At 39.8% G+C, this 576,716-nt stretch overlaps 2 protein-coding genes and 1 non-coding gene across 14 annotated transcripts; all 3 read left to right on the top strand.

The window, feature by feature from the left end:
- The first annotated feature begins 78,653 nt into the window (after positions 1-78,653).
- On the top strand, positions 78,654-78,846 carry LOC116580935. Its single transcript, XR_004281836.1, has one exon. It is a non-coding gene; the product is annotated as a U2 spliceosomal RNA (small nuclear RNA).
- A 127,570-nt stretch (positions 78,847-206,416) lies between these two features.
- Positions 206,417-454,278, top strand: C1H3orf67 (chromosome 1 C3orf67 homolog). Of its 8 annotated transcripts, none has more exons than XM_032323904.1 (18): positions 206,417-206,818; positions 209,136-209,225; positions 211,921-212,014; positions 220,476-220,548; positions 290,526-290,640; positions 313,330-313,486; positions 335,876-336,040; positions 359,114-359,250; positions 360,095-360,257; positions 361,817-361,933; positions 363,137-363,256; positions 365,656-365,987; positions 375,978-376,352; positions 393,357-393,401; positions 394,716-394,919; positions 406,400-406,461; positions 442,166-442,260; positions 453,697-454,278. In XM_032323904.1, the coding sequence occupies exons 1-18, from the start codon at positions 206,798-206,800 to the stop codon at positions 453,807-453,809; spliced, it is 2,478 nt and encodes an 825-aa protein (XP_032179795.1). In that variant the 5' UTR covers positions 206,417-206,797; the 3' UTR covers positions 453,810-454,278. The 8 variants fall into 8 exon arrangements, with proteins under 8 accessions (XP_032179795.1, XP_032179786.1, XP_032179815.1 ...); XM_032323895.1 differs by having other exon boundaries at positions 365,653-365,987; XM_032323934.1 differs by lacking the exons at positions 206,417-206,818; positions 209,136-209,225 and adding exons at positions 212,629-212,674; positions 231,264-231,411 and having other exon boundaries at positions 211,930-212,014; positions 365,653-365,987.
- Positions 454,279-513,664: 59,386 nt separating this feature from the next.
- Positions 513,665-551,237, top strand: FAM3D (FAM3 metabolism regulating signaling molecule D). Of its 5 annotated transcripts, none has more exons than XM_032323851.1 (10): positions 513,665-513,900; positions 526,574-526,624; positions 528,385-528,492; positions 530,472-530,495; positions 533,747-533,864; positions 540,098-540,156; positions 542,892-542,942; positions 547,656-547,740; positions 548,425-548,551; positions 551,019-551,237. In XM_032323851.1, the coding sequence occupies exons 2-10, from the start codon at positions 526,612-526,614 to the stop codon at positions 551,106-551,108; spliced, it is 675 nt and encodes a 224-aa protein (XP_032179742.1). In that variant the 5' UTR covers positions 513,665-513,900; positions 526,574-526,611; the 3' UTR covers positions 551,109-551,237. The 5 variants fall into 5 exon arrangements, with proteins under 5 accessions (XP_032179742.1, XP_032179733.1, XP_032179716.1 ...); XM_032323842.1 differs by lacking the exon at positions 513,665-513,900 and adding an exon at positions 524,492-524,596; XM_032323825.1 differs by lacking the exon at positions 513,665-513,900 and adding an exon at positions 524,669-524,946.
- Positions 551,238-576,716: the final 25,479 nt, after the last annotated feature.

Raw genomic sequence — 576,716 nt, 5'->3', positions numbered from 1 at the left:
AGGGCACAGCTAGTGTCTTATGGAGCCACAAGTCAAACCCAGATAATGGGACTCCAGTGCCCATGTGTTGCAACAACCCCTTAAACTGTCTGCTTTGGCCATGTATCTGAATTAGAGACCCAAATATCCAGTTTCTTCATTTCTATTTGGATGACCTATAGGAAAATAAAATTCAAAGTCCTTAAGCTTATCTTTCTCCCTACAGGTGTTCCCTCCCCTCATAAGCCCCAATACATGGTGTTTCATACACCCAACTGAGCAAGCTAAAAACTTTGAAGTCATTCTTGACTTTGCCTCAGCAAATTTCATCCCCAGCCAGCATCCAGTCATTGATAATGTCCTGTATCTTTTACCTTTTGGTGTCTTTCAAATTTATTCATTTCCCTATCCTCACTATTCTAACTTCATTCTGGTACTCACCCTTTGCTACCTGATTTTACTGCAGTAGACTTCTGGTCTCTACCAATAGCAAGGGTCATATCTGTGCTGAAAAGACTATGAGGCCATGATTGGGAGCAGTGGACCTAGTGTTGTGGCTGATGGTAATGTTAGAGTTGTGGTTGTTTGGTGATGTGTGCCATAGGAACAGTGGGCAGGTGGTAGCACTTGTACCAAAACTTGCTAGCCTTGTCCTAGCATACTAACACAATACTTAATACATGGACGGTACGTAATAAATGATGCAGAATGAATGTAAAATGACTATGAATATCTTACTGTCTCTGAGACACTAAGCACAAGTTAGTCAACAGTTGTATATTGGGATGGATGATCTTTGTCACTAATGATAACAGATCATTTCTTTTCCACTAATCCAATCTAATTTAAGTTTTCAAAAACTACTTCTTGTTTTGTGCCATATCTGTTAATGCATGCCAAGTCTCTTAAGTTTCTCTCTCATCTTGGCCTACTATCCCCGCCCCATATCACCATGTGCCCTACAGCTGGCTATGGGTAGCCTGGTTAATTTAAATTTTGACAATCTACCATGGAAAATTCTATGTATCCATTTTATTACTTGTCCTCAATAATAAAACTGTTCCACTCATAATATGAACATATAACATATAGGAAGAATCAATGACATGTAGAAATGCCAGCTTCTCGGTCCTTTACAAGTTTAGATATGACTGCCATGTCAGACTTTCACCTTTTTTCGGAAACTAATGTTTTCCTGGTCACAACAGTCTAGCCATTAACCTCTTGAAATATGTTCTGACCTCCTTAATAGGGTCTCTTTTTCTTTGTCCACTCCCTCAACATGTCAGATATTTCCCCTGCATATGATGAATACTTTATATTTAGCTGACTGCTTTATTTTTTACTGCTCAGGCAAAGTGAGATTTTATATATTAAATTGTCTAGTAGATATAAAAAAGTTATTTTCTTCTATATCTTTGTTCTTGATACAGTCAACAAGCACATTCACTAATTCTCATTTAATTTATAAAGGTTATAGTGGTTTGTTGGGCTGCCTCCCTCAAGATTCAAGGAGCTTACTAATAATGCAGAGCTGCTGAACCATAGCATCTACTGGTCTGTAAAACTAAAGACATTTTAACATTTGCAGGACTCCGGCCTAGTGCAATTAATTGTGATCAGATGTCCGCAGTCCAGAGTTGTTATTAGCTGGAGAGTGTTAGACAGTGCTGGCCATTTTGAAGGTGAATCTTCACAAGTGCACTTTGTTGTTGCCAAATAATTAGGAGTTAACATCCGAGTTTATATTAAAGATTGCAAATGGATAGGAAAAGTATTTCTGCAATTAGTCAATTTTTTGCTGTTCTGGCTTTTTTTTTTTTTTTACAACGGAAACTCAACCTGCTTATATAATTCCTATATGTCAAGTAGCATAAATGTTTCTCAAGTTATAACTAACTCAGCTGGCTGAAAGGGAGCTTCAGATATTCAGGGAAAGGGAATGCATAAGCAAAGAATTATATATGTCTAAAGCTTTTCTAACCATGACATCGGAATCATGAGTAGCATCAGAAATGAGGTGCCAAGGCCCAAGATTTCAGAAAGTCTTCTCCTTGAAGTTTCTGGGAGAGAACCAACCCGGAGACAACAGGGAGATTTGAGTCCAATGACCAGGAACTGAAAATCAGACAGAAGTTTGGAATGGGGCCCCACAGTGTCAGGCAAGTGAAGGACAAGCACAGAAGCTACTGGATATATTAGGCAAATGGATATGATCCTTTTTTGGGATTCCCATAAAGTTTTATTAGTTACTTAGAAGGTGGGTGAGGAGAAGGTTAGGGATGCACAAGTCACAAAATGCCACAAGGAATTATTAAACCTATTCTCTTCAAGGAAACTTGTAAGTAGCATATACAAGGCATACACAAAATAGCACATACAATAGTTGAAGAAGCATATATGAATCATATACGAAGTAGCATATATAAAACACATTCAAAGCCAACTTGTTCTCAAGAAACATACAGACCAGGTGGGAGTCGGTCATGAAGGAGAGCCACATGAGTCAAAAGGAAGCACATAGTGTAACAAGAACAAAGCGTTCATCCTGGGTTCAGTTCTGAGTCTGGCATTAACTCTCTACGTAACCTTAGGCCAAAACAAAACAGAAACCAACCCAGAGCTAATCTCATGAGGTTGTCTCAATGTCTCATCTCAATGAGAGATGGGGGGGTAGGGGGAATATATATATATATACATAATATATCTATGATGGTTTGGGGAGCATGCAAAAGCACACATTCATTGATAGATAGCAATAGTAGCAGCTGCAAGCACGTTACAAGGAGTATGATTTGTAATGAAGTAGAAGTTCAACAAAGCATCATTGGCAGCACACAGGCAGAAACCTATTCAAACTAGAAAATCTATAATGATATTTCACAATATCCAGTCTTCCCTGTCTCAGTAAATGCTAAATCCATTTGCACAGGCCAAAAATCTCAGTGTTATCTTTGGCTTCTCTTTCTATCATACCTCAAGCTCAACCATCAGCAAATCCTGTTGGCTCTATCTGCAAATATATTAATATATTTAGAATTCATTGACTGCTCCCTACCTCTCCTGCTACCCATCTCCTTCAAATACCATCTCTCGGCCCCCAAGCTGGTCTTCTGCTTCTGCTCTTTCCTCCCATCATCTCTTCTCAATTCAATAGTGCCAAGGATCCTTTTAAAATCCAAGATCACATTCTCCCCTGCTCAGAATCTTCCAAAGGTGTCCCATCTTACAGAAAGTAAAACTCTAGGTCCTTATGATGCCTGCTAGACTCTTGGGATTCAGCCCCCTGCTTTGTGTCTGTCTACATTCCCCTCACTCACCCCTAATTCTATTCCTGATATGTTGATCTTGATGTTCCTTGACCATATTCACATGCTCCTGTTTCAGTCCTTTGCATTTTCTTTTTGTGTTAGTTTGGACACCCCAAGATGCAAATGCCAAGATGGGATTAGCTGAGCAAGAAATGTATTGAGGGGATATGTGGGTGAAAGATAAAGGGGATGGGCGGGGAGAAGATGGGAAGGGCCTTTGACCACAGTGCCAGTCAGACACCCAGAAGGGTAAGGAAAGAGGATTGTCAATGCTGAAAGGTTTCAGACGACAATGCAGTCCTAAGGGAGTTTCTGGCAAGCCAGTGGGGTGTCTCTGAGCCACAGCTGCCTGTCAGAGGTATCCTCATCTCATGGAATAGTCCTGAATTAGTACTCCATTCTGCTCAGTTACTGGCTAGGAGAGGGTCAGGGGAAGTGTGACCTCCATGTGAATGTGGCAGCCAGACTGTAGTCAACTATGTTCCCCAGGAGGAGACCTATGCCCACCACACTGTTCCCTTCACCTAGAATGATTTATTTATTTATTTTTATTTTTTATTTTTGCCAGATACCAGCATGGTTAGCCTCCTCACTTCCTTTAGGTCTCTTTTCAAATGTCACCTTATCAGTGAGCCTCCCGATTACCCAAATAAAGCAGTACCCTCCACACTGGCACTCCCTAGCCACCTGACCCTGGTTTATTTTTTTCAATAGTGTTTCTCTCCATCTAACATATTATATAATAACTTGTTTGTTATCTCTCCTCTTACAAGAGTGTAAGGTTCATGAAGGCAGGAATTTGTTTTGTCATATTCTCAGTGTTTAGAACAACACAAATAATACGTGATACATAGAACTTGCTCAATACATACACTGTAAACAAATAAATTTTAAAAGACACAGGTTAATTTCATTGTTGTGCACACATTTAAATTCCCTTCTGATTTTAGAACCTGATCTCTCCATATAAAGTTATTTATCTTCTATACAATAATAAGCAAAACTATTAATACATATTCAAGGTATAGAGACTTAATATTAAAATGTAATGGATAAATCACATAGTTAAGCAGAATCCTGTAGAATCCTTTATGTAGGGGTGCCTGGGTGGCTCAGTTGGTTAAGTGCCTGCCTTTGGCTCAGCTCATGATCCCAGGATTCTGGGACAGAGCCCCACATTGAGCTCCCTGCTCAATGCAACCCACTATTCAACAGTTCTGTGGGACATGCTCCTAATCACTGCTCAATAACTCTATAGGAGATTCCCCTATCATGGCCTCTGTTTGAGGGAGTTCCAGTGGTCTCCTCAAGGTCTGAGACAATTTTGCTACTGCCTAAACTCACATAGCATCATAAAAAGATGAAAACTATCGGTTGTTTGGTGCCGGGTACAATGCTAAGTACATAAAGTGGCTTATATAATCTCCATAATGATATTGTAAGGTGGTATTACTATATACTTTTTATAGATAATAAACCTGAGGTTCACAGAGATGAAATAACTTGCATACTCACATAGCTTATAAATATAAAGTCAGAATTCAAACCTAAGGAATCTTGATTCTTTCCACTCCGCTTACACAATGGAAACAATTTCTAGAGCAGGAGTTATTCTCAGGAAGCAACACTAAATCCCAATAAAGAAATATTCTCTGTCTTAGTTATCTCAGGCTGCTGTAACAAAGTACCATAGACTAAATGGCATAAAAACAACAGAAATTTATTTCTCACAGTTCTGGAGGCTAGAAGTCTGAGATCAGGGTGCCAGCATGATTGAGTGAGGCCCTCTCTCTGATAGTAGACCTCTTGCTGTGTCCTCACATGGCAGAATGGATGAGAGAGCTCTCTGGGGTGTTTTTATAGAAGAACAAATCCCATTCTTGAGGGGTCTATCCTCATGATCTAATTATCTCCCAAAAGCCCCAACTCCCAATACCAACCCATTGGGGGTTAGGATTTCAACCAAGGAATTTCGAGAGACAAAAACATTCATTCCATAACATTCCTTATCCCAGGAAAGAGAATTGATGACAGGTATGTAGCTGAACTTCTATGGACAACTGATTGCAAAGTGCCCTCCAGTTCCCTCCTGGGGGGACTGAAGTGTTTATACTGTGGTTACACTGTGGTTACACTGTGTCTTTATCACCACTGCATGTTGTGTATGGAGTATAAATAGTTCTTTTCTGTAGTTCACAAGTCTGCAGATCAATAAGAATTTGTACTCAAGGAGCTATACTCAGTGATTCACATCCAAGCAGACTATCCACCCTCAGATGTGAATTCAACGAAGAGATCCTTGACACCTAATGCTTATGATGTAATTTGGCTGAAGTCTTGGAAAAGAGTGAGTGTATTTCATGTAGGAGGAGGTATGTAAATAATTCATGGCCAGAGAGTGAACTGTGGTAGATTAAGGATTGCCATAAATTTTTTGAGTAGTAATCCTCTTCCCCTAGAATCTCAGTTGGCATTAGTGGCTTGTTCAAACGATTAAATGCGAATGATGCAAATGATATTCTGTGTCTTCTAAGACTAGGTCATAAGAAGGCTTGCAGCTTACACCTATTAGAATGCTTATTCTGGGTAAAGTCAGCCATCAAGTAAGAAATCTGACTATTCTGAGACTGTCTTGCTACTCAAGCTTGACATATGAAAAGACTTTGACAAGAAAGGGGAAGAGACAGAGAGAGAGAGATGCCTGACCAGCTCCAGGCCATCCAACCCAACCCAAGCAGCAAGTATGGGACTAAAGAAGTTCTCTTAAACATTCCAACTCCACCAGACACAGCATGTGGAAGAAGTAAGGAACCCAGCCTACACCTAGAACCAAGCCCCTGGGCATATAATTCCAGTGTAATTGTTTCAACCATCTCTGGCCATTTAAGTACCCCAGCTGAGACTTTAGTCATCGAGATGCAGAGATAAACTACCCTCACTCTGCCTGGCCTAAATTTCTGATCCACAAAACTATGAGCTTAACAAAATGGTTGTTGTTTTCGGCCACTAAGTTTTTTTATTTAGGAAGGAGTTGTCAGACAGCAATGGGTAACTGGAATACACTGTTCTAAGGACCCCCTAAGGGAAATGGTGCCCCATCACTAACTAGTTGTTTGCAATCGTCATTTTATTAAAATCAATGGTATGTTCATTATCATTAATTATTAATCTTATCATTAAAGTAATGCAGGTTTATTAGGAAAATATATTAAAGTATAAAAATGAAAACTAAAATCACCTAGAAGTCCACCATCCAGGGATATATTTGCATTTTTAAAGTGTGTATATGTGTTTCAGGATGACATTCAGTATATGCAACCATTATCTACTGTTGCATAAAAGCATACTCAGATTAAAGGCTCACAATATCAATAATTTTATGATTGTTTACAAGTCTATGGGTCAGTGGGGTTATTCTGCAGGCAACTGGTAGGTCTGCTGGAGCTGAATGGATGGTGGGCAGGTTGGCTGGTTTCTGGAGCCAGAGCTGTGACGTCTCTGTTCCATGTCGGCTCTCATTCTCAAGGAAGTGAACACAGGCTTCCTCACATGGAGGTCTCGGGACAGCAAAAGCATGAGGAGATTAACTACAAGATCTCCTATAGCCTACACTCAGAGCTCTGTAACATCATCACTTGTGCCCCATACTCCTCATCAAAGCAAGCCAAAAGATAGACAGATTCAAGTGGGTAGAGAAAGTGACTCCAGCTCTTGACAGGATAGCAGCCAATTCACATGGCAAAACGGATGTATGCAAGGATAGGAGGAATCTGCAGCTAACATCATCATCATTATTATTATTATTATTATTATTATTATTATTATTATTATTTACAAGGCCATACTTGAAATTTTTTACCCATATTTTTATAAATTGCTATGCTTGGAAAATATAATCAAAACAGTATGGGTAAGTAAACCCTGTCCATAATCCTCTAAGAAAGACTGTTATTATGTCTCAGATAGATGAGTTCTTGTCTCAATATTGGGAATAGAGTGTCTTTTCTCTAAAGAGAAAACGCCTTGCAGCTCTCAGGGCCAATTTTTTGACTGAACAGGTGAATTAACTCATTTTCCATTTCTCCTGCTCCAAACTGATGGATTATTTAACACTACCTAAAGGGGTGCCTGGGTGGCTCAGATGTTAAGCGTCTGCCTTCAGCTTGAGTCATGATCCCAGAGTCCTGGGATCAAGCCCCACATCAGGCTTCTTGCTCCATGGGAGCCTGCTTCTCCCTCTCCCACTCCCTCTCCCCCTCCCCCTGTTTGTGTTCTCTCTCGTTGTCTTTTTGTCAAATAAATAAAATCCTTAAAAAGAAAAAACAACGCTACCTAAACACCACAGAGAGGCACATAGTCACCACCCGAAGGGCTTTCTCATTCTCTGAACTGGATAACTGAGTGACATAATAGCCATAGCGACAGGGACACTAGATATAAAGATGAATTTTGTTGCTATATTCTAATTGAGCATTTATCTCAAGGATTTGTAAATACCCTAAACTGTGGTACAGAGGTCACCAAGATTTATTTTTGAGAGAAATGTTTATCTCTGTCCTGCTTTGGGCAAAAACATCCCAGGAGCTGAGGTTATAAACCCTGAATAAATTAAATCCCAGGGATACAAAAAGGTTAAATGAAAAGGTCAAAGTCAGGTGATGCAAGAAGGTGAATCAGTTTGACAAACACCTGGGAAGTGAGGGTGAGAACCGTATCCCTGTCCTCAGCCATAATGTGGACTTCTATTGTCCATGGACACAGCTATTAATCAAACAGGTTATTTTTGGAATATCCTAGAAATGAAAGTGCCCTTCTGGGTTGTTATTGTCCTCTCTTAGGTCAGTGATACATGACAGACCTATCATGACGCCTGTTGAGGGGGAAAAAAAAAATCTACCAAGTTCTTTGTGTCTGAAAAGCGCAGAAATTTTAGCGAAGGTAAGGGCCATACTCTGTCATAATTCCTTCAGCACCCTTCTTGATTGAATACCTTGTTTTGACAGCTTCCATCGTGCCCATTTTGATGTGACATGGTCTAATAGCCTGGCATTAAATGGCAATCAGAGAAAGAGCTAGTGAAGAAAAGAATTAGAAGTCTGTGCCCTCGCAAGAACCCATCTGGATTCATCTGGTTTCAAGCTCCTGCTCCTCCTCCCCACTAGCTGTGTGGGCTTGATTAAGTTAATTCACCTGTTGAGCTTCGGTTTCCCCACCTGGGACATGGTGAGAAGCTGGAGAAAACTGACTGGGATAATGCAAGTAAAACACTGGCACAGTGCCTGGCACATGGCAAGTACTGAATACATGTAAGCCCTGAGAAGTAAGCCCAGTTTGGCGCCACGGACCTCAGTCACAGGGCTGTCAGTGGGAGAGAAAGCAACTGCATCGGAGGTTTTTCTCCACTGTAATGAGAGGAACACACTATGCCTTGTTACGCGGATACAGGACAGGACACGATCCGCATTGCAGCTGGATTCACGGAAGAGCTAGGTACACTATAATGAGTCTAAACAAATTTGTGGGATGCTAAGACTCTGTATGTATAGAAATTTATCATTCTCTCCGGATGCATATAATAAAACTTGAAAATAGGGAAACTGAACAGACCCCAATGCCACTTATTAAAATTCAGAGAAACAAACTGAATGTAGGTATTATACCTCTGAGGAATCTAGTTAACATCAGAAGTTACTTTTCCTCATTTCTCAAAATATTCACTTTCCCTCACAGGCAAAGGAACATTGTGCTGGCTGCTACTAACAAAGAGAGGCTTCAGGCACAGATTTCAACAGGTCCAGTTCCCTAAGAAAAGACAGATTTCACTAATCACAGGGTAATTAATAACCCATAAGTACCTAGACTCAAAACAACATACTAAAAAGTAAACATGTATTTTTATGTAATTTTGTGCAGGGGGCTGTTGTTTTAGTGAATTCTAACTCATTTTCCCTCAGTTCATTCTCAGCATCTTATGCATATGAAGAGTTCTAATCTGGGAGATTTATTCAGCCCACTGTATCTCTCAGGTACTATTCTCCAGTGTTGCTCCTTGACTTTAAAATGATGGTATAGTGGGGCACCCGGATGGCTCAATGGTTAAAGCCTCTGCCTTCGGCTCAGGTCATGATCCCAGGGTCCTGGGATCAAGCCCCACATCCGGCTCTCTGCTCAGCAGGGAGCCTGCTTCCCCCTCTCTCTCTGCCTGTCTCTCTACCTACTTGTGATCTTTGTCAAATAAATAAATAAAATCTTTGGGGAAAAAAAAGATTGAACAAATTTAAAAAAAAAAAATGATGGTATAGTATCTTCTAGGCCCAAACACCTACTTGGGTTCCCAACTTGCATCCTGTTATCACAACAATGATATTTTTGGAGATTTGAACTGGTGTAGGATGTTATGGTCCAGCTCCGCTAAGTGATATTAAAAAAAAGAAAAACATTAAAAGAGAAGAGATTAAAATCATGAGTATAGCATAAGGAGATTCCCAGCTTAGCTGGAAATCCTATACTTCATGAAATACACAGGTGTCCAGAGGTTAGGCAGAAGCTCTGGTACAGGGAAATTTCGTAGAAGAAAATTAAGGTACTGAGTAAGCGTTAACTACTGTCTTCTGCAGGCACTCAAGAATGATGGCATTCGGAGGACCCCACCAGGAGACTACAGAGGAGGCCACCTAACTGCCTCCTTACCAAACATACAGATTTCCTTTCAGAGTACACATCCCTAATTTTAAAGTAAATCAGTGGGGAAACAGGATTTACTTTACATGATGCACTTTACTGGCAGTTCTTGGAACATACCTATTTCATAAGAGCAAAGGAGAGCTGTCCTCCCTCTGATCCAAACTTCAAGAGGGATGTGGGTCAAATTCCACGAGTTACAATATGGTCAGAAGGTTTAACACTCCTAGAAAACAATCCAGAGCCTTAATGATGACAAATACTCCAGCTTGTTTCTCATAAACACTGAAGCTGGAAATGTTGTCAGCCAGCGGGGCAACCCCTAGGCGGGGTGCAGAAGCAAGACTCATGGTACGTGCTTCCAGCATACATTCCATCAACAATGTCCAGCCTACTCAGCAAGCCATTTCTTTGCTCACTGATCTGTATCCTATTTGCCATGTAGACCCAGCAAAACAAACATTTTCAGTGACATGATTGCAAATGTTTCTGTCACATAGACCCATGGCAAACAATCTCCAGTCTGGATTTATTCTTGACAGGCAGGGCTCCGCTCCAGAAGCCTATGAGGATTCCTCTTACTGTTCACATCTCAGAGGGTGTCTCTCCTGGAAAACACACGAGAGTTCCGCCACAGCAAAACAGCAGCATGGGATCCTCCTGAGAACCAACGTCTCACCTAAAATATTCATGGCTCAGATTCCCAAAGGCTGATAGAGCGGTGCCTCAATTAATGACATTTCCCCTGGTACACAGTCAAAAACATGGGGTCCCAGAGATATGGTAAGAATGCTTCATGCTTTGCATTGTTATTAATCTTCAGTATTTCACTGCTAGTGAGATATATCTTTTAATAAAAACATATGAAACCATGAAAAAATTACTCTAGCTCATTTTATGAACTGATCTGATCCTACTACTCATAAATTATGGATGGTTACATCCTGTGGCATTTTAGTTCTGCTCACTTTATAATTTAGTCTGACATTTGGATAGCCCTGGCCCTTCTGCATTAAAGTACTGTTGAATCACTTAATTATAACCATTATATCTTGGGGGAAAATGTGTACCTGTAATGACTTGCCACTGTTAAGTGGCCAATTGAAGACAGTGAAAGTAAGTTTTTGATACAAAGAACGAAGAGTTACTCTATTTAAAAAGAATGGTCTAAAGTTAAAAAAAAAAAAAAAAACTTTGGGTGGCAAACTATAGAAATCTGTCTGAATGCTTTGAGCACAGTAATGGTGACTAACTGGGAATATCCAATAGTATGCCCTTGAATATAGAAGCAGCAATCCAGCCAAGCCCAGGAACTAGAGTCCAGAATCTACAAGCCAGTGGGAAGGAAACAGAAAAATAAAGCAAATGCACAGTAGGAGGTCATATGAAATGAGAAATGACACGATCCATGGAGGAAAGAGAAACTGAGAGACGATGAAACTAGTTACTTTCCACTGGCTTGTAGTCTTCAATCTCCAAGCTTGACATTTTCACACTCCCCAAAGCAATCTTTTAGATGACATCCTCCTGACAGCCCTTCCCTCCCTGCTCTCTGGTTGCTGAGGACCCTCAACATATGAATATAATCATATAAAATTTGTGGAACATCAAGAAGATGTTGTCTAATTCTCACTCTTACTAATTCTCACCTAAATGCAGTATTTCTATTAACATGGACAAAAAACTGTGAGCTCTCTCAACAATGCACTTTGGTGTAGAATTAAAGAGCCCAGATCTCCTGGGCTCATATACTGTCGCCTCCCTTTACTAGCTGTATGACTTTAGGCAAATAATCTCTTCATGACTCTGTTTCCTTACCTGTAAGGGAAGAATATGAACAGTGCCTACACCAAACAACTGCTATGAGAACTGTGTAATAATATGTATAAAGATCTGAAAATAGCACCTGGCACATGGTAATTGTTCAATCAATGTCAGGCATTAGTTTGGAATGAACTGAATACCATTGTCCTTTATATGACTTTCTAAAGTGGTTCAGTTTCATCATGAATGTCTTGATCATATCTTCAGTCTACAGATAACCTTCTCTTGTCCTGATTACCTCTCTCAACAAGTTAGTTACCTAATAAGTGATTAAGTCAAAACTAAAATCTAAGAACTCTTGTTACCTCAGAGTTCTTCAGATATAATTGATCAAACAGCTAAAAACTCACATCAACTTTATCTTCCACACTTTTAAAAATCTTCTCCATATGGCATAAAGGATGCTGAGTGAGAACACCCCAACTTGGGAATGAGACAAATATGTTTTGGAATCTCTCAGTTACAACGCTGAGTCACTGAGATAACTTCAAACATGTTAATTTCCCTAAGGTTCAGTTTTCTCATTTGTAAAATCAGTACAATAATAATACCTACCTCACGGGTTTGCTGTAGGATGACATCAAGTAATATATGTGAGGTGCTCATCACAGTACCTGTGCATCCACTATATGCTGCCTGTAATAATTCCCATTCTTAATAATATTATCCATGAAAGATCATCAAATACTTTACCAAAGACACAAGTATTACTTCTTTTGGCATCATTCTGATTAAACTGCTTGCTTTAAAATAAAATAACAACAACAACAAGATCCTTGAAAGTCAACCCATAGAGAGATCTGAGTTTAGGGACTATAATTCTAATTTTCAAAGTTATATCTCTGAATTTTCCCAAAGCTAAAGATTAGTGTCAAATTATAGTTCTTCTTCTCCTCACACCATTTCTACAGCCAAGATTTCAAAACTAATGAGATTTAGTCACCACAATTGTTTATTATCATTATTATTATTACTTATAGAGGCTGAACTGTGATGCTGTAGTATGGTTTCAAATAATGTGATGATCAGATCAGATCAGTTCTGACACAGAGTTATTCCATGACCAAAGCTGTACTCCAACTTTAGTCATCTCATACATGTGAACTCTGGCCACTAGTTGTAAGAGGGACTGGTTAAAAAAAAAAAAAAGTGGATGCTAGCAGCAGTTACCATTCCCACTACTGAAAATACAAATTCAAAGCATGTTAGTACCAATGGCACCAACGGAATACCCAACAACTATAGATGAGAAAGGATTCACTGCTTCTGTTTGCCTGGGACTCAAGAAAAGGGGTGGGGGGGTAAACCTCATTAACAGAAACAATTTGTCTGGGTATACCATGAGAAGCAGCAAGCTCGTATTCATCCTAATATTCATTCTATAGACCGTATGTGAGAAATGAATAAGCCCACAGTAACATCTTAAGGGGACATCTTAAGGAGAAATAACAACTACTTTTATTTACATATATGCTCTTACTTCTGCCTTATGTCTGAAAAGTGATTATCACTTGACAGAAATAAAATTATAATAGTACGAATATAAATTTAATGTAAGAGTCAAACACTATTTTAATATTTATTTTGTGGAGATAAACAGTAGCAGCACATACTAATATAAAATGTATTATAAACAAGCCAAGGACTCACAAACTAATCCCATTTTAAATATATTTATTCAATGTGGCAGAGAATGAGGCAGTGTCAATAATTTGGCATCAAGGGCTTCCCTTGCCGGAGTGGGAAGGAAGTCCTTGAAAACATCATTATTCTACCTCCACATACGGACTGTGCCCTAGAGGATCCCTGAAAAATGAAGCTGATTCTAGGGGCTTCGCTCTGAAGGGTTCTGGAGACAGAAATGACAAGGAGGAGGGGCATATTGTAATCAGAGAGTCTTTTCAGGTGGCTGCTCTCTGTATACAAGATTGAAAACCAGCCTGCCACCGAGTAGATGAAGATGCAGGTGACCCCAAGCACATAGACCACCACTATCTATAGGAGACTCGAGTGGGTGTGGCAGAGAGTCAGTTCCGGAGGAAGCAAATTATACCAATGTCCCCCTGTCACATGATAAAAATGTACCTACTGTGAATGAAAAGGCAAGAGCCACCCCAGGCTGCAGGGAATGAGCTTTCAGACTGGCGTGGCTCTTACTAGAGCCTCTTCTAACAACCAGGGCTCCATCTCCGTGAGTGAATCTTTGCAAGACGTGAAATTACTATTCTCTATCTTCATTTCATGTCTGTTTCCTTCCTAGGAAGCAACCTGCCATTTTGTATACATTCTCCTTTATTTCTCTTTTGTTATTCCCCCCAATTAGTTTTTAAAAAATAATAATAAAAATACCTCTTTTCTTCACTGTCACATATGTAGACCCCTGCCAGAGGGCCTGGCACCCACCAAGTAAATGTTCATTAAATATCTGTGTAGTAATGAGTAAATTACTTACTGATAGTACCTATAAAGGAACATTTTCAGGCAGGAATGACGTATTTGCTTTATTTTGTGTGTCAAGAGCGTGAGGAGTCACCAGTGACTTCCAGGAGAAGGTAAATCTAGGCTCCACGGAAGCATGCTGCTTGGCTCCGCAGCTGAGAGCGAGGCGGCAGATGCCTGCTGCTCCTATCTTCCACCTCTGTTGGAGCAACTACAGTGACTACAACTCCGGTCCCACGTTACATTGGAATGAGGTGTAGGAAGGGGATGGGGGGGGACAAGCATCTGTAATTTTTAAATCTCCCTGGGTGATTCTGGTGTTCAGCTGTGTCTGAAAGCCACTGAGCTATCTGCTTCTTGGGAATTCGACTGGCCAATCCCAACAGCAGGCCCTGATTGACATGGGAAGAGCGACATCTGAAAGGAGAGGAAGGCTCTAGACCAGACACTGCTCAGAGACTGAGGCCAGTGCACCTGGCTGCACAACATCCACCCATGCACGCAGCAGAGAATCGCGGCTCGCGGCTCTTGCCTCTGCGTGCAGCCCACGTGCCCTCCACTTTCCACAATAATCACTGCTTCATAACTGCAAAGCCATGGGTTTCTCAGTGCTAAATGGGAAAGGAAAGAACATTTATTCAGAAATTCTTGATTTATGGTAAGCCAGATGTAAACCTCAGGAAGAATGAATCTCGTGTGTGCAGTGAAAATTTTTGTACAAACCCACAAAATGTCCAAGAAAAGTAAATAATGAGTGTCTAACTCCCTTTGTGTAATTTGGCTAATTATACAACTCTCAAATTGTAACAGCGCTTGGGTAAACATAATATCTTATTTGCCACAAATTCCCTAGGTTTAGTTAACCAGTTACTTTTCTAATGCTTCAGGTATCATTAAAGCCATCCTATAATAAATGTTGGATCACTGTGTTGTACACCTGAAACTAATATAATATTGTACTGTCAATTATACTTCAATAAAAAAGCCATCCTCATTTAAGAATAAGCAGATGTATATCGTAACACAGCTCCAAATTTAACCCCAGATACTTAATAAATGTATAAGAGGGAAAAAATTATCTATTCCTGATATGCTATTTAATTACAAGGTTTGAAAAAGAAATGATATATGCTAATGATGAAATTAAAGGCTTTGAGATCTAATTTGATTACCTTCTGTGAACATTGGTTATAACTTGACTTGCAGCTAAATTTATCAAGATGCCTTTCCCATGCACATGGGGCTAAAAACAATTTTCAAGCAAGAGACTAGAGTCACGGTGGATTGTTAGTGTTGGATAACTTTTATCAAACAGCAGCTCGTCCTCTGGATCTATTAGCTGGCAACAAGCATATACCAAGCTAAGATGATGCCCATAAATAGTGCCATTAGCTTCTTGTATCGAAGACAAAGGTGTCTAATGGACCAATATTCCACACTTTCCCACAGCAGCGGGGCTTACTTTACAATGGGTTATTATGCTAATAGATTGTAAAATAGTATACAAGAACGTGGCTTTAATGTATTTACCCCTGTAGACAAGGAGGGGGAAAATGCTTTGCAAGCAATTATCATGACTTATTACACTATCTAAAAAACAATTACTGTAGACTCATGTGTTTCCGTTTTCCAAGTTTATTACTGTTAGCATGCACACAGGGAAAATAATTGAGCCAGCCACTCAAAACCGCACTTACAAACAGAGCACCTTGAGTGAGGGGATGGGAGGATATATGCATCCAGCCCCTCTCTGCTCCACCCCCGGCCATTGTTTTCCCACTCCAGAAAGGACTTTTCTTCTTGAACTCACCAAGTACTTTTAAGAAAGGAATTGAACAATGGCTGCAATTTAGAATGCAATTAGGTGGGCCACTATTCCTTTTTTTTACCTCCAATTACCTACAGCAACCTGCACACAGCTACCACCACCTCCTCCTCTCAGTCCCAGCTGTTATTCTTGAACATCAGATCAGGGCAATGTAACTCAGCCCGAGAAGCTGAGTCTAAGAGAGGTCCCCAGAGGAATCTGGCTAAACCAAAGCGCTTCTCACCCCTTCTGCCTTGCTGACATCTGTTAGGCCAGTTCCCTGGGGCCTTCTGCATCTTCACTGAAAATTCTCCAGACTTACAGTTTACAATAACTAGTCCTCCGACTCTCTTATCTGGTATGTCTCAAAAATGTGTGCCCCATGAAAGGGAACTGACTCTGTGAAAATGGACTAAATGAACAGGGTCTTTTTTGAAACCTAAGTCTGACCATGCCCTCCTTGTCTACTCATTATGGTCTGTAATGACAAGGAAACAAATTACAATTCGGTCTCTGTTCACCTCTAGCCCTTTCTTATCAAGTCCCTCACTCTCTTGCACCACAGGGCCTTTGCACATGCTGTTTCTGCTGCTCATAAAACCCCCCTTTGCATCTAGTTAACACCTAACCAAAACTTCAGACTTCACGTTAGGTCTCCCTTCCTCTGTCCTCCCTAATTAGTTAGATCTCTTGCTCTACCTCCTCCCTGCCCATGTTATTCTCTCAGGATACCACATTCCCCACCTCCAAAGCCTTTACCACATTTGCAAATTTAATCCTTATTTGTATACTTACTTATTGTATACTTAATTGTATACTTGTTTAACATTGGTTTTCCACACCAGACTCCATGCTTTAAGAAGGCAATAACCCATCTACTTTATTTGCCATTATATCCCCACTAGAACAGTGTCCAGTGCATAATCAGTTCTCAGTAAATATTTCTGAATGAATAAATGCATGAACTAAGTTAGAAAGAGAAAAATAATCATGTATGCAGGCACCAGAATTACTAACACAGAGCATGTGTACTGGGACCTGGTGAGAGATAAACCAGTGTAAATAATGTAGCATCAACTGTACTAGTAGTTGACAACATAAGATAAATTATAACAATTTAGAAGGAAGAAATAAACAGAGATGAGACAATGTGGAGGATGCTGGAGATGAAAGCCTAAAAACTAGGTGACAAATTGAGTTTTAAATTGGGTTTGTGTTGGGAGGTGGTAAACAGTAGTGTCCAATATAGCATGAACCAAGAAGAAAAGCTCAGGAAAGAGCAGAGAATTTGTCTAGGAGGTGAGTGAGACAGCTAAACTGTCTATAGTTTTCAGTGGAATATTGGGAATAAGTGCCTGATGTAAGGGGCAGAAACATAAGAGTAGATTGAGGAGAGACAGAAATTAGCCAATACTTGCCAGCCAAAGCATTAGGTGAAGAAGTGCTTCAGGATGGAAGGGATGAGAGACTATGGACTCTGAAAAACAATCTGAGGGATTTGAAGTGGCTGGGGTGTGGGAGGTTGGGGTACCAGGTGGTGGATATTATAGAGGACACAGATTGCATGGAGCACTGGGTGTGGTGAAAAAATAATGAATACTGTTTTTCTGAAAATAAATAAATTGAAAAAATTTTAAAAAAAAAAGAAAAGATGGAAGGCATGGATCTGGGTGAAAGCGGAGAGGAAGAAGTCCAAGGGGAAAGTGGTGGGCAAGCAGTAAAAAGACCAGGAAGAGCCTACGTGGCCAGGAAGCAGGCAGGGAGTGAGGACCATCAGAAAACCACAGGAGGCAGAACATGGACAGGAAGATTAACTAAGGGAAGAGGCAAACTACCTCCCAGGAAAGTACTAGCAAGGAGAGGGAACAGAAAGATGGGAACGAAGAGGTGACGAGAGGCACAGAGGAACCAGGTGCACTAGCCGGGAGGCAGACGTAGTCTGTCCCAGGAAGGAAGAAGCAAGGACTTTGTCTGTCAGCCTAGTCTGGGAAACAGAAAGCTGTGCACCTTCTCAAGAACAAAAGCTTGGGGCACAGGTTTTTCATGCTTTGCTCTCCAAAAAGAGGAGGGAAAAGCAACCTCTTCCACACGTGTTAAGAAGGCAAAGGGCCTATTCTAGGGCAGAGGAGGAGGAGAACTCTTAGAAGTTGTGTGTTTGGAAGCACCACTTGCCACCAGAGTGCTGAGTTCCCCTGGAAGATCACTCTGGGCCATCTGTCAGGGGCAGAGCTGAGCGTTAGTAACGACAGCCCAGTGCATCTCCACTGCGGTATCAGATGCTTTCACCAGGACATGTCAATTTGGGAACCTTGCTCTAAGGAAATGACGGATGGCCAGGCTGAGAAGGAGAACCACAGACCCTGGGCCCTGGAAGGCCTGGCCATCTGAGCTGCACTCAGCCCTGAGGAAGGCCTACCTGGCTCTCCTCAGGTGGAACCGCCATCATCAGGAAACATTAGGAAAGGAGGGCACGCGTGGTAGAGCCACACACAAGTTGGCAGCTTTGAAAAGGGGAGTTGGGGGCGGGGAAGAATTACTACCGACAGCCCCAGAGTTTTTTCCAAACATACTTTTAATTGATGATCCCATTATATCCTTTCTAAAGGCATTTTTAAAACTTAATAAATGACTGCTTACTATGGAGCACAATACAATCCCTTACAAGTTAAGCTGTTCTCGTGAATCACTTGTAATTACTGGGCATTTTCAAGCCCAGGGGATGTATAACCATATTATTGTATTCCTATGATTTTATGAAGTCAAGACAAGGAAACAAATCATGGTAACTGAATTAATCTCTTCACCAAAAGCTCATAATAATCAGTGGAAAACTTAAAAATCTCATAAACCAAAAAACAAAAACACTATTAAAACATCAGGTCTTTTTCTAACTACTACTTGGTTTGTTTCCTCCCAAAAGGGGAAGGTAAAGGGGGAGAACTGGAAGGGGAGGTAAAAAGGATGGGAGGAAGGGGTTGAGGGCCAGAGAGAGGGGGAGAAGGGAGAAAACTGCGGGGGGCAGGGGAAGAAAAAAGAGGGGCAGACAGCACGGAAAGAGGAAGGAAAGAGAGGAAGAGAGGCAGGAAATCATATTGGTTTCCTAGGATTGCTGTAACAAATTGCCACAAACTTAAAACAACACAAATTTATTATCTTACAGATCTGGAGGTCAGGAGCCTAAATCAAAATGTTGGCAAGATTGTGCTCCTTCTGGAGACTTCCTGGGGAGAATCTGTTTCCTTGTCTTTTCCAGCTTCTAGCAGCCACCTGCATTCCCTGGCTCATTCCCTGGCTTCCATCTTCAAAGTATATCACTCCAACTTCTGCTCCCTTCGTCCCATCTTCTTCTCCTGCCATTTACCTTCTCAGCTCCCTCTTATGAGAAGCCTGGTGATTATACTGGGACCTCCCAGATAATCCAGGATAATTGTCCCAACTGGAAATTTTTCATTTAATCACACCTGTAAAATGTTTTGCCATGTAAAGTAATGTATTCACATGTTCCAGGAAGTAGGGTATGGACATGGGGGAGGAGCATGTAAAGAGGTGGGGGGGTCCAACTGAATGTGAAAGTTATGTCAAATGGGACCTCTATGCCATTTTTACTTCAAATGAACTTCAAGTCATGTTAAGAATGGCTTTTTAACTTCAAGATCTATTACAAAGCTGTTGTCATCAAGACAGTATGGTATTGGCACAAAAACAGACACATAGATCAATGTAACAAAATAGAAAGCCCAGAAACAGACCCTCAACTCTATGGTCAACTAATCTTCAAAAAGCAGGAAAGGATGTCCAATAGAAAAAGACAGTCTCTTCAACAAATGGTATTGGGAAAATTAGACAGCCACATGCAGAAAAAAGAAACTGGACCATTACCTTACACCACACACGGAAATAGACTCAAATGGATGAAGGACCTTAACGTGAGAAAGGAATCCATCCATCAAAATCCTTGAGGAGAACACAGGCAGCAACCTCTTCGACCTCAGCCACAGCAACTTCTTCCTAGAAACATCACCAAAGACAAGGGAAGCAAGGGCAAAAATGAACTACTGGGACTTCATCAAGATCAAAAGCTTTTGCACAGCAAAGGAAATAGTTAACAAAACCAAAAGACAACTGACAGAATGGGAGAAGATATTTGCAAATGACATATCAGATAAAGGGCTAGTATCCAAAATCTATAAAGAACTTATCAAACTCAACACCCAAAGAACAAATAATCTAATCAAGAAATGGGCAGAAGACATGAACAGATATTTCTGCAAAGAAGACATCCACATGGCCAATAGACACATGAAAAAGTGTTCCACATCGCTCAGCATCAGGGAAATACAAATCAAAGCCACAGTGAGATACCACCTTATGCCAGTCAGAATGGCTAAAATGAACAAGTCAGGAAATGACAGATGCTGGCAAGGACGCAGAGAAAGGTTCCCCTTTCCTCATATACTGTTGGTGGGAATGCAAGCTGGTGTAACCATTCTGGAAAACAGCATGAGGCTCCTCAAAAAGTTGAAAATAGAGCTACCCTATGATCCAGCAATCGCACTACTGAGTATTTACCCTAAAGATACAAATGTAGTGATCCGAAGGGGCACGTGCATCCAAATGTTTATAGCAGCCATGTCCACAATAGCCAAACTATGGAGAGAACCTAGATGTCCATAACAGATGAATGGAGAAAGATGATGTGGTATATATACAATGGAATACTATGCAGCCATCAAAAGAAATGAAATCTTGACATTTGCAACGACGTGGATGGAACTAGAGAGTATTATGCTGAGCAAAATAAGTCAATCAGAGAAAGACAATTATCATATGATTTCACTGATATGAGGAAGTTGAGAGGCAACATGGGGGGTTTGGGGGGTAGGAAAGGAATAAATTAAACCAGACGGGATCAGGAAGGAGATAAACCATAAGAGACTCAATCTCACAAAATAAACTGAGGGCTGCCAGGGGGAGGGCGGTAGGGAGAGGGTGATTGGGTTATGGACACTGGGGAAGGTATGTGCTATGGTGAATGCTGTGAAGTATGTAAACCTGGCAATTAACAGACCTATACCCCTGGGGCTAATAATACATTATATGTTAATAAAATATTTTTTAAAAAAGAATCGTTTTTAAAATCGCCCCCTCTAGAAAAGATGCAGAACGTGTCATTTTGCCTTTTCAACGATTTTTCCAAAACATATTCATACCTATAATCTGATGTTGTGCTCCAAACCTGTCTTATCAGATAAGAAAGACAGTTTATCCCTAGTTGCAAATAAGAAAAGCCTGGCCAACTTGCAGCTCCTTGCCCCACCCACCGCCCCCCACATCCCTGCACCCAGTCACCTAGGGAGCCACCAGCAGCTCAACAGGACCAGCCTGCCTCTGTACAATTGTCCACTTCTCTTTCCATGGCATGACACTTATCTGCATTTCTATTACAGCCTTTTGTAAGGAAAAAAGAAACAGATGAAATCAAAGGCTCTTTGATCTTTTAAATCATTTGAAAAAAAGATCCTATAGTTTGCCCTCTCCCACCCACATGTTTTTCCTGCCAAGCCCATTCCTATGATCCAGGCATGGTCACTCTGCATGGATACTTCCAGGAACATGGAGGTCACTATTCTTCAGGTTACCCACTCACAGGCATTCCTCTGCAGGGTCTGTTTCCAAAGATAGCTCCAGCGAGGCCTGGGGCCAGCACAAAAGTGGTCTTCCATGGAAGTACAGGCTAATGCAGGATGGCATACAGGCTCAAAGGTCATCCTGCAGGACACATCTCCACAAGTAGTCCACTGGCAATTCACTGGGCAGTCTGGACCCCAGAGTCCTTTTCCCTTTTATTTATCTGCCACTAACTTGTTGAATGGTGTTGGTTAAACTGCCCCCCTTTTATATGGAGCTGGTCCAAGCCAAGCTTAGCAGGATGCTTTGGCATAATGGTCAAGAAGATAGAGCATGAAGCCAGCCTAGCTGCTACCCAGTTGATGTCAAGCAAGTTCCTTAATCTCTCTGAGCCTCAGTTTTCTCAACTATAAAATTGGGAGAGTAAAAGTCACCTGCATTCTAGGATCATGAAGACGATAAGGGAAACAGTGTATGCGAAGCACTTAAAATAGTTTCTACAATTGTAGTCTTACTCCAGGGACCTGAGCTCTCTTTCTATGTTTGACTCTCTAGCTTTTTGTCTTCCCACATCATATGACATTAGGACTGAGTATATCTTCCCAAAATCCCTTTGCTCCACCTTTGCAACCTCTCAACATAAATAGACACACACACATATACATCATAATGGCCATGCTTATCAATGCTCTCAGAATGCTTTGAGTTCATTTGGCACTTTGCTGTGCTGCGTGTTTTGGGGCACACAAAGAAAAATAAGAGTCTGCCTTCTCAGAGTTTTAGGTTTAGGTAAAGAGGAGGTTCATGGACAAATAACTATAATGCAAGATAAAATCTCATAAGGTTCTAAGACAGATTTGTATAAATAATGTGCTATGAAATTTCAGAAGCTAGAAAAAAACAACACTGGCTGAGAGTGGGGGAAAAGGAGATTATAAAAGTCCCACTCACTGGCCTTGATCCAAAGATGTCGATGTAACAAAAGAAAGAGCATTGCAGGCCAGGAGGATACTTAAAGGGAATGGACATTCTTGATACATTTGTTAGGACCCAATCCAGTCCTCCACTTTGCACCCAGAAAACTGATTTATTCAGGAGATTGAGAGTGGAGATGGCAGTCAGGATAAACTCACATTAACTACACTAAGTAGCCTGATGTATAGGTCAATAGATTGCTTCCTTTGAGCAGTAACTTGGATTACAGTAATCATATCAGAATGCCCATTGTATATTTTCCCTGAAAGCAAGTCATACTCAAAAAGTTAATGATTGACTGTGAAACCAGACCAAGGAGAGCTGTGTAATGTGATTGCTTTCTGACATGAAGGTAAGATGTCTAATGAACTTAAGTTTCCTCTAGCAAGTATAGTGGACAAAGATGCCATCATTCCTTTTTCTTTACTTTGTGAATGACTAACCTACCTCTTTTTGACTGACGTACCCTTTTATTTCCCCTAAGTCAATAATTTTAATAACATCATAACCACCTGGCTGATCTGGGAGGTAGCTCATCTCTTTGAAACAGTTTTGTGTATCTCTAACCAGACTCATAAATCTCAGTGAGCCATACAGTAGTTCAAAGTGGTTCTGGGAGATGGAGCTGCAAAGGTCTGATGGGGCCAGACCACAGGAAAGGGGCTGGACCTCATACAGTGAGTGGTAATGACACTGACCAGCCACTCTGCTGACCCTCCTCATTATCCATTGAGTTTTCCACAAGTAAGGGATTGCCAGGGCCATGTCTTTCCAAGATGCAGGCTGCTGGGAAGAGTTATTTGGGGGTAAAAATGACTTGGAGTGCTCCTAATCAGAGGAGCATTTCTGACTCACAGGACATTGTATCTTAGTTCAGTCTGTATAAAACTCAGCAGACCTGTGCTCTTGGGAAAGGAGGCAGGGATGAAGAGATGTATAGATAGGATGGGAGAGAGAGTAACAATAAAAACGGCAAAATGTTCCTGTACCCCTGGGTCACTCTGTCATACTCCTCCTCTTCGGCCATGCCGCTACAGCCTCTGGGAACCTTCTTGATACCTCAGAGTGAACCTCCCTGCCAGGGGTCAGTAAACACTCTCCAGAAAGGGCTAAATAGTATGTCTTTTAGGACTTGTGGGCCATATGGTCTCTGCTCCAACATCAATCAATAACATTGGTTTCAAAAACGTGATTTTGAGGGCGCCTGGGTGGCTCAGTGGGTTAAAGCCTCTGCCTTTGGCTCAGGTCATGATCCCAGGGTCCTGGGATCGAGCCCCACATCCGGCTCTCTGCTCAGCGGGGAGCCTGCTTCCTCCTCTCTCTCTCTCTCTGCCTGCCTCTCTGCCTACTTGTGATCTCTGTCTGTCAAATAAATAAATAAAATCTTAAAAAAAAAAAAACGTGATTTTGTCCCAGGGTGATTAATATATTTGGGGACAATGTAAGCATAACACAAATATCACATTTGTTTGTGTATAACTTCCTTTCTGAGAAACACTAGGTGAAGGCGGCTGAAACAGGACACACAGGACTCCACAGGCCTGGCGCGCACACACAAGCGTACCTCAAACATCCACCCTCAGCCTCCGGTGTCCACGGGACTAGGAGCCACCGCCTTCGCAAACGGCGCCGCAGCTTCCCGTCAGATTTCAGAGAGCCTCCTTCCACCACCGAACAGCTCACAGGCTGAAGCTCTTCTGGAAGATGCCGGGTCTTTTTAGAGGCAACCTACCATATTTATTGTAGTATATATTCCTTTGATAAGGAAACTCTGTGTTCAAAGATGGCTGACCGAGGCAGCAGGGGAATCCGAGTCCCTGCCCCAGGGCCCTTCCGGGTTCTTTTTCCTTCCCCGCTGGACGCACACCACAAAAGTGCGTCACGTATGCAGAACTAGAAGTGTATAAATTACCCTCCCCTTGCTTGTGTTCGGGGCTCAGACCTTTGGAGATCTCTCTTGTCTGAGCCCCCCCCCCCCCCCCGGTGTCAAATAAACTTCCTGTCCTCCGAGATCTGCGAGTGCCACGTGGTTCTTCTATCCGACGATCCAGTCCTGGTTCCCTAACACCCTAACCATTTAGTATGTGTAAAATGGTGATGCCATTTTATCAGTTTCCTGTCAGTTTTTCATATTTGTCCCTGACCAAGTATTTGAATGTTGTCCTCAATGCCGTTTTCCCCATGTGCCCTGAGGATTTTATTGCACAGTGTTGCATAGTGTAGTGATTTTTAGGAACATGTACCTTGTTAAAGCACAACGGACTGTACTCAACTCTGCCATTTTAGGGCAAAAGTGGCCAAGAACACATAAACAAATGAATGTAGATGAGCTTTATTTACAAAAACAGGCAGCAGGCTAGGTCTAACCCACGGCCTCACTTTTGCTCTGGGTTCTCTCTCTACCCTGTACATGATTTAGTTGCTTCCCTTAGTATCTCAATGGTGGTTGACTGATTTATTTAAATGTTCTTCTCTCTGATTAAGCCATCAGCTCCCAAAGACTGGGGTTCTTTTATTCCTAGCTTTCCTCAGCATCCGGCAATGGGCCTGGCAGGCCCCAGGCTCACAGAGAGGTCTGCTGAGTAATTTTTCTCAGAGGAGAGGTAATCGCCTCTTCCAGCAGGTATTCTAACCCCAAAGAGCAAGAGCTGTCCCCTTCTATCACCCACCCCAGCACGAGCCTTTGACATTCAGATTCAGGTATAAGTAATATTTATTAAACCCCCTCCTCTCAGCACACAGGAGTAAGACTGTGATTTTATATAATTTCATGCCATTCCTCCAGAAAAGCTGAAAGACATACATGTTCTGTCCATTTCATGAATGAGGAAATGACATCTCTGAGCAGTTTCCTAACTGCCGCAAGTCACACAGCAGAGCAGGGTGTATTCACTGGAATGCTGTTGCTCTAGGGGAGGAATGTTGTATGAGGATGATGCCCTCAAACAGACTTCCTCTTCCTCCCTCTCCTTGGCAAACATGTTATGGAGTTGACTTGTTAGGTTGGCCTCACACAAAGAAATGCAAAAGGAAGAAACCTGAAGAAACCTACAGAAAGTTTCTTACAAGATGCCATCAGCCTGTGGGTCCCAGATTCACAGTCCTGCTGCCCTCCTGCCTGAGTCAACATGCACGACCAGCCACCTTCTCAATGCAAAGTCAACACGCCTTCACCATGGATTGCCATGGGCTCCAACTGGCACTCTTCCCTTCAAATTCCAGACCCTGTGCTCAAGTCTGTGCACAAAAGTGGGCATGATTATAACATCAGAATGCAGCAACCCAAACAGTGACACTAATTCTGTGGAATATACAATAGATAAAAGGAGTGTGCTAGGCTGAGAACATCACCAGCAAACACAACAAAGAACAATACATACAGCATGATTCCGGTTAGTAAAAGAAACAAACCCGGGAAAAATAAAACAAGATGAAATCAGAGAGGGAGACAAACCATAAGAGACTCTTAAGTATAGGAAACAAACTATAGGTTGTTGGAGGGGAGGTGGATGGGGGGAAGGGGTAGCTGGGTGATGGGTATGAAAGGGGGCACTTGATGGAATTAGACTTGGGTGTTCTATGCAACTGATGAATCACTGAACTCTACCTCTGAAACTAATAATATTCTATATGTTAATTAATTGAACTTAAATTAAAAAAAGGAAACCCACAAAAAATATTGATGATTTAACAGTAGTATGAACAAGAAAGCTTTAGAAACAAAACAGATGAGATTTCTGGGACCTAGAAAAGGTAAGAAGAAGCCAGTACTCAACCCCAAATTACAATTTTTAGAAGGCTCTGGGAATTCTTTGGTTCTTACTCTACTGATTTGGTTTTATAAGATCACGTTGGTTTTTTTCTTGGCCATCAGCTGTTCCTATACTCTTTTCACAGAATGACAAAGGGTTTTAGTTTCATCCGACTTGCTTTAACACACATAACAAGAAAGCATGTGTTCAGCCCATTCTTCATTTATATAAGAAATATAAGCAACTAGGAATATCATCTTGTCTGAACTGGCAAAATTACCATCTGGAGTCTGCACATGTAAGTCAAGGGAAAAAAACTGAATGTTCAGAACCCACCTGGCCCCCAGTATTGCTATGGAACCTTGTTCAAAGGCCCGTGATCCGCCAACTCCCAATGGTCTGAGACATCAGTGAGTGGTCTGAGGCATCTCCTTGTAGAGCACCCTGGCCATGCCTGGCTCTTAGCAGAGCATGTCACCAACAACCCGAGGGAGGGGAAGGTTTTCTCCTCCTTGGTATGCTTCTGCCCTGGCTGGATGCCTGGAGTGCAATGTGCACACAATCCATTTTATGAGACAGATGGAAATTGAGTTATAGCAAATAAATCATATGGCACTTCTTTTAGTGATGTCTTTCTACAGGGAATCTTCCTGTTGACTAAGTGTGGCCTTGTACCTCCTTGATTAGGCACACAGATGTTTTGTTGGTATTCGACTCCTGTGAGAAGTTTCTTATTTAAAGACTCTCTGGAGCTTCTCAACATGCAGGGCTTGGCCACTCAGATACTATGAGGCAGTTTGTGAATTGGTGATTATAACTACAGTCCTTCTGCAGACACACACCCACTCCGACACAGGCACAAATATACAACTATGCCACCAAAACCATCAGCCCTAACATCGCCCTACCCATCCTGATGTGGGAAACAAAGGAAATGCAAATAAAAATATGTGAATACAAGTAAATGTAAATATAATAAAATTTCCTTATAACCCACAGCCCATTGACAAGTACTTAAGGCAAGTAGAGTGTATGCTCCTCCAGGAAGCTCCCAACTGTATTAACGTTAATGTCTTGCTAGAAGAAAAAACAACTTTAGCTTGACAACAGCCTGGCCTCCAATATCCTAAAAGCCTTCTTTAGCATATGAAATTCTTTTGGACACCGCCCATTCTTCCAACTTCCCAGACTTCTGAGTTTATAATCAGCCATTCCTCACAACCCCAGTGCAGCAGCTCTTTCTGCCCATGGCTCCTGTCCCCGTGCTTTCATAAAATCACCTTTTTTGCACCTGTAAGGGCCTACTTAGCCAGAGCTATTCCATCCGGTTAAACAATGACTTCGTTGTTTATACAGTAAAACAAACTGTGCCTGCTCCCCTTCCTCCCAGGGGACTTACTTAAAAACAAGTCCCAGAAACCAGTCCCAGGTAACAAGCCCAAATACAACGGTGGGTCAGTCCAGGTGGAGGTATCCAATCAGTGGGGGTGCATGCTGTCTCCTAGCTACAAAGGAGTATGGGCCCCGCCCTTTGGGTGGCTTTTGGGCACCAATTCTGACCAAGGTGATAGGCTAGTTCAAATATCTACTAGGGTAAATTGTAATTCAATTGGCCACCCGTGTGTGACCTAGCATGACTGAGCAACATTCTCTATGTGTTACAACCTCATTGGCCACCTGTGTGTGGCCAGGCCCAACAACATGACCTTTGCTCTATATAAGTTAGTCTGTAAGGCAGGGAGGGGTTGCCTCTTTGTAAGAGACAGCCCCGGCTGGTTGGTATGATTCTCGATGCTTGGCGCAAAATAAAGCTTTGCTTGACCTTCACTTTGTATCAGTCTCATTCCTTTGACCATGGACCCAACAGCACCAAAGACATCTCAAGAATTCTTCCTTGGAACAAAAGTGAAAATGAACTTTTGGGACTTCATCGAGCTTCTGCATTGCAAAGGAAACAGTCAACAAAACAAAGAGGCAACCAATGGAATGGGAGAAGATATTTGCAAACGACAGTACAGACAAAAGGTTGATATCCAGGATCTATAAAGAACTTCTCAAATTCAACACACACAAAACAGATAATCATATCAAAAAATGGGCAGAAGATATGAACAGACACTTCTCCAATGAAGACATGCAAATGGCTATCAGACACATGAAAAAATTTTCATCATCACTAGCCATCAGGGAGATTCAAATTAAAACCACATTGAGATAACACCTTACACCACCAGTTAGAATGGCCAAAATTAGCAAGACAGGAAACAACGTGTGTTGGAGAGGATGTGGAGAAAGGGGAACCCTCTTACACTGTTGGTGGAAATACAAGTTGGTACAGCCACTTTGGAGAACAGTGTGGAGATTCCTCAAGAAATTAAAAATAGGAGCTTCCCTATAACCCTGCAATTGCACTACTGGGTATTTACCCCGAAGATACAGATGTAGTGAAAAGAAGGGCCATCTCTACCCCAATGTTTATAGCAGCAATGGCCATGGTCACCAAGCTGTGGGAAGAACCAAGATGCCCTTCAACGGACGAAGGGATAAGGAAGATGTGGTCCATATACACTATGGAGTATTATGCTTCCATCAGAAAGGATGAATACCCAACTTTGTAGCAACATGGACGGGACTGGAAGAGATTAGGCTGAGTGAAATAAGTCAAACAGAGAGAGTCAATTATCGTATGGTTTCACTTATTTGTGGAGCATAACAAATAACATGGAGGACAAGGGGAGATGGAGAGGAGAAGGGAGTTGAGGGAAATTGGAAGGGGAGGTGAACCATGAGAGACTATGGACTCTGAAAAAAAACCTGAGGGTTTTGAAGTGGTGGGGGGTGGGAGGTTGGGGGAACCAGGTGGTGGGTATTAAGGAGGGCACGCATTGCATGGAACACTGGGTGTGGTACAAAAACAATGAATTCTTCTGAAAAGAAATTAAAAAAAAAAAAAAAAAAAAGGAATTCTTCCTTGGCCATTAGCTCCGGACCTCACCCCCATTCAGATATTACCTCAGACAGATCTGAGATAGAATTCCAGTTTTCCCAATCCACTGATGAATAGCCAGAACTACTTACTGAGGGGAGAAGATCCCACAGGCTGGTTTAAAGGATGCAACTATAGTGATTGGAAAAGAGACTATCAAATCCAGGAAAGCAGACTAACACAGATTGTGAGCGCCCATGGGATGCCAGGCACTTAACCAATTATTTGATTTAATTCTCAAATCAAATCAAGAAGCAGAGGCTCAAAGGGATGAAGTGTTTTGGCCCAGGCCTCCTGGCTCAGGAGTGGGAGCCCCGCGATTCCAACCTAGCAGGTGGGTCTGGCTGTCAAGACTGGCCTTTGTTGTGCCTGGGTGCCTCTTGCCTCCTCAAAGCCAGCTATTTCAAATGGAGGCGGTTACACAAGAAGAGTACATACGAATAGACCCCAGACAACAAAGGACTGGAATTCTGAGGAGGCCCTTTCAGCAGGAGAGGCAAGGCATAATGAACCAACCATTGGCAGTCGTTTATAAACATACATGAAGCAGGCCTGCCGCACAGGCCCCACTGCAGTCCCAGAAGCCCTCTCAAGACTAAACAACCCTGGCGCATGGACAGCAGAGAATTCCGCTGCTTTTCTGAGACCTGAGTATGAAAAGGAGCCATACAGGTGAAGCCTTGGATGTGTGCCAAACCCATTCCAGACAAGACAGAGAAGACAAATAGAATAGCCAAATCCTTGCACTTCAGGACTTTAAACAAAGAGTGGAGATTCACAGACTGGAGTCAAGTCTTTTGATGAGCCAAAAAAGAGTCAGCCTTGATTAACATTCTTTTGCATCATCAAAAGGAGATAGGTCAAAATAAGGTAATGGTAAGATATTGACTGGCCACATATTGCTGTTAAAGGGGTCACCTGCCAGCGGGAAGGGAGCAGCTTTCTTCCCTGAGGAGGTCAGACCATATCTAGAAGCTTCTGCCGTTCCATAATTCTTAATAAAAAGCTTAATCTCTCTGCAATGACTTTTAAACTCCCATTATTTTCTCTAATGACATAGAGGAAGAGCAAAATAAAGTCATCATTCTTTTCTATTTTTTGAGCTAAATTGTTTCTTTTCTTGTTTAGGGGCTAACAGCATAATGCTTCATCACTACCTAGACTGTGGTTGGAGAGCCCTCTGACTACACATTAGGATGTCCAGGGGTGTTTAAAAAAAAAAAAAATAGTGATTCCTGGCCCTGCAACAGACCAAATGGTGTAGAATCCCTGGGAGGGGTGAGCCCAGGAAACTGCGTTTTTTAATAAGCTTCCCTGGTGACTGGGATTTGAATTCTGACTTCAATGCCCACTAACTGTGCAATGGGCAAAACATTGCTCTTTCTAAAAGTCAGCGTTCTCTCCAGTGAAAGAGATCTTCAGGCTAAAAGGGACAAATGACACAGTGTGCAGAAGACTTTTATAAGCTATGAAAACACTAAAAATAGGAAGTATTACCACTATGTTTCTCATGTACATTAATTAAATAGAATATGTCTTATGGATAAATATAATGTAAAACACCTTTAATTCCTGTAAGACTATTTTATTCTGAGACTTTGAGTAAGGCCATCTGACCCTGGCCAACGTGGATGAATAAATAAAAATAACTGGGATCTCCTTAAACTTTTAGAGGCAAGAAAACACAGAGGATATTTCTCTGGAAGATGGAAAGGGACATTCATTGAAGCTAACGAGTCACTGATTTCTCCTCAAACTCATAGTACCAAGGAGCTTACCCTCTAAGGAGATCATTTCTCCTTGGTCACAGTAGCAAGTTCACATGCCAGTAACTAAGGGACCTGTAGGTGTTGCCTGCTAAGAAGTGAGGACACTTCATTATTCCTAAACAGTCACTTATTGATCACTGGGTAGGAAGAGAAAGCAGATGCTTTATCTAAATTACCTCTGATCAATTGATTTGAGAGGTGTTGAAGATTAAATGATAGGCCGGGCTTTGCATGAAATTAGCAAAACAAAATAAGCTATATTCTTGACCAATCAGCCAAAATCTCCTAAGGGAGGAAAGAAATCACAGATAGATTCAGCCCTAGACACATGTCCTATTAGAAGTATTGAAATGCAATAGTCAACAATGTTGGATAATGGCTTTGAATATGAAAAAAAAATACAACACTTGTTTCCTGTTTGACTCAAATGCGCCAGGTGGAAGAAGGATAGTGACAACCAAGATTTCAGAGTCTAAGTGAAGTGTGTGAAGTTAGTGAGGGAGCCGGAGGCCCAGAGATGATCCTGCCAAGTCTGTCCAGGCCAGCAGGAGAGCCTGAGCTCTGCCACCTCGCCTGCTCTTGTTGCTGTGTTGTCCCACAGGACAGAAGAGAGCGTGCAAGAAAGGGGTGTGTATTCAAGTTCCCAGCTTTCCCTGAGACGTCATGTGTTATAACATTTTGCACACCAACGAAATGTGCATCAACAGGGAATTAAGTAAAGTGTCATGTGACTCTAAAGTAGAACATCAGGGAGCTATTACGGAAACTGTTATAGAAGAACGTTCTTGCTATGTCAAGTTTTGGTACTATATAAGCTTAAAAAAAAACGAAGCTGTTTTCCAGAGTGGCTGCACCAGCTTGCATTCCCACCAACAGTGTAGGATGGAGGTTCCTCAAAATGTTGAAAATAGAACTGCCCTATGACCCAGCAATTGCACTACTGGGTATTTACCCTAAAGATACAAACGTAGTGATCCAAAGGGGCACGTGCACCCGAATATTTATAGCAGCAATGTCCACAATAGCCAAACTATGGAAAGAACCTAGATGTCCATCAACAGATGAATGGATCAAGAAGATGTGGTATATATACACAATGGAATACTATGCAGCCATCAAAAGAAATGATATCTTGCCATTTGCGACAACATAGATGGAACTAGAGCGTATCATGCTTAGTGAAATAAGTCAAGCAGAGAAAGACAACTATCATATGATCTCCCTGATATGAGGAAGTGGTGATGCAACATGGAGGCTTAAGTGGGTAGAAGAAGAATCAATGAAACAAGATGGAATTGGGAGGGAGACAAACCATAAGTGACTCTTAATCTCACAAAACAAACTGAGGGTTGCTGGGGGGAGGGGGGTTGGGAGAAGGGGGTGGGATTATGGACATTGGGGAGGGTATGTGCTTTGGTGAGTGCTGTGAAGTGTGTAAACCTGGTGATTCACAGACCTGTACCCCTGGGGATAAAAATATAGGTTTATAAAAAATAAAAATAAATTAAAAAAAACGAAGCTGTTTTATATGATGCCTTTTTATACAAAATGATATATGTAGGTAATATGAAAAATACTGAGTGCCTGCCACAATTCTAGACATTGAGGAAATAATGGTAGAAAAAGAAAAGCCCCAGTTTGATGGAATTTAGGTTCTAGGGACCTATCAAAGGGAAAGGGAAAAACGATTGGTGGAAATGTAGAAATGTTAAAATTGTCTTTTCTTTCCCCAAAACAAATTAAAAATTAGAAGCCAATGAATTTCAGCAGGAATGGAATAGAGGTGTGCATCTCCTACCAGCCCCAGAATTTCTAATCACTCTCACTGACCCCACTGCAGACCAGAATTTTCCTGGAAGAAAGCAGACAGAGTTGTAACTGATGTATTCAGAACAGCATGGAGCTCAGCAACAAGAGAATTTTGGACCAGAAGCTTGTGAAATCACCTCCTTCCAACCTTCACTAATGGAAGAGTATACCAAGGAAAAAATAGCTTCATGCGGATCAGGCCACAGAAAGAGCTACGACCACGACTGGGAGCCTGCTCCAGACTGAGTGCATTTAAATTTTGTCTCATTGAGGTGACTATGTAACCCACTAGCCCAACTCCTCAGTGTAATTGGAACCAGGGCTCTCATATATTTATAGTTTCTCGTTGGCTCATCACCCCACATATCACTCGCACTCTGTCTATCCCCTGCTCTCTTCTTTCTTACCAACATTTTCTCCCACCGAATGTAGAGCCACAGAATATGGAAAGACAGGCTTAGAAGGTATTCCCCTCCACAGATTTAAAGTATTCTACAAAGATTCAAAAGTCAAAACTTAAGTCATATGAGATTAACCTGGAAGGATATTCTCAATGAAAAATGTTCCCTTCACTGCCTACGATTTCCACCATTAAAGTCAGAGTTAAGGCAGAGTCCCTCAGATGAATTTTCTGTGAGAAATTATGACTGGGTTTTCAATTAAAAAATTCAATATATTGGGGGCGCCTGGGTGGCTCAGTGGGTTAAAGCCCCTGCCTTCGGCTCACGTCATGATCTCAGGGTCCTGGGATTGAGCCCCCCATCGGACTCTCTGCTCAGCAGGGAGCCTGCTTCCCCCTCTCTCTCTGCCTGCCTCTCTGCCTACTTGTGATCTCTGTCAAATAAATAAATAAAATCTTAAAAAAAAAATTCAATATTTTCTAACCAAGCCTATCCTGGATCTCTTGGATGACCATTATCTAGCCAAGTACTGCTATGCAAATTCAGAGCCTGTATTTTTATTGAGATACGTAGTAATATTTCCATTGTCTAGGGCAAATAAGAAAGTTATCAAGTATTCAAGAAAGGTAAAAACCAAATTATGTCAGAGAATCCTCTATGAACAATGACTGCAAGGGAAGAGAAGGAAGAACGGAGTTATCACACAACAACAGAGGTGTGTTAAATATAGGTGTGTTAAACTTGGGAGAAATCCAACTCCTAGGGTCAGCACTATGCTCAAATTTTCTCAGCAATTCCACTTTCAGTGAAACCACATCCCCAATCACATGAAATTAGTGTACTTAATTTGAATTTTATTCACTTATGGATTGTATTTAATTTGTAAATTTGTTTTCTCTTTATCTTCACAGAAGAGCTGCAAACATAAGGCATTTATAAGCAGTTTAATATTCATAAGCACTCATGTGACAAATTAATAAATGTAAGTCAACACAGGGCAAAGTCTATAAAATTTTATTCCTTAAAATGGGGTCTATATATTGCTCCATTTTGAGAAACACTGAGTTAAAGGAGTATCTACAGTGAATATTACTTGCAGGCTGAAAAACTGCCACCCAAAGATGTCCTCATCCCAACCCCTGGAACCTGTGAGTATGTTACCTTCTACAGCAAAAAGGACTCTGCAGGGAAGATTAAGTTAAGGATCCTGTCGAAATCCACATTTCCACAAGAGGATTAGCCTGGATTACCCAGGTGGACTGATACAACCATTAAGGTCCTTACAAGAAGAGACAGATCACAGTGAGGAGTAGATACCAGGATAGAAGCAAGAGTTTGGAGAAATCCAAAAAAGCCAAAAAATAGAAGCACCTTCTAGAAGATAAAAAGGGCAGATGGAGGCATCCAAAAAAGCCAAAAAAAAATGCAGGCAGTTTCTAGAAGCTAAAAAAGGCAGGAAACCTTTTCTCCTGAAGCCTCCAGAAGAAGCACAGCCCTCCCAACACCTTGAGTTGAGACTTCTGATTTCCAGAGAATAAACCTGTATTGTTTTAAATTTTCATTAATTTGTTACAGCAACAATGGGAACTAATACACTACTTGATCCATTTGTGCAGAATGATCTTCAGATTAGCACATGCCCCTGTGTTATCCGGAAAGCACTCTGTAATCCCGCCCTTTGTAATCATCTAATAGGCTCTTAGATTATGAGAAAGCAAAGTCAGATTTCAATGGAGGAAAGCAGGTGGGAAATGTGGAAATGCAGCAAAGTCCAGGTGGGGTGTCCCACTGGAGGTTCTTCGTTGGAAAAGACACATTGCACAGGTACTGGGTTTCTTAGGACTGAGCGGGGGTTGGCAAGGAAGGAAAGGCAGTTGGGAGACACAGAACAGCCACCCAAAGGAGAAGGTGACTGGGCAGGAGAAAATAGTGCTGGAGGCTCTGACTGTCCAGCCACCTTTGCAGTTTCTCTGAGGACTGACCCTTGCCTCTGAATCTTTAAATCTGTTCTCAAACTCCTTTCATAGTGTTTATGTTCCCAGGGTACATGAGGCTCCCCAAAGATCTGCTTTAGAGAAGAAAGCGGATTCTGACAGCACTTAAGAGTCAAGGCAAATTAGAGCTCCCCCAGGTTATAAGTAAGGCCAGGGCACCACAGAGACCAATAGAAGTTCTCTTTCTGGTACTGGCTGAGAGACTGGGAAAAGAAATCCAGTCAAGAACCAAACATGGCCTAGGATAATCATGCAGGAAGCAATAGAAACTGAATATAAAACACCACTATTTTGTTATTTTATCCTCTTAACGAACTGGGAAAAGTGATTATTCCCTTAGGGTCTTCAAGGATGCAAGAAAAAACCAAACAAGATGTCATAGTAGCTGATAGAGAGGATAACAGCAACAGAGAAAAGGGAAGTGCAAGTGTCTAGTAAGAAGTAAGGGTGTATCCTCTGTCCCTGAATTCTCTTGTCCACACTCTGGCCATTTCCAGTGCTTCTCAGTTCTCCTCCCTCTTCACACCCTGTACTCTAGGAGCCAGAATGAGGTTGTTTTCAACCTGATGATTCTCTTAGGTTTGATCTCCTCCTGAACACACTCGGGCCAGAGCACACTGGTTCACTGTACAGAGAACTTCTTTGCAGCTGTTGGTTTTAATGAAATTAGAGTTAATGGTCTTCTGTGTTGTCACTTAATACTTTCTTGTTGTAACTTACATTGGTATTGACCAAGAACACATTATAGGCCCTGAAGTACCATCTTACTATGACTATCACTTTATAATCTAAGAATACTGGATTACATAGAAAGACAGAGATTTCAGTTCTGTTCTAGAGCTTACAACCATCTCCTATCAGGAGCTTATTTTAATTAATGGAAATCTAGCAAGACTGTAAGTAAGTACCCCTCACAACATAAAATATCTAGAATATAAATGTTGAATAGGGAATTCTGAATCCATTCTAAAGATGCTTTCCACAATTTAAAATATGATATTTTCCTTTTTTAAGGGTTTAAAGTGGTTGGTGATGGGCACCTGGGTGGCTCAGTTGGTTAAGTGTCTGACTCTGGATTTTGGCTCAGGTCATGATCTCAGGATCTTGGAATCCAGCCCAGGATTGGGCTCTGCTCTCAGTGCGGAGTCTTGCTTCTCTCCTTCTCCCTTTCCTTTTGCCCCTCCCCCAGCTCAATCTTGCTCTCTCAAATAAATAAATAAATAAAAAGTGGTTGGTGAGTATTAACACCTTCATCACAATCCATCATTTCAGAAGCAAGTTCCTTAGTTTTTAGCTACTTCAGAATCCATGATAAATATAAATTCAACTTGATTATGTTTATATCATAGGATCTAAGAAAAAAACATTCTGAAGATCATAACAGTAGTATCTGTAAAGTATTTAGGAAAAATGATTTTCTGATATAGCACTGGCGTTCATTTGGTTGATATGAATTGCAAAATATGTCTCATCCTCTTGACAAAATAAATAGAGACTCATAAAATCTTGGCACATTTGAATTGGAAGGGACCTAGAGTTACTTATTTACTTTCATCATTCAGATTTAAGTATGTTATCTCTACCATAATTCCAACTAATGATTGCCCAGACCTTCCCGGAACACCTCTACAAAAACAGGATGCTAATTTTGGCAGCTCATTCTTCCTTGTTCTGAGACAACAGTCCGTCTGGGTCTTTCTTTTCACCCTTAGATCATCTCTCCGCCTTCTGCACCCATGCACATTGCATCCTCCCCAAACTGGGACTCCCCAGAGTTCCCCTCTTTGACCTCTGCACAGAAAGTCTAGTTTGGAGTCTCTCACCATCATTGTTCCAGTTCTCTGGGTCACTCCAATCTGTCACTGCCCCTCCTGTCATCTGGTGCCCATGACCCAGCCTGGTACTCCAGAAAAGGTTTGGCCTTCTACTTGCATGATTTGTTCGGCATCAGAATTTCTGTAAAAAATAGATTCAATTACATTCATTAGATATGATCTGTAAATCAGATTTGCCATTGAGAATGGCCTACCCTCCAATGAGCCCAAAATTTGAGGGATTTTTTTTCTCTGTTGTTCCTCTCTCAAGTCCAGATTGTCTCTTTAAGTCATCCTGAGCTATAAAAGCCAAAACAAATCAAAATTAAGATTGCCCAAATATCACCCCCAGCAATACAGAAATAAAAAGTCAAATATGATCAGGTATACTGCTTCTTCAATGTAAAAATAACTGAAAAAAGAGATTCAAAAAACAAGCTGCAAAATGAGGAGACTTTTTAAAAAAAGATTTATTTATTTATTTATTCATTCATTTGAGAGAGAGAGAGAGAGAGAGCAGGTGTGAGTGGGGGGGGAGGGGCAGAGGGAGAGGGAGAGAGATTCTGCTCTAAGCACAGAACCCAGTGCTGGCCTCTATCTTACCACCCTGAGATCATGACCTGAGCCAAAACCAAGAGTCAGACACTTAACTGAGCCACCCAGGTGCCCCAATCATAAGATACTCGTAACTATAGAGAACATACTGAGGGTAGATGGAGGGAGGGAGGTGGGGGATGGGCCAAATGGGTGATGTATATTAAGGAGAGCACTTGTTGTAAAGAGCTCTGGGTATAACATGTAAGTGTTAAATCATTAAATTCTACACTGAAGCCAGTTTTACCATACATGTTAACTAACTAGAGTTTAAATAAAAACTTGAAGTAAAAAAAAGTAAAAAATAAACAAATTTTCAAAATTAAAAAAAAAAATTAAAAACAAGATGAAAAAGTCTCCTAACTTGATACCGTTCCTTTTACAAACTTTTCCATCTGAGAAGAAATTGAAAATAGAGTCATTCTTGTGAATGAAACACAGAAAAGATTACTTTAATATTTTCGACTTTCAAAACAAAGCCCTGATTTATTACCAAAATATTTGCTAGGCCAGTTTTCAAAATTATGTATTTAATACTCTTGTTCTTAACACTCAGGACTTACTAGGGGTAGAATGGCAGGAGAGAGGAGGAAGCAGACCCACGACATTGGGGAGAGGCCCAGCGAGCCTACATCCTGATGGTGGACACAGTGGTGAGACCCAAGCTCATGAAGGGAGCCAGGGGCAGCTGTCTGGCAGGTGTCTTGGCTCCAGAGAGCAGTTGACTACTATTCCAATGGTACATTTCATAGTGAAACAAAAGACAATTACTCCCCTTAGAAGCTGGGTGTTTGGGTTTCACACCTTCTCATTTGGGCATTCTTTGCTTGGCCATCAACAAGAACTGATTGAAAAGAAATACTCACAGAGATTTCAATTACTGTTAATGTGGCCTAAGTGTTTTCACTGTCACAGTCTAGGGCTTCAACTTTTTAATAAGTTTCCCGTAATTATTACAAGTTTTTGGTCTAATTCCAGCTGAGGATTTAATGGGACTCATTCTGACAAGATATAGGATATTGTCCCAATAGATGTTCATTTGGAAATGGGCCACTTGCAATTTCGAGTGTGCAGAGCTGTGCAAGATTAAAAGCACTGGCAGTATAATTTCCACCTTGTGTCCCAGGCTCTGTGGATTTGTAGCTCATCCAGGCTGTCCATCTGGGGAGCAAACAGCATGTACTCCTTGATGAGAAACTCTGGCCAACCAACCAGCTGTGAAAAAAATAGATTACTCTTGTCATTTTTTTCTCCTAGGTAATTTGCTGGGAGTAAAAATATAATTTCTTAGAAGGTGTGCAGTTAAAAGCAAATACTAGAGATGTGTCTGATTTATATTTAAAACTTCACTACACTTTTATTTGTTAAATTTAATTTTCAACAATACCCTGGCTGTGATCATATTTTCTAATTCACAGGAGATAGAAAGGTTGGTTTGTGGTATTTGTACACTAAGCAAACACAGGAAGGAGGATGTGGATGAGAAAAGAACATAGGAGAAGGACTCAGCTGGCAGGCTGAGCTGAACACGAAAAAATGCACTGTTGTTCTTCCTAAGGTAAAGAAGATATTACGGAAGAACTAAGTAACAGTTGGGAAAATAAATCTTCCTATTGCCCCCAGGAAGCTAAAATGGTAAATGCATCTTTTTAAGGCCTCTGACATATAACTTCATCCTTGTAAAAATTCAGAAGGTCATGCTAGATAGATAATCATGGTAATTCTAGATCAATTGAGCTTCAGAGCTAAAAGAGATTGTTAATAACAGTATGAGTTGTAATATGTAATAGCTATAGGTGTAACTTACATATTCAGCCAGCCAAAGGGAATGTATTTTCAGCCAGCCAAAGGGAATGGAAGGATATATGCTAAGTAAAATTAAACTCTTTCTTTTGTACCCAGTGAAAACTTAATGATACAATTTGAAATGAAAGAATTTTGGTAACACCTCTGCACTGTGAGTTACAAAATATGTAGACATAAATGAGTGTTGCAGAGGCTGTCTGGATTTTTAAAATTACAGCACTGTGCCTCATATAACCTTATCCAGAAATTGTTCTATCCCAGAAATTATTTTTAAAAAAATTGATTCCAAAGAGGTATTAACATTTTTTAATCGCTATATTAATGTTAAATATTATTTGATATATTTTGACATTGGCTGTATTTAGCTTTGCATTAGTATTTAGTTTTGCATTAGTATATACATGTACACATACACACACACACACACACAGGACAAAAGACTTTGTTATCAATAGTCTTTTTTTCCTACAACTCAAAAAAAGGAGGATTCTTACAATTTGATAAAAGGAAGCCAAACAAACCAATAAAAAATAACGTGCAAAGATCTGAACAGAATCTCTACAAAAAAGGATACATTTATAGGTAAGAAGCACATGAAGAGGAGCTCAACATGAGGACTTATCAGGGCATTGCAAATTAAAACAATAATGAGATACCACTCCACATCCATTAGATTGAATACAACTTACAAGCCTGACATTATCAAGTGCTGATGAGGAAATGGAGCAATGGGAATTCTCCAACATTGCTAGTGGGAATGCAAAATGGTTCACTTTTTTTTTTTTTAATAGATTGGCACATATAAAGTTTAACATTCTTTTACTTTTGACCCAGCTATTCTATTTCTAGATATTTATTCAAGAAAAGTGAAAGCATAGGTCCACACAAAGACTTAAATATGCTTTGTTCATGACAGTTTTACTCATAATAGTCAGAAACTGAAAACAACCCAAATGTCCTTCACCATACCCAGTGAATGGCTAATTAAACTGAGGTATACTCATACAATAGAATATTATTCAGCACTAATAAGAGAATTATTAATACACACAACATGGGTAAATCTCAAGACATTATGCTGGGGCGCCTGGGTAGCTCAGTGGGTTAAGCCTCCCACTCTTGACTTTGGTTTGTGAGCTCTGGGTTGTGAGATCGAGCCTCTCATCAGGGCTCAGCAGGGAGTCTCCTTAGGATTCTCTTCTTCTCCCTCAGCCCCTCCTCCCACTCTCTTTCCCCACCCCCCCCAAAAAAAACTTACCAAAAAAATTACACTGAACAAAAACAGCCAGACACCAAAGGGTACTATGTGATTCCATTTGTATAAAGTCTAGAAAAAACAAATCTAATCTTTAGTCATAGAAAAAAAAGATTAGTGGTTGCTTGGAACCAGACATGGGAGCTGGTTACTGACTAAAATGGGCACAAAGGAACTTTCTGGGTAATAATTTTTTTTTTTATATCTTGATAATGGTGGTATTTATACAAGTATACAAATGTTTCAAAACTCATTAGACTACATTTCATTGTATATAAATGTATACCTCAATAAATGTGATTAAGGGTATGTATTTTTTAAATTGCCATGGACTTTCTAATTCATTTAGAGTAAGCCTTTGAATGATTATCAAGCTTCTCTTTGATTACATTGTCTTCCTTTCACCTCCTTCTCTACCAAAACCACCACCTTACCCATCTTGATATATAACTGGAAATGCCAGACACACTAAAATCTTATGCAAACCATTCCTTCTGCCTGGAAAACTATACTCTCAGATCCCACTTGACTCATTTCCTCAACTTCAATTATTTTCTCAAATGTCTTTTTCTCAGTGGGACCCACTCTGCCCACTCTACTTAAAATAACAAACTTCCTAACACTGCCCATAACCTATTCTTTTATTTTTCTGTATAACTTCTATCACCTTCTGATACACTCAATATTTTACTGATTTTTTTTATATTTTAGCTCCCCTCAAACTACAACGTAAATGTCATGAGTTTGGGATTTCACCTGTTGTATTCATTGTTGAATCCCTAGAACATTGTCACATAGGAGGCACTTAACTTATGTTTGCTGAATAAATGAATAAATAAAATCATAAAAGAAATGAAATCAACCTTATAGTCATAATACTAAATATGGCAGATCCAAATTCCTACATTAAAAATGACAGATGATCATATCATGTATAAAATGAAACCCAACTGCATTCACCCAAATAAAAGTAAATAATCAAGGTTAAAAATCACTTTATGTTAGATCAATACAAGCAAAGAAAAGCAAGAGCAGCAGCAATATTAAAATTATTAAACACTAATCTAAGAGAATATCATGTGGTATAACTTACAAAAAGAATTTAATAGTTATAAATCTAAAGATATCAAAAAACACATCAAAAAAGGCAAAAATAATACAAATGAAGCTTAATAAGAATAATAGTGGAAATCTTTTCAGAGTTGAACAGATCTGGTACACAAAATAAGTATAGATAGAGAAATTGAATGAAATAATAAATTTATAAGGCATATTTCTCAATGAACACTGTCATTTCATTAAAATATAAACCCCACGAAGCAAGGTATGTATCTGTGCTGTTGACTTGCTATATAACCAGCACCTAGAAAAAAGCCTGGCATAGAATTGAGCTTGATGAATATTTGTTGAATGAATATTTGCATTCACAATATTTGACTCAGTACTTGATTAACAAAACCTTCAACAAAATATTTTTTAAAGGAGTTTAAATTTATTTATTTTTTTATTAAATTTTTAAAAATTTTTTTATAAACATATAATGTATTTTTATCCCCAGGGGTACAGGTTGGTGAATCACCAGGTTTACACACTTCACAGCATTCACCATGGCACATAGCACATACCCTCCCCAATGTCCATAAACCCACCACCCTCTCCCGGCCCCCCTCCCCCCAGCAACCCTCAGTTTCTTTTGTGAGATTGAGTTACTTGTGGTTTCAACAAAATATTTTTAACAGATGTGTTTAAAGTAAAGCTTGTGCAAAACACATAACAGAAATTATGTAAGATGAAACATTTGAAAGAACATATTAGCAATGTAATCCAACAATGCAGCAAAGAATAATAATATCATGTGATCAACTAAGGTATATTCTAGGAATGCAAGAGTGAGTTACTATCAGGAAATCTATAATTATAAATTCATCACATCATTAAAGGAGGAATATATGATCATATCAGTATTTGTTGAAAGAGCCTTAGATAAAACTAAGCCACTCTTGCTGATATAAAAGTTAAATAAAAATGAAATAGATGGGGCACCTGGTGGCTCAGTCATTAAGCATCTGCCTTCGGCTCAGGTCACTATCACAGGGTCCTGAGATCAAGCCCCACATCTGGCTCCCCGCTCAGTGGGAAGCCTGATTCTCCCTCTCCCACTCCCTCTGCTTGCGTTCCCTCTCTCACTGTGTCTCTCCCTCTGTCAAATAAATAAATAAAATCTTTTAAAAACAAATTAATAAAAAAAGAAAATAGACATCTATGACTTAAGTATAATAAAGTTTATTTACCAGTGATTAAGAAATATTATCCTAGATTATGAAACAGTAAACACATTTTAATTTAAGTTAGGAGCTATACTGAGGTGCCTGTTAATCATCTTCAGTATGTAATAGTAACTTGACAGTTTGAAAAAAATAAAATAGAGCCAGAAAATAAAATAATAGTATAAGTATTAGGGGAAAAAAGAGATAATTTTTTGTTGTTGGTTATAGGATTCTGTGCCTTGCAATCCCAGAAGACTCTGGTAAACTTCTAGTAATTTAATGAAGAACTTAGCAAAGAGCTGAGTATCATAGGAATAAATAGAAGTCAACATGTCTCTGAATAAATACAAAGACATGTGATGTTCTTGAATGGGTAGATTTCAAAATCACCAAAGAAATCCAAAAATCAATATATAAATTTAATACAATTAAAACTGAGGTAAGAGTCTTTTAAGAATTAGATCCACTTATTTTAAAGTTTAGATCCAAGGAGGAGGGGATCCCAAAAGCAACTAAGAAAAAGATGAAGAAGAAAAGGAGATGATGTCTTACCAGGTATTAGAACTTTAATATTCTGCTGTAATTGGAGCGCCTGGGTGGCTCAGTGGTTAAAGCTTCTGCCTTCAGCTCAGGTCATGATCCCAGGGTCCTAGGATCCAGCCCCACGTCAGGCTCCCTACTCAGTAGGGAGCCTGCTTCCCCCTCTCTCTCTCTGCTTGCTTCTCTGCCTACTTGTGATATCTCTCTCTCTGTCAAATAAATAAATAAAATCTTTAAAAAATATTGTATTGTAATCAAAATAATATCATAATGGTACCAAAATATTCACTGGGTAGTCAGTGTAATAAACAGAGAATCCACAACCAGATCTCTCTAAATTTGAGGATTAAATATATATCAGAAATTTTATTTCATTTCAGCTAAAAAAAGAATGGATGGTTTAAGTAATGTAGACCAAGTTGGCTATTCATCTGGAAGAAAATACAGGTGAACCTCTCTCTCGCAATGTAAACAAAAATAAATCTCAGATAAAGATTAAACCATAAAAAACAAAATACAATGAATCTAGACTACATGTATAATCTAGAAAGTACAGAAAACCTTTCTAATAAAGACAGAAAATCCAGAGATAACAACAACAACAACAACAAAAAGATGAAACTGCACTACAGATAATTGTTAAACATCTGTATGTAAAAAAAGGTGCAATAAACAAAATCTATGAGAACATGTATGGATTTGAGACTGTATTTCCACTAGAAATGAGAACCGGAGGGTTAATATCTAGAATACATAAGTATCTTTTAAAAATTAACAACAGAAAAATAACTATCCCAATAGAAAAATGGTAGGAGGATATGGAAAGAACAAATCCAAAAGTCCACAAACATAAAAAAAGATACTCAACCTTATTAAAAGTAAGGGAAAAAAACAATAATCAATAAAATATTTTCTACCTAGTAGAAAGGCAAAAATTAGAGAGTAATAATGTCCACTGGTTGTGGGGATAAGAAGAAAATAGATATATTTCTACATCGTTGATCAACATATGAATTGGTATGTCCTTTTGCAAACAGTCTGGCAGCATTTTTTAAAACTAAAATACCAATAGCTTTTGCCCTAGCACTCCTTCACTTCAGAATCTCCCCTAATAAAAGCACAAATATGCAAAATATATTTACAAGAATATTTATAACAGCACTACTTGAGGTAGCAAAATACTACAAAGTAAGTGGTGCCCTTCAATAAAATGAAGTTAAACCCTGGTTAAGTCACATGACTATTACGTTTCTATCAAAAGAATGAATTTTAGCTAAACCAATACCCTTAGGAGAATATCCATGCTTATTGTTTAATAATTTTTTAAAGTTCCGCAAAGTGTTATATAATAACATAATCCCATTTTTTCAAACAATGACCAAGAAACCATGTTGTTCATGACACTATGACTACTGAGAATAATACAAGAGGAAACATACCAGGTTGTTAACATGGGTTCCCTGGATAGAAAGTTTGGTGATGTGGGACAAAGGGATGGGAGAAAGGTGAGAAGGAGGAGGAAGCCAAGCAAAAAGAAGATACTACATTTTTAAAGCAATGCATAACACTCTTAAAATACAAAGCATATAATCCCATTTGTGTATTTGTGGTATGTGTGTATGGTATATGTGTGTGTATAGAGTATGTGTGTGTGTGTATGTGGTTGTATATGTATGTACCACAAAAAGAGACAAAGAGAATATGTGAGAGAGAAATAATTCACTAGTTTCCAAAGGAAAATAATTTTTAACTATCCTAAAATTATTTGGTTCTCTTCTGCTTGGATGAATCTTTCAAAATGTTTAGGAGATGAAAATAGATATAAATTATTTAAGTAGTTTACAACCTTTCAGAAACATACATCCATACTCCTAAAAGGAGGAAACACTTGTTTCCAGAAACTTCCTTATGACTGAAATGGTATGAACTTAATAAAGACTGATAAAAATCACAGAACAAGGTGCATAAAACAAATAACTCAAGTTTAATCTCTAGGTTTAGGCTATCCTTAATTAGATTCTTATATCATAGATTGAATTGTGAAAACAGTAGTTATTACATTTTAAAAAAGGAAGTTCAGTTTGGCTGTTTCATCAATAAACTGCAAAACCAAGGATTTAAAATAGGCAAAAAAATGAATTTCTCAACACTTAAAAGAATCATGAAGTAAAAGGCTTCAATTTTATCTTACAGACCATGAAGGTTTTCCATTGAAGAGAAGGAGCTATTCATTCTCATACACTATATTGGTTTCCTGTGGCTTCTGTAACAAATTAACAAAATTTGGTGGCTTACCATAACAGAAATCTATTCTTCCACAGTTCTATAGGCCAGATATCCAAAATCAGTATCACTGGGCCAAAATCAAGATGTTGGCAGCCGTGTAGTCCCTCTGAGGACTCTAGAGAGAACCCATTACTTTCCTCTTCCAGCTTCTTGTGGTTGCCAGCATTCATTGGTTTGTGACCACATCACTCCAGTCTCTACCTCTGTGGTCCTATTGTCTTCTCCTCTTCTGTCTGTGATTTTCCACTGCCTCTCTCTTATAAGGACACTTGTGACTGCATTTAGGCTCCACCTGGATAATCCAGGAAAATCTCTCCATTTCAGGGTCTTTATTTAGTCACATCTGCAAAGACCCTTTTCCCAAAAAAAGTAACATTACACGTTCCAAAGATTAGGACTTCATACTTACAGGGACTATTATTCAGCCTACTATAAACACTGTAGTAGAAAATGAGTACAATCTTTATGGGGCATGGCTTGTTAAACTTCATTGAAATCCTTAAAAATGTGTGTATCTTTGATGAAAAAATACCATTACTAGCAATGTATTCTAACCAAAACAATTCATTCAGTTAATAGTTTTAACAAATACAATCATGTGAACATGGATGTTTGCCTAAAAGAATTATAATAATGACAGATTAGAAACATCCTAAACACTTAACAAGAAGAGACCAGGTTTATAAATTATGCATCCATGCAATAAAGAACAAAGCAACCATAAAATAATAATATAAATGTGTACTTATAGACATGGAAAGACATATATGATATTTTAAGTAAGAGAATCAGATTACCAAACAGTGTGATCCCATTGAATATTTGTTTATTTATGTGCTTCTGTGTTTATATTTATTCATATGCGTGTGTGTACGTATGTATATATATTCTGAAACACAAGGAATGGAAGTACATACTTCGAAATACCAACAGTGATTATCTACAAGTGAAAGGATTTATTTTTCTAAAGTGAATATATATTGCAATAATAATTTTTTAAAGTCAAGTAAAAAGACACGCGCTTCTGAGAATGAATGACTAAAAGACTACTCAACTCCCCTGCACACACACACACACACACACACACACACACACACAAAATAACACCAGGATATACTACAAAGAGCAGCAATCTTTAGGGCATGAAGAAATAGGAGAAAAAAGTACAAAGGTCTTCCTTGCCTTTAGCCCCAGCTAAGGGTACTTGACACCAGCCTGCAAGGGGTTAGGGTCCAGAGTGCAGGTGGGAAAACTGTATTATCTCTGGCTTGAGAACCGGAAAGACAAAGCGGGGGAAACCATGACTATACAAGGTAGTGGGGAAATCCTGGAAGGGAAAGACACGGAGAAAGAACTGTTGGATTCCTGACCTACATTTCTAACCGACCCCTGAACCACATCTTCATGGAAGTAGCTCAAAGCCGCCAAGCTAGTGACGAGACATCTGAACTGAGGTCTAAGCTACCACCATAAGAAACAAGATTTGCAAGGCGAGTCAACATGACCGTCTACTAAAACAAAAGAAACAAAACTCATGTGAGTAAGATAACATAATACAGAACCTCCACAGCTTAACAAATAACATCAAGGACACAATTCAAAATTACCAAACATGTGAAAAGCCAAGAGAATGGAACCCTCTATCAAGAGAAATGAAAATCAACCAAACTTCCTCCAAGCTGAACCATGTTTTAGAGCTAGTAGATGAGGATTTTTTAATCATTATTATAATTAGTCTAAATGAAGTGAAATAAAATGTGCTTACAAAGAATGATGGTGTTCCTGTCTTCAGTGGTTGATATGTGAAGTCAGTCAGGACAGTTCTTACACACCATCTGCCCTATACCAGCAGCCTTGAACTCATGCAGCCACTCAACCCCACATCTGTTGGTTCACGCTTGAATTCATTCATGCCTCAAATGTCTTTGAAATTCAAAAGCATTTTCTTTATTCTAATAAACTTCTAACTCATTAACATATCTCAAATAACATCTCTAAAATATTAATCAAAGGATGCCTGAGGGGCTCAGTCGGTTAAACATCTGCCTTCCGCTCAGGCAGGTCATGATCCCAGAGTCTTGGGATCGAGTCCCACATTGGGCTCCCTGTTCAGTGGCGAGCCTGCTTCTCCCTCTGCCTCTGCTGCTCCCCCTGCTTGTGCTCTCTCTCTCTCTCTATGACAAATAAAATAAAATCTTTTAAAAATAAATAACATAAAATATTCATCAAGCATCAGCTGTGTGCAAGTGTTAGTGCTAAGGCTAGAAAGCCAGAAGGATGACTAAGATAACCATGTTATAGCCTTTGTGAAATGAAGTAGGAAATAAATGAACAAGTATAGCTCCTCTTTGCTTGCCATCTAGTAAGGATAAGCTAAGTATGCACTAATTATAAAAATTATATACTACAAATGACACACCATAATGCTCAATACCCAGGATTTTCAACTGGAGTGTGAAGAAGGGTATGCTTTTTTTAACCCAAACACAACCCACTAGAAAGTCTGATATGCCTACCCCGCCCCCACTGCCTACAAGAAATGGGGAGAAATACTGCCACAGTGGTTTACTGCCTTTGATGAAAGACTTCCATATCCCTCATATCCTTTAGAGCTAAAAATGGTCAAAACTTCAGCTATATATAATTATTTTCTAGTTAAACACACACATACATTAATGGTATATTGGAATTTCATAACAATAATACAGAAAAAAATATTCCATCATTTTGAATTTTTACTCCTCTGATTCATATTCCATAGTTACCTCTCCAACAGAGTAGGAACACCAGTGACTGACCCACTGATACGTATAAGTCTTAAGAAAGTCTTCAGAAAAACACTCATGGATTAATTATTCCCAGAGTTATCCATAAGAAAGCTATCCATAAGAATGTTATCCATAAAAATGTCTCCTTCACCTCACCCTAGTCCCAGATGAGAAAATCTTAGTTGGTGGATCCATGTAGGTGGAAATCAAACTTGTACCATCCACCTGGTGGCAACCATCCCAATAATATGGGTTACTGCCTTTGTCTAGCTGCAGCCTCAAACTCTTGCAATTGCCCTAAAAAACTAAAATAACAGAAAACTGAAAAAGAAGCAAGAATGTTAGAGAGACTCCAGTTGATCTTTAATAGGTTCAAATATTTGTGCTTAATTGAGTTGCGCTTACATGACATAAGGTCATTAGTTGATTGGGTTAATTTCGTCCAAGAACTGGCCAATCCAAAAAAAAAGAAAGAGAAACAACAAAAAAGAGTGATAGCAGCTATTTATTGAATTGTAGTTAGGTAGGTCTCAGTGCTTTGGCTGTGGGTGTAGAATTCTGAAAAGGAATGGAGGCTCCTATGAAAATGGTAACTTCAGGTATTAAATCAATATGCACATGTACATAGCAAAGCATTTCATAAAAATTAGACATTTTTTTAGTTTAAGCTGATTTTTAAATGTTGAATCCATAAATACATATGACCATTTACATTTTAAAACTTTTGCCTTTAAATGTTAAAATCTGGTATTTGCAACAAGATGATGGTAGGAAGCTTCCTATTAAATTGCTTTGACAATTTTAGTTTGTACAGGACAAGATATTTTTCTTCCTCTTTTCTAATTATAAATGTAGCATATTTTCACATAGATAACTTGAACATTACAGAAATTTCAAAAGGCAAAAAGAAATCTCCCATAATCCTACCCCCCCAAAGGCAACCGCATTGTTCATTTAGGTACATTTTCTTCCAGTCTCTTTTTTTTTTTACATTTTAAACACAGGTAAGATTATGGTGGGCCATTCATACATTATCCCCGTGGCTTGATACCACCATTTCCTTTGTGCTTACTTACTTGAAAAAGGCAATCACTTCATATTTGCAAATGTTATTAGTTAAAAATCATGATAGCATATACTTGGAAAAATTCTTGGAAGAAGTATAAGATAATATTGTTAACAAAGGAGTAGAAATATACTGCCAGCAGTCTACCGTGACAGTTCCATGCTTGAGAAATCTGAGATCAGGCATGCATTTCTCTCTCTATGCCACTATGACCAAAAAATTTAACTCCAAAGAAGTCTCAGAAAAAAATATTCATGTGTGTTCTCCTATTTTCTTGCATGGTCTAACTAAAATGATTCATTAGCAATAAGCTCTCAGGATAAAGGATTTTTGTTGTTATGTTATTTGTGTTTTTTTTAAGAGAGCTAGTTAGGAGGGACAGTGCGTACGCATGTTTTCTTATCAAAATCTAATATCCCAACAGTACCAATTTGGGGGGCCTAAATGACATCTAGAAGATGACTATGTCTTCTTCTTCATCAGAGCCAGAGTATAATTATCCTCCATAACAACAACTTCAGCCCATGTAAGCAGGAAAGAAAGTTGAAAATGAGCCAGATTAACCCCAGATGTCAAGGTTGGGAACATTCCAGAGAGTTACATCTGGAAGTATCTACAGCCAAACCTGTCCTATCTGTAACAAAGGTGATAAATTCCTCCTTCAGAGGAGAGAAAACCAGAACAGGTAAAAAACAAAGTTGTTGAGTCAGGTTTTTGGCATGCTGGTACCATTCTCTGTGAGCCTTCAAGAAAGGACTGAAAAGAAGCAAGGAAGTCAAGAATTGAGACCAGAATGCTAAACAAAATTCAAAAGAAAACACAAATTACAAGGATATACGAATTAAGTTGGAGAGAACATTGTTGTTTTCTTTTTCTTCCCCCCAACCCCAAGCCATAAATAAGATACAACAGTGCACCCTTCTGGTCAAAAAGCAAAACTAACATTCAGATAAAAGTCCAGTCTTTAATTCTTTGGGGATAAACTCAAAGAGTTTCTGGTTTCCTCATCTAGTGAAGGGGCTCATAGTAATGACCTCACTTGCAGACTTTTTCTCAAATGACGAAAGCAAGAGACTTTCACACATGGAACTTATTTCCATAAGGGAGCTTTGTCACTGAAGGAGGAGCATGATGGCAAAGAAAACTGAAGACCTTTGATGTTGTATTTATTCAATATTTGTATGGGTATCTGATAATCTATTCCTTTGACTTTCTAGGAGCTTTCCCTAAATGTGATAATTACTTACTAAGTACTTGTTGAATAAAGTGATCAAGCAAATTTCTGGAACGCTAACCCTCAGTGAAATCTGAAAATCAATTCTATTTCGGCCAATATGCAATAGGTCTGAAAGTTTCAATAATGGGAAGCCCAAAGTATTATGCAAAGGAAAAGCAAGTAGGAAAATGCGTGGCCTTTCTTGTTACAAATTTGTACAAATGCATTAACATCAGCATAGAGTTTATGCACAACAATGAAATCTGATCTATGTAGAACCAGTTGCTATCCTTATCATTAAGTGAAGGCTATCACAAATTACTATGAAGAATTCGCTTACCGCTTTGATGGAGCAATGAGTATAAAAGGTAGTTCATAAATAGCTTTGCATTAGAAAGTCTTTCCAGACCACCTGTCCACTTCTGTAAGCTATAGGCAGTGGAGAGCACCAAGGGAAGTACTTGAGCATCTTCTAAATTAAAAAAAGAAAATGTTTCAGAAACTCATAATCCTATTTTTGGAAATAACTGTAAGTATGTTGTCACTTATTTTCAAATAGTTGACAGCAGTCGGGACATGGTTTCCTGAAAAGTAATTGATATTGCAAAATTCCATTTCTCCCTAACCCAATTAAAACTGTACAACAGAGTCCATAGTCTCTCATGGTTCACCTCCCCTTTCAACTCCCTTCTCTCTAACTCCCCTTGTCCTCCATGCTATTTGTTATGCTCCACAAATAAGTGAAACCACACGATAATTGACTCTCTCTGCTTGACTTATTTCACTCAGCATAATCTCTTCCAGTCCCGTCCATGTTGCTATAAAAGTTGGGTATTCATCCTTTCTGATGGAGGCACGAGCACTGGGTGTGGTGCAAAAATAGTGAATACTGTTATGCTGAAAGTTGAAAAGAAAAGAACAAAGGACAGTTATATTGATCGTACCAAATGTTTATTGTCTGAGTAAATGAAGCAAACGTAAACTACCTTATAATACATGGAGATTAATGAAAACTAAAAAAACAAAACAAAACAAAACAAAACAAAACAACAACTGTACAACATAGTAAGCTTTCCTGCCCTTTAGAATTTCCATATTAAAACTTGGAATGTTCAGAGCATGTCTTCACATATTACCCCTTTTTGGTTTCATAGTTGAAAGTATCAAAAGACTTAAAACAACATTATAAAAAGTCAGCAATATTTATAAAATATCATTATCACAATACAGCCATGTTTCACATCTCTGTAAAAGCATCCATGGTTATCTTCCTACCCTTGGTCGCCTTGCAGCAATCTATCTCTTTGAGAACTGTTTTCTGCCTTGACCACAATCTCTTAGAATTAATGAGGCTAAGAATTAATGTTTCAGTAAATGGGAACTCTTTCTTTGGCACTAGGTTGACATTATGCTATACTTATAAATGCCACCAGCTGTATTCCAATATATAGTGCATTACATGGTCTGCTCGAGTCAATGATTCATCTGACAGACAACACCCTAAAAGCATAACATCATGACTCAGTGTTAGCAAAAATAAATTTTATACATTGATCAAAGTTTGGGGACTTTCCTATAGGCCTGCTATACACTACTTCCAAGGCATGCCAATTAAGAACCAAGTATATTGACCACATACAAAGAATGATTAGACATTCTGGAGATAAAAATAGTCTCAAAGAATTATGAATGCTGATTTCCAAAAATAGGTGTTAGTCTGAAACTCCTTGCAAAAATTACTCCAGCCATAGAAAGTCAACGAAAGCAAGAAAGAATTCCTCTCCTAAAATCTAAACACACACAAACACACACACACACACACACACACACACACACACACAAGCTTTCCTAAGACACACTTGGGATTCAATTTTTAACAATAAATCGTCTTGCCTATAAAGATTTCTTCCAGCAAGTTCAAACCACACAGATATCAGACATTACAATACTAGCATAAAAATACAATGGTAAGAAGCAAAGTTCATGGACAAAGATTCAGACTTGATAGGGGCATCAGCAGGATGTAATCAGAGGAAAGGGAAGAACAGAGACTTCCTGAAGAAATGAAAGACTCTGCTCTCCTGTCTTGTCAGAACCATGGAAGAAACACATTTAAAACCGGAAAAATGTAGCAAAGAAAGCAACCAAGGGTTAATGTTTCTTGAAATAGAGATGAAACTGGGAACCATGAAAAGCAAAAAAGGTTTCCAAAGCAGATAACCTGCATACCCCAAATCTTGAGAATGCAGGCAGTGAAAGTACTCATATATTATAAAACACCTTGCGTATCCACAGAAACACCTGGATCCATGGGCAGACCTGAAATGGTGTCCATATCAAATGCAAGATGAAAGAGAACATGAAGAAAGAGCAGACAAGCTTTGTGGAGTTAGAATGTTAGAATCAGGAAATAATACAAAATGCGGCTCTTGCAGAGAACCCACGGGGAGTGGCCATGGGTGGGCAGGTGGGGGAGATTTATCTGGAGGTAAGTCTTGGTAAGTATTTTGTAAAATTAGAGGTCTGCCAGAAATTAAATTGATGATACAATAAGCTGAGTTTTAAATGAGCCATTACATAACGCTGTTTGAAAGGTTAGTGGTAGGATGTGCAAGTACAAAAATGATGGCAAGATCCGCAAAAAGAAAAGTTTGCCAGCAAACAGAGGCCAATCTATAAACCTAGCTTGTGCCTAAGCACGGTGGTGGCTGTTGATGGCATATGAAGGAATAAGAAGACACTGTCTCTGCCCTCCAAGGAACATAGGAATGAAAGGTTCTAGACGGCTTTAATCCTTATGAAAATCCTGTGAGATAGATATAACCACTTCCATTTTACAGATAAAGAAACTGAAGTTTGAAGAGATTATTAAGTAACTTGCCAAAGGTGCACAGCTAGAAAAGCGCTAATTCAGAACTCAAAGCACATGATTTTTCCACTAAAACACATATTCTAATACATTATAGAATAATATGCAGCATTTTTTTAAAATAGCAACCAATATGGGGCACCTGGGTGGCTCAGTGGGTTAAGCCTCTGCCTTCAGCTCAGGTCATGGTCTCAGGGTCCTGGGATCGAGCCCCACATTGTGGGGGGAGGGGGGCAATCTCTGCTCAGCAGGGAGCCTGCTTCCTCCTCTCTCTCGAGATCTCTGTCTGTCAAATAAATAAATAAAAATCTTTTAAAAAAAAATAGCAACCAATACAAAATAGCAGGTTTTGAGTGTCAAACACAAGAAAATCTGGTAACATATAGTGCAGACGAAAGGTAGGAACATAGTGGAGTGTCGACCATGTATCCTAGACATGAGTGCTGGAGCTGATCAGAAAGGAGGGGGCTCAAAGAGGACAGAGGTAGTCAAGAAAAGCAATGGACAAAGGGGTATCTTTCTTGGCAGGATCATCACGTGCAGGAAAGTGAGCGCAGTGGGTTCAAGGCACAGGAAGGAGAGTGACCTACCAGAAGTGGAGCTGGGAGGGGCCGCCATGGAGACATGCAGCATGGGCAGGTCACATAGAACTTGGAGAACCAGGCAAGAAATTTGAGATTCAATATGGTGGGAAAGAGGGAACACTTAAGATTTCTGAGCTGAAGAGTAAAATTCCTACTGGCCCACTGTAGTCTAAATTTGTCCTTATGTTAGTTTTCTAGTGCCACTGTAACCAATGACCACAAGCGTCGTGGATTACTACAATACAATTACTATCCTGCAATTCTGTCCAACATGGATCTCACTTCACTAAAATCAAGGTGTCAGCAGGGCTGCATTCCTTTGTGGAGACTCAAAGGAAGAATTCCTTTCCTCGCCTTTTCCAGCTGTTAGATGTTGTCTGCACACTTTGGTAATTGGCCCCCTTCCTTCATTTTCAAAGTCAACAACATTGCATTTCTCAGACCATTCTTTTGCAGTCACATTTCCATCTGACCACATCCATAAAAGTTGTCTGCTTTCATGGATCCATGTGATTAGAATAGGGCCATCTGGATAAACCAGTATGCCCCTTCCTGTGATTAAGGTCCTTAATATTAGTCGCTTCAGCAAAGACCCTTTTTCTAGGAAAGATCATAAATTTACAGGTTCCAGGGATTAGGACACAGACATTTGGAGGACGATTCTTTTGCCAGCCAGACTCCTGACTATCACATGTCCACTCATGCATCTCTAGCCCCTTGTGGCTGTCACACATCCTCCTCTCTGTTCCCTAGTTCCTCTCTGTTCCTCTGCTCAAAACCTTCAGTGGCAAAAACTACTCACTGAATGACAGGATGCTTAGTTTGGCATTCCTGACAAATGACTGGGAACCAAATGAAGGAATAAAATCACTGGGTGAGGAAGACCTGAGAAAGAGGAGGGCAAGGTAGAGGCAATGGACTGATGCTCAGGAGATGGTAAGTTTGGCCTGGAGTGGAGGTCAGCAAGGCAGAGAAGCACACTGTGGCTGCAGAGCCAGACTCTGGGAGGTGTGATGTGGGGAATTTATAGCATCTCTTCCAGTTCTGTTATGGGTCTACTGAAGTGGGGATACTAATAGAGCTTTCCTCACTGGATTATCGTAAGAATTGATGAAATAAATGAAGTTAAATACACGGCAACCACTTATCACATAGTAGGCACTCAATAAATGTTACTTCCCTCTCCTTTCCCAATATAAGGAAAAATAAAGCAACTGAATTACAGTGAGTGATTCATGAGAACTAACAGAGAGATGCAGAGGTATTAAATGTTGGGCTTAGTTCAGGGTAATTGCTCTTTCCACACGGGTGGAAAATGCCATATTGCTTCTCTTTAGGATGTATGACCATATTTCTACACAGAACTAATGAAAAGATGTCATTAGCAATGAATATTTAATTGAAAAATTATAATCTAGAGAAACAATTTAAATGTAAGTGATAAGTACAAAATGAAAGTTCTTAAATATGTGTGTATGTATAATATCATCACTAAAAATCAAATGCTGTATTCATAATGATTGAGCATTAGAAAATTTATGAATTTATTCATTGAAAAGAATTCATTGAATGCCTTTTATAGTATATGTCAATATATATTATATGCTAAACACTTGAGATACACTCTTCCCTCTTAGAACTTATATTCTAGAGGGGGGGAGACTAATATATTTATATATATAATTAATATACATATATAGTAAATAAGTGAATAGTTCTCTTCCCCAAGTTTTTTCTCGTAGATGCCCAAGAAGTACAAAATTTTTTCATGGGCCTTAATAAATATACATCTAAATTATATTTTAACTTGATAAGTTTTTTCATATTAAAGCAAGAAGAAGTTTTTGGGTTTTGTTTTTTTTTTTAAGATTTTATTTATTTATTTGATAGACAGAGATCACAAGTAGGCAGAGAGGCAGGCAGAGAGAGAGGAGGAAGAAGGATCCCCGAGAGCAGAGAGCCTGATGTGGGCCTCGATCCCAGGACTCTGGGATCATGACCTGAGCAGAAGGCAGAGGCTTTGACCCACTGAGCCACCCTGGCGCCCCTAAAGCAAGAACAAGTTTTAAGAAATAGTAAACCAAGACAAAACCTATAAATAAGGGAGGGAGACTCAGTAATAAATTACTCTCAAGAATATGTGTATACAGGGGCGCCTGGGTGGCTCGGTCATTAAGTCTGCCTTCGGCTCAGGTCATGATCCCAGGGTCTTGGGATCGAGTCCCACATCGGGCTCCCTGCTCTGCAGGAACCCTGTTTCTCCTCCCACTTCCCCTGCTTGTGTTCCCTCTCTCGCTGTGTCTGTCAAATAAGTAAATAAAATCTTTAAAAACAACAAAAACAAAACAAAACAAAACAAAAAAAGAATATGTGTATACAAAGAAATACGCTGCTTATTTTTATGCCTCCACTTCATTCTAAAACTCAATTCACATATGCAACAATACAGGACATAAGAGAGAAGAAAAGAGGTAAAAAAGAAAGAGGGAGAGAGAAAGTAAGGAAAAGAGAATGTGGGGTGGGGGAAGGGAGAGATTAAGGAGGGAGGGAGAATAGAAGGAAGGAGCCGTAAATGAAAGCAACAGTAGGAAAATGAGATTAATACTGTAACACGTTTCTTTTCGGGAAAGGGACTGGAAATTAGAAACTCTGAGCTACTTAGCAGTCAAAGCAAAGAAGGAATACAATTACCAACAATCATCCCAGAGTTCTAAAAATAAATATGTGCCTGAAGAAAAGCATACATTTACTTGCTCAGAGACCTAAGAGAAATCTCTCCCACAGATTCTCCTCATACCTGTAATACTACATTTTCAACAACAGTTTAGGCAAAACAATTTTAACGCTGGTGTCTTCAACACACTGGAAGGCTGCAGGTAAGTGGCCGAGAAAGGAGTAGAGTTCCAGCAACGCCCAAAACGGATACCTCAGACCTGTACCATATAACACACAGTGAGCTGCTCAATGACACAAGTGTGTTGCACCACGAGTGCTCTGCTCTGTTCATGTCTGAGAAGAAAGACTGAAAGCCTCTGATCTTGATAAATGGATGAAGCAAAGATCCTTTAGCCATTCTTCTTTTTTTTTTTTTTTAAGATTTATTCATTTTAGAGAGAGAGAGCTCAAGCAGGGGAGAGAGAGAAGAAAACTCCCCACTGAGCGCAGAGCCCAACGCAGGGCTCCATCCCACAACGCCGAGATGGTGACCTGAACTGAAACCAAGAGTGGGACACTTAACCAACTGAGGCACCCTCTTTTAGGCATTCTTTTTTTTTTTTTTTAAGATTTTTATTTATTTATTTGACAGAGAAGAAGAGAGCTCAAGCAGAGGGAGGAGCAGGCAGAGGGAGAGGGAGAAGCAAGATCCCCACTGAGCAGGGAGCCTGATGTGGGACTTGATTCCAGGGATCTGGGATCATGACCTGAGCTGAAGGCAGCAGCTTAATCGATGGAACCACTCAGGTGTCCCACCCCTTTAGGCATTCTTAAGTGTGAACATAGTTAAGTAGCTGAGCTTGGTTAAGACCAGAACAAAGGGGAATTTAGAGTCTCTGCCAAGAGTCTGGAAAATGAATCTTCTGGTCAACTGGATGCCTTGGGGGTAAATTTAGCATCTTCTTATTAAAGGCAGGAAGCCTTCCAGAGCGCTTGCCTGGCAGAAGACCATCTTCCCCAGGCACCAAGGCCTGCTAAGTCCAGTAGCACCCCATAATGAACATAGCTATAACCTAAATGTCTTTCTTGAACAAAACATTAAAATGTTCAAATGAATCATACATTTAAAGAAACAGTTGCAAGATAATTTAATTCTGCTACCACAGTTTTATTGATTTTCTATGTTCCTTTACTTTTAAAATACACTAGATGCAATTAACCTTAGTGGATTTTGACATTTGCTGTTCCTTAGAGTACCATCAACTTTAATTAGATTCTAGAAATGAAGTAACACTATCCTTTTTTTTTTTAAGATTTTATTTCTTTATTTGACAGAGAGAGACATTGTGAGAGAAGGAACACAAGCAGGGAGAGTGGGAGAGGGTGAAGCAGGCCTCCTGCCAAGGAGGGAGCCAATGAGGGGCTCCAACCCAGGATGACACCCCCCCCACACCATGTCCTGAGCTGAAGGCAGACACTTAAGGACCGAGACACCCAGGCACCCGGAAGTAACAATATCTTATCAATAGGAAGACATTTTGAGGATGGAAAAGCCAGTATCAAATCCCACCGACTTTAAGAAACATTAAAAGCCAAACTTATAAAACAGAGAAGTTAGTGGGATATAATTTACATTTCCAGAATTATTCCTGACTTTACAAAAGCATTCACTGCAGGGATCCTTTAAATAGCAGATTTCTCTTGTACATTTGAAATATTAACTAATTTACAAAAAATTCCCTCTTCGGGGTGCATTTATGTTGTTAATCTAGGCTCAGGGCAATCAACGAAGCTTAACTCTTCTCCATATGTACGCAGAGTAATTGGAGGCAAATCACTTCACTTCTCAGATAGCAGTTTCCATATCTCTCCTCATCCAGACTATCATTCAGAATTGATGAAAGGGGTAAACATCTTATTCTTGAAAATGTTTTGTAAACTTTAAAGTTCTTTTCAAATATTTACTTTGATACAAGAAGGAAGGAAGGGCTCTAGCATTCAGACAGTGATACACGTTATTTGATTTTTCTCTTTACCACATTGTTACTTGAGTCATACCATTACCACATGAAGCTTCTGTGACTCAGACCTTGCTCACACAGCTACTCAGTGATCATTCTAGAATATTAAGCCTGGTCTGTCTGTCTCCAAACACCACTCATTCTACTACGTCACACAGGTTCAACTACTTGCTCCATCACCTATTAATAGTGTGACTTGAGCAAGTTAATGAACCCCTCTGAAATGCAGTCAGCTTGTCTCAAGATTAACATGAAAATATGTCTTACCTCGGAGGTTTACTGTGAGGACTGAATGAGCTGATACATATAAAACCCTTGGCACTGTGCCTGACAGACTAAGTACCCAATATATATATGGATTATTAACAGGTTTTGAGCCTCCTCCCTGGCCCTGCAAAAAAAAAAAAAAAAAAGTTTTCAAACCCAAACAAAAGTTAGGACACACCTTAGCACAAGCAGGATTTAAATATCTATAAATGGAAAAGAATGGTTTTTCTAAGCAGTAACAGAAGATGTTATTTTGTGATATTACCGTAGTATTTCTCTTATGCATGCTTAGTAAAAGCACTAGATTTAGTATGAATAAACAGGAAACCTGGATTCTTCGCTGAGTTATTAACTAGGAATTTTGCTTGAAGCAAAATCTCTGTATGTTTCAGCTTTCTTTACTATCAGAGATTTAAAAAATGAGAAAATTACAGAAGTAATAACAATATATAAATAAATCCAAATGGTACTGATCTTTTTCCTTTTCCCAAAATGGCAGACCATTTTATTTGAAATAAACCTTACTTCCATCAATCACTATAAAAGCAGGAAAAAATTAAAACAAGCATCTATTTGAAGTCAGTTAGAGTGCTACCAAGACGGTAAGAATTTGAAGGACCAAGATCATAAAAAGAAAAGAAACCTGGAAAAGTGAACTGGCATTTGGCACTGCTTTTCCCCTCTGAAGAATTTGTGAATTCTCAAGAAGTATTTTTTTTTTTAAGATTTTATTTATTTATTTATTTGACAGAGCGGGAAAGATCACAAGTAAGCAGAGAGGCAGGCAGAGAGAGAGGGGATGAAGTAGGCTCTCTGTCGAGCAGACAGCCCGATACAGGGCTTGATCCCAGGACCCCAAGATCATGACCTGACCTGAAGGCAGAGGCTTAACCCACTGAGCCACCCAGGCGCCGCTCATGAAGCGTTTAAAAGATAAGAGAAACTGAACAGAAAATCGTGTCTGAAAGCCTGTAGAGCTGAAAGGAGTTTACTGCAGTCTCACAAAATTTGTGGTTCTCAGTTCACCCAGCAGGAGGGGCCCAAGTAAACACTTCAGGCTTTAGTTGGTATTTGTGAAGTGCTGTCATTTCGGAGTATAAACTCTAAATAGAACAGCTCTCACAGAGCTGAAGCCCAGCTTTGTACCTGTTCCACACACGAATGGATTAAACTGATATGCAGCCGAGGACGCCTGCAGGCCAAAAACAAACGTAAACCTCCCTGAAGTAAGAGATGACCCAGAAATTCGAACTATCTCTATAATCTTGATAATGACCCAAGTTCAACTAGAAGTAACAAAGCATGACAAAAAATTACCGAAAAGTAAAAATAATGAAAGACCATAGGAATAGACCCACAGGAGACACAAATATTAGAATTTTCGAATAGGGACCTTAAGGATTATGTTTTTAAAAGTACATGACAAAATGGAGAATTTCAAGGAAAGACCTGAAAATTATAAAGAAAAAGTCAAATTAAAATTATAGAACTTAAAAAAAGCCCATAAAATCCAGTAAATGAAATTAAGGACTCAATGGATAGGTTAAAAAGTAGAATTAATCCAGCTAAATCAATCAATCTAGAATCAATCAATCTAAAAAGAGAACCAATAGACTAGAAGATAAATTAGAAGAAAATATCCAGCCAAAAGAGACAGAGTGAGGGGAAAATATTTTAAAAAAGTGTAAGGGCCATGTGGGCTGTGTGCAGAAGTTCTAATAGGTATAATTGGAGTTCCCAAAGAGGAGAGAGAATGGGAGCAAAAGCAAAATCTGAAAAGATAACATCTGAAAATTTTTTTTAAAAAACTGGAAGAAGATACTAAGCTATAGACTCAAAAAGTGCTACTATGAATTCCAAGTAAAATAAATACAAAGAAAAATCACACCTAGTCACAACAGGACAAAACTGCTAAAAACCAAAGACAAAGAGAAAAATTTAATAGCTAGAGGGAAATATCACATTACTTCTGGAGGATCTACAGTAAGATCAAGAGATTATTAACAACAGAAACCAGGGATGCCTGTGGCTCAGTCATTAAGCGTCTGCCTTCAGCTCAGGTCATGGTCCTGGGGTCCTGGGATGGAGTCTCGCATCGGTCTCCCTGCTCAGCGGGAAGCCTACTTTTCCTTCTCCCACTCCCCCTGCTTGTGTTCCCTCTCTCGCTGCATCTCTCTCTGTCAAATAAATAAATAAAATCTTAAAAAAAAAAACAAAAACACAAGAGAAACCAAAGACAATGGGATTATTTCTTCAAAGTGCCAGAGGGAGAAAGGTTACCAAACCTACAATTCTAAGCCCAAATTGTCTTTCAAAAATGAAGTTGAAATAAAATCTTAAATTTGCAGAAAAATTATTTTCTATTGCTGAGAATTATCTCAATGTATAGATATACCCTATTTTGTTTACCCACTGATCTATTAATAATCATTTTGGTTTTTCACCATTATAAGTAACCCTGCTGTGAATGTTAGTATGCAGATATCTGGATGGACATACACTTGCTTTCATTTCTCTTGATTATGTCAAAGGTGGCACTGAATTATAGTGAGTAAAACTGGTCCTTTAAATACATGATGCTGGGGCGCCTGGGTGGCTCAATGGGTTAAAGCCTCTGTCTTTGGCTCAGGTCATGATCTCAGGGTCCTGGGCTCGAGCCCCGCATCGGGCTCTCTGCTTAGCAGGAGCTTGCCTCCCTCCCTCTCTCTCTCTCTGCCTGCCTCTGCCTACTTGTGATCTCTGTCTGTCAAATAAATCAATAAAATCCTTAAATAAATAAATAAATAAATAATGCTATGTCAATTATCCATATGGAAAAAGTATCAACTGACCTCCCCCAAACTCACACCACACACAAAAATCAATTCTAAGTGCCTTGTAGATCTAAATAAAAGAGAGAAAGGGAGAAAGAAAGAAAGAAAGAAAGAAAGAGAATTTCTAGAAAACAAAGAGGATCATATCCTTAGGACTTTCGGTTAAGCAAAGATTTCTTCTCTTTTTTTTTTTTTTATGTAAAGATTTCTTAAACAACACAAAGCCCTAGCCATAGAAGCAAAGAATCATGAATTCTGCTACATTAAAATGAAATATTTCCACTTATCAAGAGGTACCAGTAAGACAGTTAAAAAATAAAATAAAATAAAATAAAATTTTAAAAAAGCAAGACATTGAGGGGTATTTTTTTTCCCTTTTTTTGGAACTCATGTATCTTGCAAAGGCTCCAGAATAAAGAATTCCTATAAATCAATGAGAAAAACAAAAAGACAATCGAAGAGAAAAATTGGTAAGAGATACTTCATAAAACACGATATCTAAATTGCCAATGGACTTATTAAAAAATAGTAAACATCATTAGTCATCAGGAAAATGTGAATTAAAATCACAATGAGACAGCACCACAAACCCACTGCAATAGCCAAACTAGAATACTTGAGTTTGTTCCGGTGGTATACGCAACCTACCAGACTGTGGTATGCATACCTGATGACCCAGCAATCCCTCTTCTAGATACATACTCAGCTGGTATATGTTTATGTGTCACCAACACAGACACATAAAAGAATGTTTATAGCAGCTTTAGTCAAAATAGCAAAAAAATGAAAACAAAACTGGAACCAATACCCACCAACAGGAGAATGTGGTTTATTCCTATTAACAAATACTTTAAAGCTGTTAAAATTTAAAAAGTACTATCACGTGCAATGACGTGAATGTATTTTGCTGAGAGTAATGTGGAGATAGAACGCTCAGACACACACGCAAAAAATACACTGTATAATTGAACTTACATAAAGTGCAAAACATACAAAACTAATAATGGAGTTAGAAGTTAGGAGAGTATCTTCTCGTGTGTATAATAAAATATATGTAATACAAAATGAAACATTTTAGCCATTTTTTAAAAGATTATTTATTTATCTATCTATCTATCTATTTATTTATTTATTTGATAGAGATCACAAGTAGGCAGAGAGTAGGCAGAGAGAGGGGGAAGCAGACTCCCTGCTGAGCAGAGACCCAATGCGGGGCTTGATCCCAGGACCCTAGGATCATGACCTGAGCCAAAGGCAGAGGCTTTAACCCACTGAGCCACCCAGGCACCCTTCATTTTAGCCATTTTTAAGTGTACAGTTCAGTGGCATCAGGTACATTCAAACTATGATGCAGCCATTGCCACTACACATCTCCAGAACTCTTCTCATCCTCGCAAACTGAAACTGTATCTATTCAACAATAACTCCTCATTCTCCCTTCCTCCAGCCCCTGCAGCCTTCTGTCTGTATGAATTTGACGACTATGAGTATCTCATATGAATGGGGTCACACAGTATTTGTCCGTTTGTGTCTGGTTTATTTCACTGAGGATGATGTCTTCAAAGTTCACCCCTTTTATAGCATATATCAGAATTTCCTTCACTTTTGGGGCTAAATAATAAATATGTACCACATTTTTTAATCCATTCATGTCAATGGGCATTTGAGTTGTTTCTACCTTTTGGCTAATGTGAATAAGGCTGCTATAAATATTGATACACAAGTATCTGTTTGAGTCCTTGCTTTCAATTATTTCAGTATATACCCAAAAGCAGAATTGTTGGATCATGTGATAATTCAAATTTAATTATTTGGGAGAACTGCCAGACTCTTTTCCATACTGGCTGGATCACGTTATGTGCCCATCAGCAATGTACGAAAATTCTACTTTCTCTACATCTTCACCAACACTTGTCATTTTCCTGAGTTTCTCTCTTGGATTGGTTTGGTTTTGATAAGAGCAATCCTAATGGATATGAAGCAGTATTTCCTTGTGGTTTTGATTTGCATTTCCCTAAGAACCAGTTATGTTAAGTGTCTTTTCATACATGTTATTTATTGGCCAGCTATATCTTCTTTAGAGAAGTGTCTATTCAAGCCTCTTGCCCATTTTTAAATCAAGTTGTTTGTGTCTTTTTGTTGCTGTTTTGATTTAGGGGTTCTTTATATATTCTGAATATTAATCCCTTATCAGATAAGTGATTTGCAAATACTTTCTCCCATCCTATGGATTGCTTTCTCATTCTCTTGATAGTGTCCTTTGATGCACAAAAAAGTTTTAATTTTGATATTTTTTTTCCTTTATGCCATGAAGAGTCATCATTGATGATGAGAGAACACTTAGAGGATGATTGAGAGCTCCTGAGGTGCTACTAGTGCTCTATAAACTTATAATTTGTACATTTTTCTGGTTACACCTTTTCTGGTGACTAGAAATATGACTGGAAAACAGAATGAAAAGATAGCCAAGTTAGTGGGTTTGGTTGGTTTAATGATCAGTTTAGGTCACTGCTGTGCTAAATCAATTAACTGTAGGTACTAGTCATTAAGTAAAACCAAAAATCAGGCTTACTTAAATATTTATTTTTAAATGTTCATTTTCAAAAAAATTAATAAATGTTAGGTGTGTTTACTTTATTATTTAAGTGAAATTGTTACAATGTTGTTAAATTATACTAATTAACAATACAAAATATAGCGAAGCATCATCTTCTTAGGTTTTCAGGTTCCTGCAGTCAGAAACTACCTGTCTCCTCCCCCATTATAGTGCATATTAGATAATTAATTATGTGCAGGTATGCATATCATTTCTAAAAGTCTATTTCATAAAATGTATCCAAAAATATTTTAAATGTACTTGCTCCTTGGCTCATCTATTTCAGTTTTAGAAATATTCAGTTATTCTGAGCAAGTAAACAAATCTATGCAGGATATTCCCTGAAGTATTGCTTATAATAGTAAACAATTGGAAACAATTGTCCAACAACAGGGTATTGGCTAAATAAAATGTAGTCTGGTTAAATAAAACACTGTCCTATACATGCTATAGAAAAGTATATACATCAATTAACTTTGTATTTTAAATCTATACTAATGTGAAAAGGTAAAATAAATAATTCTATTAAAAGTTCAGTTCAGAAAACCATGTGTATGGTATAATCTCGTGTTTTAATGTGAGAAGAAAGTTGAGAGGGACGTAACACCTTAGTAGGACTATCTCTGGGTGGTAAAATTACCGCTAATTTTTTCCTTAATTTGCCTACGTTTAATTCTAATATTTTTTTCAGTGAAATGTCTCATTTTGTATTAAACATACTTAAAAGGCAGCTTTCCCTCTGAAAATGAAATTGGTCATCTTGGATCAGATTTATCACAATTTAATTATTAGTTTGTGAGACGGCATTTTGCAATTTTCATTAAGTTGATATGTTTACACATGCACAAGCACACACATATATAAATATGATGCAATGACCGTCTTCATAATAAGCCAACACATTTCAATTTTAGATTAAAATGTCTGTACAACCTTGCAAATAATATTTCCTATCTACACGTCCACACCAGTGCATCACCAGCACATTAGCAGAATAAAGAAGAAAACAAACCAAACTTTATTTTGATCTATCATGGGAACACCAAATGGAAAAACAGTATCTCAATTGTATTATCCATTTTATATTTTGCTACTTTGTTTTGATTTGTTTTATTTGTTTTTTGGATGGTTGTTTATCTCATTTACAACTACGTTTGACTGAAAAACAGAGAACCAAAGGGTAGCCAATTTAGTGGGTTTGGTCTGGTTTAATGGTCAATTCAGATCACTGATATGCCAAGTCAATTGACTTTGCAGATATTTGCCATTAAGCAAGACCAACAATCAGATCAACTCTGCCAAGTCCAATTTGAATGTACTGTCAGACACAGCCTTTGGCAAGAAGAGTTCACTTCCTCAGCTTCTCCCCAATCTTGCTCTATCCCAATTTGGTAAGCTTTCTGCCACAAAGGAGAAAGACCAAGACTAGAAGGAAAAAATTACACTTTTTTTAGTTTCAATTACAAGAGCTAGACAAGATAACCAGAGATCCAAAAAGAGCCTTTAATATAGCAATTGATTCTTTTCTCTCAGTGGGGAATGGCTACCATTGGTGTATCATTAAGACAGACAGTTTCTACTCAATTTAGTTTCTGCCAGAAGCCAGAAAGTACATTCCACATGGTAACAAAAGAGTCTATGTAGTCTTTACCAAAATGTCAACAATGTAGTATGTCTCTGTGCCATATAACTTATTGGATTTCATGCTGGAAGAAATATTTGGAGAAAGGCCTGAGAACCATTTTTGAGTTACTAAAAGTGCAGAGCTGAAATTCTGTTGACTAAAAGTGTGAGATCGATGTCTTCGGAGGAGACACTCTCATACTCTGAACTGGGTTGAATGATAGAAAGCTCATTCGAGGCTTATGACACTGTGGTTTACACCTAAGCTATCTCCTGGATGTCTTTCTAACGAGGACTTCTGAATATAATAAATGGTAACATTTGTCACTGAAGTAACTCCTACCTCAACTGCATTCTGGAATTTATCATTTCCTACTGTGTAGGTCATGTGAATGGTATATTCTTCTGTCAAAAATATAACTTTCAACTAATAATTCCATACCATTCATCACTGGACTTCTCTGCATCACCATCCAAAAGGACAAGCCTGTTTACAACTCTATATTTTGAAAGTGAGTAATTTTTATAAGTCCAGTTGATCTTATATTTATTTTTTTAATTAATCAAACTTTTCAAAATTTGGTGCATTATATTCAAACAATAGAATTACATTTTAAAATAACTAGTATTGACTTTACTTAGAAAATCAAGGAGAAATCCAGAAAATGAACTGAAGACTGTCCTTGTGAATTAAAGCTTTGTTCTGTCAGTGCTTTTGTATCAGCTTCCAAGATGAGCAGCACAATGCTGCCAGTTTGGTTAGAGACTAGCAAAGGGGCATCTCAAGAAATCTCCTATTGAAAGATATTTGGGGAACACTATAAACAATGGCTATCCCCATGTAAATTAAAATTGCAAACTAACACATTAAAAATTGTGAACCCAGCAATAAACTTTTAAACCATTGCTTAACCCAGTGTCCACATCTATGAAAAAGCCATATTTGAGAAATACCAGTTAAACATAAAAGAAGTTTCTGGAAGAATACTGTCCAATAGAAATACAATGTAAGCCATATATGTAATTTTAAATTTTCTTATAGCTACATAAATATAAACAAAAAGAAAAAGTTGAAATTAAGTTTATTAATATCTTTCATTTGATGGAACTAAAATATTTTTCAAAATATAAATCATTAAATAACATATTATTAAATTATATTGTTATATTACTAAATAATAATATAAATTATTAAAGAGAGGTATGCTTTTTTGGTAACAAATCTTTAAAATTCAGAGTGTATTTTACACCACCTTGATTCAATGTAACCATGTTTCAAGTGTTCGATAGCTACACGTGACTAGTAGCTACCTTACTGGACAGGCACACATCAAAATTAATGATGTCATGAATTTAAATGTTTAAAATGTCATAATATTTTACAAATTGATTATAATCCAGCTAATCAACAAATGATATGTAAGGTAATTACATATTAACAATTATTATTTAGACAACAGTACTAGGTTGAACTTCTTGTTGCCAACAGAAACTAGAATTGCTTAGTTATGTCCAGCAGCTTTTTCAAAACAGTAAGATTTTTTATGTATTTTGTTAATTGCTATATCCACAGAATAGTGCCAAACATAGTTGATGGCCAACAAATATTTGTAAAATGAACACCATTCTCACTTAGGAGAAAGTCATATTTATATCACATGGTCAATAAATGCTTTAGGTTTGCCTTATTCAACATACTATGTACTATTCAGAGCATCAATTACATGCAACTTACTAAGTGGTATAGTTTAACAATTGAATAAGCCCTCAAAGAAGGAACTGATAGCAGGGGTTAGCAAATTTTTTTCCACAACGGTCCAGATAGTAAATATTTTAGGTTTTGTGGGCCATGTTGTCTCTACTACAACTACACTCAACTCTGCCATTGAAGTACAAAAACAGTCATAAGCAATAATTAAACAAACAGGCATGACACTGTTCCAATAAAACTCTACTTACAAAGACATGTGGCAGGTCATATATTGCCTGAGAGCTATAGTTTGCAACCTCTGGCTTATACAATATAATAAGCAGCTTAAATATATAAGACCTAATTACAACGCCACTTACAATAATGACAGAAAAGATCGAACACCTAAATAATAAAAAATCAACTTAGAAAAGAATTGGACAGAAACCATATTGAGAATTTTGAATTCTACTACAGAATATATGTGAGCCATATCTCCCCCAAAAGCTAATTTCCTAAAACTATAAATAACACTGAAAGTGAATAAATTAATATAGTAATCCAATAAAAACTGGGCAAAGTCAAAGAAACACAAATGGCTCTCAAACACAGAGACGATGACCAGCCTTATTCATAATAGAAAGATGTAATTTGGAACTACAGAACTCTATTAGCAAGAAGGGGGGAACAGGGAATTAGAATTGGCACCATCTTTTTGGAGAGAAATTTAGCAACATCTATCAAAATTACAGATGCATGTCTCAGCAATCCCACCTCAAAAAAAATTTTTCCCCTGATGATAAACACACTCTTGCTCATGCGTGAAATGATATAACACACAGGGTTATCCACTACAGCTTTGTTTATAATAATGAAAGTTGTGGGAAAACCTTAGTCCATTATTAAAGGAGAGTTAAAGAAATTATGATACAGCCAAAAAATGGAGTACTATGCATCCTTAAGAGAGGAATGAGGATATACTTGAGGTGGGTGGATGAGGGTTCTCTAAAACATGTGGTGGACAATAAAAGTACAGAACAGTGTATATAATATGATACCATTTCTGTAACAAGCGAGGAGAAAATAGATGATAGGTAGAAGATAGATAGATATTAATATATATGACATATGTGTTTGTGTGTTGTTATATAGATTAAAATAACTCTGGAAAGATACAAAGAAACTAATAACATTGGTTTCTTATGGACTGGGGAAAGGAATGTGTTGGTAGACAATGGTGTGGAAGGAAAGCTTTTCACTGCATACCTTGCATACCCTACCTTTTGAACTTCAAACATATTCAAAACTAAAAATGATATAAAATAAATAAGAATGAAACAAAGCAGAATAAAATAAACATTAAATCAAAGTGTGAGCAACATGATACACAACGAATAAGAAAATGAAGGTTAATTTGATGGGATGAAGCATCCTTCTGGGATCAGTGCATGCCCCTCACTTGTAAAATCAGATATGTTTCATGTGTTTACAGATAGAATCACAAATGAAATAAGGGAATCAGGCCCCAGCCTCTGTCCCTCATTTCTCTTGCAACTATCCCTACCCCTACTTGGTCTGAAATGTCTACAATAACTTGTAGCTATATCACAAACAGGAAGCTATAAAACCATCCCATAGATTTCTCCATCTTATTATCAAGGAAATTTGGTCACTTGGTCAAATGCCTTGCCAAAGTAATCACTATACCTCACATTAAAATTTTGGAAAGCATTTAGACCCAAAAAACCCCTCCAAAAACAGAAACAAAAACAAATATAATTAAGCAGCATTCCTTTATTCAGCAGGTACTTACTGAGTGTTTACTGCTAGGGCACTGTTGAAGATGGTAGAAGTACAATAAAGGTTAAGACACATGTGATCATAAACCCCACTGAATTTGTATTCCAGTAGGAAAGAAGCTAGGCAATAAACAAATAAAGTCACTGCAATATAATTTTATATAGCCATAAATGTCTTAAATAAAAACAATAAGGTAACATTTTATGGCTATTAACCTGGATAGGGCTTCCATACAGAGCCCCAAATGATAAGACTACACTGTCTTTGGAATTTCCTCAGTCCACTGGTCTCGTGAATAATCAGAAGAAAAAACAATACTATTTTGGCCTGACTTGAAAAGCCTGTGTTCAGAATGAGTCATCACCACTTTTTTTTTCCCCCAATTATCCACAAAAAGTAATTTTGAATTACTTCAGATCTAGATCAAGCTTATTAGCAAACTGCTTTTTTTTTATCCTCTCCTTTTGAAAATTAGGATGCCAGACCCTACCCAGGATTCTGGAAATTCTCTGACACTCCATGATTTCTCAGAGATTACCAGCGGTTGTACAACTGCAGTTCTTTGATCAGGGCCCTGGAATGGGAGTTGCCTATGACTTTTCATCTAAGCTCTAGTTAAGGGCCAAGTGTTCTTCTTCAAATCTCTCTTGGACTTGAATTCTCTTTTTACCGATTTTTAGTCCATCCTTCTGGCTTGAAGATCATTCTCCTTCTAGAAGAACAAAGAAATCAAAGCAAAATCAAAGTTGGAAGGCACTGCCTTTTCTCTCTTATTTGTTAAGCATTACATTACCTGCCCCAAGCAGGTCTAGCCTTTCTTTGTGCTGCAAATATAGCTTGAAAAATCCTTTTGGGCTGTTCTGAACTATCCCATAAGAGTAGCTCTTCTAAAAAATAAGCTCTCATCTGTTCCTTTCTATGAATTTTTTTTTCATCTGTTGAGACAAGTTTACTACCTCTTCAACTCTTAAAATTTGCATGAACAGATCATTTGTTGTCAGATCACTGTTTGTTATGATCACACACACAAACACACACGTACCTCAAACCGATTTCAAAAAAATAAAAAGTCATCAAAGAGGAAAGCCAATAGAGCTGTAGTTTCATTCACTCCAGTGGCCTTGTATGACTTTTCCCTAATTACAACAAAATGCCTGGTGGGCACAATATGCCTCCAGAAATATTTTTATTCTTTTTTTGAGCCTGGGTTTTGTTGGTTGAAACAAAGCACTGTGATCTCTCTTTTTTCCCTCTGGAGGTTTCTTTCTTTCTGGTTTGATACTTTATTAAGATAAAAGGTGAACAGATTTTCCTTCGTTTCTTCTTCTTACAGAAGTTCACAAGACCTATCTAAAAGGATAATATATTTGGCCTTAAGGAAGTGGTTGGGCCTCAAGCATTTGCACACTTTCTTGCTGGCTCTCTCTGGGTCATTGTAGATGACCAGCTGAGTATAGGAAAGGAATTTAAAAAAAAAAAAAAAAACCCTCACATGAAAATAGGTTTTTTAAAATTGAGCTAAATTTACCTGAAGGGACCATCTAAACACACCCTCAGAAAAGATAAAGTTACCTTTTTCTCATGCTCTCTCAGCTGGAAGAAAAAAATTTCCGGATAAAGAACAGGAGGGCCACCCATTCCACCTCAGAGAATGTATTGCCCAAAGCCAGCTATGAAAATATAGACCAAAGATTTATCTTCCCATCTGTTTGTCCGACAGTTTGCCAGTCACTGAGGTTCATGCTCTCTATTCTCTCTCCCCTCTCTCTTTAATACAAGTAGTTTTCAATTGTATAAAATAACCAGTGAAAAGAAAAATCTCTAAGCACTTTGATTTACCATACCAGAATCTGACAAGATAAAACTGCACAAAATTTTACTTATAAGCAAACAAAAATGTAAGGCAAACTTCAATTCTAAATTAGAATAACATCCTTTCTCTGGACATTTCTTAACGAAGAGAGATGTTATCTAGTAAAATAAATTGGGTGTTTAGCTTGATTTTATTGGGAAATAAATTTCTCTTTTCAAGTTTTCTTCTCATCAAAAGTTTCTTCTTTTTCCCATGCTCCACTTCTTGTTTCCTTCTTTTCTTTCTTTCATTTTGGCTTTCCTTGTTAGAGACAACCTAACTTACACTGGTCAGGCTAAGGGTCACCTAATTAGTCCAACTTGGAGACCTAAAACCTTTGTTTCCTCATAAGCCATATTTGTTTTTCTGAATCCAGATTTCGATTCCACTAAAACAACTCTGTGCACTTTGGAGAAGAGAAAATATATATCAAAGTTAAAGTCTATAAGGAAAAATTAAAAGAAATATACCCCAATTTTAAAATAATCAAAAGTTTGAAAGAAAAATAAATGACTGGGGTGAAAAACGATATTGCAAAGGATCCTAATTCAGAGAATAATCAGAAGAGTAGAGTCTACCCAAGCATCTCATTCTAAAATAAAACAGTATATTTTGTTAAGAGTTGCAGAATTGGCTTTTAAATTACATTACAATGAATGTAAATTGTCTTAAAAGGACATGCTAAACCACTGGGATTAGGAGATTTATTACTGCAGCATAATTTAGATGCACCTAGTTGCTAAAATAGAGATGTAGTGAAGATTAAATAAGATTATACATATTGAAAGCACTTAAAATGATCATCATCAGGTGGTGCCTAATATGGTGCAAAATAATAATAAAGTACTTTGCACATAGCTAATACTTCAATAAATGACTGCTTTTGTTATTGTTAATGTTTTTGCTTAAGTCCTGCTGCTCCTCTTCCCACATCACAGGCTGCTCTTGATCCACTCTGATTCCCACTGTCAAGGAATTTATTACTATTGAGGAAATGTCTCAATCTCTTAGGGATGGAATATGCATCAGTTGGTGTATTGAAGTTAAGTGTGGCTTTGTGCCAATGTAGCCTGCCACATGCCACTTGGAATCATCACCCTCTATATCTGACCCAGAACAGGTCTTTTCTCTCTTTCTCTCTCTCTCTCAATCTCTGTCCTGGCAATATGTCTCTTGCTACTCCATCTGCCTCTGGTTTTGCATCCTTGTTCCTTGCTTTGTGATAATGGATGTTTCCTTGCCTACTTCTTGACAAAAAGTAACTGCCAAGTAGAGTCCAAGTTGAAAAGTGTTCTGTAAGGACAAAGAAAGAATTCCATGACTTTTTAAAAAAGATTTTATTTATTTATTTGAGAGCGAGAGAGAGAGAGAGCACGCACAAACGGGGTGAGGGGACTCCCTGCTGAGTAAGGAGCCAGATGCTGGGCTCAATTCTGGAACTATGGGATCATGGTCTGAGCTGAAGGCAGACACTTAACTGACTGAGCCACCCAGGTGCCCCAATGACATTTCTTGCAGGAGTTCAGGAATTTTAATTTAACTATTTTACACCCATTATCATACACGGCATGAATGCTCACTATAGGGACATGGCAATGATGTCCAAAAAAAGGAGGAGGGGAGGAAAGAGAAAGGAATTAAATATAGGGAAGGAAAATTACAATATATATATTACATATATATATACATATTATATATATATGAATATTTATTAGCTCCTTTGATAAGCACTGTATATACATTATCTGTTTCTGAATATCTGTTTCTGAATAGAAGACTTTAAGGGGCAACTCTAGACAGTTTTCCAGAACATCTGGTTAAGTCTCTAAGTTTCATGCAATTAAAACAAAGAAATGGGATAAGAGCCATTTGTCAATGGTGTCAAAAGTTCCATGTCCCATGCAAGGTCGTGTAGAAATTAAGACCCTTGTGCACTGCTGTGGCTATGTAAAATAGTGCAGCCACTGTGGAAAACAGCATGGCATCTCTTCCCCCAAATTAAACATTCAATTACCACATGATCCAGCAATTCTGCTTTCTGGTGTATACTAAAATAATTGAAAGCAAGGACTCAAACCGGTATTTGTACACCAATGTTTATAACAGTATTATTCCCACTGACCAAAAGGTGGGAAAAACTTAAATACCCATTAAAGATGAACGGATAAAAAAAACATGGGGAACATACATATTATTCAGTCCCAAAAAGGAAGAAAATTTGGCATATGCTACTCCACTGATGAACCTTGAGGATGTTATCCTAAGTGAAATAAACAAGCCAGTCACAAAAAGACAAATATTGAATGATTTCTTTGTAAGTGGTACCTAGAGTGATCAAGTGATCTAGCTGGGGGCTAGAGGGAGGAATGAATGGCGAGTGGTTTAACAGGTACAGAGTTTCAGTCTTGTAAGATAAACAAAGTTCTGAAGGTGGGTGGTGGTGATCGTTGCACAACAATGTGAATCTATTTGATGCCACTCAAGTGTCCACTTAGAAATGGTTAAAATGATGATTTTAAGTTATTAAGTTTTACTACAATTTGTAAAAGAAAAGTTCCACAAGCCGTAGACAACGTACACTGAGGTTTCCAGGAAGGACCCGCCTGTAGGAGGTCTGTGCTCTTCCCTCTGATGTACGGGGAACCGCAGTCATGAGGAAAGGATGAAGATATGGATGAAACCGGTTAAAGCAGAGCAGCCAGGCAATTCAGTTGGAAGTATTCTGACATTTAATTTAACTGAGGTTTCCCAAGCATTTGATGTTTGCTTCCTTCAGGGAGAACAGACGATTTCCATTGCCTTGACTGTTCTGTCCAGTAGAGTGTGTGAGTTCTTTCCAGCTCCGCTTCGGAAAGGAAATACAGATGGTAGTTGCTTTCTTCCTGTCTTCATCACCTTGCCAATAAAGGCAGCTTCCTTTCCAAAGCGTCCCTGTCGCACATGTCATGTGTCCCCCCCCCCCCAACCTTTCTCTCTCCTTTTATTACTTTTTTCTCTTTCAGACATATGGAGAGACATGTGTCGGAGCAAACCCAGTTTCCTATACCACTGCCAAAGTCAGGGGCAGCTCTGAAACTTAAGGGAATTGACCTTAGGCCTGTAAAACTGATTAAGAGGGTAGAAGGAAGTCTGAAATTCTAAGTGAGAAGTGGTGTGCGAGCAAACTGTAGTCTGGCAGAACTAGGAAATAACTCAGGCCATGTTGACGACACCACCAGTTATTCTATGTCACATGGCATTAAAATATCACAAGGCTGGAGGCACCAGGGTGGCTCATTGGGTTAAAGCCTCTGCCTTCAGCTTGGGTCATGATCCCAGAGTCCTCTAATCTAGCCCCGCATCGGGAATCCCTGCTCAGCAGGAAGCCTGCTCTACCCCACCCCCTGCCTCTCTGCCTACTTGTGATCTCTGTCAAATAAAGAAATAAAATCTTTTTTTATAAATCACAAGGCTGTTCACTGCTGCACTGGCTGTATTGGGGGTAGGATGTGGAGAAAATGCGACCAAAAAAGTGTATGGATCAATGAGAGACCCATGAAATATATTTTGAAACATCCAAAATGGCCTTGCCTGAGTTAGGAAAAGTGCGCCCCCTGGTGGTGGGCCAATTGCAAAAAGCCAGACCGTCCCCCACCCCACCAACCAGGAGGTCAAAAATGCAACAGCGGGGGCTCTCAGGGAAGCTGCAGGGGCATAGGCTGCATTTCATTTTCCAGACACAATTTGCTCCCAACTTGCAATGCATGGAGCCATTAAAAAAGGAAATCCTCTGAGATACATAATTAAGTAAAATGAAAAACTGAGAAGAATTGTTTTTTATATACAAATGTATGCATGGGTTATTTCTGGAGAAGAAAAAAAAAATCTGTGAGACTGGTGCTTACCAGAAGTAACTCCGGGGTTTACAGTTTCAAGTGACAGATGAGTGAGCCTTTGTACATGCAACAGAATGCCAGACATGCTGATTGGGGCAGGAGTAGGCAGTGTTTTTTTCTTCTTCTTCTTCTTATTCCTCTTCCTTCTCCTCCTTCTCCACCTCTCTACCCTCCTTCTTCTTTTCTTTTCGGTCACATGAGGCTGCATGCTTTGAATCGGAGAGCATGAGATCTCCATCAATGTCATTTTCCTCAGTTTGGGGGATAGCATTTAAACCAGGAGAAATGTTAAAAATCTTTAAAAAGTAATTTGGTTTTTTCTTGCTAAAGAGCACCACTGGCTACCAGTTTTCACTTAAATTAACAAGGGCCGAGGCCTCATTTTGGTGCACAGCCTTAAGAATTATCTCCAAATACTTAATTGAGTTATTTTTCTTTGGCTTAAAATCAACACCTTCCTTTGGAAGAGAGAGTGGGAAATGTAAGGCAAAGTAGGTCAGGTCTCAGGTTCCCCACTTTTGATTGCCACTGACAGGAAGTTTATGAGTCACCTGTTGATTTTGTTACTTCAGAGAACCCTGAACAAATACACTGTCTGATAGGCTAGTCTCTCTTCATCAGCCAAAGTTTTCCTTATGAACTTACATCCAGCTTGTCTAGTTAAAATTAAAAACTGTTATTTGTTATTGTAATGCTATTAACTATATACTCTATAGCATAATTTAAGCTTAGAAGTTGAAAATGTAATTTGGGGAGAATAGAAATCTTTGTGATACTATGGAGTCTTTCTATGATCGAGGCTTATTTTCTATCTTTCAGGAGTATTTCATATCTTTTTCACTCATCCAAACATTTCTTGTTAAGGTTATTCCTATATGTTGTCCTTTTTGATATCACCATAAATGCTATCTTTTGTCCATTATATATCATGTTTGCTAACTGTTTGCATACAGGAAAGCTACTGCTTTCTGCTTTCTGATAAATCATTCCATCCCCCACAACTTTCTGAAATTTCTTTTTCATTTGTGGTAGTTCTCTACTTGATTTCCTGGGTTTCCCAGGTTTAAGAACCTATCTTCTGCAAACATTGGTAGTTTCTCCTCCACCTTCTCTGATTTTATATTAGTAATTACATAACTTTCAAAAATTACTTTGGTTTAGCCAAATGCAGTATTATATTAGTGATAGTGATGGGCATAATCAATCTGTCTCTAACCTCCACAGGTATACCTCTAGAATTTTTCCTCAAACCAAAATGCTGGCTTTTAGGCTGAGATAGATAATTATTACATGTTAAGAAAGAATTCACCCGGTTTTATTTGTGTACCAGATTTTTTTTAATTGCAAATCACTACTGAATTTTCTCAAATTATTTTTCAGTAGCTATCAAGTGATGAGAGGGTTTTTTCCTTAGATCTAATGAATATTTATATTAATAGATCTCCTAATAGTGAGCCATCCTGGCATTTCCAGGAGGGAAAGGTGTGACTTCATCATGATATATTCTTGTATTTTTTTTATATGTGTGAAACATAGCATACATATAGAGAAGTGGAGACATGTATATGTACTTCGATCAGGCAATAACCATTAACCATTATGCAGGTCAAGAATCAGAACATTGTAGTATTGAAGAAGACTTCATGTTTCCCTTCCTAGTAACAAACTCTCCCCTTTCTTTTTGGAGGTAACCACATTCCTGATTTTTCTGACAATAATTTCTTTAATTTTCTTTATAGATTTAGTGATGCCTTCTCAATTTTAAACAACTAGAATCAATAATACATACTATGTTTTGTCTACTCTCTACCTAGGTAAGACTGATATGTTATAGCAGATAGCTGTGGGTTTTTCATTTTTGTTGCTATTTAATATTTCAGTCTATAAATGTACCAAAATTTATATATTCATTCTATTGCTGATGAACATTTGGATGCTTTCTACATTTGGTTTATAAAAACACCACCTGTGTCTATGAACTATTTTATATATACACGTATGTGTGTGTGTGTATGTGTGTGTGTGTGTGTGTGTGTATATATATATATATATATGATTTTTCTAATATATATATCCAGGAACAGAAGTACTGAGTCGTAAGACATACATATCTGCAACTGTACTTGATAATGCCAAATTGTTTTACAATGGTTATATTAATTTACACCCCCATGAACTAGTATATGATAGTGCTGATTGGACCACATCATTTTCAACACTTTTTATGTCAAACTTCTTAATTTAAGGCAAACCATTAAGTGGTAATCATATCTCATAGTGGCATTAATTATATTTCCCACTACTAATAAGAATGAGCACCTTTCCGCATGTTCACTAGCCATTTGGATTTCTACTTTTTTGAAATTTTCATTTTTGAAGTTTCCACTTCCAATTTTATTGGTTTTTCTTTTTCTTACTAATTAGTAGGAGGGGAGTTTTTTCAAATTTTTATTTAAATTCTAATTAGTTAACATACTGTGTAATATTGGTTTCAGGAGTAGAATTTAGTGATTCATCACTTACATATAACACTCAATGCTCAATACAACAAGTGCCCTCCTTAACACCCATCACCCATTTAGCCTATCTCCCCCCAGCCGCTGCCCATCCCCCCAGCCGCCTCCCCGCCATCTACCCTGTTTGTTCTCTATAGAGAACATATATATATAACTCTATATAAGAGTATTTTATGCTTTGCTTCCCTCTCTTTTTTTCCCTTCCCCTATATACATCTTTATGTATTTTGTATATGAATCGTTTGTTGGAAAGATGTGTTAGAAATATCTTCTCCTGTTCAGTGGCTTTTCAGTCACTTTGTAGTATCTTTTGATGAATACAACTCATAGTTTTAATGTAGACAATTTTTAAAAATATTTTTGTTTATAATAAGTTTTGTGTCCTCTTAAGTGAAACTTTTATGTACTCTATGATCATTAATATATTCATCTGTATTGTCCACTAGAAGATTTTCTTGTTTTGTCTGTCCTTATAGATCTTAACCCATCTAAAATAAATTGTTTGTTTAAGAATACAACTTTTGTATCGCTTCTCGGCCTTTTAGCGAAGATCAAGTATAGTATTTGTTCTTATCAGTTTAATATCTGATATGTCCTCTATTCGAGGACAATATATTAAATGGATTTTGGAATTAGGAGATGGAATAGGAGCTTATATACTCCGTCCACTCCACTGTCGACAGGGTATTGCAGTACTTCCAGTAACGGTGCACCCCCTTCAGGGGGAATTAACTGTTGTGCAAAAATTGGAATTTAAGAAGCCTTGTGTTAGGTTTTGTCACTGTGCTGCTTTGCTCTCGATAATAAAAACTTACTGCATTCAGGAAAAAAAAAGAATACAACTTTATTTTCTTCATATGGGTACTTACTTGTCACAGCAAACCTTACTGAAAAGATTGTCCTTTGTGCTCGCTTCGGCAGCACATATACTAAAATTGAAAAGATTGTCCTTTACCTACTGTTTTGCAATGAATCCTTTGTCATATAACAAGTGTCAATATGTCTATAAGATTTTTTTTTCAATCCCATTTGTTGATTTGTTGTTTCTACACTAATGCCACACTGACTTAATTACTCCAGCTCTTTAATAATTCTTAGGCTCTCCTAGAGCAAGTCTATCACCTTATTTTTTAAAGAATCTTTTGGTTATTCATGGCTCTTTTCTCAACATATAAGTATTAGAATCAACTGACCAAATTCCTCAAAAAATACCTTTTGGGATTTTGATTTTCATTGCACTGAATGGATACATCTATTTGGAGATAACTGACCTTTTAAAAATATTTAAATCTTTAGTTCGTAAACAGGATATATGCCATCCTTTAAGTCTTTTTTTAATGTCTCACAGTAAAGTTTTATACTTCTCCCTATAAAGACCTGCATATATTTTGTTATGCTTATTTCTAGGTGTTACTGTAAAAATTACATCTTTTTTTGATCATATAGTATGCATTAGTCATTTTATAGGAAATTGGTTATAATCTTAATTAGCAGATGTCAATTTTTTTAGTCACATAACATAAAATTAACCATCTTAACCATTTCGAAGTATACAGTTCAGTAATAAAAGTATATTTATACTGTTGTGCAACCAATCTCCTTCTTAACTTTTTATCTTGCAAAACTGAAACTCTACCTACTAATCAATTCCCATTTCCCCTCCCCCCAGCTTCTAGAAACCACTATTCTACTTTCTTGTAACAATAACTTTTTGCTTACTTGATTTTTTTTAAAAAGCTTTTACTTATTTATTTGACAGAGAGAGAGATCACAAGCAGACAGAGAGGCAGGCAGAGTGAGGAGAAGCAGGCTCCCACCCAGCAAGAGCTGGATGCAGGGCTCGATGCAGGGCTCGATGCAGAGCTCGATGCAGGGCTCGATCCCAGGACCCCGAGATAAAGGCAGAGGCTTAACCCACTGAGCCACCCAGGCGCCCCTCTTACTTGATTTTTTAACTGTTTGTTGTTCATAGTACTTTTAAGTCTCTTATTTCTTGAGGATTTTCTGTGTAGTTACTCTCAGTTATTGGTAAAGGTATATAAACTCTGACTATTAATTGTGGATTTGTCTATTTCTCCTTACAGCTTAATCAATTTTCGCTTCAAAAATTTCAAAGTCCTGTCATGTCTATAAATGTTAGCAATTATTATGTCCTTTTGATGACTTCTCTTTTATTATGATGATATGATTCTCTTTATCCTTGATAACATTCTTTGCTTTGAAATCAACCTCAGTATTAATATATCTACCCCAGCTTTCTTTTCATTTGTGACAACGTGCTGTCTTTTTCAATCCTTATTCTCTTAATTTTTTTATGATTTTATATTTATAGCATCATTTCAGTTAAAGATTCTCAGCAAACTAAACATAGAAGGTAACTTTCTCAACCTAATAAAAGGTACCTGTGAAGAACCTACAAGATCCAAATACTCAATGGAGAGAGACTGAATGTTTTCCCCCTAAAATCAGAAACAAGGCAAGGATGTCCATTTTAATACTGTATACAACATTACACTGAAGATTCCTGTTAGTAAAATAAAACAAGAAAAAGAAACAAGACATGTAGGATTGGAAAGGAAAAAGTAAAAATGCCTGAGTAGTAAAAAAGTAGAAAATGTGATGAAATATATGAAATGCTACAGGAACAAATAACTGGCTTAGCAGGTTTACAGGATAAAAGATCAATATACAAAAATTAATTCTGTTCCTATATTGTAGGAATTTATAATCAGAAATTGAAATGTTAAAATATTATTTATATTATCAAAAATGCAAAATATTAGCAATAAAATCAAGAAAAGTTATGTCAGACCTATATACTGAAAACTACAAAACACTTGTCAGAGAAGCTAAAGGATGCCTAAAAAGATAGAAATACATGTCTATGGGTCAGAAGACTCAATATTGACAAGATGTCAATTCTCCCTAAATTGGTCTATAGGTGCAATGCAATCCTAATAAAAACCCAGCAAACTTTTTTAGTAGAAGTTGACAGATCTACTCTAAAGTTTATGTAGAAATACAAAGGTTCTTGAATAACCTAAACAACTTATAAAAAGAACAAAACAGAAGAATTCCTATTACCTGATTTCAAGATCTATTATAAAGCTACTACCAAAATAGTATAGCATTGGTATAAAGAGAGGCAATGGAATAGAATAAAAAATCCAGAGACAGACTCACAAATATATCAAATATTATTTTCAGCAAAGGTGCATAGACAATTCAGCAAATAAAGTATAGTTTTTTCCAAAATATGTCATTAGAATTGGGAAGAAAGAAGGAGAACTTCATCCGATGTCTTGTACCATATATAAAAATTAACTCAAAATGTAAAACAAAACTAGACAAGTTCTAGAAGAAAACAGAGGAGAAAATCTTCATGATTTTGGATTAAATAAAGGCTTCTTATATGACATCAAGAGTATTACCTATAAAAGGAAAATCTGATAAATTGAACCTCATGAAAATTCTACTCTTCAAAGGAGACTGTTAAGAGGATGAAAGATAAGACCCACATTGGGAATAAATTTTTGCAAATCATATAGCTGATGAAAGAACTTATATGCAGAATATATTAAGAACTCTCAAAAATAAATAAAAATATAAGCAATCAAAAATTTTAAATGGACAAGGTATCTGAATAGACACATATACCAATGGTAAATAAATACATAAAAAATGCTCAACATCATTAGTCCATTAGTGAAATATCAATTAACATAACAATGAAATACTTCTACATACATTTTAGAATGGCTGAAAATAAAAGGCCTAACTATATCAAGAGTTGGCAAAAATATGAAACAAACATCATTGCTGATGGGAATGTAAAATGACACAACCACACTGGAAAATAGTTACACAATTTCTTAAAAAGTTAAGCATTCACCTTCCATTTGATCTAGCCATTTTAGTCATAGGTATTTCCCCAAAGAAATTAAAGCATATATCCATAAAAAGACTTACATGCAAATATTTGTAGTAGTTTTAGTTGCGATAGCTAAAAGCAGAAAATGACCCAGATATCCATCTCAAGTGAGTGGATAAACAATTACAGTATGTCATAAGATGGAATACTACTCAGTAATATACATAGAGAATTACAGACGAATCTCAAAATAATTATGCTGGGTAAAAGAGGACACACAAAAAATAGTATTTTTACTCTGTAATTCCATTTACATATAATTCTAGAAAATCCTTATGTATCTAAAGTGACAGAAGTTGATCAGGAATTGCCTGGGGATGGGGACAACAAAGAAGCACAAGAAAACTGGGGCGCCTGGGTGGCTCAGTGGGTTAAGCCACTGCCTTCGGCTCAGGTCATGATCTCAGGGTCCTGGGATCGAGCCCCACATTGGGCTCTCTGCTCAGCGGGGAGCCTGCTTCTCCCTCTCTCTCTGTCTGCCTCTCTGCCTGCTTGTGATCTCTCTGTCAAATAAATAAAATCTTTAAAAAAAAATAAATTAATTAAAAAAAAAAAAAAGAAGCACAAGAAAACTTTGGGGGAGTGACAGATATATTTATTATCTTGATTATGGTCATGGTTTCATTGCTGTATATATATTGTTTTCATATGACTACACATACAAATTCATCTAGCTGTATGTTTTAAATATGTGAAGATTATTGAACATTAATTACACTTTAAACAGTAACAACAACCAGCTTATTTTTTGACAAGTCTTTGGACTGATAAGTAAGCAGTGGTCTAGCTGATCTAGGATGGGATTACATGAGACAACTCAGATCAGTCCCATGTGCTCCTTCATCCCTAGGAGTCTAGGTGAAGCTTATTCTCGTGTCAGACGGGTCCAAGAGGAAGAGGAAAAGAATGTAATGACTCTTATGGCCTAGGCTTGCAATCACTCTATTACATTGGCTAAGATAAATCAAAAGACCATCATAGATTCAAGATGTGAAAAATAGGCTCTATACCCTGATGGGAGAAACATCAAAGTCCTATTTTAAAAGGGTGTAGACACAGGAAAGAGTGTAGACTCTTGGTCATTTTTGCAATTAATCTACCACACCTACTAAATAGCTGGCATCCCTAGAAACGAGGCATTATAAATACTATTTCCTTTGATCATCCTTAGAACTCAAATAGGTAGAATCTTAATTTTGAAGATGAAGAAACTGAATCCTAGAGAAGAGGTTAAGTAACATGACCAAAGTCCCACAGCTAATCAGCTGCAGAGGTGGGATCCAAGCTTTCCTGATTCCAGAGCATCTTCCCTTAGAAGTTATGATTCATCACTTGTCTTTTTTATCCCAAAAGTCATAACCCATCTGCCTAGGATGGCCCCCACCTCACTGTGATGTCTAGAAAAGGCGCCAACAATTTTTCATTGATGGCATATATAAAATGGGAGTAGGGAGGGCTTTCTTTAATATCTATGAACCAAGCTTTACCCTGGGTAGATTTTAGTTTAAGTATGAAACCTCTGAAGCAGTATAAATTTCAATCCCAATCAAGAAAAATTACGTTGGGGACGCCCTTCGGCTCAGGTCACGATCCCGGTGTCCTGGGATCGAGTCCCACATCAGGCTCCTTGCACGGCAGGGAGCCTGCTTCTCCCTCTGCCTCTGCCTGCCACTCTGTCTGCCTGTGCTCGTTCTCTCTCCCTCTCTCTCTCTCACAAATAAATAAATAAAATCTTTAAAAAAAAAAAAAGAAAAGAAAGAAAGAAAAGTAAAAGAAAAATTACGTTGTGTATGCAAAGATCGCATACTAAACCCCCAATGTGATTTCAAAGGACATGAGAAAGATTGTCCTATTTGAAAAATTTATTAAGACCATTTGATGTACTGAAGGTCAATCATTAACATTATCTACCTGTTTGTACCTGTTTATAAAGGCAATTTGTTAATAAATTGTGTTCCTAAAGTTTATACATAGGCCAATGATTTGGAAATCAGATTACATTATTTTCATAGAAATAATGCAATAAATGCTTCCAGGATAGCCTATTAAAGGCCACTTACTACATAATGGCTGAAATATAATACAAAGAATGAAACACTTCCATGAAGTGTTTAAAAAAATAAAATGTTTCTGGGGAAAAAAAGTGCCTGACAACTTCCAACTCATAGAATTATCTTCTATATGCCTTCTGAAAATGGAAGAGCAATATAAACATTTATTTCCCAACAGATATGAAGCATGCCACCTGCTTTAGAAGACAATATCAACTATAGTCACATTTGGGTTTTTTTTAATTTAAATTCAATTAATTAACATATAATGTATTGTTTCACAGGTACAGGTCTGTGATTCATCAGTCTTATATAATACCCAGTGCTCATTTCAACACGTACCCTCCCCAATGTCCATCACCCAGTTACCCCATCCCTTCACTCCTCTACAGCAACCCTTAGTTTGATTCCTATGATTAAGAGACTCACATTTGTTTTTGTTTTTGTTTTTTTAAGATTTAGTTATTCATTTGTTTTGGAGAGGGAGGGGCAGAGGGAAAGGGAGAAGCAGACTCTCCAATGAGCAGGGAACCTGACACCTGGCTTGATCCAGGACCCCAGGATCAAGACCTGAGCTGAAGGCAGTCCCTTAACAAACTAAGCCACCCAGGCACCCCCACCTTTGTTTTTTTTGTTGTTGTTGTTTCTTTTTTTAGGATTTTACTTATTTATTTGTCAGAGAGAACGAACACAAGCAGGGAGAGCAGTAGGCAGAGGGAAAAGCAGGTCCCCATTGAGCAAGGGGAAGCAGGCTCTCTCTCGGGCAAGGAGCCTGATGAGGGACTTGATCCCAGGACCCTGCGATCATGACCTGAGCTGAAGGCAGACTCTTATCCAACTGAGCCACCCAGACATCCCTACTACATTTGTTTTCATCTTACTACACATATAAAGGACATTCATGCCTGTGCATTAACCAAAACAAACAAAAAACAAACAAATCACAGGACTATTTTCAAATGAAAAATACAGTTCATATACTAAAATTGGAAAGTAAAACCTACATCTAAATTTAAGTCCTCTATTCAAAATTCTCCAATGGTACCCCATCTCACTCACAGTAGAAACCAAAGTCATTAAATAGCCTATAAGGCCCCACATGGTCTGCCCCAGTCTCCTTACTTCTATTGCTTTGTTATCTTTTTCTTCCCCTTCCTCTCTGACTCTGTTCCTACTCTGACCAACTTACGTTTCCCCAAATAGGATAAGCACACTGCTGTCTCAGAGCCTTTGCTCTTGTTTCCTGTAACCAGAACACTCTTCCCCCAGACACCTATATGGTTCTCTCAACCCCTTCACATCTTTGCCCAAAAGTCATTTTTCAACTAGAGCTTCACTCACCATCCCTTGTGATATAGTAACTATTATTACTCCTTTTTCCCATTCCTTACTCTCATCATCCCTCCTTACTTGATTTTACTCCCTATACAGCTTTCCACTTTATATATATTATGCAGGGGCACCAGAATGGCTCAGTCAGTTAAGTGTCTGATTCGATTTCAGCTCAATCCATGATCTCAGGATTGTGGGATCAAGCACCTCATCAGGCCATGGTGGGCATGAAGTCTGCTTAAGATTTACTCTCTTCCTCTCCCTCCGCACCTGCCTCCTCTAAAAATAAATAAATAATTATACTACTCAATTCATTTATTAGTTTATCATGCTACTATCACCACCACTAACACGTCAGTTCCATGACAGTGATGATTTTATATCTTTTAGTCCTTTTTATAGGATCCAACACTTCCATGTTCCAGAATGCTGCATAAATAACTTCTCTTATTTCATAATCTATTTATTTATACACACATTTATTTCATATGTATGTTTTTTGTTTCACTGTCTCTTTTGAGTCTTCTGCTTAAAGGGAATAGTTCTTCCCTTTGGCAAAAGATTTATCTGGGAATAACTAATGAGCCATCAAAATTGCAGATAGAAAATTCATTGTTGGAATGGTTGGCGCAACAACCTTTCAAATAGTTCTTTGTCTTCGGATCATTAAAAAATTGTGTTTTCTGTATTCCTGTAGAGTGGCATAAATCTGGTTGAAGCTGTTCTCTAATCAATACTCATTTAGACTGTATGATTGTGTAATGTTTTAGCAGCCTGTAGAATTATATCTGCTGTCAATAAAGTATCCATTCATGAATAGCATGTACTATATTATTTAAAACCCAAAATTACATCGATTATGAAAAAGATCCAGTTCAATGATTTTTGCCATTTATTTCATTGAATTAAAATTTTGCTACTTCCTTAAATCTGTTTTATCAATTAATCTAGATAAAAACCAGCCCCCATCATTGTTATGAATATATCTATACCATCAATTCCAAGTATTATTTAGTATAGCAACTCTGACATTTGTTGGTATGATTTCTGTAATACAGCTCTCCTCATATGTTGCTATCTTAATACTCATTCACTCTGATTCCCAATTCACTGGATCTGGTTGGGCAAACACTGTGGCCTCCAATCAGGCTGCTAATGGTGCCAAATTAAGAAATGGTTTTGCAAGGCTTATAATATTAAAGATGACATATGAATTCAAATTTCTTCTTAACTTAGCTTGGAAGCTGAAGAAAATATATTGTATTCTGCCTATATTCTCATACCAATACATGCACACTTAATGGGTTTGGTATTTAACATCAGTCCTCCCCACCTCTTTCAAGTGTGCAGAATACAACTATGAGTTGAACGCATTCTGAAGCATTCTCTTTTTGGAGAACTCTGATGAATTCTGAAAACTGGAATACATGTGTCATTTAAAATTATTTTCAAGTTAAATAAATGTGTATTGTAACTGACAGTCTATCTTTGATAATTATTTAGGGCACATATTAAAAACATATTGAAATTATACCTTAATAGCAATACAAAAGCTTATGGAAATAGAAATCACATTGAGTGAATGCCTACGATATACTCAGCCTAAGATATAATTAAAATATGGATAAGACACAGACCCCACCTAAAGAAAATAATGTTACACATATATACAAAGAGTATCCCACAAGAGAAGATATGGTAAATACCATTAAAATAACATTTTGTTGTTGTAAACAAATTTTGAGCAAAAAACAGATATTATAAACTTTTATTTGAGCATCACAACTTCCTTTCAAGAGATTAAACTCTTATCAAAAATGTCCCCCAATTCAGTCTGTGAAAATTTGAAATATATGTTCAACTGTCTGAAAGTAATTTACTCCTCCTTATAAATAGCTAAGAATAAAACATTTTCAGTTCATCATCTCAAAATATTGAATTTTTCTCTCCAGTTTTCCTGCAATTATTTTCACTGCAACTCTTTGGTAACTTTAAGAACTCACAGAGTAACGGTAAATTACAGTAGCAGTAAATATATATAAGTATATGTGTCACTTATATATAAATTACACATATTATCTTCTTGTTTCTCTTCAGAAGAAAAGTTAATCCTGTTCTTTTCTTTCTAAAATAAGCTTTAGTTATTAAATTGAAATTTGCATAATAGGAGATTATGATTATGTTTGATAAATATTTCAGATAGCTTACTGTCATCATAATTTCAAGAAGGATTTCCTTAATCTCAACATTAAGGCATAAAAGATTAAGGAAGAGCCTCAAGAATTTTAACTCAGATAATAAAACAGATAAAAAATGAGATTTTCAGAAAGAAGAAATCAATAAAAATATCTAGAATATAGTATGTATTTTTAACTGAGTATTTTCTATTAAAATGGATAGAATTCACAATTCTTTTACTGTAAAATTATAATGAAGTTAGAAATATATAAATAATGTTCCTCTAATTGTTTTTCAATTTTTAAATTATTTTAAACTGTCAGAATAATATATTTGAAATCTACCTTTCAAAAACCTCACATTTCTCTGGAGCTGCAGGTGTCTCCTAAACATTTGCTTATTGTTTGAAAGTTCTTTGTCCATGAGCATGAGACATTTAACTAGTTATAAATCAAGTTTTATGTTCTGAGAATCTGCACACATCAGCAATTTTACAAATAATCACTGATGTGATGTCAAACACTGATTTCAAACATCCTTGTGGCTTTGTGCTGTGATGGATAGATTGGTGAATTTGAAGAAAAGTCAAAATCATGGTATTTGCTTGATCAACACCAGGATTCTATCATTTATTTTTGAGTCTTGAAGTATTTGATTTACCCTATACTTTTCATTAGCATCTTTTTTTCATGTGTACAACATATTTATTTAACAATTCTATACATTACTCGGTCCTCACCATGATACATGTAGTCACCATCTGTCACCATAAAACATTATTATTTATTGACTAATTTCTTTATGTGATATTTTTCACCTCTTAGACTTACCTTCCACCTCTTTTATAACTGGAAGTTTGTATCTCTTTTTTTTATGTTTTTTAAAAAGATTTATTTATTTATTTTAGAAAGAGAGAGCATGGGGAAAGGGAAAGAGAGAATCCTCAAGCAGACTCCCTGCTAAGCAGGGAGTCTAACGTGGGACTCCATCTCAGGATCCTGAGATCATGACCTGAGCCAAAAATAAAGAGTCTGCCACTTAAACAACTGAGCCACTCAGGCACCCCAGTTTGTACCTTTTAATTCCCTTTACTTTGTCCATTCTCCCCTATGGCAATCACCAGTTGGTTCTCTATAGTCTGTTTGGGTTTGGGACGGGGGTTGTTCATTTGTTTTGTTTTTAACATTCCGCATATAAATGAAGTCATAAGGTATTTGTCTTTCTCTGTCTGACATACTTCACATAGCATAACACGCAATGGACCCTCTAGATCCATCTATATTGTTGTAAATGGCAACATAACATTCCCTTTTATACCTGAGTAATGTTTCACTGCATATATATACCATATCTTCTTTATCAATTCATCTTTCAGTGGACAGACACTTGGGTTCCTTCTAGTCTTGGCTATTGTACATAATGTTTCAATAAACATAGGGGCTCATACACCTTTTTGAATAAGTTTTTTTAAATTCCAGTATAGTTAACATACAATGTTGTTATCAGTTACATCATTAGCATTTCTTTTAGTTAGTCTCAAACCACAAGTATTCTATCTACCCCCCAGTGTTACAAACTAAAGGTAAGATTTAATTTAAGCCAAAAAATAGAGATCATTTATATCTGTCTTCAAATAATCTTCAAAGTCGCTATGGGGAAAATGGGTTAGTCTCAACTTGTGGTTGCAGAAAGCTATGCTAGTACTTGAAGAAGAATCAGGCAGGTAGACTGCAGTCAAAATAAGCAAAGGCTTGAATTAGAATCAACTGGAAATGGAGTATTCTATCTTATGAGGTGGCATTCCTGGTCACTTGATGTGCCTTACCAGTTATCGAAGATGTTGTAAAAGAATTTGAGTTCAAATTTAGAAACAAGTTATTTGACACCACTTTCTGCCTCTTAGGGCCTCTTCTATTTCATGAAACCCTGGTCTATGGCCAGCTCTATTGACCACTCACACAAAATTGTATTTGACATTTATTCAATATGAACTGATATATTTACATACATGTCACCACAGTATACACAGCAGCCTCTTGGTGACACCTAATTTCCAAACAATTTCCATGTGTAAATAATTCCCCCTGGGGTGATATCTTTGATGAATCAGAAACTGCTGGTAGCAGTTACAGAGGCCTATGCAGGGCAGCAGTAAGATACAAGGCCAAAGGCAGGTGAATAAATATATTCTGGTAACAAGTTCCAAACACTTTTCTTTTCCCTTATTTCTTTTAGTAGATGTATAAAGTGATCTTTAACAGTACCAACATTCTCTCCCCCATCAATATTCAAAGTGAGGTGATACTGAGGTCACTGATGGCCAAAGAAAGACATTTTCATGTAATTGAATGCCACGATATTTTGACACAGGTGTTCCAACGTGCCATATTGAGTTATAGAAATCAGAATGTAAAAGCATTCAAAATTCTAAAAAATTATTTTGATAATAATATATTATTATATTGAGAGAGGTTCACTTCACCCTCCACCTTAACTTGCCCTTTTTGCAAGGCATAAGATAAGACAACAGAAGGGAGTGAAGACATCTAATGAACATGTTACTTTATAATCTGTAAAACCTTAAAGCAAGTTTAAAGGCCCCCTTTTCAACCTATGTCTAAATCTATTGTAACCTACCATCTTAGGGAAGCAGGGAAGCTTCCATAGGCAGAGCTTTGTGCTGATTCTTCTGTGAACCCTATGGTCCCTTCCAAAATGTGCACTACGAGAAGGGTGGCTGAGACATGATACCCTATCAGCAGACTAACTGGGAGTGGTAAAACTAGAGGCAAAGAAGCTTATCCATTCTCCTCCTGAAAATAAATGGATCTCAACTGTGGTGCTATTGGGTAGATTTGCCACTTAAATTGTTAGGCTTTGGGTAATCCTAATACCCAACTGTTACTTATTTGATTAAACAAAACCCCCTTTACTCCTTTCAGAAGAACTCTATTGTGTACAATATTTAAATGGATGGAAATTAAATGGCGTTTGAGAGTCTTGAGAATTTTGCAGTATGTTTTGAGATACGCAGAGAGATTCCAAGTGACTGGCTTGGGAATGCAGTTAGTGACAGTAGATGAATCTCTAAGAACACAAGTATTATTCTTTGTCTTATTCACTGCCTAATTAATATATGCTAGAAGGGAGATGAATGAGCAGAAAACATAACAATGTGAGAGCTAATAAAGCCGATCCAGGGGGCGCCTGGGTGGCTCAGTCAATTGGCGTTTGCCTTTGGCTCAGGTCATGATCCCAGGGTTCTGGGATCCAGCCCCGCATTGGATCGGGAAGCCTGTTTTTCCCTCTTCCACTCCCCCTGCTTGTGTTCCCTCTCTCACTGTGGGTGGTTCAGTGGGTTAAAGCTTCTGCCTTCCGCTCGGGTAGTGATCCCAGGGTCCTGGGATTAAGCCCCGAGTTGGGCTCTCTGCTCAGCGGGGAGCCTGCTTCCCTTCCTCTCTCTCTCTCTGCCTACCTGTGATCTCTGTCTGTCAAACAAATTAATAAAATCTTAAAAAAAAAAAAAATAAGCTGATCCAGTTTTTGGGTTAGTCCAAGTCTAGAGTAGTCAATAGTCCAGTGAACAGCATCCAAAGAAATCTGGTCAATTTGAACCTACTTCCTGCAGATGTCATCTTCCAAGGAGGTCTAATTTTGTGAGAGCTTAGATGAAGTAATGGGAAAGGACACAATACACAAATTTTAACTAGCTTCCATGAGTTTCATAATTATAAAGCATTTATATATATATACATACATATACACACACATATATATAGCATACATAAAGCATAATTATAAAGCATATCTTGAAATCAAAAAGCTGATAAAATTTATGGAAATTCAGCTGACCTGATAGAATATTCATTATTCTTACAGATCCTAATAATTATTCATAAAATGTGAATGTATTTTAGTTACATATTCATAAAGTTTATTGTCAGGATAATTAAATACCTAATTTTTCTTAGATACAGTATCTAAGTCCAATAATCAAACTTTTGAATTGTTCAAAGTCATTGGTTTTTAAAAGGTAAAAATAGATGAAGTCAACAGTCTGTCCCTAGGAATTATAAATGGTGCTATGCCATTCTGTATGACATTGAAACTATGAGAAACTATATTCTTCTGAATATGTAATATACATACAACAATGATCTAGGTTTATTTCGGGGTAACATATTTATTATATTATAATAAGGTATATACTATAATATATACCATAATATGTATTATATGTATATGTATATATATATATAATATATTATATGTAATAAAATCACCTTTAACACAAATTAACTGGATTATGTTCTTCTACATGATTACAGCTTATGATCATTGATATGTGTTTTTTTATTTCTTTGGTCCTATAGAGTTTTTTGCTTCTCATTCTCAGACATTTTTATTTCTTTATAGATGTTTTTCTTCAGTGTGATGGACTTTCATGTTTGAGTCTTGATGTATCTGAAGTTACATTAGCATTTCTTTTACATATTCTCAGAAGTTCTTAGGGTTAAGCATTACACAGTTCTTAAAAACTTTTAAATCTTTGATGATATAAGTAAATACTGAAAGTACTAAAATTCTTAGTAAAAAATCTTCATAAACACACTAAATTTTTATAAACATGCTTAGACATCATAGTAACTTCAAAATCTAAGATATTTGTTAAATGTTAACGTTATTACTCAGAAACTTATACAATTCTTAAAGCAGTCACTATCTACTTCTCATCCTTTGATGTCAACACTTACAAGTTATTAGATATGACTTTCATAAATTACTAACTATAAAAACCATAGAGTTACAAACTAAAGACCAGAAGAATTAAACTTGGAGAAATAATTTTAGTGTTTTTGTTATTGTTTTTTGTCTTTTGTTTTAATTAAGATATATCCACCTCTAGGAATAGGAGCCTCAATAGGGAACCAGAGTATGAAGCAGGACAACTAATGATGAAAGTGCCAGTTGTGTAAGCTTGTTCAACACTTTGAGCTCCTTCTAGACACAACAACAATTCTGGACCAGTACAACTAAATTCGGACACCATTGACTGGTATGGATAAGCTTAGAATATTTCTCCTACCTTCATCAGATCTGGCTCAGAATCTGAGCCTCCTGGAGGAAGGTATCAGAAACTATAGTGGACAAGAACTGGGGAAAATAAACTTTGATAGAAAGTAAAATAAAAAATGCCTAGAAAAGATTTGGCAATAACCAAGGCTAAAAATTTGCCTCTAAGAAATGAAGCACTGACCTGCTCATCCATGAGATCTTTGCAAAATGTGATCACAAGACTTCCATGACTCCATCAACCTTCCCTTCACTGTACCCCATTTATCACCTTCTCTGCCCCCAGAATTCTATAGAAAGGATTCAGGCTTTGGGCCAAAATATTGCCTTAGTACTTTTAATCCCAATGTTTTATAAGGATAGAGTATCCCACTGGTCTGCAATAAGATTTGTTTTCTGCATTAGCTCATTTCATGGGTGTGTTCATTTTACAAAATCATGAATCAAACCCCTTGAAATATGTAAAACTCTATGTGTATTCATGGTGGTTATATATATAAGGGACTGTCAGATCCCAACCCCAATTATGTGTACTTACTGAAAACACATTCACAAATGAGTAGAACTCAAGATCATAAGTTCTATTAATTTTAATGCTCCCAAGATGAGTCAGAATTTTTAAAGAAAATGGCTCATTTGCTTGGATCCTTAGCTCTGGAAGTTGTTTTAAATTAGTGAAATTGGTTGTCCTGAAATGTTTAAGTTGATATAGAGTTTTTCTTTCCACTTCTGAGGATTCTTTTCAGTGATTAAAGAGGTTTTATATTTTAATATTAAATAAAATTTTGCCCTCAATAACTTTTACTATTTTAATAGAATATGCATGCTTTGCCTAATATTAGTCAGTTCAAAATTATGTATAAACTATTATAGATTAAATTTCATTACTGTTCTAATTTCTCTATGAGCTACTGTGTTATTTCCCCACTGCTCAAATCTAAAATATTATGTGAAAATAAATATTTAAGAGGATGAATTCCAAAGCAATTCTGGTTAATAGAATTCACCATAACTAAGAAAATTATTATAATAAATATGTATTAAGATCCATTTCACCAAATCCCAGAATATTAAACATTTACAAATGCCCTTAAAAATTAAATAAAATATTCTTAAAGAATGCAAACTTGTACAATTTGTCATCCAGAGAAATAGTGCAAGCAAAAATGTAAGTTGGTTTAGAGACATGTAAAAAAGTTTCATAAATGTGACTCTGAAAATATATATCTATTTTGATGTTAAGGAAATTGCCATACAGCTTGACATGACATTTTGCTGGTCTCATTTTACTCATATAATAACTATTCATTCAATAAGTAAATATACAGGGGTGCCTGGGTGGCTCAGTGGGTTAGGCCTCTGCCTTCGGCTCAGGTCATGATCTCAGGGTCCTGGGATCAAGCCCTGCATCGGGCTCTCTGCTCAGCAGGGAGCCTGCTTCTGCCCCTGTCTCTCTGCCTGCCTCTCTGCCTACTAATGATCTCTGTCTGTCAAATAAAAAAATAAAATCTTAAAAAAAAAGTAAATATACATATGTATGTATAATAATACATATTCACTAATAATTTCAGAATTATTCAGAATGATATATATTCAGTAATAATTCTGATATTGACATGTTGAAATAATATTTTGGATGTACTGAGTTAAATAAAATATATATTAAAGTTAATTTCATAATTAATTTTAATTAATTTAACATAGATTTAATTTAATGAATTAATAATTAATCCATTTAACATGGATACTAGAACATTTTACAATTATAGGTGGCTCTCATTATATTTCTACTGGATAGTGCTGGTCTAAGGAAAATTGAAATAAACATATTAAAAAAATGTAAAATTTAATATATGTTAAAAAAAGCATTCTGAATCTGATAATCAGAAGGTCATGATACAGAATATAGCAGGATGAATAATGGTCACCCAAAGATATCAAATCCTAATGTCTAGGAATTGTAAATGTTATCTTATTTGGAAAAATAACATTTACAGACATGATGAAAGAATTTTGAGTTGAGGAGATTACTCTGGACCTGAGTGGGCTCTAAAAGTCTCACAAGTATCTTTACAGGTGAAAGGCAAAAGAGATAACACAGAAAAGAAGAGGCAATGTGACCACAGAGGCAGAGTTTGGAGTGATGTGGCCACAAGTTAAGGGATGCCAATAGCAACCAAAAGCTGGAAGACAAAATGAGTCCCTAGAGCTCCCAAAAAAGTACAGCACTACCAATACCTTGATGTGGGACTTCTGGCCTCTAGAACTCTATAAAAATAAATTTCTGTTTTAAGCTCCTCAGTATGTGGTAATTTATTATAATAGCCACAGAAACTAATTCAGAGATAATGGTGGGAAGAGGTTATAAGGAGTGGCATTAAAAGATACAAACGTAGTGATCCAAAGGGGCACGAGCACCCAAATGTTTATAGCAGCAATGTCCACAATAGCCAAACTATGGAAAGAACCTAGATGTCCATCAACAGATGAATGGATCAAGAAGATGTGGTATATATACACAATGGAATACTATGCAGCCATCAAAAGAAATGAAATCTTGCCATTTGCGACAACATGGATGGAACTAGAGCGTATCATGCTTAGCGAAATAAGTCAAGCAGAGAAAGACAACTATCATATGATCTCCCTGATATGAGGAAGTGGTGATGCAACATGGGGGCTTAAGTGGGTAGGAGAAGAATAAATGAAACAAGATGGGGTTGGGAGGGAGACAAGCCATAAGTGACTCTTAATCTCACAAAACAAACTGAGGGTTGCTGGGGGGAGGGGGTTTGGGAGAAGGGGGTGGGATTATGGACATTGGGGAGGGTATGTGCTTTGGTGAGTGCTGTGAAGTGTGTAAACCTGGTGATTCACAGACCTGTACCCCTGGGGATAAAAACATATGTTTATAAAAAATAAAAAATTTAAAAAAAAAATCTTAAAATAAATAAATAAATAAATAAATAAATAATTAAAAAAAAAAAAAAAGTAAATGGGGAGAGAAAGCTCCTTGAATGGAATGATCACTAAAGTCTATCTAAGAAAGCTACCTTCAGGTGAGATTTAAAGAAAAAGAAAATACTAACTATCTGAAGAGATTGGGGAGAGCATTCAGATCACAGGGAGCAAGACATGGGCAGGCTCTGAGATGGGAAAAAGCAGGCTCTGTTCTAAGAACAGAGAAAAAGCCAAAGTTTCTGAAACACAGTAAGCAAAGGAGAGCATGACTCAAAAACAAAATGAAGAGTAAGCAGATGGCATTCGGGACCATGTCTGCCATGATTAGGAGTATGGATTTTATTTTAATTATAAGAAACTGTATTAAGTGGGGGAGTATTATGGTTAGATTTCTGTTTAGAGAAAGACTTCTGTCGTTGATTTGTAGAGAATGTATTGAAGTGTAGCTAGGATAGAGCAGGAGAATCAGTTAGGAGGATGATGTAGTAAGCCAGGCAATAGATCCCAAAAACCTGGAGCAAGCTGCTGGTAGTAGAGATGGTAAAAAGCAGAACAATTTAAGATACATTTTGAAGACTGAATGTGGGGAAATTTTTTGAATTGGGTATAGTGAGTGAAAGTACACAGAGTAAAATATAACTCCTAGGTTTCTGGCTTGAACAACTAAGTTGATTATTGAGATAGGTAAGAATAGAAAATGAGGAATTTCACAAAAATTTATGTGCTTCGTTGCAGTGTTGTTAATTTTGAAGTGCATGTGAGATACCAACTAGACATCAAGCAGAAATATATATAAATTTATGTATGAATTGTGAGGTCCAAGGTGAACACTAGGTTCAAAATACAAATTTGGAAGTCATTAGTTGGTAGTGATATATAAATCCATGGGCATGGATAAGTTGACCTAAGGAAAGAACATAAAGAGATAAGAGAGAGAGGCCTAGGACTGAGTTCTGAGGAACTCTAAACTTTAAAAATTAGATAGAAAAGGAAATGCCAAGGAAGGAGACTGAGCAGAAAAGGCCATGGAAGAGGAATGACAAGAAGAGTGCAGTATCACAGAAGCCAAAAGGGAAGACTACTTTGAGGAAAAGAAACATTTACTACAATAAATAGTGCTGAGAAGCTGAGTAGGAATAATGAGGAAAATGGCCACTGGATTTGTCAAAATGGGGGTCACTGGAGATTACATCAAGATCTCTTTTCATAAAATGAACAGAAGAGAAGTCAGATTGATAAGAATTAAAAAGTGAAGAGACTGATTTTGGTGTATGATATGAAGTAAAGATTTTACTGTTTTCAGTAGGGATAAACAATTAAGCTCAAAAACATGTAAATCTGAGGAATGCATTTTATAGCGATGTTTAGTTATGTGGAAAATTACTTGAAAAGTAAAGGAATTATAAAAGCAAAAATGTAGGCAGATAGTTAACTCCTGAGGAGGAAACAAAAGGACAGAATTCAGGCCACTCGAATATCCTCAAAGGAATTGATAATGTTCTTGTTACTAAGTTAATCATAGCTTCATAAGAATTTATTTAATACTTATATTCATAATCTACATCATAGCCCTATATTTTTTTTATATGGCATGTAAACAAAGAATTATGGGAAGCTGGTGGAGTAGGAAGCACCAAGAACCTGCCTTCCCACCTAGATAACAATTGTGCTGGCAGAATCTGTCTGATATAGCTATTTTGGAACTCAACTTTCAGGAGAAGATTTGGACAGTAAATTAGTTAATTTTAGTTTATTTCAGCTTTTAGCTTAGCAACAACTACCCATTCTCCAGTCACCAGCTCTGTGGTAGGCAGCCTTGCACATGATTCTGGGGTAGCTTGCAAATAGCCTATGGAAGTGAGATGGACAATAAGGAGGACCCTGTCCTTCAAATTACGAGGATCTGTGTTCTGATCACTGTTATCTGCTTCTGGTCACAGAGGTACATTCACAAATGTAGGGGACATTTCTTCCTCCTCAGGGTTGTAAGTTACATTCCCTCAGGCCAAAACAATTTCCAGGGTTAAGATTTAAAGAGCCGGTGCCTTTTCTCCCCCTTCATTTTACCCTTTCTGAGAGTCAGACATTCAAGACCAGGACATTAAAAAACAACTACATTTACCAGGTAAATTAGAAAATCATCATGCAAGTTCAAGGAAATGTGCAGGCTCAGAAAAGACCAGAGAAGACCCTAAATTTATACCTCAGGATGATCTCTGGCACAGAGACAGGCTACAGCAATTAAAACAAAACAAAATAAAAATAGCAAAGCCTGAGGAAGGGGGAGAATCTGGTTATCATCATTGCCACATTATTAAATTCAAATGTCCAGTTTTCAAAAACTATAAGGCATACAAAGAAACAGGGAAGTGTGGACCATTCAAAGGAAAAAGTAAATCAATAAAAAGTAAACCAACTGCTTCTGAGAGATACCAGATGGTGGGCCTACTAGACAAAGATTCTGAACAACTTTCTTAAAGATGTTCAAAGTACTAAAAACAGAATGTGAAGAAAGTCAATAAAATGATCTAGAAACAAAACGAAAATATTAATAAAGAGAATAGAAAAACCTAGAAAGAAATAAAAAAGAAATTCAAGAGCTGAAAAGTACAATTATTCAAATTTAAAAATTTACTAAAATGAGTCAAAGGCAGATATAAGCAAGCAGGAGAAAGAATCTATGAACTCGAATGTAGGACAATGGAAATTATCAAGCCTGAGAAACAGAAAGAGAAAAGATGGAATAAAAATGAAGAGAGCTTATGAGACTTATGAGACACCACTCAGGAGACCAACATGCACATTGTAGGCATCCCAGAAGAAAAAGACAAGAGAAAGGGCAGAGAGATTAATGGCTAAAACTTCCCAAGTTGGATGAAAGATACGACTGTAAACCACAAAAAGCTCACCAAACTCCAATAGGATGAATTCAAAGAGATCCACACAAAGACACATTATAATCAAAATGTGTAAAGACAAAGACAATCTTAAGAGCAGCAAGAAAGAAGAAACTTGCCACATATAACAGATGTTCAATAAGATTATCAGAGACTTTTCGTCAGAAATTTTGGAGGCCAGAAGACAATGATTTGAAATATTCAAGACACTAAAAGAAAAAAAAAACTGACAACAAAGAATCCTATATCTGTCGAAAGTGGCCTTCAAACAGTGAAGGAGAAATTAAGACATTCCCAGATAAACAAAAGTTGATGAAATGTGTTATTTGCAAGATCTGCTAAAGGGAGTCCTGTAGGTTGAAATAAAAGAATACTAGACAGTAACTCAAGACTTTATATAGAAATAAAAATCTCAGTAAAGGCAAATAAATGGCCAATTATAAAATCTATTATTATTGTAACAACAGACTGTAATTCATTTTTTGTTTTCTACATGCTTAAAAAGACATTAAAAATATTATTCTAAAAACTATTATTGTAACTTCGGTTTATAACTCCACATTTCATTGGGGTTTTTTGCATAATTTAAAAACTAACACATTTTTAAAAAACAATTATTGTTTATATTTTTGGGCACATAATGTATAAAGATGTAATTTTGTGACATCAATAACTGAACGGGATAGAGAAGGGGCTGTAAAGGAGCAGAGTTTTTGTATGTTATTGAAATTAAGTTGGCAGAAATTCATATTGTAGTGTTAAAATTTTAGGATTTTTAGATGTAATCCCCATGGAAACTACAAAGAAATAGTTATAGAATATACATGAAAGGACATGACAAGGGAATTTAAATATTTCACTACAAAAATAAAACTAAACACAAAAGAAGATAGTACTTCAGAAAATGAGGACAAAGTACTAAAAAGCATATAGAAAGCAAACAGCAAAACAGCACAAGTCCCTCTGTATTAATAGTTACTTTAAATGTACATGGATTAAACTCTCCAGTTAAAAGACAGAGATTGATAGAATGAGGGGAAATGAACAAAAACTATAATCCCACCAGATGCTGTACAAGAGAATCATCATAGATCCAAAGATACAAATAAGTTGAAAGTGAAAAGATGGAAAAATATATTCCATGCAAATAATAATTAAAAGAGAGCAGGTTAGCTATACTAATATCAGACAGAATAAACTTTAAGTCAAAAAATAGTTTGTAGGGACGCCTGGGTGGCTCAGTGGGTTAAAGCCTCTCTGACTTCAGCTCAGGTCATGATCGCAGGTCCTGAGATCGAGCCCCACATCGGGCTCTCTGCTCAGCAGGGAGCCTGCTTCCCCCTCTATCTTTCTGTCTGTCTGCCTCTCTGCCTACTTGTGATCTCTGTCAAATAAATAAATAAAATCTTAAAAAAAAATAGTTTATAAGGTACAAAGAAGGACATTACATACTAAAAAAAAAAGTTCAATAAAGCAAGAAGATACAACTATAAACATTTGTGTACCTAATAACATACCATCAAAATGAGTGAAATAAAAAGTTACAGAATTGAAGGGAGAAATAGATAGTTCTATAATAATGGTTGAAGACTTTAATATTCCATTCTCAATAATGGATAGAACAGTGAGACAGAAGTTAAGTAAGGAAGAAAAAGACTTGAACAACATGATGAGCAAACTAAGTCTGACATATACAGAGCACTCTACCCAATAAAACAGATTATACATTCTTCTCAAGTGCATATGGGATATTTTTCAGCATTGACCATATGTTAGGCCATAAATTAAGACTCAATAGGTTAAAAGACATAGAGATCATGCAAAGTATCTTCTCTTACCACAACGTGATGGTGTTAGAAATCAATAACAGAAGAAAAATAGGAAAATTTCAAAATTTATAGAAACTAACGCACTCTTAATGAATCAAATGAACCAATGAGTCAAGGAGCTCAAAAGGGAAATCAGAAAATCCTTAGAAATGATGAAAACCCAACCACAATCTACCAAAACATAGAGGATGCAGCAAAAGCAATGCTAAGAGGGAAATGTATAGCTACAAATCTTACATTAAAAAAATAAGAAAGGTCTCAAATCAACAGCCTAATTTTGCAATGTAAGAAACTAGTAGGAAAAAAAGAAAAAAATAAATCCAAGCTAGCAGAAGAAAGTAAATAATAAAGATTGAATCAGAGATTAAAATAAAGAACAGAAAAACAAAGGAGAAAATCCATGAAAACAATGTATATTCTTTGAAAAGTTCAACAAATTCAACAATCCCTTAGCTAAATTGACTAAGAATAAAGAGAAAGACTCAAATTGTTAAAATGAGAATGGGAAGTGGGAACATTACTACTTATTCTACAGAAATAAAAAGGATTTTAAGAGAGTACTATGAAAAACTGTACACCAACAAATTGGATAATGTAAATAAAATGGACAAGTTCCTACAAACACAAAAAGTACAAAAACTGAATCACAAAGAAAGATGAACCCAAATGCATCTATAATTAGTAAGGGGAGTGAATCAGTAATATAAAATAAAGAAAAATCTCCCGGCAAAAAAATGTCCTGGAGTTGATGGATGCACTGGTAAATTCTATAAACATTTAAAGAATTAACACTAATTCTTCTCAAACTTTTCTAAAACATTGAAGAGGAAGGAACACTTCCTTACTCATTCTATGAAATGAGCATTGCTCTGATACCAAAGCCAGACAAAGACACTACAAAAAACCACAGACCAGTATTCCTTATGCATATTGATGCAAAAATCCTCAACAGAATACCAGCAAATCTAAGTCAACAGCATATTAAAAGGATTATACACCATGACCAAGTGAGATCTATTCCTGGAAATGTTCAACATATGAAAATTGATCAATGTAATATACCATTTTAGCAGAATGAAGTAAAAAAAAATACATGATCATCTCACTGATGCAGAAAAGCAATTTGACAAAATTCTACATGCTTTCATGATTAAAAGTACCTAAAGAACTAGGACTAGGAAGAGACAATGTCAATATAATAAAAAGTCTTATGTGGAAAACCTGCAGCAAACATCATACTCAGTGTGAAGGAAAAAAAAAAAAAATGAAAGCTTTTCCTCTAACATCAGGACCAAGGCAAAGATGCCCACTGAAGATTGCTGAAGAGGCAAAGAAACACAAGGAAACTAAATTTTAGAAGTGATAAATCCATCTAGGAGAAGAGATCCACAGACTCTTTACTCCCTGGCAAAATATCAAGAAGATAAGTCTAACAAAAATAGCATGAAGAAGAAATTATCTAAATTTTGAAAAATTTAGTACCTCTTTGAAGGTTGGTATGATGAATTTGATTTTGAGGAACCCTAAAGTTTTCCCCAACTTGGCTATTCTTTCCCATTGAATTTAATTGAGTGTCAAATGCTGAGCGTAGGTCAGAAGAGACAAAGAATCTTCACCAAATACAACTACAGAAATGACTCACTGAAGTCTGAAGGTAAAACAGGAGAATGAAGAGAAGTCACTCACAATCTTCACCAAGTTAATTAAGGTAGCAGGTGCTGAATGCTGAGGTCAGGGCAAAACACCAAAGGAAACCTCCAAAACATTATGTTAAAGTGAAGGAAACCAGAAACAGATGATCACATATTACAGATGGTCCTTGAATAACATGAACTTGAACTGTACGGGTCCACTTACATGTGTATTTTTTTCAATAAATACAGTAGAGAACTGTAAACGTATTTTCTCTTCCTTATGAGTTTCTTAATAACATTTTATTTTCTCTAGTTTGTGTTATTTTAAGAATACAGCATATAATACATAGAACATTCAAAATATGTGTTAACTGTGTTATCCGTAAGGCTTCTAGTCAGCAGTAGGCTATTAGTAATTAAGTTTTGGGGAAGACAAAAGTAATACATGTACTTTTGACTATGCAGGGAGTCAGCGCCTCTAACTCCTTTGTTGTTCAAGGATCAATTGGATAGGATTCCAATGATACGAATTATCCAGAATTGGTAAATCCAAAGATACAGAATATATACGGTGGTTGCCAATGGCCAGGCAGAGGAATTGCTTAATGGATAAAAAGTTTTATTTTGAGGCAATGGAAATATTTTAGAACAAGGTAGAAGTGGTGTTTGCATAACTTTCTGAATGTACAAAATGTCACCCAATTGTTCACTTTAAAATAGTTAATTTATAGATTGTGAATTTCATCTCAATAGATTTTAATAAGTAAGTAAATAAATAAATGCCTAAAAGCATGTTTTGTTTTGTTTTGTTTTTAATCTCAAAGAAACTCCTCTAAGGTACTCTGGGGCCTTAACCGTGGGTACTATAGCAGTACTCTAGAGGGGACTGGGAAGCAAGGTGAAAGGGGGCAATAAGCTGGTGGCAGAACTAGAGAGCAAAGAGGGCTCCCAGTGATAATTAAAGCTGGTAGCTGGGATCTCTACAGTCTCATAAAACCCTGCTGAAGAATATGTCTTGATCCTACCATCAAAACATTTGAGCCAGTGACAGCTGAAATAACTAAATATGGGACAAAGCCCTGATCCAGCTCTACTATAGATAGATTGATTTAGTCTCTCATATTAATAGCCTGACAGAAGAAGCAACATCACTTTTATGGTGGTAAATATTATTTATAATGCCCTTCTACATACAATGCCTGGCAAAAAAATAAAAAAATATCACAAGATATGTGAAGAAGCAGGAAATATGTGACTCATGATCAGGAGAGAGAAAAAAGTAAAAGAAGTAGAGAGAGCTTATATATTTGTATTTATGAGATAGAGATATTAAAATAATTATGATCAATACATTAAAGAAATCAGTATAAAATTTGGGTAACATGAGTGAACAGATAGAAGAATTTTGACAGAGACAGAAACTATAGTCAAGAACCAAGTGGAAGAGCTGGTGGGGCAAGAATTAAATTGTACTGATATAAGGATCTTAGATTGGCTCATGCCCTTTAAATATAAAGGGTTTATCTCTAAATTATATTATCTATAGAGCAACCACTAAAAATATACAGAGGTATACATAGAAAGTCAATAGAGGAAATTAAAAAAATACTAAATACAGTGAGTCACCCACAAGAAGCAAGAAAGGAGGCACAGAGAGATAAGGAACCGACAGGAAAAATAAACTGAAATACCAAGATGATAGACTAAAGCCCAACCATATGAGTAATTACACTAACTTTAAGTGGACTAAGTACTCCAGGTGAAAGGAGAAGATTGTCAGACTGGCTTTTGCTATTTGGAAGAAACATACCTTAAATATTAAAAACCCAGCTAAATTCAAAGCTAAGTTTATCATATATTCCCCAGAAATAAAAATATATAAATATGTAAAAAAAAATCAAAAATATGTCATCTAAAATCCATAGATAATAGCTTCATACCAGGTACCTCAGAAAAAGCTAAGAATGTCCGAGTTCTGCCCATTCTGAGACATACAACTGAGAGAATAAAGATAATATTCTCTCGCCCCAAATTCCCCTGAAGTCCTTGCCATGAAAACACAATACTGGAAGACAGTCTCACTGACACTCCATAAAACATTCTGAATTTTCATGGTTTTACATGTAAATGTAATACATGCATATATACATACTTACACATATTTATACTTTCATACAAACATATGTGTGTATGTATAACTCCCTCCCAAAAATATTAAGTGGTCAAACAGATTCAACCTGAGCTAATGTTGACTCACAAGAAGAGCTCTATGGACTCTGAAAAACAATCTGAGGGTTTTGAAGGGGTGGGGGGTGGGAGGTTGGGGGAACAAGGTGGTGGGTATTGGAGAGGGCACGGATTGCATAGAGCACTGGGTGTGGTGCAAAAACAATGAATACTGTTATGCTGAAAATAAATTAAAAAAAAAAAAAAAGAACTCTGGCTTGAGTGAATAACAGATGACTTTTAAGTCAAGACCCCAAGTGTTAAAAGACCCTTCCTACAAAAGGAGTGTTCAAGCTCTCCAATGGCCACACAGTGGCCTCTCCGAAGTTGCTCTCCAAAGGCGACACAAGCACCCAAGCATGCTAATCCTGCAGAGAGGGTGCAGTACCAAAAAAATAACAACGCAAACTTGGTGCTCAGGGAAGGACAGAGAGTTTTAGTGATCCACAGAGCAGTCTGCAGAGCACATCTGAGAGGAGCAATGCTTTACATAGACATTAATTGATAAAATCTCAGGACATAATGGCTATACTTTGAGTAAGTGCACAAACACATAACAGTATTCAGCTATAAGGGTCTGGAGGCAAGAAATGAGCATTGTAACATAGACCAGACCAGTTGGAAAAAGGAAGATAAAGAGAATACCTATACTGTAACCACAACATTCATTTAGCCGTAGTTGTTAGGGTTATCACAAGTTACCTTAGTAAGGAAGAAATCATCAACAATATCAGAACCCACTTGTTTACTCAATTGTATATATTTATCAGAGTGGACATTCAAATACGTTCAACAAACAACAGTTATCATTAAAGAGAAGTGTCTGAATTGCATGGGCCCTAATTACTTCTCCCTGGGTATGTGATACATTATATACTATAAAAATTTGGCCACAGACATGGGGGGGGACTAAATCATAAGAACATAAACAACCATGTCCAAATATATTTAAAGCCTTGTGACATAACTGATTCCATAACTGATAGAAAATGTGTATGATATCAAGAAACTGTGAAAGCAAATTACATCATAATCCCTCAGATGTTAAAGTACTTACCTAAGTCATATTTTACCCCTTTATACCTCTCAACTTTGAATTAGATAAATTACACTGTCTCTTCATATCTCTGTAGCATTGCTTTCAAATGGTTAAGAGTCATCCAGAGAATAGGGAACAAAAATGTCATTGTTGAAGGACTTTGGATCTAAAAGTCCACAGAGATACATACAGATGACACAAAGACCCTTTTAATGGGACAGTGTAAAATAGTAGGTGGTCCTTCACCCCTGAAATGCTTCACAGAACAGATTGTTTTGAAAGAAGAGAAAAGGCTTTGATATAAACTAATCGCAGGTATGAGAAAAAAAGAAGATACCTTTAGGAAAGATGTGAGAAGATAAAAAGCAAGAAACCAACCCTCCCAAGACAGAAGTCTGAATCAAAGTTGAGCTGCTTTCCCCCAAACTGACGTGAACGTATTAATGTCTTGAATCTGAACACTGGCACTGGGAATTTCAGAAAAGCTCATCGATTTTTAGCACTTGTACTTGAGGCCAGAATAGAACAAGAACAGAAACAGAGCAGGTATGTTTCCTGTATATTTTTCCACCAATTAAAAAGGAACCCAAACTGAAGAACTACTTTTCTGAACCCGAAATCACTTCCCTTGTTGGGACCACTGTCTTCCATTTACATTCCTCAAGACATTTACATACTCACCTTAGTGAGTTGGGAACAAGTGTACGCACAATCTAAAAAGAACCTGTTCTATATTTTGAAAGCACAATCTAAAAAGAACCTGTTCTATATTTTGAAACTGCATTGCTATTAAGGAAAGTTGGAGCCACTTAAGTTCATGCTAGTCTTTAATACATTTTTGAAATGTTATGAGAATAATTCTGTACTTAAAACTGGACAAAATGTACATGGGAGGTTTTAACTTAAAAGTCACTTTGTTTACATTTTCATTTAAATACTATTCTTATTTTTCATTGTTATTCTTTATGAGAGTTATGCCTGAGATACAGTGTAAGGGGTAAACACTACAAGGGTTTTACTTCTGGAAAATAACAGTTTCCTGACCTGCTCTCTCCTGATTCTTCCCCTTCCAAAGGCCACCTTGCTCCTCTTTCAGGTAATTAATTGTTTTAGAATTTGCCTCCATATCTCTAGATAACATGTTCACATTAATTCTTCTCTTTTTTACTTACCATTACAGAAGGTGTGGGTTTAGCACGTTTCCTTCTGCTGTTCCTACCGCATACTTAACACTCTTGTCCACTTTCTCACCATTAATACAGGTATACAGGGAGGGTTAATTAAAGATCATGGGTGGGGTGCCTGGGTGGCTCAGTGGTTTAAGCCGCTGCCTTCGGCTCAGGTCATGATCTCAGGGTCCTGGGATCAGGTCCCGCATCGGGCTCTCTGCTCGGCAGAGAGCCTGCTTCCCTCTCTCTCTCTCTCTGCCTGCCTCTCCATCTACTTGTGATTTCTCTCTGTCAAATAAATAAATAAAATCTTTAAAAAAATAAAATAAAGATCATGGGTTTTGATATTATGATTATGTAAATATCATCCAAAGTTGTGCTATGAAATGAACTCTATTGCTTCTGTGCACATCTTCTTCTGGGGCTAAAAATTACTATTTTTACTGGGGCTAAATATTACTATTTTTAGAGATTACTATTTAATCATTTACTTACTCTTCTATATATGTATCATTAATTCAAGCCCTAACTTGATGTCAGTTTTATAAATCTTCTCTCAAGACACACACATCAGGTTTCTATCAGTTTCCTCTCGCCTCCCCCACCCTGATCTCTTGGAACCTTGTGACCTGCTCGAATCATACTGGTAGTTCAGCTTTGCCTGATATGGCACACTCATTCTGGGATGTCCCTTCACCATTATCCTGGGGACTTTTTTTTCCCCCTCTCAGCTCTAGTGCATCTTCTGTTTCTGGTATCCTTTTTCTTCCTTTCTTAGTTTCCCCCCTGATTCTTTGAAGTAGTCTAGCTTCCTAAGAAAGGATAGAAGAGTACAGTAGCTTCCAAAGAAAAGATGCATGGTTTTTAGCTTTAGGTTTATACAAAATTTGAGCAGAAAGTACAGAATTCTCACTATGGCCTTTCTCCACAAGTCTCCCTCTCCACACATTTCCCCCTCTTGCTGACGTCTTGCATTAGTGCAGTACATGTCTATAATTGATGACCCCGTATTGATATATTATTAGCTAAAATTCACAGTTTACTTTAGGGTTCATTCTTTGTGTTGCACATTCAGTGGGTTTTGATCAATGTATACTGACATGTACCTATCATTATAGTATCATACAGAATAGTTTCATGGCCCTACAACACCCTATTCCATGTATTCGTCCCTTTCTTCCTCCTTCTTCCTGAACCACTGATCTTTTTACTGTCTCCATAGGTTTGCCTTTTGGCCCATAACTATTTCTTTAGTAGTCCCCTTGGAAAGAAACTGACCTTATTTTCCTTTTCAGGCAGTTTGCACTCTGGTAATACATGACGTAGGGGACACCTGAGACCTGCACACTAAATTCCTGAGTGTTAGAGCCAAGAGACAGAAAGAAAGAAAATGAAACTATAAATTGGGAGCAACACAGAAATTTAAAAACACAGTTTGGTAAGAGAATATATATTGCAGAAAGTCAAAGCTAGCGAATAAGGAAAAAACTGTACCTCAAAATGATAGAAAAAGTTTACATGATCTATTAATGAGCTATAATTTTAAGACATATTTAATAAATGATAAACTGGACATAGCAACCTAAATTCATTAATATTGAAAAAAAAAGCAAATATTCTATCAGCAAAGCCCTATAGGTCTTTGTCATCATTCTTTAGCCACTTAATGATATGAAATGATATAATATGTAGCCCCCGTGCCCAAGTTTAATTTCTAAAAGCTAAAATTAAAGGTGGGGTTTGCCCATCTAGATGAAAGATAGCAAGAATACTTTTAAACTCTTCTGGTGGATGTTGACGGGAAGCTGGCTTGAAAGGGCTCTCATTGGCCAAAATGTGGAGAGTGTGAATATGAGTCAAAAAGAAACTGTTTACAACTGTAGAGTGAAATTAACTGAGTCTGTGAAAGGCCATAAATATATGATGCTGCTCAAAAGGAATACATATTAGAAACTATGGTAGATAAATTTACCAGCTACCACTTACAGACTTGTAAACCCATACTGTATATCAAGAATTGACATGTCTAGACATTTGCCTAAGTGGGTGAGTTATTTTGTAATGGGGTTGTGGGCTGTATAAGGATAGCTGAGACATAGAAAAAAAATTTCCATTTCTTTCCTCAGATGAGGCAGGAGTCTACCATGTATGGACGTCATTACTGGCACCTGTGCAACCCACTAAGGTACTTGGGGCCAGGAAAAAGTCAGGCCAAGATACACTATACTGATCCTGTTCATTGTGCCATCAACTACCATAACATTCTGGATTCTTGAGTAACTACACGGGGAACTAATAGTGTACATGAGTGTGTGTGAAAACAATCATTTCCTGCCAATCCATAATGTCCCTGAAATTCATGCTGCATGATAGGATATCACTTTACACACAAAAGTTTAGGAGGATAGACGCCAAAATGTTAACAGTGACTTTTACCTGGACAGCGGGATTTAACATAAGTCTAACTCTCTTATTTATAAAAAATAATATTAGGAAAAAAGAGGGTTTATTTTGAAAATTTAAAAAATTAAACTTATCATGAGTTTGAGTGCAAGGATAATAGCATTTGTTGTTTAAGAGCTGCAGAATTCTGTCCTGACATTTCCAAAGAAAAGTGTTAAACTACTGAAGTTTTCCAACAAGTATCATTACTGCAAAAGGGTAGCTCCAACAATGTGCGAACTTGGGACATGTTTTAGCTCTCTTGAACTTCAGTTTCTTCATATGTAAAATGGAGAAAGCACCACCTACTTCATGACTATTGTGAGAACTGAAGATATACTGATGACATGTCACACGTACATGTCTCTTAGCATAAATATTATACTTGTCCCGTTCATAAAATATTTCATGGTAGTAAGAAAGGAGGAATATGAACATATAGTTGCATTTGCTAGAATTTGCATAAAGATATTCTAGGAAGATAAATATGTTAAAAATAAATATAATTCCTTGGCCTGGGGAGAAGAGGGGAAACAGGATGGGTGGGACATGGTAGAAGTGAGACTTTCCATTATACCTCTTTATATGGTTTTGATTGGTTTTAAAATAAATTAAATCAGCTTCACAATAACTTCAAAATTTCTTCAAACTCAGTCTACCAGGGCTAAATACTTTCCATGATGCATAGTCATCTCTCATGTTTCTGATAAGAAATCACTCTAAGATTCATTTCCACATCCCTGCCTTCAGGAACAGGCATCTGTGATCCTCTATGATTGCCAATTAGCACTGCAAAACAAAATATACTTCAACCTATTTGCATCAGATACCTAACTTCCCAGTAAAAGCCTGTTCTGTGTTCTTGTGCATCAACCACAGCCATCAGAAAATTATAGATAGGCTGATTTTGGATAACCACATAATTTTTTACTGTTTCAGATTCTTCCTTTTTTTTTTTTTTTAATTCTAAGGAAAATATATTTGGCCAACAGGATTTCTTTGGGAATACCAAATATCCTAGCCCAGAGATCTGTCAAAATAAATAATAATTGACTATAGCATCTAATATTAATTTTAATCTCTGCTATGCCAATTATTGTACTGCCTTGCTAAGAAAATCTAATGTTGAGGGGTGCCTGGGTGGCTCAGTGGGTTGAAGTCTCTGCCTTTGGCTCAGGTCATGATCCTAGGGTCCTGGGATCAAGCCCCGCATCAGGCTCTCTGCCTGCCTTTCTGCCTACTTGTGATCTATCTGTCAAATAAATAAATAAAATCTTTAAAAAAAAAAAGAAAATCTAATGTTGAGAGTAAAAAGTTTGGAGTAGGAAATGAGATTATAATGCCTTGATGCATAATGGTAAGAAGGCTATTAATTTTTTTTCACAGATGATTTGTTTCTCCTGAGTGGGCAGAGGATAGAATGTAGGTGAGGGTGCTTTTAGATGATATTCAGTCTTGGTGTTAAAACTTTCTCTCTGCTCAAGAAATCTAGAGAGATAATTACTACTTGCAATAAATTCTTTATATTCAAAATTTGACACATTACAAGGTTTGCTAATGACAATGTTCATGCAAACCCCAAATCCTTCTGATTCCTTTTCTCTTGGGGGAAAAGTTTCTTTAAAAAGATTTGAGAATCTGGCTGAACTGCATAACTCTGCTTATTTTTCAGCTAATTCAGGAAATGAAAATGTAAGCTATTCATGCCTAAAATGAAGATGTACTATAATTGGAGATCCAGAAAAAGCATTAACCTAGTTTAAAACACATGTCCTTTATTAGGGGAGGAATAGGAATTTTAACAAAATAGTTTAAAGTTATGTTTTCCATATTTCTGGCTTCATTTTCAGAAATGCTGGTACAAATTCTTGATGATCTTATGCCAAGGTAGAGAAGGAAACAGAGACTGAACAATCTCAGGGATTTTTCTACTGAACCTTTAATTCTAGGCATAGCGTCCTGCCTCCTAGTGGGACACAATGCAGCCTGACTGAAATGACAGGTCTAAGCTCTAAAAAAACAATCCTAAAACTTAAGCCTTTCATTTCCAGTTGAACTTAATTAAAATGAAAGAGATTATTTTCACATTTGTAAGCACACCAGTCTTCCCCTGTAGGAAAAGACAACCATTTTCTTCCAGTGCACTTGTCAAATCTCCCTTAGGTTAGAAAAACAGAAGCCCAATTGATGTTTCAACTGGAATGTTGAACAAGAATTCATTAACCTTGAGTATGTGGTACCTTAAAGAAGTACAATCCAAAGTACAATCTCATTTCCTAACTTTCCACCTGGATGCAAATGGTTTCCAAATGTATAATTCTCACTCATATATTTGCCTCTGGTGAGAGTCATTTATATACTCATCTGAACCTCAAGCCCACTATCTTTTCCCACTTCAGAGCATTGTACAGATTTTTCCATCTGTTTGGAACACTCTTTCCTGGATCAGCACAGGTCAGCTTCCATATCGTTCAGATTTCAATTCAAAGACGGGCCCCTCCACACCATCTTACTCTACATTATCTTTAGATGGCACTTTCAGGGTTTGAAATTCTTATTTATGTATTTATTTATATGCTGATTTCTGTGTCTTTCCAGCTAGAATCTTGGTTCATCAAGGCTAGAACATCTGTCTTATTTACCTCTATCTACCTGGACCATTACAAACACATAAATGATTATAACAGAAATATAGTCTTAACAACAGAAATATAGTCCTCTATTCTCAGAAATACTATGGATATAGTGGGTAACCAAAAGCTATTCATTCTCAATGAATTCTACCACTTCCCCCAAATATGATCAAACAAAACTAATCACTTATATCCAGGTTTAAAACCAAGAGAAATACTTACTAAACACCAATTCCTTAGATCTAGATTCAAAGTGTTTAAGAAAGTGAAAGACTCAAATAATTTTTTCAAATTATGTGATCTTATTTTGCTAACTGAATACCATAAAATCTGAATTCATGTACATAATAAATTGTCCAGATAAGCCATGTCATATTATTAAGTTTGACTCCATAGTTGAATAAGGTTATGGGGAGGGGGATATTTTAGGTCCCTTAGAGTACTAATATGTATATTCATAATGTAACTATTACTGGAGTATGGGGCTGGTTCAGTAGGTAGAGCATTCATTTTCTGATCTCAGGGTCATGAGTTTGAGCCCTACACTGGGTATAGAGATTGCTTAAATAAATAAACAAATCTTCAAAAAAAAATAGGTGTAACCATTACTACTAATTTTAAAATGAACTAATTTAAAAATTTTTAGAAAACATTAAAGTATCTTTAAGAAGAACCTTGTACTGGGCGCCTGGGTGGCTCAGTCAGTTAAGTGTCTAATGCTTGGTTTTGGCTCAGGTCATGATCTCAGGGTCGTGAGATAAAGCCCCAGGTCAGGCTCTGTGCTCTCTCTCCCTCTGCCCTCCCCTCTATGCTTGTACTCTTTCTCTCAAATAAATAAATAAAATCTTTAAAAAAGAAAAAGAAGAAGAAGAAAAAGATTCCTGTACCAAAAATGTGTCTTCAAGATAAGAAACATGAGGGGGCACCTGGGTGGTTCAGTCAAGTTTAGCAAGCAACTTCTGGTTTCAGCTCAGAGCGTGATCTCAGCAGTCATGAGATCCAGCCCTGCATCAGGTTCCAGGCTTAGTAGGGAATCTGCTTGAGATTCTCTCCCTCTCCTCCTGCTTCTCTCCCCACTTTCTCTCCCTTTCTGTCTGTCTCAAGTAAATAAATAAATAAATACATAAACAAATAAATAAAACCTTTTTAAAAAGATAAACAGGAGTTTGCTATAATCTCAGGAAAATGACAAAAAAGAAAACAACTAATAGAAACACTTACAGAACAACCTAACTAAAAAGGTTAAATTTGCTTTTATCTATTTAGTTATATTAGGTATATAAGTCTACTAGGTATTAAGTATAGCAGATATAAAAATAGATGTTTGGTAGGTAAAAAGCAGTTGAAAATCAACAGTTATACATGGATAAACTTAGACATAGAGAAGATTTCCTAAATGCCAAACACTGTAATGGAAATTGTCATACCCTATCATTTAAAGTTCCCAAGGAGTCTCTGAGCATTATCCCTACCTTACAATTAAAGAAACATGGGCTTAGAGATAAGAACTTCTCCAAGGTCAAAGAGTTATGCAGTTCTACAGCAAGAATTAAACCCCGAGTCTTCCCATCTCCACAAACCATTCTGTTTCTGTGTCACCCTACACTCTATGTAAACATATGCTTTTTTATTAATAACATCTTTGCCTTAAAGTCCCTACTTTCATTGCTGGCTGGATCTCCATGGTTGGATGCTTAAAACTTAGCATTATAATTAATCCTTTTTATGTTACCATTAACAAAGAAAATAGGAAAGGGGAAGTGCCTCTTGAGATATACAAGAACAGTCACCAAGCCATTTCTGAGACCAATATTTATGTTCCCATGAGGCCAAGGGCAAGCTTTGTTTTCATCTTGAAAAGTTTTTTTTTCCTGCTATTAATTTGGAGGATGCATGGAAAGTAAGTGTACAGGCTAAGTTAAATTGTGAAAAGCAAGATACAACGAGAAATAACATACTTGGATTCAGATAAATCATTCAAGCTTTGGGACTAATGTACAGCAAATTGAGCTCAGTCCAGAGAAAATGTAGATAAAATGAGTTTGGGAGCAAATAATGGGATGTGGAAATACATTTTAAATGGAACAATGCTTCAGTTTAATAGTTAAGAAACTATTTTAAGAACCAAGGCAGAAAATTTCTCATAAAATTTACTAGTCTATACAACAGGCATAGCAGAACAAACTGATATGGTAGATAAGGTGATGGTTATGTTGCTAGAGGCTTAGAAGTCAAATAAAAAAGTGATATTGACAATTTTTTGATATGGTGAAGGGGATTTCAAATGTCATTCAGTAGGGATTTACCTACCTTCCCACAAACATTTTCAAACATTATCAGAAGATTAAGTGTTCTCTAAGGCATGAGTGAGTAAGACAAGCCAAGTCTGAATCTTGACTCTACCTTTATTAGCTTTATCATGGAGGGAAGACATGAATTTCTCTAAGCTTCCTGATCAACTAAAATAGAGTAAATAGTAACCACCTCATAGAGTATTTAGGAACAAATGAGATGGTGTATGTAAGAGGAGTTTGTGATCTGTAAAGCATTATAAAAATGAAAATTTAAAACATTACTAATAATAATAGAAACTAAAATAAAATGAAAGGTGATATCCTACAAGTGGTATGATCTTACTTATAGAAAATTAGAATATCTGTGTTTATAAAGGCATGAAGAAGTTAGAAAGATAGCATACCTAGTAACTTGAAAGGCTATCCATGGTATGAAGTGAAAAAAGCAAACTGCATATAGCATGATTCTATTTCAATAACAAGCAATAAATGTGCATATATGCTTGGATATATTTGTATGACAGAGGGAAAAATTGTGGAATGGGTCATTTCAGGCTGTCAGGGAAGTGAGGGAATTGTTCAGCTCTCAGATAATGCACACACACACACACACACACATGTAACTATAATTTGCTTTCCTTTTTTTCTTTTTAAAGATTTTATTTATTTATTTGACAGAGAGAGAGAGAGAGAGATCACAAGCAAGCAGAGAGGCAGACAGAGAGAGAGAGAGAAGCAGGCTACCCGCTGAGCAGAGAGCCCAATGCGGGACTCGATCCCAGGACTCTGAGATCATGACCTGAGCCGAAGGCAGAGGCCTATCCCACTGAGCCACCGAGATGCCCCCTCATTTGCTTTCTTAACCACATGTCCATATTATATTAGTAACTGGAGAAACAAAGGGAATTTTTTAAAATGCTAGTAATATGAACCCTTGAAGACAACATTAATAACACCAAAAAATCACCAAAGTATGCAGCAGCATCCAAACTTATAGAATTACATATCTCATTAACTATTGTTCTACCTGATTATTCAACATGCTTCAAGTCACATTTGAACTGTCAATCCAAACCACAAAGTGGGGCAGCTTTGCTGTCCATGGAAATCATACTTGTAACATCAAAGTAAAGAGGACACCAAGGGATCTGAATCTAGCCTGAGGGCCCTGGGGCTTTGGGGCATCTGAAATACTGATGGAATGGGTAAAAAAGCTGGGAGACAGAGCACTTGTTAAGGACCTCAATGCATACCATGAAGTTCTTTAAATTTGGGAGCATGTAGGCCACCTAAAAGATCTCTTACTTAGATGACATATGGGAGCCATTATATGTATTAATATGCTTAGTTTCAAGCTGTTTCAGGTATATTTTCCACCTACAGTTTAGTAGGGGGAAAGTAGTGGCCATGTTGTCTGTTTCTTTTTGATTCAATTAGGAAAGGCTCTGAAAGCTTAGAAACTCTATAAAGGAATGTTGACTGGATATACAAAATAAGCACTTTATGTTTAAGATCTCCAAGTCAGAGAAAGCCTAATGAAAATCAAGAAATGAATTTTAAAGTAATGCATGGCATTCTGCTTATCTTTCACAATTCTTTGTTTTTTTATTTTTTTATTTTTACCAAAGTCTGTTTCTGTAAAGAGAAATTACAATGTTTGCCAGAGCAGATGTTTATGTGACAAATCAGAGAAGGCATTGGAGATGTTTAGGAGGGGAAGTGAAAATGTTTGTGAGCAAGGCAGTATTTATTATTTTTGGTGACTTCTCCAAAGTGTTCATAAGTTTTCCCCAGGTGCTTGGAACCATTCTCTAGGACTTACTCCTGCTCAGAGAAAGAGACCTCCCACAGAAGGAACGTTTACTCAATTTCTGTAAGTAAAGACTAAAATGTTGTCATTTCATTAAAAATATCTTCATTTCTTCCAGAAACACTTCTTCGAACAGAGGGCCTTCTTTGTTCTCACCAAGGAATCCTAGGGTACTTGACTTTACTGGCAATTTAAGGTTGGAACCTAGATTGGGCCCTGGGTTTTTCCAGCTGACCCTGTCACATCTTCAAAACAGCATTCCAAACCACAGAGGTATAGCTTTGAAAGCAGCCAAAGGCTTTGAAAGTGATATTCTTCCATCTAAATCGAGAGACGAGCTGGCACAGAGAGGAGTGCTCTTCTAATCTATTTAAACAAATGATACAGAAGGGAATGAGTGTGAAGCAAATGAGGGCTTCTCCTTGTGAAGCAGATTGCTCCAGCTGCTTACCAGGACAGGCTCCACAAGAAAAGCTCTGGCCCCTCCATGGAAAGACATGAACCTAGCAATGGCCCTTTGAACATGAAATGTTCTCGGTAGGCTGCACTGAATAGATTGGACTCTGTTCTAGCAATATTTATGGGGACTAGCAGGCCCGCATTCCTTAGGATGAAGATGACTCAGCTTAGGAACACTTGAACAAACACATTTAAAGTCAGTCTTTCCTTCTCCTTCAAGGTACAATGATAGCACCAGTAAATCACAGCATTGCATTCAGAAAACCTAAATGTTACATAAAAGGAAACTTTGAAGGGGAGAAATTCTCCTAAGATGGGAAAGGAAAAGACAAGGAAAAAGGTGGTGGAGGAGTTGTGGATTCACTGAGTTGAAGAGTTTTGAACCTAACTAGATTTCCCCATGTAGCCAGTACTGGAAATGCTGGCTTGCCACGGTCTTCTGCTCTTTGTTTCTGATGAGATATTAAGGAAGATTAGCCTCTCCTTACAGACTTAGGGGCAGAGAAAAAAAAGTTCTAACAGAGATAAAGTTAGAAGGATATAAAAATTTTAATAAAAATTAAAATATGGACAGTCTATTTAAAGTATGGTCATCCTTTTATTGGTTTGTTTCACAAAAATCTGTTAAGAAAATTAGGTAAAAAGAAGCTTTCTAAATCCCAAAGAATTAGCTTTTATAGAAAATCCAAGGAGCTTTAGAAAACCTTAAGATTTGTCAAAAGATGATGAAATACAACTAGATGAGTTTGGAGAGGTGACAAGTTCAAATATTGAAGTACTAATGAGTTTGAGATCACGCCAGGAGATGAAAGAGATTTTTTGGCACTTTGGGGGAATAAACAACTATTTCTCTTGGTACATAATATGTAGCACCTTTTTATATACTCTACAAAAGAAAAAGTTCTTCAGTTCTTAAAGTAAAGCTTGATATAAAGCCTAGTGGCTGTCTCTTTGAAAAGCAACAATTACATTAAGAGAAATGGGTACAGGGGCACCTGGGTGGCTCAGCGGGTTAAAGCCTCTGCCTTCAGCTCAGGTCATGATCCCAGGGTCCTGGGATCAAGCCCCACATTGGGCTCTCTGCTTAGTAGGGAACCTACTTCCTCCTCTCTCTCTCTCTCTCTCTCTCTCTCTCTCTGCCTGCCTCTCTGCCTACTTGTGATCTCTGTCAAATAAATAAAAAAATCTTTTTAAAAAAAAGAGAGAGAGAGAAATGGGTACAAATTCTTAGCCATGATATAAATTTAAAATGCCATTTTCAGAAAAAAACTTAGAAAATTAGACTTTCATGAATATTTAGACAAGCAATTTTTTTTGAATGCAAGATGTGAAGGTTCAAACAGTGTCACTGAAACATTTTTCATTGATGGATCAAACTTGGAAAAACTGAAGTTTGAATCCTGCACAGTGTCTGGTTTGTCTCTTATATGAGAATGAGTTATACAGAACTTCACTTCAAGTCTGCAGTGAGACAGCTCCTGGAGACGTAGATAGAGTGTGAAAGCTTAAGTTGTAGTTACTTTTGTTGTCAAGTTAACAATGCTGCTATCAGTACAACTACAATTTTAAGTCAGTCTTTCAGCCTAACAAACAGCAGCTTCTAAGAATAAATGTTTTCTTCCCATCTATTGAGCAAAACTATGTGCCATTATTGGATTAATTTCTTTTAAATACATTACAAAAAACTTAGACAAGTGTCCAAGCCATTTTTCTGTTTTCCTTTTCTTGTTTGTGTGTATGTTATATATATATGTATATATATATATATATATATATGTATGTATGTACATAAAGATATGTATATCTTTAAACTTATTTAAAGAGAGAGAGACAGAGTGCACCCAAGCAGGGGGAGGAGCAGAGAGAGAGAAGGGGAGAGAGAATACCAAGCAGACTCTGCCATCAGCATGGAGCCCTACTCAAGGGCTTGATCCCATAACCCAGAGATCACAATCTGAGCTGAAACCAAGAGTTAGAAGCTTACAACTGAGCCGCCATGGTGCCCCAACAGAGCTATTTTTATTGAATGCACAGATAACTTAATTGTCTTTGCCTCACTAAATTTCTTTGCTGGGTTGAAATTGTGATTACCTTGTGTGAACCTAGGGAGCATTTTTTTAGTCAAGACATGCTTCTGTTGAAGCAGCTATGAGAGGTTTACCATGGAATAACCTGACATCAATGAACTCTGGCAGATCATCTGTGACAGACTCAGGTTCTGTCCCCTGTGCCCTTTCTTTCCTTTTCAGCCTCCTTCTTGGTGGACGGAGGGGTTTTTTTTTGACACAGTTATATCAAAGTTGCGCTTATGAGGGTTGTGTTTACATGAATACCAGAGAGGCTGTTTTATAACAGATTTCATTCTAAGAAATCTGAAAGGTTTAAGCTAAATCCCATGGAAGGCTATGAGGGGCCATCAACCCTGATTCCTCATCACCTTCTAGATTAGATCCAAGAAGAGTGGTTTCCCCAGCTTTGACCAGGGAGGAGAGTAAAGGAGTAAAAGGAGGATACCTAGGGGGAAAGGGTCTACAGTTGACTCAGGCTAAAAAATCATAATGAAAATATTAAGCAAAAAAATATTTTTCATCATACTGTGCATTCTGAGAATGCTTGCAGTCAGCTACTAGTAAGATTATATTTTTTCTGGCAATGGACTGGACATGCATGGCTCCTCAGACATTACAGAGTGTAATAGAGGATTACATGCACATTGTGAAATAAACTGCTAAATGATCATAAAATAACATCTATTTTACACGTGGCATATTCTTGCTTTATTGCAGTGTGGACTTTTGAGGATTACTTAAATTAATAGTAGACAGTAAGATGGCTTCAGCCCCTTTTTACCTCTAAAGGAGACTGGGTCCCCAACTGTCCAGTTATCAAAAATCAGCTTAAATGGATAAGACAAAATGACAGAAGTAGTAACCAAAGTTAGGAAGCCAAATGAAGTCAGCTATCAGACATTGATTTTCATTGTTCCCGTGTACTGTAGCAGACCTTGTGTAGAGATAGGGACTTTTTATGAAGCATTTATATGACTTGATATTGCTTTTATGCAGACTGCATTATGACTGTATTGTTTATTATGCTGCGTTAGCTTCTCTTCCAGCATGATTCATAAAATCAAGAGAGAGTGGGCTCCTCCGAATTCTAATTATTGTAACTACTTCCATCATATGGAAAGAACAGGGAAACAACATACCATGATTCTCTCATTACTCGATCCTCAAACAAGCACAGGTATTTGCTATAACCCACTAAATGGTCAGGCATGCAAGGAACTTGAGCAATGTCATCCTATCATCCGTCTAACCTGGCAGAGTCATCATGAGTGATACCAAGATAAAAGCAACTTCCGGAGGCACAGGATGTTATGGCTCAGCTGCAGGGGTTGCTCCTGTGGGCTGTAGTCATGGCATTTTACCCTGTGCTTCTGCCAGATGTATGACACCCTAGATACCTTGTGGAGATCTTTTCCTTTGGCATTTTAGGTAAAATGCCACTTCATCAGAAAGGTGCTCCTGGTCTGGGGAAGGCTTCCAAACACTCATCCCTTCCTCATTATTGTCACTTACTATACCTCGTTTTTATCATGCTTCTAACATAATGTAACGAGATATTTATTTTTCTATTTACATAGCAGCAAGCACAATCGTTATCTGTAGAGAGAGGAAATGTCATCAGTGGTGACTCCACAAGGCCCTCCTCGTTGCTCCTTAGGGCCTGCCTGTGAGCTCCAAAAGCCCCCCTTCTCACCTTCCTTCCTCTGAGCCCAACCAGAAGAACTTCATGTGAAGCTGTGCTAAAAACCCAAGTCTCATCATTTTGCTAGACCCAGCACTGGATAATTCAACAAGCAGCTTTACTGGACAAAGTACATTTACAGCTCACAGGTACTAATAAATGAATATGAAAATGTATCAACATCAAGAAACATCAGATAAATGCTAATAAAAGCATACTTGATCCACTACTCACACACACACAAACACACATGCACACACAATGTTTTTAAAAAGTGTTGTGATGAGCACTGGGTGTTATACACAACTAATGAAACATTGAACACTACATCAAAAACTAATGGCTAAATGAATGTAATAAAAAATCATAACAACTGATGTTAATAAATTCTACTTTAAGATGAAATTCATCTCCACTCTCTCTACTCATCTCTACTAACTACTTTACTATACTCATCTCTACTCTCATCCACCGGAACCTGTCCCCACCCTTTTGGAATAAACAACATAGAGGGAGAATAGTGATGATTTTAGTATCTTTGACTCACTCCTTCAAATTTATACTAAAGAGATAATTCAAAGAAACTGTAAAAGTTAAGACGCACAAAACATTACTTCAATATTTTGTATCATTGCAAACATTTGGGAAACATCTAAATGTCCAATACTTAAAGAATGGTTATAGCATAAACAAAGTGATAGAAAGCAGACATCAAAGATTCTGCAAACAAAACAAATACTAGGGGGACGCCTGGGTGGCTCAGTTGGTTGGACGACTGCCTTCGGCTCAGGTCACGATCCCGGAGTCCCAGGATCGAGTCCCGCATCGGGCTCCCAGCTCCATGGGGAGTCTGCTTCTCCCTCTGACCTTCTCCTCGCTCATGCTCTCTCTCACTGTCTCTCTCTCTCAAATAAATAAATAAAATCTTTTAAAAAAAAAAAAACAAATACTAGGGGAAGGAGTCTTTTTATTAACAAGCAGAACACAAAATAATATATGTATCATACATTGATTTATTTGAAGTTACTAATTAAACACATGTTATTTGGTAGGCTCTAGTCTAAGAACTGAGAATATATCCATGAACAAAACAATCTCCTCTTGAGCTTTTATTCTAATTGGTAGAGACAGACAATAAACCACTAAGAAATAAAATTGATGATGGTTTTCCACCAATGACAGTAGTTTATCACAATCAACTTCCACATACATGTCTATAAGCAAAGTAAAATAATTTTATTCCTTAAATAGAATCTTTGAAAATTTCAATTTTACTTCCAGATTAAGCACATCTATGTTACTAATGATGCTAAGTCTGTCTACTGCAAGAAGGCACAAACTCAAGGAAATTCTATTTCTCAAAAAAAAAAAAAAAGATGACAAGGATAAAATTAATTCTAGAAGCAAACACACTTGACCTCGTCTATGGGGTCTAATCTACTTCTGCCTTTTCTATCCTGGTTGCAATTTTATCTGATTTAAATAAAACTCTGTATTGTTACACAGCTGAAATTCCCAGAAACTACATATACATATATAAAGTAGGTCAATAATTTCACTTATTTGGAATGTTTATCTGCTTTGGATCTCTCTCTCTCTCTCACTGAAAGGTTATCCCCATGGTAGCCAAGGCCTGGAATGTCCCTCTTGCCACTATTATCCCCAGCACCTAGTATGGTACCTGGAAAAAAACGATAGTGTCATTCTGGACTCTCTTCCTCTTACATCCTACATCTGGTCTGGGCTCTAGTTAAAAAATATATCCAGAATGCAGCCACTTCATACTACATCCTTGTTGGGAGACAATTCCTCATGGATTTTTTTGTTTGTTTTTACATTTCTGCTTATCTTACAAAGGAAGGCACTGACAGCTCTTGTTCTAGACTACCTTTTCAAGGAGTTTTGGATACCAGAAAGCCAGTAGTGATTGGTAGATAGTGACTATATTCCCTCTGGAACAGAGACCAGGTTTATTTGCTATCCAATATAAAAAAGAGAGCAGCGGTTGGGGCGCCTGGGTGGCTCAGTGGGTTAAAGCCTCTGCCTTTGGCTCAGGTCATGATCCCAGGGTCCTGGGATCGAGCCCCACATCGGGCTCTCTGCTCTGCAGAGAGCCTGCTTCCTCCTTTCTCTCTCTGCCTGCCTCTCTGCTTATTTGTGATCTCTCTCTGTCAAATAAATAAATTTTTTTAAAAATCTTAAAAAAAAAAAAAAAAGAGAGAGAGTAGTGGTTAGGCAAGTTTGCTTGTAGTCCATTATAAAAGATTGGGTGCTCCTGAACTTAGGGTCCCTTAGCTATGACACAAATCCACTATATACACATGTCCACTAAAGCCACTCTGCATCACCTGTAGAGACCTGGGGGACAAGCAGAATGAAACAAACATGAAGCATGGGGTGACTGCTATGTCATGAATAATAAGTCCTTTGTCTCTGATCCATAAATCTCCTATTTTCTGCCCAGCATGCAAGAAACTAGGTAATTTGATAGCTTGCAAGTAAAGGATAAAACTCAGACCCTCACAGCTCTAGACAGTGCTCCACTCCTATACTGGCACAACTGACCGTCTTCTCTCACAACAGTAGCCTCCTAAGGGTCTCCTGCCTCCACCCTGATTCCCCTATAGAATTTTTTCCACATGGCAGCCAGAATGATCCTTTGAAAACTAAGTCAGATAAAGCAATTCCCCTGTTTAAAACTCTCCCATGGTTTCCTGTCTTGACAATGCCCCACAAAGCTCAAAGTCTCTAGTTCTCCCCCGTCTTCTTTTATCTCATTTTTGTTCCACTCTACTCACTATTCCATAGCTCTAACCATGCTGGTGTCCTTGCTGTTCCTCTAGGCATACTTTCATCTCAACCTTTTTATACTTACTGTCTCCTCTGTCTGAAATGCTCTCCTGCAGAGTTGGGACCCTTCCTTCAACTCTTTTAGGCCTCCGCTTAAACACTGCTTTCTCAGCTAGGCTTTTCCTGATCACCCTATTCAAAATTGCAATCTCTCTCCTTACTTGGCCTCCTTTCTCTGCCTTATTTCTCTCTAAAGCACTTTACAGCTTCCAATACGTCATCTGCCATTCATTTTTGTTAATGTCTCTCATAGGAGAAAGTAAGCTCAATGAGGTCTTTCCTTTGTTCATTTCGGCATCCCTAATCTTGAACAATTTCTGATACATAGTTGGTGCTTAATAAATTCTTATTAAATTATGGAGAGTGGACTTCTAATCAGGCCAAGCTCAATCTCTTATTATTAATCATATCACTTTGGACAAGTTGCATAGTTTCTCTGAGACATAGCTTCCTACCTGTAAAAAGAGAATCATCTTCTTCATATGACTGTTGAATTGATTGGACAAGGTACACATGAAAAGCACCTACTAGGTACCTAATTAATGACATTTCTACTTAATAAGATCACAATGAAAATTATATTAATCATATACATTTTAATATCACCAGGAAAAACTTGACATATTTTGTATATCACTAAGCACATCTTTTCATCTTTATATCCTCAGCACACAGCTCAGTTTCTAGAAAACACTAGGAATTCAATAAGGGTGAATTTGCTCATTTGCTTTCTCTCATTATAAAAATAAAACCACATTAAAAAAAATTTAGAAAAGATAGAGAAGGAAAAAAATCACCCATATTTCCTACATAGTAACATGACTATTATTACTATTTTATTGTATATCTTTCTAGAATTTTTTCCAATGACAATTTTAATTGAAATTATGTGCATTTGTATTTGTTCACTTATTTTTTATACATTTTTCCATATAGTTATGTTGTCTTTTCAACCATTAGATTTTGAGAGTTGCATCGTTTTGTCAAGCAGATATATTATAATTTACTTGAGCACTTTCTCATTATTGGATATTTAAATAAATTCCTACTGTTTACTTCAATATATTTTAAAGGATCAAAAAGAAAAAGAATCTACTTCTCTCTCTCTCTCTCTTCTAAACTAAAAGCACGTCTGACCCTTTTGGGGAAAAAGGGACTGAATTCCTCTACTCTGCATTTGCAAGAGAACACTTCTGAATAATTCATGGGTACATAAAGATGGAAAAGATATACATCATCTAGCTGATTATTAACATAATACAGCTAAATGAAACATTATCCTACAAAGTCATTTAATTGCAGCTGTGGAAATGAGACTTTGAACATTTTAGAAAGAAGTCATATTTGAGATGTAAATAAATACATTTCAAAATTATTTTAAGGCATTGCTTAGTGCAAATTCTTTGCTGTAAATGGTGGTTATTGGGTTTTTTCCCATAAAAATGGAAAATCAGTCCTTCCAATTTACCAAGTTAGTGAACAATCTGGAGAATAATGTAGTAAACTTCTAAAATATCTATAAATAAAAGGTAACACTAAAGTCACCTGCATTTTTGTATATGTATGTTAGTAGCTTTTTTCACTATTTAGTAAAGGTTACACAACTCAAATGATGATATTAAAACTATGTTAATTACTTCAATCACTGATAATGTGATTATATCATTCCTAAAAGAAAGGTATACTTCTTATGCCTTTCCCCAAAATGGAAACCATAAACAGATTATGAAAAAGATAAGTATAAAGACATTTATTTCACACAGGGCCAAACCAAGCAAAAAGAAAAAAGAAGGATACAGCACTTCCAGCACACTCCTTACCTGTTACTGAATGCACAGGATGATTTAAAACCTCAGACGACCTGAGTTCAAATGTCTTCCTTCAGTCCCTTTTCCCTCAGCCTGTCTCTTTCTATCTACGCCAGCTGCACTCTAAGCCCAATTGTGTAGTTGCATGCTGAATTTCCTTTCATGGTTTATTTCTTAGTTTATTATTGGTTTTGGTTAAAGTGCATCCTCCAGTGGCTTCCTAAGAAGGTAAATGTTTTCAGTACTTGTATATTTGGAAAAAATTGCTTCATTCTACCATTATCCTACTTGATTAATCTCTTAATAGATTAAGAAGCTGGGCACATACTCTTACAATTTTGAAGGCATAGCTACAGTACTTTTAGCATCAATTTTTGGATTTGAGAAGGGCCTGAGGGAAGACATCTGGCTGTCAGATTTCTGAGATCAGAGTGGGGGGAAGGGGAGGTGCTGAGAATTCCATTGTTCAGTAAATTGAACACATAATTTGTTGTTGCAGTCCTTACCTTGGTGCTTCACTCTAATGTCACTGATCAAGCCTCCTCCAGTTCAAATCATGAGAATGAGGCTGTTGCTCTTTAAAGGCAAGAGGCCAGGGTCCAACACCTTCATTCCCTCTCTAACCCTATACACATCTCTCCCACCTTCTGCAGGACTTGATGCTTGCAAGACCTGAGACTCCAGAGGCTGTCCAGAGGCCACTGGCATACCTCTAAGTCTAATCACTCCAATCTCCTTATCTGTTTACTGATTCTGAAAATATTTCATCTACTCCTATTTCCTCTCTGTGCTCTCTGTTTTTGTGAAATAAAAACTATGTTTTATTCCTTTATTGCCTTTTTCTAAAATGTGTTGGAAGAAAGAAAGGCTCTTTATTCTTCAACTGATGGCGTGTTCCTTTTTTTTTTTTTTTTTTTTTTTTTGAGGCCTCCTTGACTACAGACTCCTCTGGTCCACTGTTCAGTTCCTCCCTCTAAATTATCAGAGTGCTGGGAACTGATCTCTAGTAGCGCCTTTCTGGTCTTTTTTGACCTCTTCTACAAACACTACACCTACACCCTATCTGTACGTTTGAGTACTTGGACACAACCATCTTGATTTGCCTGTATTTCATGTATCAGTAGGCATGTCATTGCAGGGACACAGACTAGCATTTCTTTTGGAGCCCCACAATGCCTGAAACAGGGGATATCAGATTCTAGCATGCCTAAAGATCATTTAGAGAACTCTTTAAAATGAAGATTCCCAGACTTCACCTCAGAGAAACTGAAATGACTTCAGCATGGTCCTGAGATCTGGATATCCAAAAGGTACACCCACATAATTCTGTTGCAGGTAGTTTGGGAAATACTGCCTGTGAGATATATTGCCTAAGGCCATGCCTGAGCACTTGTTCAGTAAAAAAATGAAGTGATTACATTGGTTGACTTGTTTTTCCCTATTTTTTCCTTCTAGAGTTTAGAATTCTGGTTTCCCTTAATATGTCAACATGAATCTGACATTCATGAATTTATCTGTCTTTTCTTTAGACTTTTTAGGTTTTTTTTTTCCTTTTAATAGCCTAGTATTACAAATTTTGTTAAGTTTATAGTCAGTCATATAAAGTATAGTTCCATGTTTTTCTGTTGCCCTTGATTTATTTTTTACAAGACTCACAGATATTCTAGTTATAAAATACCTGGATTTGATAAACGTTTCAGTTAGCTCAGGCTGTCATAACAAAACACCATAGATTAGGTGGCTTGAACCACAGAACTCTATTTTCCCACAGTTCTGGCAGCTGGAAGTTCAAGATCAGGGTACAAGCATGGTTGATTGTGATGAAAACCTTCTTCCAAGCTTACAGACATCCTGGCTGCCTTCTCACTCTGTGCTCACATGACCTTTCCTCAGTACGTGCAAGAAGAGAAAGGGAGAGAGAGATGGAGAGAGAGCTCTTCCTCTTTGTATAAGGCCACCAATCCTACCAGATTAGGACCCTATCCTTATGACCTCATTTAACCTTAATTACCTCCTAAAAGCCCTACCGCCAAATATAGTCACATCAGAGGTCAGGGCTTCAACACAGGAATGAGGTGGGGGGAGCAGGGCATGGGGGAACACAATTCAGTCCATAGCAACAAAATAACACAATATTTAGTTACAACTACCGCTACACATAATCATATGCATCCAGGACTTGGCACGATACACAGAATGTTCCAGGTGCTCGGGAAGCATTTGTTTGATGAGTGAAATAACAAAACATCTAGAAAACAAAGCTACAAAAATAGCTAAGAAGAGTATCTGATGTGCTCTGCTTTACAAAATCAATGTAAGAAAATGTGGAAATTCACATACTGATATACTTGATATACAAAAGAAGTCCCTAAGGCTTCCTTTGGGCATATGAATCATTTAAAAATCCCATTTATATATTTTTTCTGAAAAAAAGTGTTACCAAGCGAATTGAGGTATATATATAAATAGCTAATAAAAGCAACAAGTAACCAGACTGACAGTTTGGATGGTTTATCTACGAAGATTTCATGAAGACATTAATTTCAAGAGCTTGGAGAAGAGGGAAGTAGAGATTCAAGCGCTGGAAATTAAACACCTCCACTACAGTTCACGGGCCAAACACAAGTCCTGCGGAATTCTCCCCTGCATAGGGAAAAGTAAACTGGTCAATGAGTAGTGGTAAATGCTGCCACAGTGACTACAGGAGTTTTTTTTTTCAATGCAAAACCGTCTGTATTCTCAAGGTATCTGTTGAAACATTTTAGTTTTACTGATTTGAGTGTTAGCAACAATTCCCGACCACTGCGCAGAAAATGAAAGCAAGAGGTGGCTTAGAGGTCTACAGCTGCTGGTTGATGGGCCGCAATTTCTTTTCCACACCTCTCTTTGGCATCTGAGTGGATCTGAAGAGACAATTTTGGTCTTTGAGGCTTCAGAATTGATTGAAAGTGAAATAATTAGGGTCTCTTGCTTCGCCTGAAAAAGCCGGAACCTGAAAGGTACCCCCAGGGGAAGAGTAGCAGCTAAACGATATGCACTCTAGAGGCGAGAAATGCTGGCTCTTACAAATCTGCTGAAAGCCTCTCTCAACAGTTTCTCATCCTTGCCTCCTCAGAGAGCTGAGCAGCGAATTCAATGAACAGAGACAGAAATCTAATGCAGCTGTCTAGCATGCCACTTACAAGAAAGAGACACTCATCTTCCTTACGACGGCGTTCTCAGGGCTCACAGAGCCGGGGAACTTTCTCCTTCTGAAGGAATGGTGGGTGAAGTAGGAAAATCAGCCTTCCCTTCACAGGGAGCTTCATCTCTTAGGGAACTCCAGGGTGGGAGCTGTGACTATCCATACCGTCTTAGAATCAGAACTGCATTGGGATTGCCCCACAACCAACCAATAGCACCTCTAACTAACAAGTCTAAGATTCCGGGTTCTGTGTGACTCTCCCAGCTAACACCGAGTAACGTAATTTCCAAATGAAGACCTTCACATGGTGTAGGATAAAAGGAAGGAAAAGTGACCCAAAGGTGCCCACTTGGGTCTGTAAAAAAGAAAAAAACCTGAAGCCATTTCATTTAGCTTGATGGGGGAATGGCCTTGACAGTAATCTAGACAGAAGAGATTTTTCATAAACCAGTCTCAACAGAGGATGACTATGGACAGAACTTAACTATGCATGAATAATATTGAATTCTGTTTGCACCTCAGGCCCACTGAGGATTTCACTACAGTACACCCTCTGTAACCAATCTCCACTCAGGCTATCTACCAGATTAACCAACTATCCCCAGAGTCACTGTGAAATATCCCAGCTAGTACTACAGCACACGAGATCCCTTTTTTTTTTTTTTTTTTTTAGTATATGTGCTGCCGAAGAGAGCACAGGAGATCCTTTTTTTTTTTTTTTTTTTTTTTTAGTGTATGTGCTACCGAAGCAAGCACACGAGATCCTATTCTTTTGTATATACGTGTACCTTTTCTATTCCCACCAACTTGAGTTGTATATTTGCCAAGAGTCAAGTGTATTTGTCCCCAAACTTGCTAATATCAGTTGTACTCTTTTTATTTTATTTTTTTAAAGATTTTATTTATTTATTTGACAGATCACAAGTAGGCAGAGAGAGGCAGGCAGAGAGAGAGGAGGAAGCAGGCTCCCCGCCAAGCAGAGAGCCCGACTCGGGGTTCCATCCCAGGACCCTGAGATCACGACCCAAGCCGAAGGCAGAGGCTTTAACCCACTGAGCCACCCAGGCACCCCAGTTGCACTCCTTTTAATTATAAAATTTAATTACATGTCATGTAAACTAATGAAATGTAAATAGCTGCTTCTTCTATAAAAACCAGTATAAATTCTTTGGAAAGATTCAAATAAAAGTGTATTATAGGGACGCCTGGGTGGCTCAGTTGGTTGGGCGACTGCCTTCCACACCGGTCATGATCCTGGAGTCCCCGGATGGAGTCCCATATTGGACTCCCTGCTTGGCAGGGAGTCTGCTTCTCCCTCTGACCCTCCCACTTCTCATGCTCATTCTCTCTCTCAAATAAATAAATAAAATCTTTTTTTTTAAAAGATTTTATTTATTTATTTATTTGACAGAGAGAGACACAGTTAGAAAGGGAACACGAGCAGGGGGAGTGGGAGAGGAAGAAGCAGGCCTCCCGCTGAGCAGGGAGCCAGATGTGATGCGGGGCTCGATTCCACGACCCCAAGATCATGACCTGAGCAGAAGGCAAAGGCTTTAACTCACTGAGCTACTCAGGCGCCCCATAAATAAGTAAAATCTTATTTTTAAAAAAGTGTATTATACAAGAGATAAATGTAAAATACTAGAGGAAAAAATAAAATCTAGAAGAATTTTGTCTCACTGCTTTGCAACTGACTTTACTTAGGTTTACAATAACTGAAAATGGACATTCTTATAATTATGGTGTGATATTATACCAGATAGATTCAGAACTCCAATTAGCTATACCTTACGTAAAGAGAAGTAATTGGCCTTATATTAAAAGGTTTTTAAATAATTCGTGTTAATAAGCTTTAAATAAGCACTTAATTCTTAAGATAATAAGAAATATTTTGTTTTTAAGTTTTTCCAATTTTTTACTAGAAAAATGTCAAATTGATATAAAAAGACAAATCTACAGGGCTATAAACACTTGTACACCTTCACCAAGTTTCACCAGTCTCAATATTTTGCCACATTTTTTATCTCCTTCAATACATATATACACACATATGTGTATGTTTTAGGAACCATTTGAATGTAAGCTGCAGATATTCTAACACTTCACCCCTAAGTACTCTAGCCAGAATCTCCTAAGAGTACAGATATTTTCCTATCTAACCACAATACCATAATCAGACTCAGATAATTGAAAGTAACTCAGTAATACTATCTAATGTGCTGTCTTAATTTAAATAATCTCAGAAGCCTCCAAAATGTTTTCTATATCACCTTTTCCCATATGCAGGATCTAAATCAAGTTTTGTATGTGGCATTTGCTTATTTTGTCTCTTTAGTCTCTTTTAATTTAGAACAGCTTTTTTATTGTCTGTTTTTTGTGACATTGATTTTTTTTTAGTCCACGCCATCATATTATGAAATTGTCTTATTATCTTCTCACTATTAGATTTAGTCATAACTTTTTTTCTCAAGAACACTAGATAGTTAACATGTATTTCTTACTGCATCTTATCAAAGTTTGCAGTATTGTCATCAGTGGTAGCAGTACCTCTATTGGTAATAATAAATTTGATCACTTGCTGAAAGTACACATTTCTTTCTTGCAATTAGAATCTGTATGTCACCATGGCATGAATATTCTATTCTGAAACCACCTTTGATCCAATAGTTATAGCCTCTACTGATGATCATTGCCTAACTCAAGTATTACAGAGAGAGGTAAAAGGGGGATTTCCTAATTCTACAGTCACTTCTGCTTTGATTAGTCAATATTTTTCTGTATAACTGCATGTAAAAAATTAAAACAGCTTTCCCTCAGTTTTCTTTTTCTCTTGTAAATACCTCATCCACTCAGAAATTTTTTTTTGATGTGTAATAATCAACACGTTTGATTTCCCATGGTGTAATTCAACATGTTTCTCAGCTTTTAGTATCTCCTATAGATTGGTTGTTAGATCTAGGAGCTTTCAGGTTTTACCTGGAAAGGACAGTTTAAGTGATGTCATGTACCTTCATTTGGAGGTGCATGATACCTGACTGATTTTTTATAGAGGATGTCATCAACTAGTGATGATCATTGCTGAAATCCATTAATTTATTAAGACTGCAAAATAGTGACACTATAATTCTTCCTTCTTTATTTATTAGCTGGAATATTCTTATAAATACACAAATTCCCCCTCATCAAATATTTAGTTACTCAGGGATACAATGTGAATGGGAAAAAAAGAATAAAGATTTGACCCTTTCTCTTTATTAACTATTTTTTCAGAATAATGAGTTAATTACCTAGAGTTCCCCAAAAGTAACCAATAATTTCTTTTTATCATTATAAACTCGTGAATTTTAAACCTATTTGCTGTGCTTCAGTCACTGGAATTATTTTCCTGTTGTGTTCATATTTTGTCCAAAAAGATATTGTTCAAGATACTTCCCATATCCCTCTGTCACAATAAGAGTTGTCTTTGGTATTTATCTTACTTTTTGATATGGTAAGATGTTTCAGGCTTATCTTGTAAATTCTCTGCTCAAGATTCTGGAATCTGCCACTTTTTAATCAAGTTCTGGTTTCTTTTAGTGAGAATTGAGATATAGAGACCACAATAAAGACTATTCATTGCTATGGGTCCATTATCGTTTTTCAAGTTATTTTAGAGGAAAGTGCTAGAAAATGCTTTAAAAAAAAATGTGCTCATATTGATAATTCCAATTCAAATTCAGGACCACAAGACTTTATTAATCTCATAAATCTTATTATCTGTATCTCCTTTCTCCTATACAAAACATCTCAGCTCTCAACATCCTATTATTATATTATACCCCTTTTACTTTATTCCACAATACACATTCCCCAGTCTCAGAAGAGTGCCTACATTACCACCACCAATGTTTACCAAAAAGATTATTTTGTTTTTTCTGTTTTTTTCTTTTGAATATAATCCATTGGGAATATAGAGTCAACTTTAATTCAATTACCTATAGCGTATACATATAACTGAAATAACTCTCCTTTGTGGTTTTGCCACCAGCTCCATACATTTAGACATTTGTTCTATTTTGCTTCAGATTTTTAGGATCATTTTTAATTTCATTTTGTTTATATAAAATATTTACACTGATACAAACTCAGATCTGTAAATCAGAATATGATCAGAGAAGCCTAGCTTTTATCTCTGTCTCCTTCATATTGTTTACTATTTCTCCCAAAGAATAATCAATATTTTTATTTAATCCTTCTATTAAATACACACACACACACACACATACACAAATGTGTGGATTCTTATATCCTCCTCTTCAAAAATGGTAACATAAAATGCACACTTTTCTGTAACTTACTTTTCTCATTTATACAACACATACTGGAGATCCTTTATAGAAGATATTACTCATTATCCTCTATGGCTGCCTGATAATTTATTGTGCAGTGCTCACAACTGCCCTACTGATGAATATTTGGAAATTTCTTTTGCTACCATGAACAATGCTGAAAGGATGAGCTTTTTGCTTGTGCTTTATGTATTTTTGCTACTATACTGCTTTTGCTACTGTATCTTCTAGAGCTCTAGAAGTTAGATTGCTAGACTAAGGTATAAATGTATATGTAATTTTTCTAGATGTTTACAAATTCCTCTTCAAATTATTTTATTACTTTGATTCCTATCAGCAATATACAACATTAATTTATTTCTCCATAGCTTCACCAATGTGTAAGTTGTCAAACTTTTGGACTTTTGCCAGCATAATAGATGAAAATTTTTATTTTAGGGGGTTTTAATTTGCATTTCTTTTGTTATAAATGAGAAATGAGGTTAAGCATCATTTTCATAGTTAAGGATCATTTGCAGTAATTTTCATGAATTGACTGTTCAAATTACTAACTTATTTTTCTATAGAGTTGCTGGTCCTTTTTCTTTTCCATTTCAGATGTTGTTGACATATTTAATATTTGGTCTGTGATAAAAGTTGCAAATTTTAAAAATTTGCCCTTCATCTTTTTACATACGGTATAAATATTTCCTTTTCTTGTTTTTATCATGCAAAAGTCTTTTTTTAAATCAGATTAACAATTATCTGCCTTTTAGATTTCATGAAGATTTCATTTCTATGTCTCCTGCCACTCATGATTTCTTTTATTTTAACATTTAAATCTCTAATCTGTTTGAAATTTATCATTATATTCAGTATTAGGAAGATATTTGATTTCATATATTTCTCCATGACTATCCAGTTTACCCCAATACCACTTATGAGAAGTTCATCATTTCCCATTAATTTGGGATGTGCCTTTATAGTGTACATGGCAACCTATAGTGTTGTAGATTTTCTATTCTGTTCTATTATTCTGTTTGTCTATTCAGGCACCATGATCTCACTGTTTTAATTTATTTTTTTATTATTAACATCTAATATATTATTTGTTTCAGGGGCACAGGTCTGTGGTTCATCAGTCTTACACAATATATAAAGTAGGTCTATTCTACCCCCCTTGCTCTCCATTTCCAGTGACTTCCTACATATATTTAACTATTCACTTAAATGAACTTTTTAATCAACTTTTACATCCCCAAAGGAAAAAAAACCTGATAGTAGTTTATTGGAATTCTGTTAAAATTATAAATTAACTTAGAGAAATTGACAACTTTATGATGCTTCCTCTTTCTATTCAAGCCTATGGTAAAACTTTTAACATGTTCAAGTTAATTTTTGTGTCTTTCAGGAATATTTTATAGTGTTTTTTATTATATGTTTCAGACACTTCTTAATTTTATGCCTAGGTATTTTATTTTGGATATAATAAATGATATCCTCTCTTCTATTACATCTTCTAAGTGGTTTATCTCTCCACATGATAAGGCTATTGTTTTGAATATTGACTTTATAACCTACTTTACTAAATTCTCTTACTAATTTGTATTACTTTTCCCACTGATGTTTTGGGCCTTCCAGATATAAAATAATATCACTTGAAATAGAGGTCATCTTTCTTTTTTCGAATTCACATACTTTTAATTATTTTCTCTTGTCTGGATAGAAAAGAAGAAAGATGTAAGATTAACAGTAATGGTTTCTACATTAGAAAACAAGAGAAGTGTAATTAAATCCAAAGTAAGCACAAGAAAAGAAATACTAAGAACTATATCAGAAATCAATGGAATTAAAAACAAGAAATCAATAGAGAAAAATGAATGAAACTAAAAGTTGAATCTCTGGAAAAATCAGTAAAATCAATAAACCTTTACAAAGACTAAGAAAGAAAGGGAGGATACAAATTACTAATGTCAGAAATTAAAAAGGAGACATAACTATGTCTCCATAGATTCTATGGACATCAAAAGGATAAGAAAGGAATACTATGAATATGCTATGCACACAACTTTAATAACCCAGATGAAATGGACCAATTCCTTGAAAGACACAACTTGCCAAAACTCAAACAAGAAGAAACAGACCATCTGAATAGGGCTATATCTATTAAAGATATTGAATCACTTATTAATAACCTTCTCAAACAAAAAGCACCACCCAGATGGGCTCACTGGTGATACCTGCCAAGCATTTAAGGAAGAAATTTTACCAATTCTCTATAATTTTTTTTTCAGAGGATAAAACCAGAGAGGAAATAGAGTAACAGGAATGCTCATTTATTGCTGGTGGGAATGCAAAATGGTACAGCCATTTTGGAAGACAGCTTAGTAATGTCTCACAAAATTAAATATACTCTTACCATACAATCAAGTGCTCACACCCTTTGGTATTTACCAAAGGAGTTGAAAATTTATGTCCACCCAAAAACCTGCACATAGATGTTTATAGTCGCTTTATTCATAATTGTTGAAACCTAGAAGAACTAAGATGTCCTTCAGTTAAAGAATGGATAAATAAGAGCACCTGGGTGGCTCAGTGGGTTAAAGCCACTGCCTTCAGCTCAGGTCATGATCTCAGGGCCCTGGGATCAAGTCCCACATCAGGTTCTCTGCTTGTCAGGGAGCCTGCTCTCCCCACCCCCACCTGCCTCTCTGACTACTTGTGATCTCTGCCAAGGAAAGAAAGAAAGAAAGAAAGAAAGAAAGAAAGAAAGAAAGAAAGAAAGAAAGAAAGAATAAATAAGATGTGGAATTCAGAAAATGAAATATTATTCAGTGCTAAAAAGAAATGCACTATGAAGCCATGAGAAGATGTGGAGAAACCATAAATGCATATTTCTAAGTGAAAGAAGCTAGTCTAAAAATGCTACATAGTATAAAATTCTAATCTGAAAAGTCTACATACTATAAAACTATATGACATTCCAAAAAAAGACAGAATGATGGGGACTGTAGAAAGATCAGTGGTTGTCAGGAGTTGGGGGTTGGGGGGGGCAATGAATAGGTGGAGCACAGATTTTTAGAACACTGAAAATACTCTGTGTAATACTATAATGAGAGATACATGTCATTATACATTTGTCCAAATACATGGAATGTACATCTCCAAGAGTGAACCCTAAGGTAAACTATGGACTCTGGATATTAGGATGTATCAATATAGGCTCAACAATTACAACAAATATACCAGTTTGGTGAGAGATGTTGATAATGAGGAAGGCATAGCATATGTGGGGGCAAGAATATGGGAAATCTGTACCTTCTGCTCAATATTGTTGTGAACCTAAAACTGCTCTAAAAAAACAAAGTCTTAAAAAATATTAAAAAATTAATATGGAAATCCAAGGACCTCAAATAATGAAAAGTATTTTAAAAAATCAAATTTGGAGGCTTTACACTATCTGATTTCAAGATTTATTATAAAGCTACAGTAATTAAGACAGTGTAATATGACATAAAGATAGATTAATAGCACAAAATTTTCCAGAAACTGACCTACACATATCTGATCTACAGATTTTGACAAAAGTGCCAATATAATTCAATGGCGAAATAATTCTTTCAATAAATGGAACAATAGCTGGATATCTGTACAGGGAATAAAAAGGTGAGCTTCAACCTCCACTCTCACCATATACAAAATAAGCTCAAATTAACATATAGTAATAAAGTGGTCTACCAAAAAGAAAAATCTAACAATTGTAAATATTCATGCCCCTTAACCTGGGAGTAGCCATCTATATAAACCAATTAATAATAAAATTAAAGAAACACATTGATAATTATACAATAACAGTAGGGGGCTTTAATACCCTACTCACAGCAATGGACAGATCATCAAAAATGAAGATAAACAAGGAAACAAGGGCTTTGAATGACACACTGGACCACATGGACTTCAGAGATATATTTAGAGCATTTCATCCTTCATACACATTCTTCTTGAGTCCCTATTGCACATTCTCCAGAACAGATCACATACTGGTTCACAAATTAGGTCTCAACTGGTACAAAAAAGATTGGGATTATACCATGCATATTTTCAGACAATAATGCTATAAAACTTCAACTCAGCCACAAGAGGAATTTGGAAGGAACACAAAAACATAGAGGTTAAAGAACATCCTACTAAAGAATGAATGGGTTAACCAGGAAATTAAAGATGAATTTAAAAATACATGGAAACAAAATGAAAATGAAAACATGTCAATTCAGAACTTTGGGATGCAGCAAAGGTGGTCCTAAGAGGGAAGTGTATAGCAATACAGGCTTTTCTCAAGAAACAAGAAACATCTCAAATACACAGTCTATAGGAGCTTTAAAAAGAAAAGAAAAGAAAGTATAAATCCAGCAGAAGAAGAGAAATATAAAAATTAAGAGCAGAAATCAGTGATACAGAAATTTTTAAAAAAGTAGAAACAGATCAACAAAACTAGGGACTGATTCTTTGAAAGATAAGACTGATAAACTCTAGGCAGACCTATCAATAAGAAAAGAGGAAGGATCCAAATAAATAAAATCATGAATGAAAGAAAGAAGTATAAACACCAAAGAAATACAAACTTTTATAAGGGAATAATATGAGTAATTACAAGCCAAAAAATTAGGCAATCTGTAAGAAATGGATGCATTCCTAGAGACATATAAACTACCAAAACTGAAACAGGAAGAAACAGAAAACCTGGACAAACCCATAACCAGCAAAGAAACTGAATCAGTAATCAAAACTCTCCCAATAAACAAGACCCCAAGGTAGGATGTCTTCCCAGGGGAATCCTACCAAACATTTAAAGAATTGATACCTATTCTAAAGCTGTTTCAAAAAATAAAAATGGAAGGAAAACTTCCAAATTCATTCTATGAGGCATTACCTTGATACTAAAAACAGAAAAAGACCCTACCAAAAAGGAAAATTACAGACCAATATCTCTGATGAACATGGAGCAAAAATCCTCACCAAAATACTAGCTAAGAGGACAACAGTACATTAAAAGGATTATTAACCATGACGAAGTGGGATTTGTTCCTGGCCTGAAAGGGTGGTTTAACATCCACAAATCAAGGTGATACACCACATTAATAAAAGAAAGGACAAGAACCATATGATACTTTCAGTATATGTAGAAAAATCATCTGACAAAGTACAACATCCTTTCTTGATAAAAACTCTCCGCAATGTAGGAATAGAAGAAACGACCTCAATATCATAAGAGCCATATACAAAACACCTCAGTATTTCCTCAATGGGAAAATACTGAGAACTTTCTCCTAAAGTCAGAAATATGACAGGGGTGTCCACTCTCACACTGTTGTTTAACATAGTACTGAAAGTCCTACCCTCAGCAAACAGACAGCAATAAATAAATAAATAAATAAATAAAAGGTATCCAGATTGGCAAAGAAGTCAAACTCTCACTCTTTGCAGATGACATGATACTCTATATAGGAAACCAGAAAGACTCTACCCCAAAATTGCTAGAACTCATACAAGAATTCAGCAAAGTGGCAGGATATAAAATCAATGCACAGAAGTCAGTTGCATTTCACTAAAAATGAAGCAGCAGAAAGAGAAATCAAGGAACTGATCCTATCTACAATTGCACTGAAAACTGTTAGATAACTAGGAGTAAACCTAACCAAAGAGGCAAAGGATCTGTACTCTGAAAACTGTAGAACACTTATGAAAGAAACTGAGGAAGACAAAAAGAAATGAAGAAACATTCCATGCTCATAGATTGAAGAACAAATATTGTTAAAATCTCTATGCTATCCAAAACAACTTGCCCGTTCAATGGAATTCCTATCAAAATTCCACCAGCATTTTTCATAGAGCTGGAACAAACAGTCCTAAAATTTGTAAGGAACAAGAAACGACCACTAATAGCCAAAGTAATATTGAAAAAGGAAACCAATGCTGGAGGCATCACAGTTTCAGACTTCGAGCCATATTACAAAGCTGTAGTAATCAAGACAGTATGGTACTGGCACAAAAACAGACACAGGTCAATGGAAGAGAACTCAGAAATGGACTCTCAACTCCATGGTCAACTAATCTTCAACAAAGGAGGAAAGAATAGCCAATGGGAAAAAGACAGTCTTTTCAACAAATGGTGTTAGGAAAATTGGACAGCCACATCCAAAAGCATGAAATTGGACCACCTTATTACACCATACACAAAAATAAACTCAGAATGGATGAAATGGATGAAAAATGTGAGACAGGAACCTACCAAAACCCTAGCAGAAACACAGGCAGCAACCTCTTTGGCCTTGGCCATAGTAACTCCTTGCTAGACTTGTCTCTAGACACAAGGGACCAAAAGCAAAAATGAACTATTGGGACTTAATCTGGATAAAAAGCTCTTGCATAACAAAGGAAACAATCAACAAAACTAAAAGGCAATCTATGGAATGGGAGAAGATATTTTCAAATGACATTATCAGATAAAAGGCTAGTAGCCAAAATCTATAAAGAACTTATCAAACTCAACACCTAAAAAACAAAAAATCCAGTCAAGAAATGGGCAGAAGACATGAGCAGTCATTTCTTCAAAGAATACATAGAAATGGCTAACACACATGTAAAAATGATCAACATCACTTGGCATCAGGGAAAAATAAATCAAAACCACAATGAGATATCACCTCACACAATCAGAATGGCTGTTTTGTTTCTTAAATTTCACATATGAGTGAAATCATATGGTATTTGTCTTTCTCTGACTGACTTATTTCACTTAATGTAATACCCTCTAGTTCTATCCACATCATTGTAAATGGCAAGATTTCATTCTTTTTGATGGTTGAGTAATATTCCATCATATATATATATATATATATATATATATGACAGGGGAGAAAAAAATAATAATAATAAATGATAATAGACTTAAGGAACATAGGGCCATCAACAAGCATAATAAAATTCACATTATAAGAATCCAAGAAGGAGAGAAAAGAGGGTAGAAAATTTATTTGAAGAATTAAAAGATGAGGGACACCTGGTGGCTCTGTAGGTTAAGCAGCTGCCTTAGGCTCAGGTCATGATCCCAGGGTCCTGGGATTGAGTCCCACATTGGGCTCATTGCTCGGTGGGGAGCCTGCTTGTCCCTTTGCCTGCTCTGCCTGCCACTCCCCCTACTTGTGCTCTCTCTCTCTCTGACAAATAAATAAATAAAATCTTTTTTAAAAAGAGAAAGAAAATAAATAAAAGCTGAAAACCTCCTAAATCTGGAGAAAAAAATTGAAATCCAAATCCAAGAAGCACAGAGGAGGCCCCAACAAAATCAATTCAAGGAGGTCTACACCAAGAAATATGGTAATTAAAATGGTAAAAAGTTGTAAAGAGAGAATTTTTAAAGCAGCAAGAGAAAAGAAAACAGTTACATACAAGGGAAATCCCATAGGCTAACAGTGTATTTTTCACCAGAAACTTTGTAAGCCAGAAGAGAGGGGCATGATATATTCAAACTGCTGCACAGAAAAAACAGTAGGCAAAGAATACTCTATCCAGAGAGGCTACCATTCAGAATAGGAGAGATAAACAGGTTCCCAGAAAAACAAAAGCTAAAGTAATTCAGAATACACATTCTTTTCAAGTATATATTGAACACTCTCCAGAAGAAACCACATATTAGGCCACCAAAGGAGTTTCATCAAATTCAAAAACACCAAGACATACCCTGTATCTTTTCCAATCACAATGCTATGAACCTAGAAATCAACCACAAGAAAAAATCTGGAAAGAACACAAATACAAGGAGGTTAAAGAAAAAGTGCTACTAAACAATAAATGGGTCAACCAAGAAATCAAAGAATTAAAAAAAATATATGGAGACAAATGAAAATGAAAACACAATGGTCCCAAATCTTTGGAATGCAGCAAAAGTGGTTCTAAGAGGGACATTAATAGCAATACAGGCCTACCTCAAGAAGCAAGAAAAATCTCAAACAACCTAAAGGAGCTAGAAAAAGAAGAACACACAAAACCCAAAGCCAGTAGAAGGAAGTAAATAATAAAGATAAGAGTAGAAATAAACAAAATAGAAACTAAAAATCAATAGAACAAACACATCAAAGAAACCAGGAGTAGTCTTGGCAAAGACCAACAAAATTAATAAACTTTTAGCCAGACTCATTAAGAGACAGAGAGAGAAAAGACTCAAACAAAATCAGAAATGAAAGAGAAATAACAACCAGCACCACAAAAATACAAAGGACTATAAGAGAATATGAAAAACTATATACCAACAAACTGGACAAACTAGAAGGAATGGATAAATTCCTAGAAACATATAACCTCCAAAAACTGAATCAGGAAGAAATGGAAAATTTGAACAGACCAATTATCAGCAAAGAAATTTAATCAGTAATCCAAAAGCTTCCATCAAACAAAAAAGGACCAGACAGTTTAACAGATGACTTCTACCAAACATACAAAGAAGAACTAACACCTACTTTTCTCAAAATATTCCAAAAAAATAGAAGAGGGGGAAAAAAGCTTCCAAATTAATTTTATGAGTCCAGCATTACCCTGATACCAAAACCAACCAGATAAAAAAATTACCAAAAAAGAGAAATAAAGGCTAATATCTCTGATGAACACATATTCAAAAATCCTCAACAAAATATTAGCAAACCAAATTCAACAACAAATGAAAAAAAAATCATTCACCATGGAGCACCTGGGTGGTCCAGTGCGTTAAGCACCCAACTCTTGATTTCAGCCCAGGTCATGATCTCAGGGTCCTGAGATCGAGCCCCATGCTCAGCAGAGAGTCTGTTTGAGATTCTTTTTCCCACTCTCCCCCCCAACCCAAATAAATAAGTAAGTCTTGAAATAAGATCATTCAACACAACTGAGTGAGATTTATTCTTGGGTTAGGAGAAGGGGGTCAATATTTAAAAATCGCTCAGCACGATATCTCACACACGATGTATCACATCAATAAGATAAAGGATAAGAACCATATGATCATTTCAATAGATGAAGAAAAAGCATAGCATCCATTTATTATTAAAAAAAACCCTCCACAAATCTATATTTAGAGGCATCTAAATTGGTAAGGAAGAAGTAAAGCTTCCACTATTTACAAATAATATGATACTATATATAGAAAACCCTAAAGACTCCACCCCAAAACTACTAGAATTGATAAATGAATTCAGTAAGGTCACAGGATACAAAATTAATATATAGAAAACCATCATATTTCCTCTCCTTTTTTCCCCAATGATCATTTGTGTTGTTTCTTAAATTCCACATATGAGTGAAATCATATGGTATTTGTCTTTCTCTGATTTATTTTGCTCAGCATAATACTCTTCTAGCTCAATCTACATTGTTAACTATGGAGAAAAAACTGGTAGTTGCCAGAGGGGAGGTGGAGGGGGTTTGGTGAAATAGGTGAAGGGGATTAAGACTGCACTTACCATGATGAGCACTGAGTCATGTATAGAATTGTTAAATCACTATAATGTATACCTGAAATTTATGTGACACTGTATGGTAACTATGTTGGAATTTTAAAAAAAAAAAAAGATTCTGAAGGAAAAAAAAAAGTGAGACAACTTATCACAGATTAAGATAAAACATTCAAAATAAAAAATAAGATCCAAATATATCTGACAAAACTCTCATATCAAGAATATACAAAGAACACTTACATCAGAATATTAAGACTAGCAGCAAATAAAAATAAAGATACCTATTATATTGGTTCCGAAATTGATCCTATGGCCAGCTGTTAGCATGACTTCTGACTGCTTGATATTGCCTAAAGGGCAAGATATCCAATTTCAGGAGTATTGTTGGATTTACTTCATTCAACCTTGCACACGTGGTGTGAAACAAGTTAAAAAACAGAGAGCAGGGACTTCTGCAAGTTTACAGATCAGTTTGTAAGAACTGTTTTGAGCCTGCTCCACTAATGATACCTGTTCACCAAATGTCTACATATAAGACAGTAAAGCAAGAAAAGGGAAAGGAATAAAAGTATACTACATGGCCCCACTTCCAAACACGTTATAGAAATGTAAATTCCAAATATTACTGTAACCACAGTTTTGACAGAACTATTTTGAGAGTGATAAATTGAAAAGCAGTTCTTCTGGAAGCAGGGTTGTTAGACAGAAATTAAGAACTAAGTCAGAAATTATATCTAGTAAAATGTATACTGATTCACAGAACTGTACCAAACCAAACTATGATATTCATTATGGATTTTCACAATTAACACCGGGTTATTCAGACTCCTATATATAAGACCGCAAATAAACTGATGCAAGGGTAATTCCACAGAGCCTCATGTATTCTAAAAAATAAAACCACCGATATTCCATCAGCCCCTTAACTTACAAATTCTGATCAATCCTTGCTAAGATCTCCCAGATTTTATACCCCCCCTTCATTAGCCCCTTCTGAAACTCACCTTTGTTCTGCATCAATGTACGGTCTCCTTTGTTGCAGCAAATAATAAACTTAACTTGATTTCAGGTGTGATCCTAATGGTCTCTGGCAGATATCGAAAGCAGATACAGTGTGTGGTGCTAGATCCTCATTCCCCATAGCTGGAAATGATTAGACAATGAATAAAATTTATAAATCAAGAAGCAACAATAAAAACATGTTATTTAGACATAAGGAGATAGTTATCAAAATAATCAGCTAAGGAAATTGAAAGTGGTTGCCTCAGGGAATGAGTTAGAACATGGTTATTTTGTTTAAAATGTTGAAGAACTATTGAAATCTTTAAGCTATATGCATATATTACTTTGATAATGAAATTAAATTGAAAATAATAACTTAGACAAATATTTGAGAACAAAAATGAGAAACAAAGCTATTTCTATTTCTTGCTTACCTGAATTTATACTCATTCAACAGATATTTCTTGATTGAACACCATTATGTACCAGACAATTCTGCGTACTGGGGATACAGTAGAGAAAAAAAGAAGAAAAGAAGAAAAAAAAAGTCTCTCCTCTGAAAAAGCTTAGACAGAAGAGGAAACCGGGGCCCACCTATACCTCAAAAGGTGAAACAGTTCTAGGTCACATAGCTAGCAAATGGTTAAGACAGGATTTGAAATAAGGTCATGTGATTCTAGACCCTACTGATTCTAATTTTAATTATAGACAGATTGAGACAAGGACAGAAATTTTCTAAAAAGAATTTAGAGCATTTTATAGTCCCAGAAAGTAAGAAAAAACTAAAACAAAACAAAAGGACTCCAATAAGGAGCATATGTCAAAAGGACATGGGAACATGGTTGCCAACTAAAAAATATCATAATGGCCAAAGCGTAACAATTTGAGCAATAAAAAATAAGTAAGTATTGGATCATAGCACAAAGTATAAACTAAATATCCATGAGTCCATATTGACATAGGTAAATGGTAAATATATTAATATGAACATGCATACATACATATATACATGGGAAAATATGGGAGAACAGACAAATCTCCCATGGGGCATTCCATATAATTTATACAGCTACCCTACTCTCTATGTGGGGGCGCATAATTCTCCCCTCCTTAAGTATGGACTGTGCATAGTGACTTCTTTCTAAAGATCACAGTGTGGAAAGAGTGATAAAAGAAGAGTAAAGATACAATGAAGAAACTAGACAAACACTACTTCAGCCAGATGTCAAGATCAACATCAACAGTGATATCATATTGATAGTATCTTCCTTTGATAGGATATGATGAAATTGTACTTTATTTTGTTGTCTTCCTACCAAAAACTCCTAACTCCAGGTCATTCATGACAAGAACATCAAAATATCCCAACTGAACAGCATTCTACAAAATATATAACCAGTACTCATTAAAACTCTCAAGGTCACTAAAAACAAGGAACATCTAAGAAACTTTCAGTTAAGAGGAGTTTAAGGAGACACCACAACTAAATGTAATGTAGTATTCTAGATGGGATTCTGAAACTGAGAAAGGGCATTAGGTAAAAACTAAGGAAATGGTGAATAAAGTCTGAGATTTGATAACATATCAATATTAGTTAATTAATTGTAACACACATACTATACTAATGCAAGATGTTAATAATAGGGGAAACTAGTTAGAGGGTATATGGGAACTCTCTGTACTATCTTTACCATTTTTCTGTAAATCTAAAAGTGTTTCTTAAAATAGGGTTTATTTTTAAAATATTTGAACAAGTGAAAAATACTTGGACAGCATGGCAATTTGGCAATTAGGGTCTGTTCTATTCTTCAAAAATAACAATATAGACCCTAGCTGGCTAAGTCTCCTTATCATGTGCTTTATGAAACAAGCTGTTTAAAAGCCAAGGTTATGAATTCCAAGTTGAATATTGCAGAAAAGTGTATTAAAAAACCAAATACCTAAATATCAAAAGTAGTTCTCTCTAGGGGGAGATTACAGGTGACATTTTTGTTGTTGTTTTCTGTGTTTTACAAGTTATCTTCAATGAGTATGTATTACATATACAATTTCAGCAAAGAACATAATAATACTAAAAGAAAAGAAAGATGCTTTTAGTAAAATTTGCAATTAAATAACTGCAGAGGGCACCTAAGAGGAAGGAAAAAGAACATAATTTTACAAATACTAGATAACTCACTAGGCTGAGCACTTAACATAAATTATTTCATTTAGGTGTGTAAAATAAAGATGTCCTTGAATTGAATCACATTTGGAGAGTAATTTTATGTTTATGAAGCGATTATAACTTTACAAGAAAAATGCAAAGGCATGCTTTTTAGAATTCCGGTCATGCATTCTTTCGCTCCTACACTGAAAGCACAATTAGTTACCCACCACCTAACATGTCATCCACATTTTTTTCTTGTCACATATTTTTATTTGATCCACTCCTGAAGAGAAGCCAATATACCATGTCATGCCTATATATGAATCTCTTAAACTAATTATATGCTTCATTGTGAAATAATTGATTTGTGATTCACAGGACATTAATTAACTCATAAGCCTTTAATAGCAAGTAAATAATGAAGTTTAGAAAATGATAGCATGTAATTGAGTCTAGACTCTTTCCCATAGTTTTTTTGCTTTTTATATTTTATCAAATACAGACCCTATTGTAATCACAGTGATCACAGATATTAAGATCACAAATTTTACATATATGCTAATATTTTTAAAAGGGCCCATTTTCTGGGGAAGTCTACCTTGAAATCAAAACTATAACCAATAATCAACATATACTGTTCTTGCAAGTGATTGCTGCAAGCAGATGTTCAGTAAGTTTGTAAATTTATAGATTTAGGTTGTTTTCTCTAAAGGTTTCCAACAAACATAGAAAAACCTGTTATTCCCCCCAATGCCTTTTTCTGGAGGTGACTGCTTCATTCCAGAGAGTGACAACATGATAATTATTGAATGCTGGCTTACCATTTTTATCATGTGGTCTGATTTAATCCCTACGGCAACTTGTGGTATAGGTACTGCTATCCCCAGTTTACAGGAATCTGCATGAAGTCACACAGCAGTAGGTAGAAGAGGTGTTTCAAACCTGTGTTATGTCTGATTCCAAAGCCCAGAGCCTTTACCACCCTGCTGTACTGTTTCTTAGCAGTGGTGCCTTTATTTGAGACTGAGTTAGCTTCAGCTTCTCAGCTTACCCAGCTCGCCCTGGGGAGTTGATCTTACTCTAGAGTTCTATGCCATCTTGTTCAAACCACTTTCATCCTTCACCTAGACCACTGCCTCAGACTCCTCTGTATGGTTCTATGATCTTCCTCATCCTTTATGTCTCTTTCCTCCTTCTCCACCTCCAACCTCAATCCATTCTCCACACTGTAATCACAATGATTTTTTTTTATCAGGCCTATATGGCATTATCTGTTTCCTGTGTGAATTTCCACTTTCACTTTTCACAATGCTACCCCTCACTCTCAGTGCTCCTGCCACTCTAGTCTTCTTTACATATGCATATGTACCATGGTCCCTCCTGCCACTGTACCATTGTATAAGCTGTTCCCTCTCCTTGGATTACTCTTTGCTTAGTTAGCTCACTGCTCACATAACAACACATAATATTACCATCAGGAAGCCTTCCGTGACCTCTCTACCAAGACATAATTCCTCCTATTACACACTCCAGCAATGTCCATCTCTATTACGTTACATGCTATCATTACAATGTTATGTTTGTTTTCGTGATTACTTGATTAATGTCTGATCTAAGCCCTATGCCTTACTATGCACCAGATTGTAAGCTCAGTGACGACAAGGGCTCTGTTTGCTTTTGCTCCCTTCATGGTGATTTTGCACACAGTAAGCTTCCAACAGATGCCTATGGTGAATGACTATTCCCGTTTTCTTCTACAATCATCATCTAGATAGGGACTACAATCCTTCTCCAATAGGAAGAAACGTTCTCTGCCCTTCCACAAAATCAAAGGCAGGAGTAAAACCAGGGCAAAGAGGGAAGAGAAATGTAAAGAGTAGTGGCTGCCGATTAAACTGTCTGGGATCCATGGACAAGAATTTCAACAGCTACTTTAAATTCTAGGTATTCGTTTCAGATATATATTTCCAGCCTTCATGTATCCCCTGAACTACAAATTTCTATATATGTCTATTTAACATCTCCACTAGAATTTCTAAGAGGCATTTCAAATTTCACACATCCCAAACTGAACTATTTGGATTTCTCCTCAAAATTCATTCCTCCCTCATTTTCCCCACCTCAGTAAATGGCATCAACCTATATCTAAAGCTCAGGCCAGACACCTGAGAATCATGCCTGATTTTCCTTTTATTCATACACCCTACATCTAAATTCAAATTTGCCCCCAGTTCAAAACTCTCCAATGGCTCCTATCATACTTAGAACAAAATCCAAAATCTTTGACCTTAAAACTTCATAATGTGGCCCCTCATTACCTCTTTGATCTCATTTTCTCCATTGTTCCCTTCTCATAGTAGTTCAGTGTCATTGGCTTCTTTGCCAATGTTCCTGGAAGACGCACATGACCACCTCAGAATCTTTGTATTTGCTTCCCTGTGCCTCAAAAAGTCTTACCTTACATATTTGCTCAGCTCAGCATTCTCTCACTGCTTTCAGGGCACTGCTCACGTGTTCCCTTATGGAGAGATCTTCCCTCATCACTATAACTATATAGGCCTCAGAGTTTAGGGCTCTGTATCTCTCTCCCTTTTCCAAACAATACTTATCACTACTGTATTAAATCATATATTTGTTTATGTATTTATTCATTATGCCCCCACTGCTATATTTTAAACCCCTCAAGTGTTATCTATCCTGTTAAGCATCTAGGAGCTTAATAATTATCCTATGAACGAATGAACATTATCGTCAAGCCCAACTCCTTTGAATTATTTAACAGTTTGAATTTTTTATATCAACCAGAGTTGGAATAGGAAATAAATGAACTATTTAATAACTAATGTTAAAAAAGATAACAATGAAAAAAAAACAGCCGTGCAAAATGTCATTTTTTAATGATTAGCTAAGAATGATTACAAATCTGTTCCAGTGTAAACAAAATAAATTAATTAAAGCTTTATTGTTGTAGTTTCTTAATTGATTTAGGAAAGTTTAGAATCAGATAAATTGTTTCCTTTATTGTTTCCCCTTAGCCTTCCTCTGTGAAGTCTGTCATTAGTAGCTACTCATGACAATATCATGTAATAAAACTGTGTGTCAATGCAAAGACCATATAATTTATAAGAAAAAAGACAATAATGTTAAAAGCAATAAAATTGTTAAGTGATTCACCCTGTGATTACTCAGTAAGTAAAAGCATAAGAGATATGGACAGAAGCTCACTGTTAATTTTTTTCTTTGTTATACTAACATTAGCACCAAAGAATTAAAAATTTCTGATTCAAGCAAAAAAGAAAGATGATAGGCATCTTTGTATCTCCTATTTTATATTTCCCATCTTAGATGATGGATACTTCACCCTAAAATTTCCAGTATGCCAGAGGAAAGCTAAGAGAGCTCAAAAGGACACACATCTACTTATTTAAGCAGGTTTGAAAAGCTGGAAGTCAGCCTCGACACTCCTCTTCCCCATGCTTGGTGCCCACCTTCCCCACTATTCAGTGCATCATTGAGTCCTATTTACTACTGTGTCTCAAAGTCATCAGTTTAAGGCTTGGGTGGTCACTGCCCTAATCCTCTTACTCAGATTATGAAATAGTTTCCTGAAATATCTCTCCACGTCCACCTGTTTTCCTTCAGATCCATTCTCCAGTTTATACCAGAGGATATTGTATTATGCAAATCCAATAATTTGTCCCTCCATTCCTTAAAAACATACAATGACTTCTCTTTGCTTTTAGGAGAAGAATTCTGGTCCTTAATGTGACCTAAAGGCCACATATATTTTGGCCTCTGCCTAACTTCCCAACCTCATTATGAACCAGTTTCACCTTTGCTCTTTCCACGTGAGCTACACCATTCTCCCGTTAGATCCTTCAAAGTGCCAAATGCCTTTTTGCCTCAGAGCCCCCTCATAGGTAATATTTTGATTTCAGATCAAACGTTACTCCCTCAAGGGAAGTTTCCCAGTCCCTCCAGACTAGGAGAGGTTCTCCAGCTACAAATCTTCATAGATGCCTTCGTACTTTTCCATCCCAACATAAGCCATAATTATACAATTTACTTATTTACTCTTTCTCTTCTGCCTTATACCTTGTAAGCATCCTGAAAACAAGAACCACAGTAGTGCTGTTTGCTATTATACCCCAAGACCTAACATATAACCTAGTATACAGCAGAAGTTCAATAAATATTCATTGAATGATAACAGCATGAGATGAGAAGAAGCAGTCAAATGTTGGCATTAGGAATCTGTGCTACATTTAAGAGCACTTTCCCAGCATCAGTGAACATTGGAATGGGCTCCCCCCAAAAGGCTGAAGAATCATCCCCTATGGAGACTCTTAAAAACAATATAAATTTATATCTGTCTAGAGCTGTACTATCTAATAAGGTAGCCACTCTTCAAATGTGACTATTGAGTTCTTGAAATGTGTAAAATGTCCTAAATTTTTATATTGACTACATGTTGAAATAATATTTTTGATATATTGGGTTAAATAAAATACATGCTAAACTTAATTTCACCTCTCTTTTTACCTTTTTTAATAAGACTACTAGGAAATTTAAAATATAGGCATCTCACATTACATATCTATTAGACCATGGTAGTCTATAGTATTTCAGGATGATATTGCCTTGAAGGAGCAGGAGGCTGGCTGAGGACAAAGCAAAAGCTGGCGCCTTGCACCCCCCCCCTTCACCCGCTCCCCTCCATATGTGTAGCATTCCTCAGGCACCCCTGACTGCCATAAAACGATAAATAGTTAACTTGCAGAGATCACAGTCCTGCAAGGTAGGAGTCTCCCTTGGTTTGCAAATGTCCTTGAGATTTACAACAATGAAGTTACCTTATCAATAGCCCTAATGTCACCCTCCCCTCCATGAAAAACGGAAGGAGGCGGAGGTAGAAGGAAAAGTAAATAAAGTTAAATTTCTTCTAAACCTAAATCTCATTAACAAGGATGCTTGATAGCAGGAATGTAACATTCCACCAGGAGACTCCCAATTGTCTTTACTTGATAAGTAACCAGGCCTTCAATATCCTGGTAGTGCTTTTTTCGCATGCGTGGGCTAACCGGCCAGTTCTGCTTCTGTAAGATTGCTTTGTCTGCTTTCGCGCGGGGTCCCCTGACCCAATCCACTGACGCCAAGTATGCCTGTTCAAACTATCAATCAATCAGCTCAGCCCCACCCGAAACTTGTTTGTATCTGTCTATAAAAATCCTGCACCAACCCAGCTCTGGACCTCTCGGCGTTATCGGCAACGAGCGGCGCAGAGGTCCAGGTTCGAACCTGCAATAAACGACCCTTGCTGCTTGGCTTTGACTCACGTCTCTGGTGGTCTTTTAAGGTGGGGGTAATATTCAATTGGCATTACATTTGGAGGTTCCACCGAGATCTCCCCTTCAAGCCCACCAGACAACTGGTCAACGGGTCGCTGCAACCGATCGGTAAGAAAGCCGGCTTTGTCTTTTGTCTCTGTTGTTCGTATGCTTCATTCTTCTGTCCTCGTTGTGTGTTTTGTGTGTTTTGTCCTTTCTGTATTCCTGGGTTAGAGTCCCAGGGCGGTGACTGGCAAATACGCCCTGGCGGACGCGCTATAGGGTTGCCAGCGGGCCGACGGAGACGTCCCTCGTGCCCGGCGGGAACGGCTTCTCAGAGATCGTGGGTTCGAGTCCCACCTCGGGGGCCAGCGGGGCCTCGCAGAGATCGTGGGTTCGAGTCCCACCTCGGGGGCCAGGAGTGCCTCGCAGAGATCGTGGGTTCGAGTCCCACCTCGGAGGCCAACAACGTATGTCTTCATGTATGTCTCCATGTTATGTCTTTAAATGTGGATATATGTTCCTTGTACTGGTCATGAAGGTTACATTCTGTTTAAGGGGAGGGTGTCTAACCCGTTTGAATCTGAGGAATGCCTGACTGTATGAATGTGTTTGTGTGGCTCCACCGCCTTCGGCTACGGAGTCTGAGTGGGCTGCACCCTGAGTCTCGCAGAGCGTCATACGGCATAACGGTCATCTACTCCATGGAGTAGCCTGGTCCGGGGTTTATACGGATAGACCTTAGCTAAGACGCTCCTAAGTTCCCGCGAGGGACGCGAGCAGGACAGCACCTGAAAGATCCCCCTCCCCTTGTCTGCAACATCGTACATATCGGGAGGGAATATAAGAGATAGATATTAAGAGCTAAAACCAGATTCAATGAGTCAGCCAGTAAATTTCCTCCTGACTTATTGGATGATAATTACGTAAATAAGCCTTCTAATAGTAAACCCAGGTTGCTGGGCCATCCCTAGCAAAGGGAACTCTGGCTTTATTACTCTCTGTTTCTCCGAAATAAACGACCCTTGCTGCTTGGCTTTGACTCATGTCTCTGGTGGTCTTTTAAGGTGGGGGTAATATTCAATTGGCATTACAGCCTAAAGATAGGTAATGACATAGTGAGACAAGCTCAAGATGTTGACATGGATCTGAATACTGTAAAAAGTCCCGAAGACTCTTGTGCTAGCAATGTGTTTCTGTCTCCCAATATCATCCTGTACCACTTAGCTGTGGCTGTGGCATTTCGCCACACACTCAAATATTTGTTCAACATATGGCCCCACATGGTCAAACAATCTTTACAAACTGAATTTCAAAGCTCCTCCTTATGTTTTTTTTTTTTTAAATCAGTATCTTAAAGTCTATGCAAACATAACGTTTGCAAAGTTCAGCTTTTTCACTTCACTGAATTCCAAATGGTCAGTTTGTTGATAGAGGGCTTGGGACAAAGTGTCATTTCCACCCAAGGTAACTAGTAACAAAACATTTCAAGCAGCAGCTCTGTTTAGAATTGTAGATGCAGGGTTTTATGGATTTTCTACATACCTCAGAAAGCTTTGCCCCTCACAGTTTTGTGTTCTTAAGGCAGTTTTCCCATGAACTTTTCACACGCTGTCTTCCTCTTAAGGTCCTGAGGCAAGTGAATGTATAAATTTATCTTGGTATCTCTAGCATCTAGCCTACCACAGTGCCTGACACAAAGTAAACACTTAATAAATCTTTTCTAGAATATGTTGAGTGAATGTACTTTTCCTCACTCTGATCACTCCTTAACTCTAACCCCAACACTGACTATAAATTCAATTTACAAGCTTGTACTTAATGACCCATTGCCCAGGGATTATTTTAGAACCTTTTCATGAGTATGTTTTGAATGGCTAAATCAAAGGGTATCGAACTTCCTTAAAATGCTTAGGGCTATGCTTTAAGCATTTCACAGGTTCAATATACACTGACTAACAAATTCTAATCATTAGATCAAATACTATTCCCACATACAGATAAAGGACCAGACTATGATTGCTCTTAGCAAACTCCGTTTCCTGGTCAAAGGCTATGCTTAGGTATACAATTCGAATTCACACAACTTTGTGAGTATACCTCTAACATGTAAGCTACAGTTTAGGATTAAGTAGCAACCACTGAAATATGGAGTCCAAATAATTCCTTTTGAACATAAACTCTTCACAACATAAAGATGATTGAAAAACTACATCAAAAATGTGTACTGAACAATTTATCTTAGGCAATTAGGTCTAAGTGGTAGAGCCACAAAGGAGTCATGGGTACACGGCAGACTAATATATACAAACTTCATGTTTGACCAGCTGAAACCCAAGACCTTGCTTCTGCACAAGGACATTGAAAGCCACAGCAGCATGCCTGTTCACTGCCAGGAATCAACACGAGGAGACAGATAACCATGGTACCTGGCAGCCTTAGAGATTTGCTGTTTCCGCAAAAGCATCAGACAGTCTAACCAGGTGAAGGACAATGCAGCAAATATCCATAGTTCTAGAAATTTTTGCTAAAGGGAGGGAAGTCCAAGTGTACTCTTGGGGTGAGTCTAATATCTTAATGAAATATGAACATTAACCAGTCAGGTATAATTAAATTGGAAATTCAGTTTTGGGAATTTCAATTGGATGATTCTCATCAAGAATTCACAACCCCAAGACAAAGAGATTTTGTTTTACAGCAGGTTTTTCTTCTACACTGGTAGCCCACAGAACAATACTATATCATGGAATGTTTTTTAATAGTTAAAGGTGTGTGTGTGTGTGTGTGTGTGTACTCCTCCAAGTTTTGTAAACCTTAAAAACCAACATTTATACATACAAATGGCTGACCTGGTCTACAACCAGATCATTAGTACTTTTATCCTTGGTCACCATCAACTGCCTTAGCAATGGTGTAGAGAAAATGTGTATGGAAAAATTGCAATCCCATTTGATAGATAGTGGGTTCTAAGCATTGTGGCAGTCACAACCTCTAGCTATTCCATTTTACCATAAACAAAGGAATAATCTATTGATGTGGATTCAACGAGAGGCATTAACACTGACTTTGCCAACACATTCTCTTCTTGCTAAAAACTACAACTTGCCATTTTGCAAACAATCAATGTTGCGAAGAGAGTCATACAAACTCATAAAAGGCTATTTAACACATAATGTGAATGAGATGATATGGAAGGAAAAAATGACCGGTAAATGGGGAAAGGACAGGAAGGAAAATATGGGATTCCCTAGAGCAATGATAACACATAGAAAAATTCCAAGGGGAATTATAAATTCATTTCAGCTATATTATGAATTAGGATATTAGATTATCTGAGAACCCAACTACATTTGTAATGATATTTCCATGGGGAATGTCTGTAAAATGATTTCCTGAAATTAAATCTGCTTTTTATCACTTTTTGCCTAGAAAAAGATTTAAATGAAGAGTAGTAAAAGGTAGTTATGGTTAATCAAAAAAAAAAAAAAAAAAGGAATTCATTTATTCTCTCCTACTTATTGGAGATACACGAAGGTAAACAAAGCATGCAGTAAGCTAACTGCTTTAACAGGGTGTAGGGTGCCATGGAATACAAAGGAAGGGCGTGGAAGTAGAGAGGGAGTCAAAGAAGGTATGGTGGGGGGTGATTTGAGAGCCTTGTAAGGGACAGAAAAGAGTATTCTTGATCAAAACAAACAAACAAAAAAACTTCTAGAGGCAAGAGAAATAGTAGAGTCAAGGAAGAGTCCCAGGTTCCCAGAGTACCATTCACCAAGAGAGGGAATAAAGAGAGGTCCAGCATGAAAAGGAAAATGTAGAATTTAGTTTTGGATATGTATCGAAAGTACCTAAGGAACATACAACTGGTGTTATCTAGGAGGTAGATATCCTGTATCTCGGGATCATGAGACTTCTGGGCTGGAAACACAGATTTTTAAGCCATAGGAATAGTAACTGTGGGTTTTGGAGAGAAAAAAAAATCCCCTTCTCTAAGGGTGTACTGATGTGAGAAGGGGTAACTCCAAAGAAAAGGTAACAAAAGAGAAATGGCCAGAATGGTTGGAAGAAAATTAAAGATGCCACAGAAGCAAAATTAAAAAAGAGGATTTTAAGAAGGAATGAGTAATTGACAAGGATAACCAACTAATATGAGGACTGATATGAACCTGCTGAATTGAGTTACATGGGGGACATTGCCAACTTTCGAAAGAGCAGTACACTGGAATGGTGCAGGAATACAGTAGCTGAATTGCAAAGAAGTAGAGGCAGGTAGGTAGATAATTCTCAAAAAGTATGCCTGTCAAGAGGCAAATAAAAATACGAATGTACTGGGAGGACAACATGGGCTTGAAGTGTAAGGACCTATTTAGAAACTGTCCTTGCTCCCCTTCCCCCAGGGGATAAACCAGCTTCAGGTAACAAAGCCCAGATACAAAGGTGGGTCAGGCCAGGTGGAGATATCTGATCAGTGGGGTGGGGGGGATAGGCATACGGTCTCCCTGGTTACCAAGGACTATGGGCCCTGCCCTTTGGGAGCCTTTTGGGCGCCAATCCCAATCAAGGTGTAATAGGCTGGTTCAAATGTCTACTAGGGTAAATTGTAACTCAATTGGTCACCTAGCATCACTGTGGAGTTTCCTATGTGTGTTACAATCTCATTGGCCACCTGTGCGTAGCCAGGCCTGACCGCATGGCCTTTGCCCTTAAAAGCTAGTCTGTGAAACAGAGAAGGGTCGCCCTCTTGTAAGAGGTGCGGCCCCAAACGTTCGGGTTAGATTCTTGATGCTTGGCGCGAAATCAAAGCTTTGCTTGACCTTCGCTTTGTATCAGTCTCGCTCCTTTAATCACGAACCCATTATTAAGGCATAACAGAAGGAGGGAGGGTTTTTTTTTTTTTTTTTTTTGCTTTATTTACATAGTCAGGTAAAGGAGCCAAGAAGAGAAAGGAAGAATTTGAAGGTAGGAGAGACAAAATCAAGAAACTGAGAGACTTATAAAGGAGGGAAAGAATGGGACTCAGAGACCGTGTGGATGGAATTAGCCTTAAATAGGAAGAGATCTATATTCTTCATGGGAGGAACAAGAGAAAAGGAGAAAAATATAAAAGCAGGACAGGTAAGATAGTAAGTTTTTTGCCTGGAGTTGGAGGTGTTTTCTCTGATGATTTCTGTTGTCTCCATGCAGCAAGAAATGTTCTCATCAGCTGAGAAGAAGTGGGAGTAAAAAGGTATAGAGGGACAGCTTTGTGCAGAGTGGGGAGGGGGAGAGAGAACTGATTCTACACACATGGAAGACTTGCAGAACTCTACCAAAAGCATAACAAGGTTCTGAGGTTTTGCCAGTCACTGGTTGAAGTGCTGGCTCATAGGCTGTGAACTCTACAATTTACAGACTGGGAAAAAAAGGAGAAATGAAGAGACCTGAGGCTTCTACGAGAAGAAAGAATAATTGTTGGGGAAGAGACTGAAAGACCTGGAAAATTCGATTTTTAAAATTAATATTGCAAAGGTAGAGCAATTCCAGGTAATAGCAAGAATGAGGGCATGCTTACTGTTGTATGTGGCTGAAGTTGGGTGGAGATAAGGATCGTGAGAGTTGATAAAGTCAATGAAGTAAATAAATAAAGTAACAATGAGATGTTACAGCTGTTGGATAAGTTGTTCACAGAAGCAAGGAAGTCACTCAGAACAATGGTAAAAACTGCGGAAAAAAAAAATGAACAGATTGTCTTTAATTAATGAATAGAAAAGCCGTGATGAATGTCAAAATTGAAGCGCTCAAAAAACAGAAATCAATGATTAAAGATAGAGGAGGGCAACGAAAAACAATTTAAAAAATTTCCAATGGCCAAGCTTTTTGAATGAAACAATAGGTTTGAGTTCTAGCACAAAGGGAAAATTAACATCCATAAGTTTATATTGATATAAGTAAGTGATAAAATTAATAAATAGTGGGAGAAGTGACAAGTTTTCCATACTGAATCATTCTAAATAATAAATGCAGAAAGAGGAAAATAGAAAATTGCCACAGCAATATTTGCTTTAGGCAAGATCCACAGATGAATGCTAAAAGTAGCCACCAAAACATTAAGGAGAAACAGGATAATTTACATAGCCTCAAACTATCTTCCTCAATATATTTATTAATTACTGTGGTGATTTTAACATATATCTAAGCATTTTTCAATATTTCTCCCTCTACGAAGTAGAGCTTAATTCTCCTCCTCTGAAGTGTGGGCTAGACTTAATGACTCATTTCTACCTGAGATTCTGAAAGGAGGAAAAAATAGTAACTTCACAGTGGAGAATCCGGATAGACACTACCTTAACCTAGTGATCAAGGTTTATATACCAGTCCTAAGTCGTACTAATGTCATGCTCCCCCTGACACGATGTGATAGCAAGGGTACTTTACTTCTGTGGTAGTCTTCCTCCAAAACCATAACCTCAGTCTAATCATGAGAAAACATGTCATGATGAGGGACAAATTGAGGGACATTCTACAAAATATCTGGTCAGTAATCTTCAAAATTGTCAAAATCATGAGAAACAAGGAAATGCTGTGAAACAAGGAACGACAGAATGGAGGAATCTAAAGGGACATGACAACTCAGTGCAATGTATACTGGACTGATTGGATCTTGGAACGGAGGACATTCATGTAAAAACTGGTGAAACCCAACCACTAAAGGCCACTAAAGCCTGTCATTTAGTTGATATTATCGGACCAATGCTAATTTCCTTGTTTTGGTAAGATGTTAACATTAAGAGAAACTGGCTGAAGGGTTTATGGGAATTCTATATACTTCTTTAGAACTTTTTTATAAATATTAATTCATTCAAAAAAAAGAGCTTTAATGAAGAAGAATGGATAGCTAGGAGACCACTATATAATCCAGTAAAATTCAGGGGATATAATGAATGTGGAAGATGAATGGCATGAGGATCAATGGAGCAGGAGGTTTGACAGAAAGATGAAGAAGGAATGTTTTGAAACATCATTAACGGAGTGAGGAATATAGGCGAACTTATAAACTCAACATTTATTTGACCAGATGCTATTGCTGTGTCTGGAGGTCAAAAAAGAATTGAGAAGTGTTCACTGTGTTTGATAATTATCTGATCGAAGTATTATGTGGACCACTGATCCTGATAAGAAAGGCCATCATCCTTGAAATCTATCAATTATCAATCAGCTCCCTTCCATTGTCTATGGCAAATACATGCTACTTCCTGCTTCAAAGTTTGCAGCCCCCCTGGGCAAACTTTTATAAGTGATCTGGGGAAAGCCACAAGTCCTCAGTTGTTTTGCATAGTAGAGATGCCTTGCATATTTGGAACCTAGCAAACAATCAAGTTCCTTGCTCATATTTCCAGCTTTCCTCACCTTTGACTGCCTCCTACCAATGAGGACGTTTTCTAGAAAGTACTCTAAACATTACGTCAAAGTAGCAAAAAATTTAACAAGGAAAGGAATTTTTTAAAAATCAAAACTGGAGTTTGTTGAGTGCTTCAAGAGTTCCAGCTAGTAATTAATACTTTTACATAAATGATCTCAATAAAGAATAACTCAGAAAATGTGAATGCAAACATGCAAAATGAAACTCTGATAAACACTACTCACTATACTAATTGGAAAAATTAATAATGTATACTACTCTAAATTAAAGATTTAGGAAAAACAAGAAGGGGAAGGAAAAGTTTTAAGGTACAGACAGTTGGACTCTTCCACAGGAGCTTTAGGTATCTTTTATCCCAACCTACGGTTTATTTACTGTGGTTAAGTGCCAGCCTACAACCATGGCAAAGTCACAGATGCAAACAGAGCGATGCGACAGGAAACTTGCCAAGGCACACAGAGTCAACACTGTCCATCACAACCAGCAAAACAACTCAAATCTGCACTTAATATTCATCCCAAAGTTCCAGAAAGAAAGAAAAAAAAAAGAACTCCCAACTTTTCAGAAGGGTTTCACTTGATATATCAGTTTAACAACTACAACTAGAATTAAAATATAATGATGATAAATGAAAGATAGATGATAGATTAGGTGGAAAGATATAGACAGAGAGATAGACCGATGAAACAATAATAAATGTGTTCTAAGAACCAGATCCCAAACTTCAGTTAATAACATCCATTAGGTTAAGAAATGGAATAAAAAAAAAAAACACCTTTTCTAGGACTAGCAATATTTGAGTGCTTAAATAAACAATAGAGAAACATCTGCGATAAAACATTATAGTTTCTTCAGCACTTGGCTTCTGAGGAGCTTAAAGTGCTTTATATGTAATGTCAGTTGCACTCCCAGAGAATTAAGCTGGAATTGGCATCATGAATAAAATGAACTGATCTGCTCAAAAGAACATAGCAAAAATGACTGGGCCAAATCAAATCCTAGAAGAGTGTTTTATGCAGCACAGAAGAGTTACAGTGGAGACCTGGAAAGACACACTGAGACTGTCCTAAAAGACACTCACAACAATTTTTTCAGAAGTAAAAAATCACAAGAGAAAATGAAGAATTTGAACACACTGGGGATTTGTAGGCTTTTTCTTAAATGGTTCAAGTAGTATTCTCACACAACTCAAAGTTTATGCCAAATTTAATACATACGCTGGGCCATATAATTCACTGGGATAGGGTACATATAATATCTACACTTTAAATTATTTAATCAATATGAAGACTCAGATAATTTTATTCTGTTTGACACTGTAATAACCAAGATTTTATTTACGTTTTTTAAAGATTTTATTTATTTGTCAGAGAGAGAGAGAAAAAAAGCATGAGCACAAGCAGGGGGAGTGGCAGGCAGAGGGAGAAGCAGGCTCCCCGCTGAGCAGGGAGCCTGATGCAGGACTGGACCCCAGGACCCTGGGACCATAACCTGAACCAAAACAGACGCTTAACTGAATGAGCCACCCAAGCATCCCAATAACTAAGATTTTAAAGAAACATTTTTTTATTGAAATATACATATAGAGAAGAGCACATATCTTTTTTACTTTTTTTTTAACAGACTTTGTTTTCAGAGCAGTTTTATTTTCACAGAGATACTGAGTAAAAGGTACAGTGATTTCCCTGTATTTTCTCCCGCCCCACACATGCATAGCCCCTCCTTGCCCTTAACACTCCTTCTGAGGAACCTACACTGACACGTTATTATCACCCAAAACCCATAGTTTACATTAGCGTTCACTCTTCACAAGTGAACATTCCATGGTTGGACAAATATATAATGCCACATATCCATTATTAGTTGTCCGTAACCCAGGCAACCACTGATTTTTTTACAGTCTCCATAGTTTTGCCTTTTCTAAAATGTCATATAGTTGTTATAGTATGTAGCCTTCTCAGATTGGCTTCTTTCACTTAGTAATATGCATTTAAGCTTCCTCCATATCTTTTCATGGCTTCCTAGCTCATTTCTTTTTAGTGCTGAATGATATTCCATTATTTGGATATACCACCATTTATTTATTTATTTGGCTACTGAAGGACATCTTGATTACTTCTAAGTATTGACAATTATGAATAAAGTTGCTATAAACATCTGTGTGCAAGTTTTTACATGGATGTAATTTTCCAACCCATTTGGATAAATACCAAGGAGTGAGAGTACTGGATTGTATGCTAAGAGTATCATCAAAATGTCTTCCAAAGTAGCTGTACCATTTTGCATTTCCATCAGCAATAAATGGGAGCTCCTATTGCTCCATATTATTTCCAGTATTTGCTTTTGTCAGTGTTCTGGATTTTGGCCATTCTGATAGGTGGTGTATAGTGTCTCGTTGTTTTGACTTGCATTTTCTTGAGGGTACATGATGTGTACCGTATTTTCATATGCTTATTTGGCATTTGTAGATCTTCAATGAGGTGTCTATCAAGGTCTTTGGCTCATTTGTTGATCAGGTTGTTTATCTTCTTATTGTTGAGTTTTAAGAATTCTTTTTATATTTTGGATAACAGTCCTTCATCAGTTATATCTTTTGCATGTATTTTCTCCCAATTTGTGTCCTGTTTTCTAATCCTCTTTACAAAAGGTGTCTTTTGCAGAGCAGAATTTTAAGCTTTTTTTAAGCTTATCAAGTCTGAAAAGTACAAGGCCATCCAATGTTTCTTCTATGTTGTCTTCTAGGAGTTTTACAGTTTTGTATTTTAAATTCAGTATTGTGATCCATTTTGAGTTGATTTTTTGTGAAGGGCATATGGTCTGTATCTAGATTTATCTTTTTGCATCTGAATATCCAGTTGATCCAGCACTGTTTGTTAAAAAGACAATCTTTGCTCCATTGTATTGTGTATGCTTCTTTGTCAAGATAAGTTGACTATATTTATGAGGTCACATGTCTAAAGTATAAAGAGTAGAAATTTTCACACATTGAATAAACCCAAATAACCGTGTTTTAAATGTTATGAGTACATCTAACTAAAGAAATACTCTTCAGTCTTCCATATACATGTTCAAATATAATCAAAAAACACTTGCTGGCATTTTTGACCCTTAGAAATATGCAACCATTTTTATCTCCTGAATTTCTTCTTTCACTTATCAATTTTAAGAACTCAGGCCAATGTTAGAAAATAAAATTATCTCATCACCTGCAAATTTGACACCAAACATATTCCTCAAGTGGTGCCTGGGTGGCTCAGTTGGTTAAGCCTCTGCCTTTGGCTTAGGTCACAATCTCAGGGTCCTGGGATCAAGCCCCACATCGAGCTCTCTGCTCAGCGGGGAGCCTGCTTCTCTCTCTCTGCCTGCCTCTCTGCCTACTTGTGATCTCTGTCAAATAAATAAAATCTTTAAAAAAAAAATTCAGAAGGGAGTTGGGGGAAATTGGAAGGGAGGTGAACCATGAGAGACTATGGATTCTGAAAAACAATCTGAGGGGTTTGAAGTGGTGGGGGGCGGGAGGTTGGGGAACCAGGTGGTGGGTATTAGAGAGGGCATGGATTGCATGGAGCACTGGGTGTGGTGAAAAAATAATGAATATTATTACGCTGAAAAAAAAATTAAATAAAAATAAATAAAAATAAAAAATAAAAATCTATTCCTTAACCTATTTCTTTAAGTACCCTACTCAATTCCAAGTTAAGACTTTCTCATATAAAATTGAGTGAGAAATTTTTATTCCAGGTTTCATGTCCTTTTCAAAGTTGCCTCAGACACTAATGATGATTCCAATGATATGGACTCTGAATTCTGTTTATAGGAATGATTATCCTGAGGCTTCTTCCACATTCCTTGTAGCTGTAAGAGAGATAGGGTTGGCCAAGCTTGGGACTAGGGTAGAGCGGAATGAGGATTAGCTCAAGAGTAGGTGCTAAACCTTTCAAAGTTGTCTTTTTTTATTATTATTATGTTCAGTTAGCCAGCATATAGTACATCATAAGTTTTTGATGTAGTGTTCAACAAATTCATTTGTTGCATATAAGTCTTCTTAAAGAGGTAGAGTCTTGATATCTAGGAAAACTGAGAGGGATTCCAAACTATCTCAGTTATGCCCCAGTGTCAGCAAATATGACCTCAACTCATATACTTCATCACACCCACAACCCTGTACAGTGTTTATTCCCACCCAGACTAGAGGAAACAAAATGAGAATTGCTTAGATAACTGAAAAATCCAAGGGTGTATCTGTCTTTATAAGGCTTGGATGGACCCAGGAGCTCAAAGCCATCCAAATTTAGCTCCTGTCCCACAGTGGTCTCAAGTGAATTCCTGGAAGTCCCAAAGATATCTTTCCTCATTCATGTCCAGTAGAAAATAGAAAGAGTTCTTGTCCCAACATTCCCACTTAATCAAGGATTCATTGTCTCATTGTTTCCAATCTGATCACATGACCTTCTCTGAACAAATCTTCAGTAACTCCAACAAGCACTAAGAGTTAGAAAACCTGGTTAATCTGTAATGACTTCCACACAAAACCACCTGCCCCATGTCAATATCATCCTCTTATCACTGAAGTGGGCAGACTTTCTCAACACTGTCCAAAAAACATCTTTAACTAAAAGAAAGAAAAGAAGTTTGAATTGTTTGCAATGTTTTCACTGGATAGATTAATTAATCTGTGAAGTAAAAGGTGGAGATATGTGATTAATACATAAAGCGCAAGCCCTAGGATCTCAAAAAGGGCACCTATGGAAATCAGAGCTGTGTTCTTAAAAAAAAAAATTGGTTGCTCACTGAAAAATTCTGACATACTTTCATTATGGGCATAAATAATAATAAAAAGAGAACTCATATAGATGTTAAGACTCAAGAAAAGTAATATAACACAGCACGTTCAGTAACACCATTTATATTAAAATAAACCTGCTGGCTAATGTTACTTGAGTGGGGTGTGGAGGCCTAATGAGTTCAGGCAGCCACCCAGAAAGACCCAACCTGAGAATTTAAACAATTGATAGAGTAGCAAACACTCAGCCAGGGTTTTCCTCAAAGGATAAAGAGAAAACAGTGGGGCCAGGAGCTAATCATATAGTTGTATAAAATGCTAGATTTTTCTTAACAACATATTCACAAAGCACTATAACAATGCACACTAAATCTGCAGTATTATAAATTAAAGGGTAATCACAGTAATATGCATGTAATCATACAATGACAGCATGTAATAGTAATGGGTTAAATTTTCTTTGCTATTTGTAGAGGTCTCTGAAAATTCCTTATCTATTAGATCAGTAGTGTCATTATTCTTTATTATGTGTATTGAATGAGGAGACAGATGCATGCATGAATGAAGTGAATGAACTAGTGATTGAACTTAAGTTTTCACAAAGTAGACCTTGTACAAAAATAAGAAATAAAATGTGCCCCATTCTCTAGAAGACTTGGGGAGGTGGTGAGAGACTGGGCTGGATTTCTACCACACTACCTCATCTTTGTTGAAAGTATAAGTGGTATAGCCTTAGTTGTATAATACAGAATAATCATAAAGAAAGGAGTAAATATCATAACTTCCTTGCTTTTCTGTTTTGTGGGCTCATTTTCCTCAGGCCAGATTCTATTAACAAACAATATAATCAATAGTGTAAAAACTACCTAAAAGAATGTATTTAAATGTTAAAAACTTCAAATTTCCCTCAAATTGTTTTTCAACCTATTCTTTCTTACCTAATATGATTTTTCTTAAAGGCCAGGTGAAATAAAATCATTAAAAAAGTAATACACATCCAATAAATAGCACAAAGCAAAAAAAAAAAAAAGTAATACACATCCAATATTTAGTGTGTGTGTGTGTGTGTGTGTGTGTGTGTGGTCACAAAAACTTTCTAGTCTAATCTTATGGAAATTTTTCAAAGTAAAATGTTATTGCTATCTAGTAGCTATTTGTTTTACTTCTTTTGTATCAGTAAAGGTTATTTTTCTTTCTTTCCCCTATGACTTTCCAATGGCTATTGTGATCAACTAAAGCCCTCCCATTCTAATTCTAAGAGATGAGATATGCTCAGAGCAAGGAAAATGGGGAAATAGTGATGGAGAATGGTAATGGAATCTATTTTATCCTGAAGTAATAACCAAATGAATTCAATTTGCACAAAAGGATTCTGATTTGCAGCCAAAGGAGTAAAAATGTCCTTCTGTTTACTTTTCATTAGACAAGTATACATGCCACATTCTTTTCTGGCTATCTTATAGCCATGAAATGAGTTTGCTCCCCCAGCTGTTAAGCTCTGCAAGCTGAGGCTAGTTCTGCATGTTTTTAAATTTTATTTTAATTCCAGTAGAGTTAACATACAGTGTTATCTTAGTTTTAAGTGTACAATATAGTGATTCAACAATTCCATACATCACTCAGTCCTCATTATGACAAGTGCACTCCTAAATCCCCACTCCGTTTCACCCACCTTCCCCCAACCTCCCTTCTGGTAACTATCAGTTTGTTCTCAAAATTTAAGACACTGTTTCTTGGCTTGTCTCTTTTTTCCCCTTTGTTCATTTGTTTTGTTTCTTAAATTCCACATATGAGTGAAATCATATGGTATTTGTCTTTCTCAGTCTGACTGACTTATTACACTTAGCATTATACTCTCTACCTCCATTCATGTTGTTGCAAAGGACAAGATATCATTTTTTATGGCTGTGTAATATTCCATTGTATATATACCACATCTTATTTATCCATTCATCTATCAATGGACATTTGGGCTGCTTCTATAATTTGCTATTGTAAACAATGTTGCTAATAAACATAGGGGTGCATGTATCCTCTGATATAGTGTTCTTAGGTTTTTTGAATAAATAACCAGTGGTGTAATAAATGAATCATAGGGTAGTTCTATTTTTAACTTTTTGAAGACCCTCCATACCCTTTTCTACATGGTTGCAGCAGTTTCCCTTCCCACCAACAGTGCAAGAACATTCCTTTTTCTCCACATCCTCGCCAGCACTTGTCGTTTCTTGTTGGTTCTGCATGTTGAGTTGGAAAGAAGTGGACTGTGAACCAGCAGATCCAGGTTTGAGTTTCAATTTTTCACAAACTGACCTTATTCTTGGCAAACAACCAAGTCTCCCAGTTTCTTCAGCTGTGAGATGGGGTAGGGCTAAGTAAATGGTTATACTAATGGTAGCAGCTGCCATTTGTTGAGAGCCTACTATGTACTAAGCACTATGGTAAGCATTTGCAGTATCATTGTCTCATCTAACCATCAGAGGTCTGGTAAACTGAGAGATTTTACAGGAAAGATGCTAAAGTTTAGATGGGTTAAATAACTTACCAGGGTCCTAGAGCCAAAAGTGTCAGAGCCAAGATAGGATAAGAGGTCTCACTTAAAAATTCATCTGGCATATTTACAGACCAAGTGAAAAGCAAGCAATAATGTGAATCTCAGACAAGAGCTAACTTCAGGTTTTCTTTTCTCCACATACCTAAGTGAATTGACTCTAGAACCATACAATGAGCTTCCAAACATATTAGTGAAAAAGAAACAAGACTGCTCTCTTAACAAGTGTGCTAATGGTGCCAAATTCATTGCCGTGTCATATCACCATGCATTTGCATGTCTAAGAGTGCAGATACAGATTTCATTTTACACAATTCATATTCTTCTTAAGAACTGATACAATGCAAAGAAAATGTCATGGGCTGTGAATCCGATTCCCAAAGATTTCACTCATATGTGGAATTTAAGAAACAAAAGAATTCTAAAAAACATTTTGAAAATGGTATCATCATGAAACAACTCCGTAGTTTCTGAAGTGGCTACTCTAACTGGGAGATAGTCTTTAACTGGCTAGGTGCAGGCACGTTTGTTAAAATCTATCACATGACTTCAGAAACACACAATATATGCTGAGTGTTTATTTATAAATTGACTCATTCAAGAGAATGTGTGGAGTACTTATTGTTCTGGGCACAAGAGACACAATGCAATCAAGATGGAAATTGTCCCTGTCCTCATGTAACATAGATGAAGAGACAGAAAATGAAAAAGCAAATAAATACAAAAAGAATTACAGGTTGGATTAAGTTCTATGAAGGATATAGGATGCTCTTCTAGAGAAAAATAAATGGAGAAGGCAGTCCATTTTAGCTGGGGTAGTCAGGAAAGGCTTTTTTGAGATTTGAAGGATGAGAAGAAGCCAAACATGAAAAAAAGAAGGATGGTAAAGACTCCGAGGTAGGAAAGTTTGTCAAGTTCTTAAAACTATATGTAAAAAAACTATGGGTAAAAAACCACAGCTAATACCACGCTTTTTTAAAAAAAGATTTTGTTTATTCATTTGGCAGACAGAGATCACAAGTAGGCAGAGAGGCAGGCAGAGAGAGAGAGAGGAGGAAGCAGGCTCCCTGCTGAGCAGAGAGCCCAATGCAGGGCTTGATCCCAGGACCCCAAGATCATGACCTGAGCCAAAGGCAGAGGCTTTAACCCACTGAGCCACCCAGGTGCCCCTAATATCGCACTTACTGATAAAACACTGAAATACTTTCCCAGTATAATCAGGAGGAAGACAAGAATGTCAGTTCTCACCATTTTTATCCAACATACATTCTTAGGCAAATAAATAAATAAATAAATAAAGAAGAAGAAGAAGAAGGAGAAGAAAAGGCATACAGACTAAAAAGAAAGAAGTAAAACTATCTCTGAAAATGACATGATGCACGTAGAAAATCCTCAGGTCTACAAAAAAACTATTAGAGCTAATAAATGAAAACAGGAAAGTTGCAAGATACAAGATCAATATACAAAAATCAATTCTATTTCTACAAATTTGCAATGAATAATTTGAAAATGAAATGAATAAATCATTCATTGACAAAAAGAAAACATTTAGGGTTGAATTTATTGAACAAGTCTAAATTTTGTACACTAAAATCTATAAAACATCACCAAAACAAAATAAAAAAGATGTTAAAAAAAGTTAAATTTAAAAAAAGAAATTAAAGAAGATCTAAACGAATGAAAAGACATCCTATATTAGAATAGATTATATTATTGGAGATGTAGTATTTTTTTTAAAGATTTTTATTTATTTATTTGACAGAGAGAGAGAGATCACAAGTAGGCAGAGAGACAGGCAGGGGCGGGGGGGGGGGGGAGCAGTCTCCCTGCAGGGCAAAGAGCCCAATGCGGGGCTCAATCCCAGGACCCTGAGATCATGACCTGAGCCGAAGGCAGAGGCTTAATGCACTGAGCCACCCATGCGCCCCTGGAGATATAGTATTATTAAGATGGCAATAACCCCCAGATTCATGAAGAGATTCAAAACAATCCCTATTAAAACCTTAGGTGCCTTTTCTGCAGGAATTGAAAAGCCGATCTTATAATGTATATGGAAATACAAAAACAAAACAAAACAAAACACACAAAAACCAGAACAGCCAAAACAATCTTGAAAAAGAAGAATAAGGTAGGAAGATTCACACTTAACCAATATCAAAACTCACTACAAAACCACAACAATCTGGATAGTGTGGTACTGACATAAAGGTAGACTTATAGATTAATGGAATGATTTGAGAGTCCAACAATAAACCCACATATCTATGATCAACTGACTTGTAACAATGGTACCAAAACCATTGAACAGGGAAAGAACAGTCTTTTGAACAAGTGGTGCTGGGATAACTGGATCACCACACATGCAAAAGAGAGAAGTTGGATCCCTTCCTCATACTATATACAAATATTAACTCAAAATGGATCAATGACCTCATCGTAAGGGCTTAAAAATTAAATTCTTAGAAGAAAACATAGGTTTAAATCTTTGTGATCTTGGATTGAGCAACAGTTTCCTAGAGATGACACAGAAGCACAAGCCACAAAAGAAAAAATAAATTTCTCTTCATCAAAATTATAAATATTTGTAATTCAAAGAACAGTATCAAGAGAGGAAAAAGAATCCACACAATGGGAAAAAATGTTTGCAATTCACTTTTCTGATGAGAAACTTCTACTTAGAATATATAAATAACTCTAACAGTGCATTAAGAAAAAAATCCAATTTTTTAAATGGGTAAAAATTCTGGATTGACATTTCTCCTAAGAAGATTATAAAAATGAACACTAGGCGATAAATAGATGCTCAACATCATTAGCATCTGAGAAATGTGAATTAAACCCACAATAAGATACCATTTCCCACTAGGATGGCTATACTAAAAAAGACAAATAGTTACAAGTATTGGCAAGAATGTAGAGAAATTGGAGCCCTCATACACAGCAGGTAGGAATATAAAATGGCACAGTTGCCTTGGAAAACAATTTGGCAATTCCTCAAAATTATAGTAGTCCCCCTTTGTCCACAGTTATGCTTTCCACAGTTTCACTTATCTGTGGTGAATTGCAGTCCAGAAGCAGATGATCCTCCTCTGACATATCATCAGAAGGTCAACAGTAGCCTAATGCTACATCACAATGCCATGTCATTCACCTCACTTCATCTCACCACACAGGCGTTTTACCATTTCACATCATCACAAGAAGAAAGGGGAGAACAGTGCAAGATATTCTGAGAGAGAGAGAGAGAGAGAGAGAGAATGACCAGTTACATAACTTTTATTACAGTATGTTGTTGTAATCATTCTATTTTATTATTAGTTACTATTGTCAATCTCTTACTGTGCCCAATTTATAAATTAAGATTTATCATAGGTAAATAAAGGGAAAACATACTACATAAAAGGTTCTGTACTATGTGTAGCTTCAGGCATCCACTAGAAGTCTTGGAACATATCCATCATGGATAAGGGAGGATCACTGCATGGAGTTATGATATGACCCAGAAACCCTGCTCCTAGCTATATATCAAAGGGAAATAAAAATACAGCTCCACTTAGAGACTAGTACATGAATGTTCATTGCAGCACTATTCATAATAGCCAAAAAATGGAGACAACTCAAAGATCCATCAACTGGTGAATGGATACATAACATGGGATACATCTATACAATGGAGTATTCTCTGAAAAAAAAAGTCCGGATATAGTCCGGATACACACTACAACAACGGACGAACCTTGAAAACGTTATGTAAGTGAAAAAAGCCAGTCACAAAAATCATACCTTGCTTGATCCCATTTAAATAAAGAATAAGCAAATTTATAGAGATAGAAAGTTGATTAGTGGTTGCCTAGAGCTAAGAGTGTCAGAGTAAATTAAGGATGACTGTTAAAGGGTGCAGGGTTTCCTTTCGGAGTGATGACAATGTTCTAAATGCAATTGTGGTGAAGGATGCACAGTTTTCTGGCTATATAAAAATCTATTGAATTTACACTTTAGATGGTTTAATTGTATGGCATGTAAATTACAGTTCTGTATTCCTGTAACCAGAAAAAAATCCTGAAAGAAAAAAAGAGACTAGGGATAGAGATGAATTTGGAGATGTAGGCACATGTGAGAGCTTAGAGGGCTTTGTTGGCCATTTTACAGAACTAGGATTATATACTCAAGGCAGAGGGAAGCCACAAAAGGATTTTAAGGAGAGGAATGATATATGATTGAGAGTTTTAAAAGTTCATTCTGGCTGCTTGGAGGGGGGCAAAAGTGGAAGCAGGAAGAGCAGCAAAAGGCTATAATAGCAGCCCAGGTACAACATGATATTATTTGAATTAAGACATGTTACAAAGAAGCTGGAGAAAAACAAGTGTATTTGAGAGATATTTTGGAGATAGAAAATATATATGTATACATGAATATATAAATATATATTTTATATATAATATAGTCTATATACATATAGAAAATTTATATATTTATATATTTTTATATATGTTAATATATATTATATATACTATCAAATAATGTATATACATAAATCATACTTAAAATAATTTAAATAAAACAAAAAAATTAAGGATATTTGTTGAAAACACTGTTTCTGTTTAAAATTACAATGTTGGGGCACCTGGGTGGCTCAGTGGGTTAAAGCCTCTGCCTTCGGCTCAGAGGGTCATGATCCCAGGGTCCTGGGATGGAGCCCCGCATCGGGCTCTCTGCTCAGCAGGGAGCCTGCTTCCTCCTCTCTGCCTACTTGTGATCTCAGTCTGTCAAATAAATAAATTAAATCTTTAAAAAAAATTTTTTTTAATTAAAATTACAATGTTTTAGGGGCACCTGGGTGGCTCAGTTGGTTAAACATTGCCTTTGGTTCAGGTCATGATCCAAGGGTCATGGGACCAAGTCCCTTGTCCAGGTTCCCTGTTCAGCAGGGAGTCTACTCTCCCTCTGCCCCTCCCCCTGCTCATGCTCTCCTCTTTCTCTCTCAAATTAATAAATAAAATCTCAAAAAAAGCTCCCCCCAAATTACAATATTTTATATTTAACTAGGAATTTGTAAGGGCTAGATAATTTTCTAGAGTCTCAATTCATTTAATTCTATTATTTTGGTAACTAATTTCTATAAAGAATAACTATATAATTTCATCCAGATTTTAAAATTTGAGATGGAATTAAAATCACACAAATATAAAAAGTATTTGTTAAACGATCAGTCCTAATTTGTTGACCCTAACTGTATATCATAGATGCTCAAAGAATTTCAAGAACCTAAAGGTCACTTATTTAGTCTAATGATCCTATCATATAATGGTTAAATTTTTTTCTACAACATCTTGACAAGCAATCAGCCAGATCTGACATCTTATCAATCAATGCTGAATATTTATTAACAAAGAGATAATGGAATTTTGACATCTCTAAAGATTCACTTTGGACATTAACATTTTTAGTGGATGCTTTAAAACATAAATATTTTGAAGCTATACCTATAGGACAATACTATAAAGAAATTACTATTTAGGGGTGCCTGGGTGGTTCAGTTGGTTAAGCATCTGCCTTCAGCTCAGGTCATGATCTTGGGCTCCTGGGATAGAGCTCTATATGGGGATCCAGTGGGGAGTCTGCTTCTCCCACTCCTTCTGCCCCTTCCCCTCACTCATGCTCACTTGCTCCCTCTTTCAAATAAATAAATAAAATCTTTTAAAAAATCTTTTAAAATCTTTTAGAAAAAACCTTTTTTAAAAGATTTTATTTATTTATTTATTTGACAGAGAGACACATAACAAGAGAGGGAACACAAGCAGGGGGAGTGGGAGAGGGAGAAGCAGACTCCCCACTGAACAGGCAGCCTAATGCGGGGCTCACTCAACCCCAGGACCCTGGAATCAAGACCTGAGCTGAAGGCAGACGCCTAACAACTGAGCCAACCTGGCACTCCTCAAGTAAATAAAATCTTTAAAAAAATGGTAGTTGCACTGATAACAGCATTAACTTGACAGCAAAAGTCAACTGAATTTCAGTGTAGTCTGCCTGGGATTCTCTCCCTCTCCCTCACGCACAAATGCTCTCTCTCTCAAATGAAAAAAAATCTTTAAAAAATAAGAAATTGCAATTTAAATAAGTTATAGTTAATTTTATAAATAATTTTGATTACAAATGTTTCTTAATTCATTTTTATCTTTACATATAAAGAAAGTAAACTGTCTAAATGAAGTCAGAATCCATTTTTTCTCCATGAGATAAACTGATCATCCATGAAAATTTACATATGGCTACTAGCAAAAATTTACTAGTGAATTTATACCAAAATGAATGAATCACGTATCTAGCAACTCCAGCAACAGTAGATTTATCTGGCCAAGTTGAGGAATGAAATATGCCAGTCAAACAAATTTCACAAATAAACTCCTATTGTAATCAATTCATGAACACTTTTCATCTTAAACCATTTCTCACTGAAATCCCTCTAAATCTGCCTAAGGTGTTATAAGCTTCACTATCATAGCAAATAAGTGAACATAATTTAAAACTTGCTGATGAATTAGGATCATTTTTTTAAAATTTCATATAATGATGCTAGTGAAGTGAGTAAAAGCTTGCCCTCCCACTAAATGTTTCCATTGACAGCAGAGCTGATGGATTTTATTGGCACATTAGGTACATACACTGTAGAGGTCGTCTCCTTTCCTTCAAAAAAGCTTTAGCGAAAAATTTTTTGTGCCCCAGTTATTTCAAAACTCTTCATCCTGATTTATTCCTTAGGTATACTCCCCTCAGGTTCATTGTAAAAATATTCTCTCTGTAAAAGGGCCTCTCTCTTGTACTGGGGGTTCTCCTTGGAATCACTCAGGGATTTTAGTTGCAAGCAACAGAGACTAACTTTAGCCAATTAAAGAAAAGAAGCAGTTCATTAAATAAGATTTGCAGAAGCTCCCAGAATTGCTAGTAGGACTACGGACTAGGTCCAAGAGGACTAGACATGAGACTAAGATTCTAGGATAAAGGACTAAAATCACTCTGCAAAACCGACAGAATGAAAGAGTACCACTGCCACTGCTGCCCTACAAATGTCATTCCCATACTTTCCTGCCAGAGCAGGTTTTGGTTTTTTTTCAATATTTTGATATCACAGCATCAAGCATACACTAAGTATTCAATACATGTTTATTCATTCAACCATTCTGTAGTGAATGCCTACTATGCTTCTTGAATTGAACTAAAACCCCTTTAATATCCTTAAGTACATAAAGTGATTCTACATATTTTCTCAATATATACTACATGTTTAAGCGCAAAGTATTGCACTGACACTAAAGAAATGATTTAACAACTGGTAACCCAGCCTGAAATCAATGTACATCTGGTCTGCAAGCATTACCTATAGCTTAAAATTAATTGCCTGAGGGAGTAGGAAAAAACTACAATGTGGATTACTATAAGGCCTACTTTAAACGAATAAGATAATCATTGTAAGTACCCTATATGTGGTATGCATGAGTAGTTGCCCTGAGATTGGAAGAGGTTGGTGCATAGCTACACTTTAAGCTTGGTTAATGCTAAACTCAGTTAACTGTTCTGGAAAAAAATGAATGTACAAATGTTGATAGAGACACATTCGTTTCTTCTCACTTTGAACTTGAGCTGTTTATTTCAAAGTGGTATTATTTTACAAATAATGAAGACTTACTATCTTCATACATATAAATAACTCAGATCCCACTCAGAAATCCTGAACAGACTCAGGTATGAGCCATCTGGAGGCCTAGAGAATGAATACTGCAGTGAAGCCTGAGAAAAGGAGCTCAGATCAAATTAGCTACTGTTACAGTGGGGAAAAAGGCAAATCATTATCTTGTCTCCATTAATACTCTTATCCTCTGTCTCTGGGTTTCTGGTCAAATTCCTGATCCTGCTACACAATGTAGGGGAATATACTTTTCCTTTTGCCTCAGGTTTTAATATGGCTCAGCATAGCAATGCCTGGTTGATCATACTCTCAGACTCAAGTGAAACAAAACTGTTAGGTTGTGTAATATGAAATTAGTGTTTTTGTAAATCCTAAATGGCCAATTATCAGTAATTTCATATGGTTCAATCTAAAATGTACACTTCAGATCCCTAGGACTGATCACTGCTAGTAGTTCATAAATTTCTAATTACCATGCTTGACACTGGGTCATAGAAGTATACTTATAATAATGTGAAAAATGAAGGCCAGGAAAGTTAAAGTGCCTGGTTAGGTTAAAATAGGACAAGAACTCAAGTCTTTGACAGCCTGACCATAACCTTTTCATGATACTAGGGTGCTTTATGGTAGAATTCTTAATGCTTTGTTTGACCAACATTATGATATTTAAATTTTGAATAACCTGTCAACATATTTTGAAGAATAACTGACAAAATATTGTATACAAGTTTCAGGTATCCAACATAGTGATTTGATATTTATATACCTTATGAAATGATCATCACAAGTCTAGTGACCATCTGTCACCATACAAAGTTGTTACAATACCATTGACTATATTCCCTATGCTGTGTATTACACCCCCGCGTCTTATTTATATTACAGCTGGAAGGTTTTACCTCTAAATCTATTTCAGCTATTTTGTCTGCCTCCCAATCCCATCCCCTGTGGCAACCATTAGTTTGTCCTCTGTATGTATAAGTCTGTTTCTATTTTGTTTGTTCATTTGTTTTGTTTTGTTTAGATTCCACTTATAAGTCAAGTAATAAGGTATTTGTCTTCCTGTCTGACTTATTTCACTTAGCATAATACCTTCTAGGTCTATCCATGTTGCCATAAATGGCAAGATTTCATCCTTTTTATGGCTGAGTAATGTTTCTGTGTGTGTCTATGTATGTGTGCGTGTGTGCGTGTGTGTGTGCGTGTGTGTGTGTGTGTGATATACACATCTTATTTATCCATTCATCTTTTGATGGTTGTTTAAGTTACTTCCATATCACGGTCATTCTAAATAATGCTACAATGAACATAGGGATGTATATATCTTTTTGGATGGATATTTTCATTTTCTTTGGATAAATACCCACAAGTAGAATCGCTGGGTCATATGTTACTTTTATTTTTAATTTTTTTGAGGAAACTCTATACTGTTTTATATAGTGGTTGCACCAACTTACATTCCCACCTACAACACACAAGGATTCCCTTTTCTTTACATCCTCATCAACACTTATGTCTTCTCTTTTACAAAACAGCCATTCTGACAGCTATGAAGTGATAGTTCATCATGGTTTTAATTTGCATTTCCCTGATGGCTAATGATTATGTTGAGCACCTTTTCATATGCCTGCTGGCCATCTATGTCTTCTTTAAGAAAAATGCCTATACAAGTCATCTGCCCATTTTTATCTTACTTATTTTTATTGATTAGAGAGAGAAAGTGGAAGGGAGTGTGAGAATCTGAAGCAGACTCTATACTGAGTACAGAGCCCAACTTGGGGCTCAATCCCACAATTGGGAAATCATAACCTTAGCCAAAACCAAGAGTTGGATGCTGAACCAACTGAGCCACCCAGGTGTACCACAAGTCATCTGGCCATTTTAAAATCAGACTTTTTTTTATACTGAGTTTTTTCTAGTTCTTTTTATATTTTGGATGTTAACCCCTATCAGACATATCATTTTTAAATAGCTTCTCCCATCCAGTAGGTTGCCTTTTCATTTTATTAATGGTTTCCTTCAATATGTAAAGGCATTTTTCATTTAATGTCGTCCTATTGGTTTATTTTTGCTTTTGTTTTTCTTGGATTCAGATCCAAAAACATATCACTAAGACATGTCAAAGAGCTTACTGCCTATGTTTTCTTATAGTTTTATGATTCCAGGTCTCACAGTTAAGTCTTTAATCCATGTTGAGTTTATTTTTGTACATGGTAAAAGAAAATGGCCCATTTTCATTCTTTCACATGTAACTTCCCAGTTTTCCCAACACCACATAGAAACTCTTCATCTCTCCTTCAATTCTGAATGATAACCTTGCTGGGTAGACTATCCTTGATTGCTAAGCTTTTTCCTTTCAGCTCTTTGAATACATTATGCCACTCTCTTTAGACCTGCAAAATTTCTCCTGAAAAATCAGCTGATAGTCTCCAGAGGTGTTCCCTATGTAGGCTGTGTTCACCCTCCTGCTGTGGCAGAGCATTAACTACTATAAGCATGCTGATGAGTGAGGCTGGACCTCGGCTGGGGTGCTGTGAGTCTTGGCCCTGACTTCTACAGATGCACTGGTGGGTAGGGTTACTGTTCTGTCAGCTAAAAGGCGTGGCAAGACATAAGACTGGGCAGGTCTCAGTGGGGCACAACACATGACACAGCAGTCTAGATGGAAGATTCCAAAATGGTGCTCAGTGACACTGACATCAGCAGGGCAGAATGAGCAGGCAAATGGGGTGTCACCAGGGTCTCAGTCCCTAGGGAGAAGCCCAGCTCCTTTCTCCCACCCAGATGGCAGGCCAAGATTAGTAAGTTGGTTTCCTTTACAGGTAGTCTTTGGACTTTTTGATCTGATGTCTTTGCACTTGTTTTTCAGACTGAGTGAATCTGTAAAGTGCCTTTAAGAGTGAGTTTTGGTATCTGTACAGTCCTATAGTTTTCCTGAACATATTCTCTGTTGCTTTTCAAAGTCTGATGTTTTAGGAGCTCAGGTCTCTTGCACAAGATCTAAGGGTTCAGGTATCTGATATGGAGCTCAAATTTCTCACATCTCAGGGAAGAGTGTACCTTTGAGATCCCTCCAGACCGTAGAGCACCATGCCTGGGGTGAATTTTTTTTCCTTAGTGAGACCATGTATCTTCTACCTATCTAGGTGTTGTTCCTTGGTGGAGTTTCTGTTCATCTAGTTTCTAGATCCCTTTTGGTCGGAATTATTCCAAATGTAGTTATATATTGTTATATCCAGGGGAAGGAGGTGAGATCAGGATCTCCCCACACTTTAGTCTTGAACCCAAGATTCCTAGCCAATATATTTAAAATGTGAGATTTCACATTAAAACCTGGATGTGTCAGCCTCTCTCAAAAAATGGAGAAATTTTGTTTTGGGTCCAGGATCAGGATTGAGACAAATGAGGGACTCTATAGATACAAAATTTCAAGGGCTCCCAAGAAACTTGATAATCAGGATAAATAATATTTTAACACAATCTGTAAGAAACAAAAGGCAAAATATCCATGATTAATAAAATATCAAAATGCTAAATGGAGACGGGCTGCTGTTACTTTGTTTTATACATTATGTGCAATTATTATGAAATGAAAATAGTCATTTCCAACCAACCCTCTCTTCTGGGGTCACTTGACCATCAACTCTTCCCACTGGACAGATTTCTGAGGGTTCACAATTTTATGCAAACTGATTGAGCTGATTTTTGTTGTAGACTTTGAAGTAACTTTTTCCAGTTAGTTCAAAATATAAGAAGATATTTTGAAAATACATACAGAAATAAATGTTTTTCATTTTGCCTTAAGTTCCAATATGGCTTTTCATGGTGGTGCCTGGCAACAACCAGGTGAATGCAAGTAGCAGCTGAGCCTTTGGCTGGAGATAGACTTCCAAGCAACATAGCCTGCATTCAACCCTCTTCACTTACCTGACCTCCTTTGCTTTTTCTCTGCTATCTTTTAAATGTTGGAAAAACTCAGAATTCAGATCTGCACCCTTTCCTCTTCCCTAGGTAATCTCTCCAGAGATTGAAATCATGGATTTAAATGCCATCCATATGCCATTAACCCTCAAATATATGTGTCCAATAGTATGACCTTTCCCTGAGCTCCAAATTTTAAATATAAAACTACCCACTTGATATTCTACTAGAAGGATGAATAGGATCACAAATTTGACCTTTTCAAAACAGAAACACTTTTTATTTTATTCTGCCCTAACTTGTATCTTAGTAAATGATACCACCATCCTCCCATTTCTGGACACTAGATACTTAAAAGTCCTCTTAGATTTATCTAATCTCCCCATCTCTTTAACCCATTAATAAGTACCATTAACTCTAACTTTAAAAAAATAGCATATCTACTCACCTTTTTCCATCTCTCGTTATTATTATGGTCCAAGATAAGATTATCACCATCTCTTTTCCTGACTATTGACAAAAGCCTATTGGTCTTTCTGTTTTAACTTTGCATTTTATCTCCCTCTCCATTCCATTTTCCACTGAGTGGCCTAACTGACCTATCTGAAATATACATCGATTATGTTCCTACCCTGCTTAAAAGTTTCACAATGCCTTTCTGTTGCAAATAGACCAAAATCATACTACTTATTATGGCCTACAAAACATGAGTCCTGGGGTGCCTGGCTGGCTCAGTGGGTTAAATCCTCTATCTTTGGCTCAGGTCATGGTCTCAGGGTCCTGGGATAGAGCCCTGCATCAGGCTCTCTGCTCAGCGGGGAGCCTGTTCCCCCCTCTCTCCCTGCCTGCCTCTCTGACTATTTGTAACCTCTATCAAATAAATAAATAAAAATCTTTAAAAAAAATGAGTCCTACATCACCACATTCCAACTACAGTGGATTCTAATTCTCAGAAACAGTCCAATCTCTCCTAGAGGTACAATCTCTCCTAGAGGTCTTTTATAGTCTCATGGCCTAAAATGCTCTTTCCACAAATCCTCACATAGCTGGGTGTTTTTTCTCATCCTTCAGATCTTAGCTCACCTATCACCTCCCAGAGATGACCTGTAGATCAATTTACAAGAGGCCACTCTTTCTTGTGTGATCTTATCTTTTGAAATTACTGTTTTCCTGTTTATTTTTTCCTTTCCTTGTGTGGAGTTCATGTATAACCCCAGCTTCTAGCCTAGTGCTAGGTAAGCATAAGTGCTTGATAGATATTTGCTGAGTCAATGCCTAGATTCATGAAGGAGTAAGTAAAACCAACCATATCTCAAAGAGAGGACCTAAGTGGGAGTATTAACTATTATAAACTATCTAAAACGCTATCCAAATTCATATTTCCTCCAGAAGTACAATGCTTTCGTTTGAAATGGTTATCTCCATAAGCTTACTATAGATCAAAATATTTCAATTCAGAAAAGACACAAATCTTTACTGTGAAACAGTATTTGGGTCCTAGAAAATAACTTTAGAGAAAATTTAGAGTCAACAACAACCATATGAAACTATATGAATTATAAAGTAATTGATAAAAATGAAGACCTAAAAAGACTTAGAAAATGGTAGCAGCTGGTGAAACTTTTTGGAGAATTTTTGTGGCATTTTTTTTCCCCTTGACTTTCATTTTTCAGTATCTTTTTTTTTAATATTTTATTTATTTATCAGAGAGAGAGATGGGGGGAGAGAGCAAGCACAGGCAGACAGAATGGCAGGCAGAGGCAGAGGGAGAAGCAGGCTCCCTGCCGAAGAAAGAGCCCGATGTGGGACTCGATCCCAGGACGCTGGGATCATGACCTGAGCTGAAGGCAGCTGCTTAACCAACTGAGCCACCCAGGCGTCCCCATTTTTCAATATCTTTAGACAGCATCAGAATCTGTGCACATTTGTGGCTCCTAAATAACAGAGGCTCTCTGGTCACCATTGAGTATGGCCACAAAAAACAAAAATAAAAGCAGCAAAAAAGAAATTATTTTTAAACATTGTGGCTCATCTCATTTTTAATTGTTCTGTCCTCATCCCCCACTTCCTGTATTTTTTTTAAATTTTTATTTATTTATTTGACAGACAGAGATCACAAGTAGGCAGAGAGGCAGGCAGAGAGAGAGAGGGGAGGAAGCAAGCTCCCTGGCGAGCAGAGAGCCCGATGTAGGGCTCGATCTCAGGACCCTGGGATCATGACCTGAGCTGAAGGCAGAGGTTCTAACCCACTGAGCCACCCAGGCGCCCCATCCCCTTCCTGTATTTTAGCACATTACCATGTGCCATGCATCTTTTTGTTTCCTTAAACAGCTTTATTATTATGTAAAAATTTTATCAAAAAATTCAAGTGAACAATTTAAGTGATTTTTAGCAAGCTAACTGAGTGGTGCAATCTTCCCCATAAATCATTTTTAAAACAATTTGATACCCCAAATAAAATCCTTCATAGCCATTTATATTAAATCCAGATTTCCACTCCCAGACCCAGGCAATCACTAATCTACTTTCTATCTGCATAAGTTTGCCCTTTCTGGACATATCCTAGAAATGGAATCATACAATATGTGTTTCTTTCACTTTGCATTGTTTCTGAGGTTTATCTATAATGTAGAATGTATAAGTAGTATGTTATTTTTATTGTTGAAAAATATCCAATTATATGGATAAGTTACATTTTGTCTATTTATTACTAAATGGATATTAGAGTTGTTTCCAGTTCTTGGCTATTATAAATAATGTTGCTATTAACATTCACATACAAGTTTTTGTGGAGGCTTTTATTTCCATTTCTCTTGGTAGATACCTAGAAGTCAATCTCCTGGTAGTTTTAACTTTTTGAAAAAGTTTCAAATAGTTTTTGAAAATGGCTACAGATTTTACATTCCCACCAGCAACGTATGAGTTTCCATTTCTCTACACCCTCACAAATATTTGTTATCTTACTTATCATACCCATTCTAGTGGGTATGATAAGTAAGAAATTAGAAACTAACATAAAGCTGTTAGAAACTAATAGAATAACAGCTAATAGAAACTAACAGAAAGCTGTTAGAAACTAACAGCTAATAATATTGAGCATCTTTTCATATGCTCAATAGGTATTTCTATATACTCTTTAGTGAATGTCTGCTCATATCTTTATGATATTTTGATTACGATTTTTTTGGTTGAGTTGTATTATTCTAGCATTTTAAGGGTTCTTGGCAAATTCTGGGTGCAAGTCCTTTATCAGATATGTGTTTATTCCCAGTCTATTTTTTATTTTTTCATTTTCTTAATGGAGACTTTTGAAATGCAAAAGTTTTAGATTTTGATGTTCAATTTATTAATTTTTTTGTGGCCTGTGCTTTTGGCATAACAAAGAAATAGCTAAGAAATCTTTGCCTGCCCAATGTCTCAAAGATTACTTACTATGTTTTGGTCTAAAAGTTTTATTGTTTTAGTTTACATTTAAGACTATTATTTTTATGTATAATAAAGGTGAAATGAGAGTTTAAGTTCATCTTTTTGTATGTGGGTATCCAATTGTCCCAAATTCACTTGTTGAAAAGATTACAATTTCCCCCAATGAATTTCTTTGGAATATTTGTTAAAAATCAATTAATTATAAATATACAAATTTATTTCCGTACTCTCACTTCTGTTGTTATTCATCTATATATCTATCCTTATGTTACTGCCACACTATCCTGATTATAAATTATATTTGTAGTAAGTTCTGAAATTGAGAAGTGAAAGTCCTCCAACTTTGTCTTTTTCAAAATTGTCTTGACTATTGTTGGTGTTTTGCATTTCCATATAAATTTCAGAATCTGCTTCTCAACTTATTCTCAGCCAGAATTTTCATAAGGATTATACTGAATCCATAGCTCAATTAGTGGAGAATTTCCATCTTAACCATATTGAATCTTCTAATCCATGGACACGGAATGAACTTCCATTAATCTAGATCCTTACTTGTTCTCAATAAAAATTTTAAATTTTCAGTGTAATAGTCTCATATTTCTTTTATTAAACATATTCCAAAAGTATTTCTTTTTTTTTATTAAATTTAATTAGCCAACATAGTACATCACTAGTTTCAGATGTAACGTTCCAACAGTTCATTAGTTGCATATTCTTTCTGATGCTATTTTGAATAGGATAATATTTTCTGTTTTCTGGTTTATCATTGTGTAAAAATACAATTGAATTTTTCTCACCTGGCACACATAACTTTGCATTTTTTTGTTTTATAGGTATATACTTCATATGCCATAAAATCTATCCTTTTAAAATGTATAATCCTGAGACTTTCAGTATATTCACAGAGTTGGACAATCTTCATTACCATCTAACTCCAGAATACTTTCATTACCCAGAAAAGAAACCCTGTGCCCATTAGCAGTCATTCTTCCTTTGCCCTTACCCCCAGCCTCTGGCAATCACTAACCTTTGTCTCTACAGGTTTGTCTATCCTAGGTAGACAAGATAGATAAATGGAATCATACAATATGTGGCCTTCAGTGCCTGGCTTCTTTTACTTAACATAATGTTTTCAAAGTTCATCCATGTATTGTATATCACTATTATTTGGGTTGTTTCCACTTTTTGAGTATTATAAATTCTACTACTATGAACATTCATGTACAAGTTTTCATGTGGATACATGCTCTCTTGGGATACATTTCTCTTGGGAATATACCTATGAATGGAAAAACAAGGTCATATGGTAACTCTATATCTAATCTCTAGAGAAACTGCCAAACTGTTTTTCAAAAGCTTCACCATTTTACATTCCCATCATCTGTATATGAGCATTGCAATTTCTCCACATCCTCACCAACATTGTCTTTTTTTTTTTTTTAATTATACCCATTTTAGTGGGTGTGAAGTGGTGTATCATCATGGGTTTGGTTTTTCTCCAGAGGCTAAGGATGTTGAACATCTTTTCATATGCATATTGGACATTTGTATATCTTATTTGGAGAAGTGTTACTCAAATCCTTTGATCACTTTTAAATTGGGTTACATATCTTTTTATTATTGATTAGTAATAGTGTTTTAAACTGCTGAATACAAGTCTTTTATCAGATAATTTGTAAATATTTTCTCATTCTTTTGATTATTAACTTCCTGATAATGTCCTTGAAGCAGAATTTTTTTTTTCCATTTTGATGGTTTCATTATCTATTTCTTTCTTTTGTGGCTTATACTTTTGGTGATGTATCTTGCTCGATCCAAGGTCATGATGATTTACACATAGGTTATCCTCTAAAAATTTTGTAGTTTTAGCCACTACATTTAGGTCTTTGATCCAACATGAGTTAATTTTTGAATATGGGGTGAGATAGGGATACAACTTGATTCTTTAGCATGTGGATATCTGGTAGTCCCAGAATCATTTGTTCAAAAGATTATTCTTTCCCTATTGAATGATCTTTGTACCATCATAATCAATATCATAAGTCTGAAATAATAAAACATCAAGTTCTGATGTCATAATGGTAATAGTATATCCATTTGCTTCTGATAGCTAAAAGTCTTTAAGTTATCTTTTCATATTAAAATAATACTTGACGGGCGCCTGGGTGGCTCAGTGGTTAAGCCTCTGCCTTCCACTCAGGTCATGATCTCAGGGTTCTGGGATGGAGTCCCACATCAGGCTCTCTGCTCAGCAGGGAGCCTGCTTCCCCTCTATCTCTGCCTGTCTCTCTGCCTACTTGTGATCTCTCTCTCTCTCTCTCTGTCTGTCAAATAAACAAAATCTTTAAAATAAAATAAAATAATACATGAAAAGAAGTTTAGAAGCATTTTTCATTTTAGAGTATCTTGATAATCAGTTTGACACAGTTATAGTCCAACTTGAAAAAAGTTTTTTGTCAGAGTTCTATTTATTTCAGAAGAATATGATACTAGATTTTTATAAGTTAGAATGTTTTCTGCCACATGTATAGGAAACATCAATCACACGGACTTAAATAAAAATATATATCATTATCTCATATAAAAGAAGCCCAGAGATAGGGCAGGCCCCTGAGTTAGTTGATTCAGTAACACACTGAGGAAGGTAGATAGCATCTAGGGAAGGCACATTCTCCAGCGCCCTCTTCAGATATATCCAGGAAGAATGATGAAAAGGAAGGTAAGCAGACAGACATGGGGGAAAAAAGTGTACTGAGAAGCTATTCCCAGAAAGCAGAAACAGTGACCAATAAAGGGATTTTCCTCACCCCTAGGGTAAGAGGCTCTTGTGAAGCCTGTAGGATTTCAAACTATAATGACAAAACTAATGATTACTATGTCTCCCATTATTGCCCTTTCGGGGATGGAAATACTTATGGCCGTACCCATCCATGTTACATCTTTGTATTTAAGGAAAGTAGAAAATTTGCCTTTTTAGGTTCACAAGTCCCTGAAGAGGAGTCACATCAATGCTTTACAGGGAAACTATCATAATATCTTGAATTTTGAGCCTTATACTGTGATTGGATGGGACAACTGAGTTGTCTATCTTGAGTATAGAATGAGTATATTTTATATTTAAAAAGGAAGGAAAACCAAGAGGGTAAAGTATGGTAAATAATATTGTTCAAAATATTTGGTACTTCAGGACATCAGGCTTTGCCATATGATTTCATTTGGGCAATAAAATAGAGAAGCCAGATATGCCACTACCAAGTAGACGCTTTAAGAGCCATTGTGTGGGGACACCTGGGTGGCTCAGTGGGTTAAGCTGCTGCCTTTGGCTCAGGTCATGATCCCAGCGTCCTGGGATCGAGTCCCACATCGGGCTCCTTGCTTGGCAGGGAGCCTGCTTCTCCCTCTGCCTCTGTCTGCCATTCTGTCCGCCTGTGCTCGCTCTCTCTCCCTCTCTCTCTGACAAATAAATAAATAAAATATTTAAAAAAAAATTTAAAAAAAAGAGCCATTGTGTGATTCTACTACATTTTTCATTTTCTTTCACCATGTGACTGTCAATGTTGCAGATAAAGGCTGTTCCCTCAGCATGGGTTCCAGAATGGAGACAACATCAAACTGAGTTCCAGCTGACCAATGGGAGATGTGTTGAAAGACTAGGAAATAAGCCTTTGTTGTTTCAAGCTTCTGAGATTTGAGAATTGTTTTAGTTATGGCAGCACAGCTTCAGCTGATGAAAACAAAGACGATTTTACAACTGTTTTAGAACTTTTGATTCATTAAGTACCTCTACAGAGGCCATAATATACAAAGAAAAACTTGGTTTCTTAGATTTAATTCCAAATTCTAAAAAATTAGAAAAAAATACTTCTTTTAAGACAAGACCTGGCACAACTCTTATATGCCAATCTAAATTTACATAAATTTCTATCAACTTTCCTACTTAGTTATCTGTAAGGATCTAACATCTGAATATGATGCTATTATCCCAATATTCAACTAGAAAAGTTGCAGTTTCCAATATACTCAAATATTTAAATTTTGTATTACAATATATAAGACTTGCATACTATACTTACTCATATTTATATAAGTGCTCCCAAAGTAAAAGGATTCATTAAAGAAAAAGAGCCAAAATGCATTCATGGGGTTTCTTATATGGAAATTATTCCTAATATCACACATTGAATATTTTTTATACACCAAAGAATCTTCTAAATTAGAACCATTCAGTTCTCAGCATGTTGCAGCTAGGTTCCAACTATTTGAAGTAAAAAGAGGATACAAGTTACTTGTAACAATCTACATTTTGGTTGAAGGAAGTTCTAACACACTAGGAAATGGTTTGTTAGAGAAGTAACAGCATATTTACTGGTATATTTCAACCTGAAGTAAAAATTAAAATGTGTAAATTTTGTATTTTATTAGGCTATCCTTATGACAATACCTACATGTTCTTACATATTAAAAAGTTCACCCAAGACTGTATGTTATAGTTTTAAAGAAAATCATAATTCCAACACTGGTTCTACTATCTATAAAGAGGATTGCTTTCTAGCAAACTAAAAAACAATTTCCAAAACAAGCAAATAAACAGAAAACAAAGCTGCTAAAATCCTTTTGCAGACTTATATTTTTCTATTTAGTGTTTACATTTTAGCTTATAGGTATTAAAAGGAATATCATCGTGAAAAATACAAGGATTGGAAAAAGCCCAAACAAGCCAAGCAAGGAGATAAACAAATGGGACAAAGAAGTGGGGAGAGAAAACTAAAAAGCTAAACCAATTCAGTAAGTATTAAGTAACTTAATTCTAATCCCGTATCAGGAGAGTACCAGATTCTCTAAGCAATATAACAAAGATTAAATTTTTGTTCTACAGAAATGAGTCCTATTTTCAATAGAACTATTTTATTATCTAAATATAGCTATAACTAATTTTAATTTAGCTAAGTGCATTATCCATGATTATCCATTTGAAAGATTATCTTTAGCAATCTGTCAGGACAACTATAGGATTGGGAAGAGACCAAAGAATCTACTAAAGCAGTAGAAGACAGAACCAATGCTTGTGCATTTCCTATAATGCATCACAGCAAACACAGTATGGCATCACTCAAACTTCTGTGGATCTGAATGACAGAATTATCTTTTAAATAATCTTGCTTTGTAATTTTAGATATACAAAATAAAGCTAGTGGATGATAGCAGTAGACAAAAAGAGATTATGATTTTGTTTGGAGTAAATATATTTTGACATTCTGCATAGTGACTGTAAATTGTACATCTTTTATTTTATAGTTTCATCCCCATGTTCATATTCACATTTACAAATTCCTCCAAGAAAAGTTAATTTATACCTCTTTTATGGTATTTTTCAGTAGAGCAGTATAGGTAGCCTAGCATGGGCTTACTCTTTATTATTAATATATAACATTATATAATACTATATTATTAATATAGTATATTATTGTACTCAATATAAAGTATATTATATATACTTTTTATTACAATAAAAAACTAATAAAAAGCACAAATTAAAAAAAATTTTAAAAACAGAAAAATAAAAACTGTTTATTTTCTCTGGCTTACTCTGTTTATTTGTAAAATAGGGATTAAATTAAAACTACTTCTTAGGGGTGCCTGGGTGGCTCAGTTGGTTAAGTGTCTGCATTTGGTTCAGGTCATGTTCTGAGGGTACTGGCATCAAGCCCCACATCAGGCTCGTTGCTCAGCAGGGAGCCTGCTTCTCAACCTCTCCTTCTACCTGCCACTCCTCCGCTTATGCTCTCTCTCTGTAAAATAAATAAATAAAATCTTAAAAAAAAAACCCTATCCCTTAGGTTGGTTATAAGGATTACAAAAAAGAATACACACAAAGTACTTAGACTAGGACCTGACACACATTAAGTTCTCAATTAATTTTAGCTCTTCTGATCATAGAGAAAGCAGAGGATAAACTGCATTGTTGACGGTTAGATTCCATATCTAACACAGTGCCTGGCACCTAGTAGCTCTATCTACTTTTGAATGAATAAAAACTTGGCCTTGAGAAGTACTTCTAATTAGAGAGAAAGAAGAGCCAGTAAAGAAGTTTTCAAGGCAGAGGTGAGCAATAAGTTTGTTTTTTGTTTTTTTTAAGAATTTTTATTTATTGGACAGAGAGAGAGAGCACACACGAGAGCCTGCACAAGCAGGCAGGATAACTGGTAAAGGGAGAAGGAGAAGCAGGCTCCCTGCTGAGCAATGAGCCCAATGTGAGGCTTGATCCCAGTAACCTGAGAAGGTGACCTGAGTCAAACGCAGACACTTAACCGACTGAGCCACCCAGGCGCCCCAGGCAAAAAGTTTTTAAAACTGAAGGACATTGGGCCGCCTGGGTGGCTCAGTGGGTTAAGCCTCTGCCTTCGGCTGGGGTCATGGTCTCAGGAACCTGGGATCAAGCCCCAAGTCAGGTTCTGCTCAGTGGAGAACCTGCTTCTCCCTCTCTCTCTGCCTGCCTCTCTGCCTATTTGTGAGCTCTCTCTCTGTCAAATAAATAAAATCTAAAAACAAAACAAAACAAAAAAAAAAACAAACCCCACAACTGAAGGACATTCAAACAATGTGGAGACTATGGGGAAAAGGAACTGGGTTCTATGGTCAGTGCATTAAGTAACTTGCTTCCGGTGGGGATTATACTAGGGATTTTATTAGGAAAATGGATGATAGTAACAAAATATAACCAGACCCCAAATCTTTGATTAAATTTGGTTAATAATTTTTAAAATGAAGAGAAGCAAATTTACACAATCATAAAGTATTATGTGATAAATACGGCTGGTATATACTTTAGATATACCTGGAGACCTTTTTAAAAATACTTTCGCAAAAAAGTTTGTACAACTTTCTAGTCTTTTAAAAAAAGGTTGTCTTAACCAAAGCATCAGTGAAGAAATCTTTATCTTGTATGTTTGCTTTGAACTTTTCTGTGTTTTTTCAAGGGCTTTTCAATTGATTAAGGGGTATTTAAAGACTACCATTATGTAAAAAAAAAAAAAAGACTCATTATGTATGCATGTGTGCATATGCATTATGCATGCACTATAACCACAAAACCACCATAACCACCAATGGAAGTCTGCTAACAGTAAAAAACATCTTTTCTTTTAACTGATGACAAACATACAAAGACATTAGATATCAGAAGACCATGCAAGATGAGCACCTGGAGTCCTTTCACCCTCTTACAATCTTTGTTGTGACCTGTCCTACCCCTCTGTACTCGCTGAAGCTCCATTCTAGAAGAGTAGCTTAAGTAGAATGAGTGGCTCATTCCAAATTCTATCCATGCCTCCATCCTGGTAATCATAGCAGGTCCTTTCCCTGTGTTCACACAAGGGAGGTGGAAGCCCTTTCAATAAGACCTTCTAGGAGACGAATCTTTCTCTTCATAATAGCAACTATATACGCATTGTTTAATTTCAATTAATATGCTAAAAAACGTATCTAACTCCTATGGGATGAGAAATGGTAATAAGAATCCCATTCAGCAACACAGTCCTGTTAGTGAAATAAAGCTAGTAAGAGGATACCTGAGTAGAATTGGAGTCCAGATGCTTTTGTTCAGTGGAGTTAGACAACACCCCTCTTCACAATGTCAATTTGGATTAGAATTAGATGTTTGTGGATACTGAAGCAGAATAAATTACCTTATGCATGTATCCATTTGCATTCTGTGATTTGCACTGGGGCCAAAGTCTTCCAGGGAAAAATATTTAAACTCTAGCCACTATTGAGGTTGAGATATAACTAACTGACAGAGAATTGGGGGCCCTAATGAAAGTTAGATTTTAGGATGTGCCAGAAGAGATCCATCATAAGGGAAGAATATACAATGAGTTAAACCAGTAACAGCAGCCAAAATGGTAGCAGGATATTGGTTATAGATACAACAAATAGCCCAACTGTCCCAACCCAACCACCCCACTGGAATTAGTCTATCAGTGGGATCAGTGCGGGGTGGGGGGAGAATATTTGTGTAAATTTCTAAAATTAGAGCATTTTGGCACTCAGTCAACATCATGTAGAGCCCTCCTGACCCCCCCAAACCTTTTCTTACCTTGAAAAGATATCTTTACCTGGGTGAATAGATGAAGAACTCTACCAGAAAACCAGGCATCAACAGTAATAGTGACAAGCAGTTTAAGTGACACTCAACAGAGTGTAGGTGACTCTACTGAAATAGTTCTACTTGAAGTCTTGGTTTCAAAGTTAGGGCTTGACTAGTTTCAGCATTTGAGTAAAAACTCATCATTGCTAAACACTGAACACTAGGACCCGAGTAACCTTCCAGAAGACTCCCATACCTTCAATCCTGGCAATCAAATGAAATTTCTACAAACTTTCTGTCTGCTCCTAAGAATGAAACACAGAGTTCTGGATTTACTGGTGTTAATTCCCAATAGCTAAAGAACATCAGAAACATAGCAGTAATTGAAGAAGTTGGGTTCATCCTTTTATTGCAAAAAAGGGAGAAAACACCACTGCGGAACCATGGGCATCTCAATAAGAGGATGTTGAAATTTTTTTTAGAATTTGGGCTGTGGTAGTTGACATGGGGGAAAGTTTAGGGAAGCAGGTATTTACTTGGGATTGGATCCTGTCAGGAAGCAGGAATAATTCAACAGTTGGGAATATTAATAAATCTTATCTATACAATGGGAGGAAGCAAGTAAAGCTTAGCAATAAGTGGTAACGAAAGAGCAGTAACTCATACTAGCCAGGATAAGGAACTGTTTGGTTATCTCCATAGTTTGGACAATGTTCATGTTTTTGTCTGTGTTCAGCCATGGTTGTGGAATGGTCTTGTTTTTGTATTGATCCATCACAGTCAGAGAGTAGCTTTGTTTGATATTCTGTGAAATTATTCATGCATAATGACCCACCAAGGCCTAGCTATGAGCAGTGGGCCAGCTCCTAGATGTCTCTTTCTTATGGTGACATTAGCTAAAGTAGTTACAGTCTAATTTCAACAGCTTCAAACATAATAGATATTCAGTGGCAATAGTGGCAACCAAGTAGAATCCTTCATAAAAATGTTGGGTCTAAGGAACAGTGCAACCAAGTACACACTCCCAGTGATTGGCTTAAAGACACAATCTTGTCTTAAGCCAATTGAGATGCACAATTATCTGACCGCTGTGGTTGGTAGAGATAGGCATATGATCCCAGTTGATGCAAATGAAGGTAAATTTAAGGACTTTGGCTCAAAATGGTCTACTTTGCTTTAAGGATATAAGATTCAGAAAGCTGCAGCCATTTTGTGAACCCATGAGAGCCAGCCTAGGGACTGAGCTACCTAGAAGAATGTAGAGGAAAAAATCTGGCAATGCTTTTTGAGTTCTGGATACAGCTGGATCTACTCTGGGTAGTTAAGTTACATAAACCAATAATCAACTACTTATTGTTTGAGCCCATTGCCATTTAGTGTTCAATCACTTTAAACAAAAAGAGAGCTGATAAAACAAATGTGCAAATTAGTAACTTCTGATTTGGGAAATGTACTCAAATTAGACAAAATTCCTATTATACAAAATAATAATATAATACTAAAATAATAATATGATCACCAAATCAGTTCAAACACCTTCAAGATCTAAAACTTTGGATACCATAATCTGTTTTTTTTTTTAACATTATGATCTGGTTCATAAGTAAAACCACCTTCATAAAAGTGTACCGATGCAATTTTCCTCTCCAATGCTAACAGTGACTAAATTCTTTTTTTTTTCCTTAAGATTTTATTTATTTATTCGACGGGAGAGACAGAGAAACAGAGTACAAGCAGGAGGAGCAGCAAGGGAAAGGGAGAAGCAGCTTCTCTGCCAAGCAGGGAGCACGATGAGGGGGCTCAATCCCAGGACCCTGGGATCATGACCTGAGCTAAAGGCAGATGCTTAACTGACTGAGCCACCCAGGCACCCCAGTGATTAAATTCTTATAATAAAAGTAAGCCAAAATCTGTTTTATAAAACCACCAAATAGGCTATTTTATACTGTGAATGTTTAAGGTTTTTTTGACAAAGCATGAAAAGGGTGAGTTTCCTGAGAGAATTTATAAATTCTATCATAAACTCAGAATTTATCCTGTCCTTTGATTTTCAGATTAACTTGCCATATAATTCTGACCTTTGTAAGTTTTTGCACTAAGCTTTTCCTTTTTGCCTTCAACTGTAAATTTCCCTATAGTTTCATAGAACTATGTAAAAGAACATTTCTTTTAAAAATCACCATGTAGGGGAGGAGTCAAGATGGCAGAGAAGTAGCAGGCTGAGACTACTTCAGCTAGCAGGAGATAAGCTAGATAGCTTATCTAAAGATTGCAAACACCTGCAAATCCATCCGCAGATCGAAGAGAAGAAGAACAGCAATTCTGGAAACAAAAACAACCACTTTCTGAAAGGTAGGACTGGCGGAGACGTGAATCCAAAGCGACGGGAAGATAGACCCCGGGGAGAGGGGCCGGCTCCCGGCAAGCGGCGGAGCAATGGAGCACAAAATCAGGACTTTTAAAAGTCTGTTCCACTGAGGGACATCGCTCCAGAGGCTAAACCGGGGCGAAGCCCACGCAGGGTCAGCGTGGCCTCAGGTCCCGCAGGGTCACAGAAGGATCGGAGGTGTCTGAGTGTTGCAGAGCCTGCGGGTATTGGAATGGGAAAGCCGGCTACAGAGACAGAGCTGACAGTAAGCTCACAGCTCGGTGTTACCTTGAACCGGCCACAGGCTCGGTGAGCTCAGAGCGCGGCCGGAGGTCAGGCAGACGGGAGTAACTGGGCGCTGTTCTCTGAGGGCGCACTGAGGAGTGGGGCCCCGGGCTCTCGGCTCCTCCGGGCCAGAAACCAGGAGGCCACCATTTGTATTCCTGTCCTCCGGAACTCTACAGAAAGTGCTCAGGGAACAAAAGCTCCTGAAAGCAAACCCGAGCGGACTACTCAGCCCGGCCCCTGGTAAGGGCGGTGCAATTCCGCCTGGGGCAAAGACACTTGAGAATCACTACACCAGGCCCCTCCCCCAGAAGATCAACAAGAAATCCAGCCAAGAACAAGTTCACCTACCAAGGAATGCGGTTTCAATACCAAGGAGAGCAGCAAAATTCCAGAGGAGGAGAAAGCAAAGCACGGAACTCATGGCTTTCTCCCTGTGATTTTTTTTAGTCTTGCAGTTAATTTAATTTTTTTCTTTTTCATTTTTTGTTTTTTTCTCGCCTTCTGGTAAAAACTTTTCTTTAACTTTTACCCTTTTCTTTTTTAACGTTTTTTAACTAGTTTATCTAATATATATATTTTTTCTTTTTTATATTTTTCTTTGTTCATTTTCTTTTTTTAAAAATTCTTTTCTTTTCTTTTTTTTTTCTTTCTTCCTTTTTGAACCTCTTTTTATCCCCTTTCTCCCCCCTCACTATTTGGGATCTCTTCTGATTTGGTTAAAGCATATTTTCCTGGAGTTGTTGCCACCCTTTTAGTATTTTACTTGCTCCTTCATATACTCTTATCTGGACAAAATGACAAGATGGAATAATTCACCACAAAAAAAAGAACAAGAGGCAGTACCGAAGGCTAGGGACCTAATCAATACAGACATTGGTAATATGTCAGATCTAGAGTTCAGAATGACAATTCTCAAGGTTCTAGCCGGGCTCGAAAAAGGCATGGAAGATATTAGAGAAACCCTCTCGAGAGATATAAAAGCCCTTTCTGGAGAAATAAAAGAACTAACCAAGTGGAAATCAAAAAAGCTATTAATGAGGTGCAATCAAAAATGGAGGCTCTCACTGCTAGGATAAATGAGGCAGAAGAAAGAATTAGTGATATAGAAGACCAAATGACAGAGAATAAAGAAGCTGAGCAAAAGAGGGACAAACAGCTGCTGGACCATGAGGGGAGAATTCAAGAGATAAGTGACACCATAAGATGAAACAACATTAGAATAATTGGGATTCCAGAAGAAGAAGAAAGAGAGAGGGGAGCAGAAGGTATACTGGAGAGAATTATTGGGGAGAATTTCCCCAATATGGCAAAGGGAACGAGCATCAAAATTCAGGAGGTTCAGAGAACGCCCCTCAAAATCAATAAGAATAGGCCCACACCCCGTCACCTAATAGTAAAATTTACAAGTCTCAGTGACAAAGAGAAAATTCTGAAAGCAGCCTGGGAAAAGAAGTCTGTAACATACAATGGTAAAAATATTAGATTGGCAGCTGACTTATCCACAGAGACCTGGCAGGCCAGAAAGAGCTGGCATGATATTTTCAGAGCACTAAATGAGAAAAACATGCAGCCAAGAATACTATATCCAGCTAGGCTGTCATTGAAAATAGAAGGAGAGATTAAAAGCTTCCAGGACAAACAACAACTGAAAGAATTTGCAAACACCAAACCAGCTCTACAGGAAATATTGAAAGGGGTCCTCTAAGCAAAGAGAGAGCCTACAAGTGGTAGATCAGAAAGGAACAGAGACCATATACAGTAACAGTCACCTTACAGGCAATACAATGGCACTAAATTCATATCTCTCAATAGTTACCCTGAATGTGAATGGGCTAAATGCCCCTGTCAAAAGACACACGGTATCAGAATGGATAAAAAAACAAAACCCATCTATATGTTGCCTCCAAGAAACTCATTTTAAGCCCGAAGACACCTCCAGATTTAAAGTGAGGGGGTGGAAAAGAATTTACCATGCTAATGGACATCAGAAGAAAGCAGGAGTGGCAATCCTTATATCAGATCAATTAGATTTTAAGCCAAAGACTATAATAAGAGATGAGGAAGGACACTATATCATACTCAAAGGGTCTGTCCAACAAGAAGATCTAACAATTTTAAATATCTATGCCCCCAACGTGGGAGCAGCCAACTATATAAACCAATTAATAACAAAATCAAAGAAACACATCAACAATAATCCAATAATAGTAGGGGACTTTAACACTCCCCTCACTGAAATGGACAGATCATCCAAGCAAAAGTTCAGCAAGGAAATAAAGGCCTTAAACGACACACTGGACCAGATGGACATCACAGATATATTCAGAACATTTCATCCCAAAGCAACAGAATACACATTCTTCTCTAGTGCACATGGAACATTCTCCAGAATAGATCACATCCTCGGTCCTAAATCAGGACTCAACCGGTATCAAAAGATTGGGATCATTCCCTGCATATTTTCAGACCACAGTGCTCTAAAGCTAGAACTCAACCACAAAAGGAAGTTTGGAAAGAACCCAAATACATGGAGACTAAACAGCATCCTTCTAAAGAATGAATGGGTCAATCGGGAAATTAAAGAAGAATTGAAAAAAATCATGGAAACAAATGATAATGAAAATACAATGGTTCAAAATCTGTGGGACACAACAAAGGCAGTCCTGAGAGGAAATATATATAGCGGTACAAACCTTTCTCAAGAAACAAGAAAGGTTTCAGGTACACAACCTAACCCTACACCTAAAGGAGCTGGAGAAAGAACAAGAAAGAAACCCTAAGCCCAGCAGGAGAAGAGAAATCATAAAGATCAGAGCAGAAATCAATGAAATAGAAACCAAAAAAACAATAGAACAAATCAATGCAACTAGGAGCTGGTTCTTTGAAAGAATTAATAAAATTGATAAACCCTGGCCCAACTTATCAAAAAGAAAAGAGAAAGGACCCAAATAAATAAAATCATGAATGAAAGAGGAGAGATCACAACTAACACCAAAGAAACACAAACTATTATAAGAACATACTATGAGCAACTCTACGCCAACAAATTTGACAATCTGGAAGAAATGGATGCATTCCTAGAAACATATAAACTACCATACCTGAACCAGGAAGAAATAGAAAGCCTCAACAGACCCATAACCAGTAAGGAGATTAAAACAGTCATTAAAAATCTCCAAACAAACAAAAGCCCAGGGCCAGACGGCTTCCCGGGGGAATTCTACCAAACATTTAAAGAAGAACTAATTCCTATTCTCCTGAAACTGTTCCAAAAATAGAAATGGAAGGAAAACTTCCAAACTCATTTTATGAGGCCAGCATCACCTTGATCCCAAAACCAGACAAGGATCCCATCAAAAAAGAGAGCTATAGACCAATATCCTTGATGAACACAGTTGCGAAAATTCTCACCAAAATACTAGCCAATAGGATTCAACAGTACATTAAAAGGATTATTCACCACGACCAAGTGGGATTTATTCCAGGGCTGCAAGGTTGGTTCAACATCCGCAAATCAGTCAATGTGATACAACACCTCAATAAAAGAAAGAACAAGAACCATATGATACTCTCAATAGATGCTGAAAAAGCATTTGACAAAGTACAGCATCCCTTCCTGATCAAAACTCTTCAAAGTGTAGGGGTAGAGGGCACATACCTCAATATCATCAAAGCCATCTATGAAAAACCCACCGCAAATATCATTCTCAATGGAGAAAAACTGAAAGCTTTTCCGCTAAGGTCAGGAACACGGCAGGGATGTCCATTATCACCACTGCTATTCAACATAGTACTAGAGGTCCTAGCCTCAGCAATCAGACAACAAAAGGAAATTAAAGGCATCCAAATCGGCAAAGAAGAAGTCAAATTATCACTCTTCGCAGATGATATGATACTATATGTGGAAAACCCAAAAGACTCCACTCCAAAACTGCTAGAACTTGTACAGGAATTCAGTAAAGTGTCAGGATATAAAATCAATGCACAGAAATCAGTTGCATTTCTCTACATCAACAACAAGACAGAAGAAAGAGAAATTAAGGAGTCAATCCCATTTACAATTGCACCCAAAACCATAAGATACCTAGGAATAAACCTAACCAAAGAGGCACAGAATCTATACTCAGAAAACTATAAAGTACTCATGAAAGAAATTGAGGAAGACACAAAGAAGTGGAAAAATGTTCCATGCTCCTGGACTGGAAGAATAAATATTGTGAAAATGTCTATGCTACCTAAAGCAATCTACACATTTAATGCAATTCCTATCAAAGTACCATCCATCTTTTTCAAAGAAATGGAACAAATAATTCTAAAATTTATATGGAACCAGAAAAGACCTCGAATAGCCAAAGGGATATTGAAAAAGAAAGCCAACGTTGGTGGCATCACAATTCCGGACTTCAAGCTCTATTACAAAGCTCTCATCATCAAGACAGCATGGTACTGGCACAAAAACAGACACATAGATCAATGGAACAGAATAGAGAGCCCAGAAATAGACCCTCAACTCTATGGTCAACTCATCTTCGACAAAGCAGGAAAGAATGTCCAATGGAAAAAAGACAGCCTCTTCAATAAATGGTGCTGGGAAAATTGGACAGCCACATGCAGAAAAATGAAATTGGACCATTTCCTTACACCACACACGAAAATAGACTCAAAATGGATGAAGGACCTCAATGTGAGAAAGGAATCCATCAATATCCTTGAGGAGAACACAGGCAGCAACCTCTTCGACCTCAGCCGCAGCAACATCTTCCTAGGAACATCGCCAGAGGCAAGGGAAGCAAGGGCAAAAATGAACTATTGGGATTTCATCAAGATCAAAAGCTTTTGCACAGCAAAGGAAACAGTTAACAAAATCAAAAGACAACTGACAGAATGGGAGAAGATATTTGCAAATGACATATCAGATAAAGGACTAGTGTCCAAAATCTATAAAGAACTTAGCAAACTCAACACCCAAAGAACAAATAATCCAATCAAGAAATGGGCAGAGGACATGAACAGACATTTCTGCAAAAAAGACATCCAGATGGCCAACAGACACATGAAAAAGTGCTCCATATCACTTGGCATCAGGGATATACAAATCAAAACCACAATGAGATATCACCTCACACCAGTCAGAATGGCTAAAATCAACAAGTCAGGAAATGACAGATGCTGGCGAGGATGCGGAGAAAGGGGAACCCTCCTACACTGTTGGTGGGAATTCAAGCTGGTGCAGCCACTCTGGAAAACAGCATGGAGGTTCCTCAAAATGTTGAAAATAGAACTGCCCTATGACCCAGCAGTTGCACTACTGGGTATTTACCCTAAAGATACAAACGTAGTGATCCAAAGGGGCACGTGCACCCGAATGTTTATAGCAGCAATGTCTACAATAGCCAAACTATGGAAAGAACCTAGATGTCCATCAACAGATGAATGGATCAAGAAGATGTGGTATATATACACAATGGAATACTATGCAGCCATCAAAAGAAATGAAATCTTGCCATTTGCGACAACATGGATGGAACTAGAGCATATCATGCTTAGCGAAATAAGTCAAGCAGAGAAAGACAACTATCATATGATCTCCCTGATATGAGGAAGTGGTGATGCAACCTGGGGGCTTAAGTGGGTAGGAGAAGAATCAATAAAACAAGATGGGATTGGGAGGGAGACAAACCATAAGTGACTCTTAATCTCACAAAACAAACTGAGGGTTTCTGGGGGGAGGAGGGTTGGGAGAAGGGGGTGGGATTATGGACATTGGGGATGGTATGTGCTTTGGTGAGTGCTGTGAAATGTGTAAACCTGGTGATTCACAGACCTGTACCCCTGGGGTTAAAAATATATGTTTATAAAAAATAAAAAATTAATTTAAAAAAATGGAGATTAAAAAGACAAAAAAAAATCACCATGTAAACATTTCTATTCATAACACTTGAACAAAAAAAACCATTAGCAGTCTGTATAACAGGTCTTAATACTCAACTAAACCACATTAATGTAAGGCTCTCACATACACACAAAATTATTTTGCTTTTGTTCCTACTACTGGAAAGATATACTATGATTATAACCTTCAAAAGAGTCTGCATACTAAAATTTTATTCAAGAATATAAAACTAAATTTCAAATAATCCAGGAAAATGTAGTTAAGAGTCTACACACTACCTTCTCTATGAATTATACATTCTCTTTCATTAAAATGAATCATACAGAGGTGCCTAGGTAGCTCAGTTAAGTGTCTAACTCTTAATTTCAGCTCAGGTTATGACCTCACAATCATGAGATCCAGCCTGGTATCAGGCTCTGTGCTCAGTGGGGAGTCTAAGATAGTCTCTCTCTTCCTTTAGTCCCTCGCCATCCTGCACATTAGCTCTCTCTCCACAAAGTAAATAACTCTAAAATAAAATAAAATAAAATAAAATAAAATAAAATAAAATAATCTTGTAGAGGTCACTGTTGATCTCCATGTTGCTTTTCAAGTCTTACCTTATTTGACACCTTAGAAGCACAGGCATTTGCTGACCTACCCCTTTCTTGAAAAATCTTTACACCACTGGCAGAAGAGTCACCAGATGCATGTGGTCTTTCCCTACCTTTTTGACTTCTCCCTTTTGATCCTTTACTCATTTCTTACATGGCATTTCTGCCCAAGCTTTCTTTTCTTCTTTCTCTAGAGTCTCTCTGGTTTTTCTAATCTACTATCACAGGGTCTTTAATTACCATCTGTATTTTGATAACTCCTGATTCTATTTGTCTAGCCCAAATCTCCATCTTGGGCTTTAGAACCATACCCAACTGCCTATTTAATAGCTCAAATTATATGTCCCACAGGTACCTCAGATTTAGTCCATCTGAATTTAATTCACCCAGTTATCTGAGCAATAAACCGACAGGATCCTTAAATCCTCCCTTTTCCTTATCTCTCACATCCATTCAACCACCACTCAGGGCTTAGTAAGCCACACCTTTAACTTGACAGCATTAAGAAATCACTAAAGAGTATTTAAACTGTGAAGGGAAAGAACATATTTGTGTAGCAGAAAGATTATGCTACCATATAATGTAGGATGGAGTGGAGTTAATCAAAGATCAGAAATTATTTTGACCTGAAATGTGGTAGAAAACATGACAGCAATGATACTTCAATTAATATGTGCCAAATAAAAAAAATGTGCCAAATACAAAAACAAACACACTGAGGAAGAATGTTTTTTCTTTAAACCAAGTGTTAAACTAAACATATTAAAAGTAACATATTTCTTCCTGCTACATCATCCCTTCAGAAAATCTGCTCCCTAAACAGCACAGATTGAATCACCTGAGGATATGTGACTTCCGAAAACCCTTACCACCAGGGAGCCTGGGTGACTCCGTGAGTTAAGCAGCCCAACTCTGGTTTCAGCTCAAGATCTCATGAATTGTAGGATCAAGCTCTTTGTAGCAGCTGGCTCCTCACTCATCAGGGAGTCTCCTTGAAAGATTCTCTCTCTCTGTCCCTTCTCTCCCGACCCTCACCCCAGCTCCCCGGCTCCTGCTCTCTCTTTCTAAAAATAAAAAAACCTTTAAAAAAAAAAAAAAAGTACCCTAGACTGCGTTAAGCCAATTAAGACCTCCTTTCCTAGGTGCATGGGATAAGGATAGATAATCTCTACCAGATTCTTGGACTAATGTGTTCATTCTGTTGAAACAACAGTTTTTACATTTGATGAGAAATTTTTGAGTACTATATACCTAAATAAAAATATCAGAGAGAATATAATATCAGGAAATGTGAAACAATCTAAAAAGTTACTACCTTTTAATCAAACAACTGACTTTTTGGAAATCCTACAGAAATAATTTTTAAAAATTAGGACAAAGATTTGAAAAACAACAATTGATGTTCACTACTGGGCTACTTACTAAAGCAAAAATTTTAAATAGCAAAAATTTTGAATAACTATATGGTGACAATAAAAGATTGCTTAAGGATATACATAAAACATTAACAACGTTTATTTCTGTGTAGTGAAATTACAGTGATTTTCCTTTTGCATTTTTCAAGTTTTCTGATCTAAGTATATATGCCTTTTCTAATCAGAAACATAAAAAATGGGGCGCCTGGGTGGTTCAGTGGGTTAAGCCTCTGCCTTTGACTCAGGTCATGATCTCAGGGTCGTCGGATCGAGCCCTGTATCCGGCTCTCTGCTCCACAAGCAAGGAGCCTGCTTCTCCGTCTCTCTCTGCCTGCCTCTCTGCCTACTTGTGATCTCTCTCTGTCAAATAAATAAATAAAATCTTTAAAAAAAATTTAAAAAAAAAACATTAAAAATATCAATAGAAAAATCTACTCACCATTTTAATTAACCAAATAATCAATCTCAACATCACAATAATGGAACAAACTTTTTTTAATCTCCAGAAGGGATGCATTATATCACTTACATAGTAATTTTTGCCCTAAATGTTTAATTTAGACATAAGAAACCAATCAGATAAACCCATATTGAGCAACAATCTACAAAACAACTGGTGTGAACTATCCAAAATACCAATTATCTTGAAATACTCCAACTGTTCTAAGTTACATTACAACTAAATTTGAAGTATGATCCTTTATTGATCCTGTGTGGGAAAAAATTGTTAGATCTGGAGAAACCTGAATATAGACCATATCAAAATACATTATTGTTCAATATTAAATTTCTTAACTGTAATAATGATCCTGAGGTATAGTATACATGTGGTGTTATGGTATAAAATGATATGTAGATCATCATCCTTCTTCTTAGGAGATACATGCTATTATGCTATGTAATTAGCAATGAAATGTTATGATACCTGAACTTTAAATAGTTCAGCATAAACAGACATGCCAGGGCATGCACACGCATGTATGCATGCACACATGTACAATTATGAATACATGCATTTCTTAGGCTGTTTCTAAGGAGCCTTTTTAAAGACATTTTTCCTTATTAGCTCCTTCCCCCCCATAAATTGTTTTAATTGTGGTAAAAAAATATGAAAATTTTGTCATTTTTAAACATTTCTAAGTGCCCAGTTCAGTATCATTAAGTATATTCATCCTGTCATGCTATCAATCTCCAGAACTTTTTTATCTTGCAAAACTGAAACTCTATAATCACTTCTTACTTCTCTGTAGTCCACCCATTCCCTGGTAACCATTATTCTACTTTCTGATTCTATGATTTTGACAGCTATATATACTTCATAGGTAGAATCATATAGTGTGTGTATGTGTGTGTGTGTGTGTGTGTGTATGTGATTTGCTTATTTCACTTAGCATAAAATCCTCAAGGTTCATCCATGTTGTGGCATGTATCAGAATTTCCTTCTTTTTAAAGACTGAAAAATATTACATTGATTGTATATATCACATTTTGTTTATCCATTCATCCATCCATGAACATGGGTTGTTTCCACTTTTGAATGTTGTGAATAAAATTGCTAAGAACATGTGTGTACAAATCTCTCTTTAAGACCTTGTTTTCAATTTTTTTAGATATATACTCAGAAGTGAATAATATGGTAATTTTTTAAAAAGATTTATTTATTTATTTGACAGAGAAAGATCACAAGTAGGCAGAGAGGCAGGCAGAGAGAGAGGGGGAAGAATGCTCCCCTGTTGAGCAGAGAGCCTGATGTGGGGCTCTATCCCTGGACCCTGGGATCATGAACTGAGCCGAAGACCTAGGTTTAACCCACTGAGCCACCCAGGCGCCCTGCCCATTTTTTAATTGAGTGACTTGGTTGCTGTTGCTTTTATTGAGTTGTAGAGGTTCTTTGTATATGCTAAATATACACATTATCAGATGATTTGCAAATATTTCTTCCCATTCCCTAGGTTGCTCATGTTGATCACGTCCTTTGCTGCATGTAAGTTTTAAATTTTGATGTTGTCTAACTTAACTTTTTTTAACTTAGTTGTCTGTACTTTTAGCATCACATCCAAGAAATCACTGTCAAATCCAGTGACATGAAGCTCTTCCTCCACGTTTTCTTCCAAAACATAGTTTTATAATTTTAAGTTTTATGTTTAAGTCTTTGATCCATTGAGTTCTTTTCTTTTTTTTAATGTAGAATATGGTAAGGGCCCAACCCCCCACCTTTTTTTTTTTTTGCATGTGGGTATCCATTTTTCTATAGCCATGAGTCAACACTAACTGGTTTTAGGATAGGGATGGCTATGTTAGAAAAACTTGCTACTAAGATCTAACTCAACTTTTTCTGACTAAAGAAGAGCATTTACATACTTAAAACCAAACTGGTATTAAATATCCGCTCACTTCATTTAATCTTTTCAAAGATGCATTTTACAAATATTTCATTTTTCTAAATCTAAGTGCTTATTCCATAAAACTGTTTTAGTTAGAGAAGCAGTCATACCTAAATATTCAACTACTAGAATTATTTGTTTGTTTGTATTCCCCTGAAAAAATTGTCTGGTAGTAGCTACTTTTGGAAATATCAAGTTTATACATGAATTTTGAAGTATTTGATCATCTAAAGGTAAAGGCAGGAAAGCGTCACTTTAGAACCTCAGAAAACAGAGATGGGGGGACCATATCTACCATTAGTAAAATCCTCAAAATCTTTCCCCATACCACACCTGCCTGAGAAAAGAAGACATTGCTATTCTCAAATCAAAAATCAAATGGATGACTCAGGTATCACCAATTTTTCTTAATTCCTTCAAACTGTAAAATAGTCACAGTTCTTAAATTATTCTATCAACTTAGCATTAGTGCCATTCATAAAGTTATCCCATAATGTGGAAAAAAAAACCCCTCTGAGTATTAAGCAGATTATTGTGCAGCAAAATAAATTCTGATCATCAAACCAGTATCTTTTTTCCTTCCCATTATGCTAAGTAATTTGATTATGAACTGCAACCAAAATACAAACTACAACTATACTGTAATAAATACTGTATATTCTTAGCTCAAAAGAATACTATTTCTTGTCAAATGGATAATCATAGCCATCTAACTTGAATGACTACATTGACATATAAAGATTCCACCACTCTCAAAAAAGTAGTCTATTCCATTTTAAATATCATCCAATATCCTTTAATAACATTAATACACCACCAAATTACTTTCTTTGTAGAACAAAGGACAAGTACTTTTAAAGCTCATGAAGTGACTAATTCTTAATGTTGTCAAATTAAGTTAAGCAATTTAACACAATTACTAAATGTACTGACTTCTTTAAAAATTGTAGCAATTAGAGAAAATGTTTCACTGTCTTTTATAACATACATAAATAACTGGGCTTAAACAAAATTGTTTGGGCAGGCTGGTTTTTTGTTGTTGTTGTTTGGGGGGTTTTTTTGTTTGTTCATTTATTATTTCAGTGACAGGGCTGGATTTTGGTAATTATTCTTTTTTTTTAAATTTTTTTATTTCTTTTCAGCATAACAGTATTCATTGTTTTTGCACCACGCAATTGCTCTACGCAATCCGTGCCCTCTCCAATACCCACCACCTGGTTAATTATTCTTTTTTTTAAGATTTATGTATGTGAGAGAGAGAGCACATGCACAGGCACAAGCATCACAAGCAGGTGAAGGGGCAGAGCAAGAGGAAGAGAGAAAATCTCAAGCCGACTCCATGCTGAGCACAGAGCCTAATGAGGGGCTCAATCTTACAACCCTGAGATCATGACCTGAGCCGAAACCAATAGTCAGATGCCATAGTCAAATCCAAGATTTTAGTCATGGCTTGCATTCATCCAAATCAAACACGAGCATTTGATATTATAAAATTGGATCTCTTCCCATCTCTGGTTTTGAGTTCATACTGTTAAAGTAGCATACATTCTTATTGTGCTTTCCAGCCACCACTGACAGTGGTAAGGGTAGATTTTACCATAGACAAGGCAACTTTGATCTGAGACAGGCAGCCTTTAGAACTGCCTGCTGCCTTGAGAGGCCCTATTACACATTTGTTAATCAAAGTCCAGTTATAAATCTCCTAAACTTGTATAGTTAGGAAATGACTCAATGACCCAATCCTTGGACAATTGAGCATTGGACAATTACTTTCTCTCAAGGAGACAGGGAGATTGAAATAAATTATCTGGTTCCTTCTAGCCTTAAATTGAATAAGCAGATGATTAAAAAAAAAACCCTGAGTAATGACAATTACTGATACTATGATTAATCATTTCAACTCTATAACTAGTTTTTCCATCAATAAATTGAGATGATTAATTCACCCATTTACCTTAATCTATTTGCAATTGCTTTCTTCTTATTTTCTCAACATCAAAGCCTATGGCTGTCTTTTAAGAATATATTCATCTTTCATCTCCTCCCTTCCTCATTTACTCATTCATTCAAAGGGGGATTACTATTTTGTTATAGCAGGTACAAGGTTGGACTAGTATACCAGGCACTAGGGATGCAAAGATAAACAAAACAGGCATGGTCCCTACTTCCTTGAAATCAACAGCCCAACAGAGATGGCCAATATTATAAACACAATAAAATTTCAAATATTGCTAAGGGCTAAGATGTTACAAAAACCTATAAATAGGGGGGTGTGATCAAATCAGGGATATTAGAGACGGTGTTCCTTAGAAGGGGACCCTTGATCTAAACTCTATTGTCACAGAAGTTGGCCTTAACCAAAGAAAAAAAGGTAGCAAAAGTAATCTATTCAAGAGAACAGCACAAAGGCCCTACAGGGAAAGAACATATGTTGAACAGGAAGAACGAAAAGAAAACTCCATGTGACTGAAATAAAGGGGGCTGCATACCATAGATTGAGCCTGGAGAGGAAGATAGGTTCTATAGTCACAAAAGGGTTAGAAGCATGAGACTTATATGACTGGATTTGTGTATTATAAAGATGGATTTGAAGGGAGGTCAACATTGTGTATGAATTAGAAGGATATCATAGTATTCAGAGAAGAGCAAACCACAAGTAAATCAGTGTACAGACTACAGCATACAGAGCAAAGGGAAGTAGATTTTAGAGGTATTTAGATAAAACAGGTTTGGGTGATATATTGGGTATGGGGAAAGTATCAGTTGTGATATAAAAAATCACCCTAAAACTTAGCAGTTTACAATAAATATTTCATAATTTCTGTGGGTCAGGAATCAGGATACAATTTAGCTGAGTGCCTCTGACTCTGGCTTAGTCATAAGGCTGCAACCAAAGCATTGACAGGGATGCATTTACCTCAAGACTTGACCAGGGGAAAAATTCACTTTGAAGCCTACTCATGTGACTGTTGATAGGCCTCATGTTCTCACTGACTGTTGGCCAGAGACATCAGTTCCCTGCAACATGGACCTTTCCGGGGGTACTCACAATATAGTGACTTGCTTCCTTCAAGTAAGGACAGAGTTAGGGAGAAGAAACACTGCAAGAGAGTGAAAAGCCAAGCAAGAAGGAAATCACGGTCTTTTTGTAACCTGATGTTGGAAATGACATCTCAGCACCATATTGTATTCATTAAAGTGAGTCTCTAGGTCCAGGACACTCCACAAAGGGCAAACATATCAGAAGGTGGGGAATCAGTGGAGGTCATTTGGGAGGCTTCTGTACCACAGGGAGTGAGGATGCAGGAGACACTGTGGTATTAATGAGATTGGGAAAGATGGAAAAGGCCAAGGTTTAGAGAAATTATGTTTTGGACATGGTGAATTTGAAAGGACAAGGTACCTTTAATTTAGTCGACAAATACATATTTATAAAACACCTACCATGTGCCAGGCACTACTCTAGTAGTTGGGATATAATGATGAACACACAAAAAACCCTTGCCCTCATTAAATTTACCTTCCGATAGCTAAAGACAAATGATAAACACATAAACAAACTCAGATAATGATAAATATAGAAAAAAATAAGAGGATAAAGAATAAACTGAAGAGGATCTTCAGTTATGGTGTTAAAACATGCTTTACAGAGACCCAAGTAGATTGCTAAAAGCCTTAGGATGTCCCCTAGATTCCTTCTGCACTCCCACTGACTTTTTGCTTCTCTTACAGTATTTATCTAAAACTACTTTGTATTGGAGTCCAAGTCACCCTTTACGTTAGGCCCAAAAAATGTGACCTCCATGATGTCTACATGCACCTTTTAGAACCTGTGAATGTTTCCTTATTTGGAAAAAGGGTCTTGCAGGTGTTACTAAGTTAAGGATCTTGCAATAAAGTGATAATCATGAATTATTCAAGTGGGCCCTAAATGCCATCACAGTAGTCCTTGTAAGAGACACTGAGAGAAGACACAGGATGAAGCAGGGTGGCCATGGAGGCAGACATTGGAGAGATGCAGTCACAAGTCAAGGAATGCCAAAAGCCACAAGAAGCTGGAAGAGGCAGAGCAAATTTTCCTCCAAAGATCCCCAAAGGAGTATCACCATGCTGACACCCTGATTTTGGACTTCTGGCCTCCAGAACTGTGGGAGAATAAATTTGTTGTGTTAAGCCACCCCGTTTCTGGTAACTTGTTAAAACAGCCACAGGAGACTAATAGACCCTTCCAGTGTTATTCCCTACCACTGGATTCATGGGATTTATCACAAGCTATAATTATTTATTCACTTGTTTATTGTGTCCCACTCCTACTAATGTGGAAGCTCCATGAAGATGGGGCCTTCCTTGTACACCTAGCTCTTGGCATGATGTCTAGAATATATTACATCCCTAGGAATTATTTGCTAAATGAGTGTATGCATAAATGTCCCCCGGTAGATAAGTCTTACAAGACAAGAGACCATGTCTATTGGCCATAATTCCTGAAGCCTCCAGCAAAGTCTAACCAAAAACTGTTGTTGAACTACGTTTGAGCTCTAGAAATCAGGGATCCTGGATATTATACTACAATTTACAGTTATGCAACAACTTCACCTCTACCTTTGTAAACATCTGGTATTAAACTTAGTATGTTCAAGTAAGTTTGTTCCTTATCAGCTTTTCTTTTCTTAGCTCTGATAAGGGCAGGTTCAGATACCATTTATTTTCTCATGATGTACATGATCCACAATGGTTGGCATATTGTAGGGGACACAAACATTTAAGACTTCTGGATGAATTCAAATATCAGGCTCAATCATAACAACACATCCTTGAGTAAATTCCTAATCAATTCTGAAATGAAATATTCTCAGCTGAAAAGAGACTAATCCTTACCCTCACATGGCTGTGAACCTGTGAACCACTTGGCCTGTAGTAGGGGCTCCTTGAGTGGTACCTGGTTATTCATAACGCTGACCATTCACCTAACTCAGCCTTGAGTACAGCATTAGACAAGAGCTCTAAACCAGCTCCATCACTTATGGCCATGGGACCTTGGACAAGCTATTTTACCTTTCTGAGCCAAAAAGTGATAATAATACCTACCCTCTAAGAGTTGTTCTGACAGAGAAACTACATGAAGTAACCAAATAGTTAAATTTAGGACACTGCCTGGCTCGGTAATGTATGTAGTTATTTTAAGCAAAAAAAACCTTTGGCTTTTGAACATGTGCAGTAAATACTCCTGCTTCAGTGGGCCTTCTGAAACAATGAATGGGACTAACTGACTCTATTATTGCCTCAACGAAACTGAGTTTGGAAAACCTTTGAACCAAAGGCCATGCGAGGGTTCCAGGATTCCATGCCTCTTTCCTTCAGCAACCTACCCGCTTTCAGTGTTTACACTGAAGAGAGACCAAACCGACGTGACTTTCTCCAGAAGAGTCCAGCATCTGTGGTAGCTCTTAAACCATGCTCATTTCACGCTTTTTCCGCAAACAGAGGTCACGACCTTATAGAACGCGGGTCACAGGTTGAGCGGTCCAGCGTCTCCACGAGACACCTTGAGTTGCCTGGGCAACGCCGACGTCATCGCGTAGTCGCATTTGTTCGTCGGCGAGAAGCCCAAATTGCTCAAAGCGCAGGCGCCTCGTGGGAGCCAATGGGTGCGGCCCGAACGCCGGCGCCGCCGGGCCCCGCCCCTTTCCGATCGAATTCGGGGGCGGGGCGGCAGCGGGAGCGCGCCCGTCTTTCCCGGGCGACCGGGCGGTTTTCCGTGGCTCTGCGGCTGGGCGCCCCGTTACGTAGGTTACGCATACAGTCACTCCCGAAGGGCCGTCCGGAGCCCGCCCAGGTAGCTGCGCCCTCCCAATACCCGGTCACCCCGAAAGCGGGGGCCGCGATGGTACCGGGCGGGGGCTCGACGTGGAGCTGACTGGGGGCTGAGAAGAGTCGGGCGACGCACGAAGCCCTTCCCTGCCGTCGGGGCTCCCGCCCGCCGATTTCCAGCCGTCAGGGTCACGCCTCTCTCTGGACACCCTGAACACCGTGTCCCCCAAGCCCCGGGCCCCCTGCGGGAATGTTCAAAAATGAGTACCAGGTAACCCGAATCGGCGCTCCAACCTATCTAAAGCATACTCCTCTTGGGTGAAGTAGTTCGTGTTGGGGGTGAGGACAAAGCTCCCTCCCCACTCCCCCTTAACACGTTTTTTTTGTTGTTGTTGTCCCCCCCCCCCCCCCCGGTGAGAAAGAAGCTCTGGATTAGTGGTCTTGACCCCAAAAGAAAAAAGGGGTAAGCATCCGCAGTTTGGGCGTATGATTTGGCTTTTGTTCAATCTCCAACTCAGTTCTTTTCAAGGTGTCTGGATTGCCTGCAACTCTGATTAAAATGCAGATCTTAAACCCCAGCTCGGACCTTCTGGATCAGAATCTTGAGCGCAGGGTCCGTAAATCTTGAGTTTTAACGAGTTACTTGGGTACTCACTATTGATGCACACTGATGTCTCAGAAGCTGTTGAGAATAGAGTGAATGAGTGAATACATGAGCGGGTTAAACCAAGAAAGAAAATAAGGATTTTGGCTACGTGCTATTTTCTTTTCCCCTAAAACTGGGGTCAGTGATTTTCAAACACTGGGGGCACGTCTTAGGATCTCTTGGGGGTTCTTGTGAAAATGCAGATTTTCTGACTCTCATTCTAGTGAATAAGAGTATCTGTAAAAACTTCCCCCAGTTGATTCTGATGCACATGGTCCAAAGATCACAATGGGGAAACTGCTTCTGGGTCTTCCTCCGTCACCTTGAGTATCTCAGTGTCTTCAAAACATGGCTTGCTCTCCTCACCTCGCTGGACCCACTGCTCCCCTTCCTTCCTACTTCTACCTGAGGTTACATTCTCTGTTTACAGTTGTCCCCTTGCTGGCACAGCCCTCCATTGATTACCTGTTTGTGGCCTCTACCTTTTCATCAAATGCTACTTGCCTTTTTACGAGTGTCCTCCAAGTAGTCTGCTGTTCTCTTTCTTCTACTCCCATTTGATATCATTAGTGTTAGAACAATTTAAGAGACTTTTCCTCTCAATTTTTGTTGTTACTAAAAAGTATATGCCCACAATGGAAAATTAAGAAAACAGGAGAAAGCAGAAGGAAAAGGGGGTGGATATTTCACCAGGTACAAGGATTTTTCTCTTTAAAAACAAAACAAAACAAAAACTGCCTCAAATTTAAAAATTTTATTGATATGACCTAATCCCAGAAGCTATAGTAATTTATAGTAATTCTTAACCACACACAGTTTGCACATAATTGAACAGTTGCACATAATGTTAAAGCTCAGAAGCAAAAATATCTTTATATTATTGAGAAAAGTTAAAAGCTGGAAATTCTTTACAAAAATCAGACAGATTTGCCCATGTGCGGCTTATAATTAAAATAGGCCATAAAAGAAAATCATATTTCATCTTCATTTCAGATTCTCAATTTTTTGCAGTTAACTCTTCCTCAGAGATAATCACCTTAATTCCTTTTTTTGATAATTAAAGCTTATGGATATTCAGTAATGTGTTTAGTACTTTTATGTAAACATGGCCCTGCATGTTCTCAGGTTTACAATAGGGAACACATAGCACGTCTATACAAATGATTCTCTATTTTTCTTATTTTCTTATACAAATTTTATAGATTTCCATATCAATTTATATTATATAAAAAGATGGGAATGCTCAGAATAAGAATCATACTCCCAAACCCATTCAGTCCCAAGCTTTTTTATTAACCAGTACCAAAATACTCAATTTGCCCTTTTTTAAATTTAATCACTGCTGGCACTATTGAGTCCTTGCTATGTACAAGGTATTGTGCTTGATGGTTTATGTTTACTATCCTGTCTAATCCAACAGCCCATTTTAGAGATGGAGCATCAAGAGATTAAATAACTCTCAAGGTCAGGTAGTTAATAAATGTCAAAGCTGGTATGGGAGTTTGGGTCAGTATGACTGGGAAGCTTGTAGCCACAGATAACTTACCAGAATTTATTAACCTGGCTCTAGAGTTGAGTTTAAACCTTTTAGTCAGAGATGAATAGAATGTTTTATAAGCATGATTTATACATGGCAAGTAAACGAACCCCATATCGAGAGACTGTAGGGTTTGTATGGCACAATTTGATGTTTATCATTCTTTAAAAAAAAAAAAAAATTTCCTTAAATCATTTATCCAAGGTGACCCAAATCAGAGTGGTTGTGGCTTAAGTACAATCAAGGTATGCTATAGGAGTTAATAACAGGGATAATGTTTCCTCCCAGATCTATTTAACAGACAGATGCCAGGAACAGTGGTTATACACTGGGTGGTGGATCACATTTCCTCTTTAGCATTGTCTTTCACTTTAATTTAAACATGTTGTTGTTTTTGTTTTCCAGGGAGGTGCATTCGTTGAAATCTTTAGTGCCCAGGGCAAAAATCCTGGAGCAAAATGGAAGATTGTTGGCAGTCCGTCTGTGATTTGGAAAGTAAGTGTTTGAAGTTAGAGCCACTAAAATCTTAGAAAGAAAGGAGAATTAAGGTTATAAGGAAAGGTTTTGCTAAGGTTTCAGAACTCTTGTTACTGTTAATTCAAAAACCCTTTCATGACCCTGTTGGCTACAGCTCTCCCAGAAACCACTCCTCTGTTGTTTGAAGACTTTGGCATACATCTCATAACACTTCTCTGTAGGCCAAGTTCAGCTGTTACTTTAGGGGACTTCAGTGTTTGTGAGGAAAATCTCCAGACCCTGCGCTTCTCAATTTCTTGATTTCTTCATCACTAATGACCTCTTCCACTCTCTGTCAGTCCACATTCCCACGGTCACATCCTGTACCTTACCACAGTAAACTGGAGGGCGTCTGAAATGGCTAAGTAAGACCTTGAGGCATCCCTCTCTGACCCCAAGCTTCAGTTCTTAGTTTCATTGTATTTATTCTTCAGCCTAATTGAGACCTTTTAGGCCATTGGCCTTTCTGCTTCCCCGGTGCTTAGTTTCATTTAGGCATGTATTTCGCTGTCTTCATTTCCTCTCCTCTCCAGCCCAGAATCCAGAGTCTGATTTCAGTCACTTCCCAGGCAAAAGCTTGAATGCCCTTGCTCTTTGTCCTTTCATCATGCTGGCCTCACAGAGGCCAACCGTTTCTGAATAACCAGTCCTCTGTCTTTTCTGAGCGGGGTTCTGAGCCCCTCTAACTTTGGAGAAAAAAAAAAATTGATAACCTCTTAGATTAATAATACTATAAGTTCAACCGGAACAGCCTGGAAAGTTCTCCTCTTATGTTCTCTTAGTCTCTCAAACGGTTATTACTCCATTATCTTCAGGTTTTCAACCCCCAACTCTAACCCCATCCTCAGTCCACAACCAGGACAGGCCCTCTTACTGACTCACCAGAAGACCTTATGCCCCATTTCATGGGGAAAACTAATGCCATCAAATAGAAACTACCTCAGCCTGCTGCACCAGACTAAAAACGTATATCTATCCCTATCCCTTTTCTCTTTCACTCCTCTCCTATTCAACTGGGAGAAAAACGCCTTTCTATGGACATTGTTTTATAGGTAACTTTTTAAAGCTACTGTTAACTGAGTGCTTACTGTTTGCCAAGCCCAGATTTAGTACCTTACATATATTTATACAGTAGTTTCGTGTGATCGGTACTTTATGCCAATTTTCTGGATGCTAAAACTGAGACCATGGGGAGAGTAAACAGCTTGCTTGAAATTATACAGCTTCCTGTGAATGAGAGATCAATGATGCTGGGAGGGTATAGAGCAGGGAGCATATTTAAGGCTTCCCCAGGGAAATGACATTGGATCTCTAAGAGCTAACCGTGCACTCTGTGGGGCTGGTGGAGACAAGAGAGTTTTAGGCAGAAGGAAAAGCACATACAAATTCCTTGTGCAGGAGAGAGCTTAGAATTTTTAAGAACTTGGAAGAAGGCTACTAAGGCCAGAATACAGAGGAAAAAAAGAGAGTGCCAGGTAGGAGACTGAAGTTTGCAAAACCACATAGCAGCCAGAGTAGGTGAGGGTTTATGGACCATGTGTTTGATTTGAGTAAGCTGTTGAAAGGTTTTAAGTATATGACCAACTTGTGTATAGATGAAATAATATAGTCAGTCTGTGTGTGTTCGTTTCAAATACAGGAGAGATGCTGTTGTGATGGATATAATACAGATTTATTTGAATGCTATTTAATGCTTAGCAGTCTTAGTTACAATGTATTTCCTAACACACACAGAAAAGAAAATTGGGAGGATCTGTGAAATATTATAATGGGTCTTTATTGGGAATTTGCTTCAAGATGAGAAAATAACCATCTATATTACCACTTTGAGTTATGTAAATCAGACTGTCACATATAAGAAGGCTTTTTATTTTCAGGTTTGGTTTTGTTCTGTTTATGTTTCTCCTACCATAGTTTTTTTTGTTTGTTTGTTTGTCTTTTTTTTTTTTAAGATTTTATTTATTTATTTGACAGAGAGAGAGAGCACGCATGCACACAAGCAGGGGGTATAGCAGAGGGAGAGGGAGAAGCATGGCTCTTGATGCAGAGCTTGATCCCAGTACCCTGAGATCATGACCTGAGCTGAAGAAAGATACTTAACCAACTGAGTCACGCAAGCGCCCCTCTCCTACAATAGTTTTTTAAAGTCATCTTAATTGTAACACTTTAATTAGTACAGATTTTCAGTAGGTGATATATCGAACTTTAGGTTGAGCACTAGGGAAATAAGGCAATGATTAATTCCATTTGAGCCATGGCCAGACACTGAGGAACTTATGAACCAGATACAACATAGGTTAGGTGATTTTGTATACGGTAATATGGAGTGGTGTTCAGCCTGTGCTGTTAGACAGGGATACGTAGATAAAGGAGAGGAAGGGTAAATATATTCTGAAAACTCTAAATTAGTAGCTTTGGAATCCCTGAAACTAGGAAATTTCTTATTATTTGGAGGAAGAGTTTCTTGATATGATAGAGGATTTGTCAAGTGACATACAAGAGCTTCTGTATTCCAATTCCCAGCAGTTTTCAGGGTAAGAGTATCATCAAGGCCCAACTTCTAAGTCATTTGAATCTGGGACTTTTTTCCCCTGTGGATTTGCAGCTCCAGTTTTATGATAGAAGCCAAATAAAGTATGTTCCAATTACCACTGTTTTTATTTTTGTTCTACAGGAGTTTGATAAAGAAGTTAAAAGTTTTGTGTTTGTCCTGGAAGGCAGCAGCCAGACAAACAAAATTCAGTTACCAAAGGAGAATAAGCAAATCCGTAAGTAAGATTTTTTTATATTGAAGTTTAACATTTGACTTTTAAATTATACTTTTAGGGCTACCACACAGACATTAGTTTGACTTTTACTGGCATCTGTTAACCTAAAGTAGTAGGTCTGTTTTTAATTTAGAATCTAACCTTATGCCAGATTTCATGTATACATAAATATTATATATATATATTAAGTTACATATATATTTTTTTGATTCACTGTTGATTCGTAACCTAGAAGTATTTTTTTAAGATTTTTATTTATTTATTTAGAGACTGAGAACGAGAGCACATAAGCAAGCAGGGTCAAAGGCGGGGGGGAGAGAGAATCCCAAGCTGACTCTGCATTGAGCACATAGTCCCATATGGGACTTGATCCCACAACCTTGGGACCCAATGCCACAGCCCCTGGACCATGACCCAAGTTGAAATCAAGAGTTGGAGGCTTAACTGATTGAGCTACCCAGCCACCGCTAGAAGTATTTTTAAGATTTATATTATTTGGTAGCCATTGATTATCATAGTAATGGTATTAATTTAGTAATTACTGTGTTCCTTCTGACTTCCCTAGCATTATACATTTATTAACTCTTTTAATCCTGATAGTAGTTGTTTTGCAGTGAACACAGTGAGATTGGTTCTTCATTAAGAAACAGATAATTAAGGGTAAGCTTTGAAATAAACCCAGGACTTCCTAAGTTATAGGGAAAATCTGAGAAAAAAGTTGTGTGAAATACTATAGAAGGCACTACTTAGTGATACATCAACTTATATCTTTCAAGAATATTAATACCTAATAAATATAAATACAAATATGTGTTTCAACAAAAACTCAAAAAGAGTAGATTTTCAATTCTTTCTTTCTTTGGAAATTAGGACCATCATTTTAAAGCAGAAGGAACCTTGAAAAATCACCTGGGCTTACAATCAGAAGCCCAGTTATTGGCAGAAATGAGGTTAAGATTCAAGACTCTATCACCAGATTAGGCTATGCGTAAACTGATGGCAGTTGAAGATACATAATTTTTCAAAATGATTCATCCAATTTTCATCAACTTTATCCTATGTATTAACTATAGATTTCAAGTGATTTATTAAAAATTAGCAGCCAGTTAGTTTTTATGTTGGTCATTTACTTATTTCTTCTTTTACTAATTAAGAACATTTATTGAACACATACAGCATACCCTGTACTATGAAAAGACCTGTTCTTGGTAGCTGATTTTCTCATTTTAATTCAGTTTTCTAAACTTTCACAGGCTTTGCTTTATCTCCCACTTAAAGCTACTGCATACATATTATAGATTTCTTTTTTTTTTTTAGTTTTAACTTTTTTTTTTTAAGATTTTGTTTATTTGTCTCAGAGAGAGAGCTCGGGCGCGCACATGCAGGGGGAGTGGCCCGCAGAGCAGGCAGAGGAAGAAGCTGGCTCCCTGCTGAGTGAGGAGCCTGGTGTGGGACTTGATCCTAAGACCCTGGGATCATAATCTAAATGGAAAGCAGGCACTTAACTCACTGAGCCACCCAGGCATCCCCATGTTATAGATTTCTTTTTCTTTTTTTTTTTTTTTAAATTTATTTATTGACAGAAATCACAAGTAGATGGAGAGGCAGGCAGAGAGAGAGAGAGAGTGGGAAGCAGGCTCCCTGCTGAGCAGAGAGCCCGACGCGGGACTCGATCCCAGGACCCCGAGATCATGACCCGAGCCGAAGGCAGCGGCTTAACCCACTGAGCCACCCAGGCGCCCTATAGATTTCTAAGATGTAAACTGAGCCATGGAAATTATAGATTGAAGATGATTAATTTTTAAATGGTTTGCCAGTGTTTCTAAAATAAGAAACAAAACCTCAAAGAGAAGGGTTACTCTTGGTTGAAATCATTATTAACTTACTACCATTTTTAAAAAATGATTTCCTCATAGTTCCTTTTTTTTTTAAGAATTTCATTTATTTATTTGACAGAGATCATGAGCAGACAGAGAGAGGGGGAGAAGCAGTCTCCCCGCTGAGCAGAGAGCCCAATGCGGGGCTCAGTCTCAGATCATAAGATCATGACCTGAGCCTGAGGCAGAGGCTTAACCCACTGAGCCACCAAGGCCCCCCCTCTCATAGTTATTTTTAAACAGAGTTTTTTTTTTTATTTCCACAAAAATTTGTATACTTGTAAATGAGGTGAACTAAGATGAGCCAGAGAAATGTATCTAAAACTATAGGTTGTTCTTGTTACAGGAGACATGGTCCAACTGTTTTAAGGATATTGACTTTGTGAGATGGATACATCTGAGCTGGCTTTGTTCTAAACCAGTGTTTTGTTGGCTTCTATGCAATGCCCTTAGCATCTATTCACATAATCAGGTTACTGATAAAATCAAGCCTTTCTCAGTTGGATTTGAGAAAGATTTCTCCTCTACCAAAGACTCAGTGACTAAAGACAAGTTCCCTTTTCCTACATTTATCTGAGTTTTTTTTTAAGACATAAAACAAGCTTAATGTGTTATAATTGCTTTGTAAAAGGAAAAATGATAGTTTTAATTGGAAGAAACAGAAGAATCTTTTAATGTGTTTCTTGTACAATGCCCTGTAATTAAAAATTAATCTGGCTCTTCAGCAGCGTGTATGGTACTGTAACAAATGAAACAGTTTATAGAGTCTGCCCTGTACTATGCCTTTAAGATTCATTATTTGTAATTTTTGATAACAGAACTTTATAGCTATTTTCACTTGTATAAAATGACCCTCTGTGTGAAGTTGTTCTTAAATTAAATGGCATGTCTTGAGTAGAGAATTGGTTTTCCATTAACATTTCTTAATTTAGTTCAGTTACCATTATATATTCCTATTTTAAGAGTAAACATCTACGTTATTTATGCAAACTTAAAATGAGCTACCCCATATGTATTTCCCACTATATTAGGTACTTAGGAAAAAAGCTTAATGATGAAAATAAATATTTTTAACTTTTCATTTTAAATAATGCTGTTTCTGAGTTCTATGTGAGCATCTCTAAATGTCAAGAGTTTTGTTTTTTTTCATAGCATTTAATCAAATAAAGGAAAGTGTGATATTGATAATCAGATTGTGCAATTCTCTAGTGCAAGAATCTTGCACCATCCACTCTGTACCCCTAACTTAGTATATCATATGTAGTATATCAAATAAGTTTGTTAACTTTGCCCCAGGAAGAAACTGTCACAATTTGGGTTATAATTTCTAATTGTAACCAGTTCGTGTTCATAACCAGATTTGAGTAAATGATTAGCCAACTAAGTAAAGAAATCTGTGATGCTCTTCATCCTGGATCATGCTGTGGAGCTGCCTATATGAGATGCAGCAGAGTCATACACAGACATCTGTCCTTTGGTTGGTCTGCCCCAGGACTTAATCTTTTTGAGGCCCTTATTTGAAACCTTTGTTTTGTCTGGCAGTGGCATCCGAATCTTATGGTGTGTCTCTTGGGATCAGTATCCCTGAAGCTTTTTGTTTATCTAAGTTTCAGTTGATCTGGAGGATGAGGATGATGTCATCTTTATAAGGTTCCCCCCCCGCAACCTACTCCCACCCCTACTTTGGTGGTATGCTTAAAATAAATGTTATTATGACTTACTTTGTTTAAAACTCTTCAGTGGTCTTGAACTCACCGCTCTATTGATAGTGCTCTTGCCAGGGTCACTAGTGATCTCTGTATTCCTGAATCCAGTGGGTAATTCTCAGCCCTCATCTTGCTTGATGTATCAGCAGCAATTGACAAGTTGGCACCATCCTCCTGCGTATATTTTCTTTACTCATCTTTTTTTTTTTTCTTTACTCATCTTCCAGGGTGCCCATTATCTGGGTTTTCTTTCCACTTCACTGGTCTTCTTTTTTAGTTTGCTTTCATGGTTCTTCCTCTCCCCAGCCCAGCTTCATGTTGCAGTGCCTGTAGACCTGACCCTTGACACTCTGTCTACCTCTAATTACTACTTTGTTTGTCAGTGCTAGTCTCATGTTGTAAAAACCATCCCTGTCTTACTCCAGCTTGAATTTATTTCCAAATCATACTTCTCCCTCAAACTCCGGACTTGTATCTTCAGTTGCATAGATGACATTTCTGTTTGGACAGCTTTATCTTACAAATCATTCCTGTTGCTACAGATAGCCACATCTCTGTTGTTAGCAACCTGTCTTTCCAGTAGCTCTGACAAAAAAACTATAGTCAGTCTGATTTTTTCTCTCTTCATTCAGTTCATCAGGAAGATCTTGTTGGTTCAATCTTCAGCTTTGACTTCGAGTCTGACTACGACTTTTTGTCTCCTCCAGTGGTACCATTTCTCATGCTTGGAATATCTCCTGCATTCATCTTCTCACCCCCCCCCCCCATTTTTTAACTTGTTTCCCTACCATTTGTTGTCAGTTTCACAGCTAGAGTAATACTTATACAAATGTGAGGCTCTCCACTACTGAAAATGTCCCATCTCTGAGTGAAAACCAAAGATCTGTAGGACCCTACAGTATCTGGTACCATCTTTTTTTTTTATTTTAAGATTTTATTTATTTATTTGACAGAGAGAGATCACAAGTAGGCAGAGAGGCAGGCAGAGAGAGCGGAAGAAGCAGGCTCCCTGCCGAGCAGAGAGCCTGATGTGGGACTCAATCCCAGGACGCTAAAATCATGACCTGAATGGAAGACAGAGGCTTAATCCACTGAGTCACCCAGGCACCCATCTGGTACCCTGTTAATTCTCTGACCTTATTTCTTGTTGCTCTTGCTGTTGTTCTCTCTGTTGCGACCATATGGGTCTTCTTGCTGTTTTCAAACGTAGCCTGGTGCTCTGTCACCTTTGCACCTATGCATAAGCTGGTAACCCTCTGCCCAGAACTTTCTTTTCCCTAATAGCTGCATGGCTCACCATCTCCTCTTCTTTAGCCTTTCCTACAGTGTCATCTTCTCAATGACAGCCCACCCCACCCTATAATTTATAGCACTTCCACACTCTTGATCCCTTTTACCTTTCTCTATTTTTTCCATGTACTTGCCATCATTTAACATGTTATTTGTTTCTTAGGGTTTGTTTTTTTCTATTGTTTTTTCTCACTGTTGCTAGAGGTAAGCACCTCCAGCACAGAAATTTAGTCTATTTTGTTCACCTAGTGACATAGTAGACATTCAGTAAATCTTTGTGGAATAAGTTAATGAATGTATGAGTGGATTCCCATTGATCTTAGGATGACCTATATCCTTCACATGGCCTTCACGGCCCTGGATGATTGAGATCTAGCTATTTTCCAGAATTACCTCCTGCTGCTTTTCCCTTTCTGTGTCTTTTACCAGCCCTTTATGTCTTTATAGATTCATCTGCTCCTCTGTGGCTTTTTTCATCACATGATGGAATATCACCTCTTCCTATAATATTTGTTCTTCCATCTCCCTCACCCACTCAACCCCTATTCTTTCTTCCCAGCTGAATTCCAGTGTTATTTCTGCCAGAAAACCCTCACTCATCATCCTCTTCCCTCCAGCGACCCAGGATTATACACTTTCATTGCACCCTGACCTTTTCTTTCCTGGAACTAGAATATCGGTTCTAAAAGAATAGAGACAGTATTTGTGTTATTCACTACAGACACATCCACATTGAGTCTGGCATGTAGTAGATGCTCATTAAGTCTTTTGTTGAATGATAGATCTAATTTAATCCATACAAGTAATCCTGTGAGGTATATATCTAATTTGTCAGCTCAGTTTTACATATGAAAGGAAAAGAGCCCAGAGAAGTCTTCTTATTTGCCCGAGGAATGTGGAATGATCCAGAATAGAGGCATGCCTGTTTCCTGCCTTCTGGGTGGAAGTGGGAGAGGTACAATTCAGTGTGCTGTTTGTGCCAGGACTGCGCTAGGAACCAGGAAGTAGCTTCAGTCATGACATGGCAGAGCACTTGTAAAGGATGACTGTGTTGTGTTCTTGTTCCAAACTCATGGACAATGAGACAAACACTTGTGAGGAGTACGTGTGGTATACAACTGTCACTGGCTGTAATGAAGCAAGTATAAAACCACTGTTTAAAAACCTAATGGTGTTTTACCAGTTAAATGTGTTCTAAAATATTCAAAGAAAAGAAGGACCTGACCTTTTAAAAATAGAGGTAGTTTATCTCAGCAGAGAATAGATTATGAAACTTCAGGAACCTGTATATTTCAGTAAAAAAATGAAATTTTTATGAATTTATATACTTGATGGGCATTTTTTGACTAATAGTAGTCACATTCAGCATTTCTTAGTGATTTTCAATATAATGTAGCCAAGAAGAGTCAGTTTAAATTTACTAGGCCATTGGAAAAAAGTATTACTGTAGAGTTTATTTAGCATTTCTGACACATAGGATCAGTGTATGACAAATGTTATTAAAGTACTTTTTTCTTTGTTGGATCATCACCATATGGTATTGTCATACTTCTTTTACTCTTAGAAGTGAAGCCTTTTGGACACCAAGGCTTCTGTATGTGAGAAAGTTGAATTACAAAGCTTTCTTTTTTTGAGGGCAAGTGTCTTTCATATCTAAAAATGTTCATAGGAAAATGCCCTGTATGTGTAGCATAGTTCATTGTTCTTGAAAAAGATTGGGCCGATTCATTGAGATTTGTGATACAATTTAAGGAACTTTGTAAATTCATTTATCCAGGTGCTGTCTCAGCTCTGTATACAGAGGCCATTGTGCAATGGAAAAACACCATAGGGCCAATCAGTGGAAGATGTGGGAGAGAGATTAATTAATGATGATGTATTCAAGTTGGCCTCATTTTGATATCTCACTTCGATTTTGTAGTCCAAAACTCAGAGATGCCTCACTGGCTTTTCCCATAAATATGGTAAAATCCAGTTCCTAGGATGTTTACAAAGGTCAGAGCCTGTTATTTCCCATTTCCATTATATTACTACTCTATGTATGGCTCTCTGGAGCAGTTTGTAAGCTTAGCATTATAATTAAAAACTTATCTTTGTATGTTGGATTTAAAAGATACTGGGCAGGGGCACCTGGGTGGCTCCATGGGTTAAAGCCTCTGCCTTCGGCTCAGGTCATAATCTCAGGGTTCTGGGATCAAGTCCCACATCTGGCTCTCTACTCAGCAGGGAGCCTGCTTCCCTTCCTCTTTCTCTCTGACCTCCTCTCTGTCTGCTTGTAATCTCTGTCTGTCAAATAAATAAATAAAATCTTTAAAAATAAATGAATAAAAATAAACAAATAAAAGATACTGAGCAGACTCGACCAAATATGTTTATTTTGTAGGAACTAAATTTTGGGTAAAATGTGGGAACTAATTAAGTTGTTCAGGAATATTGCAAAACAGTTTAGCAAAGGAGTTATAAACCAGAACATACATCCAGATTATCCAAACATGTGTTGTTAAAAAACACAGCAAACAAACGCACACACATGTATTATCGCTTTGAAATAGATAAATTTGTTAAGTCTACTGAATTGGAATAAACAAAATAATATGCCTTTTAGATGAATTGCCTTCTTTTATCCAAGTGTTGCCCCATACTGTTAGATTTCTAGGATAGATTCACAGATAAGTTAGAACATTTCTATTTCCTACAGAAGTCCCACATGAGGAATTAAGTTCCTAAAAGCCATGTTTTAGGAGGAAGTGATTCTAAAACATCCAATAGGAACATCATAATTGAGAGAGCAAGCAAAAGTTCAAAACCTAAGAGAAAAGGAATTAAGTGAATGGGTTTGAAAAGGTAATTTAAAATCAATTGATTTTCAAAGCAGTTGTAGACTTCAGCCATTGAAAGTGCCATAGGGGTTGGTTTTTCTTCAAATATTTTTAATTCAGATGAAAATGGTGATGGGGAATGAAAGTGATCAGTTTGTGGTTTGTGAGCACTGAACTAATTAAAAGTATGTTAAATTAAAAAAAGGCATTATAAATGAAAATATGTTCCTCCATCCATCTCAACTGTGGACACATTTAAAACCATATGAACCAGATATGGCTCATCAAACCTTCAGTTGTAGTTGTCATAAATAGAATTGTTTCTCTTGATCTATTGTTTTTTATTAAGTTCTTTAGTACAATTAAAACTGTCAGCAGATAAAAATAAATGCCACATGTTTTTATGGTTGCCTTGATGTGAATCTGTAGTTCAGTTTTATAGGTTTCTATTGAATGTGTACATTCTCTTGCAACCTAATAAAAATGGTAAGTAAAAAATTACTATTTTTTAAAATTTTCATAAAAGTTTCACCAAGCCCACAGATGGGACCTTAAGAGGCAACATTTGTTGTTATAGTTTGATTTGGTTTTCATCAGCTTTTTTGCTTTTATAATGAAGTTGTAACTCATGGGCAGTGCTGTTACAAATCTACTATATTACTGAAGTGCTGGAAGCTTCAGGTTGTTGATGGTGCGTGATTGTGTTGGTTTATATGCACATATAAGTGGTTTGGACATATGAATGTATATTTTCCCCCTCTCATTCCAGTTGGACTGATCCAGAGGTTTCTCGTACTTCAGATTTACATACCCCTGGGACAAGACTTCTCCACTGAGTTGCTGTAAGATATACAGAACTTTTTTCAATGTTTTATGTGTATTAGACATTTGATCAATTGAAACAGTATAGACAGTCATTAATTACAAGTGGCAGTTTTTGCATTAAAGAGCAGTGACTTATCAAGTTGACATGAAGTAATTAAACTAATTTAATCGTATTTCTCAGATATCATTATAGTCTGGCATTTCCCCAGGGGAAGAAGGCAAATTTCATCTGTTTAAGAAAATACCAAAGGGTTATGGATTTGACAATAGACAGCCTATAACATGCAGAAACAAATAATCCAAAAATTTAAGATTTTCGTTCAAATGAGGGGCAGTTTTGTACTCTCTGCTATTGAAAACCACATTTGGATTAAAATTGATCAAAATACCTCATCTTAAAGTTATTTACTTTAGCTTAGAAATATCAGCTGACACATGGATGGCTTAGAATGTATTTGTTTTAAATAGCCTTGCTGTGAACAGATTGTTTAGCAAAAAATGAGAATATACAACTTTAACTCAATTGGGCTGTCTGTTGTCTGAGATGCTTGTGAGAATGAAAATAACATTTGATTTATACACTCATATAAAATGGAATCTTGCTTAAGATTTCATTAATACATTTGCACTTTTAATAACATTAGATTTAAGGTATGCACTTTTCTCATTTTTCTTTGTAATTAATAGCTGTTCGGGGCCTAAGCTTAGTCTTTTATTTTCCCTGCTGGAATAAATGGCTTTTCCTATTAATGAAGTTAATTTTGTACTAGTCGCATTGGTGCAAACTGAGAGGAAGGAAGAACTTTCTTAGTAAAATGAGAAAAACATAAATTTGAGGTTATTCTTTTGTCTTTGTTTATATACATTAAATTATTAGTGATTAGTATGTATGTTGGGAAAAATATAAGTTTAGATAATAACATATGATCTTGTTTTCTTAGTTGATAAAGGATAGATGGAACAATATATACCTTCGTTTTATTCAACTTTAAACCACAGTAAACTTCCAGGGTTTTCTGGAAGTTTATCATCTGCCATGGTTATCATGATTCTTTAAAACAGTTCTTACAGTAACAGCACCAACATGCTATTTGAAGCTCTTATGTATCTTTCCCTGGTTCTGTAGAAAAAGCATTTTCAAGACTGTAAAGGCATTCCAAAGGTGTGGAGAATACCACATAAAGCTCTATTTCCAATGTAGGGGAAAGTGGTTCCTACCAAATGGAAGGAGGCAAATTGTATTTTATTTTTAAGCTTATTAAGTTCCTTATATAGAAATCCAGTGCAGTGCCTTTCCTTCTGATCTCTACCACCTGTGCTTTGAGATTCTTCGGAAGCTGCGGCAGGGGCACTCGCAGTTGGCTTTCTGATCAAAGCTGTGCAGGACGCTTGGCTTAACCTTGGAGCAGACTCTCACTGAGGAGCATTCTTCGCCTATGCAAAATCAAGCTTTATTTGTGCCCCCAAATACTTGAGCTTATCACCCTAGCCTAGGCAAGATACTGTTTTAACTAAGTTAGTAATAACTAAATCTTTAATTATTGAGAAATTGACAGGTATGTTAGTATGTTAGGTTTAACATTGTCTCAGCGAGAGAGTAGCTGCTCTAAGTAAGCCTGACTACACCTTCATTACCCTATTATTAATGAACATCTTGGCCAACTTAAGGATGGAAAAACATTTTCAGGGGTGATGGGATTACTTACTAGATTTTTAATTCACTGGACTGTAATCATAGATTCTCTTCTGCTCTATGGACAAGCATTTGGATTTTTCCGGTGGCTTTACATTTATAGTTTTAGGAAAATAAATGTCTTATGGACAGAAGATCAAAATTATTAAATAACTGGCATTCTCTGTCCTGACCTTGTGAATTTAGCAGATTATAAGGAAATATGTTGACTCTGCATTTGAATTTGCTGCTAATAGATAATCAAGATATTTTGCCATTTTAAGAAGTAATGGCAGAGACCATATTTTTACAAGAAAGAACATAGAAAAATGAGCATAGACTGTCTTTCTAACTATAGCTTTTTTTTTTTTGTCTTAAATGAAAGGACTTTCTTTCAACATCCTTAGTGTTTTACTGTATTTCTAGCAGCATAGCTCCAGGCTATTTGAAATAATACATTTCCCTAATAAGCTTGGAAAGTCTTATAGCAGAAAGATATCTGGCTTCTAAAATATTGCATTGTCAGAATGGGAGAGGCATTTTGTTTCACAAAGATATGATAATGCATCAAGAGGTTTTCATAAGCGGAGTCTTGCCAGCTACATTATGAATGTAATCATCGTTTCTTCAGTATCTTCCCGTGTCTCTCACATCCACTAGATGGTGATACTGTTCAGGGGAGGTCATCATCTGTGGGTTCATGGATGCCTTTGGTACCAGCAGCAGCCCTGCCTGAGGAATCCTCCAGTCGGTCCACAAATTACTGAATCCCTGTTCCTGTCAGGCAGCGGTTTAGGGGTGGGAGGTCAATACACATTAAACGTGTACACTTTTTCCTACTCCCACTTCTTCCCTCCTGGTCCCAGACTGCTATTGCATCGCCCCTCATCTGCTGTTGAGCATCCCCGTGGATTTCCCAGATTCTCCTGTCTTTTTTCAATGCCGTCCCCACACTGTAGCTGGCGTGATCTTTCTAAAAACCAACTGGAATTCCCATTGTATCGAGGATAAACTCTCTCCAGTTCTTGATGGTCCTGTGTCTGTCTGCTCTCCCTTCTCATCTCATACCTTTCTGCCCTGAGCTCACCATTTGTCAGCCAGACTGGTGCCTTTTTGGCCTTACTGGCCTTACTGGCTTTCCCTTTCTCACATACCAGATGAAGTCTTTTCTTACGGTCCTATGCACAAGTGGTTTATATCCCCATTTCTTTGCCTTGCTAATTCCTACTCAGTCTTCTCATCTCAGTTTATGTGTCCTTTCTTCAAAAAGGCCTTTTTGGATTTTCCTTACTAAATGAGTTTCATCTTTTATGCTCTTTTCTAGCACCCTGTTCTTTTTCCTTCTTTATGGCTATACCAGTTTATAATTCTGTGCACTTGGTTATCTGTCTTTGGGGGTAGATTTTGAGTTCCACGAAGATGGGGACCCATGGGTTCTGGTCACGTGATATGCCAGGACCAGGAACCTAACAGATGCCTGGCACAAAAGCTCTGATGTGAGTGAGGAGGCAGTGGGGACAAATGGACTGAAATGAATGAACAGGACCCAATCTGTGTCCTCACAAGAGTTTATTCAGAAAGTGAAAGATCACTTAAAAGGCAATTTAAATACATCTTTTTTTTTTAAGATTTTATTTATTTATTTGACAGAGATCACAAGTAGGCACAGAGAGAGAGAGAGGAAGAAGCAGGCTCCCCACTGAGCAGAGAGCCCGATGCAGGGCTGGATCCCAGGACCCTGGGATCATGACCTGAGCCAAAGGCAGAGGTTTTAACCCACTGAGCCACCCAGGTGCCCCTAAATATATCTCGATAAATGTTGTGGTGACATAAAAGCAGGACCTGTAGGGTGACATGGGAAGTATTAGGTGGAAGTAAGAGCATAATCTTGGGCCTGGACAGATCCACTGTCAAGTCCTGGTTTATCTCTCTGTGACTTTGGGCCAGTTACTTAACTCTCCTCACCCATGGGATGAGAGTTATAATATCTACTTCACAGATGCGTCATAAGAAGTAAATGAGAAAATTAACATAAAGTAACAATGGTTCAGTTTACTAATCACTTACTATATACTGGACATTATCCCAAACGCTTTGTTTTAGTTGAATTAATCCTCAGAATGAACGTATATAGTAGTCATAATCACTGCCTCTGTTTTACCATTAAGGAAACTCAAGTCTGGAAAGATTAAGGAATTTGCCACAGGTTATAGACCGACTAACTCTTAGAGCTAGAATTCAGGGACGCCTGGGTGGCTTAGTCAGTTAAGCCTCTGCCTTCCGCTAAGGTCCTGATCCCTGGGTCCCAGAGTCTAGTCCCACATCAGGCTCCAGGGAGCCTTCTTCTCCATTTGCCTGTCACTTCCCCTGCTTGTGCTTTCTCTCTCCCTCTCTCTGACAAATAAACCATAAAAAATAAAATCTTAAAAAAAAATAGAGCTAGAATTCAGACTTAGAGTTTATTTATTTTTTTTATTTTTTATTCATTTATTTATTTATTTTAGATTTTATTTATTTATTTGACAGAGATCACAAGTAGGCAGAGAGGCAGACAGAGAGAGAGGAGGAAGCAGGCTCCCTGCTGAGCAGAGAGCCCAATGTGGGACTCGATCCCAGGACCCTGAGATCATGACCTGAGCCGAAGGCAGCGGCTTAACTCACTGAGCCACCCAGGTGCCCCCAGACTTAGAGTTTAAATGCGGGACCTGTGCTCTGCACTCTGCACCACCATGCCGTGCTGTCGTACTTGAAAATACCATTATTTTTCTATAGTACACATTGTTTTTCTATACAAACTGTACATACATACATATGTAGTAGGGATATTTTATTTGAATCCTGTGTAAGACAAAAATGCTAAGCCTTCTGTGTCTTCCTGTAATAAACATAGTGCTATCATTAGAGTTCTGGGAGGGGAAAGGTCTTTCATTCTAGATGTTGCTCTTTATTCAGAGCTTCATAACCTGACCAGCAATTATCCAAACACATTACATTTTGGGTGTAGAGAAAAGGCAGTGTTTACCGTGCTAATGCATAATGTATTAGCAATAAAGTAACACAGTTCTCTCTTACTTCTCTTCTGGTGTCAGCCCACAAAATAAAATCCCCTCCCTTACTTTTTAAAAAATAAACTCTTTTTGACTTACTTCTTAGCATTAGCACTTTTCATTTCCAAAGTATGTTAGTGTACCTATATCTCACTATTTAACCTGAAGTTAAATGATTTAGTAAACAACAGATTTTTGAGAATTCTTTCCTTTTGTGATCTCTTCCGTGCATGGCAGTGGGAAGCCAGCGGCTCCCTTGTGTGGGTTGTTAGGTGTTTCAGAGCCTGGGGGCAGACATCTGGTGCACGGGAGGAACACCACGAACCTGAGCTCTTGGAAAAGAACCAACTGCATCTTGAAATAGAAATCCATTTTGCTATATTTGATGCTGCCAGTCACATTAAATGATTTTGGAATATTATATTTTTTGACAGGAATTGCATTCATTTTACTGAATATTGTTGAGCTGCATTAATTCCTTTCTCTATCCTGATTTTGTCATTATTTTAACGAATTCTGAGAGGCATTTTGTACTGTTAATGCCTCTAGTGAATTGACATTATTTTTCTCATTTTCACTCATCTCAACCAGTGCCTTTTCAGGAGATGGGATGAAAGCACTATGAAGTTGGTGGTGGGCATCATGTGCTATTTGGAGAGGAGGGGGATGCTTAGCCTGCAGGTCCTGGGAAATATTATTGCCAGAAGGTTTCACATTTTGAGCCTTTAGGTATTTGGAGTACTCCTTTCATTTGGAATCTCATGAGGTAAATTCTTAAAAACAACAACAACAACAACAAAATACCTGCTGATCCTTTATGATGTCTTCATTGCAGTATTCTGAATTTGAATTTATATCTGAGTAGAATTTAATGATTTTTAACCTAGAATTCCATCTGAGATTTATGATGCTCATTCCAGAATTTTTCTCTCATCCTTTTGCTGTATCCCCTAGTTATATGCCTTTGGGCCAGGCACTTAACTTCTGTCTCAATTTCCTCTTCAGTAAATGGTAATGTGAGCTTTTTTCTTTTGTTTTAATTGTCAGAGTTAATCTGTGATGTTGGTTTTTTTCCTAAGAAATACTAGGAAGGTTAGGTCCATGTGGATCTTAAAGTTTCCTCTTTCATTTCTGTAAAAGGGAAAATTGAAACATACCCATCCCACAAAACAAAGCTTTAGCCTCAAGGTAATTTAATAAAAGTTTTCCCTGTATCAACCTTTTCTGTATTGCTGCTAGTGAGCTAGACAAAGAAGTCAAAAGAGAAGTTTAATAGAAGTTTTAGGCCCTTCTACCCTATTGAGTTTTGCTCCTGTCTCTTCTTGAGTAACATTGGGGACGGTAGACTTCTCTGAAATTTTATACCAAGTAAAGGAAATATGGTCTCCAGCCATAGACCTGTTCTTTTCACATGGCATCCATCTTCTTCAGCCACTTTAAAGCCACCAGGGTTGAAAGAATACCTAAATTTGATACCTTTACGTTAGAATGACATTGGCAAAAGCTTTTGAGATTATATCCATTTAACCAAGCACAAATAACTCTTCCTGTGGAAAATAGATGTTTTTGGTTTTTTGGTCATTTTGATCCCTTTCTTTGGAGAAAAGAACGGTTTCTATATATCTCTTAAGTAATGTGTAGAAACAATGTTATCCAAGAGCCAAGTATTCTATTATCCAATAAAATATTTTATGTCACATCTCTAAACTGTGTCTTTAGAACCTGGCAAAAATGGCCAGGTGTTGCTCTTTCTCAAACTAGTAGGAGTATCGAGTACTAAAGTGGTCATGACATTGCAAGTTTCATTAACATTTTGAATGTAGCTCCATGGCTAATTCCAACTTCTATTTTTTCTTTTTAAAATCATCAGTATTTAAATCTCATTATTTTAATTATATCCAATTAAATGTACTTGCATAATCAGTATATTTTGTTACATGCATTAGTAAGGAGAGCACTTTAAGATGCTTTGCATAGTGTCTTTCATAATATATTAAATTTGCATGCCTTAAAATAGGTTCTGTGTAGGAGATTTAGATAACACATGTGGTAGGTATATAAATCAGATGCCATATTCCTTATCTATTAAATAAGTGTTTTTTGAGAAATCTTTTTTTTCTGGTTATTAGTTTGGTTCATTTTACTTTTCTAAATTATCTTGACAGTAATCTTTAGATAACCTAGATACATTCTGAAAGCTAAAACACAATACTAGCAAAAGAAAAATTGCACATATATAAATATTAGGAAGTATTCTTACACTAATTAATTTATTATGCAAAATCCTAATTAAAGGTCATACACTTGTTAGAGTGCTCTGCAGTTAAATTATTGCCCTAAACACCATCAGGGCATAAGTCAAAGTCCTGTGATGGGTCAGCTTGCAGAGTCCTGGGAGTCACTGGTTTTGCCCTGGGCAAGATGCTGAGCTGTGTCACAGCCTCATTTGTACAATGGGGGAGATATTCATACCTATTTATTGAGTAATTACAAGGATTAAATTCATAATGCCAAATGGTAACTGAATAGTTAATTCATAATTTTTATATCTCTAAGTGCTAAAATATTTAATTTTTAGATTGTTCTTCTAAGACATTTTTTAAAAGATTTTTTAAAATTTATTTGAGAGATATAGAGGGAGAAAAATGAGCTGGTGAAGGGGCAGAGGGAGAAGTGGGCTCCACATGTGGCTTGGTCCCAAAACCCTGGGATCGTAATCTGACCCGAAGGCAGACGTTTTACTGACAGAGCCACACAGGTGCCCCAGTTCTTCTAAAACATTTTGAAACAAGTTGGGCGTGCCTCTTCTCCCTGTGAAGTTTTCATGGTACTAGTCCCTGAAGAGAGATGGGAAAGCTTTTTTTGACTACTGACTCATGCAGGTATTCCATCTGGAAGAAAGTGATCAAAATGAAGATGAAAAGAAGAGTCTCCCATCTGTTGGTTATGGATGCTGGTGGTTTATTTGAAAGACAACTGTAGGAACTCCCAGCTTAGGGCATTGGTTTGAAGGGACTTACAGGTGACCAGGCCAAGTGCAGAACCAACCACAGATAGACAGGAAGGTTCATCAGTGAATAAACAGGCCCTGGGAGACATAGATAAAGCACATAGATTTCCAGTGTTTAAGGTATAAGATGTAGGCCTTTGCTGTTTACTACAGCCTGTGTTCTCCTTCACTAACAGGGATGATTAAAGATAACTCATAGCAAATCCCATATCTTCCAAATGCTCTTACTTCTTTAATATGGCAGAGTTGGAAAGATAGGTTTCTTCAGTGCCATTGATATATAGCTCACTTTTTATTGTCAGAAGAAATGTTTCATCTGGTTTGGTTCTCTTTCCTTCTCACTGTATTTTTTTTTTAAAGATGTATTTATTTGAGAGAGAGAGAGAGCACAAGCAGGGGGAAGGGCAGAGGGAGGGGAAAAGGAAGAGAATCTCAAGCAGACTTTGAGCCACCCAGGCAGTCCCCCCCTTACTATATTTTGTTTTTATTTTGGCACTTAAATATTTCAGTTATTCAAAATAAAATAATTTTAAACATCCACAAAATACTATCCAATGTGTATGTTATGGGATTTCTAGAGTCCCCATTATAAAATGTATAATAATTTAGGAATTTTCATTAATGGAGCATTCTAGAATGGAAGAAAACGTCCTTGTTAGCAATTAAAATATGTCATGAAACTATGAACTCATTTGGCTTTCATTAAGTCATCCGGTAATAATTGCAGGCCTCCCAGTGGGGAGGGCTGGTATCTCTAGGATTCCTGATTTTTGCAGTTTTTTTCCTCTTAAATTGTAGAGTTTCCTACTTGGCTGTGCAGATATTTTAGAGTCTTTATTTGGACTCACAGAAATATTTGGATTGAAATATATGTATTAAATCACAAACATATCTTACAACAGCACTTACACATAAGTCTGCTAGGGCATTTGTCACATAATGGTCCTGTTACTTATGTATCACTGTAACCAACTCTGTACCCTAACTAGACCATGAGATCTTCAGGGGCTAATGCATTTGGATCCCAATGGAACTATCATTTAACTTTGAATTTCTAAGTCCCATGTGAAAAGACATTGCCCAGCTATTGCCAGTAGGCAGCCACAGACTTTATTGGACTTTGAGTTGTTCACAGAGATCGAACATAGTACCCGGCACATAGTGTACACACAGTAAATGTTCATTTCCTTCCCTGGGCAATTTCTGATTCCTTGCATTGTTGAACTCCTTTAAGTTGATCTCAGTTTGTGGTATGGTGTACTTTTTTTGGGGGGGGGGGAAGAAAAGAAGGAAGAGATGGGTGCTTTAAAATTGGTAAGATGGTGATACTTCCATTTAGAATTTCCATTCATAGCATTGAAGTTTTGGAGGTAGCTGGAAAGAATGTTTAAAATTGTCTAATGCACTGATTTTTATACTGTCAGTCACTTCTGTTACTTCAAACAGAACGGTCTGTTCTCCCTTTTTTTTCAGTTTTATATATATTTTGGGATGATGATGTTTATGTGTTTTATACGAAGAGAGGATGCTGTTTTTCCCTTAGAAGGTTGAAATGCACTGAGATGGTTCGACCTTCTCTTTAAAACTGAGCAGTAATACAAAGCCAAATAAAGCTGATGTTGCAGATTTCAACTACATTTAAGTCTTCTCTTTCCGGGAACTCAACATTTGCTGTTACTTTTTAAATGATCAGTATTTGAACTTTTAAGTTTTCACTTTTGATCTTAGACATCCTAGATCCAAGAAGCCATCAGATTTGCCACAGCCCAAGCCCTATAGAGTTGGTGGTTACTGGGCACCCCTGGCCTTTTTGGATCTGACCTTAGACACCTCTTCCTCCATGACTCATTCCACTCCTTCCCTTGCCTCAGACACTCTGGTTGCTGGACAGCCCACATGCTCTTATGCCTCTGGCTTAAGGTGTCATCCAACCTGATCCTGTCTCTTCACCTTTTGAAACCCTGATCACTCTTTAAGGTCAAACCCAAATATGTATCCACATCCTCCCCCTATTTTCCGGTTGCAGTGGTCTCTCCATTTGGAGTATTCCCCTCCTTGTATATATGATTCCTTTGGGGGTCAGGACAACTTACTCATCACTGTGATCAGCACAGCACTTAAAAGAATTCTGTGTGCATGGTAGGTCCTCAGTAATGCTTGTTGTATCATATTATACTGAAATTTGTTGATACACTATCAGGGTGGTTCTTGGATTAGGAAAAGGTACAGGAGAAATGAGAATTCAAGCAAGTGAGCAGTATCCAGCTTTCCTCTTGTCAACAATTAGTTCCTGAGCAAGTATTGACCAAGCCATAATTTAACCTTTTATTTGCTCTGCCAAGTATTAACTGCATTTCTCTTAGCTATACCTCTACTGTCAGGATAGTAACCATTTCAAAGAATGAGGAAAGGCAGAAGAACTTAGTAAGGAGAAATAAATTCTCTTGAGTTTTCTCAAAATGGTTCTGTGGGTAGGAGTATATGAAAATAAATGATCTCAAGGCTCGATTAAAACTAAGGAGCATCACACTTGGCTCTTCAATGAAAGCTCTGATTATAAGCCCCTAACAGAACTCCCAGAGAACTTTAATTAAAACCAAGTAGGAACGCATTAGTGATCTTACGTTTTATATCTCTTTCATACTTAAAAAGCTATTATAATAAACTGAAACAATGACAGTGACAGAAAATCCTCAGTATAGTTGGAGGTTGGTTACGTGTGTTAGCAGTAAATAGGACCAACTGTTCTGTTTCCTATACATAGAGAGTACCATCCCCTTTTTCCTAAGTCTAACTGCCACTGATTTATAACTTGGGAAATAAATTATTTAAAACCATATGTGATTATTGCTATACCATAAACATTGATTTTTAATAAAATGTACAAATTCACTATATTTTAGAAATTGATGTGTTAGAATAAACTTTTAACATATTTTAGAAGTTCAGTTCTCTATTATTATAGGGAGTCTACAAATCTTATCCAACCCTTATGTTTTATAGAAAAAAACCTTGAGACTCAGAAAGGGGATGTGACATTGTTCAAGACACAGTTTCTTAGAGGCAAAACCAACACTAAATCCAGAACTCCTGACTCCCTAGCATCTTTGCTTGACATCTTTGCTGCCTTTTAGTGCTTGCGTGGAAAAAGGTAAAGATGTAGTATGATTTTCTAATCATGGTTTCTGACACTCTGAAAGAGAGGTTATTTCTGCAAGTACTTTGGACTCTATATTGTAGAAAATGAATTCTGTTACTATAATCCAGGTTTCTATTTCTCCCTAACCCCCATCCTGTACAAACCACCAAGAATCAGTTTAATTCTGTGTTTGGGTCAGGATTAGCAAGGTTAAAAAAAAAAAACAAACCTACTTTTAAGGATCATTGGGATGTTAGGGACATTATTAAATTATGTCACGTAAAAGGAGAAGTAGAAGAACATGGAGGGATCTTATGGAACCCAACTGCACAAATGGATATAGGTCTCTTCAGAGGCGAAAGTTGTCAGTAATTTCTCTCCCTCTGGCCGCTACTCTCTCATCTCTTATCCTGTAAGTCTGCTCAGTTCTGTTTCATGCTGCAGACCAGCTTTCTCTGATTACTTGCCATTACATGCATGGGCAAATATGGCTCCCAGTACCTCCCTCAATGTCCCTACAACTCCCATACCCGTCACTGTCTGACCACGTTCACTCGGTGTACCTTCCAGCACAAAGATATGAAAGAATAATCGGGATTACAACCAGGCCAGTGATTGGCTTTCAGCCAGCCACTTCATCTTTGGTTTCAGCTTCAGAGACTCTAAGTGGAGTGGAGACATAGAAAATCTTACCTAAAGAGTAATAGTGAATAATTGTGAACAATTAGTGAATAATATGCACAAACACATACATGTGTTGTCTCATTCAGTTATCACAACAATCTTAAATGTGGATATGCTCCCATTGTACAATGTATTAATTTCACAATTATATATTTAGCTCCTACCCTATTCTAGGCACTGCTTTTCAGTTACTAGGGGTCAGCTGAGGGTCCTCACTATCCCATCTCTTATATTTTAACAATATGGCTTTACTTTATTTAGAATGATGTGACTGTTAGGTCTACTCATACTTGTTGTGAAATAGTGGTTCTTAAATTTTTGGTCTCAGGACCTCTTTACACACTTAAAAATTATTGAAGACCCCAAAGAGTTTTTGTTTATGTGAGTTATATTTGTCAGTATTTATCATATTAGAAATTAAAAATAAATTTAAAAGATAATTATTATTTAGAAATAGTAACCCCATTACCTGCTAGCTTAAGTAACTCTGAATAAGTAACATAAAATATCTGTATTTTCTAAGCAAAAATAAAATTAGCAAAGAGTGACATTGTTTTATGTTTCGGTAAATCTCTTTAATGTTTGCCTAACTAGAAGACAGGTGTATTTTCATATTACCTTCTGTATTCACCCTCTTTTGGTATTCTACATCATGTCAGCTCTGGCAGACTCCACCAAGTACTTATAAGAGAATGAGTGAAAAGGACAAAGAACATCGTAGTATTGTTCTGAAAATAGTTTTGACATCACAGAGCCCCTGAAAATGTCTTGGAGACTCCCGAGGGTCCCCAAACTGCCCTTTGAGAACTAAGAGTCCCTTAACCACACTTGGAGTACTGCTATTCTAAAGCATGTTCTAAAAGCAAACACATGAATCCTCTGCATTTTCCTTAAGTGTCCCCTTTGTATTAATCTGTTTTATAAATCAGGTAGGCTGTTATAACAGATAATCTAATCTCAGTAGCTTAACACTGCTACCAGTTGTTTTCTGTTCTTGCCACAGTTCAGGCCAGTGGTAGGGGCTCTGACCACCCACAGTCATTTAGAGACCCATACTCCTTCCATCTTCCATCGAGGACCTTATAGTCCTCTACTGGATCTTTTGTATCTGGACAGAATAGAGAGTCACGTGGGAGGATATTTGAGGTCACATTCCTCTGCAGGAACTCAGATACCACCCCCGTAACAGCATCCAAGTCTGGGAAATAGAGTCTGGCTGGGTGCAAAGAAGAAAAAGAAACAACAGGCTTTGGCCTAGACATACCATCATTTACCAGCTGAGTTTCTAATAAATAAGTTAAAAGAAAATTATGATTTATTGTCAGCTCTTTTGCCCTTATGAAACTTAAGTGGTAGTTAATACCTCATGCTTTGAGACAAATCGAGGGACATGCAGTCTAAAATAATTTTTAAATATTTTAAACTTTTTATTTTGAAGCAGTTTTGAACTTAAAGCTTAAGTTGCAAAAACAGTACCAAGAACTACCATGTATCTTTTACCCAGATTCACCAGTTATTAATATTTTGCCACATTTGCTTTTATCTTCTGCATGTATGTGTATGCGTGTGCATGTGTGTACATACACATTTTTCCCCAAACTATTTTGGAGTGAATCAAAGAGCTCACACTCCTTCACTGAAGACTTTAATATGTACCTCCTTAAAGAACAAAGACATTCACTGACATAACTATGGTACAGTTTTCAAAATCAGATTTTTCAATGTTAATGCAGTATTAGTATCCATGGCATAGACCTACTGTCCTTTATAGCAGTTATGGTTTTAGTCTAGGATTACACATTGCATTTGGTTTGCATTTGTCTTGAGTCTCCATTAATTTGGAATGATTCCTCAGCCTTTTTGTGTCTTTCACATCAGTGACATTTAAGTACAGCCTAGTTATTTTGTAGAATGCCCTTTCATTTGAGTTTGTCTGATGTTTTCCTTATTAGACTCAGGTTATACATTTTTGGCTTTAGAAATACTCTGAAAGATATATTGTATCCTCAGTGAATTTTATCAAGAGGCATATGATGTCAGTTTGTTCCATTATAGGTGGTGTTCAGTTTGATCACTTGGTTAAAGTGATGTCTGCCAGGTTTCCTCATGGCAAAGTTACAATTTTTCTCTTTAAATTAATAAGTCATTTGGGGGATATACCTTGATAGTTTGTAAATACCTTGGTCCTTATCAAGCTTTCCTTTACTAGTTTAGCATGATGATTCTTGCCTGAAACCAATTATTACTGTAGTGGTTGCAAAATAAAGTGCATTTTTAAAATAAATTTATTTTATTTTATTTTAAAAGATTTTACTTATTTGACAGAGAGAGAGCACAAGTTGGGGAGCAGCAGGCGTAGGGAGGAGGAGACTCCCCGCTGAGCAAGGAGCCCGACGAGGGGCTCCATCCCAGGTCCCCAGAATCATGACCTGAGCCAAAGGCAGACATTTGACCAACTGAGCCACACAGGTGCCCCAATAAAGTGCATTTTAAAAGTAATTTTCTAATTACACATATGAGAAACAAGTGGGATAGACATTTGTTGGCTCTCTGCCTGGCATACTTTGCCACATTTTTCTCTTCCTAAAATTTTCTGAATTTTGTTTGGATATATCCCCCTGTCTAATGGCAGCCTGTCTGCTTCTAGTAAAACTGATGACAACATAGCCGCTCCTGTGGGTTTTGATTGATAGGTCAGTTAGCACATTCTATCCACGAAGCCACATTTATTCTTTTAGGAGTGGGACTCTGTCCTCCTCTAGCCCAATCAGAGTGAACTTTCGGGCTCTTGTTTCAGTTGCTGGATTAGCAGTACCATTTGCACCTGGCATCTGTTCTGTGACCATGAGGCTAGAGCTGATCCATGTGGCAGAAGGGGAGAAACAGAAATAAATTGGGTCATTGATGACCATTTTGAGCAGTTTAATCAGTCAACCCTGAAGCCTGCCCTACATGAGCTAATAAATTTTATTAAGTGAGCTAGCTTGAATTAGTTGTTCTGTTAACTTTTGACAGAGTCCTAATTGATATTCTTAGTAACAAATAAATAGTTATAGCTGTTTTACTTGATTAAGAAGAACTGGCAAGAAGGATGCGTGCATAAAACTTTTCCAACACCCAACAAAAGGAAATGGGCAGAAAGGTGTGTTTGTTTCCTCCACAGCTTGGTGATAGACCCTGGAATAGGCTACTAATAAGGGTTAAAATAGCAGAATCAGCAACATTTGTCCCGTGTGTCACAGGACCTGTGAGTTCATCTGCAGTAGTGAAATTGTTACAGTGGTGAAGAGGGGCTAGATCCATTTGACTCCTCTCAGTTAACCAAGCCAGTTGGAGTGAATTAAAACACAGTAGGGGCATCAAACACAGGTATGTTGGAGCGTCACATGAAGCCCAAGGACGGCAGTGCAGCTGGGCATGGAAGCCAGCATTAGAAAGCCTTAAGTACTCTCCATCTCTGCTATTCTGTGTTTCTGCTTCATTTCCAGTCCTACCGGGCAATTTCAAAATACCTAGAGAGAGAATATGATTGTGTTAGTTTGGGTCAGTCATTCGCTCCTGTTCAGTTCACTTGTGCTCATTGGTATAAAAATGATTTCAGAAGACCTAGCCCTGAGGGTATGGAGATTTCAAGGAGTGAGTCAGACTCCAGAGTTGGCTAGTAGAGGAACATTTATGAATGCCACAGTCAGCCGAGGACATAACTGTAAGCAGGAAAAATTAATTCGTGATGCCTTTCTTCCCGTCTCCGGACTCCTGCCCCTCATTATTAGCCTGTATTTCTCTCATTTGAATTCTTGCTAAGATGTTCACAAATAAGGTCTTAGGTGTGAGCCCTGGTCATTTCCAGGATATGTTTATTTTACAAAGTCAGTGTTTTATACCAGCAGCCGCAGCAACCTGGGAATTTGAACTGCAGATTCTCGGGCCCCATTCGTGAAGTGCTGAGAGAGAAGCCAGCAGTCTGTGTTTGAACATCCTCCTCTAGGTATTGCTAATGCACTTGACCTCTGAAAACCACTGCCCTGGGGAATTCCTGGAAACCCACGAGGAGGCCAGAACCTGGGCTCTGTCTTCATCCTGGCCTCTGTTCCCTATCGAAAGATGGTCAGGTTTTTCTCAACCATTGCCTCAAAAAAGAACCCTAAGCTCTGGCCTCTCAAGACACCTGAGTGGTGGAAGGGTCGCTCTTCGGCTCAAGAGCCTCCATCTCTTCAGTTTGGACCCAAGGGCTCACAGTGCACCTAGCATTTCTGGACATTCTTCTGCCAGTGCGGAGAAGTCTGAAAGCCCCTGTTCCTTCTCCCCCTCCCTGCTCTTCCTTCGACTCCCTCCCTTCTCCTCCTCTTGCTTCTTTTCTCTCTTTGCCTCCGTCTTGTTTCTTCATTCTCTTCTCTCCTTCTTCACCCTTCCTCCTCTTTGTCTTCTTTGTCTTCTCTTTGCCTTCCTTTTCCTGCCCACTTTTTTTTTTTTTATTCTTGCCCTTTGCCCTCTGCTTCTTTTTTCTTTTTCATTATCTCTTGTTTTTTTTTTTTTCCTCCTTCCTTTTCCTTCTCTTTTCTTGTAATTTCCCACCTGTTCTTCATCCTCTCACCTGAACTCATAGGGAGGGTAAACTTGCTCAAGAAGAGAAGCTGAATGCCCAAGGGCCACAGAAAGTGGCAGATGCCATTGCTGTCCTCCTACGGACATCCTTAGATCCCCCAGGGCACCTTCAGGATTATCCAGGGTCCGAGCCGGCCCACCCCTGCACCTGCACCTGTTCAGCAAGAGCTCAACCTTATCCTCTTCAGCTCTGGGTCCCCTCAGCCTCCTAGCCCAGCCCCAACCTTGATCCCAGGAACAGCTCACAAGGTCGCATGGTGGTGCATGTTCACCAGTGAGCTCTGTAACCACACAGGTTACAGGAGGGGGGGGGGGGCATGGTTGGGAAGGATCCCGGATGTTTCACATTTGCTAATTTCTGTGATGTAAACATTCTCCCTATGGCTGCTTTCAAGCTACCAAACTGACATCACCGAATGAGGAGCTGGAAAGGCACGCTCACAACGGACTCGCACAAACCAGTCAAACCCACAAACACACTAAGCAGGGCCTCACTAGCGGTGGCCTACATGCAGTACTACTGCCTTCCCCCATTAATGCAGGTGTTTTGGAGTTAGCCATTCATGAAAGGATTACGGTAATTTGAAACGTCAGATGTTTGTTCACTCATTATTTAACAGACTCATTTTTTTAGAATGGCCATTGGAATAATTAAAAACTGCAGTATATAATAATTGCCACAACACCACCTTTTAGTTCAATTAAATAAAATTCAGCTGCAAATACTGCCCCCCAAATTGCAGCCTTTTCAATGATTTGTAAAAACCCTTTTACTTATGTGTCTGAGCTCAATCAAAATATCACTATAAATTGACAGCACTTTTGGGTTATAGATATAATAAAGTCTTGGTTAATATTCAGTTAAAACACAGAATATCATTCTGTCACCCTATCTTTTTTATTTGTATTCTACAGCATCTCTCGTGGATTTTTATTGTTTTTAAGTAGCTCCACATTATGTTTTATGATACATTTCTTCCTGCAACAGTTTTGCATACAGATGGAAATGTTGGGAATCTAGTTTAAGGCTGATCTTATTTTTTTATTCTGTTATGTGATTGATCTGGTCAGTGAACAAGAAATTCTTCGAGGCCATCCATCACTCCAGGCAGCAGCTGAGCTAAACCTTCTAACTCACTGCTTCCAGTCAGTCATGCAAGATTCGGGTTATAAATATTGAATGTGCAAACAACTGTTTAAATTAGCTGTCCTATCTATTTTATGCAATTTCAGTAGAAAAGCAAGCTGATATATTGTTTAGTGGCAAGAAGTGGAAGACAGTGAATTCAGTATTATCCTTACATACGTCATGGAATTCATCCTATTGCAAATATTTAAAACAGATCAAATTAATTCTTGTGCCCTTAAGTTAAATTAGAAATAAGGCAACTGAGCATGTAATTTATGTAGCTTTTTGGGGTTTTATATTCAAACAGTAGCAAGACTGTTAATAATTGTAAATGTGGCCATCTGTCATAAATATAGTAGCCAATTGTTAAAAGCTTAGTTCTGTGAATTTTGTTACCTCTTTGCAATAACAAAAAATAGCTTAATATTTGGAAAATATTTGGGCAGGAAGGAAAGTAGCAGCTGGCTTGTCCCACCATTCCTGGTAAGCATCTAGAATATTGAACATGTGCAGGTGTTTGTGCTTCTGCTACTTGGACTTGTAACAAGTGGGCATACTTTCACTAGTATTGATATACACAGTATATAAAATTGCCAACCCTTTGTAGTGACTGCTAGGAACCTTTTGTATGTGATGAATTTAGGTAAACTTCCAAAATTGCTATCTGTGTTTGAAGTTCATCGTTCAAATTATATTATTCTGGGAACATTCTTTCAGGCAGCCCACATTCGTGAACTACCTACAGAAGAGAAAAGTCTCTGTCTCCCTCACAGACATGCAGGGTGTTCAGCATATGTCTCTTAGTAGTTGGGTTGCAACCTAACAGGAGAGGTGGTCAAGATTTTATGTTCTCTATGGTAAACACTGCTCATTACCCTCCCAAATCCATGGTTCTCTCCTTCCTTTAGCAGAATTTTGGTCAGGGTGGCAGTAAACCTAGCTACACAGATGCACCTTCTTATACCCCACACCCCCACCCATAGCTAGAGACAGCCAGTGACCTAGTTCTGGCCAATGAAATACAAGTGGAATTCACTTGGCAGGACTCCCAGGAAAGCTTTTTAAAATGGACACACTCAGCTAACTTGTTCCTTTAGCCCTATGTCCTTTGGCACTTTAATCTTGCCTTGTTTTCTGCTCCAATGTGAATACAATGCGTGGAAGCGCAGCAGCCTTCTTGAAAGTATGAATGCGAAAGCTGCATGTGAGGACGGCACGCAGGAAAATGGGGGAAATCGCTGGGTGCCTGATGGCATTATTGGGGCACTAACCTGTCCCGAGCTGCCAGTCCTTAGACTTGAGTGAGTACATGAGCCTCATTTTGTTTTTTTTTTTAAACCATGATTTTTCAGCAATACGTACAGCCTAACACATCCCTGACTGATACCCTTCTCTTTCGGAGTTATCTGAGTCTTCATGAAATTATGCATTGCGTTTTTTCAAACATAGTCTACTTTGGAATTACAAAAGTCAACTTTGATATATGTCCGTGTGTGAAAATAAGTTGAACCAGTATTGCCATATGAAAAACTTCATGATTGATAATCGTAAAAATGGTATTGTGTGATAATTTTAGTAATAAAGATCACAATTTCAGGGTAAAGCTCAGGGAATTTTCTTAATGTCATCTCTTAAATCTTATTTCCTTTTGTCTTTGATCAATTCCTGTCATCTTTTCTCACCCAATGCTCATAATCAGGTAGAGGCTAATTTATAAACAATAATAATATAGCGTTACAGGTCCTAGAAATATTTGTCACAAATGTAAATCTGATTTCATTATTTCCCTGCTTAAAAGCTTTCCATGGTCTTTGATGTGGTATTAAAGGCTTTTTCATTCTGGCTCCAGATGTCTTGTCCAATCACATCTCCTTCCTGCCTACCTTCCTCTCTCCCAACATATTCCATCAGCCTGTGCTGTTTAAAACCACTGGACTTCTGGTAGGATTCTGAAACTAGACCATACTTCCTTTCTTTCATATCCTCCCTTATCCTGTCTCTTCTCCATCCGTGAGCACATCCCACTCATCCATCCGAAAGAACGTCAGTTCAGACGTCTTTCTCTTTGAAGCTTTCCCTGACTCTTCTAACTTCATTGTCCTTGCTTTCTGCTAACTTTCTTTTTATGCTTCTATGGTAGCACTTATTGGGTTGTTTTATGTGTATTTATAGGTCTGTCTTTCCCGGGAGACTGTGAGCTCCATGAGAAGATGAGCTAGCTTTACTTTGTTTTGCAGCTTCACTGTCTAAGTTAGGATCAGGAATGGAGTAAATATGAAGAATTTTTTTATGTTTTTAGAACAAGAAAATTTTTTTAAAAATTTCTGCACCTCTCATTGAGTGCTAGGATTGTTTACCTGTTTATTAATGTATCCCTGTGAAGGAAACGTTGCCAGTAATAGAATATTTATGAATTATATAACAAATAATCGTCCATCTCAGTCATCTGTTCATCTGCTTTCATTGAACCATGACTGACTTTCTTGTGTCTTTAATTTTTTTGGTTTCATACCGTATGTGGAGGCTGAGAAAATTAAGGCCATCCCACCTCAAGTTTAGCTGATGTGGGAAACAGAGGCAGAAGAAAATCATTAAAATTCCTCACCCACTGACAAGCCCTTGAAACAGACAGAGTGGCTTTCCCCTGGGGACGTACCTGCCCTCACCTTGAGGTTTTGCTAAGGACAATCCTAGCCTGACCTGACCCCCTATCCCAACAGGTCCAACCAGAATCCTTAAGTCTACTTTAACAATTCCTTTAGTTAACTTTATCTCTAAACCTTTAAGATAGTGTCGAGAATCATTCTCAAGTATATGGCCCACTAATATACATCTAAAGGGTCTCACGAGAAGATTTTTATTATTGGTAATAAATAACCTCTCTCCCAACAAGGTCCTGGAGACCTTGCTTCCGTAAGTCCTTAGAAACTTAGGCCATCCCAATCCCCTTTGTCCTTACCCACCGCAGAGTCCACCCCTACTCTGCCTATAAAAACTCTGACTGTAATCTGGTTCGGCATCCAAGTCCCTATTCTGCTGTGTTGGGTATACTTGGGCCCAAGCTTAAGCTTGTCAAATAAATCCTCGTGTGATTGCATCAGTGCTTGGCTCCTTGGTGGTCTCTCAGACAAGAAAACTCAGGCACAACACCATACATTGTATGTAAAGAACAGTAAAGCCTTAAGTAAATAATATTCACCTCCAAAAAGTACATGCCCCTTCTTGTAGACCAGTGGGGGAAGCTAGGACTGAGTCAGTTCATGGTTGGGCGAGGGCAGGGCTTGGAAGCTTGAAGTTTCTGCATGATTCAGTTTATTACTAATCCTTTGAGGGCAAGCTCGGATCTTTCCCTTCAACAGGTCTTGAGCTCTGACCACTGGCAAGATTTCGCAGGTTCATAGACACAGGACTTTTTGAAGTGTGAGAGATCTCTCTTTCCTTTGTAGTCTAGATGGCAAGTCTTTGGGCCCCTAGGGAGTTCTCTTTGTTCTCAGTCCTGCCCCTGGTTTTCTATGCCTGATCCAAGCCTACCGAGGAAGGTGGCCTTACCCTGTGGACGCCAGGAATTCCTTGCAGAGTTCTCTCTGAGCTGCCCTGGTCACCCACAGCCTCTAGAAGCTGAAATCTCAGAGAGCCTTAGGTGAATTTCCCTTCATTCTCTAGTTCTACATTGTACACTCAATAAACGACCCCCGCCCTTGGTGAAGACCCATGGGAAAAGGTTGGCAGACAGGCAGAGGCTTGCTTTATGAGGGGTTGAGGGGACTATCAGCATTCTGATCTATCACTCAGCCTACATGCAGCTGTGACAAGCCAGGCTGAGTCCTCCTTATCTCCATCCATGGCTGATTCTTTGTCTTCCTTCTGACATTCTCCAAATAAGAAGTGCCACTGGCCCTTGGTTTCTCCTTTCCTATGAAGGATTCATTCACTTCTGCAGTTTGGTTCATATCCATCTCTGTGCATCCCCAGCTCTCTGATGGGTTTCTAAAAACTATGATTTCATAGTTTATCAGGCTTATTTTGGTTGTTGGGGTGAGAGTTAACAGTCTTTAGCCTCTTTTTTTTTTTTTTAAAGATTTTATGTATTTATTTGACAGAGAGAAATCACAAGTAGATGGAGAGGCAGGCAGAGAGAGAGAGAGGGAAGCAGGCTCTCTGCTGAGCAGAGAGCCCGATGCAGGCCTCGATCCCAGGACCCTGAGATCATGACCTGAGCCGAAGGCAGCGGCTTAACCCACTGAGCCACCCAGGTGCCCCAGTCTTTAGCCTCTTTCTACATCCTCACTTCTCTCCTCCCCTTCCTTCCATCCATTCATCCATGCTTTGTGTGTGTATGTATACACAAATGTATATTAAATACTTTCCATTGATGAGTAACACTGTATTTTGTATATCATTTCCCTTCCTCTACATCCCCAAATTATCAAAAGCTATATATCCTTATTGTATTCTTTACATGTAGAAGGAAATAATATCAGCTTTCTTAAAGGAAAAAGAAAAGATTCTTTTCCCTGAAAGTCACATTTTTTTTTTTTACCTATTTCAGTGTGTCTAGGATATTTTGCAAATAACAGTTTATAAATTCATATTGTCTTTTAGGCTTTATCAAATAAAGAAATGAGAATAATCAATTAAATTTGATTAGTTCACAAGTAATGTAGTCGCTATTGACCACAAGATGATGAGGAATCAGATGATGAAAACATGCAGTTACATTAGTATATTGAATTTTGAGGACCATAAGAGCTAATGATAGTTCCGTAGTACCTATCGCCTGCCAAGGAAATAGAGTGGTGGCATCTTAAACATGATATCAGTATTTCATATCAATTGAGTATTATCTAAACTGGGTAAAGTGGTATAAAATGACTGAAAACAAACATGAAGTTTTATTTATATAAAAATTACATAAGAGCAAGGGGCGCCTGGGTGGCTCAGTGGGTTAAACCACTGCCTTCGACTCAGGTCATGATCCCAGAGTCCTGGGATCGAGTCCCACATCAGGCTCTCTGCTCAGCGGGGAGCCTGCTTCCTCCTCTCTCTCTCTGCCTCCCTCTCTGCCTACTTGTGATCTTTCTCTGTCAAATAAATAAATAAATTCTTTAAAAAAAATTACATAAGAGCAAAATTTGAAAATTATTTGAGAACAAAATTCATATATGATCTACTTTGAGTATGTTACAGTCTCTCAATAGAGTGGTATTGACCACAGAACACAATAGGGGATAAGAGGACTTGACCCCAGTTCACTTTTTTTGCATAACAATCCACTCTAAGATTCTGTGGCTTAAAAGTATTATGTCTTATTTCTCATGCATCGAAGGGGTGGGTTGGAGTTGACCAATGATGGCTGGGTTTGTCTAGGCAGCTGTGCTTGAGGCTGTAGGGGGCAGTTGGCCTATATACACCCTTGTGCTTTAGCACAAGGACCCTGTCATTCTGCTGAGAGGGACAGATCAAGTTGAGAAAGCTGGCCCAGTGCCATACGGCATACATTTTTAAGCAAAAAGAAGAAGAGCACACACTGAGTTTGAAACTGGGAAAGGTATTTCCACACAAGGAGGTTAAGTCCAGCACAGACTGTGGGGACTCCCTTTATTTCTTGATAAGGAGGTGTTCCAGGCCCAAGGCCTGTTCTTAGCTGACAAGTGGTCGAAGGACTACACATGTGAGTCTGCCCTGTCCATCAGTGATTTCCAAAGAGTGTCAGTTAATCCAGTGGGTCTGTTAAGGGAACTTCCCTTGTATTTAAGCAAAAACCAATTTTGAAAAAAGCCCTTAGTAATATGGGGCAATGCAAGGGAAGTTAGAAAATCTTTAACCTATTGTATGTTTTAATTACAGGCTCCTCTGCTTTCTTTCTGCATGTTGGTTTCACACTTCTCTGGAATGCTCTACAGAGGCGAAATTAGGATTGACCTGTTTTTACCATCATCAGGCATAGACTGTCACTTAGATACATTGACTGCTCCACTTTCATATCATGTCTGGAAAATAGAAACAGATGTTTTCAGACTTGCCCCACTAACATGAGATTTCATCTGTCTGTGTCTAGACGTATTGCCATCGCCAACACTGTGTCTCTGATACTCCTAACTTGGATCTTTTATGGGGATATTTATGGGTTGCTTTGGCATATATGTGACTGTTGGTTTAGAAAGATATAGAATAGCACCATAATTATAATCCAACTATGAAAGCAGCCTATAGTTTGCCTATTGTGAAATGGGTCCAGCTCTCCGAGTATTAACTCTTTTTCCGAATCTTTTGAGTAGATGAGGTTACATAACACCTGTAAGTTTCACATAAACACCAATAAGTTTCTGGCTAAAAGATCTGGGTAGCAAATCTTCATTTCCTTCTCTCCTATTCAGAACTTCTGTTAGAACTGTGACACCTGCTTGCCCTGCATCCACCTGTTCTAGCTGTTATTTTGGGGGTGGGGGGAATGTGGGGGGAGAAATAAAAAACTAGGTTGTTATAATGCATAGAAATCAGTATCTTGTTTTAGATGACTGAGAATCTTATATACAGCATTTCATAATTCTTAAAACTTTTCCATTTCTTCCCCTCCCTTTTGTGCTGCATTTTTAGTATGGATAATCAGTACTTTTTCCCACCCCCTCCATACTCTGGTAGCTCTTTTGATTCATCATGTAACCACAGGAAAAGAAGACGGGATTTTTCCAACAGAAATCCTGGATGTCTTATAGCTTTGTCATTAAAAAGACCTTTGGGCAAGTGATTTCATTTTTTTAGGAGCCCCAGTTTAGTTTAGTTTTTTTTTTTTTAATATGTAAAAGGAGTAAATGCCTACTTAATGTGAGGATTACGTGTAATGATAAAAAGAAAGTGGTTTTTAAGCTGTACAAATGTTAGTTTTGTTAAAAGAAGGTCACAAGTGCCTTCCTTTTCATACAAACTTTTAAGTATCAGCCCCGAGCGATGAAGAAAAATAGAACTAATCCCAGTTGATAAGCTCAAAAATGTTGATTTGCCATCACTCACTATACCTGGAGACCACACCAAGTAGATCAGATTTGTGGCTGAGAGTAGGAATAATAGAATGTAAAATTCAGCAGTACTCTCTATGTTAATTTGTCAATAACTTGCCCTGTTGTTGTTTTTTTCCCCCTCAAGGTGTCCAGAATGCACTTCAGTATTTCTTACAATCAACATTGTAGCATTATCAGTGATAGTCCTTAAAGCATAAATTACTAGGTAGATGTTTTTTAGAATCTGAATTTTGATTAAGATTTTAATTAGTATTATGTAGTGCCTAGCTCATAACAGCTACTCAACAAAATGTATTGAATGAGTGAGTGAATGACATCCCATTTAAAAATACTTCCAATCCTTCTCACATAACACCATTTTAGTTATGGTGAATATAAGGTAAAAATACTTCCAATCCTTCTCACATAACACCATTTTAGTTATGGTGAATATAAGGGACAGTGTTAAGAAACATTCTTTTTTTTTCCCAATGACTTTTGTTAGAAGTTGGAGATGTGAGCTATGGGTTGGGACCATATAGCCCTTAGGAAGGGAGCTCATGTTTATTCAATACATGTGTGTGACAGGTGTTCCTATCAGCATCATCTCAACCACTCTGGAGTAAGCGGTATTTTAGTTTTGTAGATGAGGAAACTGAGATTCTAAGATTGTCTTTCCCAAGGCTTCTCAGCAAGTTAGGAAGTGGGATCCCAGTCAGTTATACTTTTAATGGCATTGTTCTGTCTCCTAGGCAATGGTTAAGATGGGGGCCGAGCACATGACATTTCAGTACACTATAGGTACCTGAAAATGCCAAAAATCCTAGCCTTGTTTTGTAGTTTTCTGTTTAGAATGTTCTCAGTTCTGGAATCCTGTCTTTACCACAAGTAAAGCCACACTACTCAGCAGAGGGCCTGGGGAGCCCCTGACTCCTAGGAGACCAGACTTAACATCAGAAGCTTCTCTTTCCTCCCTGAGGCCACTCCTCAGAGGAAGTGCTGCCTGGCTGGTTCCCTGCTCTTGAGAGATTAGAGGAAGACTTTTCTTCAGAGGCCAAACTGCCAGTCATCAGGGTTATTATCCCTTCTTTTCTTGTTGATCCACATTGTCCTATAGAGGCTGAGTACAGGGCCCTGTCTTCATTGTGATATCATAGAGTCTTTATGTACAAAGCGACCAGATTAAGTATGTAAATTATAACTTACTGTACTGTGTTATTTTAACATTGATTTGGCCTTTCTAGATCCTCTCTTTTCTTTTCTTCTGTTTCCATTCAGCAGGCCTCTAACTGCTAACTTTCTAACTCTTATTTCTTTGATTCCGATATGCAACCTAGTTGTAGTAACATTTAATGTTTTAAGCCTCTTGGGATTAATAGAGGATTTCTTCCTTTTCATCCTCTAATTTAAATCCAGATTTCTCTATTGTTCCCCAGCATGTTCCCATCATCCAGTTTACCTGTCTTCATGAGTGACACTCATGGCTGAGTTTCTAGTCAGTATTCTAAGTTTTAGTTCAACGCGGTGGTATTTTCCATAAATTAATCCCCTGTGCCCCATCCCGCCTGGTGCGTCTTGAACTCTGTTCCAGGAGCTCCCCAAATGGGCCTTCATTTTTGGAGGGATCCAGCACTCTGCTCTGCTCTCTGGAAACAGAACCTCTAATACAGTTCTTCACATTCTGCCTACCCTCCAGTTTGCCTTCCGTTCTGTCTCTTTCTGTCAGTCTGCATCCCCACATCTCTTACATCCCTCCTGGATTCTCCTGGGTCCTGCTGTCTCATAAACCAACAGGCCCTGATAACTCAATACTTTTCCAGTTTCCTCCATCAGTGTTCCCAAATCTCCTCGCAGGCACCACAGCCCCTCCCTGCCTACTTGATAATGGTGTATTTCCAGAGCTTATCATCAGGTCATTGTTTCCTGTCCTGAAAAAATTGACACAGGCATCATTGTCATTACCATTATCGCGGCTCTGTTTCTCTGACTCCAGCCTAATTAGTTTGCTAAAAATCTTGACTGGCATTTGAAGCCGAAACATTTCTTCTTCACCCTGTACCTTTACCTTAAGCTTTATCTACACCCTATCCCGGTCATCACAGGGAACTCTTGCAAATGAAGAGCAATGCAGCAATAAGGAGCATATGGTACAAAAGGGCAAAGGGGAAAATTCAGCTGTGGTAGTTCTATGTTAAATTACAGAATTGAGACTGGATTTTCTGGTGTTTCAAATAACAAGTACCACTAGCCCTGATAAGACCAATGAAAACCTTTTCTGAGGTAGCTCTCATGACTGGCCACAGTATGGTCCTTTCTTGGGAACAATCCAGTGAGAAAAATCAGAGGGCCAAGGGTCCATATAAATACGCATTGTTGCAGTTCCCCAGGCATGGCATTTAGAATCTGGCATTTAGAATCTGTTTGTCCTTCTCTCCCTCTTTCTAAGAAGTGCGAGTGGATATGGGATTCTTGCACATCCAAATAATCACTAACCGTCTCCTGGCTTGTCCCCTCTGTTGATACAGCAGTGCTCCCACGCTAACCTAGGTCTCTGTCTCAAGCCTGGAGTAGCCTCCTTACTCAATCTCTTGTTCATGTCTTTTAAGACTGTTCAGCTTCCTATTAGTCTTAGAGCATTTTCTCTGGTCCCCCAAACGGCAGTGGATTCTAATTTTTCACCACATGAAGCCTACATTCTACTGACCTTGTTCACCTCTGCCATAATCTGTGTTCACGCTCACATCCACTCTTACCATATGTACGGATCTTGCTTTACCTCTGCCATAATCTGTGTTCACACTCACATCCACTCTTACCATATGTACGGATCTTGCTTTTCTTCATCAGACGTGCTCCCGTCTGCTTTCTGCTCTGCCTCTGGCCATCATTATGTCTCCCTCCCAGGCCTGGCTGCTAAGAAACCTCCCCTGGTGTCCGAGTCCTCCTCAGTAATGGTGGGAGTGTAACAGGCCCAGAGGCAGTGAGCAGTGGTTTAGAACTGGACTGCCCACCCACTGTGTGAGTTTGTGTAAATTAATGACTTTGTGCCCCAATTTTCTCCTCTGCAAATGAGGATATTAAAAGTACTAAATGATCCCCAGCTCTCCGTGGCTGTGACAAGACACATTGATCTCTTGCTCAGGGCACAAGGAAGCTACGAGTATGCTGCAGCTATGCTCTGTCAGCCTTTTTCATTCCAGGATGGGGGTTGACATGCCAGCATCAGGGTCAGTATTGTGGTGGCGTTTCTGTCTGCCTCTTGGACTTCTGCTAGATGGGTCACATCTGCCCAGTTCCATTGGCAGAGGCTATCACATAGCTGACCCTAGAATCACTGGGGTGGATATGTATTCTCCCACAGGGAATGGAGTAGGGGATATATGTCCATAATAATGCAGTCCACCATGCTGCCTTATAGACTTATTGTGAGGTCTAAATAAGTTAATAGGTATGGGAGTTTAGAAGGGTGCCTGACATATAATCAGGACCTAGTAAATGTCAGCTGTTATTTTTATCATTTAATCTTGTGCCAGGTTTCTATGCTAAGCATCTCACATGTATCTTAATGTTTACTTCTCAAAATTGATATTATTCCCATTTTGCAAATGAATAAACTAAAGTTTACAGAGGATAGGTACATTGTTCACAGTCACACTGTTTGCAAGGGACAGAATGGACATTTAAACCAGGCCTGCCAAACTTCAAAGTCTTTGATCCTAACCTTCTGCTAGTCCAGTGAACATGTATTGGGAAAATTCTTCCTAATTTTATGAGCTTGTTTCATTGTGACTACTGCAATCTTCACCACCCCTGTACCCTGATGTGAACTTGAAGGACTTGCCCATGCAAAGACACACAGCTGCCAAACTTTCAAGACTGATTCTGATGACCTTCAGATTTCAGTTTTTGTCATTGATTCCTTTATTTAAACAATACTGTGGTTGATTCAATGGAAGACTGTGTGTGTTGGTACCTGGATTTTCTCAATCACATATTTGGAGAGCTGAATTTATATACCACCCCAGCCTTGCCTTCTATGGGATTATACTTACCTAATTCCTTGCTGGGTCTTACATGCCTTTCCCCCAAGGCACAAGCTACAGTCCACACAGAGTCTGTCTAGACATTGTCATTCAAAAGGTTACCTATTGGTTCCTCTCTGGTATCTCGTGGGTGGGCAATATGTCAAATAAATCACGCGGGCATTTACAGTTCTGTGAGGTTAGACCTATCTGTATACCTTCAAGACTTGGGGTTTGGAGTGTTTCCTTAAATGAACTTATTGGTCCTCTTGTTCACTCTTCTGAGCCCAGGGCAGGGAAGCCCTTCCACCTCATACTTGACTCACTTATTCAAAGTGTTTCCTCCATGAGGACATGAGCTTCACGAGTATAGATACCATGTTTCATGACCCTCCCACATTTTCCCCACAATACCTACAAGCTCGGGGGCATCTTTAGAAGCTACCAGAGACAGCATGGAGCTATGAATTAGGTACAGACCCTCCTGGACCAGCACACATGTAGGAGAGCACTGTCTCTTAGCTCTAAAATGGAGACCCTTAACGTCTGCCTAATTGAAATGAGGATTCACATTTGAGGAGAGGCAGTGTGTTGAAGTGGTAGCAGTATGCCCTAGAGCCCAGACTGCCGTGTTTATATCCCAGCCCACTCTTTCCTATCTGAAAACTTAACGCATCATTTTTCTCATCTGTAGGATAGGAATAATAATAGTACTTATTTTACAAGGTTCTTGTGAGGATTAAATGTTAGTGTAGCTGCTTGCCATAATTCAAGAAATCTTATCTAATGTAAGTAGCAAAATAACACATATGAAAGCATCTAGAATTGCCTAGAACAATACTACTCAAAGTGACCATCTTTAGTGAGATAAGGAACTTAATGCCATGATGTAAATCAACACTCTTCTTCTTTCTTTGGAAGATTCTTGTTGGGAAAAAATTACATGTTTGGTGAGAAAGCTGATTTGCATTCTGGCTCTGGCTGATTGTCTTCTCTGTGCATAGTACTGAAAGGTCCACAGATCATACCTCTTGTTCCCCTGACCTACTACATGGTAGGCAGTAACTTTGTTTAATTATTTATCCTGGAAAAAACAGTTTAAGATGTCTTATTAAGGTAAATAAATACAATGAATTTTATAGATTTGAAGTTCCATTATACTTATAGTCTTTGTATATCTTCAAAGTTACAAATAGGATGCACAGTCATGTTTTTGGTAAAAGTTGTGAATCTTTTTCTAGGAGGGAGAGGATAAAGATAGCCTTGTGGGTCATCATGGGAAGTCTAGAATGAGCTTTTTCAGATAGCAGGAAGACAGAAGAGATGCCCTCATTTTCCTTCATCAGCACTGTTAACATTTATTTACAGACTCAAATGTAAAAAGACAAAGCACAGTTTTTATAAGGGAGATTTATTTATATAAATAAGTTTAGAAACTATGTCTATTTACCAAAAAAGAAAGAAAGAAAGAAAGAAAAAAACCAAGTATGGTGATATTACCTAAGAAATTAATATTTTATGTCAACACTTTTTTTTGCCTCATTTATATCAAAGCCAAAGTAACTTAAGAGGGAAGTTATAATTGTATTAGTCTAGCTTCTCCAGAGAATCAAAACATATATATTTGTTTTATAGTTAATATATTATACATTATATATATATGGTATGTATGTGAAAAGATTTATTATAAGGAATTAGTTCATATGGTTATGGAAGCTGAGAAGTCCCACAGTCTCCAGTTGTCAAGCTGGAGATTCAGGAGAGCCCATGGTATAATTCCAGTTGAGTCCAGAGACCTGAGAACCAGCACATGGAGAAAGCTCCAGCCCTGGTCTAAGTCCAAGTCCAAAGGCAAAAGTAGAGGAGTGTCCCAGCTCAAAGTCATTCACAGAGAGAGAATTAATTCTTCCCTCTGCCTTTTCTTCAACTCAGGCCTCCAACAAATTACATGAGACCACCCACACTGAGGAGGGCAATCTGCTTTATACTCTCTACCATTCTATCTATTATATCTTATTTTTTTTTAAGATTTTATTTATTTATTTGACAGATCACAAGTAGGCAGAGAGGCAGGCAGAGAGAGAGAGGGGGAAGCAGGCTCCCCGCCGAGCAGAGAGCCCGACATGGGGCTCAATTCCAGAACCCCAGGATCATGGCCTGAGCTAAAGGCAGAGGCTTTAACCCACTGAGCCACCCAGGTGCTCCTATTATATCTTATTTAAATGTTCATCTCATCCAGAGACACCCAGAATAATGTTTAGTCAGGTATCTTGGCATCCTGTGGCCCAGTCAGACACATAAAATTAACCATTATTGTAATATTAGACACAGTGTCCCATAAAGGTGGACTTTTTTGATTCCTGTGTACTTTTTTAAAAAAAGATTTTATTTATTTATTTGAAAGAGAAACATAGAGAGATTGAGAGAACAAGTGGAAAGAGGGGCAGAGGGAGAAGCAGACTCCCCACAGAGCAGGGAGCCCGGCATGGGACTCAACCCCAGAATCCTGGGATTATGACCGGAGCCAAAGGCAAGATGCTTAACCACCTGAGCCACCCAGGTGCACCCTATATACTTTCTAATGAATTTTTATGCTACTTAAGATATATTACTTAGCTTAGTTTTGGATTTTAATTTCTTATTTTTGAATAAGATTTGTTTTAATTTCTTTTTAATTTCTACAAGTAGCATGTTTTTATGAGGGATTGTCTACATCCATATCTGCTGCATTTTAAGTGAACATTTAAAAGACATATGCCAGTGGTGGTTCTGGCAAATTTTCAGTTGCAGGAAAATCCTGTTTCTGAGCTAAAAAATAGATTTGGGAGATTATAGAGGAAACCTTTTGAGTGATAGAGCAGAGGAAGGTAGGCTGCTTTGTGCAACTGTATCTCCTAATATCCTCTTGAAAATGGCATCATGAGGATATACAGTGAAGGTGGTAACCTTCTGTCATTCCAGAAAAGAAATAGGATATAGGTAGAAATAGGATATAGGTAGAACCTGAAGGTTCTCAGGGCATGGAGGAAAAACGTTTCAAAAACAGAAAAGTACTATTTGAAAATGCAAAAGAAAATGGCTATCCTAGGAACGAATTGGATTATTTTTCATGATAGCCTTCCTGTAACCCTAACGAATAGTACCATAGCTCCACCTACTGCATAAAGAGGCAAAGAGGCAAAACACTCCATCAAAAAGAACCTTCTTCTCCCACCCCGGGATTTTTTTTTTTTTTTTTAATCTTTTGGTTCTTTACCCAAGCAAAGTCATTGAAACTGTTATTTTTTGCTTCCAATCATCCTTTCTCTCCTCTTCCTACTAATTTCATGTTTGAAAGATTTATAGGTATCATTTCAAAAGCTGACATTTCAAAGAAAACATAATAGGAAATTATAATCTGATGATTTGGTTGAGGTGTCTGGTAGTGAGTATACATAAATATAATTTAGATACATATCGCACTTGAATAAAATATGTGTGAGAAAGATTGGAGGAGAGGAAAGGCAATATTTTTATCTGATGAGGAGAAGAGCAGGGGTTTTAAAGACCTGAATTCTCTGGCACTAATTTGTTTGGTGCCTTGGGCAAGTTACTTAACTTTTCTTTGTGTGCTGTTTCTCCATTAAAAAAAAAAAAAATGAGGATAATGGCATATGCCTTTTCTCTGCCTCATAGAATTCTTATCAGGATATAGAAGATCAAGTAATACCCCACTTCTCCAGCCATCATGCTTCCAGCCGCAGCCATCTGTAATGAATCTCAGAAGCAGGCAGAGAAGGCCTGTGAGCCACGAGAGCACTGCATGCTTTGACAAAGGCACATGGCATTGACTTGGAATTGTGTGTAAAGTAAGCTCAGAGATTGTGAATGTGTGTGTGGGCTCTCTCTCAGTGTTGTTTCTCCACTGTAGTTCTTCCCTGTCTGTAGCTACCTAGGAAAACAAATTGTAAAAATGAAAAGCTAGGAAAGGAAGGTGGAGACAAGTGCACGTGTCTCATTAGAAATTCACCAGGAAGATACCTGGACAGGACATCCCAGGAGCCCAGTAGCATTTTAACGCCAGAATCAGAAGTAAACAGTTTTTCTGTATCTCGATTAGGCACACTGTATTGGGTCTCTCTTTCAGAGCTGACAGACCTTAGCAAAAGTTGTCTGAATCATGTCTAGAATGCGCTTTTGCAAAGAAGTTTGTGCCACGTTTTAGGGAGAGTTCCATTAAAAGGAAAAATGTCTTTTAAGGAATATGCATCATTGATGTTGATAACCACTATTTATCAATATATAATTTTTTCCTCCATGGTGGTAGAGATATTCAATATCATGATATTATTTTAGACATATTTTTGTTTTCCTCAGTCAAATGGAAAATTACTGCCCCAAATTTCCTTCCTTCTGACTTCTGATCTAATTTAAATTCCTTTCCAAATTATTTAAAATCTAGTATAATGAGTTAGATTCTGGAAAACTGATCTTGCAGGGTAGGGGGGTGGATGTCTCACAAAATATAAGTGTAAATTAAGTATTTTTCATTGTATTTAGCATTGTATAAAGGTTTTCAGTAGGACTGAAAACTTAAAGTACCGGATGGATGTTTAGGTATCTTTTTATATGCACATAAATTACTAGGCATTATATTTTCATGCAGTAAGGGCCACAGATTATCCATATATTTCATATTGAAATGCTTTTATTTAACATTTTCGTTAAAATACATACTAAATTTATAAATGCAAACTTGAATGAATCCCAGAACTCTTTCTATATTTCTTGTCTGATGGAGTCAGGCAAAAAGTGATACCCACCATTCTATCCCATTTGAGATGGGATAATCTGAGAATTCAAATGAGGTCAGCATAGATAAGGGCTTCACAAACAATTGAAAGTACCAGATGTTTTGTTGTTTTTTTTGTTGTTGTTTACTTTCCTGTTTGTCTAAGACCATCATATTATTTGACTAAGTATGCATAGTACCAGTTAGGGCCACATGCTGTTCATGTGCCTTTGACAACTCCTAGCCTGGTCTATACCCTGTCCAACTAGATGTGTCCAGTGATCACATACTTGGATGTCATAACAATGTCAGATTGCTATATAAGTTTCTGAATATTTACTCTCAGTTTGGGTTCTTGACTGGTCATGGACTGGTAACAGTGTGTTTGCAGGCAAACTCCTTAGAGTGGCACTGGATAGATTAGTGATTAAGAGCACACATCTAGAGCCAGACTGCCTGGTTTGAATCCCGGCTTCGCCATTTGCTGGGTGTGAGACACCAGCATGTCCTTTAACCTCTGTGTGCCTCAGGTTCCTTATTGGTGGAATAGGGATAGCAATACTTAACCCATTTCATAGGGTTACAACAGGCATTACATGACTTCCAGTAAACCTGATCACTTAGTTTACTTACTATGTATTTAGCAACAGGGGTGTTACTAAGTCAGCCAAGCTGAATTTTGAACCTACTTGAAATTTCTATATATTTTTAAAATTTTTTATTTAAATCCAGTTTAATTGAATTAAATTGGGTGGCTCAGTTGGTTAAACGTATACTTCTGTCTCAGGTCATGATTCCAGTGTCCTGAGATCAAGCCCCACTTTGGGCTCCCTGCTCAGTACAGGGCCTGCTTCTCCTTCTCATCTCTCCTCAGACTCTCTCTCTGGCTATCTCTGTCTCTCTCTCTCTCAAATAAATAAAAATCTTTAAAATAAATAAATAAATTCAATTTAATTAACATATATTATTAGTTTCAGAGGTAGAATTTAGTGATTCATCAGTTGCATGTAACCCCCAGTGCTCATTAAATCAAGTGTTCACCCAGTTCACCCACTTCCGAGGACCCTGGGATCATGACCCGAGCCATCCAGGAGTCCCACTTTCATTAATTTTGAGTTTATTGTTGTGTATGGTGTAAGACAATGGTCCAGTTTCATTCCTCTGCATGTAGCTGTCTACTTTTCACAACACCACTTGTTGAAGAGACTTGTCTTTTTTCCATTATACATTCTTTTGTGCTTTGTCAAAGATTAGTTTACCATAGAGTTGAGGGTCCATTTCTGGATTCTCTATTCTGTTCCATTGATCCGTGTGTCTGTTTTTGTGCCAGTACCATACTGTCTTGATGATTACAGCTTTGTAATAGAGCTTGACATCTGGAATTGTGATGCTTCCAGCTTTGGTTTTCTTTTTCAACATTCCTTTGGCTATTTGGGGTCTTTTCCAGTTCTGTACAAATGTTAGGATTATTTGTTCCAATTTTGTGAAAAATGCTGTTATTTTGATATGGATTGTGTTGAATATGTATATTACTTTGGGGAGCATAGACATTTTAACACTATTTGTTCTTCCAATCCATGAGCATGGAATGTTTTTCCATTTCTTTGTGTCTTCCTTTCTTTCCTAAGTGTTCTATAGTGAAATTTCCATATTTTGCCAATGTGTCTAGGATAACTGTGTCAACACCTTCTTTATTTGTAAGGCATGTATTTTAAGGAAACATAGATCATGAAGGTAAGTAATCTAAGTCCAGAATATTATTCTGGGGGATTTTGATTTATTCATATAATAAGAATGAATGATTCAAATATTACAGAATATTTAATATTCAGTGAATAAGTATTGATCATACCTTTTCATATTCAGCCTTTAGAGGACATCATGAGGTTCCTAGGAAGTAAGCAGTCAGTGAGCCTCTGTCAGAGGTCACAGTTAAAAGAAGTCTGGCCCAGGGCACCTAGGTGGCTCAGAGGGTTAAAGCCTCTGCCTTCGGCTCAAGTCATGATCCAAAGATCCTGGGATCGAGCCCCGCATCGGGCTCTCTACTTGGTGGGGAGCCTGCTTCCTCCTCTCTCTCTCTGCCTGCCTCTCTGCCTACTTGTGATCTCTCTCTGTCAAATAGATAAATAAAATATTTTTTAAAAAAAAGAAGAAGAAGAAGTATGGCTGGAGATGGTTATATCTGTTTTCTTAGTCACAAAGATGTCATTGTCACTTCCTTAGCTTGAACTGTTTTACTCACCCTCTGCAACATTTAAGTTGGCATGCTTGGAAGAGCAGATGCTAGTCTGTTTGGGTTATCCATAATGAAATACCAGTAATATTTCTGCATTAGTGATACACTGTTGCCAATGTTGAGTTCTCAGCTTTTGTAAGTAACCGTTGATACTTCTTCTGGGAGAATTGATGAGTATTTGTTTCTTATGGAAATGACTATAAATTGTTGAGGGTGTGGGACACACACAGACTTTATAAAGTATAGGCCAAAAGATAAGGAAAATATTATAAATGCCTTCCTTTGAAAAGAGACTCCATTCATTCATTCATGATTGTGTACCCAGAAAATATATTTTTTAGTGTTTTTGTCCACTGATTGATGTAATGATGTAATATTTATTAGTGCCCACTATGTGATAAGAGTGGTTCTAGGTACTGAGAATATTTTCAGTGGTCTAGGCAGATAAAATCCCTGCCCTCCTGAAGTTTACATTCCCATAGGGAGGCAAGAAAGTAAACTGTGTTTAAAAAAATTAAATTAAAAAGTAGATGTTTATGGGGTAAATACCAAGCAGTAAGAAGGCACACAGAAAGGTCTGTTTTAGGAAAAGTGGTCAGGATGAGCACCTGTAAGGAAGAAACATTTGAACAGAGACCCACAGGAAAAGAACAGGCAAGGCCCTTGAGGGGCTGAGAAGAGCATTCTGGCAGGTGGGAAGCTGTTATGCCCTCTGTGCAGTACCTTGGACCAGACATTTCAAAGAACTCATCAAGAGTGATAAGTGCTATGTCTTTTCTCAAGCTGTCTATAACCTGTAGTGAAAGAATACAGAAATGACTACCCCACAAAACCGTCATTTCTACTTTAATTTACTATGCCAGTCTTTCTGCTTCTTCAGAGCTGCTAATTTCTTCATAAACTACCACATCCTCGCAGGACCTCTCTGATCAGAGCTGCAGTTCAGAGTTCCCAAGGCATTGTCAGAGCACCAAATGCGTTCCATTTGCTCCTGACTTTATTACATGCTATCCATCAGCTCACTGCAGGCACCTCTCAGGCATTTAATTCCACCGAGAGTTTTTCTTGATACAAATTACTTTCATTTACTATAATTTTTTATACATTATCCACATGATTAGCTAGTTTTGAAACTCTTGACTAACACCTTTCTCAGAGGTCATAATTCTTTCTATTTCTGCTATATCTCATGCTTTGCCTTGTGCTTTGTAATAATGAATCAATAAGCTCATTTCTTATCCTCACCCCAGTGAAGCCATATATGGTAGCCATTAATTAAAAATTTTTTTCTTGGCCCCAAAATCCTGCTGCTTCTTGAAAATTTTATGTAAACTATGGAAATGAATTTACTTCCAGTATTGAAAATAGATCATCTTTTTGTGAAGTGAAAACTAAGTTCTAGTTAGTTTTATTAAAAGTAGTATGCAAGTCAAACAGGTTTTTTGTTTTGTTTTGTTTTTAAGTTAATAGTTATAGATTTATGATGGAATAGAGATATATATTATAAAATTTTATAGTCCTTGAGTAGAGTGAGAAATGTCTAGAAAAATTCATTAATGAATCTTGAAAACTTTGGTCATGAACTACTTACACTGTCCTCTTTCCATATTTCAGTGATACTGAATACCTCTTAAAGACAGGATATGAGTAATGCTGTATCTAGTGAAACTCTAGGAAGAATTTAAAATGTAATCATCATTAGCAAAAATTCTAAAAACAGCATGTTCTTACTCAGTACTTTGGCTTCCTTGCTATCTTAATTCTATATGCTTGTTTTCTTTACATAAGATGTGCTACTCTTAGTATTACAGATCTAGAGCCAATTATGGTAGAATGACCTGGATTCTGTGTGTCTTACATATCACCAGCTAGATTTTTTTTTTAACTAGTCTCAATTTTAGTAACAGTAAATCTATAAAGTGAAAAAATAAACATGATATAAATTTTAATTTTTTATTGACTTGGGTGATGAAAAACTGAAAATGTTCATTGACCTTTCATTTGTAATTTTCCTTTACTTGTGCAGTTTATCATTAATTTTATATTTAGTCTTCTTGAAATGTAATATACTAATTTCACCTCCTGTTATCTAAGTAGGGAAAAAAATTATTTTTTTTAAAAAGAACAGGATGAAATATTTTAGGAATAATTTGTGTCTGAAAAGTTTACTACAGCTTCTGGCATATATCAAAATAACGTTTGGACATTTGGAACCATGGCTATTGATGTTCTTGGCAAATTATTATTTTTTCTTCAGGTTTCTATTTGCAAAATAATAAGTGTCTTAATAAAAATGGGAAGTATTTTTTAAATGACTAATAATGATTTGGAAGAAGAAAAGGAAGACTATTAAGTGATGATATCAAGCTAAATATTGTACCATTTTATTTTCCTTTTAGGACCAACTGAAAGTACAGAAATACAGTAGTTAATAGTTGAATGCAATAGTTCTCTAACTCTAGTATAGATAATAATCATCTACCAAGCTTTTAATTTGCGTGTTGGGGGTAGGGGTATATGTGACAGTCTCAGATTCTTCAACATCAACTAGGTACCCTGCAGTCAAATTCAGTTCTGACACAAGCTCCCAGAGTTAGTGTTAGACACTATAGGTTAAGGACTCAGTCCCACAAGACCTCCCACACTTTGGACATCCATTATAATAAAGTGCCCAGGCTACCCATAATTCCAATCAACAGCTATGAATTGGGGGTTTCTATGACCCCCACAACTCTCCATGACCCTCAAGTTCAGTAATTGCTAAAATGACTCAGAACTCAGGACAGAAAGCATTTGACTTACTACTGCTGGTTTTATTATAAAGGATACAATTCAGGAACAGCCAAATGGAAGAGCTGCATAGGTCAAGGTATAGGATAATTGGGTGTCAAGCTTCCACACCCTCTCAGAGTACATATCCTCCTTGCACCTTGATGTGTTCACCAACCCAGAAACTCTCCTAACCCCATTGTTTAGGGGTTATATGAAGGTTCCTAATTAAGTAGGCACACTTGATTAAATCATTAGCTATTTATTGGTGGATGAAAGTTCCAGCTCTTTATTAAAATTTTTTTTAGATAACTGATTTTTCCCCATTTTGATTAACATATAATGTATCATTGGTTTCAGAGGTAGAGGTCAGTTATTCATCAGTTTTACATAATACCCAGTGTTCATTACATCATGTGCCCTCTCCTTAATGTCCATCACCTAGTTACCTCATCCCTGCACCTCCCTCCTTTCCAGCAACTCTGTTTGTTTCATTTGCCTAAGAGTATCTTATTGTTTGTCTCCCTCTCTGGTTTCATCTTGTTTTATTTCTTCCTCTCTTCCCCTATGTTCCTCTGTTTTGTTTCTTAAATTCCACATACAAGATTATATGATAATTGTCTTTTTCTTTGTGACTTAGGTCGCTTGGCATAATACCCTCTAGTTCCATCCACATCGTTGCAAATAGCAAGAATTCTTTCTCTTTTTTTTTTTTTTTTTTTTTTGATGGCTGAGTAGTATTACAAGTTCCAACCTTTTAATCACATGATTGGTTTCTCTGGCAACCAGTGCCTAGTCTGAAGTATCTAGGGGCCCACCGAGAGCCACCTTATTAGGATAAACTCAGGTAAGGTTGAAAGTGTGTTATGAATTAAAAAAAACAAATGCTTCTTTCACTTCTGTCAGGAGGTTCCAAGGGTTTTAGGAGCCCTGTATCAGCAATCAAGGACAAGGGCTAAATATATATTTCATACTATAGCCAGGGTAGTCACTGGGATTGTTTCCAAATATTACAGTTTTCCTTCCCAACATATGGTAGAATTTCACTTTCTCACCCCTTTTATTAGGTTGGACATACGACTTGTGTTAGCCAATAAAGATGAACAGAAGTGCCATCGTCACTTAAGGAGGAAGGTTTAGAGCTTTAGAAATTATTGTACCAGTCACCATGTTCACATCTCAGTGACCTGGTGGTTATGGAAGAATGTACCATCCTGGGTACCTGAGTTACTAGACTAAGCAGAGCCTCTTGTTTCCTCCATGGGACTTGTGGTGTGAACAAAATATAATCTTTTGCGGTTACATTAAGCTTCTGAGATTTAGGGGTTAATTACTATAGCCTAACCCACCTTGACTGAGACAAGTCTTAAAAATATAAATCACAGATTAAAGTGCTTATTTTTCTAGTTTGCTAAGGCTTGTTATCAATAATGAGTGAAAATTTTATTGAATGCTTTTGTTTCTCCATCTGTTGAATTGATTATATTTTTCATCTTAATCTGATAGTTATGGATTACATCACAGATACTTTCTTATTGAAACATCTTTCTATTCTTGAGTTAACTTACCCTGTTGATCATCTTATATGGTATTTTGATATATTCATAGATTCAATTCTCTATTTTTTAAGAACTTTTAAATGTATGTTCATCACTTAGATTGTAATTTTTTTCTTTCCGTCCTTGTATAAGGTTTTAGTAACAAATGTCAGATTTAATAAATTAAGTTGGGGAGCTATTGCTTTTTCTTCTCATCTCAATCTCTATTGAGTCCCTTAGTAGTTTGATAGAACTGGTCTTTAAAACATCTGGACTTGGTGCTTCTTTGTGGTTAGATTTATGACCTTCAATACCAGTTGTTTAATGGTTATAGGCATTTTTAGCCTTCCTATTTTTTTCTTGAGTCAATGTTTGTATTTTATTATATTATTTTATTATTTATAGTATATTATTTTTTTTCCTTGGGTCAATATTATTCTAGAAAATTGTCACTTTGTCTTAAATTTAATATCAAAGGGTTATAAAAGTTATATAAGTTTTGTAGAGAGATACATAGATAGTATATATGTAGCTTTTTATTCTCTACCATATACCATATACCATATAATAAAATTATTATTATATTTTTATTTCTAATATTGTATACTTTTTTTAATTTTTAATTTTTTCAGCGTAACAGTATTCATTATTTTTGCACCACACCCAGTGCTCCATGCAATCTGTGCCCTCTCCAATACCCACCACCTGGTTCCCCTAACCTCCCACTCCCCGCCCCTTCAAAACCCTCAGATTGTTTTTCAGAGTCCATAATTATTGTATACTTTTCTTAACCAACCTTTCCAGAAGTTTTCTGTTAGACTCTTCAAAGAATCAAATTTTTGCTTTAGTTGATACTCTGAAGTTTCTGTTTTAGTTATTCTCTTAATTTTTACCTTCCTTCCACTTTGTCAGTTTATTATTTTTCTAACTTCTTGAGTTTACTGTTTAACTCAAGAAGCTTAATCTTACCTTTTTAAATTAGTAGTTTAAGGCTATCCACTTAGATCCAAATCAAGTTTTTATATGTAGTACATGTTGTTTAACCTTGGCTAGTTTGGAAGTTATACATTCCATTCTATTCTTTTGGGGGGTTACCTTTACATTTATAAATTTGTAATCTTCATACTTACCTTAACAAAGTTGAAAATCGCTAGCTCATCCCCTTACAAAGCAAGCACTTTATATATCTTTTTAACTCCAGTTCACCCCACCCATCTCATTTTTTTCCTCTTTTATCTCTCCATTTTGGGAAATTTCCTCAGAACACTAATTCTTTAGCTAAATCTAACATGTTGTTCTGTCTGTCCTTTTTTTTTCTTAATGAAATAAAACTTTTTAAAGTTTTGGAATCCTACTTGGTTCTTTTTCAAATCTGTTGTTTATGGAATTCCAATATTTTATGGTGGTTTTAAACATAATTTTTTAGTGGTTTTCAGATTGCTCTATTATCTCAATTTCTAAAGAAGCTATTCTTTCTATTTGTTACATCTGCTGACTCTCCCTCATGGTGTATCATTTCCTCACATTAGTGAGTAACTAGGTTGTGTGTTTGTCTTCACTGAGGGGTGTTTTACCTGTGGGGTTAACTGTAGCACAGATTGCTGAAGCATCCCTCTGGAAAAGCATTGCATTTTCTTCTGGCTACCCCAACCAAGGCTTTTGGCTTTTGGCTTCTGGCTCTTTTACTGATATAGGACCAGTTTTTAAATGCCTTTTTTAACTTGGAATTTCCTTGCCAGAAATGTAGTTTAAAGTCTGACTAAATTTACATACATGGCTTTGAGTCTGGGGTCTTGATTTTTCATGGTAGACTTTTCCTCAGCCCAGAGCCTGGCTAGAGAAAAACTTTTTTATTACCTGGATCAGTGAGCAGAGTGTCTCACCTGTCTCACAGAGGGGAATAATCCTTTCAGGGTTTGGCTTTATTCAGGAGTCTCAGTTTTAGCTTGTCAACTGAAGTAAACTCAAGTCCACACCTACTGCCCCCCCATAGGCATTACAGTCCTGGGACCTCTATCCATAATTTTATATGCACATACACACACATATTGGGATCTGATCTTGTATTTACTTAGGGCAGATATCCTGTTCCCTCTCCTACCCAACACACTTTGGCATCAACTCATAGCTGATCAGCCTTGGCATTTATTTCCTTTTTGTTTGAAACCTCAACATACTCCTTCATCATGTAAACTTCACTTTTTTCAGACTTTGTGTTTGTAGTAGGCAGAGAATATTCATTAGCTCAGCCCACCACATTGATAGAATCCTTTTCTTTCTATTAAAATACTGAAATGTAATAATAACTAATGGCTGACAAGCCAAATCAGGGATGAGAGGAACTAATTGGGGAAAGCTGCCTGGATATTCTTTCATTTAATATCTATTCAACAAGTACTATGCGAGATTCCAGATACTGCTGTAGACCCTGGAGATACAAAGACAAGTAAGATACAGTGTCTTTCCTTCAGGAGTTCATAGTCTGTAGAGAAGAAGAATATAGAACAGACAGAGAATGCAGTGACAGAAATGCTAATTTCTGTGGAGCCTGTAAGTAAAATCATGTGTAATTTCTGTGGAGCTTGTAAGTAAAATCCAGTTCTCTCTCCTCTTTGCCTTTTAGAGTCAGAGACACTTGATAGAGTAAATGATATTTCTAATAGTTGTTACAGAACAAGTGAGAACCCCCAAAAGGTAGGGAAGACATTTTAGGAGAGCAGACCCTTGCGAAGGCCAGCCCAACAGTAGTACTTTGGTTTGCTTGGAGAATTAGGAGGAAGTAAAGAACTGGTGGCAGAGGAAGCCAGAGAAATAGACAAAGGTTTTCAGACTTGATTCTGTAGCAAGGGATTCATCATATTAGTCAGGGAGGTAGCTCTGGTGGTTGTCTTTCTACGGGTGTGTTAAGATGCTGAGAAGAAAGCTACAAGGCATGAGCCAAGTTCGGAGGCTGTTGTAGTCAGGCCAGTGATGACAGATTTTGTAAAGCATGAGTAGAGGTAAAGAGGAAGGAGGAGTGGATTTCAGAAATGGAGACTCTCAGAGAAGATTTCAGAGTTAGTGGAAACAGAGAACAGAAGGGTGATAAGTAAACCAAAATTTATTGAGCAGTGACATATGCCAGGCATTTTACCAAATCCCCTTAGCTCGCACAACTCCCTAAGACAAGTGATAATTTATAGATGAGAATACAGACACAGAGAAGTTCATGAATAGCCCAGCATCACACCTGTGGGGCTGTAACCCAGGGCTGCTTGGCTCCCAAGCTTATTCTTTCCACTCAGTTTATTGCCTCTCTGTAGAGAATTTTTTTATTATTCTAATCATTTTTTCCATGGAAGTCTGCCTCATATTGTAGTTTTATAAAGTGAAATGATGAGCAATTCAAGAGTCTCTAAATAACTATAATTTGAAGCTTCAAATTACTTCTCAACTGTAAGCTAATTAAATCTTGCAAGGCCGGCCCCTCTAAAGTTGAAAACGATTTGGCATCTCTTTCCATGTCATTAGGCTACATCTATCTTCACAGTGTGACGACTCTGCACCCTGCATTTTCTGTTGGTCGACATGTGGTTTGTGGGGCGGTGGGGCAAAGGGTAATAATTACTCCCATTCCCTCTGGTGAAATTTATCAGAAACTAATTCAGAAGCTGTGCTCTCATCACTAAGCTAGTTCACAGTTCAAAAAACAGTGATCGCTCAGGGATGTCTGACAAATACGGTGTCACCATAAATTGAAGAAATAGGAGACTAGTAGCAACTACTATTGGTTTATTTCAAGAGTTCTTTTGGGCTTTTCAGAAGGAAGGTTTTATATAAGTAGAAAAGATCTGATTATAAGGAAGATGGAATCCTATCACCAGCTTTTCCTAACAAGTGGGTTCTTTCTTTCCTACCAACCAATACCCGAGCATTGTTTCCTTTTTTTTTTCCCCCTTAAACACTAATCATGAGGACTAATGGGACACTGAGAGGCAACCCTGAAGTTCAGAAATAGCCCACACTCACCACTCCTGTGTTGCCTTACACAGGGTGTTAAATCGGATTTCCGGGCCAAGGTGAGGACAGAACACATCCTAATGATTTAGAGGACAGATGCTAGAGCCAGACTGCCTAGAGTTGAATCCTGGTTCTGACACTCACTGGCCATGTGACTCTAGACAAGTTGCTTACTGTCCCTGTGCCTCAGTTTCTTCATCAATAAGGTGGTAGTTAAAAGACCCATCCCACGGGGTTATTTGAAGATTACAATAAAACATAAAGAACTTAGAACAGTGGCTGGCATAGCATAAACCTTTGTAAGAGTTTATTACTAGTACTATCATTCTTGACGTTTATAAGCAATAACTTCTATTTCAGTGTCTTATGGTGATTGTTATTAAACTTAGATAATAAAATATTTGATTTCTTATTTCCAGTAAGCAAATTTTTGAGTTGAATAAGAACAGACTGCCTCTTTTATGCTTCCCCATTATGGTGTTTTGCTCTGATTTTCTTGTGTAAATCTTTCAAATAGAAAAGATTTAAAACTGAACCATAAGTTCCAAAACTGGTATCTAAATTGAATATGGCTTTTGTGCTTTTAAAAAGTATATTTTCTTTGTTCAATTGGAAACAATTTAGTGCATCCACATTCCTTCTGGTTAAGCAATCTATAGAAAATTAAAATGACTACAAAGGTAGGATTAACCAGATTTATGATTGGCAAAGGAAAGTCACAAACTGCTTCCGTGTAGCAGGTGTAGCTATTTTAATGGATGTTCCAGACTGGTCCATAAACCCACCCAGTTGCTGCACTATTCCACAGATGGCCACTTAAACAATTTAATGTCACTAAAATTGTTCTGGTAAGGAATTCTTTAAAACAAACTGCAATGATTTATCATTTTGAGCTGCCTGAAATACCATCATTACCCTAATGGCCCATGGTCGGAACATTTTTCTTCATATGTTTTTTTTTTTCCTCCCACTGGCTCTCCTTCTTCTGTTCCAAACCCTCTTTTTTTCATCTGTGTGTGTTTGTTTGTTTCAAGTTTGTATTTGCTTTCTAGTTAGTTAACATATAGTTAATATTAGTTTCAGGAGAAGAATTTAGTGATTCATCACTTATATACAACACCCAGTGCTCATCACAACAGGTGCCCTCCTTAATGCCCACCACCCCTCCAGCCACCCTCAATTTGTTCTCTTTATTTAAGAGTCTCTTATGGTTTGTTAATACCACTAATGAGCTTCCGTTTCATTCACAGTATCTAGCCCCCATTAGATTTCCTTGCCCTGCTCTCTTGTCCTTAATTCGAAAAACATTCATTCTTTGTTCAAATCTTACCCATTGTGAGTCAGTTTTGGTAACAAGTAGGTAACCTTTTCTTCCAAGTTCTGAGGGCTGTTTGCTTGGGAGAGTAGGGCAGCTTGACAGAGGGCATGACAATACAGAGGCTCAGTGGTGAGAGGCCTCTGGCACTGAATTTCAGAAGGGATGCATGACATGAGCAGGTCCTTATATAAGGTGTAGCACATTGTACAATGTGCCACGCCCTCACCTGTGGCAGTGGGAGCGTGGCTAAATACATCACAAAGGCTCCCCCCTTCCTGGCTGACGTCCAGGAACGTCCGTGGGGCAGACAGTGCTCATCGATCGTGGCAACCTTGCCGTCCTTCTTAATGGAGCACTCCAGTCACTACCAGTCATTTGACGTTGGCACTTAAGATGAAACCTATTTGCCATCTGGGATAGGATTTTTGCAAGACATAAAGTTTCTTCAAGTGGATTTTTCTTATATTGATTCTCCATAAGAAAAGAAAGAAAAAAAAAACTGAGGACAAAACATTAAATTTCAACTTTGTGAAGGCGTTTCTTTAGGGGGGTATATAATATGGTTCAGAATATCAGACATCTCAAGCAAGCCTTTGGCAAGTACTAGATTAAGTCAGTTCATAGCTGAGTTTTTTTTGACAAGTGCCTGAAGGGCTGAGACTCAGTGCTGGTGCTTAAGGTGAGATCAATATAGTGTACATTCCAAGACTGAGTTGACATTCTGTTATAGAAGTTCAGAACCTGAATTTCATTCTTGTCATACTGAGAGCCATCGTTTTCTTGAGCAAAGGTGGATTAACAGGAGTGGCTCATTTCTCAGGAGCTTTGATTATGCTCAAACACTTGGCTAAATGCTTTGTTATAACCTCAGAATTCTAGAATATGAATAAAACCTAGTTAACAGCCGACACAGAAAGCACAGAAGTGGCTTATTTAGACTATGCTAAGCGTTTTCCATTCATTATCACATTTGATCCCCATAGCAATTCTACATGGTAGAGCCTAATTTTATTCGTAGGTTAAAGATTAGGAAATGGAGAAGAGGGAGCCCCAACTTACTGTAGCTAATAAGTGGGAGAACTGTGATTTGTGTTCAGATAGTCTGACTGAAAAGCCTGTTCTCTTAACTTCCTCACTGCCTTTCCTTCACTTGAATTGCAGGTTTTATAATTCTCTTTGTCTGAACATTCATATCATCCAGTCCTGCCTCTCACTCTGAAGAAGCAAGGGGCTTATTGAGTAGTAACTTCTAAAGTTTGGGACCTTATCGAGTAGTAACTTCTAAAGCTTGAACCCTGGAGGATGGTACCTGATAAACCACAGCCTCACCACCATCACCACGATAATAAAGATCCCCAGTTAAGATTAGGCTTAATGAATATAGCAAAAAATGCATTTGGGGTACCCAGTGCATTAGGCATAGCCAAGAAGAGGTAGGGATTGATAAGAATTGAAAGCCCGAGGAGTGCTTTTCCATGGAAGCCAACCATGATTCTCAAAGTGTGGTCATTGAAACACCTGCATTAGAAGTGGTAGGAAGTCCCAAGTTCAGAAATATCTTCCACATATTGCTTTATTTAATTTTACAAAATAAGATTTTTCTTAACACTCATACATCTGGTGAGCTGTCAAGTATGTGGCCATTAGATTGCTTTCAGTTGAGATTTGCAACCCAACAAAACAGGAACAGGGAAAAGCCTTTGCCTTCTGGAGCATGAAGGTCAAGGTTGGGAGAATATTAGAATGCAAGGGAGCGGGGAAGTCAGAAGGTGGGTGGTGTTAAGGACCTTGAGAACCTGAAGGGTTGGAAGGCAGCTGTAAGGGTCCTGACAGATCTGCCTTGTGTTCCTCTTTGTTTTGGGTGTTTTTGTTTTTGTTTTTATTTTTGGTCTCGCCCTACTCCACCCCAGAACAAAGAGTGGGGCCAGCTCGCTCTCACCTATTTCCAGACCCTTTCCTTTTGGGCTGCATTAATTCCAGGAACCCCCATGCCTTTCCCCATGAGGTCCCTGAGAGGAGGGGCTGGGGTTTCCTGCAGGAAAAACTGCTCTTAAGGAACAGGCCCCTCTCCTCTCCTTGTACCCACCTCCCCCCACCTTGTGCAGGTTTCCAGCTGGCCATGGCAGCAGGGTGGAGTAAGGAGAGATGGAAAACAAAATCATGAGGCAGCTTGTCCTTGCCAAGGGGAGCTAGTGTGATACTGTCGCCGCTGGTTTTCAAATCTGCTGCCTCATGTCATCCCACTTCCCTTTTTTTGTTCATCACCCCAAATGTCTGTCAAGAAGCTATAGAACTTTTACCAGGGAATAAACAATGTCCAGAATTTTGCCATCCCCGAAGTTCTGTCATATGGTCATTATTTGTGATACACAGGATAGCCCCAAGGCCAATGTGCCACCTACAAGCACGGCATAGTTTCCTGGTGCCAGTCAGGGCTGACCCCAGTGCTTGCCAGGAGGGCTGGTATCATCTTTTAGAAGTTATTCCTGTTCAGTGATTACTGTTGCTTATGAAAAGCATTTGCTTCACCTGTTTCACCTCTTTGAATTCTGACTGCAGGTCTTCATGCATGCACAGGGGAGTTTCTATTTGAGAAAGACTAATTCAGATATTTTCATCCAATTTAAGTATCAGACAGTATTTTCACAAGAACCTTGCAGTTTAGGGTCTTAGCCCCATTTTACAGACAAAGCAACTAATGCTTTGAGAATCCATTACTTGCTGAAGTCTCACAGAGAGTAAGTGGTAGAACCAGGATTTAAAGCCAACTCGGCCTGCTTCCATGGCCTGCGCTCACTCCACTTGCTCTTTTGGGATGCCAGGTGGTGACAGAAATGGCCCCTGTGACAGGGACAGCTCTCTTCTGACAACACTGCTGCTCTCCTCCCACAAGAAGGATGGCAGTGTCATCAGGCCTGGTAGCAACGATCAGGACGCCGGCAACGTCCTTTCTCAACCACCATTACCCTTCCCTGTTCCTTGATCCTCCTCTATTTCCTTGTGTACTTTTACTTCCACTGTTACCTTCTTCCAGAATTAGGGATTTCCCGACTTACTTTCTCCTGCCAGTGCTCACGGTTACTTTGAATCTCTGTTCACTGCTTAGATGTTGAGGTGCACCTTGTTGAATGAATCTTAAGTGGAGATTGCGCATTATAAATGCAGTTGCTTTGAAAAATAACGTGGTATAGAAGTGAAGCCAAAGGTTGCTTTTTATAGACATTTTGCAAAAGCAAATAGGCCCGCGTCATTCATAATGAAGGTTAAAATGCCCTGAAATTTAGGATCAGCTGATGCTCCTCTTTCAAAGGAGGTAAGAGAAGCATTTGGATATTTAAATGTACAATCATGTAGAAGTGTTGTCACCACTGTAGAGACTGTGATTTGCAATTGCCATCTTATTACATCTAAACTATGTTAGCTACAGCCAAGTGTTGCTGCATTCAAAGCTACTCCCTGTTTCTTTGTTCCCTTTCTTCAATTAAGAGAAAAAAGAAGAAAATATGTTGAAATGACTAATAATCTAGTACCAAGATCGTCACAGACCAAAACAGGTGATTTTATGCTATTGCTATAGAAACAGTAGTTTAATCTTAACAGCAGTTAAGATTCAGTTATTTTCTTTTAGACCATTGGTGCCATAATAGACATTCTCCTCTTAAGTCAACAAGGAATAGAGCATTTATTAATGCAGATTTTACATGACATAAAGATTTTTTTTTAAGCTAAATCCATGCCTAATAGAAAAATAAAAATTAAGTGTGTTTTCCTCAATGCTGCCTCGGTTTAGAATTCATGCAGATGTTTCTGGAGCGCCACTGTCTCTAGACGCAGACTTAGGATTTTGCTATATAATTTGGCCAAAAATTCAGTTAATATTTACTAAGCACCTATTGTATGGCAGGCATCTGCTAAATACGTTGCCACTTCCCTCATATCCTGGAGGAGAAGGCAGAGAAATGCAAGTACATAAAATATTTACATATTTTAGAAAGTACTCTGAAGAAAACAGGTAAAGAAAGGATTAACCAGCGAGGTGCCTGCTCTTAGATAGGGCAATAAGGATATTTAAATGTTAAGACTTGGGGCGCCTGGGTGGCTCAGTGGGTTAAAGCCTTTGCCTTCGGCTCAGGTTGTGACCTTGGGGTCCTGGGATCGAGCCCCGCATCGGGTTCTCTGCTCAGTGGGGAGCCTGCTTCCCTCCTCTGCCTGCCTCTCTGCCTACTTGTGATCTCTCTTTCTCTCTGTCAAATAAATAACTAAAATCTTTAAAAATAAATAAATAAAAAATAAGTGTTAAGACTTGAAAGAGGATGAATAATTAGCCATGGGAAGAGTAGAAGGAAAAGGGTACCCAGAGAAAGAAAAAGGCTGTGTGAATTCCTGTTACAAGAACATACCAAGTGTGAAGCTGCAGAGTAAGGAAAGGGGACAATAGCATGAATGAGGGTGGCATGTCCATCCCTCCCTTTCACCCGTCCACATCCATGCACTGCCTTTTCTCATGTGCTCTGTGTCCTGGGAGGTAGGTCCCCTCTGTTCTTCCACATCACATCCTATTAATTACCCGGACTCCCTTGATCTCAAGGCTTCTCAGTCAATGGGAAGTACCAGCAGGAGATCGGAGGACAGCAAGAGAGAATTCAGGGTAGTTCTTCCCTTTCTGTCTGCAAGACCCCTCCTATAAAGATCCAGTTTCTCTGGCTCTAGTCGTCCCCTTGCCCCAGGAATGGTAATGGCTGCCCACTGTTGTTATCTTTCAGTGTCTGACCATCCCTTGTTTGTTCCCTCATCCCTGCCTGTACCTCTCTAAAGAGTTGTTTCATGAGTCTCTCCATTTAACCCATGTAGAGTGACCTTTATTTCCTTTGAAATCCTGGACTATAGGGATGCCTGGGTGGCTCAGTTGGTTGGACGACTGCCTTCAGCTTAGGTCATGATCCTGGAGTCCTGGGATCGAGTCCCACATCTGGCTCCCAGCTCCATGGGGAGTCTGCTTCGCTCACTGACCTTCTCCTCGCTCATGCTCTCTCTCACTGTCTCTCTCTCAAATAAATAAATAAAATCTTTAAAAAAAAAAAATCCTGGATTATAGAGAATGAGACCTATAGTGAGGCTGGATAATTTATAGGCCTTGTGAGTTAGGAATTTAGATTTTGTTTTCAGAGTAGCACGAAGTTACTGAAATAAGACAGGATAAGTGTTCCCCATTTAAGATGTTCACGGTAGCTGCTCTCAAGGGTCTTGACTGGGGGATGGAGGAAAAGAATGGAATCAGGGAGACCAGCTGGAAGGCTGTGTGGGCAAGACCCATGGTGCTTGGACCAGAAGGACAGTATAGGAGTTAGAGAAATGAGTGGATCCAACATAGAATTGATAGACTTGCAGAGAGGAAATACGGGTCAAGAATGACTTTAGGTTTCTAGTTTGAGCCCCTGCTGGGTAGTGACGAGGATGGGGAATTAGGGCTTGCTTTCTTTTATTTTTTTTTCCTTTTTAGTCAAATTCCAGTTAGTCAACATACAATATAATACTAGTTTCAGGTGTATAATGCAGTGATTCGACAATTTCATATGTCACCTGGTGCTTATCACAAGTGCTCCTTAATCCCCACCACCTACATGACCTCCCTCTGCTAACCACTAGTTTATTCTTTATAGAGAGCTTGTTTCTTGGTTTGCCTCTTGATGGGTTTCATTTACAGTGTCTGTGGAATATCTAGGAAAAAAGTTTCAAGTAAGCAGTTTGGAGTTCAAGGAATGAGTCAGGGCTAGAGATGCAGATTGAATTGTCAACACAGAGATTACATTTAAAATCAGAGCAGGGAGGGGAAAATTGTTCCCATAGAAAAGAATGTTTAACACAGAGAGAAAGAAGAGAACCCAGAAGCTTCCAGATTTAAGTCTATAGGAGCTATTTGAATTCACATTTTAATTCTTTCCCAAATATTAAATAAGATATAAATCTAGCTTTAGGGAAAGTAAAAATGGAAATAGGGTTTCAGAAATCAGATGTGAAAATGTTAGGTATTATCTTCTCTCCATAAAGTAATCTTGATATCTAATTGAATATATTTTTTAAAAGAGCAATAGTTTTGTGCCTTCTGGGAACATTGCCTTACTTCTGCTTTGGAAATTGGCCCATGAATAGCTCATGTGACCACTTTAGTCTTGTGCCGGAAGCTCGTGAATTGACTGTAGAATGGAAGGAGTTAATTTGCTGCTCATTTCTAACCAACAGAATTCAGGTGATGAATTCCATGTGTTGTCTAACTTAATTGGGAAATGTGTTTACACTGATAAGCTCCCAGCCTAATTCATATGAAGGAAAGCTTTCTAATTTCACCTTTCATTTACCAAATTTTTTTAAGATAGAAGAATGAATAAAAGTGGCACCAATGTGTTAGCACTAATGCAATCTGTAATAACCAAATCTGTTTGCTTTTTACTGCAAAGCAATCATCAGGCCTTACAAGGAGACATTTCTTGGTGGTTTTCTTTAGTTCCTCTACAAATGATCAACCCCTGACTCCAGGGACCTATACATTTTCGTGTATGGCCTTCCAGCATGTATATTATAGCGCCGAACTGTCATCCATAGCATCCATTAGAATGTTATTGACCAAATGTCCACTCGCATTGAGCTAAGCACTCGATAAACCACTATAAGTAAATTGTTGTGCTCTTACCTCGAAGGATGGTCTATTGATTCCCCATACGAGTATGGGCCTAGCAGCACGACCCTAGCTACAATTCCCTGTGGTACCTGTAAAATGTTGTATAATGTCTTTTTTGAGCTCCCCAGAAGTAAAGAATTCTTTGAAACATTTCTTTTTTATATACTGTTGCCTGTACAGATTATGTTTTTTATTTCACATAGTAAACTTCTAATCATTGCTTTGTCCTTATGGGCTAAAACTCTTCCATTTATAAATTATATTACATAATAAAAGCAATCTCTGCCCATAGTAAGGAACTTTGGACTCATTCTCCAAATATAACTACATCTAATAATTTTTTTTGTACTTTCAGAGGTTAACTGTGTGTGTGTGTGTATCTGTGTGTGTGTGTGTGTGATATTATAATAGTGTTTTTTTCTAAAGGAGAATCATACCATTTATACTTCTTGGAAGTTGGCTTGGTGTGGTGACAGCAGGCTTTCTACTTTTATCTGTCTTGGGAATCTTTTCATGTTGTTGCATATTAATCTGCCTCATTCTTTTTAATAACTGCTCTGTTTCTTTTTTTTTTTCTTTTTTTAAGATTTTATTTATTTACTTGAGTCCTGGGATCGAGCCCCGCATCGGGCTCTCTGCTCGGCGGGGAGCCTGCTTCCCCCACTCTCTCTGCTTGCCTCTCTGCCTACTTGTGAACTCTGTCTGTTCAATAAATAAATAAATAAAAATCTTGAAAAAAAATTTGTAAAAAGGTTTTTTCAAGACTGTAAATAATCAGAAATCCCCAATAATCCATTTATGTAGTATTTTATATTGATAATTGAGACTCTAACTGGTCTACAGTCTGTGAAAAATGTACTTTAGTGCCAAGTATCTTCTTATAGTGGTCTTCAAAAAGTGATCATTTACGATGGTATCATTCTTTTCAACAGAATAGTCAATTATGGAACTAGCAATGCCCTAACCCTATGTATTAAAAAAGGCTACAGTGTGTTAGTGCTATATTTCGTAAAATGTAAGCGAGTTCATTGACAGTTTATGGCAAGGTGTATTTGGGGGTGTTAGGTGAGTGGGAGGTATGAGAGTTCCATAATTTGACTTCTGACTTTTATATTAGAGAACTCTAGTACCCAGGCCATGGCTTTTCTAAGGAAGGTGAATTTTGCTTGAAAAAAAGAGAACCCAGTAAATTTAGAGCTGACAAATCAATTATAAGAGTACACCTGGAGGAATAATATCCTATATTTATAAAGTACTTCACAGTTTCTGAAGTGTTTTCATGATATTTTTCTCAGCACAATGAAGGGACAGATGTTACTATCCCCAATTATAGATGAAGGAATTGAGACTCCAAAAGGTTGACTCTATTTCCTGGAACTCTTTGTCTTTAGTTAATAAAGATATAAATACTAGTGTAGTAGTTTCCTAGGGTTGCCATAACAAATTACTACAAACTGGGTGGATTAAAACAACATAAATGTATTGTCTCATAGTTCTGGAGGCTACAAGTCCCAAATCAAGGTGCCAGCAAGGTTAGTTCCTTCTGAAAGCACTGGATGGGAGTCTGTACTATGCCCCTCTCTGATACCTTTCCTGATGGTGTCCGGCAATCTTTGGCATTTTTTGGCTTGTAGATGCATCATTCCAATTTCTCCCTTTGTTGTCACATGGCACCCTCTCTGTTAGTCCAAATTCCCTCTTCTTTTTGGGGGGGGAGGGTGAGGGAGGAAGAACGAACAAGTGGGGAGGAGGGTCAAACAGAGAGAGTGAGGGAAAAGCAGAGTCTGCTGAGCAGGGAATCCAATGTGGGGCTCGATCCCCCTGAGATCACAACCTGAGCCCAAGACAGATTTCTTAACCGACTGAGCCACCCAGGGACCCCCAAATTCCCTCTTATAAGGATGCCAGTCCTTGAATTACAGCTCACTCTAACACAGCATGACTTTATTTTAATTTGATTATATCTGCAAAGACTCCCATTCTAAATAAGGTCACATTCACAGGTACCAGGGATTAAGTCTTGAACAGATCTTTCTGGGGGACACAGTTCAACTCACAACGACTGTGGGTCATTGAATGAATATCTTCCAGGAGCACAAGAGCATCACCAAAAAAGGTGATGCTTACTCTTTTCTGTACCTTTCTATTATATTTCCACTTACCCAAAGTCCCATCACCAATTAGTGATTGAACTACTAACAGCTTTTTTTGGGGGGGGGGATATAATTCACATACCATAAAATTCTCCCTTTCAGGTGTATTATTCAGTGGTTTTTAGCATATTTTGCAGAGTTGTGGAACCATCACCACTATGTAATTACAGAATGTTTCATCACTCCCAAAGTGCCTGAATTCATTAGTAGTTGCTCCCTGCTACCTCTAGCCCTTTCTTTCCATCTCTAGGAATTTGCTTATTTTGAACATTTCATATAAATGGAACCATACAATTTGTAGTCTTTTGTGTTTAACTTCTTTCACTTACCATGTTTCCAACATTTGTCTGTGTTGTAGCATGTCTTTGTTCCTTGTTTATTCACCTATCAGTTGATGGACATTTGAGTTGTTTCTACTTTTTGACTATTATTAATAATGCTGCTATGAACATTCATGTGCAAATTTTTGTGTGGACATATGTTTTCAGTCTTCTTGTATATACATAGGAGTGAAATTGCTGGGTCATACGGAACTCTACATTTAACTTTTAAAGAACTGACAAACTGTTTTCAAAGTGGCTGTACCACTTTGCACTCCACCACCAATGCAATTTCCCTGTTATTATTTGTCTTTTTTATTATACCCATCTTGTGGTTATGAAATAGTATCTCATGGTTTTGGTTTTCATTTCCCTATTGGCTAATAATGTTGAGCATATTTCATCTACTTATTGACCATTTATATATCTTCTTTGGAGAAATACCTATTCAAATTCTTTGCTAATTTTTAAATGTGATTATTTCTTTTTATTGAGTTGTATGAATTCTTTACACTAGACTTATCAGATATATGATTTGTAAAAATTTTCCCCTATTCTAGAGCTCTTCTTACTTTCTTGATAGTATCCTTTGAAAGGCAAAGTTTCTGATGTTTAGAAATGTAGTTTATCTATTTTTTATTTTGTTGCTTGTGCTTTAAATGTCATATCAAAGAAAGCATTAGTTAATTGAAGGGCATGAAGATTTTCACCTATGTTTTCTTCTAAGAGATCTATGGGTTTAACTTTTATATCTAAGTCTTTGATCCGTTTTGAGTTAATGTTAAAAAAAAAAACTCAACACAAACTAAGATAAGAAGGGAATTTCTTCAATCTAATGAAGGACATCTATGAAAACATATAGCTTATCATACTTAACGGTGGTGAGACTAAATGCTTTCCCCTGAGGGATCAGAAACAAGACAAAGCTGTCTTCTTTCATCATTTCTATTCATCATTGTTTTGGAGATTCTAGTCAATTCAATAAGGCAAGAACAAGAAATAAAGAATATAATGTGTCCATATTGAAAAGGAAAAAAGCTAAACTCCTTATTTGCAATCAACATAAATGTAGAAAATAAATAAATGAGTTTGGCAAGCTTGAAGAATATGAAAATCAATATACAAAAGTCAGTTGCATCTCTATATACTAGATAGAGTAATCTGAAAATGAAGTTAAGGAAACCGTTCCACTCACAGTATCATCAAAAAGAATAAAATGCTTAGTAATAACTTTAACAAAATTAGTGCAATATTTGTCAACTGACTATTTTAAAATACTGCTGACAGAAATTAAAGATATAAATAAATGGAGAGCCATTCTGTTGGGAGATTTAATATTTTTTTTTTGGTAATTCTCCCCCGATTTATCTAAAGATTCACCAGCAGGTGATTGGTTTTTGTTTGTTTGTTTGTTTTTGGTTTTTTGTAGGCTTTTTTGTAGAAATTGTTGAATTGACCCTAAAATGTATATGGAAATTCAAAGGTGAATAATAGAACAGTTTTGTGAAAGAGCAAATGTGGAGGACTTAAACTTACTGATTTCAGAATTTACTATAAAGCTATAGTGATCAAGGCAGTATGGTACTGGTATAAAGAAGATAGATCAATGAAGCAGTATACAAAAATAAAACCTTACATTTATGGTCAGTTGATTTGTTTATAAATTTGCTAAGGCAGTTCACTTCAGTAAAAGAATAGTATTTTCAGCAAACGATTCTGGAACATTTGGATATCCACATGCAAAAATATTAATTTAGAACCTTACCTCATACCGTATAGAAAAATGAGCTCAAAATGGATTGAAAACATAAATATAAGAATTAAAAGTATAAAACTTACAGAAGAAAACAGTAGGAAATCTTCATGACCCTAGGTGTGACAAAGCATTTTTTGATATGACACCAGAACACAGATAATAAAAGAAAAGATAACAAACTGGACTTCGTAAAATTTAAGTTTTGCATTCAGAAGGCACCATTAAGTAAATGAAGACAGGCCTCAGACTGGTGAAAATATTCACAAATTGTCCTGTATCCAGAATATAAAAAGAACTCTCACTGTTTGTTAATAAGGAAACATCTCACCCAGTGTAAAACTTGGTAACAGATTTGAATAGGCAATTCATAAAAGCACATAGATAAATGGCTAAAAAGCACATGATAATATTCTCAATAAGGAAATGCAAATTAAAACCATAACGACTATTTCCATAATTTGGATATCATAGATAATGCTGCTATAAACAGCAGCATATATGTATCTCTTTGAGTTAGTAGTATTTTTGTGTTCTTTGGGTAAATACCTGGTGGTGCAATTACTGGATCTTAGGGTAGTTCTATTTTTAACATTTGCTTAACTGTAGAGAACTGATGGTTACCAGGGGGTAAGAGCACTGGGGGATGGGTTAATTAGGTGATAAGAAATGAGTGTACTTGTTGTGATGAGCACTGAGTGTTCTATGTTGAATCACTGTATTGTACACCTGAAACTAATATTTCACTATATGTTAACTAACTGGAATTTAAATTAAAACTTAAAAACAAATTATTTTTAAAGAAAACCAAAATAAGATACCACCTCATACCCACCACAATGGCTGTCTTCCTGGATATATGCCTAAGAAACGTGAAAATATTATGACCACACACAGAGCTCAACATGAATGTTCTTAGTACTATTATTCAGTTTGGCCAAACCTGGACTACAATTCCATCAACTTCGTTGGTGAATGGGTAAGCAAAATGTGGCATATCCATATATATATCAGTACTGTTCTGCAGTAATGATAAAGTAATGATACAGGCTACAGTATGGATGGATGTCAAAAACATTGTGCTCTGGGCACCTGGGTGGCTCAGTGGGTTAAAGCCTCTGTCTTTGGCTCAGGTCATGACCCCAGGGTCCTGCGATCTAGCCCTGTGGGCTCTCTGCTCAGCGGGGAGCCTGCTTCCCTTCCTCTCTCTCTGCCTGCTTGTGATCTCTGTCTGTCAAATAAACAAAATCTTTAAAAACAAAACAAAACATTGTGCTCAATGAAAGACGTCACATGCAAAAAATTTTATATTTTATATTCCATTTATATGAAATATCCGGAGAAGGCAAATGTTTGCAGACCCAAACCAGATTCTTAGTAGCCTGGGGATGGGGATGAGACTGGGTATTGACCGCAGACAGATGGTAGGATCTATTTGGGTGATGGGAATATTTGACAACCTAATTCTGATGATGGTTGTGTAACCCCTTAAATATACTAAAAATGTACACTAAAAAAGGTGAATTTTTTACCATGTAAGTTGTACCTCGATAAAGCTGTTTTTTAAAAGGGGATCAAATGACATTCAGAGAAAGATTCAGACAGCTCCAGTTCTTGATTTAAAGCCATACATGTGAATTGTGCATTGTAATGAATGCTAATTATAAAAAAGAGGCCTACCTTGTGTTTTAATAAGTATATGAAAGCATCTTAGGTTCAGAATTCTGAATTTTTCTATAAAGGACAAAAGAATCCTCAGGGAATTTAAACTTAAGCAGAAAGGACCCAGGAAAAATTGATATAATAAAATTCCCATGGTGATCAAGAAGTATAGGAGTGAATGCGTAAGGGAGGCCTTCTGCATGGTGCCATCTTCTATATGGCTTTAAATTTCAGTGCACAGCCATATTAACTATATACCCAAACATCATGGCACACATTTACATATACTATTTTGCAAACTCACTTTTCTCTTGTAACTTATACTTAGAGCTATTTGGCAGCATCACTGAAGGTGTGCATTCAGATTTGGTGATTTTTAGCTCATGATAAGAAAAATAAATACCATTTTTACTTTAAGAACAAATAATTCTAATAAACGAATCTAATCCTCAGAAGCCTGACATCAGCTATGCAAGTTCACTCTAACCTGGAGTGAAAATTCATTGGTTGTAAATGATAGTACCTATGGAAGAAAAGTGAATAGGTAATCTAAATAGACAAGTTTATCTACACTATTGGATGGTTGCTACCATTTACTCAAATACTCACTGAGGTGCCATTGTTAAAAAAAAATTGTCAATCAAAGATGAAGATATAAAAGCAAATTGGAAATTGAATTGAAAAGTAATTTTACTTTCAAATGGTTTGCAAATGTAGATGTTAAGTTTGGAATGAATGTCGCTAATGACCATAGCTGAGAGAGTTATACACCTGCTGATCACTAGAATATTATAATAAATGAGGTTGATTTTCCTGTTGACTACCCCATTTTTTCTCAACATGGTCTCATTACTTTTTCTATCACATTGCTGACCCTTAGCTATGAATGCTCACTTACAGATATAAAAATGTATTAACTCATTTATGGTTTTTTAAATAAAAAATGTCTTTAAGAGCAGCAATGCCAATGTTGCTTGTCTTTTTCTGCTTCGTTAGGTCACAGGAGGTTTTAGATGGTGAAAATCAAGCCTGTATTACAACTGAAGAGCTGTTTTACAAGCAGTCTTCCTTACAGCAACTAAATTGTCCCCAAAAAAGCACATGAACACATGAGCATAATGAAGCTTTTAAGCAGGCACACATATGCGTTTATATTCTCTCTCATGAATGACTAATTTTAATTTTTTTAAAGTAGCAATTCAGCTTGCTTTCAAAGCCATTTAAGCTTAGCACATGATTTTGTTTTCCCTCCAAAACCAACTATTCTTGATTATGAGATAGGGAAGGTTTGCATATTTATTTTTGCAAAGACAGTAGAATAAATTCTCATCAGTATATGAGTGCCTTAGTCTTAATACCTCTGTCCTAAACTGGGCACATGAGCATTTACAAGTTTTTCTGAGACCAAAGCCATGATGGTTAGATTTAACTGAGAACTATCTTGTGCAGACCAAAACCTAACCTCCACAAGGGCAAAATCAGGCCCTGTACCCCCTGTGTGTTTCTTATCATGTGCTACAGCCCAGGGGGGCATACCTTTCTTAATAAATAATTTTAGTTAGTAGAAAAATAAAGGCTAAAAATATGTAGCCACCTAAGATGATGGTTAATACTTAGGTAGTTTTCTGTATGCCAGACATTGTTCTAAGCATTTTTCTTATAGTCACTTAATGTATGCAGTCTTCACATCAATTCTATAAATACTCTTATTTTCTACATTTTATTAATAAAGAAACTGAAGTACAGAAGGTTAAATAACTTGGGTAAGCTAGAAATGGTGAAGCCAAAATTTGAATACAGAAAATATGGCTTTGAAATTATTGCTTTTAACCATTATGCCTTATTTCCACACTTGATAATTAGTCTAAAATAATAACAATTTGGGGCACCTGGGTAGCTCAGTCAGTTAAGCATCCAGCTCTTGATTTCGGCTCAGAACATGATCTCGGGGTCTTGAGATTGAACCTCATGTCGGGCTCTGTGTTCAGTGTGGAGTCTGATTGAGATTCTTTCTCTCTCCCTTTGCCTCTGCCCCCCTCCCTGCTCACATTCTCTCTCTCTCTCTCTCTCTAAAATAAATAAATAAAAATCTTTAAAATAATAACAATCACTAAAAAAAAGTAGCAGTACTCAAAAACTACAGTCAACTCTAGACAACACTGATGATGAATTTGAATAAATTGTCCTTCCCCCAAACTGCAGAAATCCCATCTCTTGTGTTTGTACATCTGCATACTAGGAACTTTTACAAATTATCAAACATTTCAGGGCAGTCAGATTTCTTTGTGGAGTTTAGAATGAGAGGCTTCTTGAAACTCTAAAATGGGCTTTGGAATTCCGAGTTCTAGTAACCTTTTAAAACTCAATTAGATGTTACTAGCAAGTGGTAAAGCTGAAATATATAGGACCACATGTTATTCACCCATGAAAACAAAGGAAAAGATTTGCATATTTGCATGAGATTATGGCCCATAAAGTGGGCTATAGTTACTGACCTAGAACACCAAAGGGGAATGAAAGAAATTCAATAATAGAAGTTGAAAAACATGCTGTGGTAAATCAAAAAATGGTGTAATTATTTTTAATTTGGAGATCTGAGATGTTTTCCAGGAGGATGTGGGATTTCAACCCAAACTGTGATGGATGAATATAATTTCAGTTGGCAGAATGAGAGAAGGGGCTTTCCAAGGGAAATGCATAAACAAAGGCATGGAAGTATGAAAGGATGGAGTATGTTTAAGTAGCAAACATGCTGGTATTGTCATTGTGGCAGCCCACTCCACTGTTCCATGTCACATCCTGTGGGTCTACCTCTGATATCAGCTGTGGCTGCAGTGGGTGGTGTGAAGCAGTTTGCTTGGATAGTATCCCATATCAAGTACCATCTGGGATCTTCTCTGATGCTGTGGGAGCCTACTACTCTACCCACAGACAGGCAGAACCTGGAAATACTAGGGTGGTAGGCCCTCTGAGGGAACCCTTAACCACTCAGTGTTAGGAGTTAGTGGATATAGGTTCCCACCTCCTACTCTTCGAGTGGACAGTTCTGGGAGGCATTCTGTACATGTCTCCATGGATATTCTAGTGAAATGGAACCACTGTGGTCTATAGCAGTGTTGCTGACAGTGTATTCTTATCTTGGCTTTTCCCGTTTTGTTATCTTACTCTCCCTCTTCTTCACTCCTGTGTCATGAAATCACTTGTCCAGTAAACTGTGTGCAACTGTGTTCTTTTCTCAGCTTCTGCTTTTGAAGGTGTGCTTCCTAAAGAGGTTGCACAGCTCAACCAGGTATGTGCAAAGGCTTTGATTATCAAACAGACTCAAAAGAATCAGAGATCTTAGCCAGTGCTGATAGGTGAAACAAGAGATCTGGAACAACCATTGCAGCTCTCCAGTTCTTTCTAAATGCACTTTGGCCCAGGTTGAACAGATGACTTCTCTAAACAGTATTTGAGAGGACACCACCTGAAAATGTTGCTCACCCGAACGGAGCTCTTACACTTTTAGCCTATGTGACATTTTCCAAAGAACCATGCCCCATAAGTGCATGGATCCAAGTTTGTTAACCAAAAGCAATCTTAGAAAGATCAGGTACATCCTGAAAAAGGAAAAAAGAAAATCCCTTCTATTAAGGATTTCCCCTCTAATAAACACCACTGATGTATTTGTCAGAGGTCAGTCACGTTTACAAGGAGCTTTGGCTCGTTACCTTTCTCTTGGAATGAATGCCCTTTAGTAAAGGGGTTGAATGGATTGTAGGCCAGTTACTCAACTCTTCCTTCCTAGTAAGCAGGAAACTTTCAAAAACACTAAACCATGCACTGCCATCCTTTAGAATTGTCAGATAGAATTGTAAATAATGTACCTTTTTCCTCTGGCTTTATCTTTTTAGATAGATTACTGGCTCTGCCACATACTATCTCCGAGACCGTGAACAAATGGCTTAATGTCTCTAAACCTCTCACTATATTGGTAATAATCACTACATATGATTATTAATCTCTACCTCAGAAGAATTGTTGTAAAGAATAAATGAGATAACATTGGTGAAATTGAGTGGAGGTTCTGGCAAATGGGTAGGGATTTAGATGTTTCTCTTCCATTTTCCATCTTCTTCTGTTTATTAAGTATAGCCTTGATATCTGCCCCATCAAGCTCTTCTTGATATCTCATATTTAAGACTCCTCAAAACTAACCCTGGCTTTATTCTGCAATTTCACTCCTTGCTGATGTTCTCACCTGGTTTCTCTGCAACCCCCTGGTTTCAGTCTTGAACTCCTTATTATATGAAATCTGACATGAGCAGAGAGTACATTGAGGAATGTGGTGAAAAATGATAATGGAGTAGTGACTAAGGGTCAGATTTTGGAGGTCCTATAATTAAAGGCTTTATTCCTTAGATTATAGGATGCCAAAGAAATTAGAGCCAAGGGGTGACATTCAGTCCCCATGGCTGGTCCACATGAAGAATGGACTAAGAGACAAAAGTATGGAGGCAGAGAGACTAGTGTATTGAAAGCAACAAATGACTGAGAATTGTGGCTACAGAAAACCAAAGAAAAAATAGACATGAAACTACTAGAAAGATGACTATGATAGGATCTGACAGCTAATTGGAACAGTGAAGCCCAAATGTTCAAAACATGAACAATCAGTGATTCACAGAGGTCCTCACTAATAACTGATAGGACTGTGAGTATGTGTATGAGGCCTCTGGTGGGACAGTGAAGTAATCTACAAGAACATAGAAATAAAGAAAGCAAGATTAGCCTATGAGCTTTTAATTGTAAGATCAGAGTTCCTGGATCATAGAAGGTGGTTATTGTTGTTGTTGCTGTTGTTTACAAATTTTTAAGGAAGACTTTGTCAACAGAACATGTGTACACACGTGCACACACACGAAGACAAACATAGGCTCTGTCCATCCAAACACAGTAAAGGATAGGAGTCTTATCTACAAGATATTAAATATTGTGTTCCCAGGAGCAAAGATTATTCTACTGTGGATGTGTTTTTAGGCACTATCTGCCCAAAAGAAAGTCAGCATGTAGTTAAGAATGTATGTATTAGGATCATTTAGATCTGAGTTTAAATCTGGATTCTGCTAGATGTGTAACTTTGGGAACTAAAGCTTTAGTTTCCTCATCTGTTAGTAGAGGTAATAATAGTAGGCATCTTGTAAGATTTGTGGGAGCATTAAGTGAGATAATGCATACAGAATACTTAATACAGTGTTGGCATATAGAAAATGTTAAATAAGTAATTAATATTTAATAAAAATATTGCTACCTTTCCTTTGGGGAATGCATACATCAAGCACTGAAGCATAAATCACTCGTTCTGATCAAGTAAAAAAATTCTGATGCTTGATAGATTTTTTTTTCCTTTAGATAAATTACCACATTCTAGCTGAGTACATTCATCTTGCTAGCTTTCATCATCCTTTCAGGAGACTTTACATGGGTCATGGTTGTAAGACACATGTTTGTGACCTATTGGGTAATTGGATCCAGACTAGAATCCAGAATTGAGTGGGAAATGGTATTTAAAAGAGTGAGAAGGGGAGAAGAGAAGGGGTAATGGTTTACATCAGATGAGCAAGTATTGTTTTGGAAGTGTTTAGCTGTGGTTCTCTGAAGATGGACATCAGGGCACTCTTGTCGGTGCTGGCACAGCATGGAGCAAATAGTGGCCATTCAGCATAAACCATTCAGCATAAACGAATGAAAGAAATTCAGCCTGTAATGGTAATGACCATACTGTCATATCATTGAAATGACAGTGGATTTTGAAGAGATAAGTTTTAACACTCCGTTACCACTAGCTGTATTTACATAGACTAGTAGCTTCCTAAATTTCTGGAGTCTAGTTTCCCCATCTACAAAATGGAGAATGAATATACTGCCTTAAGTGAAAGATTTTTGTCAGACTTAGTAAGATAATGTCTATGAAATGTGCTAAAAACTGCTACTTAAGAATGGTTATTTTTGGGACGCCTGGGTGGCTCAGTTGGTTAAGCAGCTGCCGTCAGCTCAGGTCATGATCCCAGCGTCCTGGGATCGAGTCCTACATCGAGCTCCTTGCTTGGCAGGGAGCCTGCTTCTCCCTCTGCCTCTGCCTGCCACTCTGTCTGCCTGTGCTCGCTCTAGCTCCTCTCTCTCTGACAAATAAATAAATAAAATCTTTAAAAATATATATATATATATATATATATATATAATGTGTTGTGCTACTGAGGCATTGACTGAATGCTGGTAAAATGAATTAATAAAATTAGGAAGACCTAATAGGAGACCTTAAATAGGAGACCCTAAATAGGAGACCTTAAAGTTAGAATAGATGTGTTAGTTATCATAGTGAAATAGGTTTTGTTTTAAATTAATTTTTGCTCTCTAGGTAGATAAAGTTACCCAGAATGGTGGCAGAAGAAAATTGTGATCTAGGTGCCAGAACTGCCCAGAAATATGAAAGAGTGCCCTAAAGAGAAATAGATGATAGATCAGTATGGAGTAGACTTAGGGAAAGCAGTTCTTAACTTTTTAAAGTGCATGTAGACCATTCAGTCATATGCTGAATCATACAATGTCTTATTACCTTTTTTTTTAGAAAAAAAACTTTATAAAGTATGTTCTCTGACCACAATGGAATGAAATTAAAAACCAATAGTAATGCAATATATAGAAAAGACTGTACTGTTTGGAAATTAAATAGCACACATCTAAGTAGCACAAGATTCAAAGAAGAAATCATATGGGAAATTAGGAAATATTTCAAACCGAATGAAAATTATAATACAATATACCAGAATTTGTGGGAGACAGTTAACATAATGCTGAGTGGAGGGAAAGCTTATAAGCTTTAAATATTTGTATGAGGAAAAAAAAAAGTTTAAAATTAATTATCTAACCTGTCCATCCTAAGAAGCTGGGGGAAAAAATAACAAATTAAACACAAGTAAGTAGAAGAAAAGAAATAAAAATAGAACTAGGAATCAATAAAATTGAAAACAAAGAATAGAGAAATTGTATGCAGCCAAGAGTTGTTTCTTTAAAAAGATAAGCTTAATAAACCAAAGCAGATTGATTAATAAAAAGAGAAATCACAAGTTTCTAATGTCAGGAATGAGAGAAGGAATAGGACTATAGGTGCTACTGATGTTAAAATGATAATAAAGGGAGGGAGGGGGTTCTGGAGAGTGGTGGGGTTATGGACATTGGGGAGGGTATGTGCTGTGGTGAGTGCTGTGAAGTGTGTAAACCTGGCAATTCACAGACCTGTACCCCTGGGGCTAATAATACATTATATGTTTATAAAAAAAAATATTTTAAAAAGATAATAAAGGGAATAATATGAACAACTTTATGGCAGTAAAGTCACACTTTGTCAAAACTAAAACAACAAAAATTAGAAATCTGAATAACCTACTAATCTATTAAATTGAATGTATAGCCAAAATCTTCCCACAAGAAAACTTCAGACGTAGATTAATTCTATTAACATTTAAACTAGCACCATTTTAAACAAATTTTCTGGCAATATAGGAGGAAGAAACACTTCCCAAATCACTTTGTAGGATTAGCTTAACTCTGTTATCAAAACCTGGCATAGGTATTATGAGAAAATTACAAACCAGTGTCCCTCATGAACATAGATATAAGAATCTTCAACAAAATGGTAGCATAATTGAAATTTATACCAAGAGTACCAGGTTGATTTCACATTTGAAAATCAATTTGTATAATTCAAAATATGGACAGAATAAAGGAACAATAGAATCTGAATTGTTGCAGAAAAAAGACATTGACAAAATTCCACACCCTTACATGACTAAAAAAAAAGAAGAAAAAAAACTTTAAAAATTAGAAATAGAAAAGAATATATTAAATCTGATAAAGGAAACTCACATCTAACATCACATTTAATAGAAACATAGTGAACATAACAGAGTTTTCTGTGCTCATCACTTCAGTTTAGTATATGCTGGAGGTTCTATTCAGTGTGGTAATACAAGAAAAAGAAATAAAAGTTATAAAAATTTAGAAAAGCAGAAGTAAAAGTCTTTATTCACTGAAGACATGCTTGTTTATATATAAAATCCTTGATTGTTTATATATAAAATCCTCTGGAATCTACAACTACTAAAACTAATATTTGAATTAAACAAGTTCACAGAAATAATTACATACAAAAATCACTGGAATTTCTATATACTAGTAGCATTTGGCTGGTGAATGTTTTAAAATTCATTTTCAATCATGTCAAAAAACAAAATATTTAGGAATACATTTAATAAAAGATGTGCAAGATTTCTAAAATGAAACCTATAAAACATTGTGAAAGAAATTAAACAAGGCCTAAATAAGTGCGGAAGCTATATATGTAAGTGAATTGGATGACTCAATATTGTGCTCCCCAAATTGATCTGTAGATTCAACACAATCCAAAACTCGGAACATTTTTATAGAGAACGATAAGTGGTCCTAAAATCTGTGGAAAACAAGGGCCAAACAAACCTGAACAAAACCAAGTTGAATAGTTTCTTTGACTAGTTTCAAAACCTAATACAAACCCACAATGACTGAGGAGTGTGACATTGGTAGATGAATGGATAAATGAAACAAATGGATCAGTGGAAAGCCCAGAAATAGATCCATACTCATGCATATATATTCAACTGGTTTTCAACAAAATATCACAGCATTTCAGTTTGGAAAGGAGAATCTTTAACAAATAGTGCTGGGACAACTGAATAAACATACAGAAACAACCACACCCACTTCCTCACACAATACTGAAATTAATCTTGGACAGATCATAGAATGTAAAACCTAAAACTATGAAGATCCAGAAGAAAATGTTGGAAAGTACCTTCTTTGCAGCTTTGGGCTAGGCAGAAATTTTTTAGGACATAGAAAATACTAGTATAAATATTGATAAACTGGACTTCATGAAATTAAAAACTAATGCTAATCAAAAGGTATCATTAAGCTAATTTAGACAAGTGTATATGAGTCTCTTGTGCACTATTTTTTTTTTAGATTTTATTTATTTATTAGACAGAGATTACAAGTAGGCAGAGAGAGAGGAAGGGAAGCAGGCTCCCTGCTGAGCAGAGAGCCAGACGCAGGACTTGATCCCAGGACCCCAGAATCATGACCTGAGCCAAAGGCAGAGGGTTTAACACACTGAGCCACCCAGATGTCCCACTGTGCTCTGTTCTTGATACCTTTCTGTGAGAAATTATTTCCAAATAAAAGGTTAACAAAAGATATCATTGTGATAATAGGGAAGAACATAATCACAATGCATATATCTGACAAAAGATGTGTATCTAAAATATATAAAGAACTCTTAGAATTATAATAAGAAAACAGCCCAATAAAAATTGAACAAATGACTTAATGGACATTTCACAAGGTATACCAGTAAATACATGTAAAAGTGGTCAGTGTCATTAGTCATAAAACAAATGCAAATAAAATCACAATGATATCAATTCATACCAACTAGAATTGGATAACATTGAAGTCTGATAGTACCAGGGTGCCTGGGTGGCTGTCAGTTCAGCATCCAACTCAGTTTCAGCTCAGGTCATGATCCTTGGGGTCATGAGATCAAGCCCTGAATAGGACTCCATACAGTGCAGAGTCAGCTTGGGATTCTCTCTCTTCCTGCCCCGCCCCCCTCCCCTCTCTCTCTCTCTCTCTCCCCCCAAAACAAAACAAAACTTAAAGTCCAATAATACCAAAAGTTGGTGAGAATGTGGCATCATTGCAACCACTTTGGAGAATTATTTCTATCAAGTTATAACTGTATATCCCCCAATTACCCAGTAATCCCATTCCTAGTTATCAAGAGAATGAAACACCTGTCCACAAGAAGACTCTATGAGCATATTCAGACAGGTTTTATTTATGAGAAACCAATACTGGAAACAAATGCCCATCAATAACAGAATGGATAGATAAATGTATAGCCATGTATGACTCAGCAGTTAAAGAAGGGTACTATTGGTGTGTGCTACAACATGGATGAATCTCAAAAATGTCATGTTAAGTGAAAGAAGCCAGTCACAAAAGAGTATATGCTACACCATTTCATTTACAAGAAGTTCAGGAACAGACAACACTTACCCATGTTAATAGAAATAAAGAGTGAGGATTAGCTAGAAGGCACCAGAAGAGTACTTTCTAAGGTGATGGAAATGTTCAATACTTTTTTTGGAGTGGTGATGAAATCAGTGTATACATTTATCAAAGCACATGAGATTGTACTCTAAAATCCATGTTACAGTTATGCATGTTTTACCCCAATAAAGAAATAAAAGAGACTATATTTGTTTTTTAAAAATATCCATTCATCATGAAAGGTAGAATGTTGGCTCTCTAATAGCTTCCTTTTATAAACAATAAATTTATAAAACCCCTTACCTTGGCTAAAGACCATACATGATTTGTCTCTTGTCTACTACCCTTTCTACTTCATTTTCTTTTTCTACCTACCAGATAAATCCTACCTAACTCTGCTGGCTTTATTGTTCAAAGTAGGTTATTTTTTTTTTCTAGTTCAGTCTTTTATTTGTTATCTTCATTGCACTTTAGATAGTTTGCATTTATTTTGTCTCTTTCTCCTTTTTTATCTTGCTTTTTTCACCATCATGTTCCCCAGTGTATTACCAGGATATTTCTTGGATCGGTGAGAATTTGTTGAACATGTGAATGAGTGAATGAATGAATGTTCATTCCTTTCATTTTATATGTTGATAAGGCGGTTGGCTACTAAAACATTCCTCTATTTGGAGTTTGATCCATACTAATTTCAATAAAAATGACATTGTCTAATCTCCATAAGCAAAGCAAACACTTAATAAAACAGTTTTTGGTTGATGCAACCAAACTTTTTGTATAATGCAAGGGAAGTTTTTCTTCCCTTTCCCTTTCCAAAATCCCTATGTAGTCTTTCCTTCTCTTCCCTAATCAGAATGTCTTACACAAGAGGCCTTGATAACATGACAATTCTTCCCAAATATATTTGAACCTATTGGTAGCCTATTGGTAAAATGTTTGAGCACACTAACCACGTAAGTACATTCATTTATTTCAAAAACAGGAATATGTTGCTGTGCTACTATATAATGAAATATGCACAAAATATAGCATTTTTAAAGGGCAGGATAAAAGATAGAACAGTTTCCTTCTGTACTTCAGCAGATGATTGTGTACCACCCCACCACTTTGAAGACACTGCCTTGGGGCAAAAATCAGGCTACATTTACTTACACATCTAAATATAAAACTATGGTAGACTTAATCCTTTTGCATCTTAACCTTACCTTTGACTCTGGTTTGAAAGGATTTATTGCTTTTTAAATGAAATTATGGGTTTTTTTTTTGTGTAGGTGTAGTAGAATTTTTAGGTCTGGGACATACTCTGAAATCATCTCATCTAATTTTTACTGTACTTAATCTTAACATTGTTCAATAATAGTTTTTCTATAGAATATGTATTTTAGAAAGAAGAAATAATAAGAATAGAAAAGTAGGAAGGGGAGATAAGAAAGAGGTATGGAAGAAGCTTTGTTGACTTTTCAAATAGTTAATTACATAATAAATATTGGTAGCAATTCATTTGAGTGAAATGTTGTCACCTTGAGGGATTACTAACTGTAGAAAATTAGCAGTTTGTACATCTAGATAAAGTTTCTAAAAATGGGGGAAATCACTATTCTCTGATTAAAAAGACAGTCTTTAATAAGCATCAACTCTACCATATAGCAGCCTGAGATAGGTTTAGAGATTTTAAGCCTGCTGTGTTACCTCTGAGACCTAAAGGAAGCAGAACATAAAAATGAGCCTCTATCAGTTTGAAGCAAACCTAATCTTTATGATCATGGCTGTGGTCTAAATCTATTAAAGATGTTCAAATTCAGTGTCCTTGGTATCACTATGACTTGACCTGAATAGTGAGCAATAAACTTGTGTATTATAATTCTGGTTTGAAGATATGTGCTTAGGAAGTGAAACCGACAGTCAGTGTTTTGTGTCTGTCTCCAAGCAGACTAAGAGCCTATATAAAATGACAGGTGCATTTTTAGGGAAAGAAACCCATAATGTTTTCCTATTTAGTAGGTGACAGTATGTCCCAAGATAACACAAGCTTAAGGGGCTGGAACAGGCATGGTTATTAAAGGCTAGCAGTTTCTCAGTTCATACAAATTGAATTTTTTTGTAGGCTAGAAGACTGTAGAAATCTAGTGTAGAGTACTGAAATAAATTAGCATATTAAGTGAATTTATACATTCAAGCTTGTGAGCACTTTGAATTTAAGGAAGAAATTTTATTACTTCTTGAGAGAAGAAAGGCAGTTCTTAAATTCTTTGTTTGATCTCCCTATTGCAAAGGGCCTATATGATAAATTATATCATTTTGATGATTATTCAAAGTAGTAGTTATTATATTAATGGGAATCTTACTCTCTTCTTTCTTTTTTCAGAATTACTGATCTAGGGAACATTAAAAGAAGATTGTATTTATCAACAGTTCATAAGGAACTGTCCTCAACTCCTCTTCATGCAAAAATCCCACTCTTCATGATCAAGCGCAAAATTGTAAGTGCCACATGAATGCTGCTTAAAATATTAAATTCATTTCAGCAAATACTAATTATGGGCCTACTCTGTTTATAAAGTACTTTTTTAAGTACCATGGTCATATAAAAAATGAATAAAATTCATACTCTTCCTTTCTCTCCCGTGAGAGAGCTTAAAAAAATCTGTCATTACCTTGCTTTTGTGAGTTCAGTCACCTTTGCCAGTTAACTAATTGAAGTTCTAAATATTTGTTAAAATCTGAACTGATCATTCTGTACATGGATATCATCGACACACACATAGTAGTATGCTTGTCATGTAGTGACCTTTGTAGGAATACAGTATTTGAAAATAAAATATTCCCTTTCTTTACAAACCTTGATGAGATAGAAAGTGAACTTGACTGACCTATATTTCCTATATAATAAATGAGTCAGATGACTATGTGCCAGTGGCCCCAGTTATCTAATGTCTTAAGAAATGTACTACTTAAACCAAAAAAATAAAAATAAATTAAAAAGTGTAATAGGTCCTGTGGGACAGTGTTCTGTAACTCATCTACCTCAACTTCCCACCCTCTAGTCAGATGACTCAATGGAGAATGGTTATATGTAGTTTTAAATCCTGGTGTGAAGAAAGCAAACAGGTCATTATTTTAGGTAACTTGAGCTTATGCTAAATTTCAAAAGGCAAAACAGTCATAACATCTAGAATTTTTTTTCTGAGTGTGGCCAATTTTAGAAAGAATTGCTTACATACATTTGAGACAGTCCTAAGCAAAAAGCAAATAAAGTATTTTTTTCTATACTGACCGCATTCCAGTAAAATCACCAAGTCATACCTACTTGTAATATGTTCTAATCTATATATAGGGCTTAAGAGCATGGTGTCTGAATTCTGACACTTACTAGTTATGTGACCCTGTACCAGTTCCTGTATTCATTCTCTTCATCTATAAAATGCAGATAATATGAGATATACTTCCTATTAAAGTTGTTGGAAGATTAATGCAAGTAAATAAACATACTGACTTTTAGAACAATGCCTTGCACAGTCTCAGCCCTAGGTAAGGATTATAGCTCCGATTTGCTCTTTGTTGCTACGTCTTCCAAGAATGCCTCCACGATTTCCCCTCTGTGGAATAGCTATTTAGGTTACAGTTCACCATTGCTATTCACTACTTCATAATCCTTGTAACACTTCTTCACCCTGTGCTTGAATCATGTTTGCTTGTCTATCTCCCCACCTTTAGACTACAAGCATGTTTTATGTGACTTTTATCCCTAGTCCCATTAAGAACATGGCACATGATAAATGCTCAATAAATACTTGTTGAACAAATAGGCAATTCTTACTGTGCCTCCTGATGTGGGAAATAAAACAAATGAGTTTGTCATGCATGTCTCTAAATGCACTTGATGATTCCAGAAATATTCTGTACTGTTCAAGCAGGTATTAAGAAATTCAAATCTAAAACTTGTACTCCTTTCCCCTCAGTTTCCTCCCAATCGAAGAGATGCTACAGTAGCAAAGGGTCTTTCATTTCCACTGTTAATCTAGTCTATTCCCATTGAGCCCTTATCAAATCAAAGCTGAGCCATTTTAGGGGAATTTTCTATGGAGAGAAGCAAGGTAAGAGAGAACACTCCACCCATTCAAAATGCCATCCCTAGGGCCCTCCTTGGTGCTGCTGTGGTGTTGCTCTAGTTCTCTACTCTTTTGCCAAAACTTTCTTCAGTTCTACTTTTTAGGAACTATAGATAGTTTGGGGGTAAACCTTGAACACAGTATTTTTAAAGTTTTCAGCTAACATTTATAAATCAGAAGTTATCAATATTGTCTCTTGTGCAGTGAGCAGTCAGTTGGAGCTGAGAAGCAACCACATGCTTTTAACAGAGCTTTAAGCTCTGCTGTAAAGTTTAGTTTTTCCACTCATATAAGGAATGCAGGTGCACTCAGATGATTCCTGCTTCATTCATTTAAGTTATCTGCCTAGGCCCTCTAGAGATAGAGTTTGTAACCCCAGTTTAGAGGATAATTGCCAAATGGTCCACTTTGCCTTGGTTCTTTAGCTAAAACCTTTACATAGCCAAAGGCAACAAATATTCTTAGACCACACCAATATGAATATTTATGTATAGGCCATTTATTATTCCAGTTACCATTAAATGTTCAACTTTTCAATTAAAAAAATTTATTTTTCGTGTTCTTAATTTTGAAGAATTCACTTTAATATTTAAATTACAACAATTTATAGTTTTAACTGAGGTTTTCAATGGCAAGAACAGTTTGAAAATTTAATAACCATCAGATTAAACAATGGAGGTAGCCACTTAGTCAAGACTCACTGAAATCAATCTTACTTCTTCTTCAATATAATTTTAATTAGTTGGTGATAGTATCAGATGAACATCAATGTCTTGCTACCAAAGTATATATTAATGTACAGTAAATTTAATTGTATTTGAATAGGAAGTTCAGGTATGAAATATCATTGAGAATGAATCATTCATTGGAGATATAATGAAATGGTATGATAAATTACAATGCCAAAATCTTTTAGTATCCTTTACCACTCATATACCCAGTGTTTGTCATTTAAATGGATAAAATTACTCTTTAGGAGTTGTGCTTTCTTGACCATGACTCTGATGGAATATATTATAGCTTTTATTACAGACTGAAAGTGTGGCATAATGTTTTTAAAATTTCCCCTCAAAGATAATTTTCCCAGTAAAGTCAGTGATTTAGAAATTTTTGATTTTTATTAGTATTTAATTTCTCGAATGTTACTGAATGAGACGGGAGTGGAGGAAACAGGTTTATTCAGACCAAGGTCATTTAGATACATATTTAATATGCTAGAGAATGTCCCTTAATGAAACCATTCCAACCTAGAATGCTTCTGGTACTTATTTGAAGGTTTGCAAATGTTTTCATCTCCTCCATGAGAATATCATTTAAAAATATTTGTTTTTCTCTCTCTACTCACCTGTCAGTCTAATATAGATGTTTAAGAAATTTAGGGAAAGAAAAGTAGTTCCATGTCTTCCTCTGAAGTCCCTGAATACTTATGTGAGGTGGGAACAACCACATAAAAATAAGTTTGTTCTGGAAAACAGATGATTACCCCATTTTTAAATCACATGAACAGACAGGAGGATATTGTTAGAGTTGAAGTGTGGCCTCTAGAGCTAGCTTGTAGTGGTTCAAATTCTAGTCGTCACTTCCTATCTGGGCCCTTATCCGAGTCAGTTAATCTCTCTCTGCTTCATTTTCTCATCAGTTAGGTGGAGAAAATAATAGAACCTGCTTCCTGGAGGAGTTGTTAGGATTTTAAGAGTTATTACCTAGAATAGTGCCAAGCTTTTATAAGTGATCGATTAACGTTAGTTGATACTGTTATTATTTTACTATTTTCTCTTGACATAATTCCATGTTTACTAGGAATATAGTGTCACAATAAACTTCTGAACTTAAAATTCATTTCAGTTGGCAAATATTTATTGAGCTCCTACTATAGGCCAAGGTCTGTGACAAATGATAGGAATCCACAGGTGAATATAATATGGCAGAGGAGGCAAACATATAAACAATTAATTATAATGGTCTCTGGTAAACAGCAGACTAGTCTTAGGAACCAGATGCTGCTAAAGGAAATTATCAAACTTGCCTAGCCAAGTTGGGGATTATTACGTGGAGGTATTTATGCTAAATTATAAATACACACAAACAATAGTATGAAAATTTATGTCACAGTTGATCCATTAACTGACTCAAATGCATGGAATTACACTGCTAGAAAAGAAGACTAGACAAAACCATGAAGGGCTTTGAAAGTCATGTTGAGAAATATGAATTTTAGTCCATTAGAAATTTTTAAAGCAATTTTTAACATGGAGAAATTTCACAATATGATCTGCATTCTAGAAAATAAGTATGATATCAGAATGGAGAGCTAGAGGAAGAGACCAATTAAGAAGCAATGCACAGACGTCTAGGTGAGACATATAAGCCTGCATTAGTGTAGTAGCAAAGAAGTAGAAGAGGAGGACAGATATGAAATATACTTAAAGAGGTAAAGCAAATTAAAAAAAACAAAAACAGAGAAAATGGCACTGAGATTCACTGGATGGACTTGACACCAACTTAAATACCGGAGATATCAGTAAAATTGACCCAGGAATGTAGAAACTATTCAAACAAAGGACAGTGCAGGGGGGACCTCAAAAAAAAGATGAGTACAGTCTGAATGGCTTGAGAAACAATATCAACCAATCTAATATGTGTGTAATTGACGTAGTAACAGGAGAACAGAGAGATTGAGCATGAGAAAATTTATAGAAATGATGACTGAAATTTTTCAAAATTTGAAAAATACATTCACAGATCCAATAAGCTCAACAAATTAAGGGCTGGAGATCTCTCAAAAACAGTACCAACCCACACAATGGTATATCGTAACTTAAAAAACAAAAAAACACTGCAAAATCATGCCATGGTATGTCATAACTAAATTGCTGAAAATCAATGATAAAGAGAAAATCTTAAAAAGTAGGCAGAAGAAAAAATGACATTATTCACTAGAGAACATTGATAAAATATATCACAAGCTTTCCCTCAGAAGCAATGAAATAAAGACAATGGAATGATGCTAAGGTAAAAAAATAATAATAATTTTTAACCTGTCAACCTAGAATTCTGTATCTAGTGAAACTATTCGTCAAAAATTGGAGCAAAATAAAAACACCGAAACTAAAAAGTGCTAGAGAATTCATTGCTAGCAACTTGCACTAGAAAAAATATCGAAGGAAGTTCTTCAGACTGAAAAAAATATGTACCAGATGAAAATGTGGATCTAAATGAGAGAAGAGTACCAGTAGTGATAAATATGTAGATGAATCTGGGGGTGCCTGGGTGGCTTAGTGGCTTGAGTGTCCACCTCTTGATTTTGGCTCAGGTTGTAATCTCAGTATTGTGATCTCAGGGTCGTGATATCAAGCACCTCATCAGGCTCCAAGCTCAGCAGGGAGTCTGCTTCTCTCTTTCCCCCCCCCCCCCGCCTTCTGTCCCTTCTCCCATTGGCTCTCTCTCTCTCTCTCTCTCTCAAATAAATAAATAAATCTTTTAAAAGTACATAGATGAATCTAAAAGATTCTTTATTCATATCATAATTTCTTTAAAAGTATTTGTTGAGAGCAAAAATACTAACAGTATAGAAGTAAAGTATATGACTAACACAAAGAATGGTAAAAACATCAGTATGCGTTTTTAACATTCTTACACATGAGATATTCTAATATTACTCAAAGTTAGATTGTGATAAGTTAATGATTTCTATTCCAGACTAATACAGTGATTGAAAAAATAAAAGAGTATAAGTAATCAGCCAATTGATGAGATTAATGGGACACTAAAAAGATACTCACTCAATCCGAAAGAATATAGGAAAGAACTAAACAAAGAAGAGATGAGACAAATCAAAAACAAACAGCAAGATGGTAGTCTTAAACTCATATATAGGAATAATTTCATTAAGTAGAAATGGGCTAAACTCTCCAACTAAAAGAGATTATTAGATCAATTAAAATCAAGACACAATTGTATATGGTTTATAAGAGATGCATATTAAATCTAAAGACACAAGTGAAAAAATTAAAAAGGAAAAAGGTTATACTATACATGCACTAACCATAAGAAAGCTGGAGTGGCTATATTGATATCAAAGTAGACTTCAGGAAAAGGAATATTATGTACAGAGGCACATTTCATAATGATGAGGGAGTTTAATCATGTAGAGGATATAACAAACCTAAATATATACACACCTAGTAACAATGCTTGGAAATGCATGAAGCAAAAACTCACAGAACCAAAGAGAGAAACATAAATTCACAATTTTATATGAAGATTTCAACACTTCCCTCTTAGATATTGAGAGAAAATCGGTCAACTTGAAAAATGCTATCAATCAACCAGACCTGTTTGACATTTTTAGAACATACCATCTTACAACTGCCTAATACATACTACATTCAGGTGCACTCTGGTTTATCCAAGCTGTATGATATGTTAGGCTTTATTAATCTCAATAAACCTAAAAAAGACTGAAATCATACAGAGTATGTTCTGTGAATACAAGGGAATTAAATTAGGAATTAATAACAAAAATATAATTGGACAGTCCCTAAGTAGTTAGAAATAAAGCAGCATACTTCCAAGTAACTTGTAAGTAAAAAAAAAAAAAAAAATTATGGGAGATATTAGAAAACATTTCTAACTGTTATTTTAACTAATTTCAAATGGTAATGAAAATAAAGCATACCAAAATTTGTGGGATGCATCTGAATCATGTAAAATGTGGAGAAAGAAATAATCAAGAGAATATATAAATGAAATAAAAACTGGACAGTGGAGAAAATCAATAAAACCAAAGTTTGTTCTTTGAAAAGATTTAGCAGGTGATAAGCTGTTAGCTACTTTAATCAAGAAAAGAAGAACACACACATTACTAAACTCAAGAGTGAAAATGGGGAAAAGGGAAAATAAGGGAATACTAGGAACAATATTTTGCCGGTAAGTTTGACAATTTAGATGAAGTGGGAAATTTCTGCGAAAGACACAAATTACTAAAACTGATACTAACAGAAATTAAAAGTTAAAATAGCCATATATCTATTTTTAGAAATTGAATTTGTAATGTAAAACATTCCTGCAAATAAAATACAGGTCCAGAAAATTCACATCCAGGCTTTACATATAATTCTACCAAACATTTAAAGAAAAAAAAAATACCAATTTTAGACACTGTCTTTCAGATAATTAAAGAGAAGGAACATTTCCCAAATCATTGAATAAAATGAGGTCAGCATAATGTTGATAACAAAGCAAGCTAAGATATTATAATTCCCAGAAAAGAACTATAAATCAGTATCAATTATGAACATAAACACATGAATCCTTAACACCGTGACTAGGTGTTTATTCCAGGAATTTAAGGTTAGTCTTACAGTCACTGTAATCTTTCACGTTAATGGAATAATAGGGGAAAAAATTATAAGGTAATCTCAATAAACATAGAAAAATCATTTAACAAAAGTTCATTAGTCATTCATGGTTAAAGCTTACATCAAAGTAGGAAAAGAAAGAAACTTTCTTAATCTAATAAAGGAGTTCTATTTAAAAAAAAAAAAAACAACCTACAACTAAATCATACTTAGTGGTGAAATACTGACTACTTATCCACTAAGATAGGGAACAAGGCAAGGATATCCACTCTACTTCTATTAAGCATTATATTGGAGGTCCCAGTAAGTGCAGTAAGATAATAAAGAGAAATAAAACACGTACAGATTAGAAAAAAGAAGGAAAAGTTTCTCTCTATGCAGACAACATAATCATCTAAGACAATTGTAAGGAATCTGCTAAAACCAAACAAAACCTTCTAGATTAAGTGAGTTTTGTAGGGTCACAGAGTATAACATCAATAACCAAAGTCAACTATATTTCTATATATTTCTATATAAATTGTTTATAGCAATAAACAATTGAAGTTTAAAAAATTTTTTAATTTAAATACTTGTATTAAGTTTTTTATTTTAATTCCAGTATAGTCAACATATAGTGTTGTATTAGTTTCAGGTATACAGTATGGTGATTAAACAATTACAGTTTTAATTTTTAATTTTAAAAGTATTTAAGTTGCGTCAAAAGTACATAATACTCAGGAATAAATTTAATAAAACATATGCTAAACCTTTACACTGCAGGCTATAAAACATTGCTGAGAGAAATTGAAGAAGACCTAAATAAATGGAGACATGTTGGTTTTGGATCCAAATATAGTATATTCAGTCCAATCCCACTCAGAATCCCAACAGGCTTTTTTTTTTAAATATTTTTTGCAAAATTTATAAACAAATTCTAAGATATATATGGGAACTCAAAAGACAGAATACAACACAATTTTCAAAATATAAAAATTATACCTCATGATTTCACAACATGTTATAAAGCTACAGTAATTAGGGCAATGTGTTCTTGGCAAAGATACCAGTAAAAAGTTTACAAATAGACACATGCATGTATAGTCAGTTGATCTTCAACCAAATCACCAGAGCAATTCAATAGAGATAGGAACATCTTTTTTTCAGACCCAGAACTTCTCTGAGTATCCATATGGGAGAAAAAAAATGAACCTCAACCCATATTTCACATCATTCACAAAAAACTACTTCGATATAAAGCAGTTATCATACATTTCTAACATCCAAATATAAATGCTAAAAATATAAATAACTATAAGAGATTTCTTAAGACCCAGAAAACATTAACCCTAATAAAGAATAAGTTGACAAAATGGGCTTCACCAAAATTTAAAACTGCTCTGGGCGCCTGAACGGCTTAGTCTGTTAAGCCTCTGCCTTCGACTCAGGTCGTGATCCCAAGTCTTGGGATCAAGCTCTGTGTTGGGCTCCCCGTTGTTGCTCAGCAGGGAGTCGTCTTCTCCCTCTTCCTTTGCCCTTCCCCACCAAACATGCTCACTTGCTCTCTCTCTCTTTCTCAAATAAATAAAATCTTTTTAAAAAATTAAAACTGCTCATCAAGACAGTTTTAAGAAAATGAATAATCAACCCACAGAGGAAATATTCATAATATATATGTGACAAAAAGTTTCTATCCAGAACATATTCTCCAACTGTATAATTAAAAAAAGAACTTTTTAAAGGCAAAAACAATTGAACAAGTACTTCACAAAGATTATACAAACAAGCATGTGAAGAGCTCCATACTATCAGGGGAATTCAAATGAAAAACACAGTTGCTACTACTTCAACCACTATAATAGCAAAAATAGACAGGAAATGCTAAATGTTGGTTCGATATAAAGCAGTTATCATACATTTCTAACATACATGGAGAATTTCCACCATAACCACTTTGGAAACACCTTTGGAAGTTTATGATAAAGTTAAACGTTTACCCATTGATACAAAAGCTCCGCTTCTTGGTGTCTATCCACGAAAATGTAAGTACATATAAAAAAAAAAAAAACTCAGCTGGGAATTTCACAACAGCTTTATTTATAAAAGCCAAAAACTTGAAATAAACTTATATGCCTCACAACAGAAGACTGAACCATTAAATTGTGGTATATTCACAGAGTGAGTTACTACTCAACAAAACAAGAATGGATTACTGATCCATGCAACAACATTGATGAACCTCAAGTATTAATGCCAAGTGAAAGAAGCCACTTACTGTGACCCCATTTATATAAATTAATAGAACAGACAAACTAAGGTGAAAGAAATTAGTGGTTGCCCTTGAGAGGGATAAGTCTGAGATTGGGAAACAGCACAAAAGATCTTTCTGGGGTGATTGAAATGCCATATAACTTGATGAGCTATGGTATGCTGGTGAATGAAATGGTCAAAATCATCAAATTGTATCCTTAAAGTCTGTGTATTTTGTGATATGAAGTCAAAAAAGATGGTGTGGTTAACATATATTAAGCACATATATGTTAGGCACTATTATAAGTGCTTCCATGTTTTTAAACATTTAATCCTAACAACTCTGAAACATGTATTATTACCACCATTTTACAAATGAGGAAAGTGAAGCACAGAGAGGTTAAGTAACTGCGAAATTACCCAGCTAGTAGATGCTGGAGCTGGAATGCAAATTCAGGCGGATGGGCTGCAGAGCCCACACTCTTGCATCCTTAGGAGGAATGTATTTCAAAGGAGTTGCCAGTAGAGTTTAACTGGAAGGGATTTCCAGACAGGCTAAAGAATAGAATATTATAATTAGATAATAGAAAATAATTTCTTATTCCAAATCTTAAAAGTTAAGTGTTTCAAAGAAAGGAAGTTAAATGTCAGGATGTAGTCATGTGAGTGGGTTACTGTGTAAAGTGGAGGAGGCTTTTGAAGGAAAGAAGGTTAAGGGACTCAGGGTATTGGACAGTGTTGGAAGGTAAGGTGAATCTGGACCCACAGGTTTTCAGGAATGTGTAGATAGGCTGACGAAGGTGTGTCTGCAGAAGCAGGAGTGACCAGGAAGTGATTTGAAGATCAGCAAAGCTAAGAGTGGAAGCAATTCTTCCAGCTTCAAAGAAGATAGGATTCCCAGTCAGAAGTGTGAGCCCGCTCCCAGTGCCACCTAACCACTTGGCCTCAAAATTGGAGGCTGTAGAAACACATATGAAGCTTCGTTAGTGAGCTTTAACTCGAGGTGAAGGGAAAGTAATATCTCAGAAATATCTTCAATTAAGTAAGGTATGTAGGACCCTTAGAAAAATACAGAGTAGTAAGTACTTCTCAGTGTAAGGATTTCAGAGGGCACAGTGAAAGGTGACTTGAGAATTAGCAAGAGAAAGATTGGCTGCTATTTCAAGAAGAGACTGCTCGCTCATGCTGGTAGGAATGGGAGGTGGAGGTCATTTGCTAAATAGGTATCATAAAGATATTATATAAGGAACTTGCCTTTCTGTGGTTCAACCAGGAGCTACAGCCCTGACAGCCCCAACCTCTCCTAAACTCCCCTCCCTCCATCTAGGGACTTGTCATGATTTGCTTTTCCTGAGGAAATTGTTTTTTAATACAGTAGTAATAGGTAATTGCTTCTCCTGACCGTGTGGATATAAAATTACTATTTCGATCTCTGCTTACACCGTTTAATAAACAAGATGATGGTGATTGAGATGAATAAGGTCATTGTAAGCAATTTTTGTAAGAGATTTTCTTCTGAGATATTCAAGCTAACATGTGAAAAATTATTATAAGACACAAGAATAAACATTTAAAAACCCCATTCTTATCATTTTAGGAGGACAGAAACAGAATGAGGTTCTAAAATTGTGAGAAGAGATGTGCTTTACGATTGCTGGGTTATGAAATTGTGGTTTCTTGTTTGTGATTTCCTCTTAGAAAGGAAAGTGATTTCCTCTAGAAAGTGCTAGCTAGAGCTGTGCAATGTCCATGACTCAGGCTCTTTCTGTACTGGCAAAATGAATCCAATTATCTTCACATCTTTCCTGCAGTAATGGCAAGGAAAATCAAAAAGTGCTAGACGACCAAGAACTTGTTATTGCATGCATCTGAGTGGTCTGCGTGTGTGTGTGTGTGTGTGTGTGTGTGTGTGTGTGTGTGTGTGTTTGTGTTCACACAGTCTACTGGCCTTTTACCAGTATAATAAAGCCATATGGGGGCCCCTGGGTGGTTCGGTCAGTTAAGCAGCTGCCTCGGGCTCAGGTCATGATCTCCGGGTCCTGGAATGGAGCCCCATCAGGCTTCCTGCTCAGTGAGGAGTCTGCTTCTCCCTCTCCCTCTGCCCCTCCCCACCCCTTCCCCATGCACATGCATGCAAGTGTGCTTTCTCTCACTCGCTCTCTCTCTCTCCTCCCCTCTCTTACTCTCAAATAAATCTATAAAACTCTTTAAAAATATTTAAAATTAAAACTAAAGCCATATGGCCAAAATATTAGTCAGTAAAAACTAGAAATTCATGCTTTGCATGATTCTTTTACCCTTTGCCTGCCAGTTCCTTTATGCAGAATTTCATGCTGGAACTAAATAGTATGAACTCTCTTCTCTTTTTATTTATTTATTTGACATATAGTGTATCACTTGCTTCAGGGGTACAGGTCTGTGATTCATCAGTCTTACACAATTCACAGCATGCACCATAGCACATACCCTCCCCAATGTCCATAACCCAGACACCCTATCCCTCCCCTACCACCTCCCAGCAACAAACTAAGCAATACTGTCTTTTTTTCTGTCAGTTTGCTATTTTCCTGATACATAATTCTCAAACCCATAATTAGGAATATTTTAAATCAAGAGTTCTTCCCTGCTAGACCAGAATTACATGTAGGTATAAAGCGATCAGAGATCAAGAAAACTAAAAAAAAAAAAAAAAATGATTTGAAGAATGATTGATCACCAAGAGTAATGAAAATAATATTTTATAAAAATCAACTAATTCAGGTAATCCACATGTTGAGAGTAGACAGTTCATACTCTTTTCTGAAACTTCGGAAAAGATTACACAGCATTTATATGAATAATGAGTTATTTGTTGAAGCCTATGAAAAGTGGAACCTTTATAAATACCAACTAAACAAAAAAATAATTTCATTTCCTCTAGCCAAGGGAGATTTTTGAAAGTTATTCCCATCTTTCTCAGGAAATACTCCCATCTGCACTTGTAAGAAGTGAATTCATTCACCAAAGTTATCAGTTACCACACATTTATGGGGCTAGTTGAGTGATTATAAAATGAAAGATTGAGAATTTTCCTTGAGGGGGAACTTGGGAAGATGGCAGAGCAGGAGGACCCCGAGGTCACCCCATCCCACATTTTTGGTTTGTTTTTTTCCCTAAGGATTCTATTTATTCATTGGAGACAGAGAGAGAGAGTGTGTGTGTGTGTGTGCACCCAAGTAGGGAGAGGCGTAAAGGGAGAGGGAGAATCCGACTCCCCACTGAGCTGTGATCCTGACAGGGGGCTTGATTCCAGGACCCAGAGATAATGACCTGAAGTGAAGGCATATGCTCAATCATCTGAGCCACCCAGGTAGCCCCCACCCCAGGTTTTCAACTAGATATCATCCACATCCAAATCAACAAACAAGAATGCAGTCTAAAGAATGGAAGAACAAACTCCACAACTAAATACAGAGATGAAGCTGCAGCTGAAAGTTTACGAAGGCCAGAAAGGCAGAGAGGAAGGCTGCCTGCAGGAGAGAGGGAACTCTATGTGGAGAAAGCAAGGCAGAGAAATGGGCCCTCACCCTAGGGAGCTCATAAGGGGAGACTAATACCCATAACATTTGGCTTTAAAAACCAGAGGGGCGGGGCGCCTGGATGGCTCAGTGGTTTGGGCTGCTGCCTTCGGCTCGGGTCATGATCTCAGGGTCCTGGGATCGAGCCCCGCATCGGGCTCTCTGCTCCGCAGGAAGCCTGCTTCCCTCTTTCTCTCTCTCTCTCTCTCTCTGCCTGCCTCTCTGCCTACTTGTGATCTCTGTCTGTCAAATAAATAAATAAAATCTTTAAAAAAAAAAAAAAAAAACCAGAGGGGCTAGGACACCTAGCTGGCTCACTTGCTATAGAGCGTACAACTCTTGATCTCGGGGTTCTGAATTTGAGCCCCAAATGGGTGTAGAATTTACTTAAAAAACAAACAAACTAAAAAACAGAGGGACCGAATTCCGTGAGTTTATAAAACCAGTGGTTCTTGGAACCTAGAGCTTTAAAAGTCCTTGAAAAACAACCTGAGGGTTTTGAAGGGGCAGGGGGTGGGAGGTTGGGGGAACAAGGTGGTGGGTATTGGGGAGGGCACATATTGCATGGAGCACTGGATGTGGTGCAAAAACAATGAATACTGTTACACTAAAAAGAAATTTAAAAAATAAATTAATTAATTAAAAAAAAATAAAAGTCAACTGACCCAGCATTAGGCAAGCTGGGAGGATGAGTGATAGCTGGGTTGCTACCCTTAAAGAGACAGCAGTCTGCATGGAGGGACAACCAAAAAATAGCAGCTTGCACAACCATAAGGACAAACGGGAGATAGATCTCTTCATCCCGATTTCAGAGCATACTGGGGGACTTCTCCAAAAGCAAAGGAGCTGGCAGGTGCCATTTTCCTCCCCTACCTCCCAGCATAAACACAGAGCCACCTTCGAGAGGTGATGCTACACAGACACTTGCTGCCTGACCCACTGGCAAGTGTGCTGTGTCCATAAGTTTTCTTAAGGACTAGCACACTCCAAGTCTGCTGGCTTTGGCCCTGAACTCAGGACAGATTCTGTTAAAGCCAAACATGTGCCCTGACCAGCCACTGGGTGCATGGCCACCCCAGTGTGCTGCACACATCTGCTGTGCTGCACCCTGACGGGCACCCCCGGCACTATAATGCACCACACCCACCACCAGGTGCACAGCTGCCACTGAGCACCATGCCTAGTCACCCCACCAGCCCTAGCCACTGCACAGTACCAACCACATGCCCCCAGCACCCTCATGTGCTGGGCCATGTTTGCTCTCCACGCCAAGCCTCATGCAGCCCCCAACCACCACAGCATTTTGGAGTGGCCCAATGCAAATTTTGCTAATACTGCTACCCCTTCTTCCAAGTCTTGTGGCAGGCACACCCGCTCAGAGCTGGCCTGCCTTGGTCCCACTAACACCACAGAGAGTAAGCACAGCCCACAACAGAGTCAGTGCAGAGAGTCAGGCAGACAAATGCACTGAAGGGAAAAGTGACTCAGACACAACAATAGGTATAATCATCACACACAAGATGCTCTCCTGAAATGCCAGATTCTGGTGAACAGGGGACATGGCCCTGCAGGTTACCCCAGGACTACTTCTTCATAAAGTCACTACTTGCAAGAGCAAAAAATAGAGCAGACTTTATTAATATATATAGAAACAAACATAAAAAAGAGACAGAAATGTATCACAAATTAAAGAACAGGACAAGGCCAAAGCCAGAGATCTAAGCAAAACAGATAAATAACATGTCTGATAGAGAATTTTATTTTTTATCTATTTTATTTCTTTATTTGACAGAGAGAGATCACAAGTAGACAGAGAGGCAGGCAGAGAGAGAGGAGGAGGAAGCAGGCTCCCCACTGAGCAGAGAGCCCAATGCGGGACTCGATCCCAGGACCCTAAGATCATGACCTGAGCCAAAGACAGAGGCCTAAACCACTGAGCCACCCAGGTGTCCCTGATAGAGAATTTTAAACCATCATCATAAGGATAGTCACTGGACTTGAGAAAAGAATGGAAGACATGAATAAGATCCTTAACACAGAGATGAGGAATAACATAGCAGAGATAAAGGATTCAGTAAACAAAATGAGAAACATGCTTAATAAAATGCATAACAGGATGGAAGAAGCAGAGGAATGAATTAGTGATGTAGAAGACAGAATAATGGAAAGTAATAAAGCTGAACAAGAGAGAGAAAAAATAATTCCTCAAAACTAGAACAGACTTTGAGAACTCAGTGACTCCATCAAATGTGATCACATTTGTATCATAGGATTCCCAGGAGAAGAAAAGAGAAAAAGGGGAGCAGAACATTTATTTGAAGAAATAATATCCAAAAACTTCCCTACTCTGGGGAAGGAAACAGATGTCCAGATCCAGGAAGCACAGAGAACTCCCACCAAAATCAACAAAAGCAGACCAACACCATGACATATTGTAATTAAACTTGGAAAATACAGTGATAAAGAAAAGAATTTTAAAAGCAGCAAGACAAGAGAAATCATTAACTTACCACGAAAATCACATAAGGCAAGCAGGAAATTTTTCTACAGAAACTTTGAAAGCCGGAAGGAAGTGTCATGATGTATCCAAAGTGCTGAGTGGGAAAAATCTACAGCCAAGAATACTCTATCCAGCAAGGCTATCATTCACAATAGAAAGAAAGATAGTTTCCTAGACAAACAAAAACTAAGGAGTTTGTGACCACTAAGCCAGCCATGTGAGAAATATTAAAAGGGACTCTGACTGGAGAGAACAAAAGTTGACAGTATAAAGGTAGGAAATACAAAAGCAGTAAAAACTAATTATTTCTGTAAAAAATCAGCCAAGGAACTCAAAAAAAGGATATAAAATATAATAACATATGCCTAAAAAGTGAAGAAGAGAGGAATGGGTTCATATTTAAATAACCATCAACTTAATATAGACTGCTATATGTAGAAGAGGTTATCTACAAACCTAGTGATAACCATATATCAAAAACCACTAATAAACATGCAAAGAATAAAGAGATAGAAATCCAAATACATCACCAAAGAAAATCAGCAAAACATGAAAGAAAGTCAAGAAAGGATCAGAGAAAATCTCCAGAAACAACCACAAAACGAGTAATAGAATAAGATAAATACATATCAATCAGTAATTACTTTGAATGTAAATGGACTAAATGCTCCAATCAAAAGACGTAGGGTGACAGAATGGATTTAAAAAAAATACCCATCAATATGCTGCCTACCAGAGACTTATTTTAGACCTAAAGACACCTGCACATTGAAGAGGGGAATAGAGAAACATTTATCATTCAAATGGATGTCAAAAGAAAGCTGGAGTGGTAATACTTCTAGCAGACAAACTAAACTTTAAAACAAAGACTGTAATAAAAGACAAAAAAGGGCACTATGTCATAATAAAAAGAACAGTCCAACAAGAAGATCTAATAATTATAAATATTTATATATCCAACATGAGAGCCCCCAAATATATAAAACAGTTAATAACAAATAACAAACATAAAGGAACTAATTGAGAATACAATAATAGTAGGGTACTTTAACTTACATCAATGGGCAGATCACCTAAACAGAAAATCAACAAGGAAACAATGGCTTTGTATGACAGACTGGACCAAATGGACTTAACCGATCTATTCAGAACATTGCATCTGAAAACAGCAAAATACACATTCTTTTCAAGTGCACATGAAATATTTTCTGGAATAGATCTCATATTAAGCCACATCATAGGCTTCAACAAATACAAGAAGACTGAAGTCAGATCATGCATCTTTTCTAACCACAACACTATGAAACTAGAAGTGAAGCACAAGAAGAAATCTGGAAAGCCCACTATACATGGAGGTCAAATAATATGCTACTAAACAATGAATAGGTCAACCAGGAAATAAAAGAGTACATGGAAACAAATGAAAATGAAAACACAAGAGTCCAAAACCTTTGGGATGCAAGGAAATGGGTCCTAAGAGGGAAGTATATAGCAACATAGGCCTATCTGAAGAAGCAGGAAAAATCTCAAGAATCTCAAATCTCAAACCACCTAACCTTACACCTAAAGGAGCTAGAAAAAGAACAATAAACAAAACCTAAAGCCAGCAGAAGAGTGGCTCCCAACAAACCAAAGTCCAGGAGCAGATGGCTTCACAGGTGAATTCTACCAATCATTTAAGAAGAGTTAATACTCATTATTCTCAAACCATTCCAAAAAATCAAAAATGGAAGGAAAACTGCCAAATTCATTGTATGATGCCAGCATTACTCTGATACCAAAGCTAGATAAAGACACCCCAAGAAAAGAGAACTACAGGCCATTATCTCTGATGAACATAGATGCAGAAAATCCTCAATAAAATACTAGCAAACTGAATTCAACAATATATTTTAAAAAATCATTCACCATGATCAAGTGGGATTTATTTCTGGGTTGCAAGTATAGTTTAATATTTGCAAAGCAATCAATATGATATATCACACTAATAAAAAAAAAGAAAGGATAAGACTTTAAAATAAAAACTGTAACAAGAGACAAAGAAAGGCACTATATAATAATAAAAGGGACAATCCAACAAGAAGATTTAACAATTATAAATATAATCATTTCAATAGATGAAGAAAAAGCATTTGACAAAGTACAACATCCATTCAGATAAAAACCTTCAACAAAGGTTTAGAGGGAACATATCCCAATATAATAAAGGCCAAATATTAAAAACCCATAGCCAATATCATCCTAAATGGGGAAAAGCTGAGCGCTTTTTCTCTCCAGTCAGGAACAAGGTAGGAAAATCCACTCTCACCAGTTTGATTCAATGTAGTACTAGAAGTCCTAGCCATAGGAATCAGACAACAAAAAGAGCATTCAGATCAGCAAGGAAAAAGATTTGCAGATGCCATGATTCTGTATAGAGAAAATCCAAAAGACCCCACCAAAACACTAATTCAGCAAAGGTAAATGAATTCAGTAATGTGGCAGGATATAAAGTCAACATACAAAAATCTATTGCAGTTCTATATACCAATATTGGAGCATCAGAAAGAGAAATTAAGGAATCAATCTCACTGTACAAAAAACAATAAAATACTTAGGAATAAACCTAAGCGAAGAGGTGAAAGACCTGTACTCTGAAAACTACAAAATACTGATGAAAGAAATTAAAGATGACACAAAGAAATGGAAAGACATTCTATGCTCATGGTTTGGAAAAACAAATATTGTTAAAATGTCTATACTACCCCAAATAATCTACACATGTAATGCAATCCCTATCAAAATACCAATAGCACTTTCACAGAACTAGAACAAAGAATATTAAAATTTGTATGGAATTACAAGAGACCCCAATAGCCAAAGCAGCTTGAAAAAGAAAACCAAAGCTGGGCCATCACAAGTCTGGACTTCAAGTTATTTTGCAAAGCTGTAGTAATCAAAATAGTGTGGTTCTGGCACAAAAATAGACACATAGATCAACAGAACAGATTAGAAAACCCAGAAATGAAACCACAATTATACGGTCAATTAATCTTCAACAAAGCAGGAAAGAATATTCAATGGGAAAAAATCTCTTCAACAAAGGTGTTGGGAAAACTGGACAGCAACATACAAAACAATGAAACTGGATCACTTTCTTACACCATACACAAAAATAAATTCAAAAATGGATTAAAGACCTGAATGTGAAACCTGAAACCATCAAAATCCTAAACGAGAACACAGACAGTAACTTCTTTGGCATCGGCCATAGCAGCTTCTTTCTAGGTATGTCTCCTGAGATAAGGGAAATAAAAGCAAAAATAAACTAGTGGGACTACATCAAAATAAAAGGCTTCTGCTCAGCAAAGAAGACAATCAATAAAACTAAAAGCCAGCCTACAGATGGAAGAAGGTATTTGGAAATGACATACCAATAAAGACTTAGTATCCAAAATATATAAAGAAATTATACAACTCGGGACGCCTGGGTGGCTCAGTTGGTTGGACGACTGCCTTCAGCTCAGGTCATGATCCTGGAGTCCCAGGATCGAGTCCCACATCGGGCTCTCAGCTCCACGGGGAGTCTGCTTCTCTCTCTGACCTTCTCCTCGCTCATGATCTCTCTCACTGTCTCTCTCTCAAATAAATAAATAAATAATCTTTTAAAAAAATTTTTTTTAAAAGAAATTATACAACTCAGCACCCAGAAACCCAAGTAATCCAATTAAAGTATGGGCAGAAGACATGAATAGACATTTTTCCAAGGAAGACACGCAGACACATGAAAAAAAAGTTTAACATCACTTATCAGGGAAGTGCGAATCAAAACTGCAATGAGATACCACTTCACACCTGTCAGAATGGCTAAAATCAACAACACAAGAAAGAACAGGTTTTGGTGAGGTTGTGGAGAAAAGGGAACACTCTTACACTGTTGGTGAGAATACAATCAGGTGTAGCCACTCTGGAAAAGAGTATGGAGATTCCTCAAAAAAAACTTTTTAAAATACCCTACAATCCAGCAGTTGCACTACTAGGTATTTACCCAGAGAATATAAAAATACTTCAAAATAATTCAAAGAGATACATAAACCCCAATGTTTATAAGCAGCACTGTCTACAATAGTCAAATTATGGAAACAGCCCAAGTGTCCATCGACTGATGAATGGAGAAATAATAATGGGTAAATATACAAACGAATATTACTGAGCCATAAAAAAATAATGAAGTCTTGCCATTAGCAATGACCTGGATGAAGCTAGAGAGTATAATGCTAACCAAAATTAAGTCAGTCAGAGAAAGACAAATACCATATGACTTCACTCATATGTGGAATTTAAGAAACAAAATTAAGCAAAGGGAAAAAGAGAGAGAGAGGCAAACCAAGAAACAGACTCCTAATTTTAGAGAACAAATGGATGGTTATTAGAGGGGAGGTGGGGGGGTGGGTAGCTTAAATAGGTGATGGGGATCAAGCAGTGCACTGGTCCTGATGAGTACTGGGTGATGTATGGAAGTGTTGAATCACTGTAGTGTACATCTGAAGCTAAAATAATACTGTATGTTAACTAACTGGAGTCAAAATTAAAACTTAAGAAAATAAAAGATTGAAAGTATGTGTATTGGCATGTGTGTGTAAGAATGTCTTCATACATCATACATATTCACTTGGGGATCATTATTTGTTGAGCACTTTCCATGGTGCACGGGTCTGGGCAGAGGGAATAACAACAGCTTGACTATGATGAATAAGAAAGGTGTGTAGTAGGTAAGGACCAGGTTTCCTGGGACTCAAGAGTTTTTGAAGGAAGAGGACACCAATTCCCAAGCCAGCTGATTGGAGTGCGATGAGGCATAGAGGTATAGCTGTCTGGAGGGTTCATCTAAGTAGGGAATAAAGGGCAGGGCCCTGAGAAGAAATGCCCCAGCATGTTCCCATGTCTCCCTGGATTTGGAAAGTATTATTTCTTGTTTAAAACCAAACTCATGTCACCTCTAACCCTTTCCTAAATATAGGAAAACTTGGATTCAAATACTATAATGCAGATCATTTTTTTTTAAAGATTTTATTTATTTTTCAGAGACAGAGGGAGAGAGCGCAAGCGAGCACAGGCAGACAGAGAGGCAGGCAGATCATTTTAAAAACAATCATTAACTCTAGAAATATAAAGAAGTTGTATAACAATAGGTAATCCTAGAGCATCACTTAACTCAGTTGTGTACAATATTCACATAGTCACAGTGAGGAAAACACAGAATATGGATTTTGAGGAAAAGGTAAAAGGAACAAATGGGAGACAATTACCCAGGGAGGATGAAGAGGAGGAAGTATGGTATATAAGTGAACTATAGGTCTTACCTACCATAATAGGAAGACAATAGATAATGTCTAAAATTGATAAAAGTTATTCTTTAAAAATATAGACAGAAGAAAAGTTAAAGAGTTGACAGTATGATTAGAGGAGTGGAGAAGTGATAGCAATATTTTGTGTAAAATTTGGCATGTTTGGGCCTATATTTGCATATAATATTATGACATTTTAAAAAAATTTTTTAAAGAAGCCTTTCTTGAACTTCCGTATCCTCCCACCATGAGTCCCCTCTGCACTAGCAGTATAAAACAGATGCTACATGTCTGCCTCCAGCCTCCCTTCTCAGACTGGAAGGACTTTCCTCTTCCTTGCTGTACATCGGAGTCATGCGCAGTGTTTAACACCTGAGAAAAGTGCTTCGCACCTGTGATGAAGAATGGATGAATACGGTTACTTTGGGGGCAAACCAGCTGAATAATTGCAGTAGAGACATAATCAAGTCTTTTAGGAATAGGAACCACAGAATAATGATAATGATGCTAATATAATAATAATATTAACAATTACTATTGGATTGCTAGAAATCCCAATAACTCCATCCCCTGTAACCTGGATTTTACCAAGTCCTGCTGTTTCATTCGCCCTAGGACATGCCTGTCGGGTTTATTCCTTATATCCCACCTCCTATACTAGTCCTCTACCAGACCTTCCTCACTTCATGCTTAAATGACTGACTGACTGACTGGTCTTTCCGTGCCTCAGTCTGTCTCTCCTCTACGTCAGCCTTCCTCCCACCCCCAAATATTCCTGCATTAGAGTTGGTTCAGACTTCCCAGCACTCTACTCTTGTCACATTCTCCTTCAAGAATCAAAGTGACACCTTACCCTCTGGAATCCAAAGTTCTCCTGATCTTCCAATGTCCAGAACCTGGCCTTCCTGGCCCATCCCACATTACCTCTGGCCTCCCCAGAGCTCGCCATCCTGCAGGGCAAGCCAGTCTCATTACTGCATCACACTCAGTCTTCCTTCCCACCTTTTAGTACACCAGACTTCTTTTCACCCAAAAGATCAGAGCATCCCCATGGCCTGAGAATATAATTTTACTGTTTGGACACCTACAAATAATCTTCATGTGTTTAATTAATAACTTACTGCAATCTCTTTTATTTTTCTATAGTGGAAACCGCCTCAGGTTTTCCTTCCTAATAAAATCAACATTTCTAAACAGAATTTGCCTTTAAGAATAACATCATTATTTCCTTTATCAATAAATACAACTTTCAATTTTGACAGATTAATAAAATTAACCTTATGTAAATTGTTCTTCTAATCAAATAATGGAAGAGCTTGATATTTTAAAAGAAGTACAGACAACCTTAAATACCACTTTTATTTTAATTTCAAAAAATTCTTTTCCCTGTTGTTGTCCTGCAATCCTCGGTATATCTTAATTTCTTACTAAATGATTATTTTCTCCTTTTCTTTAACTCAGACCATTTAGAGAATTCATTTGATGAAGTATTGAGGAGCCTAATTGTTTAATGGGCAGAAATTAGTCCCTGCAAGAGTACTTTTAAAAACTGGCAAATACCAGGCATAATTACAAATTCTTTGGAAGAATCTATTTCTGTACAATAGGTTAATTGGTTATAAGTAGACAGCACTGGCCACAATTTAAACCCAGCTTCTAATTTCATCCATGATTTTTTTTAACAAATGTAAGTGGCTAATTATGATCAAATTAGTCCCCTTGAAGGAACAATTGTCTACTTATCCCTGATTTTCAAGATTTAAGTGGTCTAATGCACCTGCAGTTAGCTTCCCACTAGCATACTGCCTACTTCCAGAGTTAATTCCCAAAGTTGTCAAAATCTTCCCTCATCATGAGAACTCTACAGCCTGACCAATGTCTGGTTTAGATTATGATGACTTCTTTGGAAGAATCTGGGCAATTTTTAAGAAAACTGAAGCCAAAATAGAGGTTTGCCTAAGGAAGGATATTGGTTTGAGGCTGGTTGATCCGGACAATTGCCTCAATTCTCTGCACCATCCACATATAGATGATTTGTTCACCTCTTTGATTATAGAAAGGACTTACTCCTCTTTTCTTTATTTTAGTGGTGCAATCTATGCATAGACTTGGTAGCATTTACCAGTGAAATATTCAAGGGAGCAGTTTTCCAGTCCTTGGATGGAATTATTGTCTCAGCTAACTGTAAGCTGCGGAAGATCTTCACTTTAAAATGCAAGCCTCAAGACACTGCAGATAAAGACGGTATGTTCAAGTTGCTACTATGAAGATTTTTTAATTCTCCAATGTGTTTAAAGTTAGACATACCTTTGGGGCCGCCTGGGTGGCTCAGGTCATGATCCCGGGGTCCTGGGATCGAGCCCCGCATCGGGCTCTCTTCTCAGTGGGGAGCCTGCTTCCCCCTCTCTCTCTGCCTGCCTCTCTGCCTACTTGTGATTTCTCTTTTTGTCAAATAAATAAAATCTTTTAAAAAAATTAGCATACCTCTGGATAGTATGAGTATAGAGTAGTGGTTTTTCTAAATTTATCTTATTTTACTGTGGAAAAAACACTTTTTTAACATGAGATCTGTCCTCTTAATAAATTTTTAAGCATACTGCATGTTTTGGTGACAGTAGGTGCAATGCTTTGCAGCAGATCTCTAGAGTTTGCTCATTTTGATCAAAACCCATTGATTAGTAACTCCCTATTTCCCTTCACCTCAACCATTGGCAACAACCATTCCACTCTGATTCTCCTTGAATCTATTTTAGATACCTTAAGTAAGTAAAAGCATATAGTATTTGTTTGTTTGTAGTTGGCATATTTCACTTAGCAGAAGTCCTTATGGTTCATTCATGTTGTAGCATATGTCATTCTTTACTCTGAATCACGTTTATTTTTACTGTAGCTGTATGTCAAAGATATCTTTTTTATTTTTGTGATTTTTCTTCCTTTTTTGCTTTTGATAGCACTTACCATATGAATTAGTCAGGGTTTTTATTTGCAAGCAGTGTAATCCTCTCTAGGTAGTTGAAACAGAAAAGAGAATTTATTTAAGGTAATTAGCCACTTCATAGAATCTCAAGGATGCCCAGAAAGTCAGGCTTCAAGGCTACAGCCAAGAACAAACACACCCCCCACCACAAGACTGCTCCTAGGAAGACCCCTGATAGCTACTGAAACTGGACAGACTCCGTAATTCACAGCACAATGCTTGGCTCCAGGTTCCAGAATTTCTGTTACTGCTGCCCTGGAAAACTGAAAGTCTTCTTCCTCACCACCCTCGCCAGAAGCAGACTTCTTCATTTTTCTCTGCTGAACAAAGGCAGAGACTCTATTTGTGTCTGATCTAGATCACATGATGCAAGGGTAGCTAACAAAGCCGGTATCTGAGTCCTGATGAAGGAAATGGGACTCATTGTGTAGCAAAGTAACCAAATTCACAAGGGTGTTCAAAAGGTATCACCATTCAGAGTGCCTGGGTGACTCAGTGGGTTGAGCATCTGCCTTTGGCTCAGGGTGTAATCCAGGGGTTCTGGGATCGAGCCCTGAGTTGGGCTCCCTGCTCAGTGGGGAGCCTGCTTCTCCCTCTTTTTCTGCCTCTCCCTCTGCTCACACACTCCCTCTCTCATGAGTAAATAAAATCTTTTTAAAAAACAAAATGTCACCATTCAAAAAGCTCTGCCATTGTCTGGTGTATACTGTCTCATTATTCTGTACATTTCATGAAGTCATATGAGAGACATTACATGTATAAATTCTCTGATGATGATATTAGAAAAATGAGTTATTCCTAGAAAGACAGGAAAATACACATTTACTATTTATTGTGTGATTAATAAATATACTCTGCAGATAACTGAACCATCTAGAATTTATAAGATGACACAAATTCTCCTGCTAAGATAGTCTTAAACAACTGAAAGTATTGAGAGAATACTGATGCTTCCTTTTGATTTTTGTCTGGGATTATTTTTAACAAAATCAATTTTTCTAGAAGCCCAGGAAACAGGGCAGCACATAAGATGGCAAAGGTGATTTCTTAGAAGTTTGTATAAAGTAGACTTCGGACTTATGCTCTGTCTGGATGAGCATCTGAGAAATCCTTGTGTGGTTCACTCTGTGGAACAGGACACTGTGCCTATAAATTTCATTTGATAATAAAACACAGCAGTGCATTAACAGCTCCCCAGAGAGATCACAAGCCAGGAAGTGCAGCCACTCATCTTATGTACCATTTAAATGCTATACAAGAAAGTGAAAGCCTTCATTAAAAAAAATATATCACCCAACTAATAAGAAACCTCAAAATTTGTAGAAATATATGTGCATTCTAGAATTAGCAGATGAGAGGAGGTGAATCATAACCTGATTAGTATTTTTAAATAAATGTAAGGGAAAAAGTAAATCAAAATATGGCATATTAAATGCAAGTTTTTATCTCTGATCCTTCCTGAAGCCCCACTAAAATTACAAGAATTAAAATGGTAATAAACCCACCAGGAAGAAGAGGATGGGAGAGTAGGAAACAATAAGGAAAGTGTGGTCCTAAATTTTGTAAGATCGAGGAGTGATAACTAACTGAGAAGAGCAGAGAAAGCTGAAACTATTGGGTTTACAGAGAGGTTTGTCAATGAGAGTCATAATATAGAACCTCAGAGGAACTCCAGAATTGACAGCCCTAGGTACTGCCAAAGGCAAGGGGGTGTGGCTAAAGACAAGGAGATTAGTTAAAATTCTATATGGGTTGCTATAGAATCCCAGATCCCCCTTCCAACTACAAATAAGCAGAAAACAGGATATTTATTCTTTGGAGAAACTGGACCAGAGAACTTCTCAACTCAGATACATTGCATATGTGGTAGATAGACACTGAAACTAACAGGAAGAAAGAAATAAATAAGGAATAGATCTATGTTTTTTTCGGTTAAGAAAATACACTGCATCTATAAAATAGGAGTAGTTTGTTCTTGCTGTATTTCAGCAAGCATTTTGTTAAAGTCTACTATATTATAAGCTTTTTATATAATTTAGAAACATTTACAGATCATAGGTGTGCAGCTTTAGGAATTAACACAAAGTGAACACATTTCTGTAACCAGCACCCAGATCAAGAAATAGAACTTTACAAACATCTCAGAAACCCTACTTATAATCTCCTCCTAATCATGACCATCTCTCTTCTTCCCAGATATAACACTCTCCTGACTTCTAACACTACAAGTTAATTTTACCTATTTTTGAAGTTTATTTAAATAAAATCATATAGTACATATTCTTTCATATATACATTCTTTAACAAAACCTTGGGTTTGTAAGAGTCATCTATATTGCTTATTTAATTACTATACAGTATGCCATTGTGTGAACTCACCACAATTTGTCTATTGTAGGCAACTATGAATAGTACTGCTGGACTCAGTCTACATTTCTCTTGGAGCATGTAGGTAGGCTTTCTTTGGATATTTATCAAGGAGCTGAATGAACACATATTTCAGCATTCTTAATTTCAGTTATTATATTTTTTGATGCTAGAATTTCCATTAGATTCTTTCTTACAGTTTCCATTCTTCAGCTGAAATTCTCTATCTCACTATCGAATTTTTCAAATAGGTTAATCAAAGTTATTTCAAAAGCCTTGGCTCACAATTCCACTATCTGTGTCTCAATTCCAATATCTGTTTTTATTTTCTGTTTTTCTCTTATCCTTGTATCCTGATATGTCTAATAAGTTTGAATGAATACTGGACATTTCGACTCAGAAACTATACACTATTTTGAGGCTCAGTATTGTATTTTCTTGTTCCGGGGACTTAAAATTAAAAAAAAAATTAAAAAGAAGCCCAAAAGACTGAAAATAGGATCAAAATGTTAAGAATATTAGAAGTTAGTCCAAGTGGACCACCAGCAGAGTAACAAGATTCTAAGATGAGAGACTAGAGAAAACAGGAAGGATGACATGCAGGAAGATTTCCCAAAATTAAAGGCCAAGTGTTTTCACATTGACAGAGCTCATCAAAAACAAAAAATGAAAAAGAAAGAAAGGAAAATAAGAGCCACCGTTGTATAATTTAAGAATAAGAGGGAAAAAGAGAAAAGATTATTTAAGCTTAAAGAATTTTTTAAAAATTCAAGTTGCGTGCAAAGGAGTAGGAATGAGAATAATGATGTCTGACTTCACACCACATTAGATGGCACAAGGCCTTAAAACTATACCTTCAAAAGTCTAAAGAAAAATGATTTCCAACGTAGAATTCTGTACCCATCCAATTATTTTTCTTTTCCAAATATTTATTTAAATTCTAGTTAGTTAACATATAGCATAATATTGGTTTCATGAGTAGAATTTAGTGATTCACCCCTTACATAGAACACCCAGTGCTCATCATAACAAGTGCATTCCTTAATATCCATCACCCCATTAGCCCATCCCTCTCCCACTTCTTTCCATCAACCTCAGTTTGTTCTCTATCATTAGGAGTCTCTTAATGGTTTGTCTCCTCCTCTCTCCTTCTCTCTTTTTCTTTTCCCTTCCCACATGTTCTTCTGTTTTGTTCCCTAAATTACATATATGAGTGAAATCATATGGTATTTTTCTTTCTCTGACTGACTTTTTGACTTATTTCACTTAGCACGATACACTCTAGCCTCCTTCACATCACTGCAAATGGCAAGATTTCATTCTTTTTGATGGCTCTTCATGACTACAGTAATATAGTCATAGTTTGGTTATTGTTAATAATGCTGTTATAAACATTGGGGTGCATGAACCCCTTCAAATCTATATTTTGGTGTCCTTTGGGTAACTACCTCAATGTGCAATTGCTGAATTGTAGGGTGGTTCTATTTTTAACTTTTTGAGGAACCTCCATACCATTTTCCAGAGTGGCTGCACCAGCTTGTATTCCCACCAGCAGTGTAAGAGGGTTCCCCTTTCTCTGCATCCTCACCAACATCTGTTGTTTCCTGTGTTGTTAATTTTATCTATTCTGACAGATGTGAGGTAATATCTCATTATGGTTTTGGTTTATATTTCCATGATAATGAGTGATATTGAGCATTGTTTCATGGACCTGTTAGCCATCTGGATATCTTCTTTGAAAAATGTTTATTCATGTCTTCTGCCCTTTCTTAATGGGGTTATTTGGGTTTGGGGTGTTGAGTTTGATAAGTTCTTTACAGACTTTGGATTCTAACTCTTTATCAGATAGTCATTTGCAGATACGTTTTTCCATTCCATAGGATGCCTTTTAGACTGTTGATTTCCTTCACTCTGCAGAATATTATTATCTTGATGTAGTCCCAATAGTTCATTTTTATTTTGTTTCCTTTGCCTCTGGCAACATGTCTAGTAAGAAGTTGTTATGGCTGAAGTGACAGAGGTTGCTGCCTGTGTTCTCCTCAAGGATTTTGAAGGGATTTTCCTGTCTCACATTTAGGTCTTTCATCCATTTCGAATTTATTTTTGTGTGTGGTGTAAGAAAGTGGTTCAATTTCATTCTTCTGCATGCTGCTGTCCAGTTTTCCCAACACCATTTGTTGAAGAGACAGTCTTTTTTCCATCAGACATTCTTTCCTGCTTTGTTGAAGATTACCCTATAGTTGTGGACCCATTTCTGGGCTCTTTATTCTGTTCCATTAATCTATGAGTCTGTTTTTGTGTCAGTGCCATACTGTCTTGATGACTACAGTAATATAGTTTGAAGTCCAGAATTGTGAGGCTCCTGCATTGCTTTTATTTTTCAGGATTGCTTGGGCTAATCGGGTCTTTTGTGGTTCAATACTTTTTCCAAAATACAAGTCAGAGATAATACCTAAAGCACAAGTTCAGAAATGTCAATATAAGGCTGCAATTATATATTAAACACAGAAGTACGTACCAGAAGATTTAGAAGCTATTGCTGAAAGTCTTGAGACTAGGCCATGTGTGAGGTAGGAGGGTAGCAGTTAGGGAATAATGCCTTTTTCTCATAATTGTAGTGCCATTTGTATTTTTGAACAATATACATATATTTTTTTATAATTAATTTTTTAATAGTGAATGGAATAATCTAAAAAATTCCAAGAACAAATATTGGCATGATTTCTTTTAGGTTTTCAAAAGGCCTGGGAAAAAGGCTAAGAATGTGGCAACTCAGATTGCCTAAAATGTTCTGAATAGACTTGGGGAAGCATGGTGTGGTTCTGGGTGCTGTGGAATATAACCCTCTATTCCTCATTTAGCTTCCAGGACTTAACCTTGCACAAGTGCTCACCCCATCTCTATATGCTTCAATTTCTATGTCAGTAAAATGAGGATAATTGTTCCCTGGTTAAGTAAAATACTATTACATTCCCACTAAAAGCATAACATGTGTAAACTGAGTACATCTTGGAGAAGTTAAATTGATACTGTAGGAACTAAAGACACAGATTAATGGTCTCTGAACATTATTTCCTCATTAGTTATTATAAGGTTGTTTTGAAGATCCAGTAAAACAAATATATGTATGTATATATATAAGATATAAACTATAATTCATTGTGTAGATGCTAACCATTTATCTGCCTCCTACAGTCAGGCACTGAGACGACACAGCCCCTGCTTCAAGGAGCTTGGAATCTCTCAGGGAAATTTACATGTACATATTGATTGTTATACCTGGAGGAAGCTTCCCTAATGGGCTTAACAAGCACTGAGAGGAGAATTTGGGGCACTTAACTCTAACTTGAAAGAGCCACTTGGAGAGGTACTTGGATTTCACAGACCTACCAAGTTATGAAAAACTTGACTAACATAAGGTTGCCAACTTTTAAATTCACCAAATCAGAGCATTAGAACAGACAAACAAGAAAATCTACAATTATTCTAATCACTTAATTAATTGGAAAGATTTAAACACTCACATATTAGGAAGGTATTATTTTCAAAATAAAGGCTGATATTTTCACCACAGACCAGTGAAAATGACTTAATGGGTCAGTATCTATCCATAGAGCAGTGTTTGGTGTGTACTCACATGAAGAAACAAATTTTCCAAACTATATCCTGAAGGATAAATAATAATTTCTCAACTAATGAAGTAATTTTTCAGGTAATGAAAGTTGACAACAAGAAAGGAAAGCATTTCAGGAAAAGGAAGAGTGATATGTATAAAGACATGGCATTATGAGTAGATCTGATCCATTCAAGGAACAGGGAGTTCATTATGGCATATGGCAGAGGTGGAAGGAATGATTTAATATAATATTTTTTACTAGGTTGCATACTTTGACACAAAGAGCTAGAGCAGTTTTCCTGTCCTCAGAGTTCTCTGTATAACTGTGAACACCAGAAAAGTAAACACTGCAAGAGTTCATTGTCAAGACAATTTGATAAAAGAGAACAAAGGATAACACAGCATGGGGCAAATTGAGTGTCCCTGGTCAAGGAAGTTGGCAGCAGAAATGATAACAATGATGGTGGTGCTAATAGAAACAGTAGGTGTTCTAAACACTTTATATATATGAATTTAATTTAATGCTATACAAACTCTATAAAGTAGGTATTATTATCATCTCCATTTTATAGATAGGAAGCTTAGGCACAGAGAAGTCAGATAATGTGCCAGTGTCACAGGTTTTGAGGCAGGTTTTGAACCCTGACAGTAGGACTCGAGTTTTTACTCCTACTTACTATAGTGTACTGCCTTCCTTGGGAGAATGAAAAGGAGGGGAAATTTTAAAAAGAAGAGAGAGAGAGAGAGAAAAGACATCATGGAATAAGAATGCCAAAAGATGGTGACTAGCTGTGTTAAGTGTGTCTGTATTCAATAAGTAATGGATGTTCCTTTGCCTTCCATACTGAAGATGGGGGTGGGGGAGACATCTTCTGCCGAGACAGTTCTACTAGTCACGAGGTTGAGACTTTTATCATAGGAAACTCTTTTCCCTGTTTCTTACATTTCATTCTGAGGTTCAATTTAAAGATAGTGTATTAAAATGCTTGCTTAAACTCAGTACCTGTTTCCCTTAGTTTATTTAAGCTGCTACATTTCACTCTAGAACTCTTAAAAACTCACCCAAGCTAGGAAATGTTGCCTAATTCCATTGCTATTCTCTGTTTACACAGTGGAATATAATAGAAAGTGAATTATTGGGACCCTAAAACAAGAAATTAACCAGGTTTTCACTTGGCCAGAGGAATGGCTGATGCTGGACAAGTAGTAAAGCATGCTGATTCAATTGAATTTATGACTTATGGTTCCTGAGGGAACATGGGCTGGCACTTTTAGGCATTTGTATGACTGAATTATTGACTAACTCATATCATTCTGCATCTAAAAAAATGAACAATATATGTACAGATGTTAGATAAGAGAAAAACAAGAGGAGAGCCAAGAGAAGAAAGGAAAGAGCACAATTATCCACTAGGTATGGATTTATGCTCTACCGGTGATGATTTTACAGGTCTCCTGACACCAGAGTTCATTGCTTTCTAAAATATCAGCACTTGGGCATATGTGTTCTGTGTTAAGGAATGCAAGAAGAGGAGAATAATTAAAAGTATGATTTCAGACTGAGAGTCCCTTTGAAGGCATAGGTTAAGTCTCCATATTTTTACCTCTAGCACATGACCTGGCACTGGTAATCTGTCATACATATATGAAGAATTGATGAAGTAAGAGTAGGCTAATTGTTTGTTCAATTATTCATTCAGTCATTCTCTCTATTCAGTAAACCTTCTGAATGTCAAGCAATGTGAAGAAAATTATCCCTTCAAAAGCCACAGAAAAAACTAGAAATACTAATGTAGTGCCTTAATAGACTCATTGAGCAGGGACGGGCCATAGAGATAATGTAATCCAGTATCCTAATTATACAGAGAGGAAATAAGACCCATGGAAATCAAGGCATCTTGTGCTAAGGTCACAGAAGGTAGAACTCTAGGTCAGGCCTCTGACTGTTCCTTCCTCAGCAGTATACGTATTTACCTTCCTCAATAACTGGAATTCCTTAGTGTTTTTAATAATCAGCATTGTTGAGTGTTTTCCTACCCCTCTCTCTCCAGGTCAGGTGATACACATCATATTCAGATCTCTTCAGTTTAAGGCTGCATTCCCACTCCTTCTTGCAGCAGAGTCGAACTCAGATTACCCTTGCCTAGAAAACCACCTCAGAGCAAGGAAAAAGGGGTAAGATCGCTGCATAGCAGAGGTTTCCAGCCAATAGTAGATCCCACAAAAATGGATTATGTATATCTATATATCAAAGACACAGATGTATATTGATAAACATATCAATTGTTTTTTATAAGTAGGCATTATCAATATTTATAATAGAACTTCATATCTTAAAAACTCTAAGGATAACAATTCCATTTATAATGTCATCCCAAATAATTAAATACCTAGAAATAAATTTAATCAAGGAAATGAAAAACTTCTTCACTGAAAACTATAAAACATTGTTAAAGGAAGTTAAAGAAGACCTAAGTGAATAGAAATAAATACACCCAACAGGTATGGATTGAAAGACTTGATATTGTTAAGATGTCGGTATGACCCAAAGAGATCTAGAGATTCAGTGCAATCTCTCAGTATTTCAATGGCCTTTTTTGCAGAAATGAAAAAGCTGATCCTCAAATTCATATGGAATTGCAAGGGGGCCAAAATATCCAAAAACAATTTTGAAAAAGAAGAACAAAGTCGGAGGATTCACACTTCCCAATTTCAAAACTTAATTCAAGAGTTGCAGTAATCAAAACAGTCTGGTATAGTTAGAATGGACATATACACCAATGGAATAGAATTGAGTCCAGAAATGAATCTGTCTAATTTTGACAGGGAGACCAAGAACATTCAATGAGGAAAGAGGAGACTTCAACAAATGGTTCTGGGACAATTCGATATCCACACACAAAATAATGAGTATATAAAAACTAACTCAAATGGATCAGCGACCTAAATATAAGAACTAAATAAAACTCTTAGGAAAAAAATAGAGCTTAATCTTCATGACCTTAGGTTAACCCCAAAGCACAGCAGCAAAATTTTAAAAATAAATAAATTGGACATTAAAATTTAATGCCTTTGTATATCAAAGGACACTTAAGAAATTGAAAAGACTACCTGCAGAATGGGAGAAAATATTTGCAAATCATATATTCTATAGAATAAATATTCTGATTCTACATATATATATATATATATAGAGAGAGAGAGAGAGAGTGTGTGTGTATGGATATATATATATATATGGAATATTCTGATATCTTCCAGTATCTAGACTATGTAAAGGACTCTTTTAACTCGACAACAGAAAGAGACACAACCCAATAAAAAATGTCTGAAGGACTAAACTGCTGTAGATATATCTCTGAAAAAGATATACAAATAATTGATAAACACGAAAAACAGCTAAGCATTAGTTATTAGGGAAATGCAAATCAAAACCACAATGAGATACCACTGCACGCTCACTAGGATGGCTATAATTTTTTTTAATAGAAAACAAGTGTTGGTAAGGGTGTAGAGAAATTGGAATCCTTGTACATTGTTAATGGGAACGCAAAATGGTTCACCCACTATAGAAGACAGTTTGGCAGTTCCTGGAAATGTTAAACACATAATTACCATATGCATCTGCAGTGCCACTCCTTGGTATATACCCAAAAGAATGGAAAACAGATACATGTACATGTGTGTTCACTGCAGTGTTATTCACAATAGCCAAAATGTGGAAACAGCCCAAATGTTCATCACCAGATGAATGGATAAACAAAACATGGTATGTGTTTAACACATAGTCACATATTGCATGATTCCATTTATATGAAATTTCGATAAATCCATAAAGAAAGAATGCAGATTTGTTGTTGCCAAGGAGTGGGAGTTGGAGAGAATGGACAGAAGCTGGCTAATGGATAAGGAATTCTGCTTTGGAATGATGGAAGTGTTTTAGAGCTATATAGAGGTGGTGGTTGCAGAACACTCTGAATGTACGTACTATGTACGGATGAATTGTTCACTTTAAAATGTTTAATTTTTACTGATACATTAATGTGAATTTCTCCTAAATAAAATACAAAAAAAAAAAAAAACTAAAGGCATGATTCATTTCAGGATAGCCAAGTGTTTGGTGTAGTTGAGGCTTATTTACCCCTTTAAATATCAGCACCCTTTATTATAAAAAACACATGCTAAAGCACTGTGGTTTTGTCTCCATTATAATGAAATAGTTGACATAAGTATTTGTCTGTTATTAATAATAAACAGTTACATAGTAATTCCTATGTACCAGGCACTGTTCTTAGGCCCTTACAAACATTAACTTATTTAATCATCATAATAACCCTATACAGTATTATTTTCTAATCCATATTTTACAGATAAGATGACCCAGGGCACAGAGAGGTAACTTACCTTGCCAAGATCACACAGCTAATAAGTGATGTTTTGGTTTGTTTGTTTGTTTTATTTATTTTTTGTTCAGTTATAAGTGATTTTTTTATTAACATATAATGTATTATTTGCTTCAGGGGTACAGGTCTGTAAATCATCAGTCTTACATAATTCACAGCACTCACCATAGCACATGTTTTAATGCATAAAGAGCATTTGTATGTGTTAAAATTGGTGACTTAATTTTTTTTTAAGATTAATTTCTTTGAGAGAGAGCATGTGCCTACCTGCAAGCAATGGGAGGGACAGAGAGGGAGAGAGAGAATGTCCAGTGAAATCCCTGCTGAGTACAGAGCCCGAAGCAGGACTTGATCTCACAACCCTCAGATCATGACCTGAGCCAAAATCGAGTGGGATGCTTACCCAGCTAAGCTCCCCAGACACCCAATGACTTAATTTTTAAAGCTAGTTAAGATCTTCATCAGAGATCTACAACACCTACAGAATGGTTCACATTATGTGGCATTATAGACAAAGCCAAACAGGATTACAAAATCACTCAAAACATTCTAATATACTAACTCATACTGGGAACAAAGACAGCAAAAAAAAACCCACCATGTGGTTGTGGTTCGATGCTACATGAGCAAATCTGTTAGTTCTCTCTTAGCCTTCTCCTTCCATTTTGGCATTCTGAGCTGACCATTCCAGCCAACATTGTGTCCTTTCAGATTTGTTAGCAAAAGCACCTTAAATCAACTGTGTCATTTTCCAGTGTTAATCAAGCAGTCTGCTTGTTTCCATACACATCTCTTACAGAAAATAGAACTTGTCTGGAAGAACAATTCAGATAGGCCTTGGTCCCTTAGTATCTGATTACCACTTTGACTTGTTATTTGCCATCTGGGGAGAAAGATATGATATCCAAATAAAATGTGTGTGGAACACTTCTCGGGAAATAGCTGAGCAAAGAACAACCAAAGAAGAAAAATGGAAAACTTGGCTGCTGCTTTTAATCTAGGTCAGCTCTTATTAAGGGGCCTTCATCCGGAGGTGGGCTCCAAGATGGCAAAGAAGTAGGAGACCTAAATTTCATCTGGTCCCAGGAATTCAGCTAGATAGTTACCAAACCATTCTGAACACCTATGAACTCCACGGGATAGCAGCAACTCCATGAACAGAAAAGCGACCACTTTCTGGAAGGTAGGACATGTGGAGAAGTGAATCGAAGGCGGTATCTGGGAAAATAGACCGCAGGGGGTGGGTGGAAGAAGCCTCTGTCAGTCAGCTCCCAGCAAGTGGTAGAGCAACAGAGCACAAAATCAGAACTCTTGGAAGTCTGCTCGCCTGAGGGACATCACTCTGGTTGCTAAGCAGGGGATGGAACCTCACTGGGACAGTGTGGTCTCAGGACCCCTCAGGGTCACGAAAGACCTGGAGTTCTGGAGTGCTGCAGAGGTCCCATGTATCAGAGCAGGGAAACCGGCTGTGGAGATGGAGCTGAGGAGTGTGCTTTCAGCTCAGGGTTGCCCTAAACCGTGATCTGCAGCACAGTCAGGCCTCCTGGAAGAGCAGAGGCCCAACAAGCAACAGATCCAGGGAGACCCCCTCACTTCCTCCCCTGGGAGGAGTGGCACAGGAGCACACTGCAGGAATCTACTGGGGTTGGAGAATCCAAATGGGTCTGTGAGCCAGAGATAGAAATGCTCACTCACAGGCTGGGTGAGAATGGAGTGTGGCTGGGTGATTGACTGCTTTTCTCTGAGGACTCACTCAGGAGTGGGACCCTGAGTTCATGGCCTCCTCCAGGGCTGGAGACCAAAATATACCCCAAATCTAGTACATGCTTTGTTCTATTCACCTGCCTGATCAAATTCCTTTTTTTTTTTAATTATCCTTCTTTCTTTTTTCAGCCAGTTTCTTTATCACTTCCTTTTTTAAAACTTTTTAATTTTCATTTTTACAGTCATATACCGTCCTTTCATTGTTTTTACCCTTGTTTTTGCATATATATGTTTTTCTTTCCTTAAAATTTTGAGAGGCAGTTTCTTCTAACAGACCAAAATACACCCAAAAAAACGGAGCCAAAAGTCTGTGGCTCTGTTCTGTTTACCAGCCTGATCATATTCTTTTTTTTTCCCTTTCTTCCCCCACCCCCCACCCTGGTTTTGGATCTCTTCTGATTTGTTTAATGTATATTTTCTGGGGTCATTTTTACCCTTGTAGCATTTTGTTCTCTTGTTCATCTATTCCTCTCCAGACAAAATTACAAAATGGAAAATCTCACCTAAAAAAAAAAAAAAGAATAAGAGGCAATACTACAGACTGCCTGCCAGGGAGCTAATCAACATGGACATTAGTAAGTTGTCAGAACTATAGTTCAGAATGACAATTGTAAAGATGCTGACTGGGCTTGAAAAAAGCATGGAAGATACTAGAAAGTCCTTTTCTGGAAAAATAAAATCTAACCAAGTCAAAATAAAAAGGCTATTCATGAGGTGCAATAAGAAATGGAGGCTCTAAACACTAAGACAAATGAGGCAGAAGAGAGAATTAGTGATCTAAAAGACCAAATGATGAAGAATAAAGAAGCTGAGAAAAAGAGAGAGAAACAACTACTGGACCACAAGGTGAGAATTCAAGAGGTAAGTGATACCATAAGATGAAACAACACTAGAATAATTGAGATCCCAGAAGAAGGAAGAGAGGGATAGAACGTATATTGGAGCAAATTATAGCAGAGAATTTCCACAATTTGGGGAAGGACACAGGCATCAAAATCCAGGAAGCATAGACAACCCCCCCTCAAAATAAAAAATAGGTCAACATCCAACTATCTAATAGGAAAATGTACAAATCTCAGAGATAAAGAAAATCCCGAAAGCAGCTTAGGACAGAGGAGGTAGGTCTACAGTGTTAGAAGCATTATGTTGGCAACAGACCTATCTACAGAGACCTGGCAGTTTTCTCATTTACTTCAGAGCACTAAACAAAATTATGCAGCCAAGAATACTATATCCAGCTAGGCTGTCATTGAAAATAGAAGGAGAGATAAAAAGCTCCCAGGACAAACAAAAAGATTTGTGATCACCAAACCAGCCCTACAAGAAATTTTGAAAGAGGTCCTCTAAGCAAAGAGAGAACATGAAAGTAACAGACCAGGAAGGAAGAGAGACAATATACAGTAATAGTCACCTTATAGGCAATACAATGGCACTAAATTAATATCTTTCAGTAGTTAACCTGAATGTAATGGGCTAATGTTCAAAAGAAACAGGGTATCAGAATGGATTTTTTAAAAAAGAGCCATTGATATTCTACCTACAATAAACTCATTTGAGACCCAAAGACCCATCCAGACTTAAAGTGAGTGGGTGGAAGACAATTTACCATGATAATGGACATCAAAAGAAAGCTGGGGTGGCAATCCTTATATCAGACAAATTAGATTTTAAGCCAAAGACTGTAATAAGAGATGAGGAAGGACACTATATCATGCTTAAAGGATCTATCCAACAAGAAGATCTAACAATTTTAAATATCTATGCCCCTAACATGGGAGCAGCCAATTATATAAGCCAATTAATAGCAAAATCAAAGAAACACATTGACAATAATATAATAATAGCAGGGGACTTTAACACCCCCCCCCACTGAAATGGACAGATCATCTAAGCAGAAGAACAAGGAAGCAAGGGCTTTAAATGACACACTGGACTAGATGGACTTCACAAATATAGTCAGAACATTTCACCCCAAAACAACAGAATAAACATTCTTCTCTAGTGCACATGGAACATTATCCAGAATAGATCACATCCTGGGTCACAAATCAGATCTCAACCAGCACCAAAAGACTGGGATCATTCCCTGCATATTTTCAGACCACAGTGCTCTGAAACTAAAATTCAATCACAAGAGCAAAGTTGGAAAGAACTCAAATACATGGAGGTTAAAGAGCATTCTACTAAAGAACGAATGGGTCAACCAGGAAATTAAAGAAGAATTTAAAAAATTCATGGAAACAAATGAAAATGAAAACACAACTGTTCAGAACTTTGGGATGCAGCCAAGGCAGTCCCGAGAGGAATGTATATAGCAATACAAGCCTTTCTCATGAAACAAAGTTCTCAAGTACACAACCTAACCCTACACCTAAAGGAGCTGGAGAAATAACAGCAAAGAAAGCCTAAACCCAGCAGGAGAAGAGAATTTTTATCAGAGCAGAAATCAATGAAACGGAAACCTAAAGAACAGTAGAACAAATCAACGAAACTAGAAGCTGGTTCTTTGGAAGAATTCATAAGATTGATAAACACCTGGCCAGACTTACAAAAAGAAAAGAGAAAGGACCAAATGAATAAAATCATGAATGAAAGAGGAGAGACCACAACTAACACCAAAGAAATACAAACAATTATAAGAACACATTATAAGCAACCATACCCCAGCAAATTTTGACAATCCAGAAGAAATGGATGCATTCCTAGAGACATATAAACTAACAAAACTGAACGAGGAAGAAAGAGAAAACCCATAACCAGTGAGGGGATTGAAGCAGTCATCAAAAATCTCCCAATGAACAAGAGCTCCGGGCCAGATGGAATTCTCAGAATTCTCCCAAGCATATAAAGAAGAATTAATACCTGAAACTGTTTCTCCTGAAACTGTTTAAAAAAAAAAAAAGAAAGAAAGAAAGAAAGAAAGAAAAAAATGGAAGGAAAACTTTCAAACTCATTTTATGAGGCCAGCATTACCTTGATCCCCAAATCAGAAAAAGACCCCATCAAAAAGGAGAATTACAGACCAATATCCTTCATGAATATGGATGCAAAAATTCTCACCAAAATACTAGCCAGTAGGATCCAACAGTACATTAAAAGGATTATTCACCACAACCGAGTGGGGTTTATTCCTGGGCCGCAAGGTTGGTTTCAATATCCACAAATCAATCAATGTCATACACTACATTAATCAAGGAAAGGACAAGAACCATATGATTCTCTCAATTGATGCAGAAAAAGCATTTGACAAAGCATCCCTTGATTAAAACTCCTCACAGTATAGGGGTAGAGGGTACATGCCTCAACATCATAAAAGCCATCTATGAAAAACCCATAGCGAATATCATTCTCAAAGGGGAAAAACTGAGAGCTTTTCCCCTAAGGTCAGGTAGGTACATGGCAGAGATATCCACTATCAGCACTACTAATCATCATAGTACTGAATGTCCTAGCCTCAACAACAGACAACAAAAAGAAATAAAAGGCATCTGAATTGGCAAAGAAGTCAAATTCTCACTGTTTGTAGATGTTATGGTATTTTATGTGGAAAACCCAAAGACTCCACCCCAAAACTTCTGGAACTCACACAGGAATTCAGTAAATGCAGCATATAAAATGAATGCATAGAATGCATTTCTATACACCAACAACAAGACTGAAGAAAGAGAAATTAAGGAGTAGATACCATTTACAATTGCACCAAAAACCATAAGATACCTAGGAATAAATCCAACCAAAGAGACAAAGGATCTGCACTCAGAAAACTATAGACTACTCATGAAAGAAATTCAGGAAGACACAAAGAAATGGAAAAATGTTCCATGCTCATGGCTTAGAAGGAAAAATAGTGTTAAAATGTCTATGCTGCATAGAGCAATCTACACATTTAATGCAATTTCTATCAAAATACTATCAACTTTTTTCACTGAGCTGGAAAAAGTAATCCTAAAATTTGTATGAAACCAGAAAAGACCCCAAATAGAGGAATGTTGAAAAAGAACAGCAAAGTTGATGGCATCACAATTCCAGACTTGAAGCTCTATTCCAAAGCTGTAATCATCAATATAGTATGCTACTGGCACAAAACAGACACATAGATCAATGGAACGGAGCAGAGAACCCAGAAATGGATTCCCAACTCCATGGTCAACTAATCTTTGACAAAGCAGGAAAGGATGTCCAATGGAAAAATTAGTCTCATCAACAAATGGTGTTGGGAAAATTGGATGGTCACATGCAGAAGAATGAACCTGGACCATTTCCTTATACCACACACAAAAATAGACTTAAAATGGGTGAAAGACCTGAGTGTGAGGCAGGAATCCATCAAAATCCTTGAGGAGAACACAGACTGTACCTCTTCGACCTCAGCCGCAGCAGCTTCTTCCTAAACACATCACCAAAGGCAAGGGAAGAAAGGGCAAAAATGAACTATTGGGACTTCATTGAGATCAAAAGCTCTTGTAAAACAAAAGAAACAATCAACAAAACCAAAAGACAAATGACAGAACGGGAGAAAATATTTGCAAATGACATATCAGATAAAGAGCTAGTATCCAAAATCCATAAAGAACTTATCAAACTCAGCACCCAGAGAACAAAGAATCCAGTCTAGAAATGGGCAGAAGATATGAACATTTTGGCAAAGAAGACATTCGGATGGCCAACAGACACATGAAAAAGTGCTCAACATCACTTGGCACAGGGAAATACAAATCAAAACCACAGTGAGATACCACCTCACACCAGTCAGAATTACTAAAATTAACAGGTCAGGAAACAACAGATGTTAGTGAGGATGTAGAGAAAGGGGAACCCTCCTACACTGTTAGAGGGAATGCAAGCTGGAGCAGACACTCTGGAAAACCATATGGAGGTTCCTCAAAAAGTTGAAAATAGAGCTACACTATGACCCAGCAATTGCCCTACTGGGTATTTTACCCCGAAATACAAATGTAGTGATCCAAAGGAGTTCATGTACCCCAATGTTTATAGCAGCAATGTCCACAGTAGCCAAACTATGGAAAGAGCCTAAAAGTCCATCAGCAGATGAATGGGTAAAGAAGATGTGGTATATATATACAAAATGGAATACTATGCAGCCATCAAAAGAAATGAAATCTTCCATTTGCAATGATGTGGATGGAACTAGAGGGTATTATGCTGAGCGAAATAAGTCAACAAGAGGAAGACAATTATATGATCTTGCTGATATGTGGAATTTGAGAAAAAAGGCAGAGGATCATGAGGGAAGGGAGGAAAAAATGAAATGGGATGAAACCAGAGAGGGAAACAAACCATAAGAGACTCTTCATCTCAGGAAACAAACTGAGGGTTGCTGGAGTGGAGGGGGTGTGAGGCATGGGGCATGGGGTGGATGGGTGATGGACACTGGGGAGGGTATATGCTATGGTGAGTGCTGTGAATTGTGTAAGACTGATGAATCACAGACCTGTATCCCTGAAACAAATAATATATCATATGTTTTATATATATATATATATATATATCCTTCATCCAGACCATTTATTGAGTATTCCCTGTGAACCAGATGCTGTAGTAAATATATCATCGGGATTCTCTCACCATTCTCTCCGACACTAGCAGCACTTCGGCAGAATTGTCTTCTTTCACTTCCTAGAATACACCAGAGTTTTCCACCTTCAGAGGCTTCAAATGCTCTGTTCCCTACACCTGAATGATCCCTCCGATCCATTTCACCAGGGGACCTTCTGCTTATCTTTTATGTCTCAGCTTAAATGTCTCTTTATCAGGGGTTCCTGAGGACTCAGTTGTTAAACAACTGCCTTCGGCTCAGGTGATGATCCTGGACTCCCTGTATCGAGTCCAGCATCAGGTTCCCTGCTCTCTCTCTCATTCTCTCTCTCTCTAAAATAAATAAATAAAATATTTTTAAAAAGAAAAGATAAATAAATTTCTCTTTATCAGGAAAGACTTTCCCTGACACCCATTACCTCTTTCATTACATCTTGAACTTTTCCTTCAGAGCACTTAATAAAATTATAATTAAGTAGTTATTTATAATATAATTTGTTTCATATTCTCTGTTAAGTGTAAGCTTCAGAAAGACAGGACAGAGTCACGCGATTCCCTGGCATACAGTAGAAACTCAAAAAGTATTTGCTGAATGATAAAATGAGTAAACGAATGAGTGAGGGCAGACCATGCCCTGTATGTACTCACAGTTTAGCACTATTTATTTTCTATGTAGAATCCATGCTGTGTTCAGAATTCTTTTTTTTTTTTTTAATTTATTCGAGAGAGCATGAGCGAGAAACAGAGAGCACGAGCAGGGGTGGAGGGGCAGAGCAGAGGGAGAAGCAGGCTCCCTGCAGAGCAGAGAGCACGCATGACACAGGGCTGGATCCCAGGACCCTGAGAGCATGACCTGAGCCAAAGACAGACACTTAACTGAATGAGCACCCAGGTGCCCGTGAAATTCTTATTTTTTAATTAAGCCATGAATGCTAAAAATTAAAATAAAATGGCCTAGTAATTGAATATGGAGAAGGGAGTATTTATTGGTGAGGTGGGTGGTGGGGAGCTGAGTTAACTTCCACTTCGGTTTATCAAAACATCCAACTACCAGGTCATAAAGCTCTTTCATAGTTTGGTTTCACAAAAATGAGACTAAAGATCCTCTCCATGTATACCTCCACCAAGTTTGACAGTGAGTAGTTGCTATATGGGCTTAATAATTCGCCTTTATTTTAAAAAGTAGTGAACTGGTAGTTTTTCTTTTGATTCCTCCTTTTATTGCAGGTTTTATACTGCTCACACTCTCCCTTGATGAATAATGAGTAGTGCGACAGTTGTGGCTGCAAAACGAGAGTAGATGTATAGAAAGGAAAAGTGACACAGAATGGATTTATCCTTTTACTGTGGAATCTGATTTGCATGTCGACCATGATCCTGTTAAAGTCAAACTGGAGTTTTGTAATAGTCTCTGCCTTGGATTTTGGGTTACCAGGAATTTTCAGCTATCTCTTGTTAGATGGAAACTCAGGTTTTGTTTTTGTATGCATTTCAAACTTTGTATGGCATTGTACCCTGTACCATCCACAGAGTCCCTATAAGCTAACATTTCCATGACTTGTCTTTATGTGATTAAGAATACAGCATTTTATTTCAGGGTCTTAGAGCCTACAGCATTCTCTGCCTCTTTTAATAAAAAATCTAATTTATCAATATTGGCATTGATTTGGAAATTATCTTGTTCTACCTCAGAAGAGTTTGAAATGATATGTCAAATATATATCTGGAGTTAGTTTACTTATTTTTCCAAATGTTTTCTATTTTGAGAGTTTATCTACTCAGCTACTTTATATTGATTTTCTAAATGTGGATGACAAATAAGAAATGGACCAACAAACAACACCTGAAAACTAAGATTTGTAAATCTACTGCATTTTTAAAGACTGGAACATTAAGACACTTAGAAACCATTACATTACTGATGAGTATTCAAGTTTTTAGTTAAATGATTCATTTCCTTTTCAAGATTAGGACATTAGGGTCTAATTAGGAAACTGCCATGACTTGGGTGCATATAAACCTAACATCATTTGCCTTTATAAACGTGGTTAGAGTTTATACTTACATAGGATGTTTTTTGAGGGATGATTGGTTGAATTTTTGTTACTACTCATATTCACATATACACACACAAATTTTTTCCACTAGATTCTAAAATTAAATATTTTACTTATAAAAATTAAAAACATAGACACTTTTATGTAGAAGAAAATAAAGCCTACACTTAAGCTAACTATCAAAAGCTATTTTACATCTCAGTATATTTCATTTTAGTCTTTTTACCATGCCCACATTTTACTCATTGATTTTCTACAGTTAGAGTTTTGTATATATTACTTTCATGTAACTTCCTATCATGAATTTTTCCCACATCATTAAGCCATCTTCATAAGTAGAATTTCTTGTGGCTCTTCACTGGTAATTCAAGTTTTTTGTTTTTGAGAAATTATAAACACCTATTTATATAGATCTTTTCATCTGAGTTTCTGTTTGTTTGTTTGTTTGTTTTTCTTTAGAAAAGACTCAGGGACACCTGGGTGGTGTAGTCAGTTAAGCAGGCAGCTCTTGTTTCAGCTCAGGTCATGATCTCAATGTCATCAAATCAAGCCTCAAATCCTGTGTGGGGCTCCAAGCTCAGAACAGAGTCTGCTTACGACTGTCTCTCCCTGTCCCTCCTCCTCTTCCCACCCCATGAGCATGTGCGTGTACGTTCTCTCTCTCCCTCTCTCTCTCAAATTTTAAAAAAAAAAAAATCCTTAAAAAAAAAAGAAAAGATTCACATAGTGAAATTATGGAGTAAATTGGCAGGTACATTTTTAAGGCTGTTGATACATACAGGAAAATTGCTTTTTGGAATGCTAATACCAGTTTAATTCCTACTTAATATGTATGACAAGACTTAATATCTTTCCTGTAAGAGAGGTCATACAAATGAAAATAATGTTCTAATACTGGAATGGGTTAAGAACATGAACACAAAATTTACTAAACTGGAAATTTATATATCCATATAAATATATATGAATGATACCAAATCTCATTAGGAATACAAATTATAATAATAAAACTACTATTTTAATTATAATATACTGTTCTTTCTTTGAAAGTATTCACAAGTAAGATGTTAACATTAGGGGAAACTGGGCAAAATGTATTAGGAACTCTACTATTTTTGTAAATTTTCTGTAGATCTATAATTATTTCAAAATAAAAAGTTAAAAAATAACTTTACTCATATAATGTCTCTAGGTGCTTATTCAACTATACCTTTGTGTATATTGATATTGTATATTTGTGTATATATGATTTGTGTATATTGTGATATATTGTGTATATTTATTTGTGTATATTTTTTAAAAGGGTTAAAAAAAATCCCAGTGTAAATGAGCCACTGTACTTGGAGCACACCTAACTAGCTCTTTTCTTGAGTTATATTCTAGTACTAAAAAATAAGTATAAAATATATCCAATGAATGCTGTCATTTATTGCACAAGTCTCTGAACTTACTCTATATGTCATACACTTTATCTCATTTAATAGTTCCTACAGTCCTACGAAATAAGCAGTAAAATTACAACATTCATTTTACAGATGAGAAAGGCGAGGCCATAAGATTAAGTAATTCATTCAAAGTCATATTCTAAAGTGTTTTACTTTAGGGGCGCCTAGGTGGCTCAGTCGTTAAACATCTGCCTTCTGCTCAGGTCATGCGTGATCCTAGGGTCCTGGGAGTCTGGTGCCCTGCTCAGTGGGGAGACTGCTTCTCCCTCTCCTGCTCCCCCTGCTTGTGTTCCCTCTCTCACTATCTCTGTCAAATAAATAAATAAAATCTTAAAAATAATTAAAAAATAAATAAAAAGTTTTACTTTAATTGGTTTCATTTATAAGATATGTCCATTTGGCAGAAATGACTTACATTTGAGGAATGAATGTTTGTCTTTACTTTCAGCTGGATATGGTGTTCCCTTTCCAACAGATGAACCTACAGACATTATTCCACGAAGCTGCCAACTAACGACAGATGTTCCACAAGTCACACAGCTGCTAAACATGACTAAACTCCGCCAAACTGAAATAAAATTTGGAGGTCATCCTCTAAGTTCAGCAGAATCAGGTATGCATCAGGCATCTAAATTTATAAGCATATTTATTTGAAAGACCCAAAAAAAGAGTTAAAAAAATCCCAGTACTGCAATGATGCTTTATAGCTTGAAGTTAAAATATTAAGTCACTGTGACATTGACTCCTATCTGTGGTAAATCATTTTAAATTTCTCTTTAGCCACTAAAATATTTTCTGGGTTTTTACATACCAAATCAAAACATCCTTGATTAGTCCTCTCCCTTTCCTGTATGTTTTCAGGCCCAGCCAATTATACTTCCAAAAGATCTCTGGAATCTCTCTGCTCCTCTTCTGTTGCTGCTGTCATTGATCTGGTCGCTCACCTTAGCCTCCCAGTTAATCTCCACGTTGCTGTTGGAACTATCCTTCTGATAATAGAATTAGAAATGTGAGGGGCTCCTGGGTGGCTCAGTGGGTTAAAGCCTCTGCCTTCGTCTCGGGTCATGATCCCAGGACCCTGGGATGGAGCCCCGCATCAGGCTCTCTGCTCTCTGCTCAGCAGGGAGCCTGCTTCCTCCTCTCTCTCTGTCTGCCTACTTGTGATCTCTATCTGTCAGATAAATAAATAAAATCTTTTAAAAAAAATCTATAGATTTAAAAAAGAAATGTGATCGTGTCTCTCTTCAATTAAAGACCTTGAATCCCTTTCCCACTATCTTAGAAGACCAAATGAAAAAACCATTGGGAACTCACACAAAACCAACCTCCCCTACCCCAGCCGCCTTCAGAGTTTCATCTCTCATTCCCTACATACAATTTTCTGACCGCTCCGTGGGCTTCCACATGTTCATATTTGGGAATTGCTGTTTCTTGGCCTAAAACACCTTCTTCATCTTTCTGCCCAGAAACACTCCCAATTCATTTTTCTAGATCCAACTCAAACGCTACCTCTTCTGTGCAGTCTTTCCTAATTCTAACAAGCACTGTTCCCTTCTTTCCCTGACACTTTTTTCACTTTCTTTTCTTTTCTTTTTTTTTTTACAATATTTTTTGGTATGTCTGCATTTCCCAATAAATTGTGATTTCCTCCAAAACAAACACTGTACTTCATTGTTCTATATCCCTACCATCTAACACAGTGTTTGCCACAGGGTTTGCAGCCCAGGGCTGCAAACTCAAATTACTATGGAGGCCAGCATAAATGAAGTGGGCTAGATGCCTAGATATTTGATACATAAAAACATTTTTTACTAAACAGTGAGCCTTATTGGGAGCAGAGAGGGTCCTTAGGGCGAAGGAGTCAGGTAGGGCTTCAAAGCATTGTTCTCTACTGTTAAATAAGGAACATGAACAATTATGCAAATGATAGAATAAATGGTAGTACTCAGCCCCTGTAAGGGAGCAATAGGGAGTGATGAGGACTGTAGGAATCTAGAAGCTCATTCTCCCTCTAGAAGGGATACTGCAGTTCCATTCTAGCCAAGTGATGCCTTGCAATAATTCATACACAGTCTCACCAGATCTTCCTTTTTTTATTTTATTCCAAGAGGACCTAGGTAGCTCAATGTTTATAATAAATCTTCCGATTTTAAAATATTGTCTAAAGGCTAAAATTGTTTTGAAAACACTCAATGAGGGGCGCCTGGGTGGCTCAGTGGGTTAAGCCACTGCCTTCGGCTCAGGTCATGGTCTCAGGGTCCTGGGATCGAGCCCCGCACCGGGCTCTCTGTTCAGCAGGGAGTCTGCTTCCCCTCTCTCTCTGCCTGCCTCTGCCTACTTGTGATCTCTGTCTGTCAAATAAATAAATAAAATCTTTAAAAAAAAAAAAAAGAAAGAAAGAAAGAAAGAAAAGAAAACACTCTATGAGCCTAACAAACCATGCCAGGGCTACCAGTTTTGTACCTCTATAATAAATACCTATAGCTCTTGACCAAATGAATGAATAGTACATATAAATCAAGAAACCTAATATTTGGATGAGTGGGTCTCAACTTCCTGTTTGCTAGAATCATCTGGGACATTCTATAAATAATTCATATAAAAAATTTTTTTCCTAATGTCTATGCTTCATCTCCAGAGATTCTGATTTAATTGTCCTTGGATGGATATTTTTTAAATGCCTTCAGTGATTCTAACGGGCAGCCTGGGTTGAGAACCACTGGATCACTTATCCAAACAAAAGTCCTGTGGCTCAGATGACACTCAAAAACATAGAAGTAACCCAAAGGAAGATAAAATGATGGTCATAATAAGGAACTTATGGAGAAAGAAGTAGGTCTTGAAAGTATTCAGTAAATACTTGCACAAGTTTATATTATAAATAAGTATAAGATTTATGGAAGTGTAAGGTCCTGCAGAAGACTGAGCAAATGCAAAGAGACAGCAAAATGCACGGATGAGTTTTCTGAGGAATGGCCTCAGTGGGCAGAATGGCCAGGTCAGAAGAATATGAGAAGAATGCGCTTCCTGCTCCTAAAGTAGAGACACAATAATGCCTTTTTTAGGAAGATGAATTTGACATCAGGATTCAAGATGAATTTTTAAATCAAGTGAGACCAGAGATTAAGGATTACAGCTCAGATGTCTTTGCAGCCAACTGGGCATAAAATGTCAGTGGCTCCGAGGTAAGTGATGAGACTGAGAGACTCTGCAGGGGAAACACAGGCAGGACTTGTGGATTCTCAGATAACTGACGGGGAAGAGAGCAGGGTCAGAGTTTGAGAGAGGTCAAAGTAGAAGCTGGAGAAAAGAGATAGCTATGAGAAAATGAGTGAGTCATAGCTATCTCTTTTCTCTGAACTGTTTTGCTCTCTATATTTATCTTATATCATTTATTCTTGGTGTATTTTTTATTTTATTTATTTGAGAGAGAGCGAGTGTGCACACCCATACACACACACGTGAGTGGGGAGAGATGCAGAGGGAGAGAATCTTAAGCAGCCTCCCCACTGAGCATGGAGCCCGAGGCAGAGCTCAGTCTCACAACCCTGAGATCACAATGTGAGCCAAAACCAAGAGTCAGATGCTTAACACACTGAGCAACCTAGGCGTCCCTCTTGGTGTATTTTTTTATGTCAATCCTCATCAGCATTACATGTCCTAAATTGTATATTCCTGGAGTTTGTAAATTCTTCCATGTAAACCCTGGCCAGGTACTATGATGTATAAGTAGACACTGTAATTCTAAACTATTATGAAATTTCCAAACTTCCAAAAAAGTAGAGAGAAGACATAATAAACACCCATGTTGCCATCACCTATTTCCACAGTTGCCAACTTCAGGCAGGACATTTTGGTCACACAGGGCACCGGTAATGAGAATTTGTATAGTTATTATATACACTATCTTTAGAAAGAGAGAATATATATAGCCCATGTTCATTAAAGAACCTTTAGAAAATATATAGAACAATGAAAAAGATCTCACTCTCCTGAGAGGCACTGCAAACACCTCAGTCACAAATCAATCTAATGGAAGATTCACCACAGAATGAAAGGAGCAAGCATGTTTTTGATAACCAAACACTCCATCTGTATCTAATAGTCTGTGAATGCTTTCAGTAACAGAAATGATTGAGCTTATAAAGCCTATCAGATAACTCAGAGAGCAATCGTGAATGCTCTTTTCTTCTTTTATCTCTCCAGCTTAATGTTTTAAGAATTAATTATGTCTTTAAATGGAAATGCAAGTCTATATCCATATATTTTAAGTGTCTTTTTTAATTTAAAGTTCAAGGACACATATGATGCTTGAGATTAGAGAGGAATTTGAATAAATATTAATTGCATCATTAATTTAATATTATAATAAACAGAAACTTTTCATAGGCCATATTTGGTCCCAACTTGTAGAAGAGGATATGAGTATGTGTTTTGCAAATCCCATAAATGAGATCTTAATACATAATGATAGTCAACTTAAGTCACATATACAGAAAATTAATAATCAGGAGTGCTTGGGTAGTTCAGTCAGTTAACCATCTGACTCTTGATTTCAGCTCAGGTCTTAATCTCAGGTTCACGAGTTCAAGCCCTATGTTGGGCTCCACGCTAGGCATGGAGCCTACTTAGAAAGAGAGAGAGGAAGGAAGGGAGGGAGGGAGAAAGGGGGAAGGTGAGGAGAGGAAGAGAAAGAAAGGAAGGAAGGGAAGGAAGAAAGAAAAAAAAAATTAATAATCATCACCTAATAGCATATTTCTTCTATGCTGTGAATCCCAATTATATTTCTGTTCCTTTATAACCATCAAGTTTCTCTCTTAAAAAAAAAAGCTCATTGCACATGCATGACAGCTAAGATTACATGAACATACAGCAGTCCTCCCTTACCTGAGGTTTCAGTTACTTGTGGTAAAGTGTGGTTCAGGAGTAGATGATCCTCCTTCTGATGTATCATCAGAAACTCAATAGTAGCCCAACACTAGGTCACACACCTACATCATTCACCTCACTTCATCTTCTCACATAGAAATTTTATCATCTCACATCATCAGAACAGTGAGCCACAGCACAATAAGATATTTTGAGAAAGAGAACACATTCACGTAACTTATTACAGTATATTTTTATAATTGTTCTATTTTATTACTAGTTCTTATTAATCTGTTACTGTGCCTAATTTATAAATTAATCAGAGTTATGTATAGGAAAGAATGGAATATATATGGTTTGGTCCTGTCTAGTTTTGGGCATCCATTGGGGGTCTTAGAGCATATCCCCCAGGGATGGGAGGGGGGTACTGTACGTTGAACTTCATGTTTTTCTTTCTACAAATACTTTTCAATTGCTAATTTTGTCATTTGTAGGCTTTGAAAGTTACTATAAATTAATGTAATAATAACAGTTGTTCTCTGTATAAGATAGTTTATTTGAAAGGTATAGCTAATGAATTATGCCCAAGGGCAGACTTTCTAATCTTGAAAAAGCCAGGAGATATTTCTTCATTTCAATTGTTTGTTTTTGTGTCTGTCTGAAAAATGGACTCCCCGTGATGAGATTTTTGAATTGAATGAGAAAATGACTGTGTGCTCTTATAACTGACTATACAATATTCATGTAAATTGTGGTACTTTATTACAAATGCACACACTGAGATCCCAGTGAAGCTGCCACAGAAAATAGTCATAGCTTCCTATGGATGCTTTCTAGTATGTTCACTCTAACAAAAAAGGAAACCTTAAAACTTTCATTTTAAAGTGGATTTTGTCGAATGTCATGTAACTTGATCAAGAACATTTAATGAAATTAATAAGATAATTGTGTTTCCAAAAAACCAGAGTAACCACACTTCTCCACTGTTCACTTTGTCAGTTCCCAGGGCACGTTAGCTAATGACTGTTAGTCTGCAGAGAACTGTGGGGTCTCTGATGATCTTATTTTCATTAATGGAACCCCAGTTTAATTGAACCAGAGATTCGGGTCTAGTTATTGAAGTTGAGCATACGACTACTAATGGCAAGATGCAATGGTCCACTAAGCACAAATCAAAACCAGTGATTTGCTTAAAAATTAGGAGGCAGTTTTCCCAAGTGCCCTCTTTTCCACAACAGCAGTCTTAATTGGTCTTCTACTCCTATTTAAATGAGAAAAGACTAGCATCTCTGTTTCCTAGCACAATTGCAAGTAGGTAAGTTGATGCATTTAGCAAAACCATGAAGTAATCATCCAACTACAGTTGGCACTGGTGAGATCTTATTAGAATTTCTTTGGGTTTCAATTTATGAAAGCAAAATTCAAATCAAGTAACAAAATCCACTGTAAGGGACAACTAAAAAAAGATTTAGATTGTGACTTCAGGAAAAAAAACCAAACATTTTACTTCTTTTTTTTTTTTTTAGAGAGAAAGAGAGAGCAAGCGGGCGGGGTGGGGCGGGTGGTGGGCAGGCAGGCACAGAGGGAGAGGAAGAGAGAAAGAATCTTAAGCAGGCTCCTCCTCAGCTGGGAGCCTGATGTGGGGCTCAATCTCACAACCCTGAGATCATGACCTTAGCCAAAATTAAGAGTTGGACACTTAATTGACTGAGCCAAACAGGATCCTCAACAAAACACTTTTCTAAACTCACACTTTAGTAAAGACTTGTCTTAAGATTGTTGGTTTAAAGAGATGTCAGTTTGTGGGTCCAGTGTCTGATACTAAGTCAGAGTGAACTCAGCTATCTCTTACATTTGAATTATACACTCTCTTTCCCTATCTTTAGTAAAAATAAGTCTTACCTGGTCACATTCCTTTACAAAAAAAATTTTTTATGTAAAAGGAATTTAGTGTGGGTATTGATGAGTATCTGTGAAATTTGTTACAGCAAAATGTCACAAATCATATATAGAATGAATTTGAATTTTTCTGAGATAATTCCACCAACTATTGAAGAAACTTTGATATATAAATATTAATAAAATAGCAAAATGAAAACCACATCTAATTTGTTACGTAGTTGTGCTACTTTTGCAGGATTGACTTGTTCCAACCTTTACATTTCTCCTTTAGATGTCTATTACAGCATGGATTATAATGACAAAACTAGAGACGAATTACTTGTGCATAGTCGGGAGTTGATTAAATACCCACAAATAAGATATTCTGGATGCAGCTATCCAACCGACCTGATCTGCTTGTGATGATCTGGAAAGGTCTCAGAGCTGTGTATGTCTATCAGTGACACATGGAAAGCTAGGATGTTTTCTCTGTATGAGCCCACTGATGTAGTAAATGAACAATATAGCTACATAGGGATGCTGGTATAGGTGTACTTTAAGGAAACACACAAAAATTAATAATAACCTTTAGGAACAGGGATGGTAGAGGAAGGGGCAGGAAAATAAGACTTACTTCAAATATCTTCCTGTTAGAGAATTGTAACTTTCTAAATATGTTCATTACTCATGATATCAATAGAGATATATTATGTTAGAGCAACTATGAGACATGTTTAGTTTCTTTCGTATACCTTTCTGTCTTTTGAAAAGCCCAAAGAATTGCTATAAAATTAAAATATATTTCTTGGGGCACCTGGATGGCTCAGTGGGTTAAACCTCTGCCTTTGGCTCAGGTCATGATGCCAGGGACCTGGAATCAAGCCCTGCATCGGGCTCTCTGCTCAGCGGGAAGCCTGCTTCCCCACCTCTCTGCCTGCCTCTCTGCCTACTTGTGATCTCTCTCTTTCTGTCAGATAAATAAATAAAATTTAAAAATTAAAAAATAAAATATATTTCTTTCCTTAATGTCAGTACTCTCATTTAAAATATATAAGGGGAAGGATGGAGTACATGGGTGGCTCAGTGGGTTAAAGCCTCTGCCTTCTCTCAGGTCACAGTCCTGGGATCGAGCTCCACATTGGGCTCTCTGCTTGGCGTGGAGCCTGCTTTTCCCTCTGCCTGCCATGCCCCCTACTTGTGCTGTCTCTCTCAAATAAATAAATAAAATCTTTTTAAAAATTTAAATAAATATATATGTATATATATATATGGAAGGAAATCCAAAATTAATGACAAAAGAAAATCTTTTAAATACATAGTTGTATATTAAACTTGTTTATGTATGATGTAATAGGGGAATATCTGTGACAGTCTATACAGTATTAGTATCAATTATGCTCATGTACATTTTAATACATAGTTCACATAGTGGTGAACATGAGGCCATAATCATCCAGTAAGCCCCAAGATACCCTCTCTTTAACATCACTCTGCTTTTATTTCCATCACAGCACTTATCCTTACCTGTATTTTCTTTTTACTTAATTCTTTGTTTGTTTATTGCTGTCTCCTGAAGGGGAATGTGAGCATCAAAACTGCAGGGGTCCTGTTTATTGTTGTATCCCTAGCATCTAACTCACTCTTTAACCCTTACCAGGAACTCAGTAGATATTTGTTAATTAAGTGATCAAGGAGTGAATGAAATGCTGGCCATATAATTTGAGAAGATGAGTATATTAAGCAGCAAATCATCATCATCATCACTACTAATGTTTAGTGACTTTTTGCTGTATCCTTTGCGTAGTGTACCAGTCAAGTTCTCCAGAGAAACAGAACACTCACATATATACAACTTACATACCATATAGGCCTTGATAATTTCCATCATTTGGTTTTAGAATATATATATATGGAGAGGGAGAGAGACACCCATCTATCGTAAGGAATTGGGTCACACAGTTATGGGGACTGAGAAGTCCTAGGATCTGCAGTGGTCAGGCTGGGAGACCAGAAGAGCCAATGGTGGAGTTTCTGTCTAAGTCCAGGAGAGCCAATAGTGAAAAATGCCAATCTGAGCATGGCTGAAGACCAATGTCCTAATTAAGGGGTCAGGCAGAGAGATCAAATTCTCACTTCCTCTACCTTTTTGGTATATTCAGGCCTCCTTGGATTGGGTGATGAGGCCCACCTATCTTGGGGTGGATTTTATCGATTCAGATGTTCATTTCATCCAGAAATGCCCTCACAGTCATACTCAGAGCAGTGTTTAATCTGGGCACCCAGTGGTCCAGTCAAGTTGATACATAAAATTAGCCATCACACATCATTTATTCCATTTAATCCTCTCATATATCTTTTTGTATAGAAACCATCATAATTATCATTTTGTAGGTAAGGACACTGAGGCTCACAGAGAAAGTAATTAGTGAGTGGGAGACTTAGGATGTGACCAGGCAGTCTGGTTTCTAAGAAGCATTTTTTTTTTTTAAGATTTAATTTATTTATTTAACAGAGAGAGAGAAAGATTACAAGTAGGCAGAACAGCAGGCAAGGAGGGGAGGAATCAGACTCCCTGATGAGCAGAGAGCCCGATGTGGGGCTCAATCCCAGGACACTGAGATCATGACCTGAGCCAAAGGCAGAGGCTTAACCCACTGAGCCACACAGGTGCCCCTCTAAGAAGCATTCTTTTTTTTTTTTTTTTAAGATTTATTTATTTATTTATTTGACAGAGAGAGATCACAAGTAGGGAGAGAGGCAGGCAGAGAGAGAGAGAGGAGGAAGCAGACTCCCTGCTGAGCAGAGAGCCCGACGTGGGACTCGATCCCAGGACCCTGAGATCATGACCTGAGCTGAAGGCAGCAGCTTAACCCACTGAGCCACCCAGGCGCCCTCTAAGAAGCATTCTTAACTGCTTACTCCCATTAAGCAATTTCTCACTACTTGTTTTAAGGATTTTCTTCTGAGGAGCCTTCTCATGTTATAGGAAACTGTTGTTTCCAAAACCAAATGATGGAAACTATCTACCAAGGCCTATATTATATTTAAGCTCCATTCTATCAAAAATGGAAAGTTTTCTTGAGATAATAAAATTGTTTCCCTGAAAAGTTTTCTTTACTCATTAATTTTAAAGACCAAAAGCTAGACTATTGATAGCTTTTTAATAAATTAAGAGTTTGTCAAGAAAAGTAATATCTTTTTTTTTTAAAGATTTTATTTATTTATTTGTCAGAGAGAGAGAGAGAGCAAGAGCGAGCACAGGCAGAGTGGCAGGCAGAGTCAGAGGGAGAAGCAGGCTCCCTGCAGAGCAAGGAGCCCGATGTGGGACTCGATCCCAGGACGCTGGGATCATGACCTGAGCCGAAGGCAGCTGCTTAACCAACTGAGCCACCCAGGCGTCCCCGAAAAGTAATATCTTGTACTTTATTATCTTGTTGCCATATCCTAACTTTACTCACAGATGACATTGTCTAAGTTCATACTGAAGTTTAGAAAAAGAGATATTTTAATTTTAGTTTCTAATGTGTTTTATTGCCTATCAAAAATGTCTTAAACTTTTGAAAATTAACATATAATGTATTATTTGCCCCAGGGGTATAGGTCTGTGAGTCATAAGGCTTACACATTTCACAGCACTCACCGTAGCACATACCCTCCCCAGTATCTATAACCCAACCACCCTATCCCTGCTTTCCCACCCCCCAGCAACTCTCATTTTGTTTCGTGAGATTAAGAGTCTCTTATGGTTTGTCTGCCTCCTGATCCCATCTTGTTTCATTTTTTCCCACCCTACCCCAACTATCCCCCACCCTGCTTCTCAAATTCCACATATCAGAGAGATCATATGATAATTTTCTTTCTCTGATTGACTTATTTCGCTTAGCATAATACCCTCTAGTTCCATCCACGTCGTTGCAAATGGCAAGCTTTCATTTCTTTTGATGGCTGTATAGTATTCCATTGTATATATATATGCCACATCTTCTTTATCCATTCATCTGTTGATGGGCATCTAGGTTCTTTCCATAGTTTGGCTGTTGTGGACATTGATGCTATAAACATTCAGGTACACATGCCCCAAAAGATCACTACATTTGTATCCTTAGGATAAATACCAAGTAGTGTGATTGCTGGGTCATAGGATAGCTCTATTTTCAACTTTTTGAGGACCCTCCGTGCTGTTTTCAAGAGCGGCTGCATCAGCTTGCATTCCCACCAACAGTGTAGGAGGGTTCCCCTTCTCTGCATCCTCGCCAACATCTGTCGTTTCCTGACTAATTTTAACCATTCTGACTGGTGTGAGGTGGTCTCTCACTATGGTTTTGATTTGTATTTCCCTGATGCCAAGTGATGTTGAGTACTTTTTCATGTGTCTGTTGGCCATCTGATGTCTTCTTTGCCGAAATGTCTGTTCATATCTTCTGCCCATTTCTTGATTGGATTCTTTGTTCTCTGGGTGTTGAGTTTGGTAAGTTCTTTATGGATTTTGAATACTAGCTCTTTATCTGATATGTCATTTGCAAATATCTTCTCCCATTCTGTCGTTTGTCTTTTGGTTTTTTGATTGTTTCCTTTGTTTTGCAAGAGCTTTTGATCTCAATGAAGTCCCAATAGTTCATTTTTGCCCTTTCTTCCCTTGCCTTTGGTGATGTGTTTAGGAAGAGGTTGCTGCGGCTGAGGTCGAAGAGGTACAGTCTGTGTTCTCCTCAAGGATTTTGGTGGATTCCTGCCTTACACTCAGGTCTTCACCCATTTTAAGTCTATTTTTGTGTGTGGTGTAAGGAAATGGTCCAGGTTCATTCTTCTGCATGTGGCCATCCAATTTTCCCAACACCATTTGTTGAAGAGACTAATTTTTCCATTGGACATTCTTTACTGCTTTGTCAAAGATTAGTTGACCATAAAGTTGAGAGTCCATTTCTGGGTTCTCTGCTCTGTTCCATTGATCTATGTGTCTGTTTTTGTGCCAGGACTATAATGTATTGATGATTACAGGTTTGGAATAGAGCTTGAAGTCTGAAATTTTGATGCCACCAATTTTGCTTTTCTTTTTCAACATTTCTCTGGCTATTCAGGGCTTTTCCTGATTCCATATAAATTTTAGGATTATTTATTCCACTTCTTTGAAAAAAAATTGATGGTATTTTGTTAGGGATTGCGTTAAATGTGTAGATTGCTTTAGGTAGCATAGACATTTTCACAATATTGGTTCTTCTAATCGATAAGCATGGAAGGATTTTTTCATTTCTTTGTATCTTCCTCAATTTCTTCATAGGTACTTTATAGTTTTCTGAGTACAGTTTCTTTGCCCTTTTGGTTAGGTTTATTCCTAGGTATCTTGGGGTTTTGGGTACAATTGTAAATGGGATCGACTCCTTAATTTCTCTTTCTTCTATCTTGCTGTTGGTTTATAGAAATGCAACTGATTTCTGTGCAGTGATTTTATAACCTGACACTTTACTGACTTCCTGTATGATTTCTAGCAGTTTTGGGATGGAGTCTTTGGGTTTTCCCCCTAAAGTATCATATCGTCTACAAAGAGTGAGAGTTTGACTTCTTTTCTGATTCGGATGCTTTTTATTTCTTTTTGTTGCCTGATTGCTGAGGCTAGGACATTCAGTACTATGTTGAATAGCAGTGGTGAGAGTGCACATCCCTGCCATATTCCTGGCCTTAGGCGAAAAGCTCTCAGTTTTTCCCCATTGAGAATGATATTCACTATGGGTTTTTCATAGAGGGCTTTTATGATGTTGAGGTATATACCCTCTCTGCCTACACTGTGAAGAGGTTTGATGAAGAAAGGATGCTGTACTTTGTTAAATACTTTTTCTGCATCTATTGAGAGAGTCATATGGTTCTTGTTCTTTTTCTTATTAATGTATCATTAATAATGATATTAATGTATTAATAATATTAATATTAATTATTAATATTAATATTAATTAATGTATTAATGATTGATTTGCAGATGTTGAACCAACGTTGCAGACCAGGAATAAATCCCACTTGGTCATGTTGAATAATTCTTTTAATGTACAGTTGGATCCTATTGGCTAGTATTTTGGTAAGAATTTTTGCTTCCATGTTCATCAAGGATATTGGTCTGCAATTCTCCTTTTTGATACGGTCTTTGGTTTTGGGATCAAGTTGATGCTGGCCTCATAAAATGAGTTTGAAAGTTTTCCTTCCATTTCTTTTTTATTTTTTTAACAGTTTCAGGAGAAACAGTTTCAGGAGCTACAGTTTCAGGAGAAACAGTTTCAGATATTAATTCTTCTTTAAATGTTCGGTAGAATTCCTCTGGGAAGCCATCTGGCCCAGGGCTTTTGTTCATTGGGAGATTTTTGATGACTGCTTCCGTCTCCTGACTGGTTATGGGTCTGTTCAGGTTTTCTCTTTCTTCCTTGTTAATTTTGGTAGTTCATATATCTCTAGGAATGCATCCATTTCTTCCAGATTATCGAATTTGCTGGCATATGGTTGCTCATAATGCGTTCTTTAATTGTTTGTATTTCTTTGGTGTTAGTTGTGATCTTTCCTCATTCATTCATGATTTTATTCATTTGGGTCCTTTCTCTTTTCTTTTTGTAAGTCTGGCCAGGTGTTTATCAATCTTATGAATTCTTCCAAAGAACCAGCTTCTAGTTTCGTTGATTTGTTCTACTGTTCTTTAGGTTTCTGTTTCATTGATTTCTGCTCTGATGTTAATAATTCTCTTCTCCTGCTGGGTTTAGGCTTTCTTTGCTGTTATTTCTTCAGCTCCTTTAGGTGTAGGGTTAGGTTGTGTACTTTGAGAACTTTCTTGTTTCATGAGAAAGGCTTGTATTGCTATATACATTCCTCTCAGGACCGCTTTGGCTGCGTCCCAAAGTTTTGAACAGTTGTGTTTTCATTTTCATTTGTTTCCATGAATTTTTTAATTCTTCTTTAATTTCCTGGTTGACCCATTCGTTCTTTAGTAGAATGCTCTTTAACCTCCATGTATTTGAGTTCTTTCCAACTTTCCTCTTGTGATTGAATTTTAGTTTCAGAGCACTGTGGTCTGAAAATATGCAGGGAATGATCCCAATCTTTTGGTACCAGTTGAGACCTGATTTGTGACCCAGGATGTGATCTCTTCTGGAGAATGTTCCATGTGCACTAGAGAAGAATGTTTATTCTGTTGTTTTGGGATGAAATGTTCTGACTATATTTGTGAAGTCCATCTAGTCCAGTGTGTCATTTAAAGCCCTTGTTTCTTTGTTCTTCTGCTTAGATGATCTGTCCATTTCAGTAATGGGGGGGTGTTAAAGTCCCCTACTATTATTGTATTATTGTCAATGTGTTTCTTTGATTTTGCTATTAATTGGCTTATATAATTGGCTGCTCCCATGTTAGGGGCTTGGATATTTAAAATTATTAGATCTTCTTGTTGGATAGACCCTTTAAGTATGATATAGTGTCCTTCCTCATCTCTTATTATAGTTTTTGGCTTAAAATCTAATTTATCTGATATAAGGATTGCCACCCTAGCTTTCTTTTGATGTCTGTTAGCATGGTAAATTGTTTTCTACCCCCTCACTTTAAATCTGGTTGGGTCTTGGGTCTAAAATGAGTTTATTGTAGACAGCATATCAGTGAGTCTTGTTTCTTTATCCAATCTGATACCCTGTGTCTTTTGATTGTGGGATTTAGCCCATTTACATTCAGGGTAACTATTGAAAGGTATTAATTTAGTGCCATTGTATAGACTATAAGGTGACTATTACTGTATGTTGTCTTGGTTCCTTTCTGGTCTATTACTTTTAGGCTCTCTCTTTGCTTTGAGGACCCTTTCAATATTTCCTGTAGGAAATATTAAATTCTTTTAATTTTTGTTTGTCCTGGGAGCTTTTTATCTCTCCTTCTATGTCAGTGACAGCCTAGCTGGATATAGTATTCTTGGCTCCATATTTTTCTCATTTAGTGCTCTGAATATATCATGCCAGTCCTTTCTGGGCTGCCAGATCTCTGTGGATAGGTCTGTGGCCAATCTAATATTTCTACCATTGTATATTACAAACCTCTTGTCCCATACTGCTTTCAAGATTTTCTCTTTATCACTAAGACTTGTAAGTTTTTACTATTAGATGATGGGGCATGGACCTATTTTTATTGATTTTTTAAAAATTTATTTATTTGACAGAGAGAGAGAGCTCACAAGTAGGCAGAGAGGCAGGCAGAGAGAGAGGGGGAAGCAGTCTCCCTGCTGAGTAGAGAGCTTGATTCGGGGCTCAATCCCAGGACCCTGAGATCACGACCTGAGCCGAAGGCAGAGGCTTAACCCACTGTGCCACCTAGGTGCCCCCTATTTTTACTAATTTTGAGGAGGGTTCTCTGTGCCTCCTGGATTTTGATGCTTGTTCCCTTCACCAAATTATGGAAATTCTCTACTATAATTTGCTCCAATATACCTTCTGCCCCTCTCTGTTTTTTTTCTTCTTCTGGGATCCCAGTGATTCTAATGTTGTTTCATCTCTTGGTATCATTTATCTCTCAAATTCCCCCCTTGTGATCCAGTAGTTGTTTGTCTCTCTTTTGCTCAGCTTCTTTAGTCTCCATCATTTGGTCTTTTATATCATTAATTCTTTCTTCTGTCTCATTTATCCTAGCATTAAGAGCTCCATGATTTATTGCACCTCCTTAATGGCTCTTTTTATTTCAACTTGGTTAGATTTTAGTTCTTTTATTTCTCCAGAAAGGAATTTTATTTCTCCAGAAAGGGATTCTCTTTTATCTTTCATGCTTTTTTCAAGCCCAGCTAGCACTTGATAATCCTCATTCTGAACTGTAGTTCTGACATATTACTAATGTCCATATTGATTAGGTACCTAGCTGTCAGTATTGCCTCTTATTCTTTTTTGTGTGTGTGTGTGGTGAGTTTTTCCACTTTGTCATTTTATCCAGATAAGAATAGATGAATGAGTGAACAAAATACTAAAAGGGTAACAACAACCCCAGAAAAATACACACTAATGAAATCAGAGGAGACCTGAAACCCAGGGGAGAAGAAAGCAGAGAAAAAGAAAAATGAAAAAATGAAAAAATATATATATATCTTTTTATATATAGATATATATATATTTTTTAATTTTATTAGATTTATATTTTTTTTATATATTAGATATATATATATAGATATATAGATATTAGACTGGTGAATAGAGCAGAGTCACATACTTGATTTTGGGTATATTTCGGTCTGTTAGAAGAAACTACCTCCCAAAATTTTAAAGAAAGAAAAATATATATACAAAAATAAGGGTAAACATGATGAAGGGATGGAGTATGACTGTAAAGATGAAAATTTAAAAATATTCTAAAAAAGGAATTGATAAGATAAGAAGTTGATTGAAGAAAGATTTAAAAAAAAAAAAGAGGAAAGCATGTGATCAGGCTGGAGATTAGAACAAAGCCATGCACTAGATTTAGGGTATATTTTGATCTCTTAGAAGAAATTTTATCCCAAAATTTTAAAGAAAAAAACCTATATGTATATAAAAAATAAGGTTAAATACATTGAAGGGATAAAATATGACTATAATAATGAAAATTTTAAAATATCTTTAAAAAGGTATTGATAAGGTAAAATAGTTTTAAAATGTTAAAATAGGAAAAAGGAAAAATTTTTTAAATAGAATAAAAAATAAAATTTTAAAAATTTAACTTAAAAGACTAAAGGATTATGGGGAAAAGGCCATGAATTCTATGTGCCACTTGCCCCTAGCTCTGGAGTTCCACAGATCTCATTGATTGGTGAACTTCGTCTTGGCTGGGTGTTCTTGCTTATCTTCTGGGGGAGGGGCCTGTTGTAGTGATTCTCAAATGTCTTTGCTGGAGGTGGAATTGCACTGCCCTTGCCAGGGGCCAAATAATCTGCTCAGATTCGCTCTCCTAGCTTTTGTTCCCTGAACGCTTTCCATACAGCTTTGGAGGACGGAAATGAAGATGGCGGCCTCCCAGTCTCTACCCCTTAGGAGCCAAGAGTTCAGGGCAACCACTGCTCAGTGCCCCCTCAGAGAAAAGCAGTCAATCCCTTCCATTTCTCTGGTCTCTAGCCACACTCCATGCTCATCCAGCCTGTGACCCAGCATTTCTGTCTGTGGTGCACGCCCCCATTTGGAGTCTTCAAACCCAGCCAATTACTGCAGCACACTCCCGTGCCACTCCTCCCATAGGAGGAAGGAGGGAGTCTTCCCATATCTGCTGCTTATGGGGTCCCTACTCAAAGAGCAGTCGCCTGACTGTACCTTGGATCATCGTTTAAGATAATCCTCAGCTGAGAGCCCATGCCTCAGCTCCATCTCTGCAGCTGGCTTTCCTGCTCCAATACCGGGAGCTGGGCCACACTCAGACAGCCCAGGTCTTTCTGTGACCCTGTGGGTCCTGAGACCTTACTATCCCAGTAAGGGCCCCCCCCCCCCCACTGCTTAACCTCTGGAGCAATATCCCTCAGTGGAGCAGACTTCTAAAAATTCCAATTATGTGCTCTGCTGCTCTACTGCTTGCCAAGAGCCGCCCCCTCCTGCCACGGTCTATCTTCCCATCACTACAGATTTACTTCTCTGCATGTCCTACCTTCCAGAAAGTGGTCAATATTCTGTTCCTAGAATTACTGCTCTTCTCTTCTGTCTTCAGAATGGTTTGATAAATATCTAGCTGAACTCGTGGGACCTGATGATATTTCAGTCTCCTGCTCCTCTGCCATCTTGCTCCTCCCCCCTTAAACTTTTTATTAATGAGATACAACTACTCACACCTGGTGCCCAGTCACTACTGAAAGGATGGATGAATGAAGGAATAAGTGATTATGAATAGACTTTGTAAAGTGTTAAATGCTATTCAAGATGGAAGATATGAATAACATATTTATTAAGCATTTAGTCCCTATTGAGCACAATATTTGGCATGTTACATACATTGTTTCATACACTCTAACAAAAGCACCATGACTTAAATACTATTATTATCCTAATCTTATGAAAAGGAAGTGAGGCTTAGAAAGGCTAAGTACCTTGTCTAAAATAATATTGCTTTCCTAGATCAGCTTTTTTTGTAATTTTGACATTCTTTTACAGTGCACATATAATAAAACAAAAATTAATCTAATTCAAGGTCTGGATTTTGGTAGCAAGTTTAATTCTGATTTGATTGCCAGATAATAGATGTAAGTCTTGAGCTGACCCTTCAGTGATTAGTGTTGAAAATACAGCAGGTTTTTCTGGTTGAGCTTTGAAAACCCTGCAAACTTAAATGACTGTAATAATTAGAACATTGTATCTTGAGACAAAAATGAATGTTTATTTTTCTAAAAGAGAATTAGAGAGTAGACCCTCAGGTTTTATATTCTAACTACAAAGGCATGTACCCCTCATAAAATACCAAAATAATTAACGGTAACATCTCTGACCTACACCAAGTTCATTTTCCACAAACTCAAGAAAATGAAACGCCTAGAGCATGACTTTAATCTAATCTTGATTTTTAACCTTATATTGTGCATATTGATATCAGCTCTTAAAAGAGCTCCCATTAGAATTCAAAAGGCATGCGTTTCTGCTTATAGTTTTCTTTTATTAAGGTTTTTCTCATTATAGAAACTTTGTTCTTTTACTTTTTATTTTAGAAACCAAAAGTCTAAATTACTTTTCCTTGTAGGTTTTAATTTGGATTCTCTCATAGTAGATAAATAGCATGATACATGTTTATAGAGATAATTGTGACAATTAATGATTATAAATAGAATTACCAAAATGAAACAGCCTTTAAGAATGTGTATATGTTAATTATACCAAGAAATTTTTTAAAAATCTGCTAATTATAGAAATACTTAATGGGTAGAGTACTGGTATACTTTCACTTGTGAAAAAAGTGTACTAACATTTGTAAATTTAAAAAAATAATAAACTTAAGTTTATTATTTAAGTGGTAGGTTTCTCTAAAGAAATTCTGTAGTAGAACTTCTTATAAAATATAGTCATATCTAATTTTCTGTTATTTAGAAGATTATATTATATGAGGTTTTCATGTATCTTTAATGGTCACTGAATATCCACTGCTAAGTAAAATTCCTCTAAAAAATTCAAGGTATTTTGGAATTTTAATTTTTTAAATAGCTACAAACTAGTTTATGTATAAATTTTGTTGGAATTAGAGCTAGAACTCTGTCAGTATGATTTTTTTAATATTCCCTCCCCTAAAAAATCTTCCTTTTAATCTTTAATACTATTTAACAATTGTGATGAACTTTATCCATTGTCTGCCATGTACTATCCTAAGCTCCACAGTTGGAGATACATACGGTACCAAATAAATGGTCTTTCTACTCAAAGGAGCTTAAATTAGTTGCGGGGGAACCTCCGTGTGTATAAAAAGAATTTGAAAAACATTAAGGAAATCACCCCATAAGATGTTTGAACAGAAAGGTGTGCAAAAGATATGCCCATAGCCTAATGGTTCCCATGGCTAGAAGTTAGGGGAAGTTCCTATTCCGATACTAAAAATTCCCGTGTAGCCCCAAGACATATTCCATGCCCTTCAGGACCTTCAGTGGCTCTTTCTGGGAAAATCCAAGTTTGAGAACAAAATCAGTAGGCTAGAATTTGTTCTGCTTGATCACAGATGGTACAAATGATGATAGATTCTATGATAAATTTTTCTGATTAGCCTGGGATTTGTGTCATTTCTTTCTGTTATTGATCCTGAGAGACCAATGATGTTTCATTAACTCCAAATGGGGATATTTATAATGACTAAAAAAAACACAGATGCACACACAGCCAAGTCTACGTGCTAACACTAGAACAATTCACATGTAACCTTAGGAGGCATCTGATTGTGGTGCTGTATAGCACTACTGATGTTGAAAGCCATACCACTCATGTGGTAATTCTCAATTATCAATGTCCTGGTCATTGTTGAGCCTTCTCTCTCTCTCATCCCCCATAATCCTGGCAGTTGTCCAGTCCTGCCCAGTCTTCCTCCATTCACATAAAACCTGCAGATGGAATTTTCTTAAAATGAGAAATGAAATTCTTTCCATAATTAGAAATATTTAGTCATTTAATCCAACATCCCATTTGACTCATTACATTTAATGACTCATTCATTTTGCTCAGCAAGGATCTATCATTCCATGTCAGGTATCAGGCTAGTAATTCAGGGGTAACAAAATAGGCTACTGAATTTATATCTACTGAGCATACATTATCAGAGAATCCCACAAACACATGTAAAAGTACAATTTTAAAAGAATGAAATCTTGCCATTTGCAGTGATGTGGATGGAACCAGAGGGTATTATGCTAAGGGAAATAAGTCAATCAAAGACAAATACCATGTGATTTCACTCATGTGTGGAATTTAAAAGACAAAACAGATGAACACAGGGGAAGGGAAGGAAAAATAAAGTAAGATAAAAACAGAGAGGGAGGCAAACCAGAAAAGACTCTTAACTCTAGGACACAAAGTGAGGGTTGCTGGAGGGGAGGTGGATGGGGGGATGTGATAATTCAGTGATGGGCATTAAGGAGGACACTTGCTATAATGAGCACTGGGTGTTACATGTTATGTTATATATACCGATGAATCACTAAATTCTGTCCCTGCAACTAATAATACACTATATGTTAACTGAATTTTTTTTAAAAAAATTAAGTGCAATTTTAACAAGTTATAAGAAGGGAGGGTTACAGGAGTACCTGTACTGGAAAAGCCTTCTAGCTATGGAGAACAGCACAAACAAATTAGATGATAGGAAGGAAGAACTGAGGAGGCCAGTCTGTGGAGGGAGCAGAAAACGAGGGGTGAGAGGTGTGAACTGAAGCCAGACATGTAGGTTTTTGCAGCCACTGTAAGGATTCTTCTTAATCCTAAATGCAACAGGGAAGACATTGAAAAGTTTTAAGTGAGGGAAAGGAATGACTTGATCAGATGTATGTTTGCCTAAGACCACTCTGGCTACATTTTGGAGAGGACCTAGGACAGGGACCCAGCATCGACATGGGGAATCCTTTGAGAGGCTCTGTGATCATCCAGGAGAGGGATGCGGACTGCAGTGCTGACAGAGGAGATGGAGAGAAGTAGACATGGGTTGGCTGTGGAGAAGCTGAAGAGAGGAGTCAGGGATGACACCTGGATCCTAACTCTTCAAACTCCGTGGACTGTGGTGCCAGTCATTGGACCACGTTTTCCATTTGTAGCATCTTGGAGACCTGGAAGAGGAACTGAGAAAGAAAGCCACTAGATACAGGCATGGAGCTCAGAAGAGAGGACTAGGCCAGAAATAGAAAGCAGGAAGCCCTCTGGTGTCTGAATGTGCTTTACAACAGCCAGAATAACTTCCCAGACTTCTGCTTGGACATCTTCAAAGTGACAGAACATTCTCCACCACAATGATCACACATGCTTAATTAAAGAAAAATGTTCCTTATATTGGACTAAAACCTTAAAGTCAGTTCTTCTCACTAGTTCTGATTTGGCCCTTTGGACAAATGGGATTTCTCTTCTATCTACCAGGGCTTCAAGAATTTGAAGAAAACTGAAACAGTGTGTCTCCTCACCACTTTGCCATCCCACCGCGTTAGATCTTCTTTCCAGCAAACATTCTTTCAGATCAGGGGCTCCTGGGTGGCTCAGTGGGTTAAGCCGCTGCCTTCGGCTCAGGTCATGATCTCAGGGTCCTGGGATCGAGTCCCACATTGGGCTCTCTGCTCAGCAGGGAGCCTGCTTCCTCCTCTCTCTCTCTGCCTGCCTCTCTGCCTACTTGTGATCTCTCTCTGTCAAATAAATAAATAAAAAATCTTTAAAAAAAAAATTCTTTCAGATCATATCAGCAGTCTGGCCCTTGCCCATCTCTTCATCTTCATCTATTGCAGACATAAAACCAGACCCAGAAAACACCCATTTACCCACACATATTACTTCTACTCAGATCTAAACAAGTGGAGCTTTCTAAGCATGGTATGTTTTCACAAACTTCGGTGACTTTTCTCATGCCGTTGCAGAAAAGTTGTTTCTAAATCCACATGTAAAGTTATAGTTCTTTAGCAGAGGCTAAGGAGACCACCTAGCTAACTACAGGATTTTTTTCTGGAGAAAAGGTTAGACAGAAGTGGCCAGTAGCTCATCTGTATTCAGGACTGTAGGACAAATATGGACTTACTCAGAGCCAACATCATACGATTCAAGTTGGTTCTGTCTTGCAAGGGGGAACAGCAGACTTTCTAGGTTGCAGGCAGTTTTTTGAGTTAAGAGCCATTACCCTCACCTGCAGTCACAAAGAGCCCCACAGCCTTGTCCAATCAGGAGTTCCTTGGGCAGCCTTCCATAAGATCATTCAGAGACCCAGACTCCTTTCACCCAGGGGTTCCTCTCCAGGCCTTAAAGCCCTCCCCTGAATCTTCTGCATCTTGTCAAGAGATGCAGGAAGAGAGAGTATGGGGGATTATGTGGGAGGTTTTAGGGGCCAGGAAGTAGCTCACCCTTCTCACATTTCACTTCTCAGGTCTCATTAATAAGATATCAGTCACATGACCCATATAACTGCAGGGAAGGCTCAGAAATGTAATATAGCTGTGTGCCCAGAAGGGAAAAGCAGTAAGGTTTGGTAAAGCATACCTGCCTTATCCTGAAGGTGCTACCAGTTTGTTCTCTTTCTCCCCCCAAATTTTCAATGATACCCTATCATCTTTCAAATTTAGAATAGGCTCCTAACAGGTTAAGGTTGTTTTCATTGTGACCCAAACCCATCCTTCCAGCTAAACTGGCAATTTTATTTTTACCCCCAAGTATACCCTACCAGTTCACTCTTTCTTTTCTCTGGGTACCCTACATCTTTTATCCCTGAAATATCATCAGTCATTCAAGGTCCATTCAAGAAGTCACTTACTCTTTTCTTTTTTTTTTCCCCATCATGGTAAGTGTACTCCCTACCCCCTATTTCACCCTTCCTGCCACCTGCCTCTCATCTGGTAACCATGAGCTTGTTCTAGAGTTAAGAGTCTGTTTCTTGGTTGTCCTTCTCTCTTTTTATGTTTTGCCTCTTAAATTCCATGAGATAAATAAGATCATACTTGTTTCTGACTTGTTTCATTTCATATTATACTCCCTAGCTCCATCCATGTCCTTGCTAATGGCAAGATTTCATTCTTTTTATGGCTAAATATTCCATTGTATATATATACCACTTCTTCTTCATCTTTCATCTATCACTGAACACTTGGGCTGCTCCCATAGTTTGGCTGTTGTAAATAGTGCTGCAATAAACAGAAGTACATGGAATGCTTTCCAATTAGTGTTTTTGTATTTTAGAGGTAAATATCCAGTAGTGTGATTACTGGATTATAGGGTAATTCTATTTTTAATTTTTTGAGGAACAAGAGGTGACTTTTCTGAATTTCCACTGCTCTGCTTTATGTTATGATTACCTGTTTACTTTTACTATCCCCTCCTTTGAGGGCAAGTGATCTATCTTACCAATTTTGTGTCACTAAAAACTTCTAGGAAATGCTTAAGAGTGATCAACCACATGTTTGTTAATTGAGTTAAATATATTTTTTTAATTATTTCCTTAAAGAGAAAATAAGATGTATTTTTTAGTAGCTTTTCTTTCTTTTCTTTTCTCTCTCTCTGAGGAAGAATATTTGTGGCATTTGTGTTTCTCAAATGATAGCATAAGAACCATTAAGGGGAACTTGTTAAAATTATAGATTACTACTGCACTTTCCCAAGATTCTAATTCTACGGACCTAGTAGATCTGATACTGGGCTCCAGTATCTGAATTTTTTCTAGGTGCCCTGTAGTGGAGAGGGAGGATTCAGATCACAGGATACCTGTATTGTACTTTCAGAAACATTGCAACATGGTGTTTGTCGTGATGTCCATTAATGGACTATTATTTCCTTTTTGAACAAAACAGATCAGTTCATTAACAAGGGAACAGGTAATGTGCGCAACAGTAAAAATCAAGATGTTTGTCATATCGCCTTTGGATCCAGAGTTCTGGGACCACCTCCACTCTCTGGAAGAAGGAATAACATGAGAATATCCACTGAGGTAAGAGCAAGGTCTGAAGAGCTTGTCTCAGCGTGAGGGGCATGGGAGAAGGGTTTGTTTTTTTTTCACAGTGCACCGGAAGTGGGTGGGGGTGGGGGGGGATTTGCCCAAAGCAGAAGACTTGAATAAATTTGGAACAGAAATTCTGGACTTTAAAAGAACTCAAACTGTTCTATTCTTGTCATGTCAACACAGTTAACATTTCTGAGTATTCTTTTGATCAAATATGTTAACAAAACTTAAAGGCAAATATATGTGAACACATTTTGTGGTCTCAGTCAAGGAGTTGGATCAGGGTCCCTGAGTGGCTCATTTGATTAAGCAGCTGCCTTTGGATCAGGTCATGATCCCAGGGTGCTGGGGTCAAGTCCCACATCAAGCTCCCTGCACGGAGCCTACTTTTCCCTCTGCCCCTGCCTCTCATGAATAAATAAAATATTTTTTAAAAAGAAAAATAAAAAAGGAGTCAGATCTTCACCAGATACCTTACAACAAACAGATTCTCAAATGTTATATTTTTATTTTTAATTTCCTCTGAATGTCTGACACATGATTTTCACTTTTAACTCCTACCTACTAAAGATGGAGTATAAGCACATTTTAATTTATGTGTCTAGAAGACTTGTTTGTCTTCTGTTTTGTCTCACATTATATTTCTCCTTCCATTTCTTTCTAATTTTCTGATATAATGTCCCTCTCCACCAACTTTCTAACCTTCTCATTTCCTCTAGTTTCTTTTCTCACTTTTTATTTGTCCAAATATTATTAGTATCTGTAAATTCTACAGAAAATAAGTGCAATTCCCGTATTATAAGATGTGCAGATTAATTCCTCTCCCTTACAGACAGTAAGATCCATTGGGTCCAAAAATAACCGATCAGGCCAACAATCTGTGGCGGAGGACTGTGTCAGCAGTGCAGAGATGTCAGCCTCACTGATGCTGGAGTCTGAGGAGCAAGCAGATAAAGAAAATATTCACCAAATAAAGCAGACCATACCTGTTCGTGGTAAGACTCATGCATAAATGCCAACAGCTAGAGGAAAATAGAAATGTTCCTGTGAAGATAAATTTGAAGTTTAATTCTTGATTAAATCTTCACATCCAGAGAATTATCATTTAAAAATGAATAAGATGGTGGATATTGAAATCTGTTTCAAATTCTTATACATATATTCTGTTCTGGAACCTATCGTTCTCTCTCTCTTTTTTTAATACTTTATTTCTTTGTTTGTTTGTTGTAGGCTATGTGGGGCTTGAACTCATGACCCTGAGATCAAGACCTGAGCTAAGATCAAGAGTTGAATGCTTAACCTGACCAAGCCACTCAGGCGCCCCAACTATCAATTCTCTTTATAGTCTCTTTATTCCATTATTTCAAATTGCCATAGTATCCTGCATTTTTATTTTATGATGACTGGTGAGGAACTAACATAGCATTCTATAATTAACTAGATTTGGGGAACTTTACGTGTGTTTTAAATTTTCTTAATTTTATCTTTTAGTTAATCTCTTCCACTTGTAAAGTGCTTTTTATTTTCTCCTATTGATGCACAGAGAACCCTGTTGGTGAGGAAGAGATTTTTATCCCATTTTGTAGATTGAGGGTTCATGGCTAACAGAGAGGCAAAGTGATTTGCAATTTGCAATCACTGGAAAGAATTGAGACCAGTACCAAAGTCTTACCACTCACTGTAATGTTTCCATCCTTGCATATCTGACTTTCGTGAGAGTTGGAAAGGAAGGCATTTGGGTTCATTTTATTTGATTTAGAGATTAATGATAACTACAGACTATATTTCTCATATAGCACAAAACTGAGAGAAGTATGTAAATGCCACAGATGTTCAGTCCTAGCTCTATCACCATCTGTAAGACTTGATCAAAATTCCTAAACCCTGTGGGCCTCAGTTTCCTCATCTGTAAAATGTGGATAAAATTGCTACTGGCCCTAGTAGTAGTAATAAACAATGATTGCTTCAAAGGGTCATTGTGAGGATTCAACAAGAAAAACCAGTCAAGCACATCATATTGTGCCAAGAAGTGAAGCATTACATAAATATTAGATGCTGCTATGAATGCTGTTAATTATTATGATGATTATTATGCAGTTAAAGTACATATAAGAGTTCTTTTCCAGGTGTGATCACAGTTCTCCAGGATTCTTTTGGAAACTACCTTCCAAGCTGTTTATGAATTATACTTACCAACTTTCTCTTTCAAATGAAGCAATTATTTTTCTGTATTAGTGATCAGTTTCATTTTTTTGTATTTCTTAATATAGTATGTTATATGTATAATTAACCATATTACCTGTTGCTCTCTGTAAGGTTAGATTACATGCATAAAATGTCTCAGTAATTTCAAAAGATATGATCCCAATAATGGAATAGGAATAATTACCTATTTCCCTTGAAAGAATAAGTTGTGATTTTGATACAGATTTATGTGATGCCACAATGATACCTGAACATTCTCATTATAGCTACAATTATATTTACTGAGTTATTTCAGACCATATAGTACTTTTTGTTTTTGCCTTTTGTTCATTGATATGAAATGTACCAGCCGATCTACATGTTATGCATCCACATCCCCCTCAAGAACCATCAGCAGATAAGAATAATAACAGGAGAAGATTACGGTTAAAAAGCACCAGCAGAGAAAGGACAGAGGCACACAGCGGTATGGCACTAATTCAATACTATCTTATATCTGTATATTATTCAGAGCAATGGAATCTCTCTCTCTGCAGGTTGTAAATTTCAAAGGATTACAAACCAATTCATTTAAAATATAAATGTCTTTTCTACAGGGATTATGGAAGTCAAATTTTCTGCAAAAAAATTGCTCTAGAGCCCTAACAGAGACTTGCTGGATTAAACAGACAGTACCTCCGAAGTAAAGGACTTCCCTGCTTCTCCTCTCAAAGGCTGAATAAGCTTAAATTATTGTTTTTTAGAAACAGCCCAAATTTGATAGAGGAGGTTCCTGCCTGCAGACTTCACTAAAATTGAACTTAACTCATAATTTTTCATGTTTCATATGTATCTCCTTTTTAAACTGGGCCCTTTTCAAATATTTCAAATATATTTAGATATATTTATCTGAGATATATATATCTGAGATATAGAGGGGGTATGTGTGTGTGTGTTTAACATTTGCTGTCTCTCCCTTTGGACTCCATGCTAATAGAATGTAGGTTAAAATTTCAAGTATTCACAACCAATAAAGCATTAGTTTTATAATTAAAAATTACTTTTATTATAGTTATCCCTTTGAGTATTGGATTTGAGGCATTTAAGTATAGATCTGTCTGCACATTCATTAATCTATCCTGAGTCAAGCCCAGAGTATATCATGTACGCATCTGTTAACATAATTTCTCAAAAATGTAGGGTTCTTAGGCTGAATTCAGCTTGTTAGGATTCATGTTATTTTCATAAAATAATAGAAAAGTTAATTCTGTGTCCATTTTCTTAAAATGCTTAAGGAAAGTGCTTGGTTTAAAATTTTGAGTCAGGTTATGTAAGAACTGTAATTTAAAGAAAATACATTCTGTTTTATGTGGAACCAAAGGGAAAATATAGGACCCTTTGAAAATAATATGGGTGATAGAATTCCTTTTATTGCATATTGTAAAACTTAAATCTAAAATGCCCCCATGCAAATATCAAGGAATTCAAAGATGACCCTCTACAAAAATGCAGCTGAGTTCATCTTTGAAACATTCTAGTGGAAAAGAAAAGAACTGCAGATAGTCTATATTACGACCTTTAAGGTATTCTTCAATAATCATGTAGAAAAGCACACCATGTTATTAGCATTCTTCCAAATGAATAAAAATCAAAAGAAATAACATCGTGGAAAATATTTATCCCAATAAAGGCAGTTCTTCAGGAAATAAGAGGAATGAAGATAAAGCAACAGTTGCCCTCAACAGCGGGTCCCAACAAAGCACAGAGATGAACCCCAGCTCTCCAGCACTGCAGTCTCCCGATCAAACAGGTTGGCACCTTCAGTCCACTTTAATTGTTAATAATTGATGAAATATCAATATGTTTAGCACTTCAAACCCAGTCATTTTGAGAAGTTGTGATACAGTCATTTGCTAAAATCTATCATTTTGTGATAAATCTCCTTTTAACCCCAGTTGCATCTCAGACTTTAATGGATGAAAGGGCATTTTTATTTCCAAGTTTCAATGCACCAGTTATCATGCAGAAGGAAAGTTGAAACTGAAGTTTTCACAGGACATTGTCACCATCCCCAAAGATAACCTATTGTTGCAAGTCTCCAGTCCTCTTTATAATGGAGATGGTTGGAGCGTAGAGCATTGAGCCCATCAACGTATCTTCCCTAGCAGGTGTGTGGTACTTTTACAAAGGCGAATTGTTTTTGAGCAAGAGAAAAAGGAAAATAAATGAAAATTGTTTGTAGTTTGTCAGTCTTATTTATGCAATGTTGAAACCTTCATTAAAATGTTAGGCGCAATTAGTGTCTCTAGCATAAATCTGACTGTGTAGAAAAACTAATTAGATGTTTAGGTGATCATTCTTGCATTTATCTTGTTTGCTGCAATATTGTGATTACACAGTAATTTACATATTTTCCTAAGAAAACATACCAAATTATTCATTACAATTGATATGGAAATACTTGAGGTAAAACTACGAATTCCAAAAAAGCATGTGGTGGTGAGATAATTAGGGTTGATTTGGTGTAGAAACACTCCTTTTACTTTGACTTTTTGACAGTTAATAATAGGTTTGACCATAGGTCATACAAGTTGTTGAATTGCAAAATGAAGATTCCCAGTATCTTTTCCTCCAATTTTCTTTCTAAATCCATGTAGGTAATGCAGCCCATTGGTTTTTATAATCTTTTTCAACATTTATTTATTGATAAAGCATATACTGTGTTTACAAAACATCTGCTCTATGCTTAGCACCATGCAATAGGATTTGCTGTCCAAAAGAGGACAGCCCATTGAATCTGTTTATTTCACCCGCTAATAGTACACTGACTCCGGACCTTCCACAGTTGAATGTGGTCCAATGATGTAGATTCGGCCAGCTGTAGGCCACTTACCTAGAGAAAATGTGAAAGCCTTGTCCCTTTCAGATTTTCCCTAAGAAATGTACATTTGTTACCCTTTTTATAAGCAAGTTCTATTATATAATGGTAGTCTTAAGAAACAAATACATTATGATGAATATGATTTTATTTGTGCCATTAATATTATTTTTATTAAAGGTCTTTTTGTTTGTTGCTTTGGTACTGGAGGTTTTAGAGTTTCAAGTCAGCAAATCTTAGATGTCTCTTGGTTACTTTTCTTGTGAAGTTAAATAGAGCAGGATTCAAGAGTCAGAGTAAAATTACCATGTCCACTTTGGTTCTCCTGAACACAGATTTTTTGTAAGATTTTCACCATTGTCATAGTGCTCAAAAAAAGTAAATTTTAAGGAAAATAGACTAAGTTGAGAAAGTGCAACCTTTTCCTGCTGTCATTCTAAAGAAAATAAGCATGCTTTTAATGACAATCATTTTAATATTTGTCTGTTACATTTGCCTGGATCGTAGTTATAAAAATCTATCTCAATGTTGTATGAAAGATTAAAATCTTTTTACTGTGTTGTACATCTGAAACTAACAAAACGTGTGTCAACTAAATTTCAAAAAATTTTTAAAGTTCAGAATTTTTTTATAGTTTTGGTTAAAATATATCCCAGGGGTAGTTTAGAGTATTTTTAACCCAAACAAATAATGTACAAAAAGATTTATATATCAAAACATTCTCTGCTATAATTAAAGATCTTTTTCACCCATCACATTAACAGATATTTCTGTGGATTTTCTATTACTGGAAAAGTCTGTTCAGTTAAGTCTATGAATTGTCCTGTTTCAGTCAGTGGAATGGAGAGGAAAACCCTGTTAACCTTTTCATGGTTTCCTCTCCTCCATGATTTGTAACCCAAACAATGCCCAGTTATTTTATTTAAAGAAACTTGTTAAATATTCCGCCCTCGTGCAGTTGAAAGAAGATATTAGTAACTCAAACCCTTTTAAACTTCGAAGATTTCCTCCCCCCATGGAATGTCAAATTAATGAGACTGCTATGAAGAACTTGCTGCAAGACAGGTGATAATTATTTCAGACTTATAAATTTCCTGGCCAGTGTTTCAACTGAGACCGAGAAGTGCAAATGAGTTGCCGGTAGCTTTAGGCACTGATCTATGAGTTAAATGTTCAGCAGGTTACAAGATGGTGGATAAATTGCATTCGTTGGCTTCTGCATTATTTGATAAATCTCAGCTGCAACCCAAGAAATTTTAACCTAACTACCTGCCTTAATAGAATACTGATGGAACACTCCTCTAATTTTTGTCATCTTTCCCCAATGTCAGATGAGTGGATATTTCCTGAAAATGATGATCGCATTTCCCATTTGGCATCCAGCAGACAGTCTCTCCTGGATGAAGACTCCTACCACGCTTCACACATGTGGCTGGAAGCCAGCAAGGAAAGTGAACATGGCCAACTGGCAGAGGAAACCCAGGTTGTCCCGAAGGACATTTTCACCTTTTCATCAAGACCACGATCAGCGCCTCATGGAAAAACTCAGAACACGTCCCCAGAGGGGTGCCCATTTATTCTGGATCTAAAAGAGGATACCAGCCTGACAAGGAGAGACACTGAATCGGAGGAGGATTTTTACGGCCGTGACAGCAGCGAAGAGGTACACTGCTTGATGAGTGAAGTCGTTTTATAGCACAGTTGTTCCATTAGCTCCGACGAGCACTAAAACTAGTTGAGACGAAAGAGGGGGAATCAGCTGCTATTTATAAAAAGGCAGCAGATTGCATGTCAGTCGACAGTTGCCGCAGGTTGTTATGGAAACTCCATATTGCTGCCTTTTTTATTAACAGTCAGCCAATTTCATTTTTAAAAATTTCATTTTTAATTGAAAACCAGTTTTGAGGTTGTTTTTGTTTTCTCATTTTATTTTTTGTTTCATAGAGTGAGAGAAATAACATGCGGTTTAGTAATATGATGGAGAGACCAGTAAAACACTGAGAACACATTGTTCTAGCTCTCTGGGGAGACTGCCACAGTGGCTAAGCACTCTGAATTGACGGCTTTCTGGCTTCCTCACTCCCCTGCCATCCCTCCACCTTAGACCTATTAGGACTCATTATTTTCCATATGGTCCCGGAATTTCAAGAGTTGTGCCAATTAAAGTTTAGATAATGAATCATGGATTAGTGCTGGGACTTGTCTTACCCTAGGTTTTCTGTTCACAATTATTTAGAATACAAATATAGTTTATAAACTAGTAAATTCACATAAAGTTTAAAAAAAAACTTGTTATGAACCAAACAGAAAGTAGTTCTGAGACGTTTGTTTTAAACTTGATGTATTATGAGGACTCTTTTCCCTCATACAAAATGAATTTATTTGTGAAATTCCTTCAGCTTTGTTCTTTAATGATAGGCATCCCTATATTCTGTGGAAAATAGTTATCTTAAAAGCAGGTTATAGTCAAGTTATGGTTTTGTAAAATTATACAAACCATTTCTATGTCAAAATTAAATTATAAATTACTTATAGGTAATAAATATAAATATAGCAAATTATATACTAATATAATTATTATATAATAATAATTAGAATAACTTTTTGTATATACTTACAAAAAATTTTTTTAATAATTATAACTGATCAAGGATCCCCCTTGGACAGCAGGATGTAGATAAGGTTCATTGCTCCTACCTTCAGAGACAGTTGAGAATATGATGAAATTGTTCAGGCAGTAATTATGGTTTTTTGCAACTTTTAATGAGTTTCCATAGCAAGGTGCATGGGGAAATCCTTCTTTTTCTAATATCTTTGCCTTCTGAGCGTAGTGAAACTATTAGTCGTAACAAACATAAACCTACTACACATCCCTTTATGCCTAAGTAGTACTTTCGATGCCAACATTTTAAATGTTGCTCTGGACATCTTCATCCCTTTCACCCTGAATGACATTAAGATATAAAAACTAAAATAGACATTTGCCTTCAGCATCTACTACCTCCATCCCAGCTGTCAATTCTTCTACAGTGTGAATAGGCTAATCTGATAAATTAATTCATACCATTTCATTAATGGGATAGTCCATCCCCTTCCCATATGCATTGCACCATCTTTCAGACCTAAACCAAAAGCATTCCTTTAATGGTGGAAATTTCAAGGCAAGTGGGAAATGTTAGTTCCTTCCCTGGAAAAGTTTGAGGAAAATTTTTACGAGAAACTGCCCTTTAAATATCATGACATGAGGAACTTGACAAGAAACAATAGAGCTTCATGGGAAAATAAAGAATACTATTCTGAATATTTTAATTTGTTATCACTTGGTGTGCTGTCTTCTGCTACCAGCTACTCTACTTCTGACATCCTTCGTCATTTATTATGCAGACAAATTCTAATTACCAACTACATGAAATTGAAAATAAATATACCATGTATTACCCAAGTTCTGAGTGGCATAGCTATCTGGTCATCCCTGAGCCAAGACCACCAAAATGACTAGTAGCATAGGGCTAGAGTCTATACTGGGACCATCTCATGGCTAACACCTGTCCGGGCCCACCTTTAGCTGGATGGAGCCCGCTAAGAATGGCAGCCAGAGAGAAGGGCAGAAGCCTTGCCATTTGGGGTTTATTGTTAGAGGCAAAAACAATATACAAACTATGAAACAGAAAACAGACCAACAAAAAATGTTGGGTTTTATTTAAAGAAGTTCTAGAATTTATGGTGATCAAATTAGTCTTTAGGGAGCTTTTGTAGTAATTTCTTCTCCTTAGGATTACTTATTTCATTTATTAATTGTGTAAGTCAATGGGAAATCAGATTAGCTATTTAAATGTTTATTTACATACAGTCTTTGAAGAAAAATCAGGTTAGTTAATTTAGGCATCCTTACTCTTAGTTGCGTTATTTTAGAATGTTATATCCTTAGAGTAGCAGAATTATACTTAAGGAAAACAATGTCATGTCAAAAATAATGGTGGATGGACAAGGATAATTACATTACTTACTATGCTTGAAGTTTTAACTTGTAGTGAAAGACTTCATTTGATGGCCAACCACTGAGTATTTTTAGAGGGAAATTAGATATATTCTATAGCCTATAATCTATGAAAAATCAAATGTTATCATGATAGCTAGAGGAAAAGTATGCATAAAATAGTAAAAGCTAATTAAAATAAGCTTTCAGTGATACATTGATTTTGAAATTTAAGTTCCTCATCATTAATTCACATCTGAGCTCTTCATAGTATGAGAGCCTCAAAAGTATGAGTTTTCCTTTTTTTTCGCATTTGCTCTTGTCTTAGTCTTTGCTTTACTATATATTTTATTCCCTAGGCAGCCATGTATACTAATATTCCTGATACTCAATTAATTTTTAGTTTGTACTTCTTATTTGAAAAGCACACTATGGAAATATATAGCTATAAAATCAAGACTACCAGGTAAAATGAATTATCCTAGGAAAGCTATTAAAACAAAGTGCCTTTCCCACGATTCCAGCATCTGAAAGGGAAAAAAAAGCCTCTTTCTATTATCTCTATTTTGTATTTTATGCAGTTATTCCCAACATGGCTTTGAGTATATGCCTGGTTTACAACTTGAAATAGTTAGCTTTATATTAATATTTTATTACTCCCCTAATTTAATTTTTCATCTAGATACTGTCATTTTTTCCCCAAAGCTCTGGCTGTGTATCACATACTAAAGTACATATTTGCAAGGCCAGATAATTTGTCCTGTATCACAATCCAGATTGGAACATTAAGCCAAAAAATTATCCATAGTTGGACAGGAATTATGTGGACCTACTACTTAGATCAAATTAGCTAGGACACTTCCAGATCTTCTCTCCATCTAATAACTCCTTGGAGGGCTGCAGAAGACAAATTTACCAACAACAAAGTAAAAAGGACCCTTTTAATCCTCCTCTTCAGTTTTCCATGCATTGTTGCTTTGAAGGCTTTTTGTTTTGTTTTGTTTTTCTGGCACTCAGCAGTTTAGCTGTTTCATAACATTTTTTTCCCCACATAGTTTATATTTCTGGGTTAGTCTATAAACCATTCACCCCATATACTTGACTAATGAATTTGAATTACTTTCTCACACACATGTACATGCACACAATAGAAAGACTATTTACTCCTCTTGAGGCTGCTTAATTTCTGTGTAGCCTTTTAAAAATTTTAAATGTCAATAACTGTGTTAGAAAAAAATGGAAGGACTCTTATTTTGAATATATTACCTTGCAGTTTTGTTTCTATATGTAATGAATTACAACATAACATCCTCTAAACCTATCAGGCAGATTTAATATTTATTCTGGGTGAGAAATTTTTTAAGGCTGTTCACAGCTCTGTATCTTTATTACTATCTTGTGAAGCTCTGTTCCTCTCTGCAAATGTCACAGGCCCCTTGGTTCTTGTGACTTGGCTCTTCGTTGTTATATGCAGGTAAATTTTAAAACTCCTGTCTGCTTAGAATATCATTCTGCAGCTTCTGCTAGTAGATAAACATCTTATGGATAAATATTTGGTTATGGATAGGAGTTTCCACAAGAAATCTTTAAAGTGTTATCAGCTAAAAGAGTATGAAGTCTTAAAGAAAAATGTGTTTCTGTCTTAAACAATTAAGAATGTCATCATTTTCCCCAAATAGTCATGTGATGGTGTTTGCCCACCCCATAGAGTCCTTCTAACTTCTGCTATTCATCTGTCTGTAGAGCATCACTGACTAGAAGTAAAAATATTTACAAAATAATTTGTCCAACTCCTTTAATATGAAGCCTGCTGCAGGTTAGTTACTTGTCAGAAGCAGTTACATCTTCCTTTCTCATTTTCTTTCTTTATAAACTAGTAAAATGCATTATATGATACCACTATCAACTATCTTTGTCATCCAGAAAGAACTGTATTACTTTAATAGTTTCCTATAAAATTCAAGAGGTGGAAGTAGAAATACTTCTTGGGAATGGTTGTTAGGGAAGCCCTTTAAGATACATTTGAGCGGTCAATCTTGTTATCCTCAAAGAAGAAATTATTTTTTTCATTCTGTTATGACCAGCGTCTTTAGCTACGTCTATGCAAATAATTGTGCCTTTTAGTTGACAGTGGAAGTATATACCTCTAATCATCTCTTTGGTCCCCTAGTGCCCATGTCCAGCTAAACGATGCTGTCAGTGCATGCATTTAGTCACTAAAACATTGGACAATAGTAAAGACTCCTGCTGACTCAATCTCAATTACAGATTCAAAACTGCCATCAAAAGTATGTTTGAATTATTACAGACATTTTTTTTCCCACAGAACTTTTAAGAATGTTCTACAAGACTTCTTTTCACAGTGGACTGAATTAAAAAATCAATTGAAATATAAATAAATAGAATCATCCACTTTTACAAAGGCTAAAACAGAGCTCTACCCTGACTCGCTCAACATTAAAGTTGTGATACAAAGAGCCTGGGTCCCATCTGCTCCAAGTAGGTGGCCCTCAAGAGTCATTAAAATTATCTTTTTAAAATTACACTCAGCAAGAGCAATCCGTTTTATGCATCCAGAAATTATTGTCCAAATGCCCATCTGCATGTCGTTTTAAGAAACGTAGTTCAACAGAGGAAGTGCTGGCTCCTTGGGGAAATCATTCTCATCTTCAGCGTACATATGCTGTGCTACAGTTAATCAGGCAAACTCTATTGATGTTCCCGGCACTTGGGCGTGATTGAATATTTAACAAACAAATGCCTCTGTGCCCAGAAGACAAACGGTTTAAGAGATTTGGGACTTTTAAAAAAATATATCAAGTTAAATCAAAAGCATTTTGTGTTTGTTCTTCTGAGAAACAGATGAACAGACGATCGGAACGTGAAAATGGCATGACAGTTTCTTTACCACTCTGACAAATTATATTCAATTGCTATACAGGTTTTCAGTAGTTAAATGATAAACCAGAGGCGGAAATGTGGTTGTTTTTCAATCAGGTCATAGTAAGCTTACTTTTAATGCATATAACAAATGCATATATTATATAAGAAAAAATTAAGCCAAGAGCATGTTGAGCCCAAAAATGTTACACATGTGGAATCAATAAACATCATCTATACGTATATCATCTACTTTAGTAAGTCAAGAGTGTTGCTAAAGAAAGGAATAGAGTCTGCCAGTGTACCACGCCTAGAGAGTACAATACTAGGTTTCATTCTCTATTTCTTTCCTCTCCAAAAGAGAAGCCGTTCCAACTTAAGTCAAAATATTGGTCTCGTTTATCTCTTGCCTTTCTCATTTATCCTAATTCTCCTTTTAGAATCTGGGATAAACCAGAATTGGTTCTGGGGCAGCCAAAGTAAATGAGCCTTTTATACTCTGTCCAGATTCTCCAGTTACTTATCTTTTCTTACTTTAAGTAGTAGCAAAGAAACATATTACCTAGAAATGCAGTACAACCAAGAGAATGCTCACCAGGGAACACAGCTAAATCTGTCCTTCTCGGCTCATCTCCAGACCAGGGTATATCTTAGGAAAAATGTGAGATGAATGGCCATATACATCTCATGAATATTTCTTTGTGTATAATCATTGTTCATGCCAAGCAAAAAGAAATAATTTTACACCTGAGTAAACTACTGGAAGGAAGAAAAGGCTGTACTCTGACCTACCCAGAGATACAAAAAATAGACTTCATATAAAATAATTTGATTTTTAAGGTGTTTATAAAATGATATAGCAAACATCTGACTTTATAGGTATCCCTCTAACTGTACATCTGAAACTTTTGAAATGATATTTGCTACCTTCTACCTTATGAAATTTTTACTTTTGTTGGTATCTATCTCTCGGCTTTATGCCTTTGCCTTCAAGATTTTGTGCCTCTCGAGGCCAGTGCCCATGTTCTTCCAACCTGTATTTCTTCTGTAGTGCCTAGAAATGCCTTACACCTAGCAGGAGCTTAGTAAATATTTACTGAACTCATTTTTATTGCAAAAGCTCCCAATTTCTGCCTATGTCATATACAAAATAGAATCCCAGAGGGATCCAAAGATTCTGGTCCAAAGATGCATAATTATACTGTTTCTGCATAACCAACCTATTTTTAGGGCCTGTTTTAAATACATAGGACACGTTTATTTTTTATATGCAAATTGATGGAAATGGATGAGCAGAGGGTCTTTTTTGGTCACAGAAAACCCACTGCCCAATGTATATAACCAGTATAGAAAATTAAACGAGAGTTTTTTGAAAGCTGGAGAAAAGAGCACTATCAAGCAGCCAGACTGAATTAACAAGAAATCCATCCTTCTTCCACCAGTACCTTCTCAGAACTAGGGTTTGGGGAATATTTGCTATATTCTCGGTTTACTTCCTCTAAGACAAGGCTACACTTTTATCCTCGTTTCATCTCTGTACAACAAAAATTGGCAAAAGCCACCACCCCATTCCTTAGTAATTTAGGACAGTAGGCATCTTTCAGGTCCCTGGCATTCTTTCCGGTTTTCTGCCTGAGGACAGGGTTCTTCAACCATGTGAACAGCTTAAGGGCTCTCAGAGTGGTGGTGAGGATTAGCTTACTCAGTAAATGATGTACAGCAGAGAGAGTTGCCCAGTACCTGCAGTTGCAGCCAACGTAGTACTGTTGCAAGGGCGGAAATATCCCAACCTTCTTATTTTTTCACATGGAACGTAAAGTAAGTGCCCGTGGATTGACATCCAATCACCATCTTTTCTTGACTCTATCTGGGGCTCTGGAAAATATATTTCCCCATCATTTATAAAGAAATATATGTATGAGAAGATCAAGCCAGCATAGACAAAGCAAGTTGAGGCCCAGGATGAATACCAAGAAGAAGATCTTTAGACACTCTGCAGTTCTCATCCTTTATTACAGATAGGCAAGCTGTTTCTTGGGAGACATTCTAAGACCTGAGTGTTCTAAGACCTTTTTTGAGATTACAGTTACTCTCTGCAGGAAGTACTTTCCACTACTTTTGAACACTTTCCACAAGGAAGGAAAATCATTTTATAACAGGACTAGTGATTGCGGACTCCCTTTAAGAGATTTCCAGAGTCAGTGCGCCTGGGTGGCTCAGTGGGTTAAAGCCTCTGCCTTCGGCTCAGGTCATGATCCCAGGGTCCTGGGATCGAGCCCCACATTGGGCTCTCTGCTCAGCGGGGAGCCTGCTTCCTCCTCTCTCTCTGCCTGCCTCTCTACCTACTTGTGATCTCTGTCTGTCAAATAAATAAAATCTTAAAAAAAAAAAAAAAGAGAGAGGGATTTCCAGAGTCACTAAGTAGAGCATATCTTGCCTTCTACAGAACTCTCATATCAGCCCAGCCTCTCCATCACCACTACCACAGCTTCAGCCCAGCCACACTAGCACCTCTAATCATGACCATTGGACAGTCTCCTAATTGGCCTCCCTCTCAGTAATCTCCACAGATGCTGCAGACACCATACAAACTCACACCCATGCCTTCTATCATGGGCCATCGCTGATTCTCCTGCCGCACATCACCCAAGGACCCCTCAAAGGCCCTGCATGGCAGAGATTTAGTTCTGAACTACCATTGTATGCCCATCATCTACAGTGCCTATGGCAATAGCCCTAGATATGATGAGGAAGAAATGAAAAGAGGCAGAACTATGACAGACACACAGGTAGATCCCTTCTCATTAAAAGGCATGATAAATTCCTCTTCTGGGGATGCCTGGGTGGCTCAGCCAGTTAAGTGTCTGCCTTTGGCTTGAGTCAGGATCTCAGGGTCTTAGGATCAAGCCCTGAATTGCATCGGGCTCCCTGTTCATCAGGGAGTCTGTTTCTCCCTCTCTTTCTGCCCATTTCCCCTGCTTGTGCTCTCTCTCTCTCAAACAAATAAAATCTTAAAAGAAGAACATCCTCTTCTGGCCTGTGTATAACCTAGAACAGGCTTTCTCACCTTTACACATTCTTCACTTCTACTGAAAGGGAAATCTCACCTCAGATAGTAATCTGTATGTTCAGCATGATGATGACCAAACACTGAGCAAGAAACTCACAGTTCAATCAGCCTCTCAAATATTTTGTTTAAAAATTCCAAATCTGAGGGGGGACTGCCTGGGTGATTCAGTTCATTAGACATCCAGTTCTTGATTTCAGCTCAGGTCATGACCTTGAGGTCTTGAAATCAAGCCCCCTGTCAGGCTGCATACTGAGCGTGGAGTCTGCTCAAGATTCTCTCTTTCCCTCTCCTTCTGCCCTGCCCCCACTCCTGCATGCAGTCTTTCTCGATCGCTCTAAAAAAAAATTAAAAATAAAAAACCAAATTTGGGGAGTAACTAGATGTTTGATTCTGTATGGCTACAAATTGAAGGGTAAGCAATAGCTTTCTGAAATTGAATGTAAGAGATACATTCTTAGATAGCAAATAATGTCTTTAAAATATAATCTGCTTTTGGGGGATACCTGGGTGACTCAGTTGGTTAAACATCTGACTTGATTTTGGCTCAGGTCATGATCTTAGAGTCATGAGATCTAGTGCTGCGTCAGGTTGTACACTCAGTGGGAGTCTGCTTGTCCCTCTCTCTCCGCCTCTGTTACCTCCCCTGGCTTGCACATGTGTTCACTCTTTCTCTCTGTCTCTCAAATAAATAAATACATAAAATCTTTAAATGTATATAGAGATAGATATATACTCTGCTTTTATTGATTTTTGTTTCTGTCCTAAGTTTATCATTTTAATATCCACTTAGTTTTTACATATTTAAGTAAATAAGACAAATTGGAAAAATCTGCCTTGGCAGGTATAAGCAATGATCAGGTTAGTTTGTTCTTCCAGGTTCTTATTTTATAGCAGAAAAATCCAACTGAAAAAACACTGTAGTTCTCATTTCCATTATTTACTTTCACAGCCATTGATTTTAAGTTTGTAGCTCCTCCTTTCTCAGATTTAAAAATTAAAATTTTTGCTTTCCTAGGGATAATCTCAGAACTATGTATTTATAAAACTCATGTAGCTTTACAAATAATTCTGTTTCATCACGCTCATGTCTTACAGGAAAAAAAATACTTTCTATAATTGAAATTTTCATGTAAGAAAAGTATTTCACAGAACATGTCTATTATCTATTGCTCTTGAACAAGAAGACTTCCCTACAATAATTTAAAACAAATACACTTTGATAGCCCAGCTTATTTTTAGAGTAGCATTTCTATGCTTAAATAAGCTAAATACTTTTAAGTTCTAGCTGTTCCTCTTCTCGTAGAGTCAGCTCATTAGGAAGTCAAAGTGTGCTAGGCTTATGTCACTTCCGGTGGATCCTCTTCTTTCACATGCTTTTTTGAAATGACTGTATTTTTAGTGAATGGCTGTCTTGTAACCCAGAGGTCAAAAAAATATATATATGCCTTACCAAGACCAGATAGATACCACATAGCAGGGCATCTCACCAAACGGTTTAAATCTATTGCACTGCTGTTTTTAGTTACTCATCTTTTTATTGCAAAATAAAATAGGTATATATATATATTAAGTATAGGTATATTATATATATATATCATATATAGGTATATTATATGTATACTTTGGCTTTTATTCAGAGAATAAATGAACTTTTTAAGAACTGTTCTCAGTAGCTTCTTCACCACCGATTTTGGCTCAATGTGGTTTCACTTTGTTCCCCCATGTAGGGTAACGACAGTATCCAGGGTTCCGTGAGCCCAACAACTAGTCCTTCAGGGTTAACACAGCTAACATTAGAGAACACGTTGGGGAAGGCTGCAAGGTGGACAGATAAAGGACCTCTAAAAAGTGCCTACACAGAAGCAGGAGCATCAGAAAGCCAGAATTCCTTGGCAAAGCAGATAGATAGAAAAGACTTTCGAACAAGTGTGGTGCCTACACCATGCCTTTCTCCCCCTGGAAGAAGTGAAGCCTCTCAGAAAACTCCAGATCCTGTTATCAAAGCAAAGGACAGACCAGCCCATCAAGTACCAGCTTCAATAAACAAAACCTCCCTAAAGGAGATCTCAGGGGGAAAATTGAGGCCGATTCCTGAAGTATCTGTAAGTGGCTTTGCTCTGGTTTGCATAGGCGGGCAGCACATCCTGCTGTATTCTGTTCTGTCCCACTTCACACGGGTTTTCAGCAGGACCTATTTTTCATCATTTGGGTGATCAGTAATGTATTCGCCTTCCAATTCCAATGTGTTTTAGCTCAGTAGCAACAGCTGTTAAAGAGTATATTGCCCATCCCAGTGATAATAGAATGCCTCGTGTTTTTAATGAGAAAGATAATTATCATTATAGTAATTTTTTTATTTCCCAGTTACTTCTCATAATTTTAGTTATCACTGCCTGCAAATTATAAATGAAGATCTTATTTTTGAGCCAAAGGCTTGCCAGTGAAATTGACAGATTTTCAATAACAATCTACATTAGGAGCCATAAAAACATCATTATTCTCTTCACTTTCTGGTCTCTTTGCAGCAGTTTCCCAAATAATAAATGGCATGAGTGAAGGTTAATAGTAAAGTAGTGTCACTGAATAAATCCCTAGGCTAGTTTGGTGGCTATATTCATGTCCATTGGGTTGATTTTCCTCCTTCCTGTGTTAGTCCCTCTCTTCCTTCAGTCCCTCCATGCTGCACTTAGAAACCAGAGAACAGATGAAGCTATGCAGAACAAATGAACTTATATTCCATTTTTTTAAAACACAGTAAAGGTTTTCTTTATTTTTCATGTCCTAAGTATTCTGTATGTGTTACATTGTAAAGCTTTGGTTCAATTACGTTCTAAGCAATTGAGGGAGGATTGTTCCCTCACACAAGTCACAGACATATATGTCATCATTAACAGAACAGAAGTAGCTAATACTTCTTAAACACCTGCCATGTGTCAGTCACTCTGCCAAGCCTTTTTTCCACTGAAGCATTTCATTTAATCCTCACAGTGACCCTGAGAGGTAGACACCTTCATGCTCAATTTTTAGATGAGGAAACTGAGGTTCAGCTCGGTTATGCGGGGTGTTCAAGGACAACAGCAAGTTAGTTGGAGAGTTAGAACTTGAAACTAGATTGTCTGAGACCAGAACTGCTGCCTGGGTCCACTGCAGTGGGCTGCATAAACATGTACCAACTCTCACGTAAATGGTAGCCCCTCCTCAAGAAAGACCCAGATAAAACTGGAATGTGTATTCATTTTTTTTCTCAAGTTTGCATGCATGTCTGTATGTGTGCCCACAAAAATGTAGCGAATCACCTAACTCAATGAAAATGGAATTTGTTTTATGGTGATTTTAGGATGAAAGTGGTCATAGTAATATCTTTGCCTGTTTTGCATTTATTTTAAATTATTTAAATTGTTTTGCATTTATTTTAAATTATTTCTAAAACAGATATTCTACCTAGCTGTAATTTTCTTCCCCTTTGGTGTACTCATAAGTGGAATGCAGCTAATAAACTAAACTTAGGGATTTGTTCTAGGATGCTCCTTCCCTTGACTGCAGCCAAAACTGGGCTGCCAAAAAACGGAACCAAAGCAAGTCTCTTAAGAAGCCTTCCGCTCCATTCTCCCCTAATTTTTTTGCCACCACCCTTCTATTAGGTAAAATCTCTCATTCTTTCCATCTTTCTGTAGAAATAAAACCAGGGCACAAAAAATCAGCTTGTAAACTTGAGGCACAAATGGACTTTGAGTACCTGGCCACTCGACCAAGTACACTGCCTGAACCCTAGTGCTCTCTGATGATACCAGGGGGAAATGAAAGGCTGGAGAGAGAGCAGGGGGTTTTCCTTTACGCATTATCTTCCTCTGAGAGCCGGTTCGCTGAGACTCTTTGCTTTGCTCCAAGAGCCCCTCCTCCCAGCTGCTCGCTGCCCTTTACAAAGCACTCACCTGACTCCTGTGCCTTTGCGCAGGCGCCGTGGGTGCAGCGTCGGCCATTTTTACTAGTCCATTTTACCGCTAAGGAAACTGACAGCAATCCCTTCAAAAGGATGGAAGAGGGAAGGAACCTTACACGTGTGGACAGGATAGAGGCACAAAAGCACTGCTTACCATTTGCGCAGAGAGGTTTAACCTCAGTGTCAAAATACAGACTAATAAAATGTGATCTCAGGGAACCCACATGGTCGCTACAATCTGTGGCTCACATTCGTGAATGTGAAAACCCCAATTTAATAGGATGTAAAATTATGGAAGGCATCGGCACTCTGCCCCATTTCAGGGTGAATTTACCGTGGGAATGGAGTGTTCTTCCAGAGACACCATTTAAAAAAGAAATCATGGTCATAGTGAAAGGGTGCTAATACTTGACATTCTCTCCATTTAATAACTGTAGCTAAGAATCGGAAACAAGTTTCCTCAAAAGAGCCATGTGCTTGCTAACTCCACAAAGGAATTTTCCCCCCCAGATTCCAGAAACCCATGGTGGTGACTGTTAATAATATACTAAAATTTGGGGAGCCCGGGTTGCTCAGTGGGTTAAAGCCTCTGCCTTCAGCTCAGGTCATGATCCCAGGGTCCTGGGATTGAGCCCCATATTGGGCTCTCTGCCCAGCAGGGAGCCTGCTTCCTCCTCTCTCTCTCTCTGCCTGCCTCTCTGCCTACTTGTGATCTCTGTCTGTCAAATAAGTAAATAAATAAAATCTTTTTTAAAAAATAAGAATATACTAAAATTTAATTCACACAATATAGAATTCAGCTTTTTTTAGGGCACTCATGGAGTTGTGCAACCATCACTACTTATCTTAGATCATTTTTATCATCCCAAAAGAAATTCCATCCCTATTAATAGTCATTCCCCATTCATTGCTTCCCCGAAACTCCAAGAAGCCACTAATCTGCTTTCTGTCTCTATGGATTTGCCCGTCCTGGACAGTTCATATAAATGAAGTCAGACAGTATGTGGTCTTTTGTATCTGACTTCTTTCATTTAGCATAATGTTTTCAAGTTCCATCCATGTTGTAGCATTTCATTTCTTTTTATGCCTGAATAGTAATCCATTATATGGATATGTTTATTCAAATATGGATTTGTTTATTCATCTCTCAGTCGATAGCTGGTTGTTTCCACTTTTTGGCTATTATGAAAGATGGTGCTATGAACATTCATATGCACATTTTTGTGTGGACATATGTTTTCATTCCTCTTGGGTATATACCTAGGGATGGAATTTCTGGGTCATATGGAACTTTATATTTAATGTTTGAGGAACTGCCAAACTGTTTTCCATAGCAGCTGCACCATAGTACATTCCCACAAGCAAGACAAGTTGACGGGATTTTTCTACATCTTAGTCAACACTTGTTATTGTCTGCCTTTTTCATTTAAGCCATCCTGGTGTGTGTGAAGTGGTATCTCATTGCACTTTCAGTTTGCATTCCCCTGATGACTCAAGATGCTGAGCATCTTTTCATACACTTATTAGCACACCTGCTTATCTCCTTTGGAGAAATGCCTATTCAAATCTTTGGCCTATTTTTTCATTGGATTATTTGTCTTTTTATTGCCCTGTTGTAAGAGTTTGGATACAAGCTCCTTGTCAGATATGTGATATGCAAATATATTCTCCCATTCTGTAAGCTGTCTTTTCATTTCTTGGGGCTATCTTTTGAGGCACGGAAGCTTTTCATTAGGTGAAGTCCAATCTATCTGTGTTTTTCTTCTGTTGCTTATACTTTTGGTGTTATAGCTAAGAGCCATTGCCTAATCCATGGTCACAGAGATTTATTCCTGTTTTCTTCTAAGAATTTTTTAGTTTAACTCTTAAATTTTGTCCTATAATCCATTTCTAGCTAATTTCTGTCTCTAGTGGGAAGTAGGGGTTCAACTGCATTTTTTTGCTTGTGGATATTCACTTGTGCCAACACTATTGATTGAAAGACTGTTTTTCCCATTGAATTGTCTTGTCACCTTTTTTGGAAGTCAGTTGACCATACATGTGAAAGTTTATTTCTGACTTCCCAGTTCTGTTCTATCTATATGTCTATCCTTATGCAGTATCACACTGGCTTGATTACTGTAGTTTTATAGTAGACTTTGAAATCAGGTAGTGTGACTCCTTCAACTTTGTTCTTCCTTTCCTGGATTGTTTTTGCATTTCCATAGGAATTTGAGGATCAGCTTGTCAGTTGAGATTGCACTGCATCTATAAATCATTTTGGGGGATATATCTTAATATCTTAATATTAAGCCTTCCAGTCCATGGATATCTTTCCATTTATTTGTCTTTCATTTCTTTGGGCAATGTTTTATAATTTTCAGCATACAAGTCTTACACTTCCTTTGTTAAATTTATGCCTAAGTATATTTTTGATGTTCTTGTGAATAGAATTGTTTTCTTAATTTTTTAATTTGTTCATTTCTAGTGTTCATAGAAATGCAGTTTATTTTTATATTGATTTTATATCTTGTAACCTTTCTGAATATTAATTAGTTCTAATGGTGTTTTTGTGAATTCCTTAGGAATTTCTATATACAAGATCATGTCATTACAAATAGAGATAGTTCTACTTCCTTTCCAATCTGGATGTCATTTATTTCTTTTTATTACCTAATTGCCCCCACAAATGGATTTCATTTGAATGAAAAGCTTTTCTTTCTTTCAAGATATTTAAGATTTAATACTTCAACTACTGTGGCCCAGTAGTGAATTCTAACACAGACATAATGAGCTCTGTCAGGCCTAGAAGGATTCTACTGGTATGATGCATAGGAAATGTACTAGATGCAAGAGAAAAATTTTGACAATTATCCTGGGACTGGAAGTCCATCCAATATATGAATGCAGGTATGAAATTACCTCTGCTGGCTAGCTTTGTAGTCAACGCATATAGAACACTAACATGTATGGGGGTTTCTGCCTCCTAAGCTGGGCTTCTAAAATAAAGGACTTTTAGGGGCACCTGCGTGAGCCTAGAAGTCGGCATCTGACTCTTGACTGTGGCTCAGGTCATGATCTCAGCATTGTAAGATGGAGCCCTTCACTGGGCTCCATGCTAGGTGTGGAGCCTGCTTAAGATTCTCTTCTCTTTCTCTGTCTCTCTCTCTCTCTGCTCCTCCACCCTCCACTTTTCCTCTCTAAAAATAATTAAATAATTAATTAAAATAAAACAAAGGACTTCTAGGTGATGAGTTACAGCTGCTCTGGTTCTATTTCTGGATTATGACAGCATCTCCTTTTCTGCTGAGTGCCTGTCAGGCCAGGTATTCCCCCTGGTGCTAGAGATAAACCAACCCAAACAGATGAGGCCTGTCTCCTCAGGGGGCTTATATCTATTAGGAAATACAGACAATAAAGACGTACAAACAAATACATAAAGTGTTTATAAGCTATGATAAGGATGTGGGAAGACAAAGATAAGGTGATATAACAGACAACAGGGTTGGCCAGAATGGTGGGTACTTCAGATATTATCTGACTGAGTAGATGACATTTGAGCTGAGATCTGAAATTTAAGATGGAGCCAGCCATGCAAAGAACCTGGGAATACTGTTTCAGGTATCAGAAACAGTAGGTACAAAGCTTCTGAAATGGATGTCTTTGGGGAATAGAGGAGGCCCGCATAGCTGGGTCTTTCGGGAAAGGGCAAGGGAAGTGGAGGATGAGGTCAGAGCTGTTAAAAGGCCCAGATCACATGAGATCAGAATGGCCAAGGTAAGGAGGGTGGCCTTTATTCCACATGCAATGGCAAGTCTTTGTAGGGTTTGAAGCAGGGCAATAACATTTACATTCAAAAACTTCCCTCTTGCTGTGTCAAGGATAGATGCAACAGGACAGGAATAGAAACAGAGAAAGCAGTTGAGGCATCACTCTCTGATAAATCAGAGCGGAGATGAAGAAAAGTGGCAGATTCCCAAAATAACTAAGAGCTAGGACTGATAGGATAGAGGGAAGAGGAAACAGGCAGAATCAAGCATGACTCTGAGGCTCGGGACCTAAGCTACAGGGAGGGTGGTCATGTAATTCGCTGGGCTCTGGGAGACTGTGAGCCGACCTGAGCCATCAACTCAACCATCAGGGTACTACAGTCAAGAATTGTAAGCTGATTCCCCATTGAAAATCAGCTCTCACATGGGGTGCCTGGGTGGTTCAGTCGGTGAAGTGTCCAACTCTTGATTTTGGCTCAGGTCATGATCTCAGGGTTGTGAAATGGAACCCCGAAGCAGAGATTCTCTCTCCCTCTCCCTCTGCCCCTCCAACCCCCACCCCATGCGCACTCTCGCTCTCTCTCTCTCTCTCTCACACACACACAAATAAATTTTGAAAAAGGAAATATGCTGTCGCAAAGTGCCAACTTGAAGTAACTCTATGACAAGAGACAATTAAAGGCTCTTACAAAAGAAGGTGCAGGAGAATTGTTCTCCTAATCCCCTGATATGCCAGGGTACTAGCAATTCTAAGGAACACTTAACTGACATTGATTTGCTAACTTCTTGGTAAACCTCATCCTTGCAATGTCTTATTCATTTTTTAAATAGAGCTCCCTATTATTAATTTCAAATATTTTTAGTTAAGAAAGAAGTACAACCCTCTGGGTAATACCATAACTATGCAGATAGCTAGTAATTAAACTTTTCCACATGTGTAACTGCATTCAAACTGTTTTGAATGAAGCATTTTAAACCTGTAAATGTAATTATGTACATCTTTAAACAAACAAACAAACAAATAAAAAAGACATAGGCTTTGTGGTTCCAGAAAAAGTTTAAACTTATTGAAGAATGGTTATTTTCATAAGAAAGACAAAATATGCTACCAATTACAAATTCAGGTATTCTTAGAAAAAAACGAGACATGAGATTTTATAGGGAAAAATTATAAAATGAATACCATATAGCTTGAGTTTAATTTTTACATTTTCATTTTTGAAAATCAAAACTGAATTATGGAAGGACACTTTATATGTGTTTTAAGCCGTGGTACAATTTTTTTTTTAATTGTCAAGCCTTTTCCTTTGGATATTGAAAAAGGATTAATTTGACTGCCTCCCTGATGAAATTGAGCTTGAATTTTTTTGAAATAATAGAGGCTTACTGTTCTATGCAATTTGTATACTACAAACTTAGAGGAACATGAATTTGTAAATCATTTTAGAGTTTTAAAGGCATTGTTCCATTACATAAAGTTCTGCATTTTCTAGGGTATATAATACTCTGTGTTCAAAGTGAAGCCATCTGTCTCTCTTTGAATTTGCCACTCAAGTATGCCATTTGCAGCTGTCTTTCCAACAATACCCCATTGTTTGAAGACTTCATAAATGTCTGTCTGACCCCTGACTTCCTTCAGTTACAACAATATTCCATTGTTGCAAAACACCTGTCTGGGGGTCAGGTTATCCTGTGTGCTGTACGTATGTCGATCATCCTCGCCTAAATGTGCAGGTTCACCCAATGACTCTCTTTCCTTCCAAGGCTATCACTATAGATGACTACTGGTCTCATGCTCTCCTGAGCCACCTGATAGACAGCTTTCACCTTTGCCACCCTCAGGACTTTCCCCAAAGAGAGCTCTACAACATGTCTATCTACATTTTCATTCTTGCGAGCAGTCAAGAACAGTGGACACCACAGCTCAGAGCACCAGCTCAAACCAGCAGATCTGGATTTTTGTTCTGGCTTTGCTTCTTTTTACTTATGTGACCTTGGACGCATTTCTTAACTTCCTTGAATCTCAGTTACCTCATCTGTCAACTTTGAGAAAATAATAATACTTATTCCATAGGGTCATAATGAATATCACATGTGGAACACTTAGCCCGTATCAACCAGATATTTTCCTCTACCCGTGTCTGAGTAGTTAGAAATGTAAACCAGTATGCCTGGCATACTAAAGCACACTTTTTCAAATCCAATAAAATTCCAGAAACTAATTATTGGTACTGTTCGATAAGGGAGAGCTATGTGTGTTTCTTGTCCTCTGTTAAGAGTTGAATCAAGTGCTGACATAAAAGTGAATTAATGGGTCACTTCTGTCAGATAACGTGTTGGTATTTTGTCAATGTTCACTGAAGAGAGAATAATATTTAGAAGCAGGACCTGGTGTGTGTCCAGTCATTCCCCTGTAGAGCACTCTTTGTGTGCCTGCCTTATTCCCAGAGCTAAATTAGAGATCCGCAGCTCCATGGCTGATGCGATGAATTAAATGTGGACAAGACTAGTAACAGCTTATAAATTGTTTATAACTATGAACTATTAACCATGGTGAGAATGGGACATTTGTTACATTGGGCACTCCTACCAATTAGTAGTCTTTGAAGAAGAGTTTGCGATTTCATGTTTTGTCAAAACTATACTCTTTCCTTGCCTCTGGGGGAAAAAAAACACAGTCATTGTGTCACTTTTATCGGTCAATGCACTGCTGAAGATATTGCTGAAGCTACAGAATTTGGTGGTTAAATAACATTGGAGCTACCAGTAATAGGATTTGCATTAAGCATAGAAATTTTCTGGGTGAAATTTGCTTCTAGCCCTCTTATTTTTATTTGTTGTGGGTTTTTTTTTTTTCAGTCTAAATTTTTGCTGATGCTACAGATGCATCTAGTGTTTAATTTAGTTGTTGACCGAGGCGAAATGGTCCAGAGTAGAAATATCTTAAAATAATTAAAAATGGCATTATGGTCCAAATTTTGGGTGATGATATGGACCTGCAAAAGTCATTATTCATGTCACCAATGTGCCAGTTACTATAATGAAGAGGAGCAGTTTCAGATTCTCAGTTGTTTCAGAAATTGTAGACAGACTTGACAAAAACTAAGAGACTAGCAGAAGTATGAATCCATGAGAACACATTAGTTGCTTAGCTAACACACTGTAACTTTTTACTATGGATTCTCCAATATTTTTATGCTAAGGTTAGCAACCTACTAGTCAAAAGGAAGATGGAAGAAATCCATCTTTTTTTTTTGTCTTGGCTTTCCTAATTTTAAAGGAACAAGTCATACTTGCCATTTTCCTATTTTATGGAAGAGGCCTTAAGCTGATAGTATTTCCTGACCCACTGAGATCAAGGTCTTTATTTCAAGAACCTTGTTTGTGAATTTAAAGATTTAGGGCACTTGCCATATGCCAAGTGCTCTACAAGGTGCCCCACTCTTTCTGTCCAGTCTCCATCTCCAGCCCTTATAAGAGGCCTCACTTATTTCTGTTTGACAGACCAGGAAGCCCAGAGGCTTTAGCTAGTTCACATCCAATAAGTGACTAAACAGAGAGTCATACTCAAAGAGTTTGGGCCAGAAAAGCTGGTTCACCTTCCACTACCCTGGACCACTCGTGCTCTGTCTCACATGCACTCGTGCTCTCTTTCTCAAATAAATTTTTAAAAAATGCTGTGAAGCTTAAAGTGGCAATGGAAGTTAAATTGCCACATGATCACAGAATTTTTTTTGAGACAGAGCACGAGTGCATGTGAGTGGGTTGGGGGTGGACGGGTGGGGTGGGGCAAAGGGAGGAGAGAGAGAACCTGAGTAGGCTCCACGCTGAGACTTGATCTCATGCCCCCGAGACCATGACCTGAGTCAAAATCAAGAGTTGGACACCTAACCGACTGAGCCTCCCAGGTGCCCTGATCACAGAACCCTTTCAGTTAGCTTTAATTGGGGATGGTGGTCCAGGGTAGTGGAAGGTGAACCAGCTTTTCTGGCCCAAACTCTTTGAGAGCACTTGGCATATGGCAAGTGCCCTAAATCTCTAAAGGCTACAGTCGTCTTATAGATGGCATATCCTTGAATATAATTTAAAACCTGTTCCATTTGGTGTTACTAGATTCCTTCTAGTCTATAGTAATTGTTCAGCTCATGAAGTACCCTTGAACTTAGTAGATAGGTGCTGGGAAATTACAAATTATTTATCAATAATAAGAGCTCAGCTGTGGTTCAGAGAGTTCTTTCTGAAAATTAGCAGGCTGACTCCCAAGACAAAATGTACGAAGTATATGGTATGGAAGTCATGGAGGGAAAGGGTGTTCGATACAAATATAGCACATCGATATAAAGATCTTTTTTTTTTAATTTATTTTCAGCATAACAGTATTCATTATTTTTGCACCACACCCAGTGCTCCACGCAATCCGTGCCCTCTATAATACCCACCACCTGGTACCCCCACACTTCCAACCCCTCAGATTGTTTTTCAGAGTCCATAGTCTCTCATGGTTCACCTCCCCTTCCAATTTCCCCCAACTCCCTTCCCCTCTCTAACTCCCCATGTCCTCCATGCTATTTGTTATGCTCCACAAATAAGTGAAACCATATGATAATTGACTCTCTCTGCTTGACTTATTTCACTCAGCATAGTCTCTTCCAAGATCTTTTTTAAAAAATACTTTCACGCTCCTCCCCTCCAAAAAAGAGAGCACCACATCTATGAGATAGAAAGCTACCCCTTTGCAAGGACTTTTTGCCAATATTGGTTAAACTACCCAAGAATTCTCTACCCAAGACATTCTTTATTTACTTGACAGAGATCACAAGTAGGCAGAGAGGCAGAGAGAGAGGAGGAAGCAGGCTCCCTGCTGAGCAGAGAGCCCAATACGGGACTCTATCCCAGGACCCTGGGATCATGACCTGAGCCGAAAGCAGAGGCTTTAACCCACTGAGCCACCCAGGCGCCCCTACCCAAGACATTCTTAAAGGATTAGTATGCAGAGATGATGAAGTATGAATTGAGTCAAGGATTGTGAAATGTTTCTAGGTTATAGCCAAAGTGTTTGTGACAGACATCTTGGAGGTGGCATTGGGTCTGGTTAAGCCTAGGTCAACATGAATGCCATTGTTCTAAAACACAACCTAGATTCTGACCTGTTGTTTTTTCTAACAGCCTGCTTACTGATTTCTGCTGTGTTAAGTCAATATAGCATCCCTTCGGTGTAGCAGTTTTTCAAGTTGTACTGTAGCTTGGTCTTTACATTTCAATTTACCTCTTTGCATGATGAAGAAATATGCTAAAAGCTACCATACACTGTGAATGAGTTATTTGCTCAAGTGTGTGTCACTTGAGGCTCATGCCTGAGGTTTCTGTCTTCATTCTTCTTTTCCATGGGCCTGTGTTCTCAGTGAATCAGGGTGAACTCTAGTATGGGATACGTGCTCAAGAATTTGAAACAAGTCTTCAAACGGTGCTAGTTGGTGAAGAGATGTCCTGGAACGCTAATTTACCATCGGCTCATTTTTAAAATGTCAACGTAGCAATACTTTTGCTGTCTGCAAATAGCAATAGAGAGGAGATTAATCTTCATATTAAAATGCCAGTTGAGGTTTAAAATTAGCTTTGGAAAATGGACTTCTGCTACTTTTCCAATGTCTGCTATGACATTAGAGTTAAGAAAAACTTCCAAAACTTTCTAATTATAGCTTCAGCACTCTTCATGACATAAATTTGAACCTAGCAGCAATACTGAACCCCCAGAATTTACAAAATGCCACCTTTATCCCTACTAAAATGGTCTGGAGCAAGGTGCCCGTGACTATTACTTCCTAGGAAATCTTTTCTGAGCCTTAGACTTCTTTGCCACTTTTGGTCATGGAGAAGTACACAAATCATAAACATACACTCTGAAGAATTTTCACCAACTGAACAAATCCATGTGACCATGATCCAGAACAAGAAAGAGAACAATGCCAGTGCCCTAGGAGCCCCATTGTACTCCCTGTCAGTACCCCTTCCTGCCACCATCCCTTCACAACTTCCGCTGAAACCCCCAAGACTAGTCCTGCCCATATATACCCTCTTGTGCCTGGTTTCTCTCTCTTAGCATTTCTCTTATGAAAGTCAATGTATCACTTATTTTGCTGATGTATAGTGTCCTGCTATCATTCCACCCTGCTGATGGGAGCTACTAAGAATATGTCTTTTTTTAAGAATATGTCTGTTTTAATCTCTTTTTTTAATTCATTATTGAAGTATGATTGGGATACAGTATATTAGTTTCAGGTGTATAACAGAAATTTGATAATTCTGTGCATTACTTGGTGCTCACCGTGGTAAACATAGTCACCATCTGTCACCGTACAATATTACTATTATTGACTATATTTACTATGCTGTACTTTTCATCTCCATGACTTATTTCATTTACCTTTTAATCCCCTTCACCTATTTCACCCATCCCCTCATCAACTTTGCTTCACCAACCATCAGTTTATTCTCCCTACTTAAGAGTCTGCTTATTTGTTTGTTTTCTTTTTCAGATTCCACATGTAAGTGAAATCATATGGTATTTGTCTTTCTCTGTCTGACTTATTTAACTTAGCATAATACCCTCTAGACCCATCAATGTTGTTGCAAATGGCAAGATCATATTCTTTTTTATGGCTGATATTCCTGTTGTGTGTGCATGTGTGTATCCATTCTTCTGTCAATGGACACTGGGCTGTTTCCATATTTTTGCTATTGTAAATAATACCATAATAAACATAGAGTTGCATATATCTTTTCAAATTGATGTTTTTATTTTCTCTGGGTAGAATACAGTATCAAGATTCCTCAAAAAATAAAAAATGAAGATCTCATATGATCCAATAAGAATATATCTTTTGAGAGAATCATGGGCTATTAATAAGACTTGGCCAGGGAAGTGGAAGCCATTTGGTCATAAAAGGTTTAGATTAAATTCTAGATATTCTAGGTATTTCCAGGGCACCTGGGTGGCTCAGTTGGTTAAGCAACTACCTTTGCCTTAGGTCATGACCTCAGGGTCCTGGGATCAAGCCCCACATTGGGCTCTCTGCTCAGCAGGGAGTCTTCTTCTCCCCCTCACTCTCCCTCTGTGTTATCTCTTTCTCTCTCTCTCTCTCTCTCTCTCAAATAAATAAATAAAACCTTTTAAAAATTAATTAATTAATTAATTCTAGGTATTTCCATCCTTGTTATTTGGGAACCATTTTTCTGATTTCATTTCTGAAACAGTATGTACAATACATAATGCTTTCTATGAATATAAACTCCATACTTTCAGTTTGTCTCATGTTGTTTGGCCTGGTGGTTAGAATACGCTGCCACACCACCCTTCTTATCCTTCAAGGTCCAACTTAGAGACCACCGCCCTGAAGCTTGACTGATTCTACAGGACGTGACCTTTCTCTTTTCTGAAATGCCAGACTATTTGGTATACCTCCCTTTCCTGACATGCCTTTTACATTATGTTCTGTTCTAACAGCCATCATCCCCTCTGTAGTAGCAGTTTCTGTATCTTGGTGTAACTTAAAAGAATACAAAGAGTCAGGGATAGTTTGGTAGACCTTTATTAAGAGTTGGTTTTTTGTTTGTTTTTTTACATGGTGTCCCCTATGCTGTAGGTGTCAGGCACTGTGACAATGCAAACCTGATTCAGAAAGAAAGTCTCAGAGATTTTATAGGTTCCAGAATGAGAATAACAGCCCAATTTTCTCCCAATTTCATTATTCTCCCATCCATATAGAATAGAATGAATTTCTTCGCCTGATCTTATTAACCCATAGCCGTGTCTCATTTTGGCTCTACACCACCATTGTGAACTTGGCCTTAGAACTTAGAATGGTTCAGTAAAACCAGTTCTTCTCTGAGGTTCACAACATTCTGTGTGCAAGTGTTTGATCCATTAAGCTGTTCTGCCTTAATATCTGGAGAAAAGAGATTAGGCAAAGGACATCAAGTTGTAAGGTTACTTTTATTTAGTTTTGTTTTATCTGGAATTATGTTTCCCTTTTTAATCATGATCAAGACTCTGTGTGATTAACTAGTACTATACCCAAGTGTATGCTACCTTTTTTATTTAAGTAGGCTTCATTCCCAATATGGAGCCCAATATAGGGTTTGAACTCAGAACCCTGAGATTAAGACCTGAGCTGAGATCCAGAGTCAGACGGACACGTAACCAACTGAGCCAGCCAGGTACCCCCTGTGCTACCTTATTTTATGCTCAATTCTTTCTATCTCTTAATTGCCCTACTAGATTGTAAAGTCTGTGAAAGCAAGGGCAACATCCCACTTGTCTTTGTGACATACTGTGTTAGGCTCCTAAAAATGTCTGAAAATCAAAGAAAATGAGTGGCTCAACTGGCTTCATGAGGGAAGAACTTGCCCGGGAATCTGAGCACAGCTGAATTGTATAGCCTTGAGCCCATTACCTCCTTCCTAAAACAAATCCAACTGATAATGTCTCCCTTCTTTCCTACAAGGATATTTTGAGACAAAATTAGGTCATACGTAACATTTTGAGGCTTTTGGAAATAGAATGAGATAAGACACTTGTTTCTCACATGTTGTATAATTTAGTTAGATGCCATCTTGTGCTACAGTCCCCTTTCCTGTGAAGACTTTCTTATAAGCCTTCTTTAAAAAAATAATAATAATATGTAATTTAAATGATTTTGCCTTTCCAGTGATTTTAAAACGGTTTAAGAGATTACAAATCAAGAATGTATCAGGGGACCAAGTTAATTACCTGTCTCTGCCACCAGTTGCTCTATTCATGACCCTGGAGAAAGTCACTTTTTCTCTCTGCTCATTTTCACCTGCTCTTCCAGTGTGTTGTCGGAATACACTTTTAGTGTTGTAGGAAGTAAATTCATGGAAATTTCGAGTTCTGAGCAGACTTAGCATCAACAGTTCCTAGCCCATAATAGGATCTCAGTGAGTATCTGTTGAGTAAACTAATGAATGAACCAATCAGTGCATTTCCACCACTTCCGATGACGTCAGCATTCCCGGCAGGCACCATTTCCCCAGCATCTGCTTCCATACATCCAGTGCTAGAGAGAGCTCACTCCCTCTGAAGTCCACTCATTCCCTTTGTCAACAAATGTAATGACTATCCAGTGCCACCTTGGACTCCTGCGAGGCGTCTTCCAAATCTGCAGGGCAGTTAGACACCCCCATGCTGTGTTCCTCAAGCATCTTAGACACATCTGTGTTGTAGTATTAATCTGGGTACATATAATACTCTGACTTCTAATGCCTATTACGTCTCCCTCTCTCTACTGTGAGCTCCATGCAGACAGAGGGTGCCTTATTTTCTTTACACCCCTGCCTCCTGACATAGTACAGAATAGGTGAGAGACTGGGGGGCAGTGAACAGAAAATGAAAAGGAAGAACGCTAATAACAGGGAGCACATGTATTGACAACCAACTCAGTGGTCCTCCTAAGAGGGAGGTACTCACCCAAGCAGATATGCACCAAAAACCATCCACTAGGCTCAAGGAAGAAAATGTTGAAACTATTTCTATTGTTTTTTAAGGTCAACCATTTTAATTTCTGTTTTTACATGTTTTATACTATGCATACCAGTTTAATATAGCTATACATGTGTTTAATTAAAGGAAAATATATTAGAAGGTGCATATTCAAATGCTTTTTTCATAGAGGTGCACACCATAAGTTTGGAGACCTTTCATATAGCTGTTCATCAGGTATTATGCTAAGCATTTTGCATGCATATTATTTCATTTATCCCATTGAAAATCATGTGACATATATACTGTGATTCCATTTTGCAGATGAAGAAACTGAGGCACGGAGAGGTTAGATAATTTACCCAATCACATCCAGCTGGTAACTGGTGGGACGAGGGCCCAGGCTCAGATCCTTCTGGCTTAACCACTGTCCATTCTCTCCTGTTTTCTGTCCTAACACCTATGGTTGTACTTGAGGCAAAATACAGGTCTGTGGATTAAATACATGAAATGAATGGATGAATTAATCATACTGAGTACATATTAAAGCTTTCTCAAGAAAAACTGTGAGAATGAAAATAAAATTTCCTTTCTCTTTGTAAAAGTGTGTTGGCAGCAACAAGCCAAATGACATGTCCAGGTGACACATTGGAACACTTCATTCCATTTCTTGACAGAAAAACTGAAGCGAAGCCCAGCAAGTCACTGTTCTATGCTGAGCCCAAAGTCAAGCTGCTAGTCTTGTTTTTACATTTGATGACTGAACTACTTTGTTTTTATTGAGCTATAACTCATATACCATAGAATTCAGCTTTTTAAAGAGTACAGTTCAGTTTTTAGTATATTCACAAAATTCTGCAACAACTGAATTTCAGAACTTTTGCATCACCCCCCACCCCCAATGAAACTACACACCCACTGGCAGTCACTCCCCTTTCCTGCTCCTTCCACCCTGGGCAACCACCAATCTCCTTTCTGTCTGTATGGATTTGCCCATCCTGGACATTTCATATTAGTGAAATCATACAGTCTGTGACCTTTCGTCTCTGGCTTCTTTCACTTAGCATAGTATTTTCAAGGTTCATCCACGTTGTAGCGTGTGTCAGTACTTTGTGACTCTTCATGGGCAAATTACATTCCATTGTACAGATAAACAAAGATCTATCCATCAGTTGATGGACATTTGGTTGTTTCAACCTTTGGGCTGTTATGAAAAGTGCTGCTGTGAACATTTGTATTCAAGTCTTTGTATGAACATATGTTTTCAGTTCTCTTAGAAATATGCCTAGGAGCGAGTCACTGGGCCACATGGTAGATATTGAACATTTTAAGGAACCACCAAACTGTCTTCCAAAGTGATGGCGCCATTTTACATTCCCACCAGCAATGTGTGAGGATTCTAATTTCTTTACAGCTTCACCAACCCTTGTTGCTGTCAAACTTCTGTATCTAGTGGTTGTGAATGAGATTTCATTGAGGTGCTGATTTATATTCTTCTAATGACAGTGAAGTCAAGCATCTTTTCTTGTGTTTATTTTTCCCCCAATTATTTCTTCTAAATTTAAATTATTGTTCTTTTTCTTTTTCTTTTCTTTAGTGCCTTTCATTGGAATATAAATTTCATTCTTCTTGTGATATCTGTTTTGTCCTAGGAACTCTCAAAACATATTAAATACTTAAGAAATCTCCTGTTAGAATTGTGTAGCCTCTCAGGGTGCCAAGCTGCTGGAACCATGAGTTGTAAAAATTTAAATGAGTTTCCACCAGAAACTTTCCAGAAAATCTCTATATTATTAGATCACAAGCTTTGATAATTGCCAAATTATGATAATGATAGCACTTTATTTAAAACTCCATAGACACACCAAGACTTTTTTTTAATTATATTTTCTTAACTTTTTACACTCCTATGAGACAGAAGAGAAGAGAAGGCAGTAGCTGTCTCAAAGGGTCCTCCAAGAAAGTAAGTGTAGAGATCTGAATATCTAAAAAATTCTAGTGTGTCATGAAACAAACCTTTTCTTTTCTTTTCTTTTCTTTTTTTTTTTTTAATAAAGAGGGAAATGGAGGGCAGGGAGGGAGAGAGAGAATCCCAAGCAGGCTCCATGCCCAGCATGGAGCCCTGTGCGGGGCTCGATCCCATGACCCTGATATCACCACCTGAACCAAAATCAAGAGTCAGATGCTTAATTGACTGAGCCACCCAGGCACCCTATGAAACAAACCTTTTTGAGCACAACCCATGTTTGCAGATGGATAAGAAAATTTTAAGATTATTAGGAAGTTAAATGGCAGTCCTGGATGTAAATCAGTACTCAGATGTGATACTAACATTTCAGCGACGTTGAAATTAACCTTTGCTATCAAACTTGGTTTAGAGAAAGGAAAGGTTTTGAAAATTCCATATGACAATTTTTTACCTATACATTGAGAGAATATTTACATTAACCTTCAAAGATTTGTAGTAGTATTCTTGGGGGGTGGGGGGAGGAATGCCTGACAGATTACTTGTATAGTAAAGGCCTTATCAGTGTGTGTATTATAGTTGTGAGTTCTTTCTGGCTTTCAGAACTTACGTGTTCCCATCTTAAGATTAAATTTTTTAATGGCTTTTATCAACATTAGTCATTCTCAGTCTCACTATAGGTTAAACGTATTTGGCCGTAATGTTCACAGTGATAAAATTAACCAGTATTCTTGAAACTGGACTTTTGTATGAAAAATGATGTTTCTTTCAAAAAAAAGCTTTTTGAATTTTTGCTTAGTCAAATACAGTTCAGGCCCCAGGCATGGGAAATGCAGTGAGTGTAAGACGGTCATTATGTTTGCCTTTGCAGAGCTTATAGACCACCTGCAAATGCCAAATACCATTAGGTAACTGCAATTGTGATAAATGCTAAAAATGAACACCTTCGGATTCCATGAGAGCACTTAGTGGAGGGGTCGCCCCAGTTGTGATTGTCAGAAAAGGCTTCCCTGGGAAATGACACAATGTGGGACCTAAAGGGCCCCTAGGAGTTAGCCAGCGCATACTAGCACTAAGGCAGACAGGAGCCTGATGCTCTTGAGGACTTTAATGAGCAACAGTGGGGCTAATATGCCCAGAGCAAAAAGACAAGGTGAGGCAGGTGGGGCAGGCATTGTATAAGGGCACTTAAGAATCTGGGCCTCGGTCAGTGGAGAGCCACCGAGGGGTTAAGGCTGTAGAGTAGCATGTGTTGATGGTCTATAAATTCGGAACAGGCACCTGACTCTGTCGCTTTCTTTTCTTGATCAGGAATATGACTGGAGAAACTATCAGCCCAGCCAGATGAGTGAATCTGAGTTGCAAATGCTGGCAAGCCTGCGGCGGCAACAGAATGAAGAACTGGAGGACACGGGGGCTTCCCACGTCCTGAGTGCATCCCAGGTTGACAACTGTAACGTCAGCATTAGTACCAGCAGTGACGACACAACCACCTGGAACTCCTGCCTGCCACCTGTGAGTCCAGGGCTCTGGGTCTTTGTGTAACACCTTAACGAGGAGCAAACTTCTTTCTAACAAAGCCCAGCCTTGCCTGGGAAAACTAGCGCCAACATGAGAACCCTCCCCATGAGAAATATTCAGAGCCCATTCAGGAGCACCTGACTGGCTGAGTCAGTAGAGCAGGCAACTCTGGATCTTGGGGTTGTAAGTTCAAACCTCACATTTGATATAGAGATTACTTAAAAATAAAATAAAGAAATAATCAGAGCCCATTCTGGAATAGTGTTTCAGGCCTGAGGGCCTTGTCTTTTCTTAAACTGTCTTACCTTCAGATAATGTAGGCTCATTGTGTGCTGATATATACCAACGTATACTGAAAGCGAAAAGGAATCATTTTACTGTCAATTCTGGGTCTCTCATGGCACCTGCAGCTCCTAGCATAGGCCTGGCACATCGAGAGGGCTCAGTATTTGTTAAATTAATGAACAAAAAAGATGTTTGCTGCTCCCTGTGCCTGAGGGCCATGATAGGTACCACAGACAATTCAATAGCTTATCTTTTCCCATATGTTTATACAGTTAAAGCACTTTTAAATATGGCCCATCATCCTCACTATGGACCAGCAGAGGAGGTGGAACAGGTCAAAGTCTTCCTGCCTTTCAGGTGAAGAAATTAAACTCTCCTGGACCCAAGCTTCCATACCTGGTCAGTGGCAGAGACCAGAGCGGAGCCCAGTGTTTTGACTCAGTCTGTTTTCTCTCTTCTGGCCTTGGGGATCTTATGGCTGAATTGGAAAGACAAAGTGGAAACATTGATAGAACAGTCTTATACAGCTTTAAAAATGTCGTAAGTCAGAATAGTAAAATTAGTGTTTTAATAGTGGTAATTAAAGCTACTATTTCTTTAAGCACAGAGATATTTTAAGACCTCCATAGGCCCAAGGAAATTTCCTTGAAGTGTACTTATATTTACCTATAAGGCTACATTCAACATCAAATGAAACAAATTAAAATCCACTTTCATCCAGCAGTAAATATTCCTTTTTTACTATAAAATTTTTGAAGGGAAATATAAAATTAAGTAACTTTGATTTATATTTATACAAAATTGGGTAAAGGCTGAGTTCAAGTGTAGTTGACAGTGGATAACATATGTTTTATGTATCTAATTAAATATTTATTAATCTTACAGTTTTCTTTCCAAGCAATTTTTTTTCCCCAAGTTTCCAGCATCTTTGTAGATGTTCAAAATCGCAGCAGCTCTGGCACTAGGCCTTCCATGTGTAATCGAACTCAGTCTTTACTGCTGTCTTATGTGGTAAGTGCTGTTGCATTCCAATTTCCAGATGAGAAAATTGAGACTCTTGAGTGTAGTGGTTCACACTTAGCTTGGCAAGACTCCTCAGTCTGAGCTTCTAATCACCATAACAAGGTGACTTCTTGGTGTGTGACTTAATTTGTGAAACAGAAGCCACAGACATCCAGTGGATGGTGACCTTTCTGCTCTGGAGATTACATACACGTCTTCATAGAAGAATAATTCAGATTGGCTCTAAGGAGATTTAGGGAGGAAAAGATGTTTTCATGAGTGTTTTTTATCCCTACTTTGCCCATTGTCCAGGCTTCTCTTGCCTTAGTTATGTTTTCATCAAACTAAGTGGCCAAGCATACATAAGGCCTCCAGCAGCCTTGGTGCCAAAGAGTATCTACCCATCCAACAAAAATACCCCTGTGTGCTGGTTACTCAGAGTATCCTTGTAGCCAGATCTAAGAACATAAGAGTAAGTTGCAGATTTTTGCCAATGCAATTTACAATGGAATTGAAATCTTGCCTTTCTTATAAAATATTCCTCAGCAGTCATTTAAACAGAAAGTAAGAAAGAGAAAAGAAGCCTCCCGAATGAGCTCATTCTGTCATGAAGTAGCTCAGAGACCAAAGGGCAAACTGAGGAATGATTATTTATGGACTGAAAAGGCTGAGCTCTTGGTAGCCCCGGATACTGTGTTCTCATCACTGTCCTGTGCTGGCAAGGACTAAAGTCCTCATACACAACAACTACTCCACTCTATAAAAGTAAACAGCCAAAAATAGCACCATTGGTAATGAACTTAATAACCCCTCCATTTGATCAAATGAGAAATTGAAAACATTCTATTTGTTAGACAGAGAAAATAATTGAAAAGCCCACCTTTGGTATTCATAAGATATGTTTATTATTGCATCAAATTCACTCTATTTCAATATTGGAACTATCACCAAATGGAAAATTGTGTTTCTTAATGAACTCTGCATCTTGTTGCTCATATAGAGTTTAAATAGAGCAATTTACAAGAACCATTGTGGGCTTTCTGAGAGTGCATGCCTTTCTCTTTAGAAGTTGTACAGGGAGAGTGAAAAAGAAGAAATGAATAATAACTTTATTTATTACAAAGATACAGGCTTTTCATGTATCTCAATGGCGCTGCCATCCACAGTGGCACTCCACCAGAAATTCGGAGTACTTCTCCACTTCTCCCACCCCTTCATTTCCAAATCCTAAGAATCCTCAGGATTTTACTCCTCCCCGTCTAACAGCATAACCTTGGCACTTTATTTTTCATCCACTTTCCCTCAGTAATCTCCTGGTACCTCTGTACCTCCCATCCAAGCACCTGATGGTAAGGAACATCTGCTCTGAGGTCAAAGGGCCAAGGTTCAAATCTAAGCCATGACCTTGTAAACACTTGGCACTGTATCTGAGACACAATAAGCGTTTAGTCAATTGAGGTTAGTTCTCATTATTATTATTGTTATTATTCACACTAGTGAATTTCATAAAGCCCAGATCTAATCTTACCTCTTCCCTGCATAAAGCCTTTCCTAGTTCCCATTGGCTCTTTGATTAGGCATACAGGGCCCCCCATGATCTGAGTCCCTCTGCCTCCTCTGGCTCATCTCTCACTGTTCCTCACCTTTTACTCCATGCTTCAGTCTAAGTTATAACTTCCTGAATGCACTCAGCCCACATCCTTGTATCTTGTACGTACCTGATGATCTCTCCAGACATAGCTCCAGCCCACTGTAACCCTTCTCCAGGCCTCATTGTGAGAGACAGACCTTCCTTTCTGCCACTAGAGCCAGGAATATCTCAATGACACTCTTGTTCCTGAACTCAAGTTCAGTTGCCTGTCACTTGGAAGATCATTACTCAACAGAGGAGTTTGGGTTAGAAAAGACTTTCAGCTTTATTCGGGAGGCCAACCACCTGGGGAGAAGGCCAACTTTTACCCAGAGGCCAACTCCAAAATTTCTGCCTAGCCCAGGGGTTTTTAAAGGGGTTTAAGGCAGTGGATCAACAAAGGGAGTAGAGTGGCCCATGCAAACTTGATGAGGCCAGCTACAGACATTAACTCAGTGCTCGGGGCTTATGCGAGGGAGTCTGGCTCTCATTTCCTGATGTGTAGAAAGACTGTGTTCTTCCCACAAAGGAGGCTGAGGTCTGCAGACACACAAAGGGAGGTGGTAAAGTCATTTGTGTGACCTGAAAAGGAACAACATCTTGCTACAAAATTAATGGGCTCATCAGAAAGCCAAGGTGGCTCCCAATAGGCTTGCTGGCCTCTGTGGCCTGGGACAGTTCTGGTCCATCATGCTTCAAGGCCAGTGGTCTACAAATCTCAAAGAATGGAAGTTAGTTCTGTTACAGATCAAGGGCTTTCAGTCAGCAAGTAAGGAGTATGTTAACTTGAAGCAACCCTTAAGACAAGCTAGAGTGCTGTTAAACTCATGTAAACTCTCACCTCAACCCAGCTTATCTGTCTCACATTAATTCATTCCACATATTTGGGGTGCTTTTGTTTTGCTTTTGCTTTTGCTTTTGAGTGGTACAATAGGCTGTGAGCTATGCTGGTGATAAAAGTAAAGCTTGACCTGGCCTTGAGATGTTCCCCATATTGGAGAGAGGCAGAGAGTCAACATCTCCCTGTAAGTTGGGGCACTGAGTAATGACAGAATAAAGAGTTTTATAATATCTTGTAGAAGAGAGGCCCACGTGAGAGAAAGCAATTGATTCTACCTGTTGGTTTCAGGGATACTTTCACAGAGAAGGCTACAGTTAAGCCAGAGTTGGAGAATGAGTGCCAGCTCATCATGTGGTAAGAAGGGGAAAGGAATTCCAAGTTCTGAAAGGGAACAGAAATAAATCTTTTGGAGGCGAGGGTGGAGTCTCTCCTTGAACAGGATAATCTCCTCTTAGTGTCCTTGTTTCTCCATCACCTTGAACAGAACCTGGAAGGAGTCTCTGCTTGTCTCACCTTCTCCCCGCTAGCCAACATACACACAGTAGGCCCCCATACTCTAGCTATATCACGCAGTGTGCCTGTCACTGCCGTGCCCTGTGTCCAGATCATGTCAGTCAGGTCATTGCTCATTGTGCTCTTCCTTCTGCCTGGGGAGACCCTCCATTCCTCTTCTCCACCTGGAACACTCCCTTGTTTTCCAAGGCCCACCTCAAACACACCGCTTCATGAAACCCTTTCTGATTCTCCACCACCCTGCAGAGAATTATTCCTTCTTTGGGTTCCCATTATCTTCAGTCTCAGTGTTAGCACTTACCACATCAGGGAGCCATTGTTAGCGATGTGCCTGAGGCCTGGTTGTTACCCCTTGAAGGCAATACCGTGCTGAGCACAGTGCCTGGCATGAGGTCACACTCAGTCATCTGCGGTTAGTCATTGACTGAATCAATCCGTAATATTAAAAAGATTCCTTTTTTACTCTACAATAAGGTAGTTTTCATCAAAATTCCAAAATAAACCTCAGTTTTGCTTCGCTTAAATAAACTCTGAGTGATGCAGGTAATATTTTACATTCAAGACTTGATAAATGATATTAAATATACAGACAAAGGAAAAATCTCTCTCCAGAGAAGGCCTGATGACCAATGGTTTTTTGTTTTGTATTCTTTTTGTTTTTGTTTCGTTTTGCTTTTTATTAACTTATAATGTACTGTTTGCTTCAGGGGTACGGGTCTGTGAATCATCAGGCTTACACAATTCACAGCACTCACCATAGCACAGACCCTCCCCAATATCCATAACCATACCCTCTCCAGTGTCCATAACACAGCCACCCTCTCCCTACCTCCCCCACAGCCCAGCAACCCTCAGTTTGTTTTGTCTCTTATCGTTTGAGTCTCTTATGGTTTGTCTCCCTCCCAATCCCATCTTATTTTTGTTTTTTAAAGATTTTATTTATTTATTTATTTGTCAGAGAGAGAGAATGAGCATGCACACAAGCAGGCAGAGGCAGAGAGAAAAGCAGGCTCCCCACTGAGCAAGAAGCCCAGTGCAGGACTCGATCCCAGGACCCTGGGATCATGACCTGAGCCAAAGGCAGCAGCTTAAATGGCTGAGCCACCCAGGCATCCCCCCAATCCCATCTTGTTTCATTTTTCCTCTCCCTATCCCCCACGACCCCCCCCACTCTGCTTCTCAGATTCCTCATATCAGAGAGATCATATGATAATTGTCTTTCTCTGATTGACTTATTTCGCTCAGCACAATACCCTCTAGTTCCATCCACGGATGACCAATGGTTTAAGAAGGAGATTTAAGCAGGTCTCATTCAATTTAGCATCTTTACCTAATGACTTCACACACACTGATTTCTGAAACAGAAAGCCCATGCCGAGTAGAATGAAGAGTCTTTAGCAAAATCTATTGTGTTTACTACAAGCTCTGATTCCTCAGCTCTCCTCAGCATCTGTACAGTTCAGAGTAATATGTACTGTTTAAAAGGTGTTTAGATATAATAAATTAGTCATTTAAAAGTGTAATTAAATGTAACCATATTTCTCATAGCAAATTGGCTTTTGTAGGCATCTCTTGCTAAATAAATCAAGCCTACTGAGAAATCCATTGGCCTTTGACAGACAAATTTTTCAAAGTTTCTAACTTAGAACCAAATTCAATTAAAACAATACTTTACAACTTCTGTGGAAACCAGGCTACAAGTAATCAATTTTGGAGAGTTTCTGTTAGGAGTAGCCCTCATGAGATTTATTCAAAAACTCGGCTCTAGGCAGCCTGAGGAAGGGAGCTAAAAGTTGCTTATAATGGATTGTTAAGTGATTTTTATTTTGGTGAGGGCTTTTGATTGACAATAGCATAAAACCCTGTCGTGTGTGTGTGTGTGTGTGTGTGTGTGTGTGTGTGTGTGTGGTTTCTTTTTAAGGAAAAAGAGTACCTATTAATGGAAACAGCTTTTTGCAGGGCCCAAAAGAATCCAGACTCTACTTCAGCCAACCTGAGCTCAAATCCCAGCTCTGTCGTTTACTGGCACAATGGCCTATAAAATGGGAATCATAAAAGGGCTTCCTCATACTGGCATGGTGAGAATTGAATGAGTGCAGGGGATGTGTGTGCCCAGTGCCTAGCAGAGTAAGTTCCTAGTTGTTACCTGCTGCTCCCCCGAAGTTATTCTCCTCAAAGGGCCACTTGAGTGATCAGAAAAGATTGCTAGGATATTTCCGCTTTTTGTGACTACTGAGGGCTATAAGGAGAGGTAGAGGTTCTGTTGTGCTTGTCTTGATGTGAGCTTAACCACTAAAATCCAGACTTATCCCCTCAGAGCTTTCAAATAAGCCCTTTAGTTATTTTATTATTTCAGTATTTCATTATTTCTCTGTCCTGCCTCTACCTGAGATTCAAGGAAAGCATGCCTCCTGTACACTGTATCTTGTAAGCTGAAACCCTAAAACCATCATCCCTTCAAGTTAAGAATTCCCGTAATCTAATATCCATAATCTAATATCAAGCACGTAAATCTCCTCAGCTTCTTTAAAAAAAAAAAAAATGTTCTCGTGTGCATCCATCAACATGGCACACTGCAGAGCATAATATTTGGAGAAAAACAAGGCAAAATGCACTTAATAAAATTACAAGCATATGGTGAGGTTCTCAGACAAGTTATTTATGGTCTTGATTAACCTTGCAACATTTTTGCCATTTTCATAGGTTTTACATAACACCATGAAAATATTGTCTTTACCTTTTAACATGGCAGGATTATCTTATCTCCTGTTCTTTTATTTAGCCTTCACTTCCCTCTCTCAACCCCCAAATTTCTAGCGGCTTGATCACGGGAAAGCAAAGCTGCTTGTGCTCAGTGGCAAATTTCAGTTGTTCCGGTTTCCTGACGCTAGTGCATAGCAACAGCGCCACCAACAGGACAAGGTCCTCAGTTTCTAGGATCAGTTCCATTTCTTCGCTCATTAGCATATCCTCATTTTACGGGATGATTGCTGGCTACTACGTGTCCTATATATAATATATTGGCATTTCAGGCTCTTTATGGTTAATAGGTCTTAATTTGTTCTGATCTACAGATTCATTAACTTCTCAGCTCTCTTTGGGTGTAATGAGTTTTCTTTTAATTCTCCTGAACTAAAAACGTAAGTAGTTGATTGTGCTAAGTGGCAGATAAATCAGATGAGCAGATGTTCTTATACCACTGTAGAAATGATATATGAAAACTGATATTAGAGTCAGTGTAATACTGAAATGTATGAGTTGTTCTGTGTGTAGTGACTATGAAAGTCACCCCATGAAATAAACTTCCCTCATTCTCAAAGTATTATCTATTATACCTTATGTTTGTCCCCAGTTTAGCAGCTTGGCAAAACTTGCTTTTTAAATTTCAAACATATAGTGATATGTCATAAGAATGAAATCATGAACTTAATTTATGGTGAGTAGGTCGTCTTATAGATCTCAAATAAGTATTTCAGACTTTTTTTTTTTTTTTTTTTTTGCCATAACCTGAACTGAGTATGTCATACGTGTTTTCAGAAACTTTGGTCTTCACCACTGTAGGCGAACCTCTGAGTTGGATTAAGCACTACAGCCTAATGGTTAAGAGGGTAAAGTGTGTTGAACTGGGTTCGAACTCTGGCTCCACTCTTTCCTGGCTGGCATGACCTTGGGTTAACATCCAGTGTCTGAATTTCCTTTTCTGTTAGACGGAGCTGTTAATCCTGTCTGTTCCACAGAATTGCTGTGAGGAGCAAATGAGATAATATCTACCAAGGATTTAACGCTGAGCCTGTGCCAATTAAATGTCAGCCAGTGCTATGATTATTGTCTAGCTCTCTGTAGGTATTGGTTGCTCTTCTTTTGCTGCTTCTCCTGGTATTCCCTGAATATAGCTAAATTCCATAGTCAAAAAAATCATTTTTTTTTTTTTTAACCTGGTGCTTTCCTCGGCTATTACATACCCAGGATTAGTACAGATAGGTTTACTGCTACATGTGTATCGAAACAGATCTGTTTCCATGTGTGGATGAGGACATCTGGCTTCAGACAGCCCATCATGTTCCCCCACCAATCCCACCCCACTGTGTTCGGAGAGCTTTTAGAAACCATTAGGTACATTCTCCTTCATTCTGATTTGGATCTAGGAAAATAAAAAGACCTCATCCAAATGAAAGGTCTGCCCTTTCAAAGCATCAAAGCAAAGTTATCGGAACTGAAATACCTTAAAGGGACTTTTTAGCCACATCATTGCCATAACCCCTTCCTGTCCCGGAGACTGATTATGAAATTAGGAGACATGTACCGAGAAAGGGAATTGGGGCCACCCAGTTTTGTATGGTACCCACTCCAGAACAAGACTTGGGTCCTTCCCCAGCTGAGCCCCTAGCAGGTGGGGCACATAAGGCCGTGGGTAGCAGTTATGTGTGGCAGTCAGAAGCTCTGCCCTGATGCACCACCATTAAATGAAAGTGGCTTAGAATAGAATATTTGGGGGCAACAACTTGGTAATTCGTTTTTTTCAATACCAAAAATTAAGTTAAGGAATCAGGTGTTCAGACTGAGTTCCATTACCCTACAATTATTTTAACAGGATTTTTTTCCTTTACTTTTCTGTTCCCTCGTGTTAGCACCCTTTACTAATTCTGAAACATTTCCACTGGTTATTTTGTTTGTTTGTTTTCTAACACTTAGAAACCACGATAAATGTGAGCCTTTTGCTGACTGTGTTCTCTTACTCTCTGCATCCCTGGATCGGTTTTATACAGCAGGAGGAAATGTGGAAGGGTCACTCTGTGTAGTCAGAGAGCAGAGTCATAAACAAGTCAGGATTCTGTAGCCATTTCTATTCTCCAGAGGATGGAATAAGTCATTTGGAATAAGGGGGTTGGAGACAGGTGTAAATAGAATTAATGGTATAAAATTAAGAAAATGGAAATTTACCGAATACCAGAACTGTGATGCATAGAGAGTTATGGAAATGCCTCTGGAAGCAAATGGAGTAGAGGCCCTTTCACTGGAGGCTGGAGTAGAGCTGAACTACAGGGCGAATACCAATGAACGTATTATCAGGAGTATTTCTGCACCAGCGTGAGATGCTCTAGAGAACCTGTTAGGCCCTTTGCTTGCTAATTCCTTTTTTGCTGTGAAATAATAAAGCCTAAATCATAAAACTAAATTTCACTTGCAAATTGCTGGAAGTCTTATTTCTCCAGTGAGATCAAATATGTCTTATGACATGTTTTTCCTTCCACTGTTCTCCCAGCTGTTGTTTCTTATTACTGAAATGGTGATGCATTGATACCAGTTCAATTACCAAAGTATCTGAGTACATTTAAATTCATCGTGCATCACAGAGAGTCAGGCTAAGTGACTGTGATTATCAGACAGGGTGTTTGATTTAAATTAAAGGAACACTTCCAAGAGATTATTTATAGAGGAAGACAGTTTACGCTAAAGAATTCCCATGACCCACATCTTTTAATATTTTAGGAGTTAAAAATAGGAGTATCTGGAAAATAAGGAATATGTGCTCTGTATGGATAGGCACCATTGCCATACTATTTCCCTCCATTAGAGTACTCAACCACCCTATGGGTGAGAAAAGCTTAACATGAACCCTTTTGGGTTAGGAAGGAATGGAAATCCTTTCAATGCAATTCAAAAATGTATACGAAATTACATCTTGTAATAAAATGAGAATGTTAAAAATGATTTTCGTATTAGAATTACATGGCTGTTAACCACATAAGAAAAATCCTGCGAGCTGATGTTCAAAAGAGAATGTGTATCAGATATAATGGAATTTTCTCCCTTTTGGAAACAAAGGAAAAACATCAAATTCCATTGAGGCAAGAGTTTAAAGCTTGTTTTGCGATGGAGTTGTTAAACGATGTTTTGAAATAGTAACTTAAACGTTTCTCGCATAGGGAGAATAAAGTTGAGATTTCACATTTTTGTTAGGTACTGGCACCATTTTTTTCAACTCACTGATTAATGCTTGAGTTTTTATTACACACTTGGGAAAATGACCACTCAGACCTAAGATTAACATGTTATAATTCCATTAGCAAAAATGCAAGTTATCCTTGCAAACTTCCTAATGTGGACACATAAATATATAATCCTTATCTCGGGGTCTCTTGATTTATTGCTGATACTGATGAGGGAGCAAGAGGCTGGCTGAAGACAAAGCAAAAGCTGGCGCCTTGCACCCCCCCCCCCTTTCATCCGCTCCCCTCCATATGTGTAGCATTCCTCAGGCACCCCTGACCGCCATAAAACGATAAATAGTTAACTTGCAGAGATCACAGTCCTGCAAGGTAGGAGTCTCCCTTGGTTTGCAAATATCCTTGAGATTTACAACAAAGAAGTTACCTTATCAATAGCCCAATCTCCAAAGACACAGAACTCAGTTCCTCAAGCCTAATGTTACCCTCCCCTCCATAAAAACCGAAGGAGGTGGAAGTAGAAGGAAAAGTAAATAAAGTTAAATTTCTTCTAAACCTAAATCTTATTAACAAGGATGCTTGATAGCAGGAATGGAACATTCCACCAGACTTCCAATTGTCTTTACTCGATAACAACTAAGCCTTCAATATCCTGATAGTATTCTTTGCCCCAATAGCCCTTCTGAACACCCCTTTGTCCTCACCTACCCAACCGTGGGGTATATAACATGCCCACCTTCACAACCCGGGGCGGCTGCATCTCTGCCTGCCCACGGGCCCTGTCCCCGTGCTTTAATAAACCACCATTTTGCACCAATGACGTCTTAAGAATTCTTTCTTTAGTCGTCGGCTCCGAACCTCCTCACCCCACCGAACCTGACTTAGGTTCTGGGACTTCATCAATACCAGCTGTGCAGCACTGGTTCCATGAGATATCTGTTATTTTACTGTAGCGGGAAATATCAGTGAACGTTAACAGCGTAAAAACTCTACAAGGATGGAGAGCCCACATATGAACTTTAATTGCACCATAGATGCTATCTTGTGCAGTGACTGGCCATTAAAATAACCTGTTTTTTCTCATGTCTACCACCTTGATATTTGCTGGATCTTCCAAACAGCCTGTAGGTCGTCAGTGAACTAAACAACCCCTTCTTGCAGATTGTTCCTCTGGAAAAAACGGCAGCAATGAGAGCACATGGTGTATGTAAAGAACATTACCCTGTTTAGTAAAATGTTCTGTCTTTTTTTACAGCCTGTCAACCAGGGGCGTCACTATCAGAAAGAAATGAATCCACCTTCTCCTTCTAATCCCCGGTAAGATTCATTAATAAGCTAAATGTCTTTTTTTTTTTAATTATTTGAAAGATTGTGCATTTTTCTTGGTGTCACGAAATTGTTTTCCAAAACTTCTAAAGAGCTTCCAAAGTTCTGTTCTTTAGAAGGCTGAGTTCAGTCTACTTTTCTTATGTAGACTACTAGGGTGTGGCAGTTAACAGTCTACCTAGGTTTAAATGGCAGCTCTGCCCTTTTACCAGCTTTAGGACTCTAAGCAACCATTTAACTCAGGTCAACCAGGCATCATAATTACTCCCTGTTCTTTCGGGATGATCATATGAATGAAAACACGAACAATTCTTAGCACAGTTTCAGGCACACAGCAAGCTCTTTTTAAATGCTAATTTATTCCGTATTATTCTATTTGCATAGATACTTTATTTTAATCAGTATGTGAAGTTTAGTACCTTTTAGGCATGAATCATTTGGTATTATCCAGTTCCTTTAAATTTATCAAGATGGCATATATCAGTTCAAAGGCCATTCTCTTTTTCCAAAATTTCAGAAGTTAATCCCAAAATTATTTCATTATTTCCCAAATGTCACTGGCATAATGAGTCATTTGTCAGTATAGAAAAATCTCATTATCTTAGGCTCACTGAAGACAAGCAAATTGGAATTTGTGTTTTTGAAATATATGTAGGAGTATATGATTTTCCAGAAAATAAATTTGTTTATCAGCACAACTCAGTATCATTTTATTACTATTTATTAAATACTAGGAATTTATTAAAAATCAGTCTATTTTGAATTTCATCTACAGGATCTTAGTTATCGTAACACATCTCATTGTCCAGCTCTCTCACCTGTACTAAGGTTCATCCCATAAAATGGGCCAAAACACCAGTGTTAGTATTGTAGCTCTGGCTCTAGAATGTGGTCTTTATTTTATTTTATTTTATTTTATTTTATTTATTTATTTCAGAGAGAGCTCTAGCAGGGGGAGAGACAGAGGGAGGGATAGAGGCAGACATCCCGCTGAGCAGAAAGCCCCACACAGGGCTCGACCCCAGGACCCCAGGATCATAACCTGAGCCAAAGTCAGACACTTAACCTACTGAGCCACCCAGGCACCCCTAGAGTATGGTATTTATTACACAGAGAGTGAATTATAGTCGAACATATCAAAAACAACTTAGCTAGTCTTAAGAGAGAGACAGAGACAGAGGGGGCAGGAGGGATTTGTTTAGTAACAATACAGGGCTGCGGAGCGCCTGGGTGGCTCAGCGGGTTAAAGCATCTGCCTTGGGCTCAGGTCATGATCTCAGGGTCATGGGATCGAGCCCCTCATCAGGCTCTCTGATCAGCGAGGGACCTGCTTCCTCTTCCCTCCCTCTCTTTCTCTGCCTGCCTCTCTGCCTACTTGTGATCTCTGTCTGTCAAATAAATAAATTAAATCTTTTTAAAAAAAGAATACAGGGCTGATCAGAAAGGATGAATACTTAACATTTACATTGACCCTGGAGGGTATTATACTGAGTGAAATAAGTCAATCAGAGAAAGACAATTATCATATGGTTTCGCTCATATGTGGAATATTAGAAATAGGGCTGAGGACTGCAGGGGGAGGGAGGGAAAACTGAATGGGAAGTCGTCAGAGAGGGAGAAAAACCATGAGAGACTCTTAACTATGGGAAACAAACTGAGAGTTGCTGGAGGGAAGGTGGGGGTGGGGTAATTGGGTGATTGGGTTGCGTGATGTGATAAACACTGTGTTATGCACAACTGATGAATTATTGAACTCTATACCTGAAACTAATGATGTGCTATATGTTGGTTAATTGAACTTCAATAAAAATTTAAAAAGTATACAGAGCTACCCTGGAACAGAAGGGCAGCCTGGCCTCAGGAAGGGAATAGAACCACAATGCTGAGAGGCAGCCAGGTGGTATCCTCACTCCCATCTCTCCTTGCTTCTTCCTTCCGTTCCACTGTTCTCTCTAAGCCAACAGCTTTCTGTTTGCAGTCACATATGGCTATCTGACAGCTCTTGAGTTTATATGTTACAGTTCATAGCACATCCCAAGCCTGACAGGCTATGTCTGAATCCCAGTTCCTACTTTCCAGGAAAGAGAATGTGATTGGCCTTGCTTGGGCCAGGTGTCCACTTTCGGTCCAGTCAGTAATGAACAGCCAACTGAGCCATGTAAAACTAACATGGCTGCCGGGAGACCACCTACATGGCTTACAGGACTTTTAATGGGGCCCAGAATATTGACAGAAGTAGAGTAAATGTTCTTTATTAGTAATCCCTTCTAAGTGTTCCCGGTCTATACACATGATCTGGTCATTCTTTATTAGTAATTACTTCTAAGTGTTCCTGGTTTATACACATGATCTGGTCATTCTTTCATGTTATCTGGTAGGGGGAATTGCCCCTGTCATAAATAAATATAATAAGGAGTTCAAAATTGAGTTTGTAATTTCAGAGTATATAAAAAGGTATTTCAACATTCTTAAAATCTTTGAGCTCATAAGCTCTTTTAATCTGTGTATGAATAAACTTTTAAGGTAACTGGAAATCCAGTTTTGATTCAAAGTGTAACAATCAGTATTTGCAATCTGAACAAATGAATGTGATAGTACAGATGTATTAGAAAGTGGAGACTTTTGTTTCAATAAAAGGTAAAAGGAGAAAGAGGACCCAAGTCCCATCCTAATTCTCCTACTAACCCAGTGTCTGATCTCAGACAAGCCTCTCAACCTGTCCAGACCTCAGCAATAGTATGAATGCCCTCGTGTGTAAAGGAAAGGATTTGAGTTACATGCTCTCTCAGGTCACTTCCAGCCTTGTGATTCTATGACTTTGATGAGACTCATGCACTCTACAAATGAAACCCAGTTCCACCATCAGAGGGAACACTGCCCTACCTAGGAGACATACCTCATAATAATTGTATTAATTCATTAATGTTTAGATGTAGTACTATGTAACTTTAAATATCTCTTCTAATATTTGATTCCCAAAGATGGAATATAAGAAAATTAACCAATTTGCATATTTTATTTGGCCAATTAAATGTTCATTCATTTAGAGAAAATTAATTTACATTTTTACACAATAAAGTAAAAAGCCAAATTCCAAAGCAAAGACAAAATGCTGTCAGTCCCATTTGTCAACAGGTTATCCACCAGTTTCTTAGAAAATTATTATTTAGCTGTTCAGAAAACTTGTGGATTACATGGTTTGGCTCTTGGCTCCATAAATCCAGCAGCTTGAAAGAATTGGCGGAGAGACATTATTGGACCGTAAATAAAGACAATGATAAAGTTATGTGGTCAGCATAGATCATCATATAAAAATGGAATAAATTAAATCATGTAATACATGTAAGTTAACTTAAAATTAAAAACATGACTCTTAAGATTTGTATTTATTATATTTCTTACAAATAGTATCCCACACCTAGACCCTAAAACACAGAACTCTGAAATTTAAACTTAAATTTAGAAGATACTGATAATGAACATTAAAAAAATATAAGAATTGAAAAGTCTTTCACTCACCCCTTGGATAAACAAACATCTAACCTGAATTCTGGATTGAAAGTTCTACCAGCAGAGGCTCTGAACATGAGAAGCCAGGAGTCTTTGATTTCCTGATTTGAGTGTTACTGTGATCAGAGTAATGCAGACATGATGGGGACGAGAACATGTGTGTGTGCAGGTCCTTCAAGACACCACGCTGGTGCCCTGTGGGAGCGGAAGTGGCCACGTCGGCCTCAGTGAAATATCTGCAGCTATTCCAGAGAACAAAGATTTGTACCCACACTCCTACTCCTATGCACACTTGTACCCATACTCACGCCCACACATGCATATATTTAGAATCAGTTTTCAGTTAGCTTAATTAATGTCACAGAACAACCAATATCCCCAAAGTCTTTCATGTACATTTTGCTCTGGGAAGACTTTTCTTTCTGCAACATAATTACCTTCTTAGTGTTATGTGTTTATGATTAAAGATAGCATGCAGTTCACAAAGCAGGCAAATTTGGGTTTTGAAGAGTTGACTCTAGGATGCCAATAACTAAAACACAGCATATATTCATAGATTGTTTTCCTCAGAGTCAAAGAAGCCACTTGCGCTCACAGAGCAATGCTTGACATTGGATGGAAGTGGGAAACAAGGGTAATCATTTCCTGAGAAGTTCACGGTCTAGAATTGAAATCCACGTGGTTCACTTCATGATATCCCCTGGTGTCTAGATTTGCAACAAAGCCATTTCCCTTCGTATTGTTAGGCCTGGGTCTGATGGTTATTATTTTTGCGTAACATGCTGACTGATATTTCAGCAGCGTCTCAGATTCCAGGGCCCTTGCCTCCAGTGTCCACCCACGCTGCCTCTTGGGGCACTGACAGCCTCTATGACAAGGTGCAGAAACAGCTAACATAATCTAATACAATTTAGAGGCGTGTTGGGTAGGAGGAAACAATTTCACAGTTCGTTCCTGTTGAGAAATGTCTCCTAGCATGTAAACGTCCGTGCTTCCAAATGGAGCAAAATGGATGCTGTTTGCAGCCTTAAGTAATTTCTTTGAAAATGCCATCTATTGGTTTGTGGGGTTTAGAGCTCTCCCTTAGGCACATCCATTTATGTGTTTATGTAGATTCGTCAGAACGGCTCGAGATATTTTTGTTCAGAAATGGGTTTTATAAAATAAGCTGTGATTACATTCTGGTTGTCTGTTCCTGTGGATGGAGTCGATAACCAGTCTTTCATTTCAAATGGTGATTATACTTGCTATTTTTACAACTCATTGGAAAATTAGGGGGAGAAGGGAAGGTAGTCAGAGGCTCCATAAGGTTCTAAATGTTTATGGAAATAAACAGTAGAGAAAATAATCCCCGAATGCCCAAACAGTAATGAATGGCATGGTTTTTTCCAGTGTTTGCTTTATGATTTATTGCTTATCTGTAGATTTTTCAAATGTCATCACCGATTGTATGAAGACTTGCATCCTTTGCCGCTTTGCTACATGTTTGTGTGATATAAACATACTTATAACTATAATTAGATGATAAAGCCCTGCAGACTTTGACAAGTGATTAATAACCACTGACCCCGGTTCATGCCAGCTCAGCCGGCCTGACTGAGGCAACTGGCCTGTCATCGTAACCTACAAGTACTACTCTGGACGGATCTCTGTGGCTTCATTTTTCTTTTCTCCCCAGTTGTCAGGACTCAGCCTGATGGGTTTCTCTATTGCTTAAGCTTTTTTTTCCCCCCACCAACACAAAAGAGAGAAAATGTATAGATGAATTAAATTAAATACAGAACTTGCATGTCATGTTTCTCCCGAAATGATTAAGTTTGGATAATTTTAAAGCAAGTAAGTCAGATTTTTAACAAATACTCCTCCTTCAGACCAAACCACAACAGAGGATTTCCTGATTAGCCTCGCAAACGGTTTCTCTGAACGTTGTGTTATGGTTGTTTTCCATTATCTACATTTTTGCATTACATCCTAATGATCTGTTTATAAAACCAAAGGCACCAGTTTTTACTTTCATCATTTCTCTCGTTAGCTTAAGAAAAGCTGTCGGTATTGCTGCCTCTCATTTCACACTCCCCCATTTCCAGCACCTGCTCATCTGCAGGCTGCAGTTCTCCGGACTCGGAAACCCAGTCTGGTTCTCGCTCCTTGACCGCCATTGCTGCTCTAGCTGTGGGTTCCCCAGAAGGCAGGGTGGCATCATGTTCCCTCTCCTCCCGGTGCTGTTCAGCTGGCCTGGCTTGGGTAGGAGCTCAGATAACAAGGAGAAATGAAAGTCTTAATCCTGAATGTTAACCTGTTAAATGTCAAGTTTTTTCCTACATCTTTGCAAGAATTACCCTTTCCTTTCCTGAAAATAGGATGACAGTGGCATTGCTTTATTCATAAGCAGGATAGTGATGTGTTTTTATGAGAGGCTCTTGTTTGGGCAGTTTACATCTAATTTCCATGCATGTTCTACTCCCTGCTGACCAGAGATCCCTAGACACTGATAACCATTAGAATGGCCCTAATCTTTAATACAGAATATAATATATATTATTTATACAAGTTATTTAATAATAATAATAGCTTCCAATACCTTCTATATTCTAATGACTCTGAAAGTTATATGTCCAGTCCTGACCCTCCCCTGAATTCCAGACACATCTGTCCAAGCTGCCAATTTGACACATACCTACTTGGATTTAATCCAAGTGTTCACAACAACTTGGTTTTTCTCTCCCTCTACACATCTGTTTATTCTTCAGTCTTCTCTACCTCAGAAAATGTCACCATCATCCCACTTTTACTCAAGACAGAAAGCAAGAGTGCTCCCTGCTTCCTCACCCCGACCCATTTTGTGTCCATCCTCAGTAAATAGCGCTGGTGCTCCCTCCAACCAAAGCCCTTGCCAGATCCAGCCTGTCTCCGCTGCTGCAATCCCAGCCAACGTTGCCGTCACCCCTACCAGGACACATGCCATAGCTTTCCACCTGCTTTCTCTGCTCCTTTGGCCCCTACTGGAGCCCAGCATGGCCCCATGGAAAACCTCCCAGAGGTTGCCCACTGCTCTCGGGGAACCGAATAGTAGTCTTTACCCTGCGTGCTACCATCCAGACTGTCCCTCATACCATTGTGTACCCTGCTCACTGTATATCAAATACCATGGTCGTGTCCCTTTTACTTGGACGCTCCAGGCTTGATTCCACTCGAAGAGCTTTGCATGAGAGGCCCTCTGATGGGAGTTCCCTCACCCCAGGAAAGACCCTAGGTAGCAGCTTCCTCCTATATCCATGTCATACATACACACATACATACATACAGCTCCATATACATGTCATCACCTCAGAGAGACCCTTCCTTAGCATCCAACCTAAAATAGCCCTAGTCAGCCTCATTATATTATCTTTTTTTGCTTTTACTACAGTACTCCTCACTACCTGATATCTTCTTGCTTGTTTGCCTACTGTCTACACACACACACACACACACACACACTTCCAAAATACACTGGAAATGTAAACTGCCTGAGCCTTGGGACTTTATCTCTCTCATGCTCACTATATACCTAGCTCCTCAAACAGTGCCAAACACAAAGGAGACACTCAAGAAATATGCGTTGAACTTGTTGACCCTCACTCACAGAAATGAATTTCCCCTGTCTCCCCTACCTCGCCCTAGATTTAACTGCTAGCCAGAACCCAGAAGTACCTGCATACTTTTCTCCCTTGAGGGTGTCTGGAACCTGGCCCTGTTCCTACATGTAGTAAATGAAATCTCTCTCATGAAGTTGTTTAAAATGATCCCTTAAAAGATAGCCACAATCTAAAGTCTCCAGTTAAGTATCATTTTAAACCTCTCAGCAGAGGCAAGTTTTCCGAAACTGAACTCCTATGTTTTGTTTTGTTTTGTTTTGTGTATTCTTATTGGAAATTGCTTATCTGTATTTGCCTACGCATGCCTATTTTGTGGAGTCAGGAGCCACTTGCTAGAAGTCGCCTTGGGTTGCCCCTGTGGCAGAGGTATACCTGACCTTGGCCAGGCCAACAGAATCTGGACAGGTAAATGGAAAAGAAGCAAAAAAGCAAAAAAGACAGAGAGACGGGGGGAGACAGAGTCTTGAGCTTATGGTGCTGATGCCCTTTAAATTCCAGTGACTCCTTGTTCCTCCTGTTCGTGAAGAGGTCCTTAGTCCACTGGTCAAAGCTTTACAATAGTCTTTAAGAACACTTGATAGAAAGAGGACGAGTCCTTCCTTCCTAGTTCTACAAGCAAAGTCCTGGCTTAGAGTGGCTTCTCCAGCCTCTCTAGCCCTGCCATAGAGAATACTCAATCCCTCAGTAATCATCCCACTTCTTTCCTCTGACCACTCAGAACCTAGGACCATGCCTGGGCCCAACTTTGAGGCTACCCTTCCCATTGGGTTCCAGCAGTTCACCAAGGGTGCTGCCCCATCGCTTCTTTCTCCTCTGCTCTTGGCACTTGGCTGCCCAGCCCACTTTCGGTCCTGGTTCTGACCACTTACTCTGCCAGAGCCGGTGAGCTCGGATTGCACACCCTCTCCAATCACCTTGTTCCAGGACCTAACTGGCTAGCACCCCTGCACACCTGAACAAAATTTCTTTTTCTTCACTTGCTCTGCTTGTTCACTCTGGCGCTGCCAGCCTGGGCATCAGCTGACCCCACTCTTCAGTTTCTCAGCTGAGATGTCTACCTGCTGTCTGACTGGATCTCTTGGGCCCCTGGGACTCAGCATTTCAACCCGAATCTCCTCTTTTTTCTGTTGTACTTCATGAGAGGATCAAAAGCCATTAGGGCTGGGGAAATACTCATCAGTATTTTAGTTATTGTCATATTTTCCAAAATTGCAGAGTCAAGAAACCTATATCCGTAAGAGTTATAGAAAACAGATTGCACCCTCCCCCCTCACTTTTTCCCAAAGCTGCTGTATCTGAAATGATGGATCCCTGAAAATTCTTAGCATTTTTAACTGGCAGGATGAAGAGCTCCTGTGATTCACTGGGCCTCCCCAGCCACTGTTACCCATCCACATGATGAACTCAGATTACCTTTGGCCCAGGGTCCAATGTAAAGAAGGTAATTACCAAAGCAATTATTTACCACTCTAACACTTTACCATTTCAGCTTTTAATTAAAAGATTCAGTTTTTCCTTCTAGAGTAATGAGCACATTTAAAAAGTCGAAGTACTAATTCCAGTTTATAACATTCACCTCTATTCTGAACGGGAAGGGAGGGGATTGCAGGCTGAGGCCCAGAATAATGACATGAACCTAAGAAATGGAAGACTGTAATTATGGTTCAGTGGCCGGAGCCAGTCGCATCCATAGACTGACTGCCCCATCATTCATTCTGTAAACCGATGCAGAAAAGCTTCCCTTGTATTTAAATAAGGAACCTCTACGACATGAAATGACTGAGACCATGTGCAGCTCAGACCTGTAGAAACACTCCCTGAGTACTTTTCAAGCACCTACTACGTGCAGAGTGCCTTGGAGAGGTGACTTTCACGTGCCATCTGAGCTTGAGGCCTGCTGGCGTGGCTTGGCCTCCCCAGGCGGGGTATGAACGTTTTAGGGAAAGTGTCCAGGGGTGTGGGAGTGGGTCCTTAGCCTGTCATGGAGAAATCGTTGCCCTTCCAAACCTGCACTTACTCGCAAACTCTGTTTTTGTTGGCAGTTGGTTCTGTTTCTTCTCAGTAATTATTTTGTTTCACTTGTTAATGAAAAACATTACATTTGGAAATTGATTAATGTTAAAACACATACTTCTTCACTCTAACAATATATTATGTTTACCCGAGTTTACAGCTTCATATTTTGCTGTTCATTGCCACATAAAAACTCACTCAGTATGATAAATACCACATGAGTCAAACGTTCGCCCGTTTAAAATGACTTAAAGGAGAAAAAGCAAACAACTTTTAGCTGATTTGATTGAATTAACACTAACATTATTGTTCTATTGACTCTTTCTTGTCCATTGATTTTTAAAAGCCTTTAGCTCCCTTGCCATCCATTAAGACAAATCAGATGCAATTTGGTGCTCAGGACAAGAAAATGCTGTCGGGTGTTGGGTGTACACATGGAAAAAACATTGTGTGCTGAAAAGGACTGATTAGAAAGCCAGGGCTCATAACTTCCCTGCTTTTGACTTTCGAGGTTGACAATAATGACCTTTATTTTAGTATGTGAAAACCTGGATCAGTAACAAGTGAAGCCAAATTGTGATTTGCAGAGGATGTACTTTATCTCTTATTTAAGGTGAAAGGAAACTAGAATTTCTACGTTCTCCTGTCTTTCAGTACTTCATTCTCTTTATTGCAGAATTTATAGACTAATAAGCAGCTGAACTAAAGCAAGAAACAAGGGGAGCAGAGAATATATTCTGTTGAATTAACAGCGAGCAAATTTTAAACCACAGAACCGTTTGCATTGTCAAAATAGCCATGAGCAGGGGCTCCTGAGTGACTCAGTCCTTAAGCGTCTGCCTTCAGCTCAGGTCATGATCCCAGAGTCCTGGGATCAAGTCCTGCATCGGGCTCCCTGCTCTTCGGGAAGCCTGCTTCCCCCTCTTCCACTCCCCCTGCTTGTGTTCCCCCTCTCATGGTCTCTGTCTCTGTCAAATAAATAAATAAAATCTTTTTTAAAAGCAGCAATGAGCAAGAAACCCGAGATCTGGCCTGGCCTGACATCAGTCAACATCATGATAAAAGTGAACATCTCAACTTAAATAAAATCACATTGTGGCTTTCAATTAAACAGGAGTATTTATGCTAGTGAAGCCCTGTCTTTTGCCGGAAGCAATTCATCCCTAGATGAATGGACAGATAGCTTTTTTCCTTTCCTTTTTTTTTTTTTTAAATGAAATTTTTTTTCTTTACACCTAGGGGTCGGGGCAAAGGGTGAGAATCTATTTGTTGTCCACCAACACTGGAAGAAAATTCTTCTATGGTCAGTGTTTTGATGCAATGAAGGGAGTGCTTACTTTATGATTACCATTTGCCCTCTTCCGACCTCTTTAACAACACTTTTCTTGAAACCTGAAACCGCCTTCATTTTGGAAACACTATTAACTCACATTAAGAGTCCAGAAAAGTTTTAGTTTCAACTGCTGGAATAATGGAAGAAATGAGAAACAAACAAGAACAACCACCCGTGTGAAGTTTCTAAATTTGCTTGTGATTTTCTAAATTTCCATGCTAGCAAAAAAGCAAGTTGCAGCAAGGCATACAGTAAATGAAGATATTATGTATTAGAGAAGGAATGAATCTGTCACTTTGACGGATTGTGAGGCAAAGAGCAGATTAACAGATTACTCATAGTCAGAAGGCAGCTCAGTGTGAAAAATGTGCAGGAAATGATAAGTGCGGGTTTGTGCTGATTTAATGATATTTTTAAACTACAATAACACTCTGGTAGTATAATATAATAAAGCACTTTGCTTGCATTTTTAAATCATCAACATATTTCCAGTTTGACCTTAAAAACATTTTGGACCATTCTCTATTAAAATATGTAGCTTTCAAATTAGAAAAAGGCACCATCTGAAATATCAGAGCAATGACCTTACAGGAAATTGCCTTTTAAAGCCAGTTCTTTCCTAAACTAGAGTTTGTAATACAAATTTTAATTATGTTTTAAGTACACAAACACCACACATACTTTCTCTTTGGGCATTTAAATCATTTACAACAAGAAATTGTTATCTCCTGAAGAACTATTTCCAATGAAATGCTTCATAGATGCCACTGATTTGTCTATATTTTCTTTGCAGGTTTTTAGTTTTGTAGTTTAGATCATGGAGGGCTTATGAATAAAAACTATTTTTCCACAGATGGCGGATAAAAGCCGTTCAAATTTTAATTGAGTACTCTGAGTTACAGCAAAAAATAAGATGAATTATTTGTTTTATTTTATATTATTACAAATATCTGCCCGAAAGCAAAACTTTTGTAAGAGGTTTGCATTTTTATATAAAAAAAATTGGGATTTGAGGAGCATACTTTTAGTTAATTTGACAATGATGGACTGGCATTGCCAAGAATTTTCAGAATAAAATTTCTGTAATGCATTTAAATAATTTTTATTCTAACATCTTAATATTCAAAACCTAATGTAAGGCTTGAGTTGTTTCATATCTTCTCTCGTTCACCAGTGATGGTTTGACATAGTTAGGTAAAATGAACCTTGTAAGATAGTAAAATATTATATTTTCTGTCTAAACATTTGTATCTAACCCAAGTAAAATAAACTTACTAATATGGCATGCCAAGGGCTTGAATTCCCGACATGATTGTGGTTCAAACTATGTTTTACAAATACAGGGAAGACTTCTACCAGAATTCAGCATGTTTTGTACATTTCCCCTCTTCTAGTGTAGTAATACTCTGAACATGGGATAAGTAATCAAGCTGATAGAGAGGTGGTCAATATTCTTCTTGGTAGAAACTCTGAAATGTATGCAACAAAAGCCGTTTGCATGTTTCCTGGCTTCCTTGCATATTTACTGTCTGGGACAGTTACTAACATGTTTTGCCAGCTTTTCCCAGATCTCCCAATGCTATCCACATTGTTGGATTGCATTTCTAAGCCACTTGGTTTTGGAAAGAGCAAGTTAGCCCAACCGGTTCTGACCAATGCATTGTGGGCGCAAAAGCCTATGTTGTTGCTTGGCTGAAACATTTGACTGCAAGTGTGAGACCTTGCAGAGTTCTTCCCCCAACCCCCATCACCACCCCACCCCCACCTCGCCCCGCCCCGACACCTACTGGCAACATTGAAGATAGTGGTTGTTTACGTCAGCCTGGTTGTTGAATGACTTTGATAAACTGTTCCCCTGATCATCTGTCATGGACATTTAGCATGAGCAAGAAATGAACCTTTGTTGTTTTTAAGCCACTGAGATTTGGGGGTTGTTTGTTACCAAGCATAATAACCTTATTCTACCTCTCTGACAAAGTTACTACCTATGACATTGAATATATTTTGTCATAAGAAATATGGTGTTTCATATACTTTCATATTTGAAAATTTAGAAGTAGGTTAAAATCATTGAGCTCAGTATGGGATTCATTGGCCTATAGTATAATAAGTGGTTTTAGGAAGGGATATAATACACTGGTTAAAAGTCCTATCTCTGGAATCAAAATGCTAGGTTTGTATTCTTGTGAAATTACTTCTCTAAGTCTCAATTAAATTATCTAAAAAAACAGGGATGGTATTTTACACCTCCCTTATAGTGTTATTTTAAAGATTAAATGAACTATATGTTAAAGTGATTTGCACAGGGCCTGGCATATGTATTTTCATTAAATGGTAGAAAGGGGGCTGCCTGGGTGGCTCAGTCAGTTAAGCATCTGCCTTTGGCCCAGGTCATGATCCCAGGGTCATGGGATCAAAAACCCTGCATAGGGCTCCTTGCTCAGCTAGGAGCCTACTTCTCCATCTCCCTCTGCCTGCTGCTCCCCCTGCTTGTGCACTCACTCTCTCTCTCGCTTGCTATCTCTGTCAAATAAATAAAATCCTAAAAAATAAATAAAAATAAAGTAAATGGTAGAAAGGGATTGTAGTGGTAGTAGGGGTATTGATAGGCATATGAAGAACATAAAGTTTTCAAGAAAGAAAAAAGATCACACTGTGAGAGAATCAGAGAATCCTGAAGAGTATAAAGAGATTACGAAGATGATTTAACCCAGCATCTCTTCACAAGTCTCCTCTGCACATCTTTGCCAGGGAGGCACGCTCAGTGTAGCATAAAGCAGTCCCTCCATTACTGAGCATCCCTTAGACTGAGCTGACATAGATTTCCCAATAGCTTCTCCCCTAGGGTCCTAGTTGTCTTTCCAGAACAATAATTTAAGTCAATATTCTTTCACATAATACCCTCTGAATTTTGAATATTGCTTTTTGGGTGTTCCATTTTTCTCCTCCAGTGTCCCATTTCTCCACCCTCAAGTCTACTTTGCCATTCCTGGTCCTGGTATAGTTTTGGACACTTTGGGGTTTATCAGATTGGGGGTTCTCTAAATTGAACAAGCTAATGTAACAGTTCAAATTACAGTTAAACCATTGACCAGGACACTATATATTAGGGTACCTCAAATCACATTAATTTTTTTTTTTAGTACCCATGTCCCATTAATGGTTTATCTCTAACTTTTGGTCACCTGAAACTATCACCACCTTTCTTCTGGACCATTGCTGTAACCCCCTAAGTTATCTCTCTGCATTTACATGTTCCTTTTCACCACATCCCATACCTAGCCCCTGCAGAGCAGCCAGAGCAGCCTTTTCTAAACACACATCTGACTGTGACACTCGGATATTAAAACCCTTCAATGGCTTCTCATTGTTCATAGGATGAAGACAAAATCTTTCAATGACCTGCAAGGCTTGAGTGGTTTGGTGCATGCCTACTGGGCCAGCCTTATGTTGCATCATTTCCCCTCTAGAGATTTATGCTTTAGCTGCACTGGCTGATTTTCTTCTCAAACCTGCCTACTTCAGGCCCTTTGCCCATTGCTGCTCCTTCCTAGATTGTTTTCCACTATCTTACCTTCCATTGACTGGTTAATACCTATATATCCATTAGATTTCCTCTCAAGTATCACTTCCTCTAGGGAACCCCCAGGCCCCATTCGTGTGTTCTCACAGCACCATTTAACTTCACAATGTTGATTCATTTTTGTGTGATTATCTGGTTGATGTTGATCTCACCCTCCATACTATACTGTAAGCTGTAAAGGGCAGAAACTCCATTTTTGTATTGTTTGCTTGCTAGCATATGACACAAAACTGGATCTTGGTAGATACTTGTTGAATAAATATTGGTGTCTGAACCAATTTTCTTGACTATCACAATCATTCTGAATCTCAGTTTTGTCACCCAGTCTATTCTCTCTCTCAGCCAAATGTTTCCTATAAATGTGCAAGGCATGCTCACTGTTCTTGCAGGACAGTTATAACCTTAAATAGGTCATCACTGAATATAAAGCCCATTCGTCCTCCATTAAAGACCTTCCATCATGTTGATATTGATCAAGAGCACTTTAAAGTAATGTGATTATAGAGGAGGAAAAACACTATTTTTTTCTTTACTCTCCTGGGTTCTGCAGCTGGACCCTGAAAATTACACTGACAAGATTAAAAGCACACAAATTTTATTTGTGCAACCGATGTACATGTGGGAGAAACTCAGTGAAGGGTAACTCAAAGGAGTGGTTAGAACTTAAAGGGTTTTTTAGCATCTTAGCACAAAACACTGTGTCTGTAGAGAAGTGACATGACAAAGGAAAAGGGGTTTTGGCTCTTAGGATGGCAAACTGTAGAATGGTAAATATATAGGGGAAACTAATGGAAGATAAGTGTTGTATTAATAAGGCATCTGTCAGTGGTATCCCTGGTGATTGAATTGTACCATGTATCAGAAAGGGCACCTTGCTCCTGGGAAATTTTATGCCCTGCTTTTAGGTAGAAGGGGGAAGGTCAGGGAGCCTATCCTGAATCTACTGTTGCTCAAGTGTCTTCAACTCAAAACAATCAATATGCCAAAGCAGTATTTTGGGGGTGGCATGTTCAGAAACTTTACATGATAAATCTAAATTATTTTAATTTACAAACAGTTCAATAGTATACTTCTGATGCATGATCATTTCATCATTGGGTATGATTTCTTGGATGTTATGATTCACACTCATGTGCAGCTATCCCCATCCTTTGTCCATTGCAGACATTGCCAGTGGACTGCAACCTTCTTGCCCACTGAGCCGCACTGCGTACTTAAAATCCTTCTCAGTAATGTACTCTAGGCAATACTACAAATCAGAATTAGCATGTGATTTATAATTCATTTGACTTCTTTGAGCTAAAATTTCCATTATCTGTTTAATCAGCTATTTTATCAAATAGTCTCTATTCCTAGTCCTACGTGACACTTCCTGACTCTGGACTATTACCTTGCTATCTAAATCTCCTACTCTAAAAGTCATCCCCACTCTTCTTTAAAACTTTCCCTGACTAAAGTGAAATTAGGACTGCCCTTTTTCCAGAACCTTGACTCGGTTCTCCACATCATCCACGATTAAAATCCTACAACATTAACGACAGGCATGATATATTTTTTAATTAATTAATATAAGTTCTGCCTCTTGCAATGGCAGTCTTGCTTGTTTCACACTGAACTTCCTTCTGAGAACAACCGGAAGCACCAAACAAAATATGAAAATCATCTGAAGTTATTGGAGAGCTTCCAGGGCTGTGAGAATTTATGGGGCTTTGCTCCAGAAGAGAAGGGAAGCAGAGAAGGGAGAGAGCCTGCAAGCTGTACTACTCTCTCGGGAAAAATTCCCTCCACAGAGCAGCAGCTGAGAGGCTGAGAAGCTGAGCCTAAAGCCTCCAACAGCTTCATGGGCTTGGGGGACAAAAATTGGAGTTTCTGTGTCTATGAAGAGAAGAGGCCGTAATAAACTCCAGAGTGCTACACTGCAGGTAAATGAGTTAACCAGAAATAGACCAGCTTTCTGGAAAATTCAAGACACATTTATTTTGAATTGTCCTAATTGCTGATGGCCCTCTGACCCTACCCTAATTGCCAGCCAGAAGCAAAAGAATCACATTTAGAGGAATAAATCAGCATCCAGAGCTGCTGTCCGGTTGAAACAGAATGTGAGCCACATATTTAACTTTGCTTTCTAGTAACATTTAAAAATTAATAAGTAAAATTAATTTTGTTAAGTTATTTAGCACAGTATATCTGAAATACTATCATTTCGTTTGTAATTTGGGGGAGGAAAGCTTTTTCTCTACCAACTTAGGTTTGAAGGATTGGTGAGAGATGGGGGCAATTAATTTGTTGACAATGTATGAATAGGAGAAAAGTTTTATATGCATGCATATGGAAGCATTCTATAAGGAGAGGCCCCTCAAAGAGTCTGAAGTAAAGGTTTATATATCAGCTTAATAAATGGGTGTAGAGGGGAGGGGTTAGGACTTCAGTGGCAAAGGATAGAAGGTTCTGATAAGGCTTGTTTACACAATTTCTTGGAATGTCCCAATCACCTCCCTGACTGAAGACTTTTTCAGAGTGAGGGATTTGCAGCAGCTGACTCCTGAAAAGCTCTACTCTAGTCAGAAAAGGGAAGTTCACATAAGATTTCTTTCTTTCTATGCTTGCTATTTGCCCAAATGTTTTCAGCTTAAAATAGTCTTTATGTCATTCCAATCGGTTGTTTGTCCCTCCATAATTGGTATAAAATATTGTGTTAGATACTTTACGTTTTTTTTTGTCATTGTAAGTCCTTGACATCCAGTGTCATTTGTATTTACTGCCCATATTTACTGCCCATACCAATTCAGATTAGGTCCATTTCAAGTGCTCAGTAGCCACTTGTGACTGGTGGCTACCATATTAAACAATAAAATTCTCAAAAGCAACTTCAAAGAATAGTTTCATGGTCTTACGTACACCTCATATTTCAGTAATCATTAAAAAAATTGGTAATTGACCATATTAAAATTAGGAACTTTTTAAAGAATACTACTTAACAAGATAGAAAGGCATGCCACAGAGTTAAAGAAGAGATTTGCAACACAGGAAGGGCTCCAAATATGTATAAGTCCAGAATATATAAAGAACCCCAAGTCAGTGAGAAAAAAGAGACGCTCCAAAAGAAAACAAGAATGACCAAAGACCTGAACAGGCATTTCCAAAAGAAAGTTTCCAAATGACCAGTAAACATGAAAATGTACACAGTCATTAAAAATATCAGAAAAATGCAAATCAAAAAAACACGGACTCCACTACACCTCATCACAATGGCTAAAATACAAAATAGCAATAATTTGGGTGAGGATTTGGAGGAACTAGAACTCTCACACAGTGCTGGTAGGAGTATAAATTGATACAACTACTTGGGGAAGCTGTTTGGCAGCAACTAGGTAAGCTGAACACAACCATACTCTTTTACCCAGCGGTTACCCTCCTAGAGATATGGCCAGTAGAATGAATACATATGTGCATCCAAAAACATATAAACGGTGGAGACACTGTCAGACTCCCAGAGTTGATATAAGGATTATTTTACAGTGAAGACTTTTGAGTTACAGAGGATACAGAAAGTAATCATATCTCAACTCCCCTTCTCTCACTAAAACAGAGCCCCCTAAAAATACAGCTGCCATGAAAACAGACTGACCATTCCCATTGGCATAAAAAAATCTAACAGGACCTTCCACACTTGCCCACTGAAGACCCAAATCCATCCTCTTGTTAACCTGGCATATAAACTTTTATCTTGGGCTATCCAATGAGTTACTTATAAGCAACTCCCATGTGCACATGGAAATAAGCTTTATCTTTTTTCCTGTTCATCTGGCTATTGTCAGTTCATTTGCAAGCCCCCAACCACTGGACCCAAGTTGGAAGAGGAAAGTTTTTTCTCCCAACATAGACACATTCACGATAGCCCCAAATTGTAAATAACACAGTCCCCTTCAATAGTATACAATTCAATAGTAATTGGGGTTATATTTACACAGTGAAATACTATTTACACAGTGGGATACTATTTACACTCAAAAGCATGGATGAATTTTGATAAATGTAATGTTCAAGGAAACAATCTAGACATCTGAAGAATACATGTTTTTTTATTCCATTCATAAAAGATTTAAACACAGGCCAACTAGTTGGTAGTGTTAGAAGTTACCATCTGGGCTACATTTGGGGATCAGGAGTGTAATGATCAGGAGGAAGAGTGAGGGAAGCTTCTATTCTTGGTCCAGGTGGTGCTTATGGCCACTTTGGGATCATTCATTGAGTTGTACATTTATTATCTCTGCACTTTTCTATGTGTATGTTACACTTTCTGAATAAACGAATTTCTCGATAAGAACCATTTAGTGTGACTCTTAGTCTAATATAGTCAGTTTGCTCTTTCTGGTATTTTAATGTTTCTGTATATTCCTCCTGCCTTTTTTAGTTTACCATGTAAGCTTTCTTTAGAACCAGGACCATACTTAGATTAAATAGCTGCTGGAGTAACACCATGAATAATCATGATGATGATGGTAGCTTCGTGATGTTAAAGAATTACTGTCCTTTCTGGGAAGCCCAGTTTACTCACTGGAACGGTCCAAGCAACAAATGAATTCTGATTATTTCCTCCCGATGTTTTAAAAATAGCATTTTACCATCATATCTGTTCAAAAGTCCATTTATCACCCATATCAATGTTCAATCACAATATTTTTCATTAACCAAAATGTTACAGTTAACACACCCTGCAACTGCTGGCTAATAAACCTCGTCAACTAAAGATCCTGTCAACTTTCCGCCGTTCTTTATTTTCTTGTGCAACCAGCCAACACTGGAGAAAAATTAAATTGTCATTCACCTCACAGAGCCTTCTTCTTAGCATATCATTGTTTTATTTGACTACTGAACATAAAAGAATAACCAAACTTTGAAAGGAAAATGGAAATCAGTACATAAATATGGCATCTGATAATCTGACACACTTAATGATGAAAATGATACCCTGTAGGTATTCTTTACAAAAGCCCAGAGAGCTAATTTAGAGCATTAAATTAAACCCCACCTACTCTTTCTGCAACTTTAAGTCCCATCATTCCATACAAAGGCTTAGATGGTTTTATTTTTTATTCTAATCTTAAGGTAATTATTCTCTAGTTAAAGTTAGAGAAGGCTACAAAGTTTTCTGCTCTTGATTTGCTAATGATTTAGTTATAATGCATTCAACACATAGTTGTCTTGTAACTCCATAAAAGGTGTGATATAAAGTTGCTAGACAGTGAATCTTTTTCTGTAATTTCAGATAATAGTAACTACTAACACTATTACTACATCTATCACCTACTGGCTCTATCTCTGTAGCAGGCCCTGAGTGGGGAGAGTTTCCATAGGCTATATTGCTTCATTTAATCCCTGCTCCAACTGGTTGTGATGAGTCCCATTATTCCCGTATTCCAGACTGAAAAGGTACAGTTTAACCCAAAGATTGCAAGCCTAAAAGGGAATGTGTGTATATATATATATATATGGCGTATTATTTATTTGACATAGAGATAGAGAATACAAGTAGGCAAAGATGCAGGCAGAGGGAGAGAGAGAAGCAGGCTCTCCACTGAGCAGGAAGCCCGATGTGTGGGGCTCGATCTCAGGACCCTGGGAACATGACCTGAGCCTAAGGCAGCCGCTTAACCAACTGAGCTCTCCAGGCGCCCCCTAAAAGGGAATTTAAACCCAAATCAATAACTGTGCAACTTAAATTAGATGGTATGTTGGTACCCCAAATATGTGTCTAATGTCCAGCTCCACAATGGATTATCCAGGTGTTTTCTGTTGTGGTGGAGATAGTTGTTGTGATTGCTACAGTCTCCCTCTACCCGCCCCCCACCAGCCCCTTATTCATCCAGATACACAGCATAGGAATATGTTAGCATTCCTTTATGTGACCAGCCAAGCCTTGCTGGACTTTAGGAAATCAGCCCTAGAAGTTGAGGTGGTCAATCTAAAGTCATGAACTGGGACACCTGCGTGGCTCACTTGGTGAAGCATCTGCCTTTGACTCATGTCATGATCCCAGGATCCTAGGATCGAGTCCCAAATTGGGCTCCCTGCTCAGCAGAGAGACTGCCTCTCCCTCTGCCCCTCCCCACCCTTGCTTGTGTGTGCCTCTCTCTCTCTCTTTTTCTCTCAGTGCATGCGCTCTCTCTCAAATAAGTAAGTAAAATCTTTAAAAAAAATAAAGTCATGAACTTTTCTCTAATTCCCCATTGCCTCCCCATTCCTCCTTGTAATTACGCAGTTAAGAGCTTGAAAATATCTATGGATTCTCAGTGACAGGACTTCCTCGATAAGCGTGGTTTAAATGTGAATTTATTTTGTTTTTCTGAGAGGCTCATTATATTAGAAACATCCACCTCTGATAGGTGACCCTAATTGAGCCATTCTGTGGTTGCCATTCTCCCTGTGCATTTAGGATCAGTCTGTATGCAACAGGTTGGAGTTTGTTTGTGGGTTGTTTTTTTTTTTCAGTTGTCATTTATTTTTGGCTCTTGGGGCAATGTTATCTTTTCAATATGAAAAAAAGCAAGTTCAACACAATATAGAAATTTGAAGTGTAGGACAGGATGAAGCCAAGGGCAGGGGAGGGAATATCAAAAGGAAAAAAACGAGATGTTGCCAAAATGGGAGGGTCTCCTTGTCCCCTCTCTGGAAGAATGATTCAAAAGATTTAGGTGGCAGTACAAACCTTTCTGTATATACACAGCAGAGCTGGGTGTTTGCTAAGGGTGGGGATGGGGAGGGTCTTTCTGGAGGCTAGTCCCTCTTCCCCTTCTTGGCCCCCTTCTCCAACCAGGGGAAAAGGAAGGAATCCAACATATGAAGGTGGTTATATAGGAAAAGAGAAGGATCCTGCTTTAACAGGGTGGGGCAGACCACATCTTACAAGCATTTATAAGCCAGACCACAATAGAAGGAGTAATACATCAGTGTCTAGTCAGATAACCACAAGTTCCTAAAACAAGTTTTATATTAACTACAAACAAATCTCGTGATGCCAGGTAATCTCGGTTAATGCCATTAGCTACTATTGATACAAGAAGTTACAATCAAGCAGGGAGTGTATTATGGGCAGTACAGGAACAACAAGGACCAACTAAGAATTTATGACCCTGACCACATTGTTCCCTTCTGTAGGGAGAACGTGTGGGAAGTCACGTAGGTGAGCGCAGGACACAAAGTACAGACCCTTTCTCAGTGTTACTCACCTTTCCTGTCCTTAACCCCTTATCAAGGCATCTGGACTTTAAAGGAGACGCAAGTCAGGGCCTAGTTTGATCCACGACTCCAACCGTGCCGTGGCCTCCAACATCATTCTCTGAACCTCCTTCTGCTGGGTAAAACAGCATTTGTCTCCCAAAGAAATGTAAGATTTCTGTAGGACCACTTTCAAAATACCATAGCTTCGTACAGTTTTTCTCAACCTTTCATTTTCTGTTGGGAAAGTGTACTCAGTAAATATAATTCACATGTGTACATTTTGGTGGACATGAGTCAAGGCCCTGCTCATAAATCCAGCAAAAGTCCAAGAGTAGCCTCTGGTCTACCTTGGGTCTCAAGTCTGCCCCCATACTGAGTGTGAAAGAAGGCTTAGCACCGCCCAAATCACATGAGGTGGGTTTTCCATAAAAAAGAATCGTGGTCTCAGGGTCATGAGGTCAAGCCCTGCATCCAGCTCTGAGCTCAGCACAGAGTGTGCTTGGGACTCTCTCTCCCTCTGCCTTACTCCCCTCTCTAAAATAAATAAATCTTTAAAAAAAAGAAGAAGAAGAAGAGCTACATTCTCAGAACAGGGAGAAGAAAAGTAACCAACCAAAATCACAGGTACATTACTAATGGGCAGCTTGAACTCTTAGGAAGTAATTTCTATATGCCATGCATACACTTTCCTTTCCACCCCTCTTCAAGAAAACATATGTGAATGGGAATGATATTGAGATTACCTTGAATTCTTTTCAACTTGTTTTAGGTAAATTATTAATGTATTTCCATAATTAAACTATTTTGATAACATTACATGCAACAAACGTAGTATCTGATTGCAACACATTAGTTAGCAAGTATTTATTTGTGCTCTTACTAAATTCCAAGCACAAAAAAGGAGAATTTTTTATCCCCAAAAGATTGAGAATTGCTGTTTTCACAGACAGAATTCCAGACTGTATTGCAAAAATCGACTGCAAAAAATATAATCATCACTTTATAGCTATAACTGTGATTTTTAAGAGCAAGAAACAAACCATTAATAAACCAATCTTGCATTAGACATCTTGACATTTAAATTGACTTCATGCAAATAAAATAAGCAAATTGAATTTTCCAATTTACTCATCAGACACTATATGGATGCATTTCACATCCACATCTTAAAAATGTAATAAGAAAAATTTTATCTCTTTATGTCTGGCATGTCTGTTCCTGATGAATTCCATAACCAACTTGGGTGACGTCTAAACAGAGAAATCTCACATCACCTTTTTTGTCCTGTTTTTATTATTGTGTGATCTTTTCAAGTAGTTGATCTTGTGTGTGTCCTCCTTGAAGCGTTCTGAAGTTACTACCCATTTTTACTCCATAGATGAAACTTGTTCTTCTAGCATGGAAACATCAAGGGGAAGAATTGCTCTGTTCATGTCTATAGTCCTCATCATAAGAGAGTTTTCACTTTATCCTGACCTGACTTTGAACATTTAGGGGAAATGCTCAATTTGTAGCCTTAGCTAATGGCACTACAATGTCACACTTCTCTGTTTAACATTCAGCTTTGTTAATCAAGGAAACCAGATTGGCTCTCTGCATGTTGATTAAATTGATTACAGCTGTAGGCCTTGATAGCATTTTTTCAAGTGTCTCTAATTAATCAGACAATGCTTGATTAGTTTTTTCTGTTTTGAGGAGATAAACTGACTTCCTTGAGAATTTTCACCCCAAAATAATTCCCCTCCAGTGAAAGGTAAAGGATAAGTGAGTCAGGGCACTGAAACCTTTTATCTTCCAGCAACTTAAAAAAAAAAAAAAAAAAAGAGGAAGAAAGAAATCCTTTGAAAAGCCGATTAAAACATAATATTAACCTTTTTCTTCCATATTCTCATGAATACATCTTGTGGAATGAAGAAGTCTGTGTGTTCCTCCGAGCTTTTAGGCTGGCCTATCACAGAGCATCTTCCAACTTTCTCATTGTTAACCGCTCTTTATCAAGTTATGTCATTGAGTTGTCAGACCCGACAGTTCAGATGTCAGCCCAGGAACTATTTTGTTTTAATAATCAGGCTCGAGGATGATGTGTTAAAAAAATAATAATAATAAAAAGCTACCACCTATTTTTTTTCAGTCATATCTCTAGCATTAGATAAAGCAGCTGTTGTTTATGCAAATGAAAACTTGACAATTTCCAGGAACGTTACCAACATTTATAAAGACCCAAAGTGTTCTGCTTTCATCATTAAAGTTGGTATTTCCAATGGGGAAGGCTGCTAGGATCAGCTCAGATGGTGCATGTTGGCATGAGGAAGGCACTATTTTCCTCTCTCCTCCCCTATTGGTTGAGGGACCAATCTAGACTCCTGTTTCCAATAAGCACTCATCACTTAAAACACTTTTTAAAAGATACTTTGAAGCTGTGTTTCAGAGACGTTTTCTTACAGATGTCATCAAATTGAAGCTCCTGAAGAGAGAGAATCTGCCTTTAAAAAGGAAAGTAGAAAAACATTCAATCAGAGCAGAAAGTGAGAAACAGATCTTACTCCTCCCATCCCCAAACCCTCATTTCTACTCCCAGGTACGCTGATGGTTAACAGTTTCTTGGGCATCCCTCAGAAACTTTCTGTGCATATTACCAGGAAATACATGTTTTATTTACATATTTTTTCAACATAAAGGAATAAAATTCTATATTGTTCTATACTTGCTTTTTAGATTTTTACAGAATAGGTTTTAGACATCTTTCTAAATTTGCACATAGAGATGAACACATTCTTCATTAACTGCCAGGTGTTATTTCACTGTTTGAATGTACTTTCATTTATTTAGCCAGTTCACTGCTGATAGACTTTTAGGTGATTTCTAGCTTTTGTTACTGTAAACCGTGCTGTAATAAACATCCTCATGTACATATCTTTGTGAGCTTGGACAAGTAGGTGTTTACAGCAGATCCCTAGCAGTAAAATTATTTGGTCAAAAGGTAACTCTGATAGATATGACCAAACTGTCTACCAGTTTACATTCCTACCAGCTCACACTGAGTTTCGTGAAACTTCAGAATTTTGCCAAGCTACTGTATGTCAGTGGTATCTCGTTATTTTAATTTGCATTTCTATAATTATATACATGGTCAATGTCTTTCTGTATTAAGGGATGCGTATTTACATGTCTTTTCTTCTGACCTGACCATTCATATCTTTGCCTACTTTTCTAGGATCATGTCTTATTTTTATCCAGTGTCCTTATATACCCAACACAATACCAGGCACACGGACCCTCGATAACTATTTGAATTTTACTTATATAATATATGGGACACACAGAAAGAATATATAATAGTCCTAATTAGAATGTAAGATACTTAAGGCAAACTGCAATCTCTAGAGCCTTTCACTCTCAAAGGATGACAAAACAAGATGTCTCCTTAGGAGACCTCTATACAGTAGGACTTTATTTTGATACAGTAGGAAATCTGTTTTGTCAAAGGGAAGGCTCTGTGCTTCTCACGTGCATTTTCACATCCACATGTACTAAATTTCCAAACAATACCATTAGTTCTTGCCTAAATCATACAGCAACAAAATCCTAGCTCTTCTTTCTAACCCCCTTCTTATTCCCCACCAATCCACTCTCCACACAACTGCTACTGCGATTTTTCTAAAAGGTAAATCCAAGATTCTTGTAGCTTAAGATCCTTCAAAAGATCCTCAAGGCCTTCAGAATGAAGTCAGAACTTTTTAGTTTGCCACCTAAAACCCCTGCCTTCTTTAGGAATTGATGACACTCCTGTCATCTAACACATACGTATGCCCAGTGTCTGTCATTTCACACTGCAAGCAGTGCTCCTGGCTTGCTATGCCTTTCTGCTGTAGTGCATGCTGTTTTTTCTAGAATATCCTTCTACCTTTTCTCTATCTTGCTCCTCCATTCTCCTCCTTCAGGAACAACCCTTTCATCACTTTTGCTGAAACCCCCATCTGAAATCTTCTAAATGTAAAAGTTTCCCTGGGCTTAACTTTATCTAACAATACTTATTTCACCTTCTTCTAAATGTTGGTCTAATGAACAGTCTGTCTCTAGGAGACTGAATTCCTCAAGGGCAGAATCATGTCTTCCTCCTCAGTACCAGCATAAAGTCTGAGACCCTGCCGGGGCTCAGTAAACATCTATTCAATGTAAAATCATAAAGCAGCTGTGCTGGTAACAGTACACAGAAGGCAAGGAAGGGGCCAGCCTCTCTCGTGCTGTCTCAAGGAGATGGGCTATTACTGTTCATATGTTGTAGTTGAATTTGAGTCTCCAGAGTTGAATTATCTGCCATATCTAATGAGTCAGTGTCTGTAAAATGGTCCCAAGATGCTGTGTCGTTAATATTTTTTTAGACTGAGGGAAAATACTGCCAAACAGGAAAGATGTTCAGCTCTACAGAGAGCATATAAAGCATATTTAGTAGAGTAAGAGGAATTAATGATTTTCATGATTTGTTGGAGCATTGAGCGCTTGGAGGGAGCTAGGTCTTCTCCAATTTATGGATTTTCTGACAAAGGCATGGGCAGGAGAGATGATTTTGTCAAGGTCAGAAGAAGAAAGAGTATGATTTCCCTTTTGTGTGAGTGTCTGTTGCATGTCTCCAAATAACATAGATTGATGTGAAATGAAAATACAGTGCTTCTTTATGCAATGTGTTTCCCAAATTTCGCTATGGAAGAAATGCAACCCTATCCCAGGCCCCACCATAATGTAAACATCTTCTGAGCACTTCTAGGAGGGGAGGAGAAGAAATAGCTGGGGAGAGTAATTCCCATATTGTTCGGAAATAGCTGCCTTCCCTGGCCTCTATTTTTGCTCCCACTGCTCTCAGAACATGTTTTCCTGACCTCCTCTCTGCCAGATCTTTCTCAAGTATTCACCCATTTCTCAATCTTTTCACTCTCACCTGCAGGTCTTTCTCTCATAGCCCTGGCCTTCCTACAAGTGTTCATTCATTCACTCATTTAACATCTTTTGAATTTTAATTCCGGTATAATCATTCAACAGATATTTGTTAAGCATCTATTATGTGTCAAGCCCAAGGTGAAGAAGACGGACATGATTGCCTGCCTGATGGGATTTATAATCTGGTCACAGCTTGTCTTCCTGGTTCATAGACAGCCATATTCTCACTGTGTCCTCACATGGCAGAAGGGGCAAGGAAGCTCTCTGGGTTCCCTTTTGTAAGGGCACTAATCTCATTTAGGAGGGCTCTGCCCTCATGACCTAAGCACTTCCCAAAGCCTCACCTCCAGACACCGTCACGCTGGGGATTAGTTTTCAGCATAAGAATTTGGGGGGGATGCAAAGATTCACTCTATAGCACTAGGCAATTATGAGAAAAGAGTCTAAGGATGTGGCTCTCCCTCTGAAGCCTAGAGTTAGTGTGGTGGTGAAATTGAGGGAAAAGCACAAAAACATTCTGTAGAGATAGTAAGGACTCGACTATGTAAAACTTTGAGCCAACTGGGGGCGCCTGGGTGGCTCAGTTGGTTAAGGGTCCAACTATTGATTTTGGCTCAGGTGATGATCTCAAGGTCATGAGATTGAGCCCTGTGTCAGGCTCCATATGGGCATGGAGTCTGCTTAAGATTCTCTCTCTCCCTGTCCCTCTGCCCCTCTGCACACTGTTCTCTCTCTCTCTCTCTCTCTCTCTCTCTTTCTCTGTTTAAAAAAAAAAAAATTTTTTTTTCCAAGCCAATGTAGTGATTTTGAATTTTGCTCTAAGAGTGAATTTTTAAAAACCCACCCTGGACTGGATTAGAGGGAGTCTAGATTGGCTGGGGGAAGAACAAGGGAGAGATTCTAGAAGCATAGACTAACAGGGTGGCAGTGGGTATAGAGATATGTCAGCATATTCAAGAACTAAGGTTAGGACCTTAAATGGATCCCTAAATATTTCCAGCTCATCTTCCCTTAGAGAGACTACAAAGACCTCAGATTCCTCATGTGCTAAACCAAACTCCTGGATCACCCAAACCAGTTTCCTCACCTCAGTTTCCCAGTTCATGCAGTGGTACCAACACTGTTTCATTTCCAGAATCCAGACTGTAAACTGCCTCATTCTCTCTTCAGACTAGCTTCCTCTGTGTAATAGGAAATATGGTAACCACTGGATCTGAGTTTTACTTCTTTTGGCTTCATCTTTACTGGAAACTCTCTCATTTTCAGACCCAGTTTCAAAAGTTCTAGGGAAACACAATTGGCCCAGATTAGGTCAGGTGTCTACATATGGACCAATCAACTCAGGTTGTAGGCTCACTAGGAACATGGTAACTCCCAGGAAGAAATAGGGTTACAGGCTGCTGTTCCAAAGAGAAGGGGAAGGAGTTCTAGCAGTCCCTTAGCTCTGTTCTCCTTTCTGGATGAGAGATTACAGTTGTTCCTTGGAAGTGCCAAGGGCGAAGAAAGGAGAAATAAGTGGAAATGGGGGGACAAAAAAAAAAAAACAGATTTTGCCTCAACATGAGAGGAGACTTTTAACAAAGTTATTTGGAAGATGAAATGTGATCTTTGAAAGAAGTACACACACAGTTCCTGATACTCAGGTATAAATTAGATAATCACTTGGTAAGAATGTTGTAGAAGGCAACCCTCAAACACTGAAAATCCAATACTGACGTTAGAAAACTCTTATAGAAAGCCAACCAAAATTAAACAATAGCATCTTAACACTTATTCGAGTCCATTTTAAGAGATACACAAGAGTTCCCCACTTATAGTTTGAGCTTCCTACTTCAAATGGGAGATGAATCCTATGAAGAAAAAATATTTAAATTTTAAAAAAGAAAGATATTTTCTTAGTTTTTTTTTTCTTTTATATACTAGTTAAACATATTTCTGAACCAGCATTCTGTTTTCTGAGGCAGAAAATTAAATTTTTCTGTCATGGCTATAAGGAAGCAAGTTGTATGTCTCCAGATTTACCCCAAATTGTGTGTACCACACATGATGAAGAAACAATAGCATGCTCCTGGCAGGTGGAGAAAGCAACATGGATGGAAAATAGAGAGTGGTTTGCAAAAACAGCGTTACAGATTGTTAGGGAAACTTACAGCAATGAGTGGCATTCAGTATCCTGAACTGCCAAAGAAACTCTTTCAATAGTTATGCATTTGATAAATATGGAGAAGTGCCCACTCTGTGCCAGGCACTCTGCTTGGTAGGAGGCAATGGATGGTGACTACATACATCTGATGATCAAACAAATGAGTTAAGGGTGCGCCTGGGTGGCTCAGTGGGTTAGGCCACTGCCTTCAGCTCGGGTCATGATCCCAGGGTCCTGGGATCGAGTCCCGCGTCAGGCTCTCTGCTCGGCGAGGAGCCTGCTTCCTCCTCCCTCTCTCTGCCTGCCTCTCTGCCTGCTTGTGATCTCTCTCTGTCAAATAAATAAATAAATTCTAAAAAAAAAACAAAAACAAAAAAACAAATGAGTTAATTATGAACTGAGACAAGATCTCTTAGTGAGAAGATCACAGTTGCTCTATTAGATGGGGTAACAAAGGAACTCAGCTAGATTGGAGAGGGTGTTAGGGAAGACTTCTCAAGAGAGTGATACTTGAGCTAAAATCAAGTTGAATATGACTTTACCAGGCCAAGGAAGAGTAGGAACAAGGGAGGAGAGTGTACTGTAGACAAGGGGGAACAGCCTGGGCAAAGGCCCCATGATAGTAGGGAGCATGACATGTTCCAGAAATTGAGAGAAGACCAGCATGGCTGGAACTTAGTGAGATGGAGAATAATGCAAGACGAGGTTGGAACAATACATAGAGATTAGTTTATGCAAAGCCTCAAAGGCCACCGTAGAGATTCTGGTTTTACTCCCAAGTACAGTATCTTCCCAGTGAGACTGAAGGGTTTTAAACAAGAGGTTGACATAATCAGATTGGAATTTTGGCTGCGGTGTGGACGGAAGAGAAGGGAAGCCAGAATGAAGAGGGATCCATTAAGAGTTTTTGCTACAGATAACATGAAGCAAGATAATCATTAGGCTTTGGTGGTAGAAGTAGAGTTGGCAAAAAAGGTGAATTCAAAACACATTTAGGAGGGAAATTGACAGAAATTTTCATAAGAGTCCTGAGAGTGTTTCACTCCACAATTCCTTCCTCCAAGACAGAGGCTGTTAAGCTACAGGCTGTGGGCCAAATCCTGTTCATTGAGAGATTTTTTGGTAAGATTTTACTGGAATACAGCAATGTCCGTTCGTTTACTTGTTTATGTGTGCTTTCACACACTCCTGCAGCACTGCGGAATAGTTGCAACAGAGACCTCGTGCTTGTAAAGCCCAATGTATTGGGGCGCCTGGGTGCCTCAGTGGGTTAGGCCTCTGCCTTCAGGTCAGGTCGTGATCCCAGGGTCCTGGGATCAAGCCCCACATCGGACTCTCTGCTCAGTGGGGAGCCTGCTTCCCTCTCCCTCTCTCAGCCTACCTTTCTGCCTACTTGTGATCTCTGTCTGTCAAATAAATTTTTTTTTTTTAAGCCCAATGTATTTTCTCTCTGGTTCTGCACAGAAAAGCTTTGCCAACCATGGAATTTACACTGCTCAAAACAGCACCTCCATGGTATTCCAAGGTGTAGACATGCCTAATATAGGAGTCCAAAAGTCCGTGAATGGGCTTTAGGTAATCTCCAACCTCCTGAAATTGGAAGTAAAACTTAATATTTATCTGATCAGCCCACAGCATTCTTTTTGTACAACCCATGTTTTAATTCATTTTCTGCTGGCTAGAATGCTGCTTCCATCAGACTGTGAGTGAGCTCTTTGATTCCCCAGGACCTGACACACAGAAGTTCAGTAAATGGTGACTGAATATGTAGAGAGATGATTAAGCTAGCTGTTGGCCTCATGTCTTGTATTTCTGTATAGATATATATGTATGTACACACATAATATATGTACAGGAAACACTTTAATGAAATAAATGTAAAGTTGTTCTTGGAAACAAAATCTTGCTTTTAAATGAAGGAACTGAAACCACAGTCTGTCTTCACTGAGGACATTCTCCTCGGTTATAAAATATCTGATTGAGTTAATGCTCAGTGCCTCACTTCAAAAAAAAATCTATCATGCAATTGGGAAGAAAACAGTGAGGTATTCTTATTTTGGTCAAGATTTTAATATTTGATAAATCTGGCCATTGTGAAAATTCACAAGATGGTATTTGTTCTTCATCTGCTCTGTATTTTTATATGTGGTATTTCATGTGACTCCATTGTCTTGACTCTTAAATAAAACACATCTTCTGGTGACAGTATTCAGTAGGCATAGGTGTACCCGGAAGTCCTTTCTCTAGTGTCAAGAGGAGAGGGAGGGGTGGGAGGCCTGCCGCGTCCACGAGAGGAAAGGAGAAGACACAGCATTACCTGAACACGCTCAGAGAGCAGGCCTGACTGGAAAGGGTGTTGTTCACCCACCAAAGGAGTTAGAGGCTTTCCTAACAAGTAGATAGAGTCAGCCCTTGGGAGAAAAGGATTATAATCAGAGCGGAGGAGAGCAGCCAGAAAGCATCAAATACAAAGGACAAGGCAAATGTGAAAATGGTGGAACAAAGAGCAAGAAAAAATTCCAGAGCACAGCCACTGACGTAAGAGACCAGGGAGACGTTCAGAACTCTAGCCGGGCTGGCATGTTGTTAGTGTGCCTCAACTGAACTCCCACTTCCTTAGATGTTTACTGCTTTCTGAGTTAGGAAGGCATAGGGTTTAAAGAAGCTGATCAAGGGTCACGTCAATTAGTATTAAATATCACATATGAAAATGAAAACATATAAGATATAGGTGCTAGACTGTATACCTGTGCTTATCAATAAGACACCCAAAAAATGCTCTGAAGAAAATGAAATTGTTAAATATATACGAAGTAAAATAAAAACAACAAGCAAAAACAATGCCACCAGGATGGGAAAATAGTGCAACCTGAAGCATTTCTCAAGTTGTGGTCTATGGACTTAGGATCCCAAAAGTTCTGGATGCATGCATGGGGGCTATCCTCCTCTTGGAAGATTCACAGTGTATTAAAAGCTCTCAAAAGTCCTATAAGAAAAAGTCCTGACTCTGTTTAGCCCAATATTTTCCATATTATAATTATAATTAACAACACTTTTTTTTTTGCAAAATATACTTTATAAATGCATACTTAGTAAAAGGACAAACAAATACATTGCTTTGATCAAAATTTCTTAATTGTATAAGATCTTCTGAGTCTTAAGTTAAAATAGTATCACTTGTCAAGAGAACTCTGTAGTCATTTTTAGAAGATAAAATTACATCTACATTATAACCAGAATAAACTCACACCATGTACTATAACTCAAAGTACAGAGGCAATAAAAAAAAAAGAGTAATACATTTGATTACAGAAAAAATTTTTTAAACTATTGCATGGCAAAAGAAAAAAACGGTGTAAGCAAAAACACATGACAAAGTGAGGGGAAACAAAAAACCTGATAGAAGAAGGGGCAAAGACATGAATACACACACAAATAGATAAAAACAAAAAAAGCATATATGCATATACCTACATATTACATGCCTGGCCTTATGCACATGAAAAGTCAGTTAGCTCCACTCATAATGCTCATATTGAGAACAAATGCAAATCAGAAGTACTTTAAGGTACCAGTTTTTATCTCTCAGGTTGGAAAGCATTTAAACTTGACCACATACTCTTATGGCATGGCTGTGGAGAAATCAGCACTGACCTGCATGGTTGGAGGGAATGCAGATGGCACAGTCCCTGTGGAGGGAATTTTTTAGTATCTAACAAAACCAAGTATCTATTTACCTTTTGTCCCAGAAATTCCACTTCTAGGAATTTACCTTGAAGATCTATCTCCAAGTATACAAAAATTGGTAGCTCAAGGTTATTCACAGCACTATTAATTGCAGTGATTGCAAAATATTGAAAACATGCCCAAACATGAGAGAGTGGTGAAATTCATGATAGTCTAGCCAGACATGGAGTACTACACAGCCATGAAAAAGAATGAAATGCTCTCTGAACTGGAGGTGAATGATTTTCAGGTTATATTTTAAGTTGACTTTTGCATTAGACACATGTCTGCTTAATTTTTACAAAAAGAAACATGGGAGATACCAGAATGAACTTGATTGCCTATAGAGGAGCCGGTAAGAATGGCATGGAAGTGATGAGGGGTTGGAAACAAACTGGGAGGCAAGGGGGAAATGTAACTCTTACCTGAATAGGACTTTCTGTGTATTTTTTGACTTTTGAACTGTTAACATTTTATATACTCAACAACAAAAATAATAAAAATCAACAATTAATGGACAAAAAAGATTTCTTTCCTGTTAATATTTCTCTGTAATCTTATATTAACATATAATACAAACAAAAGTGGATGGATCCAACTTTATTTCAAAGAAATAATAAAACCACACTGAAAAGGAAGGAGAACTAACTCAAATAAATTTAGAACATACTATTTGACTATTTTATACTATTTTAACAAAGGAATAAAAAGAACCCTAAACAGAGAGCTCTAGAGAGTAGGCTTGGGGTTTTCTGTTGGTTGTTTTGTTTTGTTTTGTTTGCTTAACAATTCTGAAACTACTTTTGACATGTTCTATAGTTCAGAAAAGAAGTAAATTTATTGAGGATAATGGGAGGTTCTTTGCTGTCAAAGGAGTTACAAATATGGAAAGAGGAGAGATGAGCATGAACGTGTGGTGTTGCATTAGTATTGAAGAAATGAGCCCATAATTATAGAATAGGGATCATCAAACTATTTTCTGTAAAGGGCCAAACAGCAAATACTTAATTCCTTCAGTATAGCACAAAAACAGCCATAGACAATACATAACAAGTGAATATGACTTTATTCCAATAAAATTTTATTTATAGACGCATTTGAATTTTATATAATTATCATATGTCATGAAACATTATTATCTTTCTTTTTTCACCCATTTAAAAATGTAAAAATCATTCTCAGTTTGCGTGCTGTGCAAAAACAGGCATTGAGCCAGACTTTGCCCGCAGGCCATAGTTTGCCAATCCCATTTAGATAGAGAAATGATGATAGATAAATAGATAGATAGATAGTAGAGAGCAAGTGTGATCAAGTGTTTAATTTGGGGAATCTGGATGAACGATATGTAGGAGTTCTTTGTACTCTTCTTTCAAAGAAGTACTCTGTACTTTTCTTACAGAAAAGCTGTAAATCTGACATTATTTTAAACAACCAAAAAAAATCACAAAAGGAAGAACTCTGCACTTTTCATAGCTACTACAGAGAAGGAAAAACATTAATCAAGTCACTGGCCTAAGAAGTGAACATCTTACCTTTTATAATAGTCACACAACCCCCGTGTCCATGGACCGTGAGTAGGAGCTACTCCTGCCAGTGTTTAGAGTTTCTGATTTATCACTGAGGATGTCTTCATATGATAACATTATTATTTCTGTTGCTGGTGTTCCCCGTTGCTCTCCAGCACTCGTACTGAGTAATGAGGTCACCAGGACTTGTAATTTGTATGTGACCTTGTAATTTTCTATAATGTGGGGATTTGGGGTCTACAGTAATGAAATGGGCTAAATGAAAGGTGCTTATCAGAAAAATGCCCCATTAGCTTGGAAGTCTGCGACAATTCCTTTCTGATGTCCTTAATGTGTTATTATGAAATTCAATTATTCAGCACGTTCACCTTGCTTATTTCACTAGCCATAATCAGGGATAGCTAAGGTGAGGAGAGACTGTAAGTATCTTAAAATATGGCAAATAGGAATTGGGTAATTTTTACGTTGAGATCATCTTTTTTTTGCAGGAAGAGTGAATGACTTTCATGGAAAACCTCTGCTATAGATACTTGTAACCATTCTACTTTCCTTGACTGGTTTAATTCCAACAAAATCCAATTCCTGCTACCTTGGTTTATCATTGTAGGGAAAGCCACACTATGATTTTCACCAATAATGAAGATGATGGTGGTCATAGCTGAAATGTATTGAATGTGGCCCTGTATCCAGATCCATGCCAAGTGGTTTTCATCCTTTTTTTTTTTTCCCCCATTTAGTCCTAAAGCAGAACTCTGAGGTACTGTCATTATCTCCTCTTTCTAAAAGAGACTTACTATGTAAGTGGTATGGCCAAGCTTTTGCATGGGGAAACATGGTACCAGGATTGACCTGGAGAGCCAGTCCTCTTACTTCCTGCTGGGATTGTCTCCCATTGTAAATAAAGACAGAAATACAGAAATTTTGAAAGAACTTGTTTAATCATGAGGACATGCCCATGCTCCTGTTGAGAAGAATAAGATAAACGAAAGAGATGCTAGTATCAATGCAAGCATGAATTCGTGTTGGATCACTTTCCCTTACTGCCCCCATGCCGGAAGCTCACTAACAAGTTTAAAGATAAGAAAGGCTTGAAGTATAGCGCACAGTGATTCGAGCCCCCGGATGTCACCCTCTTGCATCACACCCATTTGGGGACCTCCTAGAGGGACCGAGAGGACCAGAAAAGAATGGAGGAGGAAGGGGAGTAAAGAACTTGGGAAATAAAGTTGGCAGTTGGAGGCAGAGGAGCAGGAATGTAGGAGTGGCTTTCCAGAGTGGTTTTGCCCCCATTCTTAATGGGAGTACTGAAGGAATGGGTCACTTGAGGGACCAGCTCCCCTCACTCTACCTTCTTTTGCCCTCCGATGCTCTAAAGACTGAGTGAGTGCCTGCTGACCCCACCATTGTGTCTAGTCCCTAATGGCTCCAAGACCACCTTCTGTTTCAGATCACATTTGGAATGTTGTCATGGAGGTAACATATGACTTTGCCAGGTTTCCTTACCCAAAGATCATTAAGAAGCTTTGTCTCTACTGCATTTCTTCTGAATTATCAAAATAATTTTTTTTAAGATTTTATTTATTTATTTGACAGACAGAGATCACAAGTAGGCACAGAGGCAGGCAGAGAGAGAGGAGGAAGCAGGCTCCTCACTGAGCAGAGAACCAGATGCGGGGCTTGATTCCAGGACCCTGGAATCATGACCTGAGTGGAAGGCAGAGGCTTTAACCTACTGAGCCACCCAGGCACCCCCAAAATAATTTTCTTATAGGAGAGGAACTGGGTACAGTTTAATAGCCACAGTAATAAGCTTTTGAGAGGAATAGTCATCTTTAATCTAGTTGATATATCTGTGGAACAACTAGTGAGTTCAGTGATTGACAATATATTAACCCATTTATAGAACTGAATATTATCTTCTGGATGTTCTGTCTTTCTGAAATATGAAGGAGGGGAAAAAATGTTTCTCTGTGGAAGTCCCAGGAAATTAAAAAACCAATGGAAAGATAAAATGTATATATGAAACTGCAGACCTGTTGTTTATTTACTTACTTCTTTTCTTTTTAGGGACTGGTTAAATATGTTGAGCCCACCAATCGTTCCTCCCAGTCAACACCCAACAGACCAGCATCTGGATTCTTCTGGAAGCTTGAGTGCTCAAGGTGGGACTATGGAAAATGTTATGCATAAAAAAATAAAAATCATTAACTACAAATAGAGAAAATCAGTCACTTTGAGATGCCACTGTTTTTATTAAATGCTAATCATTTAGGCTCACACCCCCAAAATGAGATGCCCTGTGCCTCATTTTATAGGATAATAAGTCCTTCGGTATCAAATTGACCTTCATCTGGATTCCAGGTCTACCAGCTCCTGCTGTGTGGCCTGTAGGACGTTTGGTTACCACATATGTAAAGTAAGACTGAAAGTGATAGCATCCGCCTGGAAGTTTTTTGTGAAGATTCATAAAGCACTTATATTAGCACCTACCAAATACTAGCAGTTCATTTTATTATAAAGCAGACACCACGCTCCTACATCACTAGATACATGTTTTCATTCACACAGGGATATTTGTCTTTAAAGGTAAAGCCAGCACAGAGTTATAGCAATTCGTGTTAGCAATGGAGGAATGGGAAGGAAGCAGGAATGAAAATTTGCCTGGGGTTCCCTTTGTGGGCGAGAGTCATAGAAATGAACCATCAGTTTTGGGTTGTGAGCAGGGAACGTGATTGTCTGGAGTACACAGAGGAGGAAGGGAAAAGAACCTTTGGTGGAAACAGGGATTGGGATGGAAGGGGTAGAGTGACAGATAACCTCAGAGTGGGACTCTCTGAGACAGCCTTTTGAGTTGGGCTTCTGAAGAGAGAAGCACGATATCTGAAGTTAAAACAAATAATACAGGAACTGAAGCCAAAATAAATTGCTCCAACAAAGGTGCCAGGTTTTTTCCCCTCACTGTCCCAGGGAGAAAGTGGAGCATCCCATTTTTCTTCAGGTGTGGAAAATTCAGAGTGAGAGCTCATACATCTGAGTTGCACATTTTGGCTGCCCAAGGGATGGAGATGTCTCCGTGATTTACTGTCTGAAATAGATTATGCCCCTCAAATTGGGAATCTTTTTAGAGGTGTACATTTATAATTACTTATGACAGAAAAATAGAATCTCGGCTGTCAGGAGGAGACCTTGCTGTGAGAGAACAAATAATATGTTATGTTAAGTGTCCTAAATAAACCACGGGAACAGAGAGCGTGGTCCTTGAGCAAAGGCACCCAAGATATATATTAGTGAGAAGTAGCAGAAAGGAGGCCTTTGAGTCACCATTACAAAGTGATGTTTTGACAGCAGGAGCTCAGTTATGTTGAAGGTAAACAGAACTTCCAACGAGGGCAAATTAACAGAATAAATTCAGAAGATTATAGAAATGTTCTGGCCAATGTTAACCAGGTCTGGTGCCCCAAGCTAATTAATATCATCAAAAACTGGTGTTGCCTATTTGGTGACTCTTTACATGTTACTGGCTTAGTTTTAGACAACATACCAATGTGCCAAGATAGTGTTCTTATACAGTGTTTGTCAAAGTAAAATGATGGGTTCAAGTATCCAGTTTGTATCACCAGAAGCAAGAGGGAGACATGGTTGTGGATAGTCGGGCCTCTTTTGGGGCTTCGGTTGCAGGATACCAAGAATTTAGAGAGAGATGCCGGACACCATGCTAAGTTCTAACAGTAGCTATCACAGCAACACTGTGAGGAAGGTACTATTAGTGTGAGTATGTAATTACTGATCTTTACAGCTGAGACAACTGAGGTACAAAGTTCTTGAATGCCTTGCCCAGGGTCACACAACCAGTCCTCAGCAGAGCTGGGATGAGATTCCAAACAGCCCGGCCCCACTGTTTTTATACTTTTTTTATTTTGAACCAAGTACCTAGATTACCTACTCAAAAAGAAATGTATATGAAATCAGGAATTGAAATTTTTTTTCCTCTTGAAATTTCCTGATCTATACAGGGAAAAACAAACAAACAAACAAACAAATGGAAACATCTCCAGGGCTAAGTAGCTAAGTTCTTTAAGGGAGCAGGAGGAAGCAGACGTCTGGTCTCCTGTTTCAGCCCTCCTATTCATGCTTGTCAGGAATCACAAGTGACACCATTTTCTCCATGGGAGTGAGGTGCTCAGGGGCAAAGCTGCTGTGTTGACCAGATCTGAGGGAGGCAAGGGTCTGACTGAGAGACAGGATCCCTGGATTGCTGAGCTGCCGGGCCTGAGTATTTCCTTGTCACCTCGCTTCCCAAAGGCCTTTCTAAGCAGGTCAGTCTCCCTTCACCTTGTACATTTTCTTCGTGCCCTTTTCACAATGTGTAATCCGTGATTTTGGGCTTGTTTAATGTCTTTTTTCCTACATAGCCTGTGAGTTTGTAAAAGCAGAGACTTCATCTGTTTGCTCACTCCTGGATCCCAAGTACCCTATGCAATTTCTGTAGGTTATTAGATACTCTAAATTTTTGTTAGAAGGTAGACTGGAAGGCTGAAAGGGAAAAAAGAGAGAGAGAAATGTTCTTCAAATGGCCATTTTTATACCAACCTTGAAAAAAAATGAGTAATTCATTGAAGTCTTACTTTCAGTAAGTCTTGCTTACTTACTTACTTTTCCCCTATTCCAGATTTTTAGTATATTATGTATATTTCTAAAATTTGTCAATGAGAGTATTGAACCTAGACCCTTGCATTTTAGCAATTAAAACAGTGACAGATAACCTGAGGCAGTGGCTCTTAAAGTATATTTATAAGCCGTGAAACTTTTTTATCAATTGAATTTCCTATGAAATTCTAACATTTAAAAGAGAGAAGAATAGAACCTCTCTGGCTAAAGGGGAAGTTAGGGTCTCAGAACCCTGCCTTGGGGCTCTGCTGAACCAGCTAAGACAGTGGTGCAGTCCTAGCCCCAGCTAGGATTAGGCTTCCTCCTTATCAGTGCCTTTCTGCAGAACTTTTGAAGGTGGTTTTGAAGCCTGGTTCCCAGGGAGGGAGGGTCTCCCATCTTTAAACTTCTAAGACAGAAATAACAATAGCTAATATTTATTTATTCTTCCTATGATCCACACCTGCAAGTACCCTTTACTTCTCATAATGGCAGCTACTGTTATTCCCCGCCTTTTCCACATGGACACTGGCGCTCAGAGCTGGGAAGTAATGTGCTAAACCCCTACAGCTCCAGCCCAGGTGGAGAGGACGAGATGCTTCTATAGAGTGAGAGGCATAACTGTAGTTCAGCAGCAGGGCCTGACCAATGCATAGTACTAGAAAACTTGCCCCAGGCCACATAAAAGTAAGTGCTTGGGTTAACCTTAAAAACAAAAGAGCGAGTTATGTTACCAGGAAAATGAGTTTATTTAGGAATAGCAAAGGAATGGCAGTTTGGGTCACGCACGCTGCAGCAAAGCGTAGGCAGGTGTGGAGAGCAACATTACTTTGTAGAGACAAAGGAGGACTTTGGGAGAGGCTGCTTTGAAGGAAAGTCTATTAGAATCTAAAAGTCCAAAGCAAGAGTTAAAGATGAGGACGCTTCCCATTGTCTAGGCTATTGCTTGTCAGGGAGAAAATCTCCCTTCCTTCTGCTGGGGCAATAAGATGAACTTCCTCCTGCACAGGAGCATGGCATAGGCGGCCACAGAAAGCCCGTGCGTAGCGCCTCCCTTTCCAGGTTTCCTCACTCCGTTTCAAATGAGGTCTCCCTCTACTCCTTGTCACACATGCCTTAGACCTGGCCTTTGAGTCTTTGCCATATTCAGTACGAGTCTGTGTCACAGCAACAGCTCCTGCTCAGACAGAAGCCTCGAGTGTATAAATGCCATCTTCAAGGAAACAGGCCGTGTTCTTGGAGAGCCAGGCAGCCGGCGGGACCGGCCTTGCGCTCCGGGCCCTGCGTCTGGAGGGAGAGCGGGGCGCTGCGCGTAGCTCCTCCCGGGCCGCAGCCTGCTCGCCGAGTGTCAGTTACCAGGGCCGCAGGCGCCCTTAACACTTGGCACAAATGTGTGTTCCTGGAGCGCATGTGAAATGTGAAAATGGGAAGTTATGATTTCAGAACTTACTCAAGAGAACTACCAAGCTGACCTTTGGAAAATAAAGCAGACTTTGCTTGATGAATAGTTGTCAATTTGTTTTTGACATTTGTTCCTTTACAGATATGACCCTTCAATTATTCATGCTTCCCAGCTCCAAAATGGAATATTAATGACCTCTCTCGTCAGGCCTGCAGAACCGCTCCTGCAGTTTACATAGATTTTGAGTAAGAAAGACATTCAGAAGTGCTTGTGGAGTTGCCAGAATCCCATAAAAACAACATCCTTGTGCCTTCTTTATGGCAAGGCCATAGAGGATATTCCTTTATGAACATGGGTGTATCTCCCACGAGACGCAAATAGGCAGCAGATGCTGATTGTAAAGATGTAATATCCGAACTACTGGCCAAGAATTTAGGACTCATGGCTCCTTGAAGCTAAGCAGAGAGAGGGGAATCTGGCCATGTGCTCTGGGCACAACAGGGGAGGCCTTCCAGAGTCTTATTTCCTTCCACACGGTTATTCGACACCCACCTGATACGATGAGTCTCAAACAGTCTTCTAAAATCTGTTTTACTAGCTATCTTACAGAGATTATGCTTCGCTGAAAAACCATGGTGTCCCCAGGTGCTTGACTTGGCGCCTAGGACACAGTCCACACTTAATAAGTATTTAATGAGTGCTTGCGTGAATCATCTGCCCATGGAAAACAGAAGTATGATTTGGTCTACTCTTTGGATCCTCCTTGTATCGTCAAGATTTACTTAAGGTGCAAAGAGACCTTCTCCCCCACAAAAAACAATCCTGGCAAGGTAGAAGTAATAAGAGAAGTCAGCACCATCCATGTGCCCGCCACAATGTCGGATTTTCCTGTGTTACCTCACAATGACTCCTCCCGATACTGCCAGGTATGAGGCTATGTTATGTCCCCCACTGTACAGGTGAAGTTAAGGTCACTGCCTGAGTCACAAACCCAGATTGTGGAGCAGGACTCTAACCCAGGCCTGTCAGACCTAGCAATCTATACCCCTAACCCCCATGCTGCGACAAGGCCACAGAATTCCCGCTGAGGTCAGTAAGAACCATACAACTGACGTGTCCACTGCAATTTTTAAATTCAGGAAGTTCTCTTTCTTGAAGCTTTCTGGATAAAATAGTACTCCCTTTAGTACTCCCCTTCAACCTGTGGCATCCCCATCTCAAGGCTCCACTCCTATAATGTTCGTTAGTATTCATGACATTGCGGAATCCAGAGTCCCCACCCCTTCCCCTGTTAGGCAAGGAGCTGCTTTTGCTCTCAGATTAACCTTGAGGAAGAGAGGTATTTCCTCTTACGCAGCTATCAGAGTCTGGGGGTGTCTTCTCTGCACGAAAGTGGTTGGGAGATGGGGGGCTGGTGATCAACGCCCTCACTAGGCTAAAGAGGTGCCTTCCTTCTAGGAGTACTAGAAGTGAGCCCGGAAGTAGGGAAGTAAACACATTGCTGGTGTCTGAGGCTCTCTCTCTTATTCTAGAACTATCCCCACCTACTTATTGCCCAGATGCACCCCAGAAATGTTCCTAGTCCAAGGTGTGAGTTCAGCTTCCCTTGCTGAAATTGGGGTGAATTTTCTTCTCGCTCCAGTGTTGCCACCTTGCCTGAGATCAGGCCATTGAGACATTGTGGGTTTCACAGCTCAGTAGTCTGGTTAGGGACTAACCTGGGTGTGTAACAAAACACATTCAGAGTCACAAGCTGCACATTCCCAAGTGCACAATTGCTTTGTAGGTTCTTTTCCCAGCTTTACTGAGATAAAATTAAAATGTAACGTGTAAGTTTAAGATGTAACACTGTGTAAGTTTAACTCAGTGATTTGATATACAAGCACACATTTGCATCACTGCACGTTTGTAAGTGGAGACTACCTGGAAAGAATGAAATTACACTAATTCCGTTAATCTTCCAAATCCTTCAATATGTTGTCTTCAGTGGCATTTTCCAAGTAAAATATAGCCACTGGTTTTTGCAAAAAGGGTGATATACTTATTTCCCAAATGAAACCTGAACTATAATCATGGCGTGTTATTTGCCTTCCAAGAAACAATATGGTGTTCTAATAGAAGAAAGTATCTTTTCCTCCTTTTTATCCCATCCTTGATCATTTATCCTTCTCCCATCCTAGGACACATATTTGAAACAAAATTCAGCAGTTCATAGTAGACTTTCTCAGGTTTTAGTGCAAGTTAATTTTGCCCTACTGTGAGAAGCATTGGTGGGAGAGTTTGCGAGCAGCCAGTGCTCTGCGGAATCTTATCTAAAATGTCATCTTTATCGATCCTGAGGCTGACTGTTTGGAATGGTGATCCCTCACCATTGAATTGTTTAAACAATAGTGTATTAGTATGCACATAAAAGTACAGTCAATCAGTTCTCAAGATCTATAAGAGAGAAAACGCATTAACTTTTTAAAAAAAAATTCTGGATGGCAGCGTCAGAAAATCGAAAATCAAGTGCAGTGTCTTGATTCAGAGATTTTAAATCTGATAAACCGGTGCCACATTATTTGTTTTCAAGCTTGAGGACTCAGCCTGCGCATACAGGTTTTCTATTATCTATGGTTAAAACGCGATAAATATAGATAATTAAGCATTTATATTAATGGATTTTCAAAAGGTGAACTGAAGGAATTGTTTGCCTGAACTGATCTAACAGAGGGGAGGGCAGCTAATATTGCTGCATTCGGTCTGGCTCTGCTGGCTTTTCTTCTATTATTGCTGTTAACCCATTCAAAGTGGATGAAGCTGGAAGTTTGTAAATAGATTATTATCTGAAAGGCAATTTTATTTCACTGGAAATGACTTTATTATGTGGAGAAGAGTAAAAATGTAATTTGGACCCCTGTCCAGATGCTCTTAGTGTAGTAGCAGAGAATGGTTTTATTTGTTAATTTGTCCTTTCAGAGTTTCTGTAGCCAGTCTTTAAATAGAGCAATTTAGCATTTGGGGGGAAAAACAAACCCTGCACCATTCAAGAATATAATTGAAAATTACCCCATACCCATGCACAATAATTACCTTTCAAAACATTTCCCATTGCTTGACATCATAGTGGTAATTGCTTAATGATATTATAATTTCATTACGTAGGGATTACAATGGCTTAAAATGATGTAAATTGGAGGCGTTGAAAATTAAGTTATAATGAAAACAAAACCTTTTATGCAAGTTTAAAGCACTTATTTCAATGTAAAATTATACATAATGTCACCCAATTTTTGTACGGGTGTCATTGTTGGTAGAGTTAAAATTCATCCATTTAAACCTTTAGTACTAAAAACCACAAAACCTGCTTTAGTCCCATGGCTATAATGCATGAGGTTCCAGTTTTATGGTGATACGTATTGGAACGAATGCATTTACATAGCAGTTACTGCTTCAGTTTGTATGCATTATGTAGCAAAACCCCTACTAATGAATTGGATCCACATCGATCCCTTTGCAGTTGGGTGATAAAGACCCACGGCCCATTACAACTGTTATTTTCATCTAGAAAGATTCTTGACTGGTCCTAAAATGTATTGAGTTTTCTAACTTAATAGCACCAGCTTAAAATTTTATCTTTTTGGAAAGTACCAGCTCCAGAGTACGCTGAACAGTAACCTGGCATGTAACTTACGTGCCAGAGGTCAGAATTTCCCCCAGTGTGTGGATGGAGTAAAAACAAAGCACGGACAAAGACCTCCGAGATGGGTTGACTTCTCATCACTTACCTCGATGATCCATGATTTTAACATTACACCTGATGGGAAAATTCATTTTACTTTTTAAAAATACGCAATTTTTGGTTTAAGTACTTTTTTTACTTAAAGATGAATTCTTGAATTCTTGATAATGTCCTTTATGAAGCTAGTTGGGGTCTTTGTATTTCATTCAAATCCACTATTTTTTTTTTCTCGGTAGTAAAAAATCAAACAGGCACAGTTTGGAGATGGGGAATAAGGTATAAGTGGACACACCCCTTTTGTGTCCCTTTTGTGTCTACCTCGGCTCTCTTCAGTTTTTCATGATGACAACTGTAACAACAACATTTATTGAGTATTCACTGTGTGTGTGTGGAGTCTTACTGAGCATCTTACTGAGTTGTCATAGGTACCATCACAAGTAGGATTACTGTCCTCACATGAGGAGACTAAGGCTCAGAGTGCTGAATTTTCCCAGGGTCCCACAGCTACCCAGTGGTAGAATGGGATTTGGACCCAGGCCTGTCTGACTCGTTGTCTCCGTGTGATGCTGTCCGTCTCTATGAAGCCTTATCCTAGGACTCTAAGCTTTATCAGTGTTTTTGTTCTGAGTGACTAAGCAATTTATAACCTGTAGTTCGTGATTTATTTCAAGGTTGTCATTATCCTTAAGAGTAACAGTAACGATCATTTGTTGCAGAATTACTGTGTCCGCTGTGTTATGCATATTATCCAGGGTCCAGTTTCGTCTCCCACAAAACCCTATGAAACAGGCAGTACTATTTCCATTTGGTAAATAAGGAAATGAGGGTCCAGTGAGGCAGAGTAACCCATAATTGCCCAAAGGTCATTTGGGTAGGCAGCGGCCGAGCTCCCTCCCATCCCGTGGGCGGGATCGTAGGGCCCAGGGCTCTCTTAGCCTCTCTGCAGTTGCAACTCCCATCACCCCACCATTAATCTTCACTAGCTGCTTTTGTTTTGTGTATGAATGTCACATCCACACCTAGACATAGTACAAATTTAATAGACACCATCATGTAGCCTGCACACATAAGTTACTTATTGGTTCTGTTCTCTGAAGAAGCCTAAATAAGAAAGGGATGATGGGTTGAATATGTGAAGATAAAGGACACATGCACACCCTCCTTTTGATGTGCAGAAGTGACCTAAAGGGGGTCATCTTCCATGAGAAACAGCCACTTAAAAAGCATTCCCAACTTCTACTTAAAGGAAGAAGGTGGAGGCAGGACCCTGGGGCCCACTCTTAAGGTAACAATAGAAAGTAAAGGAAAAGCAGCCTGCCTTCTCTGATTTCCTGTTCTTAATTAGAAACCGTGCAGGGTGCTCAGGTCAGCTGCCACCATTAACGTGGCCATTAGCAAAGTCCTGTCATACTTCAAGGACATAAGCCACTGCAGCCAAGAGTCACAGAAACTCATCAAAGGCACCGCAGGGAATCACTGGATCTGGTCCTGCCCTGTGCACAATAAAATCTGACATAAGTGGTCGCCCCAGTCCCTGCATCACCCTCCCCAGGGTCCACTTCCCATTTCCTGGTCTGCTCTACGGTTTAGAAAATTCTTCCTTGTGCTGAGCCAAAATCTGGCTCCTCATAACTTTCCCTCATTGATCCTCTTGCTTCCTCCTGGAACCCCACAGAATCATCTTAACTTTTTTCTCATTTACCACCCTTGACGTTCTTGAGGCCAGAAGGGCTGCTGTAACCGCAAGCTTTGTCTTTTCTGGAGTTAATAAGCCCGGATTTTGCCTCTGCCCTCCCACATGGACTCTCATCTTTCTCTGTGATCTTTGAAGTGTGAGAAATGAAATTTCTTTTGTTTCCAAACCTGAGTTTTTCAAATGTAGGACACCTTTACAATTTGACACCTTTGCAATGTGTTATACTCTTCCATGTTTAAATCCCCATAACATAATGGTTCCCACCTGAACATGTCCCACCACCTTCTTAAAGAAAGCAGGGCACCAGTATGGTAGAAAGAACGCAGAACTGAGAGTCTAGAAACCCAGGTTCATCCCTGACTCTGCCTCTGACTCGGCAAGTGACCTCAGGTGAGCCAGTGAACTCTGTAGACCTTCCTTCCCTCTTCTGTCAGATGGGCACCATGACGCAGGCCTGTTTCCCAGGAGGGTCAAGTGAGCTCCTGCATGGGGAAGTGCTTTGTAAACCGTCAAGGGCTCCACCAGTTGAGGTGTTAGTCAGTGAGGCGGCGGCTCTGAGTCCTCCATCCAGCGCCACTTTTGAAGGACTGCTCGAACCGCGTGTAGCCCATAAGCGTCAGTTGGAGGCTCTTGGGTTTTGCCCAAGTCGCCGCACACTCTTTGAGAACAGCGCCTTCTTCTTCAACCATCTCATCCCCCACTCAGTGCCTGGTGCAGGGGCAGTCGTGCTTTAGGTCTTTGGATGGTCAGAGGAATAGCTATAGTAGAATCTCAGCCCCCGACCTCACCATCTTGGCCCCACTCCCTGGGACTTAACTTGGGCTTGTCACTGTCCTGACAGGATCCGTGCACCAGCTTGGTCTGACTTGGGCTGGGAAAGATCGAATCCCACCACCTTCCCATACTCTGGGGAGTGACACTTATAACCACAGACTTCTTTTTCACAATCATGTATTCCCCCTTTCCAGAAACATCCGTATTGACTGAGCCTCTGTTACATGTCAGCCTTAGCCCAGGCCCACAGCCTAGCCCCTCTGAAAGTAACCCTGGTGAGCTCACAGCCCCAGAGACTGGGCTTTCTCTGGTCCTCAGCAGCCTGTGCTCAGGAAGAGAGAGGGGTCTTGGGTTTTTTTTTTTTTGGTTGTTGTTGTTTTTTATTCGACAGAGAAAAATCACAAGTAGGCAGAGAGGCGGGCAGAGAGAGAGAGAGAGGAGGAAGCAGGCTCCCCGCAGAGCAGAGAGCCCGATGCGGGGCTCGATCCCAGGACCCTGGGATCATGACCTGAGCCGAACGCAGAGGCTTTAACCCCCTGAGCCACCCAGGCACCCCGAGAGAGGGATGTTCTAATCAGCCCTCCTTCCTGCTCTGATCTTCTCCAGCTCAGGGAGGGCTTACCTTCCCGGCTTCAGGACTCCTATTATGTGCTTTTCAGAAGTACTCAGGAGACGCTTGCTGGAGGCGGCCTCGAGTGTACAAGTACTGAGCACAGCCCTGGGCACATATAAGGTGCTCAGGAAAGATCTTACAAAAACCTTTTTTTTTTTTTCATTCCAAGGCATGTGTTAGAAACCAACCAAAACCGCTAATAACTTAGGCAGCAGGAGTTCCTCCAAAATGTCTAAATAGTTGTCACAGAGACAAACATGAAGCCACGTCCATGTGACTAGCAAACGTGACAGATATTCCTCCCACTGATGAAATTACATCACCTGATAGTTTTCTGTACGTGTTCTTTGCTTTGTGTGTCTTGTGTTCCTAAACAACATTATCATTTTAATTTGGGTTTACTTGGTAGCACTTTTAGGGTGCATTCATACAGCACTGGCCCGCAGTGAAGTCTGGAACTGTCTCCCCCGTCTTGATTCCCGCTCGTATCCTTGATCCCGTGAGTCCCTTGGCCATGTGCCTTCGCGGTCTCCACACTCAGCTTGATTGTCCTTCAGAGCAAAGCTGGCCCTGTCTGATGCTGTGAGCAGAGTCTGCACATCTGCCGTGCCCCTCCATTTTGGCCTTGACATTCTGCCTCTCCCAGGAGGATTGGAGGGGCCTGCCTTCTTGCCCTTCTGCCCTGGCAATCAGGAGTTCCCGGCCAGTCAGGCAGCTGACGTGTCTGTGGTTCCCCTCCCCGCAGGTGAAGAAGACCCGAGTGTGGAGGAGGACGAGGAAGTGCTGACTCTGCTGTACGACCCGTGTCTGAACTGCTACTTTGATCCCCAGACCGGGAAATACTACGAACTGGTGTGAAGCCTGCCTTCCTCCGGGGCCTAGAATGGCCATGCCCAGGCGGGGCAGGCGAGCCGTGCTGACCGTGACGTTGGCCCCACGGTGCATGTGTCGGGCAGGCTCGCAGAATCCAGAGTAACTGAGAGAAATGAAGTTGTTTTGTAAATAACGTTTGGTGTTAAGGATGCCTACCTTCTCTTTGTAGATGCATGTGATTTTTTTTTTTTTTTTGACAGTGAAGTAATTAATACAGAGACAAGATTTTAGGACTTCGAATTGGTTCTTACTGGTTAGTTCTCATCCTACATATCATTTTTTATTGCCTATAATCTTATGGAAGCAAATTAAGAGTTATTAATTCAAATGTTTTGCAGTGTTACTCTGTAAATGATGGCTTGATACACAGAAAACGTATTCTTGTTTCAAAGATATTTGGGTACCTTTTATTACCTATTTGTATTAAAAATAAAGTATGATGGTCAAAAAAATACCTTTTAAACTGCCTTCTTTTATTTGCCTTGCTTGCATTCTTTACCAGAATATTCCAAGATAATATTTACCCTTCCTTAGGCTCTCAAGAAAAGAAAACAGTGTGACCTGGTCAGACTTTATGATCGTATTTTGTTAACACTGGCCCTACTGTTCCATTTCATTAAGGTTCATCCAGAGTTTGCCAAAGATCAAAACATTGCTAATCACTTAAGCTGATTAGCACAGTACTGTGCTTTTTTGGTTTGGGGTTTTGCTTTTTTTTTTTTTTTTACACCAATTATCTCTAAATTCTAATGTTATGATCCAAATCTAGCTCCATAGATCCAGATTTAAAAAGTCACCCATTTGAACACCGCCCACACCTCACCACTTCTGGGACTTGGCCGGGAGAAACAAAGGCTCTCTCACTGTAATTCTGCCTGCTGTGTCACCAGGAAGAAATCGTGCACTTCCTGAGTTTGAGGAGACGGCCTTGAATTGTGTGCCAAGTATATTAATATTGAGCTCAAGGAAGTACTTATATTAGCTGGAATATTTTGTTATTTAATAAAGATTTTTTGATAAAGAAGAGTACCATTGGAGATTGAAAAATTACTGGTTTACAATTGGATTTAATGGTAGGACTATAATTTCATTTAATGTTGCTTGATAGAGGAAATAAGAGCTCTTTTTTCAGGAAGAGATTTGGGCTCCTGTTCAAAGGATCATACATTATTTAGAACCATGTTTCTATTTGATAAGCTTTTAATCCTATTGTTCACAACATATACCTTTGTTAGGATTTTTTTTCCCCAAGATGTTCATACTTACAAAATGCAAATAAATAACTGAGGTTTCAGAAAGCACAGAGAATGATAAAATAGTTGGACTATCTTGGTTATGACCTTGAAGATTGGAGTAGGACCTGGAGAGTCCTAGAAACTGCCTTAGTCTCAGGACCATCCACGTAAACAGAGGAGTCAACTAAAGGTCTGTGCTAGTTAAGACATGTAGTTATAAATATCAAAAACACCCTGAGCTAAGATATCCTTAAGTATACAAGAGTATCTCATGAGCCCCAAAACAATGCTACAAACCTCCGTGTGATTTGAGCTGGGACCTAGAAAACTGTTCTGGGATTCTTAAATTACAAGCAGCAGACAGCCTTGATCCCAGAATTCAAAGACTTCTTGAACAATCAGACCACAGAAGACAAGAATCTGGGCAACTCCAGGGATCCGGGAGCAGAAACTAACAGTTTCTCCCAACAATGGTCACCAAAATGACAGCGCCACCTTCTTCTGCTCAAAAAGCAAAAGCTGGTAGGCTTGATTTGTTAATTATCTCCAGGGCCACAAGGAATGGGAGTGTGATAGTCCCTGAAGAATAAAGCACTGTTAACAAAATGGGGAGGGAGGCCAACCAAGTAAAAATGAGTCTTAGAAGCATTGCCTCTACCACTCACCTCCAATTTGTTTGCAAAACAAGTTATCTCTCCCCATAATTCTCAGCTACTCAGTCCACCTGCCAGAACATTCAGCCATTCCACAGCTCATACATCCAACCACAAAGAAATATGGACTCTGAATTTCAACGTAAAAATTCCAGACTTGTATTCTGATAGGCCACTTTGCTCCAGTGGCCACCAGAACCCTCTGGTGTCGATGGGGAGAGAAAGGCAATTAAGGAGTTTCTTATGAACCAAAAGGTATCTACCACAAGCTCTTACCCACTTTTTTCATTTTACTTGCCTTTTTTCTTTAAGGAGTAGGTTCGTTTTCTGTTAAGGTGATTTCCTTTTTTTTTTTTTTTTTTAAGATTTTTTTATTTGAGAGAGAGAGCGAGCGAGCACATGCATGAGCAGGGGAGGGGCAGAGGGAGAGGAAGAGAATTTCAAGAAGACTCCGTGAAGAACATGGAGCCTGATGGGCTCAATCCCACAACCCTGAGCTCATGACCTAAGCCAAAATCAAGAGTTAGGTGTTTAACCTACTGAACACCCAGGTGCCCCTCCACTGAGGCAATTTCTATGGAAGAGTTGAAAAATAAAAACAGATGTGTTACATACTGCTAATTTTAAACGTAAGTCATATAAGCAGTTAACTTGGAAATTCATTGACTGGGCTTTACTGCTTCACAGGTCATCAAATTTTGCTGCATATTGGAATCTCCTGAGAAGTTTATAAACATACTGGCGCCTGGGTTACACCCCCAGAGAGTCTGATTTGATTAGTCTCAGGTGTGACCTGGGCACTGGAAATTTTTAAAACCTCCCCTGGCAATTCTAATGTGCCATAATGCTTGAGAATCGTTTCTAGAGATCAGATCCAACATGATGAGTGGGGAGAAGATTTGCCTGATGGCAGATGTTTCAGTGGGGAAGAGTGGATTAGTTTCCACTTCCAAGAACTTGATTTCTACCTTTCTAATCAAATGTGGACTGAACATTATATCTGAAACTAGCGAGAATCTGGTATCAGTTTGGGGACTGACTCAGTTTGTTTCATATAATTTGGGATGCAACTTGCAAGTGACTTTAGGTCTTCAGTCCCTAAATTATTTAATTACAGAACCCAGGTAATGAGAATTATGGAAAAACAACAGTCAGCTAATACGCGACATCAGATCAATGATTTAGCTTCTCTGGCAATTATAACTTCTCTCTTCAATTAATTTAATTTTACATTATATTAAAGGAAAGTACTGCCATATGCAAAATACATAGATGCTTTTGCATAATAACTTGCCCTATTGTGTTTCTCCATATTTTTAGATTAGCTTCATTTAAATCAGTCATTTCAACCACATCTTGATTTTTTTTAAGTGCAAACTGTGTTTAATAACCAAGAATAGTGCAATCACAGATTGTACAACCTGAAGGACAATTAATTAAAAGAACTAATTTTAAAGTTGCCCTTTGGCTTTAATTAAAGATCAAGCTGCTGAAAGTTTCTGGACTATTTGCGAGGAGAAAAAAAGACTTGAATGACAGCAAATACAGTACTAAAACTGCTTTCATCCAGGTTGCCCCCATGACTCTCAATCTTCAATCACAATGACCAGATTAATGAGGACTAGAAATCACCTATGCACAGATGGTTGTATTACAGGATTTCTATTCCATACACCATTCCTTTTATACTCCAGAAAAGTTGGTCAAGAAGAGAATTCAAGCAAATCCTATCTTCCTTTTTTCTCCCATTATCATAGTTGGGGTAGAATCATCTAGTTAGGCCTAGAAAGAACAATCAACATGATTTCTTTACACTCTGATTTTATAATAGTGAAAAGAGAGTTTCAGATTGGGAAGTTAATTGTCCAAAGGCACTCAGCTGTGGAAGGGAAAATCGAAACCATGGCTCCTCACTTCCAACCCGGTTGTGTTCCCACTCGGAGGGAATGAAGGTAAAAATTCAAATGACAGAGTCGGGTGGCCATCACAGACACAATACAGCGGTTGCCAGAGGACATTAACACCCTGCCAGAGGGTTGGGCTCTCTGGTTCCTTCCCTTTTGCTCTGTGCAGATTCTTTCTTCCTTCCACGGTCAGCCTTCACACCTCAACGATCAACATTCCCACAGTGTGTTTCAAGAAACAAATAATATTCAATATTAACAAACTTAATGAGTTTGGGGAAGAAGCCCATGGTCAAACAATGTTTGATTAATAGCAGAGAAGCAGAATGGATATTTGTCTTAACTGGAGAAGTTCTCAATGGCTTCAATAAATTAACATGCAGAGGGAATGTCCACGAAGGACACTTCTCAAATTTCTTTGTCCTCAGAACCCTTTTGCAATAGAACATCTCGAGGGGCTTATCCACCCACAGAACCTCTTTGGAGAAATGCTGCAGAATATCGTCTTCCTCCTCTCCAGGCCTGCGAGCCCTGACCTCCACCACAACTCCCCGAAATGTGTCTGCTGAGTCGAGGGATTGGTTGGGAGAGTGTGCATGTGTTGCTCGGTGATGGCCGTGGGTTTTTTGCTGTTTGGTTTGGTTTTGCCCAGATATTTCACAAATCCCTGTCCACACTATGGGATTAGTCATCAGACCCACTTTTTGTCTGAAACAAGGTATGCTGGGGGCACCTGGGTGGCTCAGTAGGTTAAACCTCTGCCTTCGGCTCAGGTCATAATCTGAGGGTCCTGGGATCAAGCCCCTCATTGGGCTCTCTGCTCAGCAGGGAGCCTGCTTCCCCCTCTCTCTCTGCCTGCCTCTCTGCCTACTTGTGATCTCTCTCTCTGTGTCAAATAAATAAATAAATGATATTTTAAAAAATTAAAAGATTAAAAAATAAAACAAGGTATGCTGACGCCTAAACTTTCCTTAAGTCAGAAACTTCAGTCACCTAAGATGAAGAAATTTTCTTCCTCATGCTTTAAATTATACAAACTTATAACGGTAGATAATACAGTTGACTTACAACAAAGGATAAATCTATGCTAACATTCATTCATCATGAATATTGGAGCTTTACATCTTAACAAATATTTTGGTTCTGGTTTGGGTGATTTTAATATAATTTAAAATCACATTAAGTCAAAATAATTTGACTTATAAGAATTAAATAACCAATAAACATGGGCCACAGATAACACTAATTTTTACTGATGACATATTCTTCTGTACTTAATCACCTGTAACCCTGGGAAGCATTACAGAAGTGAAGTGTGGGAAATGGTATTGATCGGTTTTTATCAGCCCAACTTATCATTGTCAATGTTGGTGCTGAACCTGGCAAGATGTAAGCATATGAACTTGCTCCTAATGGTAATATGTATTGCCAATGGTTCAACCTGTAGATCAGGAGAAATTATCTCTAATTTGCTATAAAAGATACATCCAAAGGAATGATAGTGAGGAGGGAGGATGCCCTGGGACCTTAATAACTGAGATAAGCCCAATCATCTAGACATATTCAGCTTAAGAAGTCTAGAAGGGGAAATCACTCTTTGTTCATTTCAGATATTATGCCGTTCTGAAATATAATTTTTATTAATGATGGAGTTTTAATAATCCATAAATAAATCATGAGATGGGATTAAAATTATTTCCAGTTTTGCTTTGCATCTTCCCAAACTCAAGATTATCGTAATTAAAGAAAGTCAATCAAAATTCCACTCTCTTTTTCCTGCAACATGCAAAAGTGCTTCATTCGTTTCAAACCCTGGAAACTTAAAAACGTTTTAGCCAAGACAATTGAAAAGAGCTTTCCTTTTCCTTTAAAACCTTTTGGCTGGTCAAAGAAATTGATAGCATCTTTCTGTGGGCCAATTCTAGTAAGCAGAATATCTTTTCACCCTTAATTCTTGTCTTCTCTTTGACTTTTAACATCTAAATATTTCTAAAATTCATCTAGGTGCTCAGGTCTGCACAATATACTTATAATACCTTTCAATTCACTTATTTCAAAAGGTTTTGATTCTTTTAGGTTAGGTACTGTTCAAGAACATCTACCATCATCAAAAAAAAATTTGATTTAGGAAAAAAAATGTGGCTTCCTTTGTTAGCTAAACCTAAGATCTATGGATGCTTCAAAGTTCAGATAAACAGAAAAATAATTAATTCCAGAGATTCCTGCTATAATTTTCTCTGATCAGCAAATGCATTTCCCTGTTAATGTCTACAGCCTTAATTCAAAGGTGATATCACCACTAGCATTTGTCTTTTAATTTCTGAAATTCCTTTCCATGTTCTGCCAATTGTCACTTTCAGTGTAATCTGAAAACTCAACTATGTGCATGTTGCATCATCTTGGGAGTGTAAAAATGCTGCTGCCAGGGTCCAGTCCCAGGGATTCCAATCCTCCTGGCCTAGGTTGTGACCTGGGCATGGCAGTGTTTCAGAGAAGCCAAGCCTGAAACCCTCTGACCTAACCCATTCTCGTTTCCTGCTTCTAACCTCTCCTCTTTACTTCCTGTGGTGTCAGAGTGAGCACTTCGAAGATTCCAAAGGGCGTGTGGTATCAGTGACATTCAATAGTTTCAATCAACAAACAAACCATCAATGGATGGATTTCATCTGTGGGTGATCCAGTACTGTTCCAATAACTTGTGTCACGTGGTTGATGACCTCTGGAATGGAAAATATGGCTTGTTTGGTTTGGTTTTGCTTTCTCCACTCTGTCGAGTGTACATTTCAAGCTAAACCACTCATTCTGTTTCCTGCCTTAGATTGTATGTTATGTTAATGAACATATCTGGGTTCTAGTTTCCAAACTAACAAAGGAGGAACATGGAGTAACTGTGTGTAAGTGACTGGAGCCCCTGACTTAGGCTATGGAAACCAGTACATTGTGCCTGTGTCTGAGTGTGTATTTGATAACTACAGTCAGTTCACAAAACCATTCATGAATCGGTATGATTAAGTTAAATACTGTTAAGAAGTTTTGGAGTCTTTCCTTTTATAGTAGCTCTTAGTGAGTCAGATGTATTTTTCTTTCATATAAAAATAGCATTTTTTCCCAATCTGAGCAGAGACGTAGAGCAGTGGCTTTCAATTTTCCTGTGTATATGGCATACTTCTAAATATGAGACTACATGAGAGGCCCTGGAAATTTAAATACGGGTCTAAATCACTCCCTTAAGAGTCATCAGTCTTTTGTAAAGTCTGTTTTGTACACAATCTTGAATGGGAGGTATTTTGAGCTATGAAGGAATTAAGACAATTGCTGAATAGGGGAATAAGTTGCAGGACAGAGAGGGGGAGAAGGGAAAAGGACGGTCAGAGTGGAGGTCAGGAAACCAGAAAGCCCTCCTACCAAGTCAGACGGGATTTGGAGGACCAAGGCCCCCTTGGGTCTTTGCAGAATGTACGTGGGGTGAGACTGTGGATTAGTTTTGGGGATTGCTTGTTGGTTTTAATCTGGGGATGATTTAACCCCAGCATTCAGACGAACATAGAGATGTACAAGATGCAGATAAGGGAGGTACCTATGAAAAAGCACTTAGTACAAATTGAGCACTCAGTAAATGTTTCCTGCTGTGATTCTTTATATATATATATATATATATATATATATATATATATATATATATATATAAAGATTTTATTTATTTATTTGACAGACAGAGACCACAAGTAGGCAGAGAGGCAAGCAGAGAAAGGAAGGGAAGCAGGCTCCCCGCTGAGCAGAGAGCCCAATTTGGGGCTCAATCCCAGGACCCTGGGATCATGACCTGAGCCAAAGACAGAGGATTTAACTTACTGAGCCACCCAGGCGCCCCTCCTGCTATGATTCTTATTTATGCCTGGGCCTCGTGAAAAACAGGCTCTCCGATTTGGACCTCTGGTGATATGCATGGCTGTGGCATTATTCCCAACAGTGTGGATGGTGCATATATACTTGAATGTATGTAAGCTAGAATTTCCGTATGTTGCTATAAGACTTAGGCTTTCAAAATGTTTTATCAGAGCGACTAGGTGGCTCAGTCGGTTAAGCATCTGCCTTCGGCTCAGGTCATGACTTTGGAGTTCTGGGATCCAGCTCAGCAGGGAGTCTGTCTCTCCCTCTCCCTTTCCCTCTCCCTCTCCTCCAGCTCACGCTCTCTCCCTCCCTCTGTCTCCAATAAGTAAATAAAATCTTTTTTTAAAAAATATGTTTTATCAGTGCTCTGAAAGAATAGGACTATCATCTTCATGCAGTAAGCCACAAAGAAAACTAAGAATTGGCGCCTGGGTGGCTTCAGTGGGTTAAAGCCTCTGCCTTCAGCTCAGGTCATGATCTCAGTCCTGGGATGGAGCCCTACGTCGGGCTCTCTGCTCAGCAGGGAGCCTGCTTCCCCACCACCCCCCGCCTGCCTCTCTGCCTACTTGTGATCTCTGTCTGTCAAATAAATAAATAAAATCTTAAAAAAAAAAAACAACAACTAAGAATTGGGGGAAACACCACTGACACTGATTAGAGATTTAACATTTGGGGCTCTGTACCTGTAGCTGAAAAATGGACACTCCAGAAATCCTTCAAAGCTGTACTTATTCAATATTTATGAAAACTTAGGTCTGACCCATATAGAAATAATTGATTCCACTATGAATTTTCAGAGTCTTCTTCCTTCCTTCTTTCAAAAATCAACAGCTCCTTTTCAAAACAAAGACTTCAAGAATGATCAGTTCCAAGCCAAGCAGGTCATGTATGTTAAAGGTTTTTACTTCTATTCTTCATGACGTGATATAGATTATTCCAATCAGTCTTTCCAGCTCATCTTACTTTACCTGTTAACACACATTTTATCTTAGGGCATATGAGAAGTATTTGAGGGGTGCCTCAGTCGGTTAAGCGTATGCCTTCAGCTCAGCTCATGGTCCCAGGGTCCTGGGATCGAGCCGCATGTCAGGCTCCTCCTGAGCCTGCTCCCTCTGCCTGCTGCTCTGCCTACTTATGCCTACTTACACTGCCAAATAAATAAATAGAATCTTAAAACAAAAAAGAAAGAAAGAAAGAAAGAAAGAAAGAAAGAAAGAAAGAAAGAAAGAAAGAAAGAAAGAAAAAGAAAGAGAGAAAGGAAGGAAGAACAGAAAAGTATTTGAAATAATTAAACTGTATTTGTTTAAGCAGAGTCTGTAATCCACATTTTGTATCACTTCAGTCTGGCTTTCTTCTCCTTAGGTTAAATTAATGAGGTTTTTCTAATATTTAGACAAATTCCCTGAAGAAGTTACAGCAATCATTGGTTCCAGCTTTGCCTTTCATTGCTCTTCCGAAGGTCAGCCAGCATCTACGAAGTCTCTCCCCACGTTTCTGACTAGAACTTCAACACAAACTACAGACGCAGAACAGTCCACCAAAGAGATATCAATGTCTACAAAACCCAGCTTCCCAACCCTTTGGGCAGTGTTTGCTGCCTTCCACAGTGGAGAAGAGGAAGTTAGTTCACCAGCCCTCCCCCCACCGTGGCTGTTTTCCTCACGGCTTTCCTGCCATGGCGGGTGTTAGAAACCTGTTAAGGAGTGAAGCCGTTTTTCTCCTGTCTTTACTCTCCTGTTAATTCCAGCACCATTGGATTTATTTGCATTTCCAATACCGAGCTGAGAAGAAAGAAGGAAGGAAGGGGGAGAAAATGTACCCATCATCCTCTAAAACAGTGTGTACAGTAAATGTCACATAATGCTTTCTGGAAGTTATAATTTCATCTACCTGAAGTGATAAAGGGCATTTAAATCTTCCCTTCACTCATCCTAGAGCCCCCGAGGCTCTGGTGTCACTCTGCCACCTGGTCACGTTCCAGAACCATCTACATCTTTATCATAGCAAGTATTGCTTCAGGTTTAGATGCAAAACCCAGTGGTTTTTAAAGATTTTATTTATTTATTTATTTGACAGAGAGATAGAGAGCACAAGCAGGCAGAGTGGCAGGCAGAGGGAGAGGGAGAAGCGGGCTCCCCGTTGAGCAGAGAGCCTGACGCAGGGCTCGAACCTAGGACTCTGGGATCGTGACCTGAGCCAAAGGAAGATGCTCAACGGACTGAGCCACCCAGGTGCCCCCAAACTCTGTGGTTTTTAAAATGCATTCTTACGGTATTCTTATAGCATTTCTACCAACCTGAATTTGACAAATATTATCAGATTACATATCAAAGGGAAAATCATCCATTGTTTTCATTTAACCTAAGGATTCGTTAGGTTATGACCTGTGAAAAATGGACACTCCAGAAATTGTTCAAAGTTCAGTGACCCTGCTCAGTGCTTTGGACTATGACCTTGTTCAGTGACCCTGCTCAGTGCTTTATTCTGTCCCAGAAATTTCATTATCACGAGGTGCAAATGACTTCCTTGGCAATTGCCTTCAACATTTATATTGTCATCACTACAATGATTTATTGAGCTGTCAGTGTTTTCCCAAGCATCTCATTTAATACTCATAACAATTCTTTGAAACAGACATTAGCCCATTTTATAAATTAGGGAACTGAGGCACAGACAGTTTGGGGAGCTCTCCAGAGTGAGAGGCTGACTTACATCACAGCTCATGACATGGCCGTGGGCAGTACCCCTGACCAGCCATCGGTTTTGAGGTGGCTGGAATTTCTATTGCTCATGAAGAGAGGAAAGTTGTTCATCCTAACCCCCTGCTTCTTGCTTAGGTGCTATCTCCATGGTTGCAGCTTGAGAAATATTTTTCCTATTTATCTGGTGCATTTTATACAAAAAGAAAAAAGTTTTTGTTAAAAAAAATTTTTTCTTAGTCTGTAAGAAATTTACTACATATACCTAAATACGTTTTAAGATTACTGATAGTTTTAGAGGTGGTGAGGGGGAGAAAAAAGATTACTGATAGTTTTGCATAGTAGAAGCATTCCTCCCTATTATCTACATGTTTTGGAAAGGAAAATGTTAGACACGGTTTGCAGGTATCACTTCAAAAACTTGCTTCTTCTCCACAAGGCATTCTTCTAATTCTTCTCATCCCCCTGGTGTTTCTATAGTAACCTGGCACCCTCAGCTCCCGCCTTTCTGTTGGCACTAAAAGATCGTTTATAATCAGGCCTCCACTTTTTCTGAAACGCACCCTTCAATTCATAACACAACAGATAGTGTGTAAGTTGAACAGGACCCGAAGCATTTCTTCTCTTGAGTTAAACTCACATGTTCAGAGGAGTGAAAATATCAGGAAATGTGGTGTTGTAGGACTCAGCTTTCAGCTTCACAACTAATAAAAAGAGCCAAGCTGGGATCTGGGGAGTCAACCTAGGGTCCTTCATGCCCATTACCTTCTCTTGCTTCTTTCATGACGAAAACTGTAACTGACCAAGAAAGGAAAGTTTCAGAAACTTATCTTTCCTAAAGTCAGTATTTGGGATTTGTTTGTTTGTTTCCTATAAAACCTCTAGCTCTTCCTTCTCCAGAACTGGATTGACAAGGCTTTTTTTAACATATCAGCCATCAAATAAAGTCTATATACAGGGCCCATCATGATAGAGGCAGAAGAGCCCCTCTGAGCTGGGCTTCATGTCACAAAGGCATTTGTATCATCTCCAAGAGGCGTTAGACACACACTTGCAGGGACACTCCACAGCACCCAGCAAAGAAAGTGGTCAAAATGACCTCGGATTACTAAACCACCTCAGCTGTAGTATATGATGAATTACTTTTTAAAAAGTAAACTCTATTTTATGAAAATCTCAACCACATGGCATTTGTCATTTGGGAAGATTGAAAGAGTTAATATATCAAATGTAACCATTCAAAATCCACCAAATCAGCTCCATTCATTCTCTTTCTCCAGCCATAGTCTCCTCTGGCTCAACCAATGATGAATCCATCCTTCCAGTTGCTGAGACCAGAAAACCTGGAAGAAATCTTGATGCTCCCCTTTCTCTCACACTCCACTTTCAGACCATCCGGAATCCCACAAGTTTTATCCCCAATATATTCAGAATCCAACTACTTCTCACCATGCTCACCACTATCACCCTGGACCAATACCATCGTCCCCTCTCGGTGTTCTGCCTGCTTCAACCGTTGCCCCAGCATCCTACCACCAATTCATTTTCAACATGGCAGCTGGAGTGAGCCCTTAAAAATATGACATATCAGGCCATTCATCTGCTCAAAATCTTCCAGGGAATTTTATTTCTAATAATGGTGGACTAATTTGGTATAAACCAAGCTTAAGAGCCTCCAAAAAACTTTTTTTTGACTCTTACTCAGTTCAGGCTACCATAGCAGAATACCACAGAATGGGTGACTAGAACAACAAGCATTTGTTTTTCATAGCTCTGGAAGCTCAGAAGGCTAAGATTAGGATAGTGGGAGACTCATGGTCTGTTGAGAGCTGTCTTCCTGGTTTTCAGGCAGCCATCTTCTTTTTGTGTCCTGACATGGCAGAAAAAGACCACTGATGTCTCCATCCCCTTATAAGGGTACCAATCTCATCATACCCCCATGATTCCATCACTTCTAAAAGTCCCATCTCCAAAATCATCTCACTGGGGATTAGAGCCTCAACATGTGGATTTGGGGAAGACACAAATATTTAGCCCATAGCAACAAACAAAATAAATTCAGTCATATATAAACAGGAATAAACCCAACATCATGATGAAGTCGGATTTACTTTAGGAATGTGGGTCTGGCTTAACACTAAAAAAATCGCTCAATTTAACTCAGTATATTAACAAGAAAAAAAGTATATAATCACTTTGATGCAAAAAAATGCATTCGATTAAATTCAACATTCATTCATGATAAAACCTCTTAGAAACTAGGAATAGAATTTCTGTAATCTGATAGGTGCTATCTACAAAACAAAACAAAATAAAACAAAAAACAGTAAAACTCTCCCTTAGTGCTGAAACATAGAAAGATTTCCCCTTGATATTGAGAATGTTATAAGAATGCCCACTGTTACAACATTGTCCTGGTGGTCTGAACCAGTGCAATCGGCAAGAAAAAGAAATAAAAGGCATGTCAGTTGGAAAGGAAGACAAAACACTTTCATAATGCAGATGACACTGTTGTATTCATTGAAAACCCAAGAAATCTACAGATAAATTACTAAAATTAACAAATTTATCTACAATGTCTTAAGTTATTCTATCTATAGAAAAATTATTTAAAATTTAAGAGTTAATTACAACTGTTGTTGGATACAAAATCAACACATAAAAATCCATCATTGTCCTGTAAAACAGACACACACAAAAATGGAAAACTAAAAATAAAATATAAAAATATCAAATACCTAAGAATAAATCTAATAGAAAATGTCAAAGTTCTCTACACTGAACATGATAAACATTTATTTATTTTTTTAAAGATTTTTTATTTATTTATTTGACAGAGAGAGATCACAAGTAGGTATAGAGGCAGGCAGAGAGAGGAGGAAGCAGGCTTCCCGCTGAGCAGAGAGCCCAATGCGAAACTCAATCCCAGGACCCTGGGATCATGACCTGAGCCGAAGGCAGAGGCTCAACCCACTGAGCCACCCCAGGCACCCCATGATAAACATTTATTGGTGTTAATTTAAAAACTACATTAGTTATCTCTTAACACATAACAAATGTCCCTAATTTAGGGAAATTCCTCCTAACTTAGTTGCTTTAAACAAGATTAAACATTATCTCCCACAATTTCTATAGGTCAGAAGCTTAGCTATACAGTTCAGGCTTTGTTACCGTCCCTTAGAACAATGTACTGCTTAAAATATAACCTATGAGAAATTATACTAGTTACCAAGCATGCTTAGACATAGCTTGAAGAAAAACATGTACTGGCAACAGACCTCTGGGGGAGAAGACGATATATGTCCTTGAAGCTGAGCAGCTGGGGACGCCCACCCTCTCAGGGCGGAACTCCGCCTGCTTCATTTTTCCGTTATCTCCCCTTCCCCGGAGAGCATCAGCTTGTCAGTCAGACAATCTTTTCATTTGGGCTTACTCACTATGGGTCATGTACTACATGACCAGACATGTTTTGCCTTTCTTCTTACGTGTCTACAAGACTCATGGTCAATGTGTAATCTCCTCTGGCTTCTTCGTTGGTGGTTACTCACTTTCTGATAAATATGAGACTGACAAGTTGTTCAGGGCAACAGTCTTTTCTACTGTCATCCTCTCCTCCCTTTCTCTTGCAGCTGGCTTGTTTGTGCCTCATTCTTCTCCTGTGCATGGTCAGGAGGCCACAAGGCTTGGGCGCTCTCATGAAGTTGCCATCAAGATTTCTTCTCAGTCTGGGGCCCTTAGGTGGTGCAGTTGGCTGGGCAGCCCATTCTTGGTTTCTGCCGAGGTTGTGATCTCAGGGTCATGAAGTCTAGCCTCATGCCAGCCTCCCTGCTCAGTGGGGAGTCTGCTTGGGACTCTCTCTGTCCCCCATGTCTCTCTCTAACCCTCACCCCTGCTCATGTATGTGGGCACTCTCTTTCTCTTTCAAACAAATAATTTTAAAAAAAAGATTACCTCTCAGGCTGCAGTCACCTGAAGGCTGCTTCATCTACATAGCTGCTTAGGTGACCTTGAAACACTGAAGTTGACTCCCCTCTGAGAAATGATGCAAGAAGCCAAGGTAAAAGCCACTATGCCCCACATCATCTTTCTGCCATACTCTATTGGTCACATAAACCAACTCTGAATCAGTGTGGGTGGAGACAACACAAGGGTGTAAATTTTAGGAGGCAGGAAATCATCTTTGAGGTTGGATACAGCAAAGACCTAAGTAATTGAAAAGATGTTCCATGTTCATGGATTGGAAAATCCAATATTATAACAATGTCAGTTCTCTCCCATATGATGTATAAAGTCAACATGTTCGTCAAAACTCTGGCATGCAATTTCCTCTGCCATCAGAAGTCTAAAATCAATGGAATGCTGCCATTCGTTCATTTTTGTTAATTCAGCAATAATTAAAAGTCTGTGCCTTTCATTATTATCCCAAGGTCATATCCAATTTCTTCATTAACCCAAGTGATATCTGGGAAGGCATCTTCTCCTGTAATCCATATGAAGAAGTTTTTAATAATCAACCTGGAAGTTCTGAATAACACAAAGAAATGCCAAACTTTTTAGTGATTGACATAAATTCCATGGAATAACCAACTTTCAAGAATCCTTCCTTCTCACCAATTATTTCTCTATCATGGGGACTTGAACCCTCTTTCAACTGCTTCCCCAGTGGAACAGTCACAGGTATTTTCCCATGAAAAACCTTTAAGACAGGTATGTTTCATAAACATGCTACTCTGGACTTGACCTGCTTCCCAGAATAATAAATAGCTTTTGTGTGAATCTCACTTCCTACTTTCTGGTTATGCAGCTACATGCTCATCAAAGTGCAGAAATGTGTGGTCACTTGGGCTGTTCACAAATATTATGGCTCTATCTGAACTCTGACTGCACTCTGCTGCCCACTTGAAGAGAAGAATGGCTGCACTACGTGCTTCAGCCAATAAAGTGTGAGCAGAAGTGATATGCGCCCCTTCCAGGTGGGAGATGAAGAGTTAGCACACTTTGCCACTTACCTTTTCCCTTCTGCCTGGTGACTGCACTGTTCGGAGTGAGGGCTTCCCCATCAGCCTGGCTGCTGGAGTGAGGAGATCAAAACGGCCCTGGGAAAGAAACGGAGAACATGGCTTTCCTCTCGAGCCCAAGAGGTTCCAGTAAGAGAAAGGCATGTCTTGAAAAAAAATCTATAACTATGGGCACATGAAGCTGATCAGAATCAAAGAAATAAGAATGCAATTAAGTTTCTGAGAGAGTTGTATAGCCAGAGAAACTAGGAGTCTGGACACAAAATGTTTACGACTATTCAAGATTTAAAAGCCCCTGTGGACCTTCAATCTTCCTCAGGCAGAAACGGGCTGAGAAAGCTGTTGGGCCTGCGAGGAGGCATGTTCTCCAGTGCTTGCTTCAGATGTGGCCAGCTTAAGAGTAGAGGAAAACCGTCCAGAACATGGAACCTGATGGATTGAAAAGCCATAGAACCCAGCCTTAATCAGGGAGTACTCCCCAGACCCAGGGCGGGAGTATCTGCCAGCAAAATTATAGGCTGGAGCCTGCCCGGCATCACCACAATCCTTCCTTCCTCCACCATTGTGCTCTGGGTGTTGCGTGTGACTTGTCTTTTTTATTCATGATCTCTGAATTAATAGAATCCATATCTGACCTGAGGTAGAGACCTTGGTCCATTATCCCAAGATCCTGCTATTTAAATCATCAGACCCCACGGGTACCCCTAGGTGGTGGTGCCCTCCCCAGCCCTCAAGAACATCTAAGGCACTTTTATTCCTCTGCCCTGCTTACGAATAAAAGAAGTTGAGGATATTTTAAAAAGACAAGTCTCCCCTAGTGTCTCTGATAAAACTATAGACGTCTTTGTTTCCATCTGAAAGCGATGACTCTTTAAAGCCATTACTTGGACCTCTAAGAGTGCTGGTACCTCCCAAGCTACAATTGGCATTAACGGTCATCGATGTCAACATAACCCAAATGCTTAATGGTTCGGGAGCTCCCTCTGGGATAATAATGGCAGAACCTCTGCGCCTCCCAGCCTCATCAAAATGTGGCCCAACTCTTTCTGCGACTCGCAGAGCTGACAGACTCCACACCGCAGCTCAGTTCGAGGCCTGGTCCTGACCACAGCCGCTCCCCAGCCCCTGGTTACTCAGCACCCCTCCTCCTCCCATTCCCCTGTCACTCTCACTGCCTTGGGGCCAACAGAAGAGGCTGGCGGAGGGACCAGTCCCACGTGGTCCCTGCAGGGCTCCCTCCTCTCCCCCACCCCACCCCGCAAAAAGCCCTCCTTTCAAAGGAACTAACCAAAGGAGCCCTCCTTTCAAAGGAACTAACCATAGCATCCTACACTGAAGGGCTTGTAGATGTTAACTTCCCCTAGCCCAGCAAGCAAATGTCTGCCCCATATCCATGTTGGACATCCCAGAACAACAGCAGAGAAGTGCCTGCCTCCCCTGGTAAAAGTTACTAGGATATTTTTAACTGTAATTGTTGTTCCTCAGAACAAATGAAGGCTTTTATTCAACTCTACATCTCTCAGCCACCTCCGTCATAATGACAGGGACTGGGCCTTGAGCATGACCACAGGCCAGACACCGCCTGCTATACTGAAGCCTCTCGCTAGCTGATGGGCTATGTGAACTTACAGACCAAGAGGCAAAGCAAAAGCTGAGGACCCAAGAGTAAATGGGGCCAGCCCAAGGTCACCCAGCTAAGGAGGGCCGGAGACCTATCTGCACCGTGGCCCGCTCCCGACCACCCCTCCTATCACCTAGAAGCAAACAGGACCATATCATGAAGGCTTATGTATCGACACGCCCCCTTAGTGGCCAGTTAAGGTACAAGAATGCTCCCTCAATTCAAAATCAGAAGAGAAAAAATGTTCTTGCAAAGAAAGAACATAAATACCAGCTTATGTGTTCTTTCACATTATAACTGTTGCTAAACTAGTAAAATTGTTGAAAGTGGAATGCTATTTACATTACATGAGTTGAGTTTTTCCATTAAAAAGGACAATATTGGATGATTGTGCATTTTGTTTGTGTGGAAGGGGGGGTGCCTTTCCCCCTCTGAAATTGCAAATGTCGGTACAGAGCGTTGCATATTTATTAGTCCATCTGCTACTACAGCATTAACGGGGGAAAAAAATCTTACTATAAGCAATTTATTCACAGTTACAGTTTTACCACCTGATGTGCAAAATAACAACACCCAGTAAGCATTCATTGTTGTGCTGAGTAATTTCGATTTTCAATTTAATTCATAACATTTTTTAACGACCACAGAAGTGAACATTGGCTCAGCATTGGGTTCTGCTCCTCCATTTGGGGTGAACAGAATAATCACCAGTTTGGAGCAATTGAAATAAGCCACAGTATGCTTTTCGGGGACCGCGGCTGTCTGAGGTTTCAGCGACCTGATGAGGTGGTCACGAACGGACGTGGCAGCTGCACATTTCCAAAACGGACACGGTGAAATCTGAAAGGTGAATTTGAATCAGGCCGCCCAGGTAGTTCCAGGACAGATGGCTCCGCTGGGAGGCAGCTGCTGTGATCTGGCTCACACTGAATCCAATCGCAGTGAGACTGCTTATCTCTCTTGGCAAAACACCAGCGATGGGTATCAACTGGGGGATCTTTCAAAAACAACTGATCCCCAAATAACAATTAAATAAGGACTCGGGCAGATAATCACAGGTGGTGTGTGACTTTCGCACCTGGAAGATAAGTGAAAAAGAACTCTGAAAGAAAAAGACTTCACAGAGTTCCCTCTCCTGCCTTGGCCCTGCCCGAGAGGGGAGAGACCAGTTTCTGAGCTAAAGACGGCATGTCCCGGGTCTTCTACCCCGGCATCCACAGGATGGAAGCAGAACCTCTGAGTTCCAGCTGAGGTGTCCCGCTTATTGTAGCTGATACCTGCTGCCCTTGGCAACATGGCCCACCCTGTCTCCTTGGACACATGTTCTGCTTATCTGCTGCTACACAACACACCAGCCAAGCCCACATGGTGTCAAAGCACCATGATGCATGCTCATGAATTGTGTGGGTCAGAAACTCCAAGAGGGGTCAGCCGGATAGCTCACCTCAGCTTCACAACATCTTGGGCCTCAGCTGGAAAGACCGAAATGGGCAGAAGTTACTGGGCATCTGGCAACAGGAATCATCTGGAAGCTTCATGCTTCCTGGGTCTGGCACCTGGACTGGAGTGATGTGAAGGCTGAGCTTTATATTGACTGGAGTGTCTATATGTGGCCTCTCCACAGGGTTTGGGCCCTCCCAAGAGGGATTATCCAGAAAGCAAATATTCCACAAGAACCAGCATCCAAGTCCTGGGTGGTGGGGGCTCCCCATCCCCTCCAGACCCAACTGGACCACTGGCCCCTCTCTCTCCAGCCACAATGACCCACTTTAGGCGTTTTTTTTGCTTCTTCCCAGGTTCCTCTGCCCCAGGGCCTTTGCATTGCTTGTTTCCTCCCCTCTTCAGCTTATAATGCCCACCCATCCTTCAGATCTCAGCTTAAACACTGCTTCTTTGTGAAAAACTTTCCCAAGCTCCCTGACTTGGTCAAACTCCCAAAACAGACCCTCATAGCAATAAATACCTTATCACAGTTGTAACTGTTTACTATTTAATATCTGTCTTCTCATCTCAACTCTAAACTCCATAAAGTCAGCAACTCTGGTTTTGATAACCATGGTAACCCTCTCCCCAACCCACATACACACAATTACAAAATCCTTGGCCCAGAGAAGGTACTGAATAAACATCTATTGAGATAGATTTTTAGAGTTATTGAGCATCTTGTATCCACCACACACGGTGTTAGGGGCGGGAATACAGCAGTGACTGAGACAACCACACTTCCACCATCTTGGAACTCACATTGAGAGCAGGAGACAGATGATAGACAGACAAATATGGGATGCACGTGTTGAAGGAAGAAGAGTTCTGGAAGAGAAAACTAGGAGACCTAACCCGGCCTTGGAGTCGAGGAAAGCTTTCTTGAGGAAATGAGATTTCCACCAAGATTTCCTCCACACCTAGAGCCCCTGAGTTCTTCATCCCAGCCAAGCATATGGTCATTCACATCTCAATTTCTTTCTTTCTTTTAGGAGCGAGCAAACAATTACTCCTTCGTAATTTACATTTATGGTGTGCTGCAGGATAAATCAGCATAAGCCAAGGAAAAAGAAGTATAAATATATTTCTCAGTATGAATGGGCTGTTTAATATTACCGTGTGCGCTAATTAAGTTGCATGTAACACAGAGAGCACTTTGACACTATTAAACTTAATGACCCTCTGCTTAAAGAGGAAAGACACATTTACAGTGGAATTATGGTCTGAGCTGTAATGCCTAGCTCGAAGAATGCCTTCAAGGAGATTGTTCCCAAATGCCTCAGAGCACCAGCTTTGAAATAACAATAATGTGTAAGTGGCCGCGCAGTCCTTTAAGCAATTTCATTGTTTGCAAGGATATTTCTTCTACCTGTCCACACAGCAGAGTTAAAAGTCAGAGCAGTTCATAAGGGCTGGAATTACCTTACTGATCCTTGGAGGCAGGGACGTATTCAGTAACCAAGAAAGACTTCAAACTCACCTCTTGTATTAAAAGCTTGTAGGAAGGCTGTCACTTCCACACATGGTCTCAACTAATCTTCAGGACAACCTCTAAGCTATTTTTATAGCCATTCGATAGACGAGTAGACCAAGACTGGGCAAGCTGGAACAACCTGATGCATTCCTCCATTCATTGCAACAAATTGGTTTCACATGTCTGCTTCGTATCAGCCCCATTCTGAGCATGGGGGGGTAGGCAGGGAACAAGATGGTCCTAGCCCCTGTCCTCATAACGCTGTCATTCTGCTGGGGGAGCCGCATCAACATGGACAACAGCACAGGCTGGAATGTTCTAGAAGAGAATAAAGCCCGGCACCGGTTACAAGGAAACTCACACATACGAGGCCTTTCTTGAGAGAGCATTGGTGAGAAAGCGCCTCCAAGCAGACATTTTGATGAGGGAGCGTGAGGCTGGCTGAAGACAAAGCAAAAGCTGGCGCCTTGCACCCCCCTCTCCATCCGCTCCCTCTCAGTCATATGTGTAGCATCCCTCAGGCAGCCCTGACTGCTGTGAACAATAAGCAAATAGTTAACTTGCAGAGCTCACAATCCTGCTAGACAGGAGTCTCCCTTGGCTTACAAATGTCCTAAATCTCACTAACAAAGATGATTGATAGCAGGATTGTGACACCCCACCAAAAAGTCTCCCAACTATCTTAATGTTAATGGCTGGTCTAAAGACAACATTGATCCAGCCCAAGGGCAAGGTCTCGGTTGGTCTGGGACATCCTGGCACCTTGTAGGCCCTCTTTAGCATATGAAAACTCCATTAAAACCTCCCTTCCCCTTACCTTCCCCCAACCTCAGGGTACATAACCTGCCATCCCTCACAACCCGGGGCAGCAGCTCTTCCTGCCCACGGGTCCTGTCCCCGTGCTTTAATAAACCACCATTTTGCACCAAAGATGTCTCAAGAATTCTTTCTTGGTCATTGGCTCCTGACCTCAGCCCACCGAACCTCACCTAGGTTCTAGAACTTCATCAATTTGACCAGAGGTTTGAATGCTGAGGAGTAGGCTGTGCTTGAAAGTGGTTTCTGGGTAGAAGGCACAGCTGGTGCAAAGATCCAGAGACAGGGCTATACTGGGCATGCTCCAGGGCAGGGAGAAGGCTAGGGTGGAGGGGGAGCATTCCAGGTGGTCTCTCTACTGGGATACGGACATCAGGCAGCTCTGTCTGCTTCCCGAGCCCACAGTCCTCACCACTGTGGTTCACATCCTCATACCCAGAAGGTACAACACAGGGGAGCGTGAGCTGGTTCTCCGGGAAGAGAAAAGCCAAGCAGTGAGTTCCAGCTTTTCTGGGAAGACACTAGCTTCCCAGGATGTCATGGTGGAAAGAGGACTGGGTGGAAATAGGTTCTTCAGGCCCAACCAGGTGAGATTCCATTTTATCAGACAGAGCTAGTGCACGCAGGGATGTCTGAGAGATCTAAGTGGAAAATCTGGGCAGAGCACAAGATCTTCCATGCCTGTAGGGTGCATGTTGTGCTAACAAGACTCATTCATTCATTTAAATGGTATTGTAGAGCATCCATGGTGTGCATGGTAGGTGCCGAAGCCGGCACCCAAGCTAGATGCTGCCCCCATCCGCACAGAGATGACAGCCTCCTGAAGCCCAGATGATCTAGAATTCTACTCACCGGGAACCTAATTTTGTCTCCCTAACTCGGGGTATGAATCCAGGAAGGAGTTAAAAAAACAACTTTCCCAAGACATGCCAGGAGGCATTTCCCATTTCATCTGTCCACCTCCAGGACAGTGACTGCCGAGTCCCCACTAGCAGCTTCCAACAGAGGAAGAGGGAAAGGGGGGGCACTCAGACATTGGATAAGGATTTTGCATTACAGTTCTGGAACAAAGCAGGAATTCTTGCTTAACTGATTAATCCTTAGTTAACCAGAGAATTAATCAAAACATTCCCCTGCCTCCTTTTTGTACATTGATTGAATTTTTATTAGAAGCAATTGTGCCGTGTCCAGCACACCCATAAAAAATTTCAGTTTCTAAACATTAATTCTTTGAGTAATAGGGATGATAGACGGCAAACAGCAAAGGAATGTCCTTTCGTTCCTATCCCTACCTCTTCCCGCCAATGCGCACACACACACACACACAACACACACACACACACATCTAAATCCTGCTCCCTAGATCCCGGGTTTCGGGTTTCGGTATCGTCATCTCACTGAGAATGCAAAAACTGATCTGAGCCTGCGGGCGAGGCTCTGCGGATGCAAGAGGCTGATATTTCTAAGTAGTATGATCTTCCTTACCATACCAAGAGCAGGCCAGTGGCTCGGACCAGAGTATTGCCACACTGGCAGCTTAGAGAGAAATGAGATGCACTGAGAAAAACAGCGGAGGTCTCACACCTGCGGGAATAGGGCTGAGGAGCGGCAGAGGGCATGGACAGAGACAGGGGTGGGGATTCGCCTCTGAGCTGAGGCCCCAGAACGAGGAGGTACCTGAGGCAGGTGATGGCAGGAGACTCGCCCAAGTCTCACTCACCAGTCTGGGCAGGATCAGTTCCCAGGCTCATGGGCCCCAATTCACAGGCCCTCGATGCAGCAGACGGGATTCCCGGCACACACTGGAAGGTCAAGCAGGGCAGTCTGGCTTTCCAAGCCTCCCACCATTTGGGGGGACATGTGGCAGGCCCCTGCTCTTTCCACATGCTCTGGGGTAGAACCAATGGGCAATCTTGGCAGAGGCAGGTGAACTTCGAACAAACTAGATATTTAAACTGAAAAGAGAGAGTTGAGACCGTAAGAACCTGAGATATTATTAATCGGCTCCTTTAGGTTTGGTCCCTTGCCAGCAGGAGGAGGTTATGTGAGAGATCGGATGGGTTATGGGAAATAAAGAAGCTGTGTTTCTTCACTATCTGGGTACAGTATTTGCCAGTTTGAAATCCCAATACATTTTCTATCATCTCCAAGAGAACTCTGGATCATGGCTCTTTTGTTCAACATAGTCGATTCGGTGCCTCGCCAGACCTTCAATAAGCAGTAACTGAATGTATGAATGAATAAATGAATAAATGAGGCCAACCTTAATCCCTCTATAGCTAATCCAAATGTCAGTGCTGGAAATCAGAAGCTGATGAGGAGAGAACTTGTCAAGAAGTCAGACAACAGTCACAGCCAACGTTGATCGAGTTACCCGATCTCCCCTCCCCTTTGTCTAGCTAATACAACCCTAGTTTGGGTAGCAGTGTGCCTGTTAGAACACCCCCTCCCCCAATTCCCATGTAGCTGGAAATGGCCAAGGCACCAGTTCTGTCAGCTGAAGTAAAGAATGGAGTTTTCAGGAAAATCATTATTTTTCTGATAACAATGGACAAATTCAGCTGGCACATACCTTTTTCCTCTTCCTCGTCCCTCTTCTTCCTAACTGAAATGCGAAAGCAGCACCTGGAGTTGCAAAAGCTATTTGCACCATTGGGACAATGCCACATGCTAAGGATATCAGAACAAAGAACCGGAAGTCTGAACCCTTGATTCTTCCTCAAGCAGCCACACAAGTCCTGGACTGCAACCTCCAGAACATGGTCCCCATGAGAAGAATAAGCCTTTTGTTTCAAATCTACAGATCCCAAATCATACCAACAAAGAATTCAGGGTTTCATAAACTTGTTGTGCAGGGAAAAGGTTACATCGTTTTTACAAATCTCTAACATTTTATATTCCTTCCTGTTATGAATGCAGGCAACAGACCAGACTGGCATCAGCGATACCTGTGACCTTGTCAATAAAACTCACAGCCATTTTCATTTACCATTACAATTCTTGCCTTTATTTTGATTTATCACTTATACTTATCCCTATATTGAGATGCTGGTGGTTTATTTAAGTTATTTAATGCATAATTTAAAAGCATACCAGGGCGGCTAGATGGCTTGGTTGGTTGAATTTTACAGCTCTTGGCTTTGGCTCAGGTTGTGATCTCATGGGTCGTGAGATGGAGCCCTCAGTGGGGCTCCTCAGTCATCATGGAGTCAGCTTGAAGATTATCTCCCTCTGCCACTCCCCCAACTCACGCATGTGTGTGTGCGCGCTCTCTCTCTCTCTCACTCATGTTTTCTCTCTCTCTCAAATAAATAAATAAATCTCTAAAAATAAATCAGTATATGGTGCCCTGGCGGCTCAGCTGGTTAAGCGTCTGCCTTTAGCTTAGATCATGATCTCAGGTCTCAGGATCAAGGCCCGTGTCAGGCTGTCTGTTTAGCAGGGAGTCTGACTGTCCCTCTCGCTCTACCCTCCACCCCTGCTCATGCTCTCTCTCTCTCTCTCTCTCAAATAAATAAATAAAATTTTTAAATAAATAAATAAAAATATATATCACTATATCGCAAATTTGGATTTTGGAAATTATTTTGATAAAATTGGCTTTCTTCAGTCTTACTTTTATTTTATTTTATTTCATTTCATTTTACGTATGTAAAAAACATTTTTCCACAGGACTCCCCTGAGTGCCAAAGAAGGTCATGGCTCAAAAAAAGGTTCAGAACCTCAATTCCATTGAGTTAAGCACCACGAGCAGGTTTCTTTGCATGGGACAATAGAATTCCTAAGCAATCCTTCCATTTCCCCCAGCTGATGCATAGGCAACTCTGAGGGAGGATAATTTCTAGAACCAAGAGTAGAGACACATGAATAGAGAATGACTTCTGCAGCTCGTTTCCCTTCCATCTTAACTTTTCTCCCTACCCCAACCCAAGAGGCTCCTATTGAAATGCAGCCACCCTGGAAAATACCGAGGCCTCCTTTAATAGTCTCTCTGCAGTTGGGCCTTCTTACTACTCACAGGACAACATCCAGCTGATGAAGTGGAAAATGACCTCCTTCCTATCAGTGCATGATCCCCCAGGGCCAGAAAGTTTTAAAAATTAGTCGAGGCTTTAGCCCAGCTGTGCTATCATCCTTGGACAAGCCTTCCCCTTTCCCGCCCACCTCCATCCCATGGGAGCCTTACTGGTAGTTTCCATGCTTAATGGTGGCTGACATTATGCCTTCCTGCTGGCACGATCTGTACTCCCTCCGATGGTTATCCAGCCTGGCATGCCCAGGCTCCGGATGACCTGCCCTTCATCACAGCCACCAGTTGGCCCAGAGCCATTTGTCCGGACTACAGCCTCTTGGCTCCTTGCGACATGACTCCATGGGCTGACTGGGAAGCCAAAAAATCATGATAATAATAATGTCTTATCCATGAGTTGAGCAAAGGTCACCCCTTGTCTGTGGCAACAGAACATCTGCCCCAGAGAGAGGAACTGATGACCACGTCATCATTCATAATATGATGACAGCTGATCAACTTTCTTTTCCTATTGTGTTTGGCCATAAAAGAGAGCCAGAACCAAGACGGAAAGCCAGTAGGTCTCAGACACCAGGAGAGGCCCAGTGTTGGCAATGGCTGGGTGGCATCAGACAGCTGTGCAGTTAAGGTCATTAGCAACTCCCAGCCTGGGCTCCCACAGCAGATGCTGCTTTCATGCTTCTTTTATAAATTTTTTTTAAGATTATTTATTTATTTATTTGACAGACAGAGATCACAAGTAGGCAGAGAGGCAGGCAGAGAGAGAGAGAGGAGGAAGCAGGCTCCCTGCAGAGCAGAGAGCCCGATGCAGGCCTCCATCCCAGGACCCTGGGATCATGACCTGAGCCGAGGGCAGAGGCTTTAACCCACTGAGCCACCCAGGCACCCTGCTTTCATGCTTCTTAAGGACACTGAGTCCACTGAGTGTTCCTCTCAGAGGCTTCTTGGGCTTGTGTGTGCTATCTTGCTCCTGGAGTTAGATTGTGAGCATACTCATTATCTGTTCCTGTGTAACAAATTACCCCAAAACTTGGTAGATTAAAAACATAAGCATTCCTGTGGTTGGGAATCCAGGCATGGCTTAGCTAAGGGTCCCTGCCTCAAGGTCCCCCACAAGGCTGTGACCAAAGTGTCAGCAAGAACTACCTCATGTTATGGCTGGACTGAGGGAGGACTTGGTTGCAAGCCCATTCCTGCGATTGTTGCCAGGATTTAGTTCCTTGTGAGCCATCAGAGGAGGGCCTCAGTTCTTCACAGACTGTTGGCTGGTTCTTGACCATATGGGCATCTCCATAGGGCAGCTCACAGCACAGCAGCCAGTGTCCATTAAAGAGGGCAAGTGAGAGAGGGTGAGGAAGAGGGAAGCCACAGTCCTCTTATAACCTGATCTCCAAAATGACTCGTCAAATTCTGCACATCAGAAGCAAACCATTGGGTCCAGATCATACTGAGGCAGAGGAGATTACATAAGAGCAAGAGTACCAGGAAGCAAGGTTCACTGGGGGCCATCCAATGACCACCTACCACTATGGGGAGTTTTGTGAAAGTCTGCCCATACTTGATGCATGCATTGCATTTCAGAAGCCAGTTTCCTGTGCTTGTATCTTCAAATTGCAAGTGTGTTGTTGCCCAACCCCAGGGATTTTTAACCTAAGATCCATGGGCCTTGAGGGAAGGTTCTAGGATCTCCTGAAATTGTGGGCCAGATATTGGATATACATGGATTTTCCTGGGGAGAGGATCTGTAGTTTTGCATTAGATTAGATTCCCAAGTGGGATCAAGAATTCAAAAAGAGAAAGAGACACCGCCCATCATGTTTGTGGTCTGGGTTTGCAAAATGCTCGGATTCATTCAATCAGAAGTCCAACAGAGGATGTGGTTAGCCAAATAGTGGGTCCAAGTTGGCAGGACTGAGCTGGCCTCCCCAGAGACTATCTCATCCAACAGGTAGAGAAAAGTAGCCCTGGGGAGGAGAGAGAGACAGGTTAAAACAGTGGGCCAGGTTCACAGATGATCTGTCAGGATTGGAGGACAGAGCTTGTTCTATTTTCCCTATGCTACTATTTTTGCTACCTGCTCCAACCAAGGAGTAGCACCATGCATTTTGAAAGCCACTCAAAAAACATGGATCTTTGCCAGCAAACCCATAAAAATATTGCCACAACACAGTATGCAGGCATACAAAATCCATTCTCAACTCTTTGCTTAGACATTCATTCTTTTTCCCTCCACTTGTTTGAAAACCTGTGCTTTTTGTTTACAATAGCCATTCACTCTCCACAGAACAGGAAATTAAGAGGAGCCACTTGGAAACTCATACTGTTTAATGACGGGAAGTAGAAGGGCTAGAGGTGACAATGGGCACCATGGTGAAGCCACTTTTGCAAAGACAGCCCCTCTAATAACATCAGGGTGTGGCTGAAATGCCCCGGTCAAAAGTGTGTCTGGCTTTGACTACCTCCTCTTCACACTTAAGACATGTGGCCATGGCTAAGTCACTTAACCTCTCTGGACCTCAGTTTCCCTGTCTGCAAAATGAGAATAATGATAGAACCCACCCCATAGGGGAGCGAGAAGTATTCAATTAGCTAACAGATATAAAGCACTGAGCCCAGCATCTAGCCCAGAATGAGCCCCTGATTTAAAAAAACAAAAGAAAAAGTTGGCAGCCTCCTTTTCCTTTCTGGATTCCTAAAGGCCCAGGAGATGGTGACTGGTAAGGAGTAGAGACTGCATGGTGCTTTCACTCCAGAGTTCGAACTTTTAACCACTGAAAGACACAAGAACACAAGTGGAAAGCCCTGGAACCCTGTGATGCTGGCGTGAGTCTCTTCTTACTACCACACCAGGCTATGGCTTTCAGCAACTGCCTGCTCTCAAAACCTCGCATGAGCAAGACAGGCTTGCTCAGAGAGACTCAGAGCCACACATCTGCTGCCCTGTCCCCCCCAAAACCCCACACACACCTGCGACAGATGCTGCTAGTCAGCTGTGGCTTCTGGGAGGACAGGTGATCGAGGTCTCCAATCCATTCTTCTCTTCAAAGGATGCCTTGGGAAAGCAAGGAAAGTGACCCAGTCAAATCCCCTCATAAACATGCTGGCTACTGACCTTCTGGAAAACACAGATGATGTATTTACTGGGAGGGAATTCTCCCCCATGGAGTGCTTTCAGCAAGATGCACCTAGGTTGCTTACAGCAAACAAATCTAAAATCCCTGGATTTATGGGGTGTACCTCCCCAGAAAATGTCACTTAACCTTTGTATTTACTAGAGTGTAAAATAGAAATGCTTCGTGATCAAAATAGCTCTTTCTGGTAAGTGTTGCCCCCCGCGGGCATTGCTCAGAGACTTTGGTTGTGAAATGTGGAGGAGGGAGCATTCTAATGTAACAGGAGAGGGTCTGGGGACTCCACTGGGGGTCTGGCCTCTCCCTGCTTCGCCTGTGCCTGAAAATAACTTGTGTCCTCAAATTGTCAGTTAAGTTGGATACCAGGTAAGAGCTCTGATTCTCTCAAGTCCGGCTTGGCATTCCAGTCTTTGTATTATCGCAGCCCTCTGGGGCTAAAGAGAGTTTGATCTCTAGAGACTCTGGAGGAGGGCGGACGGTGACCTGCTTGGGGTCAGGACCCTCGCCGCGTCTCTGCATGGCATACTGGACCTGACCATCGTAGGCGCTCCTTCAATGTTCACCGGCTGAATGCTGGTTGTTTCATCCCAAGAATTGACTTTTGGGCCCCTGGCAGTTCAACAGAAGCAGTCAGTGATTACACCCGAGAGAGCAGGAGGAGAAATTGGATAAGGGGAAGAAGTCATGCGGAAAGCTGTGTATTTCCTTAAACCCATTTCGAAAACTTGAAGCCGCCACCCCGAAACTGCTGCCAATGTGATTCAGAGGCTTGGTGCTGAACACACTTCTAAAGCAGTCCTACCAGCCCAACACATTTCTTCCCTGCCACTACGATAAATAAAGGATGAGTTTAAAAGGATTACATTGGTAACCAAAGCCATCATAATCCACCAGGTTGAACTTGGGAATTCCGTGGAAACAGCCAACATGGGATGCATGTGAGCCCCACGGAAATAAGCATCCACAAAACTCACCAAACTTCTTATGTTAAGGTACTTAATACCATTCCTTTTCCCCAAGGCAACCTAATAATTAATGTGGGATATTTAAAAAAAAAAAAAAGTCAGAAATGATCAAGAAAACAGCAGGTTTTGTCAGCCCCATTTTTCTGGGCTTTGCACATCCTTAACACAAAAGAAGAAAACACTGAACACGTGGCAAAAAGAGAGGGGCTCAGGGAAGAAAAGAAATTTACATTTATTGGGAAATAATTTTCCACAGCATTATAATTATCCATTAAACCCAGAACAAACCTAGAGTTAACGGCCATGATCATTATACAGTGACGTCTCGCATTTTCCAAGGCAAACAAAACCATCTAAAAACAATGGTGTCTCCCTCAAAGCTCTTTGAAGGCTCATTTTGGTGAAATAAAATCCCATCACCCAGAAAAGGAATTGCCCAGTGCCAACTACCGGATTGTGCTTCGGTCCAGAATCTGGGTGGCGTCATACACCTGTTTTAATAGGAGAAAAGCCCTGAAATTGAATTAACGCCTGGAGATTTTGTGCAGAATAGGGAAAGGACTTTGTCAGATCATATTTTGTATGTTTTATAAGGCATCTCATAGTATAGACTTAAATCTCACAGACTTTATGCTGGGGCTGTGAGCCCCAGGCTGTGAGCACTGAGGTGTTAGAGGACACAGATACAGTGAAATAAAATGCCTGCCCTTCAGTCTCCGTCATAATTCTCTCCACTTAAAAAGTGACATTAGAAAAAAAAGGCTGTGTAGGGGGCATCTGGACGGCTCAGTCTGTTGAGCGTCCAACTCTTGGTTTTGGCTCAGGTCATGATCTCGGGGTCGTGAGATCGAGCCCTGTTTTGGGTTTCATGCTCAGTGGGGAGTCTGCGGGAGATTCTCTCCCACTCCCCCCTCTCATGCTCACTCTCTCTCTCTCTCTCTCAAATAAATAAATATATCTTTAAAAAGAAAAAAGACTGGGTTAGAGTCAGAGACAGAGACAGAAACAGGGAGATTAAACATCTTCTATGAGGTAGGGTTGAAAGGGAAGCCTGGTTTTATTTATTAGCTAATTACCTAGATCAGGATTTCTCTATCTTGACACTACTGATAACTCTTTTTGGAGGCGGCTGTGGGGCTGTCCTGTGCTTTGTAGGTTGCCACATGCCCAACCTCTACCTACAAGATACAAGTAAAGGAGAGAAAGATTTTACTTTAAAACAAAGAAAGATTTTACTTTTTTAAAACAAACAAAACAACTCATGAAAGAAACACTCCTCTTTTCTACCAAATACACATTTTTGTGTGTGAATGTTGATGCTGACGTCCTTCATCTCATGAACCAGCTAAAGACCAGGTCAATGCAATGAGGATGGCAGAGCAGAAAGGAGAAAAGAACCAGGATCTTTAAAGATGTCTTTGAGCTCCTGGGAACCACCCTTCTCGGACCTCTTGTTCCTTGAGATATGAAATTCCTTATTTCTGAGCTAGGTGAGCCCATGGCTTTTGTTACTCATAGCTGATGTCACTTGGTCTACAACAAGGCAGAAAACAGAGTTCTCCAACCTAAGAAAGTGGGTAGTCTGAAAAATCCTATGATGCTGGTGATGACAGTTGTGATGATGGTGATGATGCTGTTGATGATTGTGGTAGGGGTGACGGCAATTATGGCGATGGCAATGGTAATGGTAATGGGGGTGGTGGTGATGATGGTGATGGTGATGGCGATGGAAATGGCAATGGTAATGGTGGTGGTGGTGGTGATGGTGATGGCAATGGCAGTGGTGGCAAGGCAGGCGAAGTTCATGGGAACGGTGATAGTGAGGTCAGTAGCTAGCATTTGGTGACCTTTGTACCAGATCTACTTCCGACTGGGTCTCTCAATTTCTTGGGTTAATATAAAGAAAAAAAGAGATAGTAGACGCAAACATTTCCAAAATGATTAAACCAATCATTGTATTCATAATCCATTTATTAAATACTTACATAACCCTACACTATGCTAAGAACTTTGGGCAGCTATTTTCTCACAACAAGCCTGTGATAGACAGTCAGACTCCCTTTTTCATGTCTGTCCACTGACAGCTTTTGGACCCCTTCATAACAGTTTCTCTTTGCCCCACACCTGGGTAAGCCAGTAAAAGCTCAGACACTCCTTTCCTTGGTCCAGTGGGGAAATTCAAGCCATGCAAACTCCCGCTCATTTAAGGAAACTCTTACTCCAGCCCCATCCTCTGACCGCAGGAAGAGTTGGAAAAAGCATTGCTCCTTCCAGCCATTTTTAGACCAATTTAGGGGCCGATCCTACCTTCCCCCAGAATATCTCACAATGCAATAAATATTTTCATACCCCTTTGATGCATCTGTGACATCATCATTCTCAACATCCAAACCAATTTTGGGGTGTGGGAGGTTGATCCTGCCCTCTGCACAAGGAAAAAACAAAGTAAACCTAATGAGATGGACAATGTGACTATTCCCATTTTATTGATGAACAAACAGAGGATCAGAGAGGCAAATTTATTTGCTTTGCATCACATAACTAGTATATAGCAAAGAAAGGGATCTGTCTGACTCTAGGACCTGAGCTTCTTATCAACCAAGCTGTATTTTCTCCATTTGAGGGGTTGTTTGAAAACATGGAACAGGAACACTCGCTGTGGAAGATCCTAGGAAAACAGAAAGGTTTGTTCACTTACTCGTTCTTTCAGTCATTCTCCAAGTAATTTGTGGTGGCCCTGCTGCATGCCTTGCTGTGGCTAGCTTTTAGGGACAGACATTTGGATAGTTAGAGGCCATTTGAGCCAGACTAGAACCCAATGCTTTTCTAAATGAGGTCATAGGATCCTGAGGCAAAGTAGAGGTCATCTAGGCCAGCACCTGTGGAAGATGCTCAGAAAAAAGTTGGCCAAAATGGGCAAATAGATCGAGAACAAAGGACCAGGGAAGGACCATTAAAAAGGTAACCCCAAACCCAAGTAAGCACGAGGCTCCTTGATGAAGCAGGACACAAAACCTGAACCAGGAAAGAAATGCATTTTAATGAATCATTGCCTAAAATTGCTGATGAGAAAGTCACAATAATCCTCAGCACCATAGCTTGGATTGGGAGACTGCCTCACTAATTAATGAAATGAAGAATTAATTTATAAATCAAATATTCATATTAAAAATTCAGAGGGCAGCAATCAATATTTTTCTGCTTATGCTACATTCAACTAATTTTCTGTAATAAATGACATTAGGAGATGATTATTGGTAAATTAACGGAATATCCAATTGCAACCCTTCCCAAGAGTGTTTGCCAATTTGGAGGGCTTGTTTATGGAAAATACAAGGCTGGGGTGGATCCTAAGGACTGTCGAGTAATTAAATCCTCATTGAGCAAGGGAGGGCTTCAGTCTGAATGGTGACAAATCAACCAGAGTCATTTAGAGAATTAGGGGATGTGTAGAAATATGTGCCTTTTTTCCCCAAAAAATGGATCAACTCTTGCTTCTCCCCATCCCTGGAGCTTGAGGCCAGGATTGACCTTGGCCAAGCCAAATGAATGCTATTCCCCGGGATTTTGAGCCTCTGGCCAGTGAAATAAGGCCAGAAGGAGCAAATGAAGGCATATTATCCCAGCGGCCACAGTGGCACAGGGATCACATCGTCCCTGCCCCTGGCCCTATGGGAAGACTTGGTTCTCATTCATTTCCTAAGCCTGGTTTCCAAGTTGACCATCAATTCTGGGAGCTCAAATGTCCTTCTAATAGATTCCTTTATGCTGGCAACCAAGAATTTTGATGGAGGCATAAATAAACTGAGGGAAGAGATAAAGTGTGCATTAATCAAGCTTCCTGTTCAGGTTAGGCGCTCTGAGGAAGGTAAGAGGAGCTTGCTTTTAAAAATATGGGAGAAGGCAGCAGGAAGCTATTTAGTTTTGATAGATGTGGAGAGTGTGATTTGGAGGGCACCTGTCTCCAAATGAAATGGGAACAGAAAGAATTATGACGAGAGAGAGAGGAGGGAGAAGGGAGTCAATCCATTTAAGCAGAGCACGTGGAATGAAGTCATTACGCAACAAACAAAGGGTAGACCTGCTATTCGGGCTGGTACAATTGTTTGAGGACCCTCCTTAAAAGAATGATTAGGATGAATGGCAAATACACAGGTCAGGTCATGAATCAGGGCAGAATCTTCTGCCTGAGCTTGAATGTCTGACGAGTAGCAAATTGTGACTCCAGAATTATGCCTCTTGTTTGGAAAGGATGAGAGGCCCAGCCTCTAGAACATGGTCATGCACCACTCAAAAACACTTACCACCCATTTAAGGACTTCATTCAGTAATTTCTTTCTTTTATAGGTTTTTGTAGCCAACCTTCAAGATGGCCCCTAATGATTCCTTCATACTGGAATTCACGCCATGTCTAGTCCTCTCCCACACTGAATAGAGCTGAATAGGGCCAACATGTATAATCCATTGGATATTGCAGAAATGATAGTGTGTGGCATCCAAGACTACATCATAAAAGACACTGCAGCTTTTACCTTACTCTCTCTTGGGTCACTTGTTCTAGAAGAAACCAGCAACGATGATGTAAGAATACTCAAGCAGCCATGTGAGAGGTCTTCATGGTGATGACCTGCGATTTCTTGCCAACACCCAGCACAAACAGGCCAGCTATGCTAGTGAGCCATCTTGGAATCAGATTCTCCAGCCCCAAACAAAACTTCAGAAGACTATAGCATCCTGAGGGACCATGACCCAGAATGACTTAGGTTACTCCTAAACTCTTTACCAATAAACACTGTGTGAGGTAATAAATCTTATTACTGCTTTTTTTTTGACCGGTTTTAAAAAATTTATTATTAAAGTATCATTGACATACAATGTTACATTAGCTTCAAGTGTACAACAAAGTGATTCAACAATTCCACACGTTGCTCAATTTTCACAATGATAAATGTAGTCATTTTATCGCTGTTTTAACTGCTATGTTTGAGGGTAATGTGTCATGCAGCAAGAGATAACGAATGTACTAGATATGTTATCATCTATATTAAAGAGTACACAGAAAGGTAGAGATATGGCGTGACTTTTTTGGTCTACTTAAACTGTCTCCTTCCTCCCCAAGTTTCATTCCTCATGAGCAGGCATCTTGAGAGACTTAGGGTTTTATCACATGGCTGTAATCACCAGAAAATGCCCTACCTGGGGGCATTTGGGTGGCTCAGCTGGTTAAGCGTCTTGCCTTCAGCTCAGGTCATGATCCCAGGGTCCGAGGATCAAGCCCCATGTCAGGCCCCCTGCTAAGCGGGAGTCTGTTTCTCCCCCTCTTTCTGCTGCTCCCCCTGCTTGTGCTCTCTCTCTCTCTCTCTCTCTCACTGTCTCACTCTCTGTCAAATAAATAGATGAAGTCAGAAAGGAAGGAAGGGAGAGAGGGAGGAAAGAAGGAAATGCGCTTCCTAGATCTGCATCCTTATGTCCCTCTCTCCCATTTTCCCAAAGACGCATCTCCTCTTGTTTGGCTTCCAGGGTGAATTGTTAGCCATTCTTTATTCATCTAGTTCCCCTGTCGGGTGGGGAATGAGGCCTCCAAACCTAAGAGTGGAGAAGGGGGGGACAGCGTTTTCCCCAAAGTCTCTACTCTGAGTGGGGGGTCAAAACCTAAAACTCATACCTTTGACACGATGAAAACTGCGTCTCTTTCTTTCCAACATGTCTCCTCTAAGTCACTACACTCACGACGTGGCAAAAGGCTTGAGAGTGGCCTGTGCCTAGAGCCAAACACTTGGTCCCATGGTGCCAATGATACCACACTCCTTGCCTTCCTCTTCTCTGACCAATGCTTTAGCTCAGTATTTCCCGAGCTCTTAGGATTCCCAGGGGAGAAAAAGATACACATCTTCTGTGGACAAAGAGTCCAAGAATCGCTGTATGCTGTGGCCCCCTCGTGGAGACTCACAGCATATGTTCCTGTCCTCCAAAGCAGCGTTTCATGAAGAAACCTCGTTAACCCAGGAATTCCCAAACGTGCCTGGACACAGACTAGTTCTCCTTGCCGAACGTGAGAGGCTGTGGCGTTAGCGTTCAACAGAACCTTTTGGGAAAAGACTGTTTCAGCCAAAATGCTGGTTTATTCTCTTTTTCAGTTCAGACCTCACAGCAAAGGCAAATAATGAAGAATCGGACGAGGACCACGCCTGCCGGGCAGATGGACTTCAGACCAGCAGTAAGAAGACTCAGGGTGTTTTATTTTAGAGTTTTATTTACTTGCTTACTTTTGGGAGGTAAAAAAACTTAATATTCACAAAAATTGTAAAAACAGCACAGAGCTCCTATGGATACCTTAAGTAACTTAATGATACTATCTAGCATGGCCACAGCATCAAAAGACTGACATTGGTGCCTCAGGAACGAAGCTGTTACTCAGATCCCACTTGTTTTTACCTACATTTTTTTTTTCTGGCATAGAGATTTAAGACATTTTTATCACACACATAGGTTTGTGCAACCAGCCCCGCCATCAGGATTCAGAACTGCTCTGTCACCGCAAAGAAACTCCCTCGTGCTCTCCTTTTATACTCACACCCTGTACCACTCCTGGCTCCTAGCAACTGTCACGGAAATCTGTCGCACAAATGATGACAGAAGTGTGACCCAAGAGTCTATGGCAAAATTATGACAAAAGAGTGATAAATACGGTAAATATATGTAACTCTTGTGGTTGGCTTTTTTTCATTCTGCATGATATCCTCAAGACGCACCCAAATCGTTGCCTGGATCAACAGTTCATTTATTTTCATTGCTGAATACTGTTCTTGTATGAACTTAAAACCAGTTGCGTAATCATTCACCTGTTAAAGGCTATGTAGGTGACTTCCACGTATTGGATATGACAAATAAAGCATCTACGAACGTTTGTGTATAGGTTCTTGTGTGAATATATGTTTTCAGTTTTCTAGGATAAATACCCAGCCGGGCAATTACCCAGGTTAGATGGTAAGTATAGAGTTCGCTTGATAAAAAAACAGCCAAATTGTTTTCCAGAGTGCCTGTATCATTTTTCATTCCCACCAGGAATGCGTGCGGTTCACTTTCTCTGCATCCCTTCTCAGTGCTTTGTATACCGTCAGTATTTTTATTTTAGCCCTGCTAGTAAGTGTGTCATAATATCTCATTATGGTTTCAATTTGCATTTGACTAATGGCAAATGAGGTTGAACATGTAACTTCATGTGCCTATTTGATTGACATCAGTATCCCCATTTGGTGAAATGTTCTTTCGGGTCTTTTGTCTATATAGAAACGGGATTATTTGTTTTCTTACTTTTGAGTTTAGAGAGTTCTCTCTACATTTTAGATACAAGTCCTCTGTCAGGTGATTTGCAAATATTTCTTCCCCTTTTCTTTCTTTTCATCTCTTGCCAGGGACTTTCACAAAGCAAAACCTTTCATTTTGATGAAGTCCAATTTTTCTAATTCTTTTTTCTTTAATGGATTTTGCTTTGGGTGTCATGTCTAAGATCTCTTTGCTTTGGCCTATGTCACAAAGATTTTCTTCTAAAAGTTTTATGAATTTATTTGTAGATCCAGGATCCATTCTGAATTAGTTTTTATACAAGGCATGAGATTTAGGTCAAGACTTTTTTTTTTTTTCTGGCCTAAGGATGTCTAATAGTACAACACCATTTATAGAAAAGGTATCCTGCCATTTTGCACCTTTGTCAAAAACCAATTGGCCATACTTCTGATGAATATATTTCTGGAATCTATTATGTTTAGTCAATTCATGTGTCTGTCCCTCCTTTGATACCACAGTGCCTGAGGACTGTATTAGTATAATAAATTTTAACATGGACACAGCCCACGTTCAGTCCCAACTCCTTCTTTTACCAGGATGATAGAATAATGTCCTCCAGAAGACATCCACATGCTGAGCCCCACAAACTGTGAGCATGTTACTTTGTCCCACAAAGTACTTGAAGTACAAAAGACTTGAAGATGTGATTAACATGAGGAACTTTAAGATTAGAGATTATCTCTGATTATCTGGGTGGGCCCAAATCTAATCCCATGCGCCCTTAAAGCAGAGAACCTTTCCCAGCTATGGTCAGAGACAGGAAACATGAGAACCAGGAAAGAGGTTGGCCGGGTGCTGCATTTCTGCCTTTGAAGATGAAGGAAGGAGACCATGAACCAAGGTGACTTCCAGATGCTGGGAGAGCAAAGAGACAGACTGTCCCCTAGAGCCTCCAGGAAGGAATGCAGCCCTGCCAACACCTCCACTTTAAACCTGTGCTGCACCTCTGGGCTATGGAGCTGTAAGATCATAAATTTCTGTTGTTTTAAGCCACCACATTTGTGGTAATTTTTTTTTTTTTAAGATTTATTTATTTAACAGAGAGAGATCACAAGTAGGCAGAGAGGCAGGCAGAGAGAGAGAGGAGGAAGCAGGCTCCCTGCCGAGCAGAGAGCCCGATGCGGGACTCGATCCCAGGACCCTGAGATCATGACCTGAGCCGAAGGCAGCGGCTTTACCCACTGAGCCACCCAGGCGCCCTGTGGTAATTTTTTTATAGCGGCAATTAGACTGAGGGTTTTGGAAGGGAGGGATTGGAGGGTTGGGTGAGCCTGGTGGTGGGTATTACAGAGGGCACATATTGCATGGAGCAGTGGGTGTGGTGCATAAACAATGAATTCTGGAACACTGAAAAGAAATAAAATAAAATTTAAAAAAACAAAATAAATGTAAATATAGCGACAATTAAGAAACTCATACACTTACTCAGTGTGGGACCTCGGCCATGTCACAGAATGTCTCTTTCTGTTTCTTCACCAGCGAATGGAGATAAGGATGGCCCAAATTGAGTACTGATGTGAGAATTGGAACTATAATGTCCAAAGTACTAGGCATGCTATAGGCACTTACATACGACAGATCTCTTCCTGCCCTTATTTGAGGAAGAAAGAAAGAAGGAAGGAAGCAAGGAAGGAAGGAAGAAACCATACAAAAGAAGAGATCGCTTTGAGAATAAGAGCTAAATTAAAATGCAAAGGTGTGTTTGAGCTTAAGTGTCCATTTACATTTTCTGATCATCAGTCTTCTCATCTGTCAAATGAGAAGAATCATACCATAAAAACTCGGGTCACTGACCCACATGACCCAGCCCACCCAATTACTCCACACCCTCAGGTGCACAGTGACGACTGCCCATGGCATTTTGAACATTCTCAGCAGCACGTAGGGACCTGTCTGACCCCTCCAGCCAATTCCCCACTTGAACTGATGTTCTGATTAATCTCCGACTACAGGTGTCATTTACACTGGGTGAGAGGGCTCCTACTCCAGCATGTGCCATCCCGGGGCATTATAAAACCCTATGCAGTGGTCATTAATTAAGTGAACTGTTCTTAGTCACCTCAGGACCAGTACTCCGGGTGTGAGGGCAATGACAGCTGCTCCACGCTCGGGAGACTACAGGCCGGTGGAAGCCCGTCCTTCAGGCTCACCGAGCCCTGACACTAAAGCATCCTAAGCGGGGTTTCTTTCCATAGAATTTGAAGGACTGGTGCTTCTTCACTGCTTTCCTAACTCTCCTATCTCTCCTTCCCACTGACTGTGACCCTGGCCTCGCCAAGGTCAAGCAGGAGAGTCAATTTATTTAAGTGAGCACATGCCGATGGTGCTCTGAAAGAAACGATGCCCACCCCCCATAGCAGAAGATCCCATTCTAGGTGGGCATCAGCCCACAGGCACACGCACACCCCAGAATGTGGTTGCCCACTGTGCTTGTTAAAACTCTCACCTTTTCCCGTTTTTGCTTCAAACACATGTGCATGTGTGGGTGTGTGCGCGTGTGGGTGTGTGTAATAACCATCCAGATAAGGAGACACAGTTTGGATGTGTTTACATTATTTTTTTTCTTTTGGAGGGCAGGAAAAAAGTAACTTTTAATTCTCCTCTATGTGCTTACATTCCAATTTTCTGCAGTAAGTATGTCTGACTTTATGAAGGGGGAAAAAGGAGATTAAAAAATAGTTTTCTTTAAAAATAGTTCATGAAAAAAATATAAATAAATAAAATAAATGAAAACAGTTCAGAATTGGGGCACCTGGGTGGCTCAGTCAGTTAAGTGTCCAACTTTTGGTCTGGGCTCAGGTCATGACCTTAGGTTGTAGAATGGAGCCTTGCACGTGGCCTCACACTGGGTGTGGATCCTGCTTAAGATTCTCTCTCTCTGCGGGGCGCCTGGGTGGCTCAGTGGGTTAAAGCCTCTGCCTTGGGCTCAGGTCATGATCCCAGGGTCCTGGGATCGAGTCCCGCATCAGGCTCTCTGCTCAGCGGGGAGCCTGCTTCCTCCTCTCTCTCTGCCTGCCTCTCTGCCTACTTGTGATCTCTGCCTGTCAAATAAATATATAAAATCTTTAAAAATATATATGAAGATGCATGTTTAAAAAAAAAAAGATTCTCTCTCTCCCTCTCCCTCTGCCCCTCCCTACCCCCCTCTCTAAATAAATAAATAGTTCAGGATTGAGGGAAATATTTTCCAGTGGCCCATCTGTACAGTGTAAAACATACTGAGCACCTGAAGACCACCCAGGTTTGAGCTGGGTTTTAAGTGAAATGGAAGCCGATTTGCACCCCCGCATGGAGGGCTGAAGGAGCTCTTGTCCAGCCTTTCCCTGACCAATAGCAAAACATGCCAGGAAGTTTCCCAAACTGCCTTCATCCAGGTTTCATCCATAACACCTGGCCTTTAAGGCAAGAAGAGTCCAGCCTGTTAAAATAGAAACACCGAGGGGCGCCTGGGTGGCTCGGTGGGTTAAGCCTCTGCCTTCGGCTCAGGTCATGGTCTCAGGGTCCTGGGATCGAGCCCCGCATCGGGCTGTCTGCTCGGCGGGGAGCCTGCTTCCCCCTCTCTCTTTGCCTGCCTCTCTGCCTGCTTGTGGTCTTTCTCTCTGTCAAATAAATAAAATCTTTAAAAAAAAAAAAAAAAGAGAGAGAGAGAGAAACACGGAGGTTTCTGGGTGGCTCAGTGGGTTAAGCATCTGCCTTCAGCTCAGGTCATAATCCCCAGGTCCTGGGATCGAGCCCTGAGGCAGGGCTCCCTGCTCTGCAGGAAGCCTACTTCTTCCTCTCCCTGCTTGTGCTCTCTCTCTCTTTCTCTCTCAAATAAGTGGGTAAAATCTTCTTTTTTTTTTTTTTTAAAGCTACACGAAAACCTCCAAACATCGCTGGTTTCCTCCTGCCTTGTTCTGCTTCAGTTCCATGAACAGAAGGGCACGTTGGCAGCCAGGGCAGAAAGCTGCGCCCTTGTGAACACCTGGATAGCTGCTAGTTCTGATAAAGGTGGGCTGTGGCTGAAGAAAATAAACCCAGCAATAAAACATGTGTTTAACGGAAGGAAATTATGACAGGAAAGGATTTGGTAATAATTACTCCCTCACACCTGAAACCATCCAGCCCTGTGAACAAGCATCCTCTCAAACATTTGTGCTTAATATTTGCACTTTTAGGTGCGGGCAGAAATAAAAGGATCAGAACAGGAAGCAAGAGAACTCGCTTGCAGTCATTGCATAAGGGACGGGACCCCCCCCCCCCCGCAAGCACTGGCTGGCCTTGGTCAGCTGGCAGGAGATGGGAATAAGCTAAACCACCGGCCAGCGGCTGGGAAAAGCAAATTCTATGCATCACCTTATGCATTTCATCCCACTGGGGAATGTGGAAAGATAACCCCCCACAAAGCATGGTGAGCCTTGACCTCCTCCATTCAGTGGTATTTCAAGGGTCAGGATCCACCAGTCCCCGTCTCCAGGGAGGAACGTCAGGTGACCTCATGGGGAGGAAGAAACTCCGACCTGGGAGTGTGTGACCTTGGGCAAGTCCTTGAATTTTTATCTCTCACCTGTAAAATAGAAACAATGAGCCTAAGAAGTTCCTGTATGTTGAACATCAACGATGCACCAGGCAGCCGGCTAAATATCCAATCCGCTGAGCCCTAAAAGCTGGTGAGGAGGTTAAACAACTTGCTCCAGATCCCACTGCAAGCCAATGGTCAAGCCAGAATTTGGTCTCAGGTCTCTCTGACCCCAAAATCTATGTTCCTGTCCACCATGTGACACTGTCTCCAGTCTCATGGGGGGTCAAATTGAGTTAATGCAAGTGCACTGCTGGGCCAACCATCAAGTGATAACCGAATATCAGGGCTGGCTATTGTATTGTCGTTAGTAATAGCCAACAGAATTACAGAGGCTAAGGTCTTTGCATCGAGCAAATGACAGTCCAAAGCAGGCCAGTGTTGGATACACCTGTTTGTAATATCGACCAAAATACTGTGAGATGAGTGGAAACTTCAGAGAAATGGAAAGGGAAAGTGGAATCCATTCATTTAGGTCCTGTCTGCCATCGGCTGAGATCTCTGTGATTTTCCCTAAAAGATGAAGACTCACCAGTGAGCGTTGACCAATTATATACACGGAAGCCTTCTAAGAGGGACAAAACCTGTCAAACAGTTTCTCTGAACAGCACTTCTCATCAAGACACTGGGGCTTAGTTAAACTAAAAGCTAATGTCCTTCAACAGAGACTCTAAACGGGACCCCAGGTGAGGAGTGTACATTGCCCTCTACGGATTTAGGTCAAGGTTGGCCTGGCCAGCAGATGGGAAGCCTTGTGCTGGTAGCCAAGGGCTCATGGAGAAGCCGCCGAGGGTGAAGACAGGGCTGGGACAAACACCAAAAATGGAGTCAGAGCCATGGGTCAACCACAGTGAGTTTTCGGTTCTGGGAAAACTCAACCTCCGTCAGTGACAGGGACCCTCCCCAAGGCAACTGGACTTTGGTGTCAGAACCTCTGTGGAGCCCAGACTCTTCCTGAGAGAGAGAAGAGGGGGCACAGAGGGCTTTCTCCCAGAAATTCTGCTCCCTGACCCTAAGTGCTAGAAATGCACTGCCCAGCCCAGTTGGGAGAACTTTGGAGAATTTCAGCAAAATAGAATTCTGACACTTTAGAATCTTGGAATCATAGCCTCTTCGAACAAATGAATTCCAAACATCCCTCCAGGGCATGGATCCTTTCTTACATTTGCTCCCTCGGCACCTGGCACAGACCCTGGCACAGAAGAGCTAATGAAACTTTTTTGTAACCTTCATATATTCAGGGGCCTCCCGGCCAATCTGCAGAGTCATTTCCAAATAAGCCTGGTCTGGCTTCTAAATGATAAAAAAAATTTTTTAAGATTTTATTTATTTATTTGACAGAAGGAGATCACAAGTAGGCAGAGAGGCAGGCAGAGAGAGAGAGAGAGGAAGGGAAGCAGGCTTCCCATTGAGCAGAGAGCCCGATGTGGGACTCGATCCCAGGACCCTGAGATCATGACCTGAGCCGAAGACAGAGGCTTTAACCTACTGAGCCACCCAGGTGCCCCTAAAAGAAAATTTTTGAAGAACTCTTTTTATTTGTGTTTCTCAGGAAACCTGAGAGGGGCACCAGGTAGTCACCCCCAAGTACTCACGCCTCTTCTCCCCAGTTTCTCACACCCAGCAACCTCTCCAGACCACATTTCCCAACTCCTCCACACCCCAGCCTCGCAGACATTTTTCCTCTCTCCCGCCTTCACCCTCATCCTCAGCCCTTTATACCATGTTCAACTCAGCATCTCCCCTAAATCCCTCTCCCCTTCCTCTCTGGCAAGCTCTCCCTACTTCTTGAGATCATATGAGCTCTGACAGCCAGGATGGCACCCACTGAACCCATCTTGGGTGGGAAAGGGGAAGGTGTCAAAAGTAAAAGAGGCAAATCAGGGTGGCCAGAGCCAAATCTAGCAGGAAAGACAAGGCAGAAAGCACTCGTCTCCACCAAAGTTTGATGAAACACCATCCTGCAGGTTGATAAACACGCAGGTAACCAGATCGTCAGAGTCTGGAAGGACACAGACCCCACCTCACTCTTTCCCTATCCTCTACCAGCATCAGGAATCTTCTCTGTATTACCCAGAGTTTATCCAGCCTCCGTGGGAACACCTCTGAGAAGCAGCAACCCCCAGAGAGCAGGAGAACCTAGCATGAGGTCCATTCCCTCATGAGCCTTAGCACGAAGAAGCTCTTGCAAGGCTCAGTCTGGAGAGGGAAGCCTCAGGCAAAGCCAGACCCACAAACTGCTCCAGATGGAACTGACTTGTCACAGAGCTACGTCTCTTCTACAGAAAATTCCTGAAAAAAGGGCTAAGGAAGAAGGAGAAGCAAGGAAGGGGAATCAAGGAATAAGAGGAGAAGGTGGGTGCACTATTGCTTCCACCTGGGCCCTGAGCGTGGGTCCGTGCGAGCACAGGCTCAATGCAGCAGCCTGTCTGGGCAACTGATCATCCGGGGTTCGAGACGGCATCCTGGGCCTGTGGCCTTCAGATCTTCCCTGCTTGCTGCCACCATGAAAGGCAAAGTTACTTGCGAATGCTCCTTCTCTTTATTTCCCTCCTTTCCCAGGACCTTGTCTGTGTGTACCAGAGCCGGGTGCCTGGAAGCAGGCTTCCCTTGAGGTGTGTCGGAGTCCCCGTGAGACTCGCCACTGAAGGTTACTTTTTAATAAGTGCCCCAACACCCCTCCGTTGTCCCCTGCTCCCCAAGAAGAGACTCTGGCATCATGTCCCCAGTTCTGTAAACACCTTCTCGCTGCTCAGGGGCAAAGGTGGGTTTTCTATGTTTATAAGTGCAAGTCGAGAGGTTACAAATTTTTTTAAGCCTCTCCAACAGCCTTAGGTGCTGTAGCAATCTGGTTCTCAGAGGCAGCTGCTGGCATATGCCGGGGAGGGGAGTGAGTAGTACAGTAGAGCTTCTCGGGGACGGTAAGGGTGCTCTTCCTTTATTGTGCTGTCGGGCAGCCATCCAGTAGCACCAGCTGCTGTGGGTAGGACATTTCTGCAGCAGCTGCTCGGGCTATCCAGAATGGGAGTGGCAAGAGGTAGTGTGACTGCACTGGATATCGGTGGGGGGGATTCAAAATGAACAATGGGAACACTTGATCCGATGGCTTTGGGAAGGGCAAGGGCTACAAATTAAAAAAAAAAAAAAAAGAATGTTTCTCTTTGGGGCAAAGGGAATTCATACAGTTTTTGATACAAGGAGAACTGAGGCCTTACCTTTTTCTAAGTGTACTAAGGGGCCTGTGCAAGATGACCTCTGCCACTCCCTAGCAAGTAAGATTCACCTGCTATTCCATGTTCCATGGACCTTGGAGCACCCAGAGATGGGTCAGCATCTATGAGAAGCTGTTTAGTGGCGTCTCCCATCAGACAGAGCCACGTTAAACATACTCTGCCTTTCACTGGCTGTGCATCTTTTTGTACATTACCAAACCTCTCTGTGCTTCATTTTCTCATCCTAGACATAATGCCTGTCTCATAGTTTGTGGGGATTCAGTAAGGAAGTACGTTGTATAGAGCACAGCTTTAAAAATGTCAGTGCTTAAAAAATAGGTGTGACTAATTTTAATAAGTTAATTTTTAAAAATGTCCAAGGCAGATTCTAGTTAGTAGCACACTGTGAGAAACACAAAAGGAAGAGAGACAGTTGCATGTGAGAGAGGCAGGGAGGCCTCCCGGATGAGGAGACGCCTCACCTGTAAAATTTACAACACCTGTTCCCCTAGAAGGTCCTGATAAGAAGGTATGCTCTCCAATTTTCATGCTTATTTGATTCAAAAGTGTTGGAAGGATGAGAGAAATGGCCATAGAATCACCAAAAAAAACAAAAACAAAATAAAACAACCATACACACACACACACACACACACACACATATGATTACCAGAGGTGGGGATCATTTTAAGAGGCAAAAATAATAGGGGTGACTGAGTGGCTCAGTCATTAAGCATCTGCCTTCAGCTCAGGTCATGATCTGGGGTCCTGGGATCAAGCCTCGTATCAGGCTCCCTGCTCAGTGGAGAGCCTGCTTCTCCTTTTCTCACTCCCCCTGCCTGAGTTCCCTCCCTCGCTGTGTCTCTCTCTGTCAAATGAATAAAATCTTTTTTAAAAAGAGGCAAAAATAATAGTTAATAAATATCAATTATTAACTCTCATATATCGTGGAATCTAAGATACACCATATTTCAAAGAATCTAAGACACACCACCAAGAAAGAGCAAAACCTATGAACTGAACAATAACACTGTGTTTCCATAACAGCAACCGTTAAGATGCATCGATTTCAGATATATTTTTAAAAGGTTAAAAAAAAAAATGGGCATCTGAGAAATGGTGAAGTTCCATGTTCGCCATACTCTACACTAATGAAGATACGTTTTAAAAGCATTTTTTCATGGGTTCCCCGCAAAAATAGGTTATCAGGAAATCCATTTGACAGATGAGGACACTGAGGCACAGAGCAATGAAATAATTTGTCTAAGTCCCCATAGCCAGTCGATATTAGAGCTGGCAATCAGATTCAGAGCTGCCTAACAGAAAAATCCAAGGGTTTATGCACCATACTGTGCACAAAAGACCTAAAACCCAGCGCAGCTGGGTAAGAGGGACAGAGAGAAGTACATGGACCAGGTCAGAACCAAGAGAGCCGTGAATGCTGGGGTTTGGACTGGCCATCCTCTCCAGGATCATGCCCTGAGTCTTGCTGCGTGGCACTATATTGAGCACTGGAGGGAGGCCAGCCCCAAGCAAGAAACAGACCGGATCTCTGCCTTGCAGAGTTCACAGCTAGCTGAGCAAGGGATCCGCTCCTGACTGGACCATTCAGGAGGAGAGCTGCCAGGGTCCAGTGTGCATGGGGCACACATAGAAGGAAACTTTGACCCAGAGCTGGGGGATCGGGGAGGGCTTCCCAGAGAAAGTGGCACAATGATCTGAACAGTGGGTCAGAAATGGAGAAGCATGTGGCACCAGGCACCTCATGGGCGCCCCTCCATTTCCCTCACAGTTAGGTTGGAGCCATCTGACCAATCCTGGCAAAAAGAGGGGAATAGAAAGGGACTTGTGGCACTTGTAGGCTGAGTGAGTTAAAAGACAGGTGCCTCCTCCAACTTCTCTCCCTTTGTGCCAGTGACTTGGGGGGCCACCTCTCCAGAGAGAAAAGGACCACCCAATCCATACCGCAGCTCAAAGGAGTGAGACATAAACTTTAATGCATTAAGTGACTGAAATATAGAGGTTAATTCAATATCACTGCATAACCTAACTGACCCTGATTAGTCCGCTAGGAGAGAGGGCTCCATGCAGAGGAAACAGAACGTGCAAAGGCCAGAACGTCGGGACTTGGAGGAATTGAATACTACCTCTAGCTGCAGCATGAGGGCCAGGGGCCAGTGGCGTGAGATGAAGCTGGAGAGGTAGGACTTCCTCCCAGGGCTCTGCAGACCACGTAGCAAGTCTGGGAGGCCGTGGTTCAGAGAATGTATTAAAAGTGGAAGGAGACAAGGCAACAGAAGCTGGAGACTACGAGTCCTGAGAGTGGCAATGAACATGAGTCTAAAGAAATAGACATGAGAAAGACAACATGGAATCCATGCAGGGGACAAGAGAGAGAGCTGGGTCAGAGTTACCTCCAACTTCTTGAGCTTGAGACACGAGGACAATGGCGGTGTGCTCAACAGAAGGGGGAAATCCAAAGACAAACTGAGCCATGGCAGCTCCTGATGGGTCTGACTTGGAACATGTTGAGACTTGAGGTTGAAGGATCATTGTCCAAGGGAATTAAAGGAGCAGGGTGTGGCGGGACAGAATCAGATTCAGGAGCTAGCCTCTGCTTGCTTACAACTGAGTTGGAATTCCTTCCTAGTTCTCTCCATTCGCAACAGGTTTAGCTAGATGTACTCTCTCCATGAAGGCTTCTTATGACAGCCTTGGTTTTCCTAAATGCTCTGTAAAGACCAATTAATTGCACTAATTTATCTATCAGCTTTTTCTGGAATGAGCATCTAAGACATAATTAGACAATTGTCGTTAAACCTATGGAACAGCTCCCTGAGAGCAGTCAGCAATGAGATGGTATGTTTTCCTTTGTGGCTGACACCTCAGGTGGCTATGGGAAAATATACAGAAACAGGTATCAAGGTGTCAGAGAAGGGAAGGAGCTCTCTCGCAGGCCTCGAAGCTACCACACGGGTAAACAGTTCCCTAGAGAAGAATGTGTGGTGACCTGGGGTGGTTTGGTGTGCTGGAGTGGGTTCCTACCAGCTCTAAAATATTCAGAATCCCTGCAGACTGGCCGGTAGCTCAAAGTTGGCCACAGTGAGAGTACTTACAGCACAGAATTCAGCAAATTCTGCAGGTCAGGGCTCTTCATGAAGAGCAACCTTCCTTCAGTATAAACCAGTTCTCTCTCTCTCTCTCTCTCTCTTGTCCGCCGCGTGGACTCCGTGTTGTACTTCTCATGTCTGTTTCTTTAGAGTTGTGTTAATTGCCACTCTCAGAACCTGTAGTCTTGCAGGAATGTGGGGGTTGGAAAGTCATCTCAGTATCTGGCTCCCCTCCCTTCTCGTGGGAATATCCAAAAGCCATTCGTGATACCTGCCTTTCCCTCATTCTCCAGTTCCAATCCATCAAATGCTCTCCATCCTGTCTCCCAAATATATCTTCATTATCTGGCACCTGATGCCTTACCTAACAATCCTCTCCTTCACACTCACTGTGCTCAGAAGGTTTCCACTCTGAAACTTTGCATACTCTGGTCTGCCCTCCTAGAATATTCTTCCCCCCATTAAGAGTGACTGAAGTCTTCTCATCTTCAGATCTCAAGTGTAAAGTCACTTCTCCTGAAGACCTCCCCAGACCACACCTTCTAAAACAGCACTCCCTATGTTATTTTTCTTTTTTTCACTTTGTCTCTTTCAAAGCACTTATCACAGTTTATCTTGTTGTGTAATTCTTTCGTTGACTTTCTGCCAGACTGGACACTTCAGGAGGGCAAGCTTGTTTTCTACCCTATTACTCATGCCTCCCATGGAGCCTGGCACAGAATCGGGGACCAATAAGTATTTACTGCAGAAATAGTGGATAAAGGGGCACACACCCCAAATTTTGTAGTTGTGAGTGAGACCCAGACCCCCCTTTTCAAAGGTCCTCCTTAAGGTTGGAGGGTGTTGCTGTTAAAAATTCAAACCAATGGAACTCACAAGATAGATGATTTCACTGATACCATAAGCCCTCTCCAGTGGCCAGATGGAAGTAAGGTGGTGGTGTTTCCTCCTCCCCACCCCCACATACTGGAGTACATTTAAATGGAGTTACTGAGCCCACCTCTTATATTGCATTATCTCATAATTTTCCCTCTTCTCCATGACAGCCCAAGGTAAAATCAAGGGGAAGAGTTTTCCTGCCACCGTGACCTTCACTTCTAAGCCTGTGGTGTTTGTTTTGACAATCTCTTCTTTCCCTAAGGCCTCCTGACATCATAGAACACTCAGGACCTGCCTCAGAGGTACAGAAGGATTTGAGTTTACTAGACTTGGCAACAGGGAAACTTCTTGCTTCCTCCCTTGTGTCCCACATGAGCACAGATAAATACCAAAATTACATACATCAACCATCTCAGCAAGGGAAATTTTCTAAGGGAGGAAAATGCAGGGATTATTGGCTAACTCTTCTCAAAGCCATACCTCACAGCTAACTCTAAAGTCATACTTCACGGTGGGATTGGGAACAGGGATATGAAGCAGTGTGGCAGGCAGAGCCTATGGTGACCTCCAATGACCTCTACCTCCTGGTATTCATGTTTTGTATAATCCCCTCCCTTGAGTGTGGATGGAAACTGTGACTTGTTTCTAGTCAAAAGAATATGACAGATATGAAGGAATTTTGCTGACTGCAGGTCCTAAGTCAATTTAAGTTCATCAAAAGATAGATTATCCTCAATGGATCTAATTTACCTGGGCAAATGGCCTTAAAACAGAGACTTCACCCTCCTTGAGGCAAGAGAGTCTCCTTGCTGGCTTGGTGAAGTACTATGGTGAGGAAGTCCACATAGCAAGGAACTGTGGGCATTCCCTAGGACCCAAGGACAGCCTCCAGTACACAGCCAGCAAACCTCTGGGGACTTTTGTCACACAACCTCAAGGAAATATGTGACAACCTCAGTCACGTCACAACACGAATGAGCTTGGAAGCGAATTCTTCCCCAACTGAGCCTCCAGATGAGAATGTGACCCAAATAATACCTTGATTACAGTCTTGTAAGACACTGAGCAGAAGACACAGTTAAAATGTGCCCACACTCCTAACACACAGAAACTTTGAGATATAGTAACTATTTGTTGTTTTAAGCCACTTGGTAGGTGGCAATTTGTTATGCAGCAATAGACAAATAACACAGGCAGTGACATGAGCTAAACCCAGGAAATAGCAACCAGAGATTCATTGATACCCACTCTCTGTAATGCCTTGCTTGTTAGTCCTGCTGTGGGTCATTTCTGCTCCCAGACAAAGCATTTCAGGTGCTCCCTAGGAGGTAAACTGGGACATTCATCTGGGCACCCACTGTGTACCATAGCCTGGATTGGGGACTGAGGATTCAAAGTGACTGTAAAATTGTCTTTCTTTCAAGGAGCTCATAGACTAGGTGGACAGATAATGCAAGTGTATCCTCCATCAGTCCGTCCTCCCTCAGCCGTCACCTACAGAGGGCTGGTATGTGGCAGGCATGGTGCTAAGTGCTATGGCCAGAGAAGAATAAGAATCTGCTCAGCCCGAGGTGTCAGTCAGGTTATGGAGAGCTGGAGGCAGCTTATGTTAGCTCCCCAGGAGTCAATTGTTAAATTTTCAGTAATCTTGTGACCCAGTAGTTAAATGCAACCATTATGAGAAGTTAAATGATTTAAACTTACAAATTAAATAAATTTTATTTTAAAAGGTAATGAATACTCAAAACTCATCAGTTCCTGACTACATTTTTACATTTTACTTCTTCCTGTGATCTTGAAGTTGTAAGCCAATATTGTTTGTGTAGGGTGGAAATGCTCTATAGTCGTGTGTTACCGTGCATGTCCTCCCAACTCCACACTTAGTGACTTTGCAATGGCAACTTCAAATTGGCCATAGTGTGTGTACATATACCACAGAAACTGTCACACATCACAAATCTGAGCTTGATTAACTGTTCTGGTGATAGTCTAGACCCCAGATCTCAAGGAAGTGATAGAGAAAGGTTCACAATGCAGCAAATCTTAAGTGTGCCATGTGCTGTTGCCATTGCATGTAAGCTGAACCCAAAAAATCAAGGATACATTCTTCTAATATTCAAAACCTGTTCTGTAATTCAGCAAAGGAGTCACTCGTATCATATACAATCGAGTGAAGTTTTCAAAATCACTTTCAAAAGTGATGTTCTCAAAATCACTTTCATCTTACTTATTAATGTAAGTGAAAGTATCAGCCAAAGTTCATGACAGGACTACACTTGCCCATCCAAGGACATGAAAGACCTCTTTGCTGAATCAGAACGTGATCAAGTATACATATTCATAGTCCAATGGTGTCAAATCATGGTTGAATTGCAACCAAAACTTGGCTAAAACAAGAATCGGCAAAAATGAATGAAAGCAATCTGTGAGAGTCAATGACCATATGAAATGCATAAGAAAGAGTACTGTGTGTTATTTTTATGTGATAATAAGTGTGTGTTTGATACACATCCTTTATACCAGTGCAGTATAATAAACCTAGTTATGTGTAGGTGTGCTTACATTTTTTCTGAAGAGCTGGTTGTGAACTTTCATTCAGCACATTGGCTGGTAGAGGCAGACAGAGATGACTATCAGTAAGTTGAAAGCAATCGTCAAAGTATGAATGAAGATGTGAGGCAGTAGCAGAAAGTGGTTTATCTCTCTAACTGAAAGGGTAGGAGGGGTGATTTTTTTGACCTGGGTCACTACTCTCAACTACGCTGGGGAGGGTATGGTTCAAAGACTAAGACAAGACACTGCCCACATCACCCTCTCCCCAGCCTGGGCACAGACTGGCCCAACATTGTGTCTCCTGGCTCAATAAGGAAAAGGGCATTTAGAAAGCTGTCAGCCAGGGAATTCCCTTTGCTGCTCCCTGTCTGAGTCCCGATTCCAGACCTCTTCGTAGCTTGGGAGATGGAGTCATGACCAAGTGCTCAGCATCCATCAGGACCTCCTGCAAAGAATAAGGACAATGGAGTCAAGGTTTAAAAGAAAGATGTTGGTTGACAGGGAAGAAGCATCCTGCTTTGAGCCAGACTCCATGACAGTTTTACCTGCATTGATCATTTAATCCTCATGACAACCCAGTGAGGACATCTATCTTACCCACTTCATTTTACAGAGGAGACTGGGGCTCAGAGAGAAGTTACTTGTCCAAGCATGCTCACACAGCCAGTCAGTGCTGGAGCCAGGAATTGAACCCAGGTAATGGACCACATGCACCTTACTGTGATGGGGGAGGCTGGATCTTTCCCAGCCATCTTAACGAAGACAATATGTGAGGAGGGAGGGAAAGCATGGAGAACATAAGGCCTCATGCATATCCATGATGACAATGTTGATGAAGCATCTGTAAGAACTTGGCGGGGGGGGGGGATTCTTCCATTTCATTTGGATTTCAGATTTTTTTTGCTGTTCGATTGTTTCCTTCAACTAACAAGAAACTAATTTTTCATTGTTTTCACAAATTTTTATTGATTTCCTACTACATTCTAGGGGTGAGAATTACAGCAAAGAACAAGAAAGACAGTAAGAAACAAATGGCAGAGCTCCCTCTGTTGCCATCCACCCCTCACTGTGTCAAGAAGCAGATCTAGTTTTGCTTTTCATAGTACTCAGGGCTCCCAGCCTGGTGTCTAGCCCAGAGAAGGTACATATTGAGTATTTGTGGGTGAACTGCTGAATGGATGAATGCCGCAAGGGGTAATCATACCACCTTCCCTTCCTCATCCCAAAGGTGCCTGAAGACAATCAGAAGGAAGAAACTCCCAAAATGTGCTCAGTGTCTGCTTTCCCCCAGGCTGGCCCTGAGAGAAGCCCCACCAGCTCACATCCTGACTGGCCCACCCTCTCAGAGCTCAGCCCCTGGAAGGGAAACTCCAGGTCACCCTCCCCGCACTGTGGCACCCTGGACTTCTGCTACCTCCACTTCCCCCACAGTCACTGGAGAAGACAGACCCCATAGCAGGGGGGCAAGTTTGAGCCTGCATGGCTGCCTGGAAGCTGCAAAGGGTGAGTCCTCCCCTCTGGAATGAAAGGGTGATAGCTGTGAGCCCTCATGAAAGAGTGTTGAGGTGGCCATGAAGGCCAGCTGCTTCCTCTCCACACCATCAGGCTCCTTGCTCCACCGGAGCCCTCCCCACAGTGTGAAAAAGCAGGGCAGCCTCCAATTTGCATTGCAAGGATTTATCTGCTCTTTCAACCTGTGCCCCCACCCAAGGAGGCTTCCACCCAAGGAAGACACCACCCAAGGAGAACTCCACCCAAGGAGGATTCCACCATCTTGGGGAATGGGGCACTCAGCTGAAAGGAAAGGCCAGTGGAGCAGAGAGGGACACAGAGTATTGATAATGAACTTTACTGTGATGATTATAAAGTGATATCTGCTTTATAGATAGGTATAGGTGTAGAAAATGTAGAGGGGAAGAGTCATGTCAAAAAAAAAAAAAATTAAAATTGCCGTCATCCCACTTGTGAGAGACAACATGGTTGGTCCTTTGCTGCATTTCTTATAGCCTTTCGCCTGTATGTGTTCTTGTCTTCACAATCTTTAATTGAAATCCTTCGCAGAATACTGTTAGAAATCTGTGACCAGGTGGAAAGAAAAGGAGATGCCAGATCCTCTTTCCACAACCTCACTAAGCCCCTCCCCACCTCCATTTTTTGGCAACCAGGAAAGATGGAGGGAACTCCAGAATTATGGCTGGTACTACTGAAGTTGAATTATGGTTAATACTGAAGTTCTTGCCACCCTGACAAATGGTTTAGAGTGAGATTTAACTTGATTTAGAAAAATAAAGAAATATGACATTTCTTAGAACGGTGGTGCGGGGTAAAATTCACACCAGCTGAATGGATGAGTGGGTTGATGGATGGCTGCCTGGATAGCAGGCAAAAAGAAAAAGGAGTAATAGAGAAATGAAAAGAAAAAGGGAGAACAAGGGAGACACACATATAGATGCTTGTATGTGCATAGAATATTCTAGAAGGATACTTAGGAATTGTGAACAGTAGATCCATCTTGGAGAGTAGGTAAAAGTGGGTCTTTAAATGGATGTTTTGTTTTGTTTTGTTTTTAAGTTTCAAGGGCCATTTTTTTTAAGATTTTATTTATTTACTTGACAGACAGAGATTACCAATAGGCAGAGAGGCAGGCAGAGAGGCAGGCAGAGAGAGCAAGGGAAGCAGGCTCCCTGCTGGGCAGAGCCTGATGCGGGGCTCAATCCCAGGACTCTGAGATCATGACCTGAGCTGAAGGCAGAGGCTTTAACCCCCTAAGCCACCCAGGCGCCCTAACTGGTTGTTTTATTACCTCTGCACTCCTTTGAATATTTAACCGTGAGTAAGCATTACTTTTCTAATTCCTAAAACATTTGAAGTGATTTTCCCACCTCAGATATTATGAATACATTAGGTTACATGACAAAGAGGGATTGAGGCCGCAGATGGTATTAAGGTTGCTCATCAGCTGACCTTAAACTAGGGAGATTATTCTGGATTAACCAGAGGCGACCAGTGTAACCACCAGGGTCCTTAAAAGTGGAGGTGGGAAGGTCAGAGGAGAGTCAGAGAAAGATATGTGAAGATGGAGGAAGGAGCCAAAACACGAGGAAGTAGCCTCTAGAAACTGGAGAAGGGAATGAAGCAAATTTCCCCCAGGAGCCTCCAGAAAAGGATGCAGCTCTGTAACACCCTGATTTTAGCTCCGCGAGAGCCATGTCAGACTTCTAACCTGATCCCGCTGGCCTCCCCCGCTTCCTCCCACCCCGCAGAGTGACCATGTGGGGCACAGTATGGCCGGGCTCCCTGTGGACCAGGCCCCTGAGCCCAGGAGCTTCTGAACTAACCGCTGGCACGGGTCCTGGCACGCACAGAAAGACTTCCATTCCCACCGTCCGTGGTTGTTGTTCAAAGGAACAGCGGCCGCACGAAAAGAAACGAATGGAGGAATGAATTATTAATGCTTGCGAACAGAACCTCTAACGCTATTAGTATTCTGTCCTAGCTGTGCCTCTCATGCCAAGGCACTGATTTTATTACATAGCAGATCAAGGCACAAGGCACACGTGGCCACATTGGATTTGGTCAATTAACAAGGGCGAGGAGAACTGTAAATTATTCGTCGTTTCCAGGGGCACCATTTGGCACAATAGTGTCCGTGCCTTTCCCCCTTGGCTTCGACACACACCTGGCTTCCTTTTGTTATCAAGGCCCGCAGTTGCTGTGAAAAAAAGGCTGGCGAGATCTGATGCTGAAGCGAGTGCGCAGAAATCCCTGCCTAGGTCCTGGTCTGGTTTCTTCTTCAAAGATTAGGACTAGAAAGATCCGAGGGTTGGACATCGATTTCATTCGTAAAGCACCTCTTTTGTCTTTGGGCACCCAGCAGATTACATACAGCCTACGCCAACACACACACCTGTGTGCCCCTGGGCACACACGAACACATGCTGATGGGTACCCCAGACACAGACACACAGGCTTTCGGGCACCCACACTGGAGACGCACGTGATCTAGCTCAGGCAGGGGAGCAGTGGGTTCCGCTCCCTGGGGCTTCTCTCTCTGAGCTGAGCATTCTAATTCAGAAACTACCCTAACTCTGGGGAAATAATCTTCAGATTAGTTTCTCTGCCTGCCAGGAACAGAGGACCGTGCTCCATTTTTAAAGAGTAGCTTAGGGACGCCTGGGTGGCTCAGTTGGTTAAGCGGCTGCCTTCGGCTCAGGTCATGATCCCAGCCTCCTGGGATCGAGTCCCACGTCAGGCTCCTTGCTCAGCAGGGAGCCTGCTTCTCCCTCTGCCTCTGCCTGCCTCTCTGTCTGCCTGCGCTCACTCTCTCTGACAAATAAATAAATAAAATCTTTAAAAAAAAAAAAAAGAACTTTAAAAAAAGAAATAAATAAAAATAAAGTAGTTTATTTCAGGAAGTGCTGGGGGGCCCTGGTTAGGCTGGAACCCCTAAGAGGGTCCCAGCTGGTGACCCTGCAGCTCTTAGAGATGCAGGTGGGTGGGTGGCGTGTGTCCCTTCCCAACTGCCCACTTGTGAGCTGTGTCATCAGGGGCAAATTACTTAAACTCCCTATGCCTCAGTTTCATCAGTTGTAAGTTGTAGGTGAAAATAGTACTTGCTTTGGAGGGTTGGGTTAGGATGAATTCTGATTATGAACGTACATTGTTTAATGGAGTGCCATGCAGATAGTAAATGGTCCGTAAAGGCTGATTCTGGGACTATGATCCCTACAGCCACATTCATCTAATCCCCCTACTTTGGGGAGGGGGGTTGCTTTTCACATTTTATTGGCTACAGGGGAGGGGCCTCCTCTGTGTCACCAGGGGTGCTCACTCCAAGCTTGGGCCCTAGGGGCCCTAGGGGTCCTGGGCACATCAGGCATGTTTCCATCACCTCGTAGGGGCACTGGGTAGTTGTAAGGCGTGGTCTGGTTGATCAAGGTGGCATATTTGGTGAAGGTGCTGAGGGTGCACAGAATTAGGGCAAGGCCCCCAATGGTAAAGGATATGACCAACATCAGCTCCTCGGCCCAGACATCCTTGAGGAAGGTGGTGAGTCCCCCGGCTATCTTGTCGTAGCATTGGCAGAAACAGGGGCTCCCCTTCTTTTTTTTTAAGATTTTATTTATTTATTAGAGAGAGAGAGCGTGAGCAGGGGGAGGAGCAGAGGGAGAGAGAGAATCAGACTCTCCACGGAGCATGGAGTCTGATGTGGGGCTTGATCCCAGAACCCTGAGACCATGACCTGAGCCAAAGGCAGACGCTTGACCAACTGAGTCACCCAGGTTCCCCTTACCCTCTACTTTTTAGGAACACACACACACACACACCCCTTAAAGAAAGAGTGCTGGAAGAGGCAATGCTCAGAACCTTATCTTCTATTTGAACAGCACTTTGCCCCATGGGTTTGAAAGCCCCTTGATATTTGTGTTTTCTTTTTTGCTTCATAAAACCTTGTGGGGTAGGAAGACTGGAATTACTGGCTCCTTTATTTAAAAATAGAGAAAACAGGGGCACCTGGGTGGTTCAGTGGGTTAAGTCTCTGCCTTCCACTCAAATCATGATCTCAGGGTCCTGGGATCATGCCCCGCATCAGGCTCTCTGTTCAGCAGGGAGCCTGCTTCCCCCTCTCTCTGCCTGCCTCTCTGCCTATTTGTGATCTGTGTGTGTGTGTATGTGTCAGATAAAAAAATAAAGTCTTTTTAAAAAATTAGAGGAAACAAAGGTGTACAAAGGTCACAAGATACACCTGTAAAAATTCATTGCAGTGTATTTGTAACCACACACACACACCTGTAAGCGCGTGCGCGCGCACACACACACACACACACACACAAATCATCAAACACACAGCAGCTGAAGAGGGTAAATGAAGGCGGTGCCTTGTAACGTGCAGTAGTGTGCAATCATTACAAAATCAACCTCCAAGTTTCCAATGACGTGGGAAATGTCTCGGCTCTAATGCTGAGTGAAAGAGAAGTGTCCAGACCCGGATGCCGAGGAAGAGTTCCATTCAACAATCAGGAGGAGGAAATGGGCCAAGACATTAACATCGCTCCCACAAGAGGTTGTACTTGCCTGATATTTTTTTCCTTTATACTGTTTGGTGTTTTCCAAAATTTCCAAGACAGGGCTATATTATTTTTATAATTAAATTTTAAAAATGAGCTATGAGTTCCAGTTGCTCCCCTGAGGACGTGCTGCTGCCTGGCAGCTGGGCTAGCTCCCTGAACCCATCAGCAATGGGAGGGATGGTGACCCTTCCCTCCTGGTCACTGGGTCAGCCTTTGGCACCAACCCTCCCCAAGGAAATGAACCACTATCACACACCAATAATGGCACTTTTAAGACCTGTTTCCAAACTCTGAATCCAGACTTGACACCAACCTCCACACTTGCAGTATTGTCATCTGAGAGAGAGGGAAGACCTCCCTGGCCCATTCACCAGGAAAAGTCAAACAAACTCACAGATGATATTATGCTAATATCAAGTAGTCATAATCACAGAGTTTAGTGAGCATCTACTATGAGCCAGGCCCTTCCAACAAATTCTCCTAACTACCCCATGACACAGGGATTATCCCACTTCACAGAAGAGGAAACCAAGGCTTGAAAATGAGAGGGCCCTTGCCAAGGGCAGCCAGCAGGTCAGTGGCAGAGTCAGGCCTGTATGCACCAGGGCCCAGGCTCTGCACCTGGGGACCGAGCAGTAGGGGAGCCCCTAGCGCACATGGGAGTCAACTCCAGTGCTGAGACCCAGCTGGTTCTTCTCTCAGTGAATACTGGAGAGAGTGTCCCCGGGGAGGCCTGCTCAGGCTGAGGCTTCAGTGAGGGCTTTGCCATTGGAAGGCAAATGAAACAATGATTTCCTGATGGTTATTAACTTCTGTAAGACTTGAAGCCCTTAGGGGGACTGTCCCAGGTCTTCTCTCCCTCCCAAGGCTATTGCAAGGATGCCTGAGACCCAGACTGGGGGGAGGAAGACCCAGGGTCATACAACTTCTCTGAGTAGAGCAGGGGTCACAGCTTCTGGGCCCTGGACTAGGGATGTCCCTATTGAAACCAAGGCAGAAATGAGCCGGCACTCATTCATTCATTCAACAAACCTTTACTGAGCATGCGCTGGGCACCAGGCATTGTTCTAGTGAGTGGAACCAACAAGGCCTCTGCCCTCATGGAATTCACTTTCCAGTAAAGCAAGACAAGTGAACAAATATCCAAGAAATATTCTTTCAGGCTGTCATAAGTGCTACAAAGAAACTAAAAGAGGATTGCCCCTGAGGATAGCAGAATAACAGCCTTCGAAGATGCCCGCGTCCTCAAACCCAGAGCCCTGCCAAAACATGGCATTAGTTACACAGTGAAGGGAATTAAAACTTCAGATAGGATCAGGATTGCTAACCAGGAGACCTTGAGACAGGGAGAGTATCCTGGAGGAGAGTATCCCAGGGGTGGGCTCCGTGTCTTCACGGATCCTAGAGTGGAAGAGGGAAGCAGAGGCAGAGAAGGAGATGGGACCCTAGAAGGACCATTGATGGGACACTGTTGGCTTTGAAGATGGAAGGCAGGGGTGGGGGGGCACCTGGGTGTCTCAGTCGGTGATGTGTCTGCCTTGGGCTCAGGTCATGGTCTCAGGGCCCTGGCATGGAGCCCCACATTGAGCCCCTCCCTAGTGGGGAGCCAAGATGGAGGAAGGGGTCATGAGCCAGGGAAGAAGACAGCCTCCAGAACCTGGAAAAGGCCAAGAAAATGAATTCTCCCTTGAGCCTCCAAAAAGGAACACAGTCCTACCTACACCTGGATCTTAACCCAGTGAGACCCGTTAGACTTGTGACCCACAGAAGTGTGAGATGGTAAACGTGTGTTGGATAAAGCCCCTCAGTTTCTGGTTGTTCGTTAACCGCAGCCCTGGAAGTAGGACGGCGCCTCATGGTTCCCTCCTCAGACGGGCCTCGCCCGATCCCATATTGAAGGACGTCCTCCTGCTCTCTGCCTTGCGTGGTTGCAGGTTCCTTCACAGAACTTACCACAGTTTTAATCAATGACTCACTTGTTTACTTTGGGAAGCAGGGCAGAGAGAGAACCTTCACATGAAGGTCAGGCCTGAAGGATGAAAACATACCGACCACAGGCAGAGCTGTCTGGGCTGGGGAGAGGGGTAGGAAGAAGGCGGGAGCAGACGGGAGGCCAGGCCTGAACCCAGTCAGGATGCAGGCAAGTGCACCCCCAATTTGCTTCCTGGGAACCCATCCCGGGCACCAGAGCAGAAGGTCTCGGGGACCACCTCACCCGGCAGCAGCCCCTGTTCTCCCCTCCAGCCGGCTCCTGGGCACTCGCCTTGATCTGCTGACCAGAGGCCTGACCTCATGGACTTGGACATCCACTGCACTGGGGCATCGCATCCTTTCTGGAAGCAGTCAGGGTGGAAATTGCCAACTCCAGAGTACCCTCTGTCAACAAAGAGGGAGACCCGCCCCCCCCCCCCACCCCCCGCCAGGAGCCTACGCAGAACACAGCACCTGCTGGGAAAAAACTCACCCTAAGCGGGAGACTTCTTGGGAATGAGAACCATGAGTAGTAGCAAAGCTTGGGGGTGTTGGGTGGAGAGTGGGGGACACGGAGTCCTAGGAGGAGAGAGGGGCAGTCACCACTACTACTTACACTGTTGGTGCTCAAATTCTCCCACCTGCTGGCCCTTCTCTGTTCAACTTCTAACTCGTGCCCCAAACCAAATCCAGACTCTCTGACGGAGACCGCTCCCTGTGCCGGCCCAGGAGGGCCCCTTGTCCACCACCCAGACTCCCTGTCTTTAGCTGCCTTGACCTCCCCCACCCACAGTATGAGTCTCCTCCCCAGGCTCGCCTTCCACCTGCTTCCTCCAGCAGCAGCCACCCCCTCCTGGAACCTTCAAGCAGGTGACGGGCACTTCACGAACTCACTCCATGGTCCCCTCTTAGTCCAGCAGGGGGTTGTTTTATTTTGGGGGGTGGTGTCATCTTGCGTTTTGTTTTTCTTTCTCAGGCAGGGATTGTGGTATTTCATTCCTGGTTAAATTGTTCAAATCCCTGCCCGAACTTCCTCTGCCAAGGTCAGGAGAGCTCTGTGGGGAAGAGACACTCAGCCCAGGCCAAAGCGAGGCCTCCAAGTGGCTCTTCAGCCAGACAAGACTTGGAACTCATTTCCTCCTTCGGATGAATTTCCTCCTTCCTGGGAAGATTGTTTAACAGGGCAGGGAGTGTTTATAGCAGGCTTTTCTGCAGGAGGGCAGAGCCAGGGCAGAACCAGGAGGAGCTGGCCCACACACGGTGCCCACAAACCACTGGGTCCCTGTCACAGTGCGAGAACCCACCTGGGAGGCCCCAGCCCCTCCGAGAACCAGCAGGCTGGCCTCGCTCAGCAGCGGGTCCAGGGGGCTGACGGGCTGGGTCAGGGCCCCAAAGCACCAGCGGGAACATCTGGCCTCTCCACCGAAGCAGGTAAGCGGGAGCCCTGAGCCCTCAGGTACGTTTCCAACAGCACGAAAAGATCCAAACTTCCAGGTCCACATGACTGAAAGAAAGGAAAAGAGAAGTGGGGTGGACGGAAGCGGGCAGGCCAGGGATGGATGGCCGGCATCGCAGGCTCCTCTCCTCGGGCAGAGGGGCCCCTCGGCATTCATTCATTCTTTCATCTCCTCATTCAAAAAACACAGCTGAGCATCAATCAGCAGCCACACCAATATTTAAAGGATGAACGAGAAAGGTCCCAACTCTCATTTTTCTGTGAACAAAATGATCTGTAAAGTCACAACAAAGCTCCCTGGTCTCGAGAGATCTTGTAGCTGTGTGATATCAGGTGCATCCCTAGCCTTCACTGAACCTCAGTTTTCTGATCTGTGAGGTGGGAGTGAGAGTCCGGCGGTCCTCTGTTGATCCCTGTAGTTCTCCATCTAGACATCCAGGCTAGCAGTCACAAAAAAACACATAAAATAGCATCTGTTATGTGCCAGACTCTGGGCTGTGTGCTCGCTATGTAATAACACATTTAATCCTCATGTGACCTCTACGAGGTAGGCACCGTAATCACTCCCAGTTTGCATATGGGGCACGAAGGCACAGAGAGATTAAATAGCTTGCCCGAGCAGTGTGGCTGCAAAATGTACACTCCCCGACACTAGGCAGCACTGCGTCCCCAGTGAAGGCGACTCAAAGTCTGTGGCTGGAAGAGAGCCGGTGGAAATTTGCACAGGTAGTAACTTCAGAACACTTCCGACATGTACCATAAAGGAGGTAGGAGTCAGGACAGACTTCTCGGAGGTTAAGTTTGGGGAGGAATGCTAGTGGGAGGAAGAGAACGGGGAGGTAAGCATTTGGGACACTGCAGACTCTTAAGAGAAGGGGGAGAGGGAGGAAGGGGGGGTGGTCCTGCAGGGAGAGGGCAGGAGCGGACATTGGGAGGAGAGGGCAGCAAGGTGCTCAGGCCCACCCAGGACAAGCAAACTGTGGAGTGGAGTTCGGTTCTACCCAGTGTTTGCTCTATCTGTCTGTCCGCTCCAGTGCATTGGCCAGCTCCCCGTTCAGGCTGGCCACAGCCTACCCAACGCCAAGCCAGGCCTCCCAATATTAGACGGGCAGGTCTCCTCTGAGGGCACTGGGGTTCTGTCTTATGGTCATCATTTACACCCTGTCTCTGTATACCTCCATGTGTACACACGGCCCCTGCCACTGCCTTCCAGTAGGAATTTGGAAGCCTGAAGAGCCGAGGGTTATGTCCTGGGGTGCAGGATGCTGGAAGCCATGGCTTGCCAACGTGTGCTTGGACTGGGCTGTTCCTGGGCAGTTCTACCCTGGGTGAGACCGGCCTGTCTACTTCTGCTGGGCAAGTCTGGCACAGCTTCCTGGACCAGACTGAAGTCCTACAGCAGAGGCCTTGTGGAAAGGGCAGACTCTTCTATGATTGGTAACAATCTCTTGCTTTGGGAGGTCCCAGGAAACAGAGGTGGAAAGGCCAAGGTCTGCTTCCCAGGTGCGTAGCCTGGGGAGACAAAGATGTAGAAGTCATGGAAAGAGAACCACTTTGGAGTTTGAATCCTATCTCTGACTTTTTCTTGCTGTATTACCTTGGGCAAGTTACCTCACATGTCTGGTGATGTAGGTGTGGTTGAAAATGGGAAAATCCTTGTGTATCAGTACTCTTCCGGCTGCAAGTGACAACAACAAAAACAACAAAAAATTCAAGCCAGCCCAACAAATAAAGGAACAATATTGGCTCACATAACGAAAAAGTCCAACGAGCCACTGGCAGGCAAGGCTGGATCTAGGGGCTCGATGACATCCCCAGGACTCTGACTCCATCTCTGAAATTCTTGCTTCCATGTTGCTTTATTCTCAGGCAAGGTGTCCCAGCCCCCACAGTGGCAGGTACCATCACCATCTGTAGTTCTAAGTCATCTCAAGTCAGCTACCCCAGCAGAGAGGCAGATCCTCTTCCTTGACAAGTCCATCAAGAGCCCTGGGAGGGCTGTGATCTTCTCAGCATGGGTGGCCTGCCCACCTCTATGACCGAGAAAAGGAGTTAGGCCTAGGCCACGTGGTCACACTTGGAACCTGGAATGGGGCCATCCCTAGCCAATTGCCTGGTAGGAATCAGAGAAAGGGAGTTTGGTGCCTGAAGGAAAATCGGGGTGAGGAACAGGAAAAGGGGGCATGGGTGCTGGAAAGATGACCCAAGAGGCAGGTGTCTACCACAGTCTGGCTCCAAGCATCCCTCCTTCATTTAATCACAGTTACTAAAGTAATGGATGGCAATATTGCATCAGCCACTCCACTTGTATGACCTTGGATAAATCACTTAATCTCTTTAAGCCCCTCACGAGTAAGGAAGTCAATAAAAGAATCTGCCTCACAATACTGTTGAGAAGATTAAGCGAAGGACACGGGGCTCAAAACTGGCCAACAAACAGTATTAAGACTTACTAGAATCATCACTGTGATTATTATTAAGATTATTTCTCCTTCAGAGATGTCTGGATCCCACATATCCCTGGGAAAGATTTATCTCCTCAAACCTTTCCAAAACCCCATTGACGTCATTGTGGAGGCGGCCATCATGTTAATCAAAGAGGCCAAGACCCAGCTCTCTCTGATGGAAAGGAATAGAATTGCCCACGGGGTCTTAGGTGAATTTCGTCATGCTTGACCTGCTGAAGTGATTCAGATAGGCCAACAGCAGGCCATGGCTCAGGGGATGAACCCAGACGCTCCAGGCAGTCCCATCCTGATAGAGTAGCCCTCTCTGGTGACACACAGCCAGACTCTCAGCAAAGAGACATTCTGGTGGCACATACTGGCCCCTCCGTGTACCCAAAGATGCCTAGCAGCCTGAGATTATACCCCGTGCCCTTGGGGAGGGGAAAGGGCTGCATGTTGGGCCAGACACCTTCTCCTTTCTCCTGCTGCTCTGTCAGGGCTTGGAGGAACCAATCCCGATCCAGAGCATACATTTTTCCCATTCTGGGGGGATTTCTGCCTCCTTAGGAGGTATGGTGGAGGGCACAGGGGCATCCCCAAGCAGCGTACAAGGGGGCCTACTCACTGAACTACTGTCACTTACGAAGCATTTCCCCTGTGGCAGTATTGTGCATGGGGTGTATTCTCGAATTTAATTTTTACTAAATTAGGGATTGTGATGGCCACATACAGGTAAGGAAACCAAGCTGAGAGGACTGTAGCCACAGCTCCAGGACAGAACCCAGATGGGGCTCCAAAGACCGCCATTCAGCTACCATATGCTATAGACTCAAAATTGCCAGGCCCGATGAGGCCTCTGCAGATCTGAAGGTGCCAATATGGCAAGAGCTGCCATTGATTGGGCGTCTCCCCAGTGCCGGGCACTGAGCAAGGCACCCTCAGATGACAATCCAGTCAGGCGAATTTGGAACAAAGTCTAAGGACAGGCGGCTGAGCCCTGCTAAACCAAGGGGCTGGTGGATCCGCCCCTGAGGGGCATGCAGGCTGCCGGGAGGAAAAGGAAGGGCAGGGTGATAGGAACCCTCTCTTATCCTACAGAAGGCCTCCTTCTCCACCATCAACGGTTGAACCAAACCCAGGCAGGCTTAAGCTCGGGAAAGGGAACACCAGAGCTCCTGTCCACCTTGGGCTAAGATGGGCAACACCCAAATTAGAGTTGGACAAGCTAAGGCCTAGGGCCAAATTCAGATTCCCCTGTGTTTATAAATAAAGTTTTATTAGAACATAGCCACATTCATTCATTTACAAACGGCTACTCCAGCTTTCCCACTGCAATGGCAGAGTGGAAGGGCTGTGACTGAGAATGTATGGCCCAGAAAACCCAAGATATTTCCTCTCGTCCTTTGCGGAAAGCTGCCCAGCCCAAGTCTAGAGGAGTCGGACACTGTGGTTAAGAATGTGGGCTCCTGGGCTCCTCTCTGGGATCTCTCTCTTCCTCTGCCTCTCACCAGCTGTGACCTAACGCTCTGTGCCTCAGTGTCCCCGAATTCCTCATTAAGCTGCTGAGGATTAAAGCAGTTAAAATAAGGAAGCGTCAGAGCGGCAGCTGGTACCTGTGGGCTTTTTGTCTTATTCTGGGAAACATCCCAGGAACTTGGGGAGTAAGCAACCTCAGAATCCTGTGCCTCCCACACCTTCTTGCATTTCCTGCTGTGTGACCTCTCACAGCCCAGTAATTCTAACACTGGCCAGAGCTGGAGAAAACCATTAAAACCACAAATAAAATTAAAATAGGGCATAACAGAAATAATGGGCTTATTTCCTTCTGAAATAAATGTCACTGGCACAATGCTTTCGACCCACCGTCCTTATTGTTTACAGATTTATTTGGAGTTTCTATGTGTCTGTATTGGTGACATGATCAATAATTGCCTATAAATACTAGGGGTTTACAAGATGGACCGTTTAGAGAAGGAAAGGCAGCCGCTGGTTCCTCAGATTTCGAGGTCAGAATTCAGGATGGCTAGTGGCAACCGGGTTTTGGCAGCATCCCGCACGCCTCCTGGGACTCTCAGCAGCCCCCTGACTCCCGTGTGCGTGTGGGCGTGCCCACGTGCTAGTGTGTGTGTGTGTGTCTGTCAATGTATCTGCCGCTCTCAGTCCTTTAGGGTCTCCGCTTCTTTTTTGTTCTGTCCTGTCCCTTTATCTCGATCTCCTCTACGTGCTGAGTGTCTCCCTCAGGGTCTGTGGCCCCCTCTGCAGCGGCCACCTCCCACCCTGCTGCGTGCAGAATCCATCCCTTGCCAGGAATCCTGCCTGCGTGGGGGCGAGGTGGGGCGGGGGGATGTGGACACAGAGAGAAGCCCATGGACAGAGCAGGGAGTGCCCCCCCTGCCTTTGGAGACAACACTTAGTCCACGGAATTTCCGGGGATGATGAAAACAGCCGGAGCTTGCATTTAGCCTGAAGAGGCTGCTTGGATTCTGAAGTCTGAGCCCATCCCCTGGACAGGGTTCACTTTGGAGAATGCTGCGGGTCAGGGAGTAAAAGAAGAAACCACTTAGATGGAGGGAGCATCTGTGGTGTGTTTGGGGCCTTTTCTCCCTTAGTTTCTTTCCCAGACAGAAAGCCACTTGCTTCTATCTGAGGACACTTAGTGCCCAACTACTGTGTGCCTTGGTGCTAGCATCAGGGGCATGCACGAGGAAGGCCCTCAGAAGCCACTGCATTGGGAGGAAGCTGGCCCCTGAATTAGGCTGACCTGAAGCATGACAGGGCACCTCAATGGAGAAATTCCTTAATGGAGGAGCCGGGGTCAGTGAAGGCTTCTTGGAGGAGGTGCTGCCTTCTCCACACTGAGCTGAGGTTTTATCACTAGCCCTATTTTAGTTCTTCCTGAGGCCCCCTTATCACCCTCAGAACAAAGTCCAAAGTAGTCATTCCATCAGCCCAGTCCTTACAGGCTAATGTATAATTAGCCTAATGTATAGTCCCTTCCCCCCTTCACTTTGGTCTCTACCATCAGAGTTTCAGGTTCTGCCTCTCCTCTGAGCCTCTGCACATGCTGTTACTCTGCCCCAAACACTTTCCAGGAGAACTCCAACTGTCCAGATGCCACTTCCTCCAGGAAGTCTACTCTGACAGCCCCCTGGCCAGGAGGTTCCCTGAAGGAAGCCCAACCCGAGCCCCCACCCCACTGCACCATCACCATCCACGTATCTTTTGCCCTCACACTGTGCATTTCCGGAAGGTGAGAACCTTATTGGCTCCCTGCTCTGTTCCAGGCCCCCGGCATTGTGATGGCACAGGAAATGTAGGGTGAATGATTGAGTTGGATTTTTTAAATAATTATTTTATTTTTTTATAAACATATAATGTATTATTAGCCCCAGGGGTACAGGTCTGTGAATCGCGAGGTTTACACACTTCACAGCACTCACCATAGCACATACCCTCCCCAATGTCCATAACCCCACCACCCTTTCCCTAACCCCCTACCCCTGGCAACCCTCAATTTGTTTTGTGAGATTAAGAGTTTCTTATGGTTTGCCTCCCTCCCAATCTCATCTTGTTTCATTGATTCTTCTCCTACCCCCAACCCCCCCACGTTGCATCTCCACTTCCTCATATCAGGGAGATCATATGATAGTTGTCTTTCTCCGATTGACTTATTTCGCTTAGCATAATACCCTCTAGTTCCATCCACGTCGCAAATGTCAAGATTTCATTTCTTTTGATGGCTGAATAGTATTCTATTGTATATATATACCACATCTTCTTTATCCTTTCATCTGTTGATGGACATCTAGGTTCTTTCCATAGTTTGGCTATTAAGGACGTTGCTGCTATAAACATTCAGGTGCACATGCCCCTTCGGATCACTACTTTTGTATCTTTAGGGTAAATACCCAGTAGTGCAATTGCTGGGTCATAGGGTAGCTCTATTTTCAACTTTTTGAGGACCCTCCATGCTGTTTTCCAGAGTGGTTGTGCCAGCTTGCATTCCCACCAACAGTGTAGGAGGTTTCCCATTCTCTGCATCCTCGCCAGCATCTGTCATTTCCTGACTTGTTAATATTAGCCATTCTGACTGGTGTGAGGTGGTATCTCATTGTGGTTTTGATTTGTATTTCCCTGATGCTAAGTGATGTGGAGCAATTTTTCATGTGTCTGTTGGCCATATGGATATCTTTTTTGCAGAAATGTCTGTTCATGTCCTCTGCCCATTTCTTGATTGGATTATTTATTCTTTGGGTGTTGAGTTTAATAAGCTCTTTATAGATTTTTGGATACTAGCCCTTTATCTGTTATGTCGTTTGCAAATATCTTCTCCCATTCTGTCATTTGTCTTTTGGTTTTGTTAGCTGTTTCCTTTGCTGTGCAAAAGCTTTTGATTTTGATGAAGTCCCAATAGTTCACTTTTGCCCTTGCTTCTCTTGCCTTTGGCAATGTGCCTAGGAAGAAGTTGCTGCAGCTGAGGCCGAAGAGGTTGCTGCCTGTGTTCTCCTCAAGGATTTTGATGGATTCCTTTCTCACAATGAGGTCCTTCATCCATTTTGAGTCTATTTTTGTGTGTGGTGTAAGGAAATGGTCTAATTTCATTTTTCTGCATGGGGCTTCCAATTTTCCCAATACCATTTATTGAAGAGGCTGTCTTTTTCCATTGGACATTCTTTCCTTCTTTGTCAAAGATTAGTTGACCATAGAGTTGAGGGTCTATTTCTGGGCTCTCTATTCTGTTCCATTGATCTATGTGTCAGTTTTTGTGCCAGTACCATACTGTTTTGATGATGACAGCTTTGGAATAGAGCTTGAAGTCTGTAATTGTGATGCCACCAACTTTGGCTTTCTTTTTCAATATTCCTTTGGCTATTTGAGGTCTTTTCTGGTTCCATATAAATTTTAGGATTATTTGTTAAGTTGGATTTTTTTTTTTAAGATATCACAGAGATTCCCCAATAACTCATGACCAAGAAGATTCAGAGTCTTCAGACCTGCTCAGCTTATGACCTTGGGTTGTCTCAGACTTGTCTCCAAGTCCCCCTGGCCCTACTCCGCACTGAGAAGTCCCCACTTTAAGGATAACACATCTCACGTGCCAGTCCCAAGATGCTGGGCGGAAAGTGTCTGAGCCCTCTTCTGCTCTTCACCAGAAAAGGCTCTGTGCTGACTTCATTTTTTCTGCCGTGGTTTGGGGTCACAGAGTAGCTGCCCAAATGCTCATCTGTGCCACCCCTGCCCTGAAGTTTCCATTGCTTGCATGAAGGAAAACTTGAGCCCTCACGGCCTGGATATAAGACCCTTCCTTGATATAGAATTATCCTTTGAGTTCCAATTAAAGTACCTACTCTGAGTCAAGCCTTACTCCTAGGCACACGGAACTCCCTCAGACCCAGTGCTCTTCCTTGTTGGAATCTGGTGAGCGTGGCTCAGCCTCAGGCCCGCCAGCCGCCATGCAGTCACCTCCCTGCTGTCCGCAGCTGGTGGTGTGGCTCTCAGCTCTGCTCCCACAGCCGTGAGACCGCTCACCCACCCCCTCCAGGCCTCGGCGTCCTCCTCGGAGAAGGGGAGACAGTAGGATCCAACCCATGGGGTTGCCAGGGGATTCGGCAAGATATATGTGTAAAATTCTTAGCCTAACTCCATCCGCAAGGTAAGCCCTCAATAAAGGGTAGCTGGTTTAATCATTTTCTTGATAATTTATTATTTTTATTATTAGCAAAAAAGTGAGTTTGCGGTTCTGCTCTGGAACTCAGGTGGTCCTTCGAGGTGTGGCTCTGGGCAGAGAGTAAGAAACCTGATAGCCAGCAGGTGCAGGAAAGCCTGAAGGGCCAAAGCCAATACTAGGGCAGCTGGCCAGCTATGGTTGTTGCTAATTACAACCTGATTTCTCCAAGCTCGGGATAGGGCCTCCGGTTCACGCCTCCTTAGAAACGAGCTGCCACATGGAGAACACAGTTGAGCCTGTGGCTGATGCCCAAGTGGGGGGAAATGCAGAGCGTGTTCACGGAGCTCTTTCCATTTCAGCTGTGGCTTAGGGCTGATTCAGAAGTGACCATGGGCTGAACCTGGATCCTTATGATGAGCTAAGAAACAGCTTCTGAATTCTGTCTTTCCAAGGACAAAGGGCTGCTTGGGTGAGGACCCGAGGCCAAGGAGCAGTGACCCAAGGCCAAGGAGCAGTTGCCCGAGGGGATAAGTCCTAGAAGAGCAATGCCCAAACAGAACAGCATGTGCAAAGCTGGCGAGGGAGAGAGCCTCTCTCGGGTATGCTCTGAGCATCTGGAGAAGGAGGAGTGGGGACCGCAGATGATGAGGGCGGCAAGGTCCATCTCATGCCAGCGTTTAAATCATGTGAGGCCTTCTAAGCACATGAGATACTTTGGCCTGTATCCTGAGGGCCTTAGGGACCAGAGACCAGACTTAAGCAGGAGAAATACCTATTTATTTCTTCATCAAGGTGCATTCCTCCACCCTGCTAGCCTGGAAAGAGAGTAATCTGTCCTCCATTCATCTTGGCTCTGGGACAGGTCATGGTGAGCTCAAAGGTACCTGAGTAGAGAAGACTCCAGGAAACAGGAAGAAGCTGATGTCCCATCTCTTATAGGACCATTAAGAAATGTCACAAACAGGCTGTGATGGCATTTTAGTTGCGTTGGAAGAGCAAACATCCGGATAGGAATCCTGGCAAGGTGTTGCTAGCAGGAAGCAGCCGGGGTGCATGGGTCCTGCCCACAGGGAGGAGGGTTGGGGTGGACGTCATCAGCTGGCAGAGTCCTTGTAGACAGGCGGCCTCCCTGCCTGACACCCCTTTCAGGACAAGTAGATGGCATCACCCTCATAGAGGAGGAAGCCGGCGCCCTGAGAGGTGTGCCCCAAAACACACAAGTACTGAGTGACGAGTGCAGGTCTCTCTGATGGAGCTGAAGCCCGTCCTCTTTCCTGACATTATTGCTACTTCCTCCCCGACCCTCTCAAGACCAAGGCCATGAGGGCTGCCCCATGCTCAGCCTGGCATTTTCGTCCTCTGGCAGGATGTTAGAGTAGCTGAGAAAGGGGCTCCAGCAGCCCCAGACTCACAGATGTCCAACTTAGAGTCACCAGGGAAAAAACAGCTTCTCTACCCCTCCCCCACTCCCCAACCCTTACCCCCCCCATCTCCCCACCCCCTGGTTTCCCAGATCTGTCCAGGGAAAAACTCTGATTGGCCTTGCATGGGTCCCATGCCCCCTTCCAAACCAACGACAGAGAAATCACCTTGTTACCAGCTCCTCTTGACAGGATGGGGGGGCCTTGATGGGGGTCCCCTCATCCAGGACCACAGGTAGGCATTAGCCCTGATTTGGGGGGGTCAGGAAAAGCTTCCCAGAGGAAGCAACTTCTACACTGAGACCTGAAGTATAAGTAGGAGTGTTCCAAGCAAAGAGACAGACAGGGAGCAACAGGACAAAGGCTCAGGGATGCCCCGAGCAGGTCTTTTTGTTTTGTTTTGTTTTGTTTTACAGATTTTATTTATTTGACAGAGAGTACAAGCAGTGGGAGCAGCAGTGGGAGCGGGAGAAGCGGGCTCCCTGCTGAGCAGGGAGTCTGAAGTGGGCTCGATCCCAGGATCCTGGGATCGTGACATGAGCTGAAAGCAGACTGAGCCACCCAGGCATGTCTTGCTCACAGGCCTATCCCCTGTCTCATACACAGCCTGCCTTCCTGTGATTGCTCAGAGACTGCTTCAGAAATTAAATCCACAAGCTGCTGTGTGGCCTTAGAGAAGTCAGTTGCCCTCTCTGAACTTCAGCTTCCTTCTCTACACGGTCGTTTCATTGCCCTAACCTTTCAGGGCTGTGCAAGCATCCAGTTCATTCAGGCCCTTGATCTTCATGGAGCACCTCCTCTGTGCTCAGCCTTGTACGGGGCCTGCAGGAAACCAGGCCTGCCATGGAAAAGGAAAGCACGCTTGCGGCTTACGCACAGAGCCAGACATGCAGCCAGAAATCCGAAGGGATCCCAGGGGAGGGGCAGGACAAAGGGAGAGGCTCAGAACCCCCATGGGTTCTGCCTTCCCCTCCCTAGTCCTCCAGCTCCGTCCCCTCCTTTCCACCCTCCACCCTCCCACCACCGCCAGCCCTGTGACCACATACTACCCTGGGGTCATCATATGTGTGCAAGGACAGTCAGACCTTTCTCCCCGTGCCTTTGCCCCACAGCTCCGTAACCTGAATAACAGGTTGTGACAGACAGTCTCGCAGCAACAGGTAAGAAAGAAACTCTGGGGTTTGGGTGGTTACGGAGGGAATTCTCGCCCCACCCCACATACCGGTCCCAAGTGCCTTTCTCCCTCCCTCCCCACCCCCAGCAGACCCGGTCCCAGAGCCCAGGAGTGTGGAGCTAGAGCCTCCTGAGCACCCATGGGCTGGCAGGGTGAGCTGGCCAGGTGAGCGGGCAGGGAGCTCAGGAGACTGGAGAGCCCTGCAGGTGCTGAGGGGACGGTCGGGGACTCAGCCAGGAGGGACATCCGACTCACCGCCCTCCCCACCCCCAAGCCCTGAAGCCAGAATCCGTGCTTGGCATGGGCAGGACAGCGAGAAGCTAGCCCCCTGCCCAGGTATGCGTCCCAGCCTCTCTCTCTGTCCCATCTCTCTTGTCTCTCTCTCTGAATGGCACTTCTTCTCCCTCTGAGTCTGGGTAAATGCATGTCCTGAGTATTTGCTCTTCCCTCTGCTCCTTTATGTGTTTTCCTCCTCTGTGTCCCTCTCTATTATCTCTGCCCCTTGTCCTTTGTCTCTCTGAGTTCCGTCTCCCGCCTGCTCTCTATGAATATCAACGTGTATCTCGTCACCTGTGCGTCCCCAACCACCTGACCCTGTTCCATCCTTCCCTCCTGTCTGGCCCCGAGCTCTCCTGGATCCCCACACAGGCGGATCCCACAGAACATCCTTCAGCATCATCTGGGGGCCTGGGCTCCCAGACTGTAGGTCAGATTCCAGGAATACTCAAAAGCATAATATACTCCTGTATCGGGAAAAAAAGAAAAAAAAGGTGGGGGGGGTGAGGTGATCATTTGAATTTCAGGAAGTTAAAGTTCTATAAAACCTCTGTGGGTGGAGTCAGGCACGGGTTCACCTTTCTCACCAGGAAGGACCTAAAAGGCAGGTCTGAGTGGGTGGGAACATTTTCATACTTATCAAAAAGAAATGTAGATTTGCCCTTGCTTTTGTTTAAATATCAGGGAGTGTTCCAGGGAACTGCTTGAATGGCCTCCTGTCTCTTATCTGTGGCCTTGGTGGTAGGGCTTTGGAGACCAAGATTGTTGGGATGGATTCTTAGGATAAAGAAGTTTCTGGAGTAGGGAGGGTGCAGGAAGAGTCGCGGGGGCAATTCCTTGCAGTCAGAGCCGCTCCAGCTGGCTGTGGGCGTTCAGAGACTTAGAACAGTTACCACCAGCCCTGCCCTCCCCTCCCCTAGGTTTCTACAGACCCCCTGGGGGTCTTCACAGCTGCTGAATCACTGGGAACTGCCCAGCACCTGGGCAGGTGACACAGGTGAAAGCTGGGGCCTGGGACTCAAGAAGGCAGGGAACTCCAGTTTCAACTCTCCTCCGGGACAAAGGGCCCTGGGAGTGGGACCCTGTGGGGATTGGGCAGTGGAGACCTGCTCCAGATTCTGGCTGTGACCCTTACGAGCTGAATAACCCTGGGCTTAACCACGGTGAGTCTTGGCTTACCTACTTGCGAGGACGAAAGGAGATAACTGTGTATATAGCACCTGCGCCAACTCACCCGTAATGTGAGTGTTCTCGTTACTCTTCCCCTTGGCACTTTGGCAGAAATCACTCGAGCTGCTGTTTCCTTGCTGGAGCCAGCTAGCTCAATGTCTCTCAGCTGGCTGGAGGGACGGAAGGATGGACGGATGGATGGATGGACGGATGGAAGGTGGAAGGATGGATTGATGGATGGATGGATGGATGGATGGATAAATCAATCCTCCAAGAGACAGTGGCTGGCAGACTACAACTTCCTCTACCTGCCAATCTCTGCACTCAAAAAAGACATGTTGAATAGAATATAAAATTCTAGGGGCAAAAGTGAAGGAGAGGTGGAGGCGGAGAGTGAACAGAAGACAGATGGTGAGGAACCAATCCGAAAGTCAGAGATACTCATCCCTAATCATCTACCTTATTCGTTTTCAGACCCCAAGTGCCAGTTTCCAATTTGATTTCCTTCTCTCCATAGGCTAACGCTGACCCCAAGCTGCTGCTCACCTGGACAAGATGAGAAGATCAGGTAGGGGCCATGTTCCAAGGATTCAAAGTCTCAAGGTCTGATACTGGTTTAGGAATCATTTTTTCTATCAGGAATGCAGCCAGTCCCTGGACTCAGAGGTTGTTTGGCATCCCATGCTCTCAAATGTTCAGACCAGATGAACTCTAGGAGGAAACCCATCCAGGGGTAAGCCTGAAAGAGGAGAAAAGGCAACTTGCTGCCCAGAGGCTGAAGGGCGATAAGCTTTGCCATCATGGCCCCTCCAGGCTGGGATCACAGGGACTCTCCCTATTTTGGAGATACCTAACTCTAGAAGGAAGTGAGGGCTCAAGGAGGGCTGTTCTAGAAACTTCATACCACGGGGCTGGGCACAAAGAGCAGCCTTTGCCTTCTCATCCATGTTCTCATGCTATACCCTCTGTACAGATAGGGAGACTGAGGCACCAAGGAAGAAATGGACACAATTCATTTATATTCCCAAATAGCTGTGAGGAAGTTCAGAGCACAAGTTTTAGAGTCAGCACACTTCCCTTCCCTTCAAACGCCACGTCTGAGCTAACTGACCACCTCCCTGAGCCTGTTTCCTCATCTGAAAAATGGTAATGATCAGTAGCATCCAATTCGTACGTTTACCATGAGGATGAACTGAGATAACTATGTACGTGAAAGCTGTTGGCCCACTGCCTCCAACAAAAGTCTGTATCATGTGAGCTGATGCCCAGGGAGAATTCTGGGTGCCTCCAGGCCACACTGGGGCCCAGAAGATGAGGGACCTCCCACAGCCCTGAGCCGTGCCCCAGCCGTGCCTTCTCCTCCAGCCCTACTAGTGAGAGGCTAACACAAGACCCCAGAGCTGAATTCAGGGCCACACGGAGGTCAGGGACGGACCTAGAGAGTGTGGCTTGATGGCAATCGAGCCACCAGGTATAGTGGCGCCTGCCTCTGGCCCTCATGGGAGAGTGGGGGAAGGGAGTGAGACTGGGAGCTCGGGGGGTCTGTCCTGGGTGGGGGTTTGCTCCCCACTAGTGCAGAAGCAGTCAGGCTGTGAGGCCAGGGAAGCCATGTAAGAAAGGGCAGTGTATGTTCTATAGATAGCATTGTATGGTTATTTGTGGCAGCTTTCAGGAGGAGTGATGGAAAATGTGAGGGACCAGCCCTAGCCCCAAGCCACCTTGGAGGCTGCCTATTAGAGACAACTATCACATCGCTCCCAGTGAGCTCAGGGCTCGGAAGCAAGGCTGTTGAACCATGTCCACCCTATGACTGAGGCACTCCTGCCCAGAGAGGCTGAGCTTTGGCCCGAGGTCACACAGCGGCACTGGCTGTCCAGAGCACTGGCCACAGCCTTCCTGACTCCTGTGGCGGGGCTCCCCGAGCGGGCTGTCTGCTGCAGAACCTGCCTCCTGCTTTGCTGCCACCCACTCAGGCCTCATCCTGGGGTGCTGGATAAGAGTGCAGATTCCTAGGCCTAACCCCTCAAGAGTCTATCTCTGGGTGGCTACGTGGAGCCCAGGAAGGCTCATTTCTAACTTTTTCTCCCAGTAGACCCACTTGGGGAAATGTGGCCACGTCACCTTACAGCACGGTCTCACCATTTGATCACTGCATGGACTCCCACATGGTCCTACCACGCGGTCCCCTGACCTGGTCCAAGGTGTGGGCCTCAGTCTGGTGGGGTCTCATGACATGGTCTCACTGTGGGGATTCGGTAAGGACTCACAAGGAGCCTTGCTATGTGGCCTTGTGATGGGGCTTCACGGCAGGATCTCCTTGCTTTGCAGGTGTGCTCCGACTCCTGGCCCTCATCTTTGCCCTGGTCACCACATGGATCTTTTTGCGCAGCTACAGCAGCTTAAACATGAAAACTATCCGTCTGCCCCGCTGGCTGGGTGAGTGGGGCTCCCTGCTGGGGCAGGGACTATGGACCAGGACGGGGCCAAGGATAGTCCTCCCTCCATCTGTGGGTGACCCAGGAGACAGCCAGACATGGCAGAGTTTGGGCTGCCTTTGGGACTCCAGCCTTTGGGGGGGTGGAGCCTGCCAGGAAGGCTGGAGCCCATGGGGAAACAGATAAGTGTTCCAAGACCCTGGCCAAAACATGTGCCTGCATCAAGGGCCATTTTGGAAATGGGATTCCAAGAAAAATGGACAGAGGGAGGAAGAAAAGAAGAAAGGAAGGGAGGAGGGAAGGGAGGAAGCCAAGAGACACAAAACTGAGCATTGAGTGGTATCTAGCCGCGGCTGCTCTCACCTCTTCCTGAAACACTCTTCACACAGATGTCCCTCTTCTCCAACTTCAGGTCTCTGCTCAAATATGACCTCCTCAGAGAGGCCTTCCCCAACAACCCCAGCTGCAGCCATGACACCTCCCTCTACTTTAGCCCCTATGTCAGCCTGTTTCCTTGAGAGCTTCACCATCATCCATTATTAGGGTGTTTTATTTGTCTACTTGGTTGTTTTCGATCACCATCCCCTAGAATGTAACCTTCTTGAAGGCAAGGATTTTATCCTGTGTACATCCATTTCTCTAGCACTCCGTGCAGGGCAGATGCTCAGTAAACGTTTGATAAATGTAAGAAAAATGAATGGATGGATGGGTGAATGATGAATGGGTGGACTGATGGAAGGTGGATGGAAGGATGGGTGAATGGATGGGTATGTAGGTGGATGAATGGACAGGTGGATGGATACATAGTGGATGGATGGATGGATAGATGGATGATGGATAGATGGTTGATGGATGGGTGGATTGGTAGATGGTGGGTGGAGGGATGGATGGGTGGATGGATAGATTATGAATGGGTGGACAGATGTATAGATGGATGGATGGTGGGTAGGTGGGTAATGGATGTGTGGGTGGATGGATGAATGATGAATGGGTGGATAGATGGGTAGATGGATGGTTGGATGGCAGAGGGTGGCTGGCTGGCTGGATGGGTAGATGGATGGATGGATGAGTGGATGATGGATGGGCTCACACCCACATCAGGATGAATTGTATAAACCCATGTAGGCCACCATGTTCCCAGCCCCAGGACAGTGCTTTTACAGAGATGGAGTTTGCTGTGCAGACAGCCTGGGAAGAGATGGGCCCAGGTCAGTGTAGGAGGCTCTGAGCAGAACTGGAGCTCAGGGGTGTCCTCTAGAGGAGAGAGCCCCAGCCTGAAGTGAGAAAGAGAACAGGGTTTGAAAGTACACCCCAGAACGGAAGTCTGATGAATCAACACCTCCAACCAACATGGAGTGACTATTCTGTGTTAGGTCCCAGGGACCCCAAAATGAGAAACATGTGGCCCCCGCTCATGGTCTGAGTCAGAAAGACAAACAGACTTAATTACAGAATATACAAAATCAAAAGTGATGATCCAGGGTCTCAAGAAATACTTATGGTGACAGGACAGGTAACCAGTGGGAAAGTGGCCATTGAAAACCATGAATGCTCAGACACTGAACGGGGTAATATTCATTTTCTTCAGAGGTTCCTAGTTTGGCTACATACACCCCCCCCCACCTTATTATTTAATGCACTAATAAAGAAGCACATAGATTATTGTAGCACAAATTTATGTTTTAATATTTTATTATTATATTGATGTATAGTTGGTTTCCATTCTAATCTGTTTTATTTTATGCATTTAATAACATGCTCTGTTAGAGTAGGAAGTGCTGTGTGTGTGTGTGTGTGTGAAGCGGTGGCAGAGAAGGTGAGGGAGGGCTCCCTGACAGGGTGGGACTTCTAGAGTTCACCTCAACAGGAGGCCCTCCCACAGGAGGAGAACGCTTGGCGCTGGCCAATGCCACTCTCCAGCGTCCAGCAGGGGGCGCCCAAAGCATTTTTCTCGCTAACCAGATTGTGTCTTCTCTCTAGCAGATTTGGACTCCAAGAAGGTCGGTGAGTATCACCCCAGCCCTGCCTTTGCCTTAGAGTGAGATTTTCCAGGGCTTCTCCTCCCAGCCCTGCAGGCCCTAGAAAAATCTTGGTGTCCAGAATCTGCCCAGCTCTCTCCTCCCATGGCCCCAAGGTGCCTTCTGAAGCCCCCCCCCCCCCCCCCCCCCCCCCCCCGCACCGAGCCCTGTATCAGTAGTGGCCTCCTCTCAGCCATTCAGACTGATGGAGATAGCTCAGTTCTCCCTTCCCTAGCAACCCCACCCTGCAGTCTGGATTGCCTCCCTAGTCACAGCCCCCGGCCCTGCACAGCCACCTCCCCTCTCTGACCCCCCCACTGAGCCAGAGCCCTGAAGATGGGTGATATGCTTATTGTCATTGTGCAGCGACCACAGGCGTGGGTCACAGTTCCTGTTCCAGAGTCCCCGGGGCCATATGGGGCACTCCACGTGCCCCTAGAAGCATATAGAAGGGGGTGCTGGTTGTCTTTTAGGGTGGAAGTGCCCAGTGTGCCAAGAGAGATGGGGCAGAGTGTTCTGGCCTCCGGGAGGGCTACCCCCTTCCAACGGGATGAGATCAGAGAAGGCATTAGGGAGGAAATGGCAAAGGCCTAGAGGCAGTAATGTGGGGGGCTGCAAGAGAGACCGTAGCTGGAGAGTCAGGCACTGGAAAGTGGGAATGCTGAGGCCTCCAATGTTGGATACTGCAGCCATCCAAGCAGGGCTTCAGCGAAAGACCCCAGCTCCCAAAGTGTGGAGGGGGGGAAGGGAGGGACAGTTATGATGATGATGATGATAGTACAGTGATGGAGGGCTGACTATATTCTGTGTTCAGAGCGTTCCAGGCATCTCATGCAATCCTCACCACCTCGGGTAGGCGCTCTAATTATACCCATTTTATAGGTGGGCACACTGAAGCTCAGAGAAGTGAAATCTCTTGGCCAAGGTAACACAGATGTACATAGTGGAGCAGGAGTTCAACTCCAGGCTAGCCCAGAGCCCACCCTCTCAAGGCTCCTTTCAGGAGGCAACATCTCCAAGCCCCCCCCCTTCTCCCACCCTAATGTAACAGTGACAGAAGAGGGTTATAGTTGCAGGAACAGAATTTTGACCGAGAAGGGCATAGGGGCCCCCGTGCACTGTGGGGTTACAGAGAGCAAAGACCATATGGATCAACACCAACCATTCACCCACACTGCAACTCCATTGACCTAAGCCTCCTGAGTCCTATTCTAGAGTAGACACAGAGTAGCACAGCATCTCGGTACAAACACACACTCAGGCATCATCTGCTGGGGCATGACAGATGTGGGCACACAAGCTGCCTGCCCCCTGCCAGCTCTCCTGGTCGACATTGACAGTTAAGCCCCTAATAGTAGCTCCACTGACAGTTCCGAGAAGAGCTATCCGACAGCCCTGATCTAAACCAACTCCTTCATTTTATAGCTGGCAAAGGTAAAGGGAGAGATTTCTGGCAAGTCACACTGAAGATTATTCAAGAGCAGCCTGCATTTCCTGACTGCTCCCCCCCACCCCCACCAGTGCTTTGCTTCATACCCTCAGCAGCAGCACTGGGGGTTCCCAGAGGGCTTGGAGTCTCAGGGTTTGAGGCAGCTGGGCACAGCCCCCCAGCCCAAATCCAGAAAGCAAATCCCTGCCTCCCAGTGGCTGAGCCCCCTGGACGTCATCCCCTTCAGCCAGTAGCTGGACCGTAAAGGCTGGATGGTCAGAAAATCAATTCTGGAAAAGCCTGCTTAAGCCAGCTTGTTGACATCAGGTTTATCAGACTTAGCTGCAGTTGATTAGGCTCTGGGCAAACGCTACAGTGGGGTCCAGGGCCTGGAACAATCCCTCCAGCATCAGTAAGAATGTCTGGTCTCAGGAGTTACCTGGCCTTTCCATGAGGGGACAGGCCACCAGAGGTGAGGGCCCAAGGCTCACAGGAGAGTAGGACTCCTCCCCAGTGTCATCCTCAGCCTTCATCCCCACCTTTCGGCAGGTACTAGGCCTCCTGAGAAGGGTCCTCTTCAGAAGGTGGGGGAAGGGGTCAGGTCCCCACGTCTCCAGCTCTCTTTGACTGGGAGCCTCCAGCCTAGACACCCACTCTGCCCTTAACAGCCCCTTGTGGGAGTCTCGGCACCTGGCGCTCATTCTGGTGACAGTGTCCTGGTTTGAGCTCTGGTTATACCCATCAGGTGGGGTACTGAGTCTCGGAGCAGGAGGCAGGGCAGAGAGCCCACCATAGGCATTCCACTCAGGCCTCCAGGGCTGCCTGCTTGGCTGGAGTACCTGGGCGTGGGCTTGGCAAGTCTTGCACAGTGAGTTGTGTCCCCCCCCAGAGGGACACTTTTCCCTGAGGCACAGAAAGGCTCCCTAGAGGCTGGCAAGATCCTCAGCACCCTGATGGCATCCTTTCTCCCAGCCTGGAGCCCAGCCCTGCCCAACCACCTATGCGTTCATTCAGTGAATGTTTATTGAGTGCCTACTGTGTGCCAGGCATAGGAGTTCCCGGCATGATTTAACAAGATAATAAATGTAAAGTGCTTGCCACGGTGCTTAGCACACAGCAAGCCCCTGGCGGCTGCCAGCTTGTCTCAGGAAGCCTGGGGGTTCGCTCCAAGCCCGTGCTGCCATAGCTCCGCGGGGCGCGGAGCAGGGGCTGGAGGACACACGCTGCCCGATCATGGCTTTCCCTTTGCAGGTGAACTTTCTCTAATTTCATGTTTACCCAGCCTCCCTAACGGTACTTTCCAAAGTGTCAGGTGGTGGGTTTTAAAAAAAAAAAAAACAAAAAACAGCAACAGCAGGCATTAGTATAAATGAGAGCCTGCCGGGCCGAAAACACAGGTGACGGAGATCCCCGCTCACAGAGTCTGTGGAGGGCCCAGCTGTGTGGGGGGGTCCCAGATACATTTCCCGCCTCTCTCTGGCCTCGGGGGCTGGCCCTGGGAGGGCCACCAGGAGAGGACGAGAGTCTGCATCAGAGCCAGGCGCTGAGCTGGAACTAGAGCTGTCCTGGAAACCCTGAAAATAAACTCGAGGGTGGTCAGACACAAAGGTGTCTTCAGCGGGGAGGGCTGGAGGCGCCCTGCGCATGCGTGAAGGGGCAAATCCCCCGGCCTTGAGGCTGTCGGGAAGGTGCCTTGGAGGGGAGGCTTCTCGCAGGGTCCGGAGCCTGCTCCCCGGGGCCGCTCCCCTGCCTCCTCCCGAGCCCCTTGCCACGCTGCGACCACCAAGGTTGGTCTGTTCCCTCCACAGAGGTCGTGAGGACCAAGTGCGGCCTCAGCAAGCCCTGCCCGGACAACTTCTTTGCCTTTAAAATCAGCAGCGGAGCCGCTAACGTCGTGGGTCCCACCATGTGCTTTGAAAACCGTGTGTAAGTTTCTTGCGGGTTCATTCACCAATTCGAAGGCTGCAAGGGCGGGCGCTGAGACGGGCCCACACCTTCCACTGGCTTGCTTTTCCTCTGGGGGCATGAGTCACGAATAACAGTAATCCCGACAGCTTTCCCATCCGCCAGCACCTTGTTAAATGCTGCCCGGCTTCCTCTCATTCAATCCCCCAACCCTCCCTGGGGGGGTAGGGGGTGGGGTTGCAATGAACCCCTTTGCAAAGATGAGGAAATGGAGGTTCAGACGCCATTACCCACCTGACCCGTGGCAGAGTCTGGATTTGAACTCTTGAGCTTGTCTACCTGATAGTCAAGGTCCTGGGCTTCCTCTAAAGGGGCGAATGCCTCTGGGAGAGCTCAGAAACAAGATCCAGGCCTCAAAGTTCAGATGCAGCAGGTGCGGGGGCTTCCATCCAGGTGCAGAACAAAGACTATGTAGGCATTATCCAAGCCAGATGGTAAAGGCTCTGGGGCACTAAGTTTATCCTACCAAAGGGGCCAGGGACTGGTGGTGTATGTATTTACGTATTTATTTTTCTTTAATTTAATTTAATTTAATTTGACATATACTGTATTATTAGGTTTTTAGGTAGAATTTAGTGATTCATCAGTAGCATGGAACACCCAGTGCTTATTACACCCCGTGCCCTCCTTCATGCCATCACCCAGTTACCCCATCCTCCCACCCAGCTCCCCTCCAGCAACCCTCAGTTGGTTTCCTATGATTAAGAGTCTCTTAGGCTTGCCTCCCTCTCTATTTTCATCTTATTTTATTTTTCCTTCCCTTCCCCATGTTCATCTGTTTTCTTAAATTCCACATATGAGTGAAATCTTATGGTATTTGTCTTTGACTTATTTCGCTTAGCGTAATACCCTCTAGTTCCATCCACATCATCGCAAATGGCAAGATTTCATTCTTTTTAATGGCTAAGTAATATTCCATTGTATGTATACACCACATATTCTTTTTTTTTTTTTTTTTTTTTTTTTTTTTTACAGATCACAAGTAGGCAGAGAGGCAGGCAAAGGGGGCGGGGGGGAGCAGGCTCCCTGCTGAACAGAGAGCCCGATGTGGGGCTCAATCCCAGGACCCCGGGATCATGACCTGAGCCGAAGGCAGAGGCTTTAACCCACTGAGCCACCCAGGTGCCCCTATACCACATCTTCTTTGTCCATTCATCTGTCAGTGGACATCTGGGCTCTTTCCGTGGTTTGGCTTTATAGACATTGCTGCTGTAAACATTCATGTCCCTTTGAATCACTGTTTGTAACCTTTGAGTAAATACCTAGTAATGAAGTTGCTGGGTCATAGGTAGCTCTATTCTTAACTTTTTGAGGAACCTCCGTGCTGTTTTCCAGAATGGCTACCTCAGCTTTCATTCCTGCCAACAGTGTAAGAGGGTTCCCCTTTCTCCACATGCACGCCAACACCTGTTGTTTCTGGAGTTGTTAATTTTTGCCATTCTGACTGGTGTGAGGTGGTACCTCATTATGGTATTGATTTGGATTTCCCTGATGCCCAGTGATGCTAAGTGTTTTTTCATGTGTCTATTGGCCATTTGTATGTCTTCTTTGGGAAAACGGCTCTTGATGTCTTCTTCCCATTTCTTGATTGGATTATGTGTTCTTCAGGTGTTGAGTTTGATAACTTCTTTATGGATTTTGGATACTAGCCCTTTATCTGATAAGACATCTGCAAATATCTTCTTCCATTCTGTAGGTTGTCTTCGGTATTGTCAACTATTTCCTTTGCTGTGCAAAAGCTTTTTATTTTTGATGAAGTCCCAATAGTTCATTTTGCTCTTGTTTCCCTCGCCTTTGGAGATGTGTCTAGAAAGAAGTTGCTCTGGCCAACAAAGAGGTTGCTGCCTTTGCTCTCCCCTCAGACTTTAATGGATTCCTGTCTCACATTTAGGTGTTTTATCCATTTTGAGTTTATTTTTGTGTATGATGTAAGAAAATGGTCCAGTTTCATTCTTTTGCATGTGGCCGTTCAGTTTTCCTAACACCATTTGTTGAAGAGACTGTCTTTTTCCCATTGGACATTCTTTCCTGCTCTGTCAAGAGTAGTTGACCACAGAGTTGAGGGTCTGTTTCTGGGCTCTCTATTCTGATCCATTGATCTGGGTGTCTGTTTTTGTGCCAGTACCATACTGTCTTGATGATGACAGCTTTGTAATAATGCTTGACGTCTGGGAACTGTGATACCACTGATTTTGGTTTTCTTTTTCAACATTGCTTTGGCTATTGGGGGGTCTTCTCTGGTTCCATAAAAATTCTAGGATTATTTTTTTCCAGCTCTGAAAAATGTTGATAGTATTTTGATAGGGATTCCATTAAATGTGTAGATAGTTCTAGGTAGCATAGACATTTTAACAATATTTGTTGTTCCAACCCATGCGTATGGAATGTTTTTCCATTTCTTTGTGTCTTCCTCTATTTCCTTCATAAGTGTTCTGTAGTTTTTAGAGTACATATCCTTTGCCTCTTTCATTAGGTTTATTCCTAGGTATTTTACGATTTTGGGTACAATTGTAATTCTTTCTTTTGTCTCATTTTTAGTGCATAGAAATGCAACTGATTGCTGTGCATTGATTTTATATCCTGCCACTTTACTGGATTCCTGTATGAGGAATCTGGCGATTTTGGGGTGGAGTCTTTTGGGCTTTCCATATAGAGTATAATGTCTTCTGCAAAGAATGAGAGTTTGACTTCTTTGCCGATTTGGATACTTTTTATTTCTTTTTGCTGTCTGATTGCTGAGGCTAGGACTTCTAGTACTATGTTGAATAGCAGTGGTGGTAGTGGACATCCCTGCCATATTCCTGACCTTAGGTGAAAAGCTCTTAGTTTTTCCCCACTGAGAAGGGTATTTGCTGTGGGTTTTTCATAGATGGTTTTTATGATAGTTAGGTATGTACTCTCTATCCCTACACTGTGAAGAGTTTTAATCAAGAAAGGATGCTGTACTTTGTCAGTTGCTTTTTCTGCATCAATTGAGAGAGTCATGTGGGTCTTGTTCTTTCTTGTATTCATGTGGTGTATCACATTGATTGATTTATGGGTGTCGAACCACCCTTACAGCAAGGAATAAATCCCACCTTGTCATGGTGAATAATCCTTTTTTTAAAATTAACATATAATGTATTATTAGTTAATATAATGTATTATTATATAATATAATAATATATGTATTATATGTATTATATATTATAATAATATATGTATTATTATTATTAGGTCTGTGAATTGTCAGGCTTACACACTTCCCAGCACTACCATAGCACATACCCTCCCCAGTGTCCATAAGTGAATAATCCTTTTAAAGTGCTATTGGATCTTGTTGGCTAGTATCTTGGTGAGAATTTTTGTATCCATGTTCATTAGGGATGTTGGTCTGTAATTTTCCTTTTGGTGGGGTCTTTGTCTGGTTTGGGTATCAAGGTAATGCTGGCCTAGAATGAGTTTGGAAGTTTTCCTTCCATTTCTGTTTTCTGAAACAGCTTCAGAAGAATAGGTGTTAGTTCTTCTTTAAATGTTTGGTAACAAACATTTGTTGTTACCTGGGAAGACCTCCAGCCCTGGACTCTTGTCTGTTGGGATATTTTTAATTATTACTTCAGTTTCCTTGCTGGTTATGGATCTGTTCAGATTTTTTCTTCCTGGTTCAGTTTCAGTAGTTTATACATTTCTAGGATGCATCTGTTTCTTCCAGATTGTCTAATTTGCTAGCGTATAGTTGCTCATAATATGTCCTATAATTGTTTGTATTTCTTCAGTGTTGGTTGTGATCATTCATCATTCATTATTCACTCTTTAATTCATGATTTTATTTATTGGGGTCCTTTCTCTTTTCTTTTTGATAAGTCTGGCCAGGGGTTTATAGATCTTATTTATTCTTTCAGAGAACCAGCTTCTAATTTTGTTGATTGGCTCCACTGTTCTTTTGGTTTCTATTTCATTGATTTCTGCTCTAATCTTTATTCTTTCCTGCTGCTGGATTTAGGCTTTCTTTGCTGTTCTTTCTCCAGCTCTTTTCGGTGTAAGGTTAGGTTGTGTATTTGAGACTTTTCTTGTTTCTTGAGAAAGGTTTGTATTGCTGTATACGTCCCTCTTAGGACCGCCTTTGCTGCATCCCAACAGCTTTGAACAGTTGTGTTTTCATTTTCATTCCTTTCCATGGATTTTTTGAATTTTTAATTTCCTGATTGACCCATTCATTCTTTGCTAAGATGCTCTTTTAACCTCCATGTATCTGTGTTCCTTCCACATTTCCTCTTGTGATTGAGTTCTAGCTTCAGAGCATTGTGGTCTGAAAATATGCAGGGAATAATCCCAATCTTTTGGTACCAGTTGAGACCAGATTTGTCACCCAGGATATGATCTATTCTGGAGAATGTTCCATGTGCACTAGAGAAGAATGTATATTCAGTTGCTTTAGGATGGAATGTTTGAATGTATCTGTGAAGTCCATCTGGTCCAGTGTGTCATTTAAAGCCCTTGTTTCCTTGTTGATCTTCTGCTTAGATGAACTCTCCATTTCAGTGAGAGGGATATTAAAGTCCCCTACTATTAATATATTATCGATATGTTTCTTTAATTCTGTTATTAATTGGTTCATATAATTGACTGCTCCCATGTTAGGGGCATAAATATTAACAGTTGTTAATTCTTGTTGGCTAGGCCCTTTAATTATTGTAGAGTGTCCTTCCTCATCTCTTTTTATAGTCTTTGGTTTAAAATCTAATTGGTCTGATAAAAGGATTGCCAACCCAGCTTTCTTTTGAGGTTCATTAGCATGATAAATGGTTCTCCACCCCCTCACTTTCAACCTGGAGGTGTCTTTGGGTCTAAAATGAGTCTCTTATAGACAGCATATCAATGGATCATACTTTTTTAACTAATCTGATACCCTTTGTCTTTTGATTGGGGCAGTTAGCCCATTTACATTCAGAGTAACTATTGTAAGATATGAATTTTGTGCCATTGTATAATTAAAGTCACTTTCTGTATATTGTCTCTGTTGCTTTCTGGTCTGTGTTACTTTTGGGTTCTTTCTTTGCTTAAAGGATCCCCTTTTGTATTTCCTGTAGGGCTGGTTTAGTGGTCACAAATTCTTTTAGTTTCTGTCTGTCCTAAAAACAGTTTATCTCTCCTTCTATTCTGTATGACAGCCTTGCTGGGATCAGGTACCACATCCGGCTCCCTGCTCTGCAGAGAGTCTGCTTTTCTCTCTGTGCCTCCTCCCACTTGTTCTCTCAGTCTCTTTCCCTCTCTTTTTCTCTTTTTCTCTCTCTCTCTCAAATAAAGAAGTGAAATCTTTTTTTAAAAAACAGGGATTTTGAACCTAACTCCAATTCGAGCAAAAGAAGGAACTTAGTGATTCCCATACACAAAATGCAGAGATAACAGGCTTCAGGACCAGCTGGATCCAGGGGGTTTAGACCATGTCATCAGGGGTCCCTCTCACACCATCTTTAGCTCTGTTCTCTTCTGTCAGATTCTGTTTTCTCAACATGAAAAATGTGTTGGTTCCTGTGAAGGAGGGAGGCCACTAGCTGGTTGACAGAGCAGCTCAGGCTGGCACCCCACTGGGAAGAGAACTTTCCCATCCAAACTATCCCTATAAAAGTCCCAAGATTGAATTTCATTGGCTGGCCTGGGTCACATGACCGTACATGGCTCAGTTACTGTGGGCAGGGACACAGGGTGTTCTACTCATCTGGTCCTGGAAGACTGAGGTCAGCCCTGAGAACTGCCTAATCTGAGAGTAGAGAAAGATAGTTTTCCCAAGAAATACCAGAAGATCGGGCTGTGGATGCTGGGCAGGCAAGAACACAGCTGGTCTCCATATAAAAATCTCCGCCTCTGCAGGATGGCATCAGCACTCTGGGTTCTGCCTTCTTCCCAGCAACCAGGCCTCACTGCTTGGGGGAGGTGGGCTGGTCCCACCTCCAACAACTCAGAGCCCCAGGCAGGGACCTTCTCTCTTTTCCAAGCAGACTGTTCTCGTCCAAACATGCCATGAGTATTCCTCAGAGAATCCAGCCCACCGCTCGTTTCCAGGAGAAAACAGATGGCCCAAATTATTCTGTGTTTCCTAATGCTTCTGCATAGCGCCGTGTGGGCCCCCTCAGAGTTCCAGCGTCACAAAAGCAGAGTGTTCGTTCCACACTGGGGACCAACTGTTGTATTTTGTTTTTCTTCTTCTTATTCAGGATCATGAGTCCTGTGAAAAACAACGTGGGCAGAGGCCTGAACTTTGCCCTGGTGAACGGTGAGCTGCAGATCCATCCCCCAGACAGTCCCCACCATGCTCTTAGTACTGAGGGCCATGAGGTATGGGGAGATAGTTAACATTCATTCAGCCAACAGCAGCTCAGCTCCTACCACATGCCTGGGGCCGTCCTGGGGAAGCTTGTGGGGCAGGGGGTCTAAAAGACCCGGTCCTACCCACCAGAGTCCTGACCAGGCTTCTGCCATGTGCAGCTATCCAAGGAGGATATGCTTCTCCTGTGAAGCATGACCCCACCCTCAAGGCCACACAGCCTAAACCAACACAAGTGAAACCATGGGGGACAACCCCTAACAGTGTGATGTGATGAACTGATTACATACCTTCATTCACTCATTCAACAGTATTGACAGCAGGTACTGTGGGCCAGGCCCTGTACAGAGCACCAGGGGGCAAGTGGGGGGGTTAGCCATGAACAAGAAGGACTGGCCCTGGCCTCACACTCCCTGGGGTGCCCCTGAAGTTGACCACCAATCCAGTGGGGTGAGCATCTGTGAAGGAGAAGGAAGCAGAGCCCTGAGAACTGGGACACAGAGTGGGGTTGGGGGTCATCAGGGGAGGCTTCCAGAGGGAAGTGCTGGTCAGCTGAGGCCAAAAGGAATAGTATGGGTTGGCCAGAAAAATGTAGGGGAGACTCCCTCAAGGCTGGGGCAGCACTGTGCAGGGAGCAGAGAAGGAAGGAGTGGGTAGAGGGAATGGGGGCCACATGAGGTCTATCTGGACACATAAGAAAAGGAGGGATGACAGGTACAGCTGGGGCAGGGGGCAGGCAGGATGACAGAGTGAGGGGCCAAGTGTCCTGCTAAGAAGTGTGGGCTTAAAGCAGAGGACAACAGGGAGCCTCAGATAGGCTTGGAGCAGGGCATGAGAGCCCAGCCCTGCATTCCAGAAACTTCCTTCCAGCTTGGAGTAGGGAGGTTGGAGGCAGGGAGATGTGGGGGAAGGCCCACAGCATCTCTTGCAGGGAGCATTGGCAGGCCAAGCCTGAAACAGGGACACATTTCGGGAGGGGTGGGTTTACAGGGACAGAGTAAGGACCACATGCTCTGCCCTTGGAGAGGCACAGATGAGATGGAGAGCAAAGGCCAAGTCCCTGAATCTAAGAGCCACTTCCTGGGACAAAGGGCACAGCAGACGCTCAGAAAGGAGGAGGTCAAGATTGTGTGTGGCATGACCATGTGAACACACTTCGGAAGTGACAGGGTTTAGATTGGTTGCTCCTACAGGAGCCATCTCCCTTCTGCCCAGAATCCTGCTGAGTCGGGAGAAAGGTCAAAGTCTAGGGCAAAAATGGAGCCTTACCCAAAGCAGGAGATCAGAAGGCACGCCCTGCTCCAAGCCTATCTGGGGCTCCCTATTGTCCTTGGCTTCAAACCCATACTTCTTAGTAGGACACTCTTCAAATAGTCTCCCATGAGACAGGCTCAGACTAGGGCCTCCTGCTCTTCCCCTTATTAAGCGCCAAGATAAAAACAAGCACCAGTAGCACCAAGAGCTGACGCTTACTGAGCCTTTGCTGTGAGCTGTTTCATTCAACCTCCTCCCCATGCCACAGTGGAGTTGTATGCCTATGTTCTAGGTAAGAAAATGGAGGTTCAGAGAGGTTGGGCAACTTGCCCAAGGTTACACAGCCGATAGAATCCTCTAGATATAAACCTGGATCTGAAGGACTCAGGTCAAATTGCTCAGCTGAACTAACTTCCCTAGACTTAAAAACCTCCTGGAAGTGCCTGCTAGCTGGGGATACGGCCAGTGATCACTCTCAGGGCCTTAGGTTCTCATCTGTATAAGCCAACAAGGATTGCTGAAGATTGGTGGTTCTCAGTCTTTTAGGGGGCAGAGATTCTTTTAAGAAACTGTTTAAACTATACCTCATCCCCCTAATTCTAGAAAAATGCACATCATCAGTTTCATGTGTACATCGACCGTTGCCTTCCAAAGACCGTACAGTGGTGGCTTTGAGAATCCAGGAAGGGCTATAATGTAAACCCTCCACCGACCCTGCAGGAGAGCCTCCACTACCCAGGCCCCTATCCCCACCCTCTTCAGGGATCCACAAACTGGCTTGGGGGGAAGGGTCCCGTGGTGGAACTGTAGAGCTGCCATCCCCTCTGCAACATCTCCATCTAGTGGCAGAAATTGAGAACTGCAACTCCCCCTAAACACCTGGTTCCCTGTAGGACTCCTTTCACAAAACGCACAAGAGCAATTCAGATGACAGAACTCTGAACTTTGACTACATTCAGCCCACTGCAAAACCCTTTGCCCTCATGAACCAGAGGATTCAGATGTCCTATTTAGGAAGAATTAATCATAACGAGTACAGTTATTTTTACTACTGTTTTCCAGCTAAAATTTGTCTTGTATGTTTACTACCTAGTTTAAATCCCGTAGATCCCATAACCCATTGTTCAGATGCAGCAGTTGACGCCCAAATACTAAGAGGTGCGTTAGGAAGTGGCAAGGCAGAACACAGCCCCAAAGGGGTTGGATACTGTTCAATTCCAGAGATCCTTCACCATCATGTCCTTGTACCTCTCAGATCAGCCCAGAAGTTCCTGGGCCCCTACTCAGTCCTGCATGCTTTCCGTAGGAACTGTCTTGACTCCATTATTATTCCATTTTTAGATCTTAGACTAAAGAGTAGCCATTTTCTGCAAAACGATAGGCAGGATGATCTATTTCAGGAAATCACAGTTTTGCTCTCTCATCTGCAGGAACCACAGGAGTGGTGCTGACACAGAAATGTTTCGACATGTACTCTGGAGGTAAGCACCTCTGTTGGCACTGAGGTCTCAGGGTGGGCTGAGCTCCTTGGCTCTCTTCTCCTGAGGAGACAACCAGAGAGAAAGCATGATAGGGGTGGAGGACCATCCTGCTGTCTTTGAAACTTCTTCCTGCTGTCTTAGTTGGGCTCTCCTGGGTGCAGATTCCAAGACCAGGAGTCAAGTGCAATAGTTCATTTGGGAGGAGGTAATCTCAGGAAATGCCAGCAGGAAGTGATAGAGAGAAGGGGGAGATAGCGAGAACAGTGTGTTACCAGGCTGAACGCTGCAGGCGATTGGAACTGGAGAGCCAGTGTCAAGTACATGCCTCAGAGAAATATCAGAGGGGCAAGGGAGCTGGGGCTCTAATTCCACTAATTCATTGGCACTTTCCACATTTCTGGGTTGCTCCAGGGCATAGAGGAAGATCTGGAGGTCAGAGAGGACCTTGAGGCAAAGAAACACTGGTGTTGGCAGTTGGAGGCCAAGCAGGTGTGCCCTCAAGTGCTAAGGACAAGGACACACAGCCCAGTTTGCTCTGCTAGGTAAAGGTATTTTTTTTTTAAGGCCACAGGGGTCTCTCTTGGGCCCAAGGACAGAACAAGTCCTCCCAAGGCCTGGAAAGGATCACTGAGAGGCTCCAAGCTCTCTGCATGTTGCTGCAGACATCTTCTCTTCTCTGTCTGCACAGGCGTGCTTTCTGAGCTCTCTGGACAGGTGACCACTCTACTGTCCTTGCGGCCCTTAGCACAGCCTGCGGACAGGACTCTGACCTCCCTGGGCTGGCTGTTCCCACCAGCACCTTCCTCACCAACCCCCCCACCAGGCTGACTGGTGAAGCTGTGCTGGGGGCAGGAGTCTCACCCAACAATCCTCACATCTTCTAAAGCACCGTGGAATCCATCCCAAACCCAATAGGCCACCCACTGCCCAGCTGGCAGCCCACCCCCCTCCCTCTGACCCCAGATTCTCGACAAGGAGTGAGGCAGCAGCAGGGCGGCCCCTCATAGGCAGCAGATGTCTTGGTCCAACAGTGATGGGTTTCCATCAGGGCAGCTGAACTGAGCCCAGTCCCCTTCTCAGAGATCAGTTTGGCTCGGTCTCCCTTCCCTGTGCCTGGGAGCTCAGGGCCGGCTCTGGGCTCAGGCATCACTACCTTCCTGTACCCACCTAAACACACGAGCCCAAGAGGGGACAAAGCCAGGCAGCAAGAAAGCAAGAAGCCCTCTTGGCTTTGCAAACAAAGGAGGGGCTGAAAGGTGGGCTGTAGGAATCCGGTGCCCAGCAGTCACAGCGGGGAATATTTGGGAAGGCGATCCGATGCACCGCACATGGAGACAGCAGCTGGCGCCCTGACCCCTGGTCCCCTGGGTCCCCTAAGGGTCACACCCGTGTGAGTCCCAGCTCATGGGTAGGGTCTGCAGGGCCTGAGGTTGTGCTAGCTGACAGCCTGCCTTAGGGCCCATGCAGGCTTCTTCCAGGCATGCCCCGATATGGCAGAAGCTGCAGAGGAGGACCGAGGCATGGCCAGGGCCTGGCAGGGGCTGGAGGGGAGGAAGAGGAGGACAGAGCTTGGAGATGGGTGAGGAGATGGTGGGTCAGGGGTGGCTCAGGGCCAGGTTTATGGAAAAGCTCCAGTCTCTGGAATCAAAGACTTCGGACTGAGGCAGGTGACCCCTTGTGAACTTCAATTTTGTCATATGTAAAATAGAGGTAAATCATAGTGTCCCTTCAGGAGACGGATCAAGGAGATTGGGTGGGAACTGACATCAATCAGTGGGAGGGGCCCGGGGTGCAGACAGCCGCCTCCCCTCCCTCTCTTCCCCCCCACCATCCCCATGACTCAGAAGTAAGGTCATTGTCAGAATGAAAAGGGTAAAAAATAATTTATTTTTATTTAAATTCAGTTAACATCTAGTGCGTTATTGGTTTCAGAGGTAGAGTTCAGGGATTCATCGGTCTTACGTAACACCCAGTGCGCATTACACCGTGGGCCCTCCCTAATGCCCACCACCCAGTTACCCATCTTCCCCACCCACCTGCCCTCCAGCAGTGCTCAGTTTGCTTCCTACAGTTAAGATCTCTTATGACTTGTCTTCCTCTCTGATTTCATCATTTTATTTTTTCCTCCCTTCCCCTGTGATTCCGTTTTGTTTCTTACATTCCACGTATGAGTGAGGTCATATGATAGTTGTCATTCTCTGACTTATTTTAGTTAGAAGAATACCCTCTAGTTCCATTCACATCATTGCAAATGGCAAGATTGCTTTTTTTTTAAGATTTTATTTATTTATTTGACAGACAGAGATCACAAGTAGGCTGAGAGAGCAGGGAGGAAGCAGGCTCCCCGCTGAGCAGAGAGCCCTATGCGGGGCGGGGCTCGTTCCCAGGACCCTGAGATCATGACCTGAGCCGAAGGTGGAGGCTTAACCCACTGAGCCACCTAGGTGCCCCAAGATTTCATTTTTTGATGGCTGAGTAATATTCCACTGTTACATGTACACACACACATACACACACACCATATCATCTTTATCTATTCATCAATGGACATCTGGGCTTTTCCAAAATTTGGCTACGTGGACATTGCTGCTATGAACATTGGGGTGCACGTGCCCCTTCACTACATCTGTATCTTTGGGGTAAATACCAGTAGTGCAATTGCTGGGTTGTAGGGTAGCTCTATTTTCAACTTTCTGAGGAACCTCCATACTGTTTTCTAGAGTGTCTGCAACAGCTTACATTCCCACCAACAGTGTAGGAGGATTCCCCTTTTTCCTGTTCTTTCCGACACCTGTTGGTTCCTGAGTTGTTCATTTTAGCCATTCTGACTGGTGTGAGGTGGTATCTCACTGGGGTTTTGATTTGTATTTCCCTTATGCCAAGTGATGTGGAGCATTTTTTTCATGGGTCTCTTGGTCATTTGGATGTCTTCTTTGCAGAAATGTCTGTTTGCATCTTCTGCCCATTTCTTGATTGGATTGTGTGTTCTTTGGGTATTGAGTTTGATAAGTTTTTTATAGATTCTGGATGCTAGCCCTTTATCTGATAAGACACTTGCAAATATCTTCTCCCATTCTATAGGTTGTCAAAAAGGGTAAAAAATGATTTAAAAGAAACTAAATTTTATATTGCTCTATTATGAATGTGGATATAAGGATAACCATGGCTGATGGGAACCCAGAAACAGAAGCATTTGAAGACAAGTTGCCCCTTCCCACAAGAGATAAAAGAAGTCAATGACTTCTTCAAATGAGAAGATAATTAACAGAAGGAACTTTTTTTTTCCCCTAAACATTACTGTCCATCCCAGATAATAACAGATATTGATATCTGGAACTAATGGCTCCAACAAATTTTCAGAGTTCCCTCTTTTGTCTCGAGATATCAAGGGCCATTTCACTAACAGAGCAGCTGTGGTCATGGACTACAAGCCTCTGTGTTACTGAGCTGGCTGGAAGCTGGCCTTGCTTTCAGAATTTGTTTCTTCCCCTAAGTCCAAGAGATCCCCGGGGAATACTAGAACTGGCTCGCCTTCATGGGCATGGGCCTGTGGGTAGGGCAGCAGTGCAGTCCTTTGCTTAGAGCAAACTTCGGTTTGGTCTGAAGCTCTCTCTGCCTTCACCGCCTTGAAATTCTTAATTTTTTAACAGAATGATCCACATTTTGATTTGCGCTGGGCCCCCAAAATTATGTTCCTGATTCTGCTGATAATTAAAATTCCATTATAGTGCATTTTCTATATGCCCAGAGTCGTCATCACATTTGCTGTTTACAAAAATGCTGTGGGCGGGACTACGAATTATCCTCATGTGACAGATGTAGCCCTACTTCTCCCACTAGGCAAGTCTTGCCTATACTTCCTCATGTATGGGCTTCCTGTTCAAGAGCCCCCCCACACATAAATCCCACCATATCCAGAGTACGATCTGAATTACTAGTATTTTCTTTTGAATCAGTTCACTTCTTTTAACTTAAATATATCTTAAGAGATATATTTACATTTATATTTATATATCTATCTGTGCCCTAAGTTACCAGTTTTTATGCAGGAAAGGTGACTATAAAAATAAGCACAATGGAAACAAATCCATGTCCTTGAAGCAAGCTGGGTGCCAATGCTCCCCTCCCCACCAAGTGCTGCACCTAGGCCTGCTCTCTGGTAAGTGTGGAGATTTTGCAAGTGCAGGGAGGTATTAAAGATGCAAAAGGAGACTTGCTCCTTGCTCTAAGCTGGAGAACTGGTGGACACAGATGTTCTGTCTCAGTGACCTGAATTGTCTGTGGTACAGTGAGCTTACCTGTCCTCTGAATTCAACACAGACAAGTTAGGTTCTTAACCAGCGTAGAAGGAAGTGGCAGGGGGTATACAGAAATCTCAGAGTTCCTGAGAGATGACTGCACTCCATTCCTTAGGTACAGGTCCCCAGGGGCCTTTAGAACAGTGCCTCTCACACCTGGCTGCCTATCAGGATCACCTGTGGAATTTTTGAATTCCAGGGTCCACTCCTGATCACCTGAATGAGGCTGCACTTGGTCCAGGCACTTTGCTCTCCCCTGGACAAGGGCTACAGGGAGCTTCACCCAAAGTCCCCTCCCACTGGCCCTGAGCTTCAGCTGGAGCTCTGTGTCACCCTGCCCCTGGCCACTTGTGGATCTTCCAGGCAGGAGCAGAGAATGAGAATGACCAGCACCCCACTTTCCTTTCTCCCGCAGATATTACGCTCCTGGTAAAGTTCCTTAAAGAAATCCCAGAGGGCACACTAGTGCTAGTGGCCTCCTATGATGACCCAGGAACCAAGTAAGTGGGAACCTCCACCTGGCCAGCTATGGGTTGAAGTGACCCAAATGCTTCCAAGTCCTGAGTGCCTTTTCCCCACTCCTCCTCTGGCTCTATCTTCTGGCAGCTTCTCCTAGGGAAATAACCAGACCAGTGCACAAAGACGTGTTCCCCATCACAGCCTCCGTTACAGCATTGGAAAATTGGATGCACTGGCTGTGTCCAATAGAGACCAAATAGTTACTGAAATTGTGACACATGTTGATATGACATTGTATGTGCATAGAAGAAGACCTTCATCAAAAATGATGAAGTAGAAAATTTAAGGATGTGGAACAATGATCACGATTTAGTATTGAGCAGGAAAAAAACAGATTATAAATGCATTGGTATGACCCCCACCCCTGCCAGGGCATGGGGGGAAAAGACATTAAGGAAATATACATGAAAGTGTTACAATGATTATGTCAAGTGGGGTGAGACTGTAATTTTTAGTTCCTCTGTGATGGCCCATATTTTCCAGATAAACATGTATATTTGTAAACAGATGCAAAACCGTACTCCTAGCCACTCAGCCCTAGTCCCCCTGAATGCAGCTCTGCCCAGCATGGTGGCTGCACCCAGCGGGCAGAGGGGAGGCCAAGTGCTTGAGAACCTGTCTCTTCTCCCACCCCCCACCTCACTGTCCTTTCTGGTCCTCTGCAGAATGAATGATGAGACCAGGAAGCTCCTCACCAACTTGGGCAGTTCCTATGCAAAGCAGCTGGGCTTCAGAGATAGCTGGGTCTTCTTAGGGGCCAGAGACCTCAGGGATAAAAGCCCTTTTGAGCAGGTGAGTTCCTGGTGGCCCCTTCAGCCCAGTGAGGCAGGTGGGGGTAAGGTGCCAAGGATGGATGGACAAGGACTGGGGTGGCTGGGGAGGACACTGGGGGGACCTCAGAGGTCAGGGTGGCCCAACTGGCTAATCCCCTCGCAGAAAGTGGACTTGACCATTTTGCAAGGAGCTGGGTCATCTGGAAATGGGTAAGTACCAGAAAGGAGAAGGAAAAGGAGGAAAGAAGGATGAGGGAAGTGAGGAATGGGAAAAAGAGAAAGGAATGGCGGGATGAAGCCTGCATGATGGGCAGAGCAGGGGGCAGGACGTCTGGCTTCTGGTCCCGGTGGAAACCTAAGCCCAGCCCCTTCTGTCTCTCTACTCCCCTGCCCCAGGCCTCAGGCCTCCCCACCAGAGGGGAGAGGTTTAGACCAGGGAAGCTGTCCCCTTCTAAGCTCCCTGTAGAGAGGATAAATTTCCATCAAGAGGAGGACAGAGGGCGCACCTGGGTGGCTCACTCTTTGGGCATCTGCCTTAGGCTCAGGTCATGATGCCAGGGTCCTGGGATGGAGCCCCACAATGGGCTCTCTGCTCAGCGGGAAGCCTGCTTCTCCCTCTCCCACTCCCCCTGCTTGTGTTTCCTCTCTTGTCTCTTTCTCTCTCTCTCTCTGTCAAATAAGTGAATAATGTCTTTTTAAAAAAGAGGACACAGGACAACCTGCCTGAGTCCACGGGAGGGGTCAGGCGTGGTCCATGACTTGTGGCCCCACAGCTACCACCCAGGCCCCAAGCAGAGTCTGGAGTCTCAGGGGTGCTCAGGGGAGGAAAGGGGAGTCCGTGAAGGGGTGGGAGCCTCCAGGGAAATGCTGCACCTTCTCTCCCTGACCCCCATCTGTGCATCCCCAATCAAGAGAAATTCCCAAATGTGGGAGAACTAGCCAGATCTAACAGGGCCTGAGGTAGCCCGCAGTCTGGTGGTGAGAATGTTCAGCTCTGCCCAGATTCCAAGGCAGGCAGCTAAGAGTCGATGTTTCAGACACATCATAGGACTACTGAGGAGACTGGACGCTATCCTGAAGGCAGTGGGGAGCCATGGAGGGCTTAAGCAGAGAAGAGCGTTTGGAGACATGAGAAACACTAGTATTCAGCCAGCACTGACTCTGTGCAGGCTCCGCTGAGCAAGGTACCTGCAGCGCCGCCTTTAATTCCGCAATGAAGCAGGTACACCCTGCCGCTGCCACTGTTGAGGGTCCGGAGCAGAGCAGAGGTTTTAGCCGGCTTGTCTGGACCTGATGCTGACATAGTTCTCATCCAGGTCTGCCGGCCTCCATGGAGGTTCCCATCCCCATGTTCTCAGCACAGCCTCCCTGGCTGAGCACAGGGAGAAGGCAGGGAGGAGGCCCAGGCAGTAGTCAGACCGGAGGCACAGCAGCCTGCAGGTGAGGGGCTGAGGGAGGCAGGGGAGGGACTGTGATAAGACACCGGCTCCAGGTGGCGGAACCATGATGGGCTGCAAGGGATTTTTGCCTTATCTGGAAGATGCTGGCCTGGTTAGTCTGTGTGAGTTTCTAAGAGAATGAACTCAGGTCGTTGGAAATTACTTTTTTAAAATGATAATACAAAGTAGCTTATGCTGGAGGAGACAAGGAGGGAGCCCTCTGGTTATAGCCTCTGGGTGAAGAACACAGGCCGGGGCGGGGGCGGGGAGGGTGGAGGATAGATCCATCCCCGGGAGGGCAGTGGGGGCCACGATGTGATGGAAAACATTAGGTCCTTTGTTCCCATACATGGGGCTCTGGGTTTCAGAGATGCAGCATCTAGAATTTCTTTTATCCCTAAGGGTTAGCTACAATTATTCCACTGGTAGGTTTTGCTATTTACATTTTTTTTTCCTCCAAAAACTAAGCGTAGGCACTTTAAACACAATCTTAACTGATTTTATTCTCTCTATATTTATTATCAGTACTACTATTACACAGTGGTTCTGCCCCTGGGGTAACTTTGGCCCTCTGTGCCTCAGGTTCCCCATCTGCAGAATGGAATGGTCATGGTATGGGCCTTCTTAGGGCTCTTCTAAGGGATAAATACATAAGGCACTTTTGCACCTGGCATAGAGCAAGTGCTCTTGTCATTGTTGTGGTGGTGGTTTGGGGGTGTCCTAGAGAGGCTGATGGAGAATTTGGCAGAGGAGCTAACCCTCTGCATGCCTGCCCCAGTGCTTGCTACCCCCCCTCCCCAGGGCACGACTGGCAAGGACTGAGCTCTGACCTCCTCTGTAAAACCTTGGGCATGTTACCGTCCCTCTGTGCCCCAGTTTCCCCACCTGTGAAGTGGGCTGGTCCTATCCGACCCCACCACCTCCCCTTGGGGCTGAAACCAGGGTGAAGTGAGTGAAGGCAGGATGTCTTAAAGCGCAGTGAAAACTCAGGTGTGAATCTTGAACAGCTTCCCCCATGGTCCACGTTTCTCTTCTCTCTTTCTTTAGTTCTTAAAGAACAACCCAGACACAAACAAATACGAGGGCTGGCCGGAGCTGCTGGAGCTGGAGGGCTGTGTTCCCCGGAAGATATCTTAGGGCAGCTGCAGGACTGAAAAAGCCCTCTCGCTGTCCTAGAGTCAGCGCCAGCTGTGGCTGCAAGAAGGAAACCAGGTGGCCGGTGGAAAGTTCCCCCGTGGGGGCAGGGGGTCGGTGCCCTCTGCACACCCTCCCAGGGGCTGCGGCGGCCCAGCCGAGGTGGCCAGCCATCCAGAGTCCTTCCAGAGCCCCTCTGCAGGAAGAAGGAACGGTGTGCTTTCCCTCAAGATGGCCGGTGGTCACTCCCAAGGAAGGACAGACTGCTGCACCTGTGGCTCACCATTAAATTTTATTTTTGCTGATTTTGAATGAACTTTCTGACCTTTCCATGGGATCAAACTGACCCAGGCCATGTTGGCTTGGGCGCAAGTGGGAACAGGTCAGCGACAGCTTCGGGTCCCAGGTTAGGCTGCTGGAAGACAGGTTGATTTCCTAGGGATTACGCGGAAGGGTGAATGAATGACTCCTTGGATCCCAGCATGAGAGGTGAGACCCACAGAAGCAGAGAGAACCGAAGGAGAGGACACTGAGCATACTGTCTTCCCCTGCTGCTTGATGAGAGCTGGAGGCTCCAGAGCCAGAGAAGGGGAGGCAGGCACCGTCTGAGGAAAGCTGGGAGGAAGAGGCAGGCTGTCAGGTAGGCTTCAAGGAGGAGGCCATGGCCGCCTTCATCTTGGAGTGGTTCCCCAGGAGTAGCCCCTGAGATTTATTCAGGAGGTGATTCTGGAAAACACCAGTGGGGTGGGGAAGTAAGATGGGGAAGGGAAGGCAACCAGTAGAGGCTGTGTTGTCGACTGTCTTAGGGCTGTGCGTGAGGGGAGCCTAGTTCCTCGAGGCCTCCTGGGAATCCGTGAGTACACATATCAGAGATCTCTGAGCCGGGGGAGGGAGCTGAGCTGCTTATGCACCACCCTGTCACTGCTGGGGAGCTGCTAGCGCTGGGGCTGATGGGAACTCCTGAGCACTTTTTATCTGCCCTACAGAAGAAAGCGTGGCCACCCGTGGCTGCAGTGTGAGTCCTTAGCCAAGAGACACACTGGAAGCCCAGAGCTCCACATCCCTGTGTGCAGGACTTGAGTGTCTGGTGGTCCACTGCTCAGGGCATTTGCACTTCCATGGGAGTTTTGCAGTCTCCCTGGTCCACACCCAGGAGCCCAGGCATCAGTCCTGTCTGCCTCCATGTCCCCCTCCCAGGATTTGGTCTAGCCACGCCACCCATGGCTCTTCTCAGACACCTCAGGCAGGGTGTTTGTACCACGTCCCTTGGGCCTTACCACCTCCGTGGGCTCCAATGGCTGGTGTCAATGTCTCTTCATCAGTCTTACACAATTCACAGCACTCACCATAGCAGGTACCCTCCCCAGTGTCCACCACCCAGCTCCCCATCCCTCACAACACTCCCTCCACTCCAGCACCCCTGATTTTGTTTCCTGATAGGGAGTCTCTTACGGTTTGTCTCCCTCTCTGGTTTCGTCTTGTTTCATTTTTCCCTCCCTTCCCCTATGATCCTCTGTCTTGTTTCTCAAATTCCTCATATCAGTGAGATCATATGATAATTGTTTTTCTCTGATTGATTTAATTTCACCCAGCATAATACCCTCTAGTTCCAACTACGTCATTGCAAATGGCAAGATTTCAGGCTTTTTGATGGCTGCACAGTATTTCATTCTATATATATATACCAAATCTGTTTTCTCCATTTATCTGTGGATGGACATCTAAGCTCTTTCCATAGTTTGGCTGTTGTGGACATTGCTGCTATAAACATTGGGGTGCACGTGCCCCTTTGGATCACTATGTTTGTATCTTTGGGGTAAATACCCAGTAGTGCGATTGCTACTAGGGTAGTTTTATTTTATTTTATTATTTATTATCTATCTATCTATTTATTATTTATTTTTTTTTATTTTATTTCTATTTATTTTAGTTTTATTTTATTTTGTTATTTATTTATTATTTATTTATTTATTTATTTTATTTGTGTATGTAGCCGTCAGGCATTCTATACCACACAAATGTGTCTGCATAAGGGCTAGTGGGGGGTTTCCAGCTAACTCCCCCTTTAATCCTGAGAGTGATCTGCCCTGAGAAAAACATGGGATTGGGCATGGTGGTGGCTGGCTGGGTGCCAGTACTTGTAGGGTAGTTTTATTTTCAACTTTTTGAGGAACCTCCGTTCTGTTTTCCAGAGTGTTTGCACCAGCTTGCATTCCCACCAACAGTGTAGGAGGGTTCCCTTTCTCTGCATCCTTGCCAACATCTGTTGGTTCCTGACTGGTTAATTTTAGCCATTCTGACCGGTGTGAGGTGGTAATCTCACGGTAGTTTTAATTTGTATTTCCCTGATACCAGGTGATGTTGAGCATTTTTTTCGTGTGTCTATTGGCCATTTGTATATCTTCTTTGGAAAAATGGCTGTTGATGTCTTCTTCCCATTTCTTGACTGGATTATGTGTTCTTCAGGTGTAAGTTTGAGAAGTTCTTTATGGATTTTGGATACTAGCGCTTTAATATGTCATTTGTAAATATCTTCTCCCACTCTGTTGTCTTTTGGTTTTGTTAACTGTTTCCTTTGCTGTGCAAAAGCTTTTGATCTTGATGAAGTCCCAATAGTTCATTTTTGCCCTTGCTTCCCTTGCCTTTGGCAATGTTTCTAGGAAGAAGTTGCTGTGGCTGAGGTCCAAGAGGTTGCTGCCTGTGTTCTCATCAAGGATTTTGATGGATTCCTGTCTCACATTGAGGTCTTTCATACATTTTGAGTCTACTTCTGTGTGTGGTGTAAGGAAATAGTCCAGTTTCATTCTTTTGCATGTGGCCGTCCAATTTTCCCAACACCATTTGTTGAAGAGACTTTTTTCCATTGAATATTCTTTCCTGCTTTGTTGAAGATTAGTTGACCAGAGTTCAGGGTCCATTTCTGGGCTCTCTATTCTGTTCCATTGATATGTGTCTGTTTTTGTACCAGTACCATACTGTCCTGATGATTACAGCTTTATAATAGAGCTTCAAGTCCAGAATTGTGATGCCACAAGCTTTGGTTTTCTTTTTCAGCATTTCTCTGGCTATTTAGGGTCTCTTCTGGTTCCATACAAATTTTGTGATTATTTGTTCAACTTCTTTCAAAAACGTTGATGGTATTTTGATTCCATCAAAATCCCATTTAAGGGATTGCATTAAATGTGTAGATTGCTCTAGGTAGCATGGACATTTTAACAATATTTGTTCTTCAATCCATGATCATGGAATGTTTTTCCATTTCTTTGTGTCTTCTGCAGTTTCTTTCATGAGTATTCTATAGTTTCCTCTTTATTTGACCATGAAATAGCTTTTTTAAATTTAATTTTTATTAACACATAATGTATTGTTTCAGGGAAACAGGTCTGTGATTCATCAGTCTTACACAATTCACAGCACCCACCATAGCATGTACCCTCCCCAATGTCCATAACCCAGCCACCCCATCCCTCCCACCCCCCTCTCCTCCTACAACCCTCAGTTTGTTTCCTGAGTCTCTTATGGTTTGTCCCCCTCTCTGGTTTCATCTTGTTTCATTTTTCCCTCCCTTCCCCTGTGATCCTCTGTCTTGTTTCTCAAATTCCTCATATCAGGGGCGCCTGGGTGGCTCAGTGGGTTAAAGCCTTTGCCTTCGGCTCAGGCCATGATCTCAGGGTCCTGGGATCGAGCCCCGCATCGGGCTCTCTGCTCGGTAGGGAGCCTGCTTCCTCCTCTCTCTCTGCCTGCCTCTCTGCCTACTTGTGATCTCTGTCAAATAAATAAATCTTTAAAAAAAAAAATTCCTCATATCAGTGAGATCATATGATAATTGTCTTTCTTTGACTTACTTTGCATAGCATAATACCCTCTAGTTCCAACCATGTTGTTGCAAATGGCAAGATTTCAGGCTTTTGATGGCTGCACAGTATTCCATTCTGTTATATATACCATCATTCATCTGTTGATGACATCTAGGCTCTTCCCGTAGTTTGGCTATTATGGACATTGCTGCTATAAACATTGGGGTGCACGTGCCCCTTCAGATCACTACATTTGTATCTTTGGGGTAAATACCCAGTAGTGCGATTGGTGGGTCGTGGAGTAGCTCTATTTCAACTTTTTGAGGATCCTCCATACTGTTTTCTAGAGTGTTTGCACCAGCCTGCATTCCCACCAACAGTGTAGGAGGGTTCCCCTTTCTCCGCATCCTCGCCAACATCTGTCGTTTCCTGACTAGTTAATTTTAGCCATTCTGACTGGTGTGAGGTGGTATCTCATCGTGGTTTTGATTTGTATTTCTTTCTATAGTTTTCTGAGTACAGATTCTTTGCCTCTTTGGTTAGGTTTATTCCTAAGTATCTTATGGTTTTGGGTGCATTTACAATTGTAAATTTTAAATTTACATTTACAATTTACAATTGTAAATGCACCCAAATTTGTAAAAATGTAAATGTAAATGTAAATGGGATGGACTCCTTAATTTCTCTTTCTTCTGTCTTGCTGTTGCTCTTGGACCTCAGCCACAGCAACTTCTTCCTAGAAACATTGCCAAAGGCAAGGGAAGCAAGGGCAAAAATGAACTATTGGGACTTCATCAAGATCAAAAGCTTTTGCACAGCAAAGGAAACAGTTAACAAAACCAAAAGACAACAGAGTGGGAGAAGATATTTACAAATGACATATTAAAGCGCTAGTATCCAAAATCCATAAAGAACTTCTCAAACTTACACCTGAAGAACACATAATCCAGTCAAGAAATGGGAAGAAGACATCAACAGCCATTTTTCCAAAGAAGATATACAAATGGCCAATAGACACACGAAAAAAATGCTCAACATCACCTGGTATCAGGGAAATACAAATTAAAACTACCGTGAGATTACCACCTCACACCGGTCAGAATGGCTAAAATTAACCATGAGAGACTGTGGACTCTGAAAAACAACCTGAGGGTTTTGAAGGTGGGGGGAGGTTGGGTGAGCCTGGTGGTGGGTATTAAGGAGGGCACGTATTGCATGGAGCACTGGGTGTGGTGCAAAAACAATACTGTTACGCTGAAAAGAAATTTAAAAAAAAATTGCAACTGATTTCTGTGCATTGATTTTATATCCTGCCACTTGATTGAATTCCTGTTTGAGTTCTAGAAGTTTTGGAGTGGAGTCTTTGGGTTTTCCACCTAACGTATATCATCTGCAAAGAGTGAGTGACTTCTTTGCTGATTTGGATGCCTTTTATTTCTTTTTGTTTTCTGATTGCTGAGGCTAAGACTTAGAGTACTATGTTGAATAGCAGTGGTGACAGTGGACAGCCCTGCCATGTTCCTGACTTTAGGGGAAAAGCTCTCCAGTTTCCCCCATTGAGAAGGATACTTGCTGTGGGCTTTTCATAGATGCCTTTTATGATATTGAGGTTTGTACCCTAGATCCCTATACTGTGAAGAGTTTTAATCAAGAAAGAATGCTGTAATTTGTCATATTTTTTTTCTGCATCTGTTGAGAGGATCATATGGTTTTTGTTCTTTCAGTGTGATACACTACCTTAATAAAAGACAGATTTGCAGATGTTAAACCAACCTTGTAGCCCAGGAGTAAATCCACTTTGTCATGGTGAAAAATCCTTTTAATGTACTGTTGGATCCTGTTGGCTAGTATTTTGGTAAGAATTTTTGCATCCATGTTCATTAGGGATATTGGTCTGTAATTCTTTTTGATGGGGTCTTTGGGTTTGGCATCAAAGTAAGGCCTGCCTCATAAAATGAGTTTGGAAGTTTTCCTTCCATTTCTATTTTTTGGAACAGTTTCAGGAGAATAGGTATTAATTCTTTAAATGTTTGGTAGGATTCCTCTGGTGGGCTCTTGTTTGTTGGGAGATTTTTGATTACTGCTTCAAATTCCTTGCTGGTTATGGGTCTGTTCAGGTTTTCTATTTTGTCCTAGTTCAGTTTTTCTAGTTTATACATTTCTAGGAATGCATCCGTTTCTTCCAGATTGTCCAGTTTGCTGGCATATAGTTGCTCATAATATGTCCTTTAATTGTTTGTGTTTATTTGGTACTGCTTGTGATCTCTTTCATTCATGATTTTATTAATTTGTATCCTTTCTCTTTTGTTTTTGATAGGCCTGGCCAAGGGTTTATCAATATATTTATTTATCTTTATCAATTTTATTTATTCTTTCAGAGAACCAGCTCCTAGTTTTGTTGATCTGTTCTACTGCTCTTTTGGTTTCGATTTCATTGATTTCTGCTCTGATCTTTATTATTTTTCTTCAGGTTCAGGTTCAGGTTTTCTTTGCTGTTCTTTCTCCAGCTCCTTTAGGTGTAGGGGTACTTTGTGTACTTGAGACCTTTCTTGTTTCTTAAGAAAGGCTTGTATTGCAATGTATGTTCCTCTCAGGACCGCCTTTGCTGCATCCCAAAGATTTTGAACAGTTGTGTTTCCATGAATTTTTTTAATTCTACTTTAATTTCCCAGTTGACCCACTCAATCTTTAGTAGGATGCTCTTTAGCCTCCATGTATTTGAGTTCTTTCCAACTTTGCTCTTGTGATTGAATTCTAGCTTCGGGGCATTGGGGTCTGAAAATATGCAGGGAATGATCACAGTCTTTTGGTACTGGTTGAGACCTGATTTGTGACCCAGGATGTGATCTATTCTGGAGAATGATCCATGTGCACTAGAGAAGAATGTGTATTCTGTTGCTTTGGGGTAAAATGTTCTGGATATATCGGTGATACCCATTTGGTCCAGTTTGTTATTTAAAGCCTTTATTATCTTGTTAATCTTTTGCTTGGATAATCTGTCCATTTCAGTGAGGGAGGTGTTAAAGTCCCCTACTATTAGTGTATTACTGTTGATGTGTTTGAGTTTGTTATTAATTGGCTTACCTAATTGGCTGCTCCCATATTAGGGGCATAGATATTTACAATTGTTAGTTCTTCTTGTTGAATAGACCCTTTAACTATAGTGTCCTTCCTCATCTTTTTATAGTCTTTAGTTTAAAAGCTAATTTATCTGATATAAGGATTGCCACCCCAGCTTTCTTTTGCTGTCCATTAGCATGATAAATTGTCTTCCACCCTCTTCCTTTAAATCTGGAGGTGTCTTTGGGTCTAAAAATGAGTCTCTTGTAGACTGCATATTGATGGGTCTTGGTTTTTTATCCATTCTGATACCCTGTATCTTTTTGATTGGGGCATTTAGCCTATTTACATTCAGGGTAACTATTGAAAGATATGAATTTAGTGTCATTATATTTCAACTGACTGACTTCTTGTTCTACTCTGTTGCAGGCAGTGTGGAGGAGGGAAAGCCCAGCCTGGGTCTGAGCACTGGCTCTCCACTGGCTAGCTGGGTGAGCAGATGTCTCCTCTGAGCCAGAGCGCCCCTGTGAGAAATGGAGGATTCTGTCCATCTCTCAGGGGCTCATGGGCATGAAATATGATAAAATATCCACATCACTAAAAGTTGTCAAAAAAGGAAAAAAAATTTATACACACACACATATATAAATAAATGCATATATATATATATACACATACCCTGGGAGAGGTAGTGACCATGGACAGCCAGATGGGCCTGGATGAGGAGACATGACCACCTGGTGTGTAGGAATTGTCATAAAGAGGGTCAGTTCACCATGAGGAAAGGCTTAGCACGAGGGAGCCTCTCTTGCCGCTGCCACATGGGGCCTGTGGAGAGGCCCCCTGCTGTTGCATGCAAGGTGGAGGGAAAGACAGGAGGCTGAGACCACAAAGACCACAGGTCATGCCCCCTCATGCCTCCCCCCCTCACCCAGGGGCAGGCCTCAGTTGGCACATCATCTTCTGGAAGGGAGCCCAAATGACCATCAGTTAATAAGGTTAATAATGTAATAGTAAATCCACTATTTATTTAAATAACTGGGTGGCCCCAGGCACAGCTTGTAACCCCACTTTCCCCATCTGCGAAATGGACAAACACCTGCTCCTTCTTGACCCACAATCTTGTAGAGGAAAGCAAGGCTTACATCATGCCTCTTACATGCTGCCTTTCTCAGGGTGGATCCCAGAAGCTGACTGGCAGGTGAGTGTTCTCGTGCAGGTGATTTATTAAGGACGCAGGTATGGGAGTGGTGGGGGAGCAGGATAGGGAAAGGGACACAGCCAAGCAAAGGGACAATTTGAAGCCAGCTCCCAGCCTGATGTAAATTATTATTAATGTTAATAATGCCAACCTACCCAGGACATGGCATTCTAGAGCCAGCCCCTTATAGGTCCCCCTGGGGTGGGCATCGCAAAAATGGCAAATGCCCATCGGATTCTCAACACCACTGTCAGGGCACTGTGGCCACTACAGGGAACCCTGCCCCCAGGTCAGCTCAGGGTTAGGCAAGACAGTCCAGGAAAATGGCGGAGAGATTTAGGTCTATAGTCCCCTTATGAGACTGTTTCCTATTCAGTCGTAACTCACCTGCTACACATCAAGAACTGGGTAGGCACTGGGGACACCACGGTGAAGAAAACCAGACACAGTCCCTGCTCATAGTACAGGAGGACCCAGATCAAGAGGCAGTAGGACTTGGTTATGTTCAGGTCGGGGGTGGGGGGTTACTGCAGGATCAGGGAAGGCATCCTGGAGGAAGCAGCATCCACACTAAGCCTGCAGAAGGCACAGGAGTTCACCAGGTCTAGAGGGGAGGGAGGCCAGGCCTGCAAGCTGGAAAGGTCTGGAGGGGCAGAGGCGGGTAACAAGGACTAAGCAGGAAGGAATGACAGGCTTAAGGGTCCTGGGGACTGGGTGCAGGGACTCGGACTTTGTCCAGGGTCTGTGGGGACATGGGGAGAGATTGAAGTTGGGGAACGACCCCATCAGATTTGCAGTTTTTGAAAATTCCTCCTGGCTGCTGTATGGAGAAGGGAGTGGAGAAAGGGAGGCCAGCGGGTAGGCTGCTGCATCAGCCAGAGTGGTAGCCTGGAGCAGGCGTTGGCATGGGGATGGAAAATAGAGGACCAGTGCCAGGGATACTCGGGAAGTAAACCAGACAAGACTTGATGGATTTCTCTCATCATCAGGGTGGACAAGGCTTCAGGAGTCTCTGCAGGCTACTCACGGGCCTCAGATCTTGGGGCTCCTATTTCCCTATCCTCTCCGCCACCAGCACACCACTCCTCTCTCCCAGGACTGAGGATGGAGAGGGCAAAAAGCAAGGTGTGTGATGCGTCTGTTCCCTCAGCCCCTGCGGGGCTTTCCTGCAGCTGTAATTCCGGTCCTCACCAGTAGGTGGCAGCCTAAGCTAGAAAGGGAAAGGGAGCAAGATTACCCCTGCCTGCCCTGTTTGGGGAAAGGTGCTATGCTTGATGGTCGCGTGCATGGAACTTACCAATGGGCGGTGGACTGACTATCACATTAACAGCAGCACCTAACTTCTAGGTGGAATTGCTGTTGTATATTCTGGGCAGGGGTTTATATGAATTTCATTCTCACAGCCCCATGTGGTCGGGCCCTTTGTTATCTTTTATACTGAGGAGAATGAGGCTCAGAGAGGTCAAAGGACCCATCCAAAGTCACACAGCTAAGAAACCTCAGATTAAGGGTTGGAATCCCAGCCCCCTACAGGAAACAAACCCTTCAGAAATACTTGCCCTGAAACTACTCAGGGGTGAACAATGTCTTCCTCCCTCTCCTCCTCCTCTTCCCCTTCCTCTCCCACACCCAGGCCGCCTCTGCTTCCTCCTCCACTTCCACCTGAATGCCCCTAAAGACATTTGAAAATTGCTCAGAACCTCTGAGTCAACGTTCTCTAAACCTTCCCCCGTTCTGTAAGCCTTGCTTCCCTTTACAAGATTGTGGGTCAAGAAGGAGCAGGAGTTTAGGTCCATTTCGCAGATGGAGAAAGACAGGCTGGAAGCTGTGCCTGGGGCCACCACGCCCCCTTCCTGTCCTGGCCTGGGGTCCAGTTCGCTCACTGCAGACTCACATCCTGCCAGGAGCGGGGCTTCAGACCTTCAGCCAATCGAGGCCTCCTGTCAACCAGGCTTTCAGTGCAGCTCATAAGTCATATTACAGCAGGACTTCAAGCAGATGGGGAACAATTAATAAACGGGGAAAATTCCTTTTCTCTCCTCCCATCCCACCAAGAGCCAAGCTGGTGGATAATTATGGGATGGCCGCCAAAGGGGTTTGATCTTCAGGGTTGACTTATGGCATTTTTACTGCTCTGGCTGACAGCCAATTTAGTCACTGCCCTTTACAGTTTTGCAGCTGCTCTCCTTACGGCAGGAAATCAGAAGCTGTACCCCAGCCATGAATGAAACGGAGAAAGGGAATGTGGGGGGGGGGGTTGCACTGAGCCAGGGACTGGACCCAGAAGAAGGAGCAAAGGAAGGAGCCACATTTTTGCTTGCCCAGAGGGGACAGGACAGGGAGCTCTTGCAAGGAGCTAGGGCTGTGTTAGACACTCTACCTACTTAGACTACTTCATTTCATCCCCCATCCTGTACTCCCCCTCTTCACCAATATTTGCTGAGTAACTGCAATGTGCCAAGCTCTATTTTAGACCCAGGGGGTAAACTGATGAATGAGACAGACCAGGTCCCAGTCTTTGTGGAGCTGTCATTCGGGTGCAGGAGCTGAACAATAAACACAGAGATAATATCCTTCCAGTTGCTGATAAATGCTATGAAAAAAAGTAATAAACAGAGATCCCAGGAGGCTAGTCTGCATAGAGAGTCAGGGCAGGCTTCTCTGAGGAGGTGATAATGGGCCCTGTTGGATAAAAGGAAAGAACTATGCAAGATTTAAAAATGGAGTCAAGGGAAAGAGATGGGAACCATTCTAGGCAGAGAGAGTAGCATCTGCAAGGGCCCTGGGGTGAGGAGGAGGGTGGTATGATCCGGGAATTGTCAGGGACAGAAGGGAATGGGAAATGAGGTCTGAGAGGCGAGCAAGGCTTGATGGGACAGAACTTTGGACCATGGGGAATTTCATTCTATGGGCAAAGCTGGATCTAGAACACCTCATCCCGACCCTTTACCACCAACTGCCATTTCATAAATCATGTGTACCATAAACCATCACCACCTCCGAGCCAGGCTAGAGGAAAGGGAGGGCTGGAAGGGTTCCCCAACCCAGCCACCTCTTAAGAAAGGGTGTTCTGCTTAATAAAACTGGCTCCCTAGGACTTGCCAAGGGGCACTGGTTCCATCACGAGTAGCATTAACAGCATTATAACAGCAGCACCTGACTTCGCTGGACAACTGCTGTTGTCCAAATCCTCTGCTCAGAGCTTCACACAAGTCACCCTATGGGGTCAGGAGCCATTGTTTTCCCCCTTTGGCCAAGAGAAGGAGTCCAAAACAGGGAATGGTCTCATCTGATTTATGCTTTCACAGAACAATGGCTTCAGCTGTACACACCTACCTCTTTCAGCCGTCAGAGCATTATAGGAACATGCACACACACACAGATGGAGAAACTGAGGCCCTCAGAGGTCCAATCATGCCCCCTGGGGTCCCACAACTGGGAGGAAAGAGCTGGGATTCAAGCCCAAGGTGGTTTTCGGCCCTAACCTCATCCCATGCTGGCGATAAAAAGAAGGAAAGGGGGTAGCAAGTGAGGAGGAGGGTGACTGCTGGGGGATCTCTGAGAACTTGGCTCTGAGCCTGGAATCCGGCCTCCAGATATTTTCCTGGCCCGAGCCCAGCCCAGCCCTCCCCTCCCCGCCTAGACTACCATCCTGGTGAATGAAGTACTCTGCTCTCAGTCCCTGCTCTGGGAGAGCCCTTGCTCCCAAGTGTCTTCAAAGATCAATTATTAATGGGGCTGTCCAGCCCAAGGTTTATGTCCCCACACAAGCCCGCCCCAAGCCGCACGCCCCGGCTGTCCCACATTGCCTCCACTGTCCGGGACCTGTCTGTGGATCAGTGCCCAGCCGGCGAGAAGGCCAAGTCCTGCCTGCTAGGCCAGCCAGAGGTCACCCGCTGTACCCCAGCTGCCGGCTGCATGTGCAGAGGACCGCTTTGCTTCTCCCCTGACCCTGGATGCCTGTTTCTCCTCCTGAGAGAGGCAGGGGTACAGGAAGTGAGAAGTGACAGGGACCACAGGACCTATGAGCCATCTGGAGACACCGAGTCCCTCTGACAGGATCAATCACCCTAAGCCTGTCTGAGGAGCTCTGGGCTTAGGAGCAGCTGTGAAAGCCTCCTTTGTGCCTGAGGAGAATGAGCTGTGAGAGGACGGGGGGCCCTGGCCCGGGGAACCCCCTGGGCCCCGGCTCCTAGATCAGCACTGGCAAGAAGGATCCCCAACCTGGCCCCCGAGGCCCACCCAGGCCTGGTGCCCACTCTGCCATGGGAGCTGTCCATGGGAAGAAGGTAAGAGCCCCCGAGGGCCCTGCTGGGTCCATGAACACTGGGAGGGGGACTGCATCTGACAGGCAGGAGCCCTCCCCCACACCAGCCGCTGCGTGGGGCCTCGGCCAGGCACTGCCCACCGGCCTCCCTCCTTGAGCTCACAGCCAAGATTTGCATCGAGAAACCTGGCTGGGGCTTAGAACAAAGGCTTCTGATCTCTCCATCTCTGGAACAGACCTGGGAGCTGCCCAAAGTCACAGGCTTTCTGGTCTCACTCTCTACTTCCCCGCATCTGGGCTCTGTGGCTGCCCCTTCCCCACGTGCACAGAAGTGTCCACAGACAAGTTGCTGAAGCTTTCTGTGCCTCATTCCCCCATCTGTAAATTAGGGCCATGAGTCACTACCTCAGAGACTTAGAGTGAGAATTAAATGAATTAAAATATATGCAGTCTTTACAACAGTGCCAGGCACACAGTGGGCTACATATAAGCTATGCTCGGTTAGAATTAGAATTCTCATCCCATCACTCTGCCTCTTTTTCATCTGGGCTCTCAGCTGGGGATTTGTATACACAGCATAAGCAGTGTTTCTGAAAATGGGGTCTACAGACCCCCTCGTCTGCTTTAGAGAGTGGACATGGCGGGGGGGTGGCCTCTGGCTCAACCGTCCCCTTCTTGAGGCCCCCCCAGACATCTTAGGGGACAGGGAGGCAGGGCTCCTGGGGATCCTCATACAAGCTCTCAGCCCACATCACCCAGGACTGTGACCCCAGCGGTGCAGTCAGTCTGCCCAGGTCCCAGCTCATCCACTTCCCTACTGTGCCAAGGAACTGAACCCCTCTGGCTCTCGGCCCCTCCCCTGTCAAGTAGGCTGGTCCCCAACCCCTGGGAGGTGCTGTGAGAGGATGCCACTGACGTAGGTAGCACGGGTAGCACGCTGCCTGACACCCAGGGGGCCCCAGTAAACAGGAGCCCTAATCCACAGATGGCTACATTTTCTGCCAACCCTGCCCATTCCACATTTTTCAAATTTTAAGTAAGACACATCATGGACACCGTGGAGGAAGCCTTCTGGACCTCAGTTTCCCTAAGTGGAAAATGAGTGTTGGTTTAGAGGACGCCTGGGTCTCCTTGTGCTGACTCTGCTTCCCATCTCCTTTGTTTCAGGCACAGTCAGGTCTGGAAGGTCCTGCCTCCCCTCAGCACCCCCAGCAGCATTATCCCAACAGGTTGATGTCCTGGGGCATCCTTCCTGCAATGGCCAGCACGGGTCACCAGCCATTAGGGCAGATAGATGGTCTGTGCAGCCCAGAGCTGCCTTCCCAGCAAAGCTTTGCACCCTGGCCCCACCCAGTCCCCTCTCAGGAACACCCTCCCGGCTCCTGGAGAATGGCATCCCCCACCTAGAAGAGACCTTGACAAGGCCTGGCCTAGGAATCGCAGATCGAGCTCACTGACGGCCTTTCTCTCCTCTCTCACCCCTGATTAACATCACAAATCAACCCCTACTGGGTCCAGCCGGCCTCAGGTTTCCCCTTAGCACAGCATCCCAGGAGGCCCCCACCAGTCAGAACTTGCCCCAGCCTGGCAGCCAGGCGTGTCCTGGGCCCAGCCCCTCCTCCCGCCCTTCCAGGGAAAGGCCTCCCAGGGAGAAGGTCCCAGAGCACAGTGAACGGGCACATGGGCTCGGGGGTCAGACAGACTGGAATCAGTTCCTAAACACATATCCTGTGACCTTGGCCAAAACAAGGCACCTTTCTGAGCCTCCTATAAACCAAAGATAATACTCCTTCTCACACTGTTGGAAGAGATCAATGATATCGTGCATGGGACCAAAAGATGCTCAGGGAACGTTGTCTCTCTCTGTGTCCTTTTCTGTGACTCACACCCTCCCTTTGAGCCACCAAGAGCATTAATATCACACCCTGTGGCCGATGAAAATGCTGAGTCAGGAGCAAACACGACTTCCCCCCACTGCTCAGTGGTGCAGACCGCTGGGAGCACAGGCTGTGAGCAGGTCCAGGCCAGGCCCTTTGGGGGTTTCCCTCTCTGTGGATCACCCATACCTAACCCCTCCTCATGCTTACTGCACTGTTTCTGAAGGCACTGTTTCAGCTGGCCTCTGTGGGAGGTCTGTGACACGCACTGGCCTGTTCTATAAAGGTCATAGTGCCGTCTTTGGGGGCTTCTTGGACCCCCTCTCACGCTTAGGGCTTACTCAGAGTTCTAAAGTTACAGCTCTGGAAACCCCTTGGTGATGTGGCCCAATCCACTCCCCATTGTACAGCGAGGAAGACTGAGGCCCAGAGAGCAGAAGGACTTGCCAGGGCCATGCAGCCAGGCCAGGGTCAGACCATTTCCATAAGGTCTGGCAACTCCAGGCCAAACTCTAGAAGCACAGTGGAAGGCAGTGAGTGGGGCTCCCTCCCCAGCACCATGAAGGGCAGGACTGAGCCTCCCCTCAGAGAGGACTCCTACCCATTAAGTGTACAAACATCTGCCTTTCATCTGTTCAAGTGTCCAAAAATCTTCCTTTGCTCCCATCCCAGCCTCCCATTAACAAACATTAACTGGGTCCCGTGCTGGGAGCTGGGCCAAGGAAGGAACGGCATCCCTGCCCGTGCATCAACTCTCACAGACCTCAGACCCCAGCTGACCATCCATGGAGACCAGGGGTCGGGGCACGCCATCCTCAGTCCCCAGTCAGCAGCCAGGGTCTCTCCCCCAGGAAGGGGACAGGCCCAAAAGCTGTTCCAGACCATTCTACCCAAGTCCAATGCCCCAGACATGATCCCAGTTCTACCCCTAAGGCCGCCAATACTAAAAACAGATACTACATGATATCCTGGTTATCAGAAAATGTTACTCGTAACAGCACACAATGGACCACCAGCTTCAGCCCAGACTCTCTCATTCAGTATTCCCACTGCTCTCTGAGGTGGATATTTTCCTTACCCAAACAACCAGAGGTGGAGAGAGATTGAACGAGATTAAACAGGAGCTCAAGACCACCCAGCTAGTAGGCAGTGGAGATCTGAACCAGGCAGTCTCAAGAACCTGGACCCCTTGGCCAGTGAGCTGCACTGCTGGAGAGTATGATGGTGGGCTCTGGAACAGGAAGCACAGGGTTCAAATCCCACCAGGGACCCCTGTCAGGGCCACCTGCTTGTCCTCTCAGAGCCTCAGGCTCCTTGTCTGCCGCATGGGACCGTGATTTCCCCTCGCACGCTAGGATGAACTGAGGTGCCCCTGATCTGGAAGCAGAAGGTGGGGCTCCAGCAGAGAGGGGGGCCTCCCAGAGCCCAAGGGGAATCCCGTGAAGATTGGACACCTCACATGCTCTAAGACGGCTCTCGAAACTCAGCACCACCTGGGGTTTTCACTTCCCTGAACGCATCCAGTATTCCGACCCTGCTGGTGTTTGCCAAGTCACTCGTCGTTCTGCATTCGTCTTCATTAGAAAAAAGTCTCCTTGACGGAAACAAACGGAAAAAAAAGATGAGAGATCCAGCTAAATTTGATAAATGGCCTGAAAGGGAGTGTTCATTCTTTCCGAGTCCAAAAGGCGCCCATCTGGCTGGGCCCCACTGGCTCCCTGAACAATTATCCCCACCGATGATGGATGGTTGCTGCTCGGCGGCACTCACTCCGCGGGGCGTGAGGACCTCGTTAGGAGGCTCTCACTGCCCCTGCCATGCCTTGGCCCCCACTCTGCCCACCGCCTCTGACTGCCTCTCTGAGGGCAGCTGGGGCCCAGCGCCCCCACTAGCCCCCCTCATCCACACGTGCAGGACACACTCCCGGGGGTTCTGGGAAGAGAGATGAACACACATGCTCTGTTCAGGAACACAGACTTTGTCATTCAGGTCCACACTCCCTCTTCTGACTCCATCTGTTCACCCCCTGGATCTGAAAGCTCTTGCATGATCTCCTTCCTGGCCTAAGCTCTGGTGAGCTTTCCTCTTCACCTCCTTCACCACCCTCACCTGGTACCCTGAAATTTATTCCCTGGGAAAGCTCAGGGACAGAGGTTGAGGTCTGGGAGCTGGGGAGCTATGTCCTGGCAGTAACTGAAAGGGGCATTTGAAAGCAGGCAGAGAGAACTTTGGAGACAGGGAAAAGGCATTTTTCCTGTTCTGTGGGGCCTCCTATTGGGGAGAAGGAAAGCCTTTCTCCTCTGCCCTTGGCTTCCCCAACCTGGGTTCAGAAGCTTAATGCCCTGGGTTGCCCCAAACAGATGCATGGGCTGGGCACTGCACAAAGGTAACGGGTGGATGGGTTAGCAGGGGTGAGATCCAGTCCACCCCTACCCATGCAGCCTGCTACCCAGGTGTTAGTTAGGTCTGCCCAGAGGAAAGAATGCTGCTTGGTGATGTCACAGTGCCATCACTTACAGTCCTGCAAACACCTCTTCCAAGACTAAAACGTCTCCTGTCCATCCTTATGGCTGGAAGCCCAGCTTAGGAGGGAAAGAAACTGCAGGAGAAAGAAAGGATGAAAGATGTTAGCTCCCCTGACACTTCTTCTAGGAAGTCTTGCCTGAGTGGATCTCAAATGTCTACTCAGGGCAAGGGGCTGAAGTTGGGGTGGGGAGAGCAAGCTTGTCTCGGAGCTGTGTTTGCATGAATAGAGCTACAGGTTTTCCTAAGCCTGGAGGATCACCAGCGATAGCTGGGAAGAGGCCAGAGAGATTAGAAGGGGGTAAAGCTCCTTCAGACACCCCATGGCACCACCACCCCCTCCCCCCACCTCGAGTTGCCCAGACTCAGGCAAATCCCATTATGCTCTCGGCACTGTCCCCACCACACTGATCATGGCTCTAATTTCATCTTTAATTCCGGGATTTATCCAAGAAGGAAGGGAGAGACGGTGTTTGACTTGTGGTTCACCATCATGTCTCCAGCACCTAGCATGTAATTAGTACCCAATAAATTGAGGAAGGAAGGGAGAGAGAGACAGCAGCTGGGTCTGGGGGGTGGGGGGTGGGTTACTTGAGGGTGGGGATGAAGGCCAAGCTCACAGAAGGATCCATGCAGACCTCAGGCTGCAAGGAAGGATGTAGGCTGGACCTCTCAGTTTTTCCCACATATTCCCTCCTTTCCCTCCAACAGCTTTAATTTCCACATTCTGCACCTCACCTCCAGCTGCCCACCACACACACACACACACACACACAACACACACACACACACCTTCCTGGACAAATGTAAAACCTCATGGCTTAATTGTTATCATTCATTCAACAAGCATCGACTGGGCACTACTGGGTACCAGGATCCCAGGCACAGGAGACAGAGCAGTGAACAGGACTTAGGCCCTGTCCTCGGGGTGCACAGTCCGGCAAGAGAGAAATAAGTCACTGGGGATGACAGAGCAGGTGTTGGGTGCTGAGGAGGGAAGCAGAGACAAGCTGGGGCACAGGAGGTCCACAGAGCAAGAAGAGCCATCAGGAAGCTCCCCGCGACATAAGCTATGATCTGAAGAATGAGAGTTAACGAGGTCAGGGGCTAAGAGAAACTTCCAGGGGACACAAGAGGACCTGCCAAGGCCCTGAGGTATGAGGGGTGTGGCATGTCCTGGGAACTAAAAGAATCCCTTGGTCTGCAGCAACTCTTCCTGGCCCTGTAGGACCTTCCCAATTCCTGGTTCTGGGCTGGGGACCTGCCATGGGGCTCATTCAAGTGGGGCCCTAACCCCCCACTCCCCAACCTACCTTTCCACCCACCCTGCCACAATACCCTCCCTTCAAAAGAAACCAACTATGTATCTGCTTTAGACTCTCTGATCAAGGAGAAGATTCTCTTTTTTTGTCACTTTTGCTCAAGTATTCAAAAAGAGAGCTGAGAACAAAACAAAAGGGACATGAAGAGGGAGAGAGGTACAGAGAGACACAAGACACAAAAGCCACCGAGAGAAAGTCCTGGGAGCAGAATGAGATCTCACACCTCTCTTCCTGACCTCGGCCCCTCTCCCCCCACAACCTTTGGGGGCCCCTCTGGGCCTCTTTTCCACTCCTGTGTCTTTTAATATCTCCAGACTGGAAAGGGAAGAAGGAGCCAAGATGGTGGGCTTTACTTTAGGCTTAGGCCAAGAAGGGCAAGTCTTTCCTGGACAATAGACTAAGGACATTATTTTCATTCCTTTTTTATGTCACCTACCTCCTTTTAGTCTGATCTTCCCCCTCCACTAAGGAAATGTCTTCTCCTCAGAGGCCCTGAGTGACCCTGGGCAAGATGGTCTCCCTTTCTGGCATTCAGTTTCCTCTCCTGTCAATACAGTGTTGGTAGCCATGCTAGACTCATGGGTTTAGGAGCAAATGAGGCAGGGAGAAGAGGGGAGGCGGAAACAATCATCCCCCCCCCACCAAAGGATGCCAGGCCCCATGTATGCATGGGCAGTAGCCCCTCTCTGCCTCCTGGCCTGGGGTGTCTCCCCAATTCCACAGCCATGAAGTGGTCAGATGAAGTCACTGAGTTGAGGCAAAGTGGCCTTCAGATTCCTCCCACACATGCCAGAGCCAAGAGCATGCAGAGACCTTGTTGTCCAGCACAGCCTGACCCTGGCCTACACCCATTAGCTGGACTAAACCCACCCGACATAGGTCCACAACCAAAGGGGTAACAGGCCTCTCAGGCCTTCTCATATGTAAAATGGGCACTTCTTGAAGGTAAAAATATGAATGCTTTCCAATCACTGAACTCCTACAGAATCCTCACCACAAACCTAGTCCCATACACATCCATGTCCCCACTGCTCCAAGGCAGAGACCCAGACTCAGAAAGGTTGAGTTCACTGCTCCAGATCACACAGCCAGCAACTGCCAGAACCGGGACTTGAACCCAGATACATCTGGTTCCCCAGCTCATGTACTTATTTTTCAAGTGTCTGGATGAAACCGTGACTCTCGAGCCAGAATAACCTTGCTGGGTATAGTTACTAGCCGGTGGTGGCTCCCGTCCCACTGGGAGCCATGCTGAAGAGGGACCTTAAAGTTCAGAAGAATTTAATTTCCTTCATGAAAGGCTTGGAGGTGGGGCAGAAGGGGCCAAATCAAAAGCCGGCTTTGGAGAAGGCAGGAATCCAAAAACACAGCCCCCCCCCCCCAGGGCCCCAAGGATCTGCTTTCAGAACACTGTGTCTCCTAAGCTGACGTGAAGGAGGGGCTTTGTTTAAGGGAGAGATCAGATCTCAGTGCCTGGGGCATAGGGAAAAGGCAAGTAGCTGGAACTTTCCTTTTGTCTTTTAACATCGAAGAGAAGGCCAATGAAAACAGCAAGACAGCCCTGGGAAGCTAGGAGAGCCAGGCTTGGTCTAGGTGACACCTTGCTCCCATGGAAACTCAGGGTAGGCCATAGGGTGTCCCATAAGGGATGCCATGCCCAGAACCTGCAGAACTCAGCCAGAAACTGGGCAGTGGTGCTGTTTTAGGGGACCACCCAGGTTTTCCTTATGCACTAGAGCTCTCGGGAATGCTTTGGGGTCATTTGAGGGATCTGTGAGGTGGGAGAAGTTCACGGAGAGTCCTACCATAGGGACCTGCAGACCCAGCAGCTGGGAACACCCGTGGTGACTCTGATCACAGCTGGGCCGTGCAGAGGGACATACTGGTTTCCCAGGGCTGCCTAACCACCTACCACAAACCAGGGGGCCCAAAACAACAGAAATCTATTTTCTTACAGTTCCTGATGCTAGAAGCCTGAAATCAAGGTGTTGACAGGGCTGTGCTCCTGTGAAGCCTTGAGGGGAGAATCTTTCTCTACCTTCCCTTTAGCCTCTGACGCTACCAGCCACCCTTGTTCCAAGGCATGCGTATGCGTCCCTCCAATCTCCGCCATGCCACTGGTACATGGCATTCTCCTATCTGTGTCTCGCCTCCTCTACTTATAAGTACACTGCTCATACTGGTTTAGCACCTGCCCTAATGACCTCATTTTAACCTGATTACAACTTCAAAGACCCGACTTCTGAATAAAGTGACAGTCATAGGTACAGGGGGCTAGGATTTCAACATATCTTTGGGGGGACACAATTCAACCCATAACTGTGACCCTAACCCCACTGGACCTCTACTCTTCTTTTTAAGATTTATTTATTTATTTGAGAGAGAGAGAGAGCCAACAGGGAAGGGGCAGAGGGAGAGAGAGAATCTCAAGCAGGCTCCTCGCTCAGCACAGACCCCCGATCTCATGATCCTGAGATCATGACCTAAGCAGAAACCAAGAGTTGGAGCTCAACCAACTGAGCCACCCCGGCACCCCATGGACCTCTACTCTTCCCAGGCACCTAAAGGTATATGTTAGTGTAGCTGGACCCATCCATCCTCTGCCGGCTGCTCCCCTGGGACCGGTAGTTCACTTTAGCTGCTGCTGCAATGACTTCCCACAAGGCAGAGCCAGAGAAAGCTATTTGGATTATGAATCTAATCCTCTGTTCTCCTGGGTAAAATCCTTGGAGAGCAAATACCATGGAAGTCCACAACCGCCAGGCCCTCTGTGACCCCTATCCAGTCTGACCTCCTAGGAGGCTGGCTCTCACTCACTCTTTCTCCACTGGGTCAAACTCTACTCCACCTCAGAGCCTTTGGCTCTGCTGTTCCCCCTGCCTGGTGCTCTCTTCCCTGGCTCTTTCCAGGATGATCCATGCAGGTCTCAGCTCAGAGAGAGGCCTTCCCCGTACCACCCCCCGCCAGGCTACTAAAGGATCCCCATCTTGGTCCCCAGTCTTGCAGTTGCTCACAGAACTTACCACCATCTGAAACTACCTTCTTTGGTTATTTCTTTTTTTTTTTTTTTAAAGATTTTATTTATTTATTTGACAGGCAGAGATCACAAGTAGGCAGAGAGGCAGGCAGAGAGAGAGAGAGGAGGAAACAGGCTCCCCGCTGAGCAGAGAGCCCGATGCGGGGCTCGATCCCAGGACTCTGGGATCATGACCTGAGCCGAAGGCAGAGGCTTTAACCCACTGAGCCACCCAGGCGCCCCCCTTCTTTGGTTATTTCTTTAACTGTTTCCTATGTGGCCTTCCAGCCAACATGCTGGGCAGGACATCACCTGTCGTTCACTGATGATGCTCCCTGCCTAGCACAAATCTGACACACAGCAGGTACAAGTGAATGCGTGAGTCCATGGCTGGCATAGAGGGAGCTCACTCCTTCATTCCATAAACATTTCCTGAGTATCCACTCCGAGCCAGAAGCTGCAGGCCTGAGGCAGTCATTTTCTGCTCAGGGAGACAGACAGGATAGGCCATAGTGACTGACTGACAGGAATCAGATAACGCCATCCTTCCTCAGAGGTCTTCCCCATCAGCTGCCAGAAAAATTGGAAATTCGAGTTCTGCTATCTACAAATTACTCTGTTGAGATGACAGCATGGAGATGTCCCCAAAGACCAGCTGCCCCTTTCCTGATGTCCCAACACCTCCCCCAGAAGCCCTCAACCCCCACGGCCCTGGAGAACAGGAAGAAAAAACAAGATCTCCAAACAATACGAATGTACTTTCTGCCAAACAACATGTTCAGAAGTGGGATTGCTAAGTCCCAGGGCACGCACATGCTCACCTGCGGGGGAGGCAAATTTTCTCTCTACTCTCTTTGGTTCTCCAACTGGGCCTGAGAATTCAACTGACCCACAACAGATTAATAGGAGAAAAGCTTATGGATTTCTGCAGGTACCTGAGAGTCCCCACAGGAAAACAAAGTCCCCTTAAGCAGGTGGACCCAACGGCTTACATCCCAGGCTGAACAAAGAATAGCAATGGCAGTAAAGTAGCTGAAACATATGGTGAGATTGAAGGAAGACTAGGGTTATTCTAACAAGATCTGTTCGTGTAGATTTCTCTCAGCTCAATTCCCTGTCCCTGGTGCTAAGAATGTTTCTCTCCTCCTGGGAGGGAGAGGGCATCTTTCACATGGGAGTTTTAGCTCCTGCTTTTGGGGAGACAAGGAGAGGTCAGAGTCCCCTTCCTGCACCTGCTGTTTTTCAAGTGTCTTTAGCTCAGAATCTTCCTTATGCTAAAGTGGCATCTGTCGGGGTGGCCTATGCTGCCACCCTCCACATCTTTACTGGATAAAGCCAGACTAGTTACAGCAACTTACATACTCACGGGCAGTATGTTGGTGTTCAGATGCCCCACACCCTCACCAACACTTTCTACTTTTCAAGTGTTTTAATTTTTGTGAAACTGACAGATAAACACTGGTGTCTCATTGTGATTTTTGCTTTCTTCTTTAAAAAAAAAAAACAGCAGACTTGATTTAAAAGATATCTTTGGATACCTATAAAATGTTTTCAAGCACTCATGGAGTATTTACAAATGTTGACTATATCGTAGGTTACAAAACAAACCCAGATACCCTACACATTACAGCGTAGGTCTACCACATAACTAAAGAACAATAACAAATGAAAAAGAAATGGATCAAAGATATCAGGAAATCCTCAGACCCAGATGGGGATGAATATACTGTTTATCAAAACACAGCTAACCCAGCATCTAAAGAGAAGTCTGCGACCTTAAAAGCAGAAAGAAAAGAAAACTGAGATTTAATGAGCCAAATGTGAAAGTTAAGAAGCTGGTAAAAGAACAAGAAAACCAACCCAAAAAATGTAGAAGCAACGAGAAAGTAAAAATAAGAGCAGAAAAAAAAAGAAGGGGACAACATCTATCTGATAACAAGATTCTATACAGCTCAGTGGTGTTTCTTTTAAAAAGATAGCAGATATGGCTATAATATGGTTGACTTCACCATGATAGCCTGTAAAATTTTAAACTCTCTAGAAACGTCTACAAAATATTGTTGAACAACTGGCTCAAGGGGAAATAAGCAAACTGAAGAGTTAGTAACACGTGAAGAAATGGAGCCATGGGTTAACCTTCCCATAGAGAAACCATAAGACCATCAATTTTACATGTGAGCTCTAGTCAACTTTAAAGAATTCATCAGTTTGGTTTTATACTTTGTCTTCTAAACAACAGAAAATAAGAAAACACTTCCCACCTCGTTTTACGATAAAAATAATTTTGATACTGGGGCACCTGGGTGGCTCAGTGGGTTAAGCATCTGACCTTTGATCTCAGCTCAGGTCTTGATCTCAGGGTTGTGAGTTTAAACCCCACAGTCGGTTCCACTCTGGGTGTGGAGCCTACTTAAAATAATAATATTGAGGGCGCCTGGGTGGCTCAGTGGGTTAAGCCGCTGCCTTCGGCTCAGGTCATGATCTCGGGGTCCTGGGATCAAGGCCCGCATCGGGCTCTCTGCTCAGCAGGGAGTCTGCTTCCCTCTCTCTCTCTCTCTGCCTGCCTCTCCATCTACTTGTGATTTCTCTCTGTCAAATAAATAAATAAAATATTAAAAAAATAATAATAATAATAATATTGATACCAAAATTAAACAAGGATAGTGAAAGAAAAGTAAATTACAGTCCAATCCACTCATGGTTATTGACACACAAAAAATTCTAAGCAGGACTCCCAGAATCCCAGAGCCAGGCCCTGGTGGCCCTGGGATTATTTTTAGCCCGTGGACTATACATGTCTCCACTCCATGAGTCTAGTCTGACTCACAGACAGCTAGCTGAGAAGTTCAGACCTGAAATGGCGATGGACTCCCTCTCCTCTGAACCTTGCAATTCCAGAGGCAGGCCAGAGTAAATGGAAAGTTCCAGTGGCAGTTTTTCCAGGGACGTCTCCTGCAGGTTAAGACTGGAGAGAGGGACAGACAGCCTGGGGTGACTGCACTGGTCCAGTCCTGCCCACTTGCACTGTGGTCTGTGGGCACCCCCCTGCCCCTAGCCAGCTCTGCCTGCAGCTGGGAGCCTCTGGGCAGCGGACCCCTGGCCTGTCTCCCTGCGAGCCACAGGCTGCAGGGGTCATGGTGCCAGCAGGAGCTGAGCCAGAGGCTGTCTGCAGCACATGTGACATGTACACCTCAGACTGGCCGTAAGGGCTAAAGTTTCCTGCCTGTGCCTCCCGCCTGGAAAAGGCTGCAGCATCCCAGAGCAAGGATGTGATGGTCCCAGGATGCTGAGCTCCTTGGCAGGGCTGCGTAGAGATAGTCTCTTTCAGAAAGCAAGACTTCCTCCAAGCTCACCCCTCACAAGCAGGTCACAGCTCTGGCGTACCTAGCCCTAGGGAGGGGGGCATGCTCTCAGGTCAATCCCTTCTTCGTGGACACACAGTATTCCCCTGATATAGACACCCCACAATTTGCTTGAACAATCCTCGATTGGAGAGTTTTTTTTTCTTATTCTTCCATATCCCGGTAGATGTATTTGGGTGCACATCCTTCATCCTTTCCTTGGGATAAATTCCACTTTTAGGCTCATGGGCGAGGTTCTATGAAGTTGGGTGCTAAGTGCTGTACCTGAGGATGGACAGAATTTCCAACCAGAGGGAGCCTAGCCATCAGACCCTAGGGGAGCTTGTTTCCGGAGGCAAGAACCTCTGCTGCAGAAAACTGCACCTGCACAGCGTGACTTGTCCCCCTACTTCCTTCATCCCATCCCAAGCCGTCTGACAACTTGGACCCCAGGGCTTCCAACAACTTCAGTTCAAGGAAACGATAATTTCCCATTCAGTTAATCATGATCCTGTGACAGGCACCACCAGAGTGCTTTACACACACCATCCCCCAGCAACTCCACGAGGTTGGTACCTCTATTATCCCCGTTTTACAGAGGAGAAACTGAGCTCAGAGAGGTTAGGTGCCTTGTCTAAGGTCACACAGCAGGCCAGTGGCGGACCCAGGAATCAGACCCGGGCGGCTGCCTCAGAGCTCACTCTCTGAGCCACCTGTGCGCTTGCAGGAGCATCAGGGCCCAGGGCCATGGGGGAAGGGGGGCTCCGCAGAACCCAGGAAGCCAGCCCTGAAGCAGCAGTCTCCTTGCTCCTCGCAGTCAAGCCAGCAAGGTGCTCTGGGCTGAGTTTCCATCCAAGTCCTGCCTATAAACAGGTGCTGCATAAAATCAAGAGTGTCTGCCTAATGGAAGGAGCCGTCCAGGGTGGGCCCACCTTCAGTCATGGTCTGGTCCCACTGGAGCTCTGCTAACTCCACCCCCGCCTGCTCGGGATAGTCCTGTCTCTGGTAGGACAGGCGTGGCCATGGGAATTCTGCTGCTCTCAGACTAGGAGGCAGAAGCAGAGTGGATGAAGGGGATGTTGGGGCCCTTTGGGCAGGACCCCCTCTTTCCGGCTGGGGCACATGTCTGCAGCAGCCCAGACCAAAGGCAGCGTTCGCCGGCACAAAGGAACCAATTCCAAGTGCTCGGGGAAGGCCGGGGTTTCCC

The sequence above is a fragment of the Mustela erminea genome, chromosome 1 (genome assembly GCF_009829155.1).
Source record: "Mustela erminea isolate mMusErm1 chromosome 1, mMusErm1.Pri, whole genome shotgun sequence".
Classification (NCBI taxonomy): Eukaryota; Metazoa; Chordata; class Mammalia; order Carnivora; family Mustelidae; genus Mustela; species Mustela erminea.
Note: the sequence above shows the minus strand (reverse complement) of the source record. Positions and strands in the feature narration are given on the sequence as shown.

What these genes read in the sequence shown, in the direction of transcription:
- C1H3orf67 (XM_032323895.1), top strand. Translation starts at nt 206,798, where the DNA reads ATGTTCAAAAATGAGTACCAG. An exon ending in AAAGGAGAATAAGCAAATCC is followed by an intron (nt 212,015 to 220,475) that starts GTAAGTAAGATT and finishes CTCTCATTCCAG; the next exon opens with TTGGACTGATCCAGAGGTTT. An exon ending in GGCCGATTCCTGAAGTATCT is followed by an intron (nt 376,353 to 393,356) that starts GTAAGTGGCTTT and finishes CCTATGAGACAG; the next exon opens with AAGAGAAGAGAAGGCAGTAG.
- FAM3D (XM_032323851.1), top strand. An exon ending in TATGATGACCCAGGAACCAA is followed by an intron (nt 547,741 to 548,424) that starts GTAAGTGGGAAC and finishes GGTCCTCTGCAG; the next exon opens with AATGAATGATGAGACCAGGA. An exon ending in ATAAAAGCCCTTTTGAGCAG is followed by an intron (nt 548,552 to 551,018) that starts GTGAGTTCCTGG and finishes CTCTTTCTTTAG; the next exon opens with TTCTTAAAGAACAACCCAGA.